Source organism: Idiotropiscis lumnitzeri, chromosome 2, assembly GCF_059441095.1.
Source record: "Idiotropiscis lumnitzeri isolate Australia: NSW breed Sydney's pygmy pipehorse chromosome 2, RoL_Ilum_1.0, whole genome shotgun sequence".
Classification (NCBI taxonomy): domain Eukaryota; kingdom Metazoa; phylum Chordata; class Actinopteri; order Syngnathiformes; family Syngnathidae; genus Idiotropiscis; species Idiotropiscis lumnitzeri.
The window spans coordinates 28,716,701-29,170,709 of record NC_142392.1 but is presented as its reverse complement, the minus strand read 5'-3'; the positions used below and the strand labels follow the sequence as shown (position 1 = coordinate 29,170,709).

At 43.1% G+C, this 454,009-nt stretch overlaps 24 protein-coding genes and 2 pseudogenes across 25 annotated transcripts; 16 read left to right on the top strand and 10 right to left on the bottom strand.

The window, feature by feature from the left end:
- Positions 1-28,774: 28,774 nt before the first annotated feature.
- LOC148342219 (uncharacterized) lies at positions 28,775-372,443 on the bottom strand. 2 transcript variants are annotated; one of them, XM_088287813.1, is made up of 3 exons: positions 372,285-372,443; positions 104,423-104,728; positions 28,775-29,962 (listed from the first exon to the last, which is right to left on the bottom strand). In XM_088287813.1, the coding sequence occupies exons 1-3, from the start codon at positions 372,406-372,408 to the stop codon at positions 29,010-29,012; spliced, it is 1,383 nt and encodes a 460-aa protein (XP_088143939.1). In that variant the 5' UTR covers positions 372,409-372,443; the 3' UTR covers positions 28,775-29,009. The 2 variants fall into 2 exon arrangements, with proteins under 2 accessions (XP_088143939.1, XP_088143940.1); XM_088287814.1 differs by lacking the exons at positions 104,423-104,728; positions 372,285-372,443 and adding an exon at positions 33,938-34,171 and having other exon boundaries at positions 28,775-30,262.
- LOC148342240 (uncharacterized) lies at positions 40,473-42,480 on the bottom strand (the record flags this gene model as incomplete). The annotated part of the gene is made up of 1 exon (XM_088285402.1): positions 40,473-42,480. A coding segment is annotated over one exon (1,659 nt), but the record flags the coding sequence as incomplete, so codon positions are not given.
- LOC148342239 (uncharacterized) lies at positions 57,321-61,570 on the top strand. The gene is made up of 2 exons (XM_088285401.1): positions 57,321-57,444; positions 60,066-61,570. The coding sequence occupies exons 1-2, from the start codon at positions 57,321-57,323 to the stop codon at positions 61,220-61,222; spliced, it is 1,281 nt and encodes a 426-aa protein (XP_088141527.1). The 3' UTR covers positions 61,223-61,570.
- LOC148342238 (uncharacterized) lies at positions 74,085-82,750 on the bottom strand. Its single transcript, XM_088285400.1, has 3 exons — positions 82,487-82,750; positions 79,888-79,987; positions 74,085-75,870 (listed from the first exon to the last, which is right to left on the bottom strand). The coding sequence occupies exons 1-3, from the start codon at positions 82,748-82,750 to the stop codon at positions 74,798-74,800; spliced, it is 1,437 nt and encodes a 478-aa protein (XP_088141526.1). The 3' UTR covers positions 74,085-74,797.
- Positions 86,603-87,463, bottom strand: LOC148342237 (uncharacterized; the record flags this gene model as incomplete). Its single annotated transcript, XM_088285399.1, has 1 exon — positions 86,603-87,463. A coding segment is annotated over one exon (861 nt), but the record flags the coding sequence as incomplete, so codon positions are not given.
- LOC148342236 (uncharacterized) lies at positions 103,329-104,360 on the bottom strand (the record flags this gene model as incomplete). Its single annotated transcript, XM_088285395.1, has 1 exon — positions 103,329-104,360. A coding segment is annotated over one exon (1,032 nt), but the record flags the coding sequence as incomplete, so codon positions are not given.
- On the top strand, positions 130,547-140,422 carry LOC148342235 (uncharacterized). The gene is made up of 2 exons (XM_088287808.1): positions 130,547-130,946; positions 138,067-140,422. Exons 1-2 carry the CDS (start codon positions 130,826-130,828, stop codon positions 140,136-140,138), a joined length of 2,193 nt encoding a protein of 730 aa, XP_088143934.1. The 5' UTR covers positions 130,547-130,825; the 3' UTR covers positions 140,139-140,422.
- Positions 142,720-144,911, top strand: LOC148342234 (uncharacterized; annotated as a pseudogene).
- Positions 145,772-157,562, bottom strand: LOC148342233 (uncharacterized). The gene is made up of 4 exons (XM_088285383.1): positions 156,870-157,562; positions 153,524-153,534; positions 150,996-151,788; positions 145,772-145,807 (listed from the first exon to the last, which is right to left on the bottom strand). Exons 1-4 carry the CDS (start codon positions 157,437-157,439, stop codon positions 145,772-145,774), a joined length of 1,410 nt encoding a protein of 469 aa, XP_088141509.1. The 5' UTR covers positions 157,440-157,562.
- Positions 168,006-173,215, top strand: LOC148342232 (uncharacterized). The gene is made up of 2 exons (XM_088285370.1): positions 168,006-168,030; positions 172,416-173,215. The coding sequence occupies exons 1-2, from the start codon at positions 168,006-168,008 to the stop codon at positions 173,207-173,209; spliced, it is 819 nt and encodes a 272-aa protein (XP_088141496.1). The 3' UTR covers positions 173,210-173,215.
- LOC148342231 (uncharacterized) lies at positions 186,881-188,883 on the top strand (the record flags this gene model as incomplete). The annotated part of the gene is made up of 1 exon (XM_088287820.1): positions 186,881-188,883. A coding segment is annotated over one exon (1,695 nt), but the record flags the coding sequence as incomplete, so codon positions are not given.
- LOC148342220 (uncharacterized) lies at positions 203,888-365,787 on the bottom strand. Its single transcript, XM_088285281.1, has 4 exons — positions 365,760-365,787; positions 362,429-363,604; positions 224,591-225,377; positions 203,888-205,004 (listed from the first exon to the last, which is right to left on the bottom strand). The coding sequence occupies exons 1-4, from the start codon at positions 365,785-365,787 to the stop codon at positions 204,560-204,562; spliced, it is 2,436 nt and encodes an 811-aa protein (XP_088141407.1). The 3' UTR covers positions 203,888-204,559.
- LOC148342230 (uncharacterized) lies at positions 232,777-243,388 on the top strand. The gene is made up of 3 exons (XM_088285360.1): positions 232,777-232,780; positions 234,061-234,131; positions 241,931-243,388. The coding sequence occupies exons 1-3, from the start codon at positions 232,777-232,779 to the stop codon at positions 243,386-243,388; spliced, it is 1,533 nt and encodes a 510-aa protein (XP_088141486.1).
- Positions 249,910-258,739, top strand: LOC148342229 (uncharacterized). Its single transcript, XM_088285346.1, has 2 exons — positions 249,910-249,955; positions 257,280-258,739. The coding sequence occupies exons 1-2, from the start codon at positions 249,910-249,912 to the stop codon at positions 258,737-258,739; spliced, it is 1,506 nt and encodes a 501-aa protein (XP_088141472.1).
- LOC148342228 (uncharacterized) lies at positions 265,261-274,090 on the top strand. Its single transcript, XM_088285332.1, has 2 exons — positions 265,261-265,306; positions 272,631-274,090. Exons 1-2 carry the CDS (start codon positions 265,261-265,263, stop codon positions 274,088-274,090), a joined length of 1,506 nt encoding a protein of 501 aa, XP_088141458.1.
- LOC148342227 (uncharacterized) lies at positions 280,612-289,441 on the top strand. Its single transcript, XM_088285318.1, has 2 exons — positions 280,612-280,657; positions 287,982-289,441. Exons 1-2 carry the CDS (start codon positions 280,612-280,614, stop codon positions 289,439-289,441), a joined length of 1,506 nt encoding a protein of 501 aa, XP_088141444.1.
- LOC148342226 (uncharacterized) lies at positions 301,539-306,306 on the top strand. Its single transcript, XM_088287818.1, has 3 exons — positions 301,539-301,662; positions 302,871-303,155; positions 304,655-306,306. Exons 1-3 carry the CDS (start codon positions 301,539-301,541, stop codon positions 305,983-305,985), a joined length of 1,740 nt encoding a protein of 579 aa, XP_088143944.1. The 3' UTR covers positions 305,986-306,306.
- LOC148342225 (uncharacterized) lies at positions 314,342-318,243 on the top strand. Its single transcript, XM_088287809.1, has 2 exons — positions 314,342-314,581; positions 316,223-318,243. Exons 1-2 carry the CDS (start codon positions 314,458-314,460, stop codon positions 317,800-317,802), a joined length of 1,704 nt encoding a protein of 567 aa, XP_088143935.1. The 5' UTR covers positions 314,342-314,457; the 3' UTR covers positions 317,803-318,243.
- On the top strand, positions 321,589-324,208 carry LOC148342224 (uncharacterized). Its single transcript, XM_088287817.1, has 2 exons — positions 321,589-323,099; positions 323,693-324,208. Exons 1-2 carry the CDS (start codon positions 322,269-322,271, stop codon positions 324,023-324,025), a joined length of 1,164 nt encoding a protein of 387 aa, XP_088143943.1. The 5' UTR covers positions 321,589-322,268; the 3' UTR covers positions 324,026-324,208.
- On the bottom strand, positions 324,850-329,380 carry LOC148342223 (uncharacterized; annotated as a pseudogene).
- LOC148342222 (uncharacterized) lies at positions 338,081-343,086 on the top strand. The gene is made up of 2 exons (XM_088285306.1): positions 338,081-338,153; positions 341,905-343,086. The coding sequence occupies exons 1-2, from the start codon at positions 338,081-338,083 to the stop codon at positions 342,903-342,905; spliced, it is 1,074 nt and encodes a 357-aa protein (XP_088141432.1). The 3' UTR covers positions 342,906-343,086.
- LOC148342221 (uncharacterized) lies at positions 347,183-356,721 on the top strand. The gene is made up of 3 exons (XM_088285294.1): positions 347,183-347,227; positions 352,377-354,215; positions 356,662-356,721. Exons 1-3 carry the CDS (start codon positions 347,183-347,185, stop codon positions 356,719-356,721), a joined length of 1,944 nt encoding a protein of 647 aa, XP_088141420.1.
- Positions 372,444-382,942: 10,499 nt separating the features above from the next.
- LOC148342218 (uncharacterized) lies at positions 382,943-385,056 on the top strand. Its single transcript, XM_088288106.1, has 3 exons — positions 382,943-382,955; positions 383,360-384,770; positions 384,852-385,056. The coding sequence occupies exons 1-3, from the start codon at positions 382,943-382,945 to the stop codon at positions 385,045-385,047; spliced, it is 1,620 nt and encodes a 539-aa protein (XP_088144232.1). The 3' UTR covers positions 385,048-385,056.
- A 6,157-nt stretch (positions 385,057-391,213) lies between these two features.
- LOC148342217 (uncharacterized) lies at positions 391,214-409,185 on the top strand. The gene is made up of 4 exons (XM_088288104.1): positions 391,214-391,262; positions 403,017-404,268; positions 404,350-404,409; positions 409,170-409,185. The coding sequence occupies exons 1-4, from the start codon at positions 391,214-391,216 to the stop codon at positions 409,183-409,185; spliced, it is 1,377 nt and encodes a 458-aa protein (XP_088144230.1).
- Positions 409,186-434,337: 25,152 nt separating this feature from the next.
- On the bottom strand, positions 434,338-442,009 carry LOC148342216 (uncharacterized). Its single transcript, XM_088288103.1, has 2 exons — positions 440,978-442,009; positions 434,338-435,772 (listed from the first exon to the last, which is right to left on the bottom strand). Exons 1-2 carry the CDS (start codon positions 442,007-442,009, stop codon positions 434,546-434,548), a joined length of 2,259 nt encoding a protein of 752 aa, XP_088144229.1. The 3' UTR covers positions 434,338-434,545.
- On the bottom strand, positions 441,967-443,755 carry LOC148342215 (uncharacterized). Its single transcript, XM_088287822.1, has 2 exons — positions 442,996-443,755; positions 441,967-442,338 (listed from the first exon to the last, which is right to left on the bottom strand). Exons 1-2 carry the CDS (start codon positions 443,714-443,716, stop codon positions 442,070-442,072), a joined length of 990 nt encoding a protein of 329 aa, XP_088143948.1. The 5' UTR covers positions 443,717-443,755; the 3' UTR covers positions 441,967-442,069.
- Between the last annotated feature and the right edge of the window lie 10,254 nt (positions 443,756-454,009).

Here is a 454,009-nt window from a genome sequence, read left to right as displayed (position 1 = left end):
CAGCAAGGACGCACACTTCAAAGACAAAATATACGACATCTTGAAAGAAAAATAATACTCAAATATTGAAATAAGTAGAATTGAATGAATAAACAACAAAGAAATAAATACCTCCTGGAAAATATGCTTATTTATCAACATTTCTCAAAGCACAACATTTTGATCAGATTGAGTTCTTTCTTGCAAATTCTTAAACAATCATAATTTTTTTTACTTTTACTTTTTAAGTTACTTCAGTGCATTTCACACCTGTGCCTTCGGGGAATTCCTACTTTGTTCTACTTGAATAAATCCCCATCAAAATACCATCATTTATGATACCACGGCTGGACAAATAATATCCAGAAACACACTTACGCACCACTGAGTGAGTGTTGGACGATATAGCTTCTCTTGAAAGGTCCGACTTGAAAATGTCTTTGCAAGTGTATCTGCAATTAAATCCACAGGACCGTTTCAAACTTGTCTTTAGAATAGAATAGAAATCCCTTTATTGTCATTGTACTCAAGTGTGCAACGAGATTAGAGATTTATCTTCGGGTTCATCATAAACAAAGGTGTTGAATACCTCGATGGCCTCGATTCCGGCATTGGTTCGCAAAAGGGCTATTTTTCTTTCGTCCGCTCTGTTTCCGACTCCCACGACGGCAAGGTAGAGCTGGAATTGTTGCTTGAACTCGCGTCCACATTTACCGTCATTTTCAGCGCTTCTGGTGGCCTTACGGACTCCATCTCGCGTCAGTCCTTTTCTTGACCCGCGACCTGGTACAGTGGAACCTCGGTTCTCGAACGACTCTGAGGTCGAACAAATCGGAGTTCGAACAAAAAAAAAAAGAGAAATTCTTGCTTCGCAGTTCGAACAAACCTCGGAGTTTGAACGTCGGTATGACGCGTGAGTGCGTATGCGAGGATGGGATGCTGAGCGGCGTACGGGTGTAGATCGCTCTCTTGCTCTCTTCGTGACCAACTGTTGTCGCGTGCGGACGTGCTGCGTTTTGCTCTCGCGTTTTATATAGGTGTACGAAGTGTTTTAGCCCCTAATCATGGCTCCAAAGAAAGTCAGTGCAAGCAGCAAAGGAATGGTTTCGGTGTTCGAACAATTCGCTTTTCGAACAGGGTTCTTGAACGGATTATGGTCGAGAACCGAGGTTCCACTGTACCATGTAATGTTCTGTCTTCTATCTTAAGAAGTCACGCAGGCAACGTGATGCTGCAAGCTTGTGTCTCTTTATTTACTGACTTGCATTCTCGTCTATGTGCAGACACACGAGTTCGTCTGGTAACCATTAATTGCACTCAATCACCTTTTTAAACTTGTTTGTGAAGCTTGTATCAGGCACTTGAATAAGATATTGTAATTAACGTAGACCCACCAAATTTTATATCTATTTCAATTCCCAGACTGTTGTAAAAGCTTTTTTTGAATAGAATCTAGACAGTGGCATCCTCACAGGCATTGCCCCCAGAAACAATTTTCCAACGTATACATTTAGTTTTGCCGATAATCACCACAATCCAGCAGTGTTGGTTCGCATTAATGTCCGAATGATATCCAGCTAATATGGCACAATGTTAGAATTTGGCTTTGCAAGAGGCAAATTATTCCTGAATTAGAGAAAATTTAGTTCACTGAATTCAAATATCTAACTGTTTCGAGATTATAAATTAAGCCCTGAGCTAACGCTCCAATTTTGACCGTTTTTTGGCAAATCTTCAAAGCAAACCAAATGAAATAGTTACCATTAATGATAAAAAAAAAAGAAATAAATAAAAATCCCAAACTAGAATTACGCAGATACCAAATTAAACCATTTTTTACGGGAAGAATAGGTGCTCTCCAAGACGTAGACAGCTCCAAGAACCGCTGCAGTCTTCACCTCCTATTGTCTCCCGAATGCCTCCCTCCACCTCCAGGCTGTGCCAACTCTGATTCTGTCAACTGGGCGAGGGTGTAGAGACAGTAAAACAATTGAGGGAGCTGTGGAGCAGAGCCCAAAATCAGTCGGGCCCCGTGTCCACAACCCCTCCGGCAGAGACGCACACAAAGCTACCTCTCCCGAGTGTCCCGTTTCGTGAAATTTTGAAATTAAGTCACGTTCCCAAAACCGAAGAATTTGTAGTGGGTGCTGAAGTATGATACCCTGTTAGTGACGCGGAGTATTCAACATGTAATAGACGTCTGAACCCAGCCAACCGCCTCTACACACCGCTTTACCATGGGGCCTAGATCTTTAGTATGAAGACGCGCATCAATAGTCAATGCGATTTGTGGCTTGGCGAAAGTAAACAATTCATACCATTTCTGCTGCTCAGGGACAAGGCACGCATGCGAGGCAACGCCGGTAGACATAACACATATATAATCCTAATGCAAGATGAACTCCTGACTAAATTTGGATGAATGCATTTTGATAAACCAAATCATGTGTGCGATCATATGTACAGTGTACAATGTACTGGGTCAATTGGTGAATGGGTGGAGGTTGGATCAGGAACAGGGCATACCCACCGCGGGAGGATGGAGAACCAGGTTTCAGAGCTGCCCTCAGATGTTTCAGTTCAGCCAGTGGAATGGAGGAGAGCACCACATATGCTCCGCGGCCCCCTGTCATGGAATGGGGTACCAGCGGGTTGGTGTCAAGAGTGCGTTGGGAGTGGGTAAGGATGGCGCCCCCTGCGCTGGTTGAGCTCTGGGCGACAAGAATGGCACCGGACCAGAGGATGGCACATTCCAGAAAGTGGCTCGGTATGGACAGCTCATCACCCAGTGACCCCGCAGCAAGAGCACACCCCACTCACAACCCCCGTCTATAACCACCCCTACCTCTGTTACCGCAATCCCGACCTTGTTAACCGGCCTGGTACGGACAGCCAGTCTGCTGTGGTGCCGCGTCAACCGAACCTTGCCTAGGAGCAGCAGAAGCGGAAGGCGCAGGTGCAATGGGAGCTGCATGCATTAGCTGCCCCACCCCTTTTTTTTCATTTTTTTTATTTTATAATTTTTAGCCCTCTTGGCCACCTGAACCTGCAAGTACAACAATTTTTAGTAACGCTCCTTAATCCAATCCCACATTTTCCTTTTCTGATGTTGTGCAAAATGATGTAAAAAAATGTGTTCTCCTGAGACTGATTAGCATTTTTTCATTGATGGACTGTTTCACATGATGTCCGTAACCGGAAGGACACGCCCTAAGGACGGCCAACTGGAACAGCTGCGGAATGACAACATTATTGGATGGGATGCCGGAAGTCTCACTCCATTCACGTCTCGCCCTGGCCACATAGACCAGGCCTGTCTCCTCCGCTCCCCACCTGAAAGATACAGCAACATCGGCCCCAACGGGGCCAGAAATATCTGATGCACGGCACGGCCAATCTCACCTGAGGTGTCCCCATTCAGCCGGTGACCGTCATGCTGGTCTGTAGGTCTGGCCTCGGCCTCAAGTAAGGACAGTTCCTGACATCATTCACTTGATGCTTGAATTTGATTAGTCCAATCTGTCTCCAATAACAATTTGAAAATCAGTACTTGGGAGTGCAATAGGGATCCAGGTTGATCAGACCTGTCCGCCCATTGCATCCTACGTGCTGTTCGGGCTTGCCGGTGCCCTTCATCAGGTTTCTTTCCTGAGGCCCGTCCCTTAAACATTCACTCAAACCACATAGACATACAAACACTTTTTCTGTCACACTTTCATTCACCAAAAAGATACTTTCCAATTCCACACAGAGACCCCTCCCTCGGCGCTAATTCAGCCTCAATTTAGCCAGCATATGCCAAAGTTTACCACTGTGCGTTTGTGGATTTTCCCATTGAGTCTCCGTGAAATCGTTTCTCCTGTTCCTCAGCTGACGATCCTGCACCTGTGACGTCAAACAGCTCATAGATGCGGATGTTAGTCTGGTATTTCTTGAATGCTGTCTTGTCCCTTAAAAGTTGTCATGTCAGGGCTGGTGTCGCAAAGTCATAAAACATCTGTCGTCCACCTTTGTTACATTTGATACACATCAGTTAATAAATCAGCTGCCGAACTATTTAATCCAACTTTATACTTGGCAAACCTCTCATCAATTGCTAGACATCTCCTGTTCTAAAGATTTTCTTTCAACATGATCATAAAATGTTTCAATTAAAACCTGTCCCAAAAACCTAATCCTTTTGTGTCATGGTCCGTCTTATCCTGTCATGTTTTTGTTTTGTGTTTGCCCAGCTGGAGTGGGGGCGTTTCCTTCCAGCGCTTGTTCCTGTTCATGTCGTCATGGCTGGAGAGACACGCCCACCAGCCACACACCTGTCACTCGACAAGTCATTGATTACTGCACTATTTAAACATTCCACGCTGACTACTCAGTGTCGGAATATTCATCTTGCTCATGTCCCAAGTTGTGAATTCTAGAGACCTTGTTATTGCATTCCGCGTACCTTGTTCCCGTTCATTGTTTGTGTTTCCGTTTTCATTTATTGATCTTCTCGGTTGAGCTCAATTGGTTTTCCTTGCCCTTCTGCGGTAAGCGATTTTTGTTCATTTTGTTCCTTGCCTTTTGCAAGCCTTTTTCGTTCCCGTCGTTATTCCCCTGGTGTCAGTTTTTCCACCAGCGTCTTTCGTTGCACTTTGTCGGTATTGGGTATGATTATATATCTTATATATCTTGTCCGCACCCCAGCCACGCCTCCCCATCTCCAACCCTCACAAACAGCTACCGTCCATCGGCCACTCGACCCCCATCTTTCCAACCTCATATCTGCAACTCCCCCTGCTCATCCAACTGCTCCCACCACTTTCCCCACACTCTTCACCCTGCTTGCTTTGACTTTTTTCTTTCAATTTCCTAATCAACTCAGAGTTCCCAATAGTCACATTTCGTACATCCGCGAGACACATGCTCAATGAAGCCTTTGTGTTTCGGTTTCATATACTTTTTATCTCAAGTAATTTCATCGCCAATCCTCTCCTTAATTGCTAATCATCCCCTGAAATTTTTATACCAATCATAATTTTACACTCCCACCATTTCCCCATTTTTAATCAACTACGACTCAAGCAGTGTGGAACTCTCATCGGAGAAAGGTCCATCCTATCACAGATTTTTCCGTGTTTTGGATTCTCCTCTCTGGACTACCAAAATATCCACAACTTCATTATTTATTCACTCCAACCAATCAGGCAGTTTTATTTTATCACCGTTATGTTTCCCCCTGTTCTGCTTCAGGGTTGCATTCACTCACACGATCGCTTGAACTTTCACACGATATATTGTATGCACCACACGTTACTTTAAGCATGTTTTGTTGTGAGTGTGGGACGCAAACCCCACTCTCTCCTTTTTATCATCACTCACCAGACATTAACACTCTACTTTCTCCTACACACCCTAACATTAAACCAATTGAGCATCATAAGACATAGACCCGGGAATTATAAACTTGAGACACAACAACCCAGTAGAACGCAGCACAGCAAGGGCCACAAATTGCCACGGGACACACACAACGTATAGGCAGTTAGACAATTACACAACAACGTCACAATTAACACACAGACAACAGCACAAACACAGAACTGAGCAAGTGAACCACATTGGAACACCCCGAAAGCAAGAAACTGCCAACAATATTTGAAAACCTTAAAATCTATTCTATATTCCAGCAACCGGAACGCTCCACGCCTCGGTCAACCACGTATACCGTGACTGCGGTTGCAGTGCGACCATCAGCTCATCAGCTGTGCACTTCCCTCCACCGTGTATGCCTCTGCAGCGACAGATAATGGCGGTCCGAAAGATCCAATCTTTCCCAGCCTCAGTCCACTTATATACTATACTATACTAACTATACTGAGCGTCACTTTATTGGGATCGCCGTGCACACGTTCTGCTAATCAGCTGTGCATCCCCTTCTTCGACTGCCGGAGCAGGAGTCCCCCTTTTTGACTCCGGGTGCTAATTTCTGTTGCCGGCCGACAACAGGAGCCCCCTCCTTATTTCACCTGCGTACGCTTCCAATATTACGAGTAATCCATGCGCAATCTACATTCTATACAAAGCATGCAACCATTCCTGAAGTCCAGAAACAATATATCCAGAAACACGAACAAAATTTAACGGTCTAATAATCGGCCACATCTTTCCACTCTACAATACAGTGGAACCTCGGTTCTCGACTATAATCCGTTCCTGAACCCTGTTCGAGAAGCGAATTGTTCGAACACCGAAACCATTCCTTTTCTGCTTGCACTGACTTTCTTTGGAGGCATGATTAGGGCCTAAAACACTTCGTACACCTATATAAAACGCGAGAGCAAAACGCAGCACGTCCGCACGCGACAACAGTTGGTCACGAAGAGAGCAAGAGAGCGATCTACACCCGTACGCCGCTCAGCATCCCACCCTCGCATACGCACTCATGCGTCATACCGGCGTTCGAACTCCGATGTTTGTTCGAACTCCGATTAGTTCGACCTCAGAGTCGTTCGAGAACCGAGGTTCCACTGTATAACAAATCAGGAGACTTTGAATAAACAGGCTCTCCCCTACCTTTGTTCTGATTGTCCATGCCTGGAATATTGTAGAGTGTGAAGAACAAGCCGCAAGGACTCCCTCCTTGAGAAAATCACGTCGGGGTCACCAAAACTGTTGGAGTTGAGCCACCGAGAAAATGAGAAACATTTAGTAAATGAATCTTAAAAGCCAAACTTACTCCAATGCGTGTTCGTTTTTTGAAAAGGGTCAAATAAAGACTCAACAACAGCTGATTAGGGTTGCGATATTTTAGTTTCTTCGATTTCTGGAGTTCAGGAAATAATATCTGGGCTGCTTTTTCTTAATCTGACGAGAAACTGTACTAGGACGGGCCCAATCGAAAAATGTTGCGCTGATCTCAGCCCTGCCTCACATATTATAGGAGGTTTTCTTTGTCAAGGGTCATGTAGGTTGAATCGGTCGTCCTTGCTCCCTCCCCCGGTCCACGTTCCACGTCCAAGGCTGACCTTCTCAGGCAGGCGGCAGTCTCTCCGTCTCTCCTGCTCACATTCCCCTGTAATCTTGTCAGTGTACAGATTGTGTGGTGTATGTTTTCCCAGATCAAATTATGTTTTTGGGTGTTCTTGATCGCGTCCCTGTGACGTCCTCCCCGGTCCAACTTCATATGTTTGTATCTTCTATGGCCTATGTGGAGAATGTGTTTTGTCGTATTTGTCCATGAAGTGCTATCTGGTTTGTCATCAGTTTGACTTGAGCAGACTGAATCTGTATGTTCTGAATGAGAGTGTGGGTCATGAAAATACTATGTGTGCAAGTTTGTGGTCTTACAATTAAACAAAGTCATATAAATTTAGCATATGAATGCATCAGTAAACGCCATGACTACAATCCCAGTCAATCTTATCTATGCACTGTACTTCTACTTTCATTTGATAAATGCTTTTTGTTTCATCAATGTTGAACATATTCAGTAAATATGAACCTGCTAAATTAAATAATTAACCTTCTGTCCCATAAGTGTTTAAAATAATGGCAGTAATCGTAATACAATCCTTCACTATTAAATACATTACGCCTACATTAAAGCATAACTTTAACTCTATTGATGAAAGTAAAGTTTCATTTAGGCCATCAAGTAACTCAGTGTTGGGCCTTCAATGCCTTCTCTGCTGGCCAAACATAATCAATAAAAAAAAAAAAATCATAATCGTTGCATTGATGTCATATTATAGCTGAGCGCTGTATTTTTAGGTGAGGGTTTTGAATCCAATCGGAATTCCGCTAGCTCGTGTTGCCGGGCAGGTTTCACAATACGAGGAGCGCGCATTATGCGTTCCGAGGCCTTAAGATGCAATTGTGCGAGCATCTCTTCTGTCAAAGTCAATGAGCTTTCATATTTGTTAGATCACAAGTTGGTTACAGTGAGCCTTCTCGCTGGCCTTATGCTGAAGGTGATGAACGCGTTTTGTGATTGGATACTCATTCGTGAGGGGGCGGCGCTATGCTGAATCAACACACCCAAAAGTTGTAATTGGCGGCCGTTCGAAAATCTAAAATATATTCATGCTTTTTTTAAACCACAATGGCCGAAGGAGGGAAAAGCATGGATTTAATGTTAGATCCACTTGCAAGGACATTTTCAAGTCGGACCTTTCAAGAGAAGCTATATCGTCCAACACTCACTCAGTGGTGCGTAAGTGTGTTTCTGGATATTATTTGTCCAGCCGTGGTGTCATAAATGATGGTATTTTGATGGGTATTTATTTAAGTAGGACAAAGTAGGACTTCACTGAAGGCACAGGTGTGAAATGCACTGAAGTAACTTTAAAAGTAAAAGTAAAAAAAAAAAAATTACGATTGTTTAAGAATGTGCAAGAAAGAACTCAATCTGATCGAAATGTTGTGCTTTGACAAATGTTGAAAATAATGACATTTTCCAGGAGGTATTTATTTCTTTGTTGTTTATTCATTCAATTCTATACTTATTTCAATATTTGAGTATTGTTTTTCTTTCAATATGTCGTATATTTTGTCTTTGAAGTGTGGGTCCTTGCTGCCTTCCGGAGAGGCAGCCGAGCAAGGCTGGATTGGTGATGGAAAAGAACAAAAGAAAGAAGAAAGATTTTATTCTCGTCACATGCTGATGTCAAAAGAAGTCTCCCCAAAAACGTGCGAGCCCCCTCTCAGACATTCCCTTCTTATAGGGAATGCCCAAATAGGACATGAATATCTAATTTTCCCTTGTTGCATATGCATTCCCATCCCGCTCGTCTTCGGGATTTCCCTCCAAAAGTCCCCCAGAGGGAGAGCATGTCATGACCCGTGTCGGGCATGTCTGTGTTTTTGTTGTTGTTTTCTTCCCTCCTTCCTGCCATGTGCCTTTTTGTTTATGTTTATCAGCTGAGTAGGGCGTTTCCCCTCAGCACTCTGTCTCACCAGCCACGCACCTGTTCCCCGTTATCATTAGCGCACCTGACTCCCATCTGCTCCCCTAATCAATGGACGATATAAGCACCCCTTGCCGACAACTCAGCGTCGGAACACTCTCCTGCTACGCCCTGTTATGGACTTTCTACGACCACCCTCCTTCTCGCTCATGCCCACGATCCCTAGTGTTTGTCACGGTCCTCGTTATTTGTCATTTTTTTGTTCTGTTTAGTCACGTTTAGTTTGTCTTTGTTATTTTGCACCCTGCCACGTTTGTTTGTCCACGCCACGTTGTTTGTCCTCGTCTGATTAATTTAATAAATTCCCCTTAGTTTACCCTTTGCCCTGCTTCATCGCATTCTGGGTCCACCTCCACCTCGCCGAACGGCGAACCCTGACACAGCAGATGCGTCTCCCCATTGATACAACCAGTCTACTCGTGACCACCTTAAATTACTTCCATACCCTGGAAGGTCACTGACCTGGCGAGAGAATTGCCCCCACCATAAACAATGCTCAGGCCTATTTTCTCTCAGGGCAGTATCTGGTTACATCGGAACTTCAGAACCAAGACTGGTCACTTATTTGAACTTCCCATATCTATAGTAGGCCATTTAAAAATACATGACTTTTTTTTTTATTTATTTCAATGTATATTTATATTTTATATGTAATACTACAATATTTATTCAATTATTTTAATGTGGAATTATATCAATATTAATTTAAACCTTTTTATTTCACTCTTGATTATTTCTTAACTTATTTGTTCAATTGAATATGTATGCAATTTAAATTATTCTATCCAGCCAGCCCTTTTCTGCCGCTCATCCGGGGTCGGGTTATTGAATTAATTTAATACCTAAGTATTTTTTATATTTCAATATTTATTTCAAGATTAACTCTTCTCAATGTGTTCAATATTTATAAAATGTTTCTATATTTCTTATTAATTGCATTAAGTCTGTATGTCGTTGCTAATTTTACATTTCAATATTTCCCGATTTCATTATATAAGCAATCCAAAGTATAAAAAATATAATATAGCATGAAAAAAGTATTTTGTATATTTGACAAAATGATAGTTTTTCCGAAGTGAGATTCTGCTTAGCAACAAACCCCAAACACTTGATAGAGCTCAACCAAGAAAGAGAAACTGAGACTGCTTGCGTTTCTCTTTCTTGTTCTTTTTATAGTTCAACTTCTAGTTCTGTTTTTCACCTTTTCACACAGCGTAATGAAGGCCAGTTGAGCAAGTGGAACAAGTGATTTTATTGATGATTGTGGCAGGCAACGATTTCATAAGCACTGTTTCTTCTCACACCTTTTCCATTTGGTGCGATTAAAAAGACAACTGAAAAGCATAATGTTAAAAAATGTTATTCCAGGCAAAGGCAATAAATTTTATTTACATGTTTGATGTAAACACCAAAACAAATCATCATCACTCAGACACAATGCACTGATCACATTTATTGAAAATCACATTTACATCTTACCACAAAGAGTCGTTTTTTAATTTTTTTTGTCTTTTTTTAATCTTCAAGGATCGCTGCAATTCTCGCCAGCACAATCGTGTCTCTCAGCTCCCTGTTTAGTGACAAATTTTTTAGAACAAACGCTGCAACTGAATGGCTTGTCTCCATTGTGTGTTCTTGTGTGGTTTCGTAAATAGGACTTTTGAGAGAAACTCTTGGCACAAACTGAGCAGGAAAAATGTTTTTCTCCAGTGTGTGTTCTTGTGTGATCTGTTAAAATTGACTTTACAGAGAAGCTTTTGCCACAAACTGAGCAGGAAAATGGTTTTTCACCACTGTGTGTTCTTGTATGTTCTGTTAAATGTGCCTTTTGAGAGAAGCAGTTTCCACAAACTGAGCAGGAAAAAGGTTTTTCTCCACTGTGTGTTCTTGTGTGCGTTGTTAAATGTGACTTTTTAGGGAAACTTTTGCCACAAACTGAGCAGGAAAAAGGTTTTTCTCCACTGTGTATTCTTGTGTGCGTTGTTAAATGTGACTTTTTAGAGAAACTTTTGCCACAAACCGAGCAAGAAAAAGGTTTTTCACCACTGTGTGTTCTTATGTGGTTTGTTAAATTAAACTTGTCAGAGAAACTCTTGCCACAAACTGAGCAGGAAAAAGGTTTTTCTCCACTGTGCATTCTTGTGTGCCTTACTAAATGAGACTTTCGAGAGAAGCTTTTGCCACAAACTGAGCATGAAAAAGGTTTTTCTCCAGTGTGTAATCGTGTATGTGTTTTTAAATTTGACTTAAAAGAAAAGCTTTTGCCACAAACTGAGCAGGAAAAAGATGTCTCTCCACTGTGTGTTCTTGTGTGGATTGTGAACGTTGACTGATGCAGGAAGCTTTTGCCACAAATCGAGCAAGAAAATGGTTTTTCTCCACTGTGTGTTTTTTTGTGCCCTTTTAAAGACAACTTTGAAGTTAATGAGTCAGTGTGACATGCCCTTTCACCTTTAGCTTGCCCATTATCATCATCATTGTCATGAGCGTCTGATAATGTGTCCTCATGATGTGCTTGTGATGGCCCCCAGTGGTCTTCATCACCTTCTGTTTTCACGTGATGACTTGAACTGCTGCTTGTAGGCTCCGCCCCTCTGTTGTCCTCACTCTCATCCTTGTTTGCATCTTCACTCTTTATAGAGACAAAGTTCACTGGTGACTTGTTGATCTCCTCCTCCTCCTCCTTTTTGATGTGAGTCAAGTCTGGCTCCTCTTTCACAGAACGGAGATCATTTTGTCTGACGTCTGCAGGACACAAAAAGACAAACACACATTTGGTTTGGTCAAGTCAAAGCTCAGGCGGCAACTTTGTCTTATATTGTTTCTACCATGCTACCTTGACTTGTGCCTGCCGCACACTGAGCAATGCGTGCGACCCCAATTTGGACCGGACCATGGGGGTATTTCACAAAATTACGTCCGATGATGTCAACCTCCCTTTCTTAGCAGCACAGCTGTGATAAACGAGCATTTAAAAAGGAAGCACGTTGCGGCTGATGCCCGATTTAATTCCTGACATAGTCACAGACCTTTATGGAAGCGAGCTGAAGTTAGCACACACAGGCTATTGTGTGCGTCTGATGGAACGCCTGTTGTGGGACCCTAACATATTGATGCAGACCACTGGGGGCCATCGCAACATAATGTCATTGATAGAATAGAAATCCTTCAAGTGAAATATGTTTACAAGTATTTCTTTTTGCATTTATAGTTTCATCGTGGGTACTTTTTGCTTCCATTATAATCTGGATCCCTAAAAGAATTAAAGGGGCCCTGGAATCAGAGTCGCTATTTATTGTATGATTTACGTTTGGGTTTTTTTTACCCAAAATGACATTTATCCTGCGAGCAAGTTCCGACATTACCCTTTTTATTTTTATAAAATTTCTGTTTTGAAATAAATTTTAAAACAAAATTACATTTGAAGAGTAAAAGTTCTTACACAAAAGCATTAAGCAAAAACACTTTCACTCTGACTTTCATGTTGACATATTTGAATAATGACTGTATATTTTTAAGTTATCCAATATGTATTAAAATTAGACTAAGATACGCCATAATATTATAAGAGTTCCCTGAATTATTTTGTAACTGCAATGATGCTTAACAGCCATAGGGTGTCAGTAATGAGTAACAAAGTAACACAAGACATCCCACTGATACATCATCAATGTCATTTGGATAAATTACCAGGAACTACGAGATGCAAACCACCTGGGCCACAGGAACTTTATTACCAGGAACTAAATATTCCTGTACTTGTAGGTAGAAAAGGGGGTTGTGACGTTCTCCCTTTTTCAGCCCATAGTAGGCCAAAGATGCAGATGCATTCCTTGCAGCATGCGCTTTTTCACCGATGAGATCCGTGCAACCCTGAATGGATCCATTAAATGTATTTTAAATGTTTGGATGAGGTGAAACTATGCACACGTGCACAAAACAGTGCAGAGCCACTGGAGGTTCATTGACCGAGCCAGTAAAAGTTTCATAAATAAGACCAATACGTACTTGATTTTTTTTAAAAAATTAATCCTTTGTGCTTTATCCACTAAAATTCATCACCCGCCATTGATTTTTTTGCCGCAGTGTGCAGAGTTTTTAGAGTCAGTTTGAATCATTCCAGAAGGAATTGCTTGAACAAGATATGTCAGAGAAGTTATTGTCAAAAACGAGACAAGCCTTCATAAATGAATCACCCAGCCAAGATTGTCTTTGTCACTTGCGAGGAGCAGTCCGCCAAAGAGAAAAGCTTTCCCGCTCCTGTGCGGCGTTTTATTGAAGCACAGCAAAGCAATTTGAATATGAAAACTCATAAAGAATGGAAAAACATGAACACTTTGACTTGATCACACCCGTCCACACGCTTCCTGTTGTTCGAACGGTTTCAGCTTACAAGACATGTTTGGGTCACACTTCTGTTAAATGCGAGCTAAACGGTTTCCTGTCAAACACGGTTCAAGACGTGCATCTGTTTTTGTGGCTTCCTGCTAAACTGCCAGCATAGACACAACTCTGTTACCACTGAACTCACGTTTTCCTGTTTAAGAGGTCCATGTTTTTGTGACCTTCTATTAACCTGTGTGGTATATTTAGTTGTTGATGTGTGGGTCTGGCTCAGCTTCACTCCGGACAGGTCGACGAGCATGACAGAATAGGTGACTGGTCACTTCTTTAGTCTCCAATTCCCTCACAGTTATTTAAGAGAATTACTAAAATGTTCATAAGAGTGAATAAAAAAATACACTACATATTTCCCCCCTCGAGGCAATCTTGTCCTGATAAAGCAAAAACGACACCAGCATGTCACCAAAAATCCCATTCCAACCTTTTACATGAATCCATTGTCTAAAATTTGGGAAACCTAACTGACTAAAACCTAAATAATGCTCAAGGCATGCTACATAAGGGTAGTTTAACTAGGAAAACTAAGTGTATGGCCAAATTGCTCCGTGGCGTCACTCTAACACCTCCCGCAGGACCACACATAAATCCAGCAATAATTCCAAAAAATCCCAAATCAACCACCCCGATCACGAAGTTCCCCCCGCAATGATAGATCTTTAAGCAAACCGGCAGTAACACTCACAATTTCCAGTGTAGTCCATGTGGAGGCATCAAAGCTTCGCTGAACCTTCGTCGGAACCCCCCGCCCCCTTCGAAAGAGTGGGGAAAAAGGGGGAGATTCTTTCTAACACTTTCTAGTTAACCTATATCCACAAGGCAAGTAGGATGAAGGAACACCGTTACAGAACAGAATAAATCCACAGCGTAATAAAAGCATGATAGGACAAGACACATAAACACACAAACACAAGTCAAATGATATGCAAAAACATAGTTGAGGCCACGCTCCAGCGTGAGAATCCCATGGCATCGTCTCGCTCGAGAGATGCCAAGCCCTCGTCACCGACGAGCTCTTGCAAACAGTATTGTTTCAGATTATCACGTCCACATCCTATGACCCTCATAGGAGTCCTCCTCGTCGCTTGCTCCAAGTGAGATTCCAGTCTGCATCCAACTCCATCTACACTTCACCTGAAATACAACAAGCAGACACACTCCACACAAAAATTGAGCACTAGAGATGCCAATGAAATCCATTTTCCACAGGAAAGAGTCCATTCCAGGATGTGGAGGGCACCGAGACTGGTGCAGTCCTCATCCCAGCCATCATCGCCAGAATGCCCTCCTTCGCCCCCAAGCTGTGCCGGCATTAACTATGTCAAATGGGGGATTTTGCAGATATAGCAAAAACAAATTGGAGAAGTTGTGGAGCAGAGCACATCAGTCAGACCCCGGGTCCACAACCCCTCTGGCAGAGACGCAAACAGATTTCGCTTCAGAGTGAACCATTCACTGTCTACCATACTGTCGAGAAATTCGGAAAATGTTTCATAACAGAGGAATTCGGATTGGGTGCTGAAACACCACACCCTGCTAGTGACATGGAGTATTCGACATCAAAAATTAACTCTGCCAACCGTCTTCACCAATGGGCCTAAATCTATGATGATGCGCACCGATAGTTAATGTGATTTGTGGCTCAGCGAACAGAGACAATTCATACCGTTTCCTCTGCTCTGGGGCAAGGCACACATGCGAGGCAGCACCGGTAGACATCACAAATACATAATCCTAATGCAAGACGCTCTTCTGACCCTCGAAATTGGGTGAATGCATCCTGACAAACAAAATCATCATCACTCAGTGTTCAATGCAAAGGACCAATTGGTGGTTTGAATGGGTGGAGGCGGCTACACCGCGCAGACCAGAGCAGGAACAGGACGTACCACCCGCGGGAGGATGGAGACCCTGGTCTCAGAGCTGCCCAGTCTACCGAAACGGAGGACAACATATGCTTTCCCTGGCAGATGTGCACAGTCAAATTCAGTCCCTTCTGGAAATTCAGTCCCACTCGAATTCCAGTGTTTCACAGGTGTGGGTTCGGTCCATGGCAGTGACTCGGCCAATCTCAAGAGTCCCGCAAGCGTGACAGTGTTGTTGCTCACTGGGATATGCAGAAGGAACTTGCAAAGCGTGGAATATCTTGTTCCACCATCTAAAACTGTTGTCCATCAGTCGTCATCGGAATGCTAAGACTTGCCGGTCCTTGAATGCTGAGGCTCCACGGGCACCCCTATCGTGGAATGGGGTCCCAATCGGGTTGAGGCGTCAACTGTGGGTTTGGAAGCCATAGAAGCGTTGTCGGAGGAGGGGGTAGCGATGGCGCCCCCGTGCTAGAGGAGCTCTTTGTGACTGGCGTGGCGCTGGACCACAGGATGGCACATTTCAGGAAGTGGCTCGGTTTGGACCGCTCATCACCCAGTGACCCCACAGCAAGAGCACGTCCCACTCACAACCCATGTCTATAACCACCCCTACTTCTGTTAAGTGACCTTGTTGACCGGCCGGTGCGGACAACAAGTCTGCTGTGGCACTGCGTCACCAGAACCTGGCCCCGGAGCAGCGGAAACGGAAAGAGCAGACGCAATGGGAGCTGCATGCGTCGGCTGCTGCATTAGCTGCTTCCCCGGTTTTATTTTATTTTTTTTCCCCCATATTCTTTTTTCTTTTCCCGGTGAATTAGCACTCTTGGCGCCCTGAACCCGCAAGTGTAACAATTCTTTTTCTACATCCAATACAATATTTTCTTTCATCGATGCAAAAACGGGGGTTCTACTCATACTGATTCGCAGTTTCTAATTGACGGACTGTTTCGCATGATGTCAGTAACTGGGAGGCGCACGCCCTCGAGGACGGCCACCTGGCACAGCTGAGTGGTGGTGACACTATTGGACGGGTCAGTCACTGGCGGAAGCTTCAATCCATTCGCCTCTCGCCCCGTCTCCCATAAGAGCTCACCAACTTAATCCCTCATCATATTTTACAAATGCCGATGCCAATTGGTTTTGTCTTCTGTTTATGATTCATATTCAATTCCCATGAACACGTCAATTATAATTTAGCTATTCTTTTTTAACTAACTAATATAACCCCGTTTTCCTCAACCTATGAGTCAGTATTCTTTAAAGTGGAATATCCGCAGACTAAAAATTTGTAATTTAATTTAAATCAATTTACTGTATCTCAAAAGTCCCCTCATAACATGATAATTCATCATATTCCTGTCATTTCCATCTGAAAATGTCGTTCCATTAATTGAATTACCGTAGTACATCCGTCGCCAAACTGAAGTATGGAACATTAGATGGGGTTTTTTTTTGTTTTGCATGACCTTTAACCTTGCATGTTCTGTTTCAACAAAATTGTATCTCTTATCAGTTTCCCTGTTTCATGAGTTGCTGCCGGGGGCACAAAGGAGCAGTTGAGAGAGGAATTTCACCCTCAGGGGCAATCCCAAACTTTTGTTTGCAGGACATTGTAACACTCTGGGCTGGTTTGTTGTTCTTCTTATTGCAATTTTACTGCATTCAGTCTTCATCGAGACTGAATACGTTCTCGTGTTTGCCAAATAGTTAATCCTAGTTTCTCACTTTAGCTTTTCACAGTCAAGATATGAACTTTTTCAACTGCACAATCACTTCATTGAGATCTAATTATCAATTGTTTACCATAGTCAGACTTTTGCCGTCAAAGAGACCTGTTCCTTCACCGTACGTGAACGTTTTTATCACTCAGGGCGTTTCCGTGTTGATAAATCACATTCCACAGAACATGCATTCATCCTTTTATGATCTTAGATTTCTCTATTTAAATCACCGCTTCTTGCAGTGAAGAATAATTTCACCCCAATGATTATGTAGCCAATTATCTTTCTCATTCTAATTTTGCTTTAGTTATGATCCAAATTTTTTAATATATTTTTTTATGCTGCATCTTTCAATGCACACTAGGACGCACACGCGTTAGTTGAACTGATAAAACGGAATATTAATGCAATAACATTTGGCTTTTAGAAGGGGCAATTCGGCACTGGTTTATAACTATTACCCCTTATCTCCTGCGTGGGGGCTGCCTGACTTCCTGGTCCCACAGTAGATGGAGGAGAGACCACAGCGCTCTGCTTGCATTCTTCCTGCTGGGCCCAATCTTCAACTCTTTCACCTCTGCATGATCATTGTTGACATGTCATATTAAAAATCCTTACATGTAAAACCAATTATGAGAACAAAATACTGCACCTATCTCCCCCCTTTGACACATGCCCCACATGTGTCAACACAAATAACAATAAAAACAAACGAAGCAGCAACCCCCCTAATTAGGCCGAACTTCCACGTACTTTCATCTCATCTCTTCACAAACCCCTGCGTACATCCTGTGCCAATACGGGGCGGACCGCAGCCAGGTTTTTGATTTTGCGTGGCCTTGACCAGAACACGAGTCATCACAGGGTACGTATCTGAAGAGCGGAGTCGAACCGGCCCAGACTTAATGCATTACTCTTGCTACGTACAAGCGAAACCGTCGGGCCCTCCACACAACGGTACGCCTCGAGCCTTACTGTGTTCCATCCCACAAAGTGCCCAATACGATACGTGGAAGCGCGCTTCTCTTCATTATTTCTATTTCCAGACCTTTCTTTTCTTTATCTTCTGCACATTTCTCCCCATTTACTTAGTTCCTATCATCAATTTTTAAATTGATTTATTTTTTTTTATACTTTTTCGAATGTTCTTTCAAAGTGCGGTTACTTTGGCATTTTTGAATGTCTTAATCATTATAGAGGCCTCTTGTTTAAACAATAATTGAAACTAACACAGGGACATTTTCCATGACCAATCAGCCAGCAGACCCACACGCACAAGCTTTCTTTAACGACCCCAAAAGCCCCGACCGCTTGGACACAGACGCACAACACCCATTGTGAGTAAAAGCATCTCACCTAAAGTTCAGCCGGCCGGTTGTTGAACGCCTGCGCCCCAGCACCCTGAGGCCCTCAATGGAGCAAAATGCCAAAAATGTGGTATATTTTGTTGTTGATGTGTGGGTCTGGCTCAGCTTCCCTCCGGACAGGTCGCCGAGCATGGCAGAATTGGTGATGGAAAAAGATTCTCTGACACAGTCATTTTGGTTAGAAAGAGATTTTATTCTCGTCACATGCTGATGTCAAAAGAAGTCTCCCCAAAAAGAAAAAAGGGAAAGGTGTCCCCTCTCTCTGGCCTTCCCTTCTTATAGGGAATGGCCACACCGGACATGAATATTGAAGGTTTGTACAGTGAAACCCCGCTACTTCGCGGTTCACCTTTCGCGGGTTCAGTGCTTCGCGGGTCTAAAAAATATTCGGGGGCATTGTAGTTTCGCCGAGCGGCACGACGGGGCGCTGGAGCGGTTAGACGGCCGGCGTGCGCCGAAGAAGAGCGTGGGAGAAGAAGAGAGTGGACAGAGAAGAGCGACATTTCGCCTCGCTCGGGGCCTTGCGAGAGTTCCGGAGGAGACCGGCCGGCGTGCGTGCGTGGCAGTCAAGCCGTAGAGGAACAACCTCCGCCCGTTTCGTTCGGGACCGGTGTCGTGCCGAAGTACTTATTACCCCTGCCAAAATCTGCATCCCCTGTCGCGGGAGCGCGCACGCATTGACTGAAGGCGGCGCGATGTTACTACGTTTGTTTTCATTGAAAGGCAGGAAGAATGTATGAGTTTGTGTTTTTGATTTGCTTTCATTTAAACTAGGGTTTCCATCAGTGGTAGTCTTAATCGGTGCGGTTTTCAGCACACCATTCGCTACAATTCAACACGTCAAGTAAGCGTTTGGCTCGGGGGGAATTACCTGCATTTGCATTAGTTAGACCAAAGAAATTTCGCAATCAATGAAGCTACCATAAGGGAATTTCAGTGATCAAAACACGATGGAAAGGGGAGAGGATGAGTGATTCCAGCGAGATCAAATTAAGTGGCAACATACAGATAGGTGGTATCCTGTTAGAGAACACGTAATTGTATTCCAATTGACTGATTTGTTTATTTTTTATAACCACCGATAGCTGCGTCAAGAGTAGCAAAAGAATAAAAAAATAAAGTCACTCGCGTTCTGCGTCGGACTCGAGGTGCATTCACTGACCACTTACGCAGTAGGAAAGTTACCAGGGGTGACTGATTCTGGCAGCCCCCCCCCTGATAACTTTGCCTAGAAAAGAGAGATCCTGCTCAAATTTGCCACACATACTCAAAATGACCCAATAGGTACACAGAATAAGTCACTTGATGGTTGGGGTCAATTTTTGTGATTAGAGGGGGGGGTACTTATTGTGGCAGAGGCTGCCAGAATCAGTCACCCCTGGTAACTTTCCTACTGCGTAAGTGGTCAGTGAATGCACCTCGAGTCCGACGCAGAACGCGAGTGACTTTATTTTTTTATTCTTTTGCTACTCTTGACGCGGCTATCGGTGGTTATAAAAAATAAACAAATCAGTCAATTGGAATACAATTACGTGTTCTCTAACAGGATACCACCTATGTGTATGTTGACACTTAATTTGATCTCGCTGGAAACACGATCGCCCACTTAACTCATCCTCTCCCCTTTTCATCGTGTTTTGATCACTGAAATTCCTTTATGGTAGCTTCATTGATTGCGAAATTTCTTTGGTCTAACTAATGCACATGCAGGTAATTCCCCCCGAGCCAAACGCTTACTTGACGTGTTGAATTGTAGCGAATGGTGTGCTGAAAACCGCACCGATTAAGACTACCACTGATGGAAACCCTAGTTTAAATGAAAGCAAATCAAAAACACAAACTCATACATTCTTCGTGCCTTTCAATGAAAACAAACGTAGTAACATCGCGCCGCCTTCAGTCAATGCGTGCGCGCAGGGGATACAGATTTTGGCAGGGGGAAAGTACTTTGGCACGACACCGGCGTGCGTGAGCGGAGCGCGAGGCTGTCAGTTATGAATGAATAAATAAATAAATGAAAAATACCACCTTTCATTTCACAGGGCACACCGGACTGCGTACCAGCAGGTAAAAGTCGAAGTAATTAAATAAATACAAAAAGAAGTAATTGAATAAATACAAAAATAATGGCTGGGGAATAAAAAAATATTACGTTTTAATAATATTTTTTTGTTATAACATGAATTTCACTCTCTACCCATATATATATATATATATATATATATATATATATATAACTATATATAACCGGGGGTTCACTGTATTTCGATTGCTGGCATTATTTTAAACACTTACGGGACCGAAGGTCAATTATTTAATTTAGCAGGTTCATATTTACTGAATATGTTCAACATTGATTGTTAAAGATGTGCTCTCAAAGTCCTTACTTTGTTACGTATGTTTATTACTTTGTCACATGCATGCTTATGATGTGCCGCCCCTTTCATCCCTTTTATCCTTTGTAGCCTCAGAATAAAATCACTTCTTCCACACTGTCAGACGAGACAGGTTGTGTGCAGTTATTCCTCTGTCAATACAGAAATTCTGGTTTGCTGATCCTGAAAATAGTTGGACGCGATACTACTGCTGCGTAGTACCACTCTGCCAACATTGATTAAACAAAAAGCATTTTTCAAATGTATGTAGAAGTACAGTGCATCGATAAGATTGACTGGGATTGTAGTCATGGTGTTTACTGATGCATTCATATCCTAAATTTATATGACTTAGTTTAAATGTAAGACCTCAAACTTGCACACATCGTATTTTCATGACCCACACTCTCATTCAGAACAAACAGATTCAGTCTGCTCAGGTCAAACTGATGACAAACCAGATAGCACTTCATGGACAAATACGACGAAACACATTCTCCACATAGGCCATCGAAGATTCAAACACATCAAGTTGGGCCGGGGAGGACGTCACAGGGACGCGATCAAGAACACCAAAAAACATAATTTGATCTGGGAAAACATACACCACACAATCTGTACACTGACGAGATTACAGGGGAATGAGAGACGGAGAGATTGCCGCCTGCCTGAGAAGGTCAGCCTTGGACGTGGAACGTGGGAAGGAGCAAGGACGACCGATTCAACCTACATGTCCCTTGACAAAGAAAACCTCCTAGAAAATGTCAGACTGGGCTGAGATCAGCGCGACATTTTTCGATTAGGCTCGTCCGAGTACAGTTTCTCGTCAGATTAAGAAAAAGCCGCCTAGATATCTGTATTTGTACGATTCCCTGAACTCCAGAAATCGAAGAAACTAAAATATCGCAACCCTAATCAGCTGTTGTTGAGTCTTTATTTGGCCCTTTTCTTCTTGAGTACAAAAAACGAACACGCATTGGAGTAAGTTTGGCTTTGAAGATTCATTTACTAAATGTTTCTCATTTTCTCAGTGGCTCAACTCCAACAGTGGATATAAAAATACACAACATCTGTCAGCATAGTTTTGAAACATAATGACATGACAAACTTAATTTCTTTAGCAACATATAAATACCGGAATATGTAAAATGTTAAATAATCAGTTCGAATTTTAAAATGGGGAAAAAAACACGGAGTTTACCCCCCACAAATGGTTATTCTTTGGCATATATTTTCGGCACTGATTTCATTTGGCATAAACAAATGTTAAGCAGACCTGCAAGTAAACGGCAATATTCAAAAATAAAACGGCAATAACCTTGAACGATTTCCCCAAACAGCTTAATGTTGTGATGCATATTTTTAACGATAGAAAGTCGTTCTTTACAAAGCAAATGAGAGTAAGACGTGTACAAACCTGCTTCGTTCTCTTCTTTTATTCCACAAAGTTCCACTTTGTACTTGGGTGTCGTTCTTTCACACATTTTCAAACGTCAATCTCAACAAATCCGCACTTGGTCTCTGCTTGGCGATAACTCGTGTGCTTCTCTTTGTTCGATGAGATGAAAGAAAGATGGCATCGTTTTTCAAAGTCCCACTGAAAGGATTTCCTGTTCGTCACGAAAGCGGAAGAACAGGACACACCCCGCTGTGATATGATTGGCTGCTGGCTGTGTGGAGCACTGTCACCAACTCACCGACAGATGTCGCCATTTGCGATGCAAATCATTGTTATCTTCTTCTAAACATAGAGAAAAACCTAAGATGAACATGAACAAACATTTTAGTTCCCAAATATGAACTTGCGAGATGATATTGAATTTTACTTTTGTTGCTGGTTTTGTTTTCACATCTGACACCATGTTGTTGGTTGGACAGTATTCCAAATGTATTTCTCTATTATTAACAGTTGACATGATAAAGTGAAACTTTATGTCAACATATTTGCCTTTTTACAGGGTATTTCGCCAGCGACGTGGTTGCGAATTTTAAATTAAAATACATCACTGTTTTATTCTCTAAATGTTAGAGTCTTAAAAAATGGTTTCAGTGCTTATAACTTAACTAACTTAAATATTTCATTATTCGTTTCAGTATTCATTAAACTACGGTGATTCATTATTTATTTCAAGATTCATTGAACTGTTTTAGTAATAATTTAGTATTCAATGTTTACTCGTTACTGTAGTAACTTTTTCAATATTTGTGTCACTATTTTGTTCAATCTAATATTAATATTAATAAGGCTTTGGCCTTACAGCAAGCAAACCAACTTGGTGTAAGGCCTCAACCGCAGAGAGAAGTAAAATGGTCGTGGGGGAGGTGCGCCGCCAGGAAGAGGCTGAAAGGTCTGCAAAGGCTGTCTCGCTTGCCAAGCAGGGACAGTGGATGAGGTGGGAAGGCCTGGAGAAAAGAAAGCTTGGCTGGAGGGATCTCTGGGAGATGGAAGCTAGCAACATCAGCTTCATCATCAGAGCTACCAATGACGTGCTCCCATCCCCAAAAACCTCCACCAGTGGTATGGCGAAGATCCAACCTGTGCCCTCTGCCCAACACCAGCAACTCTCAAACACATCCTGACTGGTTGTAAGACCAGCCTCACACAAGGCCGCTATACCTGGAGGCACAACCAGGTTCTCAAGAGCTTGGCAGCAGTGCTTGAAAGCAAGAGAATTACCATCAACTCCTTGCCCTTAAGAGCCACCACTACCATTACAGCACCAAAATTTGTCAGAGAGGGACAGAAAAAGCCCCACCATCCTTTTCTCAAGCCAGAAGTTGGTCAGCTAACCAAAGGCCCGGGATTGGAAGATGCTGGTCGACATAGGTCAGCAACTAATCTTCCCAGCAGAGATTGCAGCCACCACCCTAAGGCCAGACTTAGTGCCGTGGTCCCCTTCACTGAAGGCTGTCTACATTGCAGAGCTGACAGTCCCGTGGGAAAATGCAGTTGAAGAGGCCTATGAGCGTAAGAAGTTGCGCTACACTGAACTGGCAGCGGACGCACAACAACGAGGGTGGAAAGCCAAGGTCTATCCCGTCGAAGTTGGATGCAGAGGGTTTGTGGCCTCATCAACCATCAAGCTGCTGAAAGACCTGGGCATCCATGGACAGGCTCTGCGGCACACAGTCAGATCGCTCTCGAAAGCGGCTGAAAGAAGCAGCCAGTGGATCTGGATGAAGAGGAAGGACCCCTCATGGGCTCATAGATCAGCAAAATAAACAATAAACAAAGTAGTCCTATGACGTAGCACTGACGCTTGCGAGACCGGAAAAAAAACATCAAGCATGCGAAATTTAGGACACGCTTGCATGGGCTTGCTGTGGGGATTTTTCGCCGGTTTATAGAACTAAAAGCATCATGGCGATTGGTAAAAATGACGCAAATTCAATTCTGAACGTCAATTTTTTTTTTAACTTACCTCATGGTGTCATTGATAAGAGCAAAGTCATTTGTGTGTATTGCCATCGTGAACTGAACTCCTATCGCAGCACGTCCAGTTTAAAATACCATTTGATTGCCAAGTACACCGCTGATGCCAATTCTCCAGCCCCTTTTCAAACCCAGGCATCCATGGATAATTTGCAACTGAAACCGATGGATGGATCAACTAAATTGAGACTCACCAAAGCCATAGCGAAGTCGGTGGCCACTGCGTGTAAGCATCGTGGAGGACGAAGGTCTGGCTGAAATACTTGGCATTGCGTCTATAGATATCTTCATTGTAACCCTCATTCAAGATTTGCAGGAAGCGGGGAAGGCGGAAGCGGTCGCGCTCATCGTCAGGAGAACGTGATGATGTGACCTCATTATGTGCTTGTGATGACCCCCAGTTGTCTTCATCACCCTGTGATAACTTCAGCTGCTGCTTGGAGGCTCCGCCCCTTTGTTGTCCTCACTCTCACCCTTGTTTTCATCTTCAGTCTTTATAGGGACAACGTTCAGTGGTGACTTGTTGATCTCCTCCTCCTCCTTTTTGATGTGAGTCAAGTCTGGCTCCTCTTTCACAGAGATAGTAGGATAGTAGGACACAAAAAGACAAAACACACATTTGGTTTGGTCAAGTCTTACCTCAGGCGGTGACTTAATTGTTTCTACACTGCTACCTTGACTTGTGCCTGCCTCACATAGAGCAATGCGTGCCACCCGGATTTGGACCGGTCCATGGGGTAGGGGGGAATTTCACCAAATTAAACCTCCCTTTCATAGCAGCACGGCAGTGATAATCGAGCATTTAAATACATAAACACCCAAAAAAGGCCAAAAAATGGACAAAGCTGCATAAGGGTGATTTTTTTTTTTTTTTTACATATGCTTTAGGAATGTTTATATTTGAGAACGGTGTTTTTTTTGTGTCCACTGTGTGAAGGTTCATTTGTTCTGACATACCTTATGATCCTAGGATCTGGTTTTTAGGAGATGTTGATATGATTCATGTGGATTGTCACAAATATAATTTGTTAGCCAGCACTGCTGGGAAAAAAATAGTACTCGTCAATTGGAAGTGTGAGAAGTCACCATCTTAGAGTCACAGGTTGAATGAACTTTCTTCTTATTGTACGGCAGAAAATATTTTGTTTGGAGTTCGGAGGAAGCCCACAATCTTTGGAAAAATCTGGGGAAATTTCCTTTACATTATGCCAACGTTGTCTCCTACCGGGTAGCATTTCTGTACTTGACAGGGGTTGTTCAAATATTTTTGGTTTAGCGGTAATGTAGCATAATATTTATTTATTTATATTTTTCATCTTGACCCTTAGTTGGATTTTTATACTTGCAAAAAAGATGTTTGATTGGTTTGTGTGTATGCTGTTTTGATGTTAATAAAAGCTAAATAAAAAAAAGGCATTTTCCTCTAACAAATGGATGTGTTGATGCATATAGTTAACAATAGAAAGTTGTTCTTTACAAGCAACCAAACCTTGACCCAGAGAGTCTCAACAACTATAGGCCGGTTTCAAATCTTCCGTTTATTGCAAAAATTCTTGAAAAGGTCGTAGCGCAACAACTTAATGAATATATGACTGTTAATAATCAATTTGAACCTTTCCAATCGGGTTTTAGAGCCGACCACTCTACTGAGACGGCCCTTGCTAAAGTTACTCATGATCTTCTCATAGCTATGGACGCCGACACCTCATCAATATTACTCTTACTCGATCTTAGTGCCGCTTTTGACACCGTTGATCATAACATATTATTAAAACGCCTTGAAACGTGTGTTGGCATTTCAGGTTCAGCGCGCTCTTGGTTTAATTCGTATCTGTCGGAGAGGACGCACCGTGTAATTCATGGCAATGCGACTTCGGATCTTTGTAAGATCACATGTGGAGTTCCGCAGGGATCGGTACTTGGACCTCTATTGTTTAGCATCTACATGCTACCGCTTGGTGATATTATACGGAAATATAACATTAGTTTTCACTGTTATGCTGATGATCCGCAATTATCCATGCCGTTGGATATAACAAATCCGCGCGATTGCTATAAATTAGAGGCATGCCTTGCCGAAATTAAACAATGGATGTCTAAATTTTTTGCGTCTTAACTCAGATAAAACCGAGATGCTCATCATTGGACCAGCGCGTCATCGGTACCTTTTCAAAGACACCACTCTGAGTATCGATAAATGTAATATTACCCAGAAGGATTTAACAAAAAATCTCGGTGTTATATTTGACGCAACTATGTCTTTTCAAATCCACATTAAAAATATTACTCGGACTGCGATTTTTCATCTGCGTAACATTGCTAAAATTCGCCCAATTCTATCAACTTGTGATGCAGAAATCTTAATCCATGCGTTTGTTACGTCTCGCCTCGACTATTGTAACGTTTTGCTCTCGGGTCTCCCCATGTCGAGTATTAAAAGTCTGCAGTTAGTTCAAAATGCAGCAGCTAGACTCTTAACTAAGACGAGAAAGTTTGATCATATTACCCCGATATTAGCTAACTTGCATTGGCTCCCGGTCCACTTGAGATGTGATTTTAAAGTTCTGCTACTTGCTTTTAAAATATTGCACGGCTTAGCACCTTCCTATCTCGTTGACCTCGTGGTACCATGTGTTCCGTCCCGAAACCTTCGCTCACAAAATGCTGGTCTTTTAGTGATCCCGCGAGCCAAAAAGAAGTCCGCAGGTTCTAGAGCGTTCTCTATTCGGGCACCAATGCTTTGGAATGCACTTCCCTCAGATATTAGAGGCGCCACCTCAGTAGAAATGTTCAAAACACTATTAAAGACGCATTTATACTCTTGTGCATTTAGCTGAAATATTTGTTGGCCTGTTTACTGCCGCTTTTTTTTCTTTTGTTTTCTTTTCTGCCCCCTTTTCCCCCGGCTGGGGGATTAGGTGACGGTGACCCACTAGGAAGTTTAAGGCATTGACCAACTGGGCATGCACCTGTTCCAGTGATGTCGTCTTCCTGCAGCGCGACATTTGATCAATTTATTTATATACTTTAGCATCTAATTTAATTATTTGTTGGCCTGTTTACTGCCGGTTCTTCTCTTTTCTGCCCCCTCCTTCCCCTGCTTTGGAATTAGGTGATGGGGACATGCTTTGAAGATTACGGCACTGACGAACCGGGAAGGGACCTGCTCTGCCGAAGTCGTCTTCATGCAGCGCCTCTTCTGATTTCCTTATATTTCAGAACTTCGTTGAACTACTTGTTGGCCTGTTTACTGCTTCTGTTCTTTGTTTTTTTTTTCTGTTCCCAATTCCCGGGCTTGGGAATTAGGTGATGGTGATTCACTAGGAAGTTTAAGGCATTGACCAACTGGGCATGCACCTGTTCCAGTGATGTCGTCTTCCTGCAGCGCGACATTTGATCAATTTATTTATATACTTTAGCATCTAACTTAATTATTTGTTGGCCTGTTTACTGCCGCTTCTTCTCTTTTCTGCCCCCTCCTTCCCCTGCTTGGGAATTAGGTGATGGGGACATGCTTTGAAGATTACGGCACTGACGAACCGGGAAGGGACCTGCTCTGCCGAAGTCGTCTTCATGCAGCGCCTTTTCTGATTTCCTGATATGTCAGCACTTCATTGAACTACTTGTTGGCCTGTTTGCTATTTCTGTTCTTTCTTTTCTGTTCCCAATTCCCCGAATTAGGTGATGGCGATTCACTTGGAAGTGGCTGTACTGAATTTACACCAACTGACCGGTACAAGATCGAAGGCTCATCTTCGGATATGCTGCCATGGATATTACGGCCCTGGATGAGGACCCACTCCACTGAAGTCATCTTCCTGCAGCACTTCTTTTGATTGACTCTCACATTATCTCATCTAACATTGAATAGCATCATTTTATGTGTCAAATGTTGCCCAGTTGGCATCCATTGCAGCCTGGAAGGGGGATTCCCCCATCTGTGGTCCCTTCTCTAGGTTTCTCACCTTTCCCCTAATGGGGTTTTGAGTTTTTCCTTGCCCTTCTGGGGGTTAAGATCGGGGATGTCGATTGTGGTTATGTAAAGCCCTTTGAGACTGTCTGTGATTAAGAGCTATGCAAATAAAATTGACTTGACTTGTTGCATATGCATTCCCATCACGCTAGTCTTTGGGATTTCCCTCCAAAAGTCCCCCAGAGGGAGAGCAGATGCGTCTCCCCGTTGATACGACCAGTCTACTCGTGACCACCTTAAATTACTTCCATACCCTGGAAGGTCACTGACCTGGCGAGAGAATTGCCACCACCATAAACAATGCTCAGGCCTATTTTCTATCTCTTTTATTCAGAAAGTGAAATATTAAATGTATGTGAGGGGATATTTGAAGAGTTTGATTTTTGTTCAATGGACCATACATATACGAGCCAGCCAAACACACCGAGAAAAACCAGCGCTGACTCCAGTCGCTATCAAGTTGCCAACTCCTGACATTCCAAAACCTTTGAGAGAAACTGAGACGATTTGCGTTTCTCTTTCTTGTTCTTTTTATTGTTCAACTTCGAGTTCAGTTTTTCACCTTTTCACACAGCGTAATGAAGGCCAGTTGAGCAAGTGGAACAAGAGATTTTATTGATGATTGTGGAAGGCACCGATTTCATAAGCACAGTTTCTTCTCACACCTTTTCCATTAAGTACGATTAAAAAGACAACTGAAAAGCATAACGTTAACAAATGTTGTTATAGGCAAAGGCAATTAATTTTATTTATAATGTTTGATGTGAACACACAAAAAAACTCATCCTCACTCAGACACATTGGTTATTCTGGCAATGATCACATTGGCTTAGTGTCAATAAAAAAGCGTTGCAAAATTCAATTCATCATATTTTATTCATAACATTTACAACTTACCACAAAGTGTCAGTTCCTTCAGTTTTTTGTTTTCTTTTTTTTAAGCTTCAAGGATCGCTGCTCTTCTCACCATCACAATCGTGTCTCTCAGCACTACGTTTAGTGGCGAATTTTTTAGCACAAACGCTGCAACTGAATGGCTTGTCTCCATTGTGTGTTCTTGTGTGGCTTTGTAAACTTGACTTTACAGAGAAGCTTTTGCCACAAACTGAGCAGGAAAAAGGTTTTTCTCCACTGTGCGTTCTTGTGTGATATGTTAAACTTGAATTTTGAGAGAAGCTTTTACCACAAACTGAGCAAGAAAAAGGGTTTTCTCTAGTGTGTGTTCTTGTGTGACAAGTTAAATTTGACTTTACAGAGAAGCGTCTACCACACACTGAGCAGGAAAAAGGTTTTTCTCCACTGTGCGTTCTTGTGTGATATGTTAAATCAAACTTTTGAGAGAAGCATTTTCCACAAACTGAGCATGAATAAGGTTTTTCACCACTGTGTGTTCTTGCGTGTTCTGTTATATGTGCCTTTTGAGAGAAGCATTTTCCACAAACTGAGCATGAATAAGGTTTTTCTCCACTGTGCGTTCTTGTGTGGATCGTTAAATCAAACTTTCGAGAGAAGCTTTTGCCACAAACCGAGCAAGAAAAAGGTTTTTCTCCACTGTGGGTTCTTGTGTGCCTTACTAAATGAGACTTTCGAGAGAAGCATTTGCCACAAACTGAGCATGAAAAGGGTTTTTCTCCACTGTGTGTTCTTGTGTGCCTTACTAAATGAGTCTTTTGAGAGAAGCATTTACCACAAACTGAGCAGGAAAAAGGTTTTTCTCCACTGTGTGTTCTTGTGTGGATTTGTAAATGTGACTTTTCAGAGAAGCATTTTCCACAAACTGAGCATGAAAAAGGTTTTTCTCCGTGTGTTCTTGTGTGCCGTTTCAAAGACAACTTTGAAGTTGTTGATTTCCCACACTGAGAACATACCCAACTGTCAGTGTGACATGCCCTTTCACCTTTGGCTTGCCCATCATCATCATCATCATCATCATCGTCATCATCATCATCGTCATGAGCGTCTGATAATGTGTCCTCATTTTGTGCTTGTGATGGCCCCCAGTGGTCTTCATCACCTTTTGTCACGTGGTGACTTGAGCTGCTGCTTGTAGGCTCCGCCCCTCTGTTGTCCTTGTTTTCATCTTCAGTCTTTATAGGGACAACGTTCACTGGTGACTTGTTGATCTCCTCCTCCTCCTTTTTGATGTTAGTCAAATCTGGCTCCTCTTTCACAGAACAGAGATCATTTTGTCTGACGTCTGCAGGACACAAAAAGACAAATTTGGTTTGGTCAAGTCAAAGCTCAGGCGGCGACTTCGACTTATATTGTTTCTACCATGCTACCTTGACTTGTGCTCGCCGCACACGGAGCAATGCGTGCGACCCCAACTTGGACCGGACCATGGGGACATTTCACAAAATTACGTCCTACGATGTAAACCTCCCTTTTGATGCCCGATTTCATTCCTGACATGGTCACAGACGTTTCTGGAATATGTATTCAAATTCAACTAAGATGCACCATAATTTTTTTTTTAAAATTTATTTCAATGTATATTTAAGATTGCTTATTTAATACTACAATATTTATTCAATTATTTTAATATGTGAAATTATATCAATATTAATTTAAACCTTTTTATTTCACTCTTGAATATTTCTTAACATATTTGTTCATTTGAATTTGGATGCAATTTAAATTATTCCATCCATCCAGCCATTTTCTGCCGCTCATCCGGGGTCGGCTTATTGGATTAATTTAATATGTAGGTATTTTTATATTTCAATACTTATTTCAACATCAGGACTCTTCTCAATTAGTTCAATATTTATAAAATGTTTCTATATTTATTATTAATTGAATTAAGTCTGTAAGTGGTTGCCAATTTTAATATTTCCCTATACAGTGGAACCTCGGTTCTCGACCATAATCCGTTCCTGAACCCTGTTCGAAAAGCGAATTGTTCGAACACCGAAACCAGGGGTCCTCAATCCTGTTCCTCGAGGGCACCTGCAGGTTTTCCAATTCTCCCAGCTGCAACACAGCTGATTCAGATGATCAGAGAATCAGCAAGGTCTACAAAAGTTTGATAACGATCGTTCAGGTGTGTTGCAGCAGGGAAAGATGGAAAACAGGCAGGACACTGGCCCTCGAGGAACAGGATTGAAGACCACTGACCGAAACCATTCCTTTGCTGCTTGCACTGACTTTCTTTGGAGGCATGATTAGGGGCTAAAACACTTCGTACACCTATGTAAAATGCGAGAGCAAAACGCAGCACGTCCGCACGCGACAACAGTTGGTCACGAAGAGAGCAAGAGAGCGATCTACACCCGTACGCCGCTCAGCATCCCACCCTCGCGTACGCACTCATGCGTCATACCGGCGTTCGAACTCCGAGGTTTGTTCGAACTGCGAAGCAAGAATTTCTCTATTTTTTTGTTCGAACTCCGATTTGTTCGAACTCAGAGTCGTTCGAGAACCGAGGTTCCACTGTATCATTATAAAAATAACCCAATGTATAAAAAATATAATAGAGCATGAACAAAAATATTTGGTATATTTGACAAAATTATAGTTTTTCCGAAGTGAGATCCTGCTTAGCAACAAACCCCAAACGCTTGATAGAGCTCAACCTAGAAAGTGTATTTAGCCAGTCAGAAATTTATTCAGAAAGTGAAATATTAAATGTATGTGAGGGGATATTTGAAGAGTTTGAGTTTTGTTCAATCGACCATACATATACGAGCCAGACAAACACAGCGAGAAAACCAGCGCTGACTCCAGTCGCCATCAGGTTGCCAACTCCTGACATTCCAAAACCTTTTGAGAGAAACTTTTTCCGCAAACAGAGCTGGAAAAATGTTTTTCTCCACTGTGTATTGTTGTGTGTTTTATTAAGTATGACTTTAAAGAAAGGCTTTTGTCACAAACTGAGCAGGAAATTTCCCTTTTCAGAGAAGCATTTTCCACAAACCGAGCAAGAAAATGTTTTTTCTCCACTGTGTGTTCTTGTGTGCGGTTTTAAAGACAACTTTGAAGTTAATGAGTCAGTGTGACATGCCCTTTCACCTTTAGCTTGCCCATCATCATCATCATCATCATCATCATCATCATCATCATCATCATCATCATCATGAGCGTCTGATGTGTCCTCATTATGTACTTGTGATGGCCCCCAGTGGTCTTCGTCACCTTCTGTTGTCATGTGATTACTTGAGCGGCTGCTTGGAGGCTCCGCCCCTCTGTTGTCCTCACTCTCATCCACATTTGGTTTGGTCAAGTCAAAGCTCATGTGGCGACTATTTCTTATATAGTTCCTACCGCGCTATCTTGACTTGTGCCTGCCGAACACCAATCAATGCGTGCGACCCCGATTTGGAGCGGACCATGGGGGCATTTCACAAAATTACGTCCTACGATGTAAACCTCCCGTTAGCAGCACAACAGTGAAAAACGAGCATTTTTAAAAAGGAAGCACATTGCGGCTGATGCCCGATTTAATTCCTGACAGTCACAGACGTTTCTGGAAGCGAGCTGAAGTTAGCACACACAGGCTATTGTGTGCGTCTGATGGAACACCTGTTGTGGGACCCCAACATATTAATGGGGGCCACTGGGGGCCATCGCGACATAATGCAAATTGATAGAATAGCAATCCTTCAAGTGAAATATGTTTTTAAGTATTTCATTTTGCATTTAGAGATAGTTTCATCGTGGGTACTTTTTGCTTTCATGATAATTTGGATACCTAAAAGAATTAAAGGAGCCCTGGAATCATAGTCGCTATTTATTGCATGATTATGTTTGTTTTTTTGTTTGTTTTTTGTATCCAAAATGACATTTAGCCTGCTAGTGCGTTCCATCATTCCCCTTTTTATTTTTTATAAAAAACTAAATTACGTTTGAAGAGTCAAAAGCCCTACACATAAGCATTAAGCAACAACTCTGACTTATGTTGACATATTTGAATAATGACTGTATATTTTTTAAGTGATCCAATACGTATCAAAATTAGACTAAGATACACCATAATATTATAAGAGTTCACTGAATTATTTTGTAACTGCAATGATGCTTAACAGCCGTAGAGTGTCAGTAATGAGTAACAAAGTAACGCAACACCTCTCACTGTTACGTCTTCGTTGTCATTTGGATAAATTACCAGGAACTACGAGTTGTGGGGGAGATGCAAACCACCTGGGCCACAGGAACTTTATGATAAGGAACTAAATGTTCCTGGCCTTGTTGGTAGAAAAGGGGGTTGTGGCATACTCCCTTTTTAAGCCCATAGCAAGACAAAGATGCAGATGCATTCCTTGCAGCATGCGCTTGTTCACTGATAAGATCCGTGCAACCCTGGATGGATGCATTAAATGTATTTTAAATGTTTGGATGAAGTGAAACTATGCGCACGTGCACAAAACAGTGCAGGGCCACCCGAGGTTCATTGACTCTCACCCGACCAAGCCAGTACAAAGTTCATAAATGAATAAGACCATTACGTTCTTGATTTTTTTTAAAAACTTAATATTTTGTGTTTTATCCACTAACATTGATCAACCGCCATTGACGTTTTCGCCGCAGTGTGCACCTTTTTTAGAGTCAGGCAGAATTCCTTCCGGAAGGAAATGCTTGAACAAGATATAAAAACCAGAAAATGTAAAATGTTAAACAATCAGTTCAAATTTTATACTGGTTAAAACATGGAGTGCACCCCCCACTAATGGTTATTCTTTGGCATTTATTTTCTCTACTGATTTCATTTGGCAGAAACAAATGTTCAGCAAACCGGCAAGTAAAAGGCAATATTTAAAAATAAAGCGGCAATAACCTTGAACGATTTCCCCAAACAACTTAATGTTGTGATCCATATTTTTAACGATAGAAAGTCGTTATTTACAAAGCAAATGAGAGTAAGACGGGTACAAACCTGCTTTGAGTGGCACAACACGAGGCTGCTTGCTAACTTCGCCCAGCAGTTGATGATGTTGCTCGTTCTCTTCTTTTATTCCACAAAGTTCCTCTTTGTACTTGGGTGTCGTTCTTTCACACATTTTCAAATGATAATTCCAAAAAATCCGCACTTGATCTCTGCTTGGCGATGAGTCATGTGCCTCTTTTTGTTAGCAGCTAGCTAGCTAACAAGCTAAGCTAACTACGCCGAAAAGCATCAACGTGCAAAGATGAGGTTATCGGGACACAAAGACTTAATGAATTATGTCGTAGTCCTTTGGAGTAGCACTGGACATCCTTTGTGAAAATTACAGTCAGTTCCACACTAAATCAGAAGAATTTAGCGGTGGGTGTTTTTATTTCGGTGTGGACGGAACGGTGGATGTGGTCGAGGTCCTTTGGAAGCTGCGCGCTTGCTAATGACGTCATGCTTTAAACACGTATTTTTCAAATATATTTCTTTGCCTCTGTGTTTGTTGTTACAACTGGCTGTTTTATTTTAATATATATTCTTTATCATATTTTAATTTGGTTGATATACATATATATTTTTTTAAATAACTGCATACTACCACGATGACGCGTCGGCTACGTCACTTCCGCCTATGCTCCGAGAAGCCGCCACTGCAACAGCAGTGGAACGTTTACGTTTCTCCTACCGAACTTGCAACAAATGCTGTGGTTCACTCGGGCTGCAAGATTGTATTCATATAATGTCTGCAGAGACTAGCAGTGCCTCTCAATTATTTTACGCCCGCCTCTACCAAGAAGAAAAAAGATTCGCGCCCCCCCTGTAGCGGCCCCTTGGTCTTGAAATAATGGCGGGGAGTTTCAACTGGTGTCGAGAAACTTTTATTGCTGAGCAATGGTTACATATACTGCACCGTGAAAACTATAAAGCAGAAAAAACACAAACTGTAACAGTAGTAGTGATGGGTCCAACGACACCGAGGCGTCGATGCGCGCGCCGAGCTTCCAGGGCAAACCCCGTGTCGGTGCGCGTACTGCTTTGAGAAAGTCACGTGACCACTACCAGAATCGTGTCGACACAGCGGTCGCGCGCCAAACTGTGTTCATAAGGAAGCGCATCTATCAACAGGATGGACGCTCAAAACAAGCATCGAGTTATTGGCACGTTACTTTGCATTAAATATCCGCAAGATGGAAGACGTCACTGTTGATGCGCACTCAGAGGTGCAGCGCTATACGTCAGCAGGACACGTTGCACGTACGGAAGACCCGCTCTTATACTGGAAGTCCATGGAGGCAACGTTCCCTCACCTATTTATAGTAGCCACACAGGCGTTGTGCACACCGGCCTCTTCAGTGCCTTGTGAGAGGATTTTCTCAAAGGCGGGGGAAATTGCCTCAAAAAAAGAAATAGACTGAATAACAAAACGCTGGAGAAACTAATTTCTTTTGAATAAAAATCTTTAATTACAATGAGTCCATTGTCATTCACAACACTTTTACTTGGGCATTCAGACAGATGTTCTCTTAATTTATCAACTGCGTCTCGAATATCAAAGATTTTTTTAATGAAATTGCATGTATGTAAAAATAATGTGAAAGGAAATGCCTAATCAGAATCAGAAATCCCTTTGTCATTGTACTCAAGTGTGCAACGAGATTCGAGAGCTCCTCTCTCCAGTGCAATACAACAATAATTCAGTTAAATATATAAATTAGATAAATATGAAAATAAATAGTGCGATGGAATGTAATACGAAATAGGATATATAAAAACACATCACGTCGCTAATCAATGGAATTGGATAAAATTAGTTTGACAGATCAGTGTCAGATGACCCTGTCAAATGTTTCCTGCAAATCCACCAGGTGTCAGTATTCAGCAACACAGTGTCAACACAGTGTCAATACATTGTGTCACTGTGTCGAAACGATACAGGATGCCTCATCTACCCATCACTACACGCAGGTAACGTGACGCTGCTGGCTTGTGTCTCTTTATTTATTGACTTGCATTCTCGTCTTTGTGCGTACACACTTGTTCGTCTGGTAACCAAAACACACATCAGGCAATACTGCCAACTAGTGGCCAATGATATAACTGCTATCATTACATCTCCCTTTCAAACGTTAAACAATGCCTGTGCCTTTTTTTCATTATTATTATTTATTATTATTATTTTGATAATTTTGTTTTGTTATCAATTATTTTCACTTCTTATCAATATCCACACATTTTTATGCCAACAAGCAGCTCTACAACCGTTTTCGCAACAAAAACACAACATTAAACATTTTCAATCAGCCTGTCCGGTTGTCGTCTAACTCTTGTTGATCTTCGAAGAGGTTCAGTAATCCCAGAAATTGCTGGTGGTTGAGGTCTGTGCTCCTTCGATGTATCCACCTGCTTTGCAGCCTCAGCCGCATCAGAAGATTTCTTCCAGTCCTCGGGAACCTTCAGAAGACTCCTCCTGTTCCTCCTCACTCTTTGTCCATGCTTTGTTTCCACAATGTAAGATCTCGGTCCGGCTTCGATAAGGCAAAAGATGTATGCAGATTGTGCTCGATTGGACTTCATTTTCATCACATTTCTCTCTTATTGGTGATCTATTATTATACTTCCTGCTTCTGCGACATCCGATTTGATGACGTCATTTCCGGGTACGAACTACACTGCTCCATAACGAAACTAAAGTTGCGTTTTACAAAAAACATTTAGAAAAATATTTAACGTCACACTTCACAGTAATTTGAATGCAATAACAGGATTTAAATGAACTACAAATTGAAAACAGAACAGCAATACTTTTCTTGCCACTCAAAAGGTAAACAGTTTGCACGCTAGTATTATGCAAAAACATTAACAGGAGGGACCCATATTGCTATTATTAAGGTTATTTCGTTAGAGCAGGGGTGTCAAACTCATTTTTGTGGACGGGCCACATCGTAGTTGTGGTTTCCCTCAGAGGGCCGGTATGACTGTGAACCCATATAAATTGAATGGAAAGCCAGTTTTGAAATCAGAAGCTCGTAAGTAATTGTTCAACAATTTTTCCATTTGTTTTAAAAGGGGAGGACTGCTAACAAATACATGGCAATATCTCATATCTCAGTGTTGTTAAAAGTGAAGAAAATATGATAGAAACAGGAAGTTGATGCAGATGATTTGCCCTTTGCGGGCCACATAAAATGAGGTTGCGGGCCAGATCTGGTCCCCGGGCCTTGAGTTTGACATGTGCGTTCGAGTGAATTGTATGTACCTTGTTGCTTTTCATGTGCAGAATGTCACCGTGAGGGACATCTCTTGACCGCAAGAAACGTTCCAAGTCCCCCTCTAAGATTATTGCCGCATCTGACGTACTGTCGTCTCTCGAACAGCCGCGCATCAGAGGCTAGGCAAGCCAAACTGACCCGGAAGTACATAAACACGTATTGGAAAAATAAATAAACGAACATTCACTCAAAAAAAAACTACTTTGCATTTGCGAGGGAACGCAATCTTTGCAAGGGAAAGCAAAGATTTGTTGTTGTTTTTTTTTTCTTCCATGTCCCCTAAGGGGCTCCGGAATTTCCGAACGCCGTCAGAGGAAAAGGAGAAATAAAAAAGGAAAATCTGGATATCAGTCTGAATCGTGGCCTTTTTGCTGGACTACACTCCTGCCATTCCAAAAACCCTCAAGGACGAGAACAGATGTGGACTCCCCTTATGTTGCTCCTCGGCGCCATCTCGTCTAAACCGGGACCCATTCCTGTATATCCATCCTTTGATAAGTCGGGACCCCTGTCGAAATCCCTGACCTGACATAAACTATGTTGAGGCCCACTGCAGTTCAGAATCGTAACTCATTGTAGTGGCGGCTCAACGCAAGATTATACATTCACCAGAGCAACAGTTGCGCTATGTTAGAAGTAGAAATGAAGAATTATTCCCGTCCATAAGTTACAACGTATGGAAATACAAACGAAAAATGTTGTAGGGTTTCTCACCTGTTTCACACGCTTCACTTTGCCAGCTTTCTTGTTTGTCACTTTTTCCTGTTTGCTTGTGTTTTGGGTTGCGATTTTTGATTGGCTCTCTTCATCACTGAGGTCAGCGTCGATCTGGAGGAACTCGTAATGTGTGCAAAAATATACTTTATTTCTAAAGCGCATTTCACGTATATGGGTTTAAACTTGAATTGTTGTCTGTTTTGTTTTTTCAGCGTTACCAGTTTACATTAAGTACACTAAAGTCCATCAAAGGCTATTAATTACATAAATCCTACAATAAAGCATAACTTTAACTCTATTCATGGAAGTAAAGTTTAATTTAGGCTATTAAGTAACTCAGTGGTGGGCCTTCAAGGCCTTCTCTGTTGGCCAAACATAATCAATAAAAAAAATGATCATAATCATCGCATTGATGTCATATTATAGCTGAGCGTTTTATTTTTAGGTGAGAGTTTTGAATCCAATCGGAATTCCGCTTGCTCGTGTTGCTGGGCAGGTTTCACAATACCAGGAGCGTGCATTATGCGTTCCGAGGCCTTAAGATGCAATTGTGCGAGCATCTCTTCTGTCAAAGTCAATGAGCTTTCATATTTGTTCGACGGTTGCGATAGCCAATCAGATCACGAGTTGGTTACAGTGAGCCTTCTCGCTGGCCTTATGCTGAGGGTGATGAACGCGTTTTGTGATTGGATACTCACTCGGGAGGGGGCGGCGCTATGCCGAATCAACACACCCAAAAGTTGTAATTGGCGGCCGTTCGAAAATCTAAAATATATTCTTGCTTTTTTTAAACCACAATGGCCGGAGGGGGGAAAAGCATGGATTCAATTTCAGATCCACTTGCAAGGAAATTTTCAAGTCGGACCTTTCAAGAGAAGCTATATCGTCCAACACTCACTCAGTGGTGTGTAAGTGTGTTTCTGGATATTATTTGTCCAGCCGTGGTGTCATAAATGATGGTATTTTGATGGGGATTCATTCAAGTAGGACGAAGTAGGACTTCTTTGAAGGCACAGGTGTGAAATGCACTGAAGTAACTTAAAAAGTAAAATAAAATTACGATTGTTTAAGAATGTGCAAGAAAGAAAAATGTTGACAAATGCTAAAAATAATGATATTTTCCAGGAGGTATATATTTCTTTGTTGTTTATTCATTCAATTCTATACTTATTTCAATATTTGAGTATTATTTTTCTTTCAATATGTAGTATATTTGTCTTTGAAGTGTGGGTCCTTGCTGCCTTCCGGAGAGGCAGCCGAGCAAGGCTGGATTGGTGATGGAAAAGAACTGGTTCGAAAAAGATTTTTTTCTTGTCACATGCTGATGTCAAAAGAAGTCTCCCCAAAAACTTGAGCCCCCTCTCAGACATTCCCTTCTTACAGGGAATGCCCAAATAGGACATGAATATCTAATTTTCCCTTGTTGCATATGCATTCCCATCACGCTAGTCTTCGGGATTTCCCTCCAAAAGTCCCCCAGAGGGAGAGCAGATGCGTCTCCCCGTTGATACGACCAGTCTACTCGTGACCACCTTAAATTACTTCCATACCCTGGAAGGTCACTGACCTGGCGAGAGAATTGCCCCCACCATAAACAATGCTCAGGCCTATTTTCTCTCAGGGCAGTATCTGGTTACATCGGAACTTCAGAACCAAGACTGGTCACTTCTGTGAGCTCCAGTCCCTTCATAGTTTCATAAAGAGAATTACTTCCCATATCTAAATTAGGCCATTTAAAAATACACAACTTTTTTTTTTATTTATTAGAATTTATATTTAAGCTTGTTTATGTAATAATACAATATTTATTCAATTATTTTAATGTTAAATTATATCAATATTAATTTAAACCTTTTTATTTGACTCTTGAATATTTCTGAACAAATTTGTTCATTTGAATATGTATGCAATTTAAATTATTCCATCCATCCAGCCATTTTCTGCCGCTCATCCGGAGTTGGGTAATTGAATTTATTTAATATATAAGTATTTTTTATATTTCAATATTTATTTCAAGATTAGGACTCTTCTCATTGAGTTCAATAGTTATAAAATGTTTTATATTTCATATTAATTGAATTAGGTCTGTATGTGGTTGTCAATTTTAATATTTCCCTATTTCATTATAAAAATAATCCAATATATAAAAAATATAATAGAGCATGAACAAAAATATTTAGTATATTTGACAAAATTATACGTTTTTTCCCGAAGTAAGATTCTGCTTAGCAACAAGCCCCAAACGCTTGATAGAGCTCAACCTGGAAAGAGGTTTTAGCTAGTCAGAAATTTATTCAGAAAGCGAAATATTAAATGTATGTGAGGGGATATTTGAAGAGTTTGAGTTTTGTTCAATGGACCATACATATACGAGCCAGCCAAACACTGCGAGAAAACCAGCGCTGACTCCAGTCGCCATCAAGTTGCCAACTCCTGACATTCCAGAACCTTTGAGAGAAACTGAGACTGCTTGCGTTTCTCTTTCTTGTTCTTTTTCGAGTTCAACTTCTAGATCTATTTTTCACCTTTTCACACAGCGAAATGAAGGCCAGTTGAGCAAGTGGAACAAGTAATTTTATTGATAGTGGAAGGCACCGATTTCATAAGCACCGTTTCTTCTCACACCTGTACCATTAAGTAAAAAGACAACTGAAAAGCATAACGTTAACAAATGTTATTCCAGGCAAAGGCAATTAATTTCATTTACATCTTGATGTAAAATCACAAAAAAAAGATCATCATCACACAAACACATTGATAATTCTGACTCTGATCCCATTGGCTTAATGTCAATAAAAGAGCTTTGCAAAATTAAATTTTTCACATTTTATTCAAAATCACAATTACATCTTACCACTCAGAGTCAGTTCCTTCAGTTTTTTGTTTTCTTTTTTTTAAGCTTCAAGGATCGCTGCTTTTCTCACCAGCACAATTGTGACTCTCAGCACCCTGTTTAGTGAAGAATTTTTTAGCACAAACGCTGCAACTCAATGGCTTGTCTCCACTGTGCGTTCTTGTGTGGCTTCGTAAATGCGACTTTCGAGAGAACCTCTTGGCACAAACTGAGCAGGAAAAAGGTTTTTCTCCACTGTGTGTTCTTGTGTGGCTTCGTAAATGCGACTTTCGAGAGAACCTCTTGGCACAAACTGAGCAGGAAAAAGGTTTTTCTCCACTGTGCGTTCTTGTGTGGCTTCGTAAATGCGACTTTTGAGAGAACCTCTTGGCACAAACTGAGCAGGAAAAAGGTTTTTCACCACTGTGCTTTCTTGTGTGACTTGTCAAATTTGATTTTAGAGAAAAGCTTTTACCACAAACCAAGCAGGAAAATGGTTTTTCTCCAGTGTGTGTTCTTGTGTGGCTTGTTAAATGAGACTTTCGAGAGCAACTCTTGTCACAAACTGAGCAGGAAAAAGGGTTTTCTCCACTGTGTATTCTTGTGTGGTATGTGAAACTTGATTTTAGAGAAAAGCTTTTACCACAAACCAAGCAGGAAAATGGTTTTTCTCCAGTGTGTGTTCTTGTGTGGCTTGTTAAACCTTCCTTTTGAGAGAAGCATTTTCCACAAACTGAGCAGGAAAAAGATTTTTCACCACTGTGTGTTCTTGTGTGAATTATTAAATGAGACCTTCGAGAGAAACTCTTGCCACAAACTGAGCAGGAAAAAGATTTTTCTCCACTGTGTATTCTTGTGTGGTATGTTAAACTTGAATTTTGAGAGAAACTCTTGCCACAAACTGAGCATGAAAAAGGTTTTTCTCCAGTGTGTAATCGTATATGTGTTTTTAAATTTGACTTGAAAGAAAAGCTTTTGCCACAAACTGAGCAAGAAAAAGGTTTTTCTCCAGTGTGTGTTCTTGCGTGTTCTGTTAAATTTGCCTTTAGAGAGAAGCATTTTCCACAAACTGAGCAGGAAAAAGATTTTTCTCCACTGTGTGTTCTTGTGTGGATTGTTAAATGAAACTTTCGAGAGAAACTCTTGCCACAAACTGAGCAGGAAAAAGGTTTTTCTCCACTGTGTATTCTTGTGTGGTATGTTAAACTTGAATTTTGATCGAAGCTTTTGCCACAAACTGAGCAAGAAAAAGGTTTTTCTCCACTGTGCGTTCTTGTGTGCCTTACTAAATGAGACTTTCGAGAGAAGCTTTTGCCACATACCGAGCAGGAAAAAGGTTTTTCACCACTGTGTGTTTTTCTGTGCCCTTTTAAAGACAGCTTTGAAGTGAATGAGTCAGTGTGACATGCCCTTTCACCTTTGGCTTGCCCATCATCATCATCATCATCAGCGTGTGATAATGTGTCCTCATTATGTACTTGTGATGGTCCCCAGTGGTCTTCATCAACTTCTGTTGTCACGAGATGACTTGAACTGCTGCTTGTAGGCTCCGCCCCTCTGTTGTCCTCACACTCATCCTTGTTTTCATCTTCAGTCTTTATAGGGTCAACGTTCACTGGTGACTTGTTGATCTCCTCCTCCTCCTCCTCCTCCTTTTTGATGTGAGTCAAGTCTGGCTCCTCTTTCACAGAACGGAGATCGTTTTCACTGACGTCTGCAGGACACAAAAAGACAAACACACATCATTTGGTTTGGTCAAGTCAAGTCAAGTCAATTTTATTTGTATAGCCCTTAATCACAGACAGTCTCAAAGGGCTTTACATAGCCACAATCGACATCCCCGATCTTAACCCCCAGAAGGGCAAGGAAAAACTCACAAAACCTCATTAGGGGAAAAGTGAGAAACCTTGAGAAGGGACCACAGATGGGGGAATCCCCCTTCCAGGATGACCAGGCTGCAATGGATGCCAACTGGGCAACATTTGACACATACAATGATGCTATGCAATGATAGATGAGATAATATAAGAGTCAATTGAATGAAGCGCTGCAGGAAGATGACTTCAGTGGAGTGCGTCCTCATCCAGGGCCGTAATATCCATGGAAGCATATCCGAAGATGAGCCTTCGATCTTGTACCAGTCAGTTGGTGTAAATTCAGATCAAACCTCATGCGGCGACTTTGTCTTATATTGTTTCTACCGTGCTACCTTGACTTGTGCCTGCCGCACACGGAGCAATGCGTGGACCCCAACTTGGACCGGACCATGGGGTCATTTCACAAAATTACGTCCTACGATGTAAACCTCCCTTTAGCAGCACAACCGTGATAAACGAGCATTTAAAAAGGAAGCACGTTGCGGCTGGTGCCCGATTTCATTCCTGACATAGTCACAGACGTTTCTGGAATATGTATTCAACTAAGATACACCATAATATTTTAAGAGTTCACTGAATCATTTTGGAATTGCAATGATGCTTAACAGCCATAGGGTGTCAGTAATGAGTAACAAAGTAACACAAGACCTCCCACTGATACATCATGATTGTCATTTGGATAAATTACCAGGAACTATGAGTTGTGGGGGTGATGCAAACCACCTGAGCCACAGGAACTTTATTACCAGGAACTAAATGTTCCTGGACTTGTAGGTAGAAAAGGGGGTTGTGACGTTCAGCCTTTTTGAGACCATCGTAAGACAAAGATGCAGATGCATTCCTTGCAGCATGCGCTTGTTCACTGATGAGAACCGTGCAACCTTGGATGGATGCATTCAATGTATTTTAAATGTTTGGATGGGGTGAAACTACGCACACGTGCACAAAACAGTGCAGGGCCACCCGAGGTTCATTGACTCTCACCCGACCAAGCCAGTACAAAGTTAATAAATAAGAAAAGACCGATACGTACTTGACTTTAAAAAAAAAAAAACTTAATATTTTGCGTTTTATTCACTAAAATTGATCAACCGCCATTGACGTTTTTGCGGCAGTGTGCACATTTTTAGAGTCAGGCGGAATTGCTTCCGTAAGGAATTGCTTGAACAAAATATAAAAACCAGAAAATGTTTTGTTATTTTAAATGTAAATTTTATACTGGGAAAAACATGGAGTTCACCCCCCACTATTGGTTATTCTTTGGCATATATTTTCTGCACTGATTACATTTGACAAAAAATTGCTCAGCAGACCTGCAAGTAAAAGGCAATATTTAAAGATAAAACGGCAAGAACCTTGAACGATTTCCCCAAACAACTTAATGTTGTGATGCACATTTTTAACGATAGAAAGTCGTTCTTTACAAAGCAAATGAGAGTAAGACGTCTACAAACCTGCTTTGAGTGGCACAACACGAGGCTGGTTGCAAACTTCGTCCAGCAGTTGAAGATGTTGCTCGTTCTCTTCTTTTATTCCACAAAGTTCATCTTTGTTCTTGGGTGTTGTTCTTTCACACATTTTCAAATGATAATTCCAAAAAATGCGCACTTGATCTCTGCTAGGCGATGAGTCATGTGCCTCTTTTCGTTAGCGGCTAGCTAGCTAACAAGCTAAGCTAACTACGCCGAAAAGCATCAACGCGCGAAGATGAGGTTATCGGGACACAAAGACTTAATGAATTATGTCGTAGTCCTTTAGAGTAGCACTGGACATCCTTTGAGAAAATTACAGTCAGTTCCACACTAAATCAGAAGAATTTAGCGGTGGGTGTTTTTGTTCCGGTGTGGACGGGTCGGTGGATGTGGTCGAGGTCCTTCGGAAGCTGCGCGCTTGCTAATGACGTCATGCTTTAAGCACGTATTTTTCAAATATATTTCTTTGCCTCTGTGTTTGTTTTTACACCTGACTATTCTCTTTTAATATTTATTCTATGTAATATTTTAATTCGGTTGATAAAAACAATTTAACAAAATAACTAAAATAACGCCATTAAATCGAGTCAGCTCCGACATCACTTCCCCCTATGCCCGGAGAAGCAGCTGCTGGAACAGCAGTGGGAAGGTTACGTTTCTCCTACCGAACTTGCAACAATGCTGTGGTTCAGTCGGGCTGCAAGATTGTATGAATATAATGTCTGCACATACTAGCAGTGCTTCTCAATTTTTTCACGCCCGCCCCTACCAAGAAGAAAAAGATTCGCGCCCCCCCACCACCAATTTTTTTTCTGTCTTTGTATATTGAGATTAGATTGTCAATAAAATATCCCTTAACTAACCTACATTGATAAGAAATATAGTTTCGAGAACTATTATCGTGAGGATCTCGAAACTCAGTACTCTGTTGTGAAAATATTGATGAGATGACAAATATTTGTCATGTCAAGTCATTATCCACACGGCTTATCCTGAACAGGGTTGCGGGAGAGTGCTGGAGCCAATTCCAGCTGACTTCGGGCGAAAGGCGCACTACACCCTGAACTGGTCGCCAGCCAGTCACAGGGCAGACATAGACACCGTCACTGAGAGGGAACTGAACCCACGTTGCCTGCACACAACTCAGGCGAGTGTACCACGACACCATCAGTGACATGATAAATATTTACTAATACGTTTTTTGCCCAAAACTTTAAAACATTAACAAACAGTTATTAATACGTACAGACTATAGAAAAGACAAAAAGAAGAGCCAGGGGGATTTTAAACAAAAATTCTATATGAATAACAAAGCAACAGCTTTAGTATTGTTGGAGTAGAGTCACCGTGGAAATGAGAAGTACCGTATTTTCGCAGTCATAAGGCGCACTTAAAAGTCCCAAATCTTCCCCTAAACTAACACAGCGCCTTATAAGGCGACTGCGCTCAATATATGGACAAAGTATCACTCGCGACCATCAACCCTTTTACTCATTGGGCTGTTCGGAGTGCATGTTAGCACACCCTGCTGGACAAAGTGTGAGTCATCTTTGCTTCAAAGTGACCATGACTATACATTATGTGACTATGGTGTTTGGGTGATGGTGTTGGAGAAAGCTGGACAAAAGGGCAGCTGTCCACAATGTTGTAGTCTGTCTTATCATTTGTTATTGCAAGCAAGAAACGTCCCAGGTTTAGACAACAGACAAAAAGCCCAAAGCATGACAGCACATCTCTCTAAACAGCCAGATATGATGCGCGTGTTTTAGCGACGCTGTGACGACACCAAAATTGCTTTATCTAAACTGGTTATTGAAGGACCAAAAGTCTCATAAACTGCGTATGCAAATGGAGCGCATCCCTTCATGATATGCTAATTTGCAACAGAGCGACTAGCTACACGTAGCGTGAGAGTTACGGACGCGACAGCCACCAAATGAACGACGCACTGTTTACTCACCCTCTGCTCCTCCAAAAGTGCAACGATGTCCTCCGACACTCCTCGGCCACGCAAAAAGTCGCTTGGTGACGACATATTAGGACTTTCCAAAGGCATACACACCATGCTCTGACATTTTCATCCCACAATGCATTGCTCCATGACAAAAAGTCAGAATTCTCACTTTAAAGTCAGAATTCTCACTTTAAAGTCAGAATTCTGAGATTAAAGTCAGAATTCTCACTTTAAAGTCAGAATTCTGAGATTAAAGTCAGAATCCTTCCAATCTTTTTTTTCTCATTCATGGCCCTAATCCTCTTCCGTACAGACGAGTACAATCGAAAAATGGCGCTCTGATCTCAGCCCAGCCTCAAATTTTATACGTTTTCTATGTCAAGGGTCATGTAGTTTGAATCGGTCGTCCTTGCTCCTTCCCCCGGCCCGGTCCACATTCCACGTCCAAGGCTGACCTTCTCAGGCAGGCGGCAGTCTCTCCGTCTCTCCTGCTCACATTCCCCTGTAATCTCGTCAGTGTACAGATTGTGTGGTGTATGTTTTCCCAGATCAAATTGTTATGTTTTTTGGTGTTCTTGATAGTGTCCCTGTGACGTCCTCCCCGGCCCAACTTGATGTTTGTATCTTCTATGGCCTATGTGGAGAATGTGTTTTGTCGTATTTGTCCATGAAGTGCGATCTGGTTTGTCATCAGTTTGACCTGAGCAGACTGAATCTGTTTGTTCTGAATGAAAGTGTGGGTCATGGAAATACTATGTGTGCAATTTTGAGGTCTTACATTTAAACTAAGTCATATCAATTTAGCATATGAATGCATCAGTAAACACCATGACTACAATCCCAGTCAATCTTATCGATGCACTGTACTTCTACTTTCATTTGATAAATGCTTTTTGTTTAATCAATGTTTAACATATTCAGTAAATATGAACCTGCTAAATTAAATAATTGACCTTCTGTCCCGTAAGTGTTTAATATAATGCCAGCAATCGAAATACAATCCTTCAATATTCATGTCCGGTGTGGCCATTCCCTATAAGAAGGGAAGGCCGGAGAGAGGGGACACCTTTCCCTTTTTTCTTTTTGGGGAGACTTCTTTTGACATCAGCATGTGACGAGAATAAAATCTCTTTCTCGCCAAAATGGCTGTGTCAGAGAATTTTTTTCCATCACCAATTCTGCCATGCTCGGCGACCTGTCCGGAGGGAAGCAGAGCCAGACCCACACATCAACAACAAAATATACCACATTTTTGGCATTTTGCTCCATTGAGGGTCTCGGGGTGCTGGGGCGCAGGCGTTCAACAGCCGGCCGGCTGAACTTTCGGTGAGATGCTTTTACTCACAATGGGTGTTGTGCGCCTGTGTCCAAGCGGTCGCGGCTTTTGGGGACGTTAAAGAGAGCTTGTGCGTGTGGGTCTGCTGGCTGATTGGTCATGGAAAATGTCCCTGTGTTAGTTTCAATTATTGTTTAAACAAGAGGCCTCTATAAATGATTAAAACATTCAAAGATGTCAAAGTAACCACACTATGAAAGAACATTAGAAAAAGTATGAAAAAATAAATAAATAAATGGGAAAAAAATGATAAGAACTAAGTAAATAGGGACTAGTGCGGGAGAAATGTGCAGAAGATAAAGAAAAGAAAGGTCTAGTCAGGGTTCGCGGTTAACTTTAAAAACTGCTTGCCCATAGGGCAAGTGCCACTAAAATTTGACTTGCCCGAGTGGCCAAATTACTTGCCCGACTTGGGCAAGTGACAATATTTTTTCTCGAAGAATAAAATGTTTATGGTTGTAAAATGTGCGCCACAAATGTAAATAAACATATAATCTGATAAGCATAAATTAATCTTGTTTTCATCATCAACCATGAAACCCTACTCACAACAGCATGTATCATGCTGTGCAGTTATTGAAAATGTTAATTGTAGTTTTAATAATTAACAAATCTGCATGTTAAATTGGGAAAATTATGTTACAGCAATCCAGATTATCAATTTTAAGTCCAGGAGAGCGTATTAATTGAGGAATCACATGAGTAAATTATGAGTGTGGGAAATTTGTGTATTCCTTTAAGACCAGTGCCTGTGGCGCTGCCTCCATAAGTTTCATAGCATAAACAGAAGACAGTCACTGACACTATGTCAGGTCACGTCATGGAGCTAATGAATTAACAGCCAATAATCAAATATGACTCCCTTCCTTACTCGCAACTGAATTGTCGACTTAAAAATATTCGAGGTATTTTTGTCATGTCAGAGGAATCCGAAATGTTCGGATTTGAACGAACTTGTCGCCACTTGTAAACATGCGCAGAAGGTAAGAAAACTTCCGGCTGTCAATTTTCGGCCGAAATATCGTCGGTTTTTGTTGTGTTTTTCAAACTTCAAATGAGGATGCGACTACAGCGAGTTCCAATACTGCGGGATTTATTGACGTCCACTTTAACTCGACTTTCACTGAACTAACTGATCCCCGTAGCGCCCGCCCATTGCCCCCAATAAGGCCAATGGACCATACCACAACATAAGGGGGTGTCTGGGTTAAACCATCACCATACAGTGCACACAAACGGATCACACCACAGTTTTCGTCGAAATTAAAGATATTTGGTTGCTTTAAAAAATGCTTGCCCGGTCAGGCAAGTTGCCCATAATTTTACCTTGCCCGTGGCCAGATTTCACTTGCCCCGGGCAATCGGGAAGCGGTTAACCGCGAACCCTGGTGGTGCAGCTAGACATGAGAAACCTCGACCGAATCGCCTGTAATAGGATGCCAGCCCAAGAAAGCTCTTGCTGGGAGTCGTCCAGTCCCTCACGGCTCGCACTTTCTCCTCCAAAGTGCTAATGTCTTCCCTTCCAACTTTGTGTCCCAGGAACTCAAGCTCTCTTCTCATAAAGCAGCACTTGTCAGGGTGAAGCTTCAGACCTGCAGTGGAAATTCTTTGTAAGACCTGTCGCAGGGCCTCCAAGGCTGCATGGAAAGAGTTCCCATGGAACAGGATGTCATCCAAATAGACCAAACAATTCTGTCGGGGGATGCCAGCCAGCACCTTGTCCATAAGCCGCTCAAAGGTAGCAGGTGCATTACACAGGCCGAAACAGAGAACTTGAAACTGCCACAACCCCCTGCCAGTACAGAAAGCAGTCTTTGACCTGGCTTCAGGGCTGAGGGGCACCTGCCAATATCCACTGCGCAGGTCTAATGAGGAGAACCAGGACGATCCAGACACCATATCCAGATTCTCATCAGTAGATAGGATTCTTTCTTGGTCACGCTGTTTAAGGGTCTATAGTCCACACAGAACCTTTTCTTCACTGTCTTTTTTTTTTTTACCATGACAACCCCTGAGGCCCAAGGGCTGTCAGATGGCTCAATGATGCCAGCTTTCAGCATCTCGTCAATTGCGCTGTCCGCATCTGCCTGATGTGCAAGGGGAAGGCGGCGGGGGCGTGCTTTGATAGGTCGTGCATCCCCCGTGTCAATTTGGTGCTGCACCAAGTCTGTTCTGCCCACCTCCTCTTCTGTCAGCGCAAAAATGTCCTTAAAGTCCCACAACAGTTGCCACAGCTCCTCCTGTTGCTTGGGTTCTAAACCATCACTGTTGCGCTTCCACACTTCGCGCACTGCCGTCAATCTGTCCACTCCACCTGTCATGGACCACGGGGCCGGGGAAGAGGAATGCTCATCAATGTGGGCATCTGATGTGGGTGGAGAAGTCATAGGAGCCAGCGGTTCATGGGTGGGATCAGACTCCTGCTGTGCAATGGCTGCGCTCGACGTCGGAAGGAATGACTTTTCAGGCTGTGTAGGGCGCACCATTTCAACTGTGGGACGTCTTGGAAAAGCCAACGTGTTCCTCCCCAGGTCAAGCACGCACTGGGCTGTTCGTAGAAAGTCCAGTCCTATGAGCCTTCCCTTCTTATGTGGAAATGTAAGATAAATTGAGGATCACATTGACTTAAAGTAACTTTATGTAATCAGTTTTGTGTATTTATGATCATGTTTATATACACTCATTAATATTTGCACACACACATACTGACATTTATGTTATAGCACACACGCACAGCTGGAACACACATGCACACGTTGCTTTAACTACACACAGACACAGTATCCTGAAGATGTGTTTAGTTAAAGTAACCTTTACACCGTGAGTTGTCATGTTATGCTTGCTGTCTCCTGATGATTAGTTATTGATGTTTTCTGTCTTCTGCTGATTAGTTTAGTCTAAAACAGACCACCATTGTTAATTCATCTCCTGTATTCTGGTGATTTAGTTTAGGCTAAACAGACCTTCATTGTATTCTAATTTCTTGTGATTCTTGAGTCAAACTAATAAAAGCCGAGCCGGTGAGAAGAGGAAGGAGAGGAGTTGCATGGAGCGGCTGCGAGCAGGCGAGCTGCTGCTCGCGGCCTCTCTGTCCCACTCTTTTCCCCCGCCGGCGGTGAAAATTAACAACGGTGTCTGGTTCAATTTTCGGCCGAAATATCGTCGGTTTTTGTTGTGTTTTTCAAACTTCAAATGAGGATGCAACTACAGCGAGTTCCAATATTGCGGGATTCATTGACGTCCACTTTAACTCGACTTTCACTGAACTAACTGATCCCCGTAGCGCCCGCCCATTGCCCCCGATAAGGCCAATGGACCATACCACAACATAAGGGGGTGTCTGGGTTAAACCATCACCATACAGTGCACACAAACAGATCACACCACAGTTTTCGTCGAAATTAAAGATATTTGGCTGCTTTAAAAAATGCTTGCCCGGTCGGGCAAGTTGCCCATAATTTTACCTTGCCCGTGGCCAAATTACACTTGCCCCGGGCAATCGGGAAGCGGTTAACCGCGAACCCTGAGATGGTAGCCAGGTTTTTGATTTTGTGTGGCCTTGACCAGAACACGAGTCATCACAGGGTACGTATCTGAACAGCGTATCTCTTGCTACGTACCAGCAAAACCGTCGGGCCCTCCACACAACGGTACGCCTCGATCCTTACTGTGTTCCATGCCACAAAGTGCCCAATACGATACGTGGAAGCGCGCTGCTCTTCATTATTTCTATTTTCAGCTCATGATTTTCCTGCTAAAATTTACACCCTGGCCAGGGTCTGTGCTCAAACTGAGCTTATTCACGACTATGTTGTCTATAGCTATAATTGTACACTTCTTATTTCTCATCTCTTTAAGCACTAGACCTTTCTTTTCTTTATCTTCTGCACATTTCTCCCACACTCGTCCCCATTTACTGAGTTCCCATCATAATTTTTTTAATCATTTATAGAGGCCTCTTGTTTCAACAATAATTGAAACTAACACAGGGACATTTTCCATGACCAATCAGCCAGCAGACCCACACGCACAAGCTCTCTTTAACGACCCCAAAAGCCCCGACCGCTTGGACACAGGCGCACAACACCCATTGTGAGTAAAAGCATCTCACCGAAAGTTCAGCCGGCCGGTTGTTGAACGCCTGCGCCCCAGCACCCCGAGACCCTCAATGGAGCAAAATGCCAAAAATGAGGTATATTTTGTTGTTGATGTGTGGGTCTGGCTCAGCTTCGCTCCGGACAGGTCGCCGAGCATGGCAGAATTGGTGATGGAAAAAGATTCTCTGACACAGCCATTTTGGCCAGAAAGAGATTTTATTCTCGTCACATGCTGATGTCAAAAGAAGTCTCCCCAAAAAGAAAAAAGGGAAAGGTGTCCCCTCTCTCCGGCCTTCCCTTCTTATAGGGAATGGCCACACCGGACATGAATATTGAAGGATTGTATTATGATTGCTGGCATTATTTTAAACACTTACGGGACAGAAGGTCAATTATTTAATTTAGCAGGTTCATATTTACTGAATATGTTCGACATTGATTAAACAAAAAGCATTTCTCAAATGAATGTAGAAGTACAGTGCATCGATAAGATTGACTGGGATTGTAGTCATGGTGTTTACTGATGCATTCATATGCTAAATTTATATGATTTAGTTTAAATGTAAGACCTCAAATTTGACCACATCGTATTTTCATGACCCACACTCTCATTCAGAACAAACAGATTCAGTCGGCTCGGGTCAAACTGATGACAAACCAGATAGCACTTCATGGACAAATACAATAAAACACATTCTCCACATAGGCCATAGAAGATACAAACATATCAAGTTGGGCAGGGGAGGACGTCACAGGGACACTATCAAGAACACCAAAAACATAACAATTTCATCTGGGAAAACATACACCACACAATCTGTACACTGACGAGATTACAGGGGAATGAGAGACGGAGAGACTGCCGCCTGCCTGAGAAGGTCAGCCTTGGACGTGGAACGTGGACGGGAGAAGGAGCAAGGACGACCGATTCAACCTACATGACCCTTGACATAGAAAACCTATAAAATGTGAGGCTGGGCTGAGATCAGCGCGCCATTTTTCGATTGGACTCGTCTGAGTACAGTTTCTCATCAGATTAAGAAAAAGCCGCCCAGATACTATTTCCTGAACTCCAGAAATCGAAGAAACTAAAATATCGCAACTGTAATCAGTTGTTGTTGAGTCTTTATTTGACCCTTTTCTTCTTGAGTACAAAAAACGAACACGCTATGGAGTAAGTTTGGCTTTGAAGATTCATTTACTAAATGTTTCTCATTTTCTCGGTGGCTCAACTCCAACAGTGGATATAAAAATACACTACATCTGTCTGTCAGCATAGTTTTGAGACATGACAAACTTAATTTCTTTCACAACGTATAAAAAACTGGAATATGTAAAATGTTAAATAATCAGTTCAAATTTTAAACTGGGAAAAAAAACACGGAGTTTACCCCCCACTATTGTTTTTTCTTTGGCATCCATTTTCTGGACTGATTTCATTTGGCATAAACAAATGTTCAGCAAACCGACAAGTAAAAGGCAATATTTAAAAATAAAACGGCAATAACCTTGAACGATTTCCCCAAACAACTTAATGTTGTGATGCATATTTTTAACGATAGAAAGTCGTTCTTTACAAAGCAAATGAGAGTAAGACGTGTACAAACCTGCTTTGAGTGGCACAACACGAGGCTGGTTACAAACTTCGTCCAGCAGTTGAAGATGTTGCTCGTTCTCTTCTTTTATTCCACAAAGTTTCTCTTTGTACTTGGGTGTCGTTCTTGCACACATTTTCAAACGCCAATCTCAACAAATCCGCACTTGATCTCTGCTTGGCGATAACTCGTGAGCTTCTCTTTGTTCGACGAGACGAATGAAAGATGGCGTCGTCTTTTCAGAGTCGCACTGAAAGAATTTCCTCCGAGAAAATGGCAGTCTGTTCGGCACGAAAACCGAAGAACAGGACACACCCCGCTGTGATTTGATTGGCTGCTGGCTTTGTGGAGCACTGTCACCAACTCACCGACAGATGTCGCCATTTGCGATGCAAATCATTGTTATCTTCTTCGAAACAGAGAAAAAACGTAAGATTTAAACCGTATGCACATGAACAAACATTTTAGTTCCCAAATATGAACTTCAGCGATGTATTGAATTTGACTTTTGTTGCTGGTTTTGTTTATACATCTGACACCATGTTGTTGGTTGGATAGTATTCCAAATGTATTTCCCTATTATTAACAGTTGACATGATAAAGTGATACTTTATGTCAACATATTTGCCTTTTTACAGGGTTTTTCACCAGGTTGTGATGTGATTGCGAATTTTAAATGAAAATATGTCACTCTTTTATTACTTAACTGTTATTGTGTTTGAAAATGATTTCGGTATTTATTTAAAGTACTGTAATATTTCATTATTCGTTTCAGTATTTATTAAACTACAATAATTCACTATTAATTTCAAGATTCATTGATCTGTTTTAGGAATAATTTAGTATTCAATGTTTAATAGTTACAGTATTTACTTTTTAAATTTTTGTTTCACCATTTTGTTCAATCTTAATCTTATGGAAAATTATTTTGCAAGCACCAACACAAGGTTTTTAAAGATAACGATAAAGATGTCCTTCAATAGTCCCACAATGGGGAAATTTGCAGTGTTACAGCAGCAAAGATATAGATCACACCGAGGCGGTGGTGCAATGTAGCCGTTAATGTATAACATTTGCAGCAGACATTCAGAAAAAGCAAACCTATGCGAATATACACAGTATATACGTAAACACACAAATCCCCATGTGTATATACACACTTACATCCCACAACATTTACAAGTGTAAGGAAACACTCCGAATGTCTGTCTATGGTACAGAGGGAAAATTAATAAAATGCTGCAATGATAAAAAAATACTGCTGTCATAACCCGTGTCGGTCATGTCAGTGTTTTTGTTATTATTTTCTTCACCTTCCTGCCAAGTGCTCATTCTGTTTATTTAGTCAGCTGAGTGGGGCGTTCCCTCCAGCACTCGTTCCCCACCAGCCACGCACCTGTTCCCCGTTACCCTCACACATCTGATGCCCATCTGCTCCCCTAATTACTGGACTATTTGAACACCTCACTCCGACAACTCATTGGCGGTGCATTGCTCCGTTACGGACTGTCACGACCGCTCTCTGATCTCGTTCATGCACTTGTCCTCGCCCCCGCTCTCGCCCCCGCTCTCGCCCCCGCTCTCGCCCCCGCTCTCGCCCCCGCTCTCGCCCCCGCTCTCGCCCCCGCTCTCGCCCCCGCTCTCGCCCCCGCTCTCGCCCCCGCTCTCGCCCCCGCTCTCGCCCCCGCTCTCGCCCCCGCTCTCGCCCCCGCTCTCGCCCCCTAGCATTTGTCCCTGTCCTTGCTCCTCACTCTTGTGATCCAGTTTGCCACGTTAAGTTCGTCTTTCTTATTTTGCACCCTGCCCCGTTGTCTGTCATTATTTTGGTCCCCTAATAAATTGCTTAAGTTACACCTTCTCCAGCTTCCTCGCATTCTGGGTCCACCTCCTCCTCGCCGACCGGCGACCCTGACAACTGCAATGATAAGACGACTGCAATAAATGAAGGATTGTATTATGATTGCTGGCATTATTTTAAACACTTACAGGACAGAAGGTCAATTATTTAATTTAGCAGGTTCATATTTACGGAATATGTTAAACATTGATGAAACAAAAAGCATTTATCAGATGAAAGTAGAAGCACGGGTCACAAGAATAACTGGGATTGTAGTCCTGTTTTCTGATTTATTATATTTTTCTCATATGCTAAATTTATAGTACTTAATTTAAATGTGTGAACTTTATTGAAATTTTGGGTAGTGAGAACAAATTTGCACACATAGCATTTCCATGACTTGCATTCACATTCACAGCACTTCGTGGTCAAATACGACAAAGCACATTCTCCACATTGGCTGTAGAGATGCAAACATACCAAATTGGGCACTGGAGGACTCACGCAGACGCTATAAAAAAACACATTCTGAAAGACGGAACAATTGGAGATCAGAGCACATGCACATACGCATGCATAAACACAGACACACCCTTACACCTGCACATACACGTATACCTGCATATACATGTGCACATACACACGCACACATGCACACCGACAAGATTCCAGAGCAATGCCAGCTGGAGAGACGGAGAGACTGCCAGCCGGAGAAGGCCAGCCTTGGCGTGCCAGTCTTGGGGACCAGACAGGAATCAACTATCCAGACGATGACTAACCTGGGGAGGACCTTCCCTTGGACGTGGACCCGTGCCGTGGGAGGGAGCGAGGACGACCGATTCAACTGATTCAACCTACATTACTCTTGACATAAAAAACTCCTATAAAAACTGAAGCTGGGCTGAAAGATGGTGCACATTTTTTGACTGTGCTCGCCCGAGTGCAGTTTCTCGTGAGATTAAGAAAAAGCCACCCAGATATCTGTCTTTGTACTATTTCCTGAACTCCAGAAATGGAAGAAACTAAATATCGGAACTCTAATCAGTTGTTGAGTCTTTATTTGACCCTTTTCTTCTTGAGTACAAAAACCGAACACGCATTGGCGTAAGTTTGGCTTTTAAAAGTTGATTTACTAAATACTTCTCATTTCCACGGTGACTCAACTCCAACAATACTAAAGCTGTTGCTTTATGTTATTCATATAGAATTTTTGTTTAAAATCCCCCTGGCTCTTCTTTTTGTCTTTTCTATATTATGTACGTATTAATAACTGTGTTTGTTAATGTTAATAAAGTTTTTGGCAAAAAACGTATTAGTAAATATTTATCATGTCCCTGATGGTGTAGTGGTACACTCGCCTGAGTTGTGTGCAGGCAACGTGGGTTCAGTTCCCTCTCAGTGACGGTGTCTATGTCTGCCCTGTGACTGGCTGGCGACCAGTTCAGGGTGGAGTGTGCCTTTCGCCCGAAGTCAGCTGGGATCGGCTCCAGTACCCTCCCGCGACCCTGTTCAGGATAAGCGGTGTGGATCATGACATGACATGACAAATATTTGTCATCTCATCAATATTTGCACAACAGAGTACTGAGCTTCGAGATCCTCACGATAATAGTTCTTGAAACTATATTTCTTATCAATGTAGGTTAGTTAAGGGATATTTTATTGACAATCTAATCTCAATATACAAAGACAGTAAAAATTGGCGGTGGGGGGGGCGCGAATCTTTTTCTTCTTGGTAGGGGCGGGCGTGAAATAATTGAGAGGCACTGCGAGTATATGCAGACATTATATTCATACAATCTTGCAGCCCGATTGAACCACAGCATTGTTGCTTCGTTCCGTAGGAGAAACGTAACCTTCCCACTGCTGTTCCAGCAGCGGCTTCTCCGGGCATAGGGAGGAAGTGACGTCGGAGCTGACTCGCTTTTGTGGCGTTATTTTAATTATTTTGTTACATTTTTTTATCAACCGAATTAAAATATTACATAGAATATATATTAAAAGAGAACAGCCAGGTGTAAAAACAAACACAGAGGCAAAGAAATATATTTGAAAAATACGTGCTTAAAGCATGACGTCATTAGCAAGCGCGCAGCTTCCGAAGGACCTCGACCACATCCACCGACCCGTCCACACCGGAACAAAAACACCCACCGCTAAATTCTTCTGATTTAGTGTGGAACTGACTGTAATTTTCTCAAAGGATGTCCAGTGCTACTCTAAAGGACTACGACATAATTCATTAAGTCTTTGTGTCCCGATAACCTCATCTTCGCGCGTTGATGCTTTTCGGCGTAGTTAGCTTAGCTTGTTAGCTAGCTAGCCGCTAACGAAAAGAGGCACATGACTCATCGCCAAGCAGAGATCGAGTGCGGATTTTTTGGAATTATCATTTGAAAATGTGTGAAATAACGACACCCAAGTACAAAGAGGAACTTTGTGGAATAAAAGAAGAGAACGAGCAACATCATCAACTGCTGGACGAAGTTTGCAACCAGCCTCGTGTTGTGCCACTCAAAGCAGGTTTGTACACGTCTTACTCTCATTTGCTTTGTTTCGAACGACTTTCTTTCATTAGAAATATGCATCACAACATTAAGTTGTTTGGGGAAATCGTTCAAGGTTATTGCCGTTTTATTTTTAAATATTGCCTTTTACTTGCAGGTCTGCTGAGCAATTTTTTGTCAAATGTAATCAGTGCAGAAAATATATGCCAAAGAATAACCAATAGTGAGGGGTGAACTCCATGTTTTTCCCAGGATAAAATTTGAACTCGTTTAACATTTTACATTTTCTGGTTTTTATATCTTGTTCAAGCAATTCCTTACGGAAGTCAAGTCAAGTCAATTTTATTTGTATAGCCCTTAATCACAGACAGTCTCAAAGGGCTTTACATAGCCACAATCGACATCCCCGATCTTAACCCCCAGGAGGGCAAGGAAAAACTCACAAAACCTCATTAGGGGAAAAGTGAGAAACCTTGAGAAGGGACCACAGATGGGGGAATCCCCCTTCCAGGATGACCAGGCTGCAATGGATGCCAACTGGGCAACATTTGGCACATACAATGATGCTATGCAATAATAGATGAGATAATATAAGAGTCAATTGAATGAAGTGCTGCAGGAAGATGACTTCAGTGGAGTGGGTCCTCATCCAGGGCCGTAATATCCATGGCAGCATATCCGAAGATGAGCCTTCGATCTTGTACCGGTCAGTTGGTGTAAATTCAGTACAGCCACTTCCAAGTGAATCGCCATCACCTAATTCGGGGAATTGGGAACAGAAAAGAAAGAACAGAAATGGCAAACAGGCCAACAAGTAGTTCAATGAAGTGCTGAAATATAAGGAAATCAGAAAAGGCGCTGCATGAAGACGACTTCGGCAGAGCAGGTCCCTTCCCGGTTCGTCAGTGCCGTAATCTTCAAAGCATGTCCCCATCACCTAATTCCCAAGCAGGGGAAGGAGGGGGCAGAAAAGAGAAGAAGCGGCAGTAAACAGGCCAACAAATAATTAAATTAGATGCTAAAGTATATAAATAAATTGATCAAATGTCGCGCTGCAGGAAGACGACATCACTGGAACAGGTGCATGCCCAGTTGGTCAATGCCTTAAACTTCCTAGTGGGTCACGGTCACCTAATCCCCCAGCCGGGGGAAAAGGGGGCAGAAAAGAAAACAAAAGAAAAAAAAAGCGGCAGTAAACAGGCCAACAAATATTTCAGCTAAATGCACAAGAGTATAAATGCGGAAGGAATTCTGCCCGACTCTAAAAAATGTGCACACTGCGGCGAAAACATCAATGGCGGTTGATCAATTTTAGTGGATAAATTAAATAAATATTACGTTTTTTTTTTTTTTAAATGAAGTACGTATTGGTCTTATTTATTTATTTATTAACTTTGTACTGGCTTCGTCGAATGAGAGTCAATGAACCTCGGGTGGCTCTGCACTGTTTTGTGCACGTGTGCATAGTTTCACTTCATCCAAACATTTAAAATACATTTAATGCATCCATCCAGGGTTGCACGGATCTCATCAGTGAACAAGCGCATGCTGCAAGGAATGCATCTGCATCTTTGGCTTACTATGGGCTTATAAAGGGAGAACGTCAAAACCCCCTTTTCTACCAACAAGTCCAGGAACATTTAGTTCCTGGTAATAAAGTTCCTGTGGCCCAGGTGGTTTGCATCTCATAGTTCCTGGTAATTTATCCAAATGACAATGATGATGTATCAGTGGGAGGTCTTGTGTTCCTTTGTTGCTCATTCCTGACACCCTTTGGCAGTTAAGCATCATTGCAGTTCCAAAATAATTGAGTGAACTCTTAAAATATTATGGTGTATCTTAGTCTAATTTGAATATGTATTGGATAACGTTAAAATATACAGTCATTATTCAAATATGTCAACATGAAAGTCAGAGTGAAAGTGTTGTTGCTTAATGCTTATGTGAAGGGATTTTGTCTCTTCAAACATAATTTTGTTTTAAATTTGATTTAGAAACAGAAATTTTATTTAAAAAAAGGAAAAGGGGGAATGTCGGAATGTACTAGCAGGATAAATGTCATTTTGGGTAAAAAAAAACGTAAATCATGCAATAAATAGCCACTCCGATTCCAGGGCCCCTTTAATTCTTTTACGGATCCAGATTATAATGGAATCAAAAAGTACCCACGATGAAACTATCTCTAAATGCAAAATGAAATACTTGTAAACATATTTCACTTGAAGGATTCCTATTTTATCGATGACATTATGTTGCGATGGCCCCCAGTGGTCTGCATCAATATGTTCGGGTCCCACAACAGGTGTTCCATCAGACGCACACAAGAGCCTGTGTGTGCTAACTTCAGCTCGCTTCCAGAAACGTCTGTGACAATGTCAGGAATGAAATCGGGCATCAGCCGCAACATGCTTCCTTTTTAAATGCTCGTTTATCACTGTTGTGCTGCTAAAAGGAGGTTTACATCGTCGGACGTAATTTTGTGAAATGCCCCCATAGTCCGGTCCAAGTTGGAGTCGCACGCATTGCTCCGTATGCGGCAGGCACAAGTCAAGGTAGCACGGTAGAAACATTATAAGACAAAGTTGCCGCCTGAGCTTTGACTTGACCAAACCAAATTTGTCTTTTTGTGTCCTGCAGACGTCAGTGAATACAATCTCTGTTCTGTGAAAGAGGAGCCAGACTTGACTCACATCAAAAAGGAGGAGGAGGAGATCAACAAGTCACCAGTGAACGGTGTCCCAATCAAGACTGAAGATGAAAACAAGGATGAGAGTGAGGACAACAGAGGGGCGGAGCCTCCAAGCAGCATCTCAAGTAGTCACGTGACAACAGAAGGTGATGAAGACCAATGGGGACCATCACAAGTACATAATGAGGACACATTATCAGATGCTCATCACGATGATGATACTTATGATGATGATGAAAATGATGATGATGGGCAAGCCAAAGGTGAAAGGGCATGTCACACAGACTCATTAACTTCAAAGTTGTCTTTAAAAGGGCACACAAAAACACACACTGGAGAAAAACCCTTTTCCTGCTCAGTTTGTGGCAAGAGTTTCTCTCAAAAGTCGCATTTAACAAACCACACAAGAACACACAGTGGAGAAAAACTTTTTTCTTGCTCAGTTTGCAGTAAATGCTTCTCTCCAAAGTCTTTAGTAAGGCACACAAGAACACACACTGGAGAAAAACCTTTAATCTGCTCAGTTTGTGGCAAAAGCTTCTCTCAAAAGGCACAATTAACAAGGCACACAAGAACACACACTGGAGAAAAACCTTTTTCCTGCTCAGTTTGTGGCAAGAGTTTCTCTCATAAGATAAGTTTAACAAAACACACAACAACACACAGTGGTGAAAAACCTTTTTCCTGCTCATTTTGTGGAAAATGCTTCTCAAGAAAGACATATTTAACAGAACACACAAGAACACACAGTGGTGAAAAACCTTTTTCCTGCTCAGTTTGTGGCCAAAGCTTCCTGTATAAGTCAACTTTAACAAGACACACAAGAACACACAGTGGTGAAAAACCTTTTTCCTGCTCAGTTTGTGGCAAGAGTTTCTCTCAAAAGCAAGATTTAACTAAACATAGAAGAATACACACTGGAGAAAAACCCTTTTCCTGCTCAGTTTGTGGCAAAAGCTTCTCTGTAAAGTCAAATTTAGGAATCCACACAAGAACGCACAGTGGAGACAAGCCATTCAGTTGCAGCGTTTGTGCTAAAAAATTCTCCACTAAACGGAGTGCTAAGAGACACGATTGTGCTGGTGAGAATAGCAGCGATCCTTGAAGCTTAAAAAAAGAAAACAAAAAACTGAAGGAACTGACTCTTTGTGGTAAGATGTAAATGTGATTTTGAATGAAATATGATAAATTTAGTTTTGCATAGCTCTTTTATTGACACTAAGCCAATGTGATCATTGCCAGAAGAACCATTGTGTCTGAGTGATGATTTTTTTTTTGTGTGTTTACTTCAAACATGTAAATAAAATTAATTGCTTTTGCCTGGAATAACATTTGTTAACGTTATGCTTTTCAGTTGTCTTTTTAATCGTACTTAATGGAAAAGGTGTGAGAAGAAACTGCTTATGAAATCGGTACCTTCCACAGTCATCAATAAAATCACTTGTTCCACTTGCTCAACTGGCCTTCATTACGCAGTGTGAAAAGGTGAAAAACTAAACTAGAAGTTGAACTATAAAAAGAACCAGAAAGAGAAACGCAAATCGGCTCAGTTTCTCTCAAAGGTTTTGGTATGTCAGGAGTTGGCAACTTGATGGCGACTGGAGTCAGCGCTGGTTTTCTCTGTGTGTTTGGCTGGGTCGTATATGTATGGTCCATTGAACAAAACTCAAAGTCTTCAAATATCCCCTCACATACATTTAATATTTCACTTTCTGAATAAAAGAGATAGAAAATAGGCCTGAGCATTGTTTATGGTGGTGGCAATTCTCTCGCCAGGTCAGTGACCTTCCAGGGTATGAGAGTAATTTAAGGTGGTCACTAGTAGACTGGTCGTATCAACGGGGAGACGCATCTGCTCTCCCTCTGGGGGATTTTTGGAGGGAAATCCCAAAGACTAGCGTGATGGGAATGCATATGCGTCAAGTCAAGTCAATTTTATTTGTATAGCCCTTAATCAGAGACAGTCTCAAAGGGCTTTACATAACCACAATCGACATCCACTGATCTTAACCCCCAGGAGGGCAAGGAAAAACTCAAAATCCCATTAGGGGAAAGGTGAGAAACCTTGAGAAGGGACCACAGATGGGGGAATCCCCCTTCCAGGATGACCAGGCTGCAATGGATGCCAACTGGGCAACATTTGACACATACAATGATGCTCTGCAATAATAGATGAGATAATATAAGCGTCAATTGAATGAAGTGCTGCAGGAAGATGACTTCAGTGGAGTGCGTCCTCATCCAGGGCCGTAATCTCCATGGCAGCATATCCGTGGATGAGCCTTCGATCTTGTACCGGTCAGTTGGTGTAAATTCAGAACAGCCGCTTCCAAGTGAATCACCATCACCTAATTCCCAAGTCGGGGAATTGGGAACAGAAAAAAAACAAAGAACAGAAGCAGTAAACAGGCCAACAAGTAGTTCAACAAAGTTCTGAAATATAAGGAAATCAGAAGAGGCGCTGCATGAAGACGACTTCGGCAGAGCAGGTCCCTCCCCGGTTGGTCAGTGCCGTAATCTTCATTGCAGGTCACCATCACCTAATTCCCAAGCAGGGGAAGGAGGGGGCAGAAAAGAGAAGAAGCGGCAGTAAACAGGCCAACAAATAATTAAGTTAGATGCTAAAGAATATAAATAAATTGATCAAATGACGCGCTGCAGGAAAACGACATCACTGGAACAGGTGCATGCCCAGTTGGTCAATGCCTTAAACTTCCTAGTGGGTCACCGTCACCCACCTAATCTCCCAGCCGGGGGAAAAGGGGGCAGAAAAGAAAACAAAAGAGAAAAAAAAAAAACGGCAGTAAACAGGCCAACAGATATTTCAGCTAAATGCACAAGAGTATAAATGCGTCTTTAATAGTGTTTTGAACATTTCTACTGAAGTGGCACCTCTAATATCTGAGGGAAGTGCATTCCAAAGCATTGGTGCCCGAATAGAGAACGCTCGAGAACCTGCAGACTTCTTTTTGGCTCGTGGGATCGCTAAAAGACCAACATCTTGTGAGCGAAGGTTTCGGGACGGAATATATGGTACCGTGAGGTCAACGAGATAGGAAGGTGCTAAGCCGTGCAAAATTTTAAAAGTAAGTAGCAGAACTTTAAAATCACATCTCAAGTGGACCGGAAGCCAATGCAAAATGGCTCATATCGGGGTAATATGATCAAACTTTCTCGTCCTAGTCAAGAGTCTAGCTGTTGCATTTTGAACTACAGTGGAACCTCGGTTCTCGACCATAATCCGTTCCAGAACCCTGTTCGAAAAGCGATTTGTTCGAACACCGAATTAAATGCAATAGTTGTACGCACTACTTTTCTTTTTTGCTAGTAGCAGCTTTGTTGCTTGCTCTGACCTTCTTTGGAGGCATGATTAGGGGCTAAAACACTTTGCAGCACGTAGCACGTCCGCACGCGACAACAATTGGTCAATTGGCCGCTCAGCATCCCACCCTCGCGTGCGCACTCACGCGTCATACCGGCGTTCGAACTCCGATGTTTGTTCGAACTGCGAAGCAAGAATTTCTCTTTTTTTTTGTTCGAACGCCGATTTGTTCGACCTCAGAGTCGTTCGAGAACCAAGGTTCCACTGTAGTTATTTACCAGCTTTCGAGTGGTATTATTTTGAGAGAGCGGCTCGTCGTCGATAAAACTGACCGAGGAGGAATGCTTAAACCCATCATGTATTGACACCTCAGTAGAAATTATATCAGTATGAGATGTAACAGCGTATGGTGTGTAGCGCTCAAATCTAGAAGAAAAGCTATGTGTGTTGTCTAAGTCTAGCATAGCGCTAGTTAGCGCTAGCCTTACAGACTCCATACCCTCCCTTACAGGCTCACTATTCGCCTGCAACCCGACCTGCTCTAATATGGATAGTCATGGAAGGCTCAAACAATAATCTATGTTTCTAGAAAGAGTGATGGCGCCTTCCCAGTTAGGGTGAAGGCCGTCCATCCTCAGCAGGTCGGGTCGGCCCCAGAAAGAAGGCCAGTTATCTATAAACTGCAGTCCCTGCTCACTACAAAAACTAGCCAGCCACTTATTTAGCGAGAATAATCTACTAAACCTCTCATCATTGCCTCTCGCAGGCAAGGGGCCAGAGACAATTACTCGATGCCGACTCATCTTTCTGACGAGATCACAAGTCCTTGATATGTTTTTCTTTGTGATCTCTGATTATTTCATCCCAGTGTCATTGGAGCCGATGTGTATTACTATATCTGAATAGCTAGCGTCGTTTGCACTGCTAGTTCCATAAGATTAGCTTCTTTATCGGGTGCTCTGGCCCCAGGAATACACAATACTGTGGCTGGATTTTCAAGCTTAATGTTGCGGGTAATGGAGTCACCTATCACTAAGGTGCGGGAGCCATGAGACCGAGGTGGAATGGAACTGCTATGCGTCTTAACAGGCTCACCGCGATTAGCAAGCCGTTTACGGCCAATGCTAACCAGACTAGCAGGTTGGCTACAACCCGTGCTAACAGTCGTGTGAGCCACATTTCCGCTTATCACATTATTCTGTTCTAGCTGGCGGACACGTCCCTCTATCAGGGAGAGTCTTTCCATGAGAATGGTGCAAGTGTTGCATGTGGTGGTGCACGAAACCATAGTTGCGTTTACTCACCCGGTTGTATGAAAGCGGAGGAACAGATGTCGCGCCGAAAGTGACGTCACGGGGAGTCAAGTTTAAAAGGGCACACAGGAACACACAGTGGAGAAAATCTTTTTTCCTGCTCAGTTTGTGGCAAAAGCTTCTCTTTTAAGTCAAATGTAACAAGCCACACAAGACTACACAGTGGAGAAAAACCTTTTTCCTGCTCAGTTTGTGGCAGAAGCTTCTTTGATAAGTCAACTTTAACAAGCCACACAAGAATACACAGTGGAGAAAACCCTTTTTCTTGCTCAGTTTGTGGCAAAAGCTTCTCTGATAAGTCAAGTTTAACAAAACACACAACACATAGTGGAGAAAATCCTTTTTCCTACTCAGTTTGTGGCAGATACTTCTCTAGAAAGTCAAATTTACAAACCCACACAGGAATACACAGTGGAGAGAAGCCTTTTTCCTGCTTGGTTTGTGGAAAATGCTTCTCTCGAAAGTCACATTTAACAGCGCACTCAAGAACACACAGTGGAGAGAAGCCATTCAGTTGCAGCATTTGTGCTCAAGAATTCTCCACTAAGCAGAGTGCTGAGAGACACCATTGTGCTGGTGAGAATTGCAGCAATCCTTGAAGCTTAAAAAAAGACAACAAAAAACTGAAGGAACTGACTCTTTGTGGTAAGATGTAAATGTGATTTTGAATAAATATTATAAATTGAATTTTGCAAAGCTCTTTTATTGACACTAAGCCAATGTGATCAGTGCCAGAAGAAGCAGTGTGTCTGAGTGATGATGAGTTTTTTTGGTGTGTTAACATCAAACATGTAAATAAAATTTATTGCCTTTGCCTGGAACAACATTTGTTAACATTATTCTTTTCCGTTGTGTTTTTGATTGTACCTAATGGAAAAGGTGTGAGAAGAAACGGTGCTTATGAAATCGGTGCCTTCCACAATCATCAATAAAATCACTTGTTCCACTTGCTCAACTGGCCTTTTTCCTGAGCCTTTGTGTTAGTAGAGTCATTTAAAAGTCTAATATAGAAAACAGTGTCAGTGTGAAAAGGTCGGTTTCTGATTGCCAAACTTACATTTATGAATAAAAAAGTTATTATTAGCAAATAAATTATGAAAAAAGCATCTACAGCACCACACTTCTTAAAGAAACAGAAAACAACATTTTCCCACTTTAAAGAAAAGTTTTTATAAAGAAATAAACTGACAAATTTATTGAAGTCCTTCCAAAATGTCCTTGAGTATGAGCCGATCCAAAACGGGTGTTGAACTGTCTTAGCGTGGGTTCCACAAAAAGAGCAACTCTTCCGGTTTCTCTCTCTTCGGTACAAAACACAGTTTTACGCTTACAATGCAAACTGTGCCACAATTGTTAACCAATCAGGAGTCGGACGCGAGGGCTGATTCTGATTGGCTGTTTACTGGCAAATCGCATTTTATAACAGTATGACGTCCGGGTAGACTCAAAAACACAGGCCGTGTCCAAATTAACAGTCCGCGACCTCAGAAGGCCAGTTTGCAGGCTGGGTCCTCTGAAGCCTAACAAGGCTCCTCCTCATGTAGCCTAAATGGATCGCATAACTCGTGGTGAATTTGGACAGGCTCAATAGCTACAAATTAATAGGCTCCGTCCTTCGATGTCCAATATGGCGACCAGAATACGTCACTTCCGGTGCGACGAGACTGCTTACGCAGGTGTCCAAATTCACGCAGCCTCCGAGAACTAGCCTTCAAATCTGGCCTTGTTTCCATGGAGTTTCCATGGCGACGGGCCCTGAGGGAAGGCTACTAAAATGTAACCTTCGCAGCCTCAAATGCCTCGCTCTTCTTACGCCGTTCTACACTCTTCTTCGACAAAAAAAAAAACAAACGAAGCTACGTACGTGTTCCACCTCATCGGAGTGCACTTTCAGATGTAAGTATAAGTTATTTGTATGTAATATTAAAACAATCATAAGAAATATTGGGCAGCAATGGTTGGATATTTAGCTCCAGATTAAGATCAGTTTATCAGTTATTGGCCAAATATAACGAAGGTCGTTCTAGTAACTCTTGTATAGAAGGTACGGCTGAAACATTTGAATTGTCGTAATTCTGCATGCATGCAAAATAGCATTATTTTATTTTATCTTTCTCTTTAGGGAGCAAGGAGATGACCGCGCGGCTGATCAAGCTGCAGGGGGAATCGTATATACGACAGACTCTTTACGGGAGGCCAAGTTCTACGCAGCCAGTGCATGGTGTAAAATAAAATATCACGGGAAAAACATTTAACGGGTTATTGTCTTATCTATTTCCATCCATTTACTCAAGATGCGCTAATGCAATGGTTCCTAATCTTTCTTGGGTTGTGTACCCTCGGGTACCCCCCTGACTCTTATGTGTTGATTATTCACTAAATGTATGTAACAGAACTGTTCATTAATTATTATTTTCTCTACCTTAACATGATTTGTTTGGAATTGGATATGAAATAGGATATTAGAATATTTAAGTCACATATATTTCAATAGTAGGGAGCAAAACAAAGAAATAAAACTGCCTTTGTTGAAACGAACTCATGAAATAAGACTCTACAAACTGGGTTTAGAAATGCCGAGACAAGAATTGGAGAGACAGAGGTTGGCAGAGGAGAGAAGAGCAACTGAGAGGAGGGAGACGAAGGTTTTTCAGTTTAATGGAAAAAATGATTGATCAAAATAAAAATCAATGCTTGGTGTTCAAGACTAAAATTTATATAGCATTCACTTAAAAGTAAACAAAAACCGGGGTACTTTCAAAACAGATGAACTAGTTTGTATCGCTCAACAATTTATTTCACGTGTTTACATGCATTTGTCCCAGTCACAGCTTTAGATCAGCTTCTTCAAACAAAAGTGAAAAAGCCCAGGTTTGTAAAAGACCAAAACTTTTACAATAATATGAAGATGCCACCATGTGTCTGTTTTGCTTGCAAACTGTTGGGAACAAACAAAATGGATAAATTAAGTACATCATAACTCACAGTAAATTCACAGAAATAACTATTCACAGTAAATAAATAAAAAACATTCCCCAGTTCATAACAGTTGCAGGATAAACCTGAGTGTGCCTGTGCTATTTTTTAATTCTCGCCTGAGCAGGGACTCATTTGGAGCATGGATGGAACCGTTCTTCCAGGACCCATGACATGGATGGGGCACGAGCAAGAGTCCTGATCTTCCTCTCGTGATTTGAAGTGGGGCATCATACCGGTTGTGGTGTCCACTACATCATCCATTACGTGGGGGTTTGCAGGGATGGTTGGGGCAATAGATGGCTGCCATGTCACTACAAAAGATGGGAAAGATTTATTAACCATTCATTACATTGTATATGAATCTATTTTTCATCTGCTGATATTTTGCCATGTTTGTGCGCCTTGGAATGATGAATGTTGAATCGCCGGGCCCACACACCCTGCACCGGCCGCTTGTAAGGAGTGATGACGGGGAGTGGTCGTGTGGCACGGGTACCCTCCATCTGCCAAGATGAAGTGGACTGGAGGAGTATACAGCCCTCTTTGGTAAAGGGGGCTGTGCCGGAGGACCCTGGAGTCATGGACTGATCCAGGCCAGCCCATGTAGATGTCCAGAAAGCGACTCTGATGGTCACATACAGCTTGCATAATTATGCTGCTGAAAAGCTCGCGGTTCTTATAAGTCATGACCATCAAGGTCACTTGGAGGCTTGATTCGGACATGACAGCCATCTAAGTTGTCGGGGGCTTTTGCCCCTGGTAGGGTCATCCATGGCAAACAGGTCCTTGGTGAGGGTCCAGACAAAGCACGGCTCACCAAACCCACTGCCCGGCCGAGCCCCGGCCTGGCACCCATGGGGCTCGGCCGGGCACAGCCCGAAAAGGCGACGTGGGTCCCCCTTCCCATGGGCTCATCACTTGTGGGAGGGGTCAAAGGGGTGGGGTGCAATGTGAGTCGGTTGGCGGCAAGAGGCAGGGACCTTGGCGCTCTGATCCCTGGCTACAGAGACTAGCTCTTGGGACATGTAATGTCACCTCTCTGGCAGAGAAGGAGCCTGAGCTGGTGTGCGAGGAAGAGAAATTCCGATTAGATATAGTTGGGCTCACCTCCACACACAGCTTAGGCTCTGGTACCAGTCCTCTTGAGAGGGGTTGGACACTCTTCCACTCTGGAGTTGCCCAAGGTGAGAGTCGCCGAGCAGGTGTGGGCATACTTATTGCCCCCCGGCTTGGCGCCTGTACACTGGGGTTCACCCCGGTGGATGAGAGGGTAGCCTCCCTCCGCCTCAAGGTGGCGGGACGGGTGCTGACTGTTGTTTGCGCTTAGGCACCAAACAGCAGTTCAGAGTACCCACCCTTTTTGGAGTCTTTGGAGGGTGTGCTGGAAAGCGTTCCCCCTGGAGACTCCCTCGTTCTGCTGGGGGACTTCAATGCTCACGTGGGTAATGACAGTGAGACCTGGAAGGGCGTGATTGGGAGGAATGGCCCCCCCCAATCTGAACGCGAGCGGTGTTCTGTTACTAGACTTCTGTGCTCGTCATGGATTGTCGATAACGAACACCATGTTCAAACATAAGGGTGTTCATATGTGCACTTGGCACCAGGACACCCTCGGCCGCAGTTCGATGATCGACTTTGTAGTCGTGTCAACGGATTTGCGGCCGCATGTTTTGGACACTCGGGTGAAGAGAGGGGCGGAGCTGTCAACTGATCACCACCTGGTGGTGAGTTGGCTCCAATGGTGGGGGAAGATCCGGCAGACCCAAATGTATTGTGAGGGTCCGCTGGGAACGCTTGGCAGAATCCCCTGTCAGAAAGAGTTTCAACTCCCACCTCCAGCAGAACTTTGCCCACGTACCGGGGGAGGCGGGGGACATTGAGTCTGAGTGGACCATGTTTCGTGCCTCCATTGTTGAGGCAGCCGATTGAAGCTGTGGACGTAAGGTGGTCAGTGCCTGTCGTGGCGGCAACCCCCGAACCCGCTGGTGGACACCGGCGGTACGGGATGCTGTCAGGCTGAAGAAAGAGTCCTATCGGGCCTTTCTGGCCTGTGGACTCCGGAGGCAGCAGACAGGTGCCGACTGGCCAAGCGGAATACGGCTTCGGTGGTTGCCGAAGCAAAAACTCTGGCGTGTGAGGAGTTCGGTGAGGACATGGAAAACGACTTCCAGACGGCTTCGAAGAAATTCTGGTCCACCATCCGTTGTCTCAGGAGAGGGAAGCAGTGCATCATCAACACTTTTTATAGTGGAGATGGGGTGCTGCTGACCTCGACTCGGGACGTTGTGAGTCGGTGGGGAGAATAGTTCGAAGACCTCCTCAACTCTACCGACACGCCTTCCTTTGAGGAAGCAGAGCCTGAAGACGCTGTGGTGGACTCACCTATCTCGGGGGCTGAAGTAACTGAGGTAGTTAACAAGCTCCACGGTGGCAAGGTCCCGGGGGTGGATGAGATCCGCCCGGAGGTCCTTCGGGCTCTGGATGTTGTGGGGCTGTCATGGTTGACATGCCTCTACAACATTGTGTGGACATCGGGGACACTGACTCTGGATTGGCAGACCGGGGTGGTGGTCCCCTTTTTTAAGAAGGGGGACCGGAGGGTGTGTTCCAATTATAGAGGAATCACACTCCTCAGCCTCCCTGGTAAGGTCTACTCAGGGGTACTGGAGAGGAGGGTCCGTCGGGAGGTTGAATCTCAGATCCAAGAGGAGCAGTGCGGTTTTCGTCCTGGCCGTGAAACAGTGGACCAGCTCTACACTCTCTACGGGGTCCTTGAGGGTTCATGGGAGTTTGCCCAACCAGTCTACATGTGTTTCGTGGACTTGGAGAAGGCATTCAACCGTGTCCCACGATGAGTTCTGTGGAGCTTGCTTCGGGAGTACGGGGTACCGAGCCCCTTGATACGGGCAGTTGGGTCCCTGTACCACCGATGTCAAAGTTTGGTCCGCATTGCTGGCAGGAAGTCGGATTTGTTTCCATGAGGGGATCCGGTTTGGTGAACTCAGTATTTCATCTCTGCTTTTTGCAGATGATGTGGTACTGTTGGCTTCGTCAAGCAGTGATCGCCAACTCTCATTGGAGCCGTTCGCAGCTGAGTGTGAAGCGGTTGGGATGAAGATCAGCGCCTCCAAATCTGAGACCATGGTTCTCAGTCGGAAAAGGGTGGAATGCCCTCTACAGGTTGGGGAGGATATCCTGCCCCAAGTGGAGGAGTTTAAGTATCTTGGGGTCTTGTTTACGAGTGAGGGGAGGATGGAGAGAGAGATCGACAGGCGGATGGGTGCAGCCTCCGCTGTGATGCGGACGCTGTATCGGTCTGTCGTGGTGAAGAGGGAGCTGAGCCAAAAGGCGAAGCTCTCGATTTACTGGCCGATCTTCGTTCCTACCCTCACCTATGGTCACGAGCTGTGGGTCGCGACCGAAAGAACAAGATCTCGGATACAAGCGGCCGAAATTAGTTTCCTCCGCAGAGTGTCTGGGCTCTCCCTTAGAGATAGGGTGAGAAGCTCGGCCATCTGGGAGGGACTCATGGTCGAGCCGCTGCTCCTCCACGTAGAGAGGAGCCAGATGAGGTGGCTCGGCATCTGTTTAGGATGCCTCCTGGACGACTCCCTGGTGAGGTGTTCCAGGCATGTCCCACCTGCAGGAGGCCCAGGGGACGACCCAGGACACGCTGGAGAGACTACGTCTCCGGCTGGCCTGGGAACGCCTGGGCATCCCACCGGCAGAGCTGGAAGATGAGGTTGGGGAGCGGGAAGTCTGGGCTTTCCTGCTGAAGCTGCTGCCCCCGCGACCCGACCCCGGATAAGCGGCGGATAATGGATGGATGCATCGATGGATGTTCCTTCTATTATGAAGCAAACACATGTACTACTGAAGTTATCTTACTCGCTATATTTTTAGTTTCTCGGTAACAATCACGTTATATACTTATTTTCCTGTCAATGTTGGTTCCAGTGTGAAAATGCTGGTAGACGTATTTGTAACTTACTTCATTTGTTCGATAAAAGACAACTTTCCGATGGCAAAGCATGATTCTCCTCTCAAGAACAAAATGTAAGTTAACTAAAAAGTGAAATAAAATGAAGAAAAGTTCAGGTTCCATTGTTCAAAATGAAATCTTAATACAAATATTCTTTTTGCGCCGATTATCCATTCATATAAATCCACCGTAAATGCGCCACATCGGCGTCGAACAGCGGAGCAACGTATGTGGGCATAATGGAAGTGTTGCGCCAAGCGGCATTGGCTCTGGGGCCGTCTCCACGGAAACGAATACCGATTTCAAGGCTGGATTTGATGGCCGTACATGACAGCGTGAATTTGGACACCACGTGCGGTGGCGTCGCACCGAAAACGATAACACGCGGCCGAAATAGCAGCTTTCTGAGGTCCCAGCCTGTTAATTTGGACACGGCCACAGTTTTACGCTTACGATGCAAACTGTGCCCTAATTATTAACCAATCAGGAGTCGGACACTAGGGCTGATTCTGATTGGCTGTTTACTGTCCAATCGCATTTTACAACAGTACGACGTCCGGAAACACTCAAAAACACAGTCGAGAGAAGGGTCTTCTGCATTCTAACATGCTGCTCTTATTGCTTTTGTAATCATTCCAAAAATGTTTTGTTTTCAAATATCATTGTTTGAATTCAATAAAATTGCTCCGTGAGTTCTATATGCAAACCTTTTTTGTTTGTGTGTTTTATTTATTTATTTTAATAAGCAAACGTCACCACTCGGAGTTGTGCATTCCATGTCATGACGAACAAAAATGCCCAAACACTATTTTTAACGAAACGTTTTGCTATTCTTGATTTAGATCCTTTAGATTGAGATTACAACAATGTTTATTCAATTATTCTAACGTGTAAAAAATATACAAATGTTTTTAAATACTTTTTATTTCAATCTTGAGTATTTGTCAAAATATTTGTTCATTTAAATATGTGCCCAAATATTGATTGAATTAATATAATATTTAAATTTGATTTAAAAAATTTTTATCTTTCAAAATTTGGACTCTTCAATTTGTTCAATATTGAGTAAATGTTTCTATTTTATTATTAATTTAATTTACTCTGTATGTGGTTGCGAATTTTAAATTGAAATGTTTCACTTTTTTTATTATTTAAAAAATATTTTAGCGTTTAAGTACAGACGATCCCCAACTTACGAACGGAATACGTTCCGAACTGAATTTGTTTGTAAGTTGCTTCAGCGCTATATTTTGTCTTATAATTTATGTTTAAGGCCTATATAAGTATATTGAAGGTTTATATAAGTATGTTTAAGGCTTGTATAAGTAACCTGTATTGGTTTGTACTGAAAAAAACATTTAATAAAATGGAGAGAATACCTACAGTCCTGTACTACGAATGTTAGAGAGAGAGAAACACACAGGAAGTACATGTACGTAACAAGATAAATAAAATGAAGTTTAACTTACTTTTGGAAGATATACCTGATGCTTAAGGAGATGATGGAGGAAGAGGAGCATTTTATAACATGAAAGGGTCTTCGTCATCGCCACAATGGGCTTCAAAAGATACTTCCTCCTCCGTAACTTCAATGTAGGAAGAACATGAGGGTTGATAAGTATCTTCCTTGGAGGATTTACTCGAAACAGGCCGAAAGAAGCGCTCTGACGACGATTGCAGAGTATTCTTCTTCGTTTTTTTCATCAGGAAGGTGGATGCTCTCACAGCGTCAAGCGTCGGTATTAGCGGCGGAAAGAAGCACTACTCGGAAAAAGGCGCGCAATACAAAAGCTAACTTACAGCACCTCTTTCCGAACATTTTTTGACATACGCGCAGATATGTTTGTATGTACCGTTGTTCGTAACACGTAACACGGATGTTCGTATGTAGGGGAGCGTCTGTACTTAAATATTTCATTTCATTTCAGTCTTCAGACGCGCAGCAACAGCAGCAGCAGCAGCCTAACTACAGGAACCACCTTCACGAGGTGTTGGGCCCAACGAAGAGTTCCTGGCAACAACGAGATACAATTGGCCCGAATTATCTCGTTGCTCAACAACAACAACAGCAGCAGCAACGAACTGCGTGATGCGGATCATCTCCTTCGGGGTGACAAATAAACGCTGACTCCAGTCGCCATCAGATTGCCAACTCCTGACATTCCAAAACCTTTGAGAGAAACTGAGACGATTTGCGTTTCTCTTTCCTCTTCTTTTTATAGTACAACTTCTTATGTTTTTCACCTTTTCTTAGAGCAATGAAGGCCAGTTGAGCAAGTAGAACAAGTCATTTTATTGATGATTGTGGAAGGCACCGATTTCATAAGCACCGTTTCTTCTCACACCTTTTCCATGAGGTGCGATTAAAAAGACAACTGAAAAGCATATTAAAAAATGTTCCAGACAAAGGCAATTAATTTCATTTAAAATGTTTCATATAAAAACAAAAAAAAATCATCACTCAGACACAATGGTTCTTCTGGCACTGATCACATTGGCCTAGTGTCAATAAAAAAGCTTTGCAAAATTAAATTTATCATACTTTATTCAAAATCACATTTGCATCTTACCACAAAGAGTCAGTTCCTTCAGTTTTTTGGTCTTTTTTTAAGCTTCAAGGATCGCTCCTATTCTCGCCATCACAATCGTGTCTCTCAGCATAATGTTTAGTGGCGAAGTTTTTCGCACAAACGCTGCAACTGAATGGCTTTTCTCCACTGTGTGTTCTTGTGTGGATTGTTAAATTTTCCTTTTGAGAGAAGCATTTGCCACAAACCGAACAGGAAAAAGGGTTTTCTCCGTTGTGTGTTCTTGTGTGATTTATTAAATCAGACTTTCGAGAGAAACATTTACCACAAACCAAGCAGGAAAAAGGTTTTTCTCCACTGTGTGTCCTTGTGTGCCTTGTTAACCGTGACTTTAGATAAAAGCTTTTACTGCAAACTGAGCAGGCGAAGGTTTTTTCTCCACTGTGTGATCTTGTGTGACTTGTTAAATGTGACTTTTGAGAGAAGCTTTTGCAACAAACTGAGCAAGAAAGAGGTTCTGCAGTGTGTGTTCTTGTGTGTTCTGTTAATCGTGACTTTAGAGGAAAGCTTTTACCACAAACTTTTCACCACCGTGTGTATCATTCTGTTTTGTTAAAGTTGATTTTTGAGAGAATCCTTTGCCACAAACTGAGCAGGAAAAAGGTTTTTCTCCACTGTGTGTTCTTGTGTGGCTTCGTAAATTTGACTTAAAAGAGAAGCGTCTGCCACAAACTGAGCAGGAAAAAGGTTTTTCACCACTGTGTGTTCTTGTGTGACTTGTTAAATGTGACTTTTGAGAGAAGCTTTTGCAACAAACTGAGCAGGAAAAAGGTTTTTCTCCACTGTGTGTTCTTGTGTGGCCTGTTAAATGTGCCTTTTGAGAGAAGCATTTGCAACAAACTGAGCAGGAAAAAGGTTTTTCTCCACTGTGTGTTCTTGTGTGGCTTGTTAAATGCGACTTTTGGGAGAAGCTTTTACCACAAATTGAGCAAGAAAGAGGTTCTGCAGTGTGTGTTTTTGTATGTTCTGTTAATCGTGATTTTAGAGAAAAGCTTTTACCGCAAACTGAGCAAGAAAAAGGTTTTTCTCCACTATGTGTTGCTGTGTTTTTTCTTAAATTAGACTTTCCAGAGATGCTTTTGCCACAAACTGAGCAAGAAAAAGGGTTTTCTCTAGTGTGTGTTCTTGTGTGTTCTGTTAAATTTCCCTTTTCAGAGAAGCTTTTGCCACAAACCGAGCAAGAAAATGTTTTTTCTCCACTGTGTGTTCTTGTGTGTGGTTTTAAGGACAACTTTGAAGTTAATGAGTCAGTGTGACATGCCCTTTCACCTTTAGCTTGCCCATCGTCAACGTCATCATTGTCATGAGCGTCTGATAATGTGTCCTCATTATGTGCTTGTGATGGCCCACAGTGGTCTTCATCACCTTCTGTTGCCACGTGACGACTTGAACTGATGCTTGTAGGCTCCGCCCCTCTGTTGTCCTTACTCTCATCCTTGTTTTCATCTTCAGTCTTTATAGGGACAACGTTCAGTGGTGACTTGTTGATCTCCTCCTCCTCCTCCTCCTTTTTGATGTGAGTCCAGTCTGGCTCCTCTTTCACAGAACGGAGATCGTTTTCACTGACGTCTGCAGGACACAAAAAGACAAATTTGGTTTGGTCAAGTCAAAGCTCATGTGGCGACTGTCTTATTTTCTACCGTGCTACCTTGACTTGTGCCTGCCGCACACGGAGCAATCGTGCGACCCCAACTTGGACCGGACCATGGGGGTATTTCACAAAATTATGTCCTACGATGTAAACCTCCCTTTAGCAGCACAAATGTGATAAACGAGCATTTAAAAAGGAAGCACATTGCGGCTGATGCCCGATTTCATTCCTGACATGGTCACAGACGTTTCTGGAATATGTATTCAAATTCAACTAAGATACACCATAATATTTTTTTTTTAATTTATTTCAATGTATATTTAAGATTGCTTATTTAATACTACAATATTTATTCAATTATTTTAATATGTGAAATTATATCAATATTAATTTAAACCTTTTTATTTCACTATTGATTATTTCTTAACATATTTGTTCATTTGAATATCTATGCAATTTAAATTATTCCATCCATCCAGCCATTTTCTGCCGCTCACCCGGGGTCGGGTTATTGGATTAATTTAATATGTAGGTATTTTTATATTTCAATATTTATTTCAAGATCAGGACTCTTCTCAATTAGTTCAATATTTATAAAATGATTCTATATTTATTATTAATTGAATTAAGTCTGTATGTGGTTTCCAATTTTAAATTTTAATATTTTCCTATTTCATTATATAAATAATCCAATGTATAAAAAATATTATACAGCATGAAAAAATATATTTGACAAATTTATAGTTTTTTTTCCGAAGTGAGATTCTGTTTAGCAACAAACCCCACACACTTAATAGAGCTCAACCTAGAAAGTGATTTTAGCTCGTCAGAAATTTATTCAGAAAGGGAAATATTAAATGTATGTGAGGGGATATTTGAAGAGTTTGGGTTTTGTTCAATGGACCATACATATACGAGCCAGCCAAACACAGCAAGAAAACCAGCGCTGACTCCAGTCGCCATCAAGTTGCCAACTCCTGACATTCCAAAACCTTTGAGAGAAACTGAGACTATTTGCGTTTCTCTTTCTGGTTCTTTTTATAGTTCAACTTCTCGTTCAGTTCTTCACCTTTCCACACAGCGTAATGAAGGCCAGTTGAGCAAGTGGAATAAGTGATTTTATTGATGATTGTGGAAGGCACCGATTTCATAAGCACCGTTTCTTCTCACACTTTTTCCATTAGGTACGATTAAAAAGACAAGTGAAAAGCATAACGTTAACAAATGTTGTTCCAGACAAACGCAATTAATTTTATTTACACGTTTGATGTAAACACACAAAAAAACTCATCATCACTCAGACACAATGGTTAGTCTGACACTGATCACATTGGCTTGGTGTCAATAAAAGGGCTTTGCAAAATTCAATATATCATATTTTATTCAAAATCACATTTACATCTTACCACAAAGAGTCGGTTCCTTCAGTTTTTTGTTCTTTTTTTTAAGCTTCAAGGATCGCTGCTATTCTCACCAGCACAATTGTGACTCTCAGCACCCTGTTGAGTGGAGAATTTTTTAGCACAAACGCTACAACTAAATGGCTTGTCTCCACTGTGCGTTCTTGTGTGGATTCGTAAATTTGACTTTACAGAGAAGCTTTTGCCACAAATTGAGCAGGAAAAAGGTTTTTCTCCACTGTGTGTTCTTGTGTGATTTGTTAAAGTTGATTTTTGAGTGAAACTTTTCCTACAAACTGAGCAGGAAAAGGGTTTTTCTCCACTATGTGTTCTTGCGTGGCTTGTTAAATTAGACTTTTGAGAGAAACATTTGCGACATACTGAGCAAGAAAAATGTTTTTCTCCATTATGTATTGTTGTGTGTTTTATTAAATGCGACTTACGATCGAAATTCTTTCCGCAAACTGAGCAGGAAAAAGGTTTTTCACCACTGTGTGTTCTTGCGTGACTTGTTAAATGTGCCTTTTGAGAGAAACTTTTTCCGCAAACAAAGCAGGAAAAATGTTTTTCTCCACTGTGTATTGTTGTGTGTTTTATTAAATATGACTTTAAAGAAAAGCTTTTGTCAGAAACTGAGCAGAAAATTTCCCTTTTCAGAGAAGCATTTTCCACAAACTGAGCAAGAAAATGTTTTTTCTCCACTGTGTTTTTCTGTGCCCTTTTAAAGACAGCTTTGAAGTGAATGAGTCAGTGTGACATGCCCTTTCACCTTTGGCTTGCCCATCATCATCATCATCATCATCCTCGTCATGAGCGTCTGATAATGTGTCCTCATTATGTGCTTGTGATGGCGCCCAGTGGTCTTCGTCACCTTCTGTTGTCACGTGATGTCTTGAGCGGCTGCTTGGAGGCTCCGCCCCTCTGTTGTCCTCACTCTCATCCACATTTTGTTTGGTCAAGTCAAACCTCATGCCGCGACTTTGTCTTATATTGTTTCTACCGTGCTACCTTGACTTGTGCCTGCCGCACACGGAGCAATGCGTGCGACCCCAACTTGGACCGGACCATGGGGACATTTCACAAAATTACGTTTGACGATGTAAACCTCCCTTTCCTAGCAGCACAGCAGTGATAAACGAGCATTTAAAAAGGAAGCACGTTGCGGCTGATGCCCAATTTCATTCCTGACAGTCACAGACGTTTCTGGAAGCGAGCTGAAGTTAGCACACACAGGCTATTGTGTGCGTCTGATGGAACACCTGTTGTGGGACCCTAACATATTGATGCAGACCACTGGGGGCCATCGCAACATAATGTCATTGATAGAATAGAAATCCTTCAAGTAAAATATGTTTACAAGTATTTCTTTTTGCATTTAGAGATAGTTCCATCGTGGGTACTTTTTGCTTTCATGATAATCTGGATACCTAAAAGAATTAAAGGAGCCCTGGCATCATAGTCGCTATTTATTGCATGATTATGTTTGTTTTTTTGTATCCAAAATGACATTTAGCCTGCTAGTGCGTTCCAACATTCCCCTTTTTATTTTTTATGAAAAACAAAATTACATTTTAAGAGTCAAAAGCCCTACACATAAGCATTAAGCAACAACACTTTCACTCTGACTTTCATGTTGACATATTTGAATAATGACTGTATATTTTTTAAGTGAGCCAATACGTATCAAAATTAGACTAAGATACACCATAATATTATTAGAGTTCACTGAATTATTTTGTACCTGCAATGATGCTTAACAGCCGTAGGGTGCCAGTAATGAGTAACAAAGTAACACAACACCTCTCACTGTTACGTCTTCGTTGTCTTTTGCATAAATTATCAAGAACTATCAGTTGCGGGGGAGATGCAAACCACCTGGGCCACAGGAACTTTATTATCAGGAACTAAATGTTCCTGGGCTTGTTGGTAGAAAAGGGGGTTGTGACGTTCTCCCTTTTTAAGCCCATAGTAAGCCAAAGATGCAGATGCATTTCTTGCAGCATGCGCTTGTTCACTGATGAGATCCATGCAACCCTGGATGGATGCATTCAATGTATTTTAAATGTTTGGATGGGGTGAAATGACGCACATGTGCACAAAACAGTGCAGGGGCACCCGAGGTTCATTGACTCTCACCCGACCAAGCCAGTACAAAGTTCATAAATAAGACTAATACATACTTGATTTAAAAAAAATATATATTTTATCCACTAAAATTGATCAACCGCCATTGATGTTTTCGCCGCAGTGTGCACATTTTTTAGAGTCGAGCAGAATTCCTTCCGTCAGGAATTGCTTGAACAAGATATAAAACCCAGAAAATGTCAAATGTTAAATAATCAGTTCAAATTTTATACTGGTTAAAACATGGAGTTTACCCCCCACTAACGGTTATTCTTTGGCATTTATTTTCTGCACTGATTTCATTTGGCAGAAACAAATCATCAGCAAATCGACAAGTCAAAAGCAAAAATTTAAAATAAAACGGCAATAACCTTGAACGTATTTCCCCAAACAACTTAATGTTGTGATGCATATTTCTAACGATAGAAAGTCGTTCTTGACAAAGCAAATGAGAGTAAGACGTGGACAAACCTGCTTCGTGTAGCACAACACGAGGCTGGTTGCAAACTTCGCCCAGCAGTTGAAGATGTTGCTCGTTCTCTTCTTTTATTCCACAAAGTTCCTCTTTGTACTGGGGTGTAGATTTTTCACACATTTTCAAATGATAATTCCCAAAAATCCGCACTTGATCTCTGCTTGACGTTGAGTCATGTGCCTCTTTTCGTTAGCGGCTAGCTAGCTAACAAGCTAAGCTAACTACGCCGAAAAGCATCAACGCGCGAAGATGAGTTATCGGGACACAAAGACTTAATGAATTATGTCGTAGTCCTTTAGAATATCAACGGACATCCTGTGAGAAAATTACAGTCAGTTCAACACTAAACCAGAAGAATTTAGCGGTGGGATTTTTTGTTCCGGCGTGGACGGGTCGGTGGATGTGGTCGAGGTCCTTCGGAAGCTGCGCGCTTGTTAATGACGTCATGCTTTAAGCACGTATTTTTCAAATATATTTCTTTGCCTCTGTGTTCGTTGTTACACCTGGCTGTTTTATTTTAATATATATTCTTTATAATATTTCAATTTGGTTGATATATATATATTTTTTAAATAACTGCATACTACCATGAAGACGCGTCGGCCCCTATGTCACTTCCGCTTATGCTCCGAGAAGCCGCTGCTGCAACAGTAGTGGAACGTTTACGTTTCTCCTACCGAACTTGCAACAATGCTGTGGTTCACTCGGGCTGCAAGATTGTATGAATATAATTTCTGCATATACTAGCAGTGCCTCTCAATTATTTCACGCCCGCCTCTACCAAGAAGAAAAAAGATTCGCGCCCCCCCACCACCATTTTTTTCTGTCTTTGTATATTGATGTTAGATTGTCAATAAAATATCCCTTAACTAAGCGAAATTGAGAAGAAATATAATTTTGAGAACTATTATCGTAAGGATCTCGAAACTCAGTCCTCTGTTGTGCAAATATTGATGAGATGATAAATATTTACGAATACGTTTTTGTAACAAACTATATTAACATTAACAAACCAAACACAGTTATTAATACGTACAAAATATAGAAAACACAAAAAGAAGAGCCAGGGGGATTTTAAACAAAAATTCTATAAAAATAACAAAGCAACAGCTTTAGTATGTTTACGATACGTTTTTTTTTTTTTTTTTATTCATGGTTACTATGTGGCAGTCGGAACGAACACACACGTCTGACTGGAAACCAGTCTTTATTTGAAGACTGCCAACAAGATAATAATGCACAATCATAAATTTGCGCCAAAAAACATTCATGAACACGCCCCCAAACAGTATGCCTGCATGGTCCGAATGTCCGGCCACAGAGACCTCCCCCTCCCCACCACCCGACCAGAGCTCGAACACAAACTGGGGGCCCCTGTCTGAGGTGATATCGGACGGCGTACCAAAACGCGCGACCCAGGACGACAGAAACGCACGCGCTATGTCTACCGTGGTTGTGGAGGACAGAGGAACCGCCTCTGGCCATCTAGTCGTCCGGTCCACCATCGTGAGTAGATGCATAAAACCCTGCAAAGGGGGGAGGGGACCTACCAAGTCCACGTGCACATGGTCGAACCGCCTTGTCGGAATGGGAAAAGGTTCAAGGTTTGACCTGGTGTGCCGGTGGACTTTGGCGCGCTGACATACTACACAGGCCGCTGCCCACATCCTGACGTCCTTACGAAGCCCGGGCCAGACAAACCTGGCCCCAACCAGCTTGACTGATGCACGGACGCCAGGATGTGACAGGGAGTCGATCGAATCAAAAATCCGGCGACGCCATTCCAACGGAACTACAGGACGAGGGCGGCCTGTGGACACATCGCAGAGGAGAGCAGGGCCGCTGTCACGCATCACTACTTCAAGTTTAACTCATTAACTGCCATTGACGGCTCAAGACGTCCAATATCCAATTTTTTTTAAATTTGGCTGGTAACTAATGAGTTAAGAGCCATACTCACCGTCTTGAGGTTGCGGATGTCAGGGTCATCGGACTGGTCGGCAGCCATTTCTGAAAAATCAATCCCGAGCTGGACTGGACATACGATCGCGTGCGATAAACAATCAGCTACACGGTTACATTTACCAGCCACGTGCTGAACGTCTGTCGTAAACTCAGAAATGGCCCCTAAGTGCCGTTGCTGGCGGGCCGACCATGGTTCAGTGACCTTCGACATTGCCAATGTAAGTGGCTTATGATCCACCTAAGCCGTGAAACGGCATCCCTCAAGAAGGAATGCCAACAACTCTCGGTCAAAAACGCTATACTCGTTATCCCGCAGCTTACGACTGAAAAACGCAAGAGGCTGCCAAACATTCGTCACGAGCTGCTCAACCACTGCCCCTTCAGCTAAATCAGATGCATCAGTAGTCAAAGCCACGTGCGCAGTCGCGATCGGGTTGACCAGGAGGGTCGCACCTGCAAGGGCGTCCTTAGCATGTCGAAAAGCCTTTTCCCACTGCGGAGACCACTCGATAGGATTGTTAGCCTTCTTGTTTTTAGGGCACCGTAAAGAGGCTGCAGGAGGTGGGCTGCACGTGGAAGGAACCGGTTATAAAAATTAACCATGCCGTAAAACTCCTGCAGCGCCTTTACCGAAGCTGGCCGAGGGAAATCCACCACCGCCTTCACCTTGGTGGGCAAGCGGACCGCGCCCTGTGCTGAAATCCGGTGGCCGAAGAAATCGAGCTCAGGCAGACCAAACTGACATTTCGCTGGGTTAACGATCAGGCCATGTGAATCAAGACGCTTGAAAACCTCTGCTAAGTGCGACAGATGCTGCTCTGGTGAAGAACTGGCCACCAGAACGTCGTCGAGATATTCGAACACAAAGTCAAGGTCGCGCAACACAAATTCCATCAATCTTTGAAAAGTCTGTGCTGCCCCTTTTAGTCCAAAAGGCATGCGCAGGAATTCAAAAAGCTGGAACGGAGTTATCACCGCGGTTTTGGGCACATCATCTGCTCGCACAGGCACCTGCAAGGAACCACGGACCAAGTCCACTTTTGAACACCAAACGAGCGGAAAAATCTTGAATGTGTGGAATGGGGTAACGGTCATGCGTGGTCGCATTGTTAAGCCGACAAAAATCACCACAAGGACGCCAAGAACCATCATTTTAAGGCATCATGTGTAAGGGCGAGGCTCACGGACTGTTTGAACGCCTCACAATCCCCAAACGCTTCATTGTAGCAAACTCCCCTTTCGTAACAGCCAATTTGACGCGTCAATGCAAAAACTGGCGGGCCAACCGTGGGAATGAAATGCTCCACCCCGTGCTTTGTGTTGGTGGTGGAAAAAGCGGGAGTCGTTAGCGACAGAAAGTCTGTCAGCAAACGTTGATAAACGTCACCCGATGCCAAATAATTTGCATGCCTTAATGGCCCTTGCTTATTGACTCTGATATTAAGGTCCAATTTAAATGATAGTTTTATTTGAAAAGCCTGTAATTTTCTTTTTCTTTTTCACCTAATCACATATTTCTTATCACAAAAGTGAACATGTTAATTCTATTTTATTTCCTATTTTTCTAATTTTGTGACTCATTTTACTTCAACCAGTTGTACCTTAAAGTGGACAAGTACACATCAATGTTATTTGTAGTCTCTGATTTCTTCTCTGCTTTAATGAAAATTATAGCCCTTCTAGACAAATTTTTCCTGTGTCATTTCTATCTCTGCATTTCATTCAATTTCTGGTCTATCTTAAGACAAACATCATCAACTGAAATATGAAATATAAAATGTTTATTTCTTTAATTCATCCTTAAAGCAGAATCTAATTATTATCCTCATCCATCTGTTCAAGTCACACCTACTTCAATCACCAAACTCTCTCTCTGACTTCATCCCCCTACTTGGGACCTCTTAACAGAAATGTTAACTCTTTGATAATCAGCTGGTGCATTTATTTCCTTCCTTTTTTTTCTTCCTCTCGCTCCTGTTTCTTTGTTTTTCCTTATCTTCACTCATCTTTCTAAATCAACCTAGGCGTCTAGGTTCAATCTTTTCATAAAACGCACATCAGGCAAGTTTTCTCTCTTTTCTTTGAGCCTATCCCGTCGTAAAAGTTATTTTATTTTATTTTCAAATTGGAATAAATGTATTTCCTCAAATCCTCCCCTTTATTGATTTCTTTTGTAAATTTTGGAATTATTTTCCTCAATAAGATCCCATCACTCCTAAGTAGCCTTTCGTTGGTTACTAATCATTGATTCCATTTTATCTCTACTTCATCGATCCTTTTAGCACAATTCCAACCACTTTTATCACTCTTTCTAACATTTTGACACACACACAGACACAAACGTAGACACGGGCCCACAAAACGACACACACAATTCTCAACATTGAACAGCTACAAACAATAAGAATATGTTATAAATAACAACAACACAATGTATCTTTATCTTTGGCCAATAATAAGTCCTTTAATTCAACTAATATCTCTCCTAATTTTTTTTATGCGCATCCCAGTCGGGCTAGTGCACCCTTTGCCACAAGTGCAAAGCAACGCACCAATGTGTCTGTTTTTTAGATTTCTCTATCTTTTTAGAGTTCTTCTTTGTCTTGTCTATGATTATTAATTCTGGCGGTACTATATAGTACTTTTGTGAGTTTTTAACCAACCTCTGAATTTTTATTAAATATATTTAATTTTCCATTGAACCCAAATCTTTATTTTATTTCATTAAGATCCTGTTTTTTCACATGCGTCCAATCCTTACACTACGGCATATTTCTGGGTTTCATTTTACTACCTAATATCCCCATTTTAGAAAATTTGGTCCAGTTTGTCAACACCTCGGGTGTTCTAAAAACTGGTTTCTTATTAGTAAGACAGCAACTCAAATTTCCTGTTGTGGTAATTCTCACTTCAACCTTTTCAGGTGCAGAATTCTTGCCTCTGCATCCACAACAGTCTCTTTATAACCCGACTGTATTACATGGGAATAAAATACCAAATGGTATTTGTAATCCCCAATCACACCATTCACTCACTTTACTTACGGTTTGCGCAAACATTCACACACAAAATTTAAATGTACATTGCACGTCCACTGATGTTGTGTTTTTCCCCGTTTTTATCTTCAGCTTTCTTTTTTCCGCCAATTCTCTTCTCACTGCTTCGAAACCTGATCCTTCAGGCTTGGCTTAGCCATATTTCTTCATTCACTTCTCCAGAAGTTGGCAACAATCCGGGTCATACCCGTTCATAAACTTCACATCTGAATCTACTTTCAACTCTTTGGCCACGTTTTGACCTATTTTCCGTTGTTGTCTGAAGTCCGTTACTTTTACTCACACTCAACCATGAACCTTTTTTTTCTTTTCTCTCTCTCTCTCTCTCACACACAACACACAGCTGCGCAGCCACAGATCAGCACACACAAAGTATCAACTTTAAATCACTTCTCAGTCAAACGTGCAGTTTGTTTACCAAAGAAATTCAAATAAAAATAATAAAAACCACCGAAAATAAGGCCTTATTATTTTATTATTTCCTAAATTTAATGTGAAATTGTGAGTAGACTTCCTCGAGGTTTTCGACATACCGAGAAACGTTTAATTTACTCGACCGTGTTATCCGCACAGAGAAAACATGTTTCTAAACGAGTTACGACCTAATACCATTTATATAACTCCTTGAATAACTGGATTCGGTTTTAGAGGGACCGCAGAACCCTTAATTTACACTATCGTGCTATCCGCAAGGGAAACCCAGTTTCTCAATGAGTTATGGCCTAATTCCATTGATATAACTCCTTAGACTAGCACGATCCAGTCTATCACACCGTACTGGTCAACGGCTGGGGACCCGGCCCCGCGCGCGCCTAGTCCCACTCACTAACTTTCAATCCCCCTGCCAATTGTTTTAGTCATTTAACATTTTAAAATGGTGGTACGAAATAATTTGAAACACAATACCTGGTTGCCTTCCGGGTCAGCCTGGTCCGATAGGGAATCGTCTCCGGGCAGGTGGCCGAAGCAGGAGTTCGGAGACCCGCTTCCTCAACGGGGAAGCGCTGATGTCAGATTCTGTGGCGTCCGAGGGTCCCACGACGGTCACATCCGTCCGGACGAGATTAACGTTTTCGGGCACCAGATAGGTTTAAATGTCCTGACGCCTTTTGGGAGAGCTTATTGAAATGGCCAAGACCAGAAAGGAACCAAGCAAGGTTGTTCGTTTTTGCCGGTTGCGAGCAGACAGGCAACTCGCTCAGTTCAGCTCTGCGCACCCTCTTGCATCTCTTCCGTTCCGCCTCCTCTTTTATTAGAGCTTGAAGGAGAGTCATAACGAAACTGAAACTAGCATCGTGGCTTACACCCAAAGCAAGGAAATAAAAACTTAACTCATAACGAAAGTTTAGATTAGACAACAAAACTTAACTCTGAGGCAAAAATGTAAGTGTGTGTGCGCGTGTGCAATTATTAATACAATTAGTGTATAAAAACATGTTTAGAAATACACAAACTGATTACATAAGGTTACTTGAGGTGATTATGGTCTTCAGCTTATCTTACCAATATAAAAACAACAAAAATCATCATCACTCGGACACAATGGTTCTTCTGGCAATGATCACATTGGCTTAGTGTCAATAAAAGAGCTTCGCAAAATTTAATTTATCATATTTTATTCATAATCACATTTACATCTTACCACAAAGAGTCGGTTCCTTCAGTTTTTTTTGGGTCGTTTTTTTAAGCTTCAAGGATCGCTGCTATTGTCACCAGCACAATTGTGTCTCTCAGCTTGCTGTTTAGTGGAGAATTTTTTAGCACAAACGCTGCAACTGAATGGCTTGTCTCCACTGTGTGTTCTTGTGTGGCTTGTTAAATATGACTTTTCAGAGAAGCATTTCCCACAAACTGAGCAAGAAAAAGGTTTTTCTCCAGTGTGATTTCTTGTGTGGCTTGTTAACGTTGACTTTAAAGAGAAGTATTTTCCACAAACTGAGCAGGAAAAAGGGTTTTCTCCACTGTGTGTTCTTGTGTGTTCTGTTAAATGTGCCTTTCTCGAGAAGCATTTCCCACAAACGGAGCAGGAAAATGGTTTATCACCACTGTGTGTGCTTGTATGTTCTGTTAAATGTGCCTTTTGAGAGAAGCATTTTCCACAAACTGAGCAGGAAAAAGGTTTTTCTCCACTGTGTGTTCTTGTGTGCGTTGTTAAATGTGACTTTTTAGAGAAACTTTTGCCACAAACTGAGCAGGCAAAAGGTTTTTCTCCACTGTGTGTTCTTGTGTGGATTGTTAACATTGACTTATACAGGAAGCTTTTGCAACAAACCGAGCAAGAAAATGGTTTTTCTCCACTGTGTGTTCTTCTATGTTTTGTTAAAGTTGATTTTAGAGAGAATCCTTTGCCACAAACTGAGCAGGCGAGGGTTTTTTCGCCACTGTGTGTTCTTGTGAGGCTTGTTAAATGCGACTTTTGGGAGAAGCTATTACCACAAACTGAACAAGAAAGAGGTTCTGCAGTGTGTGTTCTTGTATGTTCTGTTGATCGGGACTTTAGAGAAAATCTTTTACCACAAACTGAGCATGAAAAAGGTTTTTCTCCACAATGTGTTGTTGTGTGTTTTTTTTAAATTTCCCTTTTGAGAGAAGCATTTTCCACAAACTGAGCATGAAAAGATAAGATAAGATAAGATGTCCTTTATTAGTCCCACAATGGGGAAATTTGAGGTGTTACAGCAGCAAAGATATAGATCACACAGAGTCGGCGGCGTAATGTAGCCATTAATGTATAACATTAGCAGCAGACATTCAGAAAAAGCATGCAAATATACACAGTATAAACGTATCTAAGTGTAAGGAAACACTCCTAATGTTTGTCCATTATACGGAGGGGGAAACGCTGTAATGATAAAAACTACTGAATGATTGAAAATACTGCAATCATAAAAATATTGCAATGATAAAAGTACTGTAATGGTAAGAGTACTGAAATGATAGAAAAGTACTGCATGATAGAAAATACTGCAATGGTAAAAGTACTGTAATAGTAAAAGTACTGCAACGATAGAAAAATACTGCAATGATGAAAGTACTGCAATGGTAAAAGTACTGCAATGGTAAAAGTACTGTAATAGTAAAAGTACCGCAATGATAGAAAAATACTGCAATGATAAAAGTACTGCAATGATAAAAGTACTGTAATAGTGAACATCCTGCAGTGGTAGAAATACTACAGTGATAGAAGTATTGTAATAAGAATACTGTAATGGTCAACAAAATACATCATTGGTCAATATTTAAGTACACCCTTGGCTGAAAGTACAGTAGTAGTTAATATTGCATCCTAGGACTGCACAATTGCACTAATGCCCTCCCGTTTGTAGGCCTGACCCAATGTTCTTGTTAAAAAGTCTGACAGCAGTTGGCAGGAAGGAGCGGCGAAATCTCTCTTTGGTACAGCGAGGGTGTAAAAGTCTGTCACTGAAGGAGCTGTAAAGTGTTCTCAGAGTGTCATTGAATGGGTGGGCTGGTTTGTCCAGCATTGATGACAGTTTTGCCGTCATCCTCCTGCCCCCCACTGAGTCCACAGAGTCCAGGGAGCAGCCCAGGACAGAGCTGGCCCTCCTCACCAGTTTGTCCAGTCTCTTTTTGTCTCGGCCCGAGATGCCTCCTGCCCAGGAGACCACTCCATAGAAGATGACTGATGAAACCACCGAGTCATAGAAGTTCCTGAGGAGTGTTCCCCGAACGCCAAAGGACCTCAGCCGCCTGAGTAGGAAGAGTCTGCTCTGACCCTTCCTATAGAGAGCGTCTGTGTTGTCGCTCCAGTCCAGTTTATTGTTCAGATGAACACCCAGGTACTTGTAAGTTGAGACCCTCTCAACGTCTGTTCCCTGGATATTCACTGGTGCAGGTGGAGAGTGCCGACGCTTGCGGAAATCCACCACCAGCTCTTTGGATTTCTCAGCGTTGATTTGGAGGCGGTTCTGCTGACACCAGTCCACGAACCCCTGCGTAACCCCTCTGTACTCCCGATCGTCATTGTCAGTGATGAGGCCGACAATCGCAGAGTCATCAGAGAACTTCTGCAGGTGACAGGTTGTGGAATTGTATTTGAGTCCGAGGTGTAGAGGGTGAACAGGAAGGGAGCCAGCACAGTTCCCTGCGGCGCTCCCGTGCTGCAGAGGAGCACGTCAGACACACAGTCCTGTGTTCTCACGTACTGTGGCCGGTTTGTGAGGTAGTCGTGAATCCATGTGATGAGGTGGTGGGCCACTCCCGCCTGCTCCAGCTTGTCTCCCAATAAGGCGGGCTGGATGGTGTTGAAAGCACTTGAGAAATCAAAGAACATGATCCTCACCGTGCCCCCCGCCTTCTCCAGGTGGAAGAGTGAAGTGTGGAGCAGGTAGATGATGGCATCATCCACACTGATGCCAGGCTGGTATGCAAACTGGAGTGGGTCCATTGAGGAGCTGACCAGGGGGCGCAGATGGACGAGAACCAGTCTCTCCAGGGTTTTCATCAGATGAGACGTCAGCGCCACTGGTCTGAAGTTGTTGAGCTCCTTCGGATGGGGTGTCTTTGGAACCGGAACCAGGCAGGATGTTTTCCACAGCTGGGGGACTCTGCCCAGCTTCAAGCTCAGGTTGAACATGTGCTGGACGATTCCAGACAGCGGGTCTGCGCAGGATTTGAGGAGCTGGGAGCTGGGAGCTGATCCCATCTGGGCCTGCCGCCTTCCTCGCCTTCATCTTCCTCATCTGATTCTTCACCTGAGATGTTGTGAGGAACAAGGCTGAGCAGGAGGAAGTGGTGGTTGTCTGATGAGGCTGGGAACTGGAGCCTGTGGAGAGAGAGAGGGGCGAGAGAGGGGGGGAGAGGGTCTTGTTCGCAGTGGCAGGAGGGGTGGGTGGGGGCTGCATCAGGGAAGCCTGAGCGGGGTCAGACATTTGATCAAACCTATTGAAAAATAGGTTCAACTCATTTGCCCACTGAAGCCCCCCCGCCCTTCTGGGTCTTACCTGGTTGTCCGTGGCCTGAGATGGTCTTCAGGCCCCTCCAGACATCCCTGGCATTGTTCCGCTGTAGTTGTTCTTCCATCCGCATCCTGTAGGACTTTTTCCCCTCTCAGATCCTCCTTCTCAGCTGACGCTGCACTCTCTTCAGCGCGTCCTTGTCGCCTGAAACAAAAGCCCTCTTTTTGTCCTTCAGGAGAGCTTTAATGTCCGGTGTGATCCAGGGTTTGTTGTTGGAGAAACATCTTACAGTCCTGGTGAGAATGGTGTTCTCCATGCAGAAGTTAATGTAGTCTGTCTTAACTGTTATTTCGGTATTTATTTAAGTACTTTAATATTTCATTATTCGTTTCAGTATTCGATAAACTACCTTAATTCACTATTAATTTCAAGATTCATTTAACTGTTTTAGGAATAATTTAGTATTCTATGTTTAATTGTTACAGAATTTACTTTTTAAATTTTATTTTAACTATTTTGTTCAATCTTAATCTTATGGAAAATTATTTAGCAAGCACCAACACAAGGTTTTTAAAGATAAAGATAAAGATGTCCTTCAATAGTCCTACAATGGGTAAATTTGCAGTGTTACGACAGCAAAGGTATAGATCACACAGAGGCGGTGGTGCAATGTAGCCGTTAATGTATGACATTAGCAGCAGACATTCATAAAAAACATGCAAATATACACTGTATATACGTAAACACACAAATCCCCATGTGTATATACACACTTACATCCCACAACATTTACAAGTGTAAGGAAACACTCCGAATGTCTGTCTATGGTACAGAGAGAAAATTAATAAAATGCTGCAATGATAAAAAATACTGCTGTCATAACCCGTGTCGGTCATGTCAGTGTTTTTGTTATTATTTTCTTCACCTTCCTGCCATGTGCTCATTCTGTTTATTTAGTCAGCTGAGTGGGGCGTTCCCTCCAGCACTCGTTCCCCACCAGCCACGCACCTGTTCCCCGTTACCCTCACACACCTGATGCCCATCTGCTCCCCTAATTACTGGACTATTTGAACACCTCACTCCAACAACTCATTGGCGGTGCATTGCTCCGTTACGGACTGTCACGACCGCTCTCTGCTCTCGCCCCCGCTCTTGTCCTCGCTCTCGCCCCCGCTCTCGCCCCCGCTCTCGCCCCCGCTCTCGCCCCCGCTCTCGCCCCCGCTCTCGCCCCCGCTCTCGCCCCTGCTCTCGCCCCCGCCCCCGCCCCCGCCTCCGCCCCCGCCCCCGCCCCCTAGCATTTGTCCCTGTCCTTGCTCCCCACTCTTGTGATCCGGTTAGCCACGTTAAGTTTGCCTTTCTTATTTTGCACCCTGCCCCGTTGTCTGTCATTATTTTGGTCCCCTCATAAATTGCTTAAGTTACACCTTCTCCAGCTTCCTCGCATTCTGGGTCCACCTCCTCCTCGCCGACCGGCGACCCTGACAACTGCAATGATAAGACGACTGCAATGGTAAATGAAGGATTGTATTATGATTGCTGGCATTATTTTAAACACTTAAAGGACAGAAGGTCAATTATTTAATTTAGCAGGTTCATATTTACGGAATATGTTCAACATTGATGAAACAAAAAGCATTTATCAAATGGAACTAGAAGCACGGGTCACAAGAATAACTGAGATTGTAGTCCTGATGTTTTCTGATTTATTATATTTTTCTCATCTGCTAAAGTACTTATAGTACTTAGTTGAAATGTGTGAACTTTATTGAAATTTTGGGTAGTGAGAACAAATTTGCGCACATAGCATTTCCATGAGCTGCATTCAGAGCACTTCATGGTCTAATACGACGAAGCACATTCTCCACATTGGCTGTAGAGATGCAAACATACCAAATTGGGCACTGGAGGACTCACACAGACGCTATAAAAAAAACACATTCCGAAAGACATAACAATTGGAGATCGGAGCACATGCACATACGCATGCACACACACAAACACTTACATACACTTGCACATACACACACACATACACGTATACCTGCATATACACATGCACACCGACAATATTCCAGAGGAATGCCAGCGGGTAGAAAGACGGAGAGACTGCCCGCCGGGGAAGGCCAGCCTTGGCGTGCCAGTCTTGGGGACCAGACGGGAATCAATTATCCAGACGATGACTAACCTGGGGAGGACGTGGACCCGTGCCGTGGGAGGGAGCGAGGACGACCGATTCAACCTACATTACCCTTGACATAAAAAAAACTCCTATAAAAGCTGAAGCTGGGCTGAAAGATGGTGCGCATTTTTCGACTGTGCTCGCCCGAGTGGAGTTTCTCATGAGATTAAGAAAAAGCCGCCCAGATATCTGTCTTTGTACTATTTCCTGAACTCCAGAAATGGAAGAAACTAAATATCGGAACTCTAATCAGTTGTTGAGTCTTTATTTGACCCTTTTCTTCTTGAGTACAAAAACCGAACACGCATTGGCGTAAGTTTGGCTTTCAAAAGTTGATTTACTAAATACTTCTCATTTCCACGGTGACTCAACTCCAACAATACTAAAGCTGTTGCTTTATGTTATTCATATAGAATTTTTGTTTAAAATCCCCCTGGCTCTTCTTTTTGTCTTTTCTATATTATGTACGTATTAATAACTGTGTTTGTTAATGTTAATTAAGTTTTTGGCAAAAAACGTATTAGTAAATATTTATCATGTCACTGATGGTGGTGTGGTACACTCGCCTGAGTTGTGTGCAGGCAACGTGGGTTCAGTTCCCTCTCAGTGACGGTGTCTTTGTCTGCCCTGTGACTGGCTGGCGACCAGTTCAGGGTGTAGTGCGCCTTTCGCCCGTAGTCAGCTGGAATTGGCTCCAGCACTCTCCCGCGACCCTGTTCAGGATAAGTGGTGTGGATAATGACATGACATGACAAATATTTGTCATCTCATCAATATTTGCACAACAGAGTACTGAGCTTCGAGATCCTCACGATAATAGTTCTCGAAACTATATTTCTTATCAATGTAGGTTAGTTAAAGGATATTTTATTGACAATCTAATCTCAATATACAAAGACAGAAAAAAAATTGGTGGTGGGGGGGCGCGAATCTTTTTCTTCTTGGTAGGGGCGGGCGTGAAATAATTGAGAAGCACTGCTAGTATATGCAGACATTATATTCATACAATCTTGCAGCCCGAGTGAACCACAGCATTGTTGCAAGTTCGGTAGGAGAAACGTAACCTTCCCACTGCTGTTCCAGCAGCGGCTTCTCCGGGCATAGGGGGGAAGTGACGTCGGAGCTGACTCGCTTTTGTGGCGTTATTTTAATTATTTTGTTAATTTTTTTTAATCAACCGAATTAAAATATTACATAGAATATATATTAAAAGAGAACAGCCAGGTGTAAAAACAAACACAGAGGCAAAGAAATATATTTGAAAAATACGTGTGTTGCAAGTATGGTGACAAGCTTGCGTGACGTGTGGGGTGCGCATGCGTGGAGGAGGGAGGGGGCGGATGTTGTTGGAGTGTTGAATGAATGAAAGGAGGAAGTGTAAAATGGAAGAGGGAAGAGCATGAAAACAATAAAGCGAGGCTACAGGTACACCACTGTCTCCCTGCTGGCGTGTTATTATTGATTGGGAGGACTCCGCATTTCGACGACGTGCGCCGATCACGATCCCCGGGCAACTCCGGCCGCGAAGACGGACTCCGCATTCCGACGACGTGCGCCGATCACGATCCCCGGGCAACTCCGGCCTTGGAGACGAATCTCCCCTGCGCCCCCCCCCCGACCACGGTCAGGAGGAAACCGAGCAGGAACGGATAACACTGGCGACCACGAAGGGACAGGATCGAGCTCACGTCGTTAAGAGGAGTGGTGAGCACAGAGGAATATAGCACTCGCGGCTTATCAACAACTACGTGCGTTAGCTCGTAGCTAAGCTAGCACACGATGGCTGCCGCTCAATATCCCCGTGAAAACTCTGGACTCGAGGGTCAATGCGCATGTATGCTGTTGGACCGTGTTCCTAAACGTGCTAAATGGATTGAGGAAGTTAACCAATGCAAGCCTGTGGCAAAATGTGAACATTATAACCCATTTTTGTGTGACGCAAATTGTGCTACCGCATGTGCTAATGGGAAGGATTTGCTCACCCCACCACAGTTTTCCCGGTCAAACCCTTTTTCTGATGACGTTTATAAGAAACGACCCCACTGCACGTACAGCAGTTCCCTCTGTGGTTCAGCTTCCACCATAAAAATACGAGCACCGGACTCGAACCCATTTACTTCTACTAATCTGGGATGTTTTGCATGTAGCACGCCAGCTCCTTGCAAATTGTTGGAATACAGACAAGTTGATGCGGTAGACAGTCAGCAAATCCCTGCATGTCCTCAGCAGTACCCGAGGGACGGACAGTCTCACCGTTTCTTTCTTCAACCCCAAACTAATGCTGATGAAGATGATGATCCCAGACAAAGGATCCCCACACTACGCCCTGATCGATACGACGGCAGCACACCATGGAGAGAATTTCTGCACAAGTTTGAGAGTTGCGCCGAGGCAAATTATTGGTCGGAGAGGACTATGACGACGCAGTTGAAACACTGTTTGGTTGGAGCAGCGGGGGCCATCGTCCACCGTAACCCACGCTCATGGAAGTGGGATTATCACCGCCTAGTAGATGAGCTTGAGACTGCCTATGGCCCTTCCTCCGCTCATGCCGCCTCAGCCGCTGTGGAACTCAGACAGCGGGTGCGTAAACCCAGAGAAGCATTGCACGAATTCCGGGATGACATTTATGGAAGAATAGCTGTAGCTTATGGTGACAGAGTGGAAAGTGAGCAAGATTCTATTGCTGTTGAAGTGTTTACTAACGGCCTAGGTGATGCTGAGACGGTCCAGAAGTTGTTGGAAAAGCGACCAGCCACCCTTGCTGATGCTTATGAAATAGCACGCCGACATGAGACCACTAAAAGGGCTGCATCATATGTCGCTGATGCCATGCTGTTGGGAGCCCGCCACACTTCTGGATGTCGGCCCCGGGCTGCTGTTGTCAGAGAGAAAGAGGATTATGCTGTGGAAGCTCCATCTCCGATCAGCTCTTCATCCAGTAAGCACAAAAACTTTAAGAAGGGTCGAGTTCGCTGCCATAACTGTCAAGGCTGGGGCCATATTCAGAAGCAGTGTCCTTCCCCTCAAAAACCCAACAAGACTTCAACCTTGAGCAGTTGCCCTCGCGACTGCCCCGAACCACCTATGCTCCATCTCAAGGCTCCAAACAAGGAAATGTGCATAGCCGTGCGCCTTTACGAGCTGGAAGTGTGCGTTGTTCTGGATAGCGGGGCCCGTAGGAGTGTGCTGCCACTGCACTATTACAACGCCATTCACCCCGACATGAGGCCCCCTCTGCAGCCCTCGACTGTCGAGACCTTGATCGGTGTAGGCCCTGGAGACGTGCCTGTACTTGGCGAGGCCCAAATACCTGTCGATATCAGCAGCCGTCAAGTGACCATTGATTTTGTTGTAGCAGATATATCTGGAAATGAAGTGCTGCTGGGTCATCCCTTTCTCGTTCGAGCCGAAGCTCGCCTTGACTTTGGCCGTCATCGCATCATCTTGTTCGGCGAAGAAGTGCCCTACTACCAAGCTGAAGCTAGCCCAAAGTCACATGCCGTGAGAGTATCCAGGTCCGTTGTTGTGGAGCCGGGGCAGGAATGTGTTGTGAGGGGCAGTGTGGATCTAGGCGCAGCCACCTTCGGGAACCTGATGCTCAGTCCCACGAAAGGATTCGTCGAAAAGCACAAGGTGCTCGTTGCTAGAGTGCTGATCGATGCCCAGTCTTCCAAAGCGGTCCCCCTTCGACTTTTCAACCCGGGCAACAAAGCTGTGACTGTTAAGGAAGGATCCATTGCTGGGCTCCTCCAGCCGGCCGAAGCCATGCAGCCGTCCAGCGTGCCCTCGGTGAAGGACACACTTGTTGGCCCGCCAGTGGTTCCTCTGCACCTGCAAGAGCTCTATGCCCAGAGTTCCCAAGACCTTAATGACCATGAGCAGCTCCAACTTAAGCGTTTGCTGTGCACCTATGGCCACACATTTTCCACAGGGCCTACAGACCTGGGCCGAACCAGCCTTGTCCAGCACGACATTATGACCCGTCCTGGCGCTCCAGTCAAACAACCGCCAAGGAGAATGGCAGGAGAAAAGCAGCAGCAAGCAGACCAGCAGATCCACGACAGCCTGCAAAGCGGTGTTGCTCAGCGTAGTCATAGTAGCTGGGCCTCACCCATTGTTATGGTGCGTAAAAAGGATGGGACTTACCGTCTATGCATCGACTACAGAGCCCTCAACGACCGTACCATCACCGATGCATATCCCCTACCGCGTATCCAGGACACGCTGGACACGCTCTCCACTGCTAAATGGTTCAGCACGTTGGATCTTGCCTCGGGCTACTGGCAAGTGGAGTTGACCCCAAGAGCACGCAAAGCCGCCGCTTTTTGTACCAGAAAGGGCCTCTTCGAATGGAATGTCATGCCATTCGGCCTTTGCAACGCTCCAGCAACGTTCCAACGGCTGATGGACCGCGTCTTGGCTGGCCTGCAGTGGGAGACCTGCTTGGTCTATTTGGACGACATCATTGTGCTGGCCAGGGACGTGACGGAGATGCTGCAACGGTTGGGCAAGGTGTTTGACCGACTTCAGCACGCGAACTTGAAGCTGAAACCCTCTAAATGCTGCCTCTTTCGACGCAAGGTTGCCTACCTTGGCCACATAGTATCTGAGCACGGTGTGGCCACCGACCCGAGCAAGGTCCAGAAGGTCCAGACGTGGCCCACCCCCACATCAATCCAGGAGGTAAGACGATTCATCGGTCTAGCCTCGTACTATCGTCGGTTTGTAAAAGACTTTGCATCAATAGCCGAGCCCTTGCACAACCTGACTAAGAAGAACGCTCACTTCCAGTGGCATGCAGAGCACCAAGCGGATTTTGACGAGCTTAAGTGCCGCCTGACTTCAGCCCCAGTCCTTGGATATCCGCTTGACTGCGGTGAAATGATACTGGACACCGATGCGAGTGACACGGGCGTCGGTGCTGTACTGTCGCAGATTCAACAAGGTGTGGAGCGAGTGCTGGCTTATGGCAGTCACAAACTGACGAGAACCGAACAGAACTACTGCACGACGAGACGTGAACTCCTAGCCATTGTGGACTTCACTTCACATTTTCGCCAGTACCTCCTTGGACGACGCTTCAAGGTGCGCACCGACCACAGCAGCCTGCGCTGGCTGACCAGAATGAAAGAGCCAGAAGGGCAGTTGGCTCGGTAGCTCGAAAAACTTGCTGAATACGACTTTGAGATTGTTCACCGCCCAGGGCGTGTGCACGCCAACGCTGATGGCCTCTCCAGAAGGCCCTGTCGCCAGTCCTGTGCCTGCAATGTGCCAAGTCCTTCCTCGCAACCGACGGGCGTCACACATCGGGCGGTCCAGTGCGAATTGGACTCTGCCCCCGGTTCCCTGTCGCTGAGTCCAGTGGGGGTAGAGGGACGACCATCCACCATGGTGTCGGGTCTAGTGGGGGTAAGTCAAAGCGCCCCTGCACCCGACACACATACTGTAGACCAAGGCAGTCACACCAATGTACACATTGTCAATATGACAGAGAATGTCCATGTGACGAGAACCCCTGATACTGCTTCGTTGTTTCATGGCTGGACAATGGGGGAGCTGAGCCAAGCCCAGGACGCAGACGCTGACATTGCACCAATACGCGCCTGGATGTCAGCCAGCAGTGAGCGCCCCCCTTGGACTACAGTTTCATCATGCAGTCCAGCCGTGAAGACGTACTGGTCCCAATGGAAACGACTCTACTTCAGAGATGATGTTTTGGTCCGTCGTTTCTACTGCCTTGACGACACCCAATTCTTCCCGCAAATTCTGCTGCCTCACAATTTACGGCCCGAGGTGATGAAACAGATGCATGACGGTGCCGTGGGTGGACATTTTGGGGTTGAACGGACCGTGGCCAGACTGCAAACCCGATACTACTGGTACCACATGAGGGAGGATGTCACCCTCTGGTGCCGGACCTGTACCAGCTGTGCGTCCAGGGCCCGCCCCGTCAAGAGACCACAAGCCCCAATGGGAACTGTCCGGGTAGGGGCCCCGATGGAGCGCATTGCCTTGGACATTATGGGACCACTTAATGAGACTGAGCGCAGAAACCGGTATGTGCTTGTCATACAAGATTACTTCACGAAATGGACAGAGGCGTTTCCCATTCCTGATGAGCGAGCTGTGACCGTTGCCGAAGTTGTTGCTTCTGAGTGGGTGTGCCGCTACGGCATACCTCATGCACTGCACAGCGATCAGGGACGCAATTTTGAATCTGAAGTATTCCAAAGCATGTGCCGCTTGTTTGGCATTGACAAGACTCACACTACACCATTTAGACCCCAGTCAGATGGCCAGGTTGAACGCTTCAACGCTACTCTCCAGAAGATTCTGGCCTCCACCGCGGAACGTTGCCATTGGGACTGGGACCTTATGGTTCCTTATGCTGTCATGGCCTACAGGGCAACTAAACACAGTTCCACCGGGTTCACTCCAAATTTCATGATGTTCGGCAGAGAAGTGAGCGAACCAGTGGACCTAGTTGCCGGATTGCCACCCGACCCAGACATTCAACCGTCCGTTCCAGAGTACGTCAAACAGCTGCGTGAACGGCTGGAGCTGGCCCATCTGATCACCAGAGAAGCTCTGGGTGAGTCTGTTACGCGTGCAAAAAGACAGTACGACAAAAACTGTTGCCATTCGCAGTACAAGATTGGAGATCCTGTGTGGTACCTTGTAAAAGGTACGCACCACGTCAAGAACAAAGTGAGGAAGTTCCTTCCGTTATATGAAGGGCCATTCTTTGTCCTTGGACAATTGGACGACCTGGTCTACCGTATTAAGAAGAACCCGAGATCCAAGGTGAAAGTTGTCCACCACGATCAACTTAAGCATTATCGCAGCCGTGAGCCCCTGGACAACACCTGGGCTTTGGACCGAGCTCAGAGGTGGGCACCTATAGAGGTTCCTCCGCCAGCTGTGGAGGATGGCCCAGCACACCATGATCTAGGCCTGCGTGATTTGTTCTCAAGCGTGACTGACGATCCTGGCACCATTCCACCATCTGCATCTGACCCCACACCGGTTGTGCTCATTCCATCCTCCCCTTCCCATGGAGACCATGAAAATGGTGGGGGCGCGGTGGGTGAGTCACTCCAGCTGGGCCTGCCAGTCCAACGACCAGGACGTTCCCGCAGGGCAGCTGACCGTTATGGTGCCTGGGTGACTTAAATGGTGTGAGGAGCACTTGAATGTTCAAGGCAGTTCTCAGGGCCTTATCTAAATTTTATACAATTTTCCTACTTCGTCCATGTTTTAATGGAAGTTGTTTACATATGCGATTTTTCAATGTTTTTTTGCTGTTAAAAAAAACTGTCAGTGCTACGCTTCTGACCTGTCATTGTGAATTGCTTTATCTCAGGAATTCCGCCGGTCGCCTTAAATTGATTACTTAGCAGTGGATTTCAGTTCCTTCCTCGTGGCGTTTATTTTCACCGTGGTTAATATGCATTTCCTTATATGAACCGATTATTGTAACCAAGCTGTCATTTACCATACCTCGCTTGTATAAGAGAATGATAATCACAACTGTCTTTTGGGCACCAAGCCTCTAATAGATGTTGTAGGTCAGCTCGTATTTCTGTGCTGGAGTGGAATTGTTTAATTACCATACAGAGTGGGGGTAGTGTTGCGAGTATGGTGACAAGCTTGCGTGACGTGTGGGTGTGCGCATGCGTGGAGGAGGGAGGGGGCGGATGTTTTTGTCGAGTGTTGTATAAAAACAAAGTGGAAGAAAAAGATGGAAGAGGGGAGAGCATGAAAACAATAAAGTGAGGCTACAGGTACACTGTCTCCCTGCTGGCGTGTTATTATTGATTGGGAGGACTCCGCATTTCGACGACGTGCGCCGATCACGATCCCAGGGCAACTCCGGCCTTGGAGACGGATCTCCCCTGCGTCCCCCGCGACCACGGTCAGGAGGAAACCGAGCAGGAACGGATAACAATAATATAATGAATCAGTAAACACCATGACTACAATCCCAGTCTTATCTATGCACTGTACTTCTACTTTCATTTGATAAATTATTTTAACATATTCAGTAAACATGAACCTGCTAAATTAAATAATTTGTTAGGAATCGGAGGGTGGAGGTAGAGGAGGACCCAAAATGAAGGGATGTCAGGCAAGGGTAACTTAAAGGGAATTTAATTAACAAAATAGGGCAAACAAGGTACTAGGCACAAACAAACGAAATAAAGTGCAAAACAACGACGACTAACAAAACACGGCTGGGCAGAACTAAACTGGACTAGGACGCAGGGACAGGAACCAGGGATAAGCGACCGTGACAATGAAAAATGAACAATGAGCATGGACAATGAACAAGGGCAACAGTGACATCCAAGAAAGGGCAATGAACCAACGCCGAGTAGTCAGCGTAGGAGGCTTTAATAGTGACGTAATTAGTGGGTTGACGAGAGACAGGTGCGTGGCTGGCGGGCGCGTCTCTCCAGCCATGACGACATGACAGGACATGCGCTGGAAAGAAACGCCCCCACGCCCGTTGAGCAAACGTAAACAAAAACAAGACATGACGGAAACGGACCATAACATAATTGACCTTTTGTCCCGTAAATGTTTAAAATAATGCCAGCAATCGTAATACAATCCTTCACTATTAATTACATAAATCCTACAATAAAGCATAACTTTAACTCGATTGATGAAAGTAAAGTTTAATTTAGGCTATTAAGTAACTCAGTGTTGGGCCTTCAATGCCTTCTCTGTTGGCCGAACATAATCAATAAAAAAAATGATAATAATCGTCACATTGATGTTATATTATAGCTGAGCGTTGTATTTTTAGGTGAGAGTTTTGAATCCAATCAGAATTCCGTTCGCTCGTGTTGCTGGGCAGGTTTCACAATACGGGGAGCGGGCATTATTCGTTCCGAGGCCTTAAGACGCAATTCTGCGGGCATCTCTTCTGTCAAAGTCAATGAGCTTTCATATTTGTTAGACGGTTGCGATAGCCAATCAGATCACGAGTTGGTTACAGTGAGCCTTTTCGCTGGCCTTATGCTGAGGGTGATGAACGCGTTTTGTGATTGGATACTCACTTGTGAGGGGGCAGCACTATGCCGAATCAACACATTGAAAGTCCTAATTGGCGACCGTTCGAAAATCTAAAATATATTCTTGCTTTTTTTAAACCACAATGGCCGAAGGAGGGAAAAGTGTGATTTTTATTGCAGATACACTTGCAAGGACATTTTCAAGTCGGACCTTTCAAGAGAAGCTATATCGTCCAACACTCACTTAGTGGTGCGTAAGTGTGTTTCTGTATATTATTTGTCCAGCCGTGGTGTCATAAATAATGGTATTTTGATGGGGATTTACTCAAGTAGGACAAAGTAGGACTTCACTGAAGGCACAGGTGTGAAATGCACTGAAATAACTAAAAAAGTAAAAGTAAAAAAAAAAAAATTACGATTGTTTAAGAATGTGCAAGAAAGAACTCAATCTGATCGAAATGTTGTGCTTTGACAAATGTCGATAAGTAATGATATTTTCCAGGAGGTATTTATTTCTTTGTTGTTTATTCATTCAATTCTAGACTTGTTTCAATATTTGAGTGTTGTTTTTCTTTCAATATGTCGTATATTTTGTCTTTGAAGTGTGGGTCCTTGCTGCCTTCCGGAGAGGCAGCCGAGCAAGGCTGGATTGGTGATGGAAAAGAACGAAAGAAAGAAGAAAGATTTTATTCTCATCACATGCTGATGTCAAAAGAAGTCTCCCCAAAAACGTGTGCGTGTGTGCGCTCCGCGCACGTGCAAGCCCCCTCTCAGACATTCCCTTCTTATAGGGAAGGCCCAAATAGGACATGAATATCTAATTTTCCCTTGTTGCATATGCATTCCCATCCCGCTAGTCTTCGGGATTTCCCTCCAAAAGTCCCCCAGAGGGAGAGCAGATGCGTCTCCCCGTTGATACGACCAGTCTACTCGTGACTTAAATTACTCTCATACCCTGGAAGGTCACTGACCTGGCGAGAGAATTGCCCCCACCATAAACAATGCTCAGGCCTATTTTCTCTCAGGGCAGTATCTGGTTACATCGGAACTTCAGAACCAAGACTGGTCACTTCTGTGAGCTCCAGTCCCTTCATAGTTACATGAAGAGAATTACATCCCATATCTAGATTAGGCCGTTTAAAAATACACAACTTTTTTTTTCATTTATTTCAATGTATATTTAAGCTTTCTTATGTAATAATACAACATTTATTCAATTATTTTAGTGTGTAAAATTCTCAACAATCTAAACCTTTTTATTTCACTCTTGAATATTTCTTAACATATTTGTTCATTTGAATATGTATGCAATTTAAATTATTCCATCCATCCAGCCATTTTCTGCCGCTCATCCAGGGTCGGGTTATTGAATTTTTTTTTAGTATTTTTTATAATTCAATATTTATTTCAAGATCAGGACTCTTCTCAATTAGTTCAATATTTATAAAATGTTTCTATTATTATTAATTGAAGTAAGGCTGTATGTGGTTTCCAATTTTAAATTTTAATATTTTCCTATTTCAATATATAAATAATCCAATGTATAAAAAATACAATATAGCATGAAAAAAAATATTTGGTATATTTGACAAAATGATAGTTTTTCCAAAGTGAGATTCTGCTTAGCAACAAACCCCAAACGCTTGATAGAGCTCAACCTAGAAAGTGTATTTAGCCAGTCAGAAATTTATTCATAAAGTGTAATATTAAATGTATGTGAGGGGATATTTGAAGACTTTGAGTTTTGTTCAATGGACCATACATATACGAGCCAGCCAAACACAACGAGAAAACCAGCGCTGACTCCAGTCGCCATCAAGTTGCCAACTCCTGACATACCAAAACCTTTGAGAGAAACTGAGACGATTTGCGTTTCTCTTTCTGGTTCTTTTTATAGTTCAACTTCAAGTTCTGTTTTTCACTTTTTCACAGCGTAATGAAGGCCAGTTGAGCAAGTGGAACAAGTGTTTTTATTGATGATTGTGGAAGGCAGCAATTTCATAAGCACAGTTTCTTCTCACACCTTTTCCATTAGGTACGATTAAAAAGACGTATAACGTGAACAAATGTTGTTCCAGGCAAAGGCAATTAATTTTATTTACATGTTTGATGTAAACACACAAAAAAAAAATCATCACTCAGACACATTGGTTATTCTGGCGCTGATCCCATTGGCTTAATGTCGATAAATGAGCTGTGCAAAAGTAAATTTTTCATATTTTATTCAAAATCAAAATTTACATCTTACCACAAAGAGTCAGTTCCTTCAGTTATTTGTTTTATTTTTTTTAAGCTTCAAGGATCGCTGCTTTTCTCACCAGCACAATTGTGTCTCTCAGCAATACGTTGAGTGAAGAATTTTTTAGCACAAACGCTACAACTGAATGGCTTTTCTCCATTGTGCGTTCTTGTGTGGCTTCGTAAATGCGAATTTAGAGAGAAACTCCTGGCACAAACTGAGCAGGAAAAAGGTTTTTCTCCACTGTGCGTTCTTGTGTGGAGTGTTAAATCAAACTTTTGAGAGAAGCTTTTGCCACAAACTGAGCAAGAAAAAGGTTTTTCTCCAGTGTGTGTTCTTGTGTGGCAAGTTAAATATGACTTTACAGAGAAGCGTCTACCACAAACTGAGCAGGAAAAAGGTTTTTCTCCACTGTGTGTTCTTGTGTGTTTTGTTAAACTTGACTTTTGAGAGAAGCATTTTCCACAAACTGAGCAAGAAAAATGTTTTTCTCCACTGTGTGTTCTTGTGTGTTCTGTTAAACTTGACTTTTGAGAGAAGCATTTTCCACAAACTGAGCAAGAAAAAGGTTTTTCTCCACTGTGTGTTCTTGTGTGTGCTGTTAAATTTCCCTTTTCAGAGAATCCTTTGCCACAAACTGAGCATGAAAAAGGCTTCTCTCCACTGTGTGTTCTTGCGTGCCTTGTTAAATGTGCCTTTTGAGAGAAGCTTTTGCCACAAACTGAGCAAGAAAAAGGTTTTTCTCCACTGTGCATTCTTGCGTGCCTTGTTAATTGTCCCTTTCGAGAGAAGCTTTTGCCACAAAGTGAGCAAGAAAAAGGTTTTTCTCCACTGTGCATTCTTTTGTGGATTGTTAAATCAAACTTTTGATAGAAGCTTTTGCCACAAACTGAGCAAGAAAAAGGTTTTTCTCCACTGTGCATTCTTGTGTGGATTGTTAAATCAAACTTTTGATAGCTTTTGCCACAAACTGAGCAAGAAAAAGGTTTTTCTCCACTGTGCGTTCTTGTGTGCCTTACTAAATGAGACTTTCGAGAGAGGTTTTTGCCACAAACCGAGCAGGAAAAAGGTTTTTCACCACTGTGTGTTTTTCTGCGACTTTTTAAAGACAGCTTTGAAGTGAATGAGTCAGTGTGACATGCCCTTTCACCTTTGGCTTGCCCATCATCATCATCATCATCATCGTCATGAGCGTCTGATAATGTGTCCTCATTATGTACTTGTGATGGTCCCCAGTGGTCTTCATCACCTTCTGTTGTCACGTAATGACTTGAGCTGCTGCGTGTAGGCTCCGCCCCTCTGTTGTCCTCACTCTCATCCTTGTTTTCATCTTCAGTCTTTATAGGGAGAACGTTCACTGGTGACTTGTTGATCTCCTCCTCCTCCTCCTCCTCCTTTTTCATGTGAGTCAAGTCTGGCTCCTCTTTTACATAAAGGAGATCGTTTTCACTGACGTCTGCAGGACACAATAAGACAAATTTGGTTTGGTCAAGTCAAACCTCAGGCGGCGACTTTGTCTTATTTTCTACCGTGCTACCTTGACTTGTGCCTGCCGCATACGGAGCAATGCGTGGACCCCAACTTGGACCGGACCATGGGGGCATTTCATAAAATTACGTCCTACGATGTAAACCTCCCTTTAGCAGCACAACTGTGATAAACGAGCATTTAAAAAGGAAGCACGTTGCGGCTGATGCCCGATTTCATTCCTGACATAGTCACAGACGTTTTTGGAATATGTATTCGAATTCAACTAAGATACACCATAATATTTTAAGAGTTCACTGAATTATTTTGGAACTGCAATGACGCTTAACAGCTATAGGGTGTCAGTAATGAGTAACAAAGTAACACAAGACCTCCCACTGATCCATCATCATTGTCATTTGGATAAATTACCAGGAACTATGAGTTGTGGGGGTGATGCAAACCACCTGGGCCACAGGAACTTTATTACCAGGAACTAAATGTTCCTGGACTTGTAGGTAGAAAAGGGGGTTGTGACGTTCAGCCTTTTTAAGCCCATAGTAAGACAAAGATGCAGATGCATTCCTTGCAGCATGCGCTTGTTCACTGATGAGATCCGTGCAACCCTGGATGGATGCATTCAATGTATTTTAAATGTTTGGATGGGGTGAAACGATGCACACGTGCACAAAACAGTGCAGGGCCACCCGAGGTTCATTGACTCTCACCCGACCAAGCCAGTAAAAAGTTCATAAATAAGACCAATCCGTACTTGATTTAAAAAAAATATATATATATTTTCTGTTTTATTCACTAAAATTGATCAACCGCCATTGACGTTTTCGCGGCAGTGTGCACATTTTTAGAGTCAGGCGGAATTCCTTCCGTAAGGAATTGCTTGAACAAAATATAAAAACCAGGAAATCTTATTTTGTTATTTTAAATGTAAATTTTATACTGGGAAAAACATGGAGTTCACCCCCCACTATTGGTTATTCTTTGGCATATATTTTCTGCACTGATTACATTTGACATAAACAATTGCTCAGCAGACCTGCAAGTAAAAGGCAATATTTAAAAATAAAACGGCAATAACCTTGAACGATTTCCCCAAACAACTTAATCTTGTGATGCATATTTCTAATGAAAGAAAGTCGTTCTTGACAAAGCAAATGAGAGTAAGATGTGTACAAACCTGCTTCGAGTGGCACAACACGAAGCTGCTTCCTAACTTCGCCCAGCAGTTGAAGATGATGCTCGTTCTCTTCTTTTATTCCACAAAGTTCCTCTTTGTACTTGTGTGTCGTTCTTTCACACATATTCAAATGATAACTCCAAAAAATCCGCACTTGATCTCTGCTTGGCGATGAGTCATGTGCCTCTTTTCGTTAGCGGCTAGCTAGCTAACAAGCTAAGCTAACTACGCCGAAAAGCATCAACGCGCGAAGATGAGGTTATCGGGACACAAAGACTTAATGAATTATGTCGTAGTCCTTTAGAGTAGCACTGGACATCCTTTGAGAAAATTACAGTCAGTTCCACACTAAATTAGAAGAATTTAGCGGTGGACTGCTTTTGTTCCGGTGTGGACGGGTCGGTGGATGTGGTCGAGGTCCTTCGGAAGCTGCGCGCTTGCTTATGACGTCATGCTTTAAGCGCGTATTTTCCAAATATATTTATTTGCCTCAGTGGGTTTTTTTACACCTGGCTGTTCTATTTTAATATTTATTTTATATAATATTTTAATTCGGTTGATAAAAAAAATTAACAAAATAACTAAATTAACGCCACATTGGCGAGTCATCTCTCGCGTCACTTCCGCCTATGCCCCGAGAAGCCGCTGCTGGAACAGCAGTGGGACGTTTAAGTTTCTCCGACCGAACTTGCAACAATGCTGTGGTTCACTCGGGCTGCAAGATTGTATTAATATAATGTCGGCATATACTCGCAGTGCCTCTCAATTATTTCACGCCCGCCCCTACCAAGAAGAAAAAGATTCGCGCCCCCCCACCACCAATTGTTTTTCTGTCTTTGTAGATTTATATTAGATTGTCAATAAAATATCCCTTAACTAACCTAAATTGATAAGAAATATAATTTTGAGAACTATTATAGTGAGGATCTCGAAACTCAGTACTCTATTGTGCAAATATTGATGAGATGATAAATATTTGTCATGTCATGTCATTATCCACACCGCTTATCCTGAACAGGGTTGCGGGAGGGTGCTGGAGCCAATTCCAGCTGACAACGGGCGAAAGGCGCACAACACCCTGAACTGGTCGCCAGCCAGTCACAGGGCAGACATAGACACCGTCACTGAGTGGGAACTGAACCCACGTTGCCTGCACACAACTCAGGCGAGTGTACCACTCCACCATCAGTGACATGATAAATATTTACTAATACGTTTTTTGTAAAAAAACTTTATTAACATTAACCAACCAAACAGTTATTAATACGTACATAATATAGAAAAGACAAAAAGAAGAGCTAGGGGGATTTTAAACAAAAATTCTATTTGAATAAGTAAATCCACCTTTAAAAGCCAAACTTACTCCAATGCGTGTTCGTTTTTTTGTGCTCAAGAAGAAAAGGGTCAAATAAAGACTCAACAACTGATTAGAGTTCCGATATTTAGTTTCTTCAATTTCTGGAGTTCAGGAAATAGTACAAAGACAGATATCTGGGCGGCTTTTTCTTAATCTCACGAGAAACTGCACTCGGGCGAGCACAGTCGAAAAATGCGCCCCATCTTTCAGCCCAGCTTTAGTTTTTATAGGAGTTTTTTATGTTAAGGGTAATGTAGGTTGAATCGGTCGTCCTCGCTCCCTCCCACGGTACGGGTCCACGTCCAAGGGAAGGTCCTCCCCAGGTTAGTCATCGTCTGGATAAGTTGATTCCCGTCTGGTTCCTAAGACTGGCACGCCAAGGCTGGCCTTCTCCGGCGGGCAGTCTCTCCGTCTCTCCAGCTGCCATTGCTCTGGAATCTTGTCGGTGTGTATGTGCATGTGTAGGTCCGAGTCTATGTGTATGTGTCTGTGTGTGTGCATGCGTATGTGCATGTGCTCCGATCTCCAATTGTTATGTCTTTCGGAATGTGTTTTTCTTTATAGCGTCTGTGTGAGTCCTCCAGTGCCCAATTTGGTATGTTTGCGTCTCTACAGCCAATGTGGAGAATGTGCTTCGTCGTATTTGTCCATGAAGTGCTGTGAATGCAAGTCATGGAAATGCTATGTGTGCAAATTTGTTCTTAGTACTGAGAATTTCAATAAAGTTCACACATTTAAACATTTAAAACATCAGGACTACAATCCCAGTTATTCTTGTGACCAGTGCTTCTAGTTCCATTTGATAAATGCTTCTTGTTTCATCAATGTTTAACATATTCCGTAAATATAAACCTGCTAAATTAAATAATTGACCTTCTGTCCTGTAAGTGTTTAATATAATGCCAGCAATACAATCCTTCGTTTACCATTACAGCACTTTTATCATTGCAGTATTTTCTATCATTGCAGCATTTTTATTGATTTCCCCTCTGTGTCATGACCCGTGTCGGGCATGTCAGTGTTTTTGTTGTTATTTTCTTCCCTCCTTCCTGCCATGTGCTTTTCTGTTATTGTTTTGTCAGCTGTATAGGGGCGTTTCCCTCTCAGCCGTCTCGCCCTCACCAGCCACGCACCTGTTCCCTGTTAACCGTCACACCTGATCCCCATCTGCTCCCTAAAGACTGGACTATTTAAGCTTTCCATACCGACAACGCAGTGTCGGGTCATTGCCGCACTTTACGGACTTCCACGACCACGTTTGTTCCTGTCAAGTTCATGCTCTTGTTCACGTCCTCGTCCTCCTTCCCGTTACGTCCCTCAGCGTTTTGCCCCGGCTTCTGTTCCTCGTCCTCCTTTTCTGTTAAGTCACGTTTTGGTTGCCCTTGTTACCTAGCACCCTGCCACGTTGTTTGTCCTTGTTTGTTCATTTAATAAATTCCCTTAACGTTACCCACCTCCCTGCCTCCTCGCCTTTTGGGTCCACCTCCTCCTCGCCATGAGGCGATCCCTGACACTCTGTACCATAGACAGACATTCGGAGTGTTTCCTTACACTTGTCATGACCCGTTCGGTCATGTCAGGTCTTTGTTTGTTTTTGCCACATCCCGTTTTCAATCATGCCATGTCTTTTGTTTGTTGTCCCCTTTTTGCCCTATTTCCCGACATCACTGCCCTTGCTTTAGCTTTTCTTCATGCCACTGTTACTGTTGCTCCCGTTCATGCTCATAGCTCACAGCTCAGGTTATTTGTCACTGTCCCTCTTTCATAGTCAAGTTTAGTTCTGTCAGTCATGTTTTGTTCATCCGTCGTTATTTTGCACTTCGTTACGTTTGTTTTCCCTAGTACCTTGTTTGTCCTATTATTTCATTAATTAAACTCCCTTTAAGTCACCTTTGCCTAGCTTCCCTGTATTTTGGGTCCTTCCCCTACCTCCTCCACCCGCGGAGCGTAACAGAATGCACCGACCAAACGCGGACCTAGCGGGAAGCTCACGCCGCTCCAACTACCACCCTTCTCAGCCTGCCGACCAACCCCCCTTCACGTAGGTTCCGTTTTTCGTTCCACGTCTGTTTCTCCCCCTTTGTTTCATGTTAACGTTAATGATTACCCGCCTGTCGTACCTCCCCACGTTATCATAGATTCTGATTTTGAAGACGATTTTGAGCACCCTGCCATTTCACCCCCTCACGTTTTAGTTTATTCGGATTTTGAGGATGATTTTGAGCACATATATAACCTTTTAGACGCCCAGCGCGACACGAATTCTGTTAGGCCCAGTCACTTCCCTTCCCCTGAACAATTTCTGTCACCTTTTTCTTTTGAGTTTTTTGAGTCCACTCCAAGTAGAGGTTCTGCCACTCCCCACTCTACCACGCGCATTTCACTCCCCAGGTCACGTAAATCACAGCCACTTCGTTCACCTCGTCCACCGTCGTTTTCTGCACCTTGTCACGTTCCCATTGCGTTTCATAGTCCACGCTCACCAGCACCCGTAGTCTCGGTCCCTCGTGTCTCCCGTTCCCCTGAATCCCGATAGCGGCAGGCTGATCGGGATCAGGTCCCCCGTCTCGGCTGCGCCCGGCCCACCTGCTGCGCCCGGCCCGCCGCAGCCTCCACGTCAGCTGCAGCAACCCACGTCATGCTGCCCGACGACTCGCCGCCGCTCCAAGTTCCTGTTTCGGCTGCACCCAGTCCGCCGCCGCTCCAAGTTCCTGTCTCGGCTGCGCCCGGCCCGCCGCCGCTCCAAGCTCCTGTCTCGGCTGCGCCCGGCGATCCGCCGCCGCTTCTCGTCTCAGCCTCGGCGGCGCACTCCATGTGGCGACCTGGGCCTCCCGGACGTCCGCCTGAATGGCCACGGCTGGACTCGCTGGTCTGGCCTCCCGGACATCCGCCTGACCGGTCTCGATCGCGGGCCATGGGCCCGCCTCCCGGCCCCTTCCGCCCACCCTCGTTTTTGGAATTTTTTTCTTTTTTGTTTACGTGTTTGGGACATCTGGGATCCTTCAGGGGGGGTACTGTCATGACCCGTTTGGTCATGTCAGGTCTTTGTTTGTCCCGTTTCAGTCATGCCATGTCTTTGTTTTGTTGTCCCAGCTGAGTGGGGGCGTTTCCTCCAGGGCTCGTTCCCTTCCCGTGTCATCATGGCTGGAGAGACGCGCCCACCAGCCACACACCGGTTCCTCATCAGTCACGCATCTGTGTCACATTGACTGTTAATTACCCGGACTACTTAAGCGCTCAGGGCCGACGGCTTGTTGTCGGAACATTGCTTCCTTTGCCTGAATGTCACGGTCGCTTCCTGATATCGTTCTCGTTCTCGTTCTCGTTCTCGTTCTCGTTCTCGTTCTCGTTCTCGTTCACGCCCTCGCTCATAGAGATTGTCACTGTTTCCTTGTCAGTTTTGTTCAGCCTAGTCGCATTTAGTTCCTCTTTCGTTATTTTGCACTTTGTCACGTCTGTTTGTTTCTCCCAGCACCTGCTTTGCCCTCTTAAGTTCACTCATTAAATTCCTTTTAAGTTACCCTTGCCTGGCTTCACTGCGTTTTGGGTCCTCCTCGCTACAAGCGCCCCTGACAGACCCCCGGATGAGTGGCAGAAAATGGCTGGATGGATGGAATAATTTAAATTGCACACATATTCAAAAGAACAAATTTGTTCAGAAATATTCAAGTGTGAAATAAAAAGGTTTAAATTGTTGAGAATTTTACATATTAAAATAATTTAATAAATATTGTATTATTACATAAGCAAGCTTAAATATAAATTGAAATAAATAAAAAAAAAGTCGTGTATTTTTAAATGGCCTAATTTAGATATGGGATGTAATTCTCTTTATGAAACTATGAAGGGACTGGAGCTCACAGAAGTGACAAGTCTTGGTGCTGAAGTTCCGATGTAACCAGATACTGCCCTGAGAGAAAATAGGCCTGAGCATTGTTTATGGTGGGGGCAATTCTCTCGCCAGGTCAGTGACCTTCCAGGGTATGAGAGTAATTTAAGGTGGTCACGAGTAGACTGGTCGTACCAAAGGGGAGACGCATCTGCTCTCCCTCTGGGGGACTTTTGGAGGGAAATCCCAAAGATTAGCGGGATGGGAATGCATATGCAACAAGGGAAAATTAGATATTCATGTCCTATTTGGGCCTTCCCTATAAGAAGGGAATGTCTGAGAGGGGGCTCGCACGTGTGCGGAGCGCACACACGCACACGTTTTTGGGGAGACTTCTTTTGACATCAGCATGTGACGAGAATAAAATCTTTCTTCTTTCTTTTGTTCTTTTTCATCACCAATCCAGCCTTGCTCGGCTGCCTCTCCGGAAGGCAGCAAGGACCCACACTTCAAAGACAAAATATACGACATATTGAAAGAAAAATAATACTCAAATATTGAAATAAGTATAGAATTAAATGAATAAACAACAAAGAAATAAATACCTCCTGGAAAATATCATTATTTGCAACATTTGTCAACATTTTTCTTTCTTGCACATTATTAAACAGTCGTAATTTTTTTTTTTTTTTACTTTTACTTTTTAAGTTACTTCAGTGCATTTCACACCTGTGCCTTCGGGGAATTCCTACTTTGTTCTACTTGAATAAATCCCCATCAAAATACCATCATTTATGACACCACGGCTGGACAAATATTATCCAGAAACACACTTACGCACCACTGAGTGAGTGTTGGACGATATAGCTTCTCTTAAAAGGTCCGACTTGAAAATGTCCTTGCAAGTTTATCTGCAATTAAATTCACACTTTTCCCTCCTTCGGCCATTGTGGTTTCAAAAAAGCAAGAATATATTTCAGACGACTTTTGGGTGTGTGGATTCGGCATAACGCCGCCCCCTCACGAGTGAGTATCCAATCACAAAACGCGTTCATCACCTTCAGCATAAGGCCAGCGAAAAGGCTCACTGTAACCAACTCGTGATCTGATTGGCTATCGCAACCGTCTAACAAATATGAAAGCTCATTGACTTTGACAGAAGAGATGCCCGCACAATTGCATCTTAAGGCCTCGGAACGAATAGTGCGCGCTCCTGGTTTTGTGAAACCTGCCCGGCAACACGAGCTAGCGGAATTCTGATTGGATTCAAAACTCTCACCTAAAAATACAACGCTCAGCTATAATATGACATCAATGCGATGATTATGATCATTTATTTTTATTGATTATGTTTGGCCAGCAGAGAAGGCCTTGAAGGCCCAACACTGAGTTACTTAATAGCCTAAATTAAACTTTACTTTCATCAATACAGTTAAAGTTATGCTTTATTGTAGGCGTTGTCAGGTTCGCCGGTAGGCGAGCAGGAGGGGAAGTCACGACGACGTACGGCGAGGAGGAGGCGGACCCAAAAGGCGAGGAAGCAAGGATAAGGATAACTTAAGGGAATTTATTAAATGAATTCAACGAGGGCAAACAAGCGTGGCAGGGTGCAAAATCAAAGACAAACTAAACGTGACAAAACTGGATTGAGGACGAGAACAAAAACCGGAACAAAATAATGAGGGACGTGAACGAGAGCGAAGATTAAACACATGAACAAGATCGGAGCGTGATCGTGACAGTCCATAGGGAGCAAAATGGAGCTACACGGGAAAAATGACCCGACACTGAGTTGTCGATCAGGGAAGCTTAAATAGTCCGTAATCAGGGGAGCAGATGGCGATCAGGTGTGTGATGGTTAACGGGGAGCAGGTGTGTGGCTGGCGAGGATGAGTGCTGAGGGGAAACCCCCCGAAAACAAGCAAAACAATAACACAAAAGCATGGAATGTCAAAAATGATAACACAAACCCTGTTAAACTTAGGGGCCGCTTGACATCGCCCGTGCCCGGGGAAGGTGCTCCTATTCGGCGTAACTGTCACGCACGTCGGCCGGCCTCCTCCGGAGCTCTCGTACGGTCCGAACCGCGCGAAACGTCGCCCCGCATCGTGTCCGGGGGAACGTGCTCTTCTTCGTCCACTCTCCTCTTCGCCCACGCTCTTCTTCGGCACACGCCGGCCGTCTAACCGCTCCAGCGCCCCGTCGTGCCGCTCGGCGAAACTACAATGCCCCCGAATATTTTTTAGACCTGCGAAGCACTGAACCCGCGAAAGGTGAACCGCGAAGTAGCGAGGGTTCACTGTATTTCCCATTCAAGAAAATGTGGCTCCAGGAACTTAAGGGTGCCACTTCCAAAAAAAAATAGAAAACTATCTCCTGTGGAAATATATCAAGTGGTAAGCATTGAGTTAACATCTTTTGCCTTTTTTTCTTAAAACAAAGAGTTATCAGCCTAAAAAAACCGGAAAGCCTCATTATCCAAGTAAACCAGGTCAACATATTCAGTACACAATCAATAAAAATGGCTGTCCTCATGAAAAACTAATTCAAAATGAGCTTTGACACCACTTTTTCTTTTGAATATTTTTTTAACTTCTCTTGATGAGAAAAATGAGTTTGTGACTGCCCTGCCAGTACCTTAAATCTGTGTTGGAACGAAGTCAGGGCCATTGGGATTTGGTAGATTATTTCACACATCTGGGCTTTGTGTTTTCCTTTAAATAATGTTTGTGCAACCACATTTAAGCACTCCTTCACAACTTCCCCATCACTTGAACGTTTTTTATGTTTCCCCAAAATCCATGATACCTTTACTGAATATTCGTTTGCATGCTGGGATGTAAACGAAAATGTAAAAATCTGTTGTACTGCACTCGAAATTCGATGTTTTTGCCGGCGCTCACCTCAAACGTCAGCGGATAACTGTGCACAAAAGCGCGGTGCTTTGTTTCGTTGTGGCGCTTCGCAATGTTGCGACGGTTTCGGAGCATATGATGCACACTGGTTTTGAATTGGCTGCAGCCAGAACGAAACTAAATTTCTCCGTCCATTCATTTAAAACAAGACGCATCGACCTCGCTAACTTTTTAGCAAGGCATACTGTCAGCAGCATTCTCTTCCGGTCTGCTGCGCAATTGGCAGTGGATCGTAAACAAAAGATTTGATTGGCTCAAATCAGAGACGCCTTTTCCGTATTTACTAGAATTGCAGCGCCAACGTTTGCGAATGCGCCCTGAAAAAAAAAAAATTCATCATAGATTGGGCATGGGTCCGGTCCGAACCATCCCGCGGTCCGAATCCATTTGGTGATGCCTGATATATAACATTATAATATTCTAATATCTAATATTTCTTAGCTGTATGAACTACAAACATGGGGGTTGCCTAGCTGCATGCTCTTGACCTAGCTGTATGCTATTTTCTTAGCTGTATTCTATTTCTTAACCGTATGCTATTTCTTAGCTGTGTGGACTACAAACATGGGGGCTGCTGGAAGTAGGATGGATGTGACGTACAGGAGGCGGGAGGGGTGGAGACATCACCCTACATTTATGACAGAAGCGTGATTCTGTAGGGCTGGGAAATGTTAGAGGGGCGTGAAAATATTTGATAAAAGCATGCTTCTGTAGGGTGGGTTTCAAATTTCAAAAAATTTTACAAGGCGCTAGCTCTACTAGACAACGTCAGGGGAGGGACTTCACTGGTCACCACACTACTTAGAGTCACGGTTTCAAATCAAAACCTAAAAAAAACTCAGCATACAAGCAAACAATGAAACAAAGAAATAAGATTAACACAAAACATGTATCTCTCATGCCATCTATCTACCCAAAAGAAATAAAAATAACACAAAAAGATTATAGCAATGGCTTCTTGGGAGCCACTCAGACTCAGCCAATCATATGGCTGTTTCGAGAGATGTGCTGTTGTGCTTTGGGCATTTTGTCTGTTGTCTAAACCTGGGACGTTTCTTGCTTGCAATAACATAAATGATAAGACAGACTACAACATTGTAGACAGCCCTTTTGTCCAGCTTTCTCCGACACCATCACCCAAACACCATAGTCACAATGTAGAGTCACGGTCAATTAGAAGCATAGATAACTCACACTTTGTCCAGCAGGGTGTGCTAACATGCACTCCGAACAGCCCAATGAGTAAAAGGGTTGATGGTCGCGAGTGATACTTAGTCCATATAATGGGCGCGTTGCTTTACAAGGCGCTTTGTTTGTTTTGCGGAAGATTCAGGACTTTAAAGAGCGCCCTATGGGCCGGAAAATACGGTATGTGGAAAAGATCCTAAACCATTTTGACATGCAAATGTGTAGAACAAGGGAAACACCCTGCAAACAAAAACTAGACTACACTGAAGATGCGCCGAGAATGACTGATGTGAAAATGTACAGAGAAGCGGTTGGCAGTCTCATATATTTGGCCACCGGCACACGCCCTGATCTATGTTTTGTGGTGAGCCGACTATCGCAACATTTTTCTGAACCCACAGATGAGCACTGGATCACGGTCAAACATGTCTTGCGTTATCTCAGAGGTACAACCGACGGACACCTCTGTGTCCAAAAGAGCTACGAGGGTCTAGGCCTTCGAGCTTACAGTGATGCAGATTGGGCATCAGACGCTACTGATGGATGCAGTACCACGGGGTATTGTGTGAGTATGTGTGATGACAGTGCACTGGTCTCATTAAGGACCAAGAAACAACAAACAGTAGCACTATCTACCTGTGAGGCAGAATACATGGCTTTAGCCCTAACAATACAGGAGTGTATATATTTGAAACAACTATTGAAAGGTATTGATGACTATGTGTACACGAAAACTGTCATTCATGAGGACAATTAAGGGGCTAGCGCACTTGTGAGGAACCCTGTATACAGGCAGAGGTGTAAACATGTGGACATCAAATATCATTTCATTAGATCCATCATAAAAGATGTTGGAATTTATCTTTATATCAATGTTAGAATTTAATTTTAAACCAATGTAAACTCGAATTAGTAATCTGACTCCAATTTGCGACCTTAACCAACTCTCACTCATCCAACAATATGCGCGCTCGTTCTGCAATAGAAAGGTATCAGGAAGCCGGCATTGTCACGCACGAATGGATTTATTCCCAATACACAGATTTCTACATGGCACCTGGATCTCGAGTCCCTCTCAATACAACTCTACACCTCTCTTGCCACCAGCGAATGTGTTCTAACCCCGAGTTGCCCAGTAATGATTCATACTATACAACATGCAAAATGGCACAGACAAAGGCATCCTGGCATGATTCTATTGGCTATGTGTATTGCAGTTAACTTTAGCTCACTCTCATTGGTCTTTCTCCTCCCGCCGAATCCCGTGGCTCCTCCTGCGTGCGATCCCCCGATGGCCGCTCCTTCCCGGAGTCATCTCGTCTCGCTCAGCACCTTCTGCTTCTAAAACATTCCATTCTTGCACAACCCCCGCAACCAGTTTCGCTTCACCAGTCACACTCTCAGCATTTTACAATATCACATTTTCATACATTGGATGCACCAACATCTAATGAACTATGTTAAGCTCAAACTCTTATATTCCTTTAATAGTCAAAAGTATGAAATCCTTTAAGTGTAACCGAAGTTTAGACCATGCTAATGACCAGACACTCAGGAGAGGAATGCAGGAAGATTGGATCACAGCTGCACCACAGGAGGTGTGAACGAGACCCCTCTGAAACAATGGACTTCCATGCCAGGATCACAAAAGTGGCTCCGAGCAGTCTAACCTTTGTTCAGTTTTAAATTGACTGCCATTTACATTATCCTTTACACCTTATCAGTGTAATGTCCCTGTTACAATTAAGTCGCCGTGCAATGTGGATGTTGTGTGATGGAATGTCATTTTATTTTTTTTCATTTCAACTATTAAAGCAGCGGTGAGGCCTGCTCGAACACACGGAAATCCAATTGTTGTGATTAACATGCAAATGATTTCATGAGCCCTGTGTGTCTGCAGCCAAACAAGGTCATAAAAGCATTTTTTGCAATCACTGCTCAAATGGCTTATAATAATAATTTGGCAGTGTTAAGATGCTTTGTTAATACAATCTTGTAGGTATCTTCTCAACTTCCAACCTACACAACCCATTCCATGGCCATGACGATACCGTTGTTTTAAAGATTACCAAGGCTTGTTGGACCTTTCTCTGCCACATAAATTACAGCCCTGAGAGGCACTGGGCCTCAACTTTATCTATGAAGGGTCATGGATTTAATTGGGGTCACCGAGGCGTCCCAAGGAAGGAGTTTACAGAAAAGTGGTCTGGCAATATCTTTTTTTTTTTTATCACTGACAATGCGCCCGTTTAAAGTTTTGATGTTTGTGTAAATTCGCCCTTGCTTATTGATTCTGATATTAAAGTCTAATTGTGTCAGTGTATCACAGCCTAATAAGTAAAACGCATGTTGATGTAGAACTCCTTCTATACACACTTTTATGTTTGTTTTTTATGTCACGTGATCCTCCGTTGCTACCACAACTCATCCTGAAAAGTTAATGTTTGGAACAAGACTTACTGCTTTCTCCTTTTTTTTTTTCTTCTGCTCAACACGTTCATGCTTTTTGTGCATAATTTAGAATTTTCTTTTCCATTTTACAAGTTGGCCAATTTAAATTACCGTATTTTCGCACCCAAAAGACGCGCCTAGTCAAAGGGCGCAGTACCAGTGGAGGGTGCTATTTCTGTATTTGTTACATAGATAGAACACGCCGTCTCATTGGGCGCTAACAGAACCGAGCAGTCTCGCTGGCTGCTCAGTCGCCCTCGCGTGTTTTTAAAATGGCAGCGGGAGTTCAGTGGTACTTTATTTTAGCTTTTAACAACGTGCTGAAGTTGTCCTCATCCAAAAATGCACCAAGTCCTTGTCTTCTCTATCCAAGATAAACAGCTGGACACTTCGCCATTAAACACGAGAGTCATTATCAATCTGCCTCGCCATCTCGCTGCGGCGCAGCCCCTCAGATGGGATGCCGACACAATGCCGGCGTGAGCAAATCACTAATCAACAAACGATGTGCGGTCACGGAGTTACATCAAAACTAAAACTATCACCCCAAATCAACTGAATAGCATAATAGTGTAGGCCCAGCAAAATTCCGCCTCCCAGCCTACCATACAATACCTTAGTTAACATGCATGCACACTAAAACAGAAGATAGCATGGCTAGCGTGGCTAGCTGTTTTGAAAAAGGCAACAGGAGCAAAACTGAGTTTGGTTGTATTTTATTTAACAATGTACTCACGTTAATATTGATCAGTCATCCACAAATCCTTCAAAATCATCGTCTTCCGTATCAGATACAAACAGTTGGGCAAGTTCTCCCACAAACACGCCAGGTTCCCTCTCGTCATTGTCCAATTCTGTGTCGCTGCTGAGCGGCTCCTCGGATGTAATGCCGGCTTTCGCGAAAGCTCTTACAATAGAGCTAGCAGACACGTTCGTCCAAGCACCTACAATCCACTCGCAAATTGTGGCATAACTTGCTCTTCGCTGTCTCCCAGTCTTTGTGAAGCTGTGTTCGCATTCCGCCATCCATCGCTCCCACGCAGCACGCAACTTCACTTTGAACGCCCTGTTTATACTAATGTCGAGTGGTTGGAGTTCCTTTGTCAAGCCTCCCGGGATGATGGCAAGCTCTGAGTTCATATGCGTGACTTGGTTTTTCACAGCGGCTGTCAGATGGGCACGCATGGAGTCACAGACCAACAGCGACGGTGACGCATGGAAAAAACCACCGGGTCTCTTTACGTACACCTCACTCAGCCACTCTCTCATTTTGTCCTCGTCCATCCAGCCCTTTTGATTGGCCTTGATGATAACGCCGGCAAGAAACTTCTCTTTAGGCAGCGTCTTCCGCTTAAAAATCACCATAGGTGGCAATTTTTGTCCGTTAGCATGGCAAGCTAGCACAACAGTAAAAGCCGACTTCTCGTGCCCCGTTGTGCGGATTGCTACCGTGCTGACCCCCTTCTTCTCCACAGTGCGGCTCACCGGGATGTCGAAAGTTAGCGGCACCTCGTCCATGTTGGTGATGTGGCTGGGCTGGATACGTTTGTCGGTAATCTTTTTGCTGCAGTAAGAGCGGAAGGCGACCATCTTCTCCTTGTAATCCTCTGGGAGTTGCTGCGCGACGGTCGTCTTTGCCCGGATGGATAGATGGCGCCGTTTCATAAAACGAAAACACCAAGACGCCCCTCCTTGGAAATGTTCGATGTTCAATTCGCCAGCAAGCATTACTGCCCTCTGTCGAATGGTGATAAGATAAGATAAGAGATAAGATGTCCTTTATTAGTCCCACAATGGGGAAATTTGAGGTGTTACAGCATGATGGTAGATACGCTTCTCCCAGCTGTTCTGTGAGCAGCAATCCATTGCTCGAGCTGGTCTTCCAACACGGGCCACCTTGCCTTGCTTCCACGAAAACTCAGTGTAGTTTTCTTGACTTGCGAACCATGGATTCGTTGATTTTTAATTCCCTCGCAGCTGCTCGATTCCCATGAACATTTGCGTAGCTGATAGCTTGCAGCTTGAACTGTGCTTCGTAAGAGTGTCTCTTCATTGATGCCATTTTTGCTGATTAATTGCCTGAGCAACGTGTTGCACCTGGTATACATAGAGGCATCGGGGCTGCTTTGCACTGGGGGGGTGCCTTTGCATTGTCATTCACGCCCATCTCCCCTCTCATATCCGCCTGTTGTCGTTCACGCCCATCGTTCCCCTTTCACACCCCCTGCTGTCGTTAGCCACGCCCGCCTTCTCTCTCTATATAAGCGGTGTGCAGGCAGTAAATGTTCGCAGTCAGCCCAGCGGTGCACTTGTTGCACTTGGTCCACATAATGGGCACTCCACCTCAAAAGGCGCCCTGGCTTTCTTGGACGAGTTTCAGGACTTTAAAGTGCGCCTGATGACTGCGAAAATAAGGTAATCCAATGTATAAAAAATATAATATAGCATTAAAAAAATATTTGGTATATTTGACAAAATGATACGTTTTTTCCGAAGTGAGATCCTGCTTAGCAACAAACCCCAAACGCTTGATGGAGCTCAATCTAGAAAGTGGTTTTAGCAAGTCAGAAATGTATTCAGAAAGTGAAATATTAAATGTATGTGAGGGCATATTTGAAGAGTTTGAGTTATGTTCAATGGACCATACATATACGAGCCAGCCAAACACAGCGAGAAAACCAGCACTGATTCCAGTCGCCATCAAGTTGCCAACTCCTGACATTCCAAAACCTTTGAGAGAAACTGAGACTATTTGCGTTTCTCTTTCTGGTTCTTTTTATAGTTCAACTTCTAGTTCAGTTTTTCACCTTTTCACACAGTGTCATGAAAGCCAGTTGATCAAGTGGAACAAGTGATTTTATTGATTGTGGAAGGCACCGATTTCATAAGCACCGTTTCTTCTCACACCTTTTCCATTAAGTACGATTAAAAAGAAAACTGAAAAGCATAATGTTAACAAATGTTGTTCCAGGCAAAGGCAATTAATTTCATTTACATGTTTGATGTAAACACACAAAAAACTCATCATCACTCAGACACAATGGTTCTTCTGACACTGATCACATTGGCTTAATGTCAATAAAAAAGCTTTGCAAAATTCAATATAACATATTTGATTCAAAATCACATTTACATCTTGCCACAAAGAGTCAGTTCCTTCAGTTTTTTGTTGTCTTTTTTTAAGCTTCAAGGATCGCTGCAATTCTCACCAGCACAATTGTGACTCTCAGCACCATTTTTAGAAAAGAATTTTTTAGCACAAACCCTGCAACTGAATGGCTTGTCTCCAGTGTGTGTTCTTGTGTGGCTCGTTAAATACGACTTACGATAGAAACTCTTTCCACAAACTGAGCAGGAAAAAGGTTTTTCTCCACTGTGTGTTCTTGCGTGTTCTGTTAAATGTGCCTTTTGAGAGAAGCATTTTCCACAAACTGAGCAAGAAAAAGGTTTTTCTCCACTGTGCGTTCTTGTGTGGATTGTTATCTCAAACTTTCGAGAGAAGCTTTTGCCACAAACTGAGCAAGAAAAAGGTTTTTCTCCAGTGTGCGTTCTTGTGTGCCTTACAAAATGAGACTTTCGAGAGAAGCATTTGCCACAAACTGAGCATGAAAAAGTTTTTTCTCCACCGTGTGTTCTTGTGTGCCTTACTAGAGACTTTTGAGTGAAGCATTTACCGCAAATTGAGCAGAAAAGAGGTTTTTCTCCACTGTGTGTTCTTGTGTGGATTGTTACATCAAACTTTCGAGAGAAGCTTTTGCCACAAACTGAGCATGAAAAGGGTTTTTCTCCACTGTGTGTTCTTGTGTGCCTTACTAAATGAGACTTTTGAGTGAAGCATTTACCGCAAACTGAGCATGAAAAAGTTTTTTCTCCACTGTGTGTTCTTGTGTGCCGTTTTAAAGACAACTTTGAAGTTGATGATTTCCCACACTGAGAACATACCCAATTGTCAGTGTGACATGCCCTTTCACCTTTGCCATGCCCATCATCATCATTAGTATCATCATCGTCAAGAGCATCTGATAATGTGTCCTCACTATGTGCTTGTGATGGCCCCCAGTGGTCTTCATCACCTTCTGTTGTCACGTGACTACTTGAACTGCTGCTTGTAGGCTCCGCCCCTCTGTTGTCCTCACTCTCATCCTTGTTTTCATCTTCAGTCTTTATAGGGACAACGTTCACTGGTGACTTGTTGATCTCCTCCTCCTCCTCCTCCTCCTCTTTGATGTGAGTCCAGTCTGGCTCCTCTTTCACAGAACGGAGATTGTATTCACTGACGTCTGCAGGACACAAAAAGACAAATTTGGTTTGGTCAAGTCAAAGGTCAGGCGGCGACTTTGTCTTATATTGTTTCTACCGTGCTACCTTGACTTGTGCCTGCCGCATACGGAGCAACGCGTGCGACCCCGATTTGGACCGGACCATGGGGACATTTCACAAAATTACGTCCTACGATGTAAACCTCCCTTTCCTAGCAGCACAACAGTGATAAAAGAAGCATTTAAAAAGGAAGCACGCTGCGGCTAATGCCCGATTTCATTCCTGACATGGTCACAGATGTTTCCGGAAGCGAGCTGAAGTTAGCACACACAGGCTATTGTGTGCGTCTGATGGAACACCTGTTGTGGGACCCGAACATATTAATGGGGGCCATCGCAACATGTCATTAATAGAATAGAAATCCTTTTCGAGAAATATGTTTACAAGTATTTCTTTTTGCATTTCGAGATAGTTTCATCGTGGGTACTTTTTGCTTTCATTGTAATCTGGATACCAAAAAGAATTAAAGGGGCCCTGGCATCATAGTCACTATTTATTGCATGATTTACGTTTGTTTTGTTTTTTTTTCCCCAAAATGACTTTTAGCCTGCTAGTACGTTCCAACATTCCCCTTTTTACGAAAATTTCTCTTTCTAAATACAATTTAAAACAAAATTACGTTTGAAGAGACAAAATCCCTACACATAAGCATTAAGCAACAACACTTTCACTCTGACTTTCATGTTGACATATTTGAATTATGACTGTATACAGTGAACCCCCGGTTATCGCGGTTAATGGGGACCGAGACCACCCGCGAAAACTGAAAATCCGCGAAGTAGCGTCGCACCTTCAAAAAAAAAAAAAACACCGTATATAAATACTTCTATATCTATATATATATAAATATATATATATATATATATATATATAGGTGCGAAGTAGCAGCACACCTTCAAAAATGCTTAAAAAAAAAAATATATATATATATATATATATATATATATATACACACTGGTAGCGAGAGAGAGAGTGAAATTCATGTTATAACAAAAAAAATTATTATTAAAACTTATTATTTTTTTTATTCCCCAGCCATTATTTTTGTATTTATTCAATTACTTCTTTTTGTATTTATTTAATTACTTCGACTTTTACCTGGTGGTATGCCGTCCGGTGTGCCCTGTGAATGTTATGATCCTCCAGCAGAACTGGAGGATTGAACAGGACTCTCCAAACGCAGACCCGGGAAAAAAGGTGGTGATACAAAGATATTTATTATAATCACTATATAGTCAGTGTAATCAGCGCGTTTCGCAGCAGCTGACGGCATGGCGCGAGACGATCGCTGGAGGAACGCCCACACAGCTGAAAAAACAAAAACACGCGGCATGACAGGCACAGATCATGACAGTGAAATGATAGGTGGCATTCTTCATTTATTCATTCATAACTGACAGCCTCGCTCTCCGCCGGTGCCCGGGCGGAAGGTGCTCCTATTCGGCTTACTGTGACGCGAGCATGCCCTCCTCCTTGGGAGCTTCCATTCGGTTAAACTTAGGGGCCGTTTGGCACCGCCCGTGCCCGGGGAAGGTGCTCATCTACGGCTTAACTGCCACGCACGCCGGCCGGAGCTCTGAGACGGTCCGAACCGCGCCAAACGTCGCCACCAATCGTGTCCGTCGCCACCAATCGTGTCTGGGGGAACCTGCTCTTCTTCGTCCACTCTCCTCTTCGGCGCACGCCGGCCGTCTAACCGCTTCAGCGCCCCCTTGTGCCGCTCGGCGAAACTACAATGCCCCCGAATATTTTTTAGACCCGCGAAGCACTGAACCCGCAAAAGGTGAACCGCGAAGTAGCGGGGTTTCACTGTATATTAAATTAAAAATATTATAAGCGTTCCCTGAATTATTTTGGAACTGCAATGATGCTTAACTGCCACAGGGTGTCAGTAATGAGTAACAAAGTAACACAAGACCTCCCACTGATACATCATCATTGTCATTTGGATAAATTACCGGGAACTTTGAGTTGTGGGGGAGTGGCAAACCACCTGAGCCACAGGAACTTTATTACCAGGGACTAAATGTTCCTGTGCTTGTTGGTAGAAAAGGGGGTTGTGACGTTCTCCCTTTTTAAGCCGATAGTAAGCCAAAGATGCAGACGCATTCCTTGCAGCATGCGCTTGTTCACCGATGAGATCCGTGCAACCCTGGATGGATGCATTCAATGTATTTTAAATGATTGGATGGGGAGAAACTACGCACACGTGCACAAAACAGTGCAGGGCCACCCGAGGTTCTTTGACTCTCACCCGACCAAGACAGTACAAAGTTAATAAATAAAAAAGACAGATACGTATTTCATTTTTAAAAAGAAAAACTTAATATTTTGTGTTTTATCCACTAAAATTGATCAACCGCCATTGACGTTTTCGCGGCAGTGTGCACATTTTTAGAGTCCGGCGGAATTCCTTCTGTAAGGAATTGCTTGAACAAAATATAAAAACCAGAAAATGTTATTTTGTTATTTTAAATGTAAATTTTATACTGGGGAAAAACATGGAGTTCACCCCCCACTATTGGTTATTCTTTGGCATATATTTTCTGCACTGATTACATTTGACATGAACAATCGCTCAGCAGACCTGCAAGTAAAAGGCAATATTTAAAAATAAAACGGCAATAACCTTGAACACATTTCCCCAAACAAATTAATGTTGTGATGCATATTTTTAACGATAGAAAGTCGTTCTATACAAAGCAAATGAGAGTTAGACGTGTACAAACCTGCTTTGAGTGGCACAACACGAGGCTGTTTACTAACTTCACCCAGCAGTTGAAGATGTTGCTTGTTTTCTTCTTTTATTCCACAAAGTTCCTCTTTGTACTTGGGTGTCGTTCTCTCACACATTTTCAAATGATAATTCCAAAAAATCCGCACTTGATCTCTGCTTGGCGATGAGTCATGTGCCTCTTTTCGTTAGCGGCTAGCTAGCTAACAAGCTAGGCTAACTACACCGAAAAGCATCAACACGCGAAGATTGAGGTTATCGGGACACAAAAACTTAATGAATTATGTCGTAGTCCTTTAGAGTAGCACTGGACATCCTTTGAGAAAATTACAGTCAGTTCCACACTAAATCAGAAGAATTTAGCGGGGGGTGTTTTTGTTCCGGTGTGGACGGGTCGGTGGATGTGGTCGAGGTCCTTCGGAGGCTGCGCGCTTGCTAATGACGTCATGATTTAAACACGTGTTTTTCAAATATATTTCTTTGCCTCTGTGTTTGTTTTTACACCTGGCTGTTCTCTTTTAATATATATTCTATGTAATATTTTAATTCGGTTGATAAAAAAAATGTAACAAAATAACTAAAATAACGCCACAAAAGCGCGTCAGTTCCGACGTCACTTCCGCCTATTTCCCGAGAAACCGCTGCTGGAACAGCAGTGGGACGTTTACGTTTCTCCGACCGAACTTGCAACGATGCTGTGGTTCACTCGGGCTGCAGGATTGTATGAATATAATGTCGGCATATACTAGCAGTGCTTCTCAATTATTTCACGCCCGCCCCTACCAAGAAGAAAAAGATTCGCGCCCCCCCACCACCAATTTTTTTCTGTCTTTGTATATTGAGATTAGATTGTCAATATAATATCCCTTAACTAACCTACATTGATAAGAAATTTAATTTCGAGAACTATTATCGTGAGGATCTCGAAGCTCAGTACTCTGTTGTGCAAATATTGATGAGATGACAAATATTTGTCATTTCATTATCCTCACCGCTTATCCTGAACAGGGTCGCGGGAGGGTGCTGGAGCCTATCCCAGCTGACTTCGGGCGAAAGGCCCACTACACCCTTAACTGGTCGCCAGCCAGTCACAGGACGGACATAGACACCGTCACTGAGAGGGAACTGAACCAACGTTGCCTGCACACAACTCAGGCGAGTGTACCACTACACGATCAGTGACATGATAAATATTTACTAATACGTTTTTTGCCAAAATCTTTTGTAAATGTAGCCATAATTGGGCATGGATTTAATTTATTTGTTCCTTGTTAGTTATTTATATGTATAGTTAATTTATGAAGTTAAGTAATTTACATATTAGTATTTGCATTTAATTCTATACATAGTATTGCATTGTTTGGAGGACACGCCCTTGCCTTCCGTTTCCCTTTAAATACTTCCCGGTTTTGGCCCCACACGTGTATAGATGATCAACTGGTTTGACCCTGCGGTCACTTCAGCAAAACTTTATTAAGAATAGAGACAAGGAGGACAAATTATCACCTCAACAATTCACCCTTCAATTCCCTCTTTTGCGGCAGCAGCCAACGAGGTATTTTTTTCGTTTCTATATTGTTTCAGTATGTGACATTAGTTACTTTGTTGTTTTTATGAATGTATTGTCAATTGTATTATTTATTTGTGTACAGTTTTCACGGTGTGATGGAGTAAGACGCCTTCATTAAACCAGTTACAAAAAGAAACCCATTTGTGTTTGTCGTGCCTGCGGAGGGAGTTTCAGTGAAAACTCGACAGTGAAAACGCGTCTGTTTCACCAACGCAAGTGGACAGAAGATGGCGCCGGAGACTGCTTCAACGCTCGTCGAACAGCACGATGGCCGCCTACGATGACGTCGTCACGTCAACGGCAAGAAGTGAACGCTAAGCTCAATTCGCATTTCACACACAAGCAAGACTGTTGCATCGGAGCTACAGTTACAGGAAGAAGCCACAAGAAGCTTGGACTGTTGTTAAGAAACTAATCCAAGGAAAGGGCGATTTTTGTAATTGTGCTATTTAGTTAGTGTGTGAGTAAAGTGTGGGTTGATTGTATAATAATTACAAATAACCACTAGGGATCAATATTTTACATGGTTTACATTGATTGGGAGTATTATATTGACTGTTCAATATGTGCACCGATTCCAAGTTAAAGTAAGACTGCATATCTGGAAACTAATCTTCATACAAATGATGATCCTACACAAGAAAGAGACCTGCTCCTTCTCAGAGCTGAATATAATAAATTGTCGGCTGATAGAGTAGCTCATAGTCTTTTGTGGTTGAGAAGGGCCTATTATGATCAAGGCGAGAAAGCGGGTAAGTTGTTATCTTGGCAAGTTAAAAAAAGACATACCGACAGAGCTATCAAGAGCATTACAACCCCATTGGGAAATATATCTATGGATCCATTGGAAATTAATGATACCTTTAGAGAATATTACCAATTTCTGTATAAATCCGACATGTCAAAAACACCAGAAGATCAAAATGAATTCCTGGATCAGTATCAGTTTAAAATATTACTAGATGAATTTAAAAAAGAACTTGATAGCGATTTAGAAATTGAAGAAATTTCTGAAGCCATTCAAAGTACAAAAAGTGGCAAAACTGGTGGAAATGATGGACTGCCCATTGAATTTTATAAAACTTTTAAAGAAAAGTTACTTACCCCTATATTGAATATGTATAATGGCTCACTTCAAAGTGGGATACTCCCGCCCTCCTTACGTCTGGCGATTATAACACTCATTTTGAAACCGGGAAAGCCCCCAATGGAATGTTCATCTTTTAGACCAATAAGTTTAATGAACTGTGATACTAAAATATTGTGCAAATTATTGGCTAAGAGGTTGGAAAAACACATACCATATCTGGTACATCATGATCAAAATGGTTTTGTACAGAAGCGTCAGGGATTTCATAATATACGACGGGTCTTGAATATAATACATGAAAAGTACAATACTAAGGATATGGCATTGCTGTCTCTAGATGCCAGACAGGCCTTTGATAGAATAGAATGGCCATATCTATTTAGTTTACTGCCGAGATATGGACTTGGTGCTAACTTTCTCAGATGGGTAAAACTGCTATATACTGGCCCGATGGCTAGTATATTAACAAATAACATTGCTTCAAAGCCAATCACTCTAGAACGATCTACTAGACAAGGATGCCCTCTATCACCTATGTTGTTCATTCTTGCCATAGAGCCCTTTGCGATGACGGTTAGAACGCATACGAGTATAGAAGGGATTAATTTAGGGGGGCAGGAACATAAAATATCATTATATGCTGATGATGTCATTCTTTTTTTAACAAACTTACACAATAGCGTCCCAAGTCTTATTAGCTATATAGACATATTTGGAAAATTATCTGGTTATGATATCAATTACTCAAAATCATCAATACTATTTCTAAAATAGGAAGAAAGGACAAACCCAACCGTAAAAACACCTTTTATTAACGCAAAAGAAGGATTTCTTTACCTCGGGGTGCAAATAACACCTTCAATTAAAACAGTGGTCCCTTCCAACTATCACCCTTTGATTGCAGAGATGAAGGAAACGCTGGATCGTTGGATGACTTTGCCTATATCAATAATTGGACGGATTAAATTGATAAAAATTAATATACTACCAAAGTTTTTATTTTTATTTCAGTCAATTCCACTGCAATTGTCAAATGCATTCTTTAATAAGATTAACAATACCTTTAGCACATTCATTTGGAGTAGTAAAAAACCCCGGTTGAGATTGCGACTACTCTACCTCCCATATGAACGAGGAGGACAACGGTTTCCGAATTTAAAATGGTATTATTGGGCTGCGCAATTGCGATCTATGGTGTTTTATTTTACAAATGAGATGAATCCATCATGGCTGTCTATCGAACAAGCCTCAGTGTCACTTCCCCTAAAGCTCTACTTATACTCAGCAAACCATAAAACCCTAAAAAAGGAGACTAAAAACCCGTTTGTGAAAAACTCTATTGATATCTGGTATAAAGCACATCATCATATTAAAGACACTCCTCTAATTTCACGTTTTACCCCTTTGAGGGGTAACTTAAATTTTGTGCCTGGCAGGGCAGATGGGGGTTTTAGGATATGGACAGAAAAGGGTATTGCAAGTGTGGGTGATTTATATAATAACGGTATATTGCTTACATTTGAAGAACTTGTACATAAATATCAAATTCATAAAAAGCATTTCTTTAAATATCTGCAACTCAAACATTTCATATCTGCAAAATACAAAACGATCAACATAGAACCTCCCCTTTCAAATTTGGAACGTCTGACACTTTCACACAGTGATGATTAAGGTTTAATTTCTGTGTATTACAACCTTTTGGTAACCCATGATGATGAATCCTCTATTGATAGATTACAGGCATGGAATTCTGATTTTGAGGAGGCTGTAACAGAGGAAGAATGGCATAGGGCATGCCTGAAAGCCCAGAAACAAACAGTTAATACTAGAATGAGACTATTACAGTATAAATGGCTGATGAGAACATACATTACACCTGTAAAACTGAACTCATGGTCTCCTGTTATACCAGACACCTGTATTAAATGTGTAGAGGGACGGGGTTCCCTCTTCCATTGCGTTTGGGAATGTCAGAAATTGCAAAAATATTGGAGAGGAGTAGGACAGACATTGTCAACTATAGTTGGAATTAACATACCTCATGTTGTGAAACTTTTTGAGCTGGGCATCTACCCCAAAGACTTTGTGGCTTGCACAAACATAACTACTTTGATTGACTTTGGATTGCTACAGGCCAGGAGACTCATTGCATTATACTGGAAAAAAACGGACGCACCTTCACTGGATCACTGGATAAAAGAACTGACAAACAATATGGCAATGGAAAAACTGACGTATGTCATGAGAGGGAGAGCAGAGGAGTTTGAGGAAATGTGAAAACCTTTACAAAACTTTGTGGGCCAGTGGGGTGCTCAACCACCCACTGTGCTGCCTGTTTTATTTTATTTATTTACTTTTTTGTTTATTTTCTGATGTTGTTGTCATGTGTATAATGTGTGAAAAAGTAATAAAAATATTGTAAAAAAAAAAAAAAAAAAAAAGCTGTTGCTTTATGTTATTTACAAAGAATTTTTGTTTAAAATCCCCCTGGCTATTCTTTTTGTCTTTTCTATATTATGTACGTATTAATAACTGTGTTTGGTTTGCTAATATTAATAACGTTTTTTTTTTTTTACAAAAAACATATGAGTAAATATTTATCATCTCATCAATATTTGCACAACAGAGTACAGAGTTTCGAGATCCTCACTATAATAGTTCTCAAAATTATATTTCTTATCAATTTAGCTTAGTTAAGGGATATTTTATTGACAATCTAACATCAATATACAAAGACAGAAAAAAATTGGTGGTGGGGGGGCGCGAATCTTTTACTTCTTGGTAGGGGCGGGCGTGAAATAATTGAGAAGCGCTGCTAGTATATGCAGGCATTATATTCATACAATTTTCAGCCCGAGTGAAACACAGAATTGTTGCAAGTTCGGGAGAAGAAACTTAAACGCCCCACTGCTGGAGCAGCAGCGGTTTCTCGGGGCATAGGCGGAAGTGACGTCAGAGCTGTCTCGCCAATGTGGCGTGAATTTAGTTATTTTGTTAATTTTTTAATCAACCGATTTAAAGTATTATATAAAATATATATTAGAACTGAACAGCCAGGTGTAAAAACAAACACAGAGGCAAAGAGATATATTTGAAAAATACGTGCTTAAAGCATGACGTCATAAGCAAGCGCGCAGCTTTCGAAGGACCTCGACCACATCCACCGACCCGTCCACACCGAAATAAAAACAACCACCGCTAAATTCTTCTGATTTAGTGTGGAACTGACTGTAAATTTCTCACAGAATGTCCAGTGCTACTCTAAAGGACTACGACATAATTCATTAAGTCTTTGTGTCCCGATAACCTCATCTTCGCGCGTTGATGCTTTTCGGCGTAGTTAGCTTAGCTTGTTAGCTAGCTAGCCGCTAACAAAAGAGGCACATGACTCTACGTCAAGCAGAGATCGGAATTATTGGAATTATCATTTGAAAATGTGTGAAAGAACGACACCCAAGTACAAAGAGGAACTTTGTGGAATAAAAGAAGAGAACGAGCAACATCAACTGCTGGACGAAGGTTGCAAGCAGCCTCGTGTTGTGCTACACAAAGCAGGTTTGTACACGTTTTACTCTCATTTGCTTTGTAAAGAACGACTTTCTATCGTTGAAAATATACATAACAACATTAAGTTGTTTGGGGGAAATCGTTCAAGGTTATTGCCGTTTTATTTTTAAATATTGCCTTTTACTTGCCGGTTTGCTGAACTTTTGTTTATGCCAAATGAAATCAGTGCAGAAAATAAATGCCAAAGAATAACCAATAGTGGGGGGTCAACTCCGTGTTTTTTTTTCCCCAGTTTCAAATTTGAACTGATTATTTAACATTTTACTTCTTCCGGTTTTTAAATGTTGTTAAAGAAATTAAGTTTGTCATGTCAGGTTTCAAAACTATGCTGACAGATGTAGTGTATTTTTATATCCACTGTTGGAGTTGAGCCACCGAGAAAATGAGAAACATTTCGTAAATGAATCTTAAAAGCCAAACTTACTCCAATGCGTGTTTGTTTTTTGGACTCAAGAAGAAAAGGGTCAAAAAGGCTCAACAACAACTGATTAGAGTTCCGATATTTTAGTTTCTTCGATTTCTGGAGTTCAGGAAATAGTATCTGGGCGGCTTTTTCTTATTCTGACGAGAAACTGTACTCAGACGCGTACAATCGAAAAATGGCGCGCTGATCTCAGCCCAGCCTCACATTTTCTAGGAGGTTTTCTTTGTCAAGGGTCATGTAGGTTGAATCGGTCGTCCTTGCTCCCTCCCCGGTCCACGTTAAACGTCCAAGGCTGACCTTCTCAGGCAGGCGGCAGTCTCTCCGTCTCTCCTGCTCAAATTCCTCTGTAATCTCGTCAGTGTACAGATTGTGTGGTGTATGTTTTCCCAGATCAAATTATGTATTTTTGGTGTTCCTGATAGCGTCCCTGTGACGTCCTCCCCTGCCCAACTTGATGTTTGTATCTTCTATGGCCTATGTGGAGAATGTGTTTTGTCGTATTTGTCCATGAAGTGCGATCTGGTTTGTCATCAGTTTGACCTGAGCAGACTGAATCTGTTTGTTCTGAATGAAAGTGTGGGTCATGAAAATACAGTGTGTGCAATTTTGAGGTCTTACATTTAAACTAAGTCATATCAATTTAGCATATGAATGCATCAGTGAACACCATGACTACAATCCCAGTCAATCTTATCGATGCACTGTACTTCTACTTTCATTTGAAAAATGCTTTTTGTTTAATCAATGTTTCACATGTTCAGTAAATATGAACCTGCTAAATTAAATAATTGACCTTCTGTCCCGTAAGTGTTTAAAATAATGCCAGCAATCGTAATACAATCCTTCAATATTCATGTCCGGTGTGGCCATTCCCTATAAGAAGGGAAGGCCGGAGAGAGGGGACACCTTTCCCTTTTTTCTTTTTGGGGAGACTTCTTTTGACATCAGCATGTGACGAGAATAAAATCTGTTTCTAACCAAAATGACTGTGTCAGAGAATTTTTTTCCATCACCAATTCTGCCATGCTCGGCGACCTGTCCGGAGGGAAGCTGAGCCAGACCCACAAATCAACAACAAAATATACCACATTTTTGGCGTCACAAACAGGATTCTTGCTCCATTGAGGGTCTCAGGGTGCTGGGGCGCAGGCGTTCAACAGCCGGCCGGCTGAACTTTCAGTGAGATGCTTTTACTCACAATGGGTGTTGTGCGCCTGTGTCCAAGCGGTCGGGGCTTTTGGGGTCGTTAAAGAGAGCTTGTGCGTGTGGGTCTGCTGGATGATTGGTCATGGAAAATGTCCCTGTGTTAGTTTCAATTATTGTTTAAACAAGAGGCCTCTATAATGATTAAGACATTAAAAGATGTCAAAGTAAAAAAATGATGATAGGAACTAAGTAAATGGGGACTAGTGCGGGAGAAATGTGCAGAAGATAAAGGAAAGAAAGGTCTAGTGGTTAAAGAGATGAGAAATAAGAAGTGTAAAACTCTAGCTATAGACAACATAGTCGTGAATAAGCTCAGTTTGAGCACAGACCCTGGCCAGGGTGTAAATTTTAGCAAAATGATGAGCTGAAAATAGAAATAATGAAGAGAAGTGCACTTCCACGTATCATATTGGGCACTTTGTGGCATGGAACACAGTAAGGATCGAGGCGTACCGTTGTGTGGAGCCCCTGGAGCTGAGCCGACGGTTTCGCTGGTACGTAGCAAGAGTAATGCATTAAGTCTGGGCCGGTTCGACTCCGCTGTTCAGATGCGTACCCTGTGATTACTCGTGTTCTGGTCAAGACCACGCAAAATCAAAAACCTGGCTACCATCTACTGTGGGACCAGGAAGTCAGGCAGCCCCCACGCAGGAGATAAGGGGTGATAGTTATAAACCAGTGCCAGTCCCGCCTTTGTAGAAAGAATTGCCCTTTCTAAAACCCAAATGTTATTGCATTAATATTCCGTTTTATCAGTTCAACTAACGCGTGTGCGTCCTAGTATACATTGAAATTTGCAGCATAAAAAATGTTTAAAAATTTGGATAATAACTAAAGCAAAATTAAAACGAGTAAGATAATTGGCTACATAATAATTGGGATGAAATTAATCTTCATTGCAAGAAGCGGTGAATTAAATACAGAAATATAAGATCATAAAAGAATGAATGCATGTTCCGTGGAATGTGATTTGTCAACACGGAAAAGCCCTGAGTGATGAAATCGTTAACACTGATAAGAGATACAATTTTGTTGAAACAGGACATGCAAGGTTAAAGGTTATGTAAAACGAAAAAAAAAAAACATCTAATGTTCCATACTTCAGTTTGGCGACGGATGTACGACGGTAATTCTATTCATGGATTGACATTTTGAAATGGAAATGACAGGAATATGAATTATCATGTTATGGGGGACTTTTGATATACAGTAAATTGATTTAAATTAAATTACAATTTTTTAGTCTGCACATAATCCACTTCAAAGAATACTGACTCATTGGTTGAGGAAAACGGGGTTATATTAGTTCAGTGGTTCTCAATTATTTCCTGTCACGCCCCCCCTACCAAGAAGAAAATAAATTTGCGCCCCCCCACTACCTGGAGGCACAATCAGGTCCTACGGCAACTGGCGATCATACTGGAGAAAAGGAGAACGACCAACAATGCCCTCCCTCCCCACGCGCCTGGACTCCCAAGCACAATCGCCTTTGTGAAAGCAGGACAACTTCCAGGGAGACCATCTGTAAGAGTGGAAACAACCCTCCTGGACACAGCCCGAGACTGGAAAATGAAAGTTGGCCTGGATCAGAAAATCATCTTTCCACCGGAGATCATTACAACTAATCTCAGGCCAGACCTGATCTTGTGGTCAACCTCACAGAAACTCCTGTACATCGTGGAACTAACAGTCCCATGGGAGTCTGCAGTGGATGAAGCCTATAATCGCAAAAGCCTGAAATACATGGACATCGCAGCAGAGGCAGAGCAGCAGAGGCAGAGCAGCGTGGCTGGCGTACACAGGTGCTCCCTGTGGAGGTCGGGTGTAGAGGATTTGTAGCCACATCAACAACAAGGATCCTGAGAAGCATGGGGATCCAAGGCCAGGCCCAACGACAAGCTGTGAAATTGCTGTCGGAGGCTGCGGAGAGAGGCAGCAATTGGCTCTGGATGAAGAGGAAGGACCCCACTTGGGCTGTTCGATGCCAAATGTGAGGAAAAGTGGAGGAGGAACACCCTCATAAGACTTCAAAGACCTAGTAAAGGACTCTTCTCCCTTCCCAATTTTGACAATAGGCAGGAGGAGCAGAGGCAGAGGGGGGCACACCTGAGGCGCACAGATGTCGCTGTTGAACCCATCCTGAGGTGTTGTGGGTTTATCAACGAAACACCGATGAAGGAGGGGACCCACCTGATGACCCCAGTGAAGCCTCTGGTCCTCATGCAGGTCAAATTGAGTTGCTTCTTTTTCCCCCACTCTAAAACACCAGAAGTGCTGATTTTTTTTGGGGGGATTATAACAACAAGTCCTATAGCTAAACGAATAGTTGACGTGTTCATGGGGATTGAATATGAATCATAAACAGAAGACAAAACCAATTGGCATTGGCATTTGTAAAATATGATGAGGGATTAAGTTTGTGAGATCTTATGGGAGACGGCGCAAGACGCGAATGGATTGAAGCTTCCGCCAGTGACCCGTCCAATAGTGTCACCACCACACAGCTGTGCCGGGTGGCCGTCCTCGAGGGCGTGCGCCTCCCAGTTACTGACATCATGCAAAACAGTCCGTCAATGAGAAACTGCTCATCAGTATGAGTAGAACCCCCGTTTTTGCATCGATGAAAGAAAATATTGGATTGGATGGAGAAAAAGAATTGTTACACCTGTGGGTTCAGAGGGCCAAGAGTGCTAATTCACTGGGAAAGGAAAAAAGAATATGGGAAAAATAAATAAAATAAAACAGGGGGAAGCAGTTAATGCAGCAGCCGACGCATGCAGCTCCCATTGCGTCTGCTCTTTCCGTTTCCCCTGCCACCGCAGGCTTGTTGTCCGCACCGGCCGGTCAACAAGGTCACGTAACAGAAGTAGGGGTGGTTATAGACATGGGTTGTGAGTGGGACGTTCTTTTGCTGTGGGGTCACTGGGTGATGAGCGGTCCAAACCGAGCCACTTCCTGAAATGTGCCATCCTGTGGTCCAGCGCCACGCCAGTCACAAAGAGCTCCACTAGCACTGGGGCGCCATCGCTACCCCCTCCTCCGACAACGCTTCTATGGCTTCCAAACGCACACTTGACGCCTCAACCCGATTGGGACCACATTCCACGATAGGGGTGCCCGCGGAGCCTCAGCATTCAAGGACCGGCAAGTCTTGGCATTCCGGTGACGATTGATGGACAACAGTTTTTGATGGTGGAACAAGATATTCCACGCTTTGCAAGCTTCTTCAGCATATCCCAATGAGCAACAATACTGTCATGCTTGTGGGACTCTTGAGATTGGCCAAGTCACTGCCGTGGACTGAATTTGACTGTGCACATCCGGCGGGAAAGCATATGTTGTCCTCCGTTCCAGTAGACTGGGCTGCTCTGAGACCAGGGTCTCCATCCTCCCGCGGGTGGTACGTCCTGTTCCTGCTCTGGTCTCTGAATTGTCTCTGTTCGCTGAGCCACAAATCACATTCACTATTGGTGCGCATCATCATACTAAAGATTTAGGCCCATTGGTGAAGACGGTTGGCAGAGTTAATTTCAGATGTAGAATACTCCATGTGACTTGCAGGGTGTGGTGTTTCAGCACCCATTGCGAATTCCTCTGTTATGGAACATTTTCAGAATTTCGACACTATGGTGGACCCGGGGTCTGACTGATGTTGTGCTCTGCTCCACAGCTTCTCCAATTTGTTTTTGCTTTATCTGCGAAAGTTTTTATTTTATTGTGAAAGAAATTAAGTTTGTCATGTCATCATGTTTCAAAACTATGCTTACGGGTTAATAGAAGGTCACAAAAACATGGACCTCTTGCACAGGAAAACGTGAGTTCAGTGGTAACAGAGTTGTGTCTATGCTGGCAGTTTAGCAGGAAGCCACAAAAACAGATGCACGTCTTGAACCGTGTTTGACAGAAAACCGTTTAGCTCGCATTGAACAGAAGTGTGATAAAGTCAAAGTGTTCATGTTTTTCCATTCTTTATGAGTTGACATCTACAAATTGCTTTGCTGCGCTTCAATAAAACGCCGCACAGGAGCGGGAACGCTTTTCTCTTTGGCGGACTGCTCCTCGCGAGTGACAAAGACAATCTTGGCTGGGTGATTCATTTGTGCACACTTGTCTCGTTTTTGACAAAAACTGTGCACACTGCGGCAAAAAGATCAATGGCGGTTGATGAATTTTAGTGGATAAAGCACAAAGGATTATTTTTTTTTTTGAATAAATCAAGTACATATTGGTCTTATTTATGAAATTTTTACTGGCTCGGTCAATGAACCTCCGGTGGCTCTGCACTGTTTTGTGCTCGTGTGCATAGTTTCACCTCATCCAAACATTTAAAATACATTTAATGCATCCACCCAGGGTTGCACGGATCTCGATCAGTGGACAAGCGCATGCTGCAAGGAATGCATCTGCATCTTTGGCTTACTATGGGCTTAAAAAGGGAGTACGCCACAACCCCCTTTTCTACCAACAAGCCCAGGAACATTTAGTTCTATCTCTAAATGCAAAAATAAATTGTCATGATCCGTGTCGGTCATGGCAGGGCTTTGTTGTCATTTTTCACGTCCCATGCCTTGTCCTTGTTTTTGTTTACCCCGGTAGGCTGAGTAGGGGCGTTTCCCCTCAGCTCTCCGTTCCCACCAGCCACGCACCTGTTCCCCGTTAGCCCCGCACACCTGACTCCCATCTGCTCCCCTAATCAAAGGACTACTTAACCACCCCGTGCCGACAGCTCAGCGTCGGCGCATTGCCCCATTTGCGGACAGCACTGCCATTGCTTTGCCCTTTCCTCATGCCACCGTTACTCTTTGCTGTCATTCCTGATCATAGCTCGTAGTCACTTGTTATTGTCCCCGTTTCACAGTCTAGTTCAGTTCTGTCCTGTTGCGCCCTTGTTCGTCCTCATTGTTTTGTTATTTTGTCCCTAGTACCTTGTTGCCTTTTGGTTTCGTTTTGTTGAATAAATTCCCTTTAGGTTACCCTAATCCCGGCTTCCTCGCATTTTGGGTCCACCCCCTCCTCGCCGACCGGCGAACCTAACAGAAATACTTGTAAACATATTTCACTTGAAGGATTCCTATTTTATCAATGACATTATGTTGCGATGGCCCCCAGTGGCCCCCAATTATATGTTAGGGTCCCACAACAGGCGTTCCATCAGACGCACACAATAGCCTGTGTGTGCTAACTTCAGCTCGCTTCCAGAAACGTCTGTGACTCTGTCAGGAATTAAATCTGGCATCAGCCGCAACGTGCTTCCTTTTTAAATGCTCGTTTATCACAGTTGTGCTGCGAAAGGGAGGTTTACATCGTAGGACGTAATTTTGTGAAATGCCCCCATGGTCCGGTCCAAATCGGGGTCGCACGCATTGCTCCGTGTGCGGCGAGCACAAGTCAAGGTAGCATGGTAGAAACAATATAAGTCGAAGTCGCCGCCTGAGGTTTGACTTGACCAAACCAAATTTGTCTTTTTGTGTCCTGCAGACGTCAGACAAAATGATCTCTGTTCTGTGAAAGGGGAGCCAGATTTGACTCACATCAAAAAGGAGGAGGAGGAGGAGGCGGAGATCAACAAGTCACCAGTGAACGTTGTCCCTATAAAGACTGAAGATGAAAACAAGGATGTGAGTGAGGACAACAGAGGGGCGGAGCCTACAAGCAGCAGCTCAAGACATCACGTGACAACAGAAGGTGATGAAGACCACCGGGTGCCATCACAAGCACATAATGAGGACACATTATCAGACGCTCATGACAATGATGATGATGATGATGGGCAAGCCAAAGGTGAAAGGGCATGTCACTCTGACTCATTCACTTCAAAACTGTCTTTAAAAGGGCACAGAAAAACACACAGTGGTGAAAAACCTTTTTCCTGCTCGGTTTGTGGCAAAAGCTTCTCTCGAAAGTCTCATTTTGTAAGGCACACAAGAACGCACAGTGGAGAAAAACATTTTTCCTGCTCAGTTTGCGGAAAAGGTTTCTCTCAAAAGGCAAGGTTAATAGCACACAAAAGAATGCACAGTGTAGAAAAACATTTTTCCTGCTCAGTTTGTGGGAGACGCTTCTCTGTAAAGTCAAATTTAAATTGTCACACAAGAACACACACTGGAGAAAAACCTTTTTCCTGCTCAGTTTGTGGCAAGAGTTTCTCTCAAAAGTCGCATTTAATAATTCACACAAGAAAACACAGTGGAGATAAACCTTTTTCCTGCTCAGTTTGTGGCAAAAGCTTTGCTTATAAGCCAAATTTAACTTGTCACACAAGAACACACACTGGAGAAAAACCATTTTCCTGCTTGGTTTGTGGTAAAAGCTTTTCTCAAAAATCAAATTTAACAAGTCACACAAGAACACACAGTGGTGAAAAATCTTTTTCCTGCTCAGTTTGTGGAAAATGCTTCTTTCATAAGGCAAATTTAACAAGCCACACAAGAACACACAGTGGAGAAAACCCTTTTTCCTGCTCAGTTTGTGGAAAATGTTTCTTTCATAAGGCAAATTTAACAAGCCACACAAGAACTCACAGTGGAGAAAAACCCTTTTCCTGCTCAGTTTGTGGCAAAAGCTTTTCTTATAAGTCAAATTTAAAAAGGCACACAAGAACACACACTGGAGAAAACCCTTTTTCCTGCTCAGTTTGTGGGAAAAGCTTCTCTCAAAAGTCTCATTTGATATATCACACAAGAACACACACTGGAGAAAAACAATTTTCCTGCTTGGTTTGTGGTAAAAGCTTTTCTCTAAAATCAAATTTAACAAGTCACACAAGAAAGCACAGTGGCGAAAAACCTTTTTCCTGCTCAGTTTGTGGCAAAAGCTTCTCTCAAAAGTCAAGTTTAACAGAACACACAAGAACACACAGTGGAGGAAAACCATTTTCTTGCTCGGTTTGTGGCAAAAGCTTCCTGCATAAGTCAACGTTTACAATCCACACAAGAACACACACTGGAGAAAAACCTTTTTCCTGCTCAGTTTGTGGAAAATGCTTCTCTCAAAAGGCACATTTAACACAACATACAAGAACACACAGTGGTGAAAAACCATTTTCCTGCTCAGTTTGTGGCAAAAGCTTCTCTGTAAAGTCAAGTTTAACAGATCACACAAGAACACACACTGGAGAAAAACATTTTTCCTGCTCAGTTTGTGCCAAGAGTTTCTCTCAAAAGCAAGATTTAACTAAACATAGAAGAATACACAGTGGAGAAAAACCCTTTTCCTGCTCCGTTTGTGGAAAATGCTTCTCTCAAAAGGCACATTTAACACAACATACAAGAACACACAGTGGTGAAAAACCATTTTCCTGCTCAGTTTGTGGCAAAAGCTTCTCTGTAAAGTCAAGTTTAACAGATCACACAAGAACACACACTGGAGAAAAACATTTTTCCTGCTCAGTTTGTGCCAAGAGTTTCTCTCAAAAGTCGTATTTACGACGCCACACAAGAACACACAGTGAAGACAAGACATTCAGTTGCAGCGTTTGTGCTAAAAAATTCTCCACTAAACAGCATGCGGAGAGTCACAATTGTGCTGGTGAGAAAAGCAGCGATCCTTGAAGCTTAAAAAAAAGAAAACAAAAAACTGAAGTAACTGACTCTTTGTGGTAAGATGTAAATGTGATTTTGAATAAAATACGATATATTGAATTTTGCAAAGCTTTTTTATTGACATTAAGCGTGTGATCCGTGCCAGAAGAACCATTGTGTCTGAGTATTTGTATTTGTTTTTATTTTTGAAAGTATACAGGGACAGTGCATATTAATCAAACAGTTTCCTGTAAATATGCCAAATTATAGCCAATGGCTAATTTGCATCCGTTGTCCCTGAGTGATGATGATCTTTTTTTTGTTTTCAATATCAAACATTATTAATGAAATTAATTGCCTTTGCCTGGAACATTTGTTAACATTATGCTTTTCAGTTGTCTTTTTAAACGTACTTAATGGAAAAGGTGTGAGAAGAAACTGTGCTTATGAAATCGTTGCCTTCCACAGTCATCAATAAAATCACGTGTTCCACTTGCTCAACTGGCCTTCATTACGCTTTGTGAAAAGGTGAAAAACGTAACTAGAAGTTGAACTATAAAAAGAACAAGAAAGAGAAACGCAAATAGTCTCAGTTTCTCTCAAAGGTTTTGGAATGTCAGGAGTTGGCAACTTGATGGCGACTGGAGTCAGCGCTGGTTTTCTCGCTGTGTTAGGCTGGCTCGTATATGTATGGTCCATTGAACATAACTCAAACTCTTCAAATATCCCCTCACATACATTTAATATTTCGCTTTCTGAATAAATTTCTGACTGGCTAAATACACTTTCTAGGTTGAGCTCCATCAAGCGTTTGGCATTTGTTGCTAAGCAGAATCTCACTTCGGAAAAATATACCAAATATTTTTTTTCATGCTTTATTATATTTTTTATAGATTGGATTATTTATATAGTGAAATAGGGAAATATTAAAATGTAAAATTGGAAATCACATACAGACTTAATTCAATTAATAACAAATATAGAAACATTTTATAAATATTGAACTAATTGAGAAGAGTCCTGATCTTGAAATAAATATTGAATTATAAAAAAATACTAAAAAATTAATTCAATAACCCGACCCCGGATGAGCGGCAGAAAATGGCTGGATGGATGGAATAATTTAAATTGCATATATATTCAAATGAACAAATATGTTAAGAAATATTCAAGTGTGAAATAAAAAGGTTTAAATTAATATTTATATAATTTCACATATTAAAATAATTGAATAAATATTGTAGTATTACATAAGCAAGCTTAAATATACATTGAAATAAATGAAAAAATAAGTTGTGTATTTTTAAATGGCCAAATATAGATATAGGAAGTAATTCTCTTTATGAAACTATGAAGGGACTGGAGCTCACAGAAGTGACCAGTCTTGGTGCTGAAGTTCCGATGTAACCAGATACTGCCCTGAGAGAAAATAGGCCTGAGCATTGTTTATGGTGGGGGCAATTCTCTCGCCAGGTCAGTGACCTTCCAGGGTATGGAAGTAATTTAAGGTGGTCACGAGAAGACTGGTCGTATCAACGGGGAGACGCATCTGCTCTCCCTCTGGGGGACTTTTGGAGGGAAATCCCGAAGACTAGCGGGATGGGAATGCATATGTAACAAAGGAAAATTAGATATTCATGTCCTATTTGGGCATTCCGTATAAGAAGGGAATGTCTGAGAGGGGGCTCGCACGTTTTTGGGGAGACTTCTTTTGACATCAGCATGTGACGAGAATTAAATCTTTCTTCTTTCTTTTGTTCTTTTTCATCACCAATCCAGCCTTGCTCGGCTGCCTCTCCGGAAGGCAGCAAGGACCCACACTTCAAAGACAAAATATACTACATATTGAAAGAAAAATAATACTCAAATATTGAAATAAGTATAGAATTGAATGAATAAACAACAAAGAAATAAATACCTCCTGGAAAATATCATTATTTATCAACATTTGTCAACATTTTTCTTTCTTGCACATTCTTAAACACATTATTTTTTTACTTTTACTTTTAAAGTTACTTCAGTGCATTTCACACCTGTGCCTTCAAAGAAGCCCTACTTTGTCCTACGTGAATGAATCCCCATCAAAATACCATCATTTATGACACCACGGCTGTACAAATAATATCCAGAAACACACTTACGCACCACTGAGTGAGTGTTGGACGATATAGCTTCTCTTGAAAGGTCCGACTTGAAAATGTCTTTGCAAGTGTATCTGCAATTAAATCCACACTTTTCCCTCCTTCGGCCATTGTGGTTTAAAAAAAGAAAGAATATATTTCAGATTTTTGAACGGTCGCCAGTTACGACTTTTGGGTGTGTTGATTCGGCATGGCGCCGCACTGCCCCGCAGTATTGGAACTCACTGGAGTTGCATCTTCATTTGAAGTTTGAAAAACACAACAAAAACCTCCGATATTTCGGCCGAAAATTGACAGCCGGAAGTTTTCTTACCTTCTGCGCATGTTTACAAGTGGCGACGAGTTCGTTCAAATCCGAACATTTCGGATTCTGACATGACTAAAGTAGCTCGAATATTTTTAAGTAGACAATTCAGTTGCGAGTAAGGAAGGGTTGTCACACATGTCAAACAGGAGGGATGGTGTGGTAAGACAGATAAACCAATTTTATACAACATATGGGTTTAATTTTTTCTCAAAAGATTTTTTGAAGAGCCTGTATGATCTGTGCTCGACACAATTGTCAGGGAAACATAAGCCCAAAACGAGGACAGTTTCCCCAAGCAACATACACCTTGTGCATTGTAAAAAGTCATCTCAACCCTACCCTATTAGGGGTCTCTCGGTTGACATGATTTTCGCGTGGATAAAAAATTGAGATTTTGTGTTGTGCAGCCTTGGTTGCAGTGAAAGCTTTGTATACACCAACATATACACCAATAAATAATAATAATGGACATTCAACTAAAAATCTTAGGTTACCTGATAAGATGGACTTTACATCATGCGCTAGGAGCAACAGCATTGCTGACTCAGCAACAATGATTTGTTTGCCGACTAACAAGGTGACAACTGCTATTATACCATGGTCTGAAGTTAAATTGAGTGAAGCATCCGTTTTCAAAGTAGGACAACATGCGTATAGTGCGCAAAGTTATGGACGCCGGTACACATGGTACTTAACTGTGAGAACTAGAAGATGGGATGGACTGGTAGCAGAAACGGGACAAGACTGGTCTGACTGGACGACTGAAAAATGTGCAAAAACTTTGCGGAAGAAACTTTCATTAACACACGTAGCGATAGGAATTCAGTTAACTATTAACTCGACAAATTGGGGATGCGACAATAATCCGTGTGAAGAATTAGATTTAAGCCCATATTCTCAAGGGGTAGATCCTTATCATACTATTGTAATTTGTGTATCTACCATTTTAAAGAATCCAATTGAGGCTACCCCTATAAAAAATATAGAGACCAAAACTTCGATGAAAAAACGATCTAAAATGGTGCTAAAATTTAAAGGAAAACTCTCTGTAGATGATCACTTTTTGGCTGTTACAGGAGTTACCCAATTAGGAAATAATTGGCTACTATTAATGGAATCAGCTGCTAAGACTGCAAATTCTAGCTGTGTTTCATGTATGGGCCCGAGACCATTGCTACGAGTAATTCCAGCAGCTCTTCCATCAACATGCCTTTTAGAAGTAATGACAAAATTGACGCCTAATGCGGATTGCATTGCTTGGAATGATGTCTACCCGGCTACGAAAGCAACGAAAGATAAGCCTATCTTTTCGACCGATGTGGCAGTGGCTAACTTTACTTGTGTTAATCTTACAGGAACACAAAATAGAGTGGGAGGCTTATCATCAGCGTGGTGCACAACAACTCTGCTCCAATCAGGTACACTACTGCCACGCAGCGATGTGTGGTGGTGGTGTGGGGGTACTAAATTATTTGATTCATTAAAGGACGCAGTTGGAACTTGTGCATTGGTGTCACTTCTCTTACCAGTGTCTATTTTTCCATCCACAGCAAGGGATATTCAAAGGGCAGTTGAAGCCCACGAATAACCCTATTATTACGCCAGGAAAAGACGAAGTGCTTCCTGGAGGGATGGTGATATGACCTATTTGGATGCAATTGGCCAACCAAGGGGCGTACCAGATGAGTATAAGTTGGTAAATCAAATCGCAGCGGGGTTCGAGTCCATTCTCCTTTGGATTACACCGAATAAGAATGTGTATCGAATAAACTACATACACTATAACGTGCAAAGATTGGGGAACTTCACTGAAGAAGGATTTATAGCTATTAAAGAACAATTGGCAGCAACATCACTCATGGCATTTCAAAACCGCATCGCGGTGGACATGCTGTTGGCAGAGAGAGGAGGGGTTTGCGCCATGATTGGGGATCAGTGTTGTACTTTCATTCCTAACAACACTTCTCCGGAAGGGTCCCTCACAAGAGCCATTACAGGCTTGCGCGCCCTGAACCGAAAGCTGAAGGAACACTCAGGTGTGAGTACCTCTGCATGGGATGAGTGGTGGAACAAAACGTTTGGTAAATATAAAAATTTGGTATTTTCGGTAATGATTTCTATAACAATGTTCACCTCAATCCTTGTACTGTGTGGATGTTGTTGTATTCCCTGCATTCGCGTTCTGATTGTCCGACTTATCTCAACAGCTCTCGCTCCAACAAATTCCAAACTACAGGAAATATATCCTTTGATTGATTACAGAAGTGCTGGCGATGGAGGAGACACTGATGACCAAGTTGATGACGACGACTGAATTTACCTGGGAGATACTATTCGTTAATCCAAAACGCTCAAATAAAAAAAAAAAAAAAAAAAAATAAATAAATAAATAAATAAAAAAAAAATAATAAAAAAATTAATAAATAAATAAAGAATGATAAAGGGGTCTACATTTGCTATCAAGCTAATGATTTGATGGAATTAAATCCTTGGAAGTTCCATTGAAGATAATTTTTTGGGGCAAATGTAGAATAAACAGGAGGGAATGTTAGAATAATATTAAGAGGTTATTATACATTTGCCGTGATGCAGCTTATTTTAATATGTAGTGCATATAACATGTTGCAGTTTAATATAGTGAACTATGCTGAGTGTTTGCAGTGTGACGGGGTGATACAGGGAGTTGTCTGCAATTGGCGAGGCGGTGGCACTTCTTCAGAAGTAAACAACATCCAGAAGAGCCCTGATAAGTTGGCATCGAAGTCTGAAGCAAGCAACTGGGTCCTGATAAAGGATGTTGACGTCAAAGTCAGCTGCGATCCATGGCGACACCCCAATGATAAACCGGACTGAACCAGCTTTTGAGAAGACGAACTGTACCACCCTTGAGTGTAATCTGATTCCCCGATGTTATAAAAGGGAATGTGTGAAAAGCATCGAGGAACGGGAGGGGAGATAAAGTTGTCAAATAAACTTTGGTTAACCTTTCCGTCTCCAAAAGAGCTGTTTGTCTCTCCTTTTAGCTCACGAACACTATATGTCAAATTGGCGAACCTGACAGCACGCTTCAAAATGCGATGAACGCTAGATTTGGGAATACCTGTTTCACGTGAAATTTGATGAACCGATTTTCTCTGAGAATTTTGAACATTATCAATAACTTCTTGTTCTCTTGCTGGGCTTGTTGATGATCTGTGTCATCCAGAATGACCCTCTCATACACTGGATTCTTCCATGCTCCTCAAAGTTATCTAAGATGCGTGAAATAGTGACACGTGATGGCGCGTTTCTGTGGAACTCTCTTGTGAAGCCAGGATTCGCAGGGCTCCTCCATGAAGAAGCCCTTCGCGGGAAACCTGGAGAAGGTTCCTGGTCTTTGTCCCGCTGTTGTTGTCGTTGTGTTTGGTTGTGGTCTGATCGGCGTGGTTGCGGCCAACAGCAGCCGTTTTTGGCTTAATAATGGATGGATGGACAAATTGGCCTGACTTATTATACAACGTTACAGTATTTTTCGTTCAGCGCTCAACAACAACTTACGTCATCAACAAGTTACCCAGGGGGCACCACTGCATTCTCAATGAGAAACGACTACAATCAATACATCACATCTGTTAAAACCGAAGAACAAAGTTGAGCCTTGATTGAACTCGACAGGAGTAACACAGAGTGCCTGTTGAAGGAACTATTCCAGACCACGCCCATATTGGCATAAAAATTATGTATGAGTTAGTGAAGGACGTGTTTGTTGAAAAGTAGTTATATTACATTTGGAAGCAGATATTAACAAAGGAAAAACGACTGGTTATTTGATTTTCATTTTAAAAAATAAATTCCCAAATTGAAATACAGCTTGTTTGTTTTCTGCAACAAGGAAGGAAACGTCTCAAAACAGCTTGAATTTAAAATTTTGTTTCGACTACAAAAATAGAATATAACACGAGCAAAAATGGAAAAACGGCTTTTCGATTTATTTGAGATTCCCGGAAGTGGTCGGAGAGGGACAAATTGAAAGACTGCAATTGCGTTTTCTCGCCTGTACGTGGCAATGTTTTCCACAGTTTTGAATGAGTGAAGACGGGTTTTATCGCCATCTACTGTTTAATAAACAACGACTTTTAACCTTTGTGGTATATTATTGTTGTTGATGTGCGGGTCTGGCCCAGCTTCCCTCCGGACAGGTCGACAAGCAAGGCTGGAGTGGTGATATAAAAAAACTTCTGAGACACTCCGGTGGTTGGAAAAAGATTGTATTGGTAAAACCCTCAAGGACGAGAACAGATGTGGACTCCCCTTATGTTGCTCCTCGGCGCCATCTCGTCTAAACCGGGACCCATTCCTGTATATCCATCCCTTGATAAGTCGGGGACCCCTGTCGAAATCCCTGACCTGACATAAACTATGTTGAGGCCCACTGCAGTTCAGAATCGTAACTCATTGTAGTGGCGGCTCAGCGCAAGATTATACATTCACCAGAGCAACAGTTGCGCTATGTTAGAAGTAGAAATTAAGAATTATTCCCGTCCATAAATTACAATGTATGGAAATACAAACATCAAATGTTGTTGGGTTTCTCACCTGTTTCACATTCTTCACTTTGCCAGCTTTCTTGTTTGTCACTTTTTCCTGTTTGCTTGTGTTTTGGGTTGCGATTTTTGATTGGCTCTCTTCATCATTGAGGTCAGCGTCGATCTGGAGGAACTCAATGTCGGTGTAATGTGTGCAAAAATATACTTTATTTCTAAAGCGCATTTCACATATATGGGTTTAAACTTGAATTGCTGTCTGTTTTGTTTTTTCAGCGTTACCAGTTTACATTAAGTACACTAAATCCATCAAAGGCTATTAATTACATAAATCCTACAATAAAGCATAACTTTAACTCTATTGATGAAAGTAAAGTTTAATTTAGGCTATTAAGTAACTCAGTGGTGGGCCTTCAAGGCCTTCTCTGTTGGCCAAACAATCAATAATAAAAAAATGATCATAATCATCGCATTGGTGTCATATTATAGCTGAGCGTTTTATTTTTAGGTGAGAGTTTTGAATCTCATCAGAATTCCGCTCGCTCGTGTTGCCGGGCAGGTTTCACATATATTTCACATCTTTTCTGTCAAAGTCAATGAGCTTTCATATTTGTTCGATGGTTGCGATAGCCAATCAGATCACGAGTTGGTTACAGTGAGCCTTTTCGCTGGCCTTATGCTGAGGGTGATGAACGCGTTTTGTGATTGGATACTCACTTGTGAGGGGGCAGCACTATGCCGAATCAACACATTGAAAGTCGTAATTGGCGACCGTTCGAAAATCTAAAATATATTCTTGCTTTTTTTTAAACCACAATGGTCGAAGGAGGGAAAAGTGTGGATTTAATTGCAGATACACTTGCAAGGACATTTTCAAGTCGGACCTTTCAAGAGAAGCTATATCGTCCAACACTCACTCAGTGGTGCGGGAGTGTGTTTCTGGATATTATTTGTCCAGCCGTGGTGTCATAAATGATGGTATTTTGATGTGGATTCATTCAAGTAGGACGAAGTAGGACTTCTTTGAAGGCACAGGTGTGAAATGCACTGAAGTACCATATTTTCGCAGTCATAAGGCGCACTTAAAAGTCCCAAATCTTCCCCTAAACTAACAAAGCGACTGCGCTCATTATATGGACAAATTATCACTCGCGACCATCAACCCTTTTACTCATTGGGCTGTTCGGAGTGCATGTTAGCACACCCTGCTGGACAAAGTGTGAGTCATCTATGCTTCAAAGTGACCATGACTATACATTATGTGACTATGTTGTTTGGGTGATGGTGTAGGAGAAAGCTGGACAAAAGGGCAGCTGTCCACAATGTTGTAGTCTGTCTTATCATTTGTTATTGCAAGCAAGAAACGTCTCAGGTTTAGACAACAGACAAAAAGCCCAAAGCATGACAGCACATCTCTCTAAACAGCCATGTGATATGGCTGAGTCTGAGTGGCTCCCAGAAGGCATTGCTCTAATCATTTTGTGTTATTTTTATTTCTTTTGGGTATATTGATGGCATGAGAGATACGTTTTGTGTTAATCTTATTTCTTAGTTTCATTGTTTGCTTGTATGCTGAGTTTTTTTTTTTTTTTTTTGAAACCGTGACTCTAAGGAGTGTCGTGACCAGTGAAGTCCCTCCCCTGACGTAGTCTCGTAGACTAGTGCCATGATACCTATTATTGGTTAGAGTCATTGTTAATGGTAGCAATTGTCAATGGTATCATGGCAACTCTCTTTGAAATGTGGCGATTGCTTATGGTATTGAGGCAAGGTGAATTGCCATGGGCTGAGTCAGCGCGATCAGCCGAGCTATTGCTATGCTAAAAGCAGCTGAGCTAGCGGCTGGCGCCCCCAGTGTGTGCTTCAAAGACAGAAATAGCACCCTCAACAGGTGTTGCGCCCTTTGATGCAGCGCGTCCTATGACTGTGGTAACTTAAAAGTTAAAAGTAAAAAAAATACGATTAAGAATGTGCAAGCAAGAACTCAATCTGATCGAAATGTTGTGCTTTGACAAATGTTGAAAATAATTATATTTTCCAGGAGGTATTTATTTCTTTGTTTGTTAATACATTCAATTCTATACTTATTTCAATATTTGAGTCTTATTTTTCTTTCAATATGTAGTATATTTTGTCTTTGAAGTGTGGGTCCTTGCTGCCTTCCGGAGAGGCAGCCGAGTAAGGCTGGATTGGTGATGGAAAAGAACAAAAGAAAGAAGAAAGATTTAATTCTCGTCACATGCTGATGTCAAAAGAAGTCTCCCCAAAAACGTGTGCGCTCCGCACACGTGCGAGCCCCCTCTCAGACATTACCTTCTTACAAGGAATGCCCAAATAGGACATGAATATCTAATTTTCCTTTGTTACATATGCATTCCCATCACGCTAATCTTTGGGATTTCCCTCCAAAAGTCCCCCAGAGGGGGAGCAGATGCGTCTCCCCTTTGATACGACCAGTCTACTCGTGACCACCTTAAATTACTCTCATACCCTGGAAGGTCACTGACCTGGCGAGAGAATTGCCCCCACCATAAACAATGCTCAGGCCTATTTTCTCTCAGGGCAGTATCTGGTTACATCGGAACTTCAGAACCAAGACTGGTCACTTCTGTGAGCTCCAGTCCCTTCATAGTTTCAAAAAGAAAATTACTTCCGAGATCTATATTAGGCCATTTAAAAATACATGACTTTTTTTTATTTCAATGTATATTTAAGATTGCTTATATAATACTACATTATTTATTCAATTATTTTAATATGCAAAATTATATCAATATTAATTTAAACCTTTTTATTTCACACTTGAATATTTCTTAACATATTTGTTCATTTGAATATGTATGCAATTTAAATTATTCCATCCATCCAGCCATTTTCTGCCGCTCATCCAGGGTCGGGTTATTGAATTAATTTTTTAGTATTTTTTATAATTCAATATTTATTTCAAGATCAGGACTCTTCTCAATGAGTTCAATATTTATAAAATGTTTTATATTTCTTATTAATTAAATTAGGTCTGTAAGTGAGTGCCAATTTTAATATTTCCCTATTTCATTATATAAATAATCCAATGTATAAAAAATATAATATAGCATGGAAAAAAAATATTTGGTATATTTGACAAAATGATACGTTTTTCCAAAGTGAGATTCTGCTTAGAAGCACACCCCAAACGCTTGATAGAGCTCAACCTAGAAAGTGGTTTTAGCTCGTCAGAAATTTATTCAGAAAACTAAATATTAAATGTATGTGAGGGGATATTTGAAGAGTTTGAGTTTTGTTCAATGGACCATACATATACGAGCCAGCCAAACACAACGAGAAAACCAGCGCTGACTCCAGTCGCCATCAAGTTGCCAACTCCTGACATACCAAAACCTTTGAGAGAAACTGAGACTATTTGCGTTTCTCTTTCTTGTTCTTTTTATAGTTCAACTACTAGTTTAGTTTTTCACCTTTTCACACAGCGTAATGAAGGCCAGTTGAGCAAGTGGAACACGTGATTTTATTGATGATTGTGGAAGGCAACGATTTCATAAGCACAGTTTCTTCTCACACCTTTTCCATTAGGTATGATTAAAAAGACAACTGAAAAGCATAACGTTAACAAATGTTGTTCCAGGCAAAGACAATTAATTTCATTCATAATGTTTGATATGAAAACAAAAAAAAGATCATCACTCAGACACGTTGCTTCTTCTGACACTGATCACATTGGCTTAGTGTCAATAAAAAAGCTTTGCAAAATTGAATTTATCATATTTCATTCAAAATCACATTTACATCTTACCACAAAGAGTCAATTCCTTCAGTTTTTTGTTGTCTTTTTTTTTAAGCTTCAAGGATCGCTGCTTTTGTCACCAGCACAATTGTGTCTCGCAGCACCCTTTTTAGAAAATAATTTTTTAGCACAAACGCTGCAACTGAATGGCTTTTCTCCACTGTGTGTTCTTGTGTGGCTTCGTAAATGCGACTTTTGAGAGAACCTCTTGGCACAAACTGAGCAGGAAAAAGGGTTTTCTCCACTGTGCATTCTTGTGTGACTTGTTAAATTTGACTTTTGAGAGAAGCATTTACCACAAACTGAGCAAGAAAAAGGATTTTCTCCAGTGTGTGTTCTTGTGTGACAAGTTAAATTTGACTTTACATAGAAGCATTTTCCACAAACTGAGCAGGAAAAAGGGTTTTCTCCACTGTGCATTCTTGTGTGACTTGTTAAATTTGACTTTTGAGAATAGCTTTTACCACAAACTGAGCAAGAAAAAGGGTTTTCACCACTGTGTGTTCTTGTGTGTGCTTTTAAACTTGGCTTTTGAGAGAAGCATTTTCCACAAACTGAGCAGGAAAAAGGTTTTTCTCCACTGTGCGCTCTTGTGTGGATTGTTAAATTTTTCTTTTGAGAGAAACTCTTGCCACAAACTGAGCAGGAAAAAGGTTTTTCTCCACTGTGCGCTCTTGTGTGGATTGTTAAATTTGTCTTTTGAGAGAAACTCTTGCCACAAACTGAGCAGGAAAAAGGTTTTTCTCCACTGTGTGTTCTTGTGTGGGTTGTTAAATTTGTCTTTTGAGAGAAACTCTTGCCACAAAGTGAGCAGGAAAAAGGTTTTTCTCCACTGTGTGTTCTTGTGTGTTCTGTTAAATTTCCCTTTTGAGAGAAGCATTTTCCACAAACTGAACAAGAAAAAGGTTTTTCACCACTGTGTGTTTTTCTGTGTCCTTTTAAAGACAGCTTTGAAGTGAATGAGTCAGTGTGACGTGCCCTTTCACCTTTAGCTTGCCCATCATCATCATCATCATCATTGTCATGAGCGTCTGATAATGTGTCCTCACTATGTGCTTGTGATGGCCCCCAGTGGTCTTCATCACCTTCTGTTGTCACGTGATGACTTGAACTGTTGCTTGGAGGCTCCGCCCCTCTCTTGTCCTCACTCTCATCCTTGTTTTCATCGTCAGTCTTTATTGGGACAACGTTCACTGGTGACTTGTTGATCTGCTCCCCCTCCTTTTTGATGCGAGTCAGGTCTGGCACCTCTTTCACTGAACGGAGATATTTTTCACTGACGTCTGAAGGACACAAAAAGACAAATTCGGTTTGATCAAGTCAAAGCTCATGCAGCGACTTTGTCTTATATTGTTTCTACAGTGCGGCACGGTGGCCGACTGGTTAGCGCGATGGCCTCACAGTGAGAGACATCATCGGGCGTGGGTTCAATCCCGGCTCCGGCCATCCTGTGTGGAGTTTGCATGTCCTCCCCGTGCCTGCGTGGTTTTCCTCCGGGTACTCCGGTTTTCTCCCACATTCCAAAAACATGCATGGCAGGCCGATTGAACACTCTAAATTGCCCCTATAAAATCCTCGCTCTTCCTCTACGCCGTTCTACACTCGCAAGATGCAAACTACCAAAGCCACGTGTTCCGCCTCATCCGAGGGCACTTTCAGATGTAAGTACAAGTTATTTATATGTAATATTAAGACAGCACTCATGAGAAATATTGGGCAGCAATGTTTGGATATTTAGCTCCAGATTAAGATAATTTAATTAGTTGCGATATCGGCCAAATATAACTAATGTAGCTCTAAGAACTATTGCATAGGAGGTACGGCTGAAACATTTGAATTGTCTTATTTCTGCATGTTAGCATTATTTTATTTAATCTTTCCCTTATGTTTTAGGGAGCAAGGAGATGACCGCGCTGATCAAGCTGCGCGGGGAGTACGACGGCCTCTTTACGGAGGCCAAGTTCTCCGCAGCCACAGCATGGAGGCAAAAATACAATTTCTATCGGGAAAAATATTTGACGGATTATCGTCTTATTTATTTCCATCCATTTAAACTCAAAATATCAAAAAGAAAACGCATAAGAATGGTGAGACCCACTATAGCAATTTTAGTTTCCATTCATCAGCCATTTGTGTTTGAATTAGATTTGCGCTAACTGTTTATTCTAGCACAGAATGTGCCCTGTATAAATTCCATGTACCTCCTGCAATGTGCTCCCCAATTACTGATATTAATGAATAATATATGAATCACCCTCCACAGTAACATGATAAAACGCACTGAAAAGGTCAAGAACTAATGTACTGAAGTGCATAAATCTGCATGTTACCCATAACACCAGGATTTCTGACTAATGTTTGCATCTTTTTTTTACCCTTTTTTTCATCCTTTATTTTTTTTTGCATGCATTTTTATTTATTTAATACAGGACCATCGTGAAAAAACTTGAGCTGCAGGGCAAAGTGACGCCCCTGCAGGCAAAAAAAAAATGGGGTAATTTAAAAATGAAGTATAAAGTATGGAAGTCCACATTTTTTTTTCTTGTGTGTGAAAATGAAGATATGATTGTTTTATCTTTTTTCATATAAAGGATTGCAAAAACCCAGGGACTGGCGAAGGGTGGCAGGGAGAGCTACTGCCGATACTTGGCCCTGGTTCAAACTTATGGATGGAGTGCTCGGACAGAGACCGTCCATCACCCCCCCTGTCCTAATTGCCTCCATCCCTGAGGAAAGACCAGGGCCAAGTCAGGCCATCCCTGAAGAACTCCCAGGGCCAAGTCGGGCCAGGGCGACGCAAGAGGAGGAGGAGGAGGAGGAGGAAGAAGAAGAAGAAGTCGTAGAAGAAGAAGAAGAAGAGCGAGGCCAACAGCCGGAGCAACGACAGAGAGGGAGAAAGCGAAGGAGAGAGGATGAAATGATCAAACTATCCAGACTCGACTTGGCAATGCGGAGACAGGAATTGGAGAGACAGAGGTTGGCAGAGGAGGGAAGGGCAACTGAGAGGAGGGAGACATTTGAAAGGTTTTTCAGTTTGATGGAAAAGTTGATAGATCAAAATAAAAAATGAGTGAAATATGCTTGGTGTTCAAGACTGAATTTAGATAACATTCATTTAAGAGTAAACAAAAACCGGGGTACTTTCAAAACAGATGAACTAGTTCGTATCCCAGTCACATCTTGAGATCAGCTTCTTCAGACAAAAGTGAAAAAGCCCAGGTTTGTGAAAGACCAAAACATTTACAATAATATGAAGACTCCATGTCCATTTTGCTTACAAACTTAATTTATTGAAAAACTGGTGGACAAACAAGGCATAAATTAAGTACATTATAATTCACAGAAAATAAAAAAGCATTTCCCAGTTCATAACTGTTGCAGGATAAACCTGAGTGTGTCGGTGCTGTTTTGCCAATTTTCGCCTGAGCAGGGACTCATTTGGAGCATGGATGGAACCTTTCTTCCAGGACCCATGACATGGATGGGGCACGAGCAAGAGTCCTGATCTTCCTCTCGTGACTTGAAGTGGGGCATCATACCGGTTGCAGTGTCCACTACATCATCCATTACGTGGGGGTTTGCAGGGGTGGCTGGGGCAATTGATGGCTGCCATCTCACTCCAAAAGATGGGATAGATTTATTAACCATTCATTACATTGTATATGAATCTATTTTTCCATCTTCTCATATTTTGCCATGTTTGTGTGTCTGTGCTCTTTGATGATTCAGTTAAAGATTATTTTGTGCCAAAGGTGTGGTGCACCTCCAGGGTGCGGAAAAAGATGGCCCGGAATCTCACCTTCATCATTCCAAAGGCACGCTCAATAATAGAGCGTGCCTTGGAATGATGAATGTTGAAGCCCCGGGCCCCCACGCCCTGCACCGGCCGCTTGTAAGGAGTGATGAGGGGGAGTGGTCGCTGGAGGCACGGATACCCTCCATCTGCCAAGATGAAGTGCCCTGGAGGAGGATACAGCCCTCTTTACCAAAGAGGGCTGTGCCGGAGGACCCTGGAGTCGTGGACTGATCCAGGCCAACCCAAGAATATGTCCAGAAAGCGACCCTGATGGTCACACACAGCTTGCATGATTATGCTGCTGAAAAGCTTGCGGTTCTTGTAGTCATGACCATCAGGGCCACTTGGGGAGGCTTGATTCGGACATGACAACCATCTATTGCTCCAGCAGCTCTTGCAAATGCCTGGTGCTTCGCCAGCCCTGCAAATTCCTGGGTCACTGCCTGAAGGTCTCCTGCAGTGTTGGGGAAGTGGATGACTCTGTGGCGAAGAGCCACCACTTCCCCAGTGACCCGGTGGATGATGTAGTGGACAGTGGACCGCGGCATCCCAAATGCTCGTGCCACCACCCGATATGATGCCCCACTCGCCAGCCAGAAGAGAAAGACAAGGACCTCTATCTCAACACCCCATCCATGTTGTCGGTCTTGGTCCAGGAGGTTCAGCAACACTCTGAATGAGTCCCTGCTCAGGCGAAAGTCTGTTTGGAGATCCTCTCCATTGAAAAAACGATCCAACACTGGCACACCCAGGTTTATCCTGCAGTATGGACTTCTTGGCTGTGAATGTTTTGAATAAAAAAAAAAAAAACATGAACGCATTAATTATTGTACTTGTTTCGTTTGCTTGCATCATTCCTACAGTATCACCAACATAATTTTAATAACTCTGGCGCTAAACTCTCTAGTGGTATTCTGGTGTTTTGCCATATGTAAAAACTAATCACGGGGACAATAAAGCCGTCACAAGTATCTAAATTCATAAAAACTGTTTCAGAATGTATATAATTATATCATTTCCATTCAATATTCGTTCCATTATGAAGCTAACACATGTACTACTGATGTTTTTAGCTCATCTGTAACAATCACGTTATAACCCTATTGACCTGTCAATGTTGGTAATAGTGTGAAAATGCTGATAGACGTATTTGGAATTTACTTCATTCCTTTGATAAAGGACAACTCTGCGATGGGAAAGCGTGATCCTCCTCTCCTCAAGAACAAAATGGAAATAAACCAAAAAGTGAAATAAAATGAAGAAAAGTTCGGGTTCCATCGTTTAAAATGAAATAATACAAATGTTTTGCGCAGCCGATGCCTTCGGTCTGGCGCTCGTCGCTGATTATCCATTGATTATCCAAGCCGTTTATAAATCCACCGCAAATACTTATCACCTGCGTCGAACAGAGGAGCAAAGTATATGGGGGCGTAACGTAAATGTTGCGCCATGCGGCCTTGGCTCCATGGAAACGAAGACCAATTCCAAGGCTGGATTCGAAGGTCGCACGTGACAGCCGTGAATTTGGACACCACACGCGGCCGTGTCGCGCCGAAAGTGACGTCATGCGGCCGAAAAAGCAGCCTTCCGAGGTCGCAGCCTGTTAATTTGGACACGGCCCGTGTCGGGTCATTGTTCCGTGTTACCCCGCTTTGTACCCTGGTTTGCCCTTCGGTTGTCGCCAATTAAAATCCATTTAAGTTACCCTTATCCCTGCCTCCTCGCATTTTGGGTCCACGTCCTTCTCGCCGTGCGGCGATTGCATCACCTCCTCTTCTTCGCCGGACGGCGGATCGTGACAACAGCATCTTGGCACAATCTATTTGCAGAGAAAATTTTGCGAGAAGTACCCTTTTTCTCCTGTTCTTTGTGACATTGTTCAAGTCATGCAAAGTAAGATATTTGGAAGGCTTCTACACATGATTTTTGTACTTTTATTTTCCATTGAAAGTAATGTGTACCACTTGGTCAATAAAGAAAACAGTTATTATGTATTTCCTGCATTTATTTTGATTTTGGTCCACGGGCGGAAATTTATCGTGATTCATCGTTATCGAGGTAAAATTGCTCATTTTATTTTAGGTCATATTGCCCAGCCCTATATTCTCTCCATCACAATTGTGTCTCTCAGCCTGCCATTTAGTGGCAAATTTTTTAGCACAAACGCTGCAACTGAATGGCTTATCTCCACTGTGTGTTCTTGTGTGTTTTATTAAATGTGACTTTTCAGAGAAGCATTTTCCACAAACTGAGCAGGAAAAAGGTTTTTCTCCAGTGTGTGTTCTTGTGTGTATTTTTAAATCAGACTTTCGAGAGAAGCGTTTACCACAAACTGAGCAGGCAAAAGGTTTTTCTCCACTGTGAGTTCTTGTGTGTCTTGTTAAACTTGCCTTTTGAGAGAAACTTTTTCCGCAAACTGAGCAGGAAAAAGGATTTTCACCACTGTGTGTTCTTGTGTGTTCTGTTAAATGTGACTTATGGGAGAAGATTTTACCACAAAATGAGCAAGAAAGAGGTTCTTCAGTGTGTGTTCTTGCATGCTCTGTTAATCGGAACTTTAGAGAAAAGCTTTTGCCACAAACTGAGCAGGAAAAAGGTTTTTCACCACTGTGTGTTCTTGTGTGTTCTGTTAAATTTCCCTTTTGAGAGAAGCATTTTCCACAAACTGAGCAGGAAAAGGGTTTTTCTCCAGTGTGTGTTCTTGTGTGGGTTGTTAAATGCGGCTTTTGAGAGAAACTCTTGCCACAAACCGAGCAGGAAAAAGGTTTTTCTCCACTGTGCATTCTTGTGTGGATTGTTAAATCAAACTTTCGAGAGAAGCATTTCCCACAAACTGAACAAGAAAAAGTTTTTTCACCACTGTGTGTTTTTCTGTGCCCTTTTAAAGACAGTTTTGAAGTGAATGAGTCAGTGTGACATGCCCTTTCACCTTTGGCTTGCCCATCATCATCATCATCATTAGTATCATCATCGACATGAGCGTCTGATAATGTGTCCTCATTTTGTGCTTGTGATGGCCCCCAGTGGTCTTCATCAACTTCTGTTGCCACGTGACGACTTGAACTGCTGCTTGGAGGCTCCGCCCCTCTGTTGTCCTCACTCTCATCCTTGTTTTCATCTTCACTCTTTATAGGGACAACGTTCACTGGTGACTTGTTGATCTCCTCCTCCTCCTCCTCCTTTTTGATGTGAGTCAAGTCTGGCTCCTCTTTCACAAAACGGAGATAGTTTTCACTGACGTCTGTAGGACACAGAAAGACAAATTTGGGTTGATAAAGTCAAAGCTCAGGCGGCGACTTTGACTTATATTGTTTTTACCGTGCTACCTTGACTTGTGCCTGCCGCATACAGAGCAATGTGTGCGACCCCGATTTGGACCGGACCATGAGGGCATTTCACAAAATTACGTCCTACGATGTAAGCCTCCCGTTAACCGCACAACAGTGATAAACGAGCATTTAAAAAGGAAGCATGTTGCGGCTGATGCCCGATTTCATTCCTGACATAGTCACAGACGTTTTTGGATGCGAGCTGAAGTTAGCACACCCAGGCTATTGTGTGCGTCTGATGGAAGACCTGTTGTGGGACCCCAACATATTGATGCAGACCACTGGGGGCCATCGCAACAAAATGACATTAAAAAAATAGGAATCCTTCAAGTGAAATATGTTTACAATTATTTCATTTTGCATTTAGAGATAGTTTCATCGTGGGTACTTTTTGCTTCCATTATAATCTGGATACCAAAAAGAATTAAAGGCATCATAGTCGCTATTTATTGCATGATTTACGTTCGTTTTTGTTTTTTTTCTCTCCAAAATGACTTTTAGCCTGCTAGTACGTTCCAACATTCCCCTTTTTACTTTTTAAAAAAAAAAAATTCTGTTTCTAAATAAAATTTAAAACAAAATTGTTTGAAGAGACAAAATCCCTACACATAAGCATTAAGCAACAACACTTTCACACTGACTTTCATGTTGACATATTTGAATAATGACTGTTTATATGAAAGTTATCCAATACATATTCAAATTAGACTAAGATACACCATAATATTATAAGAGTTCCCTGAATTATTTTGTAACTGCAATGATGGTTAACAGCTATAGGGTGTCAGTAATGAGAAACAAAGTAACACAAGACATCCCACTGATACATCATCAATGTCATTTGGATAAATTACCAGGAACTACGAGTTGCGGGGGAGATGCAAACCACCTGAGCCACAGGAACTTTATTACCAGGAACTAAATGTTGGTGGAAAAGGGGGTTGTGACGTTCTCCCTTTTTAAGCGCATAGTAAGCCAAAGATGCAGATGCATTCCTTGCAGCATGCACTTGTTCACTGATGAGATCCGTGCAACCCTGGATGGATGCATTCAATGTATTTTAAATGTTTGGATGGGGTGAATCTACGCACATGTGCACAAAACAGTGCAGGGCCACCCGAGGTTCTTTGACTCTCACCCGACGAAGCCAGTACAAAGTTAATAAATAAATAAAACCAATACGTACTTGATTAAAAAAAAAAAAAAACTTAATATTTTGTGTTTTATCCACTAAAATTTGATCAACTGCCATTGATGTTTTCGCCACAGAGTGCACATTTTTTAGAGTCGGACAGAATTCCATCCGTAAGGACTTGCTTGAACAAGATATAAAAACCAGAAAATGTAAAATGTTAAACGAGTTCAAATTTTATACTGGGAAAACATGGAGTTCACCCCCCACTATTGGTTATTCTTTGGCATTTATTTTCTGCACTGATTTAATTTGGCATAAACAAATGTTCGGCAAACCGACAAGTAAAAGGCAATATTTAAAAAAAAACCGGCAATAACCTTGGACGATTTCCCCCAAAAAACTTAACGTTGTTATTCATATTTTTAACGATAGAAAGTCGTTCTTTACAAAGCAAATGAGAGTAAAACGTGTACAAACCTGCTTTGAGTGGCACAACACGAGGCTGCTTGTAACCTTTGTCCAGCAGTTGAAGATGTTGCTCGTTCTCTTCTTTTATTCCACAAAGTTCCTCTTTGTACTTTGGTGTCGTTCTTTCACACATTTTCAAATGATAATTCCAAAAAATCCACACTTGATCTCTGCTTGGCGATGAGTCATGTGCCTCTTTTCGTTAGCGGCTAGCTAGCTAACAAGCTAAGCTAACTACGCCGAAAAGCATCAACGCGCGGAGATGAGGTTATCGGGACACAAAGACTTAATGTATTATGTCGTAGTCCTTTAGAGTAGCACTGGACATCCTTTGAGAAAATTACAGTCAGTTCCACATAAATCAGAAGAATTTAGCGGTGGACTGTTTTTGTTCCGGCGTGGACGGGTCGGTGGATGTGGTCGAGGTCCTTCGGAAGCTGCGCGCTTGTTAATGACGTCATGCTAAAGCACGTATTTTTCAAATATCTTTCTTTGCCTCTGTGTTTGTTTTTACACCTGGCTGTTCTCTTTTAATATATATTCTATGTAATATTTTCATTCGGTTGAAAAAAAATGTAACAAAATAACTAAATTCACGCCACATTGGTGAGTCATCTCTCGCGTCACTTCCGCCTATGCCCCGAGAAGCCTCTGCTGCTCCAGCAGTGGGACGTTTACGATTCTCTGACCGATTCTGCGGTTCACTCGGGCTGCAAGATTGTATGAATATAATGTCTGCATATACTAGCAGTGCTTCTCAATTATTTCACGCCGGCCTCTACCAAGAAGAAAAAGATGCGCCTCCCCCCACCACCAATTTTTTTTCTGTCTTTGTATAGTGATGTTAGATTGTCAATAAAATATCCCTTAACTAAGCTAAATTGATAAGAAATATAATTTTGAGAATTATTATTGTGAGGATCTCGAAACTCAGTACTCTGTTGTGCAAATATTGATGAGATGATAAATATTTACTCATACGTTTTTTGTAAAATCTTTATTCACAAAAGCAAACCAAACACATTTATGAATACCGAAATCCATGCGATGCATCTAATTTGAAGTACTTAGCACCTGCCATGTCACTCAGGATTTTTTCACGCTTGGGAATCTGATAATGTTCTCTTATATGAAACAAATCAGTGCCTACCTTCTGCCAGGGAGTTGTGGGAAGGTCAGCTACCAATATTGGCTCTTTGACTTGTTTGTGTTGATGTTTTTGGCAAACTTGGCATTTTTGAATCATTTCTTCTATGTCTTTGTTAATGCCCGGCCAGTAGATGGCTTCTCGTGCTCTTCTCTTACATTTCTCCACTCCCAGGTGTCCTTTGTGAAGACGCTGAAGCATGTCCTTGTGCATAGCTTGTGGAACTACAATCCTGTCCGTCCTCAGCAGGAGGCCGTCCGCCATGCACAACTCCGCTCTCATCGGGTAAAACTGAGGGCAGTTTCCTTTTGACCATCCATTGTTCATACATGGTGACACTTTGTTCAAGACTGCGTCCTTAGCCGTCCGTCTCTGCACCAATTTGTTGCAGCATAGCGTCAGTAGCAGGAAGCGCGGCTGTGACCATGTTAATGTGAGCCTCAGCCTCCTCCGCCGTAACGCAGTCCTTGATGTCACTGTTAGGGTGCGACGCTCGGGATAACGCATCAGCAAGCACGATGTATTTTCCAGGCGTGTATATTAGCTCAAAATCATAGCGCTGCAATGTCATCATCATGCGTTGAATTCTGGGCGTCATGTCATTGAGATTTTTCTTCCTAATTGAAATCAGTGGCTTATGATCAGTCTCTGCTATGAACGTGGGCAGTCCATAAACATACGTGTGAAATTTGCCACATCCAAACACTAAACCCAGTGACTCCTTTTCGATCTGAGCAGAGCGTTTTTCAGTCTCTGACATTGACCTGGATGCATCGGCTACAGGTTGCCCTGTGTCTCTCGCCTTTTGCAGCCGTACGGCACCTAGCCCATCTTTCGACGCATCCGTGGAAATTTTGGTTGGTTTTGATGGATCAAAGTAGGCAAGGACTGGCTCAGCTGTCACAGTTCTCTTTAGATCTTGCCATTCTTCGTCATGTTTTGTTGTCCACTCAAAGACTACGTTGTGATGCAGCAGCAAACTTAGGGACTTTGTTCTTGAAGAGAGGTTTGGAATGAACTTGCCCAGGAAGTTTATCATCCCCATTGCTCGCAGAAGTCCTTTTTTCTCAGTTGGAGCTGGCATGTCCAGTATTGCTTGCACTTTGGTTCTGTCTGGCACTACTCCATCTGCTGTGTCAATTCTGTAACTCCAAACCGACATTTCAGAAATCAGAAATCCCTTTATTGACATTGTACTCAAGTGTGCAACGAGATTAGAGATTTCTCTCGTTTTAGTTTAAGTCCATTGTTGGAATTTATCTTTATATCAATGTTAGAATTTAACTTTAACCCAATGTAAACTCAAATAAGTAATCTGACTCCAATTTGCGACCTTACCCAACTCCCACACATCCAACAATATGCGCGCTCGTTCTGCAATAGAAAGGTATCAGGAAGCCGGCATTTTCACACACGAGTGGATTTATTCCTAACACACAAATCTACAACTTGAGTTTGGGTCCCTCTCAATACAGCTCTACACCTCTCATACCACCAGCGAATGTGTTCTACCCCCGAGTTGCCCAGTCCTGATTCATACTATACAACATGCAAAATGGCACAGACAAAGGCATCCTGGCATGATTCTATTGGCTATGTGTATTGCAGTTAACTTTAGCTCGCTCTCATTGGTCTTTCTCCTCCCGCCGAATCCCGTGGCTCCTCCTGCGTGCGATTCCCCCGATGGCCGCTCCTTCCCGGAGTCATCTCGTCTCGCTCAGCACCTTCGGTTTCTAAAACATTCCATTCTTGCACAACCCCCGCAACCAGTTTCTCGCCACCAGTCACACTCTCAGCATTTTACAATGTCACATTTTCATACATTGGATGCACCAACATCTAATGAACTATGTTAAGCTCAAACTCTTATATTCCTTTAATAGTCAAAAGTATGAAATCCTTTAAGTGTAACTGAAGTTTAGACCATGCTAATGACCAGACATTCAGGAGAGGAATGCAGGAAGATTAGATCACAGCTGCACCACAGGAGGTGTGAACGAGACCCCTCTGAAACAATGGACTTCCATGCCAGGATCACAAAAGTGGCTCCGAGCCGTCTAACCTTTGTTCAGTTTTAAATTGACTGCCATTTACATTATCCTTTACCATTCATTTTAACTCTTTGTAGCAGTTCCTCGAGTCTTTCATTGTGTTCTTGTTCCGTGTTTCCCCAAACAACCAAATCATCAATGTACACACGGGTTCCTTCCAGACCTTCTATGATTGACTCCATAGCTCTGTGAAAGATCTCAGGCGCAGACTTTATGCCAAATGGCAGTCTCAGAAAACAGAAACGCCCAAATGGTGTGTTGAAGGTGGTGTACCTGCTGCTTTCGGTGTCCAGCTTGAGCTGCCAAAATCCATGCGTTGCATCTAATTTGCTGAAGAATTTAGCACCTGCCATGTCACTCAGGATTTCTTCACGCTTGGGAATCTGATAATGTTCTCTTTTAATGTTTTCATTCAGATCTTTAGGGTCGAGGCAAACACGCAACTCTGGGGAGTTTCTCTTTTTAACACATGTGATGGAATTTACCCAGTCGGTGGGTTCTTCCACCTTCTCTATGACTCCAATCTGTGTCATTCTGCTCAGTTCCTTTTTTAATCTTTCTTTGAGAGGGGCTGGAACTCTTCTCGGGGCATGTACTACAGGTTTAGCATCTTCCTTGAGCTGTATTTTGTAAGTGTAAGGTAGCGTCCCTTGTCCTTTGAAGACAGAAAAGTATTTGTTCACTATACTCTTACTACCTTCACTCTGCAACACTTTGTTGTTCTTTTTGACATCCTTGCTGTTGATTTAGTAAATTATTTTTATCAATCCAAGATCTTCAGATGTCTTGTCTCCGAGGATTGACTCCAGTCCACTTGGCACAATTGTGAACGTTAACTTGTGTTGTCTTCCCTTTGCTGTCACTTTTAGCCTACAACATCCCTTTGTTTTTATTGGCTGATTTTTGTAAGTTTTCAATTTCATGGCCTTGTCTGTGACTCTTTCCGGTTTCTCTTCAAGTGAATTCAAGTCTTTTTCATTAATTTTAATAATAATAATAATAATAATGCCTTTATTAGTCCCACAATGGGGAAATTCGAGATTCGAACCCAGGCCTCCTGGGGAGACTGGGTCCGGAACGCGGCGCCTTAGACCACTCGGCCATCCTGGCTTTTGCTCATGTGTCAATTTTAAAAGCAAATAGTGTCCCATTGACAAGCAGTGGTGCAATCCATTTATCTTCTTTTACTGCATTAACAGCTTGCTCTGGGTCTCCTCTAGTTTGTTGCTGCGCTTCGCTTTCGCCATGTGACACTATTTTGATGAAAAAAGTGTCACTTAGGTCATCACTATCATCTGTGTCTTCCTGCACGGTGTGCACTTTCTTCTTGGTGTAGCACATCTTAGCATAGTGATTTTGCTTTTTACACTTAGCACAGGTTCTCCCAAATGCAGGACATCGTTTTGGCTCGTGCATTTCTCCACACTTTTTACAGCTGAATGGAGCTTGATCATTTTCATTGTTTTTGGTCTTTTTCTTGAATCGCAGTTTACCTTTCCTCGTCACTGCCTTCACGGACTCTGTTTTTTTCATAAGATGGCGCTGCTTGGAAAGTTAGCACGTGCTGCTTTGCTAGCTCGTTAGCTTGGCAAGTCTTTATTGCACTTTCCAATGTTGGGTCGGCTTCCCTCAACAGCCTCTCTCTTAGTTTCTTTTCGTTAGTCTGATCCCTTATCATTGAGTTTTTCAGATCACCAAAGTTACAAGACTTAGCTTTAATTTTGAGATCGGTGAGGAAATTGTTTAAGGACTCACCGGGCTGTTAGAGTCTTGAACGAAACACGTAACTCTCATAAGTTTCGTTTTTCTTAGCAAGACAGTGTTCATCAGATTTTTGTAGGACCTTTTCAAACTTGTCTTTATCTTCGGGTTCATCATAAACAAAGGTGTTGAATACCTCGATGGCCTCGTCTCCGGCATTGGTTCGCAAAAGGGCTATTTTTCTTTCGTCCGCTCTGTTACCGACTCCCACTGCGGCAAGGTAGAGCTGGAATTGTTGCTTGAAAGCCCGCCAACTCTCATCCACATTTCCCATCTTTTTCAGCGCTTCTGGTGTCCTTACGGAGTCCATCTCGCGTCAGTCCTTTTCTTGACCCGCGACCTGGTACCATGTAACGTTCTGTGTTCTATCTTAAGAAGTCACGCAGGTAACGTGATGCTGCAAGCTTGTGTCTCTTTATTTATTGGCTTGCATTCTCGTCTATGTGCATACACACTTGTTCGTAGGGCTGGGCGATAAACCGAAAATTTACCGTTACCGAAATGTATTAGAATGACCGACATCATTTTGCCCATGTCGGTAAATTCGGTGTCTAAAGATAGAGCTCCTCTACTTACAGTGGAGCGCACAGGATTTAAACGCCTCATGAACGTAGCCGACAAGAGGTACGAAAATATTTGTTGCAAACCGTACTTCCCGATATGGACAACATCGGGACGGGAGCGGAGACATGTCGAGCATTTTGCATCCACATCCGACTTGTGGTCGAGTCGCACCATGGATCCCTGTTTGAGCCTGAATGGGCATGACATAGACGACAAGTGGCGACTGCGCACCAGAGTACTCGAGACGGCACATTTTCCTGATGAAGCACACGCGTTTATTTGGCATTTCATTGACATTCAAATCTAGGCCTTTGCAAATGGCATTACAGCATCTCGGCACAATATATTTACATAAAAAGATTTTGTGAGAGGTACCCTTTTTCTCCTGTTCTTTGTGACATTGTTCAAGTCATGCAAAGCATGCTATTTTGAATGTTTATTCAAATGATTTCTGTACTTCTATTTTTCATTGAAAGTAATGTGTACCAGTTGGTCAATAAAAAAAAGCAGTTAATATGCATTTCCTGCATTTATTTTGATTTTGTTCCTCAGGGGAAATTTATTGTGCATTTATCGTTATCGAGGTAAAATTGCCCAATTTATCGCGATATTGATTTGAGGTCATATCGCCCAGCCCTACTTGTTCGTCTGGTAACTAAACACACATCAGGCAATACTGCCAACTAGTGACTAATGATATAACTGCTATCATTACAGTTACTTTACGTTTGAAATCAAACCACTTCGTCGTGATGACATCAGACATTTCCGTGTTCCTTTCATTTTATGTTTAGATACTTAATGGTTGCAATACAACATTTCTGTTCATAGCTGCTGGCTCTCCACCCAAATGCAGTTCAAGTGAGACTTCTGTTAAACGTCGAGCGTACATCGAAACAATTAATTTTAGCAATTAGCGCGCTTAGCACCTCCTCACCTCCTCGTTTAGCACGCTACTTGTTAGTGGAGTCGTTTATTTGCCATCACGTATCTTGTTGCTGCTCCTGTGCGCGGACTTAGATATAGTTCAAATAAAGTCCGTTCTGCTGCGGCGCAAGATAGCTTAGCGCAGGGCGTTTAAGTAGCAGCAAAATAAATCACTTCCAGGACAACCAGCGACAGGCCGACGCTATATATATATTTTATTTTTAATCAGTACCGCGTGAAATAGGGGCACAAACAGTTTTGACGAGCTCAAACTCGTGTTGTCTGAGATCGCCTTTTTCGGTCCCAAAACGATGCATCGTTCAGATGGACTACAGCGGAAAAAAAGCATGTTCCCCAGGGTCCCACGCGCCCGCCTCAGCATCGCACCGCGACCCACGATTTGAGAATCACGGCTTTAAAGAGTGAAGATGAAGACAAGGGTGAGAGTGAGGACAACAGACACGCGGAGCCTCCAAGCATCACGTGACAACAGAAGGTGACGAAGACGACTGGGGGCCATCACAAGCACATAGTGAGTACACATCGTCCCACGCTCCTGAAGACGACAATGATGATAATGATGATGATGATTTTCGGCACCGCGCAAGTGGCTGCCTGTTTCAGCAGCACTGGCTCACCGTTGAGCCTTCTTCGTGTGTTTTTCCCTTTACCCTGTTTATTCATTTATTTATTTCACCTCATCACAGCAATGGACATCCAACTTGTGGTGGTTTTATTGCTGCTGGGGGCTGTTTTTTGCGCGACCGTGTCCGGAGACATAACTCTGAGCTACGGATCGATCGTGTACACAAGAGATCACCTGTTAGCACTCCGTGCTAACCCCGCACCGGCTGCCGGAGCGAGACCCGATGTCCCCCGGGAGCTGAGGAGGAAGAGACGGGGATGCGGGGGCTAAACACCAGGCAAGGAGGAGACGAAAGCACCCCGTCCTCCCGTCCGTTATTATGGGGAATGTTCGATCTGTTCCCAATAAAATGGACAAGCTAACAGCGTTAACCCGGCACGTGTGGAATTTCCGGGAGGCTAGCTTGCTGATGTTCACAAAGTCTTGGCTAACAGAGCTAACGCTGGACGCCGTCGTCGAATTGGACGGCTTCCAAATTCTACGTGCGGACAGGACACTGGAAAGCGGTAAGAAGAAAGGAGGAGGGCTGGCTGTGTTTGTTCATGATAGATGGTGTAATCCTGGGCACATCACTATTAAGGAGCAACTTTGCAGTCGGGACATTGAACTTCTAGCTGTTAGCGTGCGTCCGTATTACATCCTACGAGAGTTCAGTCATGTGATCTCGGTGGCAGTGTACGAACCTCCATCAGCTAAGAGTGAGACAGTCTGTGACGTACTGACTGCTGCTGTGAGTAGGCTACAAACAAAGCACCCAAATGCCCTGCTCCTTTTCACTGGCGACTTCAATCATGTTCTCCTTCCTCCTCTCTGCCTTCATTCACACAATATGTAACCTGCCACACCAGAGACAATAAAATATTGGACCTTTTCTATGCCAACACCAAGGAGGCGTACACATCACTGTCCCTCCCCCGCTGGGCAAAGCTGATCACAACTTGGTGGCTCTCCTTCCTGTGTACAAACCTCTGGTCCGCTGGCTGCCGGCTGTGACAGGCACAGTTCAGAGATGGTCTGGAGAAGCAGAGGAGGCCTTGAAGGACTGTTTCAACACAACTGTGTGGGAAGTAATCAGCGAAGCCCACTGGGAGGGCATTAATGGTCTAACGGACACATTTACAGACTATAATAATTTCTGCATGGAGAACACCATTCCCACCAGGACAGTAAGATGTTTCTCCAACAACAAACCATGCATCACACCAGACATTAAACCTCTCCTGAAGGAGAAAAAGAGGGCTTTTGTGTCAGGCGACAAGGAAGAGCTGAAGAGAAACGTCAGCTGAGAAGGAGGATCAGAGAGGGGAAAAAGTCCTATGGGATGCGGATGGAGGAAAAGCTGCAGAGTAATAATGCCATGGATGTCTGGAGGAGCCTGAAGACCATTTCAGGCCACAGACAACCAAAGCCCCAGAGGGGGGGGGGACCTTCATTGGGCAAATGAGTTGAACCTATTTTTCAATATATTTGATCAGATGCGTGCCCCCGCTCGGTCTCAACTGCTGCAGCACCCACCAACCCCTCCTGCCGGTGCGGTGAGGACACAGGACTGTGTGTCTGACGTGCTCCTCTGCAGCACGGGAGCACCGCAGGGAACTGTTCTGGCTCCCTTCCTGTTCACCCTCTACACCTCGGACTACAAATACAATTCCTCTTCCTGTCACCTGCAGAAGTTCTCTGATGACTCCGCGATTGTCGGCCTCATCACTGACGGAGACGATCGGGAGTACAGAGGGGCTACGCAGGGTTTTGTGGACTGGTGTCAGCAGAACCGCCTCCAAATCAACGCTAGGAAATCCAAAGAGCTGGTGGTGGATTTCTGCAAGCGTTGGTACTCTCCACCTGCACCAGTGAATATCCAGGGAACAGACGTTGAGAGGGTCTCAACTTACAAGTAACTGGGTGTTCATCTGAACAATAAACTGGACTGGAGCGACAACACAGACGCTCTCCATAGGAAGGGTCAGAGCAGACTCTTCCTACTCAGGAGGCTGAGGTCCTTTGGCGTTCGGGGAACACTCCTCAGGAACTTCTATGACTCGGTGGTTTCCTCAGTCATTTTCTATGGAGTGGTCTCCTGGGCAGGAGGCATCTCGGACCGGGACAAAAAGAGACTGGACAAACTAGTGAGGAGGGCCAGCTCTGTCCTGGGCTGCTCCCTGGACTCTGTGGACTCAGTGGGGGGCAGGAGGATGACGGCAAAACTGGCATCAATGCTGAACAACCCAGCCCACCCACTCAATGACACTCTTGGAGCACGCCACAGTTCCTTCAGTGATAGAATGAAGAGATTGTTCCGCTCCTTCCTGCCGGCTGCTGTCAGACTTTTTAACAAGAACACTAGGTCAGGTCTACAAATGGGCGGGCATTCGTGCAATTGTGCAGTCCGAGGATGCAATACAAACTACTACTGTGCTTTATCCAATGCTGTACTTAAATATTGACCAATGCTGTATTTTGTTTACCATTGCAGTAGTCTTATCATTGCAGTACTTTTACCATTACAGCACTTTTATCATTGCAGTATTTTTTATCATTGCAGCATTTTTATTAATTTCCCCTCCGTACCATTGACAGACATTTGGAGTGTTTCCTTACACTTGTATATGTTGTGGGATGTAAGTGTGTATATTCAGGGGGATTTGTGTATTTACGTATATACAGTGTATATTTGCATGCTTTTTATGAATGTCTGCTGCTAATGTTATACATTAACGGCTACATTACGCCGCCGCCTCTGTGTGATCTATACCTTTGCTCCTGTAACACTGCAAATTTCCCCATTGTGGGACTAATAAAGGACATCTTTATCTTTCTCTTTAAAAACCTTGTGTTGGTGGTTGTTAAATAATTTTCCATAAGATTAAGATGGTGAAACAAAAATTTGAAAAGTAAATTCTGTAACAATTAAACATTGAATACTAAATTATTCCTAAAACAGTTCAATGAATCTTGAAATTAATAGTGAATTATTGTAGTTTAATGAATACAAAAACGAATAATGAAATATTCAAGTACTTAAATAAATACCCAAATCCTTTTCGAACACAATAACAGTTAAGTAATAAAAGAGTGACATGTTTTAATTTAAAATTTACAACCACATCGCAACTTGTCGAAAAAGCCTGGAAAAAGGCAAAGGTGCAAATATGGCGACATAAAGTATCACTTTATCATGTCAACTGTTAATAATAGGGAAATACATTTGAAATACTATCCAACCGACGACATGGTGTCAGATGTATAAACAAAACCAGCAACAAAAGTAAAATTCAATACATCTCTCAAGTTCATATTTGGGAACTAAAATGTTTGTTCATGTGCACACGGTTCAAATCGTACGTTTTTCCAATGTTTAGAAGAAGATAACGATGATTTGCATCGCAAATGGTGACATCTGTCGGTGAGTTGGTGACAGTGCTCCACACAGCCAGCAGCCAATCATATCAGAGCGGGGTGCGTCCTGTTCTTCCGCTTTCGTGACGAACAGACTGCCATTTTCTCGAAGGAAAAAAACGACGCCATCTTTCATTCGTCTCGTCGAACAAAGAGAAGCTCACGAGTTATCGCCAAGCAGAGATCAAGTGCGGATATTTTGGAATTATCATTTGAAAATGTGTGATAGAACGACACCCAAGTACAAAGAGGAACTTCATGGAATAAAAGAAGAGAACGAGCAACATCTTCAACTGCTGGGCGAAGGTTGCAAGCAGCCTCGTGTTGTGCCACTCAAAGCAGGTTTGTACACGTCTTACTCTCATTTGCTTTGGAAAGAACGACTTTCTATCGTTCGAAATATGCATCACAACATTAAGTTGTTTGGGGAAATCGGTCAAGGTTATTGCCGTTTTATTTTTTAATATGGGGGGGGCTAGCAGAGAGAGGGTGCACAGAGCTGAAGGAAGCAGGACGGCTGTAAAAATGAACAACAATGCCTGCTTTTTCCCTGGTGTCAGTCACCTTTATCTGGTGCAGTAAGCTATTTCAGTCAGCAGCAAATTAAGCTCTCCCAAAGGCCTCAGGGCATTTCAACCCGACACCTCATGTTTCAAAACTATGCTTACAGGTTAATAAAAGGTCACAAAAACATGGACCTCTTAAACAGGAAAACGTGAGTTTAGTGGTAACAGAGTTGTGTCTATGCTGGCAGTTGAGCAGGAAGTCACAAAAACAGATGCACGTCTTGAACCGTGTTTGACAGGAAACCGTTTAGCTCGCATTTAACAGAAGTGTGGCCCAAACATGTCTTGTAAGCTGAAACCGTTCGAACAACAGGAAGAGTGTGGACGGGTGTGATAGAGTCAAAGTGTTCATGTTTTTCCATTCTTTATGAGTTTGCATATACAAATTACTTTGCTGTGCTTCAATAAAACGCCGCACAAGAGCGGGAACGCTTTTCTCTTTGGCGGACTGCTCCTCGCAAGTGACAAAGACAATCTTGGTTGGGTGATTCATTTGTGCAGGCTTGTCTCGTTTTTGGCAAAAACTCTGACGTATCTTGTTCAAGCAATTCCTTACTGAAGGAATTCTGCCTGACTCTAAAAAATGTGCACACTGCGGTGAAAACATCAATGGTGGTTAATCAATTTTAGTGGATAAAACACAAAATATTACGTTTTTTTAAAAAATCAAGTACGTATTGGTCTTATTTATGAACTTTGTACTGGCTTGGTCGGGTGAGAGTCAATGAACCTCGGGTGGCCCTGCACTGTTTTGTGCATATGTGCGTAGTTTCACCCCATCCAATCATTTAAAATACATTTAATGCATCCATCCAGGGTTGCAAGGATCTCATCGGTGAAAAAGCGCATGCTGCAAGGAATACATCTGCATCTTTGGCTTACGATGGGCTTAAAAAGGGAGAACGTCACAACCCCCTTTTCTACCAACAAGCCCAGGATTATTTAATTCTATCTCTAAATGCAAAAAGAAATACTTGTAAACATATTTCACTTGAAGGATTCCTATTTTATCAATGACATAATGTTGCGATGGCCCCCAGTGGTCTGCATCATTATGTTAGGGTCCCACAACAGGTGTTCCATCAGACGCACACAATAGCCTGTGTGTGCTAACTTCAGTTCGCTTCCAGAAACATCTGTGACTATGTCCGGAATGAAATCGGGCATCAGCCGCAACGTGCTTCCTTTTTAGATGCTCGTTTATCACTGTTGTGCGGCTAACGGGAGGCTTACATCGTAGGACGTAATTTTGTGAAATGTCCCCATGGTCCGGTCCAAGTTGGGGTCGCACGCATTGCTCCGTGTGCGGCAGGCACAAGTCAAGGTAGCACGGTAAAAACAATATAAGACAAAGTCGCTGCCTGAGCTTTGACTTGACCAAACCAAATTTGTCTTTTTGTGTCCTGCAGACGTCAGTGAAAACGATCTCCGTTCTGTGAAAGAGGAGCCAGACTTGACTCACATCAAAAAGGAGGAGGAGGAGGAGGAGGAGATCAACAAGTCACCAGTGAACGTTCTCCCTATAAAGACTGAAAATGAGAGTGAGGACAACAGAGGGGCGGAGCCTACAAGCAGCAGTTCAAGTCATCACGTGTCAACAGAAGTTGATGAAGACCACTGGGGGCCATCACAAGCACATAATGAGAACACATTATCAGACGCTCATGTCGATGATGATGATACTAATGATGATGATGATGATGATGGGCAAGCCAAAGGTGAAAGGGCATGTCACACTGACTCATTAACTTCAAAGCGGTCTTTAAAAGGACACAGAAAAACACACAGTGGTGAAAAACCTTTTTCTTGTTCAGTTTGTGGGAAATGCTTCTCTCGAAAGTCTCATTTAGTAAGGCACACAAGAACACACAGTGGTGAAAAACCTTTTTCTTGCTCAGTTTGTGGTAAAAGCTTCTCTCAAAATTCAAGTTTAACATATCACATAAGAACACACAGTGGAGAAAAACCTTTTTCCTGCTCAGTTTGTGGCAAAAGCTTCTCTGGAAAGTTTTATTTAACAATCCACACAAGAACGCACAGTGGAGAAAAACCTTTTTCTTGCTCAGTTTGTGGAAAATGCTTCTCTCAAAAGGCAACTTTAAGAGAACACGCAAGAACACACACTGGAGAAAAACCTTTTACTTGCTCAGTTTGTGGTAAAAGCTTCTCTCAAAATTCAAGTTTAACAATCCACACAAGAACGCACAGTGGAGAAAAACCTTTTTCCTGCTCAGTGTGTGGTAGACGCTTCTCTGAAAAGTCAAGTTTAACTTGTCACACAAGAACACACAGTGGAGAAAACCCTTTTTCCTGCTCAGTTTGTGGTAAAAGCTTCTCCAATAATTCTCATTTCACAAGGCACACAAGAATACACAGTGGAGAAAAACCTTTTTCCTGCTCAGTTTGTGCCAAGAGGTTCTCTCGAAAGTCGCATTTACGACGCCACACAAGAACACACAGTGGAGACCAGCCATTCAGTTGCAGCGTTTGTGCTAAAAAATTCTTTTCTAAAGAGGGTGCTGAGAGACACAATTGTGCTGGTGAGAATTGCAGCGATCCTTGACGCTTAAAAAAAAGACAACAAAAAACTCAAGGAACTGACTCTTTGTGGTAAGATGTAAATATGATTTTGGATAAAATATGATGAATTGAATTTTGAAAAGCTTTTTTTATTGACATTAAGCCAATGTGATCCGTGCCAGAAGAACCATTGTGTCTGAGTGATGATGATATTTTTTGTGTGTTAACATCAAACATGTAAATAAAATTAATTGCCTGTGCCTGGAACAAATATTTGTGAACATTTTGCTTTTCAGTTGTCTTTTTAAACGTACTTAATGGAAAAGGTGTGAGAAGAAACGGTGCTTATGGAATCGGTGCCTTCCACAATCATCAATAAAATGACTTGTTCCACTTGCTCAACTGGCCTTCAATAGGCCGTGAAAAGGTGAAAAACTGAACTAGAAGTTGAACTATAAAAAGAACAAGAAAGAGAAATGCAAATAGTCTCAGTTTATCTCAAAGCTTTTGGAATGTCAGGAGTTGGCAACTTGATGGCGACTGGAGTCAGCGCTGGTTTTCTCGCTGTGTTTGGCTGGCTCGTATATGTATGGTCCAATGAACAAAACTCAAACTCTTCAAATATCCCCTCACATACATTTAATATTTCACTTTCTGAATAAATTTCTGACTGGCTAAATACACTTTCTAGGTTGAGCTCTATCAAGCGTTTGGGGTTTGTTGCGAAGCAGAATCTCACTTCGGAAAATGTATCATTTTGTCAAATATACCAAATATTTTTTTTCATGCTGTATTATATTTTTTATATATTGGATTATTTTTATAATGAAATAGGGAAATATTAAAATTGGCAACCACATACAGACTTAATTCAATTAATACGAAATAAAGAAACATTTTATAAATATTGAACTCATTGAGAAGAGTCCTAATATTGAAATATAAAAAATACTTATGTATTAAATTAATTCAATAACCCGACCCCGGATGAGCGGCAGAAAATGGCTGGATGGATGGAATAATTTAAATTGCATACATATTCAAATGAACAAATAAGTTAAGTGTCAGGGTCGCCTTTTGGCGAGGAGGAAGGTGGACCCAAAAGGCGAGGAGGCAGGGAATGGATGTCGTTCGGGGGGTTTATTGAAGGGGTTCAACAAAGGAAGACAACCGGGACGGGAGAAAGATAACAACGGTACCAACGTGACGAACAGAAAAAGGGGGGCGAGGAACAGAAACCGAGGCAAAAGGCTGAGGAAGGCAAACGGGAACGAGGAGGGGAACAAAAGCATGACCATGAACGTGAGCGAAACGTGGTCGTGGCAGTCCGTAACTTGCGGCAATGACCCGACACAGAGTGGTGGGTCTGGGAGGCTTAAATAGTCCGAGTAATTAGGGGAGCAGATGGGAATCAGGTGCGTGATGAGGGTAACGGGGAACAGGTGCGTGGCTGGTGAGGACGAGTGCTGAGGGGAGGCGCTATCACAGCTGACCAAAACAGTAACAGAAAACACATGGCGGGAAGGAGGGGACGAAAACAATAACAAAACCGCATGCACATGAAAACAATAACAAAGCCCCTCTCATGCCCGACGCGGATCATGACATTAAGAAATAATCAAGAGTGAAATAAAAAGGTTTAAATTAATATTGATATAATTTAACATTAAAATAATTGAATAAATATTGTAGTATTACATAAACAAGCTTAAATACAAGTTGAAATAAAAAAAAAAAAAGTTGTGTATTTTTAAATGGCCTAATTTAGATATGGGAAGTAATTCTCTTTATGAAACTATGAAGGGACTGGAGCTCACAGAAGTGACCAGTCTTGGTGCTGAAGGTCCGATGTAACCAGATACTGCCCTGAGAGAAAATATGCCTGAGCATTGTTAATGGTGGGGGCAATTCTCTCGCCAGGTCAGTGACCTTCCAGGGTATGGAAGTAATTTAAGGTGGTCACGAGTAGACTGGTCGTATCAACGGGGAGACGCATCTGCTCTCCCTCTGGGGGACTTTTGGAGGGAAATCCCGAAGACTAGCGGGATGGGAATGCATATGCAACAAGGGAAAATTAGATATTCATGTCCTACTTAGGCATTCCCTGTAAGAAGGGAATGTCTGAGAGGGGGCTCGCACATGCGCGGGGCGCATACATGCACACGTTTTTGGGGAGACTTTTTTTTACATCAGCATGTGACGAGAATAAAATCTTTTTCGAACCAGTTCTTTTCCATCACCAATCCAGCCATGCTCGGCTGCCTCTCCGGAAGGCAGCAAGGACCCAAACATCTGCCAAGTTACAGGATGGAAAGTATACTATGAACTTACCTTTCAAGAAGAAAGATGTCTTCTTACCAAACAATTTTGCTGTGGCCCAGCAACGGTTACAAGGTCTGAAGAAGAAATTTAAGTTTGATCAGCAACTCCATCAAGAATATGTGAAGTCCATGACTAATGTAATCACTTGCAATTATGCAGAACAAGTACCTGACGATCAAAGAGACCTTGATTCAGGAAGAGTTTGGTATATTCCCCATCATGGTGTCCATCATCCCAGAAAGGGAACACTGCGTGTCGTGTTTGACTGTGGTGCCACGTTTAAGGGCTTGTCCCTGAATACGGAGCTGCTGCAAGCACGTTGTGGTCCTCGTCAGCACCCGTGCGGCTGAATTCTGAAGTAGTTGTAGACTAGAAATACTCTTTTTGGGAAGACCAGAGAGCAGGGCATTACAGTAATCTAGGCGGCAGGAAATAAAAGCATGCATCAGCACCTCCGTGTTAGCCTGAGAGAGAAACGGGCGGACTCTGGCTATATTCTTAAGGTGATAAAAAACAATCTTGGTTACATTTTAAATATGAGGAATAAAACTGAGCTCAGAGTCAAAAAAGACGCCCAGGTTCTTCACAAATTGTGATGAGTTTTTCTCTCTGACCTTCAGGACCAATAACTAAAACCTCTGTTTTGTCCTGATTGAGCTGTAGGAAATTCTCTGCCATCCATGACTTAATATCTAAAATGCAATTTAAAAGGGTATCGATAGGCTTTGTGTCATCCGGAGACACGGCAATATACAGCCATGTGTCATCAGCGTAGCTGTGGAAGCTGATGCGTGTCGCCTCATGACATCCCCAAGAGGAAGCATGTACAGATTAAAAAGTATTGGGCCTAAAATTGAACCTTGGGGAACCCCACATTCAATTTCATGGGTTTTGGCGGAACAGGTATCCATACTTGCAAAGAAACGTCTGTCTGTGAGATAGGAATAAAACCAGTTAAAAGCAGTACCAGAGATGCCCAATAGGTTTTTAAGTCTATTTAATAAAATGTGATTTACTGTGTCAAACGCGGCACTTAAATCCAGTAGCACCAAAACTGTGAGTTTTTTTGCATCTGCAAAACACCTGAAATCATTTAGAATCCTTAAAAGAGCTGCCTCTGTACTGTGGTTCATTCTAAAACCAGATTGAAATTTCTCTAAAACATTATTTGTATTTAAAAAAATAATATAACTGTAGAAAAACATTTTTTTCTAAAATCTTACTTCAAAACGGTAAGTTGGATACAGGGGTATAATTATTTAAAACACTGGGCTCTGAATTGCTCTTCTTCAGAAGGGGCTTCACCACCGCCGTTTTAAACGCAGTGGGGAAGACACCCGTCTGAAGAGAGCAATTGACTATATTTAAAATCTGTTCCTCAAAAAAATCCATAAAAAGCTTTTAAAAGTGATGTGGGAATTGGATCTAAAAGGCAGGTTGTTTGATTTATCTGGGAGAAAACTCGACCAAGTGTCCTTGCATCAACCAGGGCAAAACTTTCCAGTGTTCCCTCTGGTAAAAATGACTGTCCAGCGTTAAGAGAAGTTACATTTTAATGAGCTAAAAGACTGGATCTTATGCCATCGATTTTACTTCTGAAGTGCTTTTTAATATCAGAGCTGGTTAAAAGATCAAAGGTGGAGAAGAGATACCTAGGGTTGTTTTTATTAATTGTAATGAGATTTGAAAAGTAAGACATTCTTGCCAGTTTGACTTTTTCATTGTAGGATTTGAGTTGTTGACATAATATTTGGTAATGAACTGTAAGGTTGCTCTTTCTCCACCTCCATTCTGCACTCCTGCATTTTCTTTTTGATTTCTTCGTTAAATCATTTCTCCACGGGGGTATAGTCTTGATTTTTATGTTTTTTGTGAAAAGTGGAGCAACTGAGTCTAATGTTGATTTTAAAACCCTGTTAAAATTATCAACAATAAAATCACAAGGTGCAGGTAAAATGTCAGCAGGAGTGCTCTTTAAAATCTCAATAAAATTTGCAGTAACCTCAGAAGTTAGGTAGCGTTTTCTCACTATTCTCACCGGGGCTGCTTCTTGATTAAAACTGGCGATGTTAAAATATACACAGTAAATGTCTGACACAGCCAGGTCAACAACAGAGGACACACCAACGGACAGGCCGTAGGTTATGACCAGGTCCAGGGTGTGTCCTCTATTGTGAGTTGGCTGTGCGACATGCTGTTTAAATTCAAAATAGTTAAAAAGGTTTAAAAATTCTCTGGACAGTGAGTCCGAGATATTGTCAACGTGCACATTAAAATCGCCAGTTATTAAAATTCTGTTATAAGTGGAATGTAAAATCGATAAGAACTCTGAAAACTCACTCATAAAAGAAGTAGAGTGATGAGGAGGTAGATAAAGTGTGACACAGAGAATAGAAGGACTGCTAAAAACAAAGGCATGGTGTTCAAAAGATAAATACCTGTTAAAAATAGTTTCCTTTGAAATAAGAGAAGTTTTTATAATTGACACAGTCCCGCCTCCTCTTTTACAGTCTCTGGTCGAAAATAAAAAATTAAAATTTGGTGGGCAAGCCTCGGTGAGAGCAACTGGAGCATCTGTACCGAGCCATGTCTCAGATAAAAGAATACCTTCAAGGTTGTTGTCTAAAATCAGGTCGTTTATGATAAAAGTTTTGTTTAAAAGGGAGCGCACGTTCAGCGCAGCCAGGTTAATGTTTGTGCGGGACGTGCGCTCATGGTCACATGGATTTGAAATGTTAACATATAAAAGATTGTCGCCCTGTCGCTCGTTGTCCCGGAGGGGATTTCTTTCCGCTACTTAAACGCCCTGCGCTATGCTATCTTGCGCCGCAGCAAAACGGACTTTGTTTGAACTATATGTAAGTCCATACACAGCAGCAGCAACAAGCTACGTGATGGAAAATAAACGACTCCACTAACAAGTACCGTGCTAAACGAGGAGGTGAGCAAGGAGGTGCTAAGCGCGCTAATCGCGAAAATGAATTGTTTCGATGTACGCACGAGCAGCAGCAATGAACAGAAATGTTGAATTGCAACCATTAAGTATCTAAACATAAAATGAAAGGAACCCGGAAATGTCTGACGTCATCACGACGAAGTGGTTTGATGTCAAACGTAAAGTAACTGTAATGATAGCAGTTATATCATTAGTCACTAGTTGGCAGTATTGCCTGACGTGTGTTTGGTTACCAGACGAACAAGTGTGTATGCACATAGACGAGAATGCAAGTCAGTAAATAAAGAGACACAAGCTTGCAGCATCACATTACCTGCGTGACTTCTTCAGATAGAAGCCAGAACATTACATGGTACCAGGTCGCGGGTCAAGAAAAGGACTGACGCGAGATGGACTCCGTAAGGCCACCAGAAGCGCTGAAAAAGATGGGAAATGTGGACGCGAGTTGGCGGGCTTTCAAGCAACAATTCCAGCTCTACCTTGCCGCCGTGGGAGTCGGAAACAGAGCGGACGAAAGAAAAATAGCCCTTTTGCAAACCAATGCCGGAGACGAGGCCATCGAGGTATTCAATGAACCCGAAGATAAAGACAAGTTTGAAAAGGTCCTACAAACATTTGATGAACACTGTCTAGCTAAGAAAAACAAAACTTATGAGAGATACGTGTTTCATTCAAGACTCTAACAGCCCGGTGAGTCCTTTGACAATTTCCTCACCGATCTCAAAATTAAAGCTAAGTCTAACTTTGGTGATCTGAAAAACTCAATGATAAGGGATCAGACTAACGAAAAGAAACTAAGAGAGAGGCTGTTGAGGGAAGCCGACCCAACATTGGAAAGTGCGATAAAGACTTGCCAAGCTAATGAGCTAGCAAAACAGCATGTGCTAACTTCCCAAGCAGCACCATCTTATGAAGAAGCAGAGTCCGTGAAGGCAGTGACGAGGAAAGGTAAACTGCGATTCAAGAAAAAGACCAAAAACAATGAAAATGATCAAGCTCATTTCAGCTGTAAAAAGTGTGGAGAAATGCACGAGCCAAAACGATGTCCTGCATTTGGGAGAACCTGCGCTAAGTGTAAAAAGCAAAATCACTATGCTAAGATGTGCGACACCAAGAAGAAAGTGCACACCGTGCAGGAAGACACAGATGATAGTGATGACCTCAGTGACATTTTTTTCATCAAAATCGTGTCATATGACGAAAGCGATGTGCAACAACAAACTAGAGGAGACCCAGAGCAAGCTGTTAATGCAGTAAAAGAAGATAAATGGATTGCACCACTGCTTGTCAATGGGACACTTGTTACTTTTAAAATTGACACAGGAGCAAAAGCAAACATAATAAATGAAAAAGACTTGAAATCACTTGAAGAGAAACCGGCACAGACAAGGCCGTGAAATTGAAAACCGACAACAATCAGCCAATAAAAACAAAGGGATGTTGTAGGCTAAAAGTGACAGAAAAGGGAAGACAACACAAATTAACGTTCACAATTGTGCCAAATGGACTGGAGTCAATCCTTGGAGACAAGACATCTGAAGATCTTGGATTGGTAAAAAGAATTTACCAAATCAACAGCAAGGATGTCAATAAGAAGAACAAAGTGTTGCAGAGTGAAGGTAGTAAGAGTATAGGGAACAAATACTTTTCTGTCTTCAAAGGTAGCGTACCTTGTCCTTACAAAATACAGCTCAAGGAAACTGCTAAACCTGTAGTACATGCCCCGAGAAGAGTTCCAGACCCTCTCAAAGATAGATTAAAAAAGGAACTGAGCAGAATTACACGGATCGGAGTCATAGAGAAAGTGGAAGAAAATTCCATCACGTGTGTTAAAAAGGGGAACTCCCAAGAGTTACGTGTTTGCCTCGACCCCAAAGATCTGAATGAGAACATTAAAAACGAACATTATCGGATTCCCAAGCGTGAAGAAATCCTGAGTGACATGGCAGGTGCTAAGTACTTTAGCAAATTAGATGCATCGCATGGATTTTGGCAGCTGAAGCTGGACACCGAAAGCAGCAGGTACACCACCTTCAACACACCATTTGGGCGTTTCTGTTTTCTGAGACTGCCATTTGGCATACAGTCTGCGCCTGAGATCTTTCACAGAGCTATGGAGTCAATCATAGAAGGTCTGGAAGGAACCCGTGTGTACATTGATGATTTGGTTGTTTGGGGAAACACGGAACAAGAACACAGTGAGAGATTCGAGGAACTGCTACAATGAGTTAAAATGAATGGACTTAAACTAAAACGAGAGAAATCTCTAATCTCGTTGCACACTTGAGTACAATGTCAATAAAGGGATTTCTGATTTCTTAAATGTCTGTTTGGAGTTACAGAATTGACATTCTTGGGAGACAAGCTCACAGCAGATGGAGTGGTGCCAGACAGAACCAAAGTGCAAGCAATACTGGACATGCCAGTTCCAACTGAGAAAAAAGGACTTCTGCGAGCAATGGGGATGATAAACTTCCTGGGCAAGTTCATTCCAAACGTCTCGTCGAGGACAAAGTCCCTTAGAGAGCTGCTGCATCACAACGTAGTCTTTGAGTGGACAACAAAACATGACGAAGAATGGCAAGATCTAAAGAGAACTGTGACAGCTGAGCCAGTCCTTGCCTACTTTGATCCATCAAAACCAACCAAAATTTCCACGGATGCGTCGAAAGATGGGCTAGGTGCCGTACGGCTGCAAAAGGCGAGAGACACATGGCAACCTGTAGCCTATGCATCCAGGTCAATGTCAGAGACTGAAAAACGCTCTGCTCAGATCGAAAAGGAGTCACTGGGTCTAGTGTTTGGATTTGGCAAATTTCACACGTATGTTTATGGACTGCCCACGTTCATAGCAGAGACTGATCATAAGCCACTGATTTCAATTAGGAAGAAAAATCTCAATGACATGACGCCCAGAATTCAACGCATGATGATGACATTGCAGCGCTATGATTTTGAGCTAACATACACGCCTGGAAAATACATAGTGCTTGCTGATGCGTTATCCCGAGCGCCGCACCCTAACAGTGACATCAAGGACTGCGTTACGGCGGAGGAGGCTGAGGCTCACATCATCACTTCAAGCCCTTTATACCGACAGGCAAATGGCCAGGCTGAGAAGGGAGTGCAAATCATCAAGAGACTGCTAAGGAAGGCCAAGGATGATGCATCTGATCCTTACCTTGCCCTATTGAGTTCCAGAGCTGCACCTGTGGAGTGGGGAGCTTCTTCGCCTACTGACCTACTCATGTGCCGTAAGCTTCGCACCACGCTTCCACAAATACCACAAGGACATGACCACAACATTTGGATTGAAAAGAAGAGAATGCTCAAACTCAAACAGAAAATTGCATATGACAGAGCTCCAAAACATCTGGAACCTCTTTCTGAGAAAGACACTGTAAGGATTGAGGGACCTAATTGTTGGGACAGAAAAAGTGACTGTCCTCAGCGAAGCCGAACCGAGATCTTACATTGTGGAAACAAAGCATGGACAAAGAGTGAGGAGGAACAGGAGGAGTTTGCTGAAGGTTCCCGAGGACTGTGAGAAATCTTCTGATAAGGCTGAGGCTGCAAAGCAGGTGGATACATCGAAGGAGCACAGACCTCAACCACCAGCAATTTCTGGGATTACTGAACCTCTTCGAAGATCAACAAGAGTTAGACGACAACCGGACAGGCTGATTGAAAATGTTTAATGTTGTGTTATTGTTGCTAAAATTGTTGTAGAGCTGCTCGTTGTCAGAAAAAAAAATGGGTAGATATTGAAAAGAAGTGAAAATAATTGCGAACAAAACTAAATTATTATAATAATAATTATAAAATAAAAGGTTTATTAAAAAAAAGGCATAGGCATTGATTAACGTTTGAAAGGGAGATGTAATGATAGCCGTTATATCATTAGTCACTAGTTGGCAGTATTGCCTGATGTGTGTTTGGTTACCAGACGAACTCGTGTGTCTGCACATAGACGAGAATGCAAGTCAATAAATAAAGAGACACAAGCCTGCAGCATCACTGTACCAGCGTGACTTCTTAAGATAGAAGACGGAACATTACAGTAACCATTAAAAAAAAACGTATAGTAACCATAAAATTGTTTTTTTAAAAAACGTATCGTAAACATACTAAAGCTGTTGCTTTATGTTATTTACAAAGAATTTTTGTTTAAAATCCCCCTGGCTCTTCTTTTTGTCTTTTCTATATTATGTACGTATTAATAACTGTGTTTGGTTTGCAAATGTCAATAAAGTTGATACAAAAAACTATGAGTAAATATTTATCATCTCATCAATATTTGCAAAACAGAGTACCGAGTTTCGAGATCCTCACAATAATAGTTCTCAAAATTATATTTCTTATCAGTTTAGCTTAGTTTATGGATATTTTATTGACAATCTAACATCAATATACAAAGACAGAAAAAAATTGGTGGTGGTGGGGCGCGAATCTTTTTCTTCTTGGAAGGGGCGGGCGTGAAATAATTGAGAGGCACTGCTAGTATATGCAGACATCATATTCATACAATCTTGCAGCCCGAGTGAACCACAGCATTGTTGCTTCGTTCGGTAGGAGAAACGTAAACGTCCCACTGCTGTTGCAGCAGCGGCTTCTCGAGGCATCGGCGGAAGTGACGTAGGAGCCGACTCGCCAATGTGGCGTTAATTTAGTTTTTTTTTTTTTTTTTTTTATCAACCGATTTAAAATATTATATAAAATATATATTGAAATAGAACAGCCAGGGGTAAAAACAAACACAGAGGCAAAGAAATATATTTGAAAAATACGTGCTTAAAGCATGACGTCATTAGCAAGCGCGCAGCTTCCGAAGGACCTCGACCACATCCACCGACCCGTCCACACCGGAACAAAAACACCCACCGCTAAATTCTTCTGATTTAGTGTGGAACTGACTGTAATTTTCTCACAGAATGTCCAGTGCTACTCTAAAGTACCACGACATAATTCATTAAGTCTTTGTGTGCCGATAACCTCATCTTCGCGCGTTGATGCTTTTCGGCGTAGTTAGCTTAGCTTGTTAGCTAGCTAGCCGCTAACGAAAAGAGGCACATGACTCATCGCCAAGCAGAGATCAAGGGCGGATTTTTTGGAATTATCATTTGAAAATGTGTGAAAGAACAACACCCAAGAACAAAGAGGAACTTTGTGGAATAAAAGAAGAGAACGAGCAACATCTTATCCTTCTGGGCGAAGGTTGCGAGCAGCCTCGTGTTGTGCTACACAAAGCAGGTTTGTACACGTTTTACTCTCATTTGCTTTGTAAAGAATGACTTTCTATCGTTAAAAATATGCATCACAACATTAAGTTGTTTGGGGAAAGTCAGAGTGAAAGTGTTGTTGCTTAATTTATGTGTAGGGATTTTGATTCTTCACACGTAATTTTGTTTTAAAATTTATTTAGAAACAAAAATTTTATAAAAAAAAAAGGGGGAATGTTGGAACGTACTAGCAGGCTAAATGTCAGTTTGGGAAAAAAACAAAAAAAAAAACAAACATAAATCATGCAATAAATAGCGACTATGATGCCAGGGCCTAGGGCTGGGCGATAAACCGAAAATTTACCGTTACCGAAATGTATTACTATGACCGAAATCATTTTGCCCATGTCGGTAAATTCGGTGTTTAAAAAAGAGAAAAGCCTTTTCTGTCTGCGGCATTGTTCATGCCCCTTTAAAACCGCTACAGCGCCTCTAGTCACGTGACTCCACCCGCCTGATCGAGAAAGAAAACAGACGTCGCTGTCGAAGCTGGCGAATCACATCCAGAAGCTTTTTCACCACCCACAACACAACCATGCTGTGCTGAAAGTTCAAAGTGAGAAGCAAGGTTCGACAAGTGACAACAGCCCATTAACGGAGGCGACACCATACGAGAGAACGTCTCAGAGGAGGACGCAATAGCCTAGCACATAGCTAAAGATAAAGCTCCTCTAGTTCCAGTGGCGCGCACAGGATTTAAACGCTCCATGGAAGCCATATTTCCCGATATGGACAACATCGGGCCGGGAGCTTAGACATGTCAAGCATTTTGCATGTACATCCGACTTGTGGTCGGGTCGCAACATGGATTCCTGATTGAGCCTGACTGTGCAAGTGGCGACTGCGCACCAGAGTACTCGAGACGGCACATTTTCCCCGATGATGCACACTTGTTTATTTGTCTTGCATTGACATTTTCTTTCATTTTATTTACCATTTTTTTGTTTGGCATTATTTGCACCATGACAGCATCTTGGCGCAAGCTAATTGCAGAAAAAGATTTTGCAAGAGGTACCCTTTTTCTTTGTGACATTGTTCAAGTCATGCAAAGCAAGCTATTTCGAATGTTTATACAAAGGATTTTTGGACATTTATTTTTCATTGAAAGTAATGTGTACCAGTTGGTCAATAAAAAAAACAGTCAGTACGCATTTCCTGCATTTATTTTGATTTTAGTCCACGGGGAATTTATCGTGCATTTATCGTTATCGAGGTAAAATTGCTCAATTAATCGCGATATGGTTTTGAGGTCACATCGCCCAGCCCTACCAGGGCCCCTTTAATTCTTTTAGGCATACAGATTAGAATGGAAGCAAAAAGTACCCACGATGAAACTATCTCTAAATGCAAAATGAAATACTTGTAAACATATTTCACTTGAAGGATTCCTATTCTATCAATGACATTATGTTGCGATGGCCCCCAGTGGTCTGCATCAATATCTTAGGGTCCCACAACAGGTGTTCCATCAGACGCACACAATAGCCTGTGTGTGCTAACTTCAGCTCGCTTCCAGAAACGTCTGTGACTAATTCAGGAATGAAATCGGGCATCAGCCGCAACGTGCTTCAATTTTAAATACTCGTTTATCACTGTTGTGCTGCTAAAGGGAGGTTTACATCGTAGGACGTAATTTTGTGAAATGGCCCCATGGTCCGGTCCAAATCGAGGTCGCACGTATTGCTCCGTGTGCGGCAGGCACAAGTCAAGGGAGCACGGGAGAAATAATATAAGACAAAGTCGCCGCCTGAACTTTGACTTGACCAAACCAAATTTGTCTTTTTGTGTCCCGCAGACGTCAGTGTATACGATCTCCGTTCTGTGAAAGAGGAGCCAGACTTGGCTCACATCAAAAAGGAGGAGGAGGAGGAGGAGGAGATCAACAAGTCACCAGTGAACGTTCTCCCTATAAAGACTGAAGATGAAAACAAGAATGAGAGTGAGGACAACAGAGGGCCGGAGCCTACAAGCAGCAGCTCAAGTCATCACGTGACAACAGAAGGTGATGAAGACCACTGGGGGCCATCACAAGCACAAAATGAGGACACATTATCAGACACTCATGACGATGATGATGATAATGGGCAAGAAAACCCCTTTTCTTGCTCAGTTTGTGGTAAAAGCTTCTCTCAAAATTCAAGTTTAACAATCCACACAAGAATGCACATTGGAATGCATCTGCATCTTTGGCTTACTATGGGCTTAAAAAGGGAGTACGCCACAACCCCCTTTTCTACCAACAAGTCCAGGAACATTTAGTTCCTGGTAATAAAGTTCCTGTGGCCCAGGTGGTTTGCATCTCCCCCACAACTCATAGTTCCTGGTAATTTATCCAAATGAGAATGATGATGTATCAGTGGGAGGTCTTGTGTTACTTTGTTACTCATTACTGACACCCTATGGCTGTTAAGCATCATTGCAGTTCCAAAATAATTCAGTGAACTCTAAAAAAATATTTTGGTGGATATTAGTTGAATTAGAATACATATTCCAGAAACGTCTGTGACTATGTCAGGAATGAAATCGGGCATCAGCCGCAACGTGCTTCCTTTTTAAATGCTCGTTTATCACTGTTGTGCTGCTAAAGGGAGGTTTACATTGTAGGACGTAATTTTGTGAAATGCCCCCATGGTCGGGTCCAAGTTGAGGTCGCACGCATTGCTCCGTATGCGGCAGGCACAAGTCAAGATAGCACGGTAGAAAATAAGACAAAGTCGCCGCCTGAGGTTTGACTTGACCAAACCAAATTTGTCTTTCTCCAGACGTCAGTGAAAACGGTCTCCGTTCTGTGAAAGAGGAGCCAGACTTGACTCACATCAAAAAGGAGGAGGAGGAGGAGGAGGAGATCAACAAGTCACCAGTGAACGTTCTCCCTATAAAGACTGAAGATGAAAACAAGAATGAGAGTGAGGACAACAGAGGGCCGGAGCCTACAAGCAGCAGCTCAAGTCATCACGTGACAACAGAAGGTGATGAAGACCACTGGGGGCCATCACAAGCACATAATGAGGACACATTATCAGACGCTCATGACGCTGATGATACTAATGATGATGATGATGATGATGATGGGCAAGCCAAAGGTGAAAGGGCATGTCACACTGACTCATTCACTTCAAAGCTGTCTTTAAAAGGGCACAGAAAAACACACAGTGGTGAAAAACCTTTTTCTTGCTCAGTTTGTGGAAAATGCTTCTCTCAAAAGGCAAATTTAACAGAGCACGCAAGAACACACACTGGAGAAAACTCTTTTTCTTGCTCAGTTTGTGGTAAAAGTTTCTCTCAAAATTCAAGTTTAACAATCCACACAAGAATACACAGTGGAGAAAAACCATTTTCCTGCTCAGTTTGTGGAAGACGCTTCTCTGTAAAGTCAAATTTAACTTGTCACACAAGAACACACACTGGAGAAAAACCTTTTTCTTGCTCGGTTTGTGGCAAGAGTTTCTCCCAAAATTCTCATTTAACAATCCACACAACAACACACACTGGAGAAAACCCTTTTTCCTGCTCAGTTTGTGGCAAAAGCTTCTCTGGAAAGTCTAATTTAAGAAAACACACAGCAACACATAGTGGAGAAAAACCTTTTTCTTGCTCAGTTTGTGGCAAAAGCTTCTCTTTTAAGTCAAATTTAACAAGTCACACAAGAATACATAGTGGAGAAAACCCTTTTTCTTGCTCAGTTTGTGGAAAATGCTTCTCTCAAAAGGCAAATTTAACAGAACACGCAAGAACACACACTGGAGAAAAACCTTTTTCTTGCTCAGTTTGTGGTAAAAGCTTCTCTAAAAATTCAAGTTTAACAATCCACACAAGAACGCACAGTGGAGAAAAACCTTTTTCCTGCTCAGTTTGTGGAAGACGCTTCTCTGTAAAGTCAAATTTAACTTGTCACACAAGAACACACACTGGAGAAAAACCTTTTTCTTGCTCAGTTTGTGGCAAGAGTTTCTCCCAAAATTCTCATTTAACAATCCACACAACAACACACACTGGAGAAAACCCTTTTTCCTGCTCAGTTTGTGGCAAAAGCTTCTCTGGAAAGTCTAATTTAAGAAAACACACAGCAACACATAGTGGAGAAAAACCTTTTTCTTGCTCAGTTTGTGGCAAAAGCTTCTCTTTTAAGTCAAATTTAACAAGTCACACAAGAATACATAGTGGAAAAAACCCTTTTTCTTGCTCAGTTTGTGGAAAATGCTTCTCTCAAAAGGCAAATTTAACAGAACACGCAAGAACACACACTGGAGAAAAACCTTTTACTCTCTCAGTTTGTGGTAAAAGCTTCTCTCAAAATTCAAGTTTAACAATCCACACAAGAACGCACAGTGGAGAAAAACCTTTTTCCTGCTCAGTTTGTGGTAGACGCTTCTCTGAAAAGTCAAATTTAACTTGTCACACAAGAACACACACTGGAGAAAACCCTTTTTCTTGCTCAGTTTGTGGTAAAAGCTTCTCTAAAAATTCAAGTTTAACAATCCACACAAGAACGCACAGTGGAGAAAAACCTTTTTCCTGCTCAGTTTGTGGAAGACGCTTCTCTGTAAAGTCAAATTTAACTTGTCACACAAGAACACACACTGGAGAAAAACCTTTTTCTTGCTCAGTTTGTGGCAAGAGTTTCTCCCAAAATTCTCATTTAACAATCCACACAACAACACACACTGGAGAAAACCCTTTTTCCTGCTCAGTTTGTGGCAAAGGCTTCTCTGTGAGGTCAAGTTTACGAAGCCACACAAGAACACACAATGGAGACAAGCCATTCAGTTGCAGCGTTTGTTCTAAAAAAATTGCCACGAAACCGGAAGCTGAGAGACACGATTGTGCTGGCGAGAATTGCTGCGATCCTTGAAGCTTAAAAAAAGACAAAAAAAACTGAAGGAACTGACTCTTTGTGGTAAGATGTAAATTTTGATTTTGAATAAAATATGAAAAATTGAATTTTTCAAAGCTCTTTTATTGACTTAATGCCAATGTGATCAGTGCCAGAAGAACCATTGTGTCTGAGTGATGATGATCGTTTTTTTTTGTTTTCATATCAAACATTATAAATGAAATTAATTGCCTTTGCCTAGAACAACATTTGTTAACGTTATGCTTTTCAGTTGTCTTTTTAATCGTACTTAATGGAAAAGGTGTGAGAAGAAACGGTGCTTATGAAATCGGTGCCTTCCACAGTCATCAATAAAATCACTTGTTCCACTTGCTCAACTGGCCTTCATTACACTGTGAAAAGGTGAAAAACTGAACTAGAAGTTGAACTCTAAAAAGAACCAGAAAGAGAAACGCAAATGGTCTCAGTTTCTCTCAAAGGTTTTGGTATGTCAGGAGTTGGCAACTTGATGGCGACTGGAGTCAGCGCTGGTTTTCTCGCTGTGTTAGGCTGGCTCGTATATGTATGGTCCATTGAACATAACTCAAACTCTTCAAATATCCCCTCACATTTAATATTATGCTTTCTGAATAAATTTCTGCAAAATACACTTAATGGGTTGAGCTCTATCAAGTGTTTGGGGTTTGTTGCTAAGCAGAATCTCACTTTGGAAAAAACTATCATTTTGTCAAATATACCAAATATTTTTTTTCATGCTGTATTATATTTTTTATACATTGGATTATTTATATAGTGAAATAGGAAAATCTTAAAATGTAAAATTGGAAACCACCTACAGACTTAATTAAATTAACAAATATAGAAACATTTTATAAATAATGAAGAGTCCTGATCTTGAAATAAATATTGAATTATAAAAAATACTAAAAAAATAATTCAATAACCCGACCCTGGATGAGCGGCAGAAAATGGCTGGATGGATGGAATAATTTAAATTGCACACATTTTCAAAAGAACAAATATGTTCAGAAATATTCAAGTGTGAAATAAAAAGGTTCAAATTGTTGATAATTTTACATACTAAAACAATTGAATAAATATTGTATTATTACATAAGCAAGCTTAAATATAAATTGAAATAAATGAAAAAATAAGTTGTGTATTTTTAAATGGCCTAATTTAGATCTGGGAAGTAATTCTCTTTATGAAACTATGAAGGGACTGGAGCTCACAGAAGTGACCAGTCTTGGTTCTGAAGTTCCGATGTAACCAGATACTGCCCTGAGAGAAAATAGGCCTGAGCATTGTTTATGGTGGGGGCAATTCTCTCGCCAGGTCAGTGACCTTCCAGGGTATGGAAGTAATTTAAGGTGCCTTCAGTGAAGTCCTACTTTGTCCTACTTGAATGAATCCCCATCAAAATACCATCATTTATGACACCACGGCTGGACAAATAATATCCAGAAACACACTTACGCACCACTGAGTGAGTGTTGGACGATATAGCTTCTCTTGAAAGGTCCGACTTGAAAATGTCTTTGCAAGTGTATCTACAAGGCGCCGCGTTCAGGACCCAGTCTCCCCAGGAGGCCTGGGTTCGAATCTCGAATTTCCCCATTGTGGGACTAATAAAGGGAATATTATTATTATTATTATTATTAATTAAATCCACAGGACCTTTTCAAACTTGTCTTTATCTTCGGGTTCATTGAATACCTCGATGGCCTCCGGCATTGGTTCGCAAAAGGGCTATTTTTCTTTCGTCCGCTCTGTTTCCGACTCCCACGTCGGCAAGGTAGAGCAGGAATTGTTGCTTGAAAGCCCGCCAACTCGCGTCCAGATTTCCCTTCATTTTTAGCGCTTCTGGTGGCCTTACGGAGTCCATCTCGCGTCAGTCCTTTTCTTGACCCGCGACCTGGTACCATGTAACGTTCTGTCTTCTAAGAAGTCACGCAGGTAATGTGATGCTTCAAGCTTGTGTGTCTTTATTTACTGACTTGCATTCTCATCTATGTGCAGACACACTTGTTCGTCTGGTAACCATTAATTGCACTCAATCACCTTTTTAAACTTGTTTGTGAAGCTTGTATCAGTCACTTGAATAAGATATTGTAATTAACGTAGACCCACCAAATTTTATATCTATTTCAATTCCCAGACTGTTGTAAAAGCTTTCTTTGTATATAATCTAGACAGTGGCATCCTCACAGGCATTGCCCCCAGAAACAATTTTACAACGTATACATTTAGTTTTGCCGATAATCACCACAATCCAGCAGTGTTGGTTCGCATTTATGTCCTAATGATAATATATGATAAGATATAATATGGCACAATGTTATAATTTGGCTTTGCAAGATGGGCAGATTATTCCTGAATTAATGAAAATGTAGTTCACTGAGTTCAAATATCTAACTGTCTAGAGATTATAAATTAAGCCGTGAGCTAACGCTCCAATTTTGACAGTTTTTTGGCAAATCTTCAAAGCAAACCAAATGAAATAGTAACCATTTATGATAAAAAATAAATAAATAAATAAAAATCCCAAACTAGAATTACCCAGATACCAAATTAAACCATTTTTTTACGGGAAGAATAGGTGCTCTCCAAGATGTAGACAGCTCCAAGACCGCTGCAGTCTTCACCTCCTATTGTCTCCCGAATGCTTCAATCCACCTCCAGGCTGTGCCAACTCTGATTCTGTCAACTGGGCGAGGGTGTAGAGACAGTAAAACAATTGGGGGAGCTGTGGAGCAGAGCCCAAAATCAGTCGGGCCCCGTGTCCACAACCCCTCCGGCAGAGACGCACACAGAGCTTCCTCTCCCGAGTGACCCGTCTCGTGAAATTTAGAAATTTAGTCACGTTCCCAAAACCGAAGAATTTGTAGTGGGTGCTGAAGTATGATACCCTGTTTGTGACGCGGAGTATTCAACATGTAATAGACGTCTGAACCCAGCCAACCGCCTCTACACACCGCTTTACCATGGGGCCTAGATCTTTAGTATGAAGACGCGCATCAATAGTCAATGTGATTTGTGGCTTGGCGAAAGTAAACAATTCATACCATTTCTGCTGCTCAGGGACAAGGCACGCATGCGAGGCAACGCCGGTAGACATAACACATATATAATCCTAATGCAAGATGAACTCCTGACTAAATTTGAATGAATGCATTTTGATAAACCAAATCACATGTGCGATCATATGTACAGTGTATAATGTACTGGGTCAATTGGTGAATGGGTGGAGGTTGGATCAGGAACAGGGCATACCCACCGCGGGAGGATGGAGAACCAGGTTTCAGAGCTGCCCTCAGATGTTTCAGTTCAGCCAGTGGAATGGAGGAGCGCTCCGCGGCCCCCTGTCATGGAATGGGGTACCAGCGGGTTGGTGTCAAGAGTGCGTTGGGAGTGGGTAACGGTGGCGCCCCCTGCGCTGGTTGAGCTCTGGGCGACAGGAATGGCACCGGACCAGAGGATGGCACATTCCAGGAAGTGGCTCGGTTTGGACCGCTCATCACCCAGTGACCCCGCAGCAAGAGCACACGCCACTCACAACCCCCGTCTATAACCACCCCTACCTCTGTTACCGCAATCCCGACCTCGTTAACCGGCCTGGTACGGACAGCCAGTCTGCTGTGGTGCCGCGTCAACCGAACCTTGCCTAGGAGCAGCAGAAGAGGAAGGCGCAGGTGCAATGGGAGCTGCGTGCATTAGCTGCCCCACCCCTTTTTTTCATTTTTTTTATTTTATAATTTTTTGCCCTCTTGGCCACCTGAACCTGCAAGTACAACAATTTTTAGTAACGCTCCTTAATCCAATCCCACATTTTCCTTTTCTGATGTCGTGCAAAATGATGTAAAAAAATGTGTTCTCCTGAGACTGATTAACATTTTTTCATTGATGGACTGTTTCACATGATGTCCGTAACCGGAAGGACACGCCCTTGAGGACGGCCAACTGGAACAGCTGCGGAATGACGACATTATTGGACGGGTCACTGCCGGAAGTCTCACTCCATTCACGTCTCGCCCTGGCCACAAAGACCAGGCCTGTCTCCTCCGCTCCCCACCTGAAAGATATAGCAACATCGGCCCCAACGGGGCCAGAAATATCTGATGCACGGCACGGCCAATCTCACCTGAGGTGTCCCCATTCAGCCGGTGACCGTCATGCTGGTCTGTAGGTCTGGCCTCGGCCTCAAGTAAGGACAGTTCCTGACAAGTAAATTTTGTCCCGCATGTACTAACTCTGTAATCCCCTCTACGAAGAACCTACCCTTGCGTTAAGTGAGTAATTTTCATAAAAACAGCGCCACCGCCAACTTAACTGAAATTAACCTCAAGTATCACCGCTGTGGTGCCGTATATCTGTATTATTGTTGTATTGCACTGGAGAGGGTAGCCCTCTAATCTCGTTGCACACTTGAGTACAATGACAATAAGGGGATTTCTAATTCTAATTCTAATTCATAAAATGTTTCAATTCAAACCTGTCCCAAAAACCAAATCCCTTTGTGTCGTGGTCCGTTTTGTCCTGTCATATTTTTGTTTTGTGTTTGCCCAGCTGGAGTGGGGGCGTTTCCTTCCAGCGCTTGTTCCTGCTCATGTCGTCATGGCTGGAGAGACGCGCTCACCAGCCACGCACCTGTCACTCGTCAAGTCATTGATTACTGCACTATTTAAACACTCCACACTGACTACTCAGTGTCGGAATATTCATCTTGCTCATGCTCCAAGTTGTGAATTCTAGACACCTTGTTATTGCATTCCGTGTACCTTGTTCCCGTTCATTGTTTGTGTTTCCGTTTTCATTTATTGATCTTCTCGGTTGAGATCAATTGGTTGCCCTTGCCCTTCTGCGGTAAGCCATTTTTGTTCATTTTGTTCCTTGCCTTTTGCAAGCCTTTTTCGTTCCCGTCGTTATTCCCCTGGTGTCAGTTTTTCCACCCGCGTTTTTTGTTGCACTTTGTCGGTATTGCGTATGATTATATATTTGATATATATTGTCCGCACCCCAGCCACGCCTCCCCATCTCCAACCCTCACAAACAGCTACCGTCCATCGGCCACTCGACCCCCATCTTTCAAACCTGCAACTCCCCCTGCTCATCCAACTGCTCCCACCACTTTCCCCACCAATCTCTCCCCACACTCTTCACCCTGCTTGCTTTGACTTTTTTCTTTCAATTTCCTAATCAACTCAGAGTTCCCAATGGTCACATTTTGTACATCCGCAAGACACATGCTCAATAAAGCCTTTGTGTTTCGGTTTCATATACTTTTTATCTCAAGTAATTTCATCGCCAATCCTCTCCCGTCAAGTCAAGTCAAGTCAATTTTATTTGTATAGCCCTTAATCACAGACAGTCTCAAAGGGCTTTACATAGCCACAATCGACATCCCCGATCTTAACCCCCAGGAGGGCAAGGAAAAACTCACAAAACCTCATTAGGGGAAAAGTGAGAAACCTTGAGAAGGGACCACAGATGGGGGAATCCCCCTTCCAGGATGACCAGGCTGCAATGGATGCCAACTGGGCAACATTTGACACATACAATGATGCTATGCAATAATAGATGAGATAATATAAGAGTCAATTGAATGAAGTGCTGCAGGAAGATGACTTCAGTGGAGTGGGTCCTCATCCAGGGCCGTAATATCCATGGCAGCATATCCGAAGATGAGCCTTCGATCTTGTACCGGTCAGTTGGTGTAAATTCAGTACAGCCACTTCCAAGTGAATCGCCATCACCTAATTCGGGGAATTGGGAACAGAAAAGAAAGAACAGAAATAGCAAACAGGCCAACAAGTAGTTCAATGAAGTGCTGAAATATAAGGAAATCAGAAAAGGCGCTGCATGAAGACGACTTCGGCAGAGCAGGTCCCTTCCCGGTTCGTCAGTGCCGTAATCTTCAAAGCATGTCCCCATCACCTAATTCCCAAGCAGGGGAAGGAGGGGGCAGAAAAGAGAAGAAGCGGCAGTAAACAGGCCAACAAATAATTAAATTAGATGCTAAAGTATATAAATAAATTGATCAAATGTCGCGCTGCAGGAAGACGACATCACTGGAACAGGTGCATGCCCAGTTGGTCAATGCCTTAAACTTCCTAGTGGGTCACCGTCACCTAATCCCCCAGCCGGGGGAAAAGGGGGCAGAAAAGAAAACAAAAGAAAAAAAAAGCGGCAGTAAACAGGCCAACAAATATTTCAGCTAAATGCACAAGAGTATAAATGCGTCTTTAATAGTGTTTTGAACATTTCTACTGAGGTGGCGCCTCTAATATCTGAGGGTAGTGCATTCCAAAGCATTGGTGCCCGAATAGAGAACGCTCTAGAACCTGCAGACTTCTTTTTGGCTCGGAGGATCACGAAAAGACAAGCATTTTGTGAGCGAAGGTTTCGGGACGGAACACATGGTACCACGAGGTCAACGAGATAGGAAGGTGCTAAGCCGTGCAATATTTTAAAAGCAAGTAGCAGAACTTTAAAATCACATCTCAAGTGGACCGGGAGCCAATGCAAATTGGCTAATATCGGGGTAATATGATCAAACTTTCTCGTCTTAGTTAAGAGTCTAGCTGCTGCATTTTGAACTAACTGCAGACTTTTAATACTCGACATGGGGAGACCCGAGAGCAAAGCGTTACAATAGTCGAGGCGAGACGTAACAAACGCATGGATTAAGATTTCCGCGTCACACGTTGATAGAATTGGGCGAATTTTAGCAATGTTACGCAGATGAAAAAACGCAGTTCGAGTAATATTTTTAATGTGCATTTGAAATGACATAGTTGCGTCAAATATAACACCGAGATTTTTTGTTGAATCCTTTTGGATAATATTACATTTATCGATATTCAGAGTGGTGTCTTTGAAAAGGTACCGATGACGCGCTGGTCCAATGATGAGCATCTCGGTTTTATCTGAGTTAAGACGCAAAAAATTGAAAGACATCCATTGTTTAATTTCGGCAAGGCACGCCTCTAATTTATAGCAGTCGCGGGGATTCGTTATATCCAACGGCATGTATAATTGCGTATCATCAGCATAACAGTGAAAACTAATGTTATATTTCCGTATAATATCACCAAGCGGTAGCATATAGATGCTAAACAATAGAGGTCCAAGTACCGATCCCTGCGGAACTCCACATATGATCTTACAAAGATCCGAAGTCGTATTGCCATGAATTACACGGTGCGTCCTCTCCGACAGATACGAATTAAACCAAGAAAGCGCTGAACCTGAAATGCCAACACACGTTTCAAGGCGTTTTAATAATATGTTATGATCAACGGTATCAAAAGCGGCACTAAGATCGAGTAAGAGTAATATTGATGAGGTGTCGGCGTCCATAGCTATGAGAAGATCATTAGTAACTTTAGCAAGGGCCGTCTCAGTAGAGTGGTCGGCTCTAAAACCCGATTGGAAAGGTTCAAATTGATTATTAGCAGTCATATATTCATTAAGTTGTTGCGCTACGACTTTTTCAAGAATTTTTGCAATAAACGGAAGATTTGAAACCGGCCTATAGTTGATGAGACTCTCTGGGTCAAGGTTTGGTTGCTTAAGTAACGGTCGGATAACGGCGGTCCTAAAAGCTGCTGGTACTACACCCGTGGTAAGTGATAGATTAATTATATTTAAAACAGACGGTCCTAGGGTCGTAAACAGTTCTTTAATTAGTTTGCCAGGAAGCGGATCGAGCACACAAGTTGTCGGTTTTGCCGCACTAACCAATTTTGTTAGGCTCTCAAGAGATATTTTTTTAAATTGACATAAGGTTATCGGACAGTTATCAGCCCTAATGTCCCTATTAACACCATTTATCGCGGAATTCGACGGAATTTTAAGAACAGTGTCTTTAATCTCATCACGAATACATTCTATCTTCTGAGTAAAAAATTGCATAAAATCGTGAGCTGAATAGGAAGAGCTATCCGAGGTTGGTCGCTGTTGCGTTAGCATTGCTACGGTATCAAATAAATATTTAGGATTGTTTTTATGTAAGACAATTAATCTAGAATAATAATTAGTTTTGGCTAAATTAAGCGCTTCTTTGTATATTAGTAAACTATCGCACCATGCCTGACGGAAGACCTCAAGTTTGGTCGCACGCCATTTGCGCTCAAGCTTCCTACAAGATCGTTTCAGTACGTGCGTTTCCTCTGTAAACCACGGAGTAAGCCTCTTTGGACGAGTTTTAGTTTTTAAAGGCGCGACGGAGTCAAGCGCATTTAACAAAGCGACATTAAAGTTGTTTGTGAGATCATCAATCGTACCAATATAATTAGGAAACGAAGCAGTTGCTAAAGGGAGTAGCTCAGAGAGCGCAACGATGGTTGAGGAGCTAATGTTACGGCTGCTATAATTTTGATTATGGTCAGAACGATGACAGTGAGCCAAGACTTCAAATTTGATAAAGTAATGGTCAGATATAGCACTGGTATATGGTAATACAATTATTTTTGAAGATGCTAAGCCTCGGGTTAATACCAAATCTAGCGTATTGCCATTTATATGCGTTGCTTCATTTATTATTTGCGTGAAACCAAACATATCAATGATTGTCCGAAACGCTACCGTAAGTGGTTCCGACGGGAGATTCATATGAATGTTGAAGTCGCCCATGATAAGTATATTATCCGCATGAGTTACTAAATCAGCTACGAATTCAGAAAATTCATCTAAAAAGCCGGAGTAAGAGCCAGGTGGACGATAAAGAACGGCAAGATAAAACGGCAGCTCGGCTGAGAATCGCATAATGAGAACTTCAAATGTTTTAAAGGAATTGCTAAAACGAGGACTAAGTTTTAGGTTAGATTCGGAAATGAGGGCTACACCCCCACCTTTCTTTTGAGGGCGCGCAACATGCGAGCTCACGAAGTTTGGAGGCGAAGCCTCATTTAGCGGTAAAAACTGATTTGGTTTTAACCAGGTCTCGCAAAGACCAATCATGTTAAGATTATGGTCTCTAATAAGGTCATTAACTAACAAGGCTTTCGATGAAAGCGATCTAATATTTAAAAAACCGAGTTTCAGTAAAATAGGTTAGTTAGTTAAGTAAGTTAGGTAGGTAAGGTAAGTTATTCCGCGCAACAGGACTCCTGGTCATAATATTAAGGAGATTGCTTTGCCTAGGTCCCGGATTGTACCTCGAGCGACTATAAACGCGGCGAGAAATTCTGACGGTCGGAATCCGATAGTTATTTACCAGCTTTCGAGTGCTATTATTTTGAGAGAACGGCTCGTCGTCAATAAAACCGACCGAGGAGGAATGCTTAAACCCATCATGTATTGCCACCTCAGTAGAAATTAATTAATTTAATTGCTAATCATCCCCTGAAATTTTTATACCAATCATAATTTTACACTCCCACCATTTCCCCATTTTTAATCAACTACGACTCAAGCAGTGTGGAACTCTCATCGGAGCAAGGTCCATCCTATCACAAATTTTTCCGTTTTTTTGGATTCTCCTCTCTGTACTACCAAAATATCCACAACTTCATTATTTATCCACTCCAACCAATCAGGCAGTTTTATCTTATCACCGTTAGGTTTCCCCCTGTTCTGCTTCAGGGTTGCATTCACTCACACGATCGCTTGAACTTTCACATGATATATTGTATGCACCACACCTTACTTTAAGCATGTTTTCTTGTGAGTGTGGGACGCAAACCCCACTCTCTCCTTTTTATCATCACTCACCAGACATTAACACTCTACTTTCTTCTACACACCCTAACATTAAACCAATTGAGCATCATAAGACATAGACGCGGGAATTATAAACATGAGACACAACAACCCAGTTGAACGCAGCACAGCAAGGGCCACAAATTGCCACGGGACACACACAACGTATAGGCAATTAGACAATTACACAACAACGTCACAATTAACACACAGACAACAGCACAAACACAGAACAGAGCTAGTGAACCACATTGGAACACCCCGAAATCAAGAAACTGCCAACAATATCGGAACACCTTAAAATCTATTCTATATTCCAGCAACCGGAACGCTCCACGCCTCGGTCAACCACGTATACCGTGACTGCACGCTCTTTTACCGTGACTGCGCACGCTTTATTGAGGTTGCAGTGCGACCATCAGCTCGTCAGCTGTGCACTTCCCTCCACCGTGTATGCCTCTGCAGCGACAGATAATGGCGGTCCGAAAGATCCAATCTTTCCCAGCCTCAGTCCACTTATATACTATACTGTGGCAGTTGAAATGAGCACACACGACTGACTGTGAACACGTCTTTATTCCAAGACTGCCAACAACAGAAAAACGCACAATCACAAATTCGCGCCAACAAACATTAACATGAATACGCCCCCAAACGGGATGCCTGCTGGGTGAGAGGCATGGTCCTAATGTCCGCCACACAGCCCCCCCCCCGAACACCCAGAAGGTCGCTCAGAACAAAAACCTCACAGGGGGCTTCACCGGCCTGCCACATCGACTACGCAGGCCATCCTTTAGTGGTGCAGTTGAAACCCGGTGGGCAGGGGGGTCAGGCGAGACAGGAGCGGGAGCACGACACACAACGTCGTCGCGCGGAAGTGAGGGCGTGGACTTTGGAGGGCGACCGCGGCGAGGGACGTGGGCCGGCAACAGCACATCGCCTGCAACCAAATGAGCTGGTTTTAGCCTATCTACCGAGACGCACTCCCTTCGCCCACCCATATCAAGCACAAAACTCTTATCGCCGCGCTCCAGCACCCTAAACGGGCCGTCATACGGTGGCTGCAAGGGCGAGCGGTGGGCATCGTGGCGCACAAAAACAAAACGGGCTGACATAAGCGCGGACGGCACGAATACCTTGGGAACACAGTGGTGAACCGGTGCAGGGCTCAGGGGCCCCCCCGACAAAAAGGAAAAGGGCGGAGCGTCCAAACCGTCTGGCAGAAATTCACCAGGTACGCGAAGCGGCTGACCGAGCACCAACTCAGCAGGAGCGGCGTTAAGATCCTCCTTCGGCGCTGAACGTAAGCCGAGCAAAATCCATGGCAGACGGTCGACCCAGTTACCGTCCGATAACGCAGCTCGCAGCGCAGCTTTAAGTGACCGGTGAAAACGTTCGCACAAACCGTTAGCCTGCGGATGGTAGGCAGTAGTGCGGTGCACGCGCACACCCAACGATACTGCCAAGGCTGACCAGAGCTCAGATACAAACTGGGGGCCCCTGTCCGAGGTGATATCGGACGGCGTGCCAAAACGCGCGACCCAGGACGACAGAAACGCACGGGCTATATCCACCGAGGTCGTGGAGGACAGAGGAACCGCCTCTGGCCACCTAGTCGTCCGGTCCACCATAGTGAGTAGGTGAGTAAAACCTTGCGAAGGGGGAAGGAGACCTACCAAGTCCACATGCACATGGTCGAACCTCCTGGCCGGAATCGGAAAAGGTTCAAGGCTCGACCTGGTGTGTCGGTGGACTTTGGCACGCTGACATGCTACACAGGCCGCTGCCCACATCCTGACGTCCTTACGAAGCCCGGGCCAGACAAACTTCGCCCCAACCAGCTTGACCGATGCACGGACGCCAGGGTGTGACAGGGAGTGGATCGAATCAAAAATCCGGCGACGCCATTCCAACGGAACTACAGGACGAGGGCGGCCCGTGGACACATCGCAGAGGAGAGCAGTGCCACCGCCCCGCAACACCACCTCCTCAAGCTTAAGAGCCGTACTCACTGCCTTGAGGTTGCGGATGTCAGGATCAACGGACTGGTCGGCAGCCATTTCCGAAAAATCAACCCCGAGCTGGACTGGACACACGATCGCGCGCGATAAACAATCAGCTACAGGGTTACACTTACCGGCCACATGCCGAACGTCCGTCGTAAACTCTGAAACGGCCGCCAAGTGCCGCTGCTGACGGGCGGACCATGGTTCAGTAACCTTTGACATCGCAAACGTAAGTGGCTTATGATCCACGTAAGCCGTGAAACGGCGTCCTTCAAGAAGGAAGCGAAAGTGGCGCGTCGCAAGGTACAAAGCCAACAACTCTCGGTCGAAAACACTATACTTGCGTTCGTTATCCCGCAGCTTACGACTGAAAAATGCAAGAGGCTGCCACACATTTGCCACGAGCTGCTCAACCACTGCCCCAACAGCTATATCAGAAGCATCTGTAGTTAAGGCAACTTGCGCAGTCGCAATCGGGTGGACCAGGAGAGTCGCACTCGCCAGGGCGTCCTTAGTTTGTCGAAAAGCCTGTTCCCGCCGTGCAGACCACTCGACAGAATCATTAGCTTTTTTATTTTTCAAGGCATTGTAAAGAGGATGCAGGAGGTGGGCCGCACGCGGGAGAAACCGGTTATAAAAATTAACCATGCCCAAAAACTCCTGCAGCGCCTTAATTGAGGCCGGGCGGGGGAAATCCACCACTGCCTTCACCTTGGCGGGCAAGGGGACCGCGCCCTGTGCTGAAATCCGGTGGCCGAAGAAATCAATCTCAGCCAGACCAAATTGACATTTCGCTGGGTTAACGATCAGACCATGCGAATCAAGACGCTTGAAAACCTCTGTTAAGTGCGACAGATGTTCCTCTGGTGAAGGACTGGCCACCAGAATATCGTCAAGATAAACAAACACAAAGTCGAGGTTGCGCAACACAGAGTCCATCAATCTTTGAAAAGTCTGTGCTGCCCCCTTCAGTCCAAAAGGCATGCGCAAGAATTCAAAAAGACCGAACGGGGTTATGACCGCGGTTTTGGGCACATCTTCCGCCTGCACAGGCACCTGGTGGTAACCACGGACCAAGTCCACTTTTGAAAAAATGGTGGTGCCCGCCAAACGGGTGGAAAAGTCTTGAATGTGTGGAATGGGGTAACGGTCATGCGTCGTCACATTGTTAAGGCGACGAAAATCACCACAAGGCCGCCAGGAACCATCCCTTTTAGGCACCATGTGTAAAGGCGAGGCCCACGGACTGTTAGAACGCCTCACAATCCCCAAACGCTCCATTGTAGCAAACTCCCCTTTTGCTATCGCTAATTTGGCCGCGTCAAGGCGACGCGCGCGAGCAAAAACTGGCGGGCCGACCGTGGGTATGAAATGCTCCACCCCGTGTTTAGTGCATGCGGTGGAAAAGGCTGGAGTCGTTAGGGAGGGAAAGTCTGTCAGCAGGCGCTGATAAATGTCACCCGATGCCAAATAATTCGCATGCGTTAATGGCCCGAGTCCCCCAGCCTCACACGGAAAAGTAGCAAAAGAAACAGCGTCAATCAAACGGCGGTTTGCGACATCAACGAGCAGTCCATGTGCACACAGAAAATCCGCGCCGATAATGGGAACCGTGATTGCGGCAACAAGAAAGTTCCACTGGAAATCACGTCCATGGAAGCACAGAGTCACCGACCTGGAACCAAAGCTGATGATGGGCGAGCCGTTAGCCGCACACAGGGGTGGTCCGCAAACGCCGCCCGCCTTGTCCACGGCGGAGGGTGTAAGCAGGCTGACTTGCGACCCGCAGTCCACCAGGAAACGTCTTCCAGAGGACGAGTCTGTAAGGAAAAGCAGCTCGCTCTCTTTGCCGGCGCCCACAGCCACTACTGAACGCCGGCGTTGGAGTTTCCCGGAGCTTCGTAGGTGCAGGGGGGAACACAACGCCGAGCCCTGGCGCCAAACCGCTGATGGAAGAAGCAGAGAACCTTCTCACGACGCTTTCGAACGACCACTGCGGCCACCGTTGACGGATCCACGTCTGGTGTCGTCCCAAGGGTGGAATCGGCCGCCACACTTTGCACGGCGAACCGTCTCGTAACCAGCAGAACTCGATCCGCTTCCTCAGCCAAACCTCGATAATCGCCGGTCGCCAGACAAGCGGAGTTAGCCAACACTGCGCGCACCGTAGATGGTAGCTGTCGCAGGAAAATGTGCGGGAAAATAAAACCGCCCTCATCCGAACCCAAGAGCGACAGCATATTGTCCATGAGATCCACCGCCGTGCCATCGCCCAAACCGGGCAGGGAAAGGAGCCTATCTGCCCTATCTGAGTCCGACAAACAGAACCTCCTCAGCAGAAGCTGTTTGAGCGCGTCGTATTTCCCGCCATGTGGAGGTGCTCGCAATAGCTGCATAACACGACGTGTAGTCAGTTGGTCGAGGGACGCCACGACCATGTAGTACTTCAGGTCATCGGAGGTGATTCCACGAAGGTGGAAAAGCGCTTCCACATGCTGGAACCACGAAGCCGGATCGCTCTGCCAGAACTCCGGTAGCCTCACGGTAGCGGTGACGGCTGCAAGATGAGGGAGTTGGGGCGGCATGGCCGAGGAAGACACCTCTTCATCTACGACTTGAAACATACTCGGGGTCACCAATGTGGCAGTTGTAATGAGCACACACGACTGACTGTGAACACGTCTTTATTCCAAGACTGCCAACAACAGAATAACGCACAATCACAAATTCGCGCCAACCAACATTCACATGAATACGCCCCCAAACGGGATGCCTGCTGGGTGAGAGGCATGGTCCTAATGTCCGCCACAGCTCTTTATTTTTTGCATGAGATCTTTTTTTTTATCTCCCAAGGGGATATTTCACGTGGATTGAGTTCTTAAGTAACTAAAAAAGTAAAAGAAAAAAATAATTAAGGTTCTTTAAGAATATGAATATACAAGAAAGAAATCTCTCAGATCAACATTTCACATTGTCGTTTGTCAAATGTTGATAAATTGTATTTTTCATTCGGGATTTGTCTGTTGTTTTTCATTTATTTGCACGTCACTATTTAAGTATTTTTTTCTTTTACTATTCTTTACCTCTATCAGTATTTAATTCGATTTTCATGGAATTATTTAAGCTTGCTTATGTAATACTACAATATTTATTCAATTTCTTTAATACATAAAAATTATTTAAAATTTTTTTAATTATTTTTATTTAAATCTTGAATATTTGTCAACATATTTGTTCATTTAAATATGTGTGCAATTATTTTATTTATTAATTGCATTAATTAATACTTAAAATTTCATTCATTATTTTTTATATTTCAAAATTCGTTCAATATTTATTAAATGTTTCTATATTTATTATGAATTTAATTAACTCAGTATGTGGTTGTGAATTTTAAATTGAAATATGTCGCTGTTTTATTGTGTAAATGTGAGAGTGTTAAAAAATATTTCTGTATTTATTTAGGTACTTAAATATTTAATTATTCGTTTCAGTATTCATTAAATTACGGTGATTCACTTTTGCAATTCAGACGCGCAGCAACGAACTGCGTAATGCGGATCCTCTCCTCCGTGGTGACGAAAAAAAAGAAGCGGGAAGATTAACGAAAGCAGGAACGGACCGTGCAACAGCAGAGCGATAAATACACTGTGTTCAGGAGGCACACACGATATTTGTGCCTTTCTTCATTTTTACTTTGTTTATTAATGTACATTGTTTGCATTGGCCTCAAGGACTCATTCAGTGTGTATGTATTTGTAGTTTTCACTGTGTCACGTGATTTCCTAAAGCCATCAAAGGAAGAGAAATAAAAAAAGAAAATCTGGACATCAGTCTGAATCGTGGCCTTTTCGCTGGACCGGTGTAGCTACACTCTTGACATTCCAAAATCTTTGAGAGAAAGTTAGACTACTTGCATTTATCTTTCTTGTTCTATTTAAAGTTCAACTTCTCGTTCAGTTTTTCACCTTTTCACAGCGTAATGAAGGCCAGTTGAGCAAGTGGAACAAGTGATTTTATTGATGATCGTGGAAGGCACCGATTTCATAAGCACCGTTTCTTATACCGTTTATTATATTTTATTCAAAATCACATCTTACCACAAAGAGTCGGTTCCTTCAGTTTTTTTGTCCTTTTTTTAAGCTTCAGATCGCTGCAATTCTCACCAGCACAATCGTGTTTCTCAGCACTCTGTTTAGTGGCAAATTTCTAAGCACAAACGCTGCAACTGAATGTCTTGTCTCCACTGTGCGTTCTTGTGTGGATTCGTAAATTTGACTTTACAGAGAAAGATTTACCGCAAACCGAGCAGGAAAAAAGGTTTTTCTCCACTGTGTGTTCTTGCGTGCCTTGTTAAATGTGACTTTCCAGAGAAGCTTTTACCACAAACTGAGCAAGAAAAAGGATTTTCTCCAGTGTGCTTTCTTGTGTGGCTTGTCAAACTTGACATATCAGAGAAGCTTTTGCCACAAACTGAGCATGAAAAAGGTTTTTCAACACAGTGTGTTTTTGTGTGAATTTGTAAATTAGCCTTTCTAGAGAAGTATCTTCCACAAACCAAGCAGGAAAAAGGTTTTTCTCCACTGTGTGTTCTTGTGTGGTTTGTTAAATGCGACTTTTGAGAGAAACTCTTGCCACAAACTGAGCAAGAAAAAGGTTTTTCTCCAGTGTGTGTTCTTGTGTGCGTTTTTAAACTTGACTTTTGAGAGAAACTCTTGCCACAAACTGAGCAGGAAAATGTTTTTTCTCCACTGTGTTTTTTTGTGCAGTTTTAAAGACAACTTTGAAGATGAGTCAGTGTGACATGCCCTTTCGCCTTTAGTTTGCTCATTGTCATCATCATCGTCACGAGCGCCTGATAATGTGTCCTCATTTTGTGCTTGTGATGGTCCCCAGTGGTCTTCATCACCTTCTGTTGTCACGTGATGACTTGAGCTGCTGCTTGTAGGCTCCGCCCCTCTGTTGTCCTCACTCTCATCCTTGTTTTCATCTTCAGTCTTTATAGGGACAACGTTCACTGGTGACTTGTTGATCTCCTCCTCCTCCTCCTCCTTTTTGATGTGAGTCAAGTCTGGCTCCTCTTTCACAGAACAGAGATCATTTTGTCTGACGTCTGCAGGACACAAAAAGACAAATTTGGTTTGGTCACGTCAAAGCTCATGCGGTGACTGTCTTATTTTCTACCGTGTTACCTTGACTTGTGCCTGCCGCATACAGAGCAATGTGTGCGACCCCGATTTGGACCAGACCATGGGGGCATTTCACAAAATTACGTCCTACGATGTAAACCTCCTTTTAGCAGCACAACAGTGATAAACGAGCATTTAAAAAGGAAGCACGTTGCGGCTGATGCCCGATTTAATTCCTGAATTAGTCACAGACGTTTCTGGAAGCGAGCTGAAGTGAGCACACACAGGCTATTGTGTGCGTCTGATGGAACACCTGTTGTGGGACCCTAACTTATTAATGGGGGCCACCGCAACATAATGTCATTGATAGAATAGGAATCCTTCAAGTGAAATATGTTTACAAGTATTTCTTTTTGCATTTAGAGAAAGCTTCATCGTGGGTATTTTTGCTTCCATTATAATCTGGATCCCTAAAAGAATTAAAGGGGCCCTGGCATCAGAGTCGCTATTTATTGCATGATTTACGTTTGGGTTTTTTTTTTGCCCAAAATGACATTTAGCCTGCGAGTACATTCCGACATTACCCTTTTTATTTTTTATAAAATTTCTGTTTTTAAATAAATTTTAAAACAACATTATGTTTGAAGAGTCAAAATCCCTACAGATAAATGAAGCAACAACACTTTCACTCTGACTTTCATGTTGACATATTTGAATAATGACTGTATATTTTAAAGTTATCCAATATGTATTCAAATTCGACTAAGATACACCATAATATTTTAAGAGTTCACTGAATTATTTTGGAACTGCAATGATGCTTAACAGCCATAGGGTGTCAGTAATGAGTAACAAAGTAACACAACATTGTCATTTGCATAAATTACCAGGAACTATGAGTTGCGGGGGAGATGCAAACCACCTGAGCCACAGGAACTTTATTACCAGGAACTAAATGTTCCTGGGCTTGTTGGTAGAAAAGGGGGTTGTGACGTTCAGCCTTTTTGAGACCATAGTAAGACAAAGATGCAGATGCATTCCTTGCAGCATGCGCTTGTTCACTGATGAGATCCGTGCAACCCTGGATGGATGCATTAAATGTATTTTAAATGTTTGGATGGGGTGAAACTACGCACATGTGCACAAAACAGTGCAGAGCCACCGGAGGTTCATTGACTCTCACCCGACGAAGCCAGTACAAAGTTAATAAATAAATAAGACCATTACGTGCTTGATTTTTTTTTAAAACTTAATATTTTGTGTTTTATCCACTAAAATTGATCAACCGCCATTGATGTTTTCGCCGCAGTGTGCATATTATTGAGAGTCAGGCAGAATTACTTCCGGAAGGAATTGCTTGAACAAGATATAAATACCAGAAAATGTAAAATGTTAAATAATCAGTTCAAATTTTATGAAAAAAAAAAAAAACATGGAGTTCACCCCCCCATTGGTTATTCTTTGGCATATATTTTCTGCACTGATTTCATTTGGCAAAAACAAATGTTCAGCAGACCTGCAAGTAAAAGGCAATATTTAAAAATAAAGCGGCAATAACCTTGGACGCATTTCCCCAAACAACTTAATGTTGTGATGCATATTTTTAACGATAGAAAGTCGTTCTTGACAAAGCAAATGACAGTAAAACGTGTACAAACCTGCTTTGAGTGGCACAACACGAGGCTGGTTGCAAACTTCGTCCAGCAGTTGAAGATGTTGCTCGTTCTCTTCTTTTATTCCACAAAGTTCCTCTTTGTACTTGGGTGTCGTTCTTTCACACATATTCAAATGATAATTCCCAAAAATCCGCACTTGATCTCTGCTTGGCGATGAGTCATGTGCCTCTTTTTGTTAGCGGCTAGCAAGCTAACAAGCTAAGCTAACTACGCCGAAAAGCATCAACGCGCGAAGATAAGGTTATCGGGACACAAAGACTTAATGAATTATGACGTAGTCCTTTAGCGTATCACTGGACATCCTTTGAAAAAATTACAGTCAGTTCCACACTAAATCAGAAGAATTTAGCGGTGGGTGTTTTTGTTCCGGTGTGGACGGGTCGGTGGATGTGGTCGAGGTCCTTCGGAAGCTGCGCGCTTGCTTATGACGTCATGCTTTAAGCGCGTATTTTCCAAATATATTTATTTTCCTCAGTGGGTTTTTTTACACCTGGCTGTTCTATTTTAATATTTATTTTATATAATATTTTAATTCGGTTGATAAAAAAAATTAACAAAATAACTAAATTAACGCCACATTGGCGAGTCATCTCCCGCGTCACTTCCGCCTATGCCCCGAGAAGCCGCTGCTGGAACAGCAGTGGGACGTTTACGTTTCTCCGACCGAACTTGCAACAATGCTGTGGTTCACTCGGGCTGCAAGATTGTATGAATATAATGTCGGCATATACTCGCAGTGCCTCTCAATTATTTCACGCCCGCCCCTACCAAGAAGAAAAAGATTCGCTCCCCCCCACCACCAATTGTTTTTCTGTCTTTGTAGATTGATATTAGATTGTAAATAAAATATCCCTTAACTAACCTAAATTGATAAGAAATATAATTTTGAGAACTATTATAGTGAGGATCTCGAAACTCAGTACTCTGTTGTGCAAATATTGATGAGATGACAAATATTTGTCTTGTTATTGTTGGAGTTGGGTCACCGTGGAAATAAGAAGTAGTTAGTAAATCAACCTTTAAAAGCCAAACTTACTCCAATGCGTGTTCGTTTTTTGTGCTCAAGAAGAAAAGGGTAAAAAAAAAGACTCAACAACTGATTAGAGTTCCGATATTTAGTTTCTTCAATTTCTGGAGTTCAGGAAATAATACAAAGACAGATATCTGGGCGTCTTTTTCTTAATCTCACGAGAAAACTGCACTCGGGCGAGCACAGTCGAAAAATGCGCGCCATCTTTCAGCCCAGCTTCAGTTTTTATAGGAGTTTTTTTATGTCAAGGGTAATGTAGGTTGAATCAGTCGTCCTCGCTCCCTCCCACGGCACGGGTCCACGTCCAAGGGAAGGTCCTCCCCAGGTTAGTCATCGTCTGGATAAGTTGATTCCCGTCTGGTCCCCAAGACTGGCACGCCAAGGCTGGACTTCTCCGGCGGGCAGTCCCTCCGTCTCTCTCTCCGCTGGCATTCTTTTGTAATCTTGTCGGTGTGTGCGCGTGTATGTGCAAGTGTATGTGCAGGTGTATGTATTTGTCTGTGTGTGTGTATGCGTATGTGCATGTGCTCCGATCTCCAATTGTTCTGTCTTTCGGAATGTGTTTCTTTTGATAGCGTCTGTGTGAGTCCTCCAGTGCCCAATTTGGTATATTTCCCTCTACAGCCCATGTGGAGAATGTGCTTCGTCGTATTTGTCCATGAAGTGCTGTGAATGTGAGGGCAGCTCATGGAAATGCTATGTGTAGAGGTTATTTTAGATTCCATTAGTTTCTTCTTATTTTCGTTGTTCAACCTCTTCGTTTGGTGGCGAATAAAAACAACTTTCTACGCGTGAACAAACACTGATGGTCGAAGCACGGCAAAAAGACCGTGTTGCTCCTTCGCCATCATCTTTATTTCTTCTTCAACCAAAAAACACTTTCTTCTTCGTGCATTACAGTAAATAAAGAATTGCGCCCTCTAACGTTGACACATTTCACTCCACAAATCAAAATAATTACAAAAGACAAAGAAATGTATAATTTCTTCTCACAAACATGCAAATGGAAAAAAACAAATATTTGCAATCATTATCCATAAAAATATAAACATTTGGGAAATGGCGCTAACACCTCATATTCAGAGACACAAAAGACAAGGGCCTGGAAACCCTCAGTGTTGAGAGAACACTATATCGGCAAAGGTAGGCCCCGCATTGTCTCCCTATACATTGATGACGGCGCTGAAGAAAGCGGACACAGAGACTGTGACTGAACATGTCATCAGAGCTGAACAGATTATCACGGCACTGAGACGCGCGGGTGAAGCGCCGAGCGAAGGGTTGATGATGGCAATGATTATGAGAGGGCTACCGGAAAAATATAAGCCTTTCACGTTAATGGTGACGCACGGCTCAACGGACGTTTCGCTGGGGGAGTTCAAGGCCAAATTACGGAACTTCGAGGCAGCGGAAGACAAAGGATCGCTCGCCGAGGAGGCGGGAGAGAGAGTGATGAAAGCACGGGCGGCGCAAAAGAAGAAAAGCGGACCGCCGACGGGGCTGGCGTGTTGGCGATGCGGCGAAAAGGGTCACCGTAAAGATGACTGCTCAAAGACTGTTTGGTGTAGTTTCTGTAAACACACGGGACACGCGGACAAAGCATGCCGGAAGAAGCGCGGACAAAGCGCTCGGTACGCGTGCGTCCAAAAAGGTGGAGACGATGACGCCGGTGGCAGTGTAGCACCTGGAATAGTGCATTTTCTTTGAATGATGTTGCCATCAGTTGATGACCTTTCTTTTCAGGTCTATGTTGGGATGTGATATAGTGCTGTACAGTGGGGGGCAGTGTTGAATGTTTTGTTTTGAAAGGACTGTTGGCGAAGTGCGAGAGAAGAAGAAAAAAAGGACAGAAGAAGAATCGCCGTGCTGTAGCGATGGTGAACTAATGAACATATGACCTCTGTTAAGAGTAATAAAAGTTAAAATACCATACACCTAACCCTGTCCGGTCAATGGTGTAACAAATTGGAGGTTCCACCGAGATTCAAATGAATATTGCAAACTGACAGAGGACGTCTTCGACGACGGGAAAAGAAAACGGACGTCGGACGTGTGCTAGTGCAGAGTTGGCTAAAGGGAGCTATCAAGGGGTAGCTGCAAAGAGAGCTGACGGTTGGCTAGTGCTACACGGCCTTGTTTGATTTTTCATTTTTTTCAAGTGTCGTCGATTATACTGCGACCAGCAAGATGTCTGAGCACAGAGAAGAATTTTTGATGGACATAGAAACGCAACTGCTTGGATTATCAGTGAAAGAACTACACAGAGTCTGTGAGTACTGTGAAATAGCTGGGAGAGACTCGGAGGACATTAAGAACAAGACTCGTCGCGCATTAGTGAAGCACATCGTGACGTTTTGTGAACGCGATGACTTTCTCAAGAGGGAGGACGAGGGCATGTCTGTGCTGTCGGAGCTGAACGACACGTTGCTTTTGCTGCGGGAGAATCGCGCGGAGGATGACGGCGCGGGAGCAGCGCGGGAGCAGTGGGCGGCGTTCACTCCTTCACCGGCCGCAGAGGAGAGAGAGGTGGATCGTCTGACTCGGCCAGCGCCCGACCGACGACTGGAGGTGGACCGCGCGCCACAGGTGCAGTCGAGGGAGACAACGCGGGACGAGAGTGCGCAAAGCAGAGGAAGGGACTCCACGAGCAACAGCTGCTGTATTTCCACCGAATTCAGAAAGGACTTCAGGATAAATGGTCACGTTGGTGAGACAACATCTAAAGACACTCTGAGTTTTAGCAGTTTGGAACACCAAATTGAAGGAGGTTTAAGGAAGGGTTATTCAGAAATTGAAGTCATCGAGGCTGTGGTGCGGGCGGTAAATCCCAGTTTAAAGCTTAGGAGCTATTTAGAGGGAAAGCATGATCTTACTTTAGCCACTCTCAGGCAAATATTAAGAGCGCAATATGCAGAAAAAGATGCCACTGTTCTGTACCAACAACTAGCAAAAGCTGTACAGGACCCGGCTGAAACTGCTCTGGATTTTTTAGTTCGAGTACTTGATTTGCGTCAAAAGGTGTTGTTTGCATCTGAGCGTGCCCAATCTGGCCTCAAGTATAACAATGAGTTAGTTCAAAGCCAGTGTTTCCAATCCATCATGACAGGCTTGTCAAATGACAACATAAGAGCAGAAATGAGGATGTATTTACAGGGACGATATAGTAGCGATGAGGTGCTTTTAGAAAAAATGCAGATTGCGCAGCACAATGAAAATGAGCGGGCCCAAAAAGTAAAAGAAAAAAAGAACACTCAGAGGGCAAGTCTGAGCACAATCGTGAGGGGTGGTGACGAAAGTAATCCGTTAGCAGATAAACCATCAGATAAACAAAAGAAAGATAACTCACTTTTTGCAAAAATGGAGGAGAGTAACACTGCAATTAGGGAGCTCACAGGCCAAGTCGCATCTCTTGTGCAAACTGTACAGCGTGGTGGGCAGGCAGTTGATAAAGACCGAAACAAAGTGTCGGCTAACACTTTTAGGCGACTATCTAGGCAGTGCGTAGCATTTCAGCAAGAAAAAAAATACTGCACTCACTGTTTCAAGTGTGGTAGTGACACACATTGGGCAAGAGGGTGTAAGGTAGGGGGCATGAAAAAAACATCGGGAAACTAATAGCGGTTGTGACAGGGGGACGTGCCATAACCTCAGAGTATAAGTCCCAAGAAAATTCAAACCATAAACCCCTAACAGAACCCGTAAGAACATGTGTTGTGGAGAGAAAAACAAACAAACAGCCTACTCATAACACCGTAACTCCAAAGCCAAATACAAAATCCAAAGCTGAAAAATTTGTTGGCTCCTCCGACAAATGGACAAGACGCAAACGAGTTGCTCAGTTAATCGGAAGAAAATGTCTTGTCTGGTGCAAAATAAACAGTGTGAAGACACAAGCGCTGTGGGACACTGGCGCCCAAGTGTCCATAATAAGTGATGCATGGAGAACCCAGAACATACCTACTGCCGAAATTCGTCCTATCAGTGAACTGCTAAGCAGTAAGGAGTTGCTGGATGTAAGGGCTGCGAATGGCTCTGAAATCCCATTTCAGGGCTGGGTACCAATTAGTTTCAGTCTGTGTGATCCGAAAGTTAAAGAAACTATGTCAGACGAGCTACTTGTCCCAGTACTAGTGAGTAAAGACATCCTGCAGCGGCCAATAATAGGGTTTAATGCTATTGTGGAAGTGTTGGGAAACAAAGAGGATCAGGGTCAGTCGAGCAAAAACATTGGAATGCTCAGAAATTCACTAAGACTCGGGTCAGGAAAGGCAGAAGCTTTGCTAAACCTCATCCAGGGGGCTGCAAATGAGACTGTAACGTACTCTGTAAAGACTGGACGGACACCTGTTGTAGTCTCTAGGGGGCAAATCAAGTGCATCACATGTTCTGTCCACACAGATCTGAAAGTGAAGACCGAAATGCTCTTTGAACCCGAGGATGACCTATCATTGGATGAGGGACTCAAACTTGAATATCAGCTGATAACTGTTTCTTGTTCCTCACGTAAAATCAACATTTATGTGGAAAATGCCACGCAGCATGACATTGTAATGCCTTGTAAAACTGTGATAGGAAGCATACAGAGGGTGACAAACTGTTACCCAGTGCAGTCAGAGGGGCAGCAGATAAATTCTGTTGTTGCTGAAACTCCGCAGACGTCTCCAGACTCTCCCACCAACCTGTCTCGAGATGGTCAGTATTACCAACCATTTGATCCGCCTGTCAATGTGGGCCACTTGACCTGTGGAGAGCAAGCAGTGGTCAAACAAATGCTCAAAGAGGAATCGGAAGCATTTGGGAGAGACAAAGGTGATATAGGTTACATTCAAAATTTAAAAATGGACATTAAGCTGACTGATGACATCCCGGTAGCAAAAACATACAATGCTATACCTCGCCCGCTGTATGACGAAGTAAAAAACCACATCCAGGACTTGTTAAACAAAGGCTTTATACGGAAATCCTTCTCGCCGTATGCTGCTGCAGTCGTCTGTGTGAGAAAGAGAGACGGAAGCCTAAGACTTTGTATTGACTACAGAGGGCTCAACAAAAAGACAATTCCGGACAGACACCCCATACCACGCATACAGGAGATTCTGGATGGTCTTGGAGGGAATGCTTGGTTCAGCGTGCTGGACCAAGGAAAAGCTTATCACCAAGGGAGTGTCAGTGAGGACTCAAAGAAATTCACAGCTTTCAACACGCCGTGGGGACTATATGAATGGAATAGGATCCCTTTTGGTCTCACAAATGCACCTTCGGCTTTTCAGCGCAGTATGGAGGAAAGTTTAAAAGGTCTCAGAGACAAAATATGTATTCCATACCTAGATGATGTCCTGGTCTATAGTAAAACATTTGCGCAACATGTTGAGGATGTAAGATCTGTCTTAAAACAACAGAAAGCGTGGGGAATTAAACTCAGGCCAGACAAATGTGAACTTTTCAAAAATGAAGTCCGCTACGTGGGCGAAGTTATTTCAGCTGAAGGGTACAAGATGGACAATAAGGAAGTTGCAACTGTACAAGCACTCAAGTCAAAACCACCTTCCAATATCAAGGAGTTGCGCAAACTCCTGGGATTTTTGGGGTACTATCGGGGCTATGTGCAGGATTTTTCACGTCACGCAAAATGCTTGTATGACTTACTGTCCACAGATGTAACCCTGGTTCCGGAGTCAAGACCGAGGTCTCACCCAAAAAGGACAGGACAGCTTCCGTCACATCAGAAAATAGAGTGGAATACCACTCACCAGAAAGCCCTGAACTATTTGGTTGATGTGCTGACCAACCCACCTGTAATGGCTTACCCCAGGTTTGAGGACCCATTTGTTCTGCATATTGATGCTTCAGAACAAGGGTTGGGAGCAGTCTTGTATCAGAGACAGGATGGCGTACTCAGAGTTATTGGGTACGGCTCACGAACGTTAACACCAGCGGAAAAAAATTATCGTTTACATTCAGGGAAGCTTGAGTTTTTAGCGCTCAAATGGGCTGTCACAGACAGGTTTAGAGACTACTTGTTCTATGCTCCCTCTGTAACAGTATACAGTGATAATAATCCTGTCACATATGTTTTGAGTACAGCTAAACTGAATGCAACAGGACATCGCTGGGTGTCGGAACTGGCCGATTACAACATATCACTGAAGTATCGACCAGGTAAGGCAAACATTGATGCTGATTTCCTGTCCCGTATGCCGATAGACATGGACTCCTATATGAGTGAGTGTACCGAGCAGTACTCCCCTGACACTTTGAGTGCACTATTCGGTGCAATTGTAATGCAGAAGCAACATAGAATAGACTGGATATCAGCTGTCACATGCAATCCACTGGTTCAGGAATTGGCGACAGATCAACGGCCAGATGTAAATATAACTCCAAAAGACCTATTGCAGGCACAGGCAAAAGACCCTGCCATATCCCGTGTCCTCCAGTTGAAGGCACTTGGTGAAAAGCCAAATAAGAGGGTCACAGATGTGGAAGCAGCAAAAACTAAACAATTGCTCCATGAATGGAATAGGCTCTACGTTACTCAAGAGGGCTTGTTGAAGCGCAAAACGGCAACCTGTACTCAAGTTGTCCTCCCAGAGGTGTACAGAGATCTGGTGTACAAATACCTTCATTGTGAAATGGGACACCTAGGGGTGGAGCGTGTACTTAATCTGGCAAGGCGTAGATTTTATTGGCCGGGGATGCAAAAAGATATTGAGTTTTTCATAACTCAAGTTTGCAAATGTAACATCCAGAAGAAACCGCATGTGCAAAGCAGAGCCCCAATGGATCACATACCTGCAACCGCTCCTTTTGAAATGATTTCAATAGACTATCTTCACCTTGAGAGAAGCAGGGGAGGGTATGAATACATTTTGGTGATAATTGACAACTTCACTAAATTCGCCCAGGCATACCCAACCCGTAACAAATCAGGCAAAATGGCTGCAGAAAAAATCTTTAATGATTTCTCTCTCAAATTTGGTTTTCCTTCTAAAATACATCACGATCAAGGCAGAGAGTTTGAGAACAAGTTATTTAGACAATTACAAAAATACACTGGTACAGCAAACTCAAAGACAACACCCTATCATCCACAAGGGAATCTTGCTGAAAGGTTTAATCGCACCCTGTTGGCAATGCTGCGAACCTTGGATGAAGAGAAGAAGGCAAATTGGAGTGACTATCTAAACAAAGTGGTACATGCATATAATTGCACAACTAGTGAAGCCACCGGATATTCTCCATTCTTTTTGCTGTTTGGTCGAAACCCTCGTTTGCCAATTGACCTGATTTTTGGAATAAATGAGGAGGAAGGATGTAACTCACACCAAGAATATGTACAAAAATGGCAACAACAAATGAAAGAAGCATATGACATTGCATCAAAATCCATTAAAAAAACTACAGAAAGAGGGAAAACCTACTATGACAGGAAAAGACCAAGTGCAGTGCTGTTTCCAGGTGACAGGGTTCTCGTGAGAAATATGTCAGAACGTGGAGGACCAGGGAAGTTGCGCTCATATTGGGAGAATCGAATACACATTGTCGTCTCTCGGAAGGGGAAAGACAGTCCTGTCTATGAGGTGAAGCCTGAATGTGGCACAGGGAGAGCCAGAATCCTTCATCGTAACATGTTAATGCCATGCAATTCCTTACCACTCCAGGAATCAAACCAAGATACAGGAGGAAAACGAAACCTTGGTCAGCAAGGGAATGGCATCACCAAAACATCTGATGAAGCTTCACTGAACGCAGAAAGCTCGGATGAGGAGGAAGGTTTCTGGCCTCAAAGTGCGACGAACTATCATCAACATCACCAATCTGTGGAGCATAACATTGCCCCTCCCATGACACTTGAGGCACAATCAGATTCAAAACTGAATGCCGAAGCAGAGGAGTTCAGAATGGATATTCCAGGTCAAATTGTTGGGGACAATGACTCTCAGGAAATCTTCACCACTGGAAACAACGGTCAAGACGACATACACGCCATCCTGCCTGAAGACCCACCGCAAATACATGTACCCGAGCCTACTGACACACAGCCACGTAGGTCACAGAGAGAAAGACGACTTAAAGAGACCTTTACATATGATTTGTTAGGCAAACCTACTTATCGTCCAGTGAGGCAACACACCAGCCCTACGTATGTTAATACACTGGCACCGATCTATGGACAATGTAGTGTACCTTGGCTATCCCCACAGCTGTCTGGTTTGCACAGGGATTATACTAATCCTAATTTTGTTCCTGTAGAATATTATTGAAAAACTGCCCCATCAATATAGATGTGAAAACAGAATGGTTAGTATTCAGCAGGTATGACATGGAACAACAGTTAGAACTGGAATTATTATTTGTGTCACAGCGTTAATTGAGGACTGTTCTGCGATTTCAAACTGTTCATAAATTGACTATTAATGTCTAGACACTATAGTGTTTGCAGAGGGTAGCGTGTGATTATATCACATAGTATACAGTCATAATTTACTCTTGCGGTAGAAACCCAAGGAAATGCTTTTGAAGCCATCTATGCCAATTTACTTTTCTTTAAAAGGGAGGTTGAAGCTATTGTTTAAAGGGAATGTATCCTATTTTTGTTATTCGCAACTTTGGAAGTTTGAGCGATTGTATGCCATAACCACTGCAAATTTATGACAATGTTGAGGACAACTTTTATTTTGCAGGGGAGGGTTGTAGCACCTGGAATAGTGCATTTTCTTTGAATGATGTTGCCATCAGTTGATGACCTTTCTTTTCAGGTCTATGTTGGGATGTGATATAGTGCTGTACAGTGGGGGGCAGTGTTGAATGTTTTGTTTTGAAAGGACTGTTGGCGAAGTGCGAGAGAAGAAGAAAAAAAGGACAGAAGAAGAATCGCCGTGCTGTAGCGATGGTGAACTAATGAACATATGACCTCTGTTAAGAGTAATAAAAGTTAAAATACCATACACCTAACCCTGTCCGGTCAATGGTGTAACAGCAGCCATGAAATGCAACATGATGACGCCAGGAGCGCAACCGGAGGTGAGGATTACTCCTTCAAGACGGAGACTGAGAATACCAACTGGAAAGCACAGCAAATGCAACAAAAGGTACTGACTGTGGACACAGGTGCATCGTCCCACTTTATGAATGACAAAAGATGGTTTAAGAACTTTGTGAGCAATTTCAGGCCGGAGAAACACAGCATGGGGCTTGCAGATGGGAAACGTGTTTTTGGGCTGGCACAAGGCAAGGGAAACGCACAGGTATGTCTAATAGACAGTAAGGGGCGTCGGTGTAAAGTTACGTTCAAGAACGCCCTCTACATCCCATCCTTGCTTCAAGAACCGTTTTCCGTGAAGCGAGCTACAGCTAAGAGTGCCAAAGTGTTCTTCAAGGAAGGCGAAGACGTTCTTACGGCGCCTGATGGTCCAACATTTGTTATTTATTATGTGTATAAAAGAATGTACTACTTGAAAACAGAGTGTGATAAAAATGGTGTGTGTAAAGTCAGCCATGATATTCAGACATGGCACGAGATAATGGGGCACTGCAACTATGAGGATATATTGAAATTGCAAAATGTAACAGTTGGCATGCACATTAGTGGTGCGAAACACAAGCCTGATAAAGAATGTGATGTATGCATAAAAGGGAAGTTCACCCAAACGAGAAACCGAAATCCAACTGACAAGGTAAAGACATTGCTAAAACTGGTGAACACAGATTTAGCTGGTCCGATAAGCAACGAATCCATTGATGGTTTTAAGTATGTGCAATCTTTCACAGATGTGTATACAGGTGCGGTGTTTGTTTATTTTTTGAAAGCAAGGATGATGGCGATGCTCTTCAAGCTACCAAGAAGTTAAGATTCCCTTTATTAGTCCCACAATGGGGAAATTCGAGGTTCGAACCCAGGCCTCCTGGGGAGACTGGGACCAGAATGTGGCGCCTTAGACCACTCGGCCATCCAGTTCTTATCTGATGTAGCACCATATGGCACTGCGAAATACATACGATCAGACAATGGAACCGAGTTCACAAACAGAGACTTTAAGACACTGCTACGAAAGAACAATATGAGACATGAAACCTCCTGTCCTTATTCCCCACACCAGAATGGGGTAGCTGAGAGGGAATGGCCGACTCTTTTTGATATGGCCAGGTGTAAGCTTATTGACTGCAACTTACCAAAGAGCCTGTGGCACAATGCTGTTCAGGAGGCGGCATATATAAGAAATCTGTGTTTTAATAAGCATACAGGCACCACTGACAGGAAAAATGTGTCATTTATCAAGGATGCACAAGTTCGGGTCAATATGCTATGCCTATCAACAAGACAGGATTAAACTTGACTTTAAGTGCGAAAAAGGACACTTTGTAGGGCACGACAAAGGCAGTCCAGCCTTTCTAGTTTATTATCCAGTGAGGGAAAGGTGTTCCCACAGACTGGTAAAGTTTGTCACCAAGACAACATGTGAAAATGAAACGCTGACTTATGAGTTAAACCTGCAACCTAGAGTGAGTTGTGAAGTCAAAGACACCCCACAACCTAGTGCGAGCACAGACATACAAATTGGTGGTTCAAAACAACCGAAAGACGATGATGACAAGCACCCTAAACGGACACCACAGGTCCCAAGCAGTGGGAGATATCCTACCCAAGAACATAGACCACCGGGTTATCTAAAAGATTATACTCAAGACAGCAGTGAGGAGGATGACAGTACACTCGTTAGCACAGACTACTGCTACAGAGTAATGTGCAATATTCCCCAAAACTTTAAAGAGGCCTTAACATCAATTGAGTCAGAAAAATGAAAGAAAGCAATGGACGAGATGAAGTCCTTAGAGGACATCCACACTTTTACTTTGACTAAATTGCCAGATGGCAGAGAGAGACAGTGGGAGGAAAGTGGGTCTATTCAATCAAGGAAAACAGTGATGTACGTGAGATGTACAAGGCCAGGTTTGTGGCTAAGGGATATAGCCAGAGAGCAGGAATAGACTATGGCGAAACATTCTCACCGACAGCGAATCTGACTAGTGTACGGGTAGTAATGCAAAAGGCTGCCCAGGATAACTTAATCTTACACCAAATGGACGTAAAAACAGCATATTTGCACGCACCCATTGATAGAGAAATATACATGGAACAACCTGAGGGTTATGAGAAAGGAAGAGATGGGCTAGTGTGTAAACTGGAGAAGTCCATTTACGGCCTAAAGCAATCTGGACGTAATTGGAATTTATTACTTCACAAATACCTAACCGAGAACAAATTCATCCAGAACCCAGCAGACCACTGTGTATACACAAAGGAATCGAAAGTAGAAGGAAAAGTGATAATTGTTATCTGGGTGGATGACCTTATTATTGCAGCCAATAACACAAGTGGATTAGAACAAGTGAAGAGCATGCTCTCCATCAAGTTTAAAATGAAGGATCTAGGCAGATTAAAACATTTCCTTGGCATGTAAATATTTGACATTCAAATGTCATGTTATTTTTTTTTATGTCTTTGTGAAAGTTGTACAGTATACAAGCCATTCATAAGTGGGAGTGTTGAGTGTTATTGTATGACTCCTTGTTACTGTAATGTGCTTATTTGCCACAAGGGGTGCTGTCGCTAACATACGATGCGATGTTAGGCAGGTGTTCAAGCCTTATTTCTCTCTCTCTGCTTTTGGCTCTGGAGAAGAGCAGTTCGTGTGTGTTGCTGAAATAAACTACGCCAGTTGGCTAACGAGAGAAGTTGTCTACATATCAGAATTATTCTTCTGCTGCGACTGGGCATCAAGGTATAATCCTATGATGCCACATGACCATGGATTTTATCAGATGTTATTCTACATTTGCCATGACGCAACTTTATTTCAATACATAGTGCACATATCATGTTGCAGTGGAGTTAACTGTGCTGAGTGTTTGCAGTGTGGGGGGTGATACAGGGGGGCCTCTCTACTGCAGAGAGGGGCTTCTAGGAATTGGCAGGGCGGTGGCACTTCTTCAGAAGTGAGGATGAAGTAACCAACGTCGTGATGAGCCCTGATAAGAAGAAGTTGGCCCCAAAGTCTGACGCAAACAACAACATGCGGGGTCCTGATAGAAGATGTTGACGTCAAAGTCAGCTGCAGTCAGCTGCGACCCACGGCGACACGCCAATGATGAACCGGACTAAACCAGCTTTTGAGAAGAGGAACTGTACCACCCTTTAGTGTAATCTGATTTCTTGAAGTGTAATCTGATTCCCCGATGTTATAAAAGGGAATGTGTGAAAAGCATTGACGAACAGGGGGGAGATAAAGTTGTCAAATAAACTTTGTTAACCTCTCAGTATCCACTTGGGCTGTGCGTCTTTCTCCTTCCAGCGATGAACCCGATATGTCAAATTGGCGAACCTGATCCTTCGAGAGCCGTGAACCCAACATACTGGAAGCGTCCGGGGGCGAAGCCGACGACCGGGGACAATCGTGGCCACGACGAGGATTTCTTTTTTTTTTTCCAGGATTTATTTTTCTTTTCCCCTTTTTCTTTTTGTTTTTTTGTGTTTCTTTTTTTGGACCTGGTCCTCGACTTTGCTGCTGGAAGGCTGAAAGTTGAAGGGAGGCTGCGGAGAGAGACGTTCAGCTCATCTTGGGTGAGTGTGTCATTTCCGAATGGGATAAATGTGGGCATTTGAAGGGGTACGTAGTTAAATTCCGTGGGGATATTGGAGGGCGGACTCCACTACGAATAGACAGAGTAAGTCTTTAAAACTGTGTAAAACCGTAAGAATACTAGTCAATGTTACGTGAAGAGACAGAGATAGTCTATAAAACTGATAGAGGATAACAGGGGTGTATCCTCCACGCGCGTTTGAAGGGGGAAAAATAAGGGGAAGAGAAATAAGGGAAAAGAGAGAGATAAGGGGAAAAAGAAAAAAGGGGAAAAATAAAAGTCAAGAGGGAAAATAAAGGAAAAATAGGGGGAAAAATAGTGTGAATGAATAAGTGTGTGTGGCGCTATGCGATAAATGGATACATAGAAATGGTTGCCCCCCCCGAAATTTTATTGTCGTTGGGCTGAATGTCATTTTCCAATGAGAACATGAGGGTTTAGTGCAGGGGTGTCAAACTCCAGTCCTCGAGGGCCGTTGTCCTGCATGTTTTCCATCTCTCCCAGCTGCAACCCACCTGATTCAAATGAGCAGGATACTTATCAGGCTTCTTCAGAGCTTGCTGATGAGCTGATCATTTGAATCAGGTGGGTTGCAGCCGGGAGAGATTGAAAGCATGCAGGAAAGCGGCCCTCCAGGACTGGATCTTGACACCCCTGGTTTAGTGTCTGTATGTTTATCAGGGTGCAATATTAGCTTCGCCAGCAGAGGGTGCCTAGGACCTTGCTCATCAGAGCCGACGCTGACTACCGTAGCAGAAGAACAGTCAATTTGTGATGACGCAAGAGAAGCTGCGCTTCAAGAACATTTCTGAATGTTACTATTGTGCCCTGACAGGTAAAATCTATTGTAAATAAGCTAAAAAGGATAAGCAGGAGTAGACAATGGTCACAAACGTTGCAGGTGTTGTAGATGTCTAGTTAGATAGAAGATGTGTGTATATAAATTAGTTTTTGAATATGATTCGTGACGACGTACGTTTGCAATGGCGGATACGTTGTGCGACGCGATCGCGGGAGACGAAACAATACAGCATGATATGTGTAATTTGGTAACTGACGTTGCGAGGTGTTTAGAAGTTGAAGTTGTGGCCAAAGTTAATGTGAAACAGGATAGGTTGTGTCATGAGGTGCCAGTATTAATCTTAGTGTTTTGCCAAGCTAAGCTCCAAAGTGCATGTTGTGGGCTTCTATTAGCACTAACCCATTAGCCAGTGCTGGAAACCATTGCCCACATTTAATGTTTTAGAAATCTATTAATTCTTAGGTTTCATCACAAAGATATACAATGTTCATCCTGAAGTTCTCAATGTTTAAGACAACTGTAGTAAACTAGATTAAACCAGTTCAGTATGTGAAAAAGTATTGTAAGAGCAACAGCTAAAACCCTTTAATTTAATTATATTTCATTGAGTTATAGTCTTTGTTATTAAACGTGCATATTGTGTTTTCCTCACTAACATAATACAGCAAGTTATGTGGTCTAAGATATAAAACCATTGTCATAGAATTGTCAGAAATTGTAATAGAAATGGTTTTGGTGTGACGGTAGCAGAAGAACAGTCAATTTGTGAGGACGCAAGAGAAGCTGCGCTTCAAGAACATTTCTGAATGTTACTATTGTGCCCTGACAGGGAGAAGTGCTGCTGATTGGAGAAAAATAAATACGTTGCACGGCAGATGAGTTGGCCCATCATTTCAAGCTGTGTAACATGTGCATGGAGGCTTGCAACCTCATTTTGGAACGGGAAATTTAACTAACAACTGTCTGGGAAGCAGAAGCTTGGGAATTACCTAAAACAGAGTAATTGTCAACCTGTTCAGGGATTGGAGAACAGTTAAGGGAAACATGGGGAAATCAAACAGTAAAAAGCTAGAAAAAAAGGATCCGAAACAACAATTGACGTGTAAGGACTAGAAATTTATAGAAAGCCAATGTCCGGAAAAAGTAAAACATTTAAACTTATGCTTGCGTAATGAAAGCCAGTTGAGCAAGTGGAACAAGTGATTTTATTGATGACTGTGGAAGGCACCGATTTCATAAGCACAGTTTCTTCTCACACCTTTTCCATTAAATACGATTAAAAAGACAACTGAAAAGCATAATGTTAAAAAATATGTATCAAGCTGACCAGCGAATTCATGTTATAACAAAAAAACAAATATTAAAACTTATTTTTTTATTCCCCAGCCATTATTTTTGTATTTATTCAATTACTTTGACTTTTACCTGCTGGTACGCTGTCCGGTGTGCCCTGTGAATGTTATGATCCTCCAGCAGAACTGGAGGATTGAAGAGGACTCTCCAAACGCAGACACGGAAAAAAGGTGGTGATACAAAGATAGTGTAGCGACTTTGTAAATAGTTCAAGGGTTCTGTGTTTTCCTCTTTTCTGTGGAGGCTTTGAAGGCAGCAGGGGAGTGAACGTTATGTTGTTGTCGTTGTGTTACTCTCTCTCTCTGATCGGCGTGGTTGCGGCCAACAGCAGCCGTTTTTGGCTTAATAATAAAAGCGTTCGCTGATGGACAAATTGGCCTGATATTATACAACGTTACAATATTTATTATAATCACAATATAGTCAGTGGAATCAGCGCGTCTCGCAGCAGCTGATGGCATGGCGCGAGACTATCGCTGGAGGAACGCCCACACAGCTGAAAAAACAAAAACACACGCAGCATGACAGGCACGGATCATGACAGTGAAATGAAAGGTGGCATTCTTCATTTATTTATTTATTCATTTATTCATTCATAACTGACAGCCTCGCTCTCCGCCGTTGCCCGGGCGGAAGGTGCTCCTATTCGGCTTAACTACCACGCACGCCGGCCGGTCTCCTTCGGAGCTCACGCACGGTCCCGAACGAAGCCAAATGTCGCCGCGCGAGTGCCCGGGCGGAAGTTGTTTATCTTCGGCTTGACAGCCAGACACGCCGGCCGGTCTCCTTCGGAGCTCACGCACGGTGTCCGATTGTGTCCGTCGCCACCAATCGTGTCCGGGGGAACTCTTTTCTTCGTCCACTCTCCTCTTCGGCGCACGCCGGCCGTCTAACCGCTTCAGCGCCCCCTTGTGCCGCTCGGCGAAACTACAATGTTCCCGAATATTTTTTAGACCCGCGAAGCACTGAACCCGCAAAAGGTGAACCGCGAAGTAGCGGGGGTTCACTGTATTAAATGTATGTGAGGGAATATTTGAAGAGTTTGAGTTTTGTTCAATGGACCATACATATACGAGCCAGCCAAACACAGCGAGAAAACCAGCGCTGACTCCAGTCGCCATCAAGTTGCCAACTCCTGACATACCAAAACCTTGAAGAGAAACTGAGACGATTTGCGTTTCTCTTTCTTGTTCTTTTTATAGTTCAACTTCTAGATCTGTTTTTCACCTTTTCACAACGTAATGAAGGCCAGTTGAGCAAGTGGAACAAGTGATTTTATTGATGATTGTGGAAGGCACCGATTTCATAAGCACAGTTTCTTCTCACACCTTTTCCATTAGGTACGATTAAAAAGACAGCTGAAAAGTATAATATTAACAAATGTTGTTACAGGCAAAGTTTCCTTTACATGTTTGATGTAAACACACAAAACAAATCATGATCACTCAGACACATTGCTTCTTCTGGCACAGATCACATTGGCTTAATGTCAATAAAAAAGCTTTGCAAAATTCAATGTATCATATTTTATTCAAAATCAAAATTTACATCTTACCACAAAGAGTCAGTTCCTTCAGTTATTTGTTTTCTTTTTTTTAAGCTTCAAGGATTGCTGCTTTTCTCACCAGCACAATTGTGACTCTCCGCATATTGTTTAGTGGAGAATTTTTTAGCACAAACGCTGCAACTGAATGGCTTGTCTCCAGTGTGTGTTCTTGTGTGGTTTCGTAAATACGACTTTTGAGAGAACCTCTTGGCACAAACTGAGCAGGAAAAATGTTTTTCTCCACTATGTGTTCTTGTGTGTTTTGTGAAATTTGACTTATCAGAGAAACTTTTGCCACAAACTAAGCAGGAAAAAGGTTTTTCTCCACTGTGTGTTCTTGTGTGGATTGTTAAATCAAACTTTTGAGAGAAGCTTTTACCACAAACCAAGCAGGAAAATGTTTTTTCTCCAGTGTGTGTTCTTGTGTGGATTGTTAAATTTGCCTTATGAGAGAAGCATTTTCCACAAACTGAGCAGGAAAGAGGTTTTTCTCCAGTGTGCGTTCTTGTGTGGATTGTTAAACTTGAATTTTGAGAGAAGCTTTTACCACAAACTGAGCAGGAAAAAGATTTTTCTCCAGTGTGCGTTCTTGTGTGGATTGTTAAACTTGAATTTTGAGAGAAGCTTTTACCACAAACCAAGCAGGAAAATGTTTTTTCTCCAGTGTGTGTTCTTGTGTGAATTATTAAATATGACTTTCGAGAGTAACTTTTGCCACAAACTGAGCAGGAAAAAGGTTTTTCTCCAGTGTGCGTTCTTGTGTGGATTGTTAAACTTGAATTTTGAGAGAAGCATTTTCCACAAACTGAGCAGGAAAAAGGTTTTTCTCCAGTGTGCGTTCTTGTGTGGATTGTTAAACTTGAATTTTGAGGGAAGCTTTTACCACAAACTGAGCAGGAAAAAGGTTTTTCTCCACTGTGCGTTCTTACGTGCCCTTTTAAAGACAGCTTTGAAGTGAATGAGTCAGTGTGACATGCCCTTTCACCTTTGGCTTGCCCATCATCATCATCATCATCGTCATGATCGTCTGATAATGTGTCCTCATTATGTACTTGTGATGGCCCCCAGTGGTCTTCATCACCTTCTGTTGTCACATGATGACTTGAGCTGATGCTTGTAGGCTCCGCCCCTCTCTTGTCCTCACTCTCATCCTTGTTTTCATCTTCAGTCTTTATAGAGACAATGTTCACTGGTGACTTGTTGATCTCCTCCTCCTCCTTTTTAATGTGAGTCAAGTCTGGCTCCTCTTTCACAGAACGGAGATCGTTTTCACTGACGTCTGTAGGACAAATTTGGTTTGGTCAAATCAAAGGTCAGGCGGCGACTTTGTTTTATATTGTTTCTACCGTGCTACCTTGACTTGTGCCTGCCGCACACGGAGCAATGCGTGCGACCCCAACTTGGACCGGACCATGGGGGCATTTCACAAAATTACGTCCTACGATGTAAACCTCCCTTTAGCAGCACAACAGTGATAAACGAGCATTTAAAAAGGAAGCACGTTGCGGCTGATGCCCGATTTCATTCCTGACATAGTCACAGACGTTTCTGGAAGCGAGCTGAAGTTAGCACACACAGGCTATTGTGTGCGTCTGATGGAACACCTGTTGTGGGACCCTAACTTATTGATGGGGACCACTGGGGGCGAAATATGTTTACAAGTATTTCTTTTTGCATTAAGAGATAGAACTAAATATTCCTGGGCTTGTTGGTAGAAAAGGAGGTTGTGACGTTCTCCCTTTTTAAGCCCATCGTAAGCCAAAGAGATATATATATACAGTGGAACCTCGGTTCTCGACCATAATCTGTTCCAGAACCCTGTTCGGGAACCGATTTGTTCGAACACCGAATCAAATGCAATAGTTGTACGCACTACTTTTCTTTTTTCGCTAGTAGCAGCTTTGTTGCTTGCACTGACCTTCTTAGGAGGCATGATTAGGGGCTAAAACACTTCCCAGCACGTAGCACGTCCGCACGCGACAACAATTGGTCAATTGGCTGCTCAGCATCCCACCCTCGCGTACGCACTCACGCGTTATACCGGCGTTCGAACTCCGATGTTTGTTCGAACTGCGAAGCAAGAATTTCTCTATTTTTTTTGTTCGAACTCCAATTAGTTCGACCTCAGAGTCGTTCGAGAACCGAGGTTCCACTGTATATATATATATATACACAGTGGAACCTCGGTTCTCGACCATAATCCGTTCCAGAACCCTGTTCGAAAAGCGAATTGTTCGAACACCGAAGCCATTCCTTTGCTGCTTGCACTGACTTTCTTTGGAGGCATGATTAGGGGCTAAAACACTTCGTACACCTATATAAAACGCGAGAGCAAAACGCAGCACGTCCGCACGCGACAACAGTTGGTCATAAAGAGAGCAAGAGAGTGATCTACACCCGTACGCCGCTCAGTCCCACCCTCGCGTACGCACTCACGCGTCATACGGGCGTTCGAACTCCGATGTTTGTTCGAACTCCGATTAGTTCGACCTCAGAGTCGTTCGAGAACCGAGGTTCCACTGTATATATATATTTTTTTAAGCATTTTTGAAGGTGTGCCGCTACTTCGCGGATTTTCAGTTTTCACGGGTGTCAGGTTTAAAAAGGTCCTGACGCCTTCTTAGACTGAATTAAAATACAGAGAACCAGAGGAATAACCAGGGAAGGTTTTGTCTTTTCTCCATCGCGGATGGGAGGAGAAGCCAGGAGCTGAAGTAGACGTCTTGCCAGTTCAATCTCCCGCACTCTCACTGACTTCTTCGCCCAACCCTTTGGACTTTTATTCAGAGGAAAACGAAACTTATGGAAAGTGAAACTCAGGAAAACGAAACTTAACTTAGGCAAGTGTGTGTGTGCCAAAACAATGAGTGGCTGTGTGTGCGTGTGCTGAAGCAATAATGTGAGTGTCTGTGTGTGTGTGTGCAATTATTAGTGATACAAATAGTGCATAAAAACATGATTATGAATACACAAAATTGGTGACATATCCTAACTGCGGGTGGTCTCGGTCCCCATTAACCGCGATAACCGGGTTTTTACTGTCCTTCCAACTGACTCCTTCCGCGACTCGCACACTCCCCTTCTCTTCTGGTCAAGTGCGCAATCTCCCTTCTTCAAGTGCACATTCTCTCACGTCATCAATCGGGATTGCGCATCGACATCCCGCAACCGACAAAATAAGCACATTGTCCATTACATGCGCCACACCAATCAAAGGCAAACAGTATTAACAATACAGCAGAATGTCAAACGATGCACAATTATTAACCATATAACTGTGTATATCATAAAGCCATCACAATTAACATTAGTTCGGAAAATATCCCCTTCTGAATCACAACTCAAAGGGATGATTCAATAAACATGCGAACTTTCAGAACACCCATGAACACGTCAACTATAATTTAGCTCTTCTTTTTTAACTAACTAATACAGTGATTCTCAAATAGTGGGGCGCGGTGCGATGCTAAGGGGGGCGCATGAATTGATGACAGTGCTCCACACAGCCAGCAGCTAATCATATCACAGCGGGGCGTGTCCTATTTTTCCACTTTTGTGCTGAACAGACTGCAGTTTTCACCCAGGAAATCCATTCAGCACGACATTAAAAAACGACAACGCCGTTCATTCTTCTCGTCTAACAAAAAGAAGCACACGAGTTATCGCTAAGCAGAGATCAAGTGCGGATTTGTTGAGATTGGCGTTTGAAAATGTGTGAAAGAACGACACCCAAGTACAAAGATAAGATAAGATAAGTTGTCCTTTATTAGTCCCACAATGGGGAAATTTGAGGTGTTACAGGAGCAAAGATATAGATCACACAGAGTCGGCGGCGTAATGTAGCCGTTAATGTATAACATTAGCAGCAGACATTCATAAAAACGCATGCAAATATACACAGTATAAACGTATCTAGTGTAAGGAAACACTCCTAATGTCTGTCCATTATACAGAGGGGGAAAACACTGTAATGATAAAAACTACTGAATGATTGGAAATACTGCAATGATAAAAATTTTGCAATGATAAAAGTACTGTAATGGTAAAAGTACTGCAATGGTAAAAGTACTGTAATAGTAAAAGTACTGTAATGGTAAAAGTACTGCAATGATAAAGTATACTGTAATGGTAAAAGTACTGTAATAGTAAAAGTACTGCAATGACAGAAAAATACTGCAATGATAAAAGTGATAAAAGTACTGTGATAGTAAAAGTACCGCAATGATAGGAATACTGCAATTATAAAAGTACTGCAATGATAAAAGTACTGTAATAGTGAACATCCTGCAATGGTAGAAATACTACAGTGATAGAAGTACAGTAATAAGAATACTGTAATATAAACAAAATACATCATTGGTCAATATTAAAGTACCCTTTGGGTGAAAGTGCAGTAGCGGTTTATATTGCATCCTAGGACTGCACAATTGCACTAATGCCCTCCCGTTTGTAGGCCTGACCCAATGTTCTTGTTAAAAAGTCTGACAGCAGTCGGCAGGAAGGAGCGGCGAAATATCTCTTTGGTACAGCGAGGGTGTAAAAGTCTATCACTGAAGGAGCTGTGGAGTGTTCTCAGAGTGTCATTGAGTGGGTGGGCTGGTTTGTCCAGCATTGATGACAGTTTTGCCGTCATCCTCCTGCCCCCCACTGAGTCCACAGAGTCCAGGGAGCAGCCCAGGACAGAGCTGGCCCTCCTCACTAGTTTGTCCAGTCTTTTTTTGTCCCGGCCCGAGATGCCTCCTGCCCAGGAGACCACTCCATAGAAGATGACTGATGAAACCACCGAGTCATAGAAATTCCTGAGGAGTGTTCCCCGAACGCCAAAGGACCTCAACCTCCTGAGTAGGAAGAGTCTGCTCTGACCCTTCCTCCAGCTTGTCTCCCAATAAGGCGGGCTGTATGGTGTTGAAAGCACTTGAGAAATCAAAGAACATGATCCACACCGTGCCCCCCGCCTTCTCCAGGTGGGAGAATGAAGTGTGGAGCAGGTAGATGATGGCATCATCCACACTGATGCCAGGCTGGTATGCGAACTGGAGTGGGTCCATTAAGGAGCTGACCAGGGGGCTCAGGAACTTTATTACCGGGAACAAAATGTTCCTGGCCTTGTTGGTAGAAAAGGGGGTTGTGGCGTACTCCCTTTTAAGCCCATAGTAAGCCAAAGATGCAGATGCATTCCTTGCAGCATGCGCTTGTTCACTGATGAGATCCGTGCAACCCTGGATGGATGCATTAAATGTATTTTAAATGTTTGGATGAAGTGAAACTATGCACATGTGCACAAAACAGTGCAGAGCCACCCGAGGTTCATTGACTCTCATACAACCAAGCCAGTACAAAGTTCATAAATGAAAAAGACCGATACATACTTGACTTTTAAAAAAAAAAAAAAAAACTTAATATTTTGTGTTTTATTCACCAAAATTGATCGACCGTCATTGATGTTTTCGCCACAGTGTGCACATTTTGTAGAGTCAGGCAGAATTCCTTCCGGAAGGAATTGCTTGAACAAGATATAAAAACCAGAAAATGTAAAATGTTAAATAATCAGTTCAAATTTTATACTGGGAAAAAACACGGAGTTCACCCCCCACTATTGGTTATTCTTTGGCATACATTTTCTGCACTGATTTTATTTGGCATAAACAAATGTTTAGCAAACCGACAAGTAAAAGGCAATAATTAAAAATAAAACGGCAATAACCTTGAACGCATTTCCCCAAACAACTTAATATTGTGATGCATATTTTTAACGATAGAAAGTCGTTCTTTACAAAGCAAATGAGAGTAAAACGTGTACAAACCTGCTTTGAGTGGCACAACACGAGGCTGGTTGCAAACTTCGTCCAGCAGTTGAAGATGTTGCTCGTTCTCTTCTTTTATTCCACAAAGTTCCTCTTTGTACTTGGGTGTCGTTCTTTCACTCATTTTCAAATGATAATTCCAAAAAATCCGCACTTGATCTCTGCTTGGCGATGAGTCATGTGCCTCTTTTCGTTAGCGGCTAGCTAGCTTACAAGCTAAGCTAACATGCTAAGCTAACTGCACCGAAAAGTATCAACACGCGAAGATGAGTTTATCGGGACACAAAGACTTAATGAATTATGTCGACGTCCTTTAGATGAGCACTAAGGATCGAGAGACCTCATTGTTGGGACAGAAACGCGACTGTCCTCAGCGAAGCCGGACCGAGATCTTACATTGTGGAAACAAAGCATGGACAAAGAGTGAGGAGGAACAGGAGGAGTCTTCTGAAGGTTCCCGAGGACTGGAAGAAATCTTCTGATACGGCTGAGGCTGCAAAGCAGGTGGATACATCGAAGGAGCACAGACCAAAACCACCAGCAATTTCTGGGATTACTGAACCTCTTCGAAGATCAACAAGAGTTAGACGACAACCGGACAGGCTGATTGAAAATGTTTAATGTTGTGTGATTGTTGCTAAAATTGTTGTAGAGCTGCTTGTTGTCATAAAAAATGGATAGATATTGTTAAGAAGTGAAAATAATTGATAACAAAACAAAATTATTATAATAATAATAAAAAATAATAAGAATGAAAAAAAAGCTTAGGCATTGTTTAACGTTTGAAAGGGAGATGTAATGATAGCAGTTATATAATTGGCCACTAGTTGGCAGTATTGCCCGATGTGTGTTTTGCTTACCAGACGAACAAGTGTGTCTGCACATAGACGAGAATGCAAGTCAGTAAATTAAGAGACACAAGCTTGCAGCATCACGTTGCCTGCGTGACTTCTGAAGATAGAAGACGGAACATTACAGTAATCATTAAAAAAAAACGTATAGTAACCATAAAATTATTTTTAAAAAACGTATCGTAAACATACTAAAGCTGTTGCTTTTTGTTATTTACAAAGAATTTTTGTTTAAAATCCCCCTGGCTCTTCTTTTTGTGTTTTCTATATTATGTACGTATTAGTAGCTTCCCACAACTCCCTGGCAGAAGGTAGGCACTGATTTTTTTCATATAAGAGAACATTATCAGATTCCCAAGCGTGAAAAAATCCTGAGTGACATGGCAGGTGCTAAGTACTTCAAATTAGATGCATCGCATGGATTTCGGTATTCATAAATGTGTTTGGTTTGCTTCTGTGAATAAAGATTTAAAAAAAAAAACGTATTAGTAAATATTTATCATCTCATCAATATTTGCACAACAGAGTACTGAGTTTCGAGATCCTCACAAAAAATAATTCTCAAAATTATATTTCTTAGCAATTTAGCTTAGTTAAGGGATATTTTATTGACAATCTAACATCAATCTACAAAGACAGAAAAAAAATTGGTGGTGGGGGGGGCGCGAATCTTTTTCTTCTTGGGAGGGGCGGGCGTGAAATAATTGAGAAGCACTGCTAGTATTTGCAGACATTATATTCATACAATCTCGCAGCCCGAGTGAAACACAGCATTGTTGCAAGTTCGGGAGGAGAAACTTAAACGTCTCACTGCTGGAGCAGCAGCGGCTTCACGAGGCAAAGGCGGAAGTGACGTCAGATCTTACGCGCCAATGTGGCGTTATTTTAGTTTTTTTTTTTTTTTTTATCAACCGAAATAGAATATTATATAGAATATATAATATATATGAGATTAAAGTCAGAATTCTGACTTTAAAGTCAGAATTCTGAGATTAAAGTCAGAATTCTCACTTTAAAGTCAGAATTCTGAGAATAAAGTGAGAATTCTGAGATTAAAGTCAGAATCCTTCCAATCTTTTTTTTTCTCATTCATGGCCCTAATCCTCTTCCGTACTTAACTAAGATAAATTGACAAGAAATGTAATTTTGAGAACTATTATAGTGAGGATCTCGAAACTCAGTACTCTGTTGTGCAAATATTGATGAGATGACAAATATTTGTCATGTTATTGTTGGAGTTGGGTCACCGTGGAAATAAGAAGTAGTTAGTAAATCAACCTTTAAAAGCCAAACTTACTCCAATGCGTGTTCGTTTTTTTGTGCTCAAAAAGAAAAGGGTCAAATAAAGACTCAACTGTCATGACCCGTGTCGGGCATGTCAATGTTTTTGTTATTGTTTTCTTCCCTCCTTCCTGCCATGTGCTTCTGTTATTGTTTTGTCAGCTGTGTTAGCGTTTCCCCTCAGCACTCGTCATCACCAGCCACGCACCTGTTCCCCGTTACCCTCATCAAGCACCTGCTTCCCATCTGCTCCCCTAATGACTCGGACTATTTAAACCTCCCAGACCGACAACGCAGTGTCGGGTCATTTTCGCCTCTGTGTCTCGCTTTGTTGCCGCATTTCATGGACTGCCACAACCGCGTTTATTTCCGGCCCTGTTCATGCTCTCTGGTAGTGATGGGTAGATGAGGCATCCTGTATCGTTTCGACACAGTGACACAATGTATTGACACTGTGTTGACACTGTGTTGCTGAATACTGACACCTGGTGGACTTGCAGGAAACATTTGACAGGGTCATCTGACACTAACTGTCAAACTAATTTTATCCAATTCCATTGATTAGCGACGTGATGTTTTTATATATCCTATTTCTTATTACTTTCCATTGCACTAATTATTCTCTTATCTAATTTATATATTTAACTGAATTATTGTTGTATTGCACTGGAGAGGGGAGCTCTCTAATCTCGTTGCACACTTGAGTACAATGACAAAGGGATTTCTGATTCTGATTAGGCATTTGCTTTCACATTATTTTTACATAAACGCAATTTCATAAAAAAAATCTTTGATATTCGAGACGCAGTTGATAAATTAAGAGAACATCTGTCTGAATGCCCAAGTAAAAGTGTTGTGAATGACAATGGACTCATTGTAATTAAAGATTTTTATTCCAAAAAATTAGTTTCTCCAGCGTTTTGTTATTCAGTCTATTTCTTTTTTTGAGGCAATTTCCCCCGCCTTTGAGAAGATCCTCTCACAAGGCACTGAAGAGGCCGGTGTGCACAACGCCTGTGTGGCTAATATAAATAGGTGAGGGAACGTTGCCTCCATGGACTTCCAGTATAAGAGCGGGTCTTCCGTACGTGCAACGTGTCCTGCGGACATATAGCGCTGCACCTCTGAGTGCGCATCAACAGTGACGTCTTCCATCTTGCGGATATTTAATGCAAAGTAACGTGCCAATAACTCGATGCTTGTTTTGAGCGTCCATCCTGTTGACAGATGCGCTTCCTTATGAACACAGTTCGGCGCGCGACCGCTGTGTCGACACGATTCTGGTAGTGGTCACGTGACTTTCTCAAAGCAGTACGCGCACCGACACGGGGTTTGCCCTGGAAGCTCGGCGCGCGCATCGACGCCTCGGTGTCGTTGGACCCATCACTACTCTCTGGTTCCTTGTCCTTGTGCCCGGTCAGTCTTGGTTAGTTGCCTTTGTTGTTTTTTTGTCCACGCCCCGTTGTTGTCCCTGCTGAGCTCTTCAATAAATCCCCTTTAAGTTTCACCTACCCCGGCTTCCTCGCTTCTTGGGTCCACCTCCTCATCGCCGCAAGGCGAAACCTGACAGAATGACCGACCACGAAAGAAGGACCCAGCGAGGGGCACCGCCGCACGGACCACCCCCAACAACCCGCCGATCAGCTCAGCGCCACGTCTGCCACGCTCCCCGTTTCTCCAGATTACGTCATCGACGGTTCCCCGGTCAATCCACCCCCTCTGATCATCGACCCAGATTATGAGGACGAGTTCGTAAAGACCGCCTCCCTTTTGGACTCCCGCCGCGCTGAGCTGGGAGCACGACTGGCCCAGAATAGCGGAGCAGGTGGCCTCGATCGTGGAGAAGGGCGCCGCCGAGGCACCACCCCGGGAGGCTATCATGGAGCTGACAGCTCAGATGGCGGAGCTGGAGGTCAAGATGGTGGAGAGCATGAGGCTGGCACAGCTGGCCGACCGAAAGATGGCTGAAAGGGGTCACGCCTCCACGTCGTCTGCCGCAACCCACGTCGCCTCCACGCCAGCTGCAGCAACCCACATCGCCTCCACGTCAGCAGCAGCACCCCACGTCGCCTCCACGTCAGTAGCAGCAACCCACGTCGCCTCCACGTCAGCTGCAGCAACCCATGCAGCCTCCACGTCAGTTGCACCAACCGTGCAGCCTCCGGTGCCTGCCCCTCATCAGCCTGCCGACCAACCCCTTCGTGTGAGTTCTATATGTTCCGCCAAGCCAGTTCCCCATTCTTCTTCGTCTCGTGTTAACATCTTTGATTACGACACCATTTTGTCCCCCCATGTTTTTGTTAATTCAGATTTAGATGATGACCCCTATTTTCATTTGTCTGTTTCCGAGTTTGACCCAGATTTTGATTTTTCTCATGAGTTTTCTTCTCCCAGTCAGTTTTTGTCACGGTTTTCTTTTGAGTCCACCCCTGAATCCCACCCATCAGACCTTTACTTGGGCACCCGGTTGGCCATCTTTCCCGGACCTCCGCGGGGTGGTCAACGACGGCGCCCAAGTAAAGGGTCTGCCACCTCTCGTAATAACACCCACTTTTTACACCCTGAGTCACGTTTTTCGGATTCACTTAGTTCACCTCGTCCGTCTGTTTCTGTACCTCGTCCACAGTCGGTTTCTGCATCACCTTCCGTTCAACCCACGTTTTGTAGCGCACGTTCACCAGCCCCTGTAGTCCCGGTACCTCGTTCACCATCGGTTTCAGCACCTGCTCACGTTCCCCTGGCACCTCCTAGCTCGCGTTCACCAGCCCCTGTAACCTTGGTCCCTCGTGTTCCCCATTCCCCTGATTCCCTATGGCGGCAGGCTGATCGGGATCAGGGCCCCCGGTTCGGCTGTGCCCGGACCGACTGCTGCATCCGGCCCTCTGTCGCCCCCTCGTCAGCTGCTGAGCCCCGTTCCGGCTCCTCCCCAGCTGCTGAGCCCCTTCCCGGCTCCCCGCCAGCTGCCGAGCCCCGTTCCGGCTCCCCGCCAGCTGCCGAGCCCCGTTCCGGCTCCCCGCCAGCTGCCGAGCCCCGTTCCGGCTCCCCGCCAGCTGCCGAGCCCCGTTCCGGCTCCACGCCAGCGGATGAGTCCCGTGCCGGCTCCCCGCCAGCAGATGCGTCCCGTTCCGGCTCCCCGCCAGATGATAAGCCCCGTCCCGGTTCCCCCCGAGCTGCTGGGGCCCGTTCTGGCCTCCCGAGAGCTGCTGACCCCCGCTCCGGCGCCTCGCCAGCGCTTCAAGTTCCTGTTCCGGCGGAGCACGTCCTGCGTCCGCCACAAGTCCCTGTTCCGGTGGAGCACGCCCTGCGTCCGCCACCAGTCCCTGTTCCGGCGGAGCACGCCCTGCGTCCGCCACCAGTCCCTGTTCCGGCGGAGCACGCCATGCGTCCGCCACAAGTCCCAGTTCTGGCGGAGCACATTCTGCGTCCGCCACAAGTCCCTGGTCCGGCGGAGAACGCCCTGCGTCCGCCACAAGTCCCTGTTCCGGCGGAGCACGCCCTGCGTCCGCCACAAGTCCCTGTTCCGGCGGAGCACGCCCTGCGTCCGCCACAAGTCCCTGTTCCGGCGGAGCACGCCACGCGTTCGCCACAAGTCCCTCTTCTGGCGGAGCACGTTCTGCGTCCGCCACCAGTCCTGGCTCCGGCGGAGCATGCTCTGCGTCCGCCACGAGTCCCTGTTCCGGCGGAGCACGCCCTGCGACCGCCACAAGTCCCTGTTCGGGCGGAGCACGTCCTGCGTCCGCTACCGCTCCAAGTCCCGGCCTCTGGTGCGCCCGGCCCCCGGCCGCTCCAAATCCCTGCCTTGGCGGCGCCAGACGGTCCGCCGCCACCCCAATTCCCTGTCCCGGCGGCGCCCGACGATCCGCCGTCGCCCCAAGCTCCTGCACCGGTGGTGGAGGACGACACGCCGCCGCCTCTCGCCTCTGCCCCGGCGGTGCCAGATGAACCACCGCCACTTCTCGCCTCCGTGTCGGCGGCGTCCGACGATCCACTACCGCTCCAGATTCCTGCCTCGGCGGTGGACGATGACCAGCCGCCGCCTGCCGCCCTTACCTCGGCGGCATCCGACGAACCGCCACCACTCCACGTTCCTGTCTCGGCGGGGCTTGACAACCAGCCGCCGCTCCACTTTCCTGTCTCAGCAGGGTTCGAGGACCAGCCGCCATGCCACGTTCCTGTCTCGGCGGGGTTCGAGGACCAGCCGCCGCTCCACGTTCCTGTCTCGGCGGGGTTCGATGACCTGCCGCCGCTCCACGTTCCTGTCCCGGCGGGGTTCGAGGACCAGCCGCCGCTCCACGTTCCTGTTTCGGCGGGGTTCGACGACCAGCCGCCGCTCCACGTTCCTGTCTCGGCGGGGTTCGACGACCAGCCGCCGCTCCACGTTCCTGTCTCGGCGGGGTTCGCCGACCAGCTGCCGCCCCAAGGGCCTGCCTCGACGGCGGTCGACGACCCTCCGCCGCGTCTCGTCCCTGCTCCGGCGGCATCCGGCGTTCCACCGTGCCTCGTCTCCGTCTCGGCGGCGTCCGACGTCCCGCCATTGCTCCAAGTTCCTGCCTCGGCTGTGCCCGCCTCAACGCCAGTCCAAGCTCCGTCCTCTGCGGCACCCTGCGCCCCGCCGACGCCCCTCGTCTCAGCCCCATCAGCGGACTCCATGTGGCGTTCGGGTCGTCCCGGACGTCCGCCTGAATGGCCCCATCGGGACGCACTGGTCTGGCCCCCCGGCCGGCCGCCTGAATGGCCACATCTGGACTCGCTGGTCTGGCCCCCCGGTCGGCCGCCTGAAAGACCACAACTGGACTCGCTGGTCTGGCCTCCCAGACGCCCGCCTGACCAGTCTTTTGATTGCGGGTCGTGGTCCCGCCTTCCGGCCCCCTTCCGCCCACCCCCGTTTTTGGACAATGTTTGTTTGTTTTGGGACGTCTGGCATCCGTCCCTTGAGGGGGGGTACTGTCATGACCCGTGTCGGGCATGTCAATGTTTTTGTTATTGTTTTCTTCCCTCCTTCCTGCCATGTGCTTCTGTTATTGTTTTGTCAGCTGTGTTAGCGTTTCCCCTCAGCACTCGTCATCACCAGCCACGCACCTGTTCCCCGTTACCCTCATCAAGCACCTGCTTCCCATCTGCTCCCCTAATGACTCGGACTATTTAAACCTCCCAGACCGACAACGCAGTGTCGGGTCATTTTCGCCTCTGTGTCTCGCTTTGTTGCCGCATTTCATGGACTGCCACGACCGCGTTTATTTCCGGCCCTGTTCATACTCTCTGGTTCCTTGTCCTTGTGCCCGTTCAGTCTTGGTTAGTTGCCTTTGTTGTTTTTTTGTCCACGCCCCGTTGTTGTCCCTGCTGAGCTCTTCAATAAATCCCCTTTAAGTTTCACCTACCCCGGCTTCCTCGCTTCTTGGGTCCACCTCCTCATCGCCGCAAGGCGAAACCTGACAGGGAAATCAATAAAAATGCTGCAATGATAGAAAATACTGCAATGATAAAAGTGCTGTAATGGTAAATGAAGGATTGTATTATGATCGCTGGCATTATTTTAAACACTTACAGGACAGAAGGTCAATTATTTAATTTAGCAGGTTCATATTTACGGAATATGTTAAACATTGATGAAACAAAAAGCATTTATCAAATGGAACTAGAAGCACGGGTCACAAGAATAACTGGGATTGTAGTCCTGATGTTTTCTGATTTATTATATTTTTCTCATATGCTAAATTTATAGTACTTAGTTTAAATGTGTGAACTTTATTGAAATTTTGGGTAGTGAGAACAAATTTGCACACATAGCATTTCCATAACTTGCATTCACATTCACAGCACTTCATGGTCAAATACGACGAAGCACATTCTCCACATTGGCTGTAGAAGATGCAAACATACCAAATTGGGCACTGGAGGACTCACACAGACGCTATAAAAAAACACATTCCGAAAGACAGAACAATTGGAGATCGGGGCACATGCACATACGCATGCATACACACAGACACACCCTTACACCTGCACATACACATGCACATACACGTATACCTGCATATACACATGCACACCGACAATATTCCAGAGGAATGCCAGCGGGTAGAAAGACGGAGAGACTGCCCGCCGGGGAAGGCCAGCCTTGGCGTGCCAGTCTTGGGAACCAGACGGGAATCAACTTATCCAGACGATGACTAACCTGGGGAGGACCTTCCCTTGGACGTGGACCCGTGCCGTGGGAGGGAGCGAGGACGACCAATTCAACCTACATTACTCTTGACATGAAAAACTCCTATAAAAACTGAAGCTGGGCTGAAAGATGGTGCGCATTTTTTGACTGTGCTCGCCCGAGTGCAGTTTTCTCGTGAGATTAAGAAAAAGCCGCCCAGATATCTGTCTTTGTACTATTTCCTGAACTCCAGAAATGGAAGAAACTAAATATCGGAACTCTAATCGGTTGTTGAGTCTTTATTTGACCCTTTTCTTCTTGAGTACAAAAAAACTAACACGTACTGGCGTAAGTTTGGCTTTTAAAGGTTGATTTACTAACTAGTACTTCTCATTTCCACGGTGACTCTACTCCAACAATACTAAAGCTGTTGCTTTGTTATTCATATAGAATTTTTGTTTAAAATCCCCCTGGCTCTTCTTTTTGTCTTTTCTATATTCTGTACGTATTAATAACTGTTTGTTAATGTTTTAAAGTTTTGGGCAAAAAACGTATTAGTAAATATTTATCATGTCACTGATGGTGTAGTGGTACACTCGCCTGAGTTGTGTGCAGGCAACGTGGGTTCAGTTCCCACTCAGTGACGGTGTCTATGTCTGCCCTGTGACTGGCTGGCGACCAGTTCAGGGTGTAGTGCGCCTTTCGCCCGTAGTCAGCTGGAATTGGCTCCAGCACTCTCCCGCGACCCTGTTCAGGATAAGCGGTGTGGATAATGACATGACATGACAAATATTTGTCATCTCATCAATATTTGCACAACAGAGTACTGAGTTTCGAGATCCTCACTATAATAGTTCTCGAAATTATATTTCTTATCAATGTAGGTTAGTTAAGGGATATTTTATTGACAATCTAATCTCAATATACAAAGACAGAAAAAAAAATTGGTGGTGGGGGGGCGCGAATCTTTTTCTTCTTGGTAGGGGCGGGGGTGAAATAATTGAGAGGCACTGCGAGTATATGCAGACATTATATCCATACAATCTTGCAGCCCGATTGAACCACAGCATTGTTGTAAATTCGGTAGGAGAAACGTAACCTTCCCACTGCTGTTCCAGCAGCTGCTTCTCCGGGCATAGGGGGAAGTGACGTCGGAGCTGACTCGATTTTGTGGCGTTATTTTAGTTATTTTGTTAAAAAAAATTTATCAACCGAATTAAAATATTACATAGAATATATATTAAAAGAGAATAGTCAGGTGTAAAAACAAACACAGAGGCAAAGAAATATATTTGAAAAATACGTGCTTAAAGCATGACGTCATTAGCAAGCGCGCAGCTTCCGAAGGACCTCGACCACATCCACCGACCCGTCCACACCGGAACAAAAACACCCACCGCTAAATTTTTCTGATTTAGTGTGGAACTAATTTTTTCAAAGGATGTCCAGTGCTACTCTAAAGGACTACGACATAATTCATTAAGTCTTTGTGTCCCGATAACCTCATCTTCGCGCGTTGATGCTTTTCGGCGTAGTTAGCTTAGCTTGTTAGCTTGCTAGCCGCTAACGAAAAGAGGCACATGACTCATCGCCTAGCAGAGATCAATTGCGCATTTTTTGGAATTATCATTTGAAAATGTGTGCAAGAACGACACCCAAGTACAAAGAGAAACTTTGTGGAATCAAAGAAGAGAACGAGCAACATCTTCAACTGCTGGACGAAGTTTGCAACCAGCCTCGTGTTGTGCCACACAAAGCAGGTTTGTACCCGTCTTACTCTCATTTGCTTTGTAAAGAACGACTTTCTATCGTTAAAAATGTGCATCACAACATTAAGTTGTTTGGGGAAATCGTTCAAGGTTATTGCCGTTTTATTTTTAAATATTGCCTTTTACTTGCAGGTCTGCTGAGCAATTGTTTATGTCAAATGAAATCAGTGCAGAAAATATATGCCAAAGAATAACCAATAGTGGGGGGTGAACTCCATGTTTTTCCCAGTATAAAATTTACATTTAAAATAACAAAACATTTTCTGGTTTTTATATTTTGTTCAAGCAATTCCTTACGGAAGCAATTCCGCCTGACTCTAAAAATGTGCACACTGCCGCGAAAACGTCAATGGCGGTTGATCAATATTAGTGAATAAAACACAAAATATATATATATTTTTTTTTAAATCAAGTACGGATTGGTCTTATTTATTTATGAACTTCTTACTGGCTTGGTCGGGTGAGAGTCAATGAACCTCGGGTGGCCCTGCACTGTTTTGTGCACGTGTGCATCGTTTCACCCCATCCAAACATTTAAAATACATTGAATGCATCCATCCAGGGTTGCACGGATCTCATCAGTGAACAAGCGCATGCTGCAAGGAATGCATCTGCATCTTTGTCTTACTATGGGCTTAAAAAGGCTGAACGTCACAACCCCCTTTTCTACCTACAAGTCCAGGAACATTTAGTTCCTGGTAATAAAGTTCCTGTGGCCCAGGTGGTTTGCATCACCCCCACAACTCATAGTTCCTGGTAATTTATCCAAATGACAATGATGATGGATCAGTGGGAGGTCTTGTGTTACTTTGTTACTCATTACTGACACCCTATAGCTGTTAAGCGTCATTGCAGTTCCAAAATAATTCAGTGAACTCTTAAAATATTATGGTGTATCTTAGTTGAATTCGAATACATATTCCAAAAACGTCTGTGACTATGTCAGGAATGAAATCGGGCATCAGCCGCAACGTGCTTCCTTTTTAAATGCTCGTTTATCACGGTTGTGCTGTTAAAGGGAGGTTTACATCGGAGGACGTAATTTTGTGAAATGCCCCCATGGTCCGGTCCAAGTTGGGGTTGCACGCATTGATTCGTGTGCGGCAGGCACAAGTCAAGGTAGCACGGTAGAAACAATATAAGACAAAGTCGCCGCATGAGGTTTGATCTGACTTTACACCAACTGACTGGTACAAGATCGAAGGCTCATCCTCGGATATGCTGCCATGGATATTACGGCCCTGGATAAGGACCCACTCCACTGAAGTCATCTTCCTGCAGCGCTTCATTCAATTGACTCTTATATTATCTCATCTATCATTGCATAGCATCATTGTATGTGTCAAATGTTGCCCAGTTGGCATCCATTGCAGCCTGGAAGGGGGATTCCCCCATCTGTGGTCCCTTCTCAAGGTTTCTCACTTTTCCCCTAATGAGGTTTTGTGAGTTTTTCCTTGCCCTTCTGGGGGTTAAGATCGGGGATGTCGATTGTGGCTATGTAAAGCCCTTTGAGACTGTCTGTGATTAAGGGCTATACAAATAAAATTGACTTGACTTGACTTGACCAAACCAAATGTGTGTTTGTCTTTTTGTGTCCTGCAGACGTCAGTGAAAACTGTCTCCGTTCTGTGAAAGAGGAGCCAGACTTGACTCACATCAAAAAGGAGGAGGAGGAGGAGGAGATCAACAAGTCACCAGTGAACGTTGACCCTATAAAGACTGAAGATGAAAACAAGGATGAGTGTGAGGACAACAGAGGGGCGGAGCCTACAAGCAGCAGTTCAAGTCATCTCGTGACAACAGAAGTTGATGAAGACCACCGGGGGCCATCACAAGCACATAATGAGGACACATTATCACACGCTCATGATGATGATGATGATGATGATGATGATGATGATGGGCAAGCCAAAGGTGAAAGGGCATGTCACACTGACTCATTCACTTCAAAGCTGTCTTTAAAAGGGCACAGAAAAACACACAGTGGTGAAAAACCTTTTTCCTGCTCGGTATGTGGCAAAAGCTTCTCTCGAAAGTCTCATTTAGTAAGGCACACAAGAACGCACAGTGGAGAAAAACCTTTTTCTTGCTCAGTTTGTGGCAAAAGCTTCTATCAAAATTCAAGTTTAACATACCACACAAGAATACACAGTGGAGAAAAACCTTTTTCCTGCTCAGTTTGTGGCAAGAGTTTCTCTCGAAAGTTTCATTTAACAATCCACACAAGAACACACAGTGATGAAAAATCTTTTTCCTGCTCAGTTTGTGGAAAATGCTTCTCTCTAAAGGCAAATTTAACAGAACACGCAAGAACACACACTGGAGAAAAACCTTTTTCTTGCTCAGTTTGTGGCAAAAGCTTTTCTTTAAAGTCAAATTTAAAAACACATATACGATTACACACTGGAGAAAAACCTTTTTCATGCTCAGTTTGTGGCAAGAGTTTCTCTCAAAATTCAAGTTTAACATACCACACAAGAATACACAGTGGAGAAAAACCTTTTTCCTGCTCAGTTTGTGGCAAGAGTTTCTCTCGAAGGTCTCATTTAATAATTCACACAAGAACACACAGTGGTGAAAAATCTTTTTCCTGCTCAGTTTGTGGAAAATGCTTCTCTCAAAAGGAAGGTTTAACAAGCCACACAAGAACACACACTGGAGAAAAACCATTTTCCTGCTTGGTTTGTGGTAAAAGCTTTTCTCTAAAATCAAATTTGACAAGTCACACAAGAAAGCACAGTGGTGAAAAACCTTTTTCCTGCTCAGTTTGTGCCAAGAGGTTCTCTCAAAAGTCGCATTTACGAAGCCACACAAGAACGCACAGTGGAGAAAAACCTTTTTCCTGCTCAGTTTGTGCCAAGAGGTTCTCTCGAAAGTCGCATTTACGAAGCCACACAAGAACACACAGTGGAGAAAAACCTTTTTCCTGCTCAGTTTGTGCCAAGAGGTTCTCTCGAAAGTCGCATTTACGAAGCCACACAAGAACGCACAGTGGAGACAAGCCATTGAGTTGCAGCGTTTGTGCTAAAAAATTCTTCACTAAACAGGGTGCTGAGAGTCACAATTGTGCTGGTGAGAAAAGCAGCGATTCTTGAAGCTTAAAAAAAAGAAAACAAAAAACTGAAGGAACTGACTCTTAGTGGTAAGATGTAAATGTGATTTTGAATAAAATATGAAAAATTTAATTTTGCAAAGCTCTTTTATTGGCACTAAGCCAATGGGATCAGAGCCAGAATTATCAATGTGTTTGTGTGATGATGATCTTTTTTTTTGTGATTTTACATCAAGATGTAAATGAAATTAATTGCCTTTGCCTGGAATAACATTTGTTAACGTTATGCTTTTCAGTTGTCTTTTTACTTAATGGTACAGGTGTGAGAAGAAACGGTGCTTATGAAATCGTTGCCTTCCACAATCATCAATAAAATCACTTGTTCCACTTGCTCAACTGGCTTTCATTACGCTGTGTGAAAAGGTGAAAAACAGAACTAGAAGTTGAACTATAAAAAGAACCAGAAAGAGAAACGCAAATCGTCTCAGTTTCTCTCAAAGGTTTTGGAATGTCAGGAGTTGGCAACTTGATGGCGACTGGAGTCAGCGCTGGTTTTCTCGCTGTGTTAGGCTGGCTCGTATGTGTATGGTCCATTGAACAAAATTCAAACTCTTCAAATATCCCCTCAGATATATTTAATATTTCGCTTTCTGAATAAATTTCTGACTAGCTAAAACCTCTTTCCAGGTTGAGCTCTATCAAGCGTTTGGGGCTTGTTGCCTAGCAGAATCTTACTTCGGAAAAAACGTATAATTTTGTCAAATATACTAAATATTTTTGTTCATGCTCTATTATATTTTTTATATATTGGATTATTTTTATAATGAAATAGGGAAATATTAAAATTGGCAACCACATACAGACCTAATTCAATTAATATGAAATATAAAACATTTTATAACTATTGAACTCAATGAGAAGAGTCCTAATCTTGAATAAATATTGAAATATAAAAAATACTTATATATTAAATAAATTCAATTACCCAACTCCGGATGAGCGGCAGAAAATGGCTGGATGGATGGAATAATTTAAATTGCATACATATTCAAATGAACAAATTTGTTCAGAAATATTCAAGAGTCAAATAAAAAGGTTTAAATTAATATTGATATAATTTAACATTAAAATAATTGAATAAATATTGTATTATTACATAAACAAGCTTAAATATAAATTCTAATAAATAAAAAAAAAAGTTGTGTATTTTTAAATGGCCTAATCTAGATATGGGAAGTAATTCTCTTTATGAAACTATGAAGGGACTGGAGCTCACATAAGTGACCAGTCTTGGTTCTGAAGTTCCGATGTAACCAGATACTGCCCTGAGAGAAAATAGGCCTGAGCATTGTTTATGGTGGGGGCAATTCTCTCGCCAGGTCAGTGACCTTCCAGGGTATGAGAGTAATTTAAGGTGGTCACGAGTAGACTGGTCGTATCAACGGGGAGACGCATCTGCTCTCCCTCTGGGGGACTTTTGGAGGGAAATCCCGAAGACTAGCGTGATGGGAATGCATATGCAACAAGGGAAAATGAGATATTCATGTCCTATTTGGGCATTCCCTATAAGAAGGGAATGTCTGAGAGGGGGCTCACACGTTTTTGGGGAGACTTCTTTTGACATCAGCATGTGACGAGAATAAAATCTTTCTTCTTTCTTTTGTTCTTTTCCATCACCAATCCAGCCTTGCTCGGCTGCCTCTCCGGAAGGCAGCAAGAACCCACACTTCAAAGACAAAATATACTACATATTGAAAGAAAAATAATACTCAAATATTGAAATAAGTATAGAATTGAATGAATTAACCACAAAGAAATAAATACCTTCTGGAAAATATAATTATTTATCAACATTTGTCAAAATTTTTCTTTCTTGCACATTCTTAAACAATCGTAATTTTTTTTTACTTTTACTTTTTAAGTTACTTCAGTGCATTTCACACCTGAGCCTTCAGTGAAGTCCTACTTTGTCCTACTTGAATGAATCCCCATTAAAATACCATCATTTATGACACCACGGCTGGATAAATAATTTGGAGAAACACACTTACGCACCACTGAGTGAGTGTTGGACGATATAGCTTCTCTTGAAAGTTCCGACTTGAAAATCTCCTTGCAAGTGTATCTGCAATTAAATCCACAGGACCGTTTCAAACTTGTCTTTATCTTCGGGTTCATCATAAACAAAGGTGTTGAATACCTCGATGGCCTCCGGCATTGGTTCGCAAAAGGGCTATTTTTCTTTCGTCCGCTTTGTTTCCGACTCCCACGGCGGCAAGTTAGAGCAGGAATTGTTGCTTGAACTCGCGTCCACATTTCCCGTCATTTTCAGCGCTTCTGGTGGCCTTAAGCAGTCCATCTCGCATCAGTCCTTTTCTTGACCCGCGACCTGGTACCATGTAATGTTCTGGCTTCTATCTTAAGAAGTCACACAGGTAACGTGATGCTGCAAGCTTGTTTCTCTTTATTTACTGACTTGCATTCTCATCTATGTGCAGACACACTTGTTCGTCTGGTAACCAAACACACGTCAGGCAATACTGCCAACTAGTGACTAATGATATAACTGCTATCATTACAGTTACTGTTGGAGTTGGGTCACCATGGAAATGAGAAGTAGTTTCGTAAATCAACCTTTAAAAGCCAAACTTACTCCAATGCGTGTTCGTTTTTTTGTACTCAAGAAGAAAAGGGTCAAATAAAGACTCAACAACTGATAAGAGTTCCGATATTTAGTTTCTTCCATTTCTGGAGTTCAGGAAATAGTACAAAGACAGATATCTGGCCAGCTTTTTCTGAATCTCACGAGAAACTGCACTCGGGCGAGCACAGTCGAAAAATGCGCGCCATCTTTCAGCCCAGCTTCAGTTTTTATAGGAGTTTTTTTATGTCAAGGGTAATGTAGGTTGAATCGGTCGTCCCCGCTCCCTCCCACGGCACGGGTCCACGTTCAAGGGAAGGTCCTCCCCAGGTTAGTCATCGTGTGGATAAGTTGATTCCCGTCTGGTTCCCAAGACTGGCACGCCAAGGCTGGCCTTCTCCGGCGGGCAGTCTCTCCGTCTCTCTCCCCGCTGGCATTCCTCTGGAATCTTGTCGGTGTGCATGTGTGCGTGTGTATGTGCAAGTGTATATATATGTCTGTGTGTATGCGTATGCGTATGTGCATGTGCTCCGATCTCCAATTGTAATGTCTTTTGGAATGTGTTTTTCTTTTGATAGCGTCTATGTGAGTCCTCCAGTGCCAAATTTGGTATGTTTGCATCTTCTACAGCCAATGTAGAGAATGTGCTTCATCGTATTTGTCCAAGAAGTGCTGTCAGTGTGAGGGCAGCTCATGGAAATGCTATGTAGGCAAATTTGTTCTCACGACTGAGAATTTCAATAAAGTTGTTGCGTTTGCAGCTTCGTATTCCATATTTTCTTTCGGCTCACCATCTTGCTGTTTATTTTTCAGTCACTCGACACAACATGTCTTCCCACAGCCAACATCCATAAAAGGGCATTTCAACAAACGTAAAACGTCATCACGTAAACCACGCGAGATTTACGACAGTAACAAAAATAAATGTGACATTCAACAAAATACACACATACCCAAATTCACATAATGACATATAATTAAATATATCATTACTTAACTAAAGAATACCATGAGAGCATATAACTCAACAGGAACAATAACACAACATTAAACATTTTCAATCAGCCTGTCCGGTTGTCGTCTAACTCTTGTTGATCTTCGTAGAGGTTCAGTAATCCCAGAAATTGCTGGTGGTTGAGGTCTGTGCTCCTTCGATGTATCCGCCTGCTTTGCAGCCTCAGCCTTATCAGAAGATTTCTTGCAGTCCTCGGTAGTGATGGGTAGATGAGGCATCCTGTATCGTTTTGACACAGTGACACACTGTATTGACACTGTGTTGACACTGTGTTGCTGAATACTGACACCTGGTGGACTTGCAGGAAAAATTTGACCGGGTCATCAGACTCTGATCTGTCAAACTAATTTTATCCAATTCCATTGATTAGGCATTTGCATTCACATTATTTTTACATATACGTACTTTCATAAAAAAATCTTTGATATTCGAGACGCAGTTGATAAATTAAGAGAACATCTGTCTGAATGCCTAAGTAAAAGTGTTGCGAATGACAATGGACTCATTGTAATTAAAGATTTTTATTAAAAAAAATAGTTTCTCCAGCGTTTTGTTATTCATGTCGCGGTTGCGCGAACCGGGTGAGAGGGAAGGAGCACCCAAGAGCTACAGGAGTGTTTGAGACAGGGTTTATTGGGGAATGAGGAAGGGCGGCAAGCCCGGAGGGAAGCACCGACGGGCAGGCGTCGGGGCGGCGTGCACCGGGAGGTGCTGACGGGCAGGCGTCGGAGCGGTGGGCACCGGGAGGTGCGGATGAGCAGACGTCGGAGCGGGGTGCACCGGGAGGTGCGGTCGGGCAGGCGGAGGTGCGGAAGACGCGGCGCGGCGGAAGCCCGGGCACGGCGTGTTGCGGAGAGCGCTGGCGGGATGAGCTCCGGGCAGGAACTCGGGAGCGGTTGCGGGCGGAGCGGGTCCGGACGGGCTCGGTCGGCTGGACGGGGAAACAGAGAGCACGGAGGTCAGACAAGCACGAGGGCACAAGGAATCGGGCCATCGAGAAGCGTGACGTGACATGGGCCAGTACCACACGAGATGACGAGATAATCCGGCGTCGAGCTCCTGGCGTGGCTGGTTCTTATGCTGCCCGTTGATTGCAGACAACGAGCCGCAGGTGCGCCGGAGCCGACGCCCACTTTCTCCGGAGGAGAGCCTGGCTGGAAGGATCGCGAACCTGCAAATAATCAGAGACTGCCAGGCCCTCCTCCCCAACCCGAACCGTCACAATTCAGTCTATTTATAATTTTTTCTTTTTTTTAGGCAATTTCCCCCGCCTTTGAGAAGATCCTCCCACAAGGCACTGAAGAGGCCGGTGTGCACAACGCCTGTGTGGCAAATATAAATAGGTGAGGGAACGTTGCCTCCATTGACTTCCAGTATAAGAGCGAGTCTTCCGTACGTGCAACGTGTCCTGCTGACATATAGCGCTGCACCTCTGAGTGCGCATCAACAGTGATGTCTTCCATCTTGCGGATATTTAACGCAGAGTAAAGCGCCAATAACTCGATGCTTGTTTTGAGCGTGCATCCTGTTGACAGATGCGCTTCCTTATAAACACAGTTTGGTGCGCGACCGCTGTGTCGACACGGTTCCGGTAGTGGTCACGTGACTTTCTTAAAGCAGTACGCTCACTGACACGGGTTTGCCCTGGAAGCTCGGTGCACGCATCGTCGCCTCAGTGTCGCTGGACCCATCACTAGTCCTCGGGAACCTTCAGAAGACTCCTCCAGTTCCCCCTCACTCTTTGTCCATCCTTTGTTTCCACAATGTAAGATCTCGGACACGAGACAGTTTTCCGCACCGAGAAAACATGTTTCTAAACGAGTTACGACCTAATACCATTTATATAACTCCTTGAATAACACGATTCGGTTTTAGAGGGACCGCAGAACCCTTAATTTACACTTCCGTGCTATCCGCAGGGGAAACACAGTTTCCGGAGAAACCCAGTTTCTCAATGAGTTATTGTCATGATCCGCGTCGGGCATGACAGGGGTTTTTGTCATTGTTTTCGTCTGCATGTGCTTTTGTTATTGTTTTTGTCACTTTCCTACCATGTGCACTTTTGTTTATGTTTGTCAGCTGAGTAGGGCGTTTCCCCCCAGCACTCTGTCTCACCAGCCACGCACCTGTTCCCCGTTATCATCAACACACCTGATTCCCATCTGCTCCCCTATTGACTGGACTATTTAAACACCTCACTCCGACAACCCATGGTCGGATCATTACTCCTGCTACTCCGTTTGGACTGTCACGACCGCTCCCTGATCTCCTTCACGGCCATGTTCTTGCTCTCGCTCCCTCTCATGTCCCTGGTTTTTGTCACTGTCTTGTTCCTCGGCTTTTGTTCTGTTTAGTCACGTTTAGTTCGTCTTAGTCTTTTTGCACCCTGCCACGTTTGTTTGTCCACGCCATGTTTGTCCTCATTTGATTAATTTAATAAATTCCCTTTAGTTTACCCTTTTCCCTGCTTCCTCGCACCTTTGGGTCCACCTCCTCCTCGCCTACCGGCGAACCTGACAAATATGACATCAATGTGAAGATTATGATCTTTTTTTTCTTGATTATGTTTGGCCAACAGAGATGTAACAATGGGATTGTTAGTTGGTGGTTGGGTGTTCCCAGGGGGACTGTGTTAGTTGACGCACACCGCGCCAGCAGGGCAGAAGTGGAGTGTATGAGAGCCGTGCAGTTGATGTTACAATAAAGATTCAGTGAGCAAATGAAAGAGCTCTAACCGTCCATTCTGTATAGTCATATGACAGAACAGAACGAAACATGGTGGCAGCGGTCTAGTCGCTAGTGGGGACGCGGGAGAGGATCGACAACAACCGTGTGTACGTGCTGCCGACGAGCTGAGTGAACGGAACGGCGCGGCAGCAGGTGTACTGAACGGACAGAGGACGTCGCGATGGAAGGACTGAAACCTCAGTCGATCTATATGTTCCGCCAAGCCAGTTCCCCATTCTTCTTCGTCTCGTGTTAACATCTTTGATTACGACACCATTTTGTCCCCCCATGTTTTTGTTAATTCAGATTTAGATGATGACCCCTATTTTCATTTGTCTGTTTCCGAGTTTGACCCAGATTTTGATTTTTCTCATGAGTTTTCTTCTCCCAGTCAGTTTTTGTCACGGTTTTCTTTTGAGTCCACCCCTGAATCCCACCCATCAGACCTTTACTTGGGCACCCGGTTGGCCATCTTTCCCGGACCTCCGCGGGGTGGTCAACGACGGCGCCCAAGTAAAGGGTCTGCCACCTCTCGTAATAACACCCACTTTTTACACCCTGAGTCACGTTTTTCGGATTCACTTAGTTCACCTCGTCCGTCTGTTTCTGTACCTCGTCCACAGTCGGTTTCTGCATCACCTTCCGTTCAACCCACGTTTTGTAGCGCACGTTCACCAGCCCCTGTAGTCCCGGTACCTCGTTCACCATCGGTTTCAGCACCTGCTCACGTTCCCCTGGCACCTCCTAGCTCGCGTTCACCAGCCCCTGTAACCTTGGTCCCTCGTGTTCCCCATTCCCCTGATTCCCTATGGCGGCAGGCTGATCGGGATCAGGGCCCCCGGTTCGGCTGTGCCCGGACCGACTGCTGCATCCGGCCCTCTGTCGCCCCCTCGTCAGCTGCTGAGCCCCGTTCCGGCTCCTCCCCAGCTGCTGAGCCCCTTCCCGGCTCCCCGCCAGCTGCCGAGCCCCGTTCCGGCTCCCCGCCAGCTGCCGAGCCCCGTTCCGGCTCCCCGCCAGCTGCCGAGCCCCGTTCCGGCTCCCCGCCAGCTGCCGAGCCCCGTTCCGGCTCCACGCCAGCGGATGAGTCCCGTGCCGGCTCCCCGCCAGCAGATGCGTCCCGTTCCGGCTCCCCGCCAGATGATAAGCCCCGTCCCGGTTCCCCCCGAGCTGCTGGGGCCCGTTCTGGCCTCCCGAGAGCTGCTGACCCCCGCTCCGGCGCCTCGCCAGCGCTTCAAGTTCCTGTTCCGGCGGAGCACGTCCTGCGTCCGCCACAAGTCCCTGTTCCGGTGGAGCACGCCCTGCGTCCGCCACCAGTCCCTGTTCCGGCGGAGCACGCCCTGCGTCCGCCACCAGTCCCTGTTCCGGCGGAGCACGCCATGCGTCCGCCACAAGTCCCAGTTCTGGCGGAGCACATTCTGCGTCCGCCACAAGTCCCTGGTCCGGCGGAGAACGCCCTGCGTCCGCCACAAGTCCCTGTTCCGGCGGAGCACGCCCTGCGTCCGCCACAAGTCCCTGTTCCGGCGGAGCACGCCCTGCGTCCGCCACAAGTCCCTGTTCCGGCGGAGCACGCCACGCGTTCGCCACAAGTCCCTCTTCTGGCGGAGCACGTTCTGCGTCCGCCACCAGTCCTGGCTCCGGCGGAGCATGCTCTGCGTCCGCCACGAGTCCCTGTTCCGGCGGAGCACGCCCTGCGACCGCCACAAGTCCCTGTTCGGGCGGAGCACGTCCTGCGTCCGCTACCGCTCCAAGTCCCGGCCTCTGGTGCGCCCGGCCCCCGGCCGCTCCAAATCCCTGCCTTGGCGGCGCCAGACGGTCCGCCGCCACCCCAATTCCCTGTCCCGGCGGCGCCCGACGATCCGCCGTCGCCCCAAGCTCCTGCACCGGTGGTGGAGGACGACACGCCGCCGCCTCTCGCCTCTGCCCCGGCGGTGCCAGATGAACCACCGCCACTTCTCGCCTCCGTGTCGGCGGCGTCCGACGATCCACTACCGCTCCAGATTCCTGCCTCGGCGGTGGACGATGACCAGCCGCCGCCTGCCGCCCTTACCTCGGCGGCATCCGACGAACCGCCACCACTCCACGTTCCTGTCTCGGCGGGGCTTGACAACCAGCCGCCGCTCCACTTTCCTGTCTCAGCAGGGTTCGAGGACCAGCCGCCATGCCACGTTCCTGTCTCGGCGGGGTTCGAGGACCAGCCGCCGCTCCACGTTCCTGTCTCGGCGGGGTTCGATGACCTGCCGCCGCTCCACGTTCCTGTCCCGGCGGGGTTCGAGGACCAGCCGCCGCTCCACGTTCCTGTTTCGGCGGGGTTCGACGACCAGCCGCCGCTCCACGTTCCTGTCTCGGCGGGGTTCGACGACCAGCCGCCGCTCCACGTTCCTGTCTCGGCGGGGTTCGCCGACCAGCTGCCGCCCCAAGGGCCTGCCTCGACGGCGGTCGACGACCCTCCGCCGCGTCTCGTCCCTGCTCCGGCGGCATCCGGCGTTCCACCGTGCCTCGTCTCCGTCTCGGCGGCGTCCGACGTCCCGCCATTGCTCCAAGTTCCTGCCTCGGCTGTGCCCGCCTCAACGCCAGTCCAAGCTCCGTCCTCTGCGGCACCCTGCGCCCCGCCGACGCCCCTCGTCTCAGCCCCATCAGCGGACTCCATGTGGCGTTCGGGTCGTCCCGGACGTCCGCCTGAATGGCCCCATCGGGACGCACTGGTCTGGCCCCCCGGCCGGCCGCCTGAATGGCCACATCTGGACTCGCTGGTCTGGCCCCCCGGTCGGCCGCCTGAAAGACCACAACTGGACTCGCTGGTCTGGCCTCCCAGACGCCCGCCTGACCAGTCTTTTGATTGCGGGTCGTGGTCCCGCCTTCCGGCCCCCTTCCGCCCACCCCCGTTTTTGGACAATGTTTTTTTTGTTTGTTTTGGGACGTCTGGCATCCGTCCCTTGAGGGGGGGTACTGTCATGACCCGTGTCGGGCATGTCAATGTTTTTGTTATTGTTTTCTTCCCTCCTTCCTGCCATGTGCTTCTGTTATTGTTTTGTCAGCTGTGTTAGCGTTTCCCCTCAGCACTCGTCATCACCAGCCACGCACCTGTTCCCCGTTACCCTCATCAAGCACCTGCTTCCCATCTGCTCCCCTAATGACTCGGACTATTTAAACCTCCCAGACCGACAACGCAGTGTCGGGTCATTTTCGCCTCTGTGTCTCGCTTTGTTGCCGCATTTCATGGACTGCCACGACCGCGTTTATTTCCGGCCCTGTTCATACTCTCTGGTTCCTTGTCCTTGTGCCCGTTCAGTCTTGGTTAGTTGCCTTTGTTGTTTTTTTGTCCACGCCCCGTTGTTGTCCCTGCTGAGCTCTTCAATAAATCCCCTTTAAGTTTCACCTACCCCGGCTTCCTCGCTTCTTGGGTCCACCTCCTCATCGCCGCAAGGCGAAACCTGACAGGGAAATCAATAAAAATGCTGCAATGATAGAAAATACTGCAATGATAAAAGTGCTGTAATGGTAAATGAAGGATTGTATTATGATCGCTGGCATTATTTTAAACACTTACAGGACAGAAGGTCAATTATTTAATTTAGCAGGTTCATATTTACGGAATATGTTAAACATTGATGAAACAAAAAGCATTTATCAAATGGAACTAGAAGCACGGGTCACAAGAATAACTGGGATTGTAGTCCTGATGTTTTCTGATTTATTATATTTTTCTCATATGCTAAATTTATAGTACTTAGTTTAAATGTGTGAACTTTATTGAAATTTTGGGTAGTGAGAACAAATTTGCACACATAGCATTTCCATAACTTGCATTCACATTCACAGCACTTCATGGTCAAATACGACGAAGCACATTCTCCACATTGGCTGTAGAAGATGCAAACATACCAAATTGGGCACTGGAGGACTCACACAGACGCTATAAAAAAACACATTCCGAAAGACAGAACAATTGGAGATCGGGGCACATGCACATACGCATGCATACACACAGACACACCCTTACACCTGCACATACACATGCACATACACGTATACCTGCATATACACATGCACACCGACAATATTCCAGAGGAATGCCAGCGGGTAGAAAGACGGAGAGACTGCCCGCCGGGGAAGGCCAGCCTTGGCGTGCCAGTCTTGGGAACCAGACGGGAATCAACTTATCCAGACGATGACTAACCTGGGGAGGACCTTCCCTTGGACGTGGACCCGTGCCGTGGGAGGGAGCGAGGACGACCAATTCAACCTACATTACTCTTGACATGAAAAACTCCTATAAAAACTGAAGCTGGGCTGAAAGATGGTGCGCATTTTTTGACTGTGCTCGCCCGAGTGCAGTTTTCTCGTGAGATTAAGAAAAAGCCGCCCAGATATCTGTCTTTGTACTATTTCCTGAACTCCAGAAATGGAAGAAACTAAATATCGGAACTCTAATCGGTTGTTGAGTCTTTATTTGACCCTTTTCTTCTTGAGTACAAAAAAACTAACACGTACTGGCGTAAGTTTGGCTTTTAAAGGTTGATTTACTAACTAGTACTTCTCATTTCCACGGTGACTCTACTCCAACAATACTAAAGCTGTTGCTTTGTTATTCATATAGAATTTTTGTTTAAAATCCCCCTGGCTCTTCTTTTTGTCTTTTCTATATTCTGTACGTATTAATAACTGTTTGTTAATGTTTTAAAGTTTTGGGCAAAAAACGTATTAGTAAATATTTATCATGTCACTGATGGTGTAGTGGTACACTCGCCTGAGTTGTGTGCAGGCAACGTGGGTTCAGTTCCCACTCAGTGACGGTGTCTATGTCTGCCCTGTGACTGGCTGGCGACCAGTTCAGGGTGTAGTGCGCCTTTCGCCCGTAGTCAGCTGGAATTGGCTCCAGCACTCTCCCGCGACCCTGTTCAGGATAAGCGGTGTGGATAATGACATGACATGACAAATATTTGTCATCTCATCAATATTTGCACAACAGAGTACTGAGTTTCGAGATCCTCACTATAATAGTTCTCGAAATTATATTTCTTATCAATGTAGGTTAGTTAAGGGATATTTTATTGACAATCTAATCTCAATATACAAAGACAGAAAAAAAAATTGGTGGTGGGGGGGCGCGAATCTTTTTCTTCTTGGTAGGGGCGGGGGTGAAATAATTGAGAGGCACTGCGAGTATATGCAGACATTATATCCATACAATCTTGCAGCCCGATTGAACCACAGCATTGTTGTAAATTCGGTAGGAGAAACGTAACCTTCCCACTGCTGTTCCAGCAGCTGCTTCTCCGGGCATAGGGGGAAGTGACGTCGGAGCTGACTCGATTTTGTGGCGTTATTTTAGTTATTTTGTTAAAAAAAATTTATCAACCGAATTAAAATATTACATAGAATATATATTAAAAGAGAATAGTCAGGTGTAAAAACAAACACAGAGGCAAAGAAATATATTTGAAAAATACGTGCTTAAAGCATGACGTCATTAGCAAGCGCGCAGCTTCCGAAGGACCTCGACCACATCCACCGACCCGTCCACACCGGAACAAAAACACCCACCGCTAAATTTTTCTGATTTAGTGTGGAACTAATTTTTTCAAAGGATGTCCAGTGCTACTCTAAAGGACTACGACATAATTCATTAAGTCTTTGTGTCCCGATAACCTCATCTTCGCGCGTTGATGCTTTTCGGCGTAGTTAGCTTAGCTTGTTAGCTTGCTAGCCGCTAACGAAAAGAGGCACATGACTCATCGCCTAGCAGAGATCAATTGCGCATTTTTTGGAATTATCATTTGAAAATGTGTGCAAGAACGACACCCAAGTACAAAGAGAAACTTTGTGGAATCAAAGAAGAGAACGAGCAACATCTTCAACTGCTGGACGAAGTTTGCAACCAGCCTCGTGTTGTGCCACACAAAGCAGGTTTGTACCCGTCTTACTCTCATTTGCTTTGTAAAGAACGACTTTCTATCGTTAAAAATGTGCATCACAACATTAAGTTGTTTGGGGAAATCGTTCAAGGTTATTGCCGTTTTATTTTTAAATATTGCCTTTTACTTGCAGGTCTGCTGAGCAATTGTTTATGTCAAATGAAATCAGTGCAGAAAATATATGCCAAAGAATAACCAATAGTGGGGGGTGAACTCCATGTTTTTCCCAGTATAAAATTTACATTTAAAATAACAAAACATTTTCTGGTTTTTATATTTTGTTCAAGCAATTCCTTACGGAAGCAATTCCGCCTGACTCTAAAAATGTGCACACTGCCGCGAAAACGTCAATGGCGGTTGATCAATATTAGTGAATAAAACACAAAATATATATATATTTTTTTTTAAATCAAGTACGGATTGGTCTTATTTATTTATGAACTTCTTACTGGCTTGGTCGGGTGAGAGTCAATGAACCTCGGGTGGCCCTGCACTGTTTTGTGCACGTGTGCATCGTTTCACCCCATCCAAACATTTAAAATACATTGAATGCATCCATCCAGGGTTGCACGGATCTCATCAGTGAACAAGCGCATGCTGCAAGGAATGCATCTGCATCTTTGTCTTACTATGGGCTTAAAAAGGCTGAACGTCACAACCCCCTTTTCTACCTACAAGTCCAGGAACATTTAGTTCCTGGTAATAAAGTTCCTGTGGCCCAGGTGGTTTGCATCACCCCCACAACTCATAGTTCCTGGTAATTTATCCAAATGACAATGATGATGGATCAGTGGGAGGTCTTGTGTTACTTTGTTACTCATTACTGACACCCTATAGCTGTTAAGCGTCATTGCAGTTCCAAAATAATTCAGTGAACTCTTAAAATATTATGGTGTATCTTAGTTGAATTCGAATACATATTCCAAAAACGTCTGTGACTATGTCAGGAATGAAATCGGGCATCAGCCGCAACGTGCTTCCTTTTTAAATGCTCGTTTATCACGGTTGTGCTGTTAAAGGGAGGTTTACATCGGAGGACGTAATTTTGTGAAATGCCCCCATGGTCCGGTCCAAGTTGGGGTTGCACGCATTGATTCGTGTGCGGCAGGCACAAGTCAAGGTAGCACGGTAGAAACAATATAAGACAAAGTCGCCGCATGAGGTTTGATCTGACTTTACACCAACTGACTGGTACAAGATCGAAGGCTCATCCTCGGATATGCTGCCATGGATATTACGGCCCTGGATAAGGACCCACTCCACTGAAGTCATCTTCCTGCAGCGCTTCATTCAATTGACTCTTATATTATCTCATCTATCATTGCATAGCATCATTGTATGTGTCAAATGTTGCCCAGTTGGCATCCATTGCAGCCTGGAAGGGGGATTCCCCCATCTGTGGTCCCTTCTCAAGGTTTCTCACTTTTCCCCTAATGAGGTTTTGTGAGTTTTTCCTTGCCCTTCTGGGGGTTAAGATCGGGGATGTCGATTGTGGCTATGTAAAGCCCTTTGAGACTGTCTGTGATTAAGGGCTATACAAATAAAATTGACTTGACTTGACTTGACCAAACCAAATGTGTGTTTGTCTTTTTGTGTCCTGCAGACGTCAGTGAAAACTGTCTCCGTTCTGTGAAAGAGGAGCCAGACTTGACTCACATCAAAAAGGAGGAGGAGGAGGAGGAGATCAACAAGTCACCAGTGAACGTTGACCCTATAAAGACTGAAGATGAAAACAAGGATGAGTGTGAGGACAACAGAGGGGCGGAGCCTACAAGCAGCAGTTCAAGTCATCTCGTGACAACAGAAGTTGATGAAGACCACCGGGGGCCATCACAAGCACATAATGAGGACACATTATCACACGCTCATGATGATGATGATGATGATGATGATGATGATGATGGGCAAGCCAAAGGTGAAAGGGCATGTCACACTGACTCATTCACTTCAAAGCTGTCTTTAAAAGGGCACAGAAAAACACACAGTGGTGAAAAACCTTTTTCCTGCTCGGTATGTGGCAAAAGCTTCTCTCGAAAGTCTCATTTAGTAAGGCACACAAGAACGCACAGTGGAGAAAAACCTTTTTCTTGCTCAGTTTGTGGCAAAAGCTTCTATCAAAATTCAAGTTTAACATACCACACAAGAATACACAGTGGAGAAAAACCTTTTTCCTGCTCAGTTTGTGGCAAGAGTTTCTCTCGAAAGTTTCATTTAACAATCCACACAAGAACACACAGTGATGAAAAATCTTTTTCCTGCTCAGTTTGTGGAAAATGCTTCTCTCTAAAGGCAAATTTAACAGAACACGCAAGAACACACACTGGAGAAAAACCTTTTTCTTGCTCAGTTTGTGGCAAAAGCTTTTCTTTAAAGTCAAATTTAAAAACACATATACGATTACACACTGGAGAAAAACCTTTTTCATGCTCAGTTTGTGGCAAGAGTTTCTCTCAAAATTCAAGTTTAACATACCACACAAGAATACACAGTGGAGAAAAACCTTTTTCCTGCTCAGTTTGTGGCAAGAGTTTCTCTCGAAGGTCTCATTTAATAATTCACACAAGAACACACAGTGGTGAAAAATCTTTTTCCTGCTCAGTTTGTGGAAAATGCTTCTCTCAAAAGGAAGGTTTAACAAGCCACACAAGAACACACACTGGAGAAAAACCATTTTCCTGCTTGGTTTGTGGTAAAAGCTTTTCTCTAAAATCAAATTTGACAAGTCACACAAGAAAGCACAGTGGTGAAAAACCTTTTTCCTGCTCAGTTTGTGCCAAGAGGTTCTCTCAAAAGTCGCATTTACGAAGCCACACAAGAACGCACAGTGGAGAAAAACCTTTTTCCTGCTCAGTTTGTGCCAAGAGGTTCTCTCGAAAGTCGCATTTACGAAGCCACACAAGAACACACAGTGGAGAAAAACCTTTTTCCTGCTCAGTTTGTGCCAAGAGGTTCTCTCGAAAGTCGCATTTACGAAGCCACACAAGAACGCACAGTGGAGACAAGCCATTGAGTTGCAGCGTTTGTGCTAAAAAATTCTTCACTAAACAGGGTGCTGAGAGTCACAATTGTGCTGGTGAGAAAAGCAGCGATTCTTGAAGCTTAAAAAAAAGAAAACAAAAAACTGAAGGAACTGACTCTTAGTGGTAAGATGTAAATGTGATTTTGAATAAAATATGAAAAATTTAATTTTGCAAAGCTCTTTTATTGGCACTAAGCCAATGGGATCAGAGCCAGAATTATCAATGTGTTTGTGTGATGATGATCTTTTTTTTTGTGATTTTACATCAAGATGTAAATGAAATTAATTGCCTTTGCCTGGAATAACATTTGTTAACGTTATGCTTTTCAGTTGTCTTTTTACTTAATGGTACAGGTGTGAGAAGAAACGGTGCTTATGAAATCGTTGCCTTCCACAATCATCAATAAAATCACTTGTTCCACTTGCTCAACTGGCTTTCATTACGCTGTGTGAAAAGGTGAAAAACAGAACTAGAAGTTGAACTATAAAAAGAACCAGAAAGAGAAACGCAAATCGTCTCAGTTTCTCTCAAAGGTTTTGGAATGTCAGGAGTTGGCAACTTGATGGCGACTGGAGTCAGCGCTGGTTTTCTCGCTGTGTTAGGCTGGCTCGTATGTGTATGGTCCATTGAACAAAATTCAAACTCTTCAAATATCCCCTCAGATATATTTAATATTTCGCTTTCTGAATAAATTTCTGACTAGCTAAAACCTCTTTCCAGGTTGAGCTCTATCAAGCGTTTGGGGCTTGTTGCCTAGCAGAATCTTACTTCGGAAAAAACGTATAATTTTGTCAAATATACTAAATATTTTTGTTCATGCTCTATTATATTTTTTATATATTGGATTATTTTTATAATGAAATAGGGAAATATTAAAATTGGCAACCACATACAGACCTAATTCAATTAATATGAAATATAAAACATTTTATAACTATTGAACTCAATGAGAAGAGTCCTAATCTTGAATAAATATTGAAATATAAAAAATACTTATATATTAAATAAATTCAATTACCCAACTCCGGATGAGCGGCAGAAAATGGCTGGATGGATGGAATAATTTAAATTGCATACATATTCAAATGAACAAATTTGTTCAGAAATATTCAAGAGTCAAATAAAAAGGTTTAAATTAATATTGATATAATTTAACATTAAAATAATTGAATAAATATTGTATTATTACATAAACAAGCTTAAATATAAATTCTAATAAATAAAAAAAAAAGTTGTGTATTTTTAAATGGCCTAATCTAGATATGGGAAGTAATTCTCTTTATGAAACTATGAAGGGACTGGAGCTCACATAAGTGACCAGTCTTGGTTCTGAAGTTCCGATGTAACCAGATACTGCCCTGAGAGAAAATAGGCCTGAGCATTGTTTATGGTGGGGGCAATTCTCTCGCCAGGTCAGTGACCTTCCAGGGTATGAGAGTAATTTAAGGTGGTCACGAGTAGACTGGTCGTATCAACGGGGAGACGCATCTGCTCTCCCTCTGGGGGACTTTTGGAGGGAAATCCCGAAGACTAGCGTGATGGGAATGCATATGCAACAAGGGAAAATGAGATATTCATGTCCTATTTGGGCATTCCCTATAAGAAGGGAATGTCTGAGAGGGGGCTCACACGTTTTTGGGGAGACTTCTTTTGACATCAGCATGTGACGAGAATAAAATCTTTCTTCTTTCTTTTGTTCTTTTCCATCACCAATCCAGCCTTGCTCGGCTGCCTCTCCGGAAGGCAGCAAGAACCCACACTTCAAAGACAAAATATACTACATATTGAAAGAAAAATAATACTCAAATATTGAAATAAGTATAGAATTGAATGAATTAACCACAAAGAAATAAATACCTTCTGGAAAATATAATTATTTATCAACATTTGTCAAAATTTTTCTTTCTTGCACATTCTTAAACAATCGTAATTTTTTTTTACTTTTACTTTTTAAGTTACTTCAGTGCATTTCACACCTGAGCCTTCAGTGAAGTCCTACTTTGTCCTACTTGAATGAATCCCCATTAAAATACCATCATTTATGACACCACGGCTGGATAAATAATTTGGAGAAACACACTTACGCACCACTGAGTGAGTGTTGGACGATATAGCTTCTCTTGAAAGTTCCGACTTGAAAATCTCCTTGCAAGTGTATCTGCAATTAAATCCACAGGACCGTTTCAAACTTGTCTTTATCTTCGGGTTCATCATAAACAAAGGTGTTGAATACCTCGATGGCCTCCGGCATTGGTTCGCAAAAGGGCTATTTTTCTTTCGTCCGCTTTGTTTCCGACTCCCACGGCGGCAAGTTAGAGCAGGAATTGTTGCTTGAACTCGCGTCCACATTTCCCGTCATTTTCAGCGCTTCTGGTGGCCTTAAGCAGTCCATCTCGCATCAGTCCTTTTCTTGACCCGCGACCTGGTACCATGTAATGTTCTGGCTTCTATCTTAAGAAGTCACACAGGTAACGTGATGCTGCAAGCTTGTTTCTCTTTATTTACTGACTTGCATTCTCATCTATGTGCAGACACACTTGTTCGTCTGGTAACCAAACACACGTCAGGCAATACTGCCAACTAGTGACTAATGATATAACTGCTATCATTACAGTTACTGTTGGAGTTGGGTCACCATGGAAATGAGAAGTAGTTTCGTAAATCAACCTTTAAAAGCCAAACTTACTCCAATGCGTGTTCGTTTTTTTGTACTCAAGAAGAAAAGGGTCAAATAAAGACTCAACAACTGATAAGAGTTCCGATATTTAGTTTCTTCCATTTCTGGAGTTCAGGAAATAGTACAAAGACAGATATCTGGCCAGCTTTTTCTGAATCTCACGAGAAACTGCACTCGGGCGAGCACAGTCGAAAAATGCGCGCCATCTTTCAGCCCAGCTTCAGTTTTTATAGGAGTTTTTTTATGTCAAGGGTAATGTAGGTTGAATCGGTCGTCCCCGCTCCCTCCCACGGCACGGGTCCACGTTCAAGGGAAGGTCCTCCCCAGGTTAGTCATCGTGTGGATAAGTTGATTCCCGTCTGGTTCCCAAGACTGGCACGCCAAGGCTGGCCTTCTCCGGCGGGCAGTCTCTCCGTCTCTCTCCCCGCTGGCATTCCTCTGGAATCTTGTCGGTGTGCATGTGTGCGTGTGTATGTGCAAGTGTATATATATGTCTGTGTGTATGCGTATGCGTATGTGCATGTGCTCCGATCTCCAATTGTAATGTCTTTTGGAATGTGTTTTTCTTTTGATAGCGTCTATGTGAGTCCTCCAGTGCCAAATTTGGTATGTTTGCATCTTCTACAGCCAATGTAGAGAATGTGCTTCATCGTATTTGTCCAAGAAGTGCTGTCAGTGTGAGGGCAGCTCATGGAAATGCTATGTAGGCAAATTTGTTCTCACGACTGAGAATTTCAATAAAGTTGTTGCGTTTGCAGCTTCGTATTCCATATTTTCTTTCGGCTCACCATCTTGCTGTTTATTTTTCAGTCACTCGACACAACATGTCTTCCCACAGCCAACATCCATAAAAGGGCATTTCAACAAACGTAAAACGTCATCACGTAAACCACGCGAGATTTACGACAGTAACAAAAATAAATGTGACATTCAACAAAATACACACATACCCAAATTCACATAATGACATATAATTAAATATATCATTACTTAACTAAAGAATACCATGAGAGCATATAACTCAACAGGAACAATAACACAACATTAAACATTTTCAATCAGCCTGTCCGGTTGTCGTCTAACTCTTGTTGATCTTCGTAGAGGTTCAGTAATCCCAGAAATTGCTGGTGGTTGAGGTCTGTGCTCCTTCGATGTATCCGCCTGCTTTGCAGCCTCAGCCTTATCAGAAGATTTCTTGCAGTCCTCGGTAGTGATGGGTAGATGAGGCATCCTGTATCGTTTTGACACAGTGACACACTGTATTGACACTGTGTTGACACTGTGTTGCTGAATACTGACACCTGGTGGACTTGCAGGAAAAATTTGACCGGGTCATCAGACTCTGATCTGTCAAACTAATTTTATCCAATTCCATTGATTAGGCATTTGCATTCACATTATTTTTACATATACGTACTTTCATAAAAAAATCTTTGATATTCGAGACGCAGTTGATAAATTAAGAGAACATCTGTCTGAATGCCTAAGTAAAAGTGTTGCGAATGACAATGGACTCATTGTAATTAAAGATTTTTATTAAAAAAAATAGTTTCTCCAGCGTTTTGTTATTCATGTCGCGGTTGCGCGAACCGGGTGAGAGGGAAGGAGCACCCAAGAGCTACAGGAGTGTTTGAGACAGGGTTTATTGGGGAATGAGGAAGGGCGGCAAGCCCGGAGGGAAGCACCGACGGGCAGGCGTCGGGGCGGCGTGCACCGGGAGGTGCTGACGGGCAGGCGTCGGAGCGGTGGGCACCGGGAGGTGCGGATGAGCAGACGTCGGAGCGGGGTGCACCGGGAGGTGCGGTCGGGCAGGCGGAGGTGCGGAAGACGCGGCGCGGCGGAAGCCCGGGCACGGCGTGTTGCGGAGAGCGCTGGCGGGATGAGCTCCGGGCAGGAACTCGGGAGCGGTTGCGGGCGGAGCGGGTCCGGACGGGCTCGGTCGGCTGGACGGGGAAACAGAGAGCACGGAGGTCAGACAAGCACGAGGGCACAAGGAATCGGGCCATCGAGAAGCGTGACGTGACATGGGCCAGTACCACACGAGATGACGAGATAATCCGGCGTCGAGCTCCTGGCGTGGCTGGTTCTTATGCTGCCCGTTGATTGCAGACAACGAGCCGCAGGTGCGCCGGAGCCGACGCCCACTTTCTCCGGAGGAGAGCCTGGCTGGAAGGATCGCGAACCTGCAAATAATCAGAGACTGCCAGGCCCTCCTCCCCAACCCGAACCGTCACAATTCAGTCTATTTATAATTTTTTCTTTTTTTTAGGCAATTTCCCCCGCCTTTGAGAAGATCCTCCCACAAGGCACTGAAGAGGCCGGTGTGCACAACGCCTGTGTGGCAAATATAAATAGGTGAGGGAACGTTGCCTCCATTGACTTCCAGTATAAGAGCGAGTCTTCCGTACGTGCAACGTGTCCTGCTGACATATAGCGCTGCACCTCTGAGTGCGCATCAACAGTGATGTCTTCCATCTTGCGGATATTTAACGCAGAGTAAAGCGCCAATAACTCGATGCTTGTTTTGAGCGTGCATCCTGTTGACAGATGCGCTTCCTTATAAACACAGTTTGGTGCGCGACCGCTGTGTCGACACGGTTCCGGTAGTGGTCACGTGACTTTCTTAAAGCAGTACGCTCACTGACACGGGTTTGCCCTGGAAGCTCGGTGCACGCATCGTCGCCTCAGTGTCGCTGGACCCATCACTAGTCCTCGGGAACCTTCAGAAGACTCCTCCAGTTCCCCCTCACTCTTTGTCCATCCTTTGTTTCCACAATGTAAGATCTCGGACACGAGACAGTTTTCCGCACCGAGAAAACATGTTTCTAAACGAGTTACGACCTAATACCATTTATATAACTCCTTGAATAACACGATTCGGTTTTAGAGGGACCGCAGAACCCTTAATTTACACTTCCGTGCTATCCGCAGGGGAAACACAGTTTCCGGAGAAACCCAGTTTCTCAATGAGTTATTGTCATGATCCGCGTCGGGCATGACAGGGGTTTTTGTCATTGTTTTCGTCTGCATGTGCTTTTGTTATTGTTTTTGTCACTTTCCTACCATGTGCACTTTTGTTTATGTTTGTCAGCTGAGTAGGGCGTTTCCCCCCAGCACTCTGTCTCACCAGCCACGCACCTGTTCCCCGTTATCATCAACACACCTGATTCCCATCTGCTCCCCTATTGACTGGACTATTTAAACACCTCACTCCGACAACCCATGGTCGGATCATTACTCCTGCTACTCCGTTTGGACTGTCACGACCGCTCCCTGATCTCCTTCACGGCCATGTTCTTGCTCTCGCTCCCTCTCATGTCCCTGGTTTTTGTCACTGTCTTGTTCCTCGGCTTTTGTTCTGTTTAGTCACGTTTAGTTCGTCTTAGTCTTTTTGCACCCTGCCACGTTTGTTTGTCCACGCCATGTTTGTCCTCATTTGATTAATTTAATAAATTCCCTTTAGTTTACCCTTTTCCCTGCTTCCTCGCACCTTTGGGTCCACCTCCTCCTCGCCTACCGGCGAACCTGACAAATATGACATCAATGTGAAGATTATGATCTTTTTTTTCTTGATTATGTTTGGCCAACAGAGATGTAACAATGGGATTGTTAGTTGGTGGTTGGGTGTTCCCAGGGGGACTGTGTTAGTTGACGCACACCGCGCCAGCAGGGCAGAAGTGGAGTGTATGAGAGCCGTGCAGTTGATGTTACAATAAAGATTCAGTGAGCAAATGAAAGAGCTCTAACCGTCCATTCTGTATAGTCATATGACAGAACAGAACGAAACATGGTGGCAGCGGTCTAGTCGCTAGTGGGGACGCGGGAGAGGATCGACAACAACCGTGTGTACGTGCTGCCGACGAGCTGAGTGAACGGAACGGCGCGGCAGCAGGTGTACTGAACGGACAGAGGACGTCGCGATGGAAGGACTGAAACCTCAGTCGATCTATATGTTCCGCCAAGCCAGTTCCCCATTCTTCTTCGTCTCGTGTTAACATCTTTGATTACGACACCATTTTGTCCCCCCATGTTTTTGTTAATTCAGATTTAGATGATGACCCCTATTTTCATTTGTCTGTTTCCGAGTTTGACCCAGATTTTGATTTTTCTCATGAGTTTTCTTCTCCCAGTCAGTTTTTGTCACGGTTTTCTTTTGAGTCCACCCCTGAATCCCACCCATCAGACCTTTACTTGGGCACCCGGTTGGCCATCTTTCCCGGACCTCCGCGGGGTGGTCAACGACGGCGCCCAAGTAAAGGGTCTGCCACCTCTCGTAATAACACCCACTTTTTACACCCTGAGTCACGTTTTTCGGATTCACTTAGTTCACCTCGTCCGTCTGTTTCTGTACCTCGTCCACAGTCGGTTTCTGCATCACCTTCCGTTCAACCCACGTTTTGTAGCGCACGTTCACCAGCCCCTGTAGTCCCGGTACCTCGTTCACCATCGGTTTCAGCACCTGCTCACGTTCCCCTGGCACCTCCTAGCTCGCGTTCACCAGCCCCTGTAACCTTGGTCCCTCGTGTTCCCCATTCCCCTGATTCCCTATGGCGGCAGGCTGATCGGGATCAGGGCCCCCGGTTCGGCTGTGCCCGGACCGACTGCTGCATCCGGCCCTCTGTCGCCCCCTCGTCAGCTGCTGAGCCCCGTTCCGGCTCCTCCCCAGCTGCTGAGCCCCTTCCCGGCTCCCCGCCAGCTGCCGAGCCCCGTTCCGGCTCCCCGCCAGCTGCCGAGCCCCGTTCCGGCTCCCCGCCAGCTGCCGAGCCCCGTTCCGGCTCCCCGCCAGCTGCCGAGCCCCGTTCCGGCTCCACGCCAGCGGATGAGTCCCGTGCCGGCTCCCCGCCAGCAGATGCGTCCCGTTCCGGCTCCCCGCCAGATGATAAGCCCCGTCCCGGTTCCCCCCGAGCTGCTGGGGCCCGTTCTGGCCTCCCGAGAGCTGCTGACCCCCGCTCCGGCGCCTCGCCAGCGCTTCAAGTTCCTGTTCCGGCGGAGCACGTCCTGCGTCCGCCACAAGTCCCTGTTCCGGTGGAGCACGCCCTGCGTCCGCCACCAGTCCCTGTTCCGGCGGAGCACGCCCTGCGTCCGCCACCAGTCCCTGTTCCGGCGGAGCACGCCATGCGTCCGCCACAAGTCCCAGTTCTGGCGGAGCACATTCTGCGTCCGCCACAAGTCCCTGGTCCGGCGGAGAACGCCCTGCGTCCGCCACAAGTCCCTGTTCCGGCGGAGCACGCCCTGCGTCCGCCACAAGTCCCTGTTCCGGCGGAGCACGCCCTGCGTCCGCCACAAGTCCCTGTTCCGGCGGAGCACGCCACGCGTTCGCCACAAGTCCCTCTTCTGGCGGAGCACGTTCTGCGTCCGCCACCAGTCCTGGCTCCGGCGGAGCATGCTCTGCGTCCGCCACGAGTCCCTGTTCCGGCGGAGCACGCCCTGCGACCGCCACAAGTCCCTGTTCGGGCGGAGCACGTCCTGCGTCCGCTACCGCTCCAAGTCCCGGCCTCTGGTGCGCCCGGCCCCCGGCCGCTCCAAATCCCTGCCTTGGCGGCGCCAGACGGTCCGCCGCCACCCCAATTCCCTGTCCCGGCGGCGCCCGACGATCCGCCGTCGCCCCAAGCTCCTGCACCGGTGGTGGAGGACGACACGCCGCCGCCTCTCGCCTCTGCCCCGGCGGTGCCAGATGAACCACCGCCACTTCTCGCCTCCGTGTCGGCGGCGTCCGACGATCCACTACCGCTCCAGATTCCTGCCTCGGCGGTGGACGATGACCAGCCGCCGCCTGCCGCCCTTACCTCGGCGGCATCCGACGAACCGCCACCACTCCACGTTCCTGTCTCGGCGGGGCTTGACAACCAGCCGCCGCTCCACTTTCCTGTCTCAGCAGGGTTCGAGGACCAGCCGCCATGCCACGTTCCTGTCTCGGCGGGGTTCGAGGACCAGCCGCCGCTCCACGTTCCTGTCTCGGCGGGGTTCGATGACCTGCCGCCGCTCCACGTTCCTGTCCCGGCGGGGTTCGAGGACCAGCCGCCGCTCCACGTTCCTGTTTCGGCGGGGTTCGACGACCAGCCGCCGCTCCACGTTCCTGTCTCGGCGGGGTTCGACGACCAGCCGCCGCTCCACGTTCCTGTCTCGGCGGGGTTCGCCGACCAGCTGCCGCCCCAAGGGCCTGCCTCGACGGCGGTCGACGACCCTCCGCCGCGTCTCGTCCCTGCTCCGGCGGCATCCGGCGTTCCACCGTGCCTCGTCTCCGTCTCGGCGGCGTCCGACGTCCCGCCATTGCTCCAAGTTCCTGCCTCGGCTGTGCCCGCCTCAACGCCAGTCCAAGCTCCGTCCTCTGCGGCACCCTGCGCCCCGCCGACGCCCCTCGTCTCAGCCCCATCAGCGGACTCCATGTGGCGTTCGGGTCGTCCCGGACGTCCGCCTGAATGGCCCCATCGGGACGCACTGGTCTGGCCCCCCGGCCGGCCGCCTGAATGGCCACATCTGGACTCGCTGGTCTGGCCCCCCGGTCGGCCGCCTGAAAGACCACAACTGGACTCGCTGGTCTGGCCTCCCAGACGCCCGCCTGACCAGTCTTTTGATTGCGGGTCGTGGTCCCGCCTTCCGGCCCCCTTCCGCCCACCCCCGTTTTTGGACAATGTTTTTTTTGTTTGTTTTGGGACGTCTGGCATCCGTCCCTTGAGGGGGGGTACTGTCATGACCCGTGTCGGGCATGTCAATGTTTTTGTTATTGTTTTCTTCCCTCCTTCCTGCCATGTGCTTCTGTTATTGTTTTGTCAGCTGTGTTAGCGTTTCCCCTCAGCACTCGTCATCACCAGCCACGCACCTGTTCCCCGTTACCCTCATCAAGCACCTGCTTCCCATCTGCTCCCCTAATGACTCGGACTATTTAAACCTCCCAGACCGACCACGCAGTGTCGGGTCATTTTCGCCTCTGTGTCTCGCTTTGTTGCCGCATTTCATGGACTGCCACGACCGCGTTTATTTCCGGCCCTGTTCATACTCTCTGGTTCCTTGTCCTTGTGCCCGTTCAGTCTTGGTTAGTTGCCTTTGTTGTTTTTTTGTCCACGCCCCGTTGTTGTCCCTGCTGAGCTCTTCAATAAATCCCCTTTAAGTTTCACCTACCCCGGCTTCCTCGCTTCTTGGGTCCACCTCCTCATCGCCGCAAGGCGAAACCTGACAGGGAAATCAATAAAAATGCTGCAATGATAGAAAATACTGCAATGATAAAAGTGCTGTAATGGTAAATGAAGGATTGTATTATGATCGCTGGCATTATTTTAAACACTTACAGGACAGAAGGTCAATTATTTAATTTAGCAGGTTCATATTTACGGAATATGTTAAACATTGATGAAACAAAAAGCATTTATCAAATGGAACTAGAAGCACGGGTCACAAGAATAACTGGGATTGTAGTCCTGATGTTTTCTGATTTATTATATTTTTCTCATATGCTAAATTTATAGTACTTAGTTTAAATGTGTGAACTTTATTGAAATTTTGGGTAGTGAGAACAAATTTGCACACATAGCATTTCCATAACTTGCATTCACATTCACAGCACTTCATGGTCAAATACGACGAAGCACATTCTCCACATTGGCTGTAGAAGATGCAAACATACCAAATTGGGCACTGGAGGACTCACACAGACGCTATAAAAAAACACATTCCGAAAGACAGAACAATTGGAGATCGGGGCACATGCACATACGCATGCATACACACAGACACACCCTTACACCTGCACATACACATGCACATACACGTATACCTGCATATACACATGCACACCGACAATATTCCAGAGGAATGCCAGCGGGTAGAAAGACGGAGAGACTGCCCGCCGGGGAAGGCCAGCCTTGGCGTGCCAGTCTTGGGAACCAGACGGGAATCAACTTATCCAGACGATGACTAACCTGGGGAGGACCTTCCCTTGGACGTGGACCCGTGCCGTGGGAGGGAGCGAGGACGACCAATTCAACCTACATTACTCTTGACATGAAAAACTCCTATAAAAACTGAAGCTGGGCTGAAAGATGGTGCGCATTTTTTGACTGTGCTCGCCCGAGTGCAGTTTTCTCGTGAGATTAAGAAAAAGCCGCCCAGATATCTGTCTTTGTACTATTTCCTGAACTCCAGAAATGGAAGAAACTAAATATCGGAACTCTAATCGGTTGTTGAGTCTTTATTTGACCCTTTTCTTCTTGAGTACAAAAAAACTAACACGTACTGGCGTAAGTTTGGCTTTTAAAGGTTGATTTACTAACTAGTACTTCTCATTTCCACGGTGACTCTACTCCAACAATACTAAAGCTGTTGCTTTGTTATTCATATAGAATTTTTGTTTAAAATCCCCCTGGCTCTTCTTTTTGTCTTTTCTATATTCTGTACGTATTAATAACTGTTTGTTAATGTTTTAAAGTTTTGGGCAAAAAACGTATTAGTAAATATTTATCATGTCACTGATGGTGTAGTGGTACACTCGCCTGAGTTGTGTGCAGGCAACGTGGGTTCAGTTCCCACTCAGTGACGGTGTCTATGTCTGCCCTGTGACTGGCTGGCGACCAGTTCAGGGTGTAGTGCGCCTTTCGCCCGTAGTCAGCTGGAATCGGCCCCATCACCGTCCCGCGACCCTGTTCAGGATAAGCGGTGTGGATAATGACATGATGTGACAAATATTTGTCATCTCATCAATATTTGCACAACAGAGTACTGAGTTTCGAGATCCTCACTATAATAGTTCTCGAAATTATATTTCTTATCAATGTAGGTTAGTTAAGGGATATTTTATTGACAATCTAATCTCAATATACAAAGACAGAAAAAAAAATTGGTGGTGGGGGGGCGCGAATCTTTTTCTTCTTGGTAGGGGCGGGGGTGAAATAATTGAGAGGCACTGCGAGTATATGCAGACATTATATCCATACAATCTTGCAGCCCGATTGAACCACAGCATTGTTGTAAATTCGGTAGGAGAAACGTAACCTTCCCACTGCTGTTCCAGCAGCTGCTTCTCCGGGCATAGGGGGAAGTGACGTCGGAGCTGACTCGATTTTGTGGCGTTATTTTAGTTATTTTGTTAAAAAAAATTTATCAACCGAATTAAAATATTACATAGAATATATATTAAAAGAGAATAGTCAGGTGTAAAAACAAACACAGAGGCAAAGAAATATATTTGAAAAATACGTGCTTAAAGCATGACGTCATTAGCAAGCGCGCAGCTTCCGAAGGACCTCGACCACATCCACCGACCCGTCCACACCGGAACAAAAACACCCACCGCTAAATTTTTCTGATTTAGTGTGGAACTAATTTTTTCAAAGGATGTCCAGTGCTACTCTAAAGGACTACGACATAATTCATTAAGTCTTTGTGTCCCGATAACCTCATCTTCGCGCGTTGATGCTTTTCGGCGTAGTTAGCTTAGCTTGTTAGCTTGCTAGCCGCTAACGAAAAGAGGCACATGACTCATCGCCTAGCAGAGATCAATTGCGCATTTTTTGGAATTATCATTTGAAAATGTGTGCAAGAACGACACCCAAGTACAAAGAGAAACTTTGTGGAATCAAAGAAGAGAACGAGCAACATCTTCAACTGCTGGACGAAGTTTGCAACCAGCCTCGTGTTGTGCCACACAAAGCAGGTTTGTACCCGTCTTACTCTCATTTGCTTTGTAAAGAACGACTTTCTATCGTTAAAAATGTGCATCACAACATTAAGTTGTTTGGGGAAATCGTTCAAGGTTATTGCCGTTTTATTTTTAAATATTGCCTTTTACTTGCAGGTCTGCTGAGCAATTGTTTATGTCAAATGAAATCAGTGCAGAAAATATATGCCAAAGAATAACCAATAGTGGGGGGTGAACTCCATGTTTTTCCCAGTATAAAATTTACATTTAAAATAACAAAACATTTTCTGGTTTTTATATTTTGTTCAAGCAATTCCTTACGGAAGCAATTCCGCCTGACTCTAAAAATGTGCACACTGCCGCGAAAACGTCAATGGCGGTTGATCAATATTAGTGAATAAAACACAAAATATATATATATATTTTTTTAAATCAAGTACGGATTGGTCTTATTTATTTATGAACTTCTTACTGGCTTGGTCGGGTGAGAGTCAATGAACCTCGGGTGGCCCTGCACTGTTTTGTGCACGTGTGCATCGTTTCACCCCATCCAAACATTTAAAATACATTGAATGCATCCATCCAGGGTTGCACGGATCTCATCAGTGAACAAGCGCATGCTGCAAGGAATGCATCTGCATCTTTGTCTTACTATGGGCTTAAAAAGGCTGAACGTCACAACCCCCTTTTCTACCTACAAGTCCAGGAACATTTAGTTCCTGGTAATAAAGTTCCTGTGGCCCAGGTGGTTTGCATCACCCCCACAACTCATAGTTCCTGGTAATTTATCCAAATGACAATGATGATGGATCAGTGGGAGGTCTTGTGTTACTTTGTTACTCATTACTGACACCCTATAGCTGTTAAGCGTCATTGCAGTTCCAAAATAATTCAGTGAACTCTTAAAATATTATGGTGTATCTTAGTTGAATTCGAATACATATTCCAAAAACGTCTGTGACTATGTCAGGAATGAAATCGGGCATCAGCCGCAACGTGCTTCCTTTTTAAATGCTCGTTTATCACGGTTGTGCTGTTAAAGGGAGGTTTACATCGGAGGACGTAATTTTGTGAAATGCCCCCATGGTCCGGTCCAAGTTGGGGTTGCACGCATTGATTCGTGTGCGGCAGGCACAAGTCAAGGTAGCACGGTAGAAACAATATAAGACAAAGTCGCCGCATGAGGTTTGATCTGACTTTACACCAACTGACTGGTACAAGATCGAAGGCTCATCCTCGGATATGCTGCCATGGATATTACGGCCCTGGATAAGGACCCACTCCACTGAAGTCATCTTCCTGCAGCGCTTCATTCAATTGACTCTTATATTATCTCATCTATCATTGCATAGCATCATTGTATGTGTCAAATGTTGCCCAGTTGGCATCCATTGCAGCCTGGAAGGGGGATTCCCCCATCTGTGGTCCCTTCTCAAGGTTTCTCACTTTTCCCCTAATGAGGTTTTGTGAGTTTTTCCTTGCCCTTCTGGGGGTTAAGATCGGGGATGTCGATTGTGGCTATGTAAAGCCCTTTGAGACTGTCTGTGATTAAGGGCTATACAAATAAAATTGACTTGACTTGACTTGACCAAACCAAATGTGTGTTTGTCTTTTTGTGTCCTGCAGACGTCAGTGAAAACTGTCTCCGTTCTGTGAAAGAGGAGCCAGACTTGACTCACATCAAAAAGGAGGAGGAGGAGGAGGAGATCAACAAGTCACCAGTGAACGTTGACCCTATAAAGACTGAAGATGAAAACAAGGATGAGTGTGAGGACAACAGAGGGGCGGAGCCTACAAGCAGCAGTTCAAGTCATCTCGTGACAACAGAAGTTGATGAAGACCACCGGGGGCCATCACAAGCACATAATGAGGACACATTATCACACGCTCATGATGATGATGATGATGATGATGATGATGATGATGGGCAAGCCAAAGGTGAAAGGGCATGTCACACTGACTCATTCACTTCAAAGCTGTCTTTAAAAGGGCACAGAAAAACACACAGTGGTGAAAAACCTTTTTCCTGCTCGGTATGTGGCAAAAGCTTCTCTCGAAAGTCTCATTTAGTAAGGCACACAAGAACGCACAGTGGAGAAAAACCTTTTTCTTGCTCAGTTTGTGGCAAAAGCTTCTATCAAAATTCAAGTTTAACATACCACACAAGAATACACAGTGGAGAAAAACCTTTTTCCTGCTCAGTTTGTGGCAAGAGTTTCTCTCGAAAGTTTCATTTAACAATCCACACAAGAACACACAGTGATGAAAAATCTTTTTCCTGCTCAGTTTGTGGAAAATGCTTCTCTCTAAAGGCAAATTTAACAGAACACGCAAGAACACACACTGGAGAAAAACCTTTTTCTTGCTCAGTTTGTGGCAAAAGCTTTTCTTTAAAGTCAAATTTAAAAACACATATACGATTACACACTGGAGAAAAACCTTTTTCATGCTCAGTTTGTGGCAAGAGTTTCTCTCAAAATTCAAGTTTAACATACCACACAAGAATACACAGTGGAGAAAAACCTTTTTCCTGCTCAGTTTGTGGCAAGAGTTTCTCTCGAAGGTCTCATTTAATAATTCACACAAGAACACACAGTGGTGAAAAATCTTTTTCCTGCTCAGTTTGTGGAAAATGCTTCTCTCAAAAGGAAGGTTTAACAAGCCACACAAGAACACACACTGGAGAAAAACCATTTTCCTGCTTGGTTTGTGGTAAAAGCTTTTCTCTAAAATCAAATTTGACAAGTCACACAAGAAAGCACAGTGGTGAAAAACCTTTTTCCTGCTCAGTTTGTGCCAAGAGGTTCTCTCAAAAGTCGCATTTACGAAGCCACACAAGAACGCACAGTGGAGAAAAACCTTTTTCCTGCTCAGTTTGTGCCAAGAGGTTCTCTCGAAAGTCGCATTTACGAAGCCACACAAGAACACACAGTGGAGAAAAACCTTTTTCCTGCTCAGTTTGTGCCAAGAGGTTCTCTCGAAAGTCGCATTTACGAAGCCACACAAGAACGCACAGTGGAGACAAGCCATTGAGTTGCAGCGTTTGTGCTAAAAAATTCTTCACTAAACAGGGTGCTGAGAGTCACAATTGTGCTGGTGAGAAAAGCAGCGATTCTTGAAGCTTAAAAAAAAGAAAACAAAAAACTGAAGGAACTGACTCTTAGTGGTAAGATGTAAATGTGATTTTGAATAAAATATGAAAAATTTAATTTTGCAAAGCTCTTTTATTGGCACTAAGCCAATGGGATCAGAGCCAGAATTATCAATGTGTTTGTGTGATGATGATCTTTTTTTTTGTGATTTTACATCAAGATGTAAATGAAATTAATTGCCTTTGCCTGGAATAACATTTGTTAACGTTATGCTTTTCAGTTGTCTTTTTACTTAATGGTACAGGTGTGAGAAGAAACGGTGCTTATGAAATCGTTGCCTTCCACAATCATCAATAAAATCACTTGTTCCACTTGCTCAACTGGCTTTCATTACGCTGTGTGAAAAGGTGAAAAACAGAACTAGAAGTTGAACTATAAAAAGAACCAGAAAGAGAAACGCAAATCGTCTCAGTTTCTCTCAAAGGTTTTGGAATGTCAGGAGTTGGCAACTTGATGGCGACTGGAGTCAGCGCTGGTTTTCTCGCTGTGTTAGGCTGGCTCGTATGTGTATGGTCCATTGAACAAAATTCAAACTCTTCAAATATCCCCTCAGATATATTTAATATTTCGCTTTCTGAATAAATTTCTGACTAGCTAAAACCTCTTTCCAGGTTGAGCTCTATCAAGCGTTTGGGGCTTGTTGCCTAGCAGAATCTTACTTCGGAAAAAACGTATAATTTTGTCAAATATACTAAATATTTTTGTTCATGCTCTATTATATTTTTTATATATTGGATTATTTTTATAATGAAATAGGGAAATATTAAAATTGGCAACCACATACAGACCTAATTCAATTAATATGAAATATAAAACATTTTATAACTATTGAACTCAATGAGAAGAGTCCTAATCTTGAATAAATATTGAAATATAAAAAATACTTATATATTAAATAAATTCAATTACCCAACTCCGGATGAGCGGCAGAAAATGGCTGGATGGATGGAATAATTTAAATTGCATACATATTCAAATGAACAAATTTGTTCAGAAATATTCAAGAGTCAAATAAAAAGGTTTAAATTAATATTGATATAATTTAACATTAAAATAATTGAATAAATATTGTATTATTACATAAACAAGCTTAAATATAAATTCTAATAAATAAAAAAAAAAGTTGTGTATTTTTAAATGGCCTAATCTAGATATGGGAAGTAATTCTCTTTATGAAACTATGAAGGGACTGGAGCTCACATAAGTGACCAGTCTTGGTTCTGAAGTTCCGATGTAACCAGATACTGCCCTGAGAGAAAATAGGCCTGAGCATTGTTTATGGTGGGGGCAATTCTCTCGCCAGGTCAGTGACCTTCCAGGGTATGAGAGTAATTTAAGGTGGTCACGAGTAGACTGGTCGTATCAACGGGGAGACGCATCTGCTCTCCCTCTGGGGGACTTTTGGAGGGAAATCCCGAAGACTAGCGTGATGGGAATGCATATGCAACAAGGGAAAATGAGATATTCATGTCCTATTTGGGCATTCCCTATAAGAAGGGAATGTCTGAGAGGGGGCTCACACGTTTTTGGGGAGACTTCTTTTGACATCAGCATGTGACGAGAATAAAATCTTTCTTCTTTCTTTTGTTCTTTTCCATCACCAATCCAGCCTTGCTCGGCTGCCTCTCCGGAAGGCAGCAAGAACCCACACTTCAAAGACAAAATATACTACATATTGAAAGAAAAATAATACTCAAATATTGAAATAAGTATAGAATTGAATGAATTAACCACAAAGAAATAAATACCTTCTGGAAAATATAATTATTTATCAACATTTGTCAAAATTTTTCTTTCTTGCACATTCTTAAACAATCGTAATTTTTTTTTACTTTTACTTTTTAAGTTACTTCAGTGCATTTCACACCTGAGCCTTCAGTGAAGTCCTACTTTGTCCTACTTGAATGAATCCCCATTAAAATACCATCATTTATGACACCACGGCTGGATAAATAATTTGGAGAAACACACTTACGCACCACTGAGTGAGTGTTGGACGATATAGCTTCTCTTGAAAGTTCCGACTTGAAAATCTCCTTGCAAGTGTATCTGCAATTAAATCCACAGGACCGTTTCAAACTTGTCTTTATCTTCGGGTTCATCATAAACAAAGGTGTTGAATACCTCGATGGCCTCCGGCATTGGTTCGCAAAAGGGCTATTTTTCTTTCGTCCGCTTTGTTTCCGACTCCCACGGCGGCAAGTTAGAGCAGGAATTGTTGCTTGAACTCGCGTCCACATTTCCCGTCATTTTCAGCGCTTCTGGTGGCCTTAAGCAGTCCATCTCGCATCAGTCCTTTTCTTGACCCGCGACCTGGTACCATGTAATGTTCTGGCTTCTATCTTAAGAAGTCACACAGGTAACGTGATGCTGCAAGCTTGTTTCTCTTTATTTACTGACTTGCATTCTCATCTATGTGCAGACACACTTGTTCGTCTGGTAACCAAACACACGTCAGGCAATACTGCCAACTAGTGACTAATGATATAACTGCTATCATTACAGTTACTGTTGGAGTTGGGTCACCATGGAAATGAGAAGTAGTTTCGTAAATCAACCTTTAAAAGCCAAACTTACTCCAATGCGTGTTCGTTTTTTTGTACTCAAGAAGAAAAGGGTCAAATAAAGACTCAACAACTGATAAGAGTTCCGATATTTAGTTTCTTCCATTTCTGGAGTTCAGGAAATAGTACAAAGACAGATATCTGGCCAGCTTTTTCTGAATCTCACGAGAAACTGCACTCGGGCGAGCACAGTCGAAAAATGCGCGCCATCTTTCAGCCCAGCTTCAGTTTTTATAGGAGTTTTTTTATGTCAAGGGTAATGTAGGTTGAATCGGTCGTCCCCGCTCCCTCCCACGGCACGGGTCCACGTTCAAGGGAAGGTCCTCCCCAGGTTAGTCATCGTGTGGATAAGTTGATTCCCGTCTGGTTCCCAAGACTGGCACGCCAAGGCTGGCCTTCTCCGGCGGGCAGTCTCTCCGTCTCTCTCCCCGCTGGCATTCCTCTGGAATCTTGTCGGTGTGCATGTGTGCGTGTGTATGTGCAAGTGTATATATATGTCTGTGTGTATGCGTATGCGTATGTGCATGTGCTCCGATCTCCAATTGTAATGTCTTTTGGAATGTGTTTTTCTTTTGATAGCGTCTATGTGAGTCCTCCAGTGCCAAATTTGGTATGTTTGCATCTTCTACAGCCAATGTAGAGAATGTGCTTCATCGTATTTGTCCAAGAAGTGCTGTCAGTGTGAGGGCAGCTCATGGAAATGCTATGTAGGCAAATTTGTTCTCACGACTGAGAATTTCAATAAAGTTGTTGCGTTTGCAGCTTCGTATTCCATATTTTCTTTCGGCTCACCATCTTGCTGTTTATTTTTCAGTCACTCGACACAACATGTCTTCCCACAGCCAACATCCATAAAAGGGCATTTCAACAAACGTAAAACGTCATCACGTAAACCACGCGAGATTTACGACAGTAACAAAAATAAATGTGACATTCAACAAAATACACACATACCCAAATTCACATAATGACATATAATTAAATATATCATTACTTAACTAAAGAATACCATGAGAGCATATAACTCAACAGGAACAATAACACAACATTAAACATTTTCAATCAGCCTGTCCGGTTGTCGTCTAACTCTTGTTGATCTTCGTAGAGGTTCAGTAATCCCAGAAATTGCTGGTGGTTGAGGTCTGTGCTCCTTCGATGTATCCGCCTGCTTTGCAGCCTCAGCCTTATCAGAAGATTTCTTGCAGTCCTCGGTAGTGATGGGTAGATGAGGCATCCTGTATCGTTTTGACACAGTGACACACTGTATTGACACTGTGTTGACACTGTGTTGCTGAATACTGACACCTGGTGGACTTGCAGGAAAAATTTGACCGGGTCATCAGACTCTGATCTGTCAAACTAATTTTATCCAATTCCATTGATTAGGCATTTGCATTCACATTATTTTTACATATACGTACTTTCATAAAAAAATCTTTGATATTCGAGACGCAGTTGATAAATTAAGAGAACATCTGTCTGAATGCCTAAGTAAAAGTGTTGCGAATGACAATGGACTCATTGTAATTAAAGATTTTTATTAAAAAAAATAGTTTCTCCAGCGTTTTGTTATTCATGTCGCGGTTGCGCGAACCGGGTGAGAGGGAAGGAGCACCCAAGAGCTACAGGAGTGTTTGAGACAGGGTTTATTGGGGAATGAGGAAGGGCGGCAAGCCCGGAGGGAAGCACCGACGGGCAGGCGTCGGGGCGGCGTGCACCGGGAGGTGCTGACGGGCAGGCGTCGGAGCGGTGGGCACCGGGAGGTGCGGATGAGCAGACGTCGGAGCGGGGTGCACCGGGAGGTGCGGTCGGGCAGGCGGAGGTGCGGAAGACGCGGCGCGGCGGAAGCCCGGGCACGGCGTGTTGCGGAGAGCGCTGGCGGGATGAGCTCCGGGCAGGAACTCGGGAGCGGTTGCGGGCGGAGCGGGTCCGGACGGGCTCGGTCGGCTGGACGGGGAAACAGAGAGCACGGAGGTCAGACAAGCACGAGGGCACAAGGAATCGGGCCATCGAGAAGCGTGACGTGACATGGGCCAGTACCACACGAGATGACGAGATAATCCGGCGTCGAGCTCCTGGCGTGGCTGGTTCTTATGCTGCCCGTTGATTGCAGACAACGAGCCGCAGGTGCGCCGGAGCCGACGCCCACTTTCTCCGGAGGAGAGCCTGGCTGGAAGGATCGCGAACCTGCAAATAATCAGAGACTGCCAGGCCCTCCTCCCCAACCCGAACCGTCACAATTCAGTCTATTTATAATTTTTTCTTTTTTTTAGGCAATTTCCCCCGCCTTTGAGAAGATCCTCCCACAAGGCACTGAAGAGGCCGGTGTGCACAACGCCTGTGTGGCAAATATAAATAGGTGAGGGAACGTTGCCTCCATTGACTTCCAGTATAAGAGCGAGTCTTCCGTACGTGCAACGTGTCCTGCTGACATATAGCGCTGCACCTCTGAGTGCGCATCAACAGTGATGTCTTCCATCTTGCGGATATTTAACGCAGAGTAAAGCGCCAATAACTCGATGCTTGTTTTGAGCGTGCATCCTGTTGACAGATGCGCTTCCTTATAAACACAGTTTGGTGCGCGACCGCTGTGTCGACACGGTTCCGGTAGTGGTCACGTGACTTTCTTAAAGCAGTACGCTCACTGACACGGGTTTGCCCTGGAAGCTCGGTGCACGCATCGTCGCCTCAGTGTCGCTGGACCCATCACTAGTCCTCGGGAACCTTCAGAAGACTCCTCCAGTTCCCCCTCACTCTTTGTCCATCCTTTGTTTCCACAATGTAAGATCTCGGACACGAGACAGTTTTCCGCACCGAGAAAACATGTTTCTAAACGAGTTACGACCTAATACCATTTATATAACTCCTTGAATAACACGATTCGGTTTTAGAGGGACCGCAGAACCCTTAATTTACACTTCCGTGCTATCCGCAGGGGAAACACAGTTTCCGGAGAAACCCAGTTTCTCAATGAGTTATTGTCATGATCCGCGTCGGGCATGACAGGGGTTTTTGTCATTGTTTTCGTCTGCATGTGCTTTTGTTATTGTTTTTGTCACTTTCCTACCATGTGCACTTTTGTTTATGTTTGTCAGCTGAGTAGGGCGTTTCCCCCCAGCACTCTGTCTCACCAGCCACGCACCTGTTCCCCGTTATCATCAACACACCTGATTCCCATCTGCTCCCCTATTGACTGGACTATTTAAACACCTCACTCCGACAACCCATGGTCGGATCATTACTCCTGCTACTCCGTTTGGACTGTCACGACCGCTCCCTGATCTCCTTCACGGCCATGTTCTTGCTCTCGCTCCCTCTCATGTCCCTGGTTTTTGTCACTGTCTTGTTCCTCGGCTTTTGTTCTGTTTAGTCACGTTTAGTTCGTCTTAGTCTTTTTGCACCCTGCCACGTTTGTTTGTCCACGCCATGTTTGTCCTCATTTGATTAATTTAATAAATTCCCTTTAGTTTACCCTTTTCCCTGCTTCCTCGCACCTTTGGGTCCACCTCCTCCTCGCCTACCGGCGAACCTGACAAATATGACATCAATGTGAAGATTATGATCTTTTTTTTCTTGATTATGTTTGGCCAACAGAGATGTAACAATGGGATTGTTAGTTGGTGGTTGGGTGTTCCCAGGGGGACTGTGTTAGTTGACGCACACCGCGCCAGCAGGGCAGAAGTGGAGTGTATGAGAGCCGTGCAGTTGATGTTACAATAAAGATTCAGTGAGCAAATGAAAGAGCTCTAACCGTCCATTCTGTATAGTCATATGACAGAACAGAACGAAACATGGTGGCAGCGGTCTAGTCGCTAGTGGGGACGCGGGAGAGGATCGACAACAACCGTGTGTACGTGCTGCCGACGAGCTGAGTGAACGGAACGGCGCGGCAGCAGGTGTACTGAACGGACAGAGGACGTCGCGATGGAAGGACTGAAACCTCAGTCGATCTATATGTTCCGCCAAGCCAGTTCCCCATTCTTCTTCGTCTCGTGTTAACATCTTTGATTACGACACCATTTTGTCCCCCCATGTTTTTGTTAATTCAGATTTAGATGATGACCCCTATTTTCATTTGTCTGTTTCCGAGTTTGACCCAGATTTTGATTTTTCTCATGAGTTTTCTTCTCCCAGTCAGTTTTTGTCACGGTTTTCTTTTGAGTCCACCCCTGAATCCCACCCATCAGACCTTTACTTGGGCACCCGGTTGGCCATCTTTCCCGGACCTCCGCGGGGTGGTCAACGACGGCGCCCAAGTAAAGGGTCTGCCACCTCTCGTAATAACACCCACTTTTTACACCCTGAGTCACGTTTTTCGGATTCACTTAGTTCACCTCGTCCGTCTGTTTCTGTACCTCGTCCACAGTCGGTTTCTGCATCACCTTCCGTTCAACCCACGTTTTGTAGCGCACGTTCACCAGCCCCTGTAGTCCCGGTACCTCGTTCACCATCGGTTTCAGCACCTGCTCACGTTCCCCTGGCACCTCCTAGCTCGCGTTCACCAGCCCCTGTAACCTTGGTCCCTCGTGTTCCCCATTCCCCTGATTCCCTATGGCGGCAGGCTGATCGGGATCAGGGCCCCCGGTTCGGCTGTGCCCGGACCGACTGCTGCATCCGGCCCTCTGTCGCCCCCTCGTCAGCTGCTGAGCCCCGTTCCGGCTCCTCCCCAGCTGCTGAGCCCCTTCCCGGCTCCCCGCCAGCTGCCGAGCCCCGTTCCGGCTCCCCGCCAGCTGCCGAGCCCCGTTCCGGCTCCCCGCCAGCTGCCGAGCCCCGTTCCGGCTCCCCGCCAGCTGCCGAGCCCCGTTCCGGCTCCACGCCAGCGGATGAGTCCCGTGCCGGCTCCCCGCCAGCAGATGCGTCCCGTTCCGGCTCCCCGCCAGATGATAAGCCCCGTCCCGGTTCCCCCCGAGCTGCTGGGGCCCGTTCTGGCCTCCCGAGAGCTGCTGACCCCCGCTCCGGCGCCTCGCCAGCGCTTCAAGTTCCTGTTCCGGCGGAGCACGTCCTGCGTCCGCCACAAGTCCCTGTTCCGGTGGAGCACGCCCTGCGTCCGCCACCAGTCCCTGTTCCGGCGGAGCACGCCCTGCGTCCGCCACCAGTCCCTGTTCCGGCGGAGCACGCCATGCGTCCGCCACAAGTCCCAGTTCTGGCGGAGCACATTCTGCGTCCGCCACAAGTCCCTGGTCCGGCGGAGAACGCCCTGCGTCCGCCACAAGTCCCTGTTCCGGCGGAGCACGCCCTGCGTCCGCCACAAGTCCCTGTTCCGGCGGAGCACGCCCTGCGTCCGCCACAAGTCCCTGTTCCGGCGGAGCACGCCACGCGTTCGCCACAAGTCCCTCTTCTGGCGGAGCACGTTCTGCGTCCGCCACCAGTCCTGGCTCCGGCGGAGCATGCTCTGCGTCCGCCACGAGTCCCTGTTCCGGCGGAGCACGCCCTGCGACCGCCACAAGTCCCTGTTCGGGCGGAGCACGTCCTGCGTCCGCTACCGCTCCAAGTCCCGGCCTCTGGTGCGCCCGGCCCCCGGCCGCTCCAAATCCCTGCCTTGGCGGCGCCAGACGGTCCGCCGCCACCCCAATTCCCTGTCCCGGCGGCGCCCGACGATCCGCCGTCGCCCCAAGCTCCTGCACCGGTGGTGGAGGACGACACGCCGCCGCCTCTCGCCTCTGCCCCGGCGGTGCCAGATGAACCACCGCCACTTCTCGCCTCCGTGTCGGCGGCGTCCGACGATCCACTACCGCTCCAGATTCCTGCCTCGGCGGTGGACGATGACCAGCCGCCGCCTGCCGCCCTTACCTCGGCGGCATCCGACGAACCGCCACCACTCCACGTTCCTGTCTCGGCGGGGCTTGACAACCAGCCGCCGCTCCACTTTCCTGTCTCAGCAGGGTTCGAGGACCAGCCGCCATGCCACGTTCCTGTCTCGGCGGGGTTCGAGGACCAGCCGCCGCTCCACGTTCCTGTCTCGGCGGGGTTCGATGACCTGCCGCCGCTCCACGTTCCTGTCCCGGCGGGGTTCGAGGACCAGCCGCCGCTCCACGTTCCTGTTTCGGCGGGGTTCGACGACCAGCCGCCGCTCCACGTTCCTGTCTCGGCGGGGTTCGACGACCAGCCGCCGCTCCACGTTCCTGTCTCGGCGGGGTTCGCCGACCAGCTGCCGCCCCAAGGGCCTGCCTCGACGGCGGTCGACGACCCTCCGCCGCGTCTCGTCCCTGCTCCGGCGGCATCCGGCGTTCCACCGTGCCTCGTCTCCGTCTCGGCGGCGTCCGACGTCCCGCCATTGCTCCAAGTTCCTGCCTCGGCTGTGCCCGCCTCAACGCCAGTCCAAGCTCCGTCCTCTGCGGCACCCTGCGCCCCGCCGACGCCCCTCGTCTCAGCCCCATCAGCGGACTCCATGTGGCGTTCGGGTCGTCCCGGACGTCCGCCTGAATGGCCCCATCGGGACGCACTGGTCTGGCCCCCCGGCCGGCCGCCTGAATGGCCACATCTGGACTCGCTGGTCTGGCCCCCCGGTCGGCCGCCTGAAAGACCACAACTGGACTCGCTGGTCTGGCCTCCCAGACGCCCGCCTGACCAGTCTTTTGATTGCGGGTCGTGGTCCCGCCTTCCGGCCCCCTTCCGCCCACCCCCGTTTTTGGACAATGTTTTTTTTGTTTGTTTTGGGACGTCTGGCATCCGTCCCTTGAGGGGGGGTACTGTCATGACCCGTGTCGGGCATGTCAATGTTTTTGTTATTGTTTTCTTCCCTCCTTCCTGCCATGTGCTTCTGTTATTGTTTTGTCAGCTGTGTTAGCGTTTCCCCTCAGCACTCGTCATCACCAGCCACGCACCTGTTCCCCGTTACCCTCATCAAGCACCTGCTTCCCATCTGCTCCCCTAATGACTCGGACTATTTAAACCTCCCAGACCGACCACGCAGTGTCGGGTCATTTTCGCCTCTGTGTCTCGCTTTGTTGCCGCATTTCATGGACTGCCACGACCGCGTTTATTTCCGGCCCTGTTCATACTCTCTGGTTCCTTGTCCTTGTGCCCGTTCAGTCTTGGTTAGTTGCCTTTGTTGTTTTTTTGTCCACGCCCCGTTGTTGTCCCTGCTGAGCTCTTCAATAAATCCCCTTTAAGTTTCACCTACCCCGGCTTCCTCGCTTCTTGGGTCCACCTCCTCATCGCCGCAAGGCGAAACCTGACAGGGAAATCAATAAAAATGCTGCAATGATAGAAAATACTGCAATGATAAAAGTGCTGTAATGGTAAATGAAGGATTGTATTATGATCGCTGGCATTATTTTAAACACTTACAGGACAGAAGGTCAATTATTTAATTTAGCAGGTTCATATTTACGGAATATGTTAAACATTGATGAAACAAAAAGCATTTATCAAATGGAACTAGAAGCACGGGTCACAAGAATAACTGGGATTGTAGTCCTGATGTTTTCTGATTTATTATATTTTTCTCATATGCTAAATTTATAGTACTTAGTTTAAATGTGTGAACTTTATTGAAATTTTGGGTAGTGAGAACAAATTTGCACACATAGCATTTCCATAACTTGCATTCACATTCACAGCACTTCATGGTCAAATACGACGAAGCACATTCTCCACATTGGCTGTAGAAGATGCAAACATACCAAATTGGGCACTGGAGGACTCACACAGACGCTATAAAAAAACACATTCCGAAAGACAGAACAATTGGAGATCGGGGCACATGCACATACGCATGCATACACACAGACACACCCTTACACCTGCACATACACATGCACATACACGTATACCTGCATATACACATGCACACCGACAATATTCCAGAGGAATGCCAGCGGGTAGAAAGACGGAGAGACTGCCCGCCGGGGAAGGCCAGCCTTGGCGTGCCAGTCTTGGGAACCAGACGGGAATCAACTTATCCAGACGATGACTAACCTGGGGAGGACCTTCCCTTGGACGTGGACCCGTGCCGTGGGAGGGAGCGAGGACGACCAATTCAACCTACATTACTCTTGACATGAAAAACTCCTATAAAAACTGAAGCTGGGCTGAAAGATGGTGCGCATTTTTTGACTGTGCTCGCCCGAGTGCAGTTTTCTCGTGAGATTAAGAAAAAGCCGCCCAGATATCTGTCTTTGTACTATTTCCTGAACTCCAGAAATGGAAGAAACTAAATATCGGAACTCTAATCGGTTGTTGAGTCTTTATTTGACCCTTTTCTTCTTGAGTACAAAAAAACTAACACGTACTGGCGTAAGTTTGGCTTTTAAAGGTTGATTTACTAACTAGTACTTCTCATTTCCACGGTGACTCTACTCCAACAATACTAAAGCTGTTGCTTTGTTATTCATATAGAATTTTTGTTTAAAATCCCCCTGGCTCTTCTTTTTGTCTTTTCTATATTCTGTACGTATTAATAACTGTTTGTTAATGTTTTAAAGTTTTGGGCAAAAAACGTATTAGTAAATATTTATCATGTCACTGATGGTGTAGTGGTACACTCGCCTGAGTTGTGTGCAGGCAACGTGGGTTCAGTTCCCACTCAGTGACGGTGTCTATGTCTGCCCTGTGACTGGCTGGCGACCAGTTCAGGGTGTAGTGCGCCTTTCGCCCGTAGTCAGCTGGAATCGGCCCCATCACCGTCCCGCGACCCTGTTCAGGATAAGCGGTGTGGATAATGACATGATGTGACAAATATTTGTCATCTCATCAATATTTGCACAACAGAGTACTGAGTTTCGAGATCCTCACTATAATAGTTCTCGAAATTATATTTCTTATCAATGTAGGTTAGTTAAGGGATATTTTATTGACAATCTAATCTCAATATACAAAGACAGAAAAAAAAATTGGTGGTGGGGGGGCGCGAATCTTTTTCTTCTTGGTAGGGGCGGGGGTGAAATAATTGAGAGGCACTGCGAGTATATGCAGACATTATATCCATACAATCTTGCAGCCCGATTGAACCACAGCATTGTTGTAAATTCGGTAGGAGAAACGTAACCTTCCCACTGCTGTTCCAGCAGCTGCTTCTCCGGGCATAGGGGGAAGTGACGTCGGAGCTGACTCGATTTTGTGGCGTTATTTTAGTTATTTTGTTAAAAAAAATTTATCAACCGAATTAAAATATTACATAGAATATATATTAAAAGAGAATAGTCAGGTGTAAAAACAAACACAGAGGCAAAGAAATATATTTGAAAAATACGTGCTTAAAGCATGACGTCATTAGCAAGCGCGCAGCTTCCGAAGGACCTCGACCACATCCACCGACCCGTCCACACCGGAACAAAAACACCCACCGCTAAATTTTTCTGATTTAGTGTGGAACTAATTTTTTCAAAGGATGTCCAGTGCTACTCTAAAGGACTACGACATAATTCATTAAGTCTTTGTGTCCCGATAACCTCATCTTCGCGCGTTGATGCTTTTCGGCGTAGTTAGCTTAGCTTGTTAGCTTGCTAGCCGCTAACGAAAAGAGGCACATGACTCATCGCCTAGCAGAGATCAATTGCGCATTTTTTGGAATTATCATTTGAAAATGTGTGCAAGAACGACACCCAAGTACAAAGAGAAACTTTGTGGAATCAAAGAAGAGAACGAGCAACATCTTCAACTGCTGGACGAAGTTTGCAACCAGCCTCGTGTTGTGCCACACAAAGCAGGTTTGTACCCGTCTTACTCTCATTTGCTTTGTAAAGAACGACTTTCTATCGTTAAAAATGTGCATCACAACATTAAGTTGTTTGGGGAAATCGTTCAAGGTTATTGCCGTTTTATTTTTAAATATTGCCTTTTACTTGCAGGTCTGCTGAGCAATTGTTTATGTCAAATGAAATCAGTGCAGAAAATATATGCCAAAGAATAACCAATAGTGGGGGGTGAACTCCATGTTTTTCCCAGTATAAAATTTACATTTAAAATAACAAAACATTTTCTGGTTTTTATATTTTGTTCAAGCAATTCCTTACGGAAGCAATTCCGCCTGACTCTAAAAATGTGCACACTGCCGCGAAAACGTCAATGGCGGTTGATCAATATTAGTGAATAAAACACAAAATATATATATATATTTTTTTAAATCAAGTACGGATTGGTCTTATTTATTTATGAACTTCTTACTGGCTTGGTCGGGTGAGAGTCAATGAACCTCGGGTGGCCCTGCACTGTTTTGTGCACGTGTGCATCGTTTCACCCCATCCAAACATTTAAAATACATTGAATGCATCCATCCAGGGTTGCACGGATCTCATCAGTGAACAAGCGCATGCTGCAAGGAATGCATCTGCATCTTTGTCTTACTATGGGCTTAAAAAGGCTGAACGTCACAACCCCCTTTTCTACCTACAAGTCCAGGAACATTTAGTTCCTGGTAATAAAGTTCCTGTGGCCCAGGTGGTTTGCATCACCCCCACAACTCATAGTTCCTGGTAATTTATCCAAATGACAATGATGATGGATCAGTGGGAGGTCTTGTGTTACTTTGTTACTCATTACTGACACCCTATAGCTGTTAAGCGTCATTGCAGTTCCAAAATAATTCAGTGAACTCTTAAAATATTATGGTGTATCTTAGTTGAATTCGAATACATATTCCAAAAACGTCTGTGACTATGTCAGGAATGAAATCGGGCATCAGCCGCAACGTGCTTCCTTTTTAAATGCTCGTTTATCACGGTTGTGCTGTTAAAGGGAGGTTTACATCGGAGGACGTAATTTTGTGAAATGCCCCCATGGTCCGGTCCAAGTTGGGGTTGCACGCATTGATTCGTGTGCGGCAGGCACAAGTCAAGGTAGCACGGTAGAAACAATATAAGACAAAGTCGCCGCATGAGGTTTGATCTGACTTTACACCAACTGACTGGTACAAGATCGAAGGCTCATCCTCGGATATGCTGCCATGGATATTACGGCCCTGGATAAGGACCCACTCCACTGAAGTCATCTTCCTGCAGCGCTTCATTCAATTGACTCTTATATTATCTCATCTATCATTGCATAGCATCATTGTATGTGTCAAATGTTGCCCAGTTGGCATCCATTGCAGCCTGGAAGGGGGATTCCCCCATCTGTGGTCCCTTCTCAAGGTTTCTCACTTTTCCCCTAATGAGGTTTTGTGAGTTTTTCCTTGCCCTTCTGGGGGTTAAGATCGGGGATGTCGATTGTGGCTATGTAAAGCCCTTTGAGACTGTCTGTGATTAAGGGCTATACAAATAAAATTGACTTGACTTGACTTGACCAAACCAAATGTGTGTTTGTCTTTTTGTGTCCTGCAGACGTCAGTGAAAACTGTCTCCGTTCTGTGAAAGAGGAGCCAGACTTGACTCACATCAAAAAGGAGGAGGAGGAGGAGGAGATCAACAAGTCACCAGTGAACGTTGACCCTATAAAGACTGAAGATGAAAACAAGGATGAGTGTGAGGACAACAGAGGGGCGGAGCCTACAAGCAGCAGTTCAAGTCATCTCGTGACAACAGAAGTTGATGAAGACCACCGGGGGCCATCACAAGCACATAATGAGGACACATTATCACACGCTCATGATGATGATGATGATGATGATGATGATGATGATGGGCAAGCCAAAGGTGAAAGGGCATGTCACACTGACTCATTCACTTCAAAGCTGTCTTTAAAAGGGCACAGAAAAACACACAGTGGTGAAAAACCTTTTTCCTGCTCGGTATGTGGCAAAAGCTTCTCTCGAAAGTCTCATTTAGTAAGGCACACAAGAACGCACAGTGGAGAAAAACCTTTTTCTTGCTCAGTTTGTGGCAAAAGCTTCTATCAAAATTCAAGTTTAACATACCACACAAGAATACACAGTGGAGAAAAACCTTTTTCCTGCTCAGTTTGTGGCAAGAGTTTCTCTCGAAAGTTTCATTTAACAATCCACACAAGAACACACAGTGATGAAAAATCTTTTTCCTGCTCAGTTTGTGGAAAATGCTTCTCTCTAAAGGCAAATTTAACAGAACACGCAAGAACACACACTGGAGAAAAACCTTTTTCTTGCTCAGTTTGTGGCAAAAGCTTTTCTTTAAAGTCAAATTTAAAAACACATATACGATTACACACTGGAGAAAAACCTTTTTCATGCTCAGTTTGTGGCAAGAGTTTCTCTCAAAATTCAAGTTTAACATACCACACAAGAATACACAGTGGAGAAAAACCTTTTTCCTGCTCAGTTTGTGGCAAGAGTTTCTCTCGAAGGTCTCATTTAATAATTCACACAAGAACACACAGTGGTGAAAAATCTTTTTCCTGCTCAGTTTGTGGAAAATGCTTCTCTCAAAAGGAAGGTTTAACAAGCCACACAAGAACACACACTGGAGAAAAACCATTTTCCTGCTTGGTTTGTGGTAAAAGCTTTTCTCTAAAATCAAATTTGACAAGTCACACAAGAAAGCACAGTGGTGAAAAACCTTTTTCCTGCTCAGTTTGTGCCAAGAGGTTCTCTCAAAAGTCGCATTTACGAAGCCACACAAGAACGCACAGTGGAGAAAAACCTTTTTCCTGCTCAGTTTGTGCCAAGAGGTTCTCTCGAAAGTCGCATTTACGAAGCCACACAAGAACACACAGTGGAGAAAAACCTTTTTCCTGCTCAGTTTGTGCCAAGAGGTTCTCTCGAAAGTCGCATTTACGAAGCCACACAAGAACGCACAGTGGAGACAAGCCATTGAGTTGCAGCGTTTGTGCTAAAAAATTCTTCACTAAACAGGGTGCTGAGAGTCACAATTGTGCTGGTGAGAAAAGCAGCGATTCTTGAAGCTTAAAAAAAAGAAAACAAAAAACTGAAGGAACTGACTCTTAGTGGTAAGATGTAAATGTGATTTTGAATAAAATATGAAAAATTTAATTTTGCAAAGCTCTTTTATTGGCACTAAGCCAATGGGATCAGAGCCAGAATTATCAATGTGTTTGTGTGATGATGATCTTTTTTTTTGTGATTTTACATCAAGATGTAAATGAAATTAATTGCCTTTGCCTGGAATAACATTTGTTAACGTTATGCTTTTCAGTTGTCTTTTTACTTAATGGTACAGGTGTGAGAAGAAACGGTGCTTATGAAATCGTTGCCTTCCACAATCATCAATAAAATCACTTGTTCCACTTGCTCAACTGGCTTTCATTACGCTGTGTGAAAAGGTGAAAAACAGAACTAGAAGTTGAACTATAAAAAGAACCAGAAAGAGAAACGCAAATCGTCTCAGTTTCTCTCAAAGGTTTTGGAATGTCAGGAGTTGGCAACTTGATGGCGACTGGAGTCAGCGCTGGTTTTCTCGCTGTGTTAGGCTGGCTCGTATGTGTATGGTCCATTGAACAAAATTCAAACTCTTCAAATATCCCCTCAGATATATTTAATATTTCGCTTTCTGAATAAATTTCTGACTAGCTAAAACCTCTTTCCAGGTTGAGCTCTATCAAGCGTTTGGGGCTTGTTGCCTAGCAGAATCTTACTTCGGAAAAAACGTATAATTTTGTCAAATATACTAAATATTTTTGTTCATGCTCTATTATATTTTTTATATATTGGATTATTTTTATAATGAAATAGGGAAATATTAAAATTGGCAACCACATACAGACCTAATTCAATTAATATGAAATATAAAACATTTTATAACTATTGAACTCAATGAGAAGAGTCCTAATCTTGAATAAATATTGAAATATAAAAAATACTTATATATTAAATAAATTCAATTACCCAACTCCGGATGAGCGGCAGAAAATGGCTGGATGGATGGAATAATTTAAATTGCATACATATTCAAATGAACAAATTTGTTCAGAAATATTCAAGAGTCAAATAAAAAGGTTTAAATTAATATTGATATAATTTAACATTAAAATAATTGAATAAATATTGTATTATTACATAAACAAGCTTAAATATAAATTCTAATAAATAAAAAAAAAAGTTGTGTATTTTTAAATGGCCTAATCTAGATATGGGAAGTAATTCTCTTTATGAAACTATGAAGGGACTGGAGCTCACATAAGTGACCAGTCTTGGTTCTGAAGTTCCGATGTAACCAGATACTGCCCTGAGAGAAAATAGGCCTGAGCATTGTTTATGGTGGGGGCAATTCTCTCGCCAGGTCAGTGACCTTCCAGGGTATGAGAGTAATTTAAGGTGGTCACGAGTAGACTGGTCGTATCAACGGGGAGACGCATCTGCTCTCCCTCTGGGGGACTTTTGGAGGGAAATCCCGAAGACTAGCGTGATGGGAATGCATATGCAACAAGGGAAAATGAGATATTCATGTCCTATTTGGGCATTCCCTATAAGAAGGGAATGTCTGAGAGGGGGCTCACACGTTTTTGGGGAGACTTCTTTTGACATCAGCATGTGACGAGAATAAAATCTTTCTTCTTTCTTTTGTTCTTTTCCATCACCAATCCAGCCTTGCTCGGCTGCCTCTCCGGAAGGCAGCAAGAACCCACACTTCAAAGACAAAATATACTACATATTGAAAGAAAAATAATACTCAAATATTGAAATAAGTATAGAATTGAATGAATTAACCACAAAGAAATAAATACCTTCTGGAAAATATAATTATTTATCAACATTTGTCAAAATTTTTCTTTCTTGCACATTCTTAAACAATCGTAATTTTTTTTTACTTTTACTTTTTAAGTTACTTCAGTGCATTTCACACCTGAGCCTTCAGTGAAGTCCTACTTTGTCCTACTTGAATGAATCCCCATTAAAATACCATCATTTATGACACCACGGCTGGATAAATAATTTGGAGAAACACACTTACGCACCACTGAGTGAGTGTTGGACGATATAGCTTCTCTTGAAAGTTCCGACTTGAAAATCTCCTTGCAAGTGTATCTGCAATTAAATCCACAGGACCGTTTCAAACTTGTCTTTATCTTCGGGTTCATCATAAACAAAGGTGTTGAATACCTCGATGGCCTCCGGCATTGGTTCGCAAAAGGGCTATTTTTCTTTCGTCCGCTTTGTTTCCGACTCCCACGGCGGCAAGTTAGAGCAGGAATTGTTGCTTGAACTCGCGTCCACATTTCCCGTCATTTTCAGCGCTTCTGGTGGCCTTAAGCAGTCCATCTCGCATCAGTCCTTTTCTTGACCCGCGACCTGGTACCATGTAATGTTCTGGCTTCTATCTTAAGAAGTCACACAGGTAACGTGATGCTGCAAGCTTGTTTCTCTTTATTTACTGACTTGCATTCTCATCTATGTGCAGACACACTTGTTCGTCTGGTAACCAAACACACGTCAGGCAATACTGCCAACTAGTGACTAATGATATAACTGCTATCATTACAGTTACTGTTGGAGTTGGGTCACCATGGAAATGAGAAGTAGTTTCGTAAATCAACCTTTAAAAGCCAAACTTACTCCAATGCGTGTTCGTTTTTTTGTACTCAAGAAGAAAAGGGTCAAATAAAGACTCAACAACTGATAAGAGTTCCGATATTTAGTTTCTTCCATTTCTGGAGTTCAGGAAATAGTACAAAGACAGATATCTGGCCAGCTTTTTCTGAATCTCACGAGAAACTGCACTCGGGCGAGCACAGTCGAAAAATGCGCGCCATCTTTCAGCCCAGCTTCAGTTTTTATAGGAGTTTTTTTATGTCAAGGGTAATGTAGGTTGAATCGGTCGTCCCCGCTCCCTCCCACGGCACGGGTCCACGTTCAAGGGAAGGTCCTCCCCAGGTTAGTCATCGTGTGGATAAGTTGATTCCCGTCTGGTTCCCAAGACTGGCACGCCAAGGCTGGCCTTCTCCGGCGGGCAGTCTCTCCGTCTCTCTCCCCGCTGGCATTCCTCTGGAATCTTGTCGGTGTGCATGTGTGCGTGTGTATGTGCAAGTGTATATATATGTCTGTGTGTATGCGTATGCGTATGTGCATGTGCTCCGATCTCCAATTGTAATGTCTTTTGGAATGTGTTTTTCTTTTGATAGCGTCTATGTGAGTCCTCCAGTGCCAAATTTGGTATGTTTGCATCTTCTACAGCCAATGTAGAGAATGTGCTTCATCGTATTTGTCCAAGAAGTGCTGTCAGTGTGAGGGCAGCTCATGGAAATGCTATGTAGGCAAATTTGTTCTCACGACTGAGAATTTCAATAAAGTTGTTGCGTTTGCAGCTTCGTATTCCATATTTTCTTTCGGCTCACCATCTTGCTGTTTATTTTTCAGTCACTCGACACAACATGTCTTCCCACAGCCAACATCCATAAAAGGGCATTTCAACAAACGTAAAACGTCATCACGTAAACCACGCGAGATTTACGACAGTAACAAAAATAAATGTGACATTCAACAAAATACACACATACCCAAATTCACATAATGACATATAATTAAATATATCATTACTTAACTAAAGAATACCATGAGAGCATATAACTCAACAGGAACAATAACACAACATTAAACATTTTCAATCAGCCTGTCCGGTTGTCGTCTAACTCTTGTTGATCTTCGTAGAGGTTCAGTAATCCCAGAAATTGCTGGTGGTTGAGGTCTGTGCTCCTTCGATGTATCCGCCTGCTTTGCAGCCTCAGCCTTATCAGAAGATTTCTTGCAGTCCTCGGTAGTGATGGGTAGATGAGGCATCCTGTATCGTTTTGACACAGTGACACACTGTATTGACACTGTGTTGACACTGTGTTGCTGAATACTGACACCTGGTGGACTTGCAGGAAAAATTTGACCGGGTCATCAGACTCTGATCTGTCAAACTAATTTTATCCAATTCCATTGATTAGGCATTTGCATTCACATTATTTTTACATATACGTACTTTCATAAAAAAATCTTTGATATTCGAGACGCAGTTGATAAATTAAGAGAACATCTGTCTGAATGCCTAAGTAAAAGTGTTGCGAATGACAATGGACTCATTGTAATTAAAGATTTTTATTAAAAAAAATAGTTTCTCCAGCGTTTTGTTATTCATGTCGCGGTTGCGCGAACCGGGTGAGAGGGAAGGAGCACCCAAGAGCTACAGGAGTGTTTGAGACAGGGTTTATTGGGGAATGAGGAAGGGCGGCAAGCCCGGAGGGAAGCACCGACGGGCAGGCGTCGGGGCGGCGTGCACCGGGAGGTGCTGACGGGCAGGCGTCGGAGCGGTGGGCACCGGGAGGTGCGGATGAGCAGACGTCGGAGCGGGGTGCACCGGGAGGTGCGGTCGGGCAGGCGGAGGTGCGGAAGACGCGGCGCGGCGGAAGCCCGGGCACGGCGTGTTGCGGAGAGCGCTGGCGGGATGAGCTCCGGGCAGGAACTCGGGAGCGGTTGCGGGCGGAGCGGGTCCGGACGGGCTCGGTCGGCTGGACGGGGAAACAGAGAGCACGGAGGTCAGACAAGCACGAGGGCACAAGGAATCGGGCCATCGAGAAGCGTGACGTGACATGGGCCAGTACCACACGAGATGACGAGATAATCCGGCGTCGAGCTCCTGGCGTGGCTGGTTCTTATGCTGCCCGTTGATTGCAGACAACGAGCCGCAGGTGCGCCGGAGCCGACGCCCACTTTCTCCGGAGGAGAGCCTGGCTGGAAGGATCGCGAACCTGCAAATAATCAGAGACTGCCAGGCCCTCCTCCCCAACCCGAACCGTCACAATTCAGTCTATTTATAATTTTTTCTTTTTTTTAGGCAATTTCCCCCGCCTTTGAGAAGATCCTCCCACAAGGCACTGAAGAGGCCGGTGTGCACAACGCCTGTGTGGCAAATATAAATAGGTGAGGGAACGTTGCCTCCATTGACTTCCAGTATAAGAGCGAGTCTTCCGTACGTGCAACGTGTCCTGCTGACATATAGCGCTGCACCTCTGAGTGCGCATCAACAGTGATGTCTTCCATCTTGCGGATATTTAACGCAGAGTAAAGCGCCAATAACTCGATGCTTGTTTTGAGCGTGCATCCTGTTGACAGATGCGCTTCCTTATAAACACAGTTTGGTGCGCGACCGCTGTGTCGACACGGTTCCGGTAGTGGTCACGTGACTTTCTTAAAGCAGTACGCTCACTGACACGGGTTTGCCCTGGAAGCTCGGTGCACGCATCGTCGCCTCAGTGTCGCTGGACCCATCACTAGTCCTCGGGAACCTTCAGAAGACTCCTCCAGTTCCCCCTCACTCTTTGTCCATCCTTTGTTTCCACAATGTAAGATCTCGGACACGAGACAGTTTTCCGCACCGAGAAAACATGTTTCTAAACGAGTTACGACCTAATACCATTTATATAACTCCTTGAATAACACGATTCGGTTTTAGAGGGACCGCAGAACCCTTAATTTACACTTCCGTGCTATCCGCAGGGGAAACACAGTTTCCGGAGAAACCCAGTTTCTCAATGAGTTATTGTCATGATCCGCGTCGGGCATGACAGGGGTTTTTGTCATTGTTTTCGTCTGCATGTGCTTTTGTTATTGTTTTTGTCACTTTCCTACCATGTGCACTTTTGTTTATGTTTGTCAGCTGAGTAGGGCGTTTCCCCCCAGCACTCTGTCTCACCAGCCACGCACCTGTTCCCCGTTATCATCAACACACCTGATTCCCATCTGCTCCCCTATTGACTGGACTATTTAAACACCTCACTCCGACAACCCATGGTCGGAACATTACTCCTGCTACTCCGTTTGGACTGTCACGACCGCTCCCTGATCTCCTTCACGGCCATGTTCTTGCTCTCGCTCCCTCTCATGTCCCTGGTTTTTGTCACTGTCTTGTTCCTCGGCTTTTGTTCTGTTTAGTCACGTTTAGTTCGTCTTAGTCTTTTTGCACCCTGCCACGTTTGTTTGTCCACGCCATGTTTGTCCTCATTTGATTAATTTAATAAATTCCCTTTAGTTTACCCTTTTCCCTGCTTCCTCGCACCTTTGGGTCCACCTCCTCCTCGCCTACCGGCGAACCTGACAAATATGACATCAATGTGAAGATTATGATCTTTTTTTTCTTGATTATGTTTGGCCAACAGAGATGTAACAATGGGATTGTTAGTTGGTGGTTGGGTGTTCCCAGGGGGACTGTGTTAGTTGACGCACACCGCGCCAGCAGGGCAGAAGTGGAGTGTATGAGAGCCGTGCAGTTGATGTTACAATAAAGATTCAGTGAGCAAATGAAAGAGCTCTAACCGTCCATTCTGTATAGTCATATGACAGAACAGAACGAAACATGGTGGCAGCGGTCTAGTCGCTAGTGGGGACGCGGGAGAGGATCGACAACAACCGTGTGTACGTGCTGCCGACGAGCTGAGTGAACGGAACGGCGCGGCAGCAGGTGTACTGAACGGACAGAGGACGTCGCGATGGAAGGACTGAAACCTCAGTCGATGTTGTTGTTGGACTCCGGCGACCTAGCCAAGACATGGAAATGCTGGAAGGAGGAATTTACACTCTACACGGACCTCACCATGCCCGGCGCAGAGGAAGGAGCGAAAGCAAAGCTTTTCTATTACCTCGTCGGCGCGAGTGGGAGGGAGCTTTTGGCCACGCTGGCGGGTGACGACTCGTCGGCAAGGAGGTCAGTGAGTGCAATGATAAGGTTGCTGGATGAACATTGCACACCGAAAGTGAATGAGACTGTCGAGAGATACAAGTTTTTTGTGCGAAACCAAGGCACGGATGAAACCATTGACAAATATTTTACGGACCTGAGAGTGCTAGCCAATGGATGCAACTTTGGAGACATAAAAGACTCGCTAATTAGAGATCGCATTGTGTGTGGCACCAATAGCTCAGCCATGAGAGAGAGACTCCTCAGGGAAGATAGACTGACACTGGAGAAATGCCTACTAATATGTAGAGCTGCTGAACTGTCAAAAGAAAACAGCAGGACACTGGAAGGACACACTGTGGAGGAAATACATACAATGAAACAAGATACAAGGGAAGGCAACAGTGATGTAGTCGATTGTAGGTTTTGTGGACGAAAGCATGAGCGAAGTAAGACAAAATGCCCAGCTTTTGGAAGGAAATGTAAAAAGTGTGGGAAAGAAAATCATTTCGCTGTGAAGTGCAAATCGAAAATAGGACAAGGAGGGAAATGTAAACCAGTGAATGCTGTCACGGAAGAGGATGGAGAAACATATGAGGATATAATGACAATTGCTGTGATAAATGGCAAGGGGAAAAATGAAATAGTTCACCAAGTGAATGAGCGACTCAACAAGGGACAGCAACTCTTTGCAAGGATGCTGGTAAACGGGACACATAAGAACTTTCAGATTGATTGTGGGGCGACCTGTAACATAATCCCAATAAACCTCCTAAACTCAGACACACAACTGGAGCACACAGAGAAAGTGCTGGTCATGTATAATAAATCCAGGTTGTGTCCGTTGGGGAAATGTAGGGTTAAAGTGAGAAACCCTCGAAACAACAAATTGTACAGGTTGGAGTTTCTCGTGGTGGACCAAGTGGACAAAATCCCCATATTGGGCCGGAAGGCCAGTGAGGCCATGAAACTAATTAAAGTACACTACGAGAACATCCTTACCATTGATGACATTGTGAAAAAAGAATTGGAACAGGTCAAAGAAGAAGGACAACAGGATTGCATAACGTTGGAGAAAATAAAGACTGAGTTTGGCGATGTGTTCACTGGTGATGGCTGTTTGGAGGGCGAGTATAACATTGAAATAAACAGTGAAGTGCCGCCTGTTAAACTGCCGAAACGCAGAGTACCCGTTTCACTGATGTCTCCACTGAAAGAGGAATTAAAAGATCTTGAGAGAAGAGGCATTATCGCACCGGTTGAGTGTAGCACTGACTGGATAAGTAGCATGGTGACAGTGATGAAACGCAATGGAAAACCGAGAATCTGCATAGACCCAAAACCACTCAATCGAGCACTGAAAAGAAGCCACTTCCCTCTTCCGACGATTGAGGATATACTTCCGGAAATGGCAAAGGCGAAAATGTTCACAGTGTGTGATGTGAAGCATGGCTTCTGGCATGTTAAATTGGGGGAGGAGTCAAGCTACCTCACCACGTTTGCCACTCCTTTTGGTCGGTACCGTTGGCTGAGAATGCCGATGGGAATAAGTCCAGCGCCGGAAGTATTCCAAAGAAGACTCATACAAGCGCTAGAAGGAATACCGGGAATATACATCATCGCTGATGATGTGTTGATCACGGGTGAAGGGACATCGCTGGAAGAAGCAAGTAGAGACCACGACAACAAACTCAGGTGCTTCCTAAACAGATGTAGAATGCGAAACATCAAATTGAACTTTGAGAAGATAAAACTACGGCGACAGGCCATGCCGTATATTGGACATTTGTTGACAGCTGAGGGACTGCAGATAGACCCGGAGAAGGTGCGTGCAATCCAAGAGATGCCGAGGCCGACGGATGTCAAGGCAGTACAGAGACTGGTTGGGATGATAAATTACTTGTCCAAGTTTTAAGACCACTTGTCTGATGATTGTGAAATATTACGCCAACTTACACACAAAGAGAATGTGTGGGAGTGGACTGACACACAGGAGGAAGCGTTTAATAGACTGAAACACAAAATTGCCAGTGCACCCATTTTGAAGTATTACAATCGAGACGAGGAGTTGACACTTCAATGTGATGCATCAGAGACTGGGCTGGGGGCTGCTCTGACACAAGGAGGTAAGCCTGTAGCATATGGGAGCCGGGCCTTGACACAGACAGAAAGGGGCTATGCCCAGATAGAGAAGGAATGCTTGGCTATAGTCTATGGGATGGAGAAGTTTCACCAATACACGTATGGCAGGCAGGTGACGGTACAGAGTGACCACAAACCGTTGGAAAATATTCACAAGAAGCCACTTTTGAGTGCACCAAAGAGACTACAGAGGATGTTACTCCGATTACAGAAATATAACATGGAAGTGACCTATGTACCAGGCCGTCATATGTTGCTGGCTGACACACTCAGTAGGGCATACTTGCCAGAGGACACTAAAGGGGACATGGAGTCAGAGATAGAAACCGTAAACATGGTAGACTACCTACCTATTTCGCTGGAGAGACTGAGCTCCATTAGGAAGGCTACGTCAGTGGATTGGAGGCTGCAGAGAGTAATTGGCATGATTCTGTCAGGGTGGCCAAAATGCAAAAAGGATATACCCACGGACATTCAACACTATTACTCATTCCAGGAGGAACTTAGCTTCCAAGATGGTATCGTATTCAAAGGAGAGAGAGCTGTGATACCAGATTCACTCAGGACTGACATTACACGCCGTGTACACTCTTCTCATTTAGGAGTGGAAGGTTGTCTAAGGAGAGCAAGGGAGTGCGTGTACTGGCAAGGGATGAATGAGCACATTAAGACCTTTGTCTCCAAGTGTGACATCTGTAGGTCCATGGACCCCAAGCAACAGAAAGAGACACTATGTCCACATGATATGGTGTGTAGACCCTGGGCCAAGGTAGAGATGGACTTGTTTTCCTTTCATGATAGAAACTACCTGATTACAGTGGACTACTACTCCAACTTTTGGGAAGTGGATTACTTGCCCGATACGACAAGCAGCGCTGTGATTAGGAAGGTGAAAGCACATTTTGCAAGGCAGGGCATACCGGACGTGGTAGTGTCAGATAACGGACCACAATTCTCCTCCAAAGAGTTTCGTCTGTTTAGTGAAAAGTGGGAGTTTGAACATAGGACGTCGTCGCCAGGATATGCCCAGAGCAACGGGAAGGCCGAGTCAGCAGTGAAAACTGCCAAGCGACTGATGATGAAAGCGGCGGCTGCGAACCAGGATGCATACGTGGCTATATTGGACCACCGAAATACACCGACCCAAGGCTTGGGTACAAGCCCAGCACAGAGACTTCTGAGTAGGCGGACTCGGACGCTTCTTCCAATCAGGGACGCTCTTTTAGAGCCGGAGTTGATCAAAAATGCAGAAGGCCTGTGGAAGAACAGTCAGAGACAGGAGAGATACTACAACCGCACTGCGAAAGACCTGGACATCCTTGAGAAAGGAGACACCGTGAGAGTTCAGCCGTTTCAGCGACATGGAGTCTGGCGGAAGGCGACGGTGCTGAAACCTGCGAGCCACAGGTCGTATGAAGTGGAGATGGAGTCGGGTGGTGTGTTGCGGAGGAATCGACGTCACCTCAGGCGTGACCTTTGCCCACCGGCCTCGCCTAAAAAAGCTGAGACTGTGGAGAGTACGGCTGAGGTGGGGTCGGAACTGTGCCGTGCTGGTGACCAAGCGGCTGTGACGACCAGGTCTGGCCGTCGGGTCATTAGACCTCGATATCTGGAGGACTTCACGGAGTGATGTTTGTTTTGGAACTTTGCATGAGTCTAGGGTTGCTTGTCAGTTAAGGAAAAAAAAAAAAGGAAAAAATGTGAGAGTTAATGAGAGTAACGTGTATTCTTTAGTTGTGATTACATTTAAATTCATAGTCTTCGATGCTGTAATATGTTGCTGTCAATTAAAGAAGTTGACTTAAAAGAAAAAAAAGAAAAGACGTAACAATGGGATTGTTAGTTTGTGGTTGGGTGTTCCCAGGGGGACTGTTTTAGTTGACGGACACCGCGCCAGCAGGGCAGAAGTGTAGTGTTTGAGAGCCGTGTAGTTGATGTTACAATAAAGATTCAGTGAGCAAATGAAAGAGCTCGAACCGTCCATTCTGTATAGTCATATGACAGAACAGAACGAAACATGTTTGTTCCGACTGCCAAATAGTAACCATGAATCAAAAAAAAAATGTTTGTTAAACATACTAAAGTTGTGGCTTTGTAATTTATATAGAATTTTTGTTCAAAATCGCCCAGACTCTTCTTTTTGTCTTTTCTATATTATGTACGTATTAATAACTGTGTTTGGTTTGTTAATGTTAATAAAGTTTGTGACAAAAAACGTATTCGTAAATATTTATCATCTCATCAATATTTGCACCAGAGAGTACTGAGTTTCGAGATTCTTACGATAATAGTTGTAAAGTCACGCAGGTAACGTGATGCTGCAAGCTTGTGTCTCTTTATTAACTGACTCGCATACTCGTCTATATGCACACACGCTTGTTCGTCTGGTAACCAAAACACACATATCAGGCAATACTGCCAACTAGTGACCAATGATATAACGTCTATCATTACAATAGTTATCAAAATTATATTTCTTATCAATTTAGCTTAGTTAAGGGATATTTTATTGACAATCTGACATCAATATTCAAAGAGGAAAAATGGTGGTGGGGGGTGGCGTGAATCTTTTTTCTTCTTGGTAGGGGCGGGAGTGAAATAATTGAGAATCACTGCTAGTATATGCAGACATTATATTCATACAATTTTCAGCCCGAGTGAACCACGGGATTGTTGCAAGTTCGGGAGGAGAAACGTAAACGTCCCACTGCTGGAGCAGCAGAGGCTTCTCAGAGCATAGCCGGAAGTGACGTAGAGGCCAACGCGCCATCATGGTGGTATGCAGTAATTTTGTTCAAAAGAAAAATTATCAACCGAATCAAAATATTATATAGAATATATATTAAAAAAAGGAACAGCCAGCTGTAAAAACAAACACAGAGGCAAAGAAATATATTTGAAAAATACGTTTTTAAATCATGACGTCATAAGCAAGCGCGCAGCTTCCGAAGGACCTCGACCTCATGCACCGACCCGTCCACATCGGAACAAAAACACCCACTGCCAAATTCTTCTGATTTAGTGTAGAACTGACTGTAATTTTCTCACAGGAGATCCAGTGCTACTCTTAAGGACTACGACATAATTTATTAAGTCTTTGTGTCCCGATAATCTCATCTTCGCGCGTTGATGCTTTTCGGCGTAGTTAGCTTAGCTTGTTAGCTAGCTAGCCGCTAACGAAAAGAGGCGCATGACTCATCGCCAAGCAGAGATTGAGTGCGGATTTTTTGGAATTATCATTTGAAAATGTGTGAAAGAACGACACCCAAGTACAAAGAGGAACTTTATGGAATAAAAGAAGAGAACGAGCAACATCTTCAACTGCTGGACGAATTTAGCAACCAACCTCGTGTTGTGCTACACAAAGCAGGTTTGTACACGTCTTACTCTTATTTGCTTTGTAAAAAAAGACTTTCTATCGTTAAAAATATGCATCACAACATTAAGTTATTTGGGGAAATGCGTTCAAGGTTATTGCCATTTTATTTTTAAATGTTGCCTTTTACTTGTCGGTTTGCTGAACATTTGTTTATGCCCAATGAAATCAGTGCAGGAAATAAATACCAAAGAAAAAACAATAGTGGGGGGTAAACTCTGTGTTTTTTACCAGTATCAAATTTGAACTGATTATTTATCATTTTACATTTTCTGGATTTTATATCTTGTTCAAGCAATTCCTGAATGACTGCCTTACTTATTCTGCCTGACTCTAAAAAATGTGCACACTGCGGCGAAAACATTAAAGGCGGTTGATGAATTTTAGTGAATAAAACACAAAATATTAAGTTTTTTAAAAAAACAAGTACGTATTGTACATTATTTATGAACTTTGTACTGGCTTGGTCAATGAACCTCGGGTGGCCCTGCACTGTTTTGTGCACGTGTGCATCGTTTCACCTCATCCAAACATTTAAAATACATTGAATGCATCCATCCATGGTTGCACGGATCTCATCGGTGAACAAGCGCATGCTGCAAGGAATGCATCTGCATCTTTGGCTTACTTTGGGCTTAAAAATGGAGAACGTCACAACCCCCTTTTCCACCAACAAGTCCAGGAACATTTAGTTTCTGGTAATAAAGTTCCTGTGGCCCAGGTGGTTTGGATCTCCCCCACAACTCAAAGTTCTTGATAATTTATGCAAATGACAATGATGATGTATCAGTGGGAGGTCTTGTGTTACTTTGTTACTCATTACTGACACCCTATGGCTGTTAAGCATCATTTCAGTTCCAAAATAATTCAGTGAACTCTAAAAAAATAATATGGTGTATCTTAATTGAATTTGAATTCATATTCCAGAAACGTCTGTGACTATGTCAGGAATAAAATCGGGCATCAGCCGCAACGTGCTTCCTTTTTAAATGCTCGTTTATCACGGTTGTGCTGTTAAAGGGAGGTTTACATCGGAGGACGTAATTTTGTGAAATGCCCCCATGGTCCGGTCCAAGTTGGGGTTGCACGCATTGCTCCGTATGCGGCAGGCACAAGTCAAGATAGCACGGTAGAAAATAAGACAAAGTCGCCGCCTGAGGTTTGACTTGACCAAACCAAATTTGTCTTTCTGTGTCCTATAGATGTCAGTGAAAACGATCTCCTTTCTGTGAAAGACGAGCCAGACTTGACTCACATCAAAAAGGAGGAGGAGGAGATCAACAAGTCACCAGTGAACGTTGTCCCTATAAAGACTGAAGATGAAAACAAGGATGAGAGTGAGGACAACAGAGGGGCGGAGCCTACAAGCACCAGCTCAAGTCATCACGTAACAGCAGAAGGTGATGAAGACCACTGGGGGCCATCACAAGCACATAATGAGGACACATCAGACGCTCATGACGATGATGATGATGGGCAAGCCAAAGGTGAAAGGGCATGTCACACTGACTCATTCACTTCAAAGCTGTCTTTAAAAGGGCACAGAAAAACACACAGTGGTGAAAAACCTTTTTCTTGTTCAGTTTGTGGGAAATGCTCCTCTCGAAAGTTTGATTTAACAATCCACACAAGAATGCACAGTGGAGAAAAACCTTTTTCCTGCTCGGTTTGTGGCAAGAGTTTCTCTCAAAAGTCGTATTTAACAACCCACACAAGAACACACACTGGAGAGAAACCTTTTTCCTGCTCGGTTTGTGGCAAGAGTTTCTCTCAAAAGTCGCATTTAACAAACCACACAAGAACACACACAGGAGAAAAACCTTTTTCCTGCTCAGTTTGTGGAAAATGCTTCCCTCAAAAGGGAACTTTAACAGAACACACAAGAACACACAGTGGTGAAAAACCTTTTTCCTGCTCAGTTTGTGGCAAAAGCTTTTCTCAAAAGTTCCGATTAACAGAGCATGCAAGAACACACACTGAAGAACCTCTTTCTTGCTCAGTTTGTGGCAAGAGTTGCTCTCGAAAGTCTGATTTAATAAATCACACAAAAACACACAGTGGTGAAAATCCTTTTTCCTGCTCAGTTTGCGGAAAAAGTTTCTCTCAAAAGGGATGTTTAACAAGACACACAAGAACTCACAGTGGAGAAAAACCTTTTTCCTGCTCAGTTTGTGGAAAATGCTTCTCTGAAAAGTCAACGTTAACAAGACACACAAGAACACACAGTGCAGATAAGCCATTCAGTTGCAGTGTTTGTGCTAAAAAATTCACCACTAAACAGCAGGCTGAGAGACACTGAAAAATATGTAACTGACTAGTGCTGGGAGGAGCATGCAAATCGCTGTTGAGAGTCCGGTTAGAACTCCAATAATGAGGGTATGGTCTTGTGGTTCAGGTCTTTTAATAAGTTGCAGTCAAAGCACACATTTCTTGACGCTTCAATTCGTGTGGTTCTAAAGGAAATAATAAACATTGAACATTGCATGTTACTAATTAGCAGTGAAACGTGGATTGTACAGACAAACAAACAGTGGTATTAATGCTGTAACTTACTTGTCTCACGCACAACTCAAAGCAGGATAAATGTGGACTACAACTCAAACTTAGCTCGATAGACAGACTGACACGATTCTCCCCTCTTCCTCCTTCTTATATACACACACGCACGCCCACACACGTGAGTTGGAGCACTAAACTCCGCCCTCTTAAAGGAGCCGGTGTCACAGTCTCTGAGCAGCCTTTTCTACAGACACGATTGTGATGGAGAGAATATAGGGCTGGGCAATATAACCTAAAATCAATATCGCAATAAAATGAGCAATTTTGCAGTGAAGTGTCCCCATGGTCCGGTCTAAGTTGGGGTCGCACGCATTGCTCCGTGTGCGGCGGGCACAAGTCAAGGTAGCATGGTAGAAACAATATAAGACAAAGTCGCCGCCTGAACTTTGATTTGACCAAACCAAATTTGTCTTTTTGTGTCCTGCAGACGTCAGTGAATACGATCTCCGTTCTGTGAAAGAGGAGCCAGACTTGACTCACATCAAAAAGGAGGAGGAGGAGGAGGAGATCAACAAGTCACCAGTGAACGTTCTCCCTATAAAGACTGAAGATGAAAACAAGGATGTGAGTGAGGACAACAGAGGGGCGGAGCCTACAAGCAGCAGTTCAAGTCATCACGTGACAACAGAAGGTGATGAAGACCACTGGGGGCCATCACAAACACATAATGAGGACACATCAGACGCTCATGACGATGATGATGATACTAATGATGATGATGATGATGATGATGGGCAAGCCAAAGGTGAAAGGGCATGTCACACTGACTCATTCACTTCAAAGCTGTCTTTAAAAGGGCACAGAAAAACACACAGTGGTGAAAAATCTTTTTCCTGCTCAGTTTGTGGTAAAAGCTTCTCTCAAAAGTTTGATTTAACAATCCACACAAGAATTCACAGTGGAGAAAAATCTTTTTCATGCTCAGTTTGTGGAAAATGCTTCTCTCAAAAGGCAAGTTTAACAGAACACGCAAGAACACACACTGGAGAAAAACCTTTTTCATGCTCAGTTTGTGGAAAAAGCTTCTCTCAAAAGTCACATTTAACAAGTCACACAAAAACACACAGTGGAGAAAAGCCTTTTTCCTGCTCAGTTTGTGGGAAAAGCTTTTCTTCAAAGTCAATTTTAATGAAACACACAAGAACACACACTGGAGAAAAACCTTATTCATGCTCCGTTTGTGGAAAATGCTTCTCTCAAAAGTCACATTTAACAAGGCACACAAGAACACACAGTGGAGAAAAACCTTTTTCATGCTCAGTTTGTGGAAAATGCTTCTCTCAAAAGTCACATTTAACAGAACACACAAGAAAACACAGTGGAGAGAACCCTTTTTCCTGCTCAGTTTGTGGCAAGAGTTGCTCTCGAAAGTCTGATTTAATAAATCACACAAGAACACACACTGGAGAAAACCCTTTTTCCTGCTCAGTTTGTGGCAAAAGCTTTTCTTTTAAGACAAATTTAAAAACACATACACGATTACACACTGGAGAAAAACCTTTTTCATGCTCAGTTTGTGGTAAAAGCTTCTCTCAAAATTCAAGTTTAACATATCACACAAGAACGCACAGTGGAGAAAAACCTTTTTCCTGCTCAGTTTGTGGCAAAAGCTTCTCTGTAAAGTGGAGTTTACGACGCCACTCAAGAACACACAGTGGAGACAAGCCATTCAGTTGCAGCGTTTGCGCTAAAAAATTCTTCACTAAACGTAGTGCTGAGAGACACAATTGTGCTGGTGAGAAAAGCAGCGATCCTTGAAGCTTAAAAAAAAGAAAACAAAAAACTGAAGGAACTGACTCTTAGTGGTAAGATGTAAATGTGATTTTGAATAAAATATGAAAAATGTAATTTTGCAAAGCTCTTTTATTGACATGAAGCCAATGGGATCAGAGCCAGAATTATCAATGTGTTTGTGTGATGATGATCTTTTTTTTTGTGATTTTACATCAAGATGTAAATGAAATTAATTGCCTTTGCCTGGAATAACATTTGTTAACGTTATGCTTTTCAGTTGTCTTTTTAATCGTATTTAATGGAAAAGGTGTGAGAACAAACTGCTTATGAAATCGTTGCCTTCCACAATCATCAATAAAATTACGTGTTCTACTTGCTCAACTGGCCTTCATTACGCTGTGAAAAGGTGAAAAACTAAACTCGAAAAAGAACAAGAAAGAGAAACGCAAATAGTCTCAGTTTCTCTCAAAGGTTTTGGAATGTCAGGAGTTGGCAACTTGATGGCGACTGGAGTCAGCGCTGGTTTTCTCGCAGTGTTTGGCTGGCTCGTATATGTATGGTCCATTGAACAAAACTCAAACTCTTCAAATATCCCCTCACATACATTTAATATTTCGCTTTCTGAATAAATTTCTGACTAGCTAAAACCTCTTTCCAGGTTGAGCTCTATCAAGCGTTTGGGGCTTGTTGCTAAGCAGAATCTTACTTCGGAAAAAACGTATCATTTTGTCAAATATACTAAATATTTTTGTTCATGCTCTATTATATTTTTTATATTATTTTAATAATGAAATAGGGAAATATTAAAATTGGCAACGACATACAGACCTAATTCAATTAATAAGAAATATGGAAACATTTTATAAATATTGAGCTCATTGAGAAGAGTCCTAATCTTGAAATAAATATTGAAATGTAAAAAATACTTATGTATTTAATTAATTCAATAACCCGACCCCGGATGAGCGGCACAAAATGCCTGGATGGATGGAATAATTTAAATTGCATACATATTCAAATGAACAAATATGTTAAGAAATAATCAAGAGTGAAATAAAATGGTTTAAATTAATATTGATATAATTTCACATATTAAAATAATTGAATAAATATTGTATTATTACATAAGCAAGCTTAAATATACATTGAAATATATTTTTTAAAAAAGTAGTGTATTTTTAAATGGCCTAATTTAGATATAGGAAGTAATTCTCTTTATGAAACTATGAAGGGACTGGAGCTCACAGAAGTGACCAGTCTTGGTTCTGAAGTTCCGATGTAACCAGATACTGCCCTGAGAGAAAATAGGCCTGAGCATTGTTTATGGTGGGGGCAATTCTCTCGCCAGGTCAGTGACCTTCCAGGGTGTGAGAGTAATTTAAGGTGGTCACGAGTAGACTGGTCGTATCAACGGGGAGACGCATCTGCTCTCCCTCTGGGGGACTTTTGGAGGGAAATCCCGAAGACTAGCGTGATGGGAATGCATACGCAACAAGTCAAGTCAATTTTATTTGCATAGCTCTTAATCACAGACAGTCTCAAAGGGCTTTACATAACCACAATCGACATCCACTGATCTTAACCCCCAGGAGGGCAAGGAAAACTCAAAACCCCATTAGGGGAAAGTTGAGAAACCTTGAGAAGGGACCACAGATGGGGGAATCCCCCTTCCAGAATGACCAGGCTGCAATGGATGCCAACTGGGCAACATTTGACACATAAAATGATGCTATGCAATAATAGATGAGATAATATTAGAGTCAATTGAATGAAGTGCTGCAGGAAGATGACTTCAGTGGAGTGGGTCCTCATCCAGGGCCGTAATATCCATGGCAGCATATCCAAAGATGAGCCTTCGATCTTGTACCGGTCAGTTGGTGTAAATTCAGAACAGCCACTTCCAAGTGAATCACCATCACCTAATTCCCAAGTCGGGGAATTGGGAACAGAAAAAAAAGAACAGAAGTAGTAAACAGGCCAACAAGTAGTTCAACGAAGTGCTGAAATATAAGGAAATCAGAAAAGGCGCTGCATGAAGACGACTTCGGCAGAGCAGGTCCCTTCCCGGTTCGTCAGTGCCGTAATCTTCAAAGCATGTCCCCATCACCTAATTCCCAAGCAGGGGAAGGAGGGGGCAGAAAAGAGAAGAAGCGGCAGTAAACAGGCCAACAAATAATTAAATTAGATGCTAAAGTATATAAATAAATTGATCAAATGTCGCGCTGCAGGAAGACGACATCACTGGAACAGGTGCATGCCCAGTTGGTCAATGCCTTAAACTTCATAGTGGGTCACCGTCACCTAATCCCCCAGCCGGGGGAAAAGGGGGCAGAAAAGAAAACAAAAAAGAAAAAAAAAACGGCAGTAAACAGGCCAACAAATATTTCAGCTAAATGCACAAGAGTATAAATGCGTCTTTAATAGTGTTTTGAACATTTCTACTGAAGTGGCACCTCTAATATCTGAGGGTAGTGCATTCCAAAGAATTGTTGCCAGAATAGAGAACGCTCGAGAACCTGCAGACTTCTTTTTGGCTCGCGGGATCGCTAAAAGACCAACATCTTGTGAGCGAAGGTTTCGGGACGGAATATATGGTACCGTGAGGTCAACGAGATAGGAAGGTGCTAAGCCGTGCAAAATTTTAAAAGTAAGTAGCAGAACTTTAAAATCACATCTCAAGTGGACCGGAAGCCAATGCAAAATGGCTCATATCGGGGTAATATGATCAAACTTTCTCGTCCTAGTCAAGAGTCTAGCTGTTGCATTTTGAACTACAGTGGAACCTCGGTTCTCGACCATAATCCGTTCCAGAACCCTGTTCGAAAAGCGATTTGTTCGAACACCGAATTAAATGCAATAGTTGTACGCACTACTTTTCTTTTTTGCTAGTAGCAGCTTTGTTGCTTGCTCTGACCTTCTTTGGAGGCATGATTAGGGGCTAAAACACTTTGCAGCACGTAGCACGTCCGCACGCGACAACAATTGGTCAATTGGCCGCTCAGCATCCCACCCTCGCGTGCGCACTCACGCGTCATACCGGCGTTCGAACTCCGATGTTTGTTCGAACTGCGAAGCAAGAATTTCTCTTTTTTTTGTTCGAACGCCGATTTGTTCGACCTCAGAGTCGTTCGAGAACCAAGGTTCCACTGTAGTTATTTACCAGCTTTCGAGTGGTATTATTTTGAGAGAGCGGCTCGTCGTCAATAAAACCGACCGAGGAGGAATGCTTAAACCCATCATGTATTGCCACCTCAGTAGAAATTATATCAGTATGAGATGTAACAGCGTATGCGGTGTGTAGCGCTCAGATCTAGAAGAAAAGCTATGTGTGTTGTCTAAGTCTAGCATAGCGCTAGTTAGCTCTAGCCTTACAGACTCCATACCCTTCCTTACAGGCTCACTATTCGCCTGCAACCCGACCTGCTCTAATATGAATAGTCATGGAAGGCTCAAACTATAATCTATGTTTCTAGAAAGAGTGATGGCGCCTTCCCAGTTAGGGTGAAGGCCGTCCATCCTCAGCAGGTCGGGTCGGCCCCAGAAAGAAGGCCAGTTATCTATAAACTGCAGTCCCTGCTCACTACAAAAACTAGCCAGCCACTTATTTAGCGAGAATAATCTACTAAACCTCTCATCATTGCCTCTCGCAGGCAAGGGGCCAGAGACAATTACTCGATGCCGACTCATCTTTCTGACGAGATCACAAGTCCTTGCTATGTTTTTCTTTGTGATCTCTGATTGCTTCATCCTAGTGTCATTGGAGCCGATGTGTATTACTATATCTGAATAGCTAGCGTTGTTTGCACTGCGCTGGTGTCTAGGTGTCTTGCGCGCTAGCTCCATAAGATTAGCTTCTATGTCGGGTGCTCTGGCCCCAGGAATACACATTACTGTGGCTGGATTTTCAAGCTTAATGTTGCGGGTAATGGAGTCACCTATCACTAAAGTGCGGGAGCCATTAGACCGAGGTGGAATGGAACTGCTATGTGTCTTAACAGGCTCACCGCGATTAGCAAGCCGTTTACGGCCAATGCTAACCAGACTAGCAGGTTGGCTACAACCCGTGCTAACAGTCGTGTCCGCCACGTTTACGCTTACCACATTACTCTGCTCTAGCTGGCGGACACGTCCCTCTATCAGGGAGAGTCTTTCCATGAGAATGGTGCAAGTGTTGCATGTGGTGGTGCACGAAACCATAGTTGCGTTTACTCGCCCGGTGGATAAAAGCGGAGGAAAAGATGTCGCGCCGAAAGTGACGTCCTGTCGCGCCGAAAGTCTACTATTTCAATACTTTTAACACTGCAGCATATTTTATCATTGCAGTACTTTTACCATTACAGTACTTTTATCACTGTAGTATTTTCTATCATTGCAGTATTTTCAATCATTCAGTAGTTTTTATCATTACAATGTTTCCCCCTCTGTATAATGGACAGGCATTAGGAGTGTTTCCTTACACTAGATACGTTTATACTGTGTATATTTGCATGCTTTTTATGAATGTCTGCTGCTAATGTTATACATTAACGGCTACATTACGCCGCCGACTCTGTGTGATCTATATCTTTGCTGCTGTAACACCTCAAATTTCCCCATTGTGGGACTAATAAAGGACATCTTTATCTTTATAAACAAATGTTAAGCAAACTGCCAAGTAAAAGGCAATATTCAAAAATAAAACGTTAATAACCTTGAACGATTTCCCCAAACAACTTAATGTTGTGATGCATATTTCTAACGATAGAAAGTCGTTCTTTACAAAGCAAATGAGAGTAAGACGTGTACAAACCTGCTTTGTGTAGCACAACACGAGGCTGCTTGCAACCTTCGCCCAGCAGTGGAAGATGTTGCTCGTTCTCTTCTTTTATTCCACAAAGTTCCTCTTTGTACTTGGGTGTCGTTCTTGCACACATTTTCAAATGATAATTCCAAAAAATCCGCACTTGATCTCTGCTTGGCGATGAGTCATGTGCCTCTTTTTGTTAGCGCCTAGCTAGCTAACAGGCTAAGCTAACTACGCCGAAAAGCATCAACGCGCGAAGATGAGGTTTTCGGGACATAAAGACTTAATGAATTATGTCGTAGTCCTTTAGAGTAGCACTGGACATCCTTTGAGAAAATTACAGTAAGTTCCACACTAAATCAGAAGAATTTAGCGGTGGGTGTTTTTGTTCCGGTGTGGATGTGGTCGAGGTCCTTCGGAAGCTGCGTACTTGCTAATGACGTCATGCTTTAAGCACGTATTTTTCAAATATCTTTCTTTGCCTCTGTGTTTGTTTTTACCCCTGGCTGTTCTATTTTAATATATATTCTATGTAATATTTTAATTCGGTTGATAAAAAAATCTAACAAAATAACTAAATTAACGCCACATTGGCGAGTCAGCTCCTACGTCACTTCCGCCTCTGTCCCGAGAAGCCGCCGCTGCAACAGCAGTGGGACGTTTACGTTTCTCCTACCGAACTTGCAACAATGCTGTGGTTCAGTCGGGCTGCAAGATTGTATGAATATAATGTCTGCATATACTAGTAGTGCTTCTCAATTATTTCACACCCGCCCCTACCAAGAAGAAAGAAGATTCGCGCCCCCCACCACCAATTTTTCTGTCTGTGTATATTGATGTTAGATTGTCAATAAAATATCCCTTAACTAACCTACATTGATAAGAAGTATAATTTCGAGAACTATTATAGTGAGGATCTCGAAACTCAGTACTATGTTGTGCAAATATTGATGAGATGACAAATATTTGTCACGTCATGTCATTTTCCACACCGCTTATCCTGTACAGGGTCCCGGGAGGGTACTGGAGCCTATCCCAGCTGACTTCGGGCGAAAGGCCCACTACACCCTTAACTGGTCGCCAGCCAGTCACAGGGCAGACATAGACACCGTCACTGAGTGGGAACTGAACCCACGTTGCCTGCACACAACTCAGGCGAGTGTACCACGCCACCATCAGTGACATGATAAATATTTACGAATACGTTTTTTGTCAAAAACTTTATGAACATTAACAAACAGTTATTAATACGTACATAATATAGAACAGACAAAAAGAAGAGCCAGGGGGATTTTAAACAAAAATTCTATATGAATAACATAAAGCAACAGCTTTAGTATTGTTGTTGTGTCAACGTGGAAATGAGAAGTAGTTAGTAAATCCACCTTTAAAAGCCAAACTTACGCCAATGCGTGTTCGTTTTTTTGTGCTCAAGAAGAAAAGGGTCAAATAAAGACTCAACAACTGATTAGAGGTCCGATATTTAGTTTCTTCAATTTCTGGAGTTCAGGAAATAGTGCAAAGACAGATATCTGGGCGACATCTTCTTAATCTCACGAGAAAACTGCACTCGGGCGAGCACAGTCGAAAAATGCGCGCCATCTTTCAGCCCAGCTTCAATTTTTATCGGAGTTTTATATGTCAAAGGTAATGTAGGTTGAATCGGTCGTCCTCGCTCCCTCCCACGGCACGGGTCCACGTCCAAGGGAAGGTCCTCCCCAGGTTAGTCATCGTCTGGATAAGTTGATTCCCGTCTGGTCCCCAAGACTGGCACGCCAAGGCTGGCCTTCTCCGGCGGGCAGTCCCTCTGTCTCTCTCCCCGCTGGCATTCCTCTGTAATCTTGTCGGTGTGCATGTGCTCCGATCTCCAATTGTAATGAATGTCTTTTGGAATGTGTTTTTCTTTTGATAGCGTCTATGTGAGTCCTCCAGTGCCCAATTTGGTATGTTTGCATCTCTCCAGCCAATGTGGAGAATGTGCTTTGTCGTCTTTGTCCATGAAGTGCTGTGAATGTGAGTGCAGGTCATGGAATTGCTATGTGTGCAAATTTGTTCTCACTCCTGAGAATTTCAATAAAGTTCACACATTTCAACTAAGTACTATAAATTTAGCATATGAGAAAAATATAATAAATCAGAAACATCAGGCCTACAATCCCAGTCATTCTTGTGACCCGTGCTTCTAGTTCCATTTGATAAATGCTTATTGTTCCATCCATGTTTAAAATATTCAGTAAATATGAACCTGCTAACTTTAATAATCGACATTCTGTCCCGTATGTGTTTAAAATAATGCCAGTAATCGTAATAGAATCCTTCAACAGTACTTCTACTTTCATTTGATAAATGCTTATTGTTCCATCCATGTTTAAAATATTCAGTAAATATGAACCTGCTAACTTTAATAATCGACATTCTGTCCCGTATGTGTTTAAAATAATGCCAGTAATCGTAATAGAATCCTTCAACAGTACTTCTACTTTCATTTGATAAATGCTTTTTGTTTCATCGATGTTTAACATATTCAGTAAATATGAACCTGCTAAATTAAATAATTGACCTGTGCTGTAAGTGTTTAAAATAATGCCAGCAATCATAATACAATCCTTCATTTATCATTGCAGTACTTTTACCACTGCATCACTATTATCATTGCAGCATTTTATTAATTTCCCCTCTGGAACATGGACAGACATTCGGAGTGTTTCCTTACACTTGTGTATGTTGTGGGATGTAAGTGTGTATATTCAGGGGGATTCGTGTATTTGTGTTTATACAGTATATATTTGCATGCTATTTCTGAATGTCTGCTGCTAATGTTAAACATTAACGGCTACATTACGCCGCCGCCTCTGTGTGATCTATACCTTTGCTGCTGTAACACTGCAAATTTACCCATTGCTGGACTATTGAAGGACATCTTTATCTTTAAAAACCTTGTGTTGGTGATGGTAAATAATTTTCCATAAGATTAAGATTGAACAAAATAGTGAAAATAAAATTTAAGAAGTAAATTCTGTAACAATTAAACATTGAATACTAAATCATTCCTAAAACAGTTCAATGAATCTTGAAATTAATAGTGAATTACTGTAGTTTATCGAATACTGAAACAAATAATAAAATATTAAAGTCCTTAAATAAATACCGAAATAACAGTTAAGTAATAAAACAGTGACATATTTTAATTTGAAATTTGCAACCACATCGCAACCTGTCGAAAAACCCTGAAAAAAGGCAAAGGTGCAAATATGTTGACATAAAGTATCACTTTATCATGTCAACTGTTAATAATAGGGAAATACATTTGGAATACTATCCAACCAACAACATGGTGTCAGATGTGAAAACAAAACCAGCAACAAAAGTCAAATTCAATACATCTCTCAAGTTCATATTTGGGAACTAAAATGTTTGTTCATGTGCATACGGTTCAAATCGTACGTTTTTCCAATGTTTAGAAGATAACAATGATTTGCATCGCAAATGGCGACATCTGTCGGTGAGTTGGTGACAGTGCGCCACATAGCCAGCAGCCAATCATATCACAGCGGGGTGTGTCCTGTTCTTCCGCTTTCGTAACGAACAGGAAGTCCTTTCCTTGCGACTTTGAAGAACGTCGCTCTTTCATTCATCTCGTCGAACAAAGAGAAGCACACGAGTTAGCGCCAAGCAAAGACCAAGTGCGGATTTGTTGAGATTGACGTTTGAAAATGTGTGCAAGAACGACACCTAAGTACAAAGTGGAACTTAATGGAATAAAAGAAGAGAACGAGCAACATCTTCAACTGCTGGGCGAAGGTTGGAAGCAGCCTCGTGTTGTGCTACACAAAGCAGGTTTGTACCCGTCTTACTCTCATTTGCTTTGTAAAGAACGACTTTCTATCGTTAGAAATATGCATCACAACATTAAGTTGTTTGGGGAAATCGGTCAAGGTTATTGCCGTTTTATTTTTTAATATTGGGGGGGGGCTAGCAGCGAGAGGGTGCACAGAGCTGAAGGAAGCAGGACGGCTGTAAAAATGAACAACAATGCCTGCTTTTTCCCTGCGGTCAGTCACCTTTATCTGGTGCAGTAAGCTATTTCAGTCAGCAGCAAATTAAGCTCTCCCAAAGGCCTCAGGGCATTTCAACCTGACACCTCATGTTTCAAAACTGTGCTTACAGGTTAATAGAAGGTCACAAAAACATGGACCTCTTAAACAGGAAAATGTGAGTTCAGTGGTAACAGAGTTGTGTCTATGCTGGCAGTTGAGCAAGAAGCCACAAAAAAACAGATAAACGTCTTGAGCCGTGTTTGACAGGAAACCGTTTAGCTCGCATTTAACAGAATTGTGACCCAAACATGTCTTGTAAGCTGAAACCGTTCGAACAACAGGAAGAGTGAGGACGGGTGTGATGAAGTCAAAGTGTTCATGTTTTTCCATTCTTTATGAGTTGACATACAAATTGCTTTGCTGCGCTTCAATAAAACGCCGCACAGGAGCGGGAAAGCTTTTCTCTTTGCCATGCCACTGCTCCTTGCAAGTGACAAAGACAATATTGGCTGGGTGATTCATTTATGAAGGCTTGTCTCGTTTTTGACAAAAACTCTGACATATCTTGTTCAAGCAATTCCTTACGGAAGGAATTCTGCCTGACTCTAAAATATGTGCACACTGCGGCGAAAGCATTAATGGCGGTTAATCAATTTTAGTGGATAAAACACAAAATATTCAGTTTTAAAAAAAAATCAAGTACGTATTGGTCTTATTTATGAACTTTGTACTGGCTTGGTCGGGTGAGAGTCAAAGAACCTCGGGTGGCCCTGCTCTGTTTTGTGCACATGTGCGTAGTTTCACCACATCCAATCATTTAAAATACATTTAATGCATCCATCCAGGGTTGCACGGATCTCATCAGTGAACAAGCGCATGCTGCAAGGAATGCATCTGCATCTTTGTCTTACTATGGGCTGAAAAAGGGAGAACGTCACAACCCCCTTTTCTACCAACAAGTCCAGGAGCATTTAGTTCTGTCTCTTATTGCAAAAAGAAATACTTGTAAACATATTTTACTTGAAGGATTTCTATTCTATCCATGACATTATGTTGCGATGGCCCCCAGTGGCCCCCATCAATAAGTTTGGGTCCCACAACAGGTGTTCCATCAGACGCACACAATAGCCTGTGTGTGCTAACTTCAGCTCGCTTCCAGAAACGTCTGTGAGTATGTCAGGAATTAAATTGGGCATCGGCCGCAACGTGCTTCCTTTTTAAATGCTCGTTTATCACAGTTGTGCTGCTAGAAAATGGAGGTTTACATCGTAGGACGTAATTTTGTGAAATGCCCCCATGGTCCGGTCCAAGTTGGGGTCGCACGCATTAATCCGTGTGCAGCAGGCTCAAGTCAAGGTAGCACTGTAGAAAATAGGACAAAGTCGCCGCATGAGCTTTGACTTGACCAAACAAAATGTGTGTTTGTCTTTGTGTCCTACAGAAGTCAGTGAATACTATCTCCGTTCTGTGAAAGAGGAGCCAGACTGGACTCACATCAAAAAGGAGGAGGAAGAGGAGGAGATCAACAAGTCACCACTGAACGTTTTCCCTATAAAGACTGAAGATGAAAAAAAGGATGAGAATGAGGACAACAGAGGAGCGGAGCCGACAAGCAGCAGCTCAAGTCATCACGTGACAACAGAAGGTGATGAAGACCACTGGGGGCCATCACAAGCACACAATGAGGACACATTATCAGACGCTCGTGACGATGATGATACTAATGATGATGATGATGATGATGGGCAAGCCAAAGGTGAAAGGGCACGTCACACTGACTCATTCACTTCAAAGCTGTCTTTAAAAGGGCACAGAAAAACACACAGTGGTGAAAAAACTTTTTCCTGCTCGGTTTGTGGCAAAAGCTTCTCTCGGAAGTCTAATTTAGTAAGGCACACAAGAACGCACAGTGAAGAAAAACCTTTTTCCTGCTCGGTTTGTGGCAAAAGCTTCTCTCGGAAGTCTAATTTAGTAAGGCACACAAGAACGCACAGTGAAGAAAAACATTTTTCCTGCTCAGTTTGTGGAAAATGCTTCTCTCAAAAGGCAAGGTTAATAGCACACACAAGAACACACAGTGGAGAAAAACCTTTTTCCTGCTTGGTTTGTGGAAGATACTTCTCTAGAAAGTCAAATTTACAAATTCACACAAAAACACACAGTGGTGAAAAACCAATTTCTTGCTCAGTTTGTGGCAAAAGCTTCTCTCGAAAGTTTGATTTAACAATCCACACAAGAATGCACAGTGGAGAAAAACCTTTTTCCTGCTCGGTTTGTGGCAAAAGCTTCTCTCGAAAGTCTCATTTAGTAAGGCACACAAGAACGCACAGTGGTGAAAAACCTTTTTCCTGCTCGATTTGTGGCAAAAGCTTCTCTCGGAAGTCTAATTTAGTAAGGCACACAAGAACGCACAGTGAAGAAAAACCTTTTTCCTGCTCAGTTTGTGGCAAACGCTTCTCTCGAAAGTTTGATTTAACAATCCACACAAGAATGCACAGTGGAGAAAAACCTTTTTCTTGCTCAGTTTGTGGCAAGAATTTCTCTCAAAAGTCGCATTTAACAAACCACACAAGAACACACAGTGGTGAAAAACCTTTTTCCTGCTTGGTTTGTGGAAGATACTTCTCTAGAAAGTCAAATTTACAAATTCACACAAAAACACACAGTGGTGAAAAACCTATTTCTTGCTCAGTTTGTGGCAAAAGCTTCTCTCGAAAGTTTGATTTAACAATCCACACAAGAATGCACAGTGGAGAAAAACCTTTTTCTTGCTCAGTTTGTGGCAAGAATTTCTCTCAAAAGTCGCATTTAACAAACCACACAAGAACACACAGTGGTGAAAAACCTTTTTCCTGCTCAGTTTGTGGAAAGAGTTTCTATCGTAAGTCGCATTTACGACGCCACACAAGAACACACAGTGGAGACCAGCCATTCAGTTGCAGCGTTTGTGCTAAAAAATTATTTTCTATAAACGGTGCTGAAAGACACGATTGTGCTGGTGAGAATTGCAGCGATCCTTGAAGCTTAAAAAAAGAAAACAAAAAACTGAAGGAACTGACTCTTTGTGGTAAGATGTAAATTTTGATTTTCTATAAAATATGATGAAATTGAATTTTGCAAAACTCTTTTATATACATTAAGCCAATGTGATCTGTGTCAGAAGAAGCAACGTGTCTGAGTGATGATGATTTGTTTTGGTGTTTACATCAAACATTTAAATGAAATTAATTGCCTTTGCCTGGAACATTTGTTAACATTATGCTTTTCAATTGTCTTTTTAAACGTACTTAATGGAAAAGGTGTGAGAAGAAACGGTGCTTCTGCAATCGGTGCCTTCCACTATCATCAATAAAATCACTTGTTCCACTTGCTCAACTGGCCTTCATTTCCGGTTCCGGCGCCGCGCGAGTGGCTGCCTGTTTACAGCAGCGTGGCTCACTATTGAGCCTTTTTCGTGTGTTTTTTCCCTTTACCCTTTTTTATTTTATTTTTACCTCACCTCAGCAATGGACATCCAACTTGCGGTGGTTTTACTGCTGTTGGGGGCTGTTTTTTGCGCGATCGTGTCCGGAGACGAAACTCGGAGCTACGGATCGATCGTGTACACAAGAGATCAGCTGTTAGCACTCCGTGCTAACCCCGCGTGGGCTCCCGGAGCGAGACCCGATATTCCCCGCGAGCTGAGGAGGAAGAGACGGGGATGTCGTGCGGGGGCTAAACGCCAGGCAAGGAGGAGACGATACCACCCCGTCCTCCCGTCCGTTATTATGGGGAATATTCGATCCCTCCCCAACAAAATGGACGAGCTAACAGCGCTAACCCGGCACGAGAGGATTGTCCGGGAGGCTAGCTTGCTGGTGTTCACGGAGTCGTGGCTAACAGAGCTAACGCCGGACGCCGTCGTGGAATTGGACGGCTTCCAAATACTACGCGCGGACAGGACACTGGAGAGCGGTAAGAGAAAGGGGGGAGGGCTGGCTGTGTTTGTTAATGATAGATGGTGTAACCCTGGGCATATAACTGTTAAGGATCAACTTTGCAGTCGGGACATTGAGATGATAGCTGTTAGCATGCGTCCGGTCTATTTACCGCGAGAGTTCAGTCATGTGATCGCGGTGGCAGCGTACGTGCCTCCCTCTGCTAACGGTGAGACAGCCTGTGATGTACTGAATGCAGCTGTGAGCAGGCTACAAACACAGCACCCAAATGCCTTGTTCCTTATCTCTGGTGACTTCAATCATGCTTCTCCTTCCTCCTCTCTGCCTTCATTCACACAATATGTAACATGCCAAACCAGAGACAATAAAATATTGGACCTCTTCTATGCCAACACCAAGGAGGCGTACACGTCACTGCCCCTCCCCCCGCTGGGCAAAGCTGACCACAACTTGGTTGCTCTCCTGCCTGTGTACAAACCTCTCGTCCGCAGGCAGCCAGCTGTGACACGCACAGTTCAGCGATGGTCCGGAGAAGCCGAGGAGGCCTTGAAGGACTGTTTCAACACAACTGTGTGGGAGGTATTCAGCGAAGCTCACGGTGAGGACATTAATGGTCTAACAGACACAGTTACAGACTACATTAACTTCTGCATGGAGAACACCATTCCCACCAGGACTGTAAGATGTTTCTCCAACAACAAACCCTGGATCACACCGGACATTAAAGCTCTCCTGAAGGAGAAAAAGAGGGCTTTTGTTTCAGGCGACAAGGACGAGCTGAAGAGAGTGCAGCGTCAGCTGAGAAGGAGGATCCGAGAGGGGAAAAAGTCCTACAGGATGCGGATGGAAGAACAACTGCAGCGGAACAATGCCAGGGATGTCTGGAGGGGCCTGAAGACCATCTCAGGCCACGGACAAGCAGGTAAGACCCAGAAAGGGGGGGGGCTTCAGTGGGCAAATGAGTTGAACCTATTTTTCAATAGGTTTGATCAAATGTCTGACCCCGCTCAGGCTTCCCTGTTGCAGCCCCCACCCACCCCTCCTGCCACTGCGAACAAGACCCTCTCTCCCCCTCTCTCGCCCCTCTCTCTCTCCACAGGCTCCAGTTCCCAGCCTCATCAGACAACCACCACTTCCTCCTGCTCAGCCTTGTTCCTCACAACATCTCAGGTGAAGAACCAGCTGAGGAAGATGAAGGCTTGGAAGGCGGCAGGCCCAGATGGGATCAGCTCCCAGCTCCTCAAATCCTGCGCAGACCAGCTGTGTGGAATCGTCCAGCACATGTTCAACCTGAGCTTGAAGCTGGGCAGAGTCCCCCAGCTGTGGAAAACATCCTGCCTGGTTCCGGTTCCAAAGACCCCCCATCCGAAGGAGCTCAACAACTTCAGACCAGTGGCGCTGACGTCTCATCTGATGAAGACCCTGGAGAGACTGGTCCTCGTCCATCTGCGCCCCCTGGTCAGCTCCTCAATGGACCCACTCCAGTTTGCATACCAGCCTGGCATCAGTGTGGATGATGCCATCATCTACCTGCTCCACACTTCACTCTTCCACCTGGAGAAGGCGGGGGGCACGGTGAGGATCATGTTCTTTGATTTCTCAAGTGCTTTCAACACCATCCAGCCCGCCTTATTGGGAGACAAGCTGGAGCAGGCGGGAGTGGCCCACCACCTCATCACATGGATTCACGACTACCTCACAAACCGGCCACAGTATGTGAGGACACAGGACTGTGTGTCTGACGTGCTCCTCTGCAGCACGGGAGCGCCGCAGGGAACTGTGCTGGCTCCCTTCCTGTTCACCCTCTACACCTCGGACTACAAATACAATTCCACAACCTGTCACCTGCAGAAGTTCTCTGATGACTCTGCGATTGTCGGCCTCATCACTGACAATGACGATCGGAGTACAGAGGGGTTACGCAGGGGTTCGTGGACAGGTGTCAGCAGAACCGCCTCCAAATCAACGCTGGGAAATCCAAAGAGCTGGTGGTGGATTTCCGCAAGCGTCGGCACTCTCCACCTGCACCAGTGAATATCCAGGGAACAGACGTTGAGAGGGTCTCAACTTACAAGTACCTGGGTGTTCATCTGAACAATAAACTGGACTGGAGCGACAACACAGACGCTCTCTATAGGAAGGGTCAGAGCAGACTCTTCCTACTCAGGAGGCTGAGGTCCTTTGGCGTTCGGGGAACACTCCTCAGGAACTTCTATGACTCGGTGGTTTCACCGGTCATCTTCTATGGAGTGGTCTCCTGGGCAGGAGGCATCTCGGGCCGGGACAAAAAGAGACTGAACAAACTAGTGAGGAGGGCCAGCTCTGTCCTGGGCTGCTCCCTGGACTCTGTGGACTCAGTGGGGGGCAGGAGGATAATGGCGAAACTGTCATCAATGCTGAACAACCCAGCCCACCCACTCAATGACACTCTGAGGCCGTGTCCAAATTAACAGGCTGCGACCTCCGAAGGCTGCTTTTTCGGCCGCATGATGTCACTTTCGGCGCGACACGACCGCGCGTGGTGTCCAAATTCACGGCTGTCACGTGCGACCTTCGAATCCAGCCTTGGAATTGGTCTTCGTTTCCATGGAGCCAAGGCCGCTTGGCGCAACATTTACGTTACGCCCCCATATACTTTGCTCCACTACGGAGCCCCTCAGGTGCCACAGTATGAGAAAAAATATTTTTTGCTAATCTGTACCCACAGTTTAGTAATCTGTACCCACAGTTTACTAATCTGTACCCACAGTTTACTAAACTGTACCCACAGTTTACTAATCTGTACCCACAGTTTACTAAACTGTACCCACAGTTTAGCTAATGAGCTAGCGTTCACGCCCATGCCATGACGTCAAACGTTTGTGGGTGTTGCTTGATAGAGCAGTACCCACAATTCAGCAAATGAGCTCACGTTCCGTCGTATACACGTCGAGGTAAATTCAATTTGTTTTTTTATTGATAGTATTAGAGTGTAGTGTAGTGTTCTGTCGAATCGGCATGGTGTGATTTACTTTCACTTTCGTTCCCTCATATTATATGATGGTAATATTGCTCTAGTTCCTAGTTCATATAGCAGTTTTAGCAGCGAACGGCTACAATTAGCCAGCGCGTTTCTTTTCATTTTTCGTGCGTCATGTTTTGAACATTCGCTGCGTTTTTAAGCAATCGCCCGGCGCAAGCGATCATCCAGTCCTCGCTGGAGAAGGAGACACTCACTCGGTCGCATTACAAGAGGATACAATTACGTCTTTGGGGTTTCAAACACTGTAAGTACCTTTTCTGCGGTTATTTTTGTGTAATGATAATAGTTTGTGGTTACTGCCGTTTTCTCCCGTGTTTTTCCTAGCTAAAAGTATTGCTTTAATAGCTGCCACGCCATGAGGTTTATGTTAATATGATATTACAACTATTGTTTTTAACGTATGTAAACATATTTAAATGTAATTAATATTTTAATTAATAATTTGATCACATATTCTATCTATTCCACGATGTAATCAGAAATCAAAACATAATTCTATTTTGCTCCACCTACAGACGCGTGAGATCATGGACCAACTTCAGCTCATAGAGTTCTATTTTCATTTGGGCCTGAGCTACAAACACATACTATGTGTGCTGGGCTCCAAACACAGGATTGTTCTGAGTTTGAGGTCCCTCAAACGAATTCTTAAGAAGCATGGATTGTTCCGCCGAATCCATTATGACCACCCAGAGACAGTTGTGGAATTCATCAGAGAGGAGCTACAGGGCTCTGGAGCGTTGCATGGCTACCGGTGGATGTACACCAAATGTAAAGACAGAGGACTGCATGTACGAAAGGAAGATGTACGGCTGCTCCTTTCCGCAATGGACCCAGAGGGCACGACATTTAGAAGGAGAAGAAGACTGCACAGGCGAGGATACTTTGCCAAGGGTCCAAATTTTGTATGGCATGTCGACTCATACGACAAATTAAAGCCATTTGGCATTTGCATCAATGGAGCCATCGATGGATTTTCAAGGCGAATTCTGTGGCTGAATGCTTACCACACAAGCAGTAATCCAAAAGTCATCAGTGGCTACTTTCTTGAAACTATTAATGAATTAGGTGGATGTGCGCGCATCGTGAGAACAGACATGGGGACAGAAAACAGTTCCATCCGTGATATGCAGCAATTACTTCGTCGGACCCACACTGATGTGCATGCTGGTGGCAAAAGCTTTGTTGTTGGAAGAAGCACATCAAATCAAAGAATAGAGAGTTGGTGGGGCTTTCTCCGTCGAGAGTGTGTGGAATTCTGGCTGGACCTCTTCCACAGACTTAAAGATGAAGGACATTTTGATGGTGACTTCTTGGACAAGAACCTCATGTTATTTTGCTTTCTTGGTTTAATACAGGCAAGTAGTAACACTTCACAAGCACTTTATTGAATAATTTTTGCCATATCATGGTCAAGTTATAAATGCATTTTTATATTTTCTTCTCATGAATACAACTTTGCTTTTAAAGTTTTCAGAACCTTACAAAAAAAAAAAAAAAAAAATCCAGACATTTTCCGTGACATTGTAGATGATTTATGTCCACCTTGCTTTCACACTGCAGTGCATTCGTTTTGCCTACCTTGGTAAAAAGTTGAGGACCCAATGGTCAGTGGTAACTGCAAACATACCAAACTTTACTGTAACATGCATTTTTTCAGTTATGGTTACCATACTTTGTTTTAATTCTACCTCCATATAGACACAGACACAGAAGTACGCTACAGATAAATTTGACCTCAGTGAATGGATGGATGATCAGATAATATTTGAACTACTTAATGCCAGTATTTTCCTGCACTTTCACCATGCCACTTTCATATTTTGGTGACTTCCTCGTGAATGCATCTGTGTTTGCACAATGAGCTGAGATTAGTCTTCGAAAAAGTTTATATTTCCAGTTAACATGTTTCTTAAAAAATTTATGTAAATTGTTTTTGTATCACCTGCAGGATGAGTTGGATGCAGTCAAGGAGGTGTGGAACAGCCATCTGATTCGTCCATCCAAGAATGAGCGTGTCCCTCATGGTCGGCCTGATGTCATGTTCTTGGTCCCGGAGCTGTATGGCACAGAGGACTTTTTGTGCCAAGTGACTGAGGAGGATTTTTTGAGGTGTGAAGGTGACTGCATCCACCGCAATGATGTTGCTTGTGATGCTGATGTGTTCACTCTGTGTACACACATAATGTCACAGAACAACCTCCAAGTCCCAGTGGATGGATATATCGCTACGGACAACTACGTCAACTTGAGAGAGGAGCTAATAACACTCTTAGGTCTTTAATGGATGCAGTCCAGGTGTAAAAGGCTTCAAAGTTCTTTTACAATCCATAACGTATCACACCATTAATCAATGTGCCCTGTCTTACCCCCTAATGGTGTGTGTGCCCCCTCGCCACACCTCAACTGCTGTTTATATGGAGCCCTCACATAACTAAATGACAAATTGTTTTAAGTTTGAAGCATTCTGCTCATTATGGATTTTATCAAGTGTTTTACAACATGTATAATTTTACTTAGAATTTTTTTTTGTACACTTATTGTGACTGTGTGTGCACCCATTCTTGTACATACATGGGAAATGTACAGAGAATTGTTGAAATTCATTTGATATATACTGTACATATATTTTGTAATTTGCTTGATGGTTCTACCCAAATTAACTGTTGCTGATTTATGGTTTTGTAAAATAAATAAATTGCTGCAAACTCCTCCGCATATTGACATGCATTGAGCCAACATGTAAAGATCTTTGATTGGTATTTAAAAAGCCACATTCAAGCTCGCTAAAATACATGTGTGTGATTCAAATAAATTCTAAAAGTAAAATTGATTGACTTCTACATTTTCAGGTAGCCAAAGTATCTTGAGTTGAAACTGCTATTCAAACCTTAAATGTATTTGTGGAAACTATTTATGTGAAGCGAAGTGGTCAAATTCACACAAATGCACACTGTCAAATCAGACAGCAACAAGGTGACAACTTGATAACTGTAGACTTGAGATTTGGGTACTCAATTCAGCAAATAATGTCTCCTACATACAGTCTGTCTGAGAGCTGAGTGAATGTCACTGTCTTAACTGAGAAAAAAATTCAGATAGGAGCAGTTGCACATTTAATTTTTATAAAATTTGTGTAAAACAAGACATCGTAGTCGACCCCAGCGACACAACTATCTGCTTGCAATACAAGCAGTGGAGCAATTTTATAAAAACCAAAAAAAAAAAACACACGTCTTAAAGCTGTTGCATAACAACCATAGTCAACAAAATTGTGTCTTACCACAACAAAATTGCTTCCTAATTTTGCAAAGAATCAACTATATGCAAACAATGACTCAATAGTCAGTAAATATAAACAACTCGACTTGCAGTCCAAGAGTATGAAATACCGGCATAAAACAGTAAATCTGGCCCCCATGAATCAGACCATGCAACTACATTATAAAATACCATTCTGAACAAATTCCAGACAAAACAGCCGCCAAACCCTCTAAGAGTATATGGGAATAGATTTTGCAGAACAGACACTAAATTATGTCCATCACCCACATGTTGGCATCAAGTACATTCCCAAATTCCTCAGACAACTCAGGGTACGACCCATAGTTGTTGGCCACCTCCAGAACACAGCCACATGTATGGGACATTGGTCTTCGTGTAAATAGGTTCTCAGCCTCAAAGAATCGCACATGGATCTTCTCAGCCACTAAAAGATCTGCACCTTTGGAAAACAAAAATAAAATATTAGTTTAGAACCACATACCACCACCAACTCTATACTAGAACACTCGTGTCTATCACCTCAAATGAAGGCTCTCTAATCATTGCCTTCAATAGCTGTGTATTTATTAAACGTTTACATCAGGCCCGCCGAAGTTGAAAAAATTAAATAAATAAACCTTGTTCATGTTTTATTTTCCCCGTAATTCTGATAAGTGTCCCCACTAGGAGACACACCCTAAGACAGATATTTTGTTGCAATGTTTTCATTCATTTTCATTTAAAATTAGAGCATATATTTTCTCCATATACGATATGTATTTTCTTTCTCAGATAAAGTGAGGTTACCAAAACACTCCATCCAAGTGTTGCTGGTCCGGCCCCTCTGTCAAGAGAACCCATTGTGGCCCACAAATCAAAAATTTTGCCCCCCGTGTTTCAAAGTCAGCTGAGGGCACATTTCTTTTGGCATATATACACACACACACATATACATATATATATCCATATGTATACATATACATATATATATATATATATCAAATTTGACAAGTGAAAACAAATGACAGAATTAGGATTAATCGTAAAGATGTGAAAGATTACCAGTACAAAATCGAAGAAATTTCTTGAGCCGATGTTCGTTGCAACTCCTGATGAATTTTTTCAGAAATTCAAAACTCTGCATTTCTCTCATGTTGAGGCCCTCATGCTGTAACATGGTGATTACTCTTCTTTGTGTTGGGGTAAGGCTACCATATACTTCATCCAGGCCTCCCAGTGGTAATTTCAGTTCCTTCAATATACTGGACCAGCACTCAGCAATATAGGCGGGATCTTGAACCAGTTCCTTATGTGCCACCTCAATTAAAGTCTTCTTCACGTTCCCCTTATTGACAATAACTTTAACCTCGTGAGTTTCGAGGAAATCCATCCACTCCTCAGATCCAGCGATAGACAAAAAATCAATCATCGCTTGTTCAGCCACTTGTTTTTCTTCAGAGGGAATTGTGTCTAAAAATGCCGAAAGCAGGTCATTCTCCATCAGGTCAACGCCGAGACAATACAAAATAAAGGGCTTGGCTAATGCTATGGGAAAATATTGCACAATGTTGTATCCAAGGACCATAACTTTGGCAATGTTAACCCATTCGTCTTTCATGTCGTGTCGTGTCATTGGTATCTTCATTGTGCTTCCATGAGTGCATTTACTGAAGAATGTTTCCCAGTATTCACTTAAGGCATCACGTAACACACCACCATTATCTTCTCCCTTTTCCATTGCTCCATTGGGTTGGAACATCTCGATCTCCACCAGCAGCTCATCAGTAGTTACAGTGCCGTTTTGAAAGGCTGCATTTAATTCATGGAAAACATTTCCCCTGTGCAGTTTAAGTTTTCTTGCTTTAAGTGGATGAGATTCTTGCCCTGGGGATGGATTTTCAACCAACAGCTCCATGGGGATGGTGTCGTCGAGGGTGTCATCGACATCATAAGTGGCATAATCAGCAAATGAATGTCTGAAGACTATTTCTTCATCAGCAATAACATTTTCTAACAGTCCACCTACTGCTCCCACCATTTCACTGTCCAATGGAGGCACCTTGGCTGTTTCCTCCAATGCAGTAAAATGCACAGAAGCGGTGTCATGTGGCTCATCAAGCACTTTTGCAGGGGCATCAGCACCAACTCTTTTGCATGACAAATAAAGCCGTAATGTTTTCACCTTTCTCTTTTCATACTGCTCATTTAATGTTGTTTGTGGTGAAATGATCTCTTCAGTGAAGTCCCGTATTAGAAATTCAAAATCGCTTTCCCTCCCTAGTTTTGATTTTCCATTTGGAAAAAAGAGTGCTTTGCCTGTTTCCATTAATTCTGACATTGTTGCATTCTTCAGGGCCTTTAAATGTCTTGTGCCTCCTCCTCTTCTCTCTCTAACTTGCACAATTCGGTCCTGAGTCTCTTCAAATAGGCCCATTTGGTAGTTGCGGTGTTCTTTCATAGCATTAGTGTTGCCAGGCCTTTTTTTTTCACCCGCTCATCTGTGCGGCCATTGTCAAAACCCCGCCTTTGTTGAATTTTTTAAATCAAAGACTCAGTTGCTTTGGATATTGTTGTGTTGGTTCCTTCAAGCGCAGCTACTTCTCTTCTGCAGTATTGGCGTATTGCAATTCGGTCTCCAGCTTTGGGAACATATTCTGTGAGCTGCTGGTCTGTCATCGCATTGACAGCATAGCAATCAATCTGAGGAAAAATAGAACATTGGTAATGAAACAAGTTTTAAAAATACACAAAGTACATGACCAGCAATCATTTTAAAACATGGAAAGTAAGACGCATTTTGAACAGCAACGTAGAAAAATGATTGGCTGAACCTCCAATAGTGTACTAACTACGCTAAACATCATTCATAAATATGAATTAGAAATGGTGTAAAGGGGTAGGAACACAGTTTATACTTCTTCCTACTCCATTTCGAACTGTATATATATAAACGTAAAACAACTGGCGTGGTTTGCATATGGAGACAGGGACAAAATGAGAGCTGCACACATCTCATTGAAATTTCATTACATAAATAATCTGATTGTCGTGATTTCCTCAAAAGGTTCTGCAACAAAATGTGTTTTCTACCATAATTTTTGTCAAGGCCTGTTTCAAAATTTTTGATTTTTTTTTAACAATTCCAATGAACCACAATTAAAAAAATCAATGTCCGATTATGAATGGTGATTTTTCCTTTTTATTTTTATGTATTATGATTGTTATATATGTTGTTTCCCTCTTTCCATGAACAGACAACACTTTTGTCAATGTGTGTGTACTTCATTTACACTTAAATGCTTCTACTAGAATTACAACCTGCCCCAAAGAAATGCAAATCCATTTGGGTGGATTAAACTTGATTATTGAGATTGATATTAAGAATAGAAAAATTTGAATCATTACAATTTTCTTTTTATGATCAACCATGTCTCACAACATATAATATGCCCGAAGCAGTTTTCCTTAAACACCCACATTGGTTAAATGACATGTTATTGCCTGTTGTACATACCTTCTCCTCGATAAAGGTGGCAATGACTTTATCATCTAACTTTCGCTGGTCTTTGAGAAATTTTAGAAAATTCGAGTCCATCTTCTGAAACAGAGGAGTAAAATGGCACTACTGCTGCATTACACATCGTCTCAAGGCAATTAAAGAGACAAGATGCAAAGTAAAACTACAGTATTGTACTTTGAAAATATGATTCTGCACGTTTACAAAAATGTCATGTCACCCTGACAAAATGAATAGATAAGAATGCATGATTGTTTCCATCGTTTCACAGTTTCATTATACAGCCATATTTAGCAACCCAACATAGCCCAGAAGCGAGTTATTAAGCAATTTACGACAAGCACGGCAGTAAACACAACAAATTGTTGTCGTGAAATAAAAGTAACTTTAGACAATGTACTTACAGTGAATGTCAGAGACGTACTTGTCTCCTCTTGTGGTGATTCGTGAGTGTTTGTACACTTCTCCGACGAGGGCTCGACTAAAACCACTGATGCCTGCTGATACGCCAAAAAGACGACAATAAAATCAAACCGTGGCTAGGGTGACGGTTGTCATGATTGGGTGACTTGTGGCGAGCGAAATAATGCGCGAAAAATGTTTAAAACGTGACGCACGAATAGAAAACACGGAGGCTAAATGTAGCCGTTCGCTGCTAATACTGCTCTATCAAGCAACAGTCACGAACTAGAGCGATGTACGCCTTACTTACATTTGACGGAATGGCATGGGCGTGAACATAAATCACGGAATTACAAGTCTTTAAGCGATCGCAGAACACACTATACTATCGTACTGTCAATATAACATCTAATAGAATTTACCTTGAGAGATATACGACCGCGTATACGACGGAACGGGAGCTCATTTGCTGAATTGTGGGTACTGCTCTATCAAGCAACACCCACAAACGTTTGACGTCATGGCATGGGCGTGAACGCTAGCTCATTTTTAAAGTCAAATTTAAAAACACATACACGATTACACACTGGAGAAAAACCTTTTTCATGCTCAGTTTGTGGAAAATGCTTCTCTCAAAAGACAAGTTTAATAGCACACACAAGAACACACAGTGGCGAAAAACCTTTTTCCTGCTCAGTTTGTGGCAAAAGCTTTTCTGGAAAGTCAAATTTAACAAGTCACATAAAAACACACACTGGAGAAAAAAAACTTTTCCTGCTCAGTTTGTGGCAAAAGCTTTTCTGTAAAGTCAAATTTAACAAGTCACACAAAAATACACACTGGAGAAAAACATTTTTCATGCTCAGTTTGTGGCAAGAGTTTCTCTCAAAAGTCAAGTTTAACAGAACATATAAGACCGCACTGTGGAGAAAAAACCTTCGCCTGCTCAGTTTGTGCCAAAGGATTCTCTCTAAAATCAACTTTAACAAAACAGAAGAACACACAGTGGAGAAAAACCTTTTTCCTGCTTAGTTTGTGACAAGAGTTTCTCTCAAATGTCGCATTTAACAAGCCATACAAGAACACACAGTGGAGACAAGCCATTCAGTTGCAGCGTTTGTGCTAAAAAATTCTCCACTAAACAGCATGCGGAGAGTCACAATTGTGCTGGTGAGAAAAGCAGCGATCCTTGAAGCTTAAAAAAAAGAAAACAAAAAAACTGAAGGAACCGACTCTTTGTGGTAAGATGTACATTTTGATTTTGAATAAAATATGATAAATTGAATTTTGCAAAGCTTTTTTATTGACATTAAGCCAATGTGATCCGTGCTAGAAGAACCAATGTGTCTGAGTGATGATAATTTGTTTTGGTGTTTACATCAAACATGTAAATAAAATAAATTGCCTTTGCCTAGAACAACATTTGTTAACGTTATGCTTTTCAGTTGTCTTTTTAATCGTATTTAATGGAAAAGGTGTGAGAAGAAACTGTGCTTATGAAATTGTTGCCTTCCACAATCATCAATAAAATCACTTGTTCCACTTGCTCAACTGGCCTTCATTACGCTGTGTGAAAAGGTGAAAAACAGATCTCGAAGTTGAACTAAAAAAAGAACAAGAAAGAGAAATGCGAATAGTCTCAGTTTCTCTCAAAGTTTTTGGAATGGCAGGAGTGTAGCCACACCGGTCCAGCAAAAAGGCCACGATTCAGACTGATATCCAGATTTTCCTTTTTTATTTCTCCTTTTCCTCTGACGGCGTTCGGAAATTCCGGAGCCCCTTAGGGGACATGGAAGAAAAAAAAACAACTTTGCATTCCCTCGCAAAATCTTTGCTTTCCCTTGCAAAGATAGTGAATGTTCGTTTATTTATTTTTTTAATACGTGTTTATGTACTTCCGGGTCAGTTTGGCTTGCCTAGCCTCTGATGCGCGGCTGTTCGAGAGACGACAGTACGTCAGATGTGGCAATAATCTTAGAGGGTGACTTGGAACGTTTCTAGCGGTCAAGAGATGTCCCTCACGGTGACATTCTGCACATGAAAAGCAACAAGGTACATACAATTAACTCAAACGCACACGTCAAACTCAAGGCCCGGGGGCCAGATCTGGCCCGCAACCTCATTTTATGTGGCCCGCAAAGGGCAAATCATCTGCATCAACTTCCTGTTTCTATCATATTTTCTTCACTTTTAACAACACTGAGATATGAGATATTGCCATTTATTTGTTAGCAGTCCTCCCCTTTTAAAATAAATGGAAAAATTGTTGAACAATTACTTAGGAGCTTCTGATTTCAAAACTGGCTTTCCATTCAATTTATATGGGTTCACAGTCATACCGGCCCTCTGAGGGAAACCACAACTACAATGTGGCCCGTCCACAAAAATGAGTTTGACACCCCTGCTCTAACGAAATAACCTTAATAATAGCAATATGGGTCCCTACTGTTAATGTTTTTGCATAATACTAGCGTGCAAACTGTTTACCTTTTGAGTGGCAAGAAAAGTATTGCTGTTCTGTTTTCAATTTGTAGTTCATTTAAATCCTGTTATTGCATTCAAATTACTGTGAAGTGTAACGTTAAATATTTTTCTAAATGTTTTTTGTACAACGCAACTTTAGTTTCGTTTTGAAGCAGCGTAGTTCGTACCCGGAAATGACGTCATCAAATCGGATTTCGCGGAAGCAGGAAGTATAATAATAGATCACCAATAAGAGAGAAATGTGATGATAATGAAGTCCAATCGAGCACAATCTGCATACATCTTTTGCCTTTGGTAGCATCGTGGGTACGTACAAGTTTGTGTTATTAACATTGACTATTACTCTAACTATCCTGAGATTGCCCAACTCACCAGCACCACTGCACAGTCCATTATTGTTCACATGAAAGGGTTCTTTGCAAGACACGGAATTCCGCAGTGTGTTGTGAGTGACGACGGTCCGCAATTTGACTGTGGAGAATTTCAACAGTTTGCAAAGCAATATGGATTCACTTCAAGCCCTTTATACCCACAGGGAAATGGCCAGGCTGAGAAGGGAGTGCAAATCATCAAGAGACTGCTAAGGAAGGCCAAGGATGATGCATCTGATCCTTACCTTGCCCTATTGAGTTACAGAGCTGCACCTGTGGAGTGGGGAGCTTCTTCGCCTGCTGACCTACTCATGTGCCGTAAGCTTCGCACCACGCTTCCACAAATACCACAAGGACATGACAACAACATTTGGATTGAAAATAAGAGAATGCTCAAACTCAAACCGAAAATTGCATATGACAGAGCTACAAAACATCTGGAACCTCTTTCTGAGAAAGACACTGTAAGGATTGAGGGACCTCATTTTTGGGACAGAAAAGTGACTGTCCTTATTGAAGCCGGACCGAGATCTTACTTTGTGGAAACAAAGCATGGACAAAGAGTGAGGAGGAACAGGAGGAGTCTTCTGAAGGTTCCCGAGGACTGTAAGAAATCTTCTGATGCGGCTGAGGCTGCAAAGCAGGTGGATACATCGAAGGAGCACAGACCTCAACCACCAGCAATTTCTGGGATTACTGAACCTCTTCGAAGATCAACAAGAGTTAGACGACAACCGGACAGGCTGATTGAAAATGTTTAATGTTGTGTGATTGTTGCTAAAATTGTTGTAGAGATGCTTGTTGTCATAAAAAAATGGATAGATATTGATAAGAAGTGAAAATAATTGATAACAAAACAAAAATATAATAATAAGAATGAAATAACAATAATTATTAAAAAAAGGCAAAGGCATTGTTTAACGTTTGAAAGGGAGATATAATGACAGCAGTTATATCATTGGTCACTAGTTGGCAGTATTGCCTGACGTGTGTTTGGTTACCAGACGAACAAGTGTGTCTGCACATAGACGAGAATGCAAGTCAGTAAATAAAGAGACACAAGCTTGCAGCATCACGTTGCCTGCGTGACTTCTTAAGATAGAAGACGGAACATTACAGTAACCATTAAAAAAACGTATAGTAAACATACTAAAGCTGTTGCTTTATGTTATTTACAAAGATTTTTTGTTTAAAATCCCCCTGGCTCTTCTTTTTGTGTTTTCTATATTATGTACGTATTAGTAGCTGACCTTCCCACAACTCCCTGGCAGAAGGTAGGCACTGATTTTTTTCATATAAGAGAACATTATCAGATTCCCAAGCGTGAAGAAATCTTGAGTGACATTGCAGGTGCTAAGTACTTCAAATTAGATGTATCGCATGGATTTTGGGATTAATAACTGTGTTTGGTTTGCTTTTGTGAATAAAGATTTTACAAAAAACGTATGAGTAAATATTTATCATCTCATCAATATTTGCACAACAGAGTACTGAGTTTCGAGATCCTCACAATAATAATTCTCAAAATTATATTTCTTAGCAATTTAGCTTAGTTAAGGGATATTTTATTGACAATCTAACATCACTATACAAAGACAGAAAAAAATGGTGGTGGGGGGGGGGCGCGAATCTTTTTTCTTCTTGGTAGGGGCGGGCGTGAAATAATTGAGAGGCATTGCTAGTATATGCAGACATTATATTCATACAATCTCGCAGCCCGAGTGAAACACAGCATTGTTGCAAATTCGGGAGGAGAAACTTAAACGTCCCACTGCTCTTGCAGAAGCGGCTTCTCGGGGCAAAGGCGGAAGTGACGTCAGAGTTTACTCGCCAATGTGGCGTTATTTTAGTTATTTTGTTGATTTTTTTTATCAACCGAATTAAAATATTATATAAAATATATATTAAAATAGAACAGACATGGGTAAAAACAAACACAGAGGCAAAGAAATATATTTGAAAAATACGTGCTTAAAGCATGACGTCATAAGCAAGCGCGCAGCTTCCGAAGGACCTCGACCACATCCACACCGGAACAAATACAGTCCACCGCTAAATTCTTCTAATTTAGTGTGGAACTGACTGTAAATTTCTCACAGAATGTCCAGTGCTACTCTAAAGGACTACGACATAATTCATTAAGTCTTTGTGTCCCGATAACCTCATCTTCGCGCGTTGATGCTTTTCGGCGTAGTTAGCTTAGCTTGTTAGCTTGCTAGCCGCTAACGAAAAGAGGCACATCGCCAAGCAGAGATCAAGTGCGGATTTTTTGGAATTATCATTTGAAAATGTGTGAAAGAACGACACCCAAGTACAAAGAGGAACTATGTGGAATAAAAGAAGAGAACGAGCAACATCTTCAACTGCTGGACGAAGTTTGCAACCAGCCTCGTGTTGTGCTACACAAAGCAGGTTTGTACACGTCTTACTCTCATTTGCTTTGTAAAGAACGACTTTCTATCGTTAAAAATATACATAAAAACATTAAGTTTTTGGGGGAAATCGTTCAAGGTTATTGCCGTTTTATTTTTAAATATTGCCTTTTACTATCCGGTTCGCTGAACATTTGTTTATGCCAAATGAAATCAGTGCCGAAAATATATGCCAAAGAATAACGATTTGTGGGGGGTAAACTCCGTGTTTTTTTTCTCAGTTTAAAATTTGAACTGATTATTTAACATTTTACTTATTCCGGTTTTTAAATGTTGTGAAAGAAATTAAGTTTGTTTATGTCATCATGTTTCAAAACTATGCTGACAGATGGAGTGTATTTTTATTTCCACTGTTGGAGTTGAGCCACCGAGAAAATGAGAAACATTTAGTAAATGAATCTTAAAAGCCAAACTTACTCCAATGCGTGTTAGTTTTTTGTACTCAAGAAGAATAGGGTCAAATAAAGACTTAACAACAACTGAATAGAGTTCCAATATTTAGTTTCTTCAATTTCCGGCGTTCAGGAAATAGTACAAATACAGATATCTGGGCGGCTTTTTCTTAATCTGACGAGAAACTGTACTCAAGACGAGTACTATCGAAAAATGGCGCGCTGATCTCAGCCCAGCCTCACATTTTATTGGAGGTTTTTTATGTCAAGGGTCATGTAGGTTGAATCGGTCGTCCTTGCTCCTTCCCCCGGCCCGGTCCACGTCCAAGGCTGACCTTCTCAGGCAGTCTCTCCGTCTCTCCTGCTCACATTCCCCTGCAATCTCGTCAGTGTACAGATTGTGTGGTGTATGTTTTCCCAGATCAGATTATATTTTTGGGTCTTCTTGATAGCATCGCTGTGACGTCCTCCCCGGCCCAACATGATATGTTTGTATCTTCTATGGCCTATGTGGAGAATGTGCTTTGAAGTATTTGTCCACGAAGTGCTATCTGGTTTGTCATCAGTTTGACCTGAGCAGACTGAATCTGTTTGTTCTGAATGAGAGTGTGGGTCATGAAAATACTATGTGTGCTATTTTGAGGTCTTACATTTAAACTAAGTCATATCAATTTAGCATATGAATGCATCAGTAAACACCATGACTACAATCCCAGTCAATCTTATCGATGCACTGTACTTCTACATTCATTTGATAAATGATTTTTGTTTAATCAATGTCGAACATATTCAGTAAATATGAACCTGCTAAATTAAATAATTGACCTTCTGTCCCGTAAGTGTTTAAAATAATGCCAGCAATCGTAATACAATCCTTCAATATTCATGTCAGGTGTGGCCATTCCCTATAAGAAGGAAAGGCCAGAGAGAGGGGACACCCTTCCCTTTTTTCTTTTTGGGGAGACTTCTTTTGACATCAGCATTTGACGAGAATAAAATCTCTTTCCAACCAAAATGGCTGTGTCAGAGAATTTTTTTCCATCACCAATTCTGCCATGCTCCACGACCTGTCCGGAGGGAAGCTGAGCCAGACCCACACATCAACAACAAAATATACCACATTTTTGGCGTCACAAACAGGATTCTTGCTCCATTGAGGGTCTCAGGGTGCTGGGGCGCAGGCGTTCAACAGCCGGCCGGCTGAACTTTCGGTGAGATGCTTTTACTCACAATGGGTGTTGTGCGCCTGTGTCCAAGCGGTCGGGGCTTTTGGGGTCGTTAAAGAGAGCTTGTGCGTGGGTCTGCTGGCTGATTGGTCGTGGAAAATGTCCCTGTGTTAGTTTCAATTATTGTTTTAACAAGAGGCCTCTATAAATGATTAAGACATTAAAAGATGTCAAAGTAACCGCACTGTGAAAGAACATACGGAAATGTATAAAAAAATAAATAAATGAAAAAAAATAATGATAGGAACTATGTAAATGGGGACTAGCGCGGGAGAAATGTGCAGAAGATAAAGAAAAGAAAGGTCTAGTGGTTAAAGAGATGAGAAATAAGAAGTGTAAAATTATAGCTATAAACAACATAGTTGTGAATAAGCTCAGTTTGAGCACAGACCCTGGCCAGGGTGTAAATTTTAGCAGGAAAATTATGAGCTGATAATAATGAAGAGAAGCGCGCTTCCACGTATCGTATTGGGCACTTTGTGGCATGGAACACAGTAAGGATCGAGGCGTACCGTTGTGTGGAGGGCCTGGGGCTGAGCCGACAGTTTCGCTGGTACGTAGCAAGAGATACGCTGTTCAGATACGTACCCTATGATTACTCGTGTTCTGGTCGGATAATTCTGTCAGGGTCTTGCCAGCGAAACGCTGGGAAGAAGGTGGCAGGACTCTCCAAACGCGGACACAGGAAAATCAGTTTAACAAAGAGTGTTTATTGATTCACAATAGTGGAAGTCCAATCATCAATTAAGGCAAATATATCTATCTTAGCATTACATCCGTCGATAAATCAGGAGAAAACACAAAGCGCTGGCGGAGAAAAGCTAACACCAGGAAGGAGATAAACGACGGAACGAAAAGCGCTTGCACCGGCAAGGAAAAGGAAAAACGATCAACATAAATAGCTTGCCAAAAGGGCAAGAGGGAAAACCAATTGGAGAAAACGAGGAACAAAAAGAGACCGAGCAATAGCTGGCAAAACGTGGAACACAAAGAGATCGCAAGAGCAAAAATGCATGAACAAGAGAACAATACCAGGGTCATGAACGTGAGCAGTGCAGGAAAATTATCCGACGCCGGGCAGTCAGTGTAGGTGGCTTAAATAGTGTGTGTAATTAGTCAGTGGATGGATGTCAGGTGCGGCGCCGGTGGGCTGGTCTCCCGCTCGTGATGACGCGGGCGGAGTCGGTCGTCGGAGGAGACGCCCCTGCTCAGCTGAGAAACATAAACAAAAGTGCACATGGCAGGGAGGTGACGAAAACAACAACAAAACAGGCGTGACCGGCACGGGTCACGACAACCGGGGGAAGCAGTTAATCCAGCAGCCGACGCATGCAGCTCCCATTGCGTCTGCTCTTTCCATTTCCGCTGCTCCTGGGCCAGGTTCTGGTGACGTAGTGCCCACAGCAGGTTTGTTGTCCGCACCTGCCGGTCAACAAGGTTACGTAACAGAAGTAGGGGTGGTTATAGACATTGGTTTTGAGTGGGGCGTGCTCTTGCTGTGGGTTGTGGGATTACTGGGTGATGAGTGGTCCAAACCGAGCCACTTCCTGAAATGTGTCAGCCTGTGGTCCAGCGCCATGCCTGTCACAAAGAGCTCCACTAGCACGGGGCGCCACCGCTACCCCCTCCGACAACGCTTCTATGGCTTCCAAACGCACACTTGACGCCTCAACCCGATTGGGACCACATTCCACGATAGGAGTGCCCGCAGAGCCTCAGCATTCAAGGACCGGCAGGTCTTGGCTTTCCGGTGACGATTGATGGACAACAGTTTTTGATGGTGGAACAAGATATTCCACGCTTTGCAAGTTCCTTCTGCATATCCCAATGAGCAACAACAACTGTCACGCTTGTGGGACTCTTGAGATTGGCCGAGTCACTGCCGTGGACCGAACCCGCACCTGTGAAACAAACACTGGAATTCGAGTGGGACTGAATTTCCAGAAGGGACTGAATTTGACTGTGCACATCCGGCGGGGGAAGCATATGTTGTCCTCCGTTCCAGCAGATTAGGCAGCTCTGAGACCAGGGTGGTGTTTCAGCACCCATTACGAATTCCTCTGTTATGGAACATTTTCCGAATTTCTCAGCACTGTGGTAGACAATGAATTGGTCACTCTGAAGCGAAAGCTCTGTTTGCGTCTCTGCCAGAGGGGTCGTGGACCCGGGGTCTCACTGACGTTGTGCTCTGCTCCACAGCGTCTCCAATTTGTTTTTGCTATATCTGCGCCTTCCCCATTTGACAGAGTTAATGCCGGCTCAGCTTGGGGGCAAAGGGGGGCATTCCGGCCATAATGGCTGGGATGAGGACTGCACCGCTCTTGGTTTCCTCCACATCCTGGAATGGACTCTTTCCTGTGGAAAATGGATTTTATTGGCATCTCTAGTGCTCAATTTTTGTGTGGAGTGTGTCTGCTTGTTGTATTTCAGGTGAAGTGTAGATGGAGTTGGATGCAGACTGGAATCTCACTTGGAGCAAGCGACGAGGAGGACTCCTTTGAGGGTCATAAGATGTGGACGTGATCATCTGAAACAATAGTGTTTGCAAGAGCTCTTCGGTGACGAGGGCTTGGCAGCTCTCGAGCGACACAATGTCATCGGATTCTCTCGCTGGAGCGTGGCCTCAACTATGTTTTTGCATATCATTTGACTCGTGTTTGTATTTTGTGTGTTTGTTTCTTGTCCTATCATGCCTTTATCACGCTGTGGATTTATTCTGTTCTGTAACGGTGTTCCTTCATCCTACTTGCCTTGTGGATGCAGCTTCACTAGAAAGGTTCAGCAAAGCTTTGATGCCTCCATATGGACTAAACTGGAAAGTGTTACTGCCGGTTTGCTTAAAGATCTAACATTGCGGGGGGAACTCCTTCGTGACCGAGGTGGTTGATTTGGGATTTTTTGGAATTATTGCTGGATTTATGTGTGGTCCTGCAGGAGGTGTTAGAGTGACACCAGGGAGCAATTTGGCCTTACACTTAGTTTTCCGAGTTAAACTACCCTTATGTAGCATGCCTTGAGCATGATTTAGGTTTTAGTCAATTAGGTTTCCCAAATTTTAGGCAATGGATTCATATAAAAGGTTGGAATGGGATTTTTGGTGACATGCTGGTGTCGTTTTTGCTTTATCAGGACAAGATTGCCTGGAGGGGGGAAATATGTAGTGTATTTTTTTATTCACTCTTATGAACATTTTAGTAATTCTCTTTAACTATGAGGGGATTGGAGACTAAAGAAGTGACCAGTTTTGGTTTTGAAATTCCAATGTGAATGAGATAGTGTCCAGGAGGACAAAAGGCTTGACCAACTCTAGGTGTGGAGCACTCGAGGTGATAGAAGCAGTCAAGATGGCACCGGAAGGCCACTTCAAAGAGCAACCACATCTGCTCTCGCCGTAGGGAGCTTTGGGGCAAAATCGAAGACTAGTACAATGACAATGCATATGCAACAAGGTAAAGTTAGACATTCATGTCCGGTTTGGCCATTCCCGATAAGAAGGAAAGTGAGGGGACACCCTTTCCCTTTTCTCTTTTTTGGGGAGACTTCTTTTGACATCAGCATGTGACGAGAATAAAATCTCTTTCGAACCAAAATGGCTGTGTCAGAGAGGTTCTTACCATCACCAATTCTGTCATGCCCAGCGACCTGTGGGGAGGGAAGCTGAGCCAGACCCACACATCAACAACTAAATATACCACACAGGTTAATAGAAGGTCACAAAAACATGGACCTCTTAAACAGGAAAACGTGAGTTCAGCGGTAACAGAGTTGTGTCTATGCTGGCAGTTTAGCAGGAAGTCACAAAAACAGATGCACGTCTTTAACCGTGTTTGACAGGAAACCGTTTAGCTCGCATTTAACAGAATTGTGACCCAAACATTGTGTTGTAAGCTGAAACCGTTCGAACAACAGGAAGCGTGTGGACGGGTGTGATCAAGTCAAAGTGTTCGTTTTTCCATTCTTTATGGGTTGTCATATACAAATTTGCTTTGCTGTGCTTTAATAAAACGCCGCACAGGAGCGGGAAAGCTTTTCTCTTTGCCGGACTGCTCCTCGCAAGTGACAAAGACAATCTTGGTTGGGTGATTTATTTGTGCAGGCGTGTCTCGTTTTTGAAAACTTCTTTGACAAATCTTGTTCAAGCAATTCCTTCTGGAATGATTCAATCTGACTCCAAAAAGTGTACACACTGGGGCAAAATGATCAATGGCGGTTGATGAATTTTCGTGGATATAACACAAAGGATTACGTTTTTTAAAATATCAAGTATGTATTGGTCTTATTTATGAATATTTTACTGGCTCGGTCAATGAACCTCGGGTGGCCCTGCACAGTTTTGTGCACGTGTGCATAGTTTCACCTCATCCAAACATTTAAAATACATTTAATGCATCCATCCAGGGTTGCACGGATCTCATCAGTGAACAAGCGCATGCTGTAAGGAATGCATCTGCATCTTTGGCTTACTATGGGTTTAAAAAGGGAGAACGTCACAACCCCTTGTTCTACCAGGGCCCCTTTAATTCTTTCAGGTATCCAGATTATAATGGAACCAAAAAGTACCCACGATGAAACTACAGTGGAACCTCGGTTCTCGACCATAATCCGTTCCAGAACCCTGTTCGAAAAGCGAATTGTTCGAACACCGAAACCATTCCTTTGCTGCTTGCACTGACTTTCTTTGGAGGCATGATTAGGGGCTAAAACACTTCGTACACCTATATAAAACGCGCAGCACGTCCGCACGCGACAACAGTTGGTCACGAAGAGAGCAAGAAAGCGATCTACACCCGTACGCCGTTCAGCATCCCACCCTCGCGTGCGCACTCACGCGTCGTACCGGCGTTCGAACTCCGAGGTTTGTTTGAACTGCGAAGCAAGAATTTCTCTTTTTTTTGTTCGAACTCCGATTTGTTCGACCTCAGAGTCGTTCGAGAACCGAGGTTCCACTGTATCTCTGAATGCAAAATGAAAAACTTGTAAAGATATTTCACTTGAAGGATTCCTATTCTATCAATGACATTATGTTGCGATGGCCCCCAGTGGTCCCCATCAATAAGTTAGGGTCCCACAACAGGTGTTCCATCAGACGCACACAAAAGCCTGTGTGTGCTAACTTCAGCTCGCTTCCAGTAACGTCTGTGACTTTGTCCAGAATTAAATCGGGCATCAGCCGCAACATGCTTCCTTTTTTAATGCTCGTTTATCACCGTTGTGCTGCGAAAGGGAGGTTTACATCGTAGGACGGAATTTTGTGAAGTGTCCCCATGGTCCGGTCCAAGTTGGGGTCGCACGCATTGCTCCGTGTGCGGCGGGCACAAGTCAAGGTAGCATGGTAGAAACAATATAAGACAAAGTCGCCGCCTGACCTTTGACTTGGCCAAACCAAATTAGTCTTTTTGTGTCCTGCAGACGTCAGACAAAATGATCTCTGTTCTGTGAAAGAGGAGCCAGACTTGACTCACATCAAAGAGGAGGAGGAGGAGGAGGAGGAGATCAACAAGTCACCAGTGAACGTTCTCCCTATAAAGACTGAAGATGAAAACAAGGATGTGAGTGAGGACAACAGAGGGGCGGAGCCTACAAGCAGCAGTTCAAGTCATCACGTGGCAACAGAAGGTGATGAAGACCACTGGGGGCCATCACAAGCACATAATGAGGACACATTATCAGACGCTCATGACGATGATGATGATGATGATGATGATGACGATGATGGGCAAGCCAAAGGTGAAAGGGCACGTCACTCTGATTCATTAACTTCAAAGTTGTCTTTAAAACCACACACAAGAACACACAGTGGAGAAAAAACATTTTCATGCTCATTTTGTCGCAAAAGCTTCTCACAAAAGGCACAATTTACAAGGCACACAAGAACACACAGTGGAGAGAAGCCTTTTTCATGCTCGGTTTGTGGCAAAGGATTCTCTCAAAAGGCACATTTAACAGAACACACAAGAATACACAGTGGAGAGAAGCCTTTTTCTTGCTCAGTTTGTGGCAAAAGCTTTTCTTTAAAGTCATATTTAATAAAACACACAACAATACACAGTGGAGAAAAACATTTTTCCTGCTCAGTTTGCGGAAAAAGTTTCTCTCAAAAGTCACATTTAACAGAACACACAAGAACACACAGTGGAGAGAAGCCTTTTTCCTGCTCAGTTTGTGGCAAAAGCTTTTCTTTAAAGTCATATTTAAGAAAACACACAACAATACACAGTGGAGAAAAACCTTTTTCCTGCTCAGTTTGTGGAAAACACTTCTCCAGGAACTCAAGTTTAACAGAACACACAAGAACACACAGTGGAGAAAAACCTTTTTTCTGCTCAATTTGTAGGAAAAGTTTCTCTCAAAAGTCACGATTAACAGAACATACAAGAACACACAGTGGTGAAAAACCTTTTTCCTGCTCAATTTGTGGAAATAATTTCAATCGTAAGTCGCATTTAATAAAACACACAACAATACATAGTGGAGAAAAACCTTTTTCTTGCTCAGTTTGTGGCAAAAGCTTCTCTCAAAAGTCTAATTTAACAATCCACACAAGAAAACACAGTGGCGAAAAGCCTTTTTCCTGCTCAGTTTGTGGAAAATGCTTCTCTCAAAAGTATAATTTAACAAGCCACTTAAGAAGACACAGTGGAGAAAAGCCTTTTTCCTGCTCAGTTTGTGGCAAAAGCTTCTCTGGAAAGTTTAATTTAATAGAACACACAACAACACACAGTGGAGAAAAACCCTTTTCATGCTCAGTTTGTGGCAAAAGCTTCTCTGGAAAGTCAACTTTAACAAAACATAAAAGAATACACAGTGGTGAAAAACCTTTTTCCTGCTCAGTTTGTAGGAAAGGTTTCACTCAAAAATCAACTTTAACAAATCATAGAAGAACACACGGTGGCGAAAAACCCTTTTCCTGCTCAGTTTGTGGAAAGAGTTTCTATCGTAAGTCGCTTTTAACGAACCACACAAGAACACACAGTGGAGAAAAGCCATTCAGTTGCAGTGTTTGTGCTAAAAAATTCTTCACTAAACAGGGTGCTGAGAGTCACAATTGTGCTGGTGAGAATTGCAGCAATCCTTGAAGCTTAAAAAAAAAAAACGATGTAAATGTGATTTTGAATAAAATATGATAAATTTAATTTTGAAAAGCTTTTTTTATTGACATTAAGCCAATGTGATCAGTGCCAGAATAACCATTGTCTCTGAGTGATGATGAGTTGTTTTGTTTTTATATCAAACATTATCAATGAAATTAATTGCCTTTGCCTGGAACAATATTTTTTAACGTTATACTTTTCAGTTGTCTTTTTAATCCTAATGGAAAAGGTGTGAGATGAAACGGTGCTTATGAAATCGGTATCTTCCACAATCATCAATAAAATCACTTGTTCCACTTGCTCAACTGGCCTTCATTACGCTGTGTGAAAAGGTGACAAACTGAACAAGAAGTTGAACTGTAAAAAGAACCAGACAGAGAAACGCAAATAGTCTCAGTTTCTCTCAATGGCTTTAGTATGTCAGGAGTTGGCAACTTGATGGCGACTGGAGTCAGCGTTTATTTGTCACCACGGTTGAGATGATCCGCATCACGCAGTTCGTTGGTGCTGCTGTCTGAATTGAACCCCGGAGGTTACCTGCCAGCATCCCTGAATTTCACCGGCGGATCTTCAGCTATCCCACGTCTGACCCCAAATTGTTGTGGAATTTTCAGCAGTAAGGGAAGATCAATGAGATAGTCTGGAAAATAAATTGTCTTTTGGGTCAGTCTGTAGAGTGATCTCAGTGGGAGAAGTGCGTGGGAAGATACTGATGCACACAGGAAGATGAAGATTTATTTGACAGTGGAATCTTAAAACAGAGATATTTTTTCTGCATTGAGCATACTTTTCAGTCAAAGTCGTGTTGTACAAGAAGCGAAAGGCACTTTCTCAAAAGCAGGTGGCCACAATAAATAACAAAAACCTTACTTGCTAAATAGTTTTCCATAACATTAAGATTGAACAAAATATTGACACGAATATTTAAAAAGAAACGATTAAACATTGAATACTAAATTATTACTAAAACAGTTGAATGAATCTTGAAATAATAGTGAATAGGCGTAGTTTAATGAATACTGAGACGAATAATGAAATATTTCAGTGCTTATATCAACACTGAAATCATTTTTAACACTCTAATATTTAGATATTTAGATAATGAAACAGTGACGTATTTTAATTTAAAATTCGCAACAACGTCGCTGGCGAAAAACCCTGTAAAAAGGCAAAGGTGCAAACATGTTGACATAAAGTATCACTTTATCATGTCAACTCTTAATAATAAGGAAATACATTTGGAATACTGTCCAGCCGACGACATGGTGTCAGATGTTTTAACAAAGCCAGCAACAAAAGTAAAATTCAATACATCTGTAAAGTTCATATTTGGGAACTAAAATGTTTGGTCAAATGCATACGGTTTAAATCTTTCGTTTTTTCTTTTTTCAAAAAGTACGTTTTTCCAATGTTTGGAAAAAGATAACAATGATTTGCATCGCAAATGGCGACATCTGTCCGTGAGCGGTGACAGTGCTCCATATGGCCAGCAGCCAATCATATCACAGCGGGGTGTGTCCTGTTCTTCGGATTTCGTGCGGAACAGACTGCAGTTTTCACGCAGGAAATCCATTCAGCGCTACTTTAAAAATCGACGCCATCTTTAATTCGTCTCGTCGAACAAAGAGAAGCTCACGAGTTATCGCCAAGCAGAGATCAAGTGCGGATTTGTTGGGATTGGCGTTTGAAAATGTGTGCATGAACGACACCCAAGTACAAAGAGGAACTTTGGGGAATAAAAGAAGAGAACGAGCAACATCTTCAACTGCTGGATGAAGTTTGCAAGCAGCCTCGTGTTGTGCCACTCAAAGCAGGTTTGTACACGTCTTACTCTCATTTGCTTTGTAAAGAACGACTTTCTATCGTTAAAAATATGCATCACAACATTAAGTTGTTTGGGGAAATGCGTTCAAGGTTAATTGCCTCTCTCATGTCTTGAATAGACATTAATGTTTCACAAGTTTGTTTAAGTCAAAGATTTTGAATTTGTTTACCTTTCCTCCTAAGCAAGTATATTATTTTTGTTCTCTTGGTGCTGTTGGAATTTAACTCTAAGACTGTAGCATAACTTTTACCAAATTATTCGAATTAATTATCTGATTCCATTAATGATAAACCAAACATGACCGACATTCATCCAACAATTATGCGCGCTCGTTTTGAGAGAAAGACGACCAGGAAGCCGGCAACTTCACACAGGAGCCGATTAATTCCTCACAGGAGATCTAGTACAAAAACCCTTTCAACACAGTTCTGCGCGCCTCTGTACCCAACAGAAGACAAAGTTTTGTTACCTCTTTTGGATTTCACCTGGACGGGTAGTATTGATAACACACAGTCCTGTTTACCGATCCCCGTCAAGCCACTGTGGACTGAATTGACACCACAGCACCGTCTCTGACACTTTCTAAATCAACATCGGCCAGTGTTGAACTTATTTGCTTCGTTTGGGAATAAATATGCAACAAGGTAGGGTGCTTCTTATTGCATACTCTACACACCAAACGTCCTTTGCATTCTCTGCTTCTGTGCCCAATGCACAAACAACCAAAGCACATTCCTTTTTCCTTCAAAAAAGACATCTTTTCAACTTGCGTCTTTTTATCCAATAGAAGGCAAACATCCTAAGAATGTCCAGCTCCACAAAACAAGCATGCCTTTACAGGTAAGTTCTTCTCCATTTTATTTACAGTCTCCATTTTCCTTTCCACAGGTGCTATTATAGTGGCAAAGCTACTCCCTTTAGCTTTCGTACCAGTCCGAAATGTCACAGGTTTAAACTCTCTTTTTACTGTTGCAGGCAAATCTTGTATATCTCCAAAGAGAGGATCACTTGCAATCTTAACTTGCTTCTCCACAAACTCCACAATGTCATGAAATGTGGCTCTGCGATGGTACGTTTCTTGCAGATGGCAGACCACACTTCTCCACTTATCTCTAAGCTCGTAAGGCAGTTTTTTAACCATAATTTGCATATTGGTGGGCACGTTTAGGTCACCTACAGAATCTCCCATTGAATTACAGCATTCACGAAGCAATAAACTGTAGGCCTGCATCGCCTTGAGATTTTCTCCCTTTATCAAAGGCCTTGAAAGTACCTTGTCCATGTATGCAGAAGCTACTTTAAACGGATCTCCAAAATGTTCTTGTAGCAAAGCCTTCGCTTTAATTAATCCACGAGAAGGTGGCAGATGTTGACAGCTTCGGACCAGATCCAGGGACTGGCCTCTGGTATATTGCTCGAGGTAGTACAAACAGTCCTTGTGATTTGGAGTTCTTTCTTCGATGTTGTGTTCAAAGGCTCTTATGAAACTTAGGAATTGTAATGGATCTCCATCAAATATTTGCAAATCTCGTTTGGGTAACAGCAAAAGTGATTGTTTGAAAAGTGAAGATGTTATTTCATTTTGCTTCTCCAGTGCTGTAAGCAAACGATCAGGTTGTTGGTGAAGCTTGGTCACTCTGTATTGTTGGAATAGTTTCACGTTGTACACCTGCTGGTAGTGATGACAGACCGGCCCCAGTTAAGACAGAATGAAGCTCAGGTTGAGGATACACTTTGGGTCTGACAGTAGCACCTCCTGTTGAAATTATGTACGGCTTTCAAGCAACAATTCCAGCTCTCCCTTGCTGCCGTGGGAGTCGGAAACAGAACGGACGAAAGAAAAATAGCCCTTTTGCGAACCAATGCCGCAGCCGAGGCCATCGAGGTATTCAATGAACCCGAAGATAAAGACAAGTTTGAAAAGGTCCTACAAAAATTTGATGAACACTGTCTAGCTAAGAAAAACGGAACTTATGAGAGATACGTGTTTCCTTCAAGACTCCAACAGCCCGGTGAGTCCTTTGACAATTTCCCCACTGATCTCAAAATTAAAGCTAAGTCTTGTAACTTTGGTGATCTGAAAAACTCAATGATAAGGGATCAGACTGTGTTCGGGACGAACGAAAAGAAACTAAGAGAGAGGCTGTTGAGGGAAGCCGACCCAACATTGGAAAGTGCAATAAAGACTTGCCAAGCTAACGAGCTAGCAAAGCAGCACGTGCTAACTTTCCAAGCAGCGCCATCTTATGAAAAAACAGAGTCCGTGAAGGCAGTGATGAGGAAAGGTAAACTGCGATTCAAGAAAAAGACCAAAAACAATGAAAATGATCAAGCTCCATTCAGTTGTAAAAAGTGTGGAGAAATGCACGAGCCAAAACGATGTCCTGCATTTGGGAGAACATGTGCTAAGTGTAAAAAGCAAAATCACGATGCTAAGATGTGCTACACCAAAAAGAAAGTGCACAACGTGCAGGAAGACACAGTGATAGTGATGACCTAAGTGACACTTTTTTTCATCAAAATCGTGTCACATGACGAAAGCGATGTGCAACAACAAACTAGAGGAGACCCAGAACGTGCTGTTTATGCAGTAAAAGAAGATAAATGGATTGCACCACTGCTTGTCAATGGGACTCTAGTTACTTTTAAAATTGACACAGGAGCAAAAGCAAACATAATTAACGAAAAAGACTAGAAATCACTTGAAGAGAAGGCCGTGAAATTGAAAACCGACAACAATCAGCCAAAAAAAACAAAGGGATGTTGTAGGCTAAAAGTGACAGCAAAGGGAAGACAACACAAGTTAACGTTCACAATTGTGCCAAGTGGACTGGAGTCAATCCTTGGAGACAAGACATCTGAAGATCTTGGACTGGTAAAAAGAATTTACCAAATCAACAGCAAGGATGTCAATATGAACAACAAAGTGTTGCCGAGTGAAGGTAGTAAGAGTATAGTGAACAAATACTTTTCTGTCTTCAAAGGACAAGGTACGCTACCTTACACTTACAAAATACATCTCAAGGAAGATGCTAAACATGTAGTACATGTCCCCAGAAGAGTTCCAGCCCCTCTCAAAGAGAGATTAAAAAAAGAACTGAGCAGAATGACACCGATCGGAGTCATAGAGAAAGTGGAAGAACCCACCGACTGGGTAAATTCCATCACGTGTGTTAAAAAGAGGAACTTCCCAGAGTTACGTGTTTGCCTCGACCCCAAAGATCTGAATGAAAACATGATAAGAGAACATTATCAGATTCCCAAGCGTGAAGAAATCCTGAGTGACATGGCAGGTGCTAAGTACTTTAGCAAATTAGATGCATCGCATGGATTTTGGCATTAATAACTGTGTTTCTATCGTTAAAAATATGCATCACAACATTAAGTTGTTTGGGGAAATGCGTTCAAGGTTATTGCCGTTTTATTTTTAAATATTGCCTTTTACTTGTCGGTTTGCTAAACATTTGTTTATGCCAAATAAAATCAGTGCAGAAAATAAATGCCAAAGAATAACCAATAGTGGGGGGTGAACTCCATGTTTTCCCAGTATAAAATTTGAACTGATTATTTTACATTTTCAAATTTCTGGTTTTTATATCTTGTTCAAGCAATTCCTTCCGGAAGGAATTCTGCCTGACTCTACAAAATGTGCACACTGCGGCGAAAACATCAATGGCGGTTGATCAATTTTAGTGGATACAACACAAAATATTACGTTTTTTTTTTTTTTTTTTAAAGTCAAGTACGTATCGGGCTTTTTTAATTTATGAACTTGGCTTGGTCGTATGAGAGTCAATGAACCTCGGGTGGCCCTGCACTGTTTTGTGCACGTGTGCATAGTTTCACCTCATCCAAACATTTAAAATACAGTGAATGCATCCATCCAGGGTTACACGGATCTTATCAGTGAACAAGCGCATGCTGCAAGGAATGCATCTGCATCTTCGGCTTACAATGGGCTTAAAAAGGGAGACCGTCACAACCCCCTTTTCCACCCACAAGTCCAGGAACATTTAGTTCCTGGTAATAAAGTTCCTGTGGCCCAGGTGGTTTGCATCTCCCCCGCAACTCATAGTTCCTGGTAATTTATCCAAATCACAATGATGATGTATCAGTGCGAGGTCTTGTGTTACTTTGTTACTCATTACTGACACCCTTTGGCTGTTAAGCATCATTGCAGTTCCAAAATAATTCAGTGAACTCTAATAATATTATGGCGTATCTTAGTCTAATTTTAATACATATTGGATAACTTTAAAATATACAGTCATTATTCAAATATGTCAACATGAAAGTCAGAGTGAAAGTGTTGTTGCTTAATTTATGTGTAGGGATTTTGATTCTTCACACGTAATTTTGTTTTAAAATTTATTTAGAAACAAAAATTTTATTTAAAAAAAAGGGGAATGTTGGAACGTACTAGCAGGCTAAATGTCAGTTTGGGAAAAAAACAAACAAAACACAAACATAAATCATGCAATAAATAGCGACTATGATGCCAGGGCCTAGGGCTGGGCGATAAACCGAAAATTTACCGTTACCGAAATTTATTACTATGACCGAAATCATTTTGCCCATGTCGGTAAATTCGGTGTTTAAAAAAAAGAAAAGCCTTTTCTGTCTGCGGCAATGTTCATGCCCCTTTAAAACCGCTACAGCGCCTCTAGTCACGTGACTCCACCCGCCTGATCCCGAAAGAAAACAGACGTCGCTGTCGTAGCTGGCGATTCACATCCAGAAGCTTTTTCACCACCCACAACACAACCATGCTGTGCTGAAAGTTCAAAGTGAGAAGCAAGGTTCGACAAGTGACAACAGCCCATTAACGGAGGCAACACCATACGAGAGAACGTCTCAGAGGAGGACGCAAGAGCCTAGCACATAGCTAAAGATAAAGCTCCTCTAGTTCCAGTGGCGCGCACAGGATTTAAACGCTCCATGGAAGCCATATTTCCCGATATGGACAACATCGGGCCGGAAGCTTAGACATGTCAAGCATTTTGCATCTACATCCGACTTGTGGTCGGGTCGCAACATGGATCCCTGATTGAGCCTAACTGTGCATTACATAGATGACAAGTGGCGACTGCGCACCAGAGTACTCGAGACGGCACATTTTCCCCGATGATGCACACTTGTTTATTTGTCTTGCATTGACATTTTCTTTCATTTTATTTACCATTTTTTTGTTTGGCATTATTTGCACCATGACAGCATCTTGGCGCAAGCTAATTGCAGAAAAATATTTTGCAAGAGGTACCCTTTTTCTTTGTGACATTGTTCAAGTCATGCAAAGCAAGCTATTTCGAATGTTTATACAAAGGATTTTTGGACATTTATTTTTCATTGAAAGTAATGTGTACCAGTTGGTCAATAAAAAAAACAGTCAGTACGCATTTCCTGCATTTATTTTGATTTTAGTCCACGGGGAATTTATCGTTATCGAGGTAAAATTGCTCAATTAATCGCGATATTGATTTTAGGTCATATCGTCCAGCCCTACCAGGGCCCCTTTAATTCTTTTAGGTATACAGATTATAATGGAAGCAAAAAGTACCGACGATGAAACTATCTCTAAATGCAAAATGAAAAACTTGTAAACATATTTCACTTGCAAAATGAAAAACTTGTAAACATATTTCACTTGAAGGATTCCTATTCTATCAATGACATTTTGTTGCGATGGCCCCCAGTGGCCCCCATCAATATGTTAGGGTCCCACAACAGGTGTTCCATCAGACGCACACAATAGCCTGTGTGTGCTTACTTCAGCTCGCTTCCAGAAACGTCTGTGACTATGTCAGGAATGAAATCGGGCATCAGCCGACACGTGCTTCCTTTTTAAATGCTCGTTTATCACAGTTGTGCTGCGATAGGGAGGTTTACATCGTAGGACGTAACTTTGTGAAATGCCCCCATGGTCCGGTCCAAATCGGGGTCGCACGCATTGCTCCGTGTTCGGCAGGCACAAGTCAAGGTAGCACGGTAGAAACAATATAAGACAAAGTCGACGCACGACGTTTGACTTGACCAAACCAAATTTGTCTTTTTGTGTCATGCAGACGTCTGTGAAAACGATCTCCGTTCTGTGAAAGAGGAGCCAGACTTGACTCACATCAAAAAGGAGGAGGAGGAGGAGGAGATCAACAAGTCATCAGTGAACGTTCTCCCGATAAAGACTGAAGATGAAAACAAGGATGAGAGTGAGGACAAGAGAGGGGCGGAGCCTCCAAGCAGCAGTTCAAGTCATCACGTGAAAACAAAAGGTGATGAAGACCACTGGGGGCCATCACAAGCACACAGTGAGGACACATTATCAGACGCTCATGACAATGATGATGATAATGGGCAAGAAAACCCTTTTTCTTGCTCAGTTTGTGGTAAAAGCTTGTCTCAAAATTCAAGTTTTACAATCCACACAAGAATGCACATTGGAATGCATCTGCATCTTTGGCTTACTATGGGCTTAAAAAGGGAGACCGTCACAACCCCCTTTTCTACAAACAAGTCCAGGAACATTTAGTTCCTGGTAATAAAGTTCCTGTGGCCCAGGTGGTTTGCATCTCCCCGCAACTCAAAGTTCTTGATAATTTATGCAAATGACAATGATGATGTATCAGTGGGAGGTCTTGTGTTACTTTGTTACTCATTACTGACACCCTATGGCTGTTAAGCATCATTGCAGTTCCAAAATAATTCAGTGAACTCTAAAAAAATATTTTGGTGTATCTTAGTTGAATTAGAATACATATTCCAGAAACGTCTGTGACTATGTCAGGAATGAAATCGGGCATCAGCCGCAGCGTGCTTCCTTTTTAAATGCTCGTTTATCACTGTTGTGCTGCTAAAAGGAGGTTTACATCGTAGGACGTAATTTTGTGAAATGCCCCCATGGTCGAGTCCAAGTTGAGGTCGCACGCATTGCTCCGTATGCGGCAGGCACAAGTCAAGATAGCACGGTAGAAAATAAGACAAAGTCGCCGCCTGAGGTTTGACTTGACCAAACCAAATTTGTCTTTCTCCAGACGTCAGTGAAAACGGTCTCCGTTCTGTGAAAGAGGAGCCAGACTTGACTCACATCAAAAAGGAGGAGGAGGGGGAGCAGATCAACAAGTCACCAGTGAACGTTCTCCCTATAAAGACTGACGATGAAAACAAGGATGAGAGTGAGGACAAGAGAGGGGCGGAGCCTACAAGCAGCAGATCAAGTCATCACGTGACAACAGAAGGTGATGAAGACCACTGGGGGCCATCACAAGCACATAATGAGGACACATTATCAGACGCTCATGACCATGATGATACTAATGATGATGATGATGATGATGGGCAAGCCAAAGGTGAAAGGGCATGTCACACTGACTCATTCACTTCAAAGCTGTCTTTAAAAGGGCACAGAAAAACACACAGTGGTGAAAAACCTTTTTCCTGCTCAGTTTGTGGCAAAAGCTTCTCTCGAAAGTTTTATTTAACAATCCACACAAGAACGCACAGTGGAGAAAAACCTTTTTCTTGCTCAGTTTGTGGCAAAAGCTTCTCTTTTAAGTCAAATTTAACAAGTCACACAAGAATACATAGTGGCGAAAAACCCTTTTTCCTGCTCAGTTTGTGGAAAATGCTTCTCTCAAAAGGCAAATTTAATAGAGCACGCAAGAACACACACTGGAGAAAAACCTTTTACTTGCTCAGTTTGTGGTAAAAGCTTTTCTCAAAATTCAAGTTTAAAAATCCACACAAGAAAGCACAGTGGAGAAAAACCTTTTTCCTGCTCAGTTTGTGGTAGACGCTTCTCTGAAAAGTCAAATTTAACAGAACACGCAAGAACACACACTGGAGAAAAACCTTTTACTTGCTCAGTTTGTGGTAAAATCTTCTCTCAAAATTCAAGTTTAACAATCCACACAAGAACGCACAGTGGAGAAAAACCTTTTTCCTGCTCAGTTTGTGGTAGACGCTTCTCTGAAAAGTCAAATTTAACTTGTCACACAAGAACACACACTGGAGAAAACCCTTTTTCTTGCTCAGTTTGTGGTAAAAGCTTCTCTCAAAATTCAAGTTTAACAATCCACACAAGAATGCACAGTGGAGAAAAACCTTTTTCCTGCTCAGTTTGTGGAAGACGCTTCTCTGTAAAGTCAAATTTAACTTGTCACACAAGAACACACACTGGAGAAAAACCTTTTTCTTGCTCGGTTTGTGGCAAGAGTTTCTCACAAAATTCCCATTTAACAATCCACACAACAACACACACTGGAGAAAACCCTTTTTCCTGCTCAGTTTGTGGCAAAAGCTTCTCTGGAAAGTCTAATTTAAGAAAACACACAGCAACACATAGTGGAGAAAAACCTTTTTCTTGCTCAGTTTGTGGCAAAAGCTTCTCTTTTAAGTCAAATTTAACAAGTCACACAAGAATACATAGTGGAGAAAAACCTTTTTCTTGCTCAGTTTGTGGAAAATGCTTCTCTCAAAAGGCAAATTTAACAGAACACGCAAGAACACACACTGGAGAAAAACCTTTTACTTGCTCAGTTTGTGGTAAAAGCTTCTCTCAAAATTCAAGTTTAACAATCCACACAAGAACGCACAGTGGAGAAAAACCTTTTTCCTGCTCAGTTTGTGGTAGACGCTTCTCTGAAAAGTCAAATTTAACTTGTCACACAAGAACACACACTGGAGAAAACCCTTTTTCTTGCTCAGTTTGTGGTCAAAGCTTCTCTAAAAATTCAAGTTTAAGAAGACACACAAGAACGCACAGTGGAGAAAAACCTTTTACCTGCTCAGTTTGTGGACGCTTCTCTGTAAAGTCAAATTTAACTTGTCACACAAGAACACACACTGGAGAAAAACCTTTTTCTTGCTCAGTTTGTGGCAAGAGTTTCTCCCAAAATTATCATTTAACAATCCACACAACAACACACACTGGAGAAAACCCTTTTTCCTGCTCAGTTTGTGGCAAAAGCTTCTCTGGAAAGTCTAATTTAAGAAAACACACAGCAACACATAGTGAAGAGAAACCTTTTTCTTGCTCAGTTTGTGGCAAAATCTTCTCTTTTAAGTCAACTTTAACAAGTCACACAAGAATACATAGTGGAGAAAACCCTTTTTCTTGCTCAGTTTGTGGAAAATGCTTCTCTCAAAAGTCAAATTTAACAGAACACGCAAGAACACACACTGGAGAAAAACCTTTTACTTGCTCAGTTTGTGGTAAAATCTTCTCTCAAAATTCAAGTTTAACAATCCACACAAGAACGCACAGTGGAGAAAAACCTTTTTCCTGCTCAGTTTGTGGTAGACGCTTCTCTGAAAAGTCAAATTTAACTTGTCACACAAGAACACACAGTGGAGAAAACCCTTTTTCTTGCTCAGTTTGTGGTAAAAGCTTCTCTAAAAATTCAAGTTTAACAATCCACACAAGAACGCACAGTGGAGAAAAACCTTTTTCCTGCTCAGTTTGTGGAAGACGCTTCTCTGTAAAGTCAAATTTAACTTGTCACACAAGAACACACACTGGAGAAAAACCTTTTTCTTGCTCAGTTTGTGGCAAAGGCTTCTCTGTAAGGTCAAGTTTACGAAGCCACACAAGAACACACAATGGAGACAAGCCATTCAGTGGCAGCGTTTGTTCTAAAAAATTTGCCACGAAACCGGAAGCTGAGAGACACGATTGTGCTGGCGAGAATTGATGCGATCCGTGAAGCTTAAAAAAGACAAAAAAAACTGAAGGAACTGACTCTTTGTGGTAAGATGTAAATTTTGATTTTGAATAAAATATGAAAAATTTAATTTTTCAAAGCTCTTTTATTGACTTAAAGCCAATGTGATCAGTGCCAGAAGAACCATTGTGTCTGAGTGATGATGATCGTTTTTTTTGTTTTCATATCAAACATTATAAATGAAATTAATTTCCTTTGCCTAGAACAACATTTGTTAACATTATGCTTTTCAGTTGTCTTTTTAATCGTACTTAATGGAAAAGGTGTGAGAAGAAACTGTGCTTATGAAATCATTGCCTTCCACAATCATCAATAAAATCACGTGTTCCACTTGCTCAACTGGCCTTCATTACGTTGTGTGAAAAGGTGAAAAACAGATCTCGAAGTTGGAACTAAAAAAAGAACCAGAAAGAGAAACGCAAATAGTCTCAGTTTCTCTTCAAGGTTTTGGTATGTCAGGAGTTGGCAATCTGATGGCAACTGGAGTCAGCGCTGGTTTTCTCGTTGTGTTTGGCTGGCTCGTATATGTATGGTCCATTGAACAAAACTCAAACTCTTCAAATATCCCCTCACATAAATTTAATATTTCTCTTTCTGAATAAATATCTGACTTGCTAAAACCTCTTTCTAGGTTGAGCTCTATCAAGTGTTTGGGGTGAATTGCTAAGCAGAATCTCACTTCGGAAAAAATATAATTTTGTAAAATATACCAAATATTTTTGTTCATGCTCTATTATATTTTTTATACTTTGGATTGCTTATATAATGAAATCGGGAAATATTAAAATGTAAAATTGGCAACGGCATACAGACTTAATGCAATTAATAAATATAGAAACATTTTATAAATATTGAACTAATTGAGAAGAGTCCTGATCTTGAAATAAATATTGAATTATAAAAAATACTAAAAAATTAATTCAATAACCCGACCCTGGATGAGCAGCACAAAATGGCTGGATGGATGGAATAATTTAAATTGCATACATATTCAAATGAACAAATATGTTAAGAAATATTCAAGTGTGAAATAAAAAGGTTTAAATTAATATTTATATAATTTAACATATTAAAATAATTGAATAAATATTGTAGTATTACATAAGCAAGCTTAAATATAAATTGAAATAAATAAAAAAAAAGTCGTGTATTTTTAAATGGCCTAATCTAGATATGGGAAGTAATTCTCTTTATAAAACTATGAAGGGACTGGAGCTCACAGAAGTGACCAGTCTTGGTTCTGAAGTTCCGATGTAACCAGATACTGCCCTGAGAGAAAATAGGCCTGAGCATTGTTTATGGTGGGGGCAATTCTCTCGCCAGGTCAGTGACCTTCCAGCATATGAGAGTAATTTAAGGTGGTCACGAGTAGACTGGTCGTATCAAAGGGGAGACGCATCTGCTCTCCCCCTGGGGGACTTTTGGAGGGAAATCCTGAAGACTAGCGGGATGGGAATTGCATATGAAACAAGGGAAATTAGATATTCATGTCCTATTTGGGCCTTCCCTATAAGAAGGGAATGTCTGAGAGGGGGCTCGCACGTTTTTGGGGAGACTTCTTTTGACATCAGCATGTGACGAGAATAAAATCTTTCTTCTTTCTTTTGTTCTTTTCCATCACCAATCCAGCCTTGCTCGGCTGCCTCTCCTGAAGGCAGCAAGGACCCACACTTCAAAGACAAAATATACTACATATTGAAAGAAAAATAATACTCAAATATTGAAATAAGTATAGAATTGAAAGAATAAACAACAAAGAAATAAATACCTCCTGGAAAATATCATTATTTTCAACATTTGTCAAAGCACAAAATTTCGATCAGATTGAGTTCTTTCTTGCACATTCTTAAACAATCATAATTTTTTTACTTTTACTTTTTAAGTTACTTCAGTGCATTTCACACCTGAGCCTTCAGTGAAGTCCTACTTTGTCCTACTTGAATGAATCCACATCAAAATATCATCATTTATGACACCACGGCTGGACAAATAATATCCAGAAACACACTTACGCACCACTGAGTGAGTGTTGGACGATATAGCTTCTCTTGAAAGGTCCGACTTGAAAATGTCCTTGCAAGTGGATCTGAAATTAAATCCACACTTTTCCCTCCTTCGGCCATTGTGGTTTAAAAAAATCAAGAATATAGTGTATTTGTCACGGTCAATTGTAAGCATGGACAACTCACTCTTTGCCCAGCAGGATGTGCTAACATGCACTCGCAACAGCCCGTTGATGACAAGAGCTGATGGTCGTGAGTGATACTTTGTCCATTTAATGAGCGTATCGCCTGACAAGGCGCTTTGTTTGTTTCGGAAAAAAATTGCGACTTTAAAGTGCGCCTTATGACTGCGAAAATACGGTCATTTTAGTTGTCCAACTTGTAAAATGGAAAAGAAAATTATGCACAAAAAGCATGAACGTGTTGAGCAGAAGGAAGAAAAAAAAGTGTCAGGTTTCGCCGTTCGGCGAAGAGGTGGGTGGACCCAAAGAGCGAGGAAGCAGGAGAAGGGTAAACTAAGGGAGTTTATTAAATAAATCTAACGAGGACAAACAACGGGGCGTGGACAAACAAACGTGGCAGGATGAAAAATAACAAGGACGCAACCAAAACGTGACTAACAGAAAAGGAAGACGAGGAACATAAGCCGGGGGCAAAACGCTGAGGGGCGTGACGGGAACGAGGACGTGAACAAGAGCATGAACTTGACAGGAACAACCGTGGTCGTGGAAGTCCGGAAAGTGCGGCAGCAATTGCATAGGGTAGGCGTAGCAGGGGCAATGTTCCGACACTGAGTTGTTGGGATGAGGTGTTTATATAGTCCAGTCATTAGGAGTGCGGATGGGCATCAGGTGTGTGAGCTGACGGGGAACAGGTGCGTGGCTGGTGAGGGCGAGGTGCTGAGGGGAAACGCCCCTACTCAGCAGATCAAAACAATAACAAGTGCACATGGCCGGGAGGTGAAGAAAACAATAACAAAACCGCATGAACATGAAAACAATAACAAAACCCCGGTCATGTCCGACGCGGATCATGACAAAAAGGGAGAAAGCAGTAAGTCTTGTTACAAACATTACTTTTTCAGGGCGAGTTGTGGTAGCAACGGAGGATCACGTGACGTAAAAAACAAACATAAAAAGTGTGTGTAGAAGGAGTTCTACATCAACATGCGTTTTACTTATTAGTCCGCGATACACTGACACAATTGGACTTTAATACAGAATCAAAAAGCAAGGGCGAATTTACACAAACGTCAAATTTTAAAAGGGCGCATTGTCAGTGATAAGCAAAACATTGCCAGAGCCTTAAAGCCAATAACAGACGAGTAAATGATGTTTTTATAGACGTGTGTAATTCTTTTTGTAGCATGAATTGCAAATTACTCAGAAATCACACAACCATTGCTGGACATCATTTATGACCAGGCAATGACATTTGCGGGAGAGAAAAATTGAACACTTGAGGCTGACAAAGTTTTTGAACTTGTCAAGCATGAACTCATTGATTACGATGTGTTAGCACTACCAACTTGATATTTAACTGCTAAATTGAGTCATGGCAATTCCCTTGTCTCAACAGGAGGGATTGATATCCACAGTACAGCTAGGACAACAAACCTTTTTAAAATTTTTGTAGGTCATGTCTAGTGTGTAGTAAACATAATGTTCAAGGGAACATGAGAGCAAAAAAGGAGATCGACAAAGCATCTTAACGCACGACCAAATTACTATGAGCATTGAGCAAACAGTGACTGCAAAAAAATGGCTTCATGGACTTGTGTTGCTGCAGAAACACAGGAAATTGAATCCATTTGCATATGAGTCACAATAATTTGATCCCGTGGTGAGAGCCACGTCAGAGTGTGTTCAAGCAGTCTTGACTGCTGCTTCAGGAATTAAAAAATGACATACTTGTCCACCACATTCACATTGCACGGCGACCTAATTGTCACAGGGACACATTACACTGATAAGGTGCGGTGCGTTTCAGCCAAGCGTCACTTTTCCCGCACCAGTAGAAGACGCCACACGACTGTGGAAGCCGCTCCAAATTATCACCAAACCGCGACTTGATCTTTTGGACATTTTTTTTTAGGACAATTTTCTCCCGACTGGAGGAACATTTTTTGTTTTGGGGATTGCAAATGGAAATTTAGTTTCAAGGGATACTAAATTCTGTATGTTCAGGACAAGCAGCATGATGTTTTGCACTGATTCAGGCGTGTAAGAAAAAAAAAACAGGTGCACATTCCAGACTGACAAGAAAGAAATGAGGTGCACATTCCGAACTGATGAGGAGTAGAAGCGTTTAAGAACCAAGGTCACAAAACAGATCATTTGTAAGAGAGAAATTGTTAGGATAAGCAGGAAGAGCGTAGCAGGTGTGAGCTAATTAAAATTGAGGGTTTCCCATCTTGTATGGGTTGTATGGTTACGATGTGAACTGACAGTCAAGATGAATGTTCATGTGTTCTGTCGACATTGGGCAGACAAGGGCTTTAAAACCACAACAAGATACGAAATGTTGTGCATAAAACATGCCTAAATGGTTATTTGAAAAGCAAAACTTACTTAATAAAATGACCCAATTACAATTGGAAACTGCCTCGCTGACAATGCAGCGAAGGCTGCAGCCCAAAGCATGACCTCAAAGTCGGCACTGCATTACTATAAAGGAAAATGAACACATACACACACACACCCACCCCCACGCACCCACACACACACCCACGCAGCAAATCAACTTGACAATTTGATGTCACGCCAGGAAAAATACACCACTAATTGAATGCACACATTGGGATAACAAAGGTGCAAACAAATCCTATATGGCCACCCCTATAGATTCCCAGATCTTGACTCATCACAACCACCAGCGACTGGCACATCGGTCGCAGTCCACATGAAAAACATGTTTGACCAAAAAAGATGCAAAATACACAATTACTGGTCAGTGTGTTCTGATCCACAGAGAAATCACGTCCGTGTGGGAGACCAACTCTTCTTCAAGGCGTTGAAACAACTTCGTTGGGACAAGTGAATGCTGAGATGGCCCTCGCCAGATGATGGCAGTGACCCCGACGCCGCAAAGGTCGCGGGGCGTGGCAGCTGGATCCACCAGTTGCAGTACAAGCTTCACCGGTTTCCAGCTAAAGGCCTAGCAACGCGAATCCCTCGAACAGGAGCTCACCTGAGTCACAATCTCGGACCACACGCACATCAGAACCACACAACCAGCCACAAATACGAATGTTGAAGCCACAGAACAAAAAGATCAGATATTGTTTGGACATTAATGATGTACATAAAGAAATTTCAGCCTTGATTGGAGAACATAACTGCATTTAAATTTTTAGTAAAATGAAACAATTATTGATGTTATGACCACTATGAAAAATTTGAAAGACACAATTTATCGGGATAATCATCAGTTTTCATTTTGTTATGTGTAGTTTGTTCATGTTGCATTGTTCCTATGACAAAGACTATGGTTAATCGTATGTTTGTTGCCCAAACGTACCATTCCAACCTAATTGATGTTGAGAATGATGAACTCGAACTGGACAATGACGAACTCGAACTGGACACTGAAACCTAAAAAACACATGGACCCTTTTTGCCCCTGCCCAAACATGTGCACACAGACACCACACACGAAGATCCGGGAAGCTAGGACGGCTGTCCCATCCTACCACGAGGCAAGGGCCTCCACCAAGTCACCCCAGGGACAAGCTCTGCGTGGAGACAGTTTTTTTTTTTTTTCACTAGGCATATTGAAATGTTTTTTTAATATATATATATATATATATATATATATATATATGTTTTATTCCCTGATGGTCATCAAATTATGAGGATCTCGTTCCACGCCGGAAGGGAGGAGGGGAATTTTGTCCCTACTGAGGGTTTTCACCCCTCCACTGATAATCACACTGTTGTATGATTTCATTATGATGATCTGTCTTAAAGCCGTAAGCCCATGATTTAAACCCACAAACGGGGGGAAATGTAAGATGCGCTGAGGAGAGGTAATCAGTTTGTGTATTCATAATCATGTTTTTATACACTCATTAATGTTTAATACACACACATAGACACTTACTTGTTATTTTAACACACACACACACAGTATCCTGAAGATGTGTGTCAGGTTCGCCAATTTGACATATAGGGTTCATAGCTGAAAGAAGAGAGGCACTCAGCTCAAGTGGAGACAGAGAGGTTAATAATGTTTACTTGGCAACTTCATCTCCCTTCTGTTCCTCGATGTTTTTCACACATTCCCTTTTATAACATCGAGGAATCAGATTACACTTCAAGAAATCAGATTACACTCAAGGGTGGTACAGTTCGTCTTCTCAAAAGCTGGTTTAGTCCGGTTTATCATGAGCGTGCCGTCGTGGGTCACAGCTGACTTTGACGTCAACATCTTCTATCAGGACCCAGCACGATGCTGTTTGCGTCAGACTTTGGTGCCAACTTCTTCTATCAGGGCTCATTACGATGTTGTGTTACGGCCCTGGGCTCGGGCCCACCTACAAGGCCACGCCCTTGTTGTATTGCAGTAACTCTTCCACCCTTTTGTTTGTAAAGTCAATGGACTTGTGCCTCAGCGCTGGACTGCTTTCCCGCTCGTTCCCCATTGCTGGACTGCTTTCCCGCTCGTTCCCTGTTGGTGGACTGCTTTCCTGCTCGTTACTCATGGACGTCCCAACCAACGAGCTCCACCTGGGCAGCTGGGACCAATAAAAGGACCTCGGTTCTGCTTCTCAGGGCGGCTGGGACTTGAGAGTTCAGTTTGCCTCGCTTGCGCTTGTTGTGTCTTTTGTGAATTTTGGAGACACTTGCTTTTGTTATTCATACACATTTGTCAACTTGGGTTAATACCTGTTGGTTGAGGTCATTTGTTTAAACCCTACCTCTTTTCTTTACTAAAAATAAATTGTAAACTCTCTCCACACCATTTAACAGCTCGGTTTATGTTACTTCCCTCCTTCCCTAGCAGAGCCGGTCGTCACAGTTGTTTACTTCATCCTCACTTCTGAAGAAGTGCCGCCGCCCTGCCAATTGCAGACACCTACCTGCAGTAAAGGTTTCCTCCTGTATCTCCACTCAAACTGTAAACACTCAAGCATAGTCCACTCCACTAATTTGCAACATGTCATGCGCACCATAAATTGAAATAAAGCTGTGTCATGGCAAATGTATAATAACCTCTAAATATTATTCGAAAAATGTGTTTAGTTAAAGTAACCTTTACACCGTGAGTTGTGATTTCCTGCCTGTTGGAGTCTTCTGGTGATTAGTTTAGTCTAAAACAGACTCTAATTGTATTTTAATTTCTTGTCTCCTGGTGATTCTTGAGTCAAGCTAATAAAATCAGAGCAGAGCAGGGAGGAAGAGAGAGGAAGGAGTCACGCGGAGCTGCCTGCTCGCTTCTGCTTTGTCCCACTCTTTCCCCCACCGGCCGGTGAAAATGAACGCCATGTCTGGTTCCTCCTGGCCTCTCAGCCATATTTTTATTTCGGCCGTTACCTTTAGTAAGTTATTTCAGTAAGCTCTCCCAAAAGGCGTCAGGGCATTTAAACCTGACAAAAAGACAACTGAAAAGCATAATGTTCACAAATGTTGTTCCAGGCAAAAGCAATTTTATTTATAATGTTTGATGTAAACACAAAAAAACTCATCATCACTCAGACACAATGGTTCTTCTGGCACTGATCACATTGGCTTAGTGTCATTAAAAGAGCTTTGCAAAATTTAATTTATATTTTATTCAAAATCACATTTACATCTTACCACAAAGAGTCAGTTCCTTCAGTTTTTTGTTTTATTTTTTTTAAGCTTCAAGGATCGCTGCTATTCTCACCAGCACAATTGTGTCTCTCAGCACTATGTTTAGTGGAGAATTTTTTAGCACAAATGCTGCAACTGAATGGCTTGTCTCCACTGTGTGTTCTTGTGTGGCTTCGTAAATGCGACTTTTGAGAGAAACTCTTGGCACAAACTGAGCAGGAAAAAGGTTTTTCACCAGTGTGTGCTCTTGAGTGCGCTGTTAATTGTGACTTTCGAGAGAAACTTTTTCCGCAAATTGAGCAGGAAAAAGGTTTTTCACCACTGTGTGTTATTGTGTGGCTTGTTAAATTTGCCTTTAGAGAGAAACTCTTGCCACAAACTGAGCAGGAAAAAGGGTTTTCTCCAGTGTGTGTTCTTGCGTGACTTGTTAAATTTGACTTAAAAAAGAAGCTTTTGCCACAAACTGAGCAGGAAAAAGGTTTTTCACCACTGTGTGTTCTTCTATGTTTTGTTAAAGTTGACTTTTCAAAGAAGCTTCTGCCACAAACTGAGCAGGAAAAAGGTTTTTCACCACTGTGTGTTCTTGCGTGACTTGTTAAATTTGACTTAAAAAAGAAGCTTTTGCCACAAACCGAGCAAGCAAAAGGTTTTTCACCACTGTGTGTTCTGGAGTGCCTTACTAAAGTAGACTTTCGAGAGAAACTTTTTCCGCAAACTGAGCAGGAAAAGGGTTTTTCTCCAGTGTGTGTTCTTGTGTGTTCTGTTAAACGCGCTTTATGAGAGAGACTCTTGCCACAAACTGAGCAGGAAAAAGGGCTTTCTCCAGTGTGTGTTCTTGTGTGCCTTTTTAAATTTGACTTTTTAACGAATTTCATGCCACAAACTGAGCAGGAAAAAGGGTTTTCTCCAGTGTGTGTTCTTGTGTGCCTTTTTAAATTTGACTTTTTATCGAATTTCATGCCACAAACTGAGCAGGAAAAAGGGTTTTCTCCAGCGTGTGTTCTTGTGTGCCCTGTTAAACTTGACTTTACAGAAAAGCTTTTGCCACAAACTGAGCAGGAAAAAAGTTTTTCACCACTGTGTGTTCTTGTGTGTCTTGTTAAACTTGACTTTTGAGAGAAACACTTGCCACAAAATGAGCAAGAAAATGGTTTTTCTCCAGTGTGTGTTCTTATGTGGCTTGTTAAATGCGACTTTTGAGAGAAATTCTTGCCACAAACTGAGCAAGAAAAAGGTTTTTCTCCACGATGTGTCCTTATGTGCAGTTTTAAAGAGAATTTTGAAGTTAATGATTTCCCACAGTGAGAACATATCCATCTGTCAGTGTGACATGCCCTTTCACCTTTAGCTTGCCCATTATCATCATCATCATCAGGAGAGCGTGATAATGTGTCCTCATTATGTGCCTTTGATGGCGCCCAGTGGTCGCCGTCACCTTCTGTTGTCACGTGATGACTTGAGCTGCTGCTTGTCGGCTCCGCCCCTCTGTTGTCCTCACTCTCATCCTTGTTTTCATCTTCAGTCTTTATAGGGACAAAGTTCAGTGGTGACTTGTTGATCTCCTCCTCCTCCTTTTTGATGTGAGTCCAGTCTGGCTCCTCTTTCACAGAAAGGAGATCGTTTTCACTGACGTCTGCAGGACACAAAGACAAACACACATTTGGTTTGGTCAAGTCAAAGCTCGTGCGTCGACTTTGTCTTATATTGTTTCTACCGTGCTACCTTGGCTTGTGCCTGCCGCATACGAAGCAATGCGTGCAACCCCGATTTGGACCGGACCATGGGGGCATTTCACAAAATTACGTCCTACGATGTAAACCTCCATTTTCTCGCAGCACAACAGTGATAAACGAGCATTTAAAAAGGAAGCACGTTGCGGCCGATGCCCTATTTCATTCCTGACATGGTCACAGACGTTTCTGGAAGCGAGCTGAAGTTAGCACACACAGGCTATTGTGTGCGTCTGATGGAACACCTGTTGTGGGACCCTAACATATTGATGCAGACCACTGGGGGCCATCGCAACATAATGTCATTGATAGAATAGAAATCCTTCAAGTGAAATATGTTTACAAGTATGTCTTTTTGCATTTAGAGATACAACTAAATGTTCCTGGGCTTGTTGGTAGAAAAGGGGGTTGTGATGTTCTCGCTTTTTAAGCCCATTGTAAGACAAAGATGCAGATGCATTCCTTGCAGCATGTGCTTGTTCACTGATGAGATCCGAGTAACCCTGGATGGACGCATTAAATGTATTTTAAATGTTTGGCTGGGGTGAAACTACGCACATGAAGACAGAACAGTGCAGATCCACCGGAGGTTCATTGACTCTCACCCGACCGACCAAGACAGAACAAAGTTCTTCAATAAATAAGACCAATACGTACTTGATTTTTTAAAAAACGTAATAATTTGTGTTTTATTCACAAACATTGATCGACCTCCATTGATCTTATTGCTGCAGTGTGCACAGTTTTTAGAGTCAGGTCGAATCATTCCATAAGGAATTGCATGAACAAGATATGTCAGAGAAGTTATTGTCAAAAACGAGACAAGCCTTGATAAATGAATCACCCAACCAAGATTGTCTTTGTCACTTGCGAGGAGCAGTCCGGCAAAGAGAAAAGCGTTCCCGCTCCTGTGCGGCCTTTTATTGAAGCACAGCAAAGCAATTTGAATATGAAAACTCATAAATAATGGAAAAACATGAACACTTTGACTTCATCACACCCGTCCACACTCTTCCTGTTGTTCGAACGGTTTCAGCTTACAAGACATGTTTGGGTCACACTTCTGTTCAATGCGAGCTAAACGGTTTCCTGTCAAACACGGTTCAAGACGTGCATCTGTTTTTGTGGCTTCCGGCTAAACTGCCAGCATAGACACAACTCTGTTACCACTGAACTCACCTTTTCCTGTTTAAGAGGTCCATGTTTTTGTGACCTTCTATTAACCCGTAAGCATAGTTTTGAAACATGATGACATGACAAACTTCTTTAACAACATATAAAAACTGGAAAATGTGAAATGTTAAATAATCAGTTAAAATTAAAAAAACTAGGAAAAAAACACGGAGTTTACCCCCCACTATTGGTTATTCTTTGGCATCCATGTTCTGCACTGATTTCATTTGGCAAAAACAAATGTTCAGCAGACCTGCAAGTAAAAGGCAATATTTAAAAATAAAACGGCAATAACCTTGAACGATTTCCCCAAACAACTTAATGTTGTGATGCATATTTCTAATGATAGAAAGTCGTTCTATACAAAGCAAATGAGAGTAAGACGTGTACAAACCTGCTTTGAGTGGCACAACTCGAGGCTGGTTGCAAACTTCGCCCAGCGATTGAAGATGTTGCTCGTTCTCTTCTTTTATTCCACAAAGTTCCTCTTTGTACTTGGGTGTCGTTCTTTCACACATTTTCAAATGATAATTCCAATAATTCCGATCTCTGCTTGACGTAGAGTCATGTGCCTCTTTTGTTAGCGGCTAGCTAGCTAACAAGCTAAGCTAACTACGCCGAGAAGCATCAACGGTCGAAGATGAGGTTATCGGGACACAAAGACTTAATGAATTATGTCGTAGTCCTTTAGAGTAGCACTGGACATCCTTTGATAAAATTACAGTCAGTTCCACACTAAATCAGAAGAATTTAGCGGTGGCTGTTTTTATTTCGGTGTAGACGAGTCGGTGGATGTGGTCGAGGTCCTTCGGAAGCTGCGCGCTTGCTTATGACGTCATGCTTTCAGCACGTATTTTTCAAATATATTTCTTTGCGGTTTCGGAGCCAAGATGGCTGCGACGTAAGAGAACGTATGTTGTTCAGATAGTCAGGGGGTTTTGTGATTAACACCAAGTTATGTAAGTACAAGTTGATTTTTTTAAGCTTTCACGCATCCAACCTTGTATTTTGAAGTGAGACACGTTTTTTTTGGATGGGAAAGGGAGTTAAAGGGAAGAAAAGGAAGAAAAGCAATAACTTGTCGACAGCGGAGTCCTCAGTCATGCCCAGCGACGACACAACTGCCGCGGTAATAATGGAAGAAGTTGATGGAAATATGGAACTTTCAAGCTTTAAAATGCCCCAGAACGGTACTCCAAAAAAACCGGCACCGAAAAGAGCAAAGCGAAGATGAAGGTGGTATACTAGCGGCAATTAAAGCTCTATCTGCTAAACACGATGAGACTTTTCAGAAAATTTCAACCATTGAGAAAACAACGGAGGCCACTTCACAAGAGGTTGCAAAACTAAATTCGACAGTCCAACAACTAACGTTAGATGTTAGACAACAAAAAGAAAAAGCAGTACAAATGGAGAAGGAAATTAAGAAACTCCAGGCTGAAAATAAACTCCTGAAAGCAAGTATTGCAGAGAGCCATCGCTACAGCCGTCGCTGGTCATTGAAGATTCACGGAATGAAGGAAGAAGACAACGAGAATATCAGGTCCAAAGTTATCACCATCCTGGAGGGAACTGCACCATCCACCTGAGGTTGCTTGAAGGAGGGGATTGACATCGTTCACCGCATTGGACAGAGACGTCCAGACGGCTCGACTCGCTCAACTATAGTCCTGTTTGCTTTGCGACGACACCGGGATGCTGTTTGGAAGGAGGCGAGAGATTCCAAGTTTCTTCTTGACAACAAGCTGAGGATCACCGAAGCTTTGTCCCCAGAGGATAAAGCTTTGGCCTTTGGTTCAGAAAGCAAGAGAAAGAGGGGAAAAAGCTGTTTTCCGTGGTCCTTTCGTCTTCATAAATGGGAAGAAGATGGACTTTCCACAGGTAACTTAAAATAAATTGGTCTTTTTGACTAAAGTGGGCTAATCCGGAACAAAACTGTAGAATGTTTGAGACTGTGCAGACTTTCATGGGACCCCTTTTGGAGACAATTATTATTTAATGTGAACTTGATTTTAAATAATTTGTTATTTTAATTATTTGGTTGTTTTATAGTTTATTTATAATTTATTTAATTTCTACACTAGTATATTTGGAATACAAGGTTGTTTTGAAATTTTTAGAAAAGATTCGTTTTGATTACAAAAGGTTCCTTATATTTATGTGTGTGTGTTTTTGTTTTTTTATTTTATTATTATTTTTTTTTATATATATATCTTCTGTCTTACTTATTTATATATATTAATATACACATTTTATTTAATTATTATTCATTTATTTATTATTTATTTATTTTCTTTTTATATATTTATTTATTATTACGAAACTCTTTTTTTTCTTCAAACGATTCCTATACTTTGTTGCACTAATCACTCGTCCTACAACTGTCTGACATCTTCAATCACTAAATAGTCTACACATACTTTAGATCCTTTATTCTTCAAGTTTGTTTAACTCACGATTGTGCCGTGAGAGCAAAATGTTCTTTTACTAAATGCTTAGATAATTTAAATGGTTGTTAATCGCCACCTCTTAAGATCTTTATTTTCTAAAAGCGCATTTCTTGTCTGGTATTTCAAAATTTCAAGTGTTCTACTCTGTTTTCATGGATCATTTGTTTAAGTCTCTTAATGTTGTGTCCTTAAATGTTAAAGGTCTGAGGGATATTACTAAGCGTAAGGCAATTTTTTTGTTTTGTAAAAAATCAGAAGCTGACTTAATTTTGCTTCAGGAAACACATTCTAGTGAGTCAGACGTTAATTTTTGGAAAACACAATGGGGGAATCTATCTTATTTTAGCCACGGCACTAATCATTCTGCAGGGGTCTTGATTTTCTTGCATAAATTCAAGGGAGAAGTTCTTGAGACAATATCTGCTAGTGATGGTAGATGGATTCTGTTGATAGTTAAACAAGACGATGCTAAATTTATCATTTGCAACATATACGAATTTAACTCTCACAGTCTTAATAAAATATTATTTGAATTAATAAATTTAAAATTAAAGGACCTCAACAAAAAATACCAAGGAGCTGTCACCATTATTTGTGGAGATTTTAACGAGTGCCCAGACGACACAAAGGATCGATATCCTCCTAGATTATCCCAGAGATCAACAAATAACCTTCTGTCATTACTTTGCTCTAATCTCTCCCTGACTGATGCTTGGCGATTTTTTTAACCCCAATGTGGTGGAATTCACTTGGTGTAATAGAAATGCAACACTGAAATCTAGAATAGATTTATTTATAATATCATCTATTCTTCAATTTGTAAAAGAAGTTCATCATCAATATGCCCCATTAACAGATCACATGCAAATAATTTTAAAATTGGGTAAAACCCAAGAAAACTGTTAGGTTGAAGATATATTTTATCCCATATTTTACTCAATTAGTATTGCAAAAGAATTGTTCCACAGCGTGACCTATGTTTGACCATATGGATGAGAAGACTTCACAGAGAAGCGGATGCCTGAGGACTGGATCAACGTCTGCAACATCAAAAGAGGTGTGCCGAGACACACCTCTGAAACAAAAGGACTGAGACATTTAGTACCAGAGCACTAAAAGGCATATCTGCCTTTTCAATCAGTGGATGACTGCCATTGATGTCTGTCTTTCCTCTTGTGTCTGAGATGTTTACATATTCCTGCTGGTGCTCCCCCCTTCACCCCTTAGTGCAAATACGTTGTATTGTTAGGGACTTCCCTAATAAAATAGAGGGCTCGGCGGAGTGTGCTCCAGAACGAAGTTGGAGATGTAACTGAGCACACCTCCGTTCGTTCTCCTCGCGAGTAAAAGATCAACTCTTGTCTTCCTTCCATTCATTTAGCCTTTGTTCAGTGAATGCTTAGGTGATTGAACCTGACAGTAATTATTAAATGCATCTGAGGGGATATTTGAAGAGTTTGAGTTTTGTTCAATGGACCATACATATACGAGCCAGCCAAACACAGCGAGAAAACCAGCGCTGACTCCAGTCGCCATCAAGTTGCCAACTCCTGACATTCCAGAACCTTTGAGAGAAACTGAGACTGCTTGCGTTTCTCTTTCTTGTTCTTTTTCGAGTTCAACTTCTAGATCTGTTTTTCACCTTTTCACACAGCGTAATGAAGGCCAGTTGAGCAAGTGGAACAAGTAATTTTATTGATAGTGGAAGGCACCGATTTCATAAGCACCGTTTCTTCTCACACCTTTTCCATTAGGTACGATTAAAAAGACGACTGAAAAGCATGACGTTAACAAATGTTGCTCTAGGCAAATGCAATTAATTTAACACAAAAAAAAAAACATCACTCAGACACAATGGTTCTTCTGGCACTGATCACATTGGCTTAATGTCAATAAAAAAGCTTTGCAAAATTCAATACATCATATTTTATTCAAAATCACATTTACATCTTACCACAAAGAGTCAGTTCCTTCAGTCTTTTTTGTCTTTTTTTTAAGCTTGAACGATCGCTGCAATTCTCACCAGCACAATTGTGTCTCTCAGCACTATGTTTAGTGGAGAATGTTTTAGCACAAACGCTGCAACTGAATGGCTTGTCTCCACTGTGTGTTCTTGTGTGGCTTCGTAAATGCGACTTTTGAGAGAAACTCTTGGCACAAACTGAGCAGGAAAAAGGTTTTTCTCCAGTGTGTGTTCTTGTGTGGCTTTTTAAATTTCCCTTTTGAGAGAAGCATTTTCCACAAGCAGAGCAGGAAAAGGGTTTTTCTCCATTGTGCTTTCTTGTGTGGTTTGTTAAATGCGGCTTTTGAGAGAAACTCTTGCCACAAACTAAGCAGGAAAAACGTTTTTCACCACTGTGTGTTTTTCTATGTTTTGTTAAAGCAGAGTTGTCAGAGAAGCATTTTCCACAAACGGAGCATGAAAAAGGTTTTTCCCCACTGTGCGTTCTTGTGTGGCTTCGTAAATGCGACTTTCGAGAGAACCTTTTGGCACAAACTGAGCAGGAAAAAGGTTTTTCTCCACTGTGTGTTTTTGTGTGCCTTTTTAATTTTGACTTTTCAACGAAACTCATGCCACAAACTGAGCAGGAAAAAGGTTTTTCTCCAGTGTGTGTTCTTGTGTGGATTCGTAAATATGACTTTTCAGAGAAGCTTTTACCGCAAACCGAGCAGGAAAAAGGTTTTTCTCCACCGTGTGTACTTGTGTGGATTCGTAAATGCGACTTTTGAGAGAAACTCTTGCCACAAACTAAGCAGGAAAAACGTTTTTCACCACTGTGTGTTTTTCTATGTTTTGTTAAAGCCGAGTTGTCAGAGAAGCATTTTCCACAAACGGAGCATGAAAAAGGTTTTTCTCCAGTGTGCGTTCTTGTGTGATTTATTAAATCAGACTTTCGAGAGAAACATTTACCGCAAACCAAGCAGGAAAAAGGTTTTTCTCCACTGTGTGTCCTTGTGTGCCTTGTTAATCGTGACTTTAGAGAAAAGCTTTTACTGCAAACTGAGCAAGAAAAAGGTTTTTCACCACTGTGTGTTCTTGTGTGACTTGTTAAATGCGACTTTTGGGAGAAGCTTTTACCACAAACTGAGCAAGAAAAGGGGGTTTCTCCACTATGTGTTCTTGTGTGCGGTTTTAAAGACAGCTTTGAAGTTAATGAGTCAGTGTGACATGCCCTTTCACCTTTGGCTTGCCCATCATCATCATCATCATCAGGAGAGCGTGATAATGTGTCCTCATTATGTGCTTGTGATGGCGCCCAGTGGTCTTCGTCACCTTCTGTTGTCACGTGATAACTTGAACTGCTGCTTGGAGGCTCCGCCCCTCTGTTGTCCTCCCTCTCATCCTTGTTTGCATCTTCACTCTTTATAGGGACAACGTTCAGTGGTGACTTGTTGACCTCCTCCTCCTCCTCCTTTTTGATGTGAGTCAAGTCTGGCTCCTCTTTTACAGAACGGAGATCGTTTTCACTGACGTCTGCAGGACACAAAAAGACAAATTTGGTTTGGTCAAGTCAAACCTCATGTGGCGACTTTGTCTTATATTGTTTCTACATGACTTGTGCCTGCCGCACACGGAGCAATGCGTGCGACCCGGTGTTAAAGAAATTAAATTTGTCATGTCATCATGTTTCAAAACTATGCTTACGGGTTAATAGAAGGTCACAAAAACATGGACCTCTTAAACAGGAAAACGTGAGTTCAGTGGTAACAGAGTTGTGTCTATGCTGGCAGTTTAGCAGGAAGCCACAAAATCAAATGCACGTCTTGAACCGTGTTCGACGGGAAACCGTTTAGCAGAAGTGTGACCCAAAGATGTTTTGGAAGCTGAAACCGTTAGAACAAAAGGAAGCGTGTGGACGGGTGTGATAAAGTCAAAATATGTCCATTCTGTTTGAGTTTGCATATTCAAATCTGCTTCAATAAAAAGCCACACGAGAGAAGAAATCTTTGGCTTTCACTCTGGGAACTAAATGTTCCTGGGCTTGTTGGTAGAAAAGGGGGTTGTGATGTTCTCACTTTTTAAGCCCATAGTAAGCCAAAGATGCAGATGCATTCCTTGCAGCATGCGCTTGTTCACTGATCGAGATCCGTGTAACCCTGGGTGGATGCATTAAATGTATTTTAAATGTTTGGATGAGGTGAAACTATGCACACGAGCACAAAACAGTGCAGGGCCACCCGAGGTTCATTGACTCTCACCCGACCAAGCCAGTACAAAGTTCATAAATAAGACCAATACGTACTTGATTTTTTTTTAAAAACTTAATATTTTGTGTTTTATCCACTAAAATTGATCAACCGCCATTGATGTTTTCGCCGCAGTGTGCACATTTTTTAGAGTGAGGCAGAATTCCTCCAGGAAGGAATTGCTTGAACAAGATATAAATACCAGAAAATGTAAAATGTTAAATAATCAGTTTAAATTTTATTTAAAAAAAACATGGAATTCACCCCACCCCGCCCTTATTGGTTATTCTTTGGCATTTATTTTCTGAACTGATTTCATTTGGCAAAAACAAATGTTCAGCAGACCTGCAAGTAAAAGGCAATATTTAAAAATAAAGCGGCAATAACCTTGGACGCATTTCCCCAAACAACTTAATGTTGTGATGCATATGTTTAACGACAGAAAGTCGTTCTTTAGAAAGCAAATGAGAGTAAGACGGGTACAAACCTGCTTTGATTGGCACAACACGAGGCTGGTTGCAACCTTCGCCCAGCAGTGGAAGATGTTGCTCGTTCTCTTCTTTTATTCCACAAAGTTCCTCTTTGTACTTGGGTGTCGTTCTTGCACACATTTTTCAAACGCCAATCTCAACAAATCCGCACTCGATCTCTGCTTGGCGATGAGTCATGTGCCTCTTTTCGTTAGCGGCTAGCTAGCTAACAAGCTAAGCTAACTACGCCGAAAAGCATCAACGCGCGAAGATGAGGTTATCGGGACACAAAGACTTAATGAATTATGTCGTAGTCCTTTAGAGTAGCACTGGACATTCTGTCAGAAAATTACAGTCAGTTCCACACTAAATCAGAAGAATTTAGCGGTGGGATTTTTTGTTCCGGTGTGGACGGGTCGGTGGATGTGGTCGAGGTCCTTCGCAAGCTGCGCGCTTGCTAATGACGTCATGCTTTAAGCACGTATTTTTCAAATATCTTTCTTTGCCTCTGTGTTTGTTTTTACCCCTGTTCTATTTTAATATATATTTTATATAATATTTGAAATCGGTTGATAAAAAAAATTAACAAAATAACTAAATTAACGCCACATTGGCGAGTCAGCTTCTACGTCACTTCCGCCGATGCCTCGAGAAGCCGCTGCTGCAACAGCACTGGGACGTTTACGTTTCTCCTACCGAACTTGCAACAATGCTGTGGTTCAGTCGGGCTGCAAGATTGTATGAATATAATGTCTGCATATACTAGCAGTGCTTCTCAATTATTTCACGCCCGCCCCTACCAAGAAGAAAAAGATTCGCGCCCCTTCACCACCAATTTTTTTTCTGTCTTTGTAGATTGATATTAGATTGTCAATAAAATATCCATTAACTAACCTAAATTGATAAGAAATATAATTTTGAGAACTATTATAGTGAGGATCTCGAAACTCAGTACTCTGTTGTGCAAATATTGATGAGATGACAAATATTTGTCACGTCATGTCATTATCCACACCGCTTATCCTGAACAGGGTCGCGGGAGAGTGCTGGAGCCAATTCCAGCTGACAACGGGCGAAAGGCGCACAACACCCTGAACTGGTCGCCAGCCAGTCACAGGGCAGACATAGACACCGTCACTGAGTGGGAACTGAACCCACGCTGCCTGCACACAACTCAGGCGAGTGTACAGCTCCACCATCAGTGGTGATATTAGGGCTGGGCGATATGACCTAAAATCAATATCGCGATAAATTGGGCAATTTTACCTCAATAACGATAAATGTGCGATAAATTCCCCCTGAGGACCAAAATCAAAATAAATGCAGGAAATGCATATTAACGGCTTTTTTTTATTGACCAACTGGTACACATTAGTTTCAATGAAAAATAAAAGTACAAAAATCATTTGAATAAACATTCAAAATAGCTTGCTTTGCATGACTTGAACAATGTCACAAAGAACAGGAGAAAAAGGGTACCTCTCACAAAATCTTTTTCTGCAAATATATTGTGCTGAGATGATGTAATGCCATTTGCATAGGCCTAAATTTGTGTAAAGGTATCTTGTAAACAATCTAAATAATGCCATGTGCAAAGGAGCTAGTCGCCTGTAAACAAAATGCTAAATAAAATGAAAAAAATGTCAATGGAATGCCAATGCCAAATAAACAAGTGTGCTTCATCAGGAAAATGTGCCGTCTCGAGTGGTGCGCGGTCGCTACTTGTCGTCTACGTCATGCACAGTCAGGCTCAAACAGGGATCCATGTTGCGACTCGACCACAAGTCGGATGTGGATGCAAAATGCTCGACATGTCTACGCTCCCGTCCCGATGTTGTCCATATAAGGAAGTGCTGTTTGCGGCAAATATTTCCGTGCCTCTTGTTGGCTACGTTCATGAGGCGTTTAAGTCCTGTGCGCTCCACTGTAGCTCGAGGAGCTCTATCTTAAGCTATATGCTAGGCTATCGCGTCCACCTCTGAGACATTCTCTCGTATGGTGTCGCCTCCGTTATGGGCTGTTGTCACTGGTCCAACCTTGCTTCTCACTTTCAACTTTTAGCACAGCATGGTTGTCTTGTGGGAGGTGAAAAAGAAAAGGTTGGACGCGCTGTTTTGGGTGCTTCCGACGCACTCTGTAGTTCATGTTCTTTTGCTCAAACATCGTCTATATGGAACCCAAAACATTTCCAAACGACAGATGTCGAATTTCTTTTCGGGACAAGCCAGTCAGGAACAATTTCAACGAACATTACGTCGTCTTCAGCCGTGTCAGCTGCTTCTAGATTTGAATCGACAGCTACGACCGCGTCATCAGTTTTCTTTCTTGTTCAGCTGGGTGGAGTCACATGACTACAGCCGCTCAAGCCGTCTTACAGGGGCATGAACATAGCTGCAGACTAAAAGGACTTCTTTTTTTTTTAAAACACCGAATTAACCGACATGGGCAAAATGATTTTATTAAATTTCGATCACGGTAAATTTTCGGTTTATTGCCCAGCCCTACGAGAATAGCAGCGATCCTTGAAGCTTAAAAAAAGACAAAAAAAAAACCTGAAGGAACTGACTCTTCGTGGTAAGATGTAAATGTGATTTAGAAAATATGATATATTGAATTTTCAAAGCTCTTTTATTGACACAAGCCCAATGTGATCAGTGCATTGTGTCTGAGTGATGATGATTTTTTTGTGTTTACATCAAACATTGAAATGAAATTAATTGCCTTTGCCTGGAACAACATTTTTTAACGTTATGCTTTTCAGTTGTCTTTTAAATCGTACCTAATGGAAAAGGTGTGAGAAGAAACGTTGCTTATGAAATCGGTATCTTCCACAATCATCAATAAAATCACTTGTTCCACTTGCTCATGGCCTTCATTACGCTGTGTGAAAAGGTGAAAAACTGAACTAGAAGTTGAACTGTAAAAAGAACCAGATAGAGAAACGCAAATAGTCTCAGTTTCTCTCAATGGCTTTAGTATGTCACGAGTTGGCAACTTGATGGCGACTGGAGTCAGCATTTATTTGTCACCACGGAGGAGATGATCCGCATCACGCAGTTTTTTGCTGCTGCTGTCTGAATTGGACCCCGGAGGTTACCTGCCAGCATCCCTGAATTTCACCGGCGGATCTTCAGCTATCCCACGTCTGACCCCAGATTGTTGTGGAATTTTCAGCAGTAAGGGAAGATCAATGAGATAGTCTGGAAAATAAATTGTCTTTTGAGTCAGTCTGCAGAGTGATCTCAGTGGGAGAAGTGCGTGGGAAGATACTGATGCACACAGGAAGATGAAGATTTATTTGACAGGAACTGTGTAATCTTAAAACAAAAAGATACTTTTTCTGCGTTGAGCCTACTTATCAGTCAAGGTCGTGTTGTTTTGGCTTCACAAAGAATCCTCTCGTACAAGAAGCTAAAGGCACTTTCTTCAAAAGCAAGTGGCCACAATAAATAACAAAAACCTTACTTGCAAAATAATTGTCCATAATATTAAGATTGAACAAAATAGTGACACAAATATTGAAAAAGTAAATTTAGTCACGATTAAACATTGAATACTAAATTATTACTAAAACAGTTCAATGAATCTTGAAATAAATAATGAATCACCGTAGTTTAATGAATACTGAAACGAATAATGACATTTTTAAGTTAGTTAAGTTATAAACACTGAAATCATTTTTTAAGACTCTAACATTTAGAGAATAAAACAGTGATGTATTTTAATTTAAAATTCGCAACCACGTCGCTGGCGAAAAACCCTGTAAAAAGGCAAACATGTTGACATAAAGTTTCACTTCATCATGTCAACTGTTAATAATAGAGAAATACATTTGGAATACTATCCAACCAACAACATGGTGTCCGATGTATAAATAAAACCAGCAACAAAAGTAAAATTCAATACATCTCTCAAGTTCATATTTGGGAACTAAAATGTTTGTTCATGTGCATCTTAGGTATTTCTCTATGTTGAGAGGAAGATAACGATGATTTGCATAGCAAATGGCGACATCTGTCGGTGAGTTGGTGACAGTGCTCCACACAGCCAGCAGCCAATCATATCACAGCGGGGTGTGGCCTGTTCTTCCTCTTTAGTGCTGAACAGACTGCCATTTTCTCTTTCATTCGTCTCGTCGCACAAAGAGAAGCTCACGAGTTATCGCCAAGCAAAGACCAAGTGCGGATTTGTTGAGATTGGCGTTTGAAAATGTGTGAAAGAACGACACCCGAGTACAAAGAGGAACTTTGTGAAATAAAAGAAGAGAACGAGCAACATCTTCAACTTCTGGGCGAAGGTTGCAAACAGCCTCGTGTTGTGCTACACAAAGCAGGTTTGTACACGTCTTACTCTCATTTGCTTTGTAAAGAACGACTTTCTATCGTTAAAAATATGCGTCACAACATCAAGTTGTTTGGGGAAATGCGTTCAAGGTTATTGCCGTTTTATTTTTAAATGTTGCCTTTTACTTGCCAGTTTGCTGAACATTTGTTTATGCCAAATGAAATCAGTGCAGAAAATGGATGCCAAAGAATAACCAATAGTGGGGGGTAAACTCCGTGTTTTTTTTCCAGTTTAAAATTTGAACTGATTATTTAACATTTTACATATTCCAGTTTTTATATGTTGTTAAAGAAATTAAGTTTGTCATGTCATTATGTTTCAAAACTACGCTGACAGATGTAGTGTATTTTTATATCCACTGTTGGAGTTGAGCCACTGAGAAAATGAGAAACATTTAGTAAATGAATCTTCAAAGCCAAACTTACTCCAATGCGTGTTCGTTTTTTGTACTCAAGAAGAAAAGGGCCAAATAAAGACTCAACAACAGCTGATTAGGGTTGCGATATTTTAGTTTCTTCGATTTCTGGAGTTCAGGAAATAGTATCTGGGCGGCCTTTTGTTAATCTGACGAGAAACTGACGAGTACAATCGAAAAATGGCGCGCTGATCTCAGCCCAGCCTGACATTTTATAGGAGGTTTCCTATGTCAAGGGTCATGTAGGTTGAATCGGTCGTCCTTGCTCCTTCCCCCGGCCCGGCCCACGTTCCAGGTCCAAGGCTGACCCTCTCAGGCAGGCGGCAGTCTCTCCGTCTCTCCTGCTCACATTCCCCTGTAATCTTGTCAGTGTTCAGATTGTGTGGTGTATGTTTTTGTAACAAGTTGAAATATTAAAGTATAAATAAAATAATGTATTATTTGTAATACGATAGGAATTTAAATATTAATTTTGTCTTTTGAATATTTCCATGCTTTTCACATTAGTGACGCTGTCGATCTGGGTTCTCCTATAGTTTGTAATAAGAACAATCTGAGATCGATTATTTATGTCTGTATGAACCTAGCAGGCGGCCGTTGGAGACTTTCCTCATTCTAGTAAAGTCTACTGAGGAAACAACACACAACACTGTTGTGATTATTTCACCCTGTTTCAGGGTGTAACATTTTCACAGTTCAAATTATGTATTTTTGGTGTTCTTGATCGCGTCCCTGTGACGTCCTCCCCTGCCCAACTTGATATGTTTGAATCTTCGATGGCCTATGTGGAGAATGTGTTTCGTCGTATTTGTCCATGAAGTGCTATCTGGTTTGTCATCAGTTTGACCTGAGCAGACTGAATCTGTTTGTTCTGAATGAGAGTGTGGGTCATGAAAATACTCTGTGTGCAATTTTGAGGTCTTACATTTAAACTAAGTCATATAAATTTAGCATATGAATGCATCAGTAAACACCATGACTACAATCCCAGTCAATCTTATCGATGCACTGCACTTATACTTTCATTTGAGAAATGCTTTTTGTTTAATCAATGTTGGCAGAGTGGTACTACGCAGCAGTCGTATCGCGTCCAACTATTTTCAGGATCAGCAAACCAGAATTTCTGTATTGACAGAGGAATAACTGCACACAACCTGTCTCGTCTGACAGTGTGGAAGAAGTGAAGATTTTATTCTGAGGCGACAAAGGATAAACATAAAAAGATGTCAAAGTACCGCACTACGAAAGAACATTAGAAAAAGTATAAAAAAAATAAATTTAAAAAATGATGATAGGAACTAAGTAAATGGGGACTAGTGCGGGAGAAATGTGCAGAAGATAAAGAAAAGAAAGGTCTAGTGGTTAAAGAGATGAGAAATAAGAAGTTTAAAACTATAGCTATAGACAACATAGTCGTGAATAAGCTCAGTTTGAGCACAGACCCTGGCCAGCTTGTAAATTTTAGCAGGAAAATTATGAGCTGAAAATAGAAATAATGAAGAGAAGCGCGCTTCCACGTATCGTATTGGGCACTTTGCGGCATGGAACACAGCAAGGATCGAGGCGTACCGTTGTGTGGAGGTCCCGACGGTTTCGCTGGTACGTAGGAAGAGATACGCTGTTCAGACATGTACCCTGTGATTACTCGTGTTCTGGTAAAGGCCACACAAAATCAAAAACCTGGCTACCATCTACTGTGGGACCAGGAAGTCAGGCAGCCCCCACGCAGGAGAAAAGCGGTGATAGTTATAAACCAGTGCCAGTCCCTCCTTTGTAGAAAGAAATGCCCCTTCTAAAACCCAAATGTGATTGCATTAATATTCAGTTTTATCAGTTCAACTAACGCGTGTGCGTCCTAGTGTGCATTGAAAGATGCAGCATAAAAAATTTTCAAAAATTTGGAGAATAACTAAAGCAAAATTAGAACGAGAAAGATAATTGGCTACATAATCATTGGGGTGAAATTAATCTTAATTGCAAAAAGGGGTAATTTAAATTAAGAAATCTAAGATCATAAAAGGATGAATGCATGTTCCGTGGAATGTGATTTGTCAACACGGAAAAGCCCTGAGTGATGAAAACGTGAACATATGGTTCAGGAACAGGTCTCTTTGACGGCAAAAGTCTGACTATGGTAAACAATTGATAATTAGACCTCAATGAAGTGATTGTGCAGTTGAAAAAGTTCATATATTGACTGTGAAAAGCTAAAGTGAGAAACTAGGATTAACTATTTGGCAAACACTAGAACATATTCAGTCTCGAGGAAGACTGAACGCAGTAAAATTGCAATAAGAAGAACAATAAACCAGCCCAGAGTGTTACAATGTCCTGGAAACAAAAGTTTGGGATTGCCCCTGACGGTGAAATTCCTCTCTGAACTCCTCCTTTGTGCCCCCGGCAGCAACTCATGAAACAGGGATACTGATAAGAGATACAATTTTGTTGAAACAGAACATGCAAGGTTAAAGGTCATGCAAAACAAAAAAAACCCCATCTAATGTTCCATACTTCAGTTTTGCGACCGAGGTACTACGGTAATTCAATTAATGGAACGACATTTGAGATGGAAATGACAGGAATATGATGAATTATCATGTTATGAGGGGCCTTTTGAGATTCAGTAAATTGATTTAAATTAAATTACAAATTTTTAGTCTGCGCATAATCCACTTCAAAGAATACTGACTCATTGGTTGAGGAAAACGGGGTTATATTAGTTAGTTAAAAAAGAATAGCTAAATTATAGTTGACGTGTTCATGGGGATTGAATATGAATCATAAACAGAAGACAAAACCAATTGGCATTGGCATTTGTAAAATATGATGAGGGATTAAGTTGGTGAGCTCTTATGGGAGACGGGGCGAGACGCGAATGGATTGAAGCTTCCGCCAGTGACCCGTCCAATAGTGTCACCACCACACAGCTGTGCTAGTGGCCGTCCTCGAGGGCGTGCGCCTCCCAGTTACTGACATCATGCAGAACAGTCCGTCAATGAGAAACTGCTAATCAGTATGAGTAGAACTCCCGTTTCTGCATCGATGAAAGAAAATATTGTATTAGATGGAGAAAAAGAATTGTTACACTTGCGGGTTCAGGGCGCCAAGAGTGCTAATTCACCGGGAAAAGGAAAAAAGAATATGGGGGGAAAAAGATTAAATAAAACGGGGCGGAAGCAGCTCATGCAGCAGCCGACGCATGCAGCTCCCATTGCGTCTGCTCTTTCCATTTCCGTTGCTCCTGGGCCAGGTTCTGGTGACGCAGTGCCCACAGCAGGCTTGTTGTCCGCACCTGCCGGTCAACAAGGTCACGTAACAGAAGTAGGGGTGGTTATAGACATGGGTTGTGAGTGGGACGTGCTCTTGCTGTGGGGTCACTGGGTGATGAGCGGTCCAAACCGAGCCACTTCCTGAAATGTGCCATCCTGTGGTCCAGCGCCATGCCTGTCACAAAGAGCTCCTCTAGCACGGGGCGCCATCGCTACCCCCTCCTTCGACAACGCTTCTATGGCTTCCAAACGCACAGTTGACGCCTCAACCCGATTGGGACCACATTCCACGATAGGGGTGCCCGCGGAGCCTCAGCATTCAAGGACCGGCATGTCTTAGCATTCCGATGACGACTGATGGACAACAGTTTTAGATGGTGGAACAAGATATTTCACGCTTTGCAAGTTCCTTCTGCATATCCCAATGAGCAACAACACTGTCACGTTTGTGGGACTCTTGAGATTGGCCGAGTCACTGCCATGCACCGAAACCGCACCTGTGAAACAAACACTGGAATTCGAGTGGGACTGAATTTCAAGAAGGGACTGAATTTGACTGTGCACGTCCGCCGGGGAAAGCATATGTTGTCCTCCGTTCCAGTAGACTGGGCACCTCTGAGACCATGGTCTCCATCCTCCCGCGAGTGGTACGTCTTGTTCCTGCTCTGGTCTGCGCGGTGTAGCCGCCTCCACCCTTTCAAACCACCAATTGGTCCTTTGCATTGAACACTGAGTGATGATGATTTGGTTTTTCAGGATGCATTCACCCAATTTCGAGGGTCAGAAGTGCGTCTTGCATTAGGATTATGTATTTGTGATGTCTACCGGTGCTGCCTCGCATGTGTGCCTTGCCCCAGAGCAGAGGAAACGCTATGAATTGTCTCTGTTCGCTGAGCCACAAATCACATTAACTATCGGTGCGCATCATCATACTAAAGATTTCGGCCCATTGGTGAAGACTTTTGGCAGAGTTAATTTCAGATGTTGAATACTCCATGTCACGACCAGGGTGTGGTGTTTCAGCACCCATTACGAATTCTTCTGTTATGGAACATTTTCCGAATTTCGACACTTTGGTAGACAGTGAATGGGTCACTCTGAAGCGAAATCTGTTTGCGTCTCTGCCAGAGGGGTTGTGGACCCGGGGTCTGACTGATGTGCTCTGCTCCACAGCTTCTGCAATTTGTTTTTGCTATATCTGCAAATGTTTTTATATTATTTTGAAAGAAATTAAGTTTGTCATGTCATCATGTTTCAAAACTATGCTTACGGGTTAATAGAAGGTCACAAAAACATGGACCTCTTAAACAGGAAAACGTGAGTTCAGTGGTAACAGAGTTGTCTATGCTGGCAGTTTAGCAGGAAGCCACAAAAACATGCACGTCTTGAACCGTGTTTGACAGAAAACCGTTTAGCTCGCATTGAACAGAAGTGTGATAAAATCAAAGTGTTCATGTTTTTCCATTCTTTATGAGTTTGCATATACAAATTACTTTGCTGTGCTTCAATAAAACGCGGCACAGGAGCGGGAAAGCTTTTCTCTTTGCCGGACTGCTCCTCGCAAGTGACAAAGACAATCTTGGCTGGGTTATTCATTTGTGCAGGCTTGTCTCGTTTTTCACAACCTCTCTGACATATCTAGTTCAAGCAATTCCTTATGGAATGATTCAACCTGACTCTAAAAACTGTGCACACTGCGGCAATAAGATCAATGGAGGTTGATCAATGTTCGTGAATAAAACACAAATGATGACGTTTTTTTAAGAAATCAAGTACGTATTGGTCTTATTTATGAAATTTTTACTGGCTCGGTCAATGAACCTCCGGTGGCTCTGCACTGTTTTGTGCACGTGTGCATAGTTTCACCTCATCCAAACATTTAAAATACATTGAATGCATCCATCCAGGGTTGCACGGATCTCATCAGTGAACAAGCGCATGCTGCAAGGAATGCATCTGCATCTTTGGCTTACTATGCGCTTAAAAAGGGAGAACGTCAAAACCCCCTTTTCTACCTACAAGCCCAGGAACATTTAGTTCCTGTGGCTCAGGTGGTTTGCATCTCCCCCGCAACTCGTAGTTCCTGGTAATTTATCCAAATGACATTGATGATGTATCAGTGGGATGTCTTGTGTTACTTTGTTACTCATTACTGACACCCGATGGCTGTTAAGCATCATTGCAGTTACAAAATAATTCAGGGAACTCTTATCATATTATGGTGTATCTTAGTCTAATTTGAATATGTATTGGATAACTTTAATATATACAGTCATTATTCAAATATGTCAACATGAAAGTCAGAGTGAAAGTGTTGTTGCTTAATTTATGTGTAGGGGTTTTGACTCTTCGAACGTTAATTTTGTTTTAAAGTTCATTTAGAAACAGAAATTTTTTAAATATAAAAAGGGGAATGTCGGAACGTACTAGCAGGCTAAATGTCATTTTGGGTAAAAAAAAAAACCAAACTTAAATCATGCAATAAATAGCCACTCTGATTCCAGGGCCCCTTTAATTCTTTTAGGGATCCAGATTATAATGGAAGCAAAAAGTACCCACGATGAAACTATCCATAAATGCAAAATGAAATACTTGAAAACATATTTCGCTTGAAGGATTCCTATTTTATCAATGACATTATGTTGCGATGGCCCCCAGTGGTCTGCATCAAGATGTTAGAGTCCCACAACAGGTGTTCCATCAGACGCACACAAGAGCCTGTGTGTGCTAACTTCAGCTCGCTTCCAAAAACGTCTGTGACTATGTCAGGAATGAAATCGGGCATCAGCCGCAACGTGCTTCCTTTTTAAATGCTCGTTTATCACAGCTGTGCTGCTAAGAAAGGGAGGTTGACATCATCGGACGTAATTTTTTTGAAATACCCCCATGGTCCGGTCCAAAGTGGGGTCGCACGCATTGCTCTGTGTGCGGCAGGCACAAGTCAAGGTAGCATGGTAGAAACAATATCAGACAAAGTTGCCGCCTGAGCTTTGACTTGACCAAACCAAATTTGTCTTTTTGTGTCCTACAGACGTCAGTGAAAACGATCTCCGTTCTGTGAAAGAGGAGCCAGACTTGACTCATATCAAAAAGGAGGAGGAGGAGGAGATCAACAAGTCACCAGTGAACGTTGTCCCTATCAAGACTGAAGATGAAAACAAGGATGAGAGTGAGGACAACAGAGGGGCGGAGCCTCCAAGCAGCAGCTCAAGTCATCACGTGACAACAGAAGGTGATGAAGACCACTGGGGGCCATCACAAGCACATAATGAGGACACATCAGACGATGATGATGATGATGATGATGGGCAAGCCAAAACTGAAAGGGCATGTCACACTGACTCATTAACCTCAAAGTTGTCTTTAAAACGACACACAAGAAACCACGGTCAAGAAAAAACTCTTTTTTGCTCAATTTGTGGCAAAATTTTCTCTCGAAAGTTTCATTTGACAATTCACACAAGAACACACAGTGGAGAAACATCTTTTTGCTGCTCAGTTTGTGGCAAAAGCTTTTCTTTAAAGTCAAATTTAAAAACACATACACGATTACACACTGGAGAAAAACCTTTTTCATGCTCAGTTTGTGGAAAATGCTTCTCTCAAAAGGCAAGTTTAACAGAACACACAAGAACACACAGTGGCGAAAAACCTTTCTCCTGCTCAGTTTGTGGCAAAAGCTTTTCTGGAAAGTCAAATGTTACAAGTCACATAAAAACACACTGTGGAGAAAAAAACTTTTCCTGCTCAGTTTGTGGCAAAAGCTTTTCTTTAAAGTCAAATTTAACAAGTCACATAAAAACACACACTGGAGAAAAAAACTTTTCCTGCTCAGTTTGTGGCAAAAGCTTTTCTTTAAAGTCAAATTTAACAAGTCACATAAAAACACACACTGGAGAAAAACCTTTTTCATGCTCAGTTTGTGGCAAGAGTTTCTCTCAAAAGTCAAGTTTAAAAGAACATATAAGAACGCACTGTGGAGAAAAAACCTTCGCCTGCTCAGTTTGTGGCAAAGGATTCTCTCTAAAATCAACTTTAACAAAACATAGAAGAATACACAGTGGAGAAAAACCTTTTTCCTGCTCAGTTTGTGGAAAATGCTTCTCTGTAAAGTCAACGTTAACAAGCCACACAAGAACTCACAGTGGAGAAAAACCTTTTTCCTGCTCAGTTTGTGGTAAAAGCTTCTCTCAAAACTCAACGTTAACAAGCCACACAAGAACACACAGTGGAGAAAAACCTTTTTCCTGCTCAGTTTGTGGACAATGCTTCTCTGTCAAGTCAACGTTAACAAGCCACACAAAAACACACAGTGGAGAAAAACCCTTTTCGTGCTCAGTTTGTGGCAAAAGTTTCTCTGATAAGTCAAGTTTAACAAAACACACAACAACACATTCTGGAGAAAAACCCTTTTCCTGCTTGGTTTGTGGTGAAAGCTTTTCTATAAAGGCAAGTTTAATAAGCCACACAAGAAAGCACACTGGAGAAAAACCTTTTTCCTGCTCAGTTTGTGGTAGACGCTTCTCTGTAAAGTCACATTTACAAATGCACACAAGAACACACAGTGGAGAAAAACCTTTTTCATGCTCAGTTTGTGGCAAGAGTTTCTCTCAAAAGTCGAATTTAACAAGCCATACAAGAACACACAGTCGAGACAAGCCATTCAGTTGCAGCGTTTGTGCTAAAACATTCTCCACTAAACATAGTGCTGAGAGACACAATTGTGTTGGTGACAAAAGCAGCGATGCTTGAAGCTTAAAAAATGACAAAAAAAACTGAAGGAACCGACTCTTTGTGGTAAGATGTGAATGTGATTTTCAATAAAATATGATAAAATTGAATTTTGCAAAGATCTTTTATTGACACAAAGCCAATGTGATCAGTGCCAGAAGAACCATTGTGTCTGAGTGAGGATGAGTTTTTTTGTGTGTTCACATCAAACATTATAAATAAAATTAATTGCCTTTGCCTAGAACAACATTTGTTAACGTTATGCTTTTCAGTTGTCTTTTTAATCGTACTTAATGGAAAAGGTGTGAGAAGAAACTGTGCTTATGAAATTGCTGCCTTGCACAATCATCAATAAAATCACTTGTTCCACTTGCTCAACTGGCCTTGATTACGCTGTGAAAAGGTGAAAAACTGAACTCGAAAAAGAACCAGAAAGAGAAACGCAAGCAGTCTCAGTTTCTCTCAAAGGTTTTGGTATGTCAGGAGTTGGCAACTTGATAGCGACTGGAGTCAGCGCTGATTTTCTCGCTGTGTTTGGCTGGCTCGTATATGTATGGTCCATTGAACAAAACTCAAACTCTTCAAATATCCCCTCACATACATTTAATATTTCACTTTCTGAATAAATTTCTGACTTGCTAAAACACTTTCTAGGTTGAGCTCTATCAAGTGTTTGGGGTTTGTTGCTAAGCAGAATCTCACTTTGGAAAAACTATCATTTTGTCAAATACAGTAATACCCCGCTACTTCGCGGTTCACCTTTCGCGGGTTCAGTGCTTCGCGGGTCTAAAAAATATTCGGGGGCATTGTAGTTTCGCCGAGCGGCACGAGGGGGCGCTGGAGCGGTTAGACGGCCGGCGTGCGCAGAAGAGGGGAGTGGACGAAGAAGAAAGTGGACGAAGAAGAGAGTGGACGAAGAAGAGCAAGTCCCCCGGGCAAGATTTGGGGCGACGTTTCGCGCGGTTCGGACCGTACCAGAGCTCCGGCCGGCGTGCGTGGCAGTTAAGCCGTAGAGGAGCACCTTCCCCGAGCACGGGCGGTGCCAAGCGGCCCCTAAGTTTAACCGAATGGAAGCTCCGGGGGAGGAGGGCATGCTCGTGTCACAGTTAAGCCGTAGAGGAGCACCTTCCCCGAGCACAGGCGGTGCCAAGCGGGCCCTAAGTATAACCGAATGGAAGCTCCGGAGGAGGAGGGCGGGCGTGCGTCACAGTTAAGCCGAATAGGAGCACCTTCCGCCTGGGCACGAGCGGGGCGACATTTCGCTCCGTTCGGGACCGTACGAGAGCTCCGAGAGCTCCGGAGGAGGCCGGCCGGCGTGCGTGGCAATTACGCCGAAGAGGAGCACCTTCCGCCCGGGGCACGAGCGGGGCGAAATGAAACCGAGTTCAACCGAACGGAGACACGCTTCGGGGGAGCAGGTCCGGCGTGCGTGACAATTAAGCCGAAGAGGAGCACCTCTTCCGCCCGGGCACGAGCGGAGCGCGAGGCTGTCAGTTATGAATGAATAAATAAATAAATGAAGAATGCCACCTTTCATTTCACTGTCATGATCCGTGCAGCGTGTGTTTTTGTTTTTTCAGCTGTGTGGGCGTTCCTCCAGCGATCGTCCCGCGCCATGCCGTCAGCTGCTGCGAGACGCGCCCACCAGCCCCGCACCGGATTCCCATTCACTCACTGATTACACTCACTATATAATCCACCTACACTGACTACCTGGCGTCGGATTGTTATCCTACTTGCTCGTGCTCCCGTACTTCGATCGTTATCTTGTTCAAGTGTTTCTTGTTGTCGCGTTTTTCTTTCATTTCGTTATCAGCTACAGCTCGGCTCGTTTTCTGTTCTCTTTTTCTGTCGATGATTGGTCTCCTCTTATCCATCCGTGGTAAACAATCTTCGTCAGTCATTCCTTGCCTTTTGCAAGCGTTTTTCGTTCTACAGTTATTCCCTTTTCCTGGTGCGAGTGTTCCACCAGCGCTTTACGTTCTTTCCGCCAATAGATTGGTATTATATAAATCATAGCCTCATAGTCCTAGATTGTAAATGGATACTGACTATATTGTGATTATAATAAATATCTTTGTATCACCACCTTTTTTCCCGTGAGCTGGAGGATCATAACATTCACAGGGCACACCGGACGGCGTACCAGCAGGTAAAAGTCGAAGTATTTAAATAAATACAAAAAGAAGTAATTGAATAAATACAAAAATAGTCAAGTCAAGTCAATTTTATTTGTATAGCCCTTAATCACAGACAGTCTCAAAGGGCTTTACATAGCCACAATCGACATCCCCGATCTTAACCCCTAGGAGGGCAAGGGAAAAACTCTCAAAACCTCATTAGGGGAAAAGTGAGAAACCTTGAGAAGGGACCACAGATGGGGGAATCCCCCTTCCAGGATGACCAGGCTGCAATGGATGCCAACTGGGCAACATTTGACACATACAATGATGCTATGCAATAATAGATGAGATAATATAAGAGTCAATTGAATGAAGTGCTGCAGGAAGATGACTTCAGTGGAGTGGGTCCTCATCCAGGGCCGTAATATCCATGGCAGCATATCCGAAGATGAGCCTTCGATCTTGTACCGGTCAGTTGGTGTAAATTCAGTACAGCCACTTCCAAGTGAATCACCATCACCTAATTCCCAAGCCCGGGAATTGGGAACAGAAAAAAAAACAAAGAACAGAAGCAGTAAACAGGCCAACAAGTAGTTCAACGAAGTTCTGAAATATAAGGAAATCAGAAGAGGCGCTGCATGAAGACGACTTCGGCAGAGCAGGTCCCTCCCCGGTTGGTCAGTGCCGTAATCTTCAAAGCATGTCCCCATCACCTAATTCCCAAGCAGGGGAAGAGGGGGCAGAAAAGAGAAGAAGCGGCAGTAAACAGGCCAACAAATAATTAAATTAGATGCTAAAGTATATAAATAAATTGATCAAATGTCGCGCTGCAGGAAGACGACATCACTGGAACAGGTGCATGCCCAGTTGGTCAATGCCTTAAACTTCCTAGTGGGTCACCGTCACCTAATCCCCCAGCCGGGGGAAAAGGGGGCAGAAAAGAAAACAAAAGAGAAAAAAGAAAAAAAGCGGCAGTAAACAGGCCAACAGATATTTCAGCTAAATGCACAAGAGTATAAATGCGTCTTTAATAGTGTTTTGAACATTTCTACTGAGGTGGTGCCTCTAATACATGAGGGTAGTGCATTCCAAAGCATTGGTGCCCGAATAGAGAACGCTCGAGAACCTGCAGACTTCTTTTTGGCTCGCGGCATCACTAAAAGACCAGCATTTTGTGAGCGAAGGTTTCGGGACGGAACATATGGTACCACGAGGTCAACGAGATAAGAAGGTGCTAAGCCATGCAATATTTTAAAAGTAAGTAGCAGAACTTTAAAATCACATCTCAAGTGGACCGGAAGCCAATGCAAATTGGCTAATATCGGGGTAATATGATCAAACTTTCTCGTCTTAGTTAAGAGTCTAGCTGCTGCATTTTGAACTAACTGCAGACTTTTAATACTAGACATGGGGAGACCCGAGAGCAAAGCGTTACAATAGTCGAGGCGAGACGTAACAAACGCATGGATTAAGATTTCCGCGTCACACGTTAATAGAATTGGGCGAATTTTAGCAATGTTACGCAGATGAAAAATCGCAGTCCGAGTAATATTTTTAATGTGGATTTGAAATGACATAGTTGCGTCAAATATAACGCCGAGATTTTTTGTTGAATCCTTTTGGATAATATTACATTTATCGATATTCAGAGTGGTGTCTTTGAAAAGGTACCGATGACGCGCTGGTCCAATGATGAGCATCTCGGTTTTATCTGAGTTAAGACGCAAAAAATTGAAAGACATCCATTGTTTAATTTCGGCAAGGCATGCCTCTCTAATTTATAGGAATCGCGCGGATTCGTTATATCCAACGGCATATATAACTGCGTATCATCAGCATAACAGTGAAAACTAATGTTATATTTCCGTATAATATCACCAAGCGGTAGCATGTAGATGCTAAACAATAGAGGTCCAAGTACCGATCCCTGCGGAACTCCACATGTGATCTTACAAAGATCCGAAGTCGTATTGCCATGAATTACACGGTGCGTCCTCTCCGACAGATACGAATTAAACCAAGAAAGCGCTGAACCTGAAATGCCAACACACGTTGCAAGGCGTTTTAATAATATGTTATGATCAACGGTATCAAAAGCGGCACTAAGATCGAGTAAGAGTAATATTGATGAGGTGTCGGCGTCCATAGCTATGAGAAGATCATTAGTAACTTTAGCAAGGGCCGTCTCAGTAGAGTGGTCGGCTCTAAAACCCGATTGGAAAGGTTCAAATTGATTATTAGCAGTCATATATTCATTAAGTTGTTGCGCTACGACCTTTTCAAGAATTTTTGCAATAAACGGAAGATTTGAAACCGGGCTATAGTTGTTGAGACTCTCTGGGTCAAGGTTTGGTTGCTTGTAAAGAACAACTTTCTATTGTTAACTATATGCATCAACACATCCATTTGTTAGAGGAAAATGCGTTCAAGGTTTTTGCCTCTTTTTTATTTAGCTTTTATTAACATCAAAACAGCATACACACAAACCAATCAAACATCTTTTTTGCAAGTATAAAAATCCAACTAAGGGTCAAGATGAAAAAAAATAAATATATAAATATTATGCGGGGTCGAGCTAGGAACGTGCACGTCGTGAGCCTGCAGAATCCAGATCCTCAAAAAATTTGGAGAACCAATCCTAGCACAACGCACCAGTGTGTACATTTACTGTGTGAGTAGAAGGGCGGTAAAAGGATAAACCCTCGACCCCGATACAACATCACAATGACCCGAAATGACATTACCATCATTTCCCACAATGTGGAGGGTTTTTCTGCCAGCAAAGGAGAATTACTGGCTTCCATGCAACCTGACATCTTATGCATTCAAGAAACACACAGGGAACTACACAATCCACCTGTAGTTCCAGGAATGGCAATGGCGGTCTCAATACCCAGCCGCACTTATGGAAGTACCATCTTTGTAAAGGACCCAGCAAAAGTCATAAAAACGGAACAAATCCCAGCTGGGGAAATGGAACTATTAAAGCTTGAGACTGAGTACATGGTTGTAATCTCAGTCTATAAACCACCTAATGCTGAGTTTCAATGGCCAACAAACTTAAATATATCCTGTAAGACACATCTAATAATTGGTGACTTCAATAGCCACAGTACCCAATGGGGATACAGAGAAGATAATCAGAACGGAGAACAAGTTATCTCATGGGCCATTAACAATGATCTAACACTTCTTTATGAAAGTAAAGATCCCCCTACCTTTTCTAGTGCCCGCTGGAGAAGAGGATACAATCCTGATTTGGTGTTTATTTCTAACAACCAAAGACAAGTGTTCCGAAGAACTGTTCTGGGTCACATCCCCAGATCCCAACACCGACCAGTTGAAGTAAGGACACAACAAATTATAAGACCAATTGTATTTGATTACCTCCCCAGGTTTAATTTCAAAAAAGCAAACTGGGAATCTTTCATGGAGGACATGGAAGTAAGAACAAACACCATAGCTCCAAGACCAGAAAACTATGATGTTTGGGTAAAGCAAATGTGGAAAGCTGCTCAAAAAAGCATCCCAAGGGGATGTAGGACAAAGTACATCCCAGGGATGAATCCAGAGACCAAAGAGTTATATGAAGAGTATATAAAACTATATGATGAAGATCCTTTTGATGAATCAACTATTGAAATGGGAGAAGCTTTGATGAATGACATTGGGGAAGAAAGAAAGAGAAGATGGAATGAGATGATAACAAGTATAGACCTAAGCAAAAACAGTAAGAAGGGCTGGGCAACCATTCGGAAACTATACTGTGAAGGCAAACCTCCATCCCGGACAGCAGCCGTAACTCCCAACCAGGTCGCAAACCAACTTCTCAAATATGGAAAACCTCAACATAAACCAATAAAACAAACCAAAGCTTACAATAATATAATTAAAGAATGCATAAACCGACATGAAACCCTTCCCCCTTTCACAATAAGAGAACTGACATCAGAAATCAAATTACTTAAAACATATAAAGCAGTTGGAATAGATGGGATTCACAATGAATTAATAAAACAGCTTGGGCCAAGAGCAAAGAAGTGGCTTCTCTCTCTCTTCAACCAATGCCTAACTTCACTAAAGCTCCCAAAGAAGTGGAAGAAGGCCAAAATCGTAGGTCTACTTAAACCAGGCAAAGACCCAGAGAAGCCTGAGAGCTATCGCCCAATTTCACTTCTTTGTACCACCTATAAACTCTTCGAAAAACTCCTCCTCAATAGGCTAACTCCATCAGTCGAAGACCAGCTTATTGAAGAACAAGCAGGCTTCAGACAAGGACGCTCCTGCTGTGGCCAAGTCCTCAACCTTGTCCAATTCATTGAGGATGGATTCGAGAAAAACCTCAAAACAGGAATAGTCCTGGTTGATCTAACAGCAGCATATGACACAGTCAACCACCGAAGCCTACTGATGAAAATGGCCACAATGGGAATAAATGGCCACATTGTAAATGTCATCAGAACCATCCTTAACAACAGGAGATTTTATGTTGAAATGGATGGCAAAAGGAGCAGATGGAGAAGTCAAAAGAACGGACTCCCACAAGGATCAGTGCTGTCCCCTCTGCTCTTCAACATTTACACTAATGACCAACCATCATATCCCAACACTAAACGCTTCATCTATGCAGATGATCTTTGCATTGCCACCCAAGCAAAGGACTTTAAAGACATTGAAAACTGTCTGACTGGAGCACTAAGTGTAACTGGCAAATATTACCAGCAATGGTCATTAAATGCCAACCCAGGGAAGACAAAGATATGTGCTTTCCACCTAAACAACCGGGAAGCATATCGAAAACTAAATATTGAATGGAATGGGAAAAATCTCACCCATGATGACCATCCAACTTATCTGGGTGTAACACTAGACAGGACTCTCTCCTTCAAACAACACCTAGAGAAACTTAGGAGCAAAGTGTCCTCTCGAGTCAACTTATTGAAAAAGCTGGCTGGAACAAAATGGGGCACAGATCCAAAGACATTGAGAACAACTGCTTTGGCTCTGTGTTTCTCAACAGCAGAATATTGTGCCCCCGTATGGTCTCGATCTGCCCATGCCAGCAAAATAGATCCTATCCTTAATGAAGCTTGCCGTGTGATAACTGGAGCATTAAGACCAACACCAGTCAATATCCTCCACAGGCTCTCGGGCATTCCACCTCCTGCCTTGAGAAGAGAAACACACACCAAAGTGGAAAAACGCAAGCAAGAAAATGATAATCGCCATCCACTCTTCTCCCATGTACCAGTCCCTCCCAGGCTGAAATCTAGGAAAAGTTTCATTTCAACTGAAAGTCTGCTTGAAAACATCACCCCTAGACGGTACAGAATGAATAAATGGAGAGAAAAAGAAAACATGGGACCAGAACAACCGTGTGTCCCAAAACCAAAAGAAAAACTACCCAAGGGCACAAACCTTGAAAGGAAAAAATGGTGTACCCTAAACCGTGCAAGATCTGGTGTTGGGAAAACCAAAGACAACCTAACAAAATGGGGCCTTGCCACATCCTCAGTATGTGACTGTGGTTTCCTAAACCAAAATATGAAACATATCCAACTTGAATGTCCAATAAGCCCCGTATATATCACTCCACCAGACCTACAAAAGGTCACAGACAGGGCAAAAATATGGATAAACCACTGGTGTGACACGATATGATGATGATGCTACATTACCGCTAAACCAAAAATATTTGAACAACCCCTGTCAAGTACAGAAATGCTACCCGGTAGGAGACAACGTTGGCATAATGTAAAGGAAATTTCCCCAGATTTTTTCAAAGATTGTGGGCTTCCTCCGAACTCCAAACAAAATATTTTCTGCCGTACAATAAGAAGAAAGTTCATTCAACCTGTGACTCTGTGATGGTGACTTCTCACACTTCCAATTGACGAGTACTATTTTTTTCCCAACAGTGCTGGCTAACAAATTATATTTGTGACAATCCACATGAATCATATCAACATCTCCTAAAAACCAGATCCTAGGATCATAAGGTATGTCAGAACAAATGAACCTTCACACAGTGGACACAAAAAAAACAGCGTTCTCAAATACAAACATTCCTAAAGCATATGTAAAAAAAAAAAAAATCACCCTTATGCAGCTTTGTCCATTTTTTGGGTGTTTATGTATTTAAATGCTCGATTATCACTGCCGTGCTGCTATGAAAGGGAGGTTTAATTTGGTGAAATTCCCCCCTACCCCATGGACCGGTCCAAATCCGGGTGGCACGCATTGCTCTATGTGAGGCAGGCACAAGTCAAGGTAGCAGTGTAGAAACAATTAAGTCACCGCCTGAGGTTTGACTTGACCAAACCAAATGTGTGTTTTGTCTTTTTGTGTCCTATACTATCTCTGTTCTGTGAAAGAGGAGCCAGACTTGACTCACATCAAAAAGGAGGAGGAGGAGATCAACAAGTCACCACTGAATTGTGTCCCTATAAAGACTGAAGATGAAAACAAGGGTGAGAGTGAGGACAACAAAGGGGCGGAGCCTCCAAGCAGCAGCTGAAGTTATCACAGGGTGATGAAGACCACTGGGGGTCATCACAAGCACATAATGAGGTCACATCATCACGTTCTCCTGACGATGAGCGCGAGCGCTTCCGCCTTCCCCGCTTCCTGCAAATCTTGAATGAGGGTTACAATGAAGATATCTATAGACGCAATGCCAAGTATTTCAGCCAGACCTTCGTCCTCCACGATGCTTACACGCAGTGGCCACCGACTTCGCTATGGCTTTGGTGAGTCTCAATTTAGTTGATCCATCCATCGGTTTCAGTTGCAAATTATCCATGGATGCCTGGGTTTGACAAGGGGCTGGAGAATTGGCATCAGCGGTGTACTTGGCAATCAAATGGTATTTTAAACTGGACGTGCTGCGATAGGAGTTCAGTTCACGATGGCAATACACATAAATGACTTTGCTCTTATCAATGACACCATGAGGTAAGTTAAAAAAAAAATTGCCGTTCAGAATTGAATTTGCGTCATTTTTACCAATCGCCATGATGCTTTTAGTTCTATAAACCGGCGAAAAATCCCCACAGCAAGCTCATGCAGGCGTGTCCTAAATTTCGCATGCTTGATGTTTTTTTTCCGGTCTCGCAAGCGTCAGTGCTACGTCATAGGACTACTTTGTTTATTGTTTATTTTGCTGATCTATGAGCCCATGAGGGGTCCTTCCTCTTCATCCAGATCCACTGGCTGCTTCTTTCAGCCGCTTGAGAGAACGATCTGACTGTGTGCCGCAGAGCCTGTCCATGGATGCCCAGGTCTTTCAGCAGCTTGATGGTTGATGAGGCCACAAACCCTCTGCATCCAACTTCGACGGGATAGACCTTGGCTTTCCACCCTCGTTGTTGTGCGTCCGCCGCCAGTTCAGTGTAGCGCAACTTCTTACGCTCATAGGCCTCTTCAACTGCATTTTCCCACGGGACTGTCAGCTCTGCAATGTAGACAGCCTTCAGTGAAGGGGACCACAGCACTAAGTCTGGCCTTAGGGTGGTGGCTGCAATCTCTGCTGGGAAGATTAGTTGCTGACCTATGTCGACCAGCATCTTCCAATCCCGGGCCTTTGGTTAGCTGACCAACTTCTGTCTTGAGAAAAGGATGGTGGGGCTTTTTCTGTCCCTCTCTGACAAATTTTGGTGCTGTAATGGTCGTGGTGGCTCTTAAGGGCAAGGAGTTGATGGTAATTCTCTTGCTTTCAAGCACTGCTGCCAAGCTCTTGAGAACCTGGTTGTGCCTCCAGGTATAGCGGCCTTGTGTGAGGCTGGTCTTACAACCAGTCAGGATGTGTTTGAGAGTTGCTGGTGTTGGGCAGAGGGCACAGGTTGGATCTTCGCCATACCACTGGTGGAGGTTTTTTGGGGATGGGAGCACGTCATTGGTAGCTCTGATGATGAAGCTGATGTTGCTAGCTTCCATCTCCCAGAGATCCCTCCAGCCAAGCTTTCTTTTCTCCAGGCCTTCCCACCTCATCCACTGTCCCTGCTTGGCAAGCGAGACAGCCTTTGCAGACCTTTCAGCCTCTTCCTGGCGGCGCACCTCCTCCACGACCATTTTTCTTCTCTCTGCGGTTGAGGCCTTACACTAAGTTGGTTTGCTTGCTGTAAGGCCAAAGCCTTATTAATATTAATATTAAGATTGAACAAAATAGTGACACAAATATTGAAAAAGTAACTACAGTAACGAGTAAACATTGAATACTAAATTATTACTAAAACAGTTTAATGAATCTTGAAATAAATAATGAATCACCGTAGTTTAATGAATACTGAAACGAATAATGAAATATTTAAGTTAGTTAAGTTATAAACACTGAAACCATTTTTTAAGACTCTAACATTTAGAGAATAAAACAGTGATGTATTTTAATTTAAAATTCGCAACCACGTCGCTGGCGAAAAACCCTGTAAAAAGGCAAATATGTTGATATAAAGTATCACTTTATCATGTCAACTGTTAATAATAGAGAAATACATTTGGAATACTGTCCAACCAACAACATGGTGTCAGATGTGAAAACAAAACCAGCAACAAAAGTAAAATTCAATACATCTCTCAAGTTCATATTTGGGAACTAAAATGTTTGTTCATGTGCATCTTAGGTTTTTCTCTATGTTTAGAAGAAGATAACAATCAATGATTTGCATCGCAAATGGTGACATCTGTCGGTGAGTTGGTGACAGTGCTCCACACAGCCAGCAGCCAATCATATCACAGCGGGGTGTGTCCTGTTCTTCCGCTTTCGTGACGAACAGGAAATCCTTTCAGTGCGACTTTGAAAAACGATGCCATCTTTCTTTCATCTCATCGAACGAAGAGAAGCACACGAGTTATCGCCAAGCAGAGATCAAGTGCGGATTTGTTGAGATTGACGTTTGAAAATGTGTGAAAGAACGACACCCAAGTACAAAGTGGAACTTTGTGGAATAAAAGAAGAGAACGAAGCAGGTTTGTACACGTCTTACTCTCATTTGCTTTGTAAAGAACGACTTTCTATCGTTAAAAATATGCATCACAACATTAAGTTGTTTGGGGAAATCGTTCAAGGTTATTGCCGTTTTATTTTTGAATATTGCCGTTTACTTGCAGGTCTGCTTAACATTTGTTTATGCCAAATGAAATCAGTGCCAAAAATATATGCCAAAGAATAACCATTTGTGGGAGGTAAACTCCATGTTTTTCCCCATTTTAAAATTCGAACTGATTATTTAACATTTTACATATTCCGGTATTTATATGTTGCTAAAGAAATTAAGTTTGTCATGTCATCAAGTTTCAAAACTATGCTGACAGATGTAGTGTATTTTTATATCCACTGTTGGAGTTGAGCCACTGAGAAAATGAGAAACATTTATTTAGTAAATGAATCTTCAAAGCCAAACTTACTCCAATGCGTGTTCGTTTTTTGTACTCAAGAAGAAAAGGGCCAAATAAAGACTCAACAACAGCTGATTAGGGTTGCGATATTTTAGTTTCTTCGATTTCTGGAGTTCAGGGAATCGTACAAATACAGATATCTGGGCGGCTTTTTCTTAATCTGACGAGAAACTGTTCTCGGACGAGCCCAATCGAAAAATGTCGCGCTGATCTCAGCCCAGTCTGACATTTTCTAGGAGGTTTTCTTTGTCAAGGGACATGTAGGTTGAATCGGTCGTCCTTGCTCCTTCCCCCGGTCCACATTCCACGTCCAAGGCTGACCTTCTCAGGCAGGCGGCAGTCTCTCCGTCTCTCCTGCTCACATTCCCCTGTAATCTCGTCAGTGTACAGATTGTGTGGTGTATGTTTTCACTGATCAAATTATGTTTTTTGGTGTTCTTGATAGCGTCCCTGTGACTTCCGCCCAACTTGATATGTTTGTATCTTCTATGGCCTATGTGGAGAATGTGTTTTATCGTATTTGTCCATGAAGTGCTATCTGGTTTGTCATCAGTTTGACCTGAGCAGACTGAATCTGTTTGTTCCGAATGAGAGTGTGGGTCATGAAAATACTATGTGTGCAATTTTGAGGTCTTCCATTTAAACTAAGTCATATAAATTTAGCATATGAATGCATCAGTAAACACCATGACTACAATCCCAGTCAATCTTATCGATGCACTGTACTTCTACTTTCATTTGATAAATGCTTTTTGTTTAATCAATGTTGGCAGAGTGGTACTACGCAGCAGTCGTATCGCGTCCAACTATTTTCAGGATCAGCAAACCAGAATTTCTGTATTGACAGAGGAATAACTGCACACAACCTGTCTCGTCTGACAGTGTGGAAGAAGTGAAGATTTTATTCTGAGGCGACAAAGGATAAAAGGGATGAAAGGGGCGGCACATCATAAGCATGCATGTGACAAAGTATTACATCATAAACATATATGTAACAAAGTAAGGACATTGAGAGCACATCTTTAACAATCAATGTTGAACATATTCAGTAAATATGAACCTGCTAAATTAAATAATTGACCTTCGGTCCTGTAAGTGTTTAAAATAATGCCCGCAATCGTAATACAAACCTTCAATATTCATGTCCGGTGTGGCCATTCCCTATAAGAAGGGAAGGCCGGAGAGAGGGAACACCTTTCCCTTTTTTCTTTTTGGGGAGACTTCTTTTGACATCAGCATGTGACGAGAATAAAATCTCTTTCGAACCAAAATGGCTGTGTCAGAGAATTTTTTTCCATCACCAATTCTGTCATGCTCGGCGACCTGTCGGGAGGGAAACTGAGCCAGACCCACACATCAACAACAAAATATACCACATTTTTGGCGTCACAAACAGGATTCTTGCTCCATTGAGGGTCTCAAGGGTGCTGGGGCGCAGGCGTTCAACAGCCGGCCGGTTGAACTTTGGGTGAGATGCTTTTACTCACAATGGGTGTTGTGCGCCTGTGTCCAAGCGGTCGGGGCTTTTGGGGTCGTTAAAGAGAGCTTGTGCGTGTGGGTCTGCTGGCTGATTGGTCATGGAAAATGTCCCTGTGTTAGTTTCAATTATTGTTTAAACAAGAGGCCTCTATAATGATTGATTAAGACATAAAAAGATGTCAAAGTACCGCACTACGAAAGAACATTAGAAAAAGTATAAAAAAAATAAATTTAAAAAATGATGATAGGAACTAAGTAAATGGGGACTAGTGCGGGAGAAATGTGCAGAAGATAAAGAAAAGAAAGGTCTAGTGGTTAAAGAGATGAGAAATAAGAAGTGTACAATTATAGCTATAGACAACATAGTCGTGAATAAGCTCAGTTTGAGCACAGACCCTGGCCAGGGTGTAAATTTTAGCAGGAAAATTATGAGCTGAAAATAGAAATAATGAAGAGAAGCGCGCTTCCACGTATCGTATTGGGCACTTTGTGGCATGGAACACAGTAAGGATCGAGGCGTACCGTTGTGTGGAGGGCCTGGGGCTGAGCCGACGGTTTCGCTGGTACGTAGCAATAGTAATGCATTAAGTCTGGGCCGGTTCGACTCCGCTGTTCAGATACGTACCCTGTGATTACTCGTGTTCTGGTAAAGACCACACAAAATCAAAAACCTGGCTACCATCTACTGTGGGACCAGGAAGTCAGGCAGCCCCCACGCAGGAGATAAAGGGTGATAGTTATAAACCAGTTCCAGTCCCTCCTTTGTAGAAAGAATTGCCCCTTCTAAAACCCATATGTGATTGCATGAATATTCAGTTTTATCAGTTCAACTAATGCGTTTTCGTCCTAGTGTGCATTGAAAGATGCAGCATAAAAAATGTTCAAAAATTTGGATAATAACTAAAGCAAAATTAGAACGAGAAAGATAATTGGCTACATAATCATTGGGGTGAAATTAATCTTAATTGCAAAAAGGGGTAATTTAAATTGAGAAATCTAAGATCATAAAAGGATGAATGCATGTTCTGTGGAATCTGATTTGTCAACACGGAAAAGCCCTGAGTGATGAAAACGTTAACATATGGTTCAGGAACAGGTCTCTTTGACGGCAAAAGTCTGACGATGGTAAACAATTGATAATTAGACCTCAATGAAGTGATTGTGCAGTTGAAAAAGTTCATATCTTGACTGTGAAAAGCTAAAGTGAGAAACTAGGATTAACTATTTGGCAAACACGAGAACGTATTCAGTCTCGAGGAAGACTGAATGCAGTAAAATTGCAATAAGAAGAACAATAAACCAGCCCAGAGTGTTACAATGTCCTGCAAACAAAAGTTTGGGATTGCCCTGAGGGTGAAATTCCTCTCTGAACTCCTCCTTTGTGCCCCCGGCAGGAACTCGTGAAACAGGGATACTGATAAGAGATACAATTTTATTGAAACAGAACATGCAAGGTTAAAGGTCATGCAAAACAAAAAAAACCCCATCTAATGTTCCATACTTCAGTTTTGCGACCGATGTACTACGGTAATTCAATTAATGGAACGACATTTTGAGATGGAAATGACAGGAATATCATGAATTATCATGTTATGAGGGGACTTTTGATTTACAGTTAATTTATATAAATTAAATTAGAAATTTTTAGTCTGCGGATAATCCACTTCCAAGAATACTGACTCATGGGTTGAGGAAAACGGGGTTATATTAGTTAGTTAAAAAAGAATAGCTAAATTATAATTGACGTGTTCATGGGGATTGAATATGAATCATAAACAGAAGACAAAACCAATTGGCATTGGCATTTGTAAAATATGATGAGGGATTAAGTTGGTGAGCTCTTATGGGAGACGGGGCGAGATGCGAATGGATTGAAGCTTCCGCCAGTGACCCATCCAATAGTGTCACCACCACTCAGCTGTGCCGGGTGGCCGTCCTCGAGGGCGTGCGCCTCCCAGTTACTGACATCATGTGAAACAGTCTGTCAATGAGAAACTGCTAATCAGTATGAGTAGAACCCCCGTTTCTGCATCGATGAAAGAAAATATTGGATTGGATGGAGAAAAAGAATTGTTACACTTGCGGGTTCAGGGCGCCAAGAGTGCTAATTCACCGGGAAAAGAAAAAAAGAATATGGGGGGAAAAAAATAAAATAAAACCGGGGAGAAGCAGCTAATGCAGCAGCCGACGCATGCAGCTCCCATTGCGTCTGCTCTTTCCGTTTCCGCTGCTCCTTGGCCAGGTTCTGGTGACGCAGCGCCACAGCAGGCTTGTTGTCCGCACCGGCCAGTCAACAAGGTCACGTAACAGAAGTAGGGGTGGTTATAGACATGGGTTGTGAGTGGGACGTGCTTTTGCTGTGGGATGTGGTGTCACTGGGTGATGAGCGGTCCAAACCGAGCCACTTCCTGAAATGTGCCATCCTGTGGTCCAGCGCCATGCCGGTCACAAAGAGCTCCTCTAGCACGGGGGCGCCACCGCTACCCCCTCCTCCGACAACGCTTCGATGGCTTCCAAATGCACAGTTGACGCCTCAACCCGATTGGGACCACATTCCACAATAGGGGTGCCCGCGGAGCCTCAGCATTCAAGGACCGGCAGGTCTTGGTATTCCGGTGACGATTGATGGACAACAGTTTTTGATGGTGGAACAAGATATTCCACGCTTTGCAAGCTTGATGAGCAACAATGAGCAACAATACTGTCATGCTTGTGGGACTCTTGAGATTGGCTGAGTCACTGCCATGGACCGAACCCGCACCTGTGAAACAAACACTGGAATTCGAGTGGGACTGAATTTGACTGTGCACATCCGCCGGGGGAAGCATATGTTGTCCTCCGTTCCAGTCGACTGGGCAGCTCTGAGACCAGGGTGGTGTTTCAGCACCCATTACGAATTCCTCTGTTATGGAACATTTTCCGAATTTCTCGAGACTATGGTAGACAGTGAATGGGTCACTCTGAAGCGAAAGCTCTGTTTGCGTCTCTGCCAGAGGGGTCGTGGACCCGGGGTCTGACTGATGTTGTGCTCTGCTCCACAGCTTCTCCAATTTGTTTTTGCTATATCTGCAAAAGTTTTTATATTATTGTGAAAGAAATTAAGTTTGTCATGTCATCATGTTTCAAAACTATGCTTACGGGTTAATGGAAGGTCACAAAAACATGGACCTCTTAAACAGGAAACCGTTTAGCAGATGTGTGACCCAAACATGTCTTGCAAGCTGAAACCGTTAGAACAACAGGAAGAGTGTGGACGGGTGTGATAAAGTCAAAGTGTTCATGTTTTTCCATTCTTTGAGTTGACATATACAAATTACTTTGCTGTGCTTCAATAAAACGCGGCACAGGAGCGGGAAAGCTTTTCTCTTTGGCGAACTGCTCCTCGCAAGTGACAAAGACAACCTTGGCTGGGTGATTCATTTGTACAGGCTTGTCTCGTTTTTGACAAAAACTCTGACATATCATGTTCAAGCAATTCCTTATGGAATGATTCAACCTGACTCTAAAAACTGTGCACACTGCGGCAAAAAGATCAATGGCGGTTGATTAATTTTAGTGGATAAAGCACAAAGGATTAAGTTTTTTTAATAAATCAAGTACGTATTGGTCTTATTTATGAAATTTTTACTGGCTCGGTCAATGAACCTCCGGTGGCCCTGCACTGTTTTGTGCACGTGTGCATAGTTTCACCTCATCCAAACATTTAAAATACATTGAATGCATCCATCCAGGGTTGCACGGATCTCGATCAGTGAACAAGCGCATGCTGCAAGGAATGCATCTGCATCTTTGGCTTACTATGGGCTTAAAAAGGGAGAACGTCAAAACCCCCTTTTCTACCAACAAGTCCAGGAACATTTAGTTCCTGGTAATAAAGTTCCTGTGGCCCAGGTGGTTTGCATCTCCCCCACAAATCATAGTTCCTGGTAATTTTTGCAAATGACAATGATGACGGAACAATGGGAGGTGTTGTGTTACTTTGTTACTCATTACTGACACCCTGTGGCTGTTAAGCATCATTACAGTGACAAAATAATTCAGGGAACTCTAAAAAAATATTATGGTGTCTCTCAGTCTAATTTTAATACATATTGGATAACTTTAAAATATACAGTCATTATTCAAATATGTCAACATGAAAGCCAGAGTGAAAGTGTTGTTGCTTAATTTATGTGTAGGGATTTTGACTCTTCACATGTCATTTTGTTTTAAAATTTATTTAGAAACAGAGGTTTTATAAAAAAAAATTAAAAAGGGGAATGTTGGAACGTACTAGCAGGCTCAATGTCATTTTGGGAAAAAAACAAACAAAAAACAAACATAAATCATGCAATTAATAGCGACTATGATGCCAGGGCCCCTTTAATTCTTTTAGGCATACAGATTAAAATGGAAGCAAAAAGTACCAACGATGAAACCATCTCTAAATGCAAAATGAAAAACTTGTAAACATATTTCACTTGAAGGATTTGTATTCTATCAATGACATTATGTTGTGATGGGCCCCAGTGGCCCCCATTAATATGTGAGGGTCCCACAACAGGTGTTACATCAGACGCACACAATAGCCTGTGTGTGCTAACTTCAGCTCGCTTCCAGAAACGTCTGTGACCATGTCAGGAATGAAATCGGGCATCAGCCGACACGTGCTTCCTTTTTAAATGCTCGTTTATCACAGCTGTGCTGCTAAAGTGAGGTTAACATCGTAGGACGTAATTTTGTGAAATGCCCCCATGGTCCGGTCCAAATTGGGGTCGCACGCATTGCTCCGTATGCGGAAGGCACAAGTCAAGGTAGCATGGTAGAAACAATATCAGACAAAGTTGCCGCCTGAGCTTTGACTTGACCAAACCAAATTTGTCTTTCTGTGTCCTACAGACGTCAGTGAAAACGATCTCCTTTCTGTGAAAGAGGAGCCAGACTGGACTCACATCAAAAAGGAGGAGGAGGAGATCAACAAGTCACCAGTGAACGTTGTCCCTATAAAGAGTGAAGATGAAAACAAGGATGAGAGTGAGGACAGCAGAGGGGCGGAGCCTCCAAGCAGCAGCTCAAGACATCACGTGACAACAGAAGGTGATGAAGACCACTGGGGGCCATCACAAGCACAAAATGAGGACACATTATCAGACACTCATGACGATGATGATGATGAAGATGATGGGCAAGCCAAAACTGAAAGGGCATGTCACACTGACTCATTAACCTCAAAGTTGTCTTTAAAACGACACACAAGAAACCACGGTCAAGAAAAACCTCTTTTTTGCTCAATTTGTGGCAAAATTTTCTCTCGAAAGTTTCATTTGACAATTCACACAAGAACACACAGTGGAGAAACATCTTTTTGCTGCTCTGTTTGTGGCAAAAGCTTTTCTTTAAAGTCAAATTTAAAAACACATACACGATTACACACTGGAGAAAAACCTTTTTCATGCTCAGTTTGTGGAAAATGCTTCTCTCAAAAGGCAAGTTTAACAGAACACACAAGAACACACAGTGGCGAAAAACCTTTCTCCTGCTCAGTTTGTGGCAAAAGCTTTTCTGGAAAGTCAAATGTTACAAGTCACATAAAAACACACAGTGGAGAAAAAAACTTTTCCTGCTCAGTTTGTGGCAAAAGCTTTTCTTTAAAGTCAAATTTAACAAGTCACATAAAAACACACACTGGAGAAAAACCTTTTTCATGCTCAGTTTGTGGCAAGAGTTTCTCTCAAAAGTCAAGTTTAAAAGAACATATAAGAACGCACTGTGGAGAAAAAACCTTCGCCTGCTCAGTTTGTGGCAAAGGATTCTCTCTAAAATCAACTTTAACAAAACATAGAAGAATACACAGTGGAGAAAAACCTTTTTCCTGCTCAGTTTGTGGAAAATGCTTCTCTGTAAAGTCAACGTTAACAAGCCACACAAGAACTCACAGTGGAGAAAAACCTTTTTCCTGCTCAGTTTGTGGTAAAAGCTTCTCTCAAAACTCAACGTTAACAAGCCACACAAGAACACACAGTGGAGAAAAACCTTTTTTCTGCTCAGTTTGTGGAAAATGCTTCTCTGTCAAGTCAACGTTAACAAGCCACACAAAAACACACAGTGGAGAAAAACCCTTTTCGTGCTCAGTTTGTGGCAAAAGTTTCTCTGATAAGTCAAGTTTAACAAAACACACAACAACACATACTGGAGAAAAACCCTTTTCCTGCTTGGTTTGTGGTGAAAGCTTTTCTATAAAGGCAAGTATAATAAGCCACACAAGAAAGCACACTGGAGAAAAACCTTCTTCCTGCTCAGTTTGTGGTAGACGCTTCTCTGTAAAGTCACATTTACAAATGCACACAAGAACACACAGTGGAGAAAAACCTTTTTCATGCTCAGTTTGTGGCAAGAGTTTCTCTCAAAAGTCGAATTTAACAAGCCATACAAGAACACACAGTCGAGACAAGCCATTCAGTTGCAGCGTTTGTGCTAAAACATTCTCCACTAAACATAGTGCTGAGAGACACAATTGTGCTGGTGAGAATTGCAGCGATCGTTCAAGCTTAAAAAATGACAAAAAAAACTGAAGGAACCGACTCTTTGTGGTAAGATGTGAATGTGATTTTCAATAAAATATGATAAAATTGAATTTTGCAAAGATCTTTTATTGACACAAAGCCAATGTGATCAGTGCCAGAAGAACCAACGTGTCTGAGTGATGAGTTTTTTTGTGCGTTAACATCAAACATTATAAATGAAATTAATTGCCTTTGCCTAGAACAACATTTGTTAACGTTATGCTTTTCAGTTGTCTTTTTAATTGTACTTAATGGAAAAGGTGTGAGAAGAAACGGTGCTTATGAAATCGGTGCCTTCCACAATCATCAATAAAATCACTCGTTCCACTTGCTCAACTGGCCTTCATTACGCTGTGTGAAAAGGTGAAAAACTGAACTCGAAAAAGAACCAGAAAGAGAAATGCAAGCAGTCTCAGTTTCTCTCAAAGGTTTTGGTATGTCAGGAGTTGGCAACTTGATAGCGACTGGAGTCAGCGCTGGTTTTCTCGCTGTGTTTGGCTGGCTCGTATATGTATGGTCCATTGAACAAAACTCAAACTCTTCAAATATCCCCTCACATACATTTAATATTTCACTTTCTGAATAAATTTCTGACTTGCTAAAAACACTTTCTAGGTTGAGCTCTATCAAGTGTTTGGGGTTTGTTGCTAAGCAGAATCTCACTTTGGAAAAACTATCATTTTGTCAATTACAGTAATACCCTGCTACTTCGCGGTTCACCTTTCACGAGTTCAGTGCTTCGCGGGTCTAAAAATAATTCGGGGGCATTGTAGTTTCGCCGAGCGGCACGAGGGGGCGCTGGAGCGGTTAGACGGCCGGCGTGCGCCGAAGAGGAGAGTGGACGAAGAAGAAAATGGACGAAGAAGAGAGTGGATGAAGAAGAGCAAGTCCCCCGGGCAAGATTTGGGGCGACGTTTCGCGCGGTTCGGACCGTACCAGAGCTCCGGCCGGCGTGCGTGGCAGTTAAGCCGTAGAGGAGCACCTTCCCCGAGCACGGGCGGTGCCAACCGGCCCCTAAGTTTAACCGAATGGAAGCTCCGGGGGAGGAGGGCATGCTCGCGTCACAGTTAAGCCGTAGAGGAGCACCTTCCCCGAGCACGGGCGGTGCCAACCGGCCCCTAAGTTTAACCGAATGGAAGCTCCGGGGGAGGAGGGCATGCTCGCGTCACAGTTAAGCCGTAGAGGAGCACCTTCCCCGAGCACAGGCGGTGCCAAGCGGGCCCTAAGTATAACCGAATGGAAGCTCCGGAGGAGGAGGGCGGGCGTGCGTCACAGTTAAGCCGAATAGGAGCACCTTCCGCCTGGGCACGAGCGGGGCGACATTTCGCTCCGTTCGGGACCGTACGAGAGCTCCGAGAGCTCCGGAGGAGGCCGGCCGGCGTGCGTGGCAATTACGCCGAAGAGGAGCACCTTCCGCCCGGGGCACGAGCGGGGCGAAATGAAACCGAGTTCAACCGAACGGAGACACGCTTCGGGGGAGCAGGTCCGGCGTGCGTGACAATTAAGCCGAAGAGGAGCACCTCTTCCGCCCGGGCACGAGCGGAGCGCGAGGCTGTCAGTTATGAATGAATAAATAAATAAATGAAGAATGCCACCTTTCATTTCACTGTCATGATCCGTGCAGCGTGTGTTTTTGTTTTTTCAGCTGTGTGGGCGTTCCTCCAGCGATCGTCCCGCGCCATGCCGTCAGCTGCTGCGAGACGCGCCCACCAGCCCCGCACCGGATTCCCATTCACTCACTGATTACACTCACTATATAATCCACCTACACTGACTACCTGGCGTCGGATTGTTATCCTACTTGCTCATGCTCCCGTACTTCGATCGTTATCTTGTTCAAGTGTTTCTTGTTGTCGCGTTTTTCTTTCATTTCGTTATCAGCTACAGCTCGGCTCGTTTTCTGTCGATGATTGGTCTCCTCTTATCCTTCCGTGGTAAGCAATCTTCGTTAGTCATTCCTTGCCTTTTGCAAGCGTTTTTCGTTCTACAGTTATTCCCTTTTCCTGGTGCGAGTGTTCCACCAGCGCTTTACGTTCTTTCCGCCGATAGATTGGTATTATATATATCATAGCCTCATTGTCCTAGATTGTAAATGGATACTGACTATATTGTGATTATAATAAATATCTTTGTATCACCACCTTTTTTCCCGTGAGCTGGAGGATCATAACATTCACAGGGCACACCGGACGGCGTACCAGCAAGTAAAAGTCAAAGTATTTAAATAAATACAAAAAGAAGTAATTAAATAAATACAAAAATAGTCAAGTCAAGTCAAGTCAATTTTATTTGTATAGCCCTTAATCACAGACAGTCTCAAAGGGCTTTACATAGCCACAATCAACATCCCCGATCTTAACCCCCAGGAGGGCAAGGAAAAACTCACAAAACCTCATTAGGGGAAAAGTGAGAAACCTTGAGAAGGGACCACAGATGGGGGAATCCCCCTTCCAGGATGACCAGGCTGCAATGGATGCCAACTGGGCAACATTTGGCACATACAATGATGCTATGCAATAATAGATGAGATAATATAAGAGTCAATTGAATGAAGTGCTGCAGGAAGATGACTTCAGTGGAGTGGGTCCTCATCCAGGGCCGTAATATCCATGGCAGCATATCCGAAGATGAGCCTTCGATCTTGTACCGGTCAGTTGGTGTAAATTCAGTACAGCCACTTCCAAGTGAATCGCCATCACCTAATTCGGGGAATTGGGAACAGAAAAGAAAGAACAGAAATAGCAAACAGGCCAACAAGTAGTTCAATGAAGTGCTGAAATATAAGGAAATCAGAAAAGGCGCTGCATGAAGACGACTTCGGCAGAGCAGGACCCTTCCCGGTTCGTCAGTGCCGTAATCTTCAAAGCATGTCCCCATCACCTAATTCCCAAGCAGGGGAAGGAGGGGGCAGAAAAGAGAAGAAGCGGCAGTAAACAGGCCAACAAATAATTAAATTAGATCCTAAAGTATATAAATAAATTGATCAAATGTCGCGCTGCAGGAAGACGACATCACTGGAACAGGTGCATGCCCAGTTGGTCAATGCCTTAAACTTCCTAGTGGGTCACCGTCACCTAATCCCCCAGCCGGGGGAAAAGGGGGCAGAAAAGAAAACAAAAGAAAAAAAAAGCGGCAGTCAACAGGCCAACAAATATTTCAGCTAAATGCACAAGAGTATAAATGCGTCTTTAATAGTGTTTTGAACATTTCTACTGAGGTGGCGCCTCTAATATCTGAGGGAAGTGCATTCCAAAGCATTGGTGCCCGAATAGAGAACGCTCTAGAACCTGCGGACTTCTTTTTGGCTCGCGGGATCACTAAAAGACCAGCATTTTGTGAGCGAAGGTTTCGGGACGGAACATATGGTACCACGAGGTCAACGAGATAAGAAGGTGCTAAGCCGTGCAATATTTTAAAAGTAAGTAGCAGAACTTTAAAATCACATCTCAAGTGGACCGGAAGCCAATGCAAGTTAGCTAATATCGGGGTAATATGATCAAACTTTCTCGTCTTAGTTAAGAGTCTAGCTGCTGCATTTTGAACTAACTGCAGACTTTTAATACTCGACATGGGGAGACCCGAGAGCAAAGCGTTACAATAGTCGAGGCGAGACGTAACAAACGCATGGATTAAGATTTCCGCGTCACACGTTGATAGAATTGGGCGAATTTTAGCAATGTTACGCAGATGAAAAAACGCAGTTCGAGTAATATTTTTAATGTGCATTTGAAATGACATAGTTGCGTCAAATATAACACCGAGATTTTTTGTTGAATCCTTTTGGATAATATTACATTTATCGATATTCAGAGTGGTGTCTTTGAAAAGGTACCGATGACGCGCTGGTCCAATGATGAGCATCTCGGTTTTATCTGAGTTAAGACGCAAAAAATTGAAAGACATCCATTGTTTAATTTCGGCAAGGCATGCCTCTAATTTATAGCAATCGCGCGGATTTGTTATATCCAACGGCATGGATAACTGCGTATCATCAGCATAACAGTGAAAACTAATGTTATATTTCCGTATAATATCACCAAGCGGTAGCATGTAGATGCTAAACAATAGAGGTCCAAGTACCGATCCCTGCGGAACTCCACATGTGATCTTACAAAGATCCGAAGTCGCATTGCCATGAATTACACGGTGCGTCCTCTCCGACAGATACGAATTAAACCAAGAGCGCGCTGAACCTGAAATGCCAACAGACGTTTCAAGGCGTTTTAATAATATGTTAAGACGGGGATGTCGATTGTGGTTATGTAAAGCCCTTTGAGACTGTCTGTGATTAAGGGCTATACAAATAAAATTGACTTGACTTGACTTGACTTGACTTATGATCAACGGTATCAAAAGCGGCACGAAGATCGAGTAAGAGAAATATTGATGAGGTGTCGGCGTCCATAGCTATGAGAAGATCATTAGTAACTTTAGCAAGGGCCGTCTCAGTAGAGTGGTCGGCTCTAAAACCCGATTGGAAAGGTTCAAATTGATTATTAGCAGTCATATATTCATTAAGTTGTTGCGCTACGACTTTTTCAAGAATTTTTGCAATAAACGGAAGATTTGAAACCGGGCTATAGTTGTTGAGACTCTCTGGTTCAAGGTTTGGTTGCTTGTAAAGAACAACTATTGTCTATTGTTAACTATATGCATCAACACATCCATTTGTTAGAGGAAAATGCGTTTTTTTTATTTATCTTTTATTAACATCAAAACAGCATACACACAAACCAATCAAACATCTTTTTTGCAAGTATAAAAATCCAACTAAGGGTCAAGATGAAAAATATAAATAAATAAATATTATGCCACATTACCGCTAAACAAAAAATATTTGAACAACCCCTGTCAAGTACAGAAATGCTACCCGGTAGGAGACAACGTTGGCATGATGTAAAGGAAATTTCCCCAGATTTTTCCAAAGATTGTGGGCTTCCTCCGAACTCCAAACAAAATATTTTCTGCCGTACAATAAGAAGAAAGTTCATTCAACCTGTGACTCTGTGATGGTGACTTCTCACACTTCCAATTGACGAGTACTATTTTTTTCCCAACAGTGCTGGCTAACAAATTATATTTGTGACAATCCACATGAATCATATCAACATCTCCTAAAAACCAGATCCTAGGATCATAAGGTATGTCAGAACAAATGAACCTTCACACAGTGGACACAAAAAAAACAGCGTTCTCAAATACAAACATTCCTAAAGCATATGTAAAAAAATAAAAATAAATCACCCTTATGCAGCTTTGTCCATTTTTTGGGTGTTTATGTATTTAAATGCTCGATTATCACTGCCGTGCTGCTATGAAAGGGAGATTTCATTTGGTGAAATTCCCCCCTACCCCATGGACCGGTCCAAATCCGGGTGGCACGCATTGCTCTATGTGAGGCAGGCACAAGTCAAGGTAGCAGTGTAGAAACAATTAAGTCACCGCCTGAGGTTTGACTTGACCAAACCAAATGTGTGTTTTGTCTTTTTGTGTCCTACTATCCTACTATCTCTGTTCTGTGAAAGAGGAGCCAGACTTGACTCACATAAAAAAGGAGGAGGAGGAGATCAACAAGTCACCACTGAATTGTGTCCCTATAAAGACTGAAGATGAAAACAAGGGTGAGAGTGAGGACAACAAAGGGGCGGAGCCTCCAAGCAGCAGCTGAAGTTATCACAGGGTGATGAAGACCACTGGGGGTCATCACAAGCACATAATGAGGTCACATCATCACGTTCTCCTGACGATGAGCGCGAGCGCGACCGCTTCCGCCTTCCCCGCTTCCTGCAAATCTTGAATGAGGGTTACAATGAAGATATCTATAGACGCAATGCGAAGTATTTCAGCCAGACCTTCGTCCTCCACGATGCTTACACGCAGTGGCCACCGACTTCGCGATGGCTTTGGTGAGTCTCAATTTAGTTGATCCATCCATCGGTTTCAGTTGCAAATTATCCATGGATGCCTGGGTTTGACAAGGGGCTGGAGAATTGGCATCAGCGGTGTACTTGGCAATCAAATGGTATTTTAAACTGGACGTGCTGCGATAGGAGTTCAGTTCACGATGGCAATACACACAAATGACTTTGCTCTTATCAATGACACCATTAGGTAAGTTAAAAAAAAAATTGCCGTTCAGAATTGAATTTGCGTCATTTTTACCAATCGCCATGATGCTTTTAGTTCTATAAACCGGCGAAAAATCCCCACAGCAAGCCCATGCAGGCGTGTCCTAAATTTCGCATGCTTGATGTTTTTTTTCCGGTCTCGCAAGCGTCAGTGCTACGTCATAAGACTACTTTGTTTATTAGGCCAAGATGAGTCGTAATCGCTCATTGACGCCGTTAAAGAGGGGTGTTGGATTAAACACGTTTTTCTGACACCACTTGTATGTATATATATATATATATATATATATATATATATATCCATCCATCTTCTGAACCGCTTCTCCTCACTAGGGTCGCGGGGGTGGGGGTGGTGGGGGTAGTGCTGGAGCCTATCCCAGCTATCTTCGGGCAGTTGCCAGCCAATTGCAGGGCACACAGAGACGAACAACCATCCGCGCTCACACTCATACCTAGGGGCAATTTAGAGTGTTCAATCGGCATGCCATGCATGTTTTTCGAATGTGGGAGGAAACCGGAGTACCCGGAAGAAACCCACGCAGGCACGGGGAGGACATGCAAACTCCACACAAGATGGCCGGAGCTGATCGGGTTCGATCCCGGCTCCGGCCATCTTGTGTGGAGTTTGCATGTCCTCCCCGTGTCTGCTAACTGAGTGATAGTCAGCTCTGAGCCTAAAATGTTGATACCATTTAGTTCGTTATATTTGATATGATCCGCCAAAAGATGAGATAAAAAAGGGTTTTTCGGTGGCCCTCGCGCCTTCTGATGATGTCACGCTTTAATCACGTATTTCTGAAATATATTTCTTCGTCCCCCAAAAATTATATATATATATATATATATATATAAATATATATATATATATCGAATCATAAAACACTGCACGTGATGGTAAACTGTCCATTGTGCCGATAGATGGTATTCGCATGAGGTTAGGCTTGCTGTTGAGAGTGGCATGGGGCTTGTGTCTCATGGTTGGGATGGGAGAGATGTCAATTTGGGACACATCGTCAGTAGTGTTCCATCAAATCACTGGGTGTTTCGGCCTTTATCACTAGACACCCTCATCGATGGTGGCCAGCGGCGGGTTGATCACGCCCGCGCTTGTGTCCCATGCCCAATCAACTGTGGTGGATGGTTCTGCCCTGGGTACTCAAGTGGGATGACGGAGATTAGTGGTGGGATGGGGAGGGGGCGCGGGGGTCATGTTGCTGATCTATGAGCCCAATAGGGGTCCTTCCTCTTCATCCAGATCCACTGGCTGCTTCTTTCAGCCGCTTTCGAGAGCGATCTGACTGTGTGCCGCAGAGCCTGTCCATGGATGCCCAGGTCTTTCAGCAGCTTGATGGTTGATGAGGCCACAAACCCTCTGCATCCAACTTCGACGGGATAGACCTTGGCTTTCCACCCTCGTTGTTGTGCGTCCGCCGCCAGTTCAGTGTAGCGCAACTTCTTACGCTCATAGGCCTCTTCAACTGCATTTTCCCACGGGACTGTCAGCTCTGCAATGTAGACAGCCTTCAGTGAAGGGGACCACAGCACTAAGTCTGGCCTTAGGGTGGTGGCTGCAATCTCTGCTGGGAAGATTAGTTGCTGACCTATGTCGACCAGCATCTTCCAATCCCGGGCCTTTGGTTAGCTGACCAACTTCTGTCTTGAGAAAAGCATGGTTGGGCTTTTTCTGTCCCTCTCGGACAAATTTTTGGTGCTGTAATGGTCGTGGTGGCTCTTAAGGGCAAGGAGTTGATGGTAATTCTCTTGCTTTCAAGCACTGCTGCCAAGCTCTTGAGGACCTGGTTGTGCCTCCAGGTATAGCGGCCTTGTGTGAGGCTGGTCTTACAACCAGTCAGGATGTGTTTGAGAATTGCTGGTGTTGGGCAGAGGGCACAGGTTGGATCTTCGCCATACCACTGGTGGAGGTTTTTTGGGGATGGGAGCACGTCATTGGTAGCTCTGATGATGAAGCTGATGTTGCTAGCTTCCATCTCCCAGAGATCCCTCCAGCCAAGCTTTCTTTTCTCCAGGCCTTCCCACCTCATCCACTGTCCCTGCTTGGCAAGCGAGACAGCCTTTGCAGACCTTTCAGCCTCTTCCTGGCGGCGCACCTCTCCCACGACCATTTTTCTTCTCTCTGCGGTTGAGGCCTTACACCAAGTTGGTTTGCTTGCTGTAAGGCCAAAGCCTTATTAATATTAATATTAAGATTGAACAAAATAGTGACACAAATATTGAAAAAGTAACTACAGTAACGAGTAAACATTGAATACTAAATTATTACTAAAACAGTTTAATGAATCTTGAAATAAATAATGAATCACCGTAGTTTAATGAATACTGAAACGAATAATGAAATATTTAAGTTAGTTAAGTTATAAACACTGAAACCATTTTTTAAGACTCTAACATTTCGAGAATAAAACAGTGATGTATTTTAATTTAAAATTCGCAACCACGTCGCTGGCGAAAAACCCTGTAAAAAGGCAAATATGTTGACATAAAGTTTCACTTTATCATGTCAACTGTTAATAATAGAGAAATACATTTGGAATACTGTCCAACCAACAACATGGTGTCAGATGTGAAAACAAAACCAGCAACAAAAGTAAAATTCAATACATCTCTCAAGTTCGTATTTGGGAACTAAAATGTTTGTTCATGTGCATCTTAGGTTTTTCTCTATGTTTAGAAGAAGATAACAATGATTTGCATCGCAAATGGCGACATCTGTCGGTGAATTGGTGACAGTGCTCCACACAGCCAGCAGCCAATCATATCACAGCGGGGTGTGTCCTGTTCTTCCACTTTCGTGACGAACAGGAAATCCTTTCAGTGGGACTTTGAAAAACGATGCCATCTTTCTTTCATCTGGTCGAACAAAGAGAAGCACACGAGTTATCGCCAAACAGAGACTAAGTGCGGATTTGTTGAGATTGACGTTTGAAAATGTGTGAAAGAACGACACCCAAGTACAAAGTGGAACTTTGTGGAATAAAAGAAGAGAACGAAGCAGGTTTGTACACGTTTTACTCTCATTTGCTTTGTAAAGAACGACTTTCTATCGTTAAAAATATGCATCACAACATTAAGCTGTTTGGGGAAATCGTTCAAGGTTATTGCCGTTTTATTTTTGAATATTGCCGTTTACTTGCAGGTCTGCTTAACATTTGTTTATGCCAAATGAAATCAGTGCCGAAAATATATGCCAAAGAATAACCATTTGTGGGGGGTAAACTCCGTGTTTTTTTTTTCCCATTTTAAAATTCGAACTGATTATTTAACATTTTACATATTCCGGTATTTATATGTTGCTAAAGAAATTAAGTTTGTCATGTCATTATGTTTCAAAACTATGCTGACAGATGTAGTGTATTTTTATATCCACTGTTGGAGTTGAGCCACTGAGAAAATGAGAAACATTTAGTAAATGAATATGCAAAGCCAAACTTACTCCAATGCGTGTTCGTTTTTTGTACTCAAGAAGAAAAGGACCAAATAAAGACTCAACAACAGCTAATTAGGGTTGCGATATTTTAGTTTCTTCGATTTCTGGATTTCAGGGAATCGTACAAATACAGATATCTGGGCGGCTTTTTCTTAATCTGACGAGAAACTGTACTCAGACGAGTACAATCGAAAAATGTCGCGATGATCTCAGCCCAGCCTCACATTTTCTAGGTTTCCTATGTCAAGGGTCATGTAGGTTGAATCGGTCGTCCTTGCTCCCTCCCCCGTCCACGTTCCACGTCCAAGGCTGACCTTCTCAGGCAGGCGGCAGTCTGTCCGTCTCTCCTGCTCACATTCCCCTGTAATCTCGTCAGTGTACAGATTGTGTGGTGTATGTTTTCCCAGATCAAATTGTTATGTTTTTGGTGTGACGTCCTTCAACTTGATATGTTTGTATCTTCTATGGCCTATGTGGAGAATGTGTTTTGTCGTATTTGTCCATGAAGTGCTATCTGGTTTGTCATCAGTTTGACCTGAGCAGACTGAATCTGTTTGTTCTGAATGAGAGTGTGGGTCATGAAAATACTATGTGTGCAATTTTGAGGTCTTACATTTAAACTTAGTCATATAAATTTAGCATATGAACGCATCCGTAAACACCATGACAACAATCCCAGTCAATCTTATCTATGCACTGTACTTCTACATACATTTGAAAAATGCTTTTTGTTTAATCAATGTTGGCAGAGTGGTACTACGCAGCAGTAGTATCGCGTCCAACTATTTTCAGGATCAGCAAACCAGAATTTCTGTATTGACAGAGGAATAACTTGCACACAACCTGTCTCGTCTGTCAGTGTGGAAGAAGTGAAGATTTTATTCTGAGGCTACAAAGGATAAAAGGGATGAAAGGGGCGGCACATCATAAGCATGCATGTGACAAAGTATTACATCATAAACATATATGAAACAAAGTAAGGACGTTGAGAGCACATCTTTAACAATCAATGTTGAACATATTCAGTAACTCTGAACCTGCTAAATTAAATAATTGACCTTCTGTCCCGTAAGTGTTTAAAATAATGCCAGCAATCATAATACAATCCTTCAATATTCATGTCCGGTGTGGCCATTCCCTATAAGAAGGGAAGGCCGGAGAGAGGGAACACCTTTCCCTTTTTTCTTTTTGGGGAGACTTCTTTTGACATCAGCATGTGACGAGAATAAAATCTCTTTCGAACCAAAATGGCTGTGTCAGAGAATTTTTTTCCATCACCAATTCTGCCATGCTCGGCGACCTGTCGGGAGGGAAACTGAGCCAGACCCACACATCAACAACAAAATATACCACATTTTTGGCATTTTGCTCCATTGAGGGTCTCAGGGTGCTGGGGCGCAGGCGTTCAACAGCCGGCCGGCTGAACTTTCGGTGAGATGCTTTTACTCACAATGGGTGTTGTGCGCCTGTGTCCAAGCGGTCGGGGCTTTTGGGGTCGTTAAAGAGAGCTTGTGCGTGTGGGTCTGCTGGATGATTGGTCATGGAAAATGTCCCTGTGTTAGTTTCAATTATTGTTTAAACAAGAGGCCTCTATAATGATTAAGACATTAAAAGATGTCAAAGTAACCACACTATGAAAGAACATTAGAAAAAGTATAAAAAAATAAATAAATAAATGAAAAAAAAAATGATAGGAACTAAGTAAATGGGGACTAGTGCGGGAGAAATGTGCAGAAGATAAAGAAAAGAAAGGTCTAGTCAGGGTTCGCGGTTAACTTTAAAAACTGCTTGCCCATAGGGCAAGTGCCACTAAAATTGTGAGTGGCCAAATTACCTGGGCAAGTGACAATTTTTTTTCTCTAAGAATAAAATGTTTATGGTTGTAAAATGTGCGCCACAAATGTAAATAAACATATAATCTGATAAACATAAATTAATCTTGTTTTCATCATCAACCATGAAACCCTACTCACAACAGCATGTATCATCCTGTGCAGTTATTGAAAATGTTAATTGTAGTTTTAATAATTAAAATAAATTGGGAAAACGATATTACAGCAATCCAGATTATCAATTTTAAGTCCAGGAGAGCCTATTAATTGAGTAATCACATAAGTAAATTGTGAGTGTGGGAAATTTGTGTATTCCTTTAGGACCAGTGCCTGTGGCGCTGCCTCCATAAGTTTCATAGCATAAACAGAACACAGTCACTGACACTATGTCAGGTCACATCATGGAGCTCATGAATTAACAGCCAATAATCAAATATGACTCCCTTCCTTACTCACAACTGAATTGTCTACTTAAAAATATTTGAGCTATTTTAGTCATGTCAGAGGAATCCGAAATGTTCGGACGAACTCGTCGCCACTTGTAAACATGCGCAGAAGGGAAGAAAACTTCCGACTGTCAATTTTCGGCCGAAATATCGTAGGTTTTTGTTGTGTTTTTCAAACTTCAAATGAGGATGCAACTACAGCGAGTTCCAATACTGCGGGATTTATTGTCGTCCACTTTAACTCGACATTCACTGAACTAACTGATCCCTGTAGCGCCCGCCCATTGCCCCCGATAAGGCCAATGGACCAATAAGATAAGATGTCCTTTATTAGTCCCACAATGGGGAAATTTGAGGTGTTAACCATAACATAAGGGGGGTGTCTGGGTTAAACCATCACCATACAGTGCACACAAACAGATCACATCGCAGTTTTCGGCGAAATTAAAGATATTTGGCTGCTTTAAAAAATGCTTGCCCGGTCGGGCAAGTTGCCCATAATTTTACCTTGCCCGTGGCCAAATTTCACTTGCCCCGGGCAATCGGGAAGTGGTTAACCGCGAACCCTGATATATATATAAAGTGTTCGCAGTTCGAACAAACATCGGAGTTCGAACGCCGGTACGACGCGTGAGTGCCAACGCGAGGGTGGGATGCTGAGCGGCGTACGGGTGTAGATCGCTCTCTTGCTCTCTTCGTGACCAACTGTTGTCGCGTGCGGACGTGCTGCGTTTTGCTCTCGCGTTTTATATAGGTGTACAAAGTGTTTTAGCCCCTAATCATGCCTCCAAGGAAAGTCAGTGCAAGCAGCAAAGGAATGGTTTCGGTGTTCGAACAATTCGCTTTTCGAACAGGGTTCAGGAACGGATTATGGTCGAGAACCGAGGTTCCACTGTATGTATGTATGTTTGTATATACAGTGAACCCCCGCTACTTCGCGGTTCACCTTTCGCGGGTTCAGTGCTTCGCGGGTCTAAAAAATATTCGGGAGCATTGTAGTTTCGCCGAGCGGCACAAGGGGGCGCTGAAGCGGTTAGACGGCCGGCGTGCGCCGAAGAGGAGAGTGGACGAAGAAGAGAGTGGCCGAAGAAGAGCAGGTTCCCCCGGACCATTGGTGGCGACGGACACGATCGGACACCGTGCGTGAGCGCCGAAGGAGACCGGCCGGCGTGCGTGGTAGTTAAGCCGAATAGGAGCACCTTCCGCCCGGGCAACGGCGGAGAGCGAGGCTGTCAGTTATGAATGAATAAATAAATAAATAAATAAATGAAGAATGCCACCTTTCATTTCACTGTCATGATCCGTGCCTGTCATGCTGCGTGTGTTTTTGTTTTTTCAGCTGTGTGGGCGTTCCTCCAAGCGATAGTCTCGCGCCATGCCATCAGCTGCTGCGAGACGCGCTGATTACACTGACTATATTGTGATTATAATAAATATTGTAACGTTGTATAATAAATCAGGCCAATTTGTCCATCAGCGAACGCTTTTATTATTAAGCCAAAAACGGCTGCTGTTGGCCGCAACCACGCCGATCAGAGAGAGAGCAACACAACAACAACATAACGTTCACTCCCCTGCTGCCTTCACAGCCTCCACAGAAAAGAGGAAAACACAGAACCCTTGAACTATTTACAAAGTCGCTACACTATCTTTGTATCACCACCTTTTTTCCCGTGTCTGCGTTTGGAGAGTCCTGTTCAATCCTCCAGTTCTGCTGGAGGATCATAACATTCACAGGGCACACCGGACGGCGTACCAGCAGGTAAAAGTCGAAGTAATTAAATAAATACAAAAAGAAGTAATTGAATAAATACAAAAATAATGGCTGGGGAATAAAAAAATAAGTTTTAATAATATTTGTTTTTTTGTTATAACATGAATTTCACTCTCTCTCGCTCTACCAGTATATATATATATATATATATATATATATATATATATATATATATATATATAGGTGCGAAGTATATATATATACACTGTGTTTTTTTTGTTTTTGTTTTTTTTTTTTTTTTTGAAGGTGCGACAGTACTTCGCGGATTTTCAGTTTTCGCGGGTGGTCTCGGTCCCCATTAACCGGGGGTTCACTGTATATATATATATATGTATATATATATATATATATATATGTATATATATATATATATATATATATGTATGTATATATATATATATATGTATATGTATATGTATATATATATGTATATATATATATATGTATATGTATATGTATATATATATGTATATATATATATATGTATATATATATATATATATATATATATATATGTGTATATATATATATATATGTGTATATATATATATATATATATATCCCCATCTTCTGTACCGCTTCTGCTCACTTTGAGTCGCTGGAGCCTATCCCAGCTATCTTCGGGCAGTAGGCGGGGGACACCCTGAACTGGTTGCCAGCCAATTGCAGGGAACACAGACACGAACAACCATCCGCCCTCACATTCATACCTAGGGGCAATTTAGAGTGTTCAATCGGCCTCCCATGCATGTTTTTGGAATGTGGGAGAAAACCGGAGTACCCGGAGGAAACCCACGCAGGCACGGGGAGGACATTGAACCCACAACCGATGATGTCTCTCACTGTGAGGCCATCATGCGAACCAGTCGGCCACCGTGCCGCACTGTAGAAACAATATAAGACAAAGTCGCCGCATGAGCTTTGACTTGACCAAACCAAATGTGTGTTCGTCTTTTTGTGTCCTGCAGACGTCAGTGAATATGATCTCTGTTCTGTGAAAGAGGAGCCAGACTTGACTCACATCAAAAAGGAGGAGGAGGAGGAGATCAACAAGTCACCACTGAACGTTGTCCCTATCAAGACTGAAGATGAAAACAAGGATGAGAGTGAGGACAACAGAGGGGCGGAGCCTCCAAGCAGCAGCTCAAGTCATCACGTGACAGAAGGTGATGAAGACCACTGGGGACCATCACAAGTACAAAATGAGGACACATTATCAGACACTCATGACGATGATGATGATACTAATGATGATGATAATGGGCAAGCTAAAGGTGAAAGGGCATGTCACACTGACTCATTCACTTCAAAGCTGTCTTTAAATGGACACAGAAAAACACACAGTGGTGAAAAACCTTTTCCTGCTCAGTTTGTGGCAAGAGTTCCTCTCAAAAGATAAATTTGACAATCCACACAAGAACACACAGTGGTGAAAAACCTTTTTCCTGCTCAGTTTGTGGCAGAAGCTTCTCTGAAAGGTCAACTTTAACAAAACATAGAAGAACACACAGTGGAGAAAAACCTTTTTCCTGCTCAGTTTGTGGCAAGAGTTTCTCTCAAAAGCCAAATTTAACAATCCACACAAGAATACACAGTGGTGAAAAACCTTTTTCATGCTCAGTTTGTGGCAAAAGCTTCTCTGATAGGTCAACTTTAACAAAACATAGAAGAACACACGGTGGAGAAAAACCTTTTTCCTGCTCAGTTTGTGCCAAGAGCTTCTCTCGAAAGTCGCATTTACGACGCCACACAAGAACACACAGTGGAGACAAGCCATTCAGTTGCAGCGTTTGTGCTAAAAAATTCTCCACTAAACAGCATGCGGAGAGTCACAATTGTGCTGGTGAGAATAGCAGCGATCCTTGAAGCTTAAAAAAAAGACAACAAAAAACTGAAGGAACTGACTCTTTGTGGTAAGATGTAAATGTGATTTTGAATGAAATATGATAAATTTAGTTTTGCAAAGCTCTTTTATTGACACTAAGCCAATGTGATCATTTCCAGAAGAAGCAATGTGTCTGAGTGATGATGATTTTTTTGTGTGTTTACATCAAACATGTAAATGCAATTAATTGTCTTTGCCTGGAACAACATTTGTTAACGTTATGCTTTTTAGTTGTCTTTTTTATCGTACTTAATGGAAAAGGTGTGAGAAGAAACGGTGCTTATGAAATCGGTGCCTTCCACAATCATCAATGAAATCACTTGTTCCACTTGCTCAACTGGCCTTCATTACGCCGTGAAAAGGTGAAAAACTGAACTAGAAGTTGAACTATAAAAAGAACCAGAAAGAGAAATGCAAATAGTCTCAGTTTCTCTCAAAGGTTTTGGTATGTCAGGAGTTGGCAACTTGATGGCGACTGGAGTCAGCGCTGGTTTTCTCGCTGTGTTTGGCTGGCTCGTGTATGTATGGTCCATTGAACAAAACTCAAACTCTTCAAATATCCCCTCACATACATTTAATATTTCGCTTTCTGAATAAATTTCTGACGAGCTAAAACCACTTTCTAGGTTGAGCTCTATCAAGCGTTTGGGGTTTGTTGCTAAGCAGAATCTCACTTTGGAAAAACTAATTTTGTCAAATCTACCAAATATTTTTTTTCATGCTATATTATATTTTTTATACATTGGATTATTTATATATTGATATAGGGAAATATTAAAATTTAAAATTGGCAACCACATACAGACTTAATTCAATTAATAAGAAATATAGAAACATTTTATAAATATTGAACTAATTCAAAAGAGTCCTAATCGTGAAATAAATTTTGAATTAGAAAAAATACTTATCTATTAAATAAATTCAATAACCCGACCCTGGATGAGCGGCAGAAAATGGCTGGATGGATGGAATAATTTAAATTGCACACATATTCAAAAGAACAAATTTGTTCAGAAATATTCAAGAGTGAAATAAAAAGGTTTAAATTAATATTGATATAATTTTACATTAAAATAATTGAATAAGTATTGTATTATTACATAAGCAAGCTTAAATATAAATTGAAATAAATGAAAAAATAAGTTGTGTATTTTTAAATGGCCTAATTTAGATATGGGAAGTAATTCTCTTTATGAAACTATGAAGGGACTGGAGCTCACAGAAGTGACCAGTCTTGGTTCTGAAGTTCCGATGTAACCAGATACTGCCCTGAGAGAAAATAGGCCTGAGCATTGTTTATGGTGGGGGCAATTCTCTCGCCAGGTCAGTGACCTTCCAGGGTATGGAAGTAATTTAAGGTGTCTTCAGTGAAGTCCTACTTTGTCCTACTTGAATGAATCCACATCAAAATACCATCATTTATGACACCAAATAATATCCAGAAACACACTTACGCACCACTGAGTGAGTGTTGGACGATATAGCTTCTCTTGAAAGGTCCGACTTGAAAATGTCCTTGCAAGTGGATCTGAAATTAAATCCACACTTTTCCCTCCTTCGGCCATTGTGGTTTAAAAAAAGCAAGAATATATTTTAGATTTTCGAACGGTCGCCAATTACGACTTTCGGGTGTGTTCATTCGGCATCGCGCCACCCCCTCACAAGTGAGTATCCAATCACAAAACGCATTCATCACCCTCAGCATAAGGCCAGCGAGAAGGCTCACTGTAACCAACTCGTGATCTGATTGGCTATCGCAACCGTCGAACAAATATGAAAGCTCATTGACTTTGACAGAAGAGATGCTCGCACAATTGCATCTTAAGGCCTCGGAATGCATAATGCCCACTCCTGCTATTGTGAAACCTGCCTGGCAACACGAGCGAGCGGAATTCTGATTGGTACAACGCTCAGCTATAATATGACATCAATGCAACGATGATGATCATTTTTTTTTTCTCTTGGTTATGTTTGGCCAGCTGAGAAGACCTTGAAGGCCCACCACTGAGTTACATGATAGCCTAAATTAAACTTTACTTTCATCAATAGAGTTAAAGTTATGCTTTATTGTCGGATTTATGTAATTAATAGCCTTTATTGTAGGCGTTATGTGATTAATAGTGAAGGATTGTATTACGATTGCTGCCATTATTTTAAACACTTATGGGACAGAAGGTCAATTATTTAATTTAGCAGGTTCACATTTATTGAATATGTTCAACATTGATTAAACAAAAAGCATTCATCAAATGAAAATAGAAGTACGGCGCATCGATAAGATTGACTGGGATTGTAGTCATGGTGTTTACTGATGCATTCATATGCTAAATTTATATGACTTCGTTTAAATGTAAGACCTCAAACTTGCACACATAGTATTTTCATGACCCACACTCTCATTCGGAACAAACAGATTCAGTCTTCTCAGGTCAAGCTGATGACAAACCAGATCGCACTTCATGGAAAAATACGACAAAACACATTTTCCACATAGGCCATAGAAGATAGAAACATATCAAGTTGGGCCGGGGAGGACGTCACAGGGACGTGATCAAGAACACCCCAAAAACATAATCTGATCTGGGAAAACATAGACCACACAATCTGTACACTGACGAGATTACAGGGGAATGTGAGCAGGAGAGACGGAGAGACTGCCGCCTGCCTGAGAAGGTCAGCCTTGGACGTGGAACGTGGAACGGGGGAGGGAGCAAGGACGACCGATTCAACCTACATGACCCTTGACATAGAAAACCTTTAAAATGTGAGGCTGGGCTGAGATCAGCGCGCCATTTTTCGATTGTACTCGTCCGAGTACAGTTTCTCGTCAGATTAAGAAAAAGCTGCCCAGATACGATTTCCTCAACTCCAGAAATCGAAGAAACTAAAATATCGGAACTCTAATCAGCTGTTGTTGAGTCTTTATTTGACCCTTTTCTTCTTGAGTACAAAAAACGAACACGCATTGGAGTAAGTTTGGCTTTTCAGGTTCATTTACGAAATATTTCTCGTTTTCTCGATGGCTCAACTCCAGCAGTTTTGGTGACCCCGACGTGATTTTCTCAAAAAGGGAGTCCTTGCGGCTTGTTCTTCACACTCTACAATATTCCAGGCCTGGACAATCAGAACAAAGGTAGGGGAGAGCCTGTTTATTCAAAGTCTCCTGATTTGTTATATTGTAGAGTGGAAAGACGTGGCCGATTATTAGACCGTTAAATTTTATTAGTGTTTCTGGATATATTGTTTCTGGACTTCAGGAATGCTTTGTGTAGAATGTAGATTGCGCATGGATTACTAGTAATATTGGAAGCGTACGCAGGTGAAATAAGTAGGGGGCTCGGCCGGCAACAGAAATTAGCACCCGCAGTCAAAAAGGGGGACTCCTGCTCTGGCAGTCGAAGAAGGGGATGCACAGCTGACTATCAGAACGTGTGCACGGCGATCCCAATAAAGTGACGCTCAGTATAGTTAGTATAGTATAGTATATAAGTGGCCTGAGGCTGGGAAAGATTGGATCTTTCGGACCGCCATTATCTGTCGCTGCAGAGGCATACACGGTGGAGGGAAGTGCACAGCTGACGAGCTGATGGTCGCACTGCAACCTCAAAAAAGAGTGCGCAGTCACGGTAAAAGAGCGGGCAGTCACGGTATACGTGGTTGACCGAGGCATGGAGCGTTCCGGTTGCTGGAATATAGAATAGATTTTAAGGTGTTCCGATATTGTTGACAGTTTCTTGATTTCGGGGTGTTCCAATGTGGTTCACTTGCTCTTTTGTGTGTTTGTGCTGTTGTCTGTATGTTAATTGTGACATGTATTTGTTGTGCAATTGTCTATACGTTGTGTGTGTCCCGTGGCAATTTGTGGCCCTTGCTGTGCTGCGTTCTACTGGGTTGTTGTGTCTCATGTTTATAATTCCCGGTTATGTCTTATGATGCTCAATTGGTTTAATGTTGGGGTGTGTAGAAGAAAGTAGAGTGTTAATGTCTGGTGAGTGATGATAAAAAGGAGAAAGTGGGGTTTGCGTCCCACACTCACAACAAAACATGCTTAAAGTAAGGTGTGGTGCATACAATATATCATGTGAAAGTTCAAGCGATCGTGTGAGTGAATGCAACCCTGAAGCAGAACAGAACACTTTGTAGACCGGGGCGGGACGCCGACGGCGGTCAGCGATCCGCCGATTGCGCTCGGCGGTGCAGGACAGGGCCGCCCTGGCCTCCCTCCAGACGCAATGCGCCCGCTTAAGATGGAACTGGATGGACGGAACCTCCACCACCCCCTCCTGGGATGGAAACAGCGGAGGCTGGTAGCCATAGGCGGTCATGAAGGGAGAGCGCTCCGTGGCAGACGAGACCAGCGTGTTGTGCGCATACTCCACCCATGGCAAATGGTTGGCCCACAAGGATGGCCGATCGAGACACATCCACCGCAGAGCAGCTTCCAGGTCCTGATTTGTCCTTTCAGACTGTCTATTGGACTAAGGGTGGTACCCGGATGACAGGCTTGACGTAGCCCCCAGGGACCGGCAGAATCGCTTCCACACCCGGGACACGAATTGTGGGCCTCGGTCGGACACCAAGTCCGTCGGGATTCCGTGAAGCCTAAAAACATGAAGCACAAGCAGGTTGGCCGTCTCTAGGGCAGACGGAAGCTTAGGCAAGGCGACGAAGTGAGCAGACTTGGAGAAGCGATCCACAATGGTGAGTATGACGGAGTTGCCCCGAGAGGCAGGCAGACCCGTGACAAAGTCCAGGGCTATGTGTGACCAAGGTCGTGGAGGTATTGGCAAAGGGTGCAGAAGCCCCGCTGGAGGCTGATGCGTTGCTTTACTCGATGCACAGATGAGCCCGAGGGTACGACGAACCCCGGGATGGCATGCCACCTTGGAGGATTGGCCCCACTTTAGTACTTCTGTGCGAAGTTGGGCCGGCACAAATAACCGGCCCACTGGGCACCCGGACGGGTTGTTGGCATCGTCCTGTGCCCCTTGGATTTGTTGCTCTATCTCCCACTGCAAGGATCCCACCAAGCAATGGTCTGGCACCAGGCTGTCAGGTCCCGGCCTTTCCTCCACTGGATCATGGATGCGTGACAGGGCGTCCGGCTTGGTGTTTTTGGACCCAGGGAGATATGTTAAGGTGTAATTGTATCGGCTGAGGAGCAAGGACCAACGTGCTAGGCGAGGATTAAGTCTTTTTACAGTCCGGATGTATGAGAGATTCTTATGGTCAGTGTACACGGTGAACGGTTCTATGGAGCCTTCTAGCCAGTGTCTCCATTCTTGAAGCGCGAGGACCACCGCCAACAGTTCCCGATTCTCCACATCGTAGTGGCCTCAGCCGGACTGAGCCGGCGGGATAAGAAGGCGCAGGGATGGAGTCTCTGGTCGACTGGAGAACGCTGAGATAGCACCGCCCCCACTCCTGAATCAGAAGCGTCCATCTCTACAACAACAGGAAACTCAGGGTTAGGGTGACGCAATATAGGCGGGTTGGTGAAGGCTCGTTTGAGGCCACGGAACGCGGTTTCAGCCCTTTGATCCCAGATAAAGATTGTCTTGACGGATGTGAGACGAGTGAGGGGTAATGCTTGGTGACTGTAATTCAAAATGAAGCGGCGGTAAAAATTTGCGAAACCCAGGAAACGCTGCAGCTGTTTAGGGTTAGTGGGTGTCGGCCAATCTACCACAGCGCGGGTCTTGGCCGGATCGGCCTAAATCTGCCCTTTCTTGATAATAAAGCCTAAGAACTGAACTGAATTCTTGTGGAACTCACACTTCTCCGCCTTGACGCACAACTTGTTTTCAAGTAAACGTTGCAAGATGGCCCGGACGTGTCGTTGGTGTTCTCCACGGAATTCAAGAAGATTAAAATGTCATCAAGAGAAACAAAACAACAGACGTTCAACATATCTCTTAAGACGTCATTGATTAGGCTCTGAAAAACTGCGGGGGCATTGGTCAATCCGAAAGGCATTACCAAATATTCAAAATGCCTAAAGGACGTCTTGAAGGCTGTCTTCCATTTATCCCCCTCGCGTATTCTCACCAAATGGTAAGCACTTTGTAAATCTAATTTGGAAAACACTGTTGCTGATTGCAACGGAGCAAAAGCAGAGTCCAGCACCGCAAGTGGATAGCGATTTTTAACCGCGATGTGATATCGTTCAGACTCTTGTAGTCCACACAAGGGCGTAATGTCTTATCCTTCTTTTCTACAAAGAAAAATCCATATCCCACCGTGGATTTTGAAGGCTGAATCAATCCCACCGCAAGGGAGTTGGTGATATATTCTTTCATTGCTGTTTGCTCGGGCTGGGATACTTATACAGGCGAGCAGAAGGAAGGGTCGAGTTCGGAAGGAGCTCGACGGCGCAATCATATGGAAGGTGCGGGGGTTAGGATTGAGCCCTATCTTTGCTGAAAACGGAGCGGAGGTCATGATAAACTTCAGGAACATTATCTAAGCAAATAATTTCAAGTGGCGTGGCACGGGTACTTAGTCCTTCTTCCACTGAGCGTAAACAATGGGCATAACAATAAGGGCTCCAATTTTCAAAAGACAGCCTACCCCAATCTATTACCGGTTTGTGAGACCTCAACCAGGGTAACCCAAGAACAATCGGGGCTGCTCTGGAGGGCATGACAAAAAAAGGACCATTTCTCTACGTGGTTACTTGATAATTTTAAGGTTAACGTTTGCGTTACCCGTTTAATATCCGCCAGGAGTCGCCCGTCGAGATCGCAAACTCTCTCGGGTTTTCCTAATTCTCTGACCGAGCAACCTAATTTAGCGACCAACCCGGGGTCAATGAAACAATCATCCGCTCCCGAATCAACGAGGGCACGAATGTGGATACTAGTACTTAGTCCAATAATTTCCCCGTCCATCTCAAGTCTTTTAGTGTCCCCAGGTTGTATGTCCATTTGTCCTCTGACCTCGAGGCTTGAGTTCTCTTCCCCGGAGTCGGGGTGCTCGAGGTGACGGATAGCCGACTTACAGAATTATCCTTGCTTCTGTGGTGGTGCCCGGCGTGAGGGTCGTGTCGGACATGAAGACACCCGGTGGCCCAGTAAGCCGCAGTAGAAGCAAGACCCCGACCTGAGCCATCGCTGTCGTTCCACCGCATCCAGCCGACCTCCTCCCAGCTGCATAGGTTCATCAGAAGACAGAGGCACTAGGACCCGGGGGTGCGCTGGCTCAGTGTGAAGCTGCTCTGCTCCTCTCTCTCGGGTTCTCTCTCTCACGCGTTTGTCCAGACGGATCGCCAGGCTGATGACCTCCTCCAGTGATGCCGTAACCTCGCGGACGGCGAGCTCATACTTTAAAGCCGAGTTTATTCCTCGGCGGAACACGGTTCGTAAGGCACAGTCATCAAAACCACTTTCCACCGTGCAAATGCGTAAAGAAATGGAATAGTCGGCCACCGATCAGCTGCCCTGAGTGCAATCTAACAGTTCACCTCCAGCCTCCTTTCCCTCAACTGTGTGATGGAATGCCCGCTGAAACTCAGCCAGGAAAGCAGGGAAAGAAGACCGGAGGTCTGGTCGGGCATTGCTCACAGCCATGGCCCAAGCACTAGCTTGGCCAGTCAAGAGACTCATCATAAATGCTACCTTGGTGCTGTCATGAACATTCGTGAGGGGCTCTTGATCGAAATTTAACCTACATTAATCAATAAACTCCCCACAAAGGCCAGGTTCCCCCCCATAATGGGAGGGGTGAGGTAAATTTGGCTCGCGACTGTGGTAGCCGGGCGGGAGAGCTCCGGTCGCAAAGGCAATCGGGTCGGAACCCGAGACAGTGCGTGACAGCAGGCTACCTATGCGGGCATCGAAATTCTCAAAACGGTGGGCCAGCTGGCCAACTGCGTTGCGGGGGTCCGCAAGCTCAGTCTCCTGCTGTCCCACCAATCGTCCTTGGCTGGCCAGAGCCTTGTAAATCTTCTCTGTGTCCGCAGAGTCCATGGTCGGAATATTTAGTTTTGGTATTTTTCATCACAGCTGGAAAATAGGATCAGGACTCTTCAAGCGCAGACACAGAGAGATGAATTTTAACAAAGATATTTATTTTTACAAAAACAGGAACACTATATATATATAAAATCATACGCAATACCGACAAAGTGCAACTAAAGACGCGAGTGGAAAAACTGACACCAGGGGAATAGCGACGGGAACGAAAAAGGCTTGCAAAAGGCAAGGAACAAAATGAACAAAAATCGCTTACCACAGAAGGGCAAGGAAAACCAATTGATGAGCGAGCTCAACCGAGAAAATCAATAAAAGAAAACGGAAACACTAACAATGAACGGGAACAAGTTACACGGAATGCAATAACGAGGTGTCTAGAATTCACAACTTGGGACATGAGCAAGAGGAATATTCCGACGCTGAGTAGTCAGCGTGGAGTGTTTAAATAGTGCAGTAATCAATGACTTGTCGAGTGACAGTTACGTGGCTGGTGGGCGCGTCTCTCCAGCCATGACGACATGAACAGGAACAAGTGCTGGAAGGAAACGCCCCCACTCCAGCTGGGCAAACACAAAACAAAAACATGACAGGACAAAACGGACCATGACACAAAAGGATTAGGTTTTTGGGATAGGTTTGAATTGAAACATTTTATGATCATGTTTAAAGAAAGTCTTTAGAACAGGAGATGTCTAGCAATTGATGAGAGGTTTGCCAAGTATAAAGTGGGATTAAATAGTTTGGCAGCTGATTTATTAACTGATGTGTATCAAATGTAACAAAGGTGGACGACAGATGTTTTATGACTATGCGATACCAGCCCTGACATGACGACTTTTAAGGGACAAGACAGCATTCCAAAATTACCAGAATGCTAACGTCCACATCTATGAGCTGTTTGACGTCACAGGTGCAGGATCGTCAGCTACGTCCAGGAGGAACAGGAGAAACTACATCGCGGGGACTGAATGGGAAAATCCACAAACGCACAGTGGTAAATTTTGGCATATGCTGGCTAAATTGAGGCTAAATTAGCGCCGAGGGAGGGGTCTCTGTGTGGAATTGGAAAGTATCTTTTTGGTGAATGAAAGTGTGACAGAAAAAGTGTTTGTATGTCTAAGTGGTTTGAGTGAATGTTTAAGTGACGGGCCTCAGGAAAGAAACCTGATGAAGGGCACCGGCAAGCCCTTACAGTACTTAGGATGCAATGGGCGGACAGGTCTGATCAACCTGGATCCCTATTGCACTCCCAAGTACTGATTTTCAAATTGTTATTGGAGACAGATTGGACTAATCAAATTCAAGCATCAAGTGAATGATTGATTGACATTATTACACAAAATTTATGCAAAACTGAACGTTTCAGAAGGGAGGTAATTTACCCCTTCTCACTGGCAAGTGCCACTCCTCCAGTTCTCTCCACAGGTTTGAGGTGACATGTGACCTGTGTGACCAGAAGGCCGGAGAACGCTTCAAATAGCGTCTCATCATGCCCATCCCGTAGGTTCTCCTCAACAAGGAGGGTGATGTTGATAAGATATTCTAAGTTAGGTTCCATGAAAACAGATTAAGATATAGTTGTTGCTTTAGCCTGCTCATGTGCTCCGCAGTTTTAATATTCACATTGGGTGCACGAATAGATAACACACACCTAGTCCAGGATAGGGCAAAATTTTGTTGTATTGTTAAGACTTTTCCATAATATACGGCACCACAGCGGTGATACTTGAGGTTAATTTCAGTTAAGTTGGCGGTGGCGCTGTTTTTATGAAAATTACTCACTTAACGCAAGGGTAGGTTCTTCGTAGAGGGGATTACAGAGTTACATGCGGGACAAAATTTACTTGTCAGGAACTGTCCTTACTTGAGGCCGAGGCCAGACCTACAGACCAGCATGACGGTCACCGGCTGAATGGGGACACCTCAGGTGAGATTGGCCGTGCCGTGCAGCAGATATTTCTGGCCCCGTTGGGGCCGATGTTGCTGTGTCTTTCAGATGGGGAGGGGAGGAGACAGGCCTGGTCTATGTGGCCAGGGCGAAACGTGAATGGAGTGAGACTTCCGGCAGTGACCCATCCAATAATGTCGTCATTCCGCAGCTGTTCCAGTTGGCCGTCCTTTGGGCGTGTCCTTCCGGTTACGGATATCATGTGAAACAGTCCATCAATGAAAAAATGCTAATCAGTCTCAGGAGAACACATTTTTTTTTACATCATTTTGCACGACATCAGAAAAGGAAAATGTGGGATTGGATTAAGGAGCGTTACTAAAAATTGTTGTACTTGCAGGTTCAGGTGGCCAAGAGGGCTAAAAATGATAAAATAAAAAAAATGAAAAAAAAGGGGTGGGGCAGCTAATGCATGCAGCTCCCATTGCACCTGCGCCTTCCGCTTCTGCTGCTCCTAGGCAAGGTTCGGGTGACGCGGCACCACAGCAGACTGGCTGTCCGTACCCGGCCGGTCAACGAGGTCGGGATTGCGGTAACAGAGGTAGGGGTGGTTATAGACGGGGGTTGTGAGTGGGGTGTGCTCTTGCTGCGGGGTCACTGGGTGATGAGCTGTCCATACCGAGCCACTTTCTGGAATGTGCCATCCTCTGGTCCGGTGCCATTCCTGTCGCCCAGAGCTCAACCAGCGCAGGGGGCGCCACCGTTACCCACTCCCAACGCACTCTTGACACCAACCCGCTGGTACCCCATTCCATGAAAGGGGGCCGCGGAGCATATGTGGTGCTCTCCACCATTCCACTGGCTGAACTGAAACATCTGAGGGCAGCTCTGAAACCTGGTTCTCCATCCTCCCGCGGTGGGTATGCCCTGTTCCTGATCCAACCTCCACCCATTCACCAATTGACCCAGTACATTGTACACTGTACATATGATCGCACACATGGTTTGGTTTATCAAAATGCGTTGCCTCGCATGCGTGCCTTGTCCCTGAGCAGCAGAAATGGTATGAATTGTTTACTTTCGCCAAGCCACAAATCACATTGACTATTGATGCGCGTCTTCATACTAAAGATCTAGGCCCCATGGTGTGTAGAGGCGGTTGGCTGGGTTCAGACGTCTATAACGAATGTTGAATACTCCGCGTCACTAACAGGGTAACGTACTTCACACCCACTACCAATTCTTCGGTTTTGGGAACGTGACTAAATTTCAAAATTTCACGAAACGGGACAATCGGGAGAGGTAGCTCTGTGTGCGTCTCTGCCGGAGGGGTTGTGGACACGAGGCCCGACTGATTTTGGGCTCTGCTCCACAGCTCCCCCAATTGTTTTACTGTCTCTACACCCTCGCCCAGTTGACAGAATCAGAGTTGGCACAGCCTGGAGGTGGAGGGAGGCATTCGGGAGACAATAGGAGGTGAAGACTGCAGCGGTCTTGGAGCTGTCTACATCTTGGAGAGCACCTATTCTTCCCGTAAAAAATGGTTTAATTTGGTATCTGCGTAATTCTAGGTTTGGGATTTTTATTTATTTATTTTTTTTTTTTATCATAAATGGTTACTATTTCATTTGGTTTGCTTTAAAGATTTGCCAAAAAACGGTAAAAATTGGAGCGTTAGCTCAGGGCTTAATTTATAATCTCGAGACAGTTAGATATTTGAACTCAGTGAACTAAATTTTCTTTAATTCATGTCGGGGGGCTCGCCTTACAGCGAGGAGGAGGTGGACCCAAAAGGCGAGGAGGCCGAGAGGTGGGTAACGTGAAGGGAATTTATTAAATGAAACAAACAACGTGGCAGGGTGCTAGGTATCAAGGGCAACCAAAACGTGACTAACAGAAAAGGAGGATGAGGAACAGAAGCCGGGGCAAAACGCTGAGGGACGTAACGGGAACGAGGACGTGAACAAGAGCATGAGCTTGACAGGAACAAACGTGGTCGTGGAAGTCCGGAAAGTGTGGCAATGACCCGACGCTGAGTAGTTGGTCTGGGAAGCTTAAATAGTCCGAGTAATCAGGGGAGCAGATGGGAATCAGGTGCGTGATGGTTGACAGGGAACAGGTGCGTGGCTGGTGAGGACGAGATGGCTGAGAGGGAAACGCCCCTACACAGCTGACAAAACAATAACAGAAAAGCACATGGCACGAAGGAGGGAAGAAAATAACAACAAACACACTGACATTCCCGACACGGGTCATGACAATTCAGGAATAATTTGCCCATCTTGCAAAGCCAAATTCTAACATTGTGCCATATTAGCTGGATATCATTCAGACATTATTGCGAACAAACACTTCTGGATTGTGGTGATTATCGGCACAACGAAATGTATACGTTGTAAAATTGTTTCTCGGGGCAATGCCTGTGAGGATGCCACTGTCTAGATTATATACAAAGAAAGCTTTTACAACAGTCTGGGAATTGAAATAGATATCGATATAAAATTTGGTGGGTCTACGTTAATTACAATATCTTATTCAAGTGCCTGATACAAGCTTCACAAACAAGTTTAAAAAGGTGATTGAGTGCAATTAATGGTTACCAGACGAACAAGTGTGTCTGCACATAGACGAGAATGCAAGTCAGTAAATAAAGACACACAAGCTTGCAGCATTACGTTACCTGCGTGACTTCTTAGAAGACAGAACATTACATGGTACCAGGTCGCGGGTCAAGAAAAGGACTGACGCGAGATGGACTCCGTAAGGCCACCAGAAGCGCTAAAAATGAAGGGAAATCTGGACGCGAGTTGGCGGGCTTTCAAGCAACAATTCCTGCTCTACCTTGCCGACGTGGGAGTCGGAAACAGAGCGGACGAAAGAAAAATAGCCCTTTTGCGAACCAATGCCGGAGCCGAGGCCATCGAGGTATTCAATGAACCCGAAGATAAAGACAAGTTTGAAAAGGTCCTGTGGATTTAATTAATCATAATAATATTCCCTTTTTTAGTCCCACAATGGGGAAATTCGAGATTCGAACCCAGGCCTCCTGGGGAGACTGGGTCCTGAACGCGGCGCCTTGTAGATACACTTGCAAAGACATTTTCAAGTCTGACCTTTCAAGAGAAGCTATATCGTCCAACACTCACTCAGTGGTGCGTAAGTGTGTTTCTGGATATTATTTGTCCAGCCGTGGTGTCATAAATGATGGTATTTTGATGTGGATTCATTCAAGTAGGACTTCACTGAAGGCACCTTAAATTACTTTCACACCCTGGAAGGTCACTGACCTGGCGAGAGAATTGCCCCCACCATAAACAATGCTCAGGCCTATTTTCTCTCAGGGCAGTATCTGGTTACATCGGAACTTCAGAACCAAGACTGGTCACTTCTGTGAGCTTCAGTCCCTTCATAGTTTCATAAAGAGAATTACTTCCCATATCTATATTAGGCCATTTAAAAATACAAGACTTTTTTTTTCATTTATTTCAATGTATATTTAAGCTTGCTTATGTAATAATACAATATTTATTCAATTGTTTTAGTATGTAAAATGATCAACAATTTGAACCTTTTTATTTCACACTTGAATATTTCTGAACATATTTGTTCTTTTGAAAATGTGTGCAATTTAAATTATTCCATCCATCCAGCCATTTTCTGCCGCTCATCCAGGGTCGGGTTATTGAATTAATTTTTTAGTATTTTTTACAATTCAATATTTATTTCAAGATCAGGACTCTTCTCAATTAGTTCAATATTTATAAAATGTTTCTATATTTGTTAATTGAATTAAGTCTGTAGGTGGTTTCCAATTTTACATTTTAATATTTTCCTATTTCACTATATAAATAATCCAATGTATAAAAAATATAATACAGCATGAAAAAAAATATTTGGTATATTTGACAAGATGATAGTTTTTTCCAAAGTGAGATTCTGCTTAGCAACAAACCCCAAACACTTGATAGAGCTCAACCCATTAAGTGTATTTCGCAGAAATTTATTCAGAAAGCATAATATTAAATGTGAGGGGATATTTGAAGAGTTTGAGTTATGTTCAATGGACCATACATATACGAGCCAGCCTAACACAGCGAGAAAATCAGCGCTGACTCCAGTCGTCATCAAGTTGCCAACTCCTGACATTCCAAAACCTTTGAGAGAAACTGAGACTGCTTGCGTTTCTCTTTCTTGTTCTTTTTATAGTTCAACTTCGAGTTCTGTTTTTCACCTTTTCACACAGCGTAATGGAGGCCAGTTGAGCAAGTGGAACAAGTGATTTTATTGATGATTGTGGAAGGCACCGATTTCATAAGCACCGTTTCTTCTCACACCTTTTCCATTAAGTACGATTAAAAAGACAACTGAAAAGCATAATGTTAACAAATGTTATTCCAGGCAAAGGCAATAAATTTTATTTACATGTTTGATGTTAACACACAAAAAAACTCATCATCACTCAGACACAATGGTTCTTCTGGCACTGATCACATTGGCTTTGTGTCAATAAAAGAGCTTTGCAAAATTCAATTTCATATTTTATTGAAAATCACATTTACATCTTACCACAAAGAGTCGGTTCTTTCATTTTTTTTCTTCTTTTTTTAATCTTCAAGTATCGCTGCAATTCTCACCAGCACAATTGTGTCTCTCAGCATGCTGTTTAGTGAAGAATGTTTTAGCACAAACGCTGCAACTGAATGGCTTGTCTCCACTGTGCGTTCTTGTGTGGATTCGTAAATGCAACTTTTGAGAGAAGCTTTTGCCACAAACTGAGCAGGAAAAAGGTTTTTCTCCACTGTGCGTTCTTGTGTGGTTTGTTAAATGCAACTTTTGAGAGAAACTCTTGGCACAAACTGAGCAGGAAAAAGGTTTTTTACCACTGTGCTTTCTTGTGTGCCTTACTAAATGAGACTTTCGAGAGAAGCTCTTGCCACAAATTGAGCAAGAAAAAGGTTTTTCTCCACTGTGTGTTATTGCGTGCCTTGTGAAATTAGAATTATCGGAGAAGCTTTTACCACAATCTGAGCAGCTAAAGGTTTTTTCACCACTGTGTGTTCTTGTGTGATTTGTTAAAAATGACTTTACATTAAAGCTTTTGCCACAAACTGAGCAGGAAAAAGGTTTTTCACCACTGTGCTTTCTTGTGTGGCTTGTTAAATGCGACTTTTGAGAGAAACTCTTGCCACAAATTGAGCAAGAAAAAGGTTTTTCTCCACTGTGTGTTCTTGCGTGCCTTGTGAAATTAGAATTCTCTGAGAAGCTTTTACCACAATCTGAGCAGGAAAAGGGTTTTTCACCACTGTGTGTTCTTGTGTGGCTTGTTAAATGTGACTTTAGAGAAAAGCTTTTGCCACAAATTGAGCAGGAAAAAGGTTTTTCACCACTGTGTGTTCTTGTGTGGCTTGTTAAATTTGATTTTAGAGAAAAGCTTTTACCACAAAACAAGCAGGAAAAAGGTTTTTCTCCACTGTGCGTTCTTGTGTGCCTTACTAAAGAAGACTTTCGAGAGAAGCATTTTCCACAAACTGAGCAGGAAAAAGGTTTTTCACCACTGTGCTTTCTTGTGTGGCTTGTTAAATGCGACTTTTGAGAGAAACTCTTGCCACAAATTGAGCAAGAAAAAGGTTTTACTCCACTGTGTGTTCTTGCATGCCTTGTGAAATTAGAATTCTCGGAGAAGCTTTTACCACAATCTGAGCAGGAAAAAGGTTTTTCACCACTGTGTGTTCTTGTGTGGCTTGTTAAATGTGACTTTAGAGAAAAGCTTTTGTCACAAATTGAGCAGGAAAAAGGTTTTTCACCACTGTGTGTTCTTGTGTGGCTTGTTAAATGTGACTTTAGAGAAAAGCTTTTGTCACAAAACAAGCAGGGAAAAGGTTTTTCTCCACTGTGCGTTCTTGTGTGCCTTACTAAAGAAGACTTTCGAGAGAAGCATTTTCCACAAACTGAGCAGGAAAAAGGTTTATCTCCGCTGTGTGTTCTTGTGTGCGGTTTTAACGACAGCTTTGAAGTTAATGAGTCAGTGTGACATGCCCTTTCACCTTTGGCTTGCCCATCATCATCATCGTCATGAGTGTCTGATAATGTGTCCTCATTTTGTGCTTGTGATGGCCCCCAGTGGTCTTCATCACCTTCTGTTGTCACGTGATGTCTTGAGCTGCTGCTTGGAGGCTCCGCCCCTCTGTTGTCCTCACTCTCATCCTTGTTTTCATCTTCAGTCTTTATAGGGACAACGTTCAGTGGTGACTTGTTGATCTCCTCCTCCTCCTTTTTGATATGAGTCAAGTCTGGCTCTTCTTTCACAGAACGGAGATCGTTTTCACAGACGTCTGCAGGACACAAAAAGACAAACACAAATTTGGTTTGGTCAAGTCAAACCTCATGCGGCGACTTTGTCTTATATTGTTTCTACCGTGCTACCTTGACTTATGCCTGCCGCACACGGAGCAATGCGTGCGACACCAACTTGGACCGGACCATGGGGACATTTCACAAAATTACGTTTGACGATGTAAACCTCCCTTTTCTAGCAGCACAGCTGTGATAAACGAGCATTTAAAAAGGAAGCACCCCTCTATTGTCCTCACTCTCATCCTTGTTTTCATCTTCAGTCTTTATATGGACAACGTTCACTGGTGACTTGTTGATCTCCACCTCCTCCTTTTTGATGTGAGTCAAGTCTGGCTCCTCTTTCACAGAACGGAGATCATTTTGTCTGACGTCTGCAGGACACAAAAAGACAAATTTGGTTTGGTCAAATCAAAGTTCAGGCGGCGACTTTGTCTTATATTGTTCCTACCGTGCTACCTTGACTTGTGCCTGCCGCACACGGAGCGATGCGTGCGACCCCGATTTGGATCGGACCATGGGGGCATTTCACAAAATTACGTCCTACGGTGTAAACCTCCCTTTCGCAGCACAACAGTGATAAACGAGCATTTAAAAAGGAAGCATGTTGCGGCTGATGCAGATTTCATTCCTGACATACTCACAGACGTTTCTGGAAGCGAGCTGAAGTTAGCACACACACACGTCTGATGGAACACCTGTTGTGGGACCCTAACTTTTTAATGGGGGCCACTGGGGGCCATCGCAACATAATGTCATTGATAGAATAGGAATCCTTCAAGTGAAATATGTTTACAAGTATTTCTTTTTGCATTTATGGATAGTTTCATCGTGGGTATTTTTGCTTCCATTATAATCTGGATCCCTAAAAGAATTAAAGGGGCCCTGGCATCAGAGTCGCTATTTATTGCATGATTTACATTTAGCCTGCTAGTACATTCCAACATTCCCCTTTTTATTTTTTATAAAATTTCTGTTTTTAAATAAATTTTAAAACAACATTATGTTTGAAGAGTCAAAATCCCTACACATCAGCATTAAGCAACAACACTTTCACTCTGACTTTCATGTTGACATATTTGAATAATGACTGTATATTTTAAAGTTATCCAATATGTATTCAAATTCGACTAAGATACACCAAAATATTTTAAGAGTTCACTGAATTATTTTGGAACTGCAACGATGCTTAACAGCCATAGGGTGTCAGTAATGAGTAACAAAGTAACACAACACCTCCCATTGTTCCGTCATCATTGTCATTTGCATAAATGATCAAGAACTATGAGTTGCGGGGGAGATGCAAACCATCTGGGACACAGGAACTTTATGACCAGGAACTAAATGTTCCTGGCCTTGTTGGTAGAAAATGGGGTTGTGGCGTACTCCCTTTTTCAGCCCATAGAAAGCTAAAGATGCAGATGCATTCCTTGCAGCATGCGCTTGTTCACTGATCGAGATCCGTGCAACCCTGGATGGATGCATTCAATGTATTTTAAATGTTTGGATGGGGTGAAACTACGCACATGTGCACAAAACAGTGCAGATCCACCGGAGGTTCATTGACTCTCACCCGACGAAGCCAGTACAAAGTTAATAAATAAGACCATTACGTGCTTGATTTTAAAAAAAAACTTAATATTTTGTGTTTTATCCACTAAAATTGATCAACCGCCATTGATGTTTTCGCCCCAGTGTGCAGATTTTTTAGAGTCAGGCAGAATTCCTTCCGGAAGGAATTGCTTGAACAAGATATAAATACCAGAAAATGTAAAATGTTAAATAATCAGTTCAAATTTTATAAAAAAAAAAACAAAAAACATGGAATTCACCCCACCCTTATTGGTTATTCTTTGGCATATATTTTCTGCACTGATTTCATTTGGCAAAAACAAATGTTCAGCAAACCGACGAGCAATATTTAAAAATAAAACGGCAATAACCTTGGACGCATTTCCCCAAACAACTTAATGTTGTGATGCATATTTTTAACGATAGAAAGTCGTTCTTGACAAAGCAAATGAGAGTAAGACGTGTACAAACCTGCTTTGAGTGGCACAACACGAGGCTGGTTGCAAACTTCGTCCAGCAGTTGAAGATGTTGCTCGTTCTCTTCTTTTATCCCACAAAGTTCGTCTTTGTACTTAGGTGTCGTTCTTTCACACATTTTCAAATGATAATTCCAAAAAATCCGCCCTTGATCTCTGCTTGGCGATGAGTCATGTGCCTCTTTTTGTTAGCAGCTAGCTAGCTAACAAGCTAAGCTAACTACGCCGAAAAGCATCAACGCGCGAAGATGAGGTTATCGGGACACAAAGACTTAATGAATTATGTCGTAGTCCTTTAGAGTAGCACTGGACATCCTTTGAGAAAAATACAGTCAGTTCCACACTAAATCAGAAGAATTTAGCGGTGAACTGCTTTTGTTCCGGTGTGGACGGGTCGGTGGATGTGGTCGAGGTCCTTCGGAAGCTGCGCGCTTGCTTATGACGTCATGCTTTAAGCGCGTATTTTCCATATATATTTCTTTGCCTCAGTGGGTTTTATTTACACCTGGATGTTCTATTTTAATATTTATTTTATATAATATTTTAATTCGGTTGATAAAAAAAAATTAACCAAATAATTAAATTAACGCCACATTGGCGAGTCATCTCCCGCGTCACTTCCGCTTATGCCCCGAGAAGCCGCTGCTGGAACAGCAGTGGGACGTTTACGTTTCTCCGACCGAACTTATACTCGCAGTGCTTCTCAATTATTTCACGCCCGCCCCTACCAAGAAGAAAAAGATTCGCGCCACCCCACCACCAATTGTTTTTCTATCTTTGTAGATTGATATTAGATTGTCAATAAAATATCCCTTAACTAACCTAAATTGATAAGAAATATAATTTTGAGAACTATTATAGTGAGGATCTCGAAACTCAGTACTCTGTTGTGCAAATATTGATGAGATGACAAATATTTGTCATGTCATGTCATTATCCACACGGCTTATCCTGAACAGGGTCGCGGGAGAGTGCTGGAGCCAATTCCAGCTGACAACGGGCGAAAGGCGCACAACACCCTGAACTGGTCGCCAGCCAGTCACAGGGCAGACATAGACATCGTCACTGAGTGGGAACTGAACCCACGTTGCCTGCACACAACTCAGGCGAGTGTACCACTCCACCATCAGTGACATGATAAATATTTACGAATACGTTTTTTGTCAAAAACTTTATTAACATTAACTATCACTCCCGTCAGATAATCATCACAAGTCTCGAATCTTCTTACACAGCTGACATTTATTAATTTGTCACCGTCAAACTCGATGACTGCACAATAATTCTGAGGGGAATGAGCTTCAAATGCTGGCAGAAAAGTCACTTCAGAAACTTCTTATTCAGCCAACCAAAAGACTCAGCTTGTCAATCATGTCCGACGGCACTTGCCTTGCCACGTAAAGAACGCATGAGTATGAACAGTGCAACTCTCAAACACGTCCCCGGAGCAACAAACAATATAATTACTTTCCTATTGTTCCATGTACAAACGATTCACAAATAAGAAAAGAAAACTTGCATGACAACTATACACAAATTATCAATAAAGTCAACTTGCCAATTGTTTGATGAATAATAAATTATAATAAATTAAATGACAAATAATATTTTGGCAGTTAAACTCCCACCAAATCACAACAGCTATGTGATTTACTTTTCTTTCAACACTTAACAGAGTGTTTTATGAAACAACTAATTACTCCTCTGCCTCAAGCAAAAGTACTGTCTTCTGTACAGGCCTATCTAGATAGATTGGCTTCTTAATGCGTTTGCCTTGGCTGTCTAATGAAGAGTCACTGAGCTGAAGTTTTACCTATCTGACTCTTCCATCTGAACTTGGATAAATATCTGCTACTCTGGCAATCTTCCCCTTATCCTATGATGCTAGCGTCTGAGAAGTGGTGAAGCTCGTACTTGGATCCTTCTGAGAAATGCAATGGAATGAAGCACCTTCTGATCTTTACTTGGGACAGGTTTTGTAGATCTTGTAGCCACGCTTCCCATTGTGTTCTGAGGCCTTCTGTGAGTGGCTCGTCCCAACTGATGTTCTCTCGGCACATTTGTTGTAAGATCTGTTTCCCTAACAGAATGAAAGGGCAACGAACCCTAAGGGGTCATAGATGGATGCCACTGTGGATAAAACTCCTCTTCTAGTCAGTGGGTGTTCCTTGACTGTAACTCTGAACTGGAAATCATCAGAAAAAACACACCATTGAACTCCGAGCGCTCTTTCCATAAGCGGTTCTCCTAAAGTCATGTCCTGTTCTTTGACACTTTCTGAACGCTTTTCAACTGGTATTGTATCCATCACCTTCCTGCTATTACAGACAAACTTGTGCAGTTTGAGCTTGCCTGAGCTACAAAGCTGTCGAGCCTACTTGATGAGCTGAACTGCCTCAGTGTCGGATGTGACACTTACCAATCCATCATCCACATAAACATTTCGCTGGATGAATTTCACTGTCTCATGGCTAAATTCCTCCTGCCCTTCAGTGGCTAGATGTTTAAGACCAAAATTGGCACAACCAGGGGAAGAAGCTGCACCGAACAGATGCACTCGCATACGAAAGACTGATGGTGGTGACTCTAGATCCCCATTCTCCCACCAAAAGAATCTCAGATAATCTTGGTCTTCAAGTCTTACATGGAACTGATGAAACATTCGTTCCACGTCGCACATGATCGCGACTGGACCTTTGCGAAATCTACAAAGTACTCCCACCAAAGTGTTTGTGAGTTCTGGCCCGGCGAGAAGGTGGCCATTCAACGCTGTGTTCTGGAACCTCGCTGAGCAATCGAAGACCACACGTATTTTGCCAGGTTTTTGTCGGTGATAGACTCCATGGTGGGGAATATACCACGCTGGCCGGTTTTCCAGTGCTTCTACTGGAACCTTCTCTGCATCACCACGAGTGATAATGTCTTGCATGAAATTCACATAGTCTGAGCAGTACTTCTGATCTCTCTTAAGCCTCTTCTCTAGACTCTTTAAACGCTGCGCAGCATATGACTTGTTATTAGGAAGATTTGGTCTTTCTTGTTTGAACGGGAGGGGCATCTCATAATGACCATCCTGCTTATGTTTGATGCCTTCCTTTAGCTGGGTAAGAAAATTGAGATCCTCTTGAGAGACAAGTGTCTCTTCTTCTACTCTTTCACTAAAGTCGGACTCCAGTACTCTTAGGAAATCTACTGGAGTGAAAACTTCCTTGATCCGAGTATTGCAGACAAAGTGCACTTCACTTTTGAGCTTAACTGCTGGTTTGGGCTTGGGTGTCACTTGCCGTACAATGATGCGGTGACTCAATCCTATAGCATCATCTTCATACTCGCCAAGCTCACCATAACTCACTATGCTCCAGCCTAAGTCAGTCTTCTGTGCGAATGGCTGGTTCTTTTCTCCACACACAACCTCTCTGGGCATGAGTGCTTGTGGGCAGTTGTAGCCGATCAGTAGACCAATCTCACAATCCATTGGTGGAGCGATACTCTCTGTAAGATGCTCCAAATGAGACCATGCCTTCGCAGTCTCAGGGGTAGGAATGTGTTTCTTATTTGCAGGGATGAACTCACGCGTGTATGTGGTGGGAACTGTTATTCTGTCCATGGAGAATATCCCTCTGATTTGCAGGTCTCTGATTCTTTTACAGTGCACAATCTTCCTTTTCGATGACATTGTTGATAATTTAAGGTTTACTTGTTCTTTGTTGACATCTAGATTATCTGCTATGTCTTCTCAAATGAAAGAAGAGTCACTTTGTGAATCTAAAAGAGCATAAACAAGCACTTCATTACTGGAGTCAGTAGGCGTTGACACATAGACTGGTATTATTGCTGATGTCTGGGTGTTATTGCCATCTTGAACAACTCTGTGGCTGTGCGCTGTCGCTTCAGCAACGTCATCAGTTTTCTGTGTTAATTGTGATTTTGTTTCTTCGCTTGCTTCCTTGTGCTCTTGCGTTGATTCTTGGTCTTCTTGAGGGTCTTGGTCTTTCTTTGAGCGATCTGCGTGTAAGCATGTAGGGTGTAGCTTAGAACAGGTTTCGCAAACCATTCGTTTTTTACAGTTCTTAGATAAATGGCCAGGTTTCAAGCAGCCAAAACATAGTTTTTCACTCTTGACATATTTTACTCTGTTTTCAACCGGTTCCTTTATGAATTTGCGACACTTGAATATACAATGTCCTGCTTTCTTACAAAACATGCATGTTAATATGATCTTTTCACTAGCGTTTGTTCTGAGCGCATTAGCACCTGCGGAACACTTCTTGTATCCTTCTTCAGTCTGACTCTTGACCTTTCCCTTTTCATGTCCGCCTTGATGAATAGCTTGGTATGATGTAATTGGATTACATGCAATGCTTGCTTCCATTGTCAGAAATGTAACAAAGTAGTTGAAGTTCGGGAACTTGTCATGCTCAAGTTGATATTGAGTAGCTTTACGATTCCACCTGGTGCATAACCAGTCCGGTAGCTTAGCGCTGAGCTTCTGATTTTCTATCCCATCGTTCAGTATACTTAGACTGTCATTTCTCGTCATAGCAGAGTCGCAACTACGCAAAAAGTCTCCAAATTTCTTCAACTCCCCAGTCTCCTTTGAAGCAATCCTAGGCCAGGAATGTAATTTGTCTCGGAACGCTTTGGCAAGTACAAAAGGTTTACCATATCGTTCATGGAGCAAATCCCATGCTGCTTGATATGCATCATCAGAGTCACTCATGAAGTAGCCTTCTATGCCTTCTTTAGCTCCGCCTCCAACATATTTTTGAAGGAAAAAGAGTTTCTCAGTATTTGGGATATTCTTCCTCTCAATGAGTGTCTGAAAGGATGACTTCCAGTGTCTAAACTTGAGTGGGTCCCCAGTGAAGACAGTGGGCTCTGGGATTGGAAGCCGGTTAGCTGATATGGCCTCAGCCAAAACCTTCACAAGGTCCTTTGTGTCATCTTGTGGAGAGTTACTTTGAGATATCGCTGAAGTTATATATGGATGTTGGGTATAATAATGCACGGGGTTTGCGTGCTTGACTTCTTGCTCCACGTTGGGCGATTCAGAGTGCTTAGATTTGAATCCTTGGTCTGAAATTAACTCAGTTTCATCGTAGACTTGAAGCTTTGCTTTAGCAGCATTTAGTCGTTTTAGCTCTTCTAAACGCTCTAGTTGTCTTTTTAAGTCATCAACCGACTTCTGCCTTGATGCATTTTCTTCTTGCTGTTTCTTTAGGAGAACAGCTTCATGGTTCTGTTCCTCTATTTTACGTTCTGCGTCTTCCTTCTCAGCTTCGAGCCGGCGGGATAGTGCGTCTGCTTCTTGTGCTGCAACTATCGACCTATTTTCAGCTTCAAGTGCTAGCAATCTCTCTCGATGTTGTTCTTGCTCAGACATTATTTGTAACACAGCTTTAGTTGCTGCATACTCAGCAGCAGCTTCCTTTCTTTTGGCTTCAGACTGAGTTGAGTGAACACTATCGCCCTTTGTGAATGACTTTACAGTATCGCAGATTGTGGTTGCAAAACAGAGGGTGCATCAGGCCACATTAGTTCTTCCTTATTTCCTGAAATTTGAGATTGCGCATTTCCTACTACTTGATTGGATATGGACACACAGTTGTCCATCCTGCGGCGTACTTCATGTGGGGGGCTGTCTAGCTTTCGGTATTCATCATACACTTGATTCAATTCAGAGAGTTCTGTTTGAATATTGCTGATATGCTTCTGAAGCACATCACTAGAATCCTGATGAATCACAGATTTTTTTGCTACCTTAATTAAAGCCTTCCAGTACTCATAACTTCTATCAAAGCGACGTAGTATATCTTCCGTTTTTACACGGTGAAGTTCTTTACCCTTCTCCGTAAGAGTACGCTCTCTTTCACTTCTACGTGGTAGATCTGCAACGTGCTCAGTAACATTCTTAGGCTGCTTTACCTCATCTAAATGATCAAGCTCAGATTCTTCCTCTGAGTCAAGTGGCTGCTTAGACCCTTCTATATCTAAAGGCTGTTCTGTCTGTTCTACTTGTGACATTTTTACACTTGATTGACGCTTGTTCTTTAACACACAAATTACATAAACTTTGTCCACATGTATTCTTATTTCTTATGGAAAACAATAATGCACGCTACACACAGTCCCTTATTGTTATCTGCTCCTTTGTGTCACCTTTAGAGCACAAACTAAAGTGCTTTGTCTTATGGACTCAAATTGAGCGAGCAACAGGTGAACTGATGTGTCCAGGCTTATCTGAGTTCCAAGCTTTGATCTGTCGCCGTCCTCCTTCGTTGAGCACGTGCGAGCAGAATGTGCAGACGATCGCTTCTTCATCCAACGCAGACGAGTTTCACGTCTTCATCCAACGCAGACGAGTTGACTTCTCCATCCAACGCAGACGAGTTTGACTTTTTCATCCAACGCAGACGTGTTTGACTTTCACTCCCGTCAGATAATCATCACAAGTCTCGAATCTTCTTACACAGCTGACATTTATTAATTTGTCACCGTCAAACTCGATGACTGCACAATAATTCTGAGGGGAATGAGCTTCAAATGCTGGCAGAAAAGTCACTTCAGAAACTTCTTATTCAGCCGACCAAACAGACTCAGCTTGTCAATCATGTCCGACGGCACTTGCCTTGCCACGTAAAGCGCGCATGAGTATGAACAGTGCAACTCTCAAACACGTCCCCGGAGCAACAAACAATATAATTACTTTCCTATTGTTCCATGTACAAACGATTCACAAATAGGAAAAGAAAACTTGCATGACAACTATACACAAGTTATCAATAAAGTCAACTTGCCAATTGTTTGATGAATAATAAAATTATAATAAATTAAATGACAAATAATATTTTGGCAGTTAAAAAAGCATTGTTGCAAGTTCGGTAGGAGAAACGTAACCTTCCACTGCTGTTCCAGCAGCGGCTTCTCCGGGCATAGGGGGAAGTGACGTCGGAGCTGACTCGCTTTTGTGGCGTTATTTTAATTATTTTGTTACATTTTTTTTATCAACCGAATTAAAATATTACATAGAATATATATTAAAAGAGAACAGCCAGGTGTAAAAACAAACACAGAGGCAAAGAAATATATTTGAAAAATACGTGCTTAAAGCATGACGTCATTAGCAAGCGCGCAGCTTCCGAAGGACCTTGACCACATCCACCGACCCGTCCACACCGGAACAAAAACACCCACCGCTAAATTCTTCTGATTTAGTGTGGAACTGACTGTAATTTTCTCAAAGCATGTCCAGTGCTACTCTAAAGGACTACGACATAATTCATTAAGTCTTTGTGTCCCGATAACCTCATCTTCGCGCGTTGATCCTTTTCGGCGTAGTTAGCTTAGCTTGTTAGCTAGCTAGCCGCTAACGAAAAGAGGCACATGACTCATCGCCAAGCAGAGATCGAGTGCGGATTTTTTGTAATTATCATTTGAAAATGTGTGAAATAACGACACCCAAGTACAAAGAGGAACTTTGTGGAATAAAATAAGAGAACGAGCAACATCATCAACTGCTGGACGAAGTTTGCAACCAGCCTCGTGTTGTGCCACTCAAAGCAGGTTTGTACACGTCTAACTCTCATTTGCTTTGTAGAGAACGACTTTCTTTCATTAGAAATATGCATCACAACATTAAGTTGTTTGGGGAAATCGTTCAAGGTTATTGCCGTTTTATTTTTAAATATTGCCTTTTACTTGCAGGTCTGCTGAGCAATTGTTTATGTCAAATGTAATCAGTGCAGAAAATATATGCCAAAGAATAACCAATAGTGGGGGGTGAACTCCATGTTTTTCCCAGTATAAAATTTACATTTAAAATAACAAAATAAAATTTTCTGGTTTTTATATTTTGTTCAAGCAATTCCTTACGGAAGGAATTCCGCCTAACTCTAAAAATGTGCACATTGCCGCGAAAACGTTCATGGCGGTTGATCAATTTCAGTGAATAAAACACAAAATATTAAGTTTTTTTTTTTAAAAATCAAGTACGGATTGGTCTTATTTATTTATGAACTTTTTACTGGCTTGGTCGGGTGAGTCAATGAACCTCGGGTGGCCCTGCACTGTTTTGTGCACGTGTGCGTAGTTTCACCCCATCCAAACATTTAAAATACATTGAATGCATCCATCCAGGGTTGCACGGTTCTCATCAGTGAACAAGCGCATGCTGCAAGGAATGCATCTGCATCTTTGTCTTACTATGGGCTCAAAAAGGCTGAAAGTCACAACCCCCTTTTCTACCTACAAGTCCAGGAACATTTAGTTCCTGGTAATAAAGTTCCTGTGGCCCAGGTGGTTTGGATCTCCCCCACAACTCATAGTTCCTGGTAATTTTTGCAAATGACAATGACGACGGAACAATGGGAGGTGTTGTGTTACTTTGTTACTCATTACTGACACCCTATAGCTGTTAAGCGTCATTGCAGTTCCAAAATAATTCAGTGAACTCTAAAAAAATATTTTGGTTTATCTTAGTTGAATTTGAATTCATATTCCAGAAACATCTGTGACTATGTCAGGAATGAAATCGGGCATCGGCCGCAACGTGCTTCCTTTTTAAATGCTCGTTTATCACTGTTGTGCTGCTAAAGGGAGGTTTACATCGTAGGACGTAATTTTGTGAAATGCCCCCATGGTCCGGTCCAAGTTGGGGTCGCACGCATTTCTCCGTATGCGGCAGGCACAAGTCAAGGTAGCACGGTAGAAACAATATAAGACAAAGTCGCCGCATGAGGTTTGACTTGACCAAACCAAATGTGTGTTTGTCTTTCTGTGTCCTACAGATGTCAGTGAAAACGATCTCCGTTCTGTGAAAGATGAGCCAGATTTGACTCACATCAAAAAGGAGGATGAGGAGGAGGAGATCAACAAGTCACCACTGAACGTTGTCCCTATAAAGACTGAAGATGAAAACAAGGGTGAGGGTGAGGACAACAGAGGGGCGGAGCCTACAAGCAGCAGCTCAAGTCATCATGTGACAACAGAACGTGATGAAGACCACTGGGGGCCATCACAAGTACATAATGAGGACACATCAGATGCTCATGACAATGATGATGATACTAATGATGATGATGATGATGATGGGCAAGCCAAAGGTGAAAGGGCATGTCACACTGACTCATTCACTTCAAAGCTGTCTTTAAAAGGGCACAGAAAAACACACAGTGGTGAAAACCCTTTTTCCTGCTCGGTTTGTGGCAAAAGCTTCTCTCGAAAGTCTCATTTAGTAAGGCACACAAGAACGCACAGTGGAGAAAAACATTTTTCCTGCTCAGTTTGCGGAAAAGGTTTCTCTCAAAAGGCAAATTTAACAGAACATGCAAGAACACACAGTGGAGGAAAACCTTTTTCCTGCTCAGTTTGTGGCAAGAGTTTCTCTCGAAGGTCTCATTTAACAATCCACACAAGAACACACAGTGGTGAAAAATCTTTTTCCTGCTCAGTTTGTGGAAAATGCTTCTCTCATAAGGCAAATTTAACAAGCCACACAAGAACACACACTGGAGAAAAACCATTTTCCTGCTTGGTTTGTGGTAAAAGCTTTTCTCTAAAATCAAGTTTAAAATACCACACAAGAATACACAGTGGAGAAAACCCTTTTTCCTGCTCAGTTTGTGCCAAGAGGTTCTCTCAAAAGTCGTATTTACGACGCCACACAAGAACACACAGTGGAGACAAGCCATTCAGTTGCAGCGTTTGTTCTAAAAAATTTGTCACTAAACAGGGAGCTGAGAGACACGATTGTGCTGGCGAGAATTGCAGCGATCCTTGAAGATTAAAAAAAGAAAAAAAAATGAAAGAACCGACTCTTTGTGGTAAGATGTAAATTTTGATTTTGAATAAAATATGATATATTGAATTTTGCAAAGCTTTTTTTGTCATGATCCGCGTCGGGCATGACAGGCCTTTGTTATTGTTTTCGTACGCATATGGGTTTTGTTATTGTTTTCGTCCCCTCCTTCCCGCCATGTGTTTTCTGTTATTGTTTTGGTCAGCTTTGATAGCGCCTCCCCTCAGCACTCGTCCTCACCAGCCACGCACCTGTTCCCCGTTACCCTCATCACGCACCTGATTCCCATCTGCTCCCCTAATTACTCGGACTATTTAAGCCTCCCAGACCCACCACTCTGTGTCGGGTCATTACCGCAACTTACGTACTGCCACGACCACGTTTTGTGCACGTTCATGTTCTCGTTCCTGCTCTGATTCCCGTTCCCGCTCTGATTCTCGTTCCTGCTCTGATTCTCGTTCCTGCTCTGATTCTCGTTCCGCTCTCGCTCACGCCCCCGCTCTCGTTCATGCCCTTTATCCTTGTCCCAGTTAGTCGTGTTCACTTTGCCCTGGTTGTTTTATATCCTGCCCCGTTGTTTGTCCATGTTCGATCTCTTCAATAAATTCCCTTCACGCTACTCACCTCTCTGCCTCCTCGCCTTTTGGGTCCACCTTCTCCTCGCCGACCGGCGAGTCTTGACATTTTTATTGACATTAAGCCAATGTGATCCGTGCCAGAATAACCATTGTGTCTGAGTGATGATGATTTGTTTTGGTGTTTACATCAAACATGTAAATAAAAATAATTGCCTTTGTCTGGAACAACATTTGTTAATGTTTTGCTTTTCAGTTGTCTTTTTAATCGTACCTAATGGAAAAGGTGTGAGAAGAAACGGTGCTTATGAAATCGTTGCCTTCCACAATCATCAATAAAATGACTTGTTCCACTTGCTCAACTGGCCTCCATTACGCAGTGTGAAAAGGTGAAAAACTGAACTAGAAGTTGAACTATAAAAAGAACAAGAAAGAGAAGCGTGAATAGTTACAGTTTCTCTCAAAAGTTTTGGTATGTCAGGAGTTGGCAACTTGATGGCGACTGGAGTCAGTTCAAAAATCCTCGGGATGAATTACATACCAGTATTTTGGCGAATCAGATTTTCCCTGTGAAGAAAAGATACTTTTTAGAAAGTTTTGAAGATGCTACCAAAGACGCTCATGGGTATTTATTGGTGGATTTAAATCCTTCATGTCCAGAACAATATCGTTTGAGGACGGGTGTACTTCCGGATCAGTGGCCTACCGTCTACATCCCCAAAGGCTAACATGTCTAAGCTTTTAAAAACAAACGCTCCGCTCCTCAAGACCCTGTTTAAAGCCTCGACCAAGAAGCGTAAAGACATACTGACCAAGGGTCCGGCCTCTTTGATCAAGGTATTGTGCGAAATTGCTTTCAATCTGTTGAAAGGTCATATACCCCTTTCACCTGCACAGTTTAAGAAATTAGAAAAACAAAAGAAAATTATTAGACTATTGGCCCATAAAAAAACGAGCCTGAAGAAAAAACGCGCCGCTTTGACTCAAAGGGGTGGATTTATTCTTCCTCTGCTGGGGACTGTTGTACCCCTCCTAGGTAATCTTTTAGAAGGATTAATCAACAAAAATTAACCATCATGAGTTTAAAGCAACCCAGAAGATGTTTCTTCTATCGCCTCAACAACTGGAACGACTGAAAAAACCCGAACCTACCATCAGACAAACGGCTGAACAGGCTTTGGATGTGAAGATGAAAGCCATTTTAGAAGATCGATCGTTAACCCAGCATGAAAAAATAACAAAGTATCAGTCTTAACTGCACCGTTATCTAACTCTTCTCAAACAAGGAGAAAAGGAAGAACGACCCCTGGCAATGACCCTACCGCTAACACCAGAAGTTTTGAACTCTTCAAAGAGCTCGGTTGTCGAAGTGCAAGACAAAAAGGTGGGGGATGAAACTGAGTCCTGGTTCGATATCCTGCAAAACGTTCCGACTCGTTATCGGAAAAACGCCAACTATGTTTTGAGAAAACTCGAGGACGCCCATCGAAGTTGGACCCCTCGTCACGAATTTATGTATCAAGATAAAACGATAAAAGGATCGCATATGACCGATTTACTCAGACAAATTACTGTGACGGGCAAAAACATCACGACTCGAACACCTAGAGGCTGGAAGGAGTTTCTGCACACTCTATACGAACTCAATATTCCTGAAACAACCATCGTCAACCCCCACGCCCGCGATGAATTCAGAAGATTGAAACTCCGAGGGTCGTTAAGTTCTGATGATGGCGATATTGAGAGGAGGACATCCAGTAGGAAGAAGATGAGTAGAAAAAGAAGACATGCTTCTGTAAAGTGGTTGGGTTATTCCCCCTCATTGGTGTCAATGAAAAACCGAAAATGTTTGTATGTTTTTACATATGTTTTATTCAATAAAAAACATTTTGAAATCATTACAGACAATGACATGTTTTAAATTTGTGAAAAGAACACACCGCCTGTCCGATACATGGCTTTTCTACACACGTTTGATAATGTTTAACAAAAGTAGACACCATGGCGTTGTTCTGTAACACATCATCCTTGTAGCATGCTAACACATCCTGATAACTCAACCCACAGCCTCTATGGGTTAAATAATAGACGCAATGTTGACCATGGGTGATTGACAGTTTGTGTTGTAGCCGTCTGTTATGGTACAAAATATGTCGGGAATGTTTTTTCAAAAATGAGTTTATGGTTTGCGGATAATATTGAAATTCCGGGGGAATTCCAAAAGCATAAAAAAAAGTACTCGTTCCATCTTTTTCCAGCGTGAGAGCTAGCCAATGCTCTCCAGGTAGGTTGCGAGGATGTGTGTTGACGATGTAGAAGATTGGTGGGGTAGGTTGCAGCGAATTTATTTCATCCGAAGCGTAAACGCCTCCAAATAAACGCCCTTGTAGACGTTTCATGAGTTTCTCCAGCTCTCTCCCGTTCATCAGTAATAATCCACTAAGACTTGTCGTTTTGAATTAATTTCCAAGATGGAATCGTAGCAGGCGTACACAATAAGGGTGGTTGTGTGTGGGAGTGGGACTCTGAATCTCATCTCTAACCTCAAACTCCCGTTGAAGACGGGTGCGAGAGCTCCCGAATCATCGTTGGGGTTTAAGTTAAAAACATGGAGCGCGTATCCGCCTGAAAAGTCCTCGCGGTTCATACAAAGAGGTAAATCTTTCAAATGTCTTCCTGTCGCTGTAAACAAGTTATGAAGCTCTCGAACCGCGTTTTCCGCATTAAATTGGGGTTGGAAGGTGTTAAAGAAATTTAAGTTTGTATGTTCATCTGTTAGTTTTGTTGTTTAGTTTGTCATCTTATCAAGTTTCAAACTATAACTAATCTTACAGGCCCCCTTTGTTGCACATGCATTCGTATCTTTCTGGCCTCTAATTAAACTTTCGACAGCTACGGGTGCCAGGTACGGCCTCCTCGCGAATGTGACTCCCCAACGCCAGAACCCTTTTCTGTAAACACCTCCCTTGGGGTGTTGATGACCTCTTAGACCCTTAGCAGATAAAGTGAGACTCACTCGCTCTTAAGGCTGTAACTTATGCATTTAGGGAGGTCCAACACAAGGCTTGGTATTTCTAAAGCAACAATATCGTCATGGCCATAAAATAAGTTGAACATGTTAAGCCTTGTGAAAATACACTACACAGGTCAAATGAAGTTCAAAGTGAACATGCTCCCCTTTGCTGTTAGAATAAGCAGAAGTATGAACAAAAGGTGTCTTGTAAGCTGAAACCGTTAGAATAGGCAGGAAGAGGGTGGGCAAGTGGGATGGAGTCAAATGTCAAGTTTTCCATTCTGTATGTATTGCATATTCAAATCGCTTATGCTGATGCAAATAAAAACCATGTGTGCAGTCGAACACGCTGGCTTCGCCTCTGACTGCAGAGGGCTGCTCCGCGCGTAATGACAGACAATCTTGGCTGGTTGATTCATTTGTTCAGGCTTGTTTTGATAGAAACATCCTTAACAAACTTCTAGTTCAGTTTTTCACCTTTTCACACGGCATAATGAAGGCCAGTTGAGCAAGTGGAACAAGTGATTTTATTGATGATTGTGGAAGGCACCGATTTCATAAGCACAGTTTCTTCTCACACCTTTTCCATTAGGTACGATTAAAAAGACAACTGAAAAGCATAATTTTAAAAAATGTTGTTCCAGGCAAAGGCAATTTTATTCATAATGTTTGATGTAAACACCAAAAGAAATCATCATCACTCAGACACATTGCTTCTTCTGACACTGATCACATTGGCTTAGTGTCAATAAAAGAGGTTTGCAAAATTAAATTTATATTTTATTCAAAATCACATTTACATCTTACCACAAAGAGTCAGTTCCTTCAGTTTTTTTTGTCTTTTTTTTAAGCTTCAAGGATCGCTGCAATTCTCACCAGCACAATTGTGAATCTCAGCATTCTGTTTAGTGGAGAATTTTTTAGCACAAACGCTGCAACTGAATGGCTTTTCTCCACTGTGCGTTCTTGTGTGGCTTCGTAAATGCGACTTTCGAGAGAACCTCTTGGCACAAACTGAGCAGGTAAAAGGTTTTTCTCCACGATGTGTTCTTGTGTGGCGTCGTAAATGCGACTTTTGAGAGAAACTCTTGGCACAAACTGAGCAGGAAAAAGGTTTTTCTCCAGTGTGTGTTCTTGTGTGACAAGTTAAATTTGACTTTACAGAGAAGCGTCTACCACAAACTGAGCAGGAAAAAGGTTTTTCTCCACTGTGTATTCTTTTGTGTGCTATTAATCTTGTCTTTTGAGAGAAACCTTTTCCGCAAACTGAGCAGGAAAAATGTTTTTCTCCACTGTGCGTTCTTGTGTGCCTTACAAAATGAGGCTTTCGAGAGAAGCTTTTGCCACAAACCGAGCAGGAAAAAGGGTTTTCACCACTGTGTGTTTTTCTGTGCCCTTTTAAAGACAGCTTTGAAGTGAATGAGTCAGTGTGACATGCCCTTTCACCTTTGGCTTGCCCATCATCATCATTAGTATCATCATCATTGTCATGAGCGTCTGATAATGTGTCCTCATTATGTGCTTGTGATGGCCCCCAGGGGTCTTCATCACCTTCTGTTGTCATGTGATGAATAGAGCTGTGGCTTGGAGGCTCCGCCCCTCTGTTGTCCTCACGCTCACCCTTGTTTTCATCTTCACTCTTTATAGGGAAAACGTTCAGTGGTGACTTGTTGATCTCCTCCTCCTCCTCCTCCTTTTTGATGTGAGTCAAGTCTGGCTCATCTTTCACAGAACGGAGATCGTTTTCACTGACATCTGTAGGACACAGAAAGACAAACACACATTTGGTTTGGTCAAGTCAAACCTCATGCGGCGACTTTGTCTTATATTGTTTCTACCATGCTACCTTGACTTGTGCCTGCCGCACACGGAGCAATGCGTGCGACCCCAACTTGGACCGGACCATGGGGGCGTTTCACAAAATTACGTCCCTGTTAAATGTGCCTTTTGAGAGAAGCATTTGCCACAAACTGAGCATGAAAAGGGTTTTTCCCCACTGTGTGTTCTTGTGTGCATTACAAAATGAGACTTTTGAGTGAAGCATTTACCGCAAACTGAGCAGGAAAAAGGTTTTTCCCCACTGTGTGTTCTTGTGTGCATTACAAAATGAGACTTTTCAGATAAGTATTTTCCACAAACTGAGCAGGAAAAAGGTTTTTCTCCACTGTGCGTTCTTGTGTGCCTTACAAAATGAGGCTTTCGAGAGAAGCTTTTGCCACAAACCGAGCAGGAAAAAGGGTTTTCACCACTGTGTGTTTTTCTGTGCCCTTTTAAAGACAGCTTTGAAGTGAA

Coding starts and splice junctions, on each gene's coding strand:
- LOC148342239 (XM_088285401.1), top strand. CDS start 57,321: ATGTGTGAAATAACGACACCCAAGTACAAAGAGGAACTTTGTGGAATA. Junction 57,445..60,065: donor TGTTGTGCCACTCAAAGCAG/GTTTGTACACGT, acceptor TGTGTCCTGCAG/ACGTCAGTGAATACAATCTC.
- LOC148342238 (XM_088285400.1), bottom strand. CDS start 82,750: ATGGAATTTGTGTTGCGCGACCTTGACTTTGTGTTCGAATATCTCGAC. Junction 79,988..82,486: donor ATTTCCCTCGGCCAGCTTCG/GTAAAGGCGCTG, acceptor TCTACACCCCAG/TACAAAGAGGAACTTTGTGG. Junction 75,871..79,887: donor TGTTGTGCTACACGAAGCAG/GTTTGTCCACGT, acceptor TGTGTCCTGCAG/ACGTCAGTGAAAACGATCTC.
- LOC148342235 (XM_088287808.1), top strand. CDS start 130,826: ATGTGTGAAAGAACGACACCCAAGTACAAAGAGGAACTTTGTGGAATA. Junction 130,947..138,066: donor TGTTGTGCTACACAAAGCAG/GTTTGTACACGT, acceptor TGTGTCCTGCAG/ACGTCAGACAAAATGATCTC.
- LOC148342233 (XM_088285383.1), bottom strand. CDS start 157,439: ATGCACAGTGGAGAAAAACCTTTTTCCTGCTCGGTTTGTGGCAAGAGT. Junction 145,808..150,995: donor AAAAGCCATTCAGTTGCAGC/GTTTGTGCTAAA, acceptor CACGCATCTTAG/ATAACTTTGAGGAGCATGGA.
- LOC148342232 (XM_088285370.1), top strand. CDS start 168,006: ATGCGGATGGAGGAAAAGCTGCAGA. Junction 168,031..172,415: donor GATGGAGGAAAAGCTGCAGA/GTAATAATGCCA, acceptor GGTCTTTAAAAG/GACACAGAAAAACACACAGT.
- LOC148342230 (XM_088285360.1), top strand. Junction 234,132..241,930: donor CAGATTATGAGGACGAGTTC/GTAAAGACCGCC, acceptor TCTGTGAAAGAG/GAGCCAGACTTGACTCACAT.
- LOC148342229 (XM_088285346.1), top strand. CDS start 249,910: ATGGAAGGACTGAAACCTCAGTCGATCTATATGTTCCGCCAAGCCA. Junction 249,956..257,279: donor CTATATGTTCCGCCAAGCCA/GTTCCCCATTCT, acceptor GTTCTGTGAAAG/AGGAGCCAGACTTGACTCAC.
- LOC148342228 (XM_088285332.1), top strand. CDS start 265,261: ATGGAAGGACTGAAACCTCAGTCGATCTATATGTTCCGCCAAGCCA. Junction 265,307..272,630: donor CTATATGTTCCGCCAAGCCA/GTTCCCCATTCT, acceptor GTTCTGTGAAAG/AGGAGCCAGACTTGACTCAC.
- LOC148342227 (XM_088285318.1), top strand. CDS start 280,612: ATGGAAGGACTGAAACCTCAGTCGATCTATATGTTCCGCCAAGCCA. Junction 280,658..287,981: donor CTATATGTTCCGCCAAGCCA/GTTCCCCATTCT, acceptor GTTCTGTGAAAG/AGGAGCCAGACTTGACTCAC.
- LOC148342226 (XM_088287818.1), top strand. CDS start 301,539: ATGTGTGAAAGAACGACACCCAAGTACAAAGAGGAACTTTATGGAATA. Junction 301,663..302,870: donor TGTTGTGCTACACAAAGCAG/GTTTGTACACGT, acceptor TGTGTCCTATAG/ATGTCAGTGAAAACGATCTC. Junction 303,156..304,654: donor TGATGATGGGCAAGCCAAAG/GTGAAAGGGCAT, acceptor TGTGTCCTGCAG/ACGTCAGTGAATACGATCTC.
- LOC148342225 (XM_088287809.1), top strand. CDS start 314,458: ATGTGTGCAAGAACGACACCTAAGTACAAAGTGGAACTTAATGGAATA. Junction 314,582..316,222: donor TGTTGTGCTACACAAAGCAG/GTTTGTACCCGT, acceptor TGTGTCCTACAG/AAGTCAGTGAATACTATCTC.
- LOC148342224 (XM_088287817.1), top strand. CDS start 322,269: ATGGACCAACTTCAGCTCATAGAGTTCTATTTTCATTTGGGCCTGAGC. Junction 323,100..323,692: donor GCTTTCTTGGTTTAATACAG/GCAAGTAGTAAC, acceptor TATCACCTGCAG/GATGAGTTGGATGCAGTCAA.
- LOC148342222 (XM_088285306.1), top strand. CDS start 338,081: ATGCCGGCTCAGCTTGGGGGCAAAGGGGGGCATTCCGGCCATAATGGC. Junction 338,154..341,904: donor TGAGGACTGCACCGCTCTTG/GTTTCCTCCACA, acceptor TTTCCTGCTCAG/TTTGCGGAAAAAGTTTCTCT.
- LOC148342221 (XM_088285294.1), top strand. CDS start 347,183: ATGTGCTACACCAAAAAGAAAGTGCACAACGTGCAGGAAGACACA. Junction 347,228..352,376: donor ACAACGTGCAGGAAGACACA/GTGATAGTGATG, acceptor TTCTCTCAAAAG/GCAAATTTAATAGAGCACGC. Junction 354,216..356,661: donor TTTGTGGAAGACGCTTCTCT/GTAAAGTCAAAT, acceptor TTTGCCCAGCAG/GATGTGCTAACATGCACTCG.
- LOC148342220 (XM_088285281.1), bottom strand. CDS start 365,787: ATGCTTCTCGGCGTAGTTAGCTTAGCTT. Junction 225,378..362,428: donor TCAAAAGTCGCATTTACGAA/GCCACACAAGAA, acceptor TGTCTTTAAAAG/GGCACGTAAGAACGCACAGT. Junction 205,005..224,590: donor ACACACACTGGAGACAAGCC/ATTCAGTTGCAG, acceptor TGGAGAAAAAAC/ATTTTCCTGCTCAGTTTGTG.
- LOC148342219 (XM_088287813.1), bottom strand. CDS start 372,408: ATGTGTGCAAGAACGACACCCAAGTACAAAGAGGAACTTTGTGGAATA. Junction 104,729..372,284: donor TGTTGTGCCAATCAAAGCAG/GTTTGTACCCGT, acceptor TGTGTCCTGCAG/ACGTCAGTGAAAACGATCTC. Junction 29,963..104,422: donor TGATGATGGGCAAGCCAAAG/GTGAAAGGGCAT, acceptor GGCAAGCCAAAG/GTGAAAGGGCATGTCACACT.
- LOC148342218 (XM_088288106.1), top strand. Junction 384,771..384,851: donor TTAATAAGCCACACAAGAAA/GCACACTGGAGA, acceptor AATGCACACAAG/AACACACAGTGGAGAAAAAC.
- LOC148342217 (XM_088288104.1), top strand. CDS start 391,214: ATGCCTAACTTCACTAAAGCTCCCAAAGAAGTGGAAGAAGGCCAAAAT. Junction 391,263..403,016: donor AGTGGAAGAAGGCCAAAATC/GTAGGTCTACTT, acceptor TAAAGAGTGAAG/ATGAAAACAAGGATGAGAGT. Junction 404,269..404,349: donor ATAATAAGCCACACAAGAAA/GCACACTGGAGA, acceptor AATGCACACAAG/AACACACAGTGGAGAAAAAC.
- LOC148342216 (XM_088288103.1), bottom strand. CDS start 442,009: ATGTCATCGAAAAGGAAGATTGTGCACTGTAAAAGAATCAGAGACCTG. Junction 435,773..440,977: donor GAATGTTTCATCAGTTCCAT/GTAAGACTTGAA, acceptor TTTTCTCTAAAG/TCACATTTAACAAGCCACAC.
- LOC148342215 (XM_088287822.1), bottom strand. CDS start 443,716: ATGTCTGAGCAAGAACAACATCGAGAGAGATTGCTAGCACTTGAAGCT. Junction 442,339..442,995: donor TTTGCTCCATGAACGATATG/GTAAACCTTTTG, acceptor GCTTACACGCAG/ATCGCTCAAAGAAAGACCAA.